General features: G+C 45.7%; 22 protein-coding genes, 2 non-coding genes and 2 pseudogenes across 64 annotated transcripts in view; 7 read left to right on the forward strand and 19 right to left on the reverse strand.

Moving 5' to 3' along the window:
* Positions 1–4320: 4320 nt before the first annotated feature.
* Positions 4321–16357, reverse strand: NCKIPSD (NCK interacting protein with SH3 domain). The gene is made up of 13 exons (XM_004419663.3): positions 16121–16357; positions 13203–13312; positions 12788–12992; positions 12504–12594; positions 11762–12252; positions 10310–10480; positions 10062–10148; positions 9836–9974; positions 9670–9750; positions 9341–9469; positions 9154–9246; positions 8863–9035; positions 4321–7524 (listed from the first exon to the last, which is right to left on the reverse strand). Exons 1-13 carry the CDS (start codon positions 16289–16291, stop codon positions 7321–7323), a joined length of 2145 nt encoding a protein of 714 aa, XP_004419720.1. The 5' UTR covers positions 16292–16357; the 3' UTR covers positions 4321–7320.
* Positions 16358–17990: 1633 nt separating this feature from the next.
* IP6K2 (inositol hexakisphosphate kinase 2) lies at positions 17991–41923 on the reverse strand. 6 transcript variants are annotated; one of them, XM_087430946.1, is made up of 7 exons: positions 41842–41902; positions 39984–40194; positions 24432–24763; positions 22264–22486; positions 21253–21428; positions 19217–19392; positions 17991–18762 (listed from the first exon to the last, which is right to left on the reverse strand). In XM_087430946.1, exons 2-7 carry the CDS (start codon positions 40016–40018, stop codon positions 18262–18264), a joined length of 1443 nt encoding a protein of 480 aa, XP_087287072.1. In that variant the 5' UTR covers positions 40019–40194; positions 41842–41902; the 3' UTR covers positions 17991–18261. The 6 variants fall into 6 exon arrangements, with proteins under 6 accessions (XP_087287072.1, XP_087287074.1, XP_087287073.1 ...); XM_087430948.1 differs by lacking the exon at positions 39984–40194 and adding an exon at positions 26459–26603 and having other exon boundaries at positions 41842–41895; XM_087430947.1 differs by lacking the exon at positions 41842–41902 and adding an exon at positions 26459–26603 and having other exon boundaries at positions 39984–41824.
* A 12915-nt stretch (positions 41924–54838) lies between these two features.
* On the reverse strand, positions 54839–165086 carry PRKAR2A (protein kinase cAMP-dependent type II regulatory subunit alpha). Of its 2 annotated transcripts, XM_004419665.3 has the most exons (11): positions 164594–165086; positions 113905–113940; positions 103156–103208; positions 99335–99418; positions 93678–93784; positions 81833–81986; positions 74646–74747; positions 74396–74470; positions 62026–62091; positions 59558–59699; positions 54839–59072 (listed from the first exon to the last, which is right to left on the reverse strand). In XM_004419665.3, the coding sequence occupies exons 1-11, from the start codon at positions 164844–164846 to the stop codon at positions 58939–58941; spliced, it is 1206 nt and encodes a 401-aa protein (XP_004419722.1). In that variant the 5' UTR covers positions 164847–165086; the 3' UTR covers positions 54839–58938. The 2 variants fall into 2 exon arrangements, with proteins under 2 accessions (XP_004419722.1, XP_087287084.1); XM_087430958.1 differs by lacking the exon at positions 62026–62091.
* Positions 165087–165158: 72 nt separating this feature from the next.
* Positions 165159–202213, reverse strand: SLC25A20 (solute carrier family 25 member 20). 3 transcript variants are annotated; one of them, XM_087430959.1, is made up of 9 exons: positions 202020–202210; positions 194757–194849; positions 190990–191117; positions 187954–188044; positions 174914–175031; positions 174128–174200; positions 173646–173755; positions 172763–172887; positions 165159–165242 (listed from the first exon to the last, which is right to left on the reverse strand). In XM_087430959.1, exons 1-9 carry the CDS (start codon positions 202122–202124, stop codon positions 165174–165176), a joined length of 912 nt encoding a protein of 303 aa, XP_087287085.1. In that variant the 5' UTR covers positions 202125–202210; the 3' UTR covers positions 165159–165173. The 3 variants fall into 3 exon arrangements, with proteins under 3 accessions (XP_087287085.1, XP_087287086.1, XP_004419725.2); XM_004419668.2 differs by lacking the exon at positions 165159–165242 and adding an exon at positions 171494–172350 and having other exon boundaries at positions 202020–202207; XM_087430960.1 differs by lacking the exons at positions 165159–165242; positions 172763–172887 and adding an exon at positions 166814–167528 and having other exon boundaries at positions 202020–202213.
* Positions 202214–202823: 610 nt separating this feature from the next.
* On the forward strand, positions 202824–259220 carry ARIH2 (ariadne RBR E3 ubiquitin protein ligase 2). Of its 7 annotated transcripts, none has more exons than XM_087430952.1 (16): positions 202824–202936; positions 213450–213511; positions 214731–215078; positions 242574–242641; positions 244991–245054; positions 246573–246723; positions 247467–247606; positions 248556–248665; positions 250337–250454; positions 251436–251486; positions 251577–251598; positions 253817–253968; positions 254613–254756; positions 255376–255444; positions 256566–256649; positions 256876–259220. In XM_087430952.1, the coding sequence occupies exons 3-16, from the start codon at positions 214830–214832 to the stop codon at positions 256945–256947; spliced, it is 1494 nt and encodes a 497-aa protein (XP_087287078.1). In that variant the 5' UTR covers positions 202824–202936; positions 213450–213511; positions 214731–214829; the 3' UTR covers positions 256948–259220. The 7 variants fall into 7 exon arrangements, with proteins under 7 accessions (XP_087287078.1, XP_087287080.1, XP_087287077.1 ...); XM_087430954.1 differs by lacking the exon at positions 202824–202936 and adding an exon at positions 210764–210928 and having other exon boundaries at positions 256510–256649; XM_087430951.1 differs by lacking the exon at positions 202824–202936 and adding an exon at positions 210766–210928.
* Positions 259221–263727: 4507 nt separating this feature from the next.
* Positions 263728–279348, forward strand: P4HTM (prolyl 4-hydroxylase, transmembrane). 2 transcript variants are annotated; one of them, XM_004419669.3, is made up of 9 exons: positions 263728–264072; positions 264291–264372; positions 273868–274058; positions 274817–274913; positions 276363–276525; positions 277105–277290; positions 278012–278102; positions 278310–278433; positions 278933–279348. In XM_004419669.3, exons 1-9 carry the CDS (start codon positions 263743–263745, stop codon positions 279151–279153), a joined length of 1485 nt encoding a protein of 494 aa, XP_004419726.1. In that variant the 5' UTR covers positions 263728–263742; the 3' UTR covers positions 279154–279348. The 2 variants fall into 2 exon arrangements, with proteins under 2 accessions (XP_004419726.1, XP_087287106.1); XM_087430980.1 differs by lacking the exon at positions 277105–277290.
* Positions 279349–279567: 219 nt separating this feature from the next.
* Positions 279568–287104, forward strand: WDR6 (WD repeat domain 6). 2 transcript variants are annotated; one of them, XM_014791835.2, is made up of 7 exons: positions 279568–279747; positions 282780–285261; positions 285365–285448; positions 285539–285655; positions 285754–285872; positions 285973–286579; positions 286711–287104. In XM_014791835.2, exons 1-6 carry the CDS (start codon positions 279642–279644, stop codon positions 286431–286433), a joined length of 3369 nt encoding a protein of 1122 aa, XP_014647321.1. In that variant the 5' UTR covers positions 279568–279641; the 3' UTR covers positions 286434–286579; positions 286711–287104. The 2 variants fall into 2 exon arrangements, with proteins under 2 accessions (XP_014647321.1, XP_087287101.1); XM_087430975.1 differs by having other exon boundaries at positions 279572–279721.
* Positions 286639–291733, reverse strand: DALRD3 (DALR anticodon binding domain containing 3). Of its 5 annotated transcripts, XM_004419674.3 has the most exons (12): positions 289530–291729; positions 289153–289448; positions 288749–289005; positions 288589–288668; positions 288376–288504; positions 287939–288009; positions 287778–287839; positions 287590–287672; positions 287317–287499; positions 287128–287241; positions 286957–287025; positions 286639–286875 (listed from the first exon to the last, which is right to left on the reverse strand). In XM_004419674.3, the coding sequence occupies exons 1-12, from the start codon at positions 289692–289694 to the stop codon at positions 286756–286758; spliced, it is 1629 nt and encodes a 542-aa protein (XP_004419731.1). In that variant the 5' UTR covers positions 289695–291729; the 3' UTR covers positions 286639–286755. The 5 variants fall into 5 exon arrangements, with proteins under 5 accessions (XP_004419731.1, XP_087287103.1, XP_014647332.1 ...); XM_087430977.1 differs by having other exon boundaries at positions 287317–287672; positions 288589–288638; positions 289530–291733; XM_014791846.2 differs by having other exon boundaries at positions 287317–287672; positions 289530–291730.
* A 462-nt stretch (positions 291734–292195) lies between these two features.
* NDUFAF3 (NADH:ubiquinone oxidoreductase complex assembly factor 3) lies at positions 292196–293787 on the forward strand. 3 transcript variants are annotated; one of them, XM_087430984.1, is made up of 6 exons: positions 292196–292314; positions 292542–292734; positions 292827–293019; positions 293184–293250; positions 293356–293456; positions 293536–293787. In XM_087430984.1, the coding sequence occupies exons 2-6, from the start codon at positions 292658–292660 to the stop codon at positions 293644–293646; spliced, it is 549 nt and encodes a 182-aa protein (XP_087287110.1). In that variant the 5' UTR covers positions 292196–292314; positions 292542–292657; the 3' UTR covers positions 293647–293787. The 3 variants fall into 3 exon arrangements, with proteins under 3 accessions (XP_087287110.1, XP_087287109.1, XP_087287108.1); XM_087430983.1 differs by having other exon boundaries at positions 292203–292409; XM_087430982.1 differs by having other exon boundaries at positions 292203–292333.
* A 535-nt stretch (positions 293788–294322) lies between these two features.
* Positions 294323–299224, reverse strand: IMPDH2 (inosine monophosphate dehydrogenase 2). The gene is made up of 14 exons (XM_004419680.3): positions 299070–299224; positions 298581–298629; positions 298259–298360; positions 298078–298152; positions 297507–297713; positions 296900–296987; positions 296627–296826; positions 296458–296548; positions 296262–296357; positions 295145–295288; positions 294915–295059; positions 294677–294820; positions 294513–294596; positions 294323–294413 (listed from the first exon to the last, which is right to left on the reverse strand). The coding sequence occupies exons 1-14, from the start codon at positions 299165–299167 to the stop codon at positions 294392–294394; spliced, it is 1545 nt and encodes a 514-aa protein (XP_004419737.1). The 5' UTR covers positions 299168–299224; the 3' UTR covers positions 294323–294391.
* A 283-nt stretch (positions 299225–299507) lies between these two features.
* Positions 299508–345922, reverse strand: QRICH1 (glutamine rich 1). 4 transcript variants are annotated; one of them, XM_004419682.3, is made up of 11 exons: positions 345715–345922; positions 344192–344251; positions 334122–334451; positions 317517–318566; positions 310900–311077; positions 310119–310273; positions 308792–308906; positions 302849–302957; positions 302340–302491; positions 301910–302000; positions 299508–300441 (listed from the first exon to the last, which is right to left on the reverse strand). In XM_004419682.3, the coding sequence occupies exons 3-11, from the start codon at positions 334428–334430 to the stop codon at positions 300249–300251; spliced, it is 2352 nt and encodes a 783-aa protein (XP_004419739.2). In that variant the 5' UTR covers positions 334431–334451; positions 344192–344251; positions 345715–345922; the 3' UTR covers positions 299508–300248. The 4 variants fall into 4 exon arrangements, with proteins under 4 accessions (XP_004419739.2, XP_014647379.2, XP_004419738.2 ...); XM_014791893.2 differs by lacking the exon at positions 345715–345922 and adding an exon at positions 345055–345250; XM_004419681.3 differs by lacking the exon at positions 344192–344251.
* On the reverse strand, positions 312693–312799 carry LOC147917039 (U6 spliceosomal RNA). The gene has a single exon (XR_015552415.1). It is a non-coding gene; the product is annotated as a U6 spliceosomal RNA (small nuclear RNA).
* A 1149-nt stretch (positions 345923–347071) lies between the features above and the next one.
* QARS1 (glutaminyl-tRNA synthetase 1) lies at positions 347072–354188 on the reverse strand. Its single transcript, XM_004419684.3, has 24 exons — positions 354042–354188; positions 353748–353895; positions 353266–353375; positions 352771–352846; positions 352482–352546; positions 351858–351911; positions 351655–351715; positions 351238–351309; positions 351029–351114; positions 350765–350851; positions 350200–350299; positions 350005–350083; positions 349815–349923; positions 349586–349716; positions 349387–349479; positions 349137–349274; positions 348969–349056; positions 348736–348879; positions 348531–348635; positions 348241–348333; positions 347993–348120; positions 347833–347899; positions 347633–347758; positions 347072–347211 (listed from the first exon to the last, which is right to left on the reverse strand). The coding sequence occupies exons 1-24, from the start codon at positions 354156–354158 to the stop codon at positions 347161–347163; spliced, it is 2328 nt and encodes a 775-aa protein (XP_004419741.2). The 5' UTR covers positions 354159–354188; the 3' UTR covers positions 347072–347160.
* Positions 354189–357493: 3305 nt separating this feature from the next.
* On the reverse strand, positions 357494–369023 carry USP19 (ubiquitin specific peptidase 19). 10 transcript variants are annotated; one of them, XM_087430966.1, is made up of 28 exons: positions 368858–369023; positions 367052–367314; positions 366753–366791; positions 366453–366581; positions 366233–366366; positions 365857–366156; positions 365581–365740; positions 365237–365393; positions 365066–365137; positions 364843–364958; positions 364521–364741; positions 364241–364436; positions 364023–364156; positions 363755–363913; positions 363560–363670; positions 362949–363059; positions 362766–362867; positions 361887–362027; positions 361677–361795; positions 361309–361446; positions 360896–361209; positions 360680–360790; positions 360375–360591; positions 360139–360291; positions 359878–360038; positions 359621–359799; positions 359178–359231; positions 357984–358627 (listed from the first exon to the last, which is right to left on the reverse strand). In XM_087430966.1, exons 2-28 carry the CDS (start codon positions 367176–367178, stop codon positions 358400–358402), a joined length of 4083 nt encoding a protein of 1360 aa, XP_087287092.1. In that variant the 5' UTR covers positions 367179–367314; positions 368858–369023; the 3' UTR covers positions 357984–358399. The 10 variants fall into 10 exon arrangements, with proteins under 10 accessions (XP_087287097.1, XP_087287096.1, XP_087287092.1 ...); XM_087430967.1 differs by having other exon boundaries at positions 357985–358627; positions 364521–364735; positions 365857–366159; XM_014791962.2 differs by having other exon boundaries at positions 357985–358627; positions 365857–366159.
* A 190-nt stretch (positions 369024–369213) lies between these two features.
* On the reverse strand, positions 369214–381029 carry LAMB2 (laminin subunit beta 2). Of its 3 annotated transcripts, none has more exons than XM_087430961.1 (33): positions 380888–381029; positions 380715–380800; positions 380425–380597; positions 380199–380334; positions 380044–380117; positions 379451–379639; positions 379296–379359; positions 378859–379061; positions 378649–378769; positions 378130–378318; positions 377756–377935; positions 377457–377569; positions 377103–377182; positions 376882–377014; positions 376522–376680; positions 376317–376444; positions 374420–374552; positions 374041–374233; positions 373817–373960; positions 373352–373583; positions 373105–373268; positions 372799–373023; positions 372493–372710; positions 372299–372395; positions 371837–372209; positions 371555–371739; positions 371241–371482; positions 370814–371162; positions 370274–370373; positions 370055–370196; positions 369795–369971; positions 369539–369698; positions 369214–369459 (listed from the first exon to the last, which is right to left on the reverse strand). In XM_087430961.1, the coding sequence occupies exons 1-33, from the start codon at positions 380992–380994 to the stop codon at positions 369323–369325; spliced, it is 5406 nt and encodes a 1801-aa protein (XP_087287087.1). In that variant the 5' UTR covers positions 380995–381029; the 3' UTR covers positions 369214–369322. The 3 variants fall into 3 exon arrangements, with proteins under 3 accessions (XP_087287087.1, XP_014647405.2, XP_087287088.1); XM_014791919.2 differs by having other exon boundaries at positions 370274–370481; XM_087430962.1 differs by lacking the exon at positions 380888–381029 and having other exon boundaries at positions 370274–370481; positions 373352–373601.
* Positions 381030–396131: 15102 nt separating this feature from the next.
* On the reverse strand, positions 396132–401127 carry CCDC71 (coiled-coil domain containing 71). The gene is given in 3 exon segments (XM_004419688.3): positions 396132–397631; positions 397634–399089; positions 401064–401127. Coding segments are annotated over 2 exon segments (1437 nt in total). The 5' UTR covers positions 399038–399089; positions 401064–401127; the 3' UTR covers positions 396132–397598.
* A 3782-nt stretch (positions 401128–404909) lies between these two features.
* KLHDC8B (kelch domain containing 8B) lies at positions 404910–412303 on the forward strand. 2 transcript variants are annotated; one of them, XM_004419689.3, is made up of 6 exons: positions 404910–404987; positions 405940–406450; positions 407531–407695; positions 408035–408259; positions 408357–408458; positions 408885–412303. In XM_004419689.3, the coding sequence occupies exons 2-6, from the start codon at positions 406075–406077 to the stop codon at positions 409079–409081; spliced, it is 1065 nt and encodes a 354-aa protein (XP_004419746.1). In that variant the 5' UTR covers positions 404910–404987; positions 405940–406074; the 3' UTR covers positions 409082–412303. The 2 variants fall into 2 exon arrangements, with proteins under 2 accessions (XP_004419746.1, XP_087287111.1); XM_087430985.1 differs by lacking the exon at positions 407531–407695.
* CIMIP7 (ciliary microtubule inner protein 7) lies at positions 410592–417228 on the reverse strand. Its single transcript, XM_004419690.2, has 3 exons — positions 417076–417228; positions 411427–411483; positions 410592–411008 (listed from the first exon to the last, which is right to left on the reverse strand). Exons 1-3 carry the CDS (start codon positions 417205–417207, stop codon positions 410592–410594), a joined length of 606 nt encoding a protein of 201 aa, XP_004419747.2. The 5' UTR covers positions 417208–417228.
* An 8126-nt stretch (positions 417229–425354) lies between these two features.
* On the reverse strand, positions 425355–425461 carry LOC147917040 (U6 spliceosomal RNA). The gene has a single exon (XR_015552400.1). It is a non-coding gene; the product is annotated as a U6 spliceosomal RNA (small nuclear RNA).
* Positions 425462–430187: 4726 nt separating this feature from the next.
* Positions 430188–430595, reverse strand: LOC101400124 (large ribosomal subunit protein eL31 pseudogene; annotated as a pseudogene).
* Positions 430596–441676: 11081 nt separating this feature from the next.
* On the forward strand, positions 441677–475852 carry IHO1 (interactor of HORMAD1 1). The gene is made up of 7 exons (XM_004419980.3): positions 441677–441732; positions 444288–444462; positions 445929–446092; positions 459537–459585; positions 459778–459865; positions 474267–474370; positions 474704–475852. Exons 1-7 carry the CDS (start codon positions 441677–441679, stop codon positions 475850–475852), a joined length of 1785 nt encoding a protein of 594 aa, XP_004420037.1.
* Positions 475853–480292: 4440 nt separating this feature from the next.
* C5H3orf62 (chromosome 5 C3orf62 homolog) lies at positions 480293–487980 on the reverse strand. The gene is made up of 4 exons (XM_014792107.2): positions 486784–487980; positions 485868–485959; positions 484529–484790; positions 480293–480488 (listed from the first exon to the last, which is right to left on the reverse strand). The coding sequence occupies exons 1-4, from the start codon at positions 487230–487232 to the stop codon at positions 480407–480409; spliced, it is 885 nt and encodes a 294-aa protein (XP_014647593.1). The 5' UTR covers positions 487233–487980; the 3' UTR covers positions 480293–480406.
* On the forward strand, positions 481435–481816 carry LOC106802830 (thioredoxin pseudogene; annotated as a pseudogene).
* Positions 487981–488124: 144 nt separating the features above from the next.
* USP4 (ubiquitin specific peptidase 4) lies at positions 488125–531793 on the reverse strand. Of its 3 annotated transcripts, XM_004419693.3 has the most exons (22): positions 531540–531793; positions 529243–529370; positions 525048–525178; positions 523219–523345; positions 522448–522593; positions 522257–522318; positions 513494–513634; positions 512553–512670; positions 509174–509347; positions 507360–507518; positions 505892–506116; positions 504830–504913; positions 503597–503691; positions 500584–500775; positions 499869–499957; positions 495974–496198; positions 494382–494452; positions 494002–494120; positions 493501–493650; positions 492336–492439; positions 489268–489356; positions 488125–488863 (listed from the first exon to the last, which is right to left on the reverse strand). In XM_004419693.3, exons 1-22 carry the CDS (start codon positions 531638–531640, stop codon positions 488702–488704), a joined length of 2892 nt encoding a protein of 963 aa, XP_004419750.1. In that variant the 5' UTR covers positions 531641–531793; the 3' UTR covers positions 488125–488701. The 3 variants fall into 3 exon arrangements, with proteins under 3 accessions (XP_004419750.1, XP_087287113.1, XP_004419751.1); XM_087430987.1 differs by lacking the exon at positions 500584–500775; XM_004419694.3 differs by lacking the exon at positions 513494–513634 and having other exon boundaries at positions 531540–531791.
* Positions 531794–539952: 8159 nt separating this feature from the next.
* Positions 539953–541092, reverse strand: GPX1 (glutathione peroxidase 1). The gene is made up of 2 exons (XM_004443966.3): positions 540792–541092; positions 539953–540518 (listed from the first exon to the last, which is right to left on the reverse strand). Exons 1-2 carry the CDS (start codon positions 541035–541037, stop codon positions 540159–540161), a joined length of 606 nt encoding a protein of 201 aa, XP_004444023.2. The 5' UTR covers positions 541038–541092; the 3' UTR covers positions 539953–540158.
* A 1455-nt stretch (positions 541093–542547) lies between these two features.
* RHOA (ras homolog family member A) overlaps positions 542548–569538 on the reverse strand; it is a 57906-nt gene continuing 30915 nt past the window's right edge. For both annotated transcript variants that reach the window (XM_004419697.3, XM_004419696.3), the window contains 4 exons: positions 552648–552805; positions 549259–549379; positions 544751–544881; positions 542548–543813 (listed from right to left, as the gene is read on the reverse strand). In XM_004419697.3, the coding sequence (XP_004419754.1) occupies positions 543640–543813; positions 544751–544881; positions 549259–549379; positions 552648–552803 (582 nt within the window). In that variant the 5' untranslated portion in view covers positions 552804–552805 and the 3' untranslated portion in view covers positions 542548–543639. The remainder of the gene's footprint in view (positions 543814–544750; positions 544882–549258; positions 549380–552647; positions 552806–569538) is intronic.

The following is a 569538-nucleotide window of genomic DNA, read 5'->3' on the forward strand; positions in this document are numbered from 1 at the left end:
CCAGCAGCCCGAACAGTAGCTTTAACTGTTCCATCAGTGAGTTTTAACTCATGAAACATGTCGCGACCATCTGCTTGTTTGGAGCGCTCTGACAGAGCAGGGACGGGAGGTGACCCGCCCGAGGCGGGAGCATAGGCCAAAATCTTCCCTGCCTTGCCGGCCCCCAGCAAGTCTCCCAGGCTGAGGTCTCCTCCACTGGAGGCTACACCCCCATCTCCAGGCCGCTGGTCTGGAGGGCTCTGGGATGCCACGGAGACCCCGGAGTTGCCGCACGACTGCAGGTCCGGCTTCTCGGATCCCCGCCCCTCGTCCGTCACGACCGCGTCCTTTAACCCCTTGAAGGGACTAACGGAAGCTCAATCCTCCTTTCGCAATTCAACCCAGTTCTCCCCGCTCTGTGCAACTCCTGGCACAAGTCGGTGCCAGCTGGCCAATGGGCACATGCGGCGGAATAGACGTCGCAGAAGAGGAGCGGGGGAGGAGTGCATAGCGTTCCAATCAAAAAGTCACCGTTTCTATTGGCACAATGGGAGGCCCCGCCCCCCACGGCGGACTCATTGTCTGCGGGGGAGGGGACTCCGCGGGTTCCAGGATAGCCAGAGAGATAACCCAGGAGGTTCTCCACGGACCGGCCTGCAAAGGCAGCAGCAACAACACCCTGCAGCACCACCTGCAAAGGGCGCGGGCGTCCTAGGACCGAAGAGGGAGTCAGGGCCGGGGTCCAGAACGCTCTTACGGGCGCGGCTCCTGCTTCGAACCAGCGGAGAACTCCCGGCTAAGCCCTTTGGCCCGCCCCACACGGTACCTATGACATCACCATCGACCAACCAGACAGTGCATTCTCCCCCCCGCCCCACTTGCCTTCTTCGCTTGCGGGAGACGGGGTTCCCGCGGGTGCCACCTCCAGATCGCCCCACGTGGCTACAGAGAGCCGGCCAGTGGGCTCCGATGGTGCCTTCCCGCATCTCTGAATCTGTGGACCCCCTAAGGTCGGAGCTTAGCGCCCGGTATACGGTCTGGGTTCCTATGGGCATGAGGGTGGAGCATCTGCAGAGGCGCTGAAGGCGGAACTCCGTTGGATGGGGGCCTAGGCAGTGCAGAGGATGGCGTAAGGCCGGGGACGTGGTTCTGACAGCATACCCGCCCTCCGGGTCCACAGTCTATCGAGTGGAGGGCACAAAATTTTACACCAACGAAGGAGAGAGACAGAGGGGGCGCTAGAGGAGGGATGCTTGGGTCCCAGGGGAGGCGCCTGAGCCAACTTAGTGATCCGGGAAGGCTTCCGGCAGAAGAGATGCCTGAGCAGAGCCTTGAATAACCAAGAGGAGGTCGGCAGCTGCAAGAGAAGGAGGAGCCATCCTAGGTCTTGGAGGCTGTGTGGGCAAATGTGCAGAGGCATAAAAGCACCGTAGCCGAGGGAAATCAAGCTCTGCGCTCTATACTAGGGCTAGCACTGGTCTCAGCCGATGCGCCTTGTGGACGGCAAATCCTGTACCTCTCCTTGACACCCCTGACTCGCGGTATTGCTCCCTGCTGTTCCCGCCTCCGCTTTATCCTCCTTTTGAGGCAGCTGTTCCATGGAGGCCGCCCCCTCCCCATCTGCACTCACCTCTATGCCTCACCCCTAGTGGCAGTTTCTAATGCCCCTAGTAAAGACAAAAACCAAGTATTGGTGATAATTCCTCCCTCCAAGTCCAGCCTTGCCCCTACCTCCTAGGAACATAGCAAGACCCCAACATGATTCATCCTCCATCTCTCTTCATCAGCTCCAAGCTAGAGGGTCCACCCAGGGCCCAGAGACCTGGATTTGAGGCTGCTGTGGGGCAGATGGAGAGCAGTCCAGGAGACCAGAGGGCCAAATCTTGGCAGAAACTGCCCTCTAAGACATCTCAGCCTCTCTTTTCCTGCGTTTTCCTCTCTATCCTGTGTTTGCCCCCTCCTTCTTCCCAGTCAGGAGTACCTTGCTGGGGGAGCAGGCCAGAAGAACTGGCCAACCCAACCAGCTCAATTATCCAACAGTTCTTTGATCTCACTGAGATCTCCAAGCCATCATTTGTCACCTCCTCAGTTCCTTACCTTTACTATGAGTCCTATAGATTTGGTGCTACAACTTTCCTACCCGCTCTTCTTAGACTAACTGGCTGGGGTAAAATCTAACCTCACTTAAAATAGACTATTTGTGTATTCCCTGCTTCTGGAGCAGCAGAGCATTGTTAGAGAAAAACATTTTACATTCATGACCACAATCCTAATATATTGGAGGGCCTAGCCAGTGCAGTATGGCAAGAAAAATAATAAAAAGGTATGAGAATTGGAAAGGAAAAAATAAAATTCATTCACAGACAAAAGGTGATGTAAAAAATCCAAAATAATCTATAGATAAGTTGTTAGAGTGAGTTTAGCAAATCATTGGACACAAGGTCAATATATAAAAATCAGTTGTAATTTCTATATATCAGCAACAGCTAGAAAATAAAAAATTTAAAAATGATGCCATTTACAATAGCATCAGCTAACATCAAATGCCAGAAATAAATCTAATGAAAGATGTACAACGACTTTTCACACACACACACACAATAAAATATTATTGAAAAAAATAAAGACATAAATGGAATGAAAAACTGTTCAAAGATTGGAAGATTCAATATTGTAAAGATGCCAATTCTTCCCAAATTGATATATGGATTCAATGCAACTCCAATCAGAATTCCAGTGGATATTGTGTATGTGTAGGTAAACTGACAAACTATATTCTAAAATGTGTGAGGGCCAGGAATACCCAAGACAGTCTTAAAGAAAACCAAAGTATGAGGACAACTTCATCTACTGGATGTCAAGAAAGTGACAGAAAGCAAGACTGCATGGTGCTGGTGCAGGAATAGGCAGACCAATGGAAGAAAATCCAGAGACAGGCCTAAACATGGGTGGAGACTTGAATTTTAAGAAGGGTAGCTCTTAAAAGCCAACATGAGGGAAGGATGGGCTTTGCAATAAATGGTGCTTGGTCAGTTGGATATCCATGTAGAAAAAGTTAAATGAGACCCCTACTTCATACTACCCACGTAATCAATTCCAGATAGATTTTTTTGTTTGTTTGTTTTTGTTTTTTTGTTTTGTTTTTTTGTGAGGAAGATCAGCCCTGAGCTAACATCCATGCTAATCCTCCTCTTTTTGCTGAGGAAGACCGGCTCTGAGCTAACATCTATTGCCAATCCTCCTCCTTTTTTTGTTTTTTCCCCCCAAAGCCCCAGTAGGTAGTTGTATGTCATAGTTGCACATCCTTCTAGTTGCTGTATGTGGGACATGGCCTCAGCATGGCCAGAGAAGCAGTGCGTCGGTGCGCGCCCCGGGTGCAAACCCGGGCCGCCAGTAGCGGAGCGCACGCACTTAACCGCTAAGCCACGGGGCCGGCCCAATTCCAGATAGATTTGACACCTGATTATGAAAGCAAAGACAATATAGCTTTTAGGAGAAGACACAGAAAGTCTTCATGACTTTAAGAAAAGATTTTTTTAACAGGATACAAAATGCACTAACCATAAATGAAAATCCTGAAAAACTGGATTACATTACAATTAAGAACTTCCTTTCATCAAAAGACAACATTAAGAGTGGGAGAAGATATATAAGATATACAACCCAAAGACTTATATCCCAAATACATACTACAAATCAGTAAAAGATAGACAACCCAGCAGATGAATAGGCAAGAGATTTGAACAGGTGCTTCACAAAACAGAAGATCTAAATAGCCAGTAAACTAATGAAAAGGTGCTCAACCTCTTTAGTCATCAGGGAAACGCAAAGTTAAAAATAAATACTACTATACTCTACCAGAATGCCTAAATTAAAAATAACTGACGGCCGGCCCCGTGGCTTGGTGGTTAAGTGCGTGCGCTCCGCTGCTGGCGGCCCGGGTTCGGATCCCGGGATCGCACCGACGCACCGCTTCTCCGGCCATGCTGAGGCCGCGTCCCACGTACAGCAACTGGAAGGATGTGCAGCTATGCCATACAACTATCTACTGGGGCGTTGGGGGAAAAATAAATAAATAAAATCTTTAAAAAAAAAAAAATAACTGACAATACCAAGTTTGGGGAAAGATATGGAAGAGATGGAACTCTCAGCACTACTGGAGGAATGTTCATTGGTACAACTACTTTGGAAAACTATCTGGCAGTAGCTGCCTGTGACCCTGCAATTCCACTCTTGAGAACATACCCCCCAGTACAATGCATATGTGCAAGAAGACATGTACAATGCTCCTGAGAGCACTATTCGTAATGGACATAAATTGGAAACAACCAAAAGGTCATCAACAGTGGATAAATGAGGGTATATCCCACAACATCGGGAACGAACAAATTGCAACCACATAGTATGACATGGACAAATCTCAAAAACTTAATGGTGAGTGAAGCAGCCAGAAACAAGAGTTTATACTGTTATGATTCCATTTACATTAACAAGGCAAAACTTATCTGCAATTACCTCTAGGGAGGAGGTCTGGGGAGGAAGAGGGAGTCAGTGATTAAGACAGGGTGCACAAGTGGGCTTTGGAGACTGGTGATACTCTATTTCTTGACCAGGGTAGTGGTCATCTTAGCATTCTCTGTTGGAATTCATTCAGCTGTACTCTTTGCATACTGTACTTTTCATAGTATGTTATTCTTCCATAAAAACAAGAGAAAAAGAAAAGGTTGTCCTCACCTCCTTGGAGCCTCAGTCTGTATCTTTTGGGGACTGAGCAGGCAGGTGATCTTCACTTAACTCCTTACCCTGGAGTTGCCCTGTGCAACCTAGAGTTGCAACCTGTGGTCCATAGCGCATCTTCCACAGTCATGGCGCCAGCACCTAAAGGCACCATTTCTAGTCCAGAGGTCAGCCCAAACTCCTATCCCTCATTGCCCCTCAAAATTTCTTGAGTTTTTTCTTTTCAACCCCACCCACACTCCTTTCTTTGAGCAGCTTAGTTTTCTCTCTTTGCCCTCTCCCTGCCTAGCTACATCCCATCCTTCCAAGCAGCCAAAACGTTCTCTCACAGACAGTCCCCTCCCTGAGGAATTCTCTGGCTAATCATCATTTTCCCTTGTGGTTGTAATTCTGTGTTGTGAGACCATCATCAAAGTGTTTGCTGAGGGGGTGCTGGAGTCTTGGACCCTCGCAGAGCGTCTGTTTGTTGCCAGGGGCCAGCATTTAACTTTGTCAGGTGGGCCTCCTGCATCCCTTACAAACAAGTGCAAGGGCCCCTTGCACAATTGTGCAGAAGCAGCAGGGGCTCCTGATCCTCTTGCCGTCGGGCCACACTTTGTCACAGGTGCCAGCACTGGGACAGATCGCGCAGCACAGCCCCGCTCTTCCCACAAGATCAGTATGTGCATCATAGCAGGGGACAGAGCAAGGCACAGAGGCTGTCAAATGTTCTGCCTCAGCTTCCTGAGGACTTGTGCTTTTCACTGAATTACACTATCTCAGGAGGAGACTCATGGTTCTCTGCCTTCAGCACTACAATGAGAAAACAGTCGTGACTGGAAGTCAATGTCATTGATCCTGGATGAGAAAGGGGAGGCAGAATGCCTCCAGGATGAAGAGGAGTGACCAGGTTGTGCCACACAGAGCTTTACTGGGGGCCATTTTGTTATCCCCTCCTCAGATCCAGTTGAGCCTGTGTGCTTAACCTTCTGAAAGAGTCAACAGTTAAGGAAGGATGTCTCCCTATCGGCCTCCTGTGCTTCGCTTCCACAGGTTCTGTCAAGTGTTCCTGCCTCAGCTTCCTGAGGACCTGTTTCCTGGGGACTCCGCCACTAGCCCTGGCCTCTCTGTGCTTCTTGCTGCCTTATAGTCTTGCTGGGAGAATAAGAGCCCTCTGCCTTCAGCACCCCAATGAAAAAGGAAAAGTCGTGACCGGAAGTCACAGTATCAATGATTCTGGATGTGTGGAATCATGTGATGAAATCATCTTAGGTAAAAAATGAAGGGAACTGATGAAAAGTACTTCTGACTTGTGTCTGCCTGTAGGTTCCTGACTCTCCTCTCCCACTTATGACAAGAGTCTTTGTTAGCTTGGGAGCCCACAAGGAAAACGAAGTTTTGGCCTAACGTTGGCCCCTAATTCCCCTCAAACAGTAGTGCAAATCTAACCCCACACTTGTTGAAATACTCTCTTTGCTCTACTGTAATTACCACATCTCTGCTGAGGCCGCAAAATGAGGGGATCTTGTTGGGCCCAATGACAAATGAGGAAGGGAAACAGAGCTGAGCAGGGCCTAGGCGATTGGGGAGGCCAGGGCTGGGGCAGCACCTGCTTCGTTTGAGAACAGTAATGAAGGTTAGGGTTTCAACAGGGGAGAGAGAGACGGCATTCAAGGCAAAGAAAGATGTAAGTGAAGCCTGGATGTAAGTCACCTGCAAATGGACCATGGGGCACTCGGCTGTGGCCCAAGAGAAGTGGGAACTCAGAGAAGAGAGGCTGAAATAGGGCTCAACGGACCTTGATGGACAGGCCTGTCAGGGACTATCACCTCCTCACGCAGGAGAGGTTAGGGCAAGCTAGTGATGAGGTCTTGAGGCCTCAGCGCCCCTGCCCATCCTCTCCCACCACCACCCAGGACCATATAGGGAAGCCTGTTTCCAGATGCCTGTGATTTATTTCCAAAGGTGAGCTGCAGCACGTAGAACAATATACATGGCTTTTTAGTCTACATTTTTACAGAGAAAATAGATTCTGTCACTTTTCAGCACCATCATCCCATTCTGAGGCTCCGGGATGGATGGTCTATCTCCAAGATTCTGCTTTCACAGCAGCAGCCTGGCCAAGACTCCTGGGGGTGGGAGTGAGGGGCAGTGGCCCCCATGGGGAGTGGGGCTGGGGGAGCACATGAGCAGCACTCACTGCAAAGCTAAGGCAAAGAACAGAGCTGGCGGAAGGTGCCCCCCCTCACCCCAAGGACATGGCTTGCTGAGGCCCAGGACACAGACCAGGCAGGGTGGGGATGGGGGTTCTGGCCCAGCCTGGAGCAGCAGCAGGACTCTGAGTATGCATGTGTATGTTGGGAGGCAGGCATGCTGAAGAGGCAGCCCACTGGGAGATGGAGGGGCTTCAGCTGACACATTCCCCCTACCCCAGCATAGCTCCCAGAGCGTGGTCCCCAAACCTGCACTTGGCCCCTCACATTATCTCTACTTCAGGTGCGGGCCCTGCTCAGGTCCTTTCCACCACCACTTCCCCTCACACTGTCAGTGCAAAACATTCTTAGGGCCAAGCCTCCAAGTTCCCTGCACCCTGCCCAGGACTGCAGGGAAGAGGAGAGGAAGGTGCTAGCTGGGGGCCTTGCCGAGCACTGGGAATTCCTTGCACATCTCTCGGACAATCATGCGGTCCATCTGGCATTGGGGCGAGGCTTCCTCCTCGGTCAGGATGCGTCGTAGTGTGGCCTGCAGGTCGGGTAGCCGGTGGCAGTGCTGCAGGTAGGGTGTGGAGCGGATCACAGCATGCATCAGGGAGAGGTACTCCATGCGCAGCTGTGGGAAGAGCAGGCAAGCTCAGGGACTCCAGGGAGGCACTGTGACTGCTACCAGACAGGGACAGGCCACTATTCCCTCACGGCAGCTACACTGACCCCAGGGCTGCGGACCACCTCACACCACTGAAGGTCAGGGTTGCACCCCCAGCACCCAGAATGTACCTCGCACAGGACTGGCCTTCGATAGTTGTTGAATAAGTAAGTGAATGAATGAATCATCCCAGACACAAACAGTCCCAGAATGTGGTTGGCCCAGGGAAGTCCTGGCTCAGAGAGGTGGCAAGGCCCTCTCTGCCCATCCTTTAATGCTGGTGCCACTGTCTGCAGTCAGAGGCCCTCTGCTTCTCACTTTATCCTCTCACCTTGGAAGATCTCATTCATACTCACAGCTTCAAGTGGTGACCCATACTCATACCTTTCACCTGGACCTCGCCGGTGAGTTCCAGATGAGAATATCCAACTGCCCACTTGTCATCTCCTGCATATCTCAAAGAGCCCTCAAACCTATATATCCACCATCAAACTCATGATATTCCCCATCTTCCCAAAGCTGAAGCCTTTCTCATGTTCTTAATAAAAAGCACAGGCCAGAAACAGAAGTGTCATCTTTGATCCCTCTCTCTCCACACACCCCATTTCCAATCCATCCCTAAGACCTGGCCATCTTACCTTCCACAGATGCCCTGAATCCATCTCCAACACCCGCTCCCTCAGCCCTCCCCCAAGCCCCTCTGGCTTGGACAGCTCCAATAGCCCCTCCAATCTGACACCCAAGCTGCTGCTCCTCCTCACTGAGACGCCCAATCCACTGACCAGACCCCAGCACTTCCAGCCACAAGCCCTGCCAGACCCACTTCCAACACACGCAAAGCTGACCTCTTCTCCCACCGCCACAGCCTCTCCCCCGGCCATCTGGACCCCCTGGACAGCTGCGGCTGCTTCCTCACCAGCATCCCTCTAGCCTCTACCTAATGTAGACTGTATGAGAAACTGTGCTCTCATACAGCCTATATTACGTTCAGGATGTTAATCAGATCACCTCCCCTTCCTCTGAGAAGAGATCACAACCTCCAAGGCTTTGTGTAAACTCTACCTCCTCTTTCCTCACCTCCCACTATTCCCCCCACTCCAGCTTTCTCCAGATAGCCCACCCCCAGATCACCTCATGCCTGGCTCCTTTACGTCTTGGCACACCTGTCATGGTTTCTGAGTGGCCTCCCACACTTACCTGGCTCCAGCAATGCCCTTGTCCCTCGTCTCCATTCAGTGTCATGTCCCCCCATTTTGTTTCAGTTTCTACACAGCTACCATCCCCGCTGCAGCCACCTCCAGGCACCTTGTCTCCAGGTGACAGGTCCGCGATGTGCCGCACAGTGATGTCGATGAGCGCCATCATGTCCGTGTGGTAGAAGATGGCAGCCGTGGCAGGGCTGGCAAACACGTCCTGCAGGAACTTGAGGATGGAGTGTGGCGGCTGAGGCTCATGTTTGAAGATGCGCACAGGGTCGTCTAGGAGGCAGGGGGAAGAGGGGTCTCACAGGGAGCCCAGAGTCACCCCTGGGGAGTTATGGGGGTCATGGAGTCACAGGACATCAAAGTGGCACCGGACAGATTCCTGGACCCTCACCTCCTCTGTTCAGGAGTAACAGCAGCTTCTCGGAGAAGATCTTGACATTGGCATGTTTGCTCAGGGCAGCCATGATGACGTTCTGGTCAGGGGCTGAGGAAGGACACGAGTGTAGACAAGAGCACAGGTGCCAAGCCTGGAGAACCCCCTAGCTGGTCAGCCACCTCCCGCTGGGCCCCAACCCCACCTGGCAGGTGTAAGTTGAGAGCCAGAAGCAGGTTCATGCAGAGATCCGGCAGCTGTTCTGTGGTATCCGAGGGCAGCCCGTCCTCGACAATGCTCAGCAGGAACTGGGCAAAGGGCGTGCCCAGGTGCTCTGGGAGAAGGGCACAGGGAAGTCTGCAGCCCTGCCCCTGCCCACACCACCCAGCCTCCCTGGGTTTCTGTGAGCCTTGTGGACACCCTATCCCTGTCAGGCTATGGTCAGTGGGTCCCCAGCCCCTTAGGCCATGGGCGCCATCTTCAACTGGCTGTGGGCTCTCTGCAGTCAGCAGGTAAAGCAACCTGCCTTCTTACCATAGTGTGCGTAGGGCACTGCCTCCCCCATGGAGAAGACCATGGCCAGGATGAGGGCGGAGTAACAGAGTTTCTGGTGATCTGGAGGGGCAGGGCAGGCAGTCAGAGCCCCTACAGATGGTGGGAAACCCCCCCACAGATGGCAGGAAGCTCCCCCTCGCCTCACCCTGCGTGTCTGTCTGCATGTCCCGCGCCAGCTCCACAGGCAGCACTGATGACACAAGTGTGGAGATGATGGCTGCATCCAGGCTGCACATGGCGCCAAAGCACTTGAGCAGCAGTAGCCGGAGTGACACCCGGTGCTCCTGGCAGGGAAGCCTGTGTGCTCAGTGCACTGAACCTCGACCTCTACCCAGGACCCTCCATGCCCCGCCCCTCTGTCTCGCACACACCATTTGGTAGTAGGCCACCAAGGCCAGGACAGATTCGAATTCGTTTCTCTTGCACATTTTCTTGCAAACTTCAGGGTCTGCGTCAGTCTGTGAAAAGGAGGAAATGGGATAGTTACTGAGCCGTGCAGCCACATGTGAGCAAGCTGAGTACACGTAGGGGAGACTCCTGAGCATTGAAGAGAGATGGGGCAAGGTAGGGGCTGCTGCTCCGCATACTGGGGGATACCTGTGGGGCCCCTACCCCATACCAGAATGTGCAGCAGCTCCTCCAGGTAGCAGCGGATGACACCCTCATCCTCATACAGTGCCCAGCTGCGCTGCTGGGCATCGTCCTTCCGCCGAGCCAGGTCTGCAAAGATCACTTCCAACCGCTGCTGGTCATGACAGACCTGCCCTGAGGGCAAGGCAGTGCTCAGGTCCTAGGGGGAGAGGGCAAGGCAAGGCTCAGCATACTCCTTGCCCATCACCATCTCCATGAAGTCCCCAAGGCCTGGAGCTCAACCCAGACCCTGAGGTCACGGGCATGAGCTCTAGGCCAGCGTCAGGCAAGGACCCCCAGACTTACCTACCAGAACTGCCCCTAGTCAGTATCCTTCCCAGGAGCTGCGAGAGAATCAGCTCCTGGTTCTTTTCCCTCCTCCCCACTGCTCCCCCTCAAGCTCCTAGAAAAGACCTGCTCCCATGGCTCATCCCTCAACATCAAGGCTCCCAAGGGCACTGGTCCAGTTCTACACCCCTCTCCAAATAACTCCACTGCCCCCTAGTCTTGACAACCTCCTGGGACAGGATTCTGTGTGAGACACATCTGTGCGCTGTTTTCCAACTTGCCTGTCAACCCAGAACTGGATAAACATTCTCCAAGAAGGCCATGGACTCTGTCACTGACTGAACAACTCTGAGATTCTACCCTCCGATTCTACACAAAGTGGCACCAGGCCTGTCATCTATCCACCTCCCATGTTCCCCTTGAACCCTGCTGGCCGGGCAGTGCCTGCTGTACCCAGCACAGGCAAGTCCATTGACCCACTGCTCCCTCGACCCCAAACCAGAGCTGCAGGAGCCATGGAGCCCTAAGGAGGGACTTCTGGCCCATCTGGACCCCATTGTGTAGACTGGGCTCACTGCCCTCCAATCCTGCTCCCTGACCAGTAGCCCAACCTTGGCCAAGGATCCCACCCACCCATGATGCCCACACAATTCATGCACACCTGAGTCAGCACTTAGGCCTTCGTCACAGCTTTCGAAGCACCTATTTCTCTCCACTGCCATGGCCAACAAGGCACTGCCCTGTCTCATGCCCTATGTCCATTCCTTCCTTGCAGCCAGAGAGAATTCTTGGCTACCCATATCTGGTCTCAACTGTCATCCGCCCCAGGTCTCACCTCCTCCCACACCACCTGCTCCCTCATTCCCTGTATTCCAGCCATGCCGGCCTGCTTCCACTTCCTCCTGTAAGCCAAGCTCAGTCCTGCCTCATGGCCCTGGTCTAGGCTGAGCCTCTGCCTGGAATGCTCTTCCTCCCTCTCTCCTTCAGGGATAGGTTCAAATGTCTGCAGGACCCAGCACAATGAAGGCCCAGAGCTAGAGCTCAACAGATACCTGTCAAGTGAAGGCTGGATGCAGTGTGAGGGTGGGAAAGGGGTGGGGGCAGCAGGGCAGCCAAGGATGGGGAGGCCCCCAGCCCTGCTGCCCACCCTCACCTTGCCCTCTACCAGCGAGAGGAGGACCTGCTCCATGACAGGTGAGATGGCTGGCACGGAGGCCTGGATGTGACCCACCACAATGCCAATGGCCACGCGGCATAGCTCATGGCTCAGGCCGGTGTTTCTCCGCACAAGCTCCATCAGCTCTGCCCCGATGGTCCTGGGTACGGCAGTCTCAGCCACTGCCTTCTCCTCTGTGGTCCCCAGACTCAGCGCACCCAGGGCCTCCAGCTCATCAGGGGCTGAGGTTGTGTCAACTGCTACCTCCTCTGTAGGAGGCTCGGGGGCTGGCAACTTGGAGGGAGGGAGCTGAGCTTGGGACATGGTGGTATGGGTGCTTCGGCGGGGCACAGGTGGGGGCGTGGCTGAACAACTGGGGCCCAGCTCAGATGAGCTGGAGCCGGTATAGAGTGTGTCAAGGGAGGTGCTGCTGACTGAGGAGCCGCTGGACACAGAATTGTCCCCAGAGGGCGCGGTGTTGCGGCCACCTGTGGGCAGAGAGTGGATGCTGTGCTGGGGCAGCCCCCTGGGGGCCCCTACCCCTCCAAGCCCAGGGCCCCTGTTTCCCAGTACAGGGCCTACTTCTTCTGCTAGACCTTCACCACCAAGCCCAGAGCCCCAAGTTGCCCCAACATATGCCCTGTCTACCCCCAAGCCTAGGGTACCCAACTCCCTGACACAGGCAGAGCAACCACTCCAAGCACAGGGTGCCCAATTCCCCCAAACCCTGCCTTCTCACCACTCCCTGAGACCACCAGGGCCTCACAGTCTCGGCGCTTCACGGGTGGGGGTGGCGTGGCAGGTGCTGCTCGGCGAGGCTGTGATGGGATCTAAGAAGACAGAAGTGGGATCTGGGAGGACAGGCTGCCATCTGGGGTACCAGCCTGGCTAGGGCCCTGAGCTCTTGGCATGGGCAGGCTATGGCTCTGGGCTGCCTCATTGACCCGAGTGGACCCTTTGAGCCTCTGGACAAAGTCTTAAGTCTCACCCACCTCCCTTCTCCAGGATGTTCTCACCATGTACCTGGTAGAGGCCTCCATCTGCCCCAAGATACTCAGAACTGGGCAGGCTGTGCTGCCGCTCAAACCCTGCTTGACACACGCCATTGGGCTGCCTGGCAGCAGCAGCATCCAGATAGTGGTCACTGGTGGATGGGGTCATAGATGCAGGGCTGGAGGCTGAGGGGCCTCTGCGGGACAAGATCTCTTTCCGGTGGTGGATCAGCTTCCTGATGGAAGAATAGCGAGATTAACAGAGGAATTACCTTACAACTCCCAAAGTCCTCACACGCTCCCAGTGGGATGTGGGGGTCCCCACAGCCCAGGCCCCTTCCACTTCCCACCTCCCTCATGTTCCACCCCACTCTGCACGACCCTCAACCCTGCCCTCAGCACATCCCCAGTACTCACTGAAAGACCACCCCCTCCCCCACACTCACTGGAGGACTCCACGCTGCTCCAGGCTGTACTTGCCACCATTCCGCATGGCTGCATTGTGCACAGCCTCAATGGCCCGGTCGATAGCCTGGAGGACATCCTGCTCCAGGCCCTGGGGGCGGGGGGGCAGGGGTACAGTTAGACCTGGGTACCAAGTGAGGGTACTGAGCCCAGACCTAGCTCAGGATAGAGCCTGAGGCAGATGGAGGACCATTACAGCTAAAGCCTGGAATGCTAGATGTAAACAGGGAATGTTGAGCTAGAATATGAAATGGGGTTCTCAAACGGCACCACTCAGGGAGCTGAGGCACGGGGTGGCTCCCATGTGGCCACTTTACATATTGGGGCCTTGCTCAGGATTTTACCCCACAGTGAGGTTCTCAGCTACGATGTCTCAGAAAACCAGAGGTCTAGGGCAGGCCCCGTGGCTTAGCGGTTAAGTGCGTGCACTCCGCTGCTGGCGGCCCGGGTTCGGATCCCGGGCGCGCACCAACGCACTGCTTCTCCGGCCATGCTGAGGCTGCGTCCCACATACAGCAACTAGAAGGATGTGCAACTGTGACATACAACTATCTACTGGGGCTTTGGGGGGAAAATAAATAAATAAATAAAATTATAAAAAAAAAAAAAGAAAACCAGAGGTCTAGAGCAAAAACACAGCCCAGGGACCCTCAACTTGAGGCCAACAGTACACACCTAGTCTATCCCCAGGCTTGGCTTAGAGCCTATGCTGAGATGCCAAGCAGGGAGCCCATAGTCTCTGCAACCCTTAATAAATCACTCTGGATCTTGCTGAGCCTTCACAAAACCAAGGTCACACTCCAGAGCAGCCCTGTCCTCATAGAGCTTTCTGCAGGCCTTGGTAGCTGCGGATGGGCCCGAAGGATCTCCTCTCCCTGCCCCTGCTGCCAGCTCTCATCCCCTCAAACTGTTCTAGGAATCTTCCAGACCTGCCCTAGAAAGCAGCAGTTCTGTGTTTGTAGCAAAGGACAGATATGAAAGAAGGGCCTGGTCCCTGTCCCAGATTCTGTGTTGTCATCCCTAGCAACTCAAGGGTCCAATCTACCCAGCCTGCCTGGCATGGGGTAGGGAGTAGGCAGTAGCAGCTGTGGGACCAGCCACCTCCACCCCTCCCCTGTCCTTGGCACACATGGTTCATTAGGCTACATAGGAGCCTCAGAACTGAGGTGATGTCACTCCAGAGTGGGTTGGAGAAGCTTCCCTGATGGGGACAGACAGACAGACACAGAAGTCAGCAAAACCCCCGAGGCAGCATGGGTATGCCAGAGTGCAGGGAGACAGCAGACAGAAAGGGGGGAGAAAGAGAAAGACACACATACACATAGAAAGTAAGAAGGGTGGGGAGGGACAAGGCAGAGAGAGATAGCGCAGAAAGAAATTGAGAGCCGGAGACAGAAGGGGAGAGAGTCGGAGGAAGGAAGAGACACACACAGGCGGAGAGTCAGAATGACACAGAGACGCAGAGTTAGGGAGACTGAGATAGAGAGAGATATACAGAAAGAAACCAAGAGATAGAGAAGATCCTAGCCTCTCTGCACTCCCCCAACACCCAGCCACACTGGCCCTGGCTGGGGGAGGGGCCTCACAGGACTTTGGGGAAGAGGCAGGACTTTCCTCAGAGGCCCCCAGCCCCAGAGAGGCTGGGTCTGACACCCTCACTCCAGAACCAGCAGCCCTGGTGTCTAGGGCTCCCCACTCTCGCCCCAGGCACTCCTAGATGGGATCAGGCCGAGGGTCCAGGGCCCAGGGCCCATCCCCTCTGGTAAGACCAGATGACATCTCCAAATTTATCCTGTTATTTTTGTCCTGAACTGGGCTAGGACAAGATGTTTCCTAAAGGCTAGGGACTAGCATGGGGCCGGGGTGTCTGGCACAGGCCAGGCCTGGAGGCTCCAGGCCCTCCATCCCTGTGTGATCAGAATAGACCAGCTGGAGACACTGCACCCCAGTCCCCATAGCAGGACTATTCTTGGGGAACAGAAAATGGGGCTGCAGCCTCCACTGGAAGGAAATAGGGCCATAGTCAGACCAGGGGAAGCCACCGGGAGGTCTCACTTCCTCATAATGGGAGCAGCCCCCACTCCAGGCTGGGCACAAGGAGGAAGAGCTCCCTCACTTTCAGAGAAAGAAAGTCTGGCAAGTCAGGGCCTGAGGCTTGTGAGGGAGGGTGGGGAGAGTAGTGCCAGGGAGTGTCAGCAGGGGCTGGGATCCTCCGCTCAAAGAGGGTTGGGGGTGGGGGAGTGTCTTAGGAAGAGCTTAGGGGGTGGCTGAGTACAGGGCAGTGAAAGACACTGAGGCCTCAGGGCTTCCGGGATCATCTAGGGGATGGGGGTGTCTATGGCTCCAGGGTCCAAGGTGGGAGGGGGCGGTGAGGACATCGAGAATGGTTGGGGAACAGGTGGTGTCCAGGGTGGCCTGGGTCTCAGTGATGGAAGGAGTGGCTCCAATTGGGGATGGGTGGGATAGGGTGGGAGGCAAGAGTGCGGGATCCTGGGGATCCAGGGAAGGGGCGGATTAAGGATCTGGGGTCTCAGGGATCTGGGGAACTGGTCAGTATTCGGTGGTGCTGGAATCTCAGGGCTGACTCTTGAATTCTATGGAGATGGGGGGTTCAGACATGAGGTCCAGACGGGTCTGGGATCCCAAGGAGTCTCAGTCCCAGAGTCAGGCTTCTGGTAGGTCTGGAGTCCTCAGAGGTGGCTGTCAATGACCTGGTCTTTTGCAGCGGTGCGGGCTCTTGCGGTCCCAGTCCTCGTGGGTCTGGGGTCTCAGGGTCAGTTCTCAAACTCCCTATCTGTTGGAGGTCCCGGTGGATCCGGGGTTCCGGGTTCGGTCCTGTGAGCCTGTGATGGCCCAGTCTAGGGGCAGTGGAGGCCGGGCTGGAGAGGGGCACACTCACCTGCAGGCGGCGCAGGTAGGCGGGCGGCACGTAGCCCGTCTCGCCACTGCGCGCCCGCGCCGCCAGCCACCAGTGCGCGCTGCTGCGCTCCAGCACCAGGAAGGTCTCGCCCGCGGCGAACGCCAGAGCGTTGGGCTCCGCCGAGCGGAACGCATACAGCGCGCGGTACATGGGGCCGCACCCGGCCCGCCGGAGCAAGGTAGGCGGCGGGGGCTGCGGAAACAGGACACCAGGCCGGGAACGTCGCGCCGCCCTCGCCCCGCCCCGTGACACACGACGCGTGCGCGCGCGTGCCTGCCCGCCGCAGCCCCGCTCCAGCCCTGCCCTGGGAGTGTGTCGGCCCCTGCACGGAAGCGCGGCGCCCCCTGGCGGACCCAAGAGGTGTGGCCCGGCGCGGCTCAAGAGTCTGCGGCCCCTTCTGCACTGGACCTCTACGACTCCAAGCGCAATGCGGAGCAAGAGCGGGAGGTCGCAAAAACCAGGTCGTGCCATACCCCTGTCCAAAATCCTCCCATCCTCGCTCCCCACCCATCTCCTCTCCTCAGCCACCAGCTTCTTTTTTCCTAACGTGGGTCTTTGCATTTGTTTCCTCTGCCTGGGACACATTTCCCTCCCTCACAGCATAAAGTCCCCGCTCCCACTCCTATCAATCGCTATCACATTGTTCTATTGTCTTTATAGGATTTACAACTCCACGTTATTTGTGATGCTCCCCTCTGTGAGCAGACAGGAGGACTGGTGGAGGGTGGGAAGTGGGGTGCTGTGTAGCCTTAAGAGCTTGTTTGACCTGCCCACCTTTCCAGTCAGCCCTCACCTGTCTTTGAAGTCCTACAAGGGGTAGGGGGAACCCAGGGGAGAGGCCCCAAGGGTCCTAGGGAGAGGGCTCCTGGGGGCCTCCCATTCCTGTCCACAAGGGCCGGTCCAGCCAATTCCCCAGTGGAAGCCTGGCCCCAGGGAGCAGGGAATGTGGGCACAACAAGGCCAGTGTATGCAGTTGGCCTGTTTTGGGACATAGTGTACACTGGCATAATGGACCTTGGAGAGATGCTGGGAGGTTCAGGAAAGGGGTGGGGCTGCTGGAACTGTACATCCAGACCCTGCCTTCTTGCCACCGGGTCTGTGCCCTTCTCTGGTGTGTTTCTGCAGTTCATGACTCCTGCCATACCTCCTCCTCCCAGAAACCCTCCTAGCACAAACGTTGCTCTTAGGGGCTGCCATGGCTGGAGCCGCATGAAAGATGAGACTGACATAGTTGTGGTGGGGCCCAGGGCTGGGTAGGAGTGGTGACAGGTGGTATGGCTAAGAGGACCACCCTGCCTAGAAGATTCTCTCATTGAGACTCCCCCTCCTGGACTCTACCACAGAGCCCACGGCTGCCAACAGATCAGAGCCTGGTGGCTACTTGAGGCCCCAGTATTGGCTTCAGGACACCTGACATCACAATGTCCAGCCAGTTAGCTGGTGCTGGTGGCACAGGAGCTGGACTCAAGGTTTGGATCACCTGTTGCCCAACTTTGGCTTAACCTGTGTGAGGGCAGGGAAAGACCTGTGTCAAGAGTCAAGTGCAGTTCTTTGCATAGGGGGTGCTGGGCATAGGGGGTGCTGGGACACTAGGCCAGCAAAGACCCCAGAGGGACCTAAGGTTATGTGTGTAGGAGTCCTTCTGGCTTTCTGGGTGACCTCAGGGTGCTAGCTTAGGGGACTGAGGATGAAGCCAAGAGACTGTGGTGACTTCATGGTCCATAGGGTACGGGCAGCAGCAAGAAGAATATTGCTGGGCCAGGGTGGAAGTCACGGCATGTGTGAGGCTTCTGAAGGTTGGGAGTGGGGCTGGCTGCCTGCCCCTGGCAAGAACGACAGCAGCACTGTGTACAATTAACAAAAAGATCTGTATTAGAACATTTACACTCAGGGAAGAAAGAGGTATCTGCATCATCAAATATGGAATGTTGAAGAAATAGTTAAAATAAATAGACTCCGAGCGCGGTTGGGGCTGGCTCAGGCTGGGACTCACAGAGGCCTCTGCACATCAGCTCCAGGCTGCAGGGGCTACCGCCTGGCCATACTGGCCTCCTCCCTGACGCAGCACAGCTGTGCCTGGGATACAGAGAGTCTCTCAGGTGCTGGTACAGCCCGCAAGCTCACTCCCCACCTTCCTCACTTATCTCTGTAACAATGTCTATCAGGCTCTGGAGCCCGAAGATATAGCCAGCATCCTGGCCCTCATGTACCACGCTGTCCTCGCCATACAGCCTGCAGGTGGTATGTGCAAAGTCAATCATGCGCACATCCACTGAGCTGGCACCAATGGGCTTGTAGGCATAGGCACCAGCAGACTCATCAGCTGACTCTTCTGACAGGTCCTCCAAGTCCTCAGCATCTGAGTCCAGGGCGACCTCAGGCCGTTCCTTGCCATCGTAGATGATCAGCAGGGAGCTTGAATAGAAGCGGTAGGACTCCTGTCGCTCCAAAATAGCCTTGAGCTCAGCCAGCTTCTTAAGCACAGGGCCCAGGAGCTCACGGCGCAGGTACCGCCCGTTGTGGAAGAACTGGAAAAGGGCCTCCTTGAAGCCCTGCACTGATAGGTTCCGTCCATGGTACTTGTTCATGAACATGAGCTGCCCACTGCCTGCCTGGTACACCTGTGGAAGGGAGACCAGAAGGTCAGGTGCTCACAGCCACCTCAGAGCTTGGACCCTGGGGAGTGGCAGAAATATGACAGCCTGGATCAAATCCTTTAACTTAAGTACACCAGTCACACGAGACACTGTCCTCTCTGATCAACACTCACTTGGGATGCAGCCCTCTGACTTGGGTTCTGTCCCCAGCCCTCTGCTCAATGTATGGGCTAATGGAGACGGCCTAACCATCTTGCCTTCCCTTCCCTCTCCTGTCCACAGACTCTGGACTCAGCCAGCCTGGCCAGTCCCACAGGGGATCACCTAGGCACGCATGCTTTCTTTTCTAACCAGAAAGTGACAGACTCACTCAGTCAAATATGGAATCTTTTGAGAAAACAGGACTATGCTAGGGTGGGGGGGCAGCAGCTACTAGATGCCCTAGCCAGCCCCTGCCACGCACCAGCACTTCCCTCACCTGCATGCCACACACACGGACACCGATAACCGCAGATGTGCTCTGCTGGCATTTGCGGATCTGGTTGGCTGCCTTCTCCTCTGAAGCATCGTCACCATGCTGGCGTGTACCCATCTTGAGGTCCAGGACACAAGGCACCTCATAGTGGGAAGTCAGGTTCTCCAGTAAGATAAATTCTGAGTAGTTAAGGACAATCCCCCCTCTAAAGAGAAGGTGCTGCTGCATGGGGCCTTGGCACTCCCAGGGCACAATTCCTGCACACAGTGCCTCAGAAAAGCCTAGGTCCACACAGGGCCCCATCAGTCCTGCTATGTCTCATGCAGGGAGCCCAAGGCTGACTAGGGGGCTAAAAGGCACCTTCAATTCTTGTCAGGGAACTGGCCTGAGAACAGCCTGGGTCTCCCCAGACTGGGAGACACACACATCATTTCCTGAACTCAGCAAGGTGTGGGACCAGGTCCAACAGCATACAGTCCTAAATTATAAACAGAACATCAAATAAGTTCAGTAAATCCTGTAGCCTTAAATATGAATTGAAAATATAAGTATGAACTCATGAAAAGTTTTCTCTTTAAAATGTGTATTTCCTAGCTGTGTATACTGAAAATGTCTAGAAACAATGACCAGATGTATGAGCACCCCTAGTGCCCAGACCAGTGCTCCTAGAGCAGGGATTGGTGAACTATGGCTCCCTGCTCATTGCTGTACAGGCTGTAAGCTAGAAATGGTTCTTATATTTTTAAGATGTCAAAAAATGTATATATAATACTTCATGACACAGGAAAATTAAATGAAATTCAAATCTCAGTGACCATAAATAGAGTTTTATTGGAATAGAGCCATGCTCACTCATTTACATTATTGTCCATGGCTACTTTCATGCTACAATGACAGAGTTGTGACAGAGTATATGACCTGCAAAACCTAAAAAGATTTACTATTTGGCCCTTTACTGGAAATGTTTGCGACCCCTGCCTTAGAGGAATGATTGAATTCACATCTGGAGTATGAAACATACATGACCCCGGACCATCTTTTCATACCAGCAAGTCAGATAGCCATCACAGACTACTGTGATTGTGTCAAAATGATTCAGAGACCTATTTTGAAAAGCTCCTACAGGCCAAACATGGGATAATTTGAACATCAGTAAAGATAACAACTTCAGGGGCCGGCCCTGTGGCATAGCTGTTAAGTGTGCGCGCTCCACTGCTGGCGGCCCGGGTTCGGATCCCGGGCACGCACCAACGCACTGCTTGTCAGGCCGTGCTGTGGCGGCGTCCCGCATAAAGTGGAGGAAGGTGGGCATGGATGTTAGCCCAGGGCCAGTCTTCCTCAGCAAAAAAAGTGGAGGATTGGCATGGATGTTAGGTCAGGGCTGATCTTCCTCACAAAGAAAAAAAAAAGATAACTTCAATGGACTAAAACACGTCAAAATGTTTAAATTCATGGATTCATAATGATACTGAAAAACTCACTTGTTGCCTTTGGAGGATGTTAAAAAACTCACCCATCATTCCAAACATCTAGTAAATAAAGGAAAATAGACATTTAACCTGCCTTTCCTATACAAACTATACCTCAGGATAAGCACATAATTGATGAGGAAAAGTTTCTCTTCACAGAAGGATGCCAGCTAACGAATGAAGAAGGACAAAATTAGAAAATCACCTAATAAAAAAATGGATCTAAGGCAATGGCATACAAAAGACAAAGAAAACTAAACACTGTGCTTCCTAATGGACAAATACAATACCATCTCTGAGGGATTCCTGCCACCACCCCCACCAAAACTGAAGCTGAATCTGATCAAGCCTATAAATCAAATTATATGAAATTATATAATCCTAAGAGAAACAAACACATTTGCTCCCACCTGCAATCCCAGACCAGCCCTCGGCCCGGAGGGAAGTGATATTTTCCCATGGTTATCACATAGGGTGTCCTGGCACAACCATGAATAAAAAAATTCAAATTCTCTCTCCTCACTTACTCTCCCCTCTCCCCAACAGAGATGCCCTATGAACAAAGGATACTGTACTGGTTCCGATGTTTTGCATTCTCCTTCATTCTCTGTAACTGCTGCTGGTGACATTTCATGCTCCAAGGGTTATAGTGTTTAAGCTGGGAACTTACATTCCCCTTTTTCTCTACACTGTAGTACAAGACTTCAGATTTCTTTAGCCATTCAAATTCTTCTTCTAACTTATGGCTATTAAAGAGAAAGGAGCCAATAAATCACAAAGTCTTATCAAAATTCAGGGCATGAAGGAACTTTCTGGAGTGATGGGAAGTTTGATATCTTGATGCAGTGGTGGTTTCAGTATATAGATTAAACACCAAATAGGTACAATTTATTGTATGTATATTATACCTCAAGAAAGTTGATTTACAAAAAAAATTAAGGGGCCAGCTCACTGTTTTTCTACAGTAAGGAGAATCTAAGATGCAAGAATAGCCTCTGACTCCACCCCCTGCCCTGCAAGGCAGCGTTCACTGCCCTCTTCTTCTAGGCAGTACCACCCCCTGGCTTCTGGTACTTCCATGTTCCCTGACTCCGAATGCTGGAGAATGGAAAAATCTGAATTGAAATTCCATGGAAATAAGTCAACCTACTTAGCTATATTACACATACTTGAATTCATATATATTATTTATATTTTTACAAGCTCTGCCCAGGTGCAGCACTTGGAAGGCTCTGCCCAGGTGGATCCCCAAGATTCGGGGATGCCCAACTGACCATTTTGTCTCCCACTATCAGTGAGCAACCTGAGGTGACAGGATGACTCCTGTCTTGCATCCACAGGATGCAGCATAGGGCCTGGCACAGTGCCATTGCAGAAGGAATGAGCGACAAACTCTTTTACAGCTGCCACTGCAGAGTCAATTAAAGAGAAGCTGGGCATGCCATGCAGGAACCAACCACTGAGTGACAAGGCACCTACTAAGTCCATCGTGTGAGTCCTTAGCTCCAGGAGATTGGGTTGTAACTAAGATCCCTCCCCCCCCACAGAATCCAGGGTTCCCCTCTCAGTCTAAACACCAACCTCTTCATCTTCTCCTCTTTCCGGTGCTGCCGCACCCAGTCCTTGGGGGTCTTTTCCATTTCTAGGCCATGAAGTTTTTTGTTTGTCCACCTTAGGAGCTTACTTTTTGGTTCACAGTCTGAATTGTCTACATTGTCCGCAGTTCCATGGTCCCCTTTTAATGGATATGCTATTAAACACAAGTTCCTGTCTTCATCTTCTTCAAAACGCACAGATACCACACCTGGAAGGGGGGTGAGGAGCAGAGAGGACTTTTAATTCCACAGGAAGATGCTTTATAAATAACATGATTGTAACATTTGTTTTTTTCTTACCCTGTTCCTTAGTCTCTATGTTGCCAGAGGCCCCAAACTCATCTGCCATCCTAACAAATATCAAAACAGCTAGAAAAAATGACACCATACAAGACAAGCAATTAGGGAGCAAACATGGCCGAGAGTCTTCCTCTTTGATGCACTCAACAAGGCAAGAGCCAAAGAACTACAAGACACATTTTTCTGTCGTTGAAAATGTTTATTAATTTTTATGTAAGTCTTCTAATCCTAAGAGAGACGTAAACACATTTGCTCTTTATATCTCGTGGGAGTTTTTAATGCCCTGAACAGAAATTCCGATGGCCTCGAGGCTTGCTTTAAAGCAGAGCCCAAACACAGGGGGAACAGGTTTGCCTGGGGGGTAAGAAGCATCCAAGGGTAAGGGAGGACTGCGCAAGCGAAACAAAATAAAGGAGCAAACAAAACAAACCACACAGCACAACAGACACTCTAGCAAAGGCTTCGCCGCGCCCCCACACGGGTGGGTGCCCCAAGCCTTTTGTCCTTCTCAAACATGTTACTTTATTGGTCTTTGCAATCTCATGTCACAAAAGAACAAAATGAACACAAGGCAAATAGGGCTGGGCTGGGAACATAGACGCATGGTGGCCTTGAAAGCAGCTCTCCCCTTCGAGTCTCTAGAACCTGCCATGTGTAATTACAGTCTTTGAGGAGGGGGCTGTCAGGTGGGAGCATTTCAGCAGGTGCCGACGAGCGCCTTACAACCGATTGGCTGGACACCTTTCCTCCCAGGCCTCTCTGGCCCAGGAACACTCAATTTGCTCAGTCCTTGCCGCCCGCCCGCTCGCTTGCTGCAGGGGAATGCGTGCTCAGAGAGAGACGACACTTCTGAGGTGGTCCCCGACTCTGGGCGCAGAGGAGCCAGGATGGGAAATTCAAGGGATCACACTTCCCTGTGGCCACGGAGCGTGGGGGGGGGCAGGGAGGAACCAGGGGAAAAAAGGGGGCAGGGGCGGCCAGCTAACAAGGGGCCTTTGGCTTTGTCCTGGAAAAAACAACAGAGAAGGACCAAGTGAGGGCCCCCAACTCCTCCACCCCCACAGCAACATACATGCATATTCAGAGTACAGAGAGAGGAGCCCCACACATTCTGTCTTCAAAGAGCATGTTTCAACAGTCCCAGAAGAACCTAAATTGTTCAAGAGTCTTTTGTATAACCAGGCAATGCAAATTTAAAATTAACTTCCTTAATGGGTTTGTCTTTAATTTACAAAGGACTCCCCCCACCCCACGAAAGACCACACCATGCTGGTGGCTGCTATGTCCCCCAAAAAATGCACTATAAAAAGGAAGAAAAAGTCACCATATGTGAATCAAAGAGTTGCCTTAACATAGCAATTTCAGGGACATTCTGTCATAGCAAAGGGCTTCAGCTAATCAGTACAGGCCTCCCACTCCTGCATTCCATCTGACTCAACCCTGCTCCCAGCCTACCTAATCACCCGGGCTTCTGGTTTCCTGGAGGACAAAAAGCAGGCGGCAAATATTCTGGGTAAAATCCTCCCAAAGTCTTCCCCCGCTGTCCCCCATAGGGGACTTAGGGTTACTGTGATCGAGAGACACCTGAACATAAAACACAACTACACTTCCACCAAAAATAAACTCAAAACAAATCCACAAAACAAAACAGAATTGAGCAATCTTACCAGGGCTTGAAAACGGGAGGGTGTGAGGTGCTGGGTTGAGGGCAAAGAGGAAGAGGAGGAGGGAAAACACAGAGTGAGTGGGAAAGGGTGGGGGCTCCCCGAGATAGCTACCCAGGCCTTCCATGGCCGCGAGGCCTCGCATCTCCTTCCCAGGCGCTGGCGACCTCTACAGCAGCTAGGGGCTCACCTTTGTACTGGGGAGTGAATTTGCGCATCTCGGCTGGGAGGGTCTCGTAGAACTGGTGCTCCCTCGGGACCAGAGGCTTGCACAGGGTCGTCTCGTTGAAGCGGAGCACGCACGAGTGCCCCCCGACCTGGTGGACAAAGGGCTCCAGCAGGACGCCCTTGGCGCGGGGCTCCACGTCCATGGCTCTGAACGCTGGGCTCATCCTCCAGGCGCAGGCGGCAAGGAGAAAGGGGAGGCGGCAGGGTCTAGCGGCCAGTGCGCCCTTCGTCCGTCGTCTATCTGTGCGTCCGTCTGTCCGGCCTTGGCTCCTCGGTTGCGCGTGCCAGGACTCCCTGCCAGAGCAAAGAGTGACAAGGGAGTTGGAAGTGGCCTGGGAACCGCCTAAAGCTGCTAGCCCTCCTCCTCCAGCAGAAAGACAGCCAGCCTGGGCTCACACGTGGCCCCGCCCACTCCGCCCACTCCGGCCCCGCCTCCTCCCCCAGAAACAAACAGGCTGAGCTCTCGCCGGGCGGGGCCGGATGACGACAGGCAAAGACTGGCTGCAGGGCCCCTAAACAGCCCGTGTCCCCCCGTCCCCACGGCGTTAGAAAGTTACTACCGTGAGCAAAACGCGAAGCCACGACGAGGTAAAAATCACAACTTCAAACCTATTATTCGGATTAAATTTTACCATTTTGTAATAAAACTGTTCAACTTAAGGTGGTTGAGATCCAAGTCTGTTAACTATACATGTATTTTAACAGACTTTATATTTTAGAGCAGTTTTAGGTTCACAGCAAAACTGAGAGGAAGATACACAGAATTCCCATATAGCACCCCCTGCCCCCACACATGCACAGTCTCCCTGCTTTATCAATATCTCCCACCAGAATGGTACATTTGTTACAATTGATGACAATCTATATTGACACATTATCACAGTTTATATTAGGGTTCACTCTTGGTCGTTATGTTTTTATAAAATGCATTTAAAGGGAAAACCTGCTTACACATCTAGTTAAGATTTACTCCCCAGTCCACACACACCTCCCTGCCCTACGCCAAAGACAAGCCCCCGTTAACCTTATTAGCAGTGAAGCTTGGGTCTAGCTTTAATGATTAAGGTCTCTATCTAAAAACAACTGATCAAGGGTGGCTAACTCCTTAAAAAGATACACAGTGTCCTAGGTCACTGACTATTTTTATCGGTTCTATCCTGATCTCCCAAAGCTGGGGCACACCTTTAAACCAAAGCTGCGCTCCTGGAGCAATCAGGGCTCTCATCCACTCTTGAGGTCCAGGGCTTTAGCCCTGACTTCCTATCCCCAAACACTGGATCTCAGCAAAGCACACCTCTATGTGCCTGTTAACCGTTTCACAGGGCACGTCAAGCTAGTTCTCTGTTTTCTGTCTATAGTTTACAGACTACACTGTATCTAACAGCACTAGTTACAGAGCTTGGGGTACATTTCAGCATCCGGACAGGATTCTTACTCTGGTTCCCATGACTCCAACTGAGATAGTGGTGGTGAGAATGGGTCTGCTGGAGATGTGCCCACTGTCCTCTAATGTGGGTAAAGCACCTACTATGTGCTAGATTCATTATAGGAACTTATCTCATTTGGTCCTCATGATACTTTCTCTACATAATACCACATGTAGACACTACTCTCCCTGTTGCAAACAATGACGCTGATTCAGGGGGTGAGGAAACTCATCCAGGGCCAGGAACAATAAGCCACAGCTCCCAAGTGAACCTCAGTCTGTTGGATGCCCCTACGTGGCTGTCTCTAGGACCCAGGGTCTCCAGCAATTCTGCCTTGGACAGCACTCCTATGTACATGGGCCATTTAGTTTGTACCATGAGTGCTTTCACCATGGATTTATATTTTCTATTTATAAAGTAGCCTCTTTTAAAGAATTTAAGCTGGTGTTAATCTTTCCTTCAGAGAGAACCGACTGTGGGCCCAAACTGGACTTAAGGATTAGGAATCAGTAAGCTTTCCTATATGCAAAGAGGAGCAAAATCAAAGGTCTCGATTTCTCACCTGGTACTACCTTCTCATCATCACAGAAGTCTTCAGGAGGGAATGTGCTGAGAAGAGTCCCAAGACACAATACAGGCAACCAGCTCTAAGATGAGTACATTCCAGTCATTCCAGACTCTCTCCAGAAGGTGGGGCTCTGAGATGCCTGGTGGCACACAAGCTCTTTTTCAAGGTCTATATGTATACGTTTTTTTTCTTCTGAAGAAGATCAGCCCCGACCTAACATCCAATGCCAATGCTCTTTTTTGCCGAGGAAGATTGGCCCTGGGCTAATATCCATGCCGATCTTCCTCTACTTTATATGGGACGCCGCCAGAGCATGGCTTGACAAGCGGTGCGTCAGTGCGCGCCTAGGATCCGAACCTGCAAAACGCGGGCCACCGCAGCGGAGTGCGCGCACTTAACTACTGTGCCACCAGGCCAGCCCCTCTCAAGGTCTATATTGACCAGTTTAATACCAGTCTACTGAAAAGACCTCTTGAGTAAGAGCAATACCAAAGGAAAGCTATGGCCGGCCCGCCAGCACCCAAGCATGAACCAAGTACCATAATTACTAAATTGTGAAAACACAAGACATTCCTCATGAACCTGGCTTTAGGAACACAATCCAAACTTTTCATAAGAATGTAAAACTTCTTTTGTTATCAGAGCAACGCTAACAACGATACAAATCCGTTTCCAACTCGATTCAAGATTCCTTAAATGTATTCAATTAAGTAGAAAAATATCTTTCTTCAGGCATCTCTCTTACCCATCCCCACCTCCAATGAAAAATCTAAAACCAACAAAAACTGGTCCATCATGGCAGCTCTCTAGAGTATGGTTCAGAGGTGTGGCAGGAGGCCAAAAGGCCCAGTGAAGGTCTCCACCTCCTCCTCCTCGCAGGTCCCCAGTGTGTTCCTTAGCTGCTGGGTATGATGTAGCACCTTGCCACCCTCTCCCAGCACCCAACTCTGGCAGGCCACAGGACATTGCTTCCTAGAGAAGAATCATTATCTTGGGTAGAAAGGCAAGAACAATAAGGCTCATTCTCATCTGAGCCAAGTCTGATGACAGAGGAAACTCCCAGTGAGAGGTGGAATTAGGGAGACAATTTATTATCCTGTAGTGAGGTGGAGCCAGATTCTAGTCCCAGTTCCGCCACTCAATTGCTTGGAGAAAGACCCCAAATCCCTGACTCCCTTTGGGTACCAGTTTCTGGCCTGTAAAATGGAGAAGATAGGCCTGGAGTAGATCTCTACTCTGTGGGCTGTGTAATCAAATTAGTGAGTGGTAACCAGTAGTTTCTTTCTTTGTTTTAATCAAATAGGAAAAAACAGGCCGGCCCTGTGGCTTGGTGGTTAAGTGCGCGCGCTGCGATGCTGGCAGCCCGGGTTCGGATCCCGGGTGCGCATCGAGGCACCACTTCTCTGTCCATCCTGAGGCCGAGTCCCACATACAGCAACTAGAAGGGTGTGCAGCTGTGACATACAACTATCTACTGGGGCTTTGGGGGCAAAAATAAATAAATAAATAAAATCTTCAAATAGGAAAAAACAGTAAATACTATTGCACTGCACTTAATAAGGTAAGCCCGTTTTGTGATTCTTTTATTTTAATTATGTTCAATCTCTCAATATGAACATAAGTATGGCTTCACTGTACAACACATTTCTCACATTTGGGGTTGCAGACAAAGAAGTGGAACTTCTGTTCTAGGGTCGCTTACAGGCTATATCCCTGTAGGAAAATGAAGGATCAACTTCCCAAGGATTACACAGCAGATCAGCTTCCCCTGTAGTGGTCTCAACCTGGCCAGAACAAAGGAAAGCGCCCAAAACACCTACTCTGTTGCACCTGCTACGCTCTCTCTCCTCCACACACAGTTTGAGCAGTGGGATCTCTTAAGGTTTTTAAATATCCGAAGTCTAAGGCCCAGTTTCCCAAGACTCCTGGAGTATTAATGGCTACTGTGAAGTCCAAGCGAAGTGTGGACCCTGTACCTAGGAAGATATGGAATAACCGTAAAATACCGGCTTCCAATTGAGTATCTATTTTGGCTTTTTTTTTTTTTTTTTGCTGAGGAAGATTAGCCCTGAGCTAACATCTGTTGCCAATCTTCCTCTCTCTTTTTTGTTTTTGTGAGGAAGATTGGCCCTGAGCTAACATCTGTGCCAATCCTCCCCCATTCTGTATGTGGGATGCCACCACAGCATGGCTTGATGAGTGGTGCATAAGCCTGCATCCAGGATCCGAACCCTCGAACCCTGGGCCACCTAAGTGGAGCGTGCGAACTTAACCACTACACCATCGGGCCGGCCCCTTCCTCTAATTTTTGCTTGAGGAAAATTAGCCCTGAGCTAACATCTGTGCCAATCTTCCTCTACTTTGTATGTAGGTCGCCACCACAGCATGGGTGACGAGTGGTGTAGGTCCACAGCCGGGATCCGAACCCACGAACCTGGGCTGCTGAAGCAGAGCGCACCGAACTTAACACTAGGCCACAGAGCTGGCCCCTATTTTGGCCTTCTGCATTGCCTTACATTTGTCCTCAAAACTATGAACAGGTAAGGAACACAAAACATGATTCATCCTAGGCTAGGACATAGCCCACCCCCCTAAATCTATCAAATTGGTTTAAGGATCTGGTGGAAACAATGCCTTAATATTCTTAATTATTGAAATATTGCAAATAAAACAGCTATGACTCATGAAAGCCCCTGGGCCCTTAGCTCATACATCTAGAATTTCAGTAATGAGGCTACAAAAAGGATCTACCGGGGCCAGTTACTTTGCCTCAAAAAAAGCACTAGGGTTGGGTAGTCACAGGGGATGGTGTGAGGCACACTAGCCTGATGGAAAAACAACCTTTACTACCCACACCTCCTCTTTGTGAGCCCCAGAACCATTGCCCAGCATCTACACACATCCATACACGACTACACCACCAGGGTCAGTCACTGGAACTCACAAACATTGCCGGTAAGAATCCAAAAAGGTACAGCCACCTTGGAAAACAGTTTGGCAGTTTCTTTCTTTTTTTTTTTTGTGAGGCAGATCGGCCCTGAGCTAACATCTGCCAATCCACCTCTTTTTTTGCTGAGGAAGACTGGCCCTGGGCTAACATCCATGCCCATCTTCCTCTACTTTATATGGGACGCCGCCACAGCATGGCTTGACAAGCGGTACGTGGGTGCGTACCTGGGATCCGAACCGACAAACCCCGGGCCGCCGCAGCAGAGCGCCCGCACTTAACCGCTTGCGCCACCCGGCTGGCCCCTGGCAGTTTCTTATAAAGTTAATAAACATATACTTATTATACGACCCAGCAATCCCACTCATTGGTATTTACATAAGAGAAATGAAAATAAATGTTCACACAAAGACTTGTACACAAATGTTCATAGTGCTATTCACAATAGCCAAAAGGTGGAAACAACCCAAATGTCCATCAAATGGGTGAATGAATAAACAAATTGTGGTATATCCATATAATGGAATATTATTCAGCAATAAAAAGGAATGTACTGATACATGCAACAACAAAGATTAATCACAAAAGCATATTAAGTGAAAAAAGCCAATCACAAAAGACCATATATTGTATGAGTCCATTTATATGAAATTCTAGAAAAAAGCAAAACTATAACAGCAGAAAGCAGATAAGCAGTTGCCAGGGGGCAGAGGTAGGGGACTAGGACTGACTGCAAAGGGGCAAGAGAACTTTTAGGGGTAATGAAAATGTTCCATGCTGTAACTAGGACAGTGATTATATGACTACATACATTTGTTAAAACTCATCAAATTATAGACTTAAAATTGATGAATCTTGTACATAATTTATACTTCAATAAAGGAATTAAATTTTTCTTGTACATTTTTGAATTTACAAAATTTTCATAAGTACTTATTATTTTAATAATCAGAAAAGCTTATACTGGGCCGGCCCCGTGGCTTAGTGGTTAAGTGAGCGCACTCCACTGCGGGCGACCGGGGTTCGGATCCCGGGCTCTCACCGACGCGCTGCTTCTCCGGCCATGCTGAGGCCGCGTCCCACATACAGCAACTAGAAGGATGTGCAGCTATGACACACAACTATCTACTGGGGCTTTGGGGGGAAAAAATAAATAAAAATAAAATCTTTAAAAAAAAAAAAAAAGAAAAGCTTATACTTAAAACGATCATATTAGCTGTTAAATAGTTGGGCTGAAATTTCCTTTTCCATCCATTCTAACTGGGATCATTTGCCTCACACATTGAGCATCTTGAGTCATTCACACCAAGGTCAGCTTGGGTCGCCATCTCTATCAAAGTAAGGGCTTTTTCCCTTCAAGGAAGGCACCTCCTCATGGTAGAGACTTGCAGGGACAGCCATGTTTTCTTTCATAAACCCATGACACCCACTGCTTATCCTAAAGCCATCTGCTCACTTTGAAAGCCTAATTTTTATCAGAGTCTTAATACTAGCAGACTTCTACCAGTTGCACGATTATCTTTTTCAATTCTCATAAAGCCAAAGCAAAAGCATCCTTTTTTTTTTGAGGAAGATCAGCCCTGAGCTACCATCCATGCCAAGCTTCCTTTTTTTTTTGTTTTGCTGAGGAACACTGGCCCTGGGCTAACATCCGTGCCCATCTTCCTCCACTTTATATGGGACGCCGCCACAGTGTGGCCTGACTAGCGGGGCATCGGTGCGCATCCGGGATCCGAACCCGGGCCACCAGCAGCGGAGCGTGCGCACTTAACCGCTACGCCACAGGGCCGGCCCCACAAAAGCATGCTTTACACAAAAATGAGCAGAACAGAAACATAAAGGTCCAATAAGCCTTTCTGTAAAACACCCATAAGGAAAGAAAAATCAACATCAAATCTGCTCCAATTATACTGGCCTCCTAGTTGTTTCTCAAACATGCCTTTGCATTTGCCATTCCCTCTGCTTGGTACACTCTTCCCCAGATATCCCCCTGGCTCGCTCTCTTACCTCCTTCAGCTCTTTCTGTAAACATCACCTCTTCAATGAGGTCTTCCTTAGCCACCCCATCTAAAAGTGCCACACACCCCCATCCACACTCCCTTACACAACCTTGCTTTATTTTCTCTTTAGCACTTATTGCCATCTAACATACCTTATGTTTTCTTATTCGTCTTGTTTATTTTCTGTCTCTCCCACACTGCCCCCACCAGAAAACACAGTCCATTAAGTCAGAGATTTCTGACCGCTCTGTTCACTGCTGAATCTCCAGAGTCCAGAAGAGGACCAACACAGAGTAGGTGCTCCACAGGATGTGCCCAAATCACTACTGCATCATGAACACCTGCTGCACACAAATCAACAGAGAACTCAAAAGGCACCCACTGCAATGATCCAAACCCACATTAATCATACAGTGAGTACAATTATGAAAACGAGGCATGCCACACACTTTACAAAATACATTCTGAGCACCGACTAGTGTTTATTTTGCATTTATAAACTCCCATCTTATCAAGTCTGCATTAAACTGGGGAGTATAAATGAAGGACCCTGCACCTGAACACACATCTGGGACCTCCTGGTGTGCACTTCATGTAAACAAAGCCTAAGCTCTTACTGTAATGACAACCAATCTCTTGGAAAATTCTCTCTTGTAGAAAATCAGGCAAGAAAAGAATGTTCACTGAAGAATAAACTTTGAAAATGTAGCTACAACAAGATTAAAACCCCATTATTGTTTAAAACAAATATACTAACTAGCATTCAGAAATTCTGGTTTGATATTGAGTCACCTCCCAAAGACCCAAGGTTTTCAGGTTGCTAAATTATCACTGAAAGATAATTATCCCCATCTTTTGCAGGCAAAGCAAAGAAAGGCCACAGGTTGGTAATGATTATGCTGAAGGCCTCTTCAGCAACGCTGGTGGGTCTGCCATCCAGTTTTAAATAAGGTGTCTCAGTAAGATGATGCAGAAGGAAAATCATTCCCTCCACAACCTGGACTTCCAGGGATGCTGGATAACAAATGAGGCGCAAGCACTGGCAACAAAATGAATATACAAAAAGGAGTTCTAGCAAAATATAGCCAGGAAGGAAGAGGAAAGCTGTCAATGTTTGCCTTGTGGGAAGCATCAAGGAAAGCGGCTGACCAGACTGACCTGACTACATGGCGCCAAACTACCATCAACCTCAGGAAAACTCCCACCACTGCTCCATAGAAAACAAGTACCTCCACTCTTACAACAGCCCTTTGGAGTGGATACTATGATCATCTCCCTTACAGATGGGTACACTGAGGCACCATGAGGTCACCATATCACCCAGGCCTCATCACAGAAAACAACAGGTACCTGAGATGAAGCAGTTGCTGCTAAGAATGCTGGAATCATTGTGTTACCCTCAAAGGAGCTGCAGCCTGGCTGGCAGGGAGGGTGTCACCTCTACGCCACAGCAGGCGCTGGCTCCACCAAAGAAACAGGGCCAGAGAGATAAGATACAAAAGCCCCGCACTGACTTGACACAGATGCCTGCAGTCTAACACTACATGCTCATTGTCTCCCTCATTTGCATTTTCAGTTTTAATAAAGAGAAAAATACAAGTTGTGAGTGGAACTATTTTATGAAAGTCACAATAATGCAGATCCTTCTCCCCATGCTGAGGGATAAATTAACAGCAGATTCTGTTCCAAAAATCTGGACAAGCTTTTCCATAAGGGAAATAGCAGCCTCTCAGATGCTTCTGCTCTCTAGAACCACCAGCAAGACCACACTGCCCCATCTCTTTGCCTTGTCAGACCAGATTTCTGGAACGACAGACTAGAGACTCAAGATGGAGGGGGAGGGGGAGAAGGAGCTTTTAGCCTACCCAGAAATATGTTCATCAGAGTTACGCTGCTAGAATTAGAGTTTCAGCAATTTAAAAAGCTTTTTCTAGCTAAAACTGTAGCACCACCAATCTAAATTATTAATTCTAAGGTGTCATATATCCTCTTTATCATAATATCACATTTTCTTATAAATAGCTAAATGTATTCCATACACACACCAAGAATTTTTAGTCCTTAAAAAGCCCATTACCTCTCTTTCAAGGGCAATTCTCCATCTCCAGTCTCCTCCTCCTTGGTGCAGTCTACGACTCTAACCACCACAAACGAGTTAAGGTAAACCGATACGGCTCAGGGGACTTGGGGCAAGGCAGCAACTGCCTACAAACCCAGCTTTGTGGGATCCAGCCCAGGTACCCAGTGTGCACATTCTCGCAAACTAAGTGCAGAAATAGCAACACTAGAGCCAAGTGTTCTGCTTCCTGGTCTGTAACACATCTTTTTTACTCTTCCTTAGGCTTACGACTGGACGTCCAATTTCTAAAACATGTATGAGTGTCTCAAGTAAGATAAATGGATGGATACATAGAGAAAACAGTAACATTAAATGATCTCCAGTCTTGAGCAACTATGAGTTTCAGTTAAATACATTCAAAAGAATTAAACAAAATAAAACCCAGCAGTGCAAAGAAAGCTTTGTGAATTCTCCATGACAGAAAGCAAGCAGAAAAGGCCCAGGCTGACTCCAGCTGCCCAGAGGGGCTTATGATAGCACATACTAGAGCTTCATCTCCAAGTCACAAGGCTTTCAAGAAAACCCAAAGCCTGAAATCCTTCAGTCCAGAGTGGAATGTGACTTATCACCTCAAAGTGGCCAGGAACAGGGGCCGGCCCCATGGCTTAGCGGTCATGTGCACGCGCTCCGCTGCTGGCGGCCCGGGTTCGGATCCCCGGCGCGCACCGACGCACCACTTGTCCGGCCATGCTGAGGCCGCGTCCCACATACAGCAACTAGAAGGATGTGCAACTATGGCACAAAACTATCTACTGGGGCTTTGGAGAAAAAAAAAGGAGGAGGATTGGCAATAGATGTTAGCTCAGAGCTGGTCTTCCTCAGCAAAGAGAGGACGATTGGCATGGATGTTAGCTCAAGGCTGATCTTCCTCACAAAAACAAACAAAAAACAAAGTGGCCAGGAACAAAAAGAACACAGTTTTCACCTGTGACCTAGCACAGTGAGGGTCCCATGAACAGCAGCTGAAGCTGTTATTTTTATTTTTTGTGGATGGGGTTCTACAGGTATTGACCATATCACTTCAACAACACCTACATTTCACGAACATTTAAAATCAAATCAAAGCACGACTTTTCTGTTGTCATCATATGCTTGTTTTGCTACCTGTTCTAACCTGGATACCACATTTAGGAGCTACCATCTTCCCAATCATTTCAGTCTTAACTAAGTGGCATCTTGGAGGCATAAAGAACAAAAACTCTGTCTCGTTACTAGAACATTAACTTTTGGCCACCATATACTGATAATGCTGGTGCATCAACGGAAGAGATGTTACCTACTTGTATTCCATAGCTTAATCCTTACTTGTAAGACTGAATTAGCATTGGGCCGGCCCCATGGCTTAGCGGTTAAGTGCATGCGCTCCACTGCTGGCAGCCCGGGTTCGGATCCTGGGCATGCACCCACACACTGCTTCTCCGGCCATGCTGAGGCCGCGTCCCATGTACAGCAACTAGAAGGATGTGCAACTATGACATACAACTATCTACTGGGGCTTTGGGGGAAAAAAATAAATAAATAAAATTTAAAAAAAAAAGACTGAATTAGCATAACTTCAACTAGAAGAGAACCCTATTAACGAAAATTTACATTAAAAGCAAACATAAAACCTTGAAAAAGACTGGAGAAAATAACTGTAAACAGAAAAATGAATCCAGGGTATACCTGAGCAGCATGGTAAGGGCCAACAAACTCTTGCTGAGTAAGTCCTCATCTCCCCTCTGCCCATGTGGAAAATGGCAAAATGGTAACGTGCTATAGCCTCCCTGGTCACCAGGCAACCACTTCTAGTTCACAAAGCATACCACCACAACTGACAGCAGGGCAAGCTGGGCAGCACTGACTCGCTTCCTCCCTCCATCCCCGGGGCTTAACACAGCACATTGTCCTTTAAACATGCAGGGTGAGAAGACTTTCGGGAAGACTGATGGGCCAGTGGACAGGGGGGTTATCCTAGGGATGAAGGATACAGGATTTCTTTGGAGGTGCATTATATGGTACGTGAACTGTATCTCAATAAAGCTGTTATTAAAAAAAAAATCAACACAGTAAAAGGGTCCACACCACAGATCACAACCAGCTAGGGGTAAAGGTTCCAGTGTGAAATCTCCATCACCGAGATGAGGATGCAGAGTTCAGGAGGAGAACACCTCCAAATGTGGCTATGGGAATGTCAAAGACACACCCAGGCAAACTGGAACAGAACTAATTCATGAAATATGTGGGTAAAAGCTTAACTTTTAAAGGAATACATTATTTTAGATAACTAAATATGTATGTGCAATTAAAGATAATAAATATTACAAGAAATCCAACTTTCAGGTACATCTCTGTAAGTTTATACACTTGAGTTCTACCAAAAAATCCTTTTTAAATCTTCTCCCTGGGAAATTGGGGCCTGCCTTATGTTTGGATATAAACAATGCTTTACTTATCCTCGGTGCCTGTCTTCATGTGTAAACCAGGCATGGTACAGTTTTATAGAGGTGGCGTGAGGTGGGAACAAGATTAAACACCTAGCCTACTGCCTGGCTTGCATGCAATGCACTCCTCAAACGTGAGCTGTCCTCTGTCCACTGTCACTGTCCACAGTTCCTCCAAAGAGTCCAATGGGAGATGAAGGTCAGAGGGTGGACTTGACAGTACAAGAGGATAAGAGCACATTAAGCTTGCACTTGTGGATGGAGGATGAAGGGGTCTTCAACACCAGGCAGAGAAATGGAGAGTGCCACGGGACATCCTGTTTAGCCCTTAAACAGATTTTTTAACTGGTTACAAATGTGATAAAATGGCCACCATTAATAGTTTGGCGTCTCTTCATCCTGTAATTTTCTTCTATGCATTTTCCTATTCTTTACATAAATAGGGTAAGGCTAGGGCCGGCCCCATGGCTTAGCGGTTAAGTGCGTGCGCTCTGCTACTGGCGGCCTGGGTTCGGATCGCGGGCGCACACCAACGCACTGCTTCTCCAGCCATGCTGAGGCCGCGTCTCACATACAGCAACTAGAAGGATGTGCAACTATGACATACAACTATCTACTGGGGCATTGGGGGAAAAAAAAAAAAAGGGAGGATTGGCAATAGATGTTAGCTCAGAGCCGGTCTTCTTCAGCAAAAAGAGGAGGATTAGCATGGATGCATGGATGTTAGCGCAGGGCTGATCTTCCTCACAAAAAAAAAAAAAATAGGGTAAGGCTAAATGTGTTGTTTTGGCTTTTTTACCCAGTAAAATCAGCTTTATTTTTCCCCCCTTTTTTTTAAATTGTGATAAAATATATACAATATGAAATTTACCATTTTAACTACTTTGGGGTGTACAGTCCAGTGGCATTAAGTACATTTACAATGCTGTACAACCATCACCACTATCCATCTCCAGAACTTTTCATCTTCTGAAATTGAAACTCTGTACCTATTTTTTTTTTTTTTTTAAGATTTTATTTATTTTATTTTTTACCCCCAAAGCCCCAGTAGATAGTTGTATGTCATAGCTGCACATCCTTCTAGTTGCTGTATGTGGGACTCGGCCTCAGGATGGACGGAGAAGTGGTGCCTCGATGCGCACCCGGGATCCGAACCCGGGCCACCAGCATTGCAGCGCACGCACTTAACCACCAAGCCACAGGGCCGGCCCTAAACTCCGTACCTATTAAATAGTAACTCCCTACTCTCTCAATCCCCCAGCCCCAGGCAACGACCATTCAACCTTCTCTCTATGCATCTGACTACTCTAGTTTCTCATATAAGTAGAATCATTCAGTATTTGTCTTTTGTTTTGCCATTTTCCCCCTCTAAACTATATGCCTTAGACATCTTTCCACATCTCTGTCTATATGATTCCTTTTAAAGGCTGCATAATATTCACACATAGTCATAATGTATTTATCAACTGCCCTGACAGTATTTCTTATTTTTTATTAGACTAATAATGCAATGAGCATCCCTGTATGTCTTCGCACACTGGTGGAAGTATTTCTGTAAGAAAAATTCCTAGAAGTAGAACTGCTGGGATAGAGCATAGATTAAAAAGGTTCCATCTGCTGTTTCACTCTGACATATAATGTATGTGAGCCACTGCGGATTTTGGAGCAGGGTGGTGACATTTTATGTTAGGAAAATTAACCAGGCAGAGAGACAAGGGAAAACCCAGCTTCAAAGAGGCCCTCCAGGTCACTACTGCAGTAACATCGGTGGAGGGACACTGGCAGCAGGAATCAGCATTTATTGGCAGCCTTCTCTGTCTGCATTCTTAAAGAGCAAAGAGATACAATTCCTATACATATTAGAAGCACACATGAAAAAGGGGGTTTGAGAGAAGAAAAATTTTAAAACTTTATAAGGTAACTTTGTAGGCTCATGAATTTAATATCTGGTTATATGAAGATGTCAAAACCAAAGGTGAAAGAAGAGGCAACACTGCCTTCACAGTCCTGAGCCTGGGAGTTTTCTGAAGGAGAAGATAGCAGGAACACCCCTAACAGAGCTGCAACCCCTAGGAGGCATCAGGACCAAGACAAGCTAACCTCTCCATCACTTCCCAGCCTGGGCTTCCTTCTCTCATGGGTCTCTCCTCCTTCATCCGCGGGGTGGGGGTGGGGAAGAGTCCCTGACAGCCCTCAGGTTCTGGGGCCTCCAAGGCACCTGGGCTGTTCTCTCCAGATACCTGTCCCACCTGGAATGACTTCTTTAATGTCACCTCCCCCCACTCAGTGGCACTCGGCAGGGCACAGGGTCTCTTGCCTTCTCCACTACACCCACAGAGCCTAGTGCCCTGCCCAGCTCACACAGGGGAATTAAGGAAGGAAAGGAAAAAAGAGTAGAGAAACAGGACTTGGTAGGTAGATGGCTAGGTACAGCACACTGTTCTTAACCTTTGAGGGAGGGTGACCAACCCCCTAGAGAATCCAAGACATCTGTGGGCCTCTCTCCTGAAAAATGCACACCCTCACTGAACTATGCATACCATCTGGAGAGTGGGCAACCATAAACCCTATCTTCAGAACCCCTGATACAGGGAATCAAATTAGAGGGATGAGTCAGATATTGAGCCTTCACAAGTCAGAACAAGGATGTTTTGTTCATAAAGTCAGGAATAGCTGAGAAGGTACTGAGTTGAGCTGCAGACATTTAAATATAAGGGAATGGTCAAGCACTCAAGAAATGTTCAGCAGATAGTAAGGAGCAGTGGACTGAAGCTTGAGTGAATCTAACTTGAAAGATTTGGGAATTACCTACAAAGGGAAGACAGAAGGTCCCCCAAGAGTAATATGCAGAGAAAGAAGAGCACCAGGGCAAGGTCTCAAGAACTGTGAACTGCCTGCGAGCAGAAGGTACAATGTCAGTGCGAGAGGAGGAGGTCTGTAAAGAGATAAGGAGGCAGAACATCTACACCTTCCTTGGAGGCCAAAGGTAAGAATCTCCTCCCAGTTCCACGTGGAAAATCTAGGGCTCAGACCCTTTGGACCACATGATAAAGAGGAAGGGGGAGGGTCTTGCTCTGCATGGCCCTTTAGGTCCCTGACAACCTTCACAGTTGAATGAATTGAATGAGCCCTGGAAGTTCCTTCTCAACTTCTTCATCGAAAAAATATACAGAAGTGACCACTTCAAACCCAGCCACCAGAGCCAAAAGGTTTCAAGCACAGGAAGTGATTAGCAAAAGCCAGCTCACAGGAAACCCTGCAGGACAAATGACAGTTGCTTCAAAAGATAAATTATAAGAAAAACAGAATGAGCATGTACAAATTTAAGAGACACTTCAATCAAATCCAACGTGCAGAGCTTCTCTGGATCCCAATTTGAGCAAACTGTAAAAAAAATAATGAGACAATCAGGAACATCTGAATATGACTGGACACCTGAAAAAAATTAAGGAATTTTCACTGTTTTTTAGGCAGAATAACAGTATTGTAGATACCATGGGTACTTCCTTGTCTCTTAGAGATACACAATGAAATACGGATAAAATACATTTTGGGGATATGGTTCCTAAGACAATCTGTTGTTGTTTTTTTTAAGGTCGGGGGAGGAAGGCAGAGTGCAGATGAAACAAGACTGGCTAGGAGTTGGTAACTGTGGAAGCTGGTGATGGGTGACAGATCCAAACCAACTGCATATCACCTTAGGAGACTCTTCCTTCAAACTCTGAGGTGGACTCCAAATTCAGTTTTTGGGGTAAAGGACCCTTCCTTGCAGAATATATTGCAAAACACTAGTACTATTTGTTACTTGTATTACTCAGTATGCAAATAGGCAAAAATACAATGTACTTAAAAACAAAAACATGCTTTAAAATGTAATCACAGAAGAGTAATCAACTGCTTACTCTCTACTATACAAAAACGTGTTCAATTTGTTTAAAGTGATTATCCTACAGGTAAAATAACTTCACTTAAAGGGAAAATTTTTCCCCAGTGCATCCACTTTATGAGCCAAACAATGGAAAATTTTCACCTCAGCAAGCTGGCCTCCGGAAGGCTCATGCTCATCCCTGTTGCCTAGATACCAGTGACATCTCTGGTGCTTACAGAAGGCTCTGGCACCTCCCCCTGCAAGGGAGACTGGCTAAGGTTCATCAGTCTGTGGTTGCTCCTTCCTCGCATATTCCACTGCTCAGACAGATACAGGACTGGTATACAGTGTACTTGTCTGTCACCTGCGAAGCCTCGAAGCACAAAAGAAATCTATTACCAGCTAAACTGGTTCTTACAATTATATCAACTCTAGTCCTAGTTCTCATCCACTTGATTTCTAACAATTCCTGTGAGTTCTACTCTAAAGTCACAAAGCAGGTAAACCAATTGGAATAACAGTTAAATTGACTTTTTCTCCAATTAAAAAGTTACTAGATGATCAACTGACCTATTATGACAAATACGATAAAGTATTCGTTTTGCCCAGTTTCTAATTCTGATACTGGCTAAAGTTAAAAAAATAACAACAGGGGCCAGCCCCATGGCGTAGCAGTTAAGTGTGCACACTCCGCTGCTGGCAGCTCCGTTCGGATCCCATACCAACGCACCACTTGTCAGACCATGCTGTGGCGGCGGACCATATAAAAAAGTAGAGGAAGATGGGCACAGATATTAGCCCAGGGCCAGTCTTTCTCAGCAAAAAAAGGATTGGCATGGATATTAGTTCTGAGCTGACTTTCCTCACAAAAAAATAAAATAACACCACCACTCTGAAACGTCCCTTTAAATACTTAACACCAGGTTACAGGATGCAATTATATAAACACCACAGCACCCAATCTCACCACAGCAGCAATCTACGTAAATAAGTATTTTTGTTCACTCAAAATGTTACCCTGCTAACAGCAAATATTTTAAATACTAGAATTTATCAGAATTACTGTAATCATGGTGCTTTATAAAAAATATCATAAAACTGGTGATCTGCAATATTTTTGTTACTTTTCAAAAGTTTCAGCACTTTTTCTTCCAGATGACTTTATTTTATTCTTGCTCTACGCACATTTTGCTACCAAAATGTTTCATTCTAAGCAGTGGTTAGTTCTATTCCCCCTGGCATTTAAAAGCAGTAGGTTCTACCGGTTTCTACATTTTATTTTCACAACATTTGGACTCAATTTTCTGCTAGTGCAACTTTCTTAATATATGAAACCGAATAAAATTCTAAAATGAAACAAATCATTAGGATGCAAAAGACAAAAGCATTCTGTAATCAAATGTGAAAGAAATGAAAGCTGCACTCATGATGAAGCTTATCATTATAAAGAAAGCGTTTTCTGACCCATTTTAGGACTTTTTGGGATAAGACTGTGTGCAGATTTCCCCACGAGACACCAGGTGACAGGCCCAACTGGCACTCAACATTCAAAATGGCTGCACATCTGCCGGCCCCAGGTAACAGTACCTGAGGCGCTGGCCTGACTCCTCCAACCAAAGACTCAAGGAGAACCCCCTCAAAAACCCGGGAGAGCGTGGACGCCAATGTCCTGGGGACACCCCTCAATGACTCGGGAGATCTTGCCCCACCAAAGACCCGAGAAGACTTCCTCACTGACCAAGGGTGAACCCCCCCCAATGACCAGAGAACATTTTGCCCCTCAAAACCAGAGGAGACCTTCTGGTCTCTAATAACGCCTCTCTCAAAAGACCCAGAGAAACCCGGCCCCACAAAGATCCTGGGAGATCTCCCTTCCCCCATGTTCGCGGGAAAGCCCCTCCCCAAATAACCTGGGAACACCTCTAATGACTAGAGACCTCGCCCCCCCAACAGCCCGGGGAAACCCTGCTCTAAAGCTCCCGGGATGGCAGAGCCGTAAGCGGAGCGAACCGGTCGTTACCTGTAGCCTCAGCTCAATGCCGCGCCGCTTCCGACCTATTGTTTCTCTCCCACCAAGATGGCGGCGGTCGCGCCGAGCCCCGCCCCCCGCACCTCGCTCCCGGCGCCTCTCGCTATTGGCTCGCACCGCGAGCCCGTTCGCGGACTGGGCGGCCCGAAAAGCGCTGTTGCTAGGGCACCCGGATTCGCTGCGGCAGCTTCCGGAAGGGGCGGGGCACGGGGCGGGGCCAAAGAGGGGAGGGTCTTGTCTGCCTCCACAGGGAAGGGTGGCCAAGGGGGTCAGATGGGCTGGTTGGATGGACAGATGGGTTTTGGGCCGATGGGTGCAATGCCGGATGCCTGGGGGAAGGATGGATCAACAAACTGTCCCATTTTTCCCGAGTCTGGGGGGTTTCCCGGGATGCAGGACTTGCAATGCTGACTTGGTGACAGTCTGAAGCAAACTGGGAAGCTGGTCACCCTAGCAGATGGATGGGCAGATGACTCGATGTGGATGAACGAAAAGACAGACAAAAGAGTGGCTGTAGATGGTGGATAAGGGAGTGGTTATATGCACAGGTGGACAGATGACTGGATGTAAATAGGTGGATAAATGACTAGATGTAGAGAGGTGGACACAAGAATGGCTGTAGAGTCCTCTGTGGACTGGTGGATGACCCAGTGCCTACCCTAGGTCTTACCAAGCTCCACACTGCAGGCCTTGTCTGAGGCTCATTTGTCCTGGGCCTGTGCCTGCCAGAAAGGCTCCCATCTGAGTGAATGTCAGTGTAGCTAGGAAAGGCAAGGGAGGAGGGGGTGCTACTGAGAGTGGGCAGAGCCTCCTGCTTGATCTCTACTTTTTCTGTAAAGGAGGCCAGTGTTGCAGCCCTGTGTGCTGGGAGTTTGCAGAGGTGTGGATTCACGCATATACTCATTCATTCAACAAGTATTTATTGAGCACTTACGCTCTGTGCTGGAAATACAACAGTGAACAAAAACAGTAAAAAAAACCACAAACTGTCTTTATGGGAGTGGACAGGAAATATTTCTGACCACCGATCAGATTGTGACCAGCTGATCTCTCTCTCCTCTCTTGGAAGCACCTTCCTTGTGCAGCTTCCAGGGCTCCATGCACTCCTGGTTTCCTCTGACTTCACTGGTTCCTCCTCTTCACTTCTTCTCTCTCTGTCTATACTATCTCCCTCATAATCTTATCCAGGTTCATGGCTTCAAATTCCACCTGCATGGACCACATGTCAATCACTCTCAAAGGTATATGTCCAGAATAGACCCTTCCTGAGTGCCAGACATGATGTCCAGCTGTCGACTAAGCATCTGCACTCTGACTTCCACTTGGTATCTCAAACTCAACTTGTGCCACCCTGGCTCTGGCTCATCCCCTAAACCCACTCCACCCCACCTCCACCAGCTCAAGTGATGGCAGCTCAGTTCTTCCTATTGCTCTGGACAGACACCTCAGTGCCTCATGATTACTTTCTTTCCCATTTACATCAATGCACCAGGAAGTCCTGTTGCTTCCATCACATCATCTACCCAGAATGAAATCACTTCTTACCAGGTCCATGGCTTCCACCCAGTCCAAGTCACCACCATCTCTCCCCAGGGCAATGTCACAGCCACCTCCCAGTCTCCTGCTGCTGCCCTTGCCACCTTCAGTCTGTTCTCCACACATCAGCCTGTGAATACATAAGTCAGAACCCCTCATGCCCTGTTCAGAATCCTGCAGTAGCACCTCCCCAAAGAAAAGCCACAGCTGACAGGGGCCCCATGATTCCCCATTACCTTTCTGACTGCATCTTCTCTGTTTGCCTTCAGGCCCACGGCTCAGCCTCCCAAAGTTTCTCACATATCACACCCCATGCACTCTCCTGTTCAGGGACTGGGCTCCAGTTATTCCTCATACCTGGACTGCAGTTTCCACAGATTTTCACAGGACTGTACCCCAACACCTTTAGAGCCCCTTATTTCAGACTGCAACCTGCACCTTTCTGCCCACAGCACTTGGGATCACCTTTATCCCCTTACCCTGCTCTACTTTTTTTCATAGCAGTTACCACCTTCTCACACACTTTTTTATGTAGGTTTTTTTTTTTTTTTAAAGATTTTATTTATTTTTTGCCCCCAAAGCCCCAGTAGATATGTATGTCACAGCTGCACACCCTTCTAGTTGCTGTATGTGGGACTCGGCCTCAGGATGGACAGAGAAGTGGTGCCTCGATGCGCACCTGGGATCCGAACCCGGGCCGCCAGCATCGCAGCGCACGCACTTAACCACCAAGCCACAGGGCCGGCCCAATGTAGGTCTTTATTATCCTTATATGGCACACCTGGCTTCCTCCACTAGAACAAGAGCTCTGTGAGGTGGGAATCCATCTCTCTGTTTTGTTCATGGATGTATCCTGAGCACCTCAAATACCAAGTAAGCTCCAGAAATACCTGTTGACTGACTAAATAAAAAGAATGCCATGTTGTGTTAAGTGATAAGTGCTACGGAAAAAAATAAAGTGGAACAGTGAGAGGTCGGGGCAGGGTGAGAGGGCCCCAGATCAAGGCTAGCCCTGAGTCAGGCCTGGAAGGCCCCCCACACCCAGTGGGATTGCACCTGGCCCAGCTCCTGCTCCTATTCCCTGCTTGTGGCTTCAGGATCTGCAGTGGCATCAGTCATTCAGACCCTCGCAGACAGGCACTGCCTCATCTTCTTCTGACTACCCAATCTACAAATCCAGTGCTCCTATGTATGGGGTGGAGGCTGAACAGAGCAGGGTCTCTCTGGGGAAGCCCCAGCATTAATTCACTGTTCCGTTCCTTCCATAAGTGCTTACCAAGGGCTGACCTGGGCTGGACATGGGGTACACAGCAAGAGTGGACACAGTAAGAATTCAAATGATTTACAGAGTCTCTGCCCTCCAGTGGGGAGTTGGTGGTGGTGGTGAAGCATGGATACAACAGACAGTAAAAGAACAAATAACTTAATTATGGGCAGTGTGAATACAATGGAGAAAAAGAACCAAGCTCATGTGCAGAGTATGGTGTTTATGTCCAAGGTAGCAGGAAAGGTGAATCTGAGAAGGGGACATCTGAGCTAAGATCAACCCAAAGGCATTAGCTGAGCAGGGAAAGATCTAAGAGAAGCCATTCTCGGCAGAAAGCCTAGCAAGTGCAAACACCCCGAGAAAAGAACAAGTTTGGCATGTTGGAGGAATATGAAAAAGGTGCTTGGGTCTAAGGGAAGAAATAGCTCAGAGCTCAATGGAAAGATGCACAGAGCTCAAAGGCATGAGAGGACAGACGAGAGATCTGGAGGTTAAATCCAGGAAACCTGATGGGCAAACAATGTGAGTTCCAGAAGGAGAAAAAAGGATGGATGAAATAGAGGCATCAACAAAACAAGTTACAGAATAAAACTTTCCTGACATGAAGAAAAAGCTGTGTCTGCATATGGGAGGCTCTGACCACATTCCCAACAGTATGGAAGGGAAAGACTACAGTAAAATTCTTAAACTCCAAGGAGAAAGAGAACATTGTATAAGCTCCCAGATAGATAGAACACATGACCTACCAAGGAAGAAGGGCCAGCTGGCTTTAAACTCTCCCCCATAACACAGGCACATTATCTACGACCCGTGCCTAGCCAAGGGACAGTCTTTATGCCTGGAGAGGAAAGGTTGTCACTAGTGAAATGGAAAAAAGTAGTAGAATTCCAAAATTACCAAAGGGAAAAATTAAATGAATGACATCTTAAAAGAGAGAGAAAAAAAGAAAGCAGTAGTTTGGCTGTATAAAATGTATTGCTGGGCCGGCCCTGTGGCTTGGTGGTTAAGTGCGCGCGCTGCGATGCTGGTGGCCTGGGTTCGGATCCCGGGTGCGCATCGAGGCACCACTTCTCCGTCCATCCTGAGGCCGAGTCCCACATGCAGCAACTGGAAGGATGTGCAGCTATGACATACAACTATCTACTGGGGCTTTGGGGGGAAAAAATAAAATAAATAAAATCTTTAAAATGTATTGCTAACATTCAACTGTTTTGACCTACAAAAATGGTAGTTTCATACAGTTCAACTGAATAAAAAGATAAAACCACAAAGTAAAAAATAATAGACATCAAGTAATTATGGAATGAGCAAAGTCAAACATCTTTATCATACTAAGTAAGGACAACTTAAACCCCCATTAAAGACCAAGAGACTGGATTAGAAAGACAAAACCCAGACACATACTATTTTTAAGAACAACACTTGAAACCACAAGGGGAAAAAAGGCTGAAAATAAAGGAGTTGACAGAGAGAGAGATCAGGCCAGCACAAACTAGAAAACAGCAGGAGTATCCAAGTGACATCAGAGAAGGTAGGATTTAAGGTGATAGGCATTGAGCAAAATAAAGAGGGCCATTATCTAACAAAGGCACAATTTATGAAAAAGATATAAAATATAAAATAATCATAAGTCAACATATGCCAGATACTAAAGCTAGTTTTTTTTAAAAATCAAGAACTAGACAGGATTGGCATCAACACTATTATCATTACACATTGCCTTAGAGTTCTAGCAAATGCAATAAGACAAGAAAATTAAATGTTATAAATATTGGAAAGAAAGAAATTATACTATGTCTTTAGTTAATGCCATGATTGTAAATCTAGAAAATCCAGAGGACTTTCTTGAAAACTACTACAATTAATAAGAGAAAATGTTAAGGTGATAAATACAAGAAAAATATATTAAAAATAATAGCATTTACTATAAATAAGCCCCTAGAAATAAATAAAAATGAGAAAAACATTCAATTAACAATAAAAAAGCTATAAAATATTTAGGAGTAAATTCATTAAGAAAATATAGGAATTGTACTAGGTGGGGAACCTACAAAATCTTATTAAAGGACATGAAACCTATAGACTATTATTAAAGAATAAGATATGAACAAATGGAGAGACATAGTAAATTCATGGTGTGGTGTGTGGTCCAGATCTCAACCCTCAGCTGAGTCTCTCTCAGGAATGGTCCTCAGCAGAAGACAACCACCTCATCCAAGGTTAATCACCCCACCCTGAAGGTAACCTCGTGCCCTCCCAGTTACTACCTCTCCTGCAGAATTAACCACTATTCTGACTTGTTACCATAGATAAATTTCACCCATTTTTAATTTCATATGAATTAAATGATACAATATGTACTTTTCTGTGTCTGGCTTTTTTATTCAATATTATGTCTGTGAGATTCATCCATGTTATTGTGTATCATGATAGTTTTCTCTTTTTCCTTTCTGTATAGTATTCCATTCTATGGGACTGTACCACAAATTATAGATCCATTCTGTTGATAGGCATCTAGATTGAGTCCAGATTTTGGCTACCATAAATATAGTTTCCATGGATGTTTCTTTATATGTCTTTTGGTGGACACAACCACTCATCTATGTTGCATATCACCCAGGCTTTTTGGACCCTTCCACCACCATCCTTAGCATGTCAGCTTCTGTCTTCATGTGTTGCCCCAGCTTTGCAAGGTAGCTGCAGTCTCTCCAGACATCACATTAGTATTCAAAGAAAGAAGGTTGGCACCAACCACATCTATTTCCTTTATTGGGTAAGCAAACACCTTTCCCAAATTCCCAGCAGACTTCCATTTATTTCTTTGACTAAAACTGGGTCATCTGTGGCCACCCCTAGGTGAAAGGTGGCTGAGGGGTCAGGGAATGGGGTCAGGATTTGTCCATCACTTGAGACTTGACACTTGCCACTGGACAAAATCTGGATTTGTTAGCAAAGACAAAGGAGAAAAAGGTATTGGGGGGTAACTAGCAGAACCTCACAACATGAAAAGATGTTAAAATTCATCAGAAGGCAAGGAATGCAAATAAAAGTAAAAAATGTAACAATGGCAAAACTATGGAGAGAAAAAGATCAGTGGTTGCCAAGCACTTGAAGGGGAGGGAAGGATGAATAGGTGGAGCACAGGGGATTTTTTAGGGCAATGAAACTATTATTTATGATACTATAAGGTAGATACATGCCATTAAACATTTGTCAAAACCCATAGAATGTACAACACTTCAGAATGAACTTTATGTCAGCTATAGACTTTGGTTGATGATGTATCAGCTTTGGTTCATCGATTGTAACAAACGTACCACACTGATGGGGATGTTGATAGAGAGGGAGGCTGTGTGTTGGAGGGGAGGGGGTTTATGGGACCTCTGTACTTTCCACTCAGTTTGACTGTGAGCATTGTTCTAAAACATTGCTCTAAACATTGCTCTAAAAAAGAAAGTTTATTAATTTTTTTTTAAAAGAGTAACAATGAGATAAGTCGCTTTATACTTAGTAGACTATCAAAAGTTAGGGCGCCGGCCTGGTGGCGCAAGCGGTTAAGTGTGTGTGCTCCACTGCAGCGGCCCAGGGTTCTCCGGTTCGGATCCTGGGTGTGCACCGATGCACTACTTGGCAAGCCAGGCTGTGGCAGCATCCCATACAAAGCGGAGGAAGATGGGCACGGATGTTAGCCCAGGGCCACTCTTCCTCAGCAAAAAAAAAAAAAAAAAAAAGAGGAGGATTGACAGATGTTAGCACAGGACTGATCTCCTCACCAAAAAAAAAAAAAAAAAAGTTAAAGAGGGCTTCACCAATGCTTGCTTTCAGGGATGCTGACAAAGCTAAGATCGGTTACAGCCTTTTTGGAAAACAATTTGGCAAACTAGTAAAATAAAAATGCATATAATTTTGGACCCTATAATCCCAATGTTGGGATTTTCACTTATAAAAAGAAAAGCACTGAGATATGAGCTATGTGGCCAGTGATATTTATTGCTACATCGTGTGTAGCGGAAAAAAAAATTGCAAAGCAACGGCCCATCCATAATGGCATGGTTGGAGACATTTTAGTACCTACATACTGTTCTGGTTACTATGCTGTGTAACAAATTACCTAAATTTAGTAGTTTAAAATAGTAGCATTTATTTTGCTCACAAATCTGCCATTTGGGCAGAATTCAGTGGAGATTGCTCTTTTTTGCTGCATCAGTCTGGGCAGCTTGAAAGCTGGGGCTGAAACCGTCTGAAGGCACCTCAGTTGAAGTCTGGCTTTTGATACTGGCTGTCAGTTGAGACTTTAGTTGGGGCTAGAACACCCACATGTACCTCCTCCATGTGCCCTAGCCTTCCTCACAATATGGTGGCTAGGTCCCAAGATGATTGTCCCGAGGGAGAGAGGAAGCTAGGTAAACTTGTATCGCCTTTCTTTTTCTTTTTTTTTTTTTTGAGGATTGGTCCTGCACTAACATCTTGTTGCCAATCTTCCTCTTTTTTTTTTTTTCTCCTCAAAGAAATATATAGTTGTGTATCATAGCTGTAGAGTTGTAGTTCTTCTATAAGGGAGGCCGCCTCAGCATGGCTCGATGAGTGGTGAGTAGGTCTGCGCCCAGGATCCGAACCGGTGAACACTGGGCTGCCCAAGCAGAACACACGAACTTAACCACTACGCCACTGGGCCAGCCCTTATATCACCTTTCTAACCTAGACTCAAACGTCACAGTGTCATTTCTGCCTCAGTCTATTCATTAGAAGCAAAGTGACTAACGTTGGGACATATCCAAGGAGAAGGAAATCAGCTCTACCTTTTGTGGGAGGAATATCAAAAAGTGTGTGGACAGGTTTTGCCACCATCAAAAAGAAGGAATTGGAATAATACCACTTGATTTGAAAGGCCTGCCATAAAGTTGGGATGAGTGAGAAAAGTAAGATGCAGAAAAGTATGTACAAAATGTTCTAAATGTTGGGGCTGGCTTGGTGGTGTAGTGGTTAAGTTCTCATGCTCCGCTTCAATGGCCTGGGGTTCGCAGGTTCGGATCCCGGGAGTGGACCTACACACTGCTCATCAAGTCAAGCTGTGGCAGTGTCCCATATACAAAAATGGAGGAAGATGGGCACAGATCTTAGCTCAGGGCCAATCTTCTTCACCAAAAAAGAAAACACAAAAAACAAAAACAAAATCTGGCAACAGAAATCAGAAGAAAACCAGAATTGGGTGTTCCTGAGAAAGTGGTCTTTGAAGCAGGAGGGAGGAGTCCATCATGGTGAATTCATCTCTGCTCTGCAGGTGGAAATCACTGGGGACTGCAGGGGTGAGCTGTGGTGAGAATGGGAGGTAAAAGGCAACTGCAGGCAAGTCTCAAGGCTTTTGCCAAGAAGCTAGAACATTGGGACAGGAGCTAGGGGAGCAGAGAAGGAGCCCTGAGCTTTTGACCCATCGCTTCTGTTTTCTCCCTAAAAACAATGCAAGGCCATTGCTGAGGGGGGCAGGGGCGCAAGAGGTTAGAGGACAGGGTGGAAGGAAGGGCCTTGGAGATGAAGGATGGCAGGGAGGTGCTGAGCAGAGACTTGCCTCAGGGGTGTAAGTAACCAGACCCCAGGCAGGGCGAAAGAGGTTGTCCAAAGGTGGAAGGGGCAAGAGTGGACAAGGAGATTGCAGTTGGGGAGGAGCGCCATCCCCCCAACCCCCTGCAGGTGTGTGTGTGTGCGCGCGCAGCTGTTGCTCCTCTGCCACACTTTGTCCCTCCCACACAGCCCCGGCCTGGGATTGAGGGAGCCCTCCTCTTTGCTAGGGCCCAGGCCAGGGGAGGGGTGGGGATGGAGTGCATGGGTAGAGCTGTCCTGGGATTGGACATCTATCCGAATCCCCTTCCCTGCCTGTTCCTTAAACTGAGCTGGCCATCCTTGCTCAACCCCACCCCGTCCGGCCTGGTGTCCTCCCAGGGCCGCCAGCACCCGAGGGTTGGACGTGCAGCAGGGTGGGACGTGCAATCCAAGCCAGAACATGATGTTCCCAACCGGAGAAGGGGTAGGACTCAGGCCCCAACGACCCTCCCTCCTCCCCTGCACCAACAGCCCTGGGACTTGGGCCACGTCGGGAGCCGCTGGCTGCAAATCATTGCTAAGATTTTTTTTCCCCCAGACAAAAGGCAGGAAAATTACCAAGAAAAGGATCCCGCAGGGCCAGGGTGGAGGCAGCTCCCAGCATGTCCTGGACATGCACACCCTGTCCTCTGCACATCCAGGCAGCGAAGAGCCCAGAGGGCACTCCGAGAAATTCCCATTGTCCTGGAAGTCCACCCAGTCTCAGCGAGCCCCACTCCAGCACTTGTAATGTACCTTTGTATGCACGTTTTGTAAACCTGGCCCTCAAACCAGTTCTGAGGTATAAGGCTAGCCCTTCTGGGATATAAAACTAGCTTTACCCATTTATCAGGTATGATAACCCACCCTGGTTTCCAGTTGTGAGGCCAGCTCTCTGTCAGAGAGTGGGGGTTGCTTTTGCTGTGAGCTGAAGATGTCCAGCTTAAAGTGAGAACAAGGGGAGAGACCACACCAGCCACTGAACTTACTGTAGTTGGGCCTCAGCCCAGCCAGGCATGTGAGTGGCCAATCAATGCCTGTGGGAAAAGCCAAGGGCATCAGGGGTGGATGCCCTCCCATAAGCCTGCCTCCATCTTTACAGAGGAGCAAGCCGAGACCCTGGACAAGTTCTCCAATTCATCCTCGTCTGGCCAACCTCAGCCCGAAGCTGCCATCCCAGTGGAACCATCTTGAGTTACTGAGGTAGGGGCAGTGCCCCAAGTCGGGAGCCTGGGGGTCATGTGCTCTCTGTCCACCAGCTCTGTCCAGGTGAGAAAGTGCTCTGGGACCAGCCCCTCGTCTGGGGTCCAGGCTGATTCTCCAGGCCTTTTGAGACTTTTGATTTTCCAGGCTCTTTTGAGCCTGTGCATGACCTCATTTCTCACCCTGGGCATGGGGCCAGAAGCACAGCTCTGGAACAGGATGCCAGGGGTCCAAGGTGGCTTGTGTGCTGTTCTGACTTGCCTGGGCCTGATGCACATCTGCCACAAAGGCCTCTTCCCTGCCCGCCCTGCAGGCCCCAGACTTAGCTTCAGGTCCCCTGCTCAACCAGCTGCTGAGGCTGGGCTCATGGCAGGCATGGGAGTGTATACTGCAGGTGTCCCTTCATGCCCAGGTCTTTCATTTTCAGAATGAAAATGTCCAGTTTAACTATGCTTGGATGTTATGCTGGAAAATGCTGGTTTGCTTATCTGGTGGGTCTGGACTGGACTTGAGCTCTTCCTTTTTACCTGTTTTCTAGGGAAAAAAAAAACAACTGTACGCCCCTGCCTCCTCATCTGGGGGTTGGAGGACCAGGCCAGAAAAAGAGATTGCTGGGTCCTGGCTTCCTGCGCAGAGTATACAGTGACTTTTCTTTTTTTGGTGAGGAAGCTTGGCCCTGAGCTAACATCTGCCAATCCTCCTCTTTTTGCTGAGGAAGACTAGCCCTGGGCTAACACCCATGCTCACCTTCCTCCACTTTATAAGGGACGCCACCTCAGCATGGCTTACCAAGCAGTGCATCGGTGCGCGCCTGGGATACGAACCGGCGAACCCCGGGCCACCGCAGCGGAGCACGCACACTTAACCGCTTGCACCACCGGGCCGGCCCCTATAGTGACTTTTGACTGTGGCTCAGTGCAATTCTGCAGAGGAAGGAAAGGGTGGGGCCCATGGCCAAGAAGGCCATAGAGATTTGGCTGGTACTCTCTGTTTCAACTGCCTTCCCCAAGAGCTGACCAGCAAATGCCCATTCTTCTGTCTGTCAGGATGGACTGACTGGTGAAGAGTCAGATCCTGCTGGCTTTCCTAGTGTCTGGGGTAGCTCCTAGTCTCCCTTTGGTTTCACACTGCAGCCCGGCCAGCCTCTTGCCCTCCAGTCTACAAATGGGCTGGGCACTGCTTGACTTTGTGTACTTAAAAACAAGCCAGATAACTGGTTTTGTAGAATAGAAAGAAGTGCCCACAGGATCAAGCATTCTGGTTGGGAAGAAGTTAAAGAGGAAGGGGTAGAAATGTCACAAAAAAGAGACACTTTTAGAAAAATTTGATTCTCAGCACATGTCATTACAGAAGGCAACCCAGGCCAGAAAGCCATCTCTGGCCAAACTTCATCATGATGTTTAGGATGACCAGCATGAAAATGACAATTTCTGAGAAGTCCCTACCTGGAGGGAGTCTTCCTTTAAATCTTAAATCTAGTCTTTCTCCTTTCACAGCTCCCTCGATGCTTCTGTAACCAGAATTGTGATGTGAGCTAGAGCAGTAAGGGACACTGCATGCTTGTGTGTCCAAACTATTTACTTTACAAAGAGGCAACAGTAGCCCAGACAGAGAGGAGCAGCATGACCAAGGGGAACAGGCATTGGGAACATGATAGTTCTTGAAATAGGAGACCAGGGCTGCTGTCTGTGTGAGTCCAGAAACATGGGAGGATAAGCTCCATCAGCACTGGAGGAAAGGTCCACGAATGCCCTGGTGGACCCCAGTATTGTTACTCTTGCTAATTCCTGGGGTTTAAACACAGTATTAGGAAAATCTACAGCAGGTCATTAAGATTTGTTCAATGAACAAATGAGCTGAGTCAGACCTACTTTCTGACATTCGGATTCAGAACTTGGATAATACCCATCTGAATTCAGAACTGATTATTCAGTATGTTCCTGGTTGACACTCTGCATTTTATCTGCATGACCTAAAACAATCAGGTAACAGTATGTATCACTGGCCATCTTCTGTGAGGGGACATTTGTCTGTAGAGAGGATGAGTAAAGGGAGCAAAATTTATACTTAACATGATGTTTTGTGAAACTCCCCCAATTTCCTGAACCACATTATAAGTAATACTGTTTTAATTCTGTTGTTATAAAATTGATGCACTAAGATTGCTGAGGATATATTCAGCTAACTTTGATGGGACAAATTTCTAGCTTCCTGTTAGAACATACACAGAAAGCAAAGTCCTCATGTGATGTTCACTCTTCAAGGCTGAGGCTGTGGACAATATGATCTTGATGTTGTACTGGCACTTCTTAACTGTTCATAACAATACCATCACCAAAACCACAAAGGCCAAATCATATTTAATTTTTAAAGCCTTGAAACAAGGCCAATTTGGTTTTGAGAGGGTTCAACTACCAGTTTCTTGGGCCCCACCTGGGTATTTTGTATGTTCACCTAGTACTTGGCCCTTTTGTACCGCCAGGTGAAGGCAAGATCAAACTGGAACATGATTTTATTGTAGAATAAGCTTCCTTTGGTCACCTGGAAAAGAAAGAAACTGTAGGCACAGTGGGTTATCACAGAGTCGTTGTTAGTTCTGGTTATAGCCATGTTACAGAGAAGGAAGTGATATAAGTAATACTGTCAGACAGGAGATGTTTTCTGCTGGACTTCATTGGTGAGCATATCTTCCCTGGCAAGGGATATATTGGATGCCCTTGCACACCATCCCCAACAATTCAAATACCATGCTGTGATGGTTAATTTCATGTATCACCTTGACTGGGCCATGGAGTGCCCAGATATTTGGTCAAACATTGTTCTGGGAGTATCTGTAAAGGTGTTTTTGGATGAAATTAACATTTAAATCAGTAGACTGAGTAAAGCAGATTGCCCTCCCTAAAGTGGGTGGGCCTCATCCAATTGGCTGAAGGCCCAAATAGAACAATAAGGCTGACTTTTCCCCAAGTAAGAGAGAATTTTCCCACCTGATTGCCTTAGAACTGGGACATCAGTTTCCCGGGTCTCGAGCCTGCCAGCCTTTGGATGGGAACTACACTATCACCTCTCCTGGTTCTCAGGCCTTCAGACTTGGACTGGAATGACACGTCAGCTATCCCAGGTGTACAGCTTGCCAGCTCATCCTGCAGATCTTGGGACTTGCCTACCTCCATAATCGTGTGAGCCAATTCTTTATAATAAATCTCTTTATAAACAAACACACACCCATACACACACACACTCTCTATTGGTTCTGTTTCTATGGAGAACCCTGACTAACACATATGCCCAGGCCTCCTCTCTAATTTTCAAGAGCTCACACCCCAATCCCAACAATGTATCAGCCAGATGAGTGCTATACTGGCCTGGAGCCCTGAAATGAGAGACAAACACACAACACAAGGCTGCACTGGAAAGTCAGACATGATTTGTCAGCCTTTATTAACCAAGAGCAAAGCCAAGCCCTAGAGTTTCCTTTTAAAAAAACTCAACCTTGTTTATGGCAAACAATGATTTAGTTATGTATTCAACACTACAGAGCAAGAATTGATCCCTTTCCAATCACTTATTCTGAGATTAAAATACAAGTGTAAAATGGGTTAAAATAAGATTCTCCCCAATGATTTAAAAATAATTTCAATTGAAAGACATTTCAAACACTACATGTAGAATTCAGGACCAAAAAAAGACCTTAAAACATTTTACCTTTGAGGTAGCACAATAATGCTGAACTAGATTTCTTTTATTACAATGAGCTTAAGAAAACAATGAGGAATCTACTTTTTGTTGAAGATGGGCTAAATGGTTTTCTGCAAATCACCCATGAGGCTAGTGACAATTTTCTTTTTTTTCTTTTTTCTTTTTTTTTTTAGGATACAGATAGCCCTGCAGTGTGTAAAAGGAAACCACGGGAAGGCTGCTTCCCATAAAATAGACATTAGAATCATCGAGGAACATCAGCAGTCAAGACAGGATGAACAAGAGGTAACTGGAGTGAAAAACCAAAACAACTCGTCTCTTGGCAAGATTGGTTTACAAGGGCATGTTGAGAAAAAAAATTCCAACATCAGCCAACTGAAGACAAAAGAAAAAAGATGACACTCATGGGTCTTTTTCCTTTTTCTCTGTGCAAAAATGCTCTTTCAATTTTTCTAAATGAGAGAGGATTGTTTGTACACTGTGACACGAGACATGGAAATGCTGCGTGCCCAGGGTGCTGCTGGGTGCCAGTGGCACTTCTCACTGACTTCTCTACCATTGTGAGCAGAGAATCTGGGCAAGAGGATGCACATGAGCTCCCCTGGCTCGAGAACCATTTCTTGCCACTTTGCTGCTGAATTCGCTCACTAAACTGCTCAAAGAAAAGCTCCACCCTGATTTCTGAGAATCTATAGCAATTATATATAAGAAGTGTCAACTAAGAGGACAAAGCAGAACCCTTCCTTCAGAGAATATAATCAAAAGAAGAGAGTGGGTGTGATAAACTGGGGGCAGAAGGAAGGATAATACTGCAGGTTGGACCTCAAGGCTCTCAGGAACATTCTCTGCCATGCAAAATCAATAGCAAAGCCAGAAAAGAGCATGTGAAGCTCTGATAGAAGAGAACAATATAAACAATTAACAAAGGGATCTCTTCCCAACACATACTCCTTCTCATGAGGCTCAACCATCAGTGCAGGGCTTGCCCAGCACAATGTAGAGACCACAGCCCTGAGTCAGACTTGGTCTGCCACCTTTGATTCCCTATGCTATAAAGAGAATTGAAACATTGTCAGACTCCTGGCACCTTGGTAATGGCTGTGTCCTATTTCCCTCACGCTCGTCCTTTTAAAGTCTCCCTTCCTCAAGCCAGACCCCCAAGGAACCCTGTATGTAGTGAGGGTCTGAAATGATGATAATCTGTAGTTAGAGTAGGAGGGCTTAAACCCGATGAATTCTAGTCTGTAAAACAGCAACCATCAGTGAGTCAGGGTGTCAGACAGGCCTCTGTGAAGGGGAAGACTGAACTGGGATATGCCACAGGGCAGGAGAAGAAGGCCCATCCCTAGTAGCCTGCAGGAGTGATTCTGGCATGGAGTTTACAGCCAGCCCTAACTAATGCTGGCTCGGGAGGTGTAAGGGGGGCATCCTTTCAGTGTTTAAACAGAGCCCTCACATAGTCTGGGGCTAGATCTCTGTGTCACTCCTGAAGCCCAATGTACCTCTTACCTCTGCAAGAAAAAGGTGTGGTTTTTGTCTGTTAAAGTGCTAGATCTGCTTTCTTAATTTATTTGATGATAAAGCAACACCATAAAAAGAACCTTGGAAAATCGTGGGAAAAACCACATGGGCTTTCCCAGTGCTAGCTGCCTGTTTTGGAGTATTAGTTACAACCTTTCACAATTCTGAGAGCTGCAAAGCAGACTACTTAGGGTAGTCTGAAAAGAATCCTTCTGCTTTCACTTCACAAAGCACAAGGAAAAGGGAGCACTGACCAAGGTTGTGGTGGGTCAACGCTCTGGAAATCTGTCGACCACACTACACATGGTAAAAGCACAGAGCCTGGCTTATGTGGACAATGCAAGGTGACCAGGTGGGCTCCATCATTATCCACAACAGGAATGACTTAAGCCCCAGCATATAATCTCTTAGGGATTTATTGAGTTATACAAATTAAAAAAAAAAATCATATTAGAAAGGGGCTCTTGACCTAATATAAACTTGGCTACGACATTCAAATTTATCTTTATGCAAATTTCACACTAACAGCGTGAAAATGTGAAAAAACAGTGTGAAAAAAAAGAATCTCTTGTAGCATCTGATTCTGTCATTCTGAAGAAAAAAAATTTCATTCTGAAATATATCTAGTTAATTAGGATAATTCATCAGAATTCTACCTGATATAATTAAAAGCTTAAAAAAGTTTTAAAATATAAGCTAAATTATTTTTCTCTGGGATTAACAACTGGAACCCCAAATATCCCAACATCTTAATTAGAAAGATCTTCACAGTAACTCTATGAAACTGCAAATTATGCCAATTTTTGAAAACTAACAAAAAGAGTTGATCTTTAGAATGAACGCCTGAGTCTGCTGACAAACTGACATATATGAATATGTCCAAAGGGAATTTCCTAAATAGAGAAATAATTTTAGGGCTGGCCCCGTGGCTTAGCGGTTAAGCATGCGTGCTCTGCTACTGGCGGCCCGGGGTTCGGATCCCAGGCGCGCACCAACGCACCGCTTCTCCGGCCATGCTGAGGCCACGTCCCACATACAGCAACTAGAAGGATGTGCAACTATGACATACAACTACCTACTGGGGCTTTGGGGAAAATAAAAGGAGGAGGATTGGCAATAGAGGTTAGCTCAGAGCCGGTCTTCCTCAGCAAAAAAAGAGGAGGATTAGCATGGATGTTAGCTCAGGGCTGACCTTCCTTACAAAAAAAAAAAAAAGAAATAATTTTTTTTTAATTTCAAAAAAATAGCTTCTTCTTCTTTAAAGAGTTTAAAAATTGATGGTTAAACAGCAAAGCTATGCAACAACTCTGGAGTAGAAGAAAAGGGCTCTCTTTGTAGTACAACCTCTTGCTCACACACTGCCATTAGCCAGTAGGGGCAACTGGAAACAAGAGATGGCAGGAGTTGCCTAGGAAAGTATTGGGTCAGATAAAGCAATGGCACCTCCAGACCCTGGCTCCTTATAATTGGACAGCAATTCATTCATACAAACTGTACAGAGATTAAACAAAACAAAACAGAATCTACTAAAACAAAACAAAACCCCCCCTACGCAGAAAACCTTGCCTGGTTCTCTGCTACCCGAAGAATGTGCCAAACCCAAATTTTCTGCTCTAACCAATGACCAATCAGTGTGCTTTGGGGTGCTGACCTGCTGAGCCCTGGGCAGGGCCTCTCCCTAAGCATCACTGTGAGTTTGAAGACAGCTGTAACGTGTGCAGCTGTCAGCAGACAGTACAACGCCACAAGACCACAGACCTTCATCACATCTGCCACTATTTTCCACTGTAAAACCAAAGTCTACAATTGTGAACAAATGTGGACTTTCTCAAAGGACAAATGAGGAGATCAAAGGCTACAACATTTCCTTTCTTGAGAAAGGTTGCGGGAGGGTGTCTACAGTTATACAACAGGTTTGTGCAGACCTGTAGTAACTTCCAAAAGCAAAGTAGCAGCAAGAGAGGGAAGGAAGATGTTTACACTTTGGACTTTGTATCAGGCACTTAAATTGTTGGAGAGACATGCCATTTTGAACCAAAGATGTGAAAATTGGGCTGGAGTAATCATTACAAGTGGTCTAATAATGGGCCTTCAGAAGCAAAGTGGAGGTGTAGGTTGAACCTCTACCCATCCTTTAGTGTTGACTTTCAAGTTTTCGAAATGCCCACGGCAGCAGTGGTGGCAACAGCAGGAACAGTTCTCTCGTGTCTGTTTTACTGTATGTGTTCTGTGGCTGACCGGATAGTTTTGGTGTCACACTGAGAAGGCTCTGGGGTGTGGCACACCTACTGCCCAGGATCGATCAGATCCATACTGGAGCCAAACATCTTCACCAGCTGTTCCTCATAGTGTGAGATGTTTCTCTTCATGATGTCCATGCAGGGTCCCAGAAGCCTCTCAAATGCTTGTACGTCCATAACTGCATTGTTAAAAAGAGGTGAGGGAGAGAATGAATTTTCTACATCAACAATTCAAAGTCATTTCCCTTGTGCAAACCTTGTCTTAAATATACCCATTCACATTATAGGAGATTGGATACTGGGTACTTGGAAAAAGGAGGGATGTTTCTACGTGAACACAGCAGGACTGTGTCCTCTAAGTTTTGAGACTTTGCAGAGTCCAGCAGCACCTGTACTCTCTGTCCCTACTCAGCCCTGGACACCTGCCTCCATTACTGCTCTTTTCACACAGCCAGGGGATCCAGATACTTGTCTTGCTCACAGTCTACTGTCTGTGCTCAGAAAGCTTTGCTAAGAGAATACATTAACCCATTTCTGGTTGATCACACAAACTGTCCAAGCCTAGATGTGAGTGAGAGCTGGTGGAATAAGTTAAGGCTTGCTGATGGGAACAACATACTGCACCTCAGAAAGCAAGTATCAATGCACAAAGAATTTTTCTTACCTAAGCATTTGACATCTCCCACTGCATAAGCTGAAGCAGCTCTGGGTTTGTTGGTGACCAGTGCAAGCTCTCCAAAGTACTGACCCTTATGGCAGCGGGCAATCTCGACCTCCTGGTTCCCACCATCCTTGTTTGCTTTAGTCTAGAGCAGGTAGAGAAGATGACCCAGGCTGATTCCAGAATCACAGCTTGGCATGTCCAGTCGCACACACTTGCATTCCCTTCTCAGTACTCTTAACACAATTAGTGAGAAATTAACTTTGCAGAGACTCTAAATGTACTACGTAAACTGTATGGGTTAATCTCAGTGGTCTGGTTTAATCAGAGGAGTTGGTTTTTACTTGGGGCTTCATCTGAGCCCTAACACCTTTCGGCTAATGGCTAAATATCAAGAGGTAAAGGTGCAGACCATTTTCTTTGGGAGATTTACATACATACATACATACATATATATATACAGTATAATATATGTTAATATGTGATATTAATATATAATATATTCTATATGGTAATACTTATTATATCACATATTAACCTATAATACATATATTATATATACTATGTGTTTGTATATTACAAATATATAGATGAACACTCTCCTTTTGGTAGACACTGACTTCTGAGGCACAGGGGGAAAAGACAAGGTCTTTTGCTAATTCTTTCTAAATAATGTCAACTCTTCTCTAAGGTAATGAGTCACAATCCTGGGCTACTTCTTTTTGATTTGAGACCATACCTTTCTCAGATAATACTGTACAGTGACAAATTTTCCTTTTAGGTACTGTCTGCATCTTAAGTTAGTAGTCCCCCCACACGCACATCTTTTTTTAGAAGAGTTAAGTAACTAAATATTCTTAAAATAATATCCAACCTTGAAATTTGGGAATATTAAGAAATCAAGCAGGTTGTAATTTGTGCTTATCAAATTACTGAAAATAATGTACTATATTGTATTTACTACCTAGAGTTTCCTATTTTTTTAAATGAATCCATCTGCTAAGCTAAGCAATAATTTAAGTAAAAAATTACTTAGAATTTATTAGTAAGAATTAATCTCTAAGCACCACTTTATGTTATGGGTAGATAGACAATTTTTTGAAGGTTAATTCAGAAAAATAAACAAAAGTGCCAGACTAGCTTACATGGTTTGACCTCTCCTCCTTCCACACTTCTGCCTTGACCTGTTTGCTGTGAAGTCTGTCAATTTGTCCACTCCAACTAATGCTCTCTTTCCAATTTCTGTAGCATTCTCTGGGACTGCAGACACGTTCATGCCCACCTAATCCCTTCTCTAGAGTAGCACTTACCATACTGCTCACAAGAACACCAGCCCCCTGGGGGTCTTGTTATAACCCAGATTCTGATTCAGTAGGTCTGGGGCAGAGCCCAAGACTCTGCATTTCTGACAAGCTCCCCCAAACCCCTGAGCCACAACGCTGCTGGTCCTACACACCCAACACTATGCTGTGATCAGTAGGTGTCAATGAATATTTGAGAACTGTACAAACATACATCAGTAGACCAAACACTATAAGTAAAAGAACATGGAAGTTTCAAATTATCATTTCATGTGAAAAAAAGATCTGTTTTTAATTAGGAATCAAGCCATCTTATAGGCAGTAATCATCATATTTTTCTTTCTTTCGCCATACCTTTACTAAAGATACTCCGTAAACGGTTTCATACTAGGTTGATTTAGCATTACATATAACTCGCTGTTTTATCACATTCTATATTCTTTTTTTTTTTTTATTTTTTTTATTTTATTTTTTCCCTCCAAAGCCCCAGTAGATAGTTGTATGTCATAGCTGCACATCCTTCTAGTTGCTGTATGTGGGACTCGGCCTCAGGATGGACGGAGAAGTGGTGCCTCGATGCGCACCCGGGATCCGAACCCGGGCCACCAGCATTGCAGCGTGCGCACTTAACCACCAAGCCACAGGGCCAGCCCACATTCTATATTCTTAAAAAAACTGCAACAGGGACATCTGGTGATGATGGATTTATGGTAAGAATCACTCCTCCCACTTATAGGTCATCAGTTTTCTAGGTGTCCCTATCCATCAAATGGCCATAATAATAATTGGCCTAGAGACCTCCCCTCCTAGTGCTCTAAAAAGGAAGCTATTTTTATATTCAACATCCACATGTATTTGTTTATTACATAATTCCTCCATTTTCTATTAGGCTATTTATCTTTTTCTTATTGATTTGTAGGCCAATATTTCTCATATCATTAATTACATGACAGAGGCAAAGGCAATAGGAACAAGAAGAAACATACTAAATTCTTATCAATGGATGGGCTTAAACATGGATCTTTGCCAGTCACATACCTAACATAACAATGATGATTTTGGTACACTAAACACACTTCACATTATTTAAAGCAAACAGTTACTTTCTGTGCATACACCTGGCATCTGGATCTTCCCTAGCATAACTTGCACCATCACACATAAACTCACCTTGCTTCTAATCAAGATGCTCACTTCGCCGGACTCTATAATGTAAAAGCTATCAGCCTTTTCACCCTGAAAAGGGAGACGAGGTCAGGTCAGAGCCATGCATATATATTGATAGAGGGACACAGATACAGGTCATTTTCTCATTGCCTGAACTCCGATTTTATATTTATTTTCCAACTCTACAAATCAATCAACAGCTAACAAATTCGGAACAAAACAAGAGGATCCTGATCACCAGCGATGTCGGTCCAACTATGACTGACACACATCTCTCACTTCCTAATGTGGAATACTCAGATTTCTCTCCATGAATGCCCAGGCTGCCAACTGAATAGAGCACTGCTATTCTTCCTGTTCATGTTGGTCTGCTATTGAAACCCATAGCAGGGGACCAGTAGCCAAGACTACTACAGACAGTTATCAAGGTGACTCCTGACTACCCTTGGGTCATGGGGCTCAGGGATAATCTTGACCCATAAAATGCAGCCCATCAGAGGAGAGCATAGATCTGGAGAAAGCCCTGCCTTGGAGAGGGAGGTGTTTTGATGTGGACTGATGTCATCCTTAGGAGCCTCAGGCTTTTCTTTTGTTTGTTTTGATTTTAAACCACCTGGCTGAACCAGTCATTCAAGTAATTCAACAAATAATTATTTACTACACGCCAGGCACTGTTCTAGGCATATAAGATATATCAGTGGACAAAACAAACACATTTTGGGGTGGCAAATGTTGTTCCCCTTCAGTACTCTCTATGATGTTTGCACAATGACGAAATTGCCTACCAACGCATTTCTCAGAACATATCCCCATTGCTAAGCAACACATACTGTAATTTATTTTTGCTGGAGAAATAACTGGTCAACAGTGAGATCTGGAGTGCTAGAGGAGGAGATGGCTACAGCATACAATGGACCTTCATTGAGAAGGTGAGATTTGAGCAAAGGCTGAAAAGAGCGCGAGTCAGGCAAGCAGAAATGGGAGAAGAAGCTTTCAGGCACACTTCAGCCTCTGACTTCTCACTCTTGACTTCTGGAGCAACGACCATCTACACTGAATAATTCAGTGCTAATCATGTGCTCTAATTCCATGTGGGTCTTATGTTTTCAGTGAGATCTATACTTCTTCTGAGTATTCCTAAGACTTCATGTCCTTTCACCACCCCAAAGAGCTATAAGTGGGCACCATACACAGCTGAGACTGATGTTCCTGAGTTAATCCAGTGCCAGGTCACCATATAATAATCACTTGCTCCATGTGAGTGAAAACCACAGCTTTATTAAAGGGATGTCTGTGGGTTTCTGTGCTGCCATGTTGGGTAGGTACCCTACATCCAGCAGAACCAAATCACCATGAAGTTTTAGCGTTACACAAACAGCTGCATGATAGGAATTGATGAAGGATGGGGAGCCATGAAGGAAACTAAGGTGGAGCCAGAAGCAAGGTCACGAAGAGGGAGAGTTGTTTTTAGGTCCAAGAAGGAAGTTTCATAAAGGAAGATGTGATCACCAGTGTTCAGTGTTGCTGGGAGGTCAAGAGTAATAAAAATTCAAATGTGTGGAAACATCCTGGTGACCAAGAAGAGGGTGGTGAGTCGTAAGGAAGAGCACAAAAGTGACAGGTGGTGAAGGATGGTGCCTCAGTCCTTTTTGTTTAGATAGGTGTAACAACCATAATTTAAAGTGCTCATATTTCAAGGCTACAGCTTGATGAATTGTTACATATGTATACATGTGTGTAACCACCTCCTAGATCAAAACAGAAAATACTTCCAGCTTTCAAAAGGGTCCCTCTTGGGCCGGCCCGGTGGCTTAGTGGTTGGGTGCGCGCGCTCCGCTACAGGCGGCCTCGGTTCAGATCCCGGGCGCACACTGACGCACCGCTTCTCCGGCCATGCTGAGGCTGCGTCCCACATAGAGCAAGTAGAAGGATGTGCAACTATGACATACAACTACCTACTGGGGCTTTGGGGGAAAAAAAAAAAACGAGGAGGATTGGCAATAGATGTTAGCTTAGAGCTGGTCTTCCTCAGCAAAAAGAGGAGGATTAGCACAGATGTTAGCTCAGGGCTGATCTCCCTCACAAAAAAAAAAAAAAAAAAAGGGGGGTCCCTCTGGAGTCTTTCTCAGTCAAAACCACCACTACCCCACCCATTTGGTAACTATATCTGACTTCTATAATAGTTTTCCTTAAGTTCTGTTAAGAAAAGTTAAGGCTATTCCTTAACTTCATATAAATGGAATCATATATTCTCTTTTGTGTCTGGCTTCCTCTAGTCCACATTGTTAGACCACACTTTGAAAATGCCTGGCTGTGAAAGGAATTAGAGAGGCTAGTAACTGGAGTAGAAACAAAGTCAAGGGAGGAATATGAGCATGTTGTGAGGACAAGAGAGACTCAAGCATGTCTACAGGATGAGAAGAATGAGTCTGATGAACAGGGAAGCTCAAATAGAATAGAATCTGCTAATATTGCTGTGTGCTCACTCCCAGTAGGCACTCTGGTGAGTACTGTATGTGCATCACTTCATTCAATTGCCAAAGAAGTCTAATGAAGTAGGTACTACTACTACCCCATTTTACAGATAAGTTTCCTCAGAAGCTCAGAAGATAAACAACTTTCCCTTAGGAGGTGGGGGGAATAGCTGGTGCATTCAAGGTTGAGAAGAGATGGGAAGTAACGTTATCTAGACCACATGGAACAATAAGGCTTGCCTGGTAAAAGTTCTTCTCTTCCTCTGGATCAGAGGGAGGACTGTCTTTAATCCTTTTAATTTTAATGATTTGCTAATACCTCACCAGAAAGGATTAGGATAGTCCACAAATAATGCAAGAAGATAAAATTTAATATAAAACCATGAATGACGATACCATCCGTTGAAAACAGTCTATTTTTGTGGCATCTGAGGGGATGCATTCTGTTGCATTTCCAGCCTCATGAAACAGCTGGTTAGGCTGGGACAGAGATGGGACAGGAAACATTTCCTGTTTCCCTCGGGGTCCAGTGATGGATATTGCACGTAAGCTGGCTGTTTAGGCTTTGTAGGATGCCTGTCAGTTTGCAGGGTAGATAGAGCAGAATGAGATGATTACTTAGTAGGAAAAAACAGGAGCTTACTAGAAGAGTGTCCTGCTTTCCAAGTTTTTAAGTCCACTCATAGGGTCTAAGCACACATCTCACAGAAAGAACATTCCATTCTACAATGAGAAGTAAAGAAATCAGACTATACTGCATTTTACATTTTTGTGAAGCTACTGCCAAGTGTTTCAATAAATAGTTTCTGAATGTCTACTATGTGGCAGGCAATGACTAGGTTATCATCCATATGCTGACATTTACTGGGCTTTATTAAATAAATGTCCCTTTTTCACAAATGATGATATAAGACCCACATTCCACTATAAGAATGACTGAAACCCTAATTCAGAACATGGTACCTTTTTGATTTAATGAAATGGTACTTGAATACTACATCCAGGAAAACATACTTTTTATAAAGTAGAAACCAACTTCTGTCCACATCATTCCAAGAATAAGCGAAATATTCTATCAATAAGGATAATTGTGCAAAGTACACAAATAAAACCATTACAAAGTACACAAATAAAAACAGAAAAAAATCAACACAAACATAAAAATTTGTGTTGATAAACTTGAAAGGATGTAATAAAAGAAACTGTGAAGGGACAGCTGGCCAGAGGCTCCCCTGACAGTGTAAGTGTGGTCTGGAGAACATTCAGAGACTGGTTGAGATGCACTCTAGGATCCCACCATTCCCTGCAATAGGCAGTGTCTTCTGTTCTTTCTGCTGTATCCGGGCCCCAGGTGGACATCTGTGTTAAGCAAGGCATCCACCCTTGGGCACAACCCACATGTAAAGAGCAGCCAGGCTGCAGGAAGAAGCTAGTGGCATGTTGGTGCTAAAGAGTCACAGCAGCCAGAGCACAAATGTTCAAGGGGACTTAAGGTAGAAATCTCTAAATGCTGAAGATCATCACTGATCTTCAAGAACGTAGAAAATTTTCTAGTTTTAAAATGTCCATATTAGAAAAGAAGAAAGGCTAAAAAGTGAAGAGCTAAGCATTCAACTCAAAAGAATAGGAAAAAAAATAATAAAAAGAAAGTAGAAGGAAGGAAATAAGATAAAGATAGAAAGTAATGAAAAAGAAAAACATTCAACAGGATTAATAAAAGGCAAAAGTTGGTTATTCAAAAAGACTGAAAGAATTGACAAGCCCCTGGCAAGATTGAGCAAGAAAAAAAAGAGAAGGCACAAAACAACAACATCAGGAATGAAAAAGGGAACATCATTCTAGATGCTGTAGATATTTAAAAGATATTAATAGGAACATTATGACCAACTTTATGCCAATAACACTGAATTTTAGATGAAATGAATAAGTCTCTAGAAAAATTGATCTTACCAAAACACACCAAAGATGAAACAGAAAATCTAAATAGCTTAACAATTAAAAAAAATTTAATCTGTAGTCAAAAATCTTCCCACAAAGAAAACACTGGTAAGTTTCATAAAGTATCCAAGGAATTTTAGTCTTACACAAACTCTTCAGATAATAGAAAGAGAACAGAATACCAACTGACATTATGAGTCTAACATTATCTTGATATCAAAATCTGTAGAAACTACTATAAGATTTAAGTCATCTGTAAAAAATCTGTACAAAGCTACTATAAGAAAGGAAAATTTGAGACCAGCCTCACTTGGGAACACAGCCATAAAATCTTAAACAAAATATTCGCAAATTGAGTTTATCAATACATAAAAAGCATACTACACAATGGCCAGGTTGGTTTATCTTATCTCAGCAACACAAGGTTGCTTTAACATTTGAAAATCAAATCAATGTAATCACTGAAGTCTTGTTTGTAATAGCTAAAAACCAGATAAACACCCCAACTGTCCATGAGCAGTGGAAAGGTAAATCATTTATATTTATATATACTGGAATACTACATCACAATGAAAACCAACAAACTACACAACAATGTGGTTGAATGTTAAGCAAAAGAAACAAGATGCAGGGGCCAGCCCGATGGTGTAGCGGTTAACTTCACATGGTCCGCTTCGGCGGCCTGGGGTTTGCAGGTTCGGATCACAGGCGCAGACTGATGCACTGCTTATCAAGCCATGCTGTGGTAGTGTCCCATACAAAGTAGAGGAAGATGAGCACGGATGTTAGCCCAGGGCCAATCTTCCTCAGCAAAAAGAAGAGGACTGGCAAGAGATATTAGCTCATGGCTAATCTTTCTCACCAGAAAAAAAAAAAAAAAGCAGCAGCAGCAGCAGCAAGATGCAAATAAAAGAATATATACTTTCTAATTCCAATTATAGAAATTAAAAAAAAAACAAAACAGCAAGACTTGGCCGTATTGTTTAGGATGTATACGTAAGTGGTAAAAACTATAAAGAAAAGCAAATACATGACTACCATAAAAGTCAGGATAGGGAGGTAGCAGGGGCTGTGACTGGGAAGGAAATCATGATGGTGGGGTAGCTTTTGAGGTGTGATATTTTCTCTGAAAATATCATGGAAAGAAACTTCTGGATTATAGAATGAATTCAACTTTACAGGATACAGTTAAATTTCTCTCCAAAGGGGTTCAGCTAAGTTATTCTCCTACTAACAGTGAATAAAAGTTCGTGCTATATCACTTGGAATTGTCCGACTCTTATTTTTTGCCAAGCTAATAGGTATGAAAATGGTTCCTCATTGTGGTTTTTTAATTTGCATTTCCTTGATTACTTAATGAAGCTGAAGCCAATTCATTTTACAACGATGCCAGAATTATGCTTTGAAAATACAATTCTCATTGTGTCATTCTTCCTCTCAAAAACCTTTGAAAGTGCTTCTCAAACTTTTCCACTAAGTATTCTTTTTTTTTTTTTTTTTTAAAGATTTATTTATTTATTTTCCCCCCAAAGCCCCAGTAGATAGTTGTATGTCATAGTTGCACAGCCTTCCAGTTGCCGTATGTGGGACGCGACCTCAGCATGGCCGGAGAAGCGGTGCATCGGTGCGCGCCCGGGATCCGAACCCGGGCCGCCAGCATCAGCGAGCACGCACTTAACCACTAAGCCACGGGGCCGGCCCCTCCACTAAGTATTCTTAATGCAAGGGCATTATCAAGCCTTGGAATAGTCTAGAGCTGTTCGCAAACTTCAGCAAACATCAAAATCACCTGGAGGTCTTGCTGATACCAAAACCAGACAAAGACATCACAAGGAGAGAAAACTACAGACCAATATCCCGCATGAACAGACACAAAATCCTTAACAAAATTTTAGCAAATTAAATCCAGTAATAAATAAAAAGGATAATGTATCATGACCAAGTGGGGTTCATCCCAGGATTGCAGGCTTGGTTTAATATTAAAAATTCAACCAATGTAACTCATTATACTTGTTAACTGAAAAAGAAAACTCATATGAACACCTCAAAACACAGCAAAAACATTTGACAAAATTCAACACCTTTTCATGATTAAAAACTCAGATAACTAGGAACAAAAGGGACCTTCCTCAACCTGACTGAGGACATTTATAAAAAACCTATAGCAAATATTATACTTAACGGTGAACAACTGAATGCTTTCCACCTAAGATCGTGAATAAGACAAAGATGTCTGCTCTCACCACTTCTACTCAATATTGTACTGGAGGTCTTAGCCAATGCAATAAGGCAAAGAAAATAAAATTAAAAAATAAAAGGGATACAAATTAGAAAAGTAGTAAAATTATCCTTGTTCATAGACAAAATAATCACCTATGTAGAAAATCCCAACAAAGCTACAAAAAAGCTACTAGAACTAGTGAGTTTAGCAAGGTTGTAGAATACCACAGGATCAATATACAAAATTCAACTCTATTTCTATACACTAGCAATAAATCATTGGAAATTGAAAAAAAAAAAAACCACTTACAATAGTTTCAAAAATATGAACTATCCAGGGATAAATTTAACAAAGATGTGCAAGACCTGAACACTACATTTGAAAACTACAAAATACTACAGAGGAAAATTAAAGATGACTTAAATAAATGGAGATACACCATGCTCATGAACCAACTCTCTGTAGTCTAAGTGCCTGACAATAAGCTTTTGATCGCTCTGGCATCCATTTTAAAGACTCTTGGGGGCCAGCCCCGTGGCCTAGTGGTTAAGTTTGGTGCGCTCTGCTTCAGCAGCCCGGGTTTGGTTCCCAGGCGCAGACCCATACCACTTATCGGCGGCCATGCTGTGGCAGCAATCCACATACAAAATAGAGGAAGATGGGCATGGATGTTAGCTCAGCGTGAATCTTCCTCAGCAAAAAAACAAAAAACAAAAAAACAAAACTTGAATGAACATATTGCCAGCTACATAATTAGATAAAGAGCCAGGCCACTCCCACCCATGAAGCTCCTCTATTTTATTTATTTATTTTTTTGTGAGGAAGATTAGCCCTGAGCTAACATCTGCTGCCAATCCTCCTCTTTTTGCTGAGGAAGATTGGCCCTGGGCTAACATCCGTGCTCACCCTCCTCTACTTTATATGTGGGAAGCCTGCCACAGCATGGCTTGATAAGTGGTACGTAGGTCTGTGCCTGGGATCCGAACCTGCAAACTTGAGGCTGCTGAAGCAGAGCGTGAACTTAACCATTACGCCACCAGGCCGACCCCTCAAGTTCCCCTTTTAAAAAGCCTTGGGTACCCTAAAAAACCGACCACTTCAGTGACCCCGCTTTTTCCCTCTTGTGCCCTAACTCCTGCTCTTATGTTTTAAATTCGCCAATAAAGAGTGAACCCACAAAACCCTAGGCACCTCACCCTTGACCTCAATAAAGGCAGAACCCCAGATCTGCACTCTCTCTCTATCTGCAACCTTGCTGCGTGGCCCTGGGTGTGCTGTGTACCCTCCAGGACCTGTGAGTAATAAACCTTGTTTTTTCAAAGTTCCCTCATGGTTGTTGCTGAGGTGTGTCTTGCAATCATAATAAGAACCACAAGGGCTAGTCCAGCCACAATACTGGCTCCGACTAGGGAAACGTCTACAGGAGCTTGCCACAAGTACTCCGGGCCCAGGGGAGTGCCCCAGGCACTCCCAGCTGATAGCATGATTATCGATAGGCTGAGACCAATGCAAAACACTCACTATTATTAAGATGTCTATTTCTCCCCAAATTGATCTATAGATTTAGCATAATCCCGATAAAAAATCTCAGCAGGCTTTTTTGGTAGAAATTGATAAATTGGGTCTAAAATTTATACAGAAATGCAAAGAGCATAGAATAGCCAAAATAATTATGAAAAAGAACCAAAAATTTGGAGTGCTTAAACTATCTGATTTTAAGACTTACTACATAAAGCTATTATAATCAAGACAGTGCAATATTGGCAGAGAGACAGGCAGAGAGACAGACATATAGATCAATGGAACAAAAAAGAGACCAGAAACAGATCCAAACATACATGGCCAATTGATTTTCAATAAAAGTGTCGAAGCAATGGGAGAGGATAATCTCTTAAACAAATTGTGCTGGGGCCGGCCCAGTGGCGCAGTGGTTAAGTGCACACGCTCCGCTTCGGTGGCCCGGGGTTTGCAGGTTCGGATCCCGGGCGCACACCAACGCACCGCTTGTCAAGCCATGCTGTGGCAGCGTCCCATATAAAGTGGAGGAAGATGGGCATGGATGTTAGCCCAGAGCCAATCTTCCTCAGCAAAAAAGAGGAGGATTGGCGACAGATGTTAACACCCTAACCTTATACCATATACAAAAATTAACTTAAAACGGATCATAAATCTAAATGTAAGAGCTAAAATTATGAAATATCTAGAACTATACTGCTCGGTACAGTAGCGACTAGTCACATGTGGTTATTGGGCACTTGAAATGTGGCTTGTCTAGATTTAGATGTGCTGTAAGTATAACACACATATTGGATTTTGAAGACTGAGTATCAAAAAAAAAGTAAAATATCTCATTATTAAACTTTTATATCACTTAGATGTTGATATGATAATATTTTAGATATATTAGGTTAAATAAATTTATTATTAAAATTAAGTTCACCTGTTTTATTATTATTTTTTAATTCAGCTACTAAAAATTTTTAAACTACATATGTGGCCTAAAATATGTGGCCTAACATATGTTTAATAAAAACATATGTTTTTATTAAACAGTGCTGGCCTAGAAGTAAACGTAAGAGAACATCTTACTGACTTTGCAAAGATTTTTTAAATAGGGCACAAAAAGAATGAATTGCAAGAGAAAAAAATGACAAACTGGACTTGTCAAAATTAAAACCTTTTGTCTTTTATTTTTTATTTTTTTTATAATTTTTATTTATTTATTTATTTTCCCCCAAAGCCCCAGTAGATAATTGTACATCATAGTTTCACATCCATCTAGTTGCTGTATGTGGGATGCGGCATCAGCATGGCCGGAGGAGCGGTGCGTCGGTGAGCGCCCGGGATCCGAACCCGGGCCGCCAGCAGCAGAGCGCGCGCACCCAACCGCTAAGCCACAGGGCCGGCCCAAAACCTTTTGTCTTTTAAAAGCTACCATTAAGAAAATGAAGATGGAGCCGGCCCTGTGGCTTAGCGGTTAAGTGCGTGTGCTCCGCTACTGGCGGCCCGGGTTCGGATCCCGGGCGCGCACCGACACACCGCTTCTCCGGCCATGCTGAGGCCGCGTCCCACATACAGCAACTAGAAGGATGTGCACTATGACATACAACTATCTACTGGGGCTTTGGGGTGGCGGGGAACGAGGAGGATTGGCAATAGATGTTAGCTCAGAGCCGGTCTTCCTCAACAAAAAGGAGGAGGATTAGCACGGATGTTAGCTCAGGGCTGATCTTCCTCACAAAAAAAAAAAAAAAAAAAGAAAGAAAGAAAATGAAGAGACAAGCCACAGCCACAGATTGGGAGAAATATTTGCAAATCATTTTTCTGATAAAGGATTTGTACTCAGAATACATAAAGAACTCGAACAATTTAATAATAAGAAGCCAAATGACCTAATTTTAAATAGGGCAAAAGATCTGCACAGATACTTCACCAAAGAAAACATATGGATGGCAAGCAATCATAGGAAAAGATGTTTAACATCATTAGACATCAGGTAAATGCAAATTAAAATCAAAACGAGATACCACTTCATACCCACTAGAATGGCTAAAATTAAAGACTGAATATTAAGTGTTGACAAGGAAGCAGAGTAACTAGAACTCTCATACACTGCTGGGGGGAATGCAAAATGGTACAGCCATTTTTAAAAACAGTTTGGCAGTGTGTTAAACATACATTTACTATATGGCTCAGCCATTCCATAAAAACATACATTCACACAAAGACTTCTATGTGAATGTTCATTGCAGCTTTATTCCTAATTGCTCAAAACTAGAAAGATCCCAAATGTCCCCCAACTAGTGAATGGAAAGACAAATTATTGTACATCCGTACAATGAAATACTACTCAGCAATAAAAAGGAATGATCTGCTGACACATACAACAACATGGATAAATCTCAAAAACATGATGCTAAGAGAAAGAAGCCAGATACAAAAGACTACACATTATACGATTTCATTTATACGAAATTCTAGAAAAGGAATTTCTATAGTGATAGAAAGCACATCAGTGGTTTCCAGGAGTAAGGGGATGGGGGAGGGTATTGACTGAAAATACAAACAAAGAAACTTCTTGGGGCGATGGAAATGCCATATACCATGATTGAAGGGGTGGTTATAAAACTCTTGAAGTATAAACTTAAACTTAGTAACTTTATTGTATGTAAAATATACCATAACAAAGCTGACCAAAACAAACAAACAAAACAACATAAAGCACAGTTTCTGATTCAGCAGGTCTGGGGTAGGGCCCAAGAACTTGCATTTCTAACAATTCCTAACAATCCCAGATGATATTGATACTGCTGGTCCTGAGACGCTGGCTTAGAGAACCCTTGGTCTAGAGACACTGCTGGGAATCATCTTAATTCGTGTCCATTCTGTACCACCACCTAGCACTCCTATCTTCAAGAGTATAGACATTCCAGAAAACATTGTGGCTTCTCATACCTCTTGACATACCTCCTGAAAAACTCTTGACATACCTCCTGAAGGCCTGAGGCTGTCAGAATGAAGTGGAGGTCCGTTGGGGATAAATTAAAGCACCTCAGGTTTAGAAGCAAATGTGGCCAGTAAACATGTCCCATTCCTGCACCTCAGCCCCACATTCTTACCATACCAGGATACCTGCTGTGGAACACAGCTCACACCCACAGGCCCTTGCTCATCTTGTTCTTTTGCCCTGAAAGACCTTTCCCTGACCTCAACTGCTGAAAATGCACTTGTTCTTTAAGCCCAGCTCAAATGGCATTTCCTCCATGAAACCATATGGAATACTTCCTTTTCTGTATTTTCACTGGCATTCATATGCTCCTTCATTATAGCATTTATATCTGGTCCTATATGCCTATCTTAACAAATGTTTATAGAAGCAAATTGATTTCTAATTAAAAGAATTATTAACAGTAGGGGTACCTAGAAAACAAAGGCATTTAGCGATGCTACTTAGAGTAGACATAGTTTTTTTGTTAGTCCTTTTTCTCTGGGAGCTTCTCTCTCTCATTCCATGACAAGCCTGATTAGTCCTAGTCCCTGTGGCGGTGGTTGGGCCAACTCCACCCACAGGCCCCAGGGGTGGGCTTGGAACTCATGCTTGGCTTATCTGAGTCTTTCCTCCTCCCAGTCCCAGCTCTGGGTTCAAGGATGGGCACATCACCCAACCCAGACCAACCAGATATCTTCCCAGTGCTCTTGCCAGAATCACAGGCAGAGAAGTTTAAAAATGCAAACATAGTAGACAAGGAAAATTATTACAAAGTATGCATCACAATGATCCAGTCCACTGTGTGGTGATACAATACCCAAAAATAACATGAGAAAAAGGCACAAAGGAAACACTAAAGACATCTTACAAATCTGGTCAATCACTGAAGACTGAAGACTCTGGTTTGTGTTGGATTAGCTAAGAGGCCACCTTTGTGTCAAACATAGAGACAAGGTAAAGGGCACAATCCTTTGACCTTCTCCAGGTTTTAACGGCAATGGATGAAGCTTACTCAGGGTCAAAAGAAGATGACATCCAAAAGAACAAACACCAGTAGCAAAAAGGAGAGGTGAATGGAGGCAAGAGATCTGCACATGTCTGTGAGCTAAACATCAATGGGCTTCAGAGGACTCTGCAGGAATTGTGCCCTAGTACCTTGCAACATGAGCTCCCAAAAGTGAGAGACAAATGATGCACTAGTCCTTCAGGAGGTGACTTCTAGGAACAGAGCTGCACAAGGCCCCGACTCACCTGAGTGATTATGCGCTCTCCATCCTTATAGATCTTTTCTCCTATTACATCCACAATCTTCATTCGTTCTGACACCTGAAACAACGGACATACAAATTATAAGGAAAAGACCTCAATTGAAAGTCACAAATAATATCGATACAACATAGAAATGAGTTAAAATAGTATAACTCGAAAACCTAACAACAGAAGAGTTTTAACAGCTTTTCCTAAATCCCCATAAATAGACTCTTATTCAAATAGACTTTACCTCTAGTGATTTAAGAAGCGGCACAGATTCAATAAATGATTCAAACATCTTCCTCTTTTTTGCATTGTTTTTCACGATGATTCTTCTAAAAGTCACACGGTCCTACAAGAAAGAATATGAAAATTTTGGTAAATGTCTGTGTAAGAGAATATCTATGGTTTAATTAACTAGGCCACAGCAAATACTGGAGGACTGTAGAAGTTACTGGGTCAACTGAGTGTCTAATGATATTTCAATCTGAGTCATTACTAGAAGAAAAAGACCTCTAGCCTGAGCCAGACAGATGTACCACATGTTGCCGCTTGCTATCTAGAACTCAGTGGGTGCCACCTGTGGGTCATAAATAGAATACTAAATTTAAAAACTCCCAATTAAATATATATGAGCTCACAGTCATTGTTCAATGTGAAAGATGCAACAGTCAGCCTTGGTGATCTAGTGGTTAAGATTCGGTGCTCTCATCGCCTTGGCCCAGGTTCATTTCCTGGTCAGGGAACCACAACATCCATCTGTCAGTTGTCATACTGTGGTGGCTGCAAGTTGCTGTGATACTGAAAGCTATGCCATCAGTATTTCAAATACCAGCAGGGCCACCCATAGTGGAGAGGTTTCAGCGGAGCTTCCAGACTAAGACAGACTAGGAAGAAGGACCTGGCCACCCACTTTCAAAAAAACTGGCCATGAAAATCTGATGAATAGCAGCAGAGCATTGTCTGATACAGTGCCAGAAGACGAGAGGACGGCGCAGGGTTCTGCTCTGCTATAACAGGATCATTAGGAGTCAGAATCAACCCGACAGCACTAACAAACAAACACAATGGGTAAACAGTTATTTGTACCTAAGTAAACTGTACCTTTCTTCCACCTCAGGCTGTTAGGAACGGAAAGATTTTTTTTTTTTTTTGGAAAGTAGGGTAATAAGATCCTAAAGGCTGGCAGAATGAAAAATAGCAGGGGGGTACTGGTATGTTTAGCTGTAAGTTTGCTATTTTAGTATTTTTGATGATGGAGTGGGAGTGAGGTAGAGAAAACACATAGAGGACAATTGAGTTGAGATGTCTAAATGGGTTTCACTGGCTCATATTCCACTAGGTACAGAATTCCCAGGCCCTATCCCATGCCATGTTTCATGTGCCTTACAAAAGAAGTCACCTACTGCACCCTACACTCCTGTTGTGAGCAATGGCAGACTCCCACTCTCCCTCCCTAAACTGCTGTACAAAAGATGTCTGTTCTCCGGCATTTAGCCAGATTCTGCCCCATTTTCTTCTCCATCTGTTTGCTTGAAAAGACCCATTCAATCTATGATTGCTCTAATGGGCGGCATCACTTGCCACTACTTTTTTTCAAGTCCAAGGTGAAGGATGTATCATTTAAAATGTTACTGTTATACTTTGGAATATTACTCCATTATCTTTATTCTTTTTTTATTTATTTATTTTTTTGTGAGGAAGATCAGCCCTGAGCTAACATCCATGCTAATCCTCCTCTTTTTGCTGAGGAAGACCAGCTCTGAGCTAACATCTACTGCCATTCCTCCTCCTCCCCCCCCCGCCCCCAAAGCCCCACTAGATAGTTGTATGTCATAGTTGCACATCCTTCTAGTTGCTGTATGTGGGACGCGGCCTCAGTATGGCCAGAGAAGCGGTGCGTCGGTGTGTGCCCAGGATCCGAACCCGGGCCGCCAGTAGCGGAGCACATGCACTTAACCACTAAGCCAAGGGGCTGGCCCTCCATTATCTTTAAAATTCAGTTTCTACATGTTTTCTGGGCCAATTTGGGCCAAGAGTGTTGTGCTGTGGGAAGAGGACAATCAAGAATGAGAAAATGGGAATTATAAAGTTTCCTTCCTTACATTTGAGGAGACACTGTTGAAAAAACCAACATATACATATATATATTTTTTTTGTGAGGAAGATCAGCCCTGAGCTAACATCCATGCCAATCCTCCTCTTTTTGCTGAGGAAGACTGGCCCTGAGCTAACATCCACGCCGATCTTCCTCCACTTTATGTGGGACATCGCCACAGCATGACCCGACAAGCGGTGCGTCGGTATGTGTCCGGGATCCGAACCCGGATCACCAGCAGTGGAGCACGCGCACTTAACCGCTATGCCATGGGGCCGGCCCCCAAAAACCAATACTTTTAAAATCCATCTGTAATGTTATAAAGATTAATACAATTTCAATAGGAAACTGTATTTCTAGCTGAAGAGAAAACAACTGCTATCTCTTAAAGTGACTTATCTATTTGTGTTCCAACCCTTTCTATGCATGCTTTCACACTTCCCAGAACTCTCATGTTGTACAAGACCAGTTCCTGTGACTGTGGAGGGTATAAACAAGAACCAAACACCAATCCAGCTTTCAGGGAGCTTCCAAGGGAGCAGTGAAGAGGAAACTCCCATGGTGAAATAGTAGCTCCCTCAGGCAGCAAGTGTTCAGAGTCAAGCAAACAGCCCTAAAGTCCAAAACAGAAAAGGAATGCTACCTTTTCCTGTGACTGCAAGAGTTCCTTAAGAAAGTTTCTATTGACTTTTGCTCAGGGAAGAGAGAGCAGGAGCAGAAACTAAGTGTAGTGGTCATGGTGGTAGCTGCCCCAATAAGAGAAGGAATACAGAATCAATTTGAAATCCTGGTTGAAAAACACCAGGTCCTCCCCGCTTCAGCCTCAGAAGGCATTTCCAAGGCCTTGGAAGGCATAAGAAGTCAGGCTAGAGGACCCTCTGGGAGTCACTTTTATGGAGGTGTTACTGAAGATTTGGGAGATTTGGGGCTGTAAAGAAAGTGAACAAAGCAGAAGAAAGGCAGAGGCCAAAAGGGCATCTTGAGAGGTCGCTTAAGACAGCAAGGAGATGGATCTCACTTAAGACAGCATGGAGAGGAAGAAAAGACTGCAAAAGATAAGGCTAGGAAGAAGAAAGGCAGGGCAAGGATCTCAAGAGAGGGAGCCTTAGGAAGAGAAGGGTGGTGAGCAGCACCACGAAAATGGGGAGCAGGTGCCACCACTCTGTAGCACCAGCCTTGTGTCAGGCACAAAGGAAGCTGCTTCTCTTATGCCCATCTATTTAATTCTCAAATCTCAACCACAAGGCAGGTGGTTTTACAATTCAATGTTTCTTTGTGTGTTTTTTGCTTTTTAATTTCTATTGAGACTTTCTCTTTGACTTGGATATTATTTAGGAATGTGTTATTTAATTTCCAAGTGTTTGAAGATTTCCCTGTTATCGCTGTTATTGATTTCTAGTTTCATTCCATTGTGGTTCGAGAACACACTGTCTGATTTCAATCCTTTTACATTTGTTAAGTTTTATTTTATATCCCAGGAGATGGTCTACCTTGGTGAATGTTCTGTGGCCTTGAAAAGAATGTGTATTCTACTGTTGCTGTGTGGAGTGTTCTATAAATTTCCATTAGATCCTTTTGGTTGATGGTGTTGTTAAGTTCTTCTATATCCTTCCTGACTGTTTACTTGTTCTGTCAATAGCTGAGAGAGGGGCGTTGAAGTCAGCAACCATAATTGTGGATTCATCTATTTCTCCGTTCAGTTCTAACAGTTTTTGCTTTACCTATTTTGAAGCTCTACTGTTTGGTGTATACGTATTTAGAGTTGCTATGCCTTCTTGGTAGATTAACCCTTTCATTATTATGTAATGTTCCTCTTTGCCCCTGGTAATTTTCTTTGAAGTCTATTTTATCTGGTATTAATATACTCCTGCTTTCTTCTGGTTAATGTTTGCATGGGATATCTATTTCTATCCTTTTACTTTCAACCTACCTATACCGTTATATTTCAGTGAGTTTCTTATAGATAGCATATAGTTGGGTCCTTTAAAAAAATCTATTCTACTAGTCTCTGTCATTTAATTGGTATATTAGATCATCTATATTTATAGTAATTATTCATTTATTAGGGCTTAAGTCTACTATTTTATTGTATGTTTTTCTGTTGTTTCCTCTGTTTTTTTGTTCCTCTATTTCCTTCCTATGGGTTACCGGAACACTTTTTAGAATTCCATTTTGATTTACAGAGTTTTTGAGTACATCCCTTTGTACAGATTATTTTAGTAGTTGCTCGAGGTATTATATTATACATACGTAACTTAGCACAGTCTACTGGTTTCAACATTTTAGTAGTTTGAGTAAAGTATAGAGCTTTAGTTCCATTTAGACCCTGTTACCCCCCTCCAGCTTAGAGTATGATTGTCTTAAATATTTCCTCTACATACATTGAGAACTACATCAGACAATGTCATAATTTTGCTTCAACCACCTAACATAGTTTAGAAAACTCAAGAGGAGGATAGTCTTTTATATCTACCCATATGTTTACTCTTTCTGTTGTTCCTTCTTCGTTTTTTTTTTTTTTTTTAGTTATATGTGTGTATTGGGTCATGTTGGAAAATCCATTTCTTTTTTTTTTGTGAGGAAGAGCAGCCCTGAGCTAACATCTGCTGCCAATCCTCCTCTTTTTGCTGAGGAAGACTGGCCCTGGGATAACATCTGTGCCCATCTTCCTCTACTGTATATGGGATGCTGCCACAGCATGGCTTGACAGGCAGCGCATCGGTGCACACCTGGGATCCGAACCAGTGAACCCCAGGCCACTGCAGCAGAGTGCGTGCACTTAACTGCTGCACCACCGGGCTGGCCCCCCTTCTTCATTCTTGATGTTCCAAATTCCCTTCTTTTATCACTTCCTTTCTGTTTGAAGAACTTCCTTTAACCATTCTTTTAAGGTAGGCCTGCTGGTGACAAAGTCTCTTAGTTTTCTTTTGTCTGAGAACATCTTCACTTCTGAGGGATATTCTCACCAGGTATAGAATTCCGAGTTGATGGTTCTTTTCTTTCACACTTGAAAAATGCTGTGCTGCTTCCTTCTGACCTCCACGGGATGGAGGGAAAGCTGGCATCATTCAAATTGTTGTTCCCCTATGGGTAATGCATTGTTGCTCTCTAGCTGTTTTCAAAATTTTTTCTCTCTTTAGTTTTCTTAAGTTTGATTATGATGTGTCTTAGCATAGATTTCTTTGGGTTTATTCAATATGGAGTTCACTCAGCTTCTTGAATCTGTAGGTTTATTATGTTTCACCATATTTGGGAAGTTTTCAACTATTATTTCTTTGAATAATTTTTTAGGTCTAAACTCTCCTCTCCTTCTGGGACTCTGACGATACAAATACCAGGTCTTTTGTTATTATGCTACAGGCTTTGTTCACTTCAGTCTATTTTCTTTCTGTGGTTCAGATTGAGTTGTTTCTATTGTTCTATCTTAAAGTTCACTGATTCGTTCCTCTCTCATATTCATTCTGCTATTGAGCCCATATAGTGAGTTTTTATTTTGGATATTGTATTTTCCAGTTCTAAAATTTCCATTTAGATCTTCTTTCTGTCTTGTATTTCTGCACTGAGACCTTGTATTTTTTCCCATGTGTTTCGAGTGTGTGTATAATTGCTTGTTGAAGTATTTTTATGATGGTTACTTTAAAATTCTTGTCGGCTAATTCCAATATCTGTCTTCTTGGTGTTGGCATCTATTGATTGTCTTTTCTCATTCAGGTTGAGAATTTCCTTGTTGTTGGTATAACAAGTGATTTTCTACTGTATCCAGGACATTTGGTGTATTATGTTGTGAAACTCTGCATCTGATTTAATTTTCTTTTTGTGCAGGCAGTCACCCTGTTTAGGTATAGTGTGCATGGACATGTGGGAATGCATGTTCAGCTCCGCTCTGGACCCCACTGACACCACCCTGATTGAAAAAGTAGAGTGCCAACTAGTAATACCATACATCACCTAATTTTGCCTTTGCTGCCAGCAGAGACTGGAAGACCAGCTTCCTGCTAGCCCCAGTGACACTGTGGGGAGGCAGAAGTAGTTTTTTCTTTGGTATTTGGCTGCAGTAGAGTAGTATTATCGAAAAAGGTTTTCTGTTCTGCTAGGCTGTCCTTCTCCTATTCCTTTGGCTAAAGGGAGCAGGCTTTCCTTGGGGTTGATTTTTGTATGTACCTGTTGGTGAATCTGGGTTGTAGGCATTTCCAGCAATCCATCTGGGACACATGGGAAGCAATAAGGAAACCTAGGGAACTCACTGTCATGTCCTTCCTAAGTCCCAAGATCCCTAGCCAGCCAGCCTTCTCCTTTCCATCTTTCAAGGTCTTCGTATATTTGTTTGTTGTAATATATCCAGAGATTTTAGGTTTTAAGAGGGAAGACTAGTAAGGAGTGGGGCTATTCCATCTTGGGCTGGACCAGTAGTTGGCATCAATGCATTTTAAAACTGAGTTTATTTTCCTCCATTATTTATTGATCTATTCCCGAGTTTTCCAATCACTGGACCCACGGGTGTGTGATCTACTCTTAAGCCATTGTCTCTCTCATCTCTCAGAAGCATTCTTAATTCTACATCAGTATGTCATAGTAAAGTGCTCTATTATGTCTTTAAAATGTGATTTCATTTGAAGAAATATGTTGATAATTCTCTGGTATACATTTAATTCTGCTTGTAAGGTAAATGGAAACAAATTACTATAGATGTCAACATTTTAAAAGTGAAACTTTGAATCTGTACAAGAGTGTGATTATTTTGTTTAAGAAGGAAGAGACTTATACATTTTGAAGGCTTGATGCTGAAGGAAGCATGGTGGGTCATGTATAATAGAGGATAGCGATCACAGTAGTGGTATGCCTAAGACATTCTAGGAAAGTTATCTTTCTCAGAATATGGTCATCAACTTTTCTAGTCATCTAAATCTATTGGATATTGGCATAGATCAATGAACAAGTGGATGGCTGAACAGAGAGAAAAGTTAGTCCTGGGACAGCTAGAGATGAAAAACATTGTTGGCAGAGCTTTCAGTGACACTTATCTTTCTAGGCTATCTCTTGCATTGAGAGTTATCCCCTCTCTCTCCACTTGTCTGTTAAAAATATGAACAAAAAATGTAATAAGAGCTGACATGACTGCAAAGTCATAAGGCCCAGTCTTTTCCCTGTAATTTGAAGTAAATGGTTTGTTGACAAATCATTTTAAAGAAATAGAAAAATACATTTCTACGAGACTTTTCACAATGTCTTTTAGATAACTGGCTATAAAATATAGTGTGAATCAACAACCCAAGGACAGAGACCCAGAAGTAAGGGAATTAATACCATGCCACGCAAGGGGAATCATTTCTCTAACTCACCAGTCCCCAAAGGGAGCCTTCTGAAGTGGCGACAATGGTAGCAGCTCTCGGGGTGTTGTACATCAGAGCTAGTTCTCCAAAACTGCCATGGTTGTCATACTGACCAACAGAACGGGTTTGATTATCTTTTGTTACTAAAATATCATAGGTTCCCCTGGAAGTATAACAAGAAACAATTTCATTTATTACTTCAAATAATAAATTTAAGAACTAGCAGGTGGTACATAAATAGAAGATACATGTGATATAAAACGTTGTTATATGGGATTTCTAACAGACTTTTGCTAGTGTATAGAAATACAATAGATTTTTGCATTTTGACTTTGTATTCTGTGACCTTGCTAAACTCACTTACTAGTTCTAGTAGCTTTTTTGTAGCGCTCCTGGGATTTTCTAGAGGAACATGGGATCTGCAAACAGAGACCGTTTTACTTCTTCCTTTCCAATCTATATATCCACTTTCCCTCCCTCCCTCTTTTTCTTTGTGTTATTGCATTGGCTAAAACCTACAGTACAATATTGAACAAAAGTGGGGAGGGCAAGACATCCTTGCCTTGTTCTTGATCTTAAGGGGAAACCATCCAATCTTTCACCACTAAGTATGATCTTAGCTGTAGATTTTTTATAGATGCCTTTAAACATGTTGGAGAAAGGTCCCTTCTATTCCGAGAAAGGTCCCTTCTATTCCTAGTTTCCTGAGCATTTTTAATCACAAAAAGGTGTTGAATTTTCTCAAATGGCTTTTCCTGCAGATATTGAAATGACTGTCTGGGTTTTCTTTTGGAATCTGTTGAAAATTAGGATGTAGAACCAATTAAAACAAAGAAATCAAAAGACAGGGCCGGCCCCGTGGCTTAGCAGTTAAGTGCGCGCGCTCCGCCGCTGGCGGCCCGGGTTCGGATCCCACGCGCGCACCGACGCACCGCTTCTCCAGCCATGCTGAGGCCGCGTCCCACATACAGCAACTAGAAGGATGTGCAGCTATGACATACAACTATCTACTGAGGCTTTGGGGGGAAAAAAAATCAAAAGATAACGATTTTCTTTTTTTTTTTTAAATAATTTTATTTACTTTTTTTACCCCCATAGCCCCAGTAGATAGTTGTATGTCATAGCTGCACATCCTTCTAGTTGCTGTATGTGGGACGCGGCCTCAGCATGGCTGGAGAAGCGGTGCGTCGGTGCGCGCGTGGGATCCGAACCCGGGCCGCCAGCGGCGGAGCGCGCGCACTTAACTGCTAAGCCACGGGGCCGGCCCAGATAACGATTTTCTATCTGTTGATTGGTAATGATTGCTAAAGAATAATATTCAGAACTGACAAGCATTTGGAGAAATAGGCACTCTCACTACATCACTGAGGCAAACAAAAATGTTTCAAAGTTTCTGCAAGATAATTAACAACACATAGTAAATTACTTAAACAGAGCCCTTTGACACAGTAATTCCATTTCTAGGCATTCTAAAGAAGACAATCAAAAATATTAAAAAAGATTTAACTGCAGGGATGCTCACCAAGTAATATTTATAGCAGCAAAAATTACAATTTAATCTGCTAACAATAAGGGATAGGTCAAATATATATATCTATATTCATATTATGCAGTCAGTATAAATGATGACATAGAATAATATTGTATCCCATGGCAAACTACTAAAACAGATTTAAAAATCAGGTCACACAACAACGTATGACCCACCATAAAAAGTATACATATGTAAGTGTAATAAAGAGCCAACTCCATTTTTTTTTCTTACTTAAAAAGACAAGTTTAGGGGGCCGGCACCTTGGCTTAGCGGTTAAGTGCACGCGCTCCGCTAATGGCGGCCAGGGTTCGGATCCCGGGCGCACACCGACGCACTGCTTGTCCGGCCACGCTGAGGCAGCGTCCCACATACAGCAACTAGAAGGATGTACAACTATAACATACAACTATCTACTGGGGCTTTGGGGAGAAAAAGGGGAACAAAAAAAAAAGGAGGAGGATTGGCAATAGATGTTAGCTCAGGGCCGGTCTTCCTCAGCAAAAAGAGGAGGATTGGCACGGATGTTAGCTCAAGGCTGATCTTCCTCACAAAAAAAAAAAAAAAAAAGAAATAAAAAGACAAGTTAAATATATGCAAACATTCCTTGGTCTAGGTCTTACCGACCTGCACAAAGTTAACTTTGACAAACAGTACCTTTTTTTTCACCACCAATAATCTAGTTTTAGTCCATCACCATATGTATGTGGCCCCCTTACCCCTTTTGCCCACCCTCCCTTCTCCTCTGGTAACCACTAATCTGTTCTCTTTATCCATGTGTTTATCTTCCACATATGAGTGAACCCATACGCTGTTTGTCTTTCTCTGTTTGGCTTATTTCACTTAACGTAACACCCTCAAGGTCCATCCATGTTGTTGCAAATGGGACAATTTTGTCTTTTTTAATGGCTGAGTAGTATTCCATTGTGTGTGTGTGTGTGTACACACACACACACACCACATCTTCTTTATCGATTCTTTATTGATTCATCAGTTGATGGTCACTTGGCTTGCTTCCACATCTTGGATATTGTGAATAACGCTGTGAATAACGCTGCAATGAACATAGGGTTGCATAGATCTCTTTGTATTGTTGATTTCATGTTCTTTGGATAAATACCAAAGCTGGATCATCTGGTTTTTCTATTTTTAATTTTTTGAGAAATCTCCATACTGTTTTCCATAGTGGCTGCACCAGTTTGCATTCCCACCAGCAGTGTACAAGGGTTCCCTTTCCTCCACATGCTCTCCAACACTTATTATTTCTCATCTTGTTAATTATAGCCATTCTGACGGGTGTGAGGTGATATCTCATTATAGTTTTGATTTGCATTTCTCTAACAATCAGTGACATTGAACATCTTTTCATGCACCTGTTCGCCATCTGTATATCTTCTTTGGAAAAAATGTCTGTTCATATCCTCTGCCCATTTTTTCATTGGGTTGTTTGTCTTTTTGCTGTTGAGTTGCATGAGTTCTTTACTTACATAATTTGGAAATTAACCCCTTGTCAGATACATGATTTGTAAATATTTTCTCCCAGCTGGTAGATTGTCCTTTTGTTTTATTCATGATCTCCTTTGCCTTGTAGAAGCTTTTTAGCCTGATGCACTCCCTCTCATTTATTTTTTCTTTTGTTTCCTTTGTCTGCGTAGACATGGTATTCAAAAAGATGCTGCTAAGACTGATGTCAAAGAGTGTACTGCCTATGCTTTCTTCTAGGAGTTTTACAATTTCAGGTCTTACATTCAAGTCTTTAATCCATTTTGAGTTAATTTTTGTGTATGGTGTAAGATAATGGTCTACTTTCATTCTTTCGCATGTGGCTGTCCAGTTTTCCCAACACCATTTATTGAAGAGACCCTCCTTTCTCCATTGTATGCTCTTGGTTCCTTTGTCAAAGATCAGCTGTCCACAGATGTCTGGTTTAGTTCTGGGCTTTCAATTCTGTTCCATTGACCTGTGTGTCTATTTTTGTGCTGGTACCACACTGTTTTGATTATTATAGCTTTGTAGTATATTTTGAAGTCAGGGATTGTGATACCTCCAACTTTGTCCTTTTTTCTCAGGATTTCTTTGGGTATTCGGGGTCTTTTGTTGTTCCATATAAACTTTAGGATTCTTTGTTCTATTTCCATGAAGAATGTCATTGGGACTCTGATTGGAATTGCACTGAATCTGTAGATTGCTTTAGGTAATATGGACATTTTAACTATGTTTATTCTTCCAATCCATGAGCATGGACCGTCTTTCCATTTCTTTATGTCTTCTTCAATTTCTTTCAATAATGTCTTATAGTTTTCAGTGTATAGGTCTTTCACCTCCTTGGTTAAATTTATTCCTAGATATTTTATTCTTTTTGTTGCAATTGTAAATGGGATTGTATTCTTGACTTCTCTTTCTGCTAGTTCATTATTAGTGTATAGAAATGCAACTGATTTTTGTAAGTTGATTTTGTACCCTGCAACTTTGCTGTAGTTGATTATTTCTAATAGCTTTCTGGTGGGTTCTTTAGGGTTTTCTATATCTAGAACCATGTCATCCAAAAACAGTGAGAGTTTTACTTCTTCCTTTCCAATTCGGATACCTTTTATTTCTTTTTCTTGCCCAATTACTCTGGTCAAAACCTCCAGTACTAGGTTGAATAGGAGTGGTGAGAGTGGGCACCCTTGTCTTGTTCCTGTTCTCAGAGGGATGGCCTTCAGTTTTTCATTGTTAAGAATGAGGTTGGCTGTGGGTGTGTCATATATGGCCTTTATTATGTTGAGGTACTTTCCTTCTACAGCCATTTTATTGAGGGTTTTTATCATAAATGGATGTTGGATCTTGTCACGTGCTTTCTCTGAAACTATTGAGATGATCATGTGATTTTTATTTCTCATTTTGTTAATGTGGTGTATCATATTGATTATTTTGTGTATGTTGAACCATCCCTGCATCCCTGGTACAAATCCCACTTCATGGTGTATGATCCTTTTAATGTATTGCTGTATTTGATTTGCCAATATTTTATTGAGAATTTTTACATCTATGTTCATCAGTGATATTAGCCTGTAATTTTCCTTCTCTGTGCTGTCCTTGTCTGGTTTTGGTATCAGGGTAATGCTGGCCTCATAGAACGAGTTAGGAAGTGTTCTGTCTTCTTCAGTTTTCTGAAATAGTTTGAGAAGGATAGGTATTAAGTCTTCTTTGAATGTTTGGTAGAATTCTCCAGAGAAGCCATCTGATTCTGGATTTTTGTTTGTTGGGAGGTTTCTGATTACTGTTTTGATCCCTTTACTTGTGATTGGTCTATTCAGATTCTCTATTTTTTCTTGATTCAGTTTTGGGAGGTTGTATGAGTCTAAGAAATTATCCATTTCTTATAAGTTGTCCAATTTGTTGGCATATAGTTTTTCATAGTATTCTCTTATAATCCTTTGTATTTCTGTGGTATCTATTGTAATTTCTCCTCTTTCATTTTTAATTTTATTTATTTGAGCCTTCTTTTTTTCTTAGCGAATCTGGCTAAGGATTTGTCAATTTTGTTTATCTTCTCAAAGAACTAGCTTTTAGTTTCAATGATCATTTCTACTGTTTTTTTTAGCCTCTATTTCATTTTTTTTTTTTTTTATTTTTTGTGTGAGGATGATCAGCCCTGAGCTAACATCCGATGCCAATCCTCCCCTTTTTTGCTGAGGAAGACTGGCCCTGGGCTAACATCCGTGCCCATCCTCCTCTACTTTATATGGGACACTGCCACAGCATGGCTTAACAAGCAGTGCATCAGTGTGTGCCTGGGATCCGAACCGGCGAACCCTGGGCCGCCACAGCGGAGCGCGCGCACTTAACCGCTTGCGCCACAAGGCAGGCCCTCTATTTCATTTATTTTTGCTCTAATGTTTATTATTTCCCTCCTTCTGCTGACTTTGGGCTTTGTTCTTCTTTTTTTAGTTCTGTTAGGTACAGTTTAAGATTACTTATTTGAGATTTTTCTTCTTTGTTGAGGTGGGCCTGTATTGCTATAAACTTCCCTCTTAGTACTGCATCCCACAAAAGTTGGTATGTTGTTTTTCATTTTCATCTGTCTCCAGGTATTTTTTTGATTTCTCCTTTGATATCTTCATTGATCCAACAGTTGTTCAGTAGCACGTTTTTCAGTCTTCACATATCTGTGACTTTCCTAGCCTTTTTCTTGTAGTTGATTTCTAGTTTCATAGCATTGTGGTCGGAAAAGATGCTGGATATGATTTCAATCTTCTTAAATTTATTGAGGCTTGCCTTGTTTCCCAACATATGGTCTATCTTTGAGAATGTTCCCTGTGCGCTTGAGAAAAATGTGTATTCTGTTGTTTTTGGATGGAATGTTCTACATATATCTATTAAGTCCATCTGGTTTAATGTTTCATTTAAGACCACTGTTTCCTTGCTGACTTTCTGTCTGGATGATCTATCCATTGATGTAAGTGGGGTGTTGAGGTCCCCTACTATTATTGTGTTGCTGTCAATTTCTCCCTTTAGGTCTGTTAATAGTTGCTTTATATACTTTAGTGCTCCTGTGTTAGGTGCATATATATTCATAAGTGTTATGTCCTCTTGGTGGAATGTCTCTTTTATCATTATATACTGCCCCTCTTTGTCTCTCACTGTCTTTTTTATCTTGAAGTTTGCTTTGTCTGATCTAAGTATGGCAACACTTGCTTTCTTTTGCTTTCCATCTGCTTGGAGTATGGTCTTCCATCCCTTCACTCCGAGCCCATGTTTGTCTTTAGAGCTGAGATGTGTTTCCTGGAGGCAGCATATTGTTGGCTCTTGCTTTTTAATCCATCCAGCCACTCTGTGCCTTTTGATTGAAGAATTCAATCCATTTACATTTAGAGTGATTATTGATATATGAGGGCTCGATACTGCCATTTTATCTCTTGTTTTCTGGTTGTTCTATATTTCCATTGTTTCTTTTCCCTTGTATTTCTGACTGCCATTTCAGTTTGATGGTTTTCTCAGTTTTCTCTCTATGATTTGTGGCTCTGCTGTTTTTGTTTAGTGGTTACCATGAAGTTTGTATAAAAGACGTCATAGATGAGATAGTCCATTTTCTGATAGCCTCTTATCTCCATTAGCCTAAGAAGGTTCCATCCTTCTCCTGTTCCTCTTCTGAGTTATTGTTGTCACAAGTTGTTCTTTTCTGTGTTGTGAGTTTGTGACTAAATTGAAGTGTATAGTTATTTTTGACATTTCCCTTCCCTTTGTCTTTTATGTTATAATTACGTGTTTACTGACCTATTCTGATACAGAGCTGTAATTTTCTGATTCTACCTGTCTATTTATCTCCTTGCTCAAGGTTTTGTAAATCTTTGCTTTTTTCTTACAGGTAGGAGGGGTTCCTTCACCATTTCTTGTAAGGGAGGTCTGGTGGCGATGAATTCCCTCAGGTTTTGTTTATCTGGGAAACCTTTTATTTCCTCATTGTATCTGAAGGATGGTTTAGCTGGATAGAGTATTCTTGGCTGAAAGTTTTTGTTTTCAGTATTTGAATATATCATTCCATTCTCTCCTAGCCTGTAAAGGCTTCTGCTGAGAAATCTGCTGAAAGCCTGATAGGGGTTCCCTTGTAAGTTATTTTCTTCTGCCTTGCTGCCCTTAATATTTTACCTTTATCATTGACTTTTGCCAGTTTTAATAGTATATGCCTTGCAGAAGGTCTTTCTGCATTGATATAATTAGGAGTTCTATTGACTTCATGTATTGTAAGTCCAGTTCCTTCCCCAGGTTTGAGAAGTTCTCAGCTATTATTTCTGTGAACTATTATTTCTATGATAGTTCTATTCTAATAGAACTAGTTCTATTCTAGAACTATTATTTCTGTGAAAGGAGCTCTCTGCTCCTTTCTCCCTCTCTTCTCCCTCTGGAATACCTATAATACTTATGCTGTTTTTCCTAACTGAGCTGGTTAGTTCTTGAAGAATTTCTTCATTTTTAAAAAATCTTAGTTCTCTCTTCTTCTCCACCTGAAGCATCTCTAAATTTCTATCCTCTAAATCACTTCTTCTGTCCTCCATAACATCAGCTTTATTTTTTATGGATTCTAGATTCTTTTTAATCTCATTAATTGTATTCTTCATATCCAGAATTTCTGTTCAGTTTTTTTTGGTTTCAATCTCTTTGGTGAAGTATTCCTTCTGCTCGTTAATTTTATTCCTGAGCTCATGCAACAGTCTTTCTGAGTTTTCTTGTAACTCACTGAGTTTCTTTATGATAACTATTTTGAATTCTCTGTCATTTAGATTGTAAATTTCTGTGAGTTCAGGATTGGTTTCTGGAGACGTGTCATTTTCCTTCTGCTCTGAAGTGTTAATGTAGTTCTTCATGGTGTTTGATAAAATGATCCTTTGCTGGCACATTTGTGGTATAATCAGGTCACAGATTCCACCTGCCACCGCAGGTGACCAGGCAGGAGCTGTGTTTTCTGATCCCGCGCCATCTGCTGGAAGTTGTGTGGGTAGGGCTACTCTGCGTTCTCCCAGGCTGGCCACAGCCATTCTGCAGGTTGTGCTCACGTGGGCAGTGCCTCTGCCCTGGGCAGATGGGTTGAGCTCTGTAGGCAGGGCCTCTATGCTTGGCAGGGGACCAGCTGAACTGCTGCATGCTAGGCAGGAGGGGCACCTGTGCAGGGGCTGAGCTGCACTCGGTGGGTACCATGGGCTGCTGTGCTCTGCAGGGAGGGTGCCTTCTGAGCAGGCGGGGTGTCTTCACGCCTGCACTGCTCTAAGGGCGAGGGGCAGCCACACGGGGGCTGAGCTGTCACTTGGTGGACCTTCCAGGCTGCTGTGCTCCCCACACGGGGGCGCATTCTAAGTGGGCGGGTGCCTCCTCGTCTGCACTGCACTGGGGGGAGGGGCACCCACGTGGTGGTTGAGCCGCCACCACTCAGTGTAGAGCACTCCCATGGTGGGGGGCCGCTCCAGCAAGCTGGGCACTCCCATGGGCTGGGCTGCAACTCTGAAAGCGTTCCTGGAGGCCAGGCTGTCCCCACCTCCACCTCCTCTTACAGTTGCGTGTGGCTGCTGCATGAGGATCTGCGAACTGGCTCTCTGCTGCCGTGGAGTGGGAGAGGGATGGATGCACTTACTTAGTTCCACTGCCTCCCAAGGATCCAGTCCACCCACCTTCAGATAGATGTACAGCTGTGTGGATCTCTCAGAAGCTCTGTTGTGCTGTGCAGAGAGTCCTCTGCTGGTTAATGAATGTCCATTTAGTTGTAACTTAAAGGGGAGAGACTAAGGGAACAACTCACTCTGCCATGATGCTGACGTCAGTCTCTTCAAATCCATTTTTGATGTTTGATTGTTAATAACTTTCAAGCCCTACCACTCCAATCCTCCTTTCTCTTCTGTCTCACTTCTGGAAAAGCTGATATGAAAGTGTGGGTGCTCTTTCCTGTACTGCTGATGGAAAATTCAAACAACACAAGTGCCAGCCCATGCACAAGAATACCCCAGCCCCACCCTCTAACCACCATGAAATTCTAAGTCAGTCACTCCTCCCTGCTGTCTCAAGTCATTTTTGAAGATTTATTTATTTATTTTCGCCCCAAAGCCCCAGTAGATAGTTGTATGTCATAGTTGCACAGCTTTCTAGTTGCCGTATGTGGGACGCGACCTCAGCGTGGCCGGAGAAGCGGTGCGCCGGTGTGCGCCCGGGATCCGAAACCGGGCCGCCAGCATCAGAGAGCACGCACTTAACCGCTAAGCCACAGGGCTGGCCCTCAAGTCATTTTTGGACCTCCTTGGGACCCTGCCCTGCTCTCCCTAAAAAGCCTCATTATGTGAGTAATAAACCTTTTCATACCCTCTTAGTGTGTGTGTGGTATCATCAGTCTTGATATCTGAACCAAATCTGGGGTAATGGATCTGACCTCAATGGTAAAGCATAGAAAAAAAATGAAAGGATACACTCTGGTAATGAAATTATGGCTAAATTACTTTCTTTCCTGTTTTTATTTTCTACATTTTATACAAAGAGCCTCCACTTGTCTGATAAAATCACTAAGTATCATAGGTTACACAAGAAGCACAGAATAAAACCAATCACTCAAGTATCAGTTACTTGGCACCAACCCTGCTGGGGAGGGAGCTCACCACTCAATGAAGAAGCTGTCCTGTACTAGGCCTGGTGGAGAAAGCAAAATTAATGACGCCATAAATGGGAAACACGGAATTAAGAGTAAATTCACTGGGCCGGCCCTGTGGCTTGGTGGTTAAGTGCGCGCGCTGCGATGCTGGAGGCCCGGGTTCTGATCCCGGGCGTGCATCGAGGCACCACTTCTCCGTCCATCCTGAGGCCGAGTCCCACATACAGCAACTAGAAGGATGTGCAGCTATGACATACAACTATCTACTGGGGCTTTGGGGGGAAAAAAATAAAAAAAAATAAAAAATAAAAAATCTTTAAAAAAAAAAAAAGAGTAAATTCACTTATGTGTTTTTAGTCTCTCCTCCAGGAGACAGTAGCTACTTAATTTTGGGAACTACACAAACCATTTCAGGCAGCTGCAAAGAGGTTTCCTAACCTCTCCCACTCAGGTCCTCTTCCAAATAATGGGACATATTTTTATCATTGTTGTTACCACCATACTATGTAATAATTATCTATTTAAGGGTCTGTCTCTCCAACTAGATAACGAGTTTTTTAAAGTCAGGAACCATATCTTTTTACTTGAATGATAGTCTTTCTAATTTGTTAATAATCACTTTCCCTGCATACAAAAGATAATGCCTCTCATTTACATGTGTAACAAATCATTCCCTTTGTAGACAGGCATTTCAACCTTTAAGCTATGGGTATGTGCAGGTAGATGCTTATTTCTCAGACTGTAGAAGCCTATTAGGATTCTTGTCTTGGTGGAGGGGCACATAGCAAAGCAAGGGGAAAAGGTGGCTGCTGGAGGTGGTGATACAACTTAAAAAATTATTCTGTCACTACTTATAGAATTCTATATAGGAAGCATAAGCATAACAGATAAAAGTAAAAAAATCTTTAAGAAGATATTATTTGTATCATCATTCTCTAAATAAAATGTTTCTTCTAATTATAATAATGTGTCACAGTTAATCAAGGGTCCAAAGGTTATCCAAGGAGTGAAAATGTTTTCTGTTCAAGAACCTGGAAGAGCCAACGCTCGACAAGAAAGGGGACCAACTGAATCTAGTACAGCTACTTGACAGAGATTAAAACAACCTCAACAGGGGCTGGCCTGGTGGCATAGTGGTTAGGTGCACGTGCTCCACTGTGGTGGCCTGGGGTTTGCCGGTTCGGATAGTGGGTGCAGACCTATACACCACTCATCAAGCCATGCTGTGGTGGGATCCCACATACAAAAAATAGAGGAGGACTGGCACAGACGGTAGCTCAGGGCCAATCTTCCTCACAAAAAAAAAAAAAAAGAACCTCAACAATCAGGGAAACAATTGGAAAACTTTGAATAAGGTCTGTACAGTAAATGATAGAAGCGTATAAATGCTAATTTCTCATTTTTACAATTATTATGTGCGTATGTAACAGAATGTCCTATTTTTAGGAAATATGCACTGAAGTATTCAGAGATAAAAGGGCATTATACCTGCCACTTACTCTCAAACAATTAATAAAGTAAATGTGTAAAACATTAACCTGGGGAACATAGGTTTATGAGAATTTTTTGTACTATTTGTCTAACATTTCTGTAACTCTGAAACGATTTCAAAAGAAAGTATTTAAAAACAACTAATGGAAGACATTGGATGAAGCAACATCTTATTGATCTTAAACTCTGGTGAGGAAGTTCCTTTCAGGACTGAGAGGGGGTCAGAAGGAGCCCCCAGAGGATACTAACAGCTCTAGAGGTTGGGCCACACTAAGGCGAGCAGGTCAAATTCACTATTTCATGTCTCCCAAAATGGCTTACACCTGGAACAGAGCCAGAAGGGGCCAGGGGCATGGAGGTTGAGGCAGTGTATTCATATATAAAATTAGGCTGGAGTTGAAAGCTCCAGATGACAATATAGCATCATAGTTATTCTTCAGGGAATCAATTCACTTGAACACTGGCAAATAACATGTTTATAAAGCACACCTTGCACATCTTGCCTAATTGTAAAGGAGACTTTCTATTGTGGATAGTGGCAACACAAGTATGGGTTGTACTGAGGACTCAGACAGCAGTAGACAGAGAGGGGCAAGCTTTGGGAAGCTTGTTCACCTGCCCTAAGTCCTCTTTGGGCTGAACAAAGCATAGGGCAAAGCACTTGCCCTGCAACATGAATCTTACTAAGTGTAGCCAGACAATTGCAAAGCTCCATCTCCTACCGTTCTATGACATAAAAGTTGTCTCCGTCATCTCCTTGGTCAATAACATGCTCGTTGACTTTGACTGTCCTTTCAAACATGGCATCAAGGACTTGAGAAAGCTGTTCCTGCAGGATACACAAAGGAGAAAAGATGGCTGTTATATTTGCTGCAAAAAACTTATCTCAGTTTGTGACTACATAGTGGAAGTCCCCACATCAGACTGTTCCCCATATTTAAGCAGAAACCTAAAGGCTGTTTGAAACAAATGCTTTCCTGTGACCATTCAGCTTTGTACCTTCATGTACACAGCACAGTTTCCAAGTTTTTTGAGGCAGTATTGTTTGGGAAAAACACTCCATAATTTACACAAAATTAGGTTATCTAAATCATGGTGTCCATTCTCCCAGCCATGCCCACATGACTGTCACCTGCCTTGATGGCTCCACTATGTCACGTGTAAAGCCATGTGACGCCACCTTCCTACAGGTGTTGACTTTAACAACATCAACAAATCTAAAAGGGTTGGGGGCCAGGCCCGTGGCCTAGTGGTTAAGTTTGGTGTGCTCCGCTTCAGCAGCCTGGATTTGGTTCCCAGGCATGGATCTACACCACTCATAAGCGGACAAAAGAGAGGAAGACAGGCACAGATGTTAGCTCAGGGCGAATAATTCCTCAAGCGAAAAAAAAAAAAAACAGGAAGATTGGCAATGGATGTTAGGTCAGGGTGAAGCTTCCTCAGCAGGAAAAAAAAAAAAAAAAATCTAAAGGGTTAGAGTGGCCTCTGAGGTTATCTCATGGAACAGCACAACAACTGCTTCTGACTAGCCAAGCATTATCACTTAACCTCTCTGAGCCTCAGTTTCCTCATATGTAGAAAAGGGTTTAATAAATAGTTTCTTTTTTTTTTTTTGTGAGGAAGATCAGCCCTGAGCTAACATCCATGCTAATCCTCCTCTTTTTGCTGAGGAAGACCGGCCCTGAGCTAACATCTATTGCCAATCCTCCTCCTTTTTTTCCCCCAAAGCCCCAGTAGATAGTTGTATGTCATAGTTGCACATCCTTCTAGTTGCTGTATGTGGGACGCGGCCTCAGCATGGCCGGAGAAGCGGTACGTCGGTGCGCACCCGGGATCCAAACCCGGGCCGCCAGTTGTGGAGCACGTGCACTTAACCGCTAAGGCACGGGGCCGGCCCAATAAATAGTTTCTTTTTTTTTTTTTTTTTTAAAGATTTTTTATTTATTTATTTATTTTTCCCCCAAAGCCCCAGTAGATAGTTGTCTGTCATAGCTGCATATCCTTCTAGTTGCTGTATGTGGGACGCGGCCTCAGCATGGCCAGAGAAGCGGTGCGTCGGTGCGCGCCCGGGATCTGAACCCGGGCCGCCAGCAGCGGAGTGCACGCACTTAACTGCTAAGCCACGGGGCCGGCCCCAATAAATAGTTTCTAACTCATGGATTTTTATGACTAAAGGAGAAAAATCTAAGGAAAGTATCACACAACAGGTACTCAATAAATGAGATCTATTATCAGACAGCTAATATCGTTTCAATCATTTATATATACAACGTACAATTACTTACTTATCAATATTACCTGCCATAACCAGAAGGTAACTGTACTGAGAAGTATAACGAAAACAAAACAATGTTATTAAATTAAAACAGTGGACTCAAGTCTAGGGCCAGCATCCCTCCGTCAGGGAGGCATGACCGTTAGGCGGCACTAAAGAATACCAGCTTCCACTCAAAGAAAGACTATCTCTTTGGAGGAATGAGGATTGAAGATCTAGCAAAGAAATAATTTTAATTCCTGAATAATGTGGTTTAGTGTTCTGTCGGTGACTATGCTACCTAAAATAATTGAGAATCACCAAAAGCATCTCTTTAGTTCCATAGTTCCATGTGTGTTGAATACTGTACATGCTGACAAATACTAAAAAGGAAGGCTTGCTACTCATGTGCCATCCACATTCATATGGAATGTGAGCCCAGTGTTGCCAGAATCTGTTTAAATATAGCTAACAAATGGAAATTTCACGTACAATACAGACCAAACACATATATTTCTACCTGGCCTGTGGGCTGTCCATTGGCAGCCTCTTGTTCTGAGTAACTCTTCTTGTGGCCTAGACTCTTCAAAAACATCAATGTTATGAAATACAGAATAAGGTGCCAGGGGGAACATTCTAGGCTAGAGGGTACTAAAATGACACCATGACAACCAAAAGCAACATTGGTTCAGGATTAAAAAACAAAATAAAAAAGCTATAGAGAATTTTACTGGGAAAATCTGAATATGGACTGTATGTTAGGTAATATTACACCAATGTTAAATTTCTTGGGTTTAATAATGGTATTATGTTAATGTAAGAGAATATCCTTGTTCTTGGACAACACATCATAAGATATTTAGTGGCTAAGAGTCATGATGTCTTAAACATATTCATAAATGGCTCAGAACAAAAGAAAAAAGCAGTTTGCATGTACTTATATGTGTGTGTACATACACGTGAGGGAAAAAGTAAATGTAGCAAAACGTTAACAACTGGTCAGTGTAGGTAAAGGGTATATGAGTATTCATGGTACTATTCTTTTGATGTTTCTGTAAATTTGAAAATTTAAAAACAGAAATTTGGAAATAAAATTTTAAAAAGTGAAACAAATACACTCACCAGAATGGCTAAAATTTGAAAAGATAGGCAATATCAAATGTTGGTAAGGCTATGGAGCAACTGGGAATCTCTTATATTGTTGGAAGGAATACAGAATGGTATAACTACTTTTGAAAAAATCTGGCAGATTTTTATGAAATCAAACATATACCTACCCTATGACTCAGCAATTTTGCCCTCAGGTATTTTACTGAAGAGAAATGGAAAAAAAAAAGTTCACAAAAAGACTTGTACAAAATGTCCATAGCATTATTCATAAGAGCTAAAAACAAGAAACAGACCAAGTATCCATCAACAGAAAAATGGATAAGGAAACTGCTATGTTCATATAAAGGAATACTATTCAACAATAAAAAGGTATAAACTAACATCACCAGCAATAAAACACACTGACATCATGGACCCCTTGATATGATGCTCTAAGAAGGACACAATATAATTTCTGTGGTAGTTTGGCCAAAAATGTATAACCATATTCCAATCATGAGGAAACATCAGACAAATTCAGACTGAGGTACATTCTATAAAATAACCCAGTACTTCTCAAAGTGTCAGATCATGAAAGACTAGGAAGGACTGAAAACTGTCACAGACTGAAGGAGACTAAGGAGAAATACCAACTAAATGTAATGTCAGATTCTGGATTGGATCCTTAACCAGGAAAAAAATATTAGTGAGAAAACTGGTGAAATCTGAATAAGGTTTGTAGTTGAATGGTATTATAAAAACATTAATTTCCTAGTTTTAATAACTGTATTATGGTTATGTAAGATGTTAATAGTGGTGGAAGCTGGATGAGGGATATATGGGAACTCTGTACTATTTTTGCAACTTTCTTGTGAGGCTAAAATTAGTTCAAAATAAAAAATGAAAAAGAAAAAAGAATGAACTACTGATATATGCAACAACATGGATGAACCTCAGAAACATTGTGTTGAATGAAAGGAGTCTTGCACAAAAGAGACTCCTACTGTATGATTCCATTTATATGAAATCCAAGACCAGGCAAAGTTAATTTATTGTAGAATAAATATAAATAGTAGTTGCCTCTGGGAGGGCAAGAACTGATCATGAAGGGGTATGAGAGAACTTTTTGGGGTGGGGGCAACGTTCTATACCTTGATAGAGGTTTGGATTACCTAAGTGTATGCATGTGTCAAACTTCAATGAATGCAAATTTAAAAGTTGTGCATTTAATTGTATGAAAATTTTGTGTTAAAAAACTATAAACAGGGCCGGCCCTGTGGCTTAGTGGTTAAGTGCGCGCGCTCCGCTACTGGCGGCCCGGGTTTGGATCCCGGGCGCGCACCGAGGCACTGCTGCTCTGGCCATGCTGAGGCCGCGTCCCACATACAGCAAGTAGAAGGATGTGCAACTATGACGTACAACTATCTACTGGGGCTTTGGGGGGAAAAAAAAAACTATAAACAAATATTGAACTCTAGTTCATGATATACATGCCAAAGTATTTAAGGGAAAGTATACTGATATCTGCAATTTACCATGAAATGCACCCAAAAAAATAAGATGGGTTAATGCAGGGGCCAGCAAAAGCTGCCTGTTTTTATAAATAACGTTTTATCGAAACACAGCTACACCCTTTCATTTATGTATTGTCTATGGCTGCTTTCCTGCTACAACAACAGAGTTGAGTAGTTGTGATAGCAGTATTTACTATCTGGTTCTTTACAAAAAAGTTTCCAACCCCTTTGCTGAGGGATGGGTAGCTGGCACATAATGCAGCAAGCATACTAAAATGTTAATGTTAGAATCAAAGCACTGGATAAATGCATATTCTGTATAATTCTTTCAACTTTTTTGTATGTTTGAATATTTTCATGGTAAACTGTTAAAAAATATAATTAAATCCGAAAATTCAGTTATCATTTTTCAACACTCAAATGGTATTCGCCAACACTAAGAAAACTCTGAATATTAGATTGACATAGCAACTTCCCTTAGAACATCTAATGGTATAAAATTTACAAGGGGTTTCATTCACAGCAGATAAAGAAACAAATCCCCTTTCCATTGATACAGACGGGTCTTCCAGGTAAAACAGCTGACACAGACCATTATTTCTCACAACCAGCCTTTCCTTGAGATCATAGTCCTTATTTTATTCAGCCTCAGACTAATAAAATTCTAATTAAAGTTCTGGCTATTGCTATAACCACAGAGCTTGCAAACAGACTGGTTTACAGACACCAGGGATGGTTAATTCCCTTGACCTATATACCACGAACTCATGTTTGATCAACCAGATTCTCAGGGAGGGCTGTGGGGATGTCTTCGGAAGACTTATTTGCAGGAGCTGGGTAGCAGGGGAATTCTAATCTCATCCTTCCTGTGTCTGCACATTCTGGGATTCCCCAGTAGGCCCAGTACCTCAGCCATTCATGGGGCTTCAGTGTATGGCCCTCAAAGTAGAGAAGAAAGAGGAAATCTAAAGATTTTCTGTCCTCAGGAGGTAGCCCCTACGCTCTATCCCCACTGAGGGAGGGAAAACAGGCCCAGGCATAGATCCTTGCTGGGGCCCTGCAGACACACAACACTCTGTGTGTACCCCATGCCTGAGGTCTTTGCTGAGAAGTAATCACAAGAGGTGCCCCATACCTAAGGTCTAAGAAGCAGTCACACACTTCCAATGCATTAACTGCTACCGGTAAAGAGAACTCCACACTGGCATCTTTGGAGAAATCACCCTGCAGCATAAATTCAGAGGCTCCAAACTAAGCCAGGGTCATGTAAACCCAAGCATTTCCTTTCAACGTGACCAAATCACATGGTCCTCAAATGGTACTATCTTGGAGGAATTACCAAAGCAGTTCAGAGAAATAATAAAAGTCATTATAGGTTACACTGGTCAACACAATGCAAATATTTGTAAGATGAATCTAAAGTTTTATGCCTCACATGAATGTGGCTAAGATGCTAAAAACTATTTAAATGACAAATAGGGAAAAAGCTAAAAGACAAAAATATTTTAAAAATCAATGTTACCTGATCAAGATTTTTGAAAAGGAGAATATCTTTGCAAGCTTCCTGAAGTCTGCATCTCTGTTGATCAGTTTTAGGATGAATCACCTGCCAAGCCAAACAAAACCAGATATTTTTATTCCATTTTAAAATCTTACTTTACTTACAAATTGGTGTATTTCTTTCTCCTAAAAAGTGGGAAAAATTAAAAGCATGTTCACTGTAATTTTAATTCTATACAAACACCAAGCAGTGCCCTGATTGTGGAAGGGCAATGTGATAGGGGGTGAGGAGCACCTACCCTGGAGCCACCTTACTGGCAGCAAGTCAGATACCCCTGGGAGCCTCAGAGTCCTCATCCATAAAGCAGAGGGTTATAGATTTGTTCATTCCACAAATATTAAGTATCTACTAGGTACTATGCACTGTCCTACCTCAGGGAATACAGCAGTGAACTCACAGACATAACACCTGCTCTAACATTCAATAAATACATAAAATATGTTAGAGAGTGACAACACTAAGGAAAAAAATAAGGTAGAGAAGGGTAATAAAAAGAGAGTGTGAGAGTGTGTGTGTGTATATGTGGCCAGATAAAGCCTCACTGAGAAGGTGACATTTGTGTAGAAATCTCAAGTAAGTGAGGACAACCTGAGGGAATGAGTCATATGGACATCTCCGTGGGAAGAGCATCTCAAGCAGAAGGAATAACAAGCTAAAACAAGCCTTATTGTAGGTGAATAGCATGTCTGAGAAATAACCATGAGACGGGTGTGACTGATGCAGAGCTAGGGGGAAAGATCAGAAGGAGACGAGGTTGGGGGGCTGGGTGGAGGTGATGCCCAAATCACAGAGGGCACTGTAGGTCACAGAACTAGAACTTTTCTCTAGTGACATGGGGGCAATTTGAGGGTTCTGACCGAGGAAGGAAAGAGATCTGTCTAATGTGTTTTTTCCTGTTTTTTTTTTTTTTTTTTTAATGTGAGGAAGATCAGCCCTGAGGTAACAGCCATGCCAATCCTCCTCTTTTTGCTGAGGAAGACCGGCCCTGAGCTAACATCTATTGCCAATCTTCCTCCTTTTTGTCCCTTTTTCTCCCCAAAGCCCCAGCAGATAGTTGTATGTCACAGTTGCACATCCTTCTAGTTGCTGTATGTGGGATGCCACCTCAGCATGGCTGGACAAGCGGTGCGCTGGTGCGCGCCTGGGATCCGAACCCAGGCCGCCAGCAGCGGAGCGCATGCACTTAACCGCTAAACCAGGGGGCCGGCCCCTGACTAATGTTTTTAAAGGCTCACACTGGCTGCTGAGTGCAGAATATCCTTGAGGGAAGCAAGAGTGGAAGCCAGGAAGCCATTGCAATTATCCCAGAGCCAGATGGTGGTGGTTAGGACCAGGATGGTAGCCATGGAGGTGCTGAGAGGTGGAATTTTGGACATGTTTTGAAGACCGACTCCATCGAATTTGCTGAAAAGTTGAATGTGGGTATGAAAAAACGAGAGGAGCTGAGGGTCACCCTAAAGTTTTGGACTTGAGCAACTAGAACGGTGAAGCTGCCATGAATTGAGCTTGGGAAGACTGGGGTGGAGAAGAATGTTCAAAGAGAAATAATCAGGAGCTCATGTTAAGTTTAAGTTGTCTATTGAAATCTAAGTGGAGATGGCAAGTAAACAATGGATATACAAGCTAAAGCTCAAACATCAACAACTTAGTAGCAATAGTAGTAGTGGTATCTACAAAATTAGAGTTGTTATAAGCATAATCATGAGTTAATACGTGCAGTGTTTAAAACAGTACCTGGCATTTAACAGCTGCTCAAAAACTATTAGGATTATTATAGATATTCAATAAATGTTTACTGAACTAAAAAGAAATAATTATTGCTTAGTATTGCTATTATAATTGAGAGACCTATCAAGCTCCTTCCTAAGTATTGTCTTCACCCTAAAAAAAGGGCACATCACTTAATCTGATCAGAACTAACAGGGCCGGCCCTGTGGCTTGGTGGTTAAGTGCGCGCGCTGCGATGCTGGTGGCCCGGGTTCGGATCCCGGGTGCGCATCGAGGCACCACTTCTCCGTTCATCCTGAGGCCGAGTCCCACATACAGCAACTAGAAGGATGTGCAGCTACGACATACAACTATCCACTGGGGCTTTGGGGGGAAAAATAAAATAAATAAAATCTTTAAAAAAAAAAAAAAAAAAAGAAATAACAGATGTCAAAAGTGTTAAGTATTTTAAATTTGTGATGTTAAAAAGTTAGTAAGGGGCTGGCCCGGTGGCGCAAGCAGTTAAGTGTGCGCACTCCGCTGCCGTGGCCGGGGGTTCACCGGTTCGGATCCCGGGCACGCACCGACGCACCGCTTGGCAAGCCACGCTGTGGAGGCATCTCATATAAAGTAAAGGAAGATGGGCACAGATGTTAGCCCAGGGCCAGTCTTCCTCAGCAAAAAAAGAGGAGGATTGGCAGATGTTAGTACAGGGCTGATTTTCCTCACCAAAAAAAAAAAAAAAAGTTAGTAAAAAAGTGTTTTAACTTTTAAAAGTCATCGAGAATTTTATAACATCCAGAAAAAATTTTTTTTAAATCTACATGTCTATTATATTCATACAATGGTAGCATTTTATTATTAGAATATTTCAGAAACCTTTCATAGGCTACTCATTTTAAGGCATATTGAAAGATCATTCAGATTTCTTTTATAACATCAATCTTTTAAAAATAATGGTTCATACTTGCTTTTATAAAAGTAATTTGTTAATTGTACAGAGTTTAAAAACCGGAATTTTTAAAATAGCACCCAAGGGCTGGCCCCGTGGCTGAGCGGTTAAGTGCGCGCGCTCCACTGCTGGCGGCCCGGGTTTGGATCCCGGGCGCGCACCGACGCACCGTTTCTCTGGCCATGCTGAGGCCATGTCCCACATCCAGCAACTAGAAGGATGTGCAGCTGTGACATACAACTATCTACTGGGGCTTTGGGGGAAAAAAATAAAAAATAAAAATAAAATAGCACCCAAAAATCAACCATAGTCCTGCCAAAACCACTGTTAACATCTGGGCTATATCCTTCCAGATATAATTCTTTGTACAGACAGATAGACAGATTTTTAAAATTATGTTTTATTTTATAAAATGCACTATAAAATGTACCTCATAGAAACATCATTCCATGTCATTAAACCTGGTCCTGTACTATGATTTCCAATGGCTGCAGATTCTCTTCATTCAAATGTACCATAATTTAGCCCCAGTAATCACCAATTTGGGGTCATTTAGGTTGTTTCCATTTTTGCTATTACAACACTGCAATGATCTCCATTTGCACATTTTGTTAGAGATGAATTCTCCTTTAAGCAACTGCTGAGTCAGTTGGTTTGACTATGTTTAAGGCTCTGACAGCTACAACCAGGCACTCCTTCTTACCATAACCTCAACCAATGCTGCTTTCATTCTTCTTTTTTTTTTTTTTTAAGATTTTATTTATTTTATTTTTTCCCCCCAAAGCCCCAGTGGATAGTTGTATGTCGTAGCTGCACATCCTTCTAGTTGCTGTATGCGGGACTCGGCCTCAGGATGAACGGAGAAGTGGTGCCTCGATGCGCACCCGGGATCCGAACCCGGGCCACCAGCATCGCAGCGCGCGCACTTAACCACCAAGCCACAGGGCCGGCCCATCATTCTTCTTAATATTTGTCAATCTGTTAGATAAAAAATGGCATCTTGTTGAGATTTTAATTTGTATTTATTTTAATTATCAGCATGATTAGATTTGGTGTGTAGAGGAGGAAGGGAGTGAGTGGGGAATAAAACAATTCTACCTAACACCTCTGCTGCAGTTCTTACCCTTGGATCAGTATCTTCCTCTTCCTCATCAGGATTATAGGTCTCAGCACAGACTAAATTTGGAGAGAAAAAATAAAGAGAAAAATGAATAAAACAGATGTGTGCTTTTACTAGAAAAATAGGAAGTGAATACAATTTCCTTTTATTCCCTGTTTTCTAAAGTTGTGATGATTTTTTTTATCCCTTCTTTCAATTAACAAATATATTAAGTACTTACTAATGCCAGGCTTTCTGTTAGGTGCTGAAAAGCTAGCTCTCTAGGGATTCATGGTCCCAGATAGGAGAAAGATGATAAAACATATCATCTACTAAATCCTTTTGTAGTGGCGAGGACAAGCAAGGAGGTGCTGTCTCTGCTGAGTTATAAAGCAGGGGCGGAAAACCACAAAGCACAATGTATGCAATATAAACATATGGATACGCAGTAATTACGAAAAGAATCAATTAAAATAGCTCAACATCTTTATGTACATGAATGACTTAAAAATAAGACTGAATTTTAAACAAAACAAACACTTATGTTTCAGGCTCTGTTCTCCATATAATATTATATAAATCTAAAACCAACTTGATTTTCTTTGTAGGTAACCTGTGTTTGTGCCAGCTGCCTGAAGGACTTGTCTTTGTCGTAATTCAAAGATTTAAAAAATATTCACTGAACGATTGTTTATAACAGCAAAATATCAGAAATGACATAAGTATCCATTTGAATAACAGCTGTAACAAAGAATGAGGAAAGTCTCCAATCGAGAGTGAGTTCTGGGGGAAAAAAGCAAGGTGAAGAAGAGTATACACAGTATGCCACTCCTTCCATAAGAAAGGACTTCCATGAGAAAGAAGGAGAGCTAAGAATGGAGGGGAAAATAAATATATAAATATGAATATATATTAAAAATTTTTTTTACCTCTTTATTTTTCCAAAAGAAAACATGAGAAGGATAAATAAAAAAGTAATAAAATTGTTTCCTAGAAGGTAGGCAGAAACAAAAAAGAAAGGACCGGGAAGGGAATGAAACTTCTCTGAGGAAATTCTTTCATATAGTTTTGACATTTAAACCATGTTAATTTTTTATATATTTAAAAAAATAAATTGATAGGGATGGAGGGACCCTAAAACCGAATACAAAGAGAAAGAAATGAACCTAATCACATATCAGGCTGATAACATAACCACAGAGAAGGAAACAAGAGTTATTTTAAGTAGTTTCTGAACATAGTACTCTGACCATCTATCCTTAGTGGGATATATTCCAACAACAAAAAAAGAACTGCTGTTGGTAGTGGTAGAACAATTCCAAAACTCTTCTGTGTGTATTACAGTAGTAAGTAAATAAGTAAACACATAGGTCTTTTTTTACTGGAGAGAGGGGAGATACAAATATGAAATAAAAAGGTTAGAATTGGAGGGCCGGCTCCGTGGCTTAGCGGTTAAGTGCGCGCACTCTGATGCTGGCGGCCCGGGTTCGGATCCCGGGAGCGCCCCGAGGCACCACTTCTCCGTCCAACGCGAGGCCGAGTCCCACATACAGCAACTGGAAGGATGTGAACCTATGACATACAACTATCTACTGGGGTTTTGGGGGGAAAAAACTGAATAAATAAAATCTTTAAAAAAAAAAGGTTAGAATTGGAGATGTCAATACAAGTCATGATTTAAAAATCTTATCCTTAGGTGTTAGTGGCAAAGAGACAATGAATTATCCAGTGAATAAAAAAGTTAGTGTACTCACTAACAAAGCTGTTTTGCCAAGAATGATCTAGATGTGATCACTGGTGTTGCCCAGAATGCAGCAAACCTGTTTGTTCTTCACAATACAGGCCATTATAGCTGGGGAAATTTTTATTCTAATAAATCCTTAATTATCTGCAATAGCCGTATGACCTAGGGTGATTTACTGCAAATCGCCACCTTCTCTTCTGCATAACGGAGCAAAGAGTAGTGATCCCCCTCGGAGGACTGTCATAGGATTCAAAAAGACAAGTGCCTGGCATGCAGTAAGTATGCAGTAAATGCCAACTCTTGAACCATTACTATTATCACTTCTGTTCCATTTGTTCTGGTTTTCAGGAATATTAACTATTATTAACTTGGTTCTGTTCTCCATCTCAGCTCTTTCAACAACTGTCCTCTCTTAAAGGCTGCCCTCCATCACAGATTTTGCCCTTAACAATTTTGCTTTTTTTGCCTTCTCTATGTATTTAATTCCTGCTTATTGTGTTTAGTTTCCTTATAGTCTTTCCTTGTCGTCAGCATTAACGCTGGGAAAAGTAGAAGGCAGCAGGAAAAGGGGAAGACCAAATATGAGATGGAATGATTACATAAAGCAAGCCACAGGCATGAGTCTACAGAAGCTGAGTAGGGCTGTTGAGGACAGGACATTGTGGGCATCACTCATGTGTAAGGTCACCAGGAGTCAGAGCCAACTTGACTGCATATAACAACAAATAGTCTTTCTTCACCATACCCATTTCCCTTTTCATGTCAGCCTATTCTTTCCTTGGCTTTTTACTCAGAACTCATAAAGGCAATGATTTTCTGCACTTGATGAGCATTTTGTAGTGGATCTTTCTAATCTTCATTCCTCTTTTATCCTTAATCTGCCAAGTTCACTCATAGGCCCTGTATTGTCTGTTAGGGTTTGTTTCTTGTTTGTCAGCAGGCAAGAAATATAAATGGTTCTTGACCCTACACTCAATTCATTTGTGTGATGGCTAAAAAACCCTATATATCTACAACTAGGGGATAAGCTGATACACATCGCTTTCAATTTAATTCCTGGTTTCTTGCAGACATTTACCCACTACAGTCCCGGTCTAGCTGCATCCAAGTTTCCCCTTCCTCATTGATTCTCTGAACTAATGGAATACCTGAGAAATGGTGACTGCCAGCATGTCCTGTAGATAGGCCTCCCTTCCCTGCCCAGCCTATAGTACTCTACTTGTGTGGACCACATCTCCTGTGCTGTAATGCCATCAATACTCTGCCTGTCCAATAGGACCCACTATCCTTAAATAGACAGAAAAATTATGGAGAAGGGAATAAGATGACAGACACCATTCTAGTCCATAAAACAGCATCAGGTAATATTCTGCAGAGAGGGCTGCCCAGCCCCTGGCTGGTGAAGTCTTTGGGTAGCTAAACCAGGGAAGTGACAATGGGATGTAGATAACGACTATCTTTCTCCAAGCCATTCCTGTCTCCATAAGATGAAGTCAGGGTGCGTTTATCTCAGGTCCGTCCTAAGGATTAAGGTAGACTCCCTCCTGACTTCCTAGACATTATTGCTGCCACTTTTTGAATCTTCGTAGGTATTTTGGTAGCAGACTGAGGAAGCTCAAGCATTGAGGGAAGCTAACCAGATGTTTAAATTGCAACTCTGTGCTTGCTTGTTTCCTGCTTCTCTGTGCTCTTGATTCATGTTGTCATTATCAGCCCAGTTTTCTAAACTAGAAAATTCGGAATTCACCATGACTTTCCTTTCACCTCTTATCCAATGAATACATCAAGTCCTACTTCAGAAATATTCTCACATTTGACCTTCATTCAGTCTATTCCCAGGTCCAGGATTTCAAAATGGCTTCTTAGAAAAATGCATTTAAAAAGCCCTCACTTTGGAGGTAGATGGGTACATGGGTATTATTATACTAACTTTCTATATTTTTGCATATGCATGAAAATTTTCATTTAAAAAGTTTAAAATAATAAGCCTTCAGTGATGAGACTGACAAGATTTTACTGATAATGATACTTAGTCTTGGGCTAACCTATTTCCATGCTTGCTTTTCCTCTGATTTTGGAGGAAAGTACTTTAGCAATTTAGCTCATTTATATATTTTTAGACATTAATGTAACTGAGGCAGCAAATGTCATAGTCTTCAAGTCTTAAAGCACAGCACTATGATTTAAACAAAAGTAGTTATTTTCATTAAAATTATTTATTTATTTATTTATTTAATTTTGGTGAGGAAGATCAGCCCTGAGCTAACATCTGATGCAATCCTCCTCTTTTTTGCTGACGAAGACTGGTCCTGGGCTAACATTCGTGCCCATCTTTCTTTACTTTATATGGGACGCTACCACAGTATGGCTTGACAAGTGGTGCATCGGTGCGAGCCCAGGATCTGAACCTGCGAACCCCAGGCAGCCTAAGTGGAGCCCACGCACTTAACTGCTGTGCCACCGGACTGGCCCCTCATTAAAATTATTATATTTCTATTTGTAGAAAAAGATTATGTCTTTATTTTTCAAAACTGGTTTTGATTTTTTTCCTTTTTCTTTTGAACTCCAGACTCATGTCTCTTTGCCCTCTTCCTCTGTTTACACCCAACCTCTCTACTTCTTCCTGGTCCTGATCCCAAATTACTTGTTCTCATTTTCCATATAAAAATCCATTTTTGAGTGCTATGTGATTGTTGCCCCTTATAGCTCTAAACATTGGGGAGCTTATCTCAGTGCACAAGTTACCTGGGGGAGGCCCAGACTCTGTGTGATTCCCTACGTAGCCTCAAGAATTACATTGAGTGTCATGAGATGCTCAAGACCTATTGAAAATGAAGACCTAAAAGAACAGCACAGCCCCTTGTTTGAGGGAAGTGATTTTGCTGCAGTTCTCCAGCAGATGTCACTAGTCAGTAAAATGAAACTGTACAAAGTGACAACAGATTATCCAGCACAATTTCTTTTTCCAAACTTTAACTGGTGCTTCCTTCATCCAGAAATGTGAATCATTAAAATGTGCTTGTGAGAGGAAAGCCTTTTATTTCTACAAAGAAATGAGCACAGATTCTGGTCACGGGTCTGAGGTCCTGTGGCTATCCTGCAAGCCCCCATGAAGAATTGATACAGACTGGGTATATTTGTCAGCTTGGACTGCCATAACAAAATACCACAGACTGGGTGGCTTAAACAACAGAAATTTATTTCCTCACAGTTCTGGAGGCTAGAAGACCAAGATCAAGGTATTGGCAGGTTTTGCTTCTCCTGAGGCCTCTTTCCTTGGCTTGCAGACAGCTGCCTTCTCACTGTGTCCTCACATGGCCTTTTCTCTGTGTGTGCACTCCTGGTGTCTCTTATCCTTCTTATAAGGACACCAGTCCTATTGGATTAGGGCCCCACCCTTATGACCTCATCTAATCTTAATTACCTCTTTAAAGGCCCTATCTCTAAATATAATGACATTGGGGTTAGGTCTCAACATATGAATTTGAGGTGGACACAATTTATAACACTGGGTTTCTAAGTTATTTTAAGCAATGCTTAATAATATTTCAGCTGAAGATAGCTATAGATGGAAAAAATACTGAATACTGTGAAAGGATATAAACATGAAAATAAGTATTTAAGTACATTGCAAGCATGTAAGCCCTAAGAGGCATGGATGTCTGGTACTAGAGAACCTATCATGCAGAAATGAGTGACTGACATGGCATCAGATTCTCAGTAGACTGTTCTGTTGACTGTGTCATAGTCATCACTAGCGTCAGATACTCCCTGCCTAAATGTGGCATGATACTAACACACAAATTTCTGATTAACATGCTTTGAAGCTTTGACACATATTTAATAAATGAAAGGCTTTTTTTTTTTTGGATGAAGTTTTTTAATTAATAGAATCAGACTAACATTTTTTTTTTTTAATTTATTTTTTCCCCCCAAAGCCCCAGTAGATAGTTGTGTGTCATAGCTGCACAGCCTTCTAGTTGCTGTATGTGGGACGCGGCCTCAGCATGGCCGGAGAAGCGGTGCGTCGGTGCGCGCCCGGGATCCGAACCCGGGCCGCCAGCAGCGGAGCGCGCGCACCCAACCGCTAAGCCACGGGGCCGGCCCCAGACTAACATTTCTAACTCAAAGACAGTTAACACTAATTTAGGACTATTGCAAGGACTATTTAAAACACAGGGCCGGGCTCACAGGAGACACTCAACAACTGCTAGCTCTTCTATGCTGCTTTATATTCTAGATTATTATTCAGACAACCTGAGTTGTTGGAGAAGTCTTTTCTGCAGTCTTTGACACATGTCCTCCTACAACTAGTTTTTGCTGAAGTCTTTGGATCATATCAGGAGCCCCATTCCTCACCTCTCTTTCCAACATTATCTTATGTCCTCCCCTACAGCCTGAGCAGCCAGGTCCAGTTCATTCTCCTTCGAGTCTTAAGACATTCTACCACCTAGAATGCATCCTTCTTGGTACTAGCCAAATAGTAACCACGTTTTTCAACTTTCAGTGCAATTTCTGCCTTCCTCCAAGAAGTGTTTCTTGATTTTTTTTCTGCCTAGAGTAATTTCTCCTCCTGATTCCTGATCCCTTCCGTTGTTCCTTTCTTCCACTCATTCATCCATATTTTCTGACATTGTTCTAAGTGTTAACTATACATCAATAAACAAAACAGACAAAATTCCCTGCCCAATTGGAGCTTACATTCTAATGTGGGAACTAGATAATAAATAGGATAAAAAGCTAAAAGAGATAAGATAGATGAAAGACACAGCAGGCACTAAGGAGAAAATAAAGTAAGAGAGATAGGTAGTGTGTATGTGTGTAGTAGGGGGGTGTGTGTGTGTGTGTTGGGCAAGGGGGAGGCCCTTGTGTTAGGTAGGCCTTATTGAAGGCCTAACTGAGAAGGTGTCTTTCAAAAGGTTTGAAGAATGTGAGTAAGCAATCCACAAAGATAATTTTGGTGAGATATGGAAGCAAAAGTCTGATTAGAATGGGCTCAAGAAAGAGTAGAAGAGAAACTAGAAACAACAATTATGGACTACTCTTTCAAGGGGTTTTGCTGTAAAGATATGGAAAGAAAAAGGGTGGTGGCTGGAAAGGTAAGAGTGGTTGTAAAAAGTTTTATTTTTTGGGGGCCGGCCCGGTGGCGCAAACGGTTAAGTGCACGCGCTCTGCTGCGGCGGCCCAGGGTTCGCCGGTTCGGATCCCAGGCGCACACCAACGCACCGCTTGTTAAGCCATGCTGTGGCAGCGTCCCATATAAAGTAGAGGAAGACGGGCACGGATGTTAGCCCAGGGCCAGTCTTCCTCAGCGAAAAAGAGGAGGATTGGCATGGGATGTTAGTTCAGGGCTGGTCCTCCTCACACACACAAAAAAAGTTTTATTTTTTAAGAAGGGACAGCCAACAACTTTTCTTTGCTCAGAAGAATAATTCAATTGAAGGATAAAGATTATGCAAGACAAAGCAGAGGTAACTGTTGGAAGGATGAAGGGATGAGATCTAGTGTACAGGTGGACACTGGACTCATAGGCAGGTGAGAAAGGATAGATGTGGTTGTGGAAGTCTACGGAAATTCTCCTCTGTTGCTTCTATTTCCTTAGAACATCCGCTAGGAATGAGGACAGGGAGGAGGTGTTGTAAGTTTTGGGAGAGAGAAGGTATGAAAGACATATCCAGGAGAGCAGGAGAGTGAAAGAAGTATGGAAACACAGTATGATTGCCGGCATCAGAAGCCTACTAGAAGTTAATGATTATAAACTGAAAGTAAGATCAGTCAACAGGGCTGTGTATTTTCCTTCTATCAAGTACCGCTGTGATACAGACACACAGTAAGTGGAGAGGTGGGCTTAACCAGAGTGTGGTTTAGCCAAGCAAGTAAAAAGGGAAAAGTAAATTGAGGGTATGTGCCAAGATGTGATTAGAATCACTGATCAAAGAATTCAAGGTGAGTAAAGAGGAAGTGAGGAATAGTGAAAAGGAGGCAGGACCAATGAGTTGTCAGGGTTGAAGTAGGACAGCAAAGGAGCTGGGAATACAGCAGGTAGTGTGGGAGACTGGGATCAATGATTGAGAGTATGAAGAGTTGTTATGCTTGTCATATCAGAGTACAACCCTGGGAGTGAGTGGCTGAAGTGGGGTGGAAGACAAGATCCTTGGAGGAGAGGAGGTCAAGGAATGGATGGGCCAGACATTGGAAGGACTATCTATGTGGACATATGGAGGAACAATCCAGGGATTATTACATGACTAAAACAAGGTTGGGCAGTGGCTGGTAGAATATAATAACGTGAGGTTTGAAGCTGAGGGTTTTAGGGAGGAAGGAGAGAGAATGATCTGGAATCAGCAATGAGGAACAATGAAGACATTCACTCATCTCCTATCAGTGTTATAAAGAAGATGGAAGAGAAAAGAGCTACCATTCGAGAAGCCCGCAGGCAAGCCAAGCTTCAGCTAGAGCAGAAAGATGAAGGCTGCACTCAGAAAAGAGGCTGAGAATTTAGGGGATTTAGCTGAAGACTGAACAAGAGTTCCAGAGGGTACAAAAAAGGGTCCTTAGAGATGGGAAGGGTAGTACTTAGGACCCATACTACCTTTGGGCACATTATCACCTCGACTGTTGCAAGTTACTTAACCTCTCCTTTGCTTCCAGTTTCCTCATCTGTACAATGGGGATAATCATGACATGTACCTCACAGTTTTAATGTGAGGATTACATTCAACAATACAAGGCAGGAATTTAGACAGACCTTAAAACTATGCACCTAGCACATAGTCTGCACTCAAAAACTGTTGGCTATTGCTACAGGCTATTTTCTCTCCTGCATAATCACTTTGGATTCTTTTAAAAATGTTTTATTTTCACTTACCATTGAATGATATTAAAAAGTCTTAAGTCTTCAATAAGATTGCAAAATCTAAGTGAGAGGGATGATACCATGTACTTGTCTGAGTCTTCCAAAGAGTTCAAGGACTGAACTACACTGACAGAAAGCTCAAGCAGCAATTTTTGAACTGTTAACACCATCTGTGACCTCTGGAGGAGATGTCACTGTACTCTCCATCTCCCAGATCTGTCCTATAGATGTCAAGGGATATTACTAATCTTTTGGGAAAAAAGGGGTGCAGGGCAGGGATGAACAGAAATGGGAGATAATACCTTTTGGGTTTTGCACAACCTTAATCTCTACTCTATTTCCTCTCTGTAAATGACTCTCTATACATAAAGACACATTCTTCAGTCTCCTTTTAACAGACTTTGGTTCTGAAAACATAAATGAACAGATTTTCTCAAAGAAAAGGACTGAGGGATAGAAAAGGAATTCCGAGCCTTATCAACTAGCTATTAGGTCATATGATAATTTAAAATCAAGAAACCTTCCTAAAACAAGGGGACATGAAAGAAGATGTGACACATACAGCTCGCATAGCAATTCTGAAATACATTAACATCCCAACCTTACAACCAAATAAACTCTAGATGTATCAAAAGTCAAACATTTTAATTATAAGAAAAATTTTCAGAGAACATATTTATCAGCTCTATGAAAAAAGGGGACCTTCTCAGCCTAGGAGCAATCATGAAAAAAAAAAGAAGATGATGTATATAATCAATAAGTATTTACTGAGTGCCTGCTATGTGCCAGGCAGTGTTTGAGGTACCGGTCACATATTAATATTTTTGAGTCAACAAAAAATAGGAAAACTAAAATAAGTAGCACAATCAACTTGGAAAATTTTGCATTAAAATTTTCAAAAGGTGGGGGCCGGCCCTGTGGCTTAGCGGTTAAGTGCGTGCGCTCCGCTACTGGCGGCCCGGGGTTCGGATCCCGGGTGCGCACCGACGCACTGCTTGTCCAGCCATGCTGAGACAGCGTCCCACATACAGCAAACTAGAAGGACGTGCAACTATGACATACAACTATCTACTGGGGCTTTAGGGAGAAAAAGGGAAAAAAAAAAGGAAGAGGATTGGCAATAGATGTTAGCTCAGGGCTGGTCTTCCTCAGCAAAAAAAAAAAGAGGAGGATTGGCATGGATGTTAGCTCAGGGCTGATCTTTCTCACACACACACAAAAAAATTTCAAAAGGTTAAAAATCACGACAGAAATTTACTCAAACTTATTTAAAAAATCTAGACCATAACAGATAAAAGGGAAAAATATTACCAAAGTAGTCTCATATACGAAAATAAAAACAGATTTCCCATATTTGAAAAACGCTCATTTTTGTTAATAATCAAAGGAATGCCAAATAAAACAGTCCAAGGTACTATTTTACATCTAAATTAAAGAAGAAGGCACTGTCCATGTTAGTGAGATGGTGGTGGAAAAGAGGCCTTTGCAAGGTGTCCTTCTCCCTGCAATCTCTTTTGTAGACTGTCTCTAGAAAGTAACACACAGAAAAAGCTATGGCAATGTTCAGTTTCTGACCAGAGAATGCCACTCCCAGCACTATAACTGAGGAAATAATTTAAGTGGCTCAAAATGTATGCAAGAAGTTAATCGCAACATAATCTAGAATACAAGAAATGGTAATATGAAAAGTAGTTTTTAGGGCCGGCCCCGTGGCTTAGTGGTTAAGTGCACACGCTCCACTACTGGCAGCCCGGGTTCGGATCCCGGGCGCGCACCGACGCACCGCTTCACCGCTTCTCCAGCCATGCTGAGGCCGCGTCCCACATACAGCAACTAGAAGGATGTGCAGCTATGACATACAACTATCTATTGTGGCACTGGGGGGAAAAATAAATAAATAAAATCTTTAAAAAAAAAAAAAAAAGAAAAGTAGTTTTTAGAAGCCATAATTATGAACATGGAAAAATATTAATGACAAACGAGACAAGCTATAGCAATACAAAAATACTCAGAACCTGAAATGAAACAGAATGAAGGAATCACGGGTAATTTTTATAATGTTCTGTAGTGCTGTTAACTTATCTCTTTATTAAAAAGATAAGTTTATTTTTATTTAAGATAATCCTATCTTAAAACAACATTTTACCAGTATGTTATGAAAGAGAACACATACCTGATACTCGCCGATCAAATCTGTTAGGAATTGGAACTGCAATACAAAAAAGAAGCAATATTTAGTCATGTCACATGACCCCATTTTTATTCTCCCTTTTTGCAAAGATGTTTGACAAAGCACTTCAATATCAACTGGTGGGTCAATCCATACTCTTCTATAATAAACCACAGATAGTAGTTCAACATGATCATATAAAGACAATACAGAGAATACTATACCTCTTTGAAAACAAGCTCTTTATAACTTCAGTGTAACTCAAGGTAGCAATTTTATTTCTGCTTACATCCATGATCCATCTAATTTGTATCATACCAAATGAAGAAGTCTACCGAATTTATTGCTAATGTTATGATATAAAATAGTTAAATTTTCTTCTTTAATAGTCTTTAAGGATAATCTCAAGATGTGCTAGATAACAGCATTTAAATTTTATTTTAAAATAATTTAATGAGCATTGCACTAAAATGAAAAATAAATTAACCATTCAGTTATACTCTCCCTCAATATGGGTGGGTTTTCTCCTGCCCTTGGTCAGTGTATTAATCAGAAAAATGTACCACAGGTCTTTAAGTTGGAAAAAAAAAAAAAACCACAAAATTTTTCTCTTTGCTAATTTTTTCTACTTTTCATTTATTATTCCTTATGTTTGATGGTTATCTAAATTCTCACTAATAAACCATATCATTTGAAGAAGGATTTTTTTTAGCTTCAAAGCTTAATCTGATTATTTTTATTAAAAAATAAAATATGCCTTCTCATCCTCCACAAAAACAGAAATTTGAGGATTAATGAAAAATAAATTGAAGATGGCTGATAGAGCCAAATTCAACTAATGTGAGGCCTCTGAAACAAAAACAGACTCAGGATGGAGGCAAATGCCCATTCATCATGATAAGACTAGAATTATCTTTTTGCATAGCATGGGGTCAAGGTCATGTTACTGGAACAAATAGGCAAAAATTCAAATGAAAACCCTAGCCATTACTGATATAAAGTACTTACAATAGTACATCACTACTTCCTCAACTAAAGAGTGCATTAGTCAAAATTAACCCTCCCATCAGTAAAGAAAGATGATAGATTCAGTTCAACAAATACAGGTAGGGTACCTAGTATGTGCCGTGCACTGTAGTAGACAATTTGGGAGATATCAGTGAACAAAACAAAGATTCCTGATTTCATGGAGCTTGCATTCTAGCTTGAGGGGTGTGACAGACTTTGCTTTGATCATTTGAAACACATGCTTGTCACTCAGGTTGACAGATGAAATGTACACCAAACCCTCAACTCAGGCCCCATGGGATTTCCATAAAGCTCCACTAAACATTACCATATAACCTAAAATCATAAAACACACAATAAAACAATTTAGCATGGTGCCATCAGGGGAAACCTCAAACAAAGGGTGAGATATCAAGAATACAGAACCAGGGGCCGGCCCCATGGCGTAGTGGTTAAGTGCGCGCGCTCTGCTGCTAGTGGCCCAGGTTTGGATCCTGGGCGCGCACCAACGCACCGCTTGTCAGGCCATGCTGTGGCGGCGTCCCGTATAAAGTGGAGGAAGGTAGGCACAGACGTTAGCCCAGGGCCAGTCTTCCTCACCAAGAAGTGGAGGATTGGCATGGATGTTAGCTCAGGGCTGATCTTCCTCACACACACAAAAAAAAGAATACAGAACTACTATAAAATAAGAACAGTACGTTTAAAACAATTAAAGACATAAAAGAAGGAATTAAAAGAATAAAGAAAAGAATAAGATACAACCAAAAACAAGAAGACTTGAAAAAAAATTGGAACTTCTATGAAAAAAAAAAAAACCCAGTCATTGAAATTAAAAACTATAATGCAAGGCACACTCTCTAAACATCTAAAACATCTAAAAATCTGGAAAATCTAAAAATGCTGGAAAAATCATTTTAAAATGTCACTACCAACAACCTACCACAACCATATTGATTTAAGTGTATAGATGTAGGGCCAGCCCTGGTGGTCTAGTGGCTAAGTTCGGCATGCTCCGCTTTGGCAGCCCAGGTTTGATTCCTGGGTGCGGACCTACACCACTCGTCTGTCAGTGGCCATGCTGTGACAGCAACCCACATACAAAAAGAGGAAGATTGGCAACAGATGTTAGCTCAGGGTGAATCTTCCTCAGCAAAAAGAGGAAAATTGGCAAGAGATGTTAGCTCATGGCGAATCTTCCTCAGCAAAAAATAAAAATAAAAAAACCCAAATGTATAGATGTAAATCACAAGGGAAAGTAGAAAATACCTTGAGGGCCAGCCCTGTGGCATCGCGGTTAAGTGCGCATGCTCTGCTGCTGGCGGCCCGGGTTCAGATCCTGGGCGCGCATCGATACACCTCTTGTCCGGCCATGCTGTGGCAGCATCCCATATAAAGCGGAGGAAGATGGGCACAGATGTTAGCCCAGGGCCAGCCTTCCTCAGCAAAAAGAGGAGGATTGGCATAGATGTTAGCTCAGGGCTGATCTTCCTCACCAAAAAAACAAAGAAGAAAAGAAAATACCTTGAGACAAGTGAAAACAAAACCACAATATACCAAAACTTATGGGATGCACTGAAAGCAGTGCTAAGAGGGAAATTTATAGTTGTAAATGCCTACATTTAAAAAGAAGAAAGATCTCAAATTAATAACCTAATTGTATATCTTAAGGAAGTAGGAGAAAAAGGAGCAAACTAGATTCAAAGCTAGCAGAAAGAGGAAAATTCAGAGTGGCGATAAACTATAAAATAGAGCATAGACAAATAATACAAAAATCAGTGAAACTAAAATTTGCTTCTTTGACTGACTAAGAAAAAAGAGAAGATTCAGGGCCAGCCCCACGGCTTAGCAGTTAAGTGCGCGCGCTCCACTACTGGCGGCCCCGGTTCGGATCCCAGGCACACACCGACGCAGCGCTTCTCCGGCCATGCTGAGGCCGCGTCCTACATACAGCAACTAGAAGGGTGTGCAACTATGACATACAACTATCTACTGGGGCTTTGGGGGAAAAGAGGAGGATTAGTATGGATGTTAGCTCAGGGCTGATCTTCCTCACAAAAAAAAAAAAAGAGAAGATTCACATTACTAAAATCAGAAATAAAAGTGGGAACATTACTACTGAATATACAGTAATAAAAAGGATTATAAGAGAACACTATAAAAAATAGTAATCCAACAAATTGGATAACCTAGAGGAAACAAATTCCTAGAAACACATAAACTTCCAAAGTGACTCAAGAAGAAATAGAAAAATCTCAACAGACCTATAACAAGTAAGGAGATGGAATTGGTAATAAAAACCTAACAAAGAAAAGCCCAGGACCAGATGTCTTCACTGGTAAATTCTACTAAATATTTAAAGAAATAACACCAACCCTTCTTAAACTCTTCCAAAAAATTGAAGAGGAGAGAAAACTTCCTAACTCATATGTTATAAGGCCAGCATTACCCTGATACGAAAGCCAATCAAAGACAGTAGGGGCTGGCCCGGTGGCACAAGCGGTTAAGTGCGCGCGCTCTGCTGCGGCGGCCCAGGGTTCGCCGGTTCAGATCCCGGGCGTGCACCTATGCACTGCTTGGCAAGCCATGCTGTGGCAGCGTCCCATATAAAGTGGAGGAAGATGGGCACGGATGTTAGCCCAGGGCCAGTCTTCCTCAGGAAAAAAAAAAAAAAAAAGGAGGAGTATTGGCAGACATTAGCACAGGGTTGATCTCCTCACACACACACAAAAAGACACTACAAGTAAAGAAAATATCCATTATGAATATAAACATAAAAATCCTCAAAAAAATACTAGCACACCAAATCCTGCAAGATGTTAAAGGGATTACACACCATGACCAGTGGTATTTATCCCAGGAATGTAATGGTGGTTCAACATAAGAATATCAAGCAATATACACCACATTAATAAAATGAAGGGAAAAAAACTATATGATCATCTCAATGATGCAGAAAAAGCATTTAACAAAACTCAATGCTCTTTCACGATTAAAAGAAAAAAATGAATAAACTGGGAATACAAGGAAACTTCCTCAACATGATAAAGGCATACATGAAAAACCCACAGCTAACACCATACTCAATGGTAAAAGACAAAGCTTTTTCCCTAAGATCAGGAGTGAGACAAGATGCCTGCTTTTCCACTTCTATGTAAATATATTACTGGAAGTTCTCGCCAAAACAATTAGGAAAGAAAAAGAAATAAAAGGCATCCAAATTGGAAAGGAAAAATTCAAATTATCTCTGTTTGCAGAATGACATGATCTTATATACAGAAAACCCTGAAGAATCCACAAAAAAAATTGTTAGACCTAATAAATGAATACAGCAAAGTTGCAGGATATAAAATTAACACCCCAAATTGTATTTCTATACAATTGCAATGAACCATCCAAAAAGGAAATTAAAAAAAAAAAACATCCATTCACAACAGCATCAAAAAGAATAAAATATTTAGGAATAAAGTTAACCAAGAACGTGAAAGATCTGTACACTAAAAACTACAAAACATTGTGGAGAGAATTAGATTAAAGAAGACCTAAATAGGGCCTGCCCCATGGCTTAGCAGTTAAGTGTGCGCGCTCCGCTGCTGGCGGCCCGGGTTCGGATCCCAGGCGCGCACCGACGCACCGCTTCTCCGGCCATGCTGAGGCCGTGTCCCACATACAGCAACTAGAAGGATGTGCAGCTATGACATACAACTATTTACTGGGGCTTTGGGGGGAAAAAAATAAACAAATAAAACCTTTAAAAAAAAAAAGAAGACCTAAATAATCTTCTCACCATGTACATGTATATCAAATCATCATGTTGTGCACTTTAAATATCTTACAATCTTATTTGTCAATTATACCTAAATAAAGCTGGAAAAAAAAAGACATAATAAATGGAAAGATATCCTATGCTGATGGACTGGAAGACTTAATATTGTTAAGATGACAACACTACCCAAAGCAATCTACAGATTCAATGCAATCCCTATCAAAATTCCAATAGTGTTTTTTACAGAATTAGAAAAACCCACCCTAAAATTCATACAGAATCTCAAGGGATCTCAAGCAGCCAAAATCATCTTGGAAAAAAAAGAACAAAGTTGGAGACTCATACTTCCTGATTTCAAAACTTACCACAAGCCACACTATAATCAAAACCGTGTGGTATTGGCATAGGGATAGACATACAGACCCATGGAATAGAGAACTCAGAAATAAACTCTCACATATATGGTGAATTGATTTTCAATAAAAGTGACAAGACCATTCAAGGGGGAAAGGACAATCTTTCAACAAATGGTGCTGGGAAAACTAGATCTCCACATGCAAAAAATAAAGTTGGACCTTTACCTTTCAACATACATAAAAATTAACTCATGAGCCAGCCTTGATAGCCTAGTGGTTAAAATTTGGCACTCTCTGCTTTGGCAGCCTGGGTTTGGTTCCCCGGGCACGGCACACCACCATTCGTCTGTCAGTAGCCATGTTGTGGCAGCGGCTCACACAGAGAACTAGAAGGACTTACAACTAGAATATATAACTATGTACTGGGGCTTTAGGGAGGGAAAAAAAAGAGAAAGAGGAAGACTAGCAACAGATGTTAGCTCAGGGCAAATCTTTCCCAGCAAAAAAAATTAACTCAAAATGGACTAAAGATGTAAAATTAAGAGCTAAAACTATAAAACTCTTAAAAGAAAACATAGGGGAAAATCTTTACAACACTGGATTTAGTAATGATTTCTCGGATATGATACCAAAAGCATATGCAAAAAAACCAAACAGTAGATAAATCGGACTACATCAAAATTTAAAACTTCTGTGTATCAAAAGAAAATCAACAGAGTGAAAAGGCAACCCATAGAATGGCAGAAAATATTTGTAAATAACATATCTATTACACCAATAAAGAAGTCCTACAACTCAACAACAAAAAAACAAACTGATTTTAAAATGGGCAAAGGACTTGAACAGACTTTTCCTCAAAGAAAATACACAAATGGCCAATAAGCACATGACAAGATTCTCAATATTACTAATCATTAGGGAAATGCAAATCAAAAACACAATAAGATACCACTTCAAACCCATTAGCATGGTTATTATTTAAAAAAAAAAAAAGAAAAGAAGTGTTGGCAAAGATGTGGAGAAACTGGAACCCTTGTGCACTGTCTGGGGGAATATAAAATGCTGCAGCTGCTGTGGAAAACAGTATGGTGGTTCCTCAAAAAATTAAAAATAGAATTACCATATGGTCCAACAATTCCACTTATGGGTATATATCCAAAAGAATTGAAAGCAGGGTCTGAAAGGGATAGCAGCATTATTCAGGATAGCCAAAAAGCGGAAGTAACTCAAGCGTCCATCAATGGATGAACAGATAAACAAAATGTGGTATACATATACAATGGGATATTTATTATTCAGCCTTTAAAAGGAAGGAAATTCTGACACTTGCTACAACATGGATGAATCTTGAAAATCTTATGCCAAGTTAAGTGAGTCAGTCACAAAAATACAAATACTGTATGATTCCACTTATATGAGGTACCTAGAGTAGTCAAATTCATAGAGAGAGAAAGTAGAATAATGGTCACCAGGGGTTAGGGGGAGGGAGGAGTTATTTAAATGGTACAGAGTTTCAATTATAAATAACTGGTACAGTTACTTAAATGGGTACAGAGTTTCAGTTTTGCAATATGTAAAGAGTTCTAGAGATAGAGAGTGATGATGCTTGCACAACACTGTGAATGTACTTAATGCCAATGAATTGTAACTTAAAAATGGTAAATTTTGTGTTCTATGTATTTGACCACAATTTAAAAATTTTAAAAATATATGTAAAGCAAAGATTGACATTACAATGTGTGTGTGTGTGTACACATGCGCATGTGCATATAAAGAGGAAGTGAGAGATAAAGGAAGCGTGGTGAAATGTTACCAAGTGGTCATTCTAGGACTCCACTGTTCTTACAACTTTTCAGTAGGGTTGAATTTTTTCTAACAAATATTTAAAAAATCAATCTAAATGTAGGTCATCAAATCAAATATGATAAAGTTTCATTTTTATTCTGTTGTCAAATCATGTTTTTATATAACTAATTCAAAGTAAATTAAATGCATGCATAGTTTTTTAAAAGTAAATTTAAACAATTTGTTGAAATTCACTAAATTTATTTTATAATATACTGATGTAAAATTTTAAAGTGCAAACTTAAAATTACTATTTTCATATACCATACAAAAAAGACAAAATTATTTTTTAAATTCCTAAACCATTCCCTGTTATTGTGAAAGAGTTCAAAAGTGTAAAAAAAAAAAAGTTGATTTGCAGTGGAAAATGCAATTAAAAACAAAAGAGACTTAAGGCATTTAGCTTGAATGAATGACTGAGTGGATGAAAAGGTAAACAAAATGGGTAATAACATGCTGCCTGATAAACCTATGTGTTGTTTAAGTTTTAAGTAGTACACGTCTTATAAGCTTTTATAGGGTCAGAAGAAACAGCTACAGTTGGAGTAAGACATAAGCCAAAGGCACACAGAGAATGCAATCAATGACTACAGCAGTCAAACAGATCATCTTTTTCTTTTTTTTATTTTTTTTTTGTGAGGAAGATCAACCCTGAGCTAACATCCATGTTAATCCTCCTCTTTTTTTGCTGAGGAAGACCGGCACTGAGCTAACATCTGTTGCCAATCGTCCTCCTTTTTTTTTTCTCCCCAAAGCCCCAGTAGATAGTTGTATGTCATAGTTGCACATCCTTCTAGTTGCCGTATGTGGGACACGGCCTCAGCGTGGCTGGAGAAGTGGTGCGTCGGTGCGCGCCCGGGATCCGAACCCACGTGGCCAGTAGCGGAGCGCGTGCACTCAACTGCTAAGCCACGGGGCCAGCTCCGAGGCCACCTTTTTCTAATTTCACCACTGCTTAGAGAGCTCAAAACAGAGCACATCAGACTTTATGTAGATAAGACAAAACATTCAACCAGCATATAACAAGTATGAGAAAATCTTCCAGCAGAAAACAATGCCTAAAATGTTCTTTTTCTACTATAAACAAATACTGATAAGGAATAGAAAGACTTGAAATTTAGGTTACCTCATCTGAAAATATATACCTCAAAAACATTAACAAGAGCAATATCAGTAGAAACTAAAATTCATCATTCCTGATGAAATGAACTCCTAACTGCTGACATGCCCCGAAAATTAAAACATGGTTCTTTGAGTAGGTAGAATATTAGATGCGAACATTAAGAACATGCTGGAGAATTCGAAAACATTTCCAAAAGTCTCTCCTATTTTAAATTCAAACGTGATATACAAGATAAAAAAAATCTTCACTATGAATGTAGCAGGAAATGGCATAAAAACATAGAGAACATAATCCAAGCACAACTAGGGGAGGGCAAGCTCAGAAGGACACAAGATTCCACAGCAGGTGAAAAGGCAAAGAGCAGGAACATTCAACTTAGAGTTGGGTTGGTAGGATGTTAGCAGCACCGACTGTGTACAGAGGCAGATGATGGGAACAGGGCATTGTTGAGGGCCTTGTGTTTGGGGGACTAGTATAACAAAGCCCAGCACAGTAAATCTCAACAGTGGAATACAAAGCAGCTGTTAGGGCAGGCCCATAAGAGTGGTTAATCACAAAGACGGGATTGCCAGGAAGGGCTGCCACCAGTGGGTGGCAGGTGTGCTAGGCCCCCATAGGCCAGGTGTACCTTGGGCAGATGAAATAGCCTGAGGAAAGCCCCAAAGGCAAGAAAGTTTTTAGGGGATTGTAAACATTCCAGAGTGCCTGGAAACACAGATGAGGGAGAAGCAGAGTGTCAGGGGAAGACCACTCAATGAGGCAAGAAAAACCCAAGAAAAGTGCTGGGCAACCCATTTAGGGTCCTGAGACCCAATCAGTAAACTAGAGGGCTCACTGTTGGCTCACAACTAAAAAAAAGAAAAGAAAAGAAAAGAAATCCACCATGATTTCATACATATAAATTCATTCTGCTTTCTCTGTGGGTCAAAAGAGGGAAAGAACGCTGCTATTCTTTCTTTACTTTTTCTCTCTTTCTGTCGAACCTTGTGTTGCTTAAACTAGGTACATGGTCATCCAAGTTTAAACAAAAGCTCCAATGGTGCGTCTGCTTTGGTATGGTAGTTTCTGCTAGTATATGTGAACCTGTGCTAATAATGAAGCCCACTTCATTGAGCCTTGTCTCTTGTCTGTCCAACATCTGATATTCATCTTCCCACTACCTACCTATGGAAAGACTCTTATCTGATCCTGCTAGGGCCACTAATTATATAATTCACATAGCTACTTCCCTCAAACACCAAGCTTCTCAAATGAGCTGTTCTGTGGGCTAATAATTCTTTTTTTTTCCTTTTTTATTGAAGTGTAATTGACATATAATATTATATTAGTTCCAAGTGTACAACATGGTGATTCAATATTTATATACATTACGAAATGCTCACCATGATAAGTCTAGTTAACTTGTCACCATACAAAGTTATTACAATATTATTGAATATATTCCCTATGCTGTACCATGACCACTCTTTTTTTGAGGCCTTTGCAACCTGCCTTCCAACTATTATTAAAATAGCTTTCTCTAAAATCACAATTTCCCTCTATATTGTTCTTCCATATTGACTAATTCCTCTATCCTTGACCTAAATAAAAATCACTCAATATTGGTTGGTGGCAAATACATATTCATTCATTGAACAAATTATTACTGAGCCCTTCAATGACAGGCACTGTGCTATCCAGCGGGGAAATAAAAGTGATTGAGATACGGCCCCACCCACAAAGATCTTAGAAGCTAGCTGAAGAGTGACCATAAATAATCATGTCATAGGGCCGGCCCTGTGGCTTGGCGGTTAAGTGCGTGCTCTCTGATGCTGGCGGCCCGGGTTCGGATCCCGGGCGCGCACCGACGCACCGCTTCTCCGGCCACGCTGAGGCCGTGTCCCACATACGGCAACTAGAAGGCTGTGCAACTATGACATACAACTATCTACTGGGGCTTTGGGGCGAAAATAAATAAATAAATCTTTAAAAAAAAAAAAAAAAAAAATCATGTCATAATCATAACAGTATGATATATACAACACAGGCGAGTACAGAGTGCTCTGTGAGCACATAGGAAGAGTGTCTAGAGAGAGCGAAGGAAGGTCCCAGGTCTACAGACAGGTCTAAGGTCTAAGCACGGTTGGGTTGGAAAGTGAGCAACCTTGTGATTTCAGGAAATGAAAGGAGTATGCTATGGCATGAACATGAGCAATGTGGGAAAAGAGCACAGAGATGAGGGTCAAGAGGTGAGCAAGAGCCACTTTGGAAGCCATCCTGGTAGAGCAATATTTAGAAGTAATAAACCAGTTATATCTATGTATTTTCTTTCTCCTCCAGCTGGGGGAGGAGAGCAGGAACAAAGATTAAAACACCTGATAAAGATTCCCTTGGAGATGACTGCAAAACCAGAACAGGAAGTCTGAAGAACAGCAACCAAAGCTTAAGGGGAGAGGAAGCATAAATTGGGAGAAAAGGAAGGAAAGAACTCTCCAACCAAGAGTGACAAGAAAGTCCTCCAGTATAGAATACCTGTCTCTCTTGTTCCACTGATTCTCCAATTGCAGGCTCTCTGCTTCCCGAACATCCTGGATAAATGGATAAGACCAGTGGAAAGAGGATGGGGGACTTGGACACCCCACACAAGGTAGAACCGAACAGAAACACTTGGAAATGTTCCCTGTAAGTGGACCAGCTGTGGACACAGCACTTCTGTTAAAATATGAAGGAACTAGAGCAAGGGGAGTCATCACAGTTTGGACAAAGATGACTTCAACTCTAACTGGTGGAGGAAAGTAGTGGCTTAGGTCAGGTGTGAGGAAAACAAACAGATTCCAGAGATGTACGGAAAATAAACTCTATACAGCTTAGTGACAGACTCAATGTTTACTCCACAAACATCAATCAAATAAAATTTTATCCCCACAATTATAAAAGGCAAAGTATTCAATACGGATATCATTCAATCTATAAATAAGGGTGCTGTCATAGATTGCAAAAATCACAAAATGTCAGAGTTGCAAAGTATCTATGAAGTCATCTGATCTGGCCATGGCAAGTAAGTTGCATCTCACATGGCAACTTGAACTGACGTCACTGGTCCACCTGAATCATCCTTGACTCCTTCCTTTCTTTCATTATTCACATCTACTTCATTAACAACTCCATCTGTTCTCCCTCCCACTTTATTTCTTGAATCAGTCTACCTTTCTCCATCTCCACTGTTATCCTAATCTGAAGTGCATCATTTCTTGCCTGGATGACTGCAACAGCCTCCAAACTTGTCTTCCCACTGCCAAACTTGCTCCATGTCAATCTATTCTCCACACAGTCACCACAGTGATCTTAAAATTTTGGAAGACAATTTGGCAGTTTCTGTCAAAATTTTAAATGTGAACTGCCTTTTACCTAGCAACAATTCCACTTCTAGGAATATATTCTAAACAAAATTCATATATATACACTCGTACACAAACACATTACATACACACTAGTATATATGTGTGTGTATATATACACACATATAATTACTATAGTATTGTAAGTAATAGCAAAAAAAAAGGAAATAAAAATTTTCTAGAAAAAGAAATTAAGGAAATATTGGTATAGCTAGAGTATAAACCTCTATGCAGCCATTAAAATGAATGCAATAGATCTATATGAACTGATAGGGAGACCTTCGAGATACATTATGTGAAAAAAGCATGAGCACAGTATGATATAATCCTAGTTTTCTAAAAATTTTGTCTTTAATCAAACTACTACATGTCACAAATTTAAAAGCCAAATAGTACTTAAGGCTATAACTGAGAAAACATCATCATCAACACATACAGCAGTCCTCTAATTCATCTCTCCTTACTCTCAATTCCTGTTCCCTGGAGATAACAACATCAACTCTTTTGGTTATTTCTCCTAAGATTTACTTTATATTTCCAAATATTCCAAAAATAACATAGTTACACTGCTATTTCTATTTTAATTTTAATTATCTTTTGACTTTCAACTCTAGAAAAGAGCAGAAATAGGCTTGCAGAGTAGCAAGATAGGATGACTTGGATCTCTGGGAACTTCATGAAGCTCCCTGTCCTACTGGCTCTGGACTACTGTACTTCAGGCCTCCTTTAAGTGCTGTTATTTTAGATTTTCTGCCACTCACAGACATACCTAATCCTAATCAATATAGAAGCAAAAGCAAATTTTATCAAGATGAAATAGAATGCTGGAAATTGTGGAGACAGAATAACAACATCTAACATTTATGTGCCAGGATCTGGCCTAGACATTTTATAGGTATTAAGTCTCTTAATTCTCACAAAAACCTTATGAGGTACTACTTAACAGATAAAGAATCTAAGGCAAGAAAGGTTAAATAACTCACTCTACTAACAAAGGTGGAATCAGACTGGGTGGCAGGCAGTCTTAGCTTCATAGCCCATGCTCTCAGCCACACAGGTAGTTGTGGAAAGATAACATCCAGAATCACCCCAGGGATTCTAGCACGGTAACCGGGTAACACTCACATCCATGCAACTTTGTGAAAGCACCTTCTTTCTTGAAATGCCTAAAATGTCTTTTAAAATGAAGTTAAAAGCCACCATCAAAAATTTGTATCTAGAATCCTGATTGAATAAATCTGAGACTAGCTCAGTTTATCAAATATTAGTACTTTCAAACTAATCAAAATTTATTGATGAACCAAGTCTAAAACTGTGTACTTTTCTAAGATCTGCATTAACAATTTTTAAAAATTGGGGTTTTTTTGTCATTTAAAATAAATTTAAGTACAAAGAGTGAGTAAATATAAAGAAAAATAAAAGTAAGTGTACTTGGCCATAGCTAAACCTCTCAGGGGGGCCTGGGGCTGCAATAGCTGGAGAGAGGAGGGCAAAAAATCCAGTTTTATTAAAATAGCTTTATTTTTCTTAAAGTAGTAGCTTTACTGAGATATAATTCACATACCATACAGTCTACCATTTTACGTATACAATTCTGGGTTTTTAGTATTTTCACAGAAATGTGCCTCCATCACTACAATCAATTTTATAACATTTTCGTCACCCCAAAAGAAACCCCATACCCATCAGCACTCACTCTCCATTTCCCCCAATCCCCTTAGCCTTAGGCAACCACAAATTTACTTTCTGTCTCTTTAGATTCGCCTGTTCTGGACATTTCATAAAAACAGAATAAAATATGTGGCCTTTTGTACCATCTATCTGTACTTCATTTCTTTTTGCTGCCAAATAATATTCCATTGTATGGATATACCACATTTTGTTTATTCATTCATCAGTTGGTGTATATTTGGGTTGTTTCCACTTTTTTGGCTAGCAAGAATAATGCTACTGTGGGGCTGGCCCCGTGGCCTAGTGGTTAAGTTCAGCGCGTTCTGCTTTGGCAGCCCCAGTTCGGTTCCCAGGCGCGGACCTACACCACTCTTGAGCAGCCATGCTGTAGCAGCAACCCACGCACAAAATAGAGGAAGACTGGCACAGATGTTAGCTCAGGCGACTCTTCCTCAGCAAAAAAAAAAAAAAAAGAAAGAAAGAAAAGAATAATGCTACCGTAAACATTCGTGGGTACACATTTTATGTGGATATGTTTTCATTTCTCTTAGGTATATATCTAGGAGTAGAATTGCTGGGTCCTACGGTAACTCTATGTTTAACCTATTGGGGAACTGCCAGACTGTTTTCCAAAGTTGCTGTACATTTTACATTCCCAACAGCAGTGTATAAGGGTTTCAATTTTTGAACATCCTGGACAACACTTGTTATTATCTGTTTTTTTAATTACAATAACAAGTGGGTGTTGTAGTATCTCATCATGGCTTTGATTTGCATTCCTAATGGCTGATATAAACTGTTTTATTTATTACTGCTAAAAATCCTTATTTTTGAAGAGCTAACAGGATTTTATTCACTATTATCTTAAAAAAATCATCTCTGCCTCTCTGTGACCTGACGTTGGAAAACAATTCTCAAGTCCGTGATCAGTAAGCCAGTCTGGATTTCACAATCATTGTTCTCTTGCTGGCCTTGGATCTTTGTTCTTCAAAGGATTATCTGTTATAATAACTGATAACAAGCAAGAAGTTGCTTTAACCATAAAGAATAACTAAAGTTAAAATTTTTTTTAATCTATTAGTGAAGACATCTGCATAGGTATATGTTAAATAAAGGCTTATTGTAGGCATATTCACTTGTCTTGAAAAATGTATTACATATCCAGTAGGATGAGATGTGACAAAAACCACCACCTAACAAGTAAACATAACTCACAATAATAAAAACCAGTAGTTTTTCAATTGATTCACAGCTTATGTCCTGCTACCATTTCTTTCCATTCCTTGATGGCTAGGGTTAATGTGCTAATGCCATTTATAACTCCAGAGCAAAATCTCAGATACAGGCAATTTTTAAGACCCACCTTATAAACCTGAAGCTCAACAGAGTCAGATTTGGTTCTACATGCCATTCTTAGTATAATGGTGATCTACCTCTGCGTCTATCTCCCTCTGTCCCACCATTCCAAAATACCTTTTTTTGTGTGTGTGAGGAAGATCAGCCCTCAGCTAACATCCGTGCTAATCCTCCTCTTTTTGCTGAGGAAGACCAGCTCTGAGCAAACATCTATTGCCAATCCTCCTCCTTTTTTTTTCCCTAAAGCCCCAGTAGATAGTTGTATGTCATAGTTGCACATCCTTCTAGTTGCTGTATGTGGGACGTGGCCTCAGCATGGCCGGAGAAGCGGTACATGCCCGGGGTCCGAACCCGGGCTGCCAGTAATGGAGCGCACGCTCTTAACCGCTAAGCCACAGGGCTGGCCCCCAAAATACTTTTAATGAAGATCAATGCTTAAGGAAACAGCTTTTGAAGTTTAAAAAAAAAAATCTAATAAAGGTTTAATCAGATAAAAGGTTCTTTAACTTATAACATTGGGCAGTTAAAGATTATGTGAAAGCAGAAAAGCACCTTATAGTACTTTTTATCTATCTTCTTTAATTTGTTCTGGCTAATCAAATACTCTATTAAGTGGAGTTTCTATATAATATCAACAAACATCATCCCTTAACACTAAAATCTCACTGGGTTGATACCAAACCTAATTGGTGACTAAGTGAAAAACTAAAATGAGGGGAAAGGACATCCAAGTTTTGGCCTGGATACCACCAAGATGGAGAATAAAGCAAGTTCTGAGGCTAGTGACACTGATCAAAAATGGAGTCAGACTACAGCAGATGTGCTCTTTTCACAGACATGCTCTACTTAACCTTTCTTCTTGAAAAATCTCATCCCCAATGACAAGCTTCATTTCTTTTTCATTTAATAGAAAATATTTACACAGAATCAGCTTTTTAAAAAATATTAACTATTTTATAACTGTTTCTACCACTTTTGTGGTTGATTTCATCTTACTTCTGTGGGGTGAAACTACAACACATTTAATGATCTAAGGAAGCCAACTCCAAAGGAAGCAGAACCCAAAGCAGGAAAAGTTGGGACATCTTTATTTTCTTCACTGTGTGGTTTATGAAACTGTATATTTTCCAGGAATTTCTACATCAAAACAACACATTGAATTCAGATAACTTCTTTAATCTGAAATAGACTTGCCTTTCCCATCCTGTGGGGCAAGGAGAGAGGTCTAAAAAGTAACAATGCAGACCACCTACAAAAACTAAGTAACATGAAAAAGATGGTAACTGTTTTCACAGTGAGACTGACTTTTTAAAAGATAAGAAATAAGCAGATGTTTCTTTTCTTTTTTTTTTTATTTTGAGGAAGATCAGCCCTGAGCTAACATCCATGCCAATCCTCTTTTTGCTGAGGAAGACCGGCCCTGAGCTAACATAAGCAGATGTTTCTAAGCTTCAGAGGTTAGCAAATCCAGAAACAAATTTTCTCAATGGCCCAGGCAGTTCGTTTGGTAAGGCATATGGAGCCATATGCTGGGTAATAAAGTTTTCTCCTGAGCAGAACTAGACACTGGATGTGGCTGGGCCTTGCTCCTCACTCCCTGGGAGGCTGGCTCACCATGTCTTGACATGAGTACAACCATGTTTGGCCGCTCCATTGACCTACAGCCACCAGCACAAAAAAGAAATACAGGGCTGCTTTCTGTGTGGTGGGAACTGGCCTTTTCCCGGGAACTGGCCTTTCTCCCACGGAGAGAGTTGCAAGTTGTAACATTTCAAGGCTCTTGGAGCGTCATGGCCCGGAATGGACTGGCCATCTGTGCCGGGCTAGGACGATAACCAAAGAGAACAATGCACGTACGCAACTACTGGGCTGGGCCATTAGCCAGGGGGCTCAGTGCACGTACGCCACTGATAACCATTTGTGCATGGGAACACTAAATGCTTGCTCTGCAAACTCTGTAATTGCTTACTCTGAAAATTACTGATGGTATAAAAACTGCTGGAAACTGAGCCTCAGAGAGAGTTCCACCTAGAGAGAGTTCCACCTAGAGAGAGTTCCACCTGTGGAAGAGACACCTTGCCCAGGACGTGTGATCCTTGCCCAGCCGCGTCGATTGACAGAGCTCTCCCGGCAGTGGGGCGTGGATGTTATGAGTAACTGATTTGATGTGAAGTAATTGATTTGATATGAAGTAATTGATTTGATGTGTTCTCTTTTCGGTTAACCTGGTGTTTCTCTTTCTGGTTGATTTGTGTCATTTCTCTTCAGCCGATGTGGGTATTTTCCCTTTCCAGTCGGGCTGATGTTTTTTCCCTCTTAATATTTGACCTATTTGGATCTGTTTGCAGACTGTCACCTTTACTATCCTCTATATAATAAAATATACCTTCAGTCCATTTGTTTGGAGTGGAAAGTGTCTTTTACGTCTCCGATCGAATCCCCGAACCTCTCATAACATAATTGGCGCTGTGAGCAGGATTCGATTAAGGAGATGCCTTTCCTATTCAAACGAAAGGTAACTGAAGCCAAGGTGGAAGGGATTCCAGGATGGGAGGACCCTCCCTTTTGCACTCTGGCTGGGGAGTGGGCTCATAGGTCAGGGTTATGTGAAGCTTGGGATGCTCGTCTGCGACAATTTGAACCGTTGGATGTGACCAAAGCTTTGCAGACGGTGGAAAGGAAAGAGAAAGATGATGTTTCTTTTTTGGCACGGCGAGGTTGGTGTTTGTTGACTGCTTATCGCCGGGCTATAGAAGATAAAAATAAGATACAGACAGAGAAGGCACTCTTGGAAACGGAATGTCGCCCGGCTGTAGAAGATAGGGATAAGATACAGACAGAGAAGGCACTCTTGGAAACGGAATGTCGCCGGGCTGTAGAAGATAGGGATAAGATACAGACAGAGAAGGCACTCTTGGAAACGGAATGTCGCCGGGCTGTAGAAGATAGGGATAAGATACAGACAGAGAAGGCACTCTTGGAAACGGAATGTCGCCGGGCTGTAGAAGATAGGGATAAGATACAGACAGAGAAGGCACTCTTGGAAACGGAATGTCGCCTGGCTGTAGAAGATAGGGATAAGATACAGACAGAGAAGGCACTCTTGGAAACGGAATATCGCCGGGCTATAGAAGATAGGAATAAGATACAGATAGAGAAGGCACTCTTGGAAAAAGAATATTCAGATTTACAGTTGCCTGAAGTCAAGGTGGAAGAAATTCCAGGATGGGAGGACCCTCCCTTTTGCACTCTGGCTGGGGAGTGGGCTCGTAGGTCAGGGCTATATGAAGCTTGGGATGCTCGTCTGCGACGATTTGAACCTTTGGATGTGACCAAAGCTTTGCAGACGGTGGAAAGGAAAACGAAAGATGATGTTTCCTTTTTGGCACGGCGGGGTTGGTGTTTGTTGACAGCTTATCGCCGGGCTATAGAAGATAGGGATAAGATACAGAAAGAGAAGGCACTCTCAGAAAAAGAAAATTTAGATTTGCAGTCTCGTTTGGCTATGATTCAATGTCAATATCTTGCACTGGGAGATCAGGCTCGTAACTACCAAGCTATAGCAGAAAAGGCTGCTGTAAGAGTTGCCAAATATAAATATAGAAAGAGGAGAGGAAAGGTAAATGAACGAAAAGTTCATATGGCCATAGCATCGGCCGGTCCTAAGTGGGACCCGGACACATGGGATGGTGATATCTGCGATGATGATTCTGAAACTGATTATGAGGAAGAGGAAAAACCGCCCAAACGCACAGAGGCACGTCCTCTTCGCCGGCGGCGGATGGAAATGGATGGTAATCATCCTGTAAGGAAAGATGTGATTGAGGATTTTAACCAGCAAGAAATTTCTGATATTTTAGCCCGGGCTACACAAAAGCCTGGAGAAGCCATCATAACCTGGCTTGTTCGCCTATATGAAATGGGCGCTACAGGAATTAATCTGGATGCAGGAGATGCTTTTAAATTTGTAATTTTGTCCAATGATCCAGTAATACGGGGAGCTTTCAGAGACTGGAGCATGAATGCTCACCCCCCAAATGATCGTGGACAAGACACTGATGGTATAAAAACTGCTGGAAACTGAGCCTCAGAGAGAGTTCCACCTAGAGAGAGTTCCACCTAGAGAGAGTTCCACCTATGGAAGGGACACCTTGCCCAGGACGTGTGATCCTTGCCCAGCCGCGTCGATTGACAGAGCTCTCCCGGCAGTGGGGCGTGAATATTATGAGTAACTGATTTGATGTGAAGTAATTGATTTGATATGAAGTAATTGATTTGATGTGTTCTCTTTTCGGTTAACCTGGTGTTTCTCTTTCTGGTTGATTTGTGTCATTTCTCTTCAGCCGATGTGGGTATTTTCCCTTTCCAGTCGGGCTGATGTTTTTTCCCTCTTAATATTTGACCTATTTGGATCTGTTTGCAGACTGTCACCTTTACTATCCTCTATATAATAAAATATACCTTCAGTCCATTTGTTTGGAGTGGAAAGTGTCTTTTACGTCTCCGATCGAATCCCCGAACCTCTCATAACACACCATCACCCTCTGTCCCTTCCTCAGACCTCCCTCACACCTGGCACTGCTGAATAGCCCTACGTTCTTGAAATTCTCCTTTCCACTGGCTTGGCCAAAACTTTGTCCATTTCTTCTCCTACCTTTCTAGTTTTTTCTTATTTTCTTTCACTGGTACTCTCTCTCACTGCTGCCCTCCATGTTGAAAAGACCCAGGCTTCCTTCTTGAGCCATCTTCTCTGTACAACCTTTGTTAGCAATCTCATGCTGCTACTACACACACACACGCACACACACACCTCAAATCTGTTTCTATATTCCTACCTTGTTCTTGAGCTCCAGACTTCTATTTCTTGTTGCCTCTGGAGGTATGCACGTGAATGGCCGAGACCAAATCTGTGCTAGGTCTCGCTGTCACCATCACCATCAAAGTCTGTTTGTACCTCCTCCCTCTGCCTCACCACTCACCACATCGCCCTTCACACACATACACACACACACACACACACACACACACACACTCAACTGGGTATCAAGACTTGTTAAGTCTACTCCTGAAATCTGTGTCCACTCTCTATGCCTCCTCTAGCTGCCACTTTAAAAGAACACCCCCAGCAAGCACCCCAGGTCCCTTCCATGCAGCTCCAGACAATCTTCCAAATACAAACCACCAACCACATCATTCCCCCAATGAATAAAATTTATCTCTGATAGCTTGCCATTGCCTCTGGATAAGGTCCAAAGTATTTCTTTCAAGGACTTTTCACAATCTGACTTTCATTTCACTTTCCTAATCTTAATGCCTGCCACTTCCTTCCTCACCAAGCTACAGCTCTTGTATTCTGAGATTTCTCTGCCTCTGCTGCTCCTTTAACCTGGTCTACAAAATATTCCTGTCTTTTTTTGCCTGGCAAACAGCACTTGCTTTGTTGGTCTTTGTCTCCAGGCAGAACGGGAGCTTCTCAAAAGCAGGGGACATGTTCGCATCATGTTGGAATCTCTAACAACTAGTACAGTGGCCTGACACACAGTAGGCACACAGATGTTTGAGCTGGCGTGGGCAGTGTGTTGCTGATGTCCTAGACCAATATTTCTCAAACTTTTCTGGACAGTAAAAAACACATTTAATGTATAGAAATAGAAAGTAGAATGGTGGTTATCAGAAGCTGGGAGGAGAGCCAGCCCCGGTGGCCTAGTGGTTAAGTTCAGCGTGCTCCATTTCAGCAGCCTGGGTTTGGTTCTCTGGCATGGACCTACACCACTCATCTGTCAGCGGCCATGCTATGGCAGGGGCTCACATATAAAAAGAGGAAGATTCGGCCGGCCCCATGGCTTAGTGGTTAAGTGCGCGCGCTCTGCTACTGGTGGCCTGGGTTCAGATCCCGAGTGCGCACCGACGCACGGCTCCTCTAGCCATGCTGAGGCCACATCCCACATACAGCAACTAGAAGGGTGTGCAACTATGACATACAACTATCTACTGGGGCCCTGGGGAAAAAAAAGGAGGAGTATTGGCAATGGATGTTAGTTCAGAGCCGGTCTTCCTCAGCAAAAAAAAGAGGAGAATTAGCACGGATGTTAGCTCAGGACTGATCTTCCTCACAAAAAAAATAAATAAATAAAATAAAAAAATAAAAAGAGGAAGATTGGCAGTGGATTTTAGTTCAGCTGACGCAAATCTTCCTCAGCAAAAAAATAAAAGGATGGGCCAGTCCGTTGGCATAGCGGTTAAGTTCACGCGCTCCGCTTTGGCCGCCCGGGTTTCACAGGTTCAGATCCTGGGCACGGACCAACACACCGCTTGTCAAGCCATGCTATGGTGGCACCCATATAAAGTAGAGGAAGATGAGCATGGATGTTAGGCCAGGGCCAATCTTCCTCAGCAGAAAGAGGAGGATTGGCAATGGATGCTAGCTCAGGGCTAATCTTATTCACACACAAAAAAAGGAAGCTGGGAGAAGGCGGAAAAGGGAAGTTGTTTAATGGGTATAGAGTTTCAGATTTGCAAGACAAAAAAGTTTTGGAGATCTGTTTCACAACAATGTGAATATACTTAACACTACTGAAATGTATACTTAAAAATGGTTAAGATGACAAATTATGTTATGTATTTTTTACCACAATTAAAAAAACATATTTTCTACTGCAACCCAGTATACATATATACATATAATTATAACTGAAAATGTGTATCCTTATTACATGCAATGAATTCTGATATTTTCTATTCTATTTTATTTTTTAAAAACAATGCTGGTCATTGATTTCTAAATGGATTTCAAAACTCAGTAATGAATCACAACCTGCAGGCTGAATATCGCTGTTATGGAATGCACCACAACCTTTCTCACACTGACAAAGAAGGGTACATAACTCACTGCCTCTGCTATTTTATAAGCCTTCTCAAGATGTCCTTTCCTTCTGTCTTACTGGACTGAAGATGGCAAGAACCCTCGAATGCTGCAACATTATACAGTGGTATCTGAACAAATTAATTCAAGATTTTGCCTATTATGTGCCAGACACTGTATTAGGAGGTGGATAAATAAAACAAGTTCCCTAATGGATGGAATTTACATTCTAGTGGGAAAACAAACAAAAAATAGACATGAGGTATCAGGTTACCATAAGTGATAGAAAAGCAAAGCAGAGTAAGGGAGTTGAGTGAAGGAGGCATATCAGAGATTGCTCTGAGTTCAACAAATCCTGTTTTCTTTTCCTCCTGGATACATAGCAAGACTACATTTCGTGACCTCTCTTGCAGTTAGGGACAATATAACAGTTCTGGCCAATGGAACATAGGAGGAAGTGATGTTGCCAATTCCAGCCTTACCCCTAAAAACCTTCCCACGGAATCCTCTACATTCTCTTCCGTCCTCTTCAACCAGTTGCAGAGGATTCAGCAGAAGACTGATGCTCCAGAGCAGCCTTTGCTAACGAGGGTTTCCTGAGAGAATTAAGCCCTTGAAAAAATTATCTGAGTTGTTAACTCCTTAGTTCTCCCAAGGATGGGATATAGTCAGTACCATTCCAGAATCATAGATAAATTAACTCATTACATACAATAGATGTCTTAGAGCATAAGAGCTTAATTACTTCCCCAGACTTCCAGTTGAAAGGGACTATTCTAAGGGATTAAGGAACCTGGGTCCCTGACTGTGTGTGGAGCAGAGACCTGGCCTGGCTTGATGCACATGAGACTGTGACCTGAGCAAGAAAAAAACAAACAAAATTGAACAAGATAAGTAATGATAGTAATGGATTATAACTCATAAAGTAAGAATCCATGAGTCCATACTGATGTAATACAGTAAATAAATACGTAAGAAGGGAAAATTCTTTCTTATAGTAAACTTCTAACCAAAAAATGAGAAAAGAGTGATGGAAAATTTTTAAATTAACATTCAGTAAACATCATAGTAAATAACAGTTTGAGGCAAGAATCATCAACGGTACTAAAACTAGTGGGTAAAAATATGAGAAGCAGCAGGATCTTTACAGTCTCAAAGTATCTCCTCACAAGATATCTACTAATTACAAATTAATAGTAACTCTACAGTGGAGAAACCTGACAGATACATCCTTAACCAAGTGATTAAAGCTGATATCACCAGTAATGGGACAAATAAGACATCTTGTAATGTCTCCTGATGTAATGCACAGAGGACATAGCACCACTTCTGTGGTACCTTACCAAAAATGCATAATGTGAATTTAATCATGAAGAAATAGCAGACAAACCCAAACTGAAGGACATCCTATAAAATAACTGGCCAGAACTCTTCAGAAGCATCAAAGTCATGAAAGATAAAGACTGTTTAGTTTAAAGGAGACTAAGAAGACATGACAACTAATGCAACATGTGATCCTGGATTGGATCCTGAGTGAGGAAAAAAAAAGTTTTTCTTCTGCTATAAAGAACACTATCGAGACAGCTAATAAAATTTGAATGTTGTAGATTAGATATTTTCTAGATTTTGATCACTGTATTGTGGTTATACAAGAGAATACATCCCTCCTTTTTTTTTTGGTGAGGAAGATTGGTCCTGAGCTAGCATACGTCGCCAATCTTCCTCTTTTTGCTTGAGGAAGATTGTCCCTGAGCTAACATCTGTGCCAATCTTCCTCCATTTTGCATGTAGGATGCCGCCACAGCATGGCTTGATGAGCAGTCTGTATGTCTGAGCCCGGCATCTGAACTCACCGCCAAAGCGGAGCACGCGAACTTAACCACTACACCACCAGGCTGGCCCCACACATCCCTCCTTTTTTAAAGCAAATACACACTGAAATATTTAGAAACAAAGGGGCATCATGTCTGCAACTACTGACACTGTCTTTATTTAAAATGTTTATATTTTGTTAAACATAAATTATTTTACATTAATTTTTATTTAAATGTTGCATTAAAATATCTATCTTGACTACTGAGTTTTTTTGGCACCAACTTATACTTTGTGCCCAAGGCAAATGCCTCATTCTCCTCACACTAGTCCCAGCCCTGCTATTACAGATCAGAAAAAAAAATAATATGTGTGTGTATAATACAGAGAAAAAATATGACAAAACAAATGTGGTAAAATGTTAACATTTCAGGAATCTGGATACGGGAATTCTCTGTTCTATTTGCAATTTTTCTATAAGTTTGAAATTATTTCAAAATAAGAAGTTAAAAAAATGAGTTCCAAATGAAGACATGGGTGTCTAAAAAAAATAGAAAATATGTTTATTGACAAGAGAATGGTTTAGATCCATGACTGATTACATAGCCTTCAAAAATCATGGGTTTGGAGGGGGTCAGCCCTGTGGCGTAATGGTTAAGTTTGGCACACTCTGCTTCAGGGGCCTGGGTTCATGGACCTACACCACTTGTCAGCCATGCTATGGCGGCAACCCACACATAGAGTGGAGGAAGACTGGCACAGAGGTTAGCTCAGAGCTAATCTTCCTTAAGCAAAAAAAAGAGGAGGACTGGCAACAGATGTTAGCTCAGGGTTAATCTTCCTCAGCAAAAATAGATAAATAAAAATCATGGTTTTGGAGACCATTTAATGATAAGGGAAAATGTTCATTATAGGTTAAACAGAAAGAGCAAAAACCACCTGAATATGTTATACGATGCCAGTTTTTACATACACATTTTTTTTGTGTGTGAGTAAGATCAGCCCTGAGCTAACATCCATGCCAATCCTCCTCATTTTGCTAAGGAAGACTGGCCCTGGGCTAACATCTGTGCCTATCTTCCTCCACTTTCTATGGGACGCTGCCACAGCATGGCCTGACAAGTGGTATGTCGGTGCACGCCTGGGATCCGAACCCGGGCCGGCAGCAGCGCAACGCGTGCACTTAACCACTAGGCCACCGTGCCGGCCCCCCACTACATACACATTTTTAATCTGTGCATAAATAAAAAGAAAACCACCAAAATGTTAATAATCGTTTTTCTTTGGAAGGTAGAATCAGACATAATTTACATTTCCTTTGTGCTTTTGTATATTTTCTAAGTTTACTAAAATAAATCGTATTACTGTTAGAAGAATACATTCTTTTAAATTTAACGTAAAGTATAAAACAAAAACAGAACTATGGACTATCAGCTCTTTGTTAGTGAATATTTAAAACGGCACTGGGAATGAGAATTTACTGTTGCATTTATTAAAAAAAAAAACTTCAGACATTTTCTTAGCTGAGATATGTGACCCTCTCAAAAGAATAAAAATTAGCTCATTTCATGCTAACTTTATATTTGTGCCCCTTTGTTAAGATATTGAAAGATGTCCTAAACACTTAGTTATTAATTAGTATTAAAAATGTAATTGATTAAGCAGTAATCAAAAGTCTATCATATAAAATAATTGATAAAATTGAAGTTTTTAGAAATGCAAACCACAGAAGTTAGGGGCAGTGATTTAAACAGGTAAGGAATGGGCCGGCCCCGTGGCTCAGCGGTTAAGTGCGCGCACTCCGCTGCTGGCAGCCCAGGTTCGGATCCCGGGTGCACACAGACGCACCGCTTCTCCAGCCATGCTGAGGCCGCGTCCCACATACAGCAACTAGAGGGATGTGAAGCTATGACATACAACTATCTACTGGGGCTTTGGGGGGAAAAAATAAATAAATAAAATCTTTAAACAGGTAAGGAATATGAAGCAAATGTCTGCACAAAGGAGAGACTTCAAAAGATCACAAAATTCAGAGGGACGAGTTAGCGATAAGTGCAAGAAAAATTAAAAACTCAAACAAGCTCATTAATGATATGACAGTGAAAACAAAATTCTAAATGTTGTTTATTTTTCATGCTTTCATTCATTTACAACACGCTCCTGATTTCCCCCTACCTTTGCAGGTTCACTCTCCTATGCTTGTCCTTTGAAACTAGGGTCTTCAAGGTGCCACTGCTATCAGTCGGAGACTCTCTGCTTCTCACTTTATCCTCTCACCCCAGAAAGTCTCATTCACACCCACAGCTTCAAACGGTGACCTACACTCATACCTCTTGCCTGGATTTCTCCGGTGAGCTCCAGATAAGAATATCCAACTGCCCACTTGTCAAAGAGCCCTCAAATCCATGTATCTACCATCAAACTCATGATCTTCCCCATCTTCCCAAAGCTGAAGGCTTTCTCATGTTCTTTATCTTAATAAAAAGCACTGCTGTCCATACAAATGCACAGGCCAGAAACAGAGGTGTCCTCTTTGATACCTCTCTCTCTGCACACCCAATATCAAATCCATCCCTAAGACCTGGCCACCTTACCTTCTACTTATGCCCTAAATCCATCTCCAACACCCCCTCCTCCCCCAATCTATGCAAACATCACCCCTGCCTAGATTACAACAATAGCCTCCTAACTGATAAATTACATTATCAGCTCTGGCCCTCTCCAAATCCTTTTTCTACCTAGCTGCTAGAATGATCTTTTCTAACCATAATCCTCATCACTTCACATCACATGACATAAAATTCTTCAGTGGCCTTCCCACTGGTCTCAAGATAAGGACAAAACTCCTATCATGCTCTCCCTTCCTCTCTGCATTCTGGCTGCCACACTGGCCTTCTCACCAAGTTCCCTCTCACTTCAAGATCTTCTCTTAGTATGCTTTTCCCACTACTTTGCTTAGTTAACTCCTATTTCAAACTTTGGAATTGAGATAGTGGTCACCTCTCTCAGGGTCATCTCTTCAGGGAAGCTTTACTTGACCCGCCTAATGAGGTCAAATTTCTATTACAAGCTCTGAGGAAACCAAGCACCTTTCCTTCAAAGCAGTGATGGTATGGGTGCAATGCTAGAATGATCTAAGTGGTTATTTAGTTGATGCTGGTCTCCCCTCCAGGACTGTGAGCTCTTCCCAAGGAAAGGAGTTTGGTCTGTTTTTGCTTACCAATGTATTATTCCCAATGCTCGGCACATGACAGATCTTCAGTATATATTTGCTGAATGTGTTTATTAAATGCCTATTATGTGTCAGAAGTACATAAAAACATTTACCCTCCAGAAAACCTGGAGAATTGATCCAGGCCTAAAGATTTCAGTGGATGGACAACCAGGAATCCAAAGACACTATGAAATGCCCATAGCAGCTGTATTCATTGTCACCAAACAGTGGAAACAGATGAATGGATAAAATGTGATACACCCATGCAATGAAATACTACTCAGCAATCAAAAAAAAAAAAAAGAACTATTGAAAACATATAGTAACTTGAATAAATCTCAAAGACATTATGCTGAGTGAAAAAAGCCAGTCTCAAAAGATACATATTGTATGACTCCATTTACATAACATTCTCAAAAAGACAAAACTATAGTGACAGAGAATAGATCAGTGGTTGCCAGGAGTAGGGGCAGGGGTAGGAAGAGAATGTGACAATAAAGCAATACCACAAAGTAGGTTTTTGGGGTGATGGAACTGTTCTACATCCTGACCATGGTGGTCATTACACAAATCTATACATGTGTTAAAATTCATAGAACTGTAGACCAAAAAGTCAATTTTATTGTATGATAATATTTAAAAACAAAAATAAATTTAAAAAGAAAAGGAGGAAAAAGGTAGTTGAGATATGGATAACAAATCAGATAATCTAGATGAAATGAACAAATTCCTAGAAACGCACAAATTACCAGAACCAACTCAAGAAGAAACAGAAAATCTCAACAGACCCATAACAAGTAAAGCGACTGAATTAGTTATGAAAAACCTCCCAACAAAGAAAAGTCCAGGATCTGATGGCTTCACTGGTAAATTCTACCAAACACTTAAAGAAAAATTAACACCAATTCTCCTGAAACTCTTCAAAAAATTGAAGAGGAGGAAACATGTTCTACCACACTTTATGAGGCCAGCATTATGCTGACACCAAAGCCAGATACCCCAAGAAAAGAAAGCTACATATCAATATCCCTTATGAATACAGATGAAAAATCCTCAAAAAAACCCCACAACGACAACAAAAAGCTAGCAAATCCAACCGAATCCAACAGCACATTAAAAAGGTTATACACCATGATGAGGTAGGATTTATCCCAGGAGTACAAGGGTGGTTCATCATAAGAATATCAATGTTATGTACCACATTAATAGAAGGAAGGACAAAAACACATGATCATCTTAATAGATGCAGAAAAAGCACTTAATAAAATTCAACAACCTTTCATGATTAAAAAAGAGAGTTAGTAAAATAGAAATAAGGGGAATTTCATTCACACGAAAAAGGGTATTTATGAAAAACCCACAGCTAACATCATACTCAATGGGTGAAAGACTGAAAACTTTTCTTCTAAGATCCAGAACAAGACAAAGATGCCTGCTTTCACCAACAATGTCTCTATTGCAGATGATGTGATTATATATATATATTATATAAAATTCCAAAGAATCTATTAAAAAACTATTACTAATAAACGAATTCAGCAAGGTTGCAGGGTATAAGGTCAACACACAAATATCAGTTGTGTTTCTATATACCAGCAACAAACAATCCAAAAAGGATTAAGAAAACAATTAAGATATAATTAAGAAAACAATTCCATTTAAATAGTATCAAAAAGAATAAAATATCTAGGAATAAATTTAACCAAGGAGGTGAAAGATTTGTACACTGAAAACTACAAAACAGCGCTGAAAGACCTAAATAAATGGAAAGACATTCCAAGTTCATAGATTGGAAGATTTAACATTGTTAAGATGGCAATATTCCCTAAAGCAATCTACAGATTCAGTGCAATCTCTATCAAAATTCTGATGGCCTCTTTTGTAGAAATGGAAAAGCTGATCCTCAAATTCATATGGAATTGCAAAGGCCCCAAAAAGCCAAAACAATATTGAAAAAGAAAAACAAAATAGGACTCAACACTTACCAGTTTCAAATCTTTTTTTTTTTTTTTTTTTTTTAAAGATTTTATTTATTTATTTTTCCCCCAAAGCCCCAGTACATAGTTGTCTGTCATAGCTGCACATCCTTCTAGTTGCTGTATGTGGGACGCGGCCTCAGCATGGCTGGAGGAGCGGTGCCTCAGCGCGCACCCGGGATCCGAACCCAGGCCGCCGGCAGCGAAGCGCACGCACTTAACCGCTAAGCCACGGGGCCGGCCCACCAGTTTCAAATCTTACTACAAAGTCACAGTAATCAAAACAGTGTGGTACAGGGGCCAGTCCGGTAGCATAGTGGTTAAGTTCACGCACTCTGCTTTGGAAGCCTGGGCTTTGCAGGTTCGGATCCCAGGCACGGACAGACGCACCGCTTATCAAGCTGTGCGTCTATCAAGCCATACTGTGGTGGCATCCCATATAAAGTAGAGGAAGATGGGCACGGATGTTAGCCCAGGGCCAATATTCCTCAACAAAAAGAGGAGGATTGGCAACAGATGTTAGCTCAGGGCTAGTCTTCCTCACACACAAAAAAGACAAAAAACATGGGGCCAGCCCGGTGGTGCAAGCAGTTAAGTGTGCGCGTTCCCTGCGGCGGCCCGGGGTTCACCGGTTCGGATCCTGGGAGCTCATGGACACACTGCTTGGCAAGCCATGCTGTGGAGGCGTCCCATATAAAGTGGAGGAAGATGGGCATGGACGTTAGCCCAGGGCCAGTCTTCCTCAGCTAAAAGAGGAGGATTGGCAGATGTTAGCTCAGGGCCGATCTTCCTCACAAGAAAAAAACAAAAAACAAAAGAACAAAAAACAGTGTGGTACAGACATGAGGACAGACATATACAACAGTGATATAAAATTGAGAGTACAGAAATAAACTCAAACATCTATGGCCAACTGATTTTCAACAACAGTGCCAACACCATTCAATGGGAAGAATACTCTCTTCAACAAATAGTGCTGGGACAACAGAATATCCACATGCAAAAGAATGAAGTTGGAACCCTACCTGACTCCATATACAAAAATTAACTCAAAATGGATCAATGACCTAAATATAAGAGCTAAAACTATTAGAAAAACATAGGATTAAATATTCATGAACTTGGATTTGCCAATAGATTCTTATACTTGACACCAAAATCACAAGCAAAAAAGTAAAAATAGATAAATTGGATTTTATCAAAATAAAAAACCTTTGTGCATCAAAAGACACTATCAAGAGAGTGAAAAGACAAGCTGCAGAATGGAAGAAAATATTTGCTAATCATATATCTAATAAAATTTTAATACCCAGAATATATATAGAACTTTTATAACTCAACAAAAAGACAAACAACTCAATTTAAAAATGGGCAAAGGGGGGCTGGCCTCGTGGCGCAAGCAGTTAAGTGCCTGCGCTCCACTGCGGGGGCCCGGGGTTCGCCGGTTCGGATCCTGAGCACGCACTGATGCACTGCTTATTGAGCCATGCCACGGCGGCGTCCCATATAAAGTAGAGGAAGATGGGTACAGATGTTAGCTCAGGGCCAGTCTTCCTCAGGAAAAAAAAAAAAGAGAGAGGAGGATTGGCATCAGATGTTAGCTCAGGGCTGATCTTCCTCACAAAAATAAATAAATAAAATAAAATAAAATAAAATAAAAATGGGCAAAGGACTTGAATAGACATTTCTTCAAAGAAGATATACAAACAGGCAACAAGCATATGAAAAGACGTTCAACAACATCATTAGTTATTAAGGAAATGCAAATCAAATCACAATGAGATACCACTTCACATCCACCAAGATAGTTTTAATCCAAAAAATGGAAAACGAATGTTGGCAAGGATGTAGAGAAATAGGAACCCTTGGACACTGTGGGTGGGAATGTAAAATGGTGTGGTCACTGTGGCAAACCATTTGGTGGTTCCTCAAAAAGGTATATATAGAATTACCAAATGACCCAGCAATTCTGCTCCTAGTCATATACTCAAAAGAATTGAAAACAGGTACTCAAACAGATACTTGTTCATAAATGTTCATAGTGGGCCGGCCCCATGGCTTAGCGGTTAAGTGCGCACGCTCTGCTGCTGGCAGCCCAGGTTCGCATCCCGGGCGCGCACCGACGCACCACTTCTCCGGCCATGCTGAGGCCGCGTCCCACATACAGCAACTAGAAGGATGTGCAGCTATGACATACAACTATCTACTGGGGCTTTGGGGGAAAAATAAATAAATAAATTAAATTAAAAAAAATAATAATAAATGTTCACAGCAGTACTATTCACAATAGGCAAAAGATGGAAACAACCCAAATGTTCATCAATGGACAGATAAACAGATTACAGTATATCCATGCAGTGAAATATTATTCAGCCTAAAAAGGAATGAAGTACGGACACACGGTACAACTTAAATGAACCTCAAAAACATGTTAGGGCCGACCCCGTGGCTTGGTGGTTAAGTGAGCGCGCTCCACTGCTGGCGACCCGGGTTCGGATCCCGGGCTCGCACCGACGCGCTGCTTCTCCGGCCATGCTGAGGCCGCGTCCCACATACAGCAACTAGAAGGATGTGCAGCTATGACACACAACTATCTACTGGGGCTTTGGGGGGAAAAAATAAATAAATAAAATCTTTAAAAAAAAAAAAAAAAAAAACATGTTAAATGAAAGAAGCCAGACACAAAAGCTCGAATATTTTATGATTCATATTCTGGATATGAATTATGCAGAATAGGTAAATCCATAGAGACAGAAAGCATGTTGATGCCTGCCAGGCAAGGGGAGGAGGGGAGAATGAGGAGTGATATTTATGGGGTACAGAGTGTTCTGGGCTGATGAAAAACTTTGAAACCAGAGGTGTGGTGGTTGCACAACCTTGTGAATGCACTAAATGCTAAATGCCACTGAACTGTACACTTTAAAATGGTTAATTTTATGTTATGTGACTTTCATCTCAATTTTAAAAAACTATGCTAAGTGAAAGAAGCCAGGCTCAAAAAACCACATATTGTATCATTCTATTTATATGAAATAACCCAAAAAGGCAAAACTAGAGAGACAGGAAGTAGATTAGTGATTGCTTGGAACTGAGCTGTGCATGAAAAGTGATTGCAAATAGGTAGAACGGACCTTTCTGGAGTGATAAAATGTTCTAAAATCATAGTGATAGCTGCACAATTCTGTAAATTTACTAAAAAAAACTGAATTGTAGTTTAAAATGGGTGAATTTTATGGCATATGAATTACGTTCAGTAAAGCTTTTTAAAAAACTATTGAAAGCGCTTAGCCATGATTCACATCAATATTGTGCATAAAGAAAATAGGGAGGGCCGGCCCCGTGGCTTAGTGGTTAAGTGCGTGCGCTCTGCTGCTGGCAGCCCGGGTTCGGATCCCGGGCGCGCACTGACACACCGCTTCTCCGGCCACGCTGAGGCCGCGTCCCACATACAGCAACTAGAAGAATGTGCAGCTATGACATACAACTATCTACTGGGGATTTGGGGGGAAAAAATAAATAAATAAAATCTTTAAAAAAAAAAAAAAAAGAAAATAGGGAGGAAATGAAACAGAGTAAAGAGAAGAGAAGGACAGAAAAAAATATAACTCTTTTTCATTCAATAATTACTTATTGAGCACCTACTATGTGCAAGGCACTCGGATTAGAGTGGAGAGCAAAACCAGCCATCTGTCCTCATGGAGTTTATAATCTAATTGTAGTAACAAACAATAAAAAAAGACACCTTATAACATAATAAGGCAAAGACTCAGCAGGTTCTGAGGTATATTAATAGAAAATAATTCACCATACTCTTTATTCATTCGGAGTTACAGGCAACTGTAAACAGAAAAAGCTTTTACTACTTTATTTGAAGCCTTATGTTCTATCTAAACTCTTAAAAATTTCGCTCTGAAATATGCTCAAATTTTTTATAATTTTATTTACTTATTTATTTTTCCCCCAAAGCCCCAGTAGACAGTTGTTATGTCATAGTTGCACATCCTTCTAGTTGCTGTATGTGGGACGTGGCCTCAGCATGGCCGGAGAAGCGGTGCGTGGGTGCACACCCGGGACCCGAACCGGGGCCGCCAGCAGCGGAGCGCGCACACTTAACCACTAAGCCATGGGGCCGGCCCGCTCAAATTTTTTAAACTCTGAGAACTTGTAAACACAACTGTCTTCTACAGACAGCAAAAACCTGTCTGATCTTTTGTTAGTCACAGTAATCAAATTAGACATAACACTCTATACATACTAAAGCACAAAGAACTAAAGGTAAGAGACAAGGACTGAGGTATAATTCTGATTAGAAAAGAACAGGAAGTACCTTTTCCAGCTTCTAGATAGAAGACAAAAATCCATTTGAGTAGAGATATGGGTGGGCAAGAGAGCCTCAATTCTTCCTTGGAATTGACAAAAGTGTCTGCAATCTCTAGAAAGTTTCATATGATTTACGTAGCTGCTATGAGTCACGTTAAAGGTTCTAAGTAAAGCCAGATAAGACAATGGAGGGAAGTTATCCAGAATGTTAACAGTGAAGGGTCACTAAGTGTGATATTCAACTGACTTAACAATCCTTTCCATCTACCCAAAAAGTGAACAGGTTTTTTGTTCCCAGTTTCTTTTAAGAAAGATACATTTTGAATCCTGAACTAGGTTTGGCCTTTTTGCTGATTTTAAACATTCTGCAACGCCATGTTCCACTTGTATTTCCACAAAGTTCCATTAAATAAGTCTGATGTGCACGAGAGTGGAGAATCATTGCTACAACTTGATAACATATCATAGAATCAGAGTACTTCAGAGCTTATTCAGCCTCGAAATCTGGGTAGCTCTCCAGCAATTTAGAGCACAGCTCTGTCCACAGTAGCAAACAGCTAGTCCATTTTTATTTTTTTATTTTTTAATTTCAAGCTTTGTGTTTTGTAAATATTTAATCATGAATTTCAGCAGATCTTTCAGGGAATGAAAAAAATGGCTCAAGTTTCAATTCTCCATACCTTTTGGTATTCAGAAGTGCTGGCATGTTTTTGTGAGAGACAGGTTAGCTTTAATACATATATATGTGTGGATATATACCATATATATATTCCATTTAAGATTTTTTGTTTCTTTTGAAAGCACTAGCATTTAGAGGTGCTATGCTACGCAGAAACTGGAAGATTCTTAATCTTCCAAGTACATAAATTTACAATTTAGAAGAGGGGGAAGTCATTTTCCATCCCCAAATGTGCTAATTATTCCATAAATATGAACACACAGCAGCCAAGAGGTACCACCAAACACAGACTCTGATATCTCAGCTGCCCTCTGCCCTGATGCAAAGGTGTGAAGAGGCAGGTCAGGCTTCTTTATCTTTCTTCATATGCCCATCACACAAGTAGGCACTTCCACCTTTACCCATACCCAAAGCATCCTTTCCAACAGAAATCAACCTGTTAAGAAAACTGAAAGCCAAAGATCTAAGCCTATCAAATTCTAGCACAAGGAATATCTGCCATATTTTCAAATGACAAAAGCTATACCATCAACGTTTAGTCTCTCATTTTTACAATATGAGTCATTCATATTATTTGACAAGACTTTGGAGGACCAAGCAAGTGTAAGAGTCATAAGATTTGAAGTCAAAAGACAGGTTTGCATTCTAGCTTCAGAACTTAACCTCTCTGAGCCTCGGTATCCTCACAAATTCAAGGACGGTAGTACCATTCACCACAAATGACCTAAGGAAGGACTCTATGTATGAAGGTGCTGTGACTGTAAAATGCTAGGGATGTCATAGTTTGGGTTTGCATTTTTTCAAAATTATATATCTTTAAAAGATTGGAGCTCTGTTTCACATTTTTTCACAGCTGCTATTTCACCGTGTGCCTTGTTCAAACACTTTTTGTTACAATTTTCTGAGTCTCACTGTGTACAAGTTCAATGCTAAGCATTTTAAACATATCATCGAATGTAATAAGTCACAACAGCCCCATTATCATTCCATTTTGTAGCTGAGAAGATTAAGACTCAGAGAATTGCCCTTAAATAGAAGGTCACACAGCTAGGAAGTGGTCAAGCCAGGATTTGACTCATCTAAATTTCACAACTCAGGAAAACCAAAGCTGTGATTAAATATAACGTTTGTATTATATCTTTGGAAAAAAACTCCACCATTATCTAATTATGGAACTATGGCAATATACGTTTACGAGAATTCTCTTGCTTTCTCCAGTGGAGGGATCACCAAAGCATGATGCCTGTTTGCTTGTTGCTGCCCCCACGAGATGATAAGCTCCTATAGGCAGGAGCACTCATCCTCCTCTGTATCCCAGCGCCCAGAGGAGTTAATACCTGCCCAACTAAAGCAGGAATGCAGAGGGGAAGCTGAAGGCCTCAACAGTGTTTAGCTACAAGTAAGTCCACTTCCCCTCCCAAGGTACCACTCGGTACCCCTTCTTCCTTCTAGGTAGATAATCAGTTATGCTTTAGGAGTGGCCTCTGCGCAACCTGAAGTCCTTGTGGGGCTTTACTCCCAACCCTGACTCCCCACTTCCAACTTGGCCATTGGATAGGGCACATGATCCAAGCTGGGCAAATCACAGTGTTCCCACTGTCCCAGCAAATTAACTTGTTCCAGAATGGGAACCTGACCCAAGCTAAGCCAGGCAAGGTCTTTCCCTGGAATATTCCAAACTGAAAAATAGCTTGTTCTTTCAACTGGATTAGGAACTATTATTGGCACTGGAGAGTCAATGGAGGATCTTCTGCAGGGAAGTAACAGGGTCATATATATATGTTAGAAAGATGATTCCAGTAATAGCATCACCAAGGGAATAAGACATACAGTGGGAAGACCAGTAATGGGCTATTATAATAGTCCTGACAAGAGATGAGGAGGGCTTGAACCAAGATAATGGTAACAGGAACAAAGAAAAGAGAACATTTTGGGATTGCTTTTTGTCTCACTGGAAATACTGCCCTAAAAGGAAAAACCTGTCTCCTTGAACCCCTTGTACAGATATGACCACTGTGCACACTTTATTCATACAATAAGTACCTACTGAGTGCCTAGAAAGCAAGAGTGAAGTGGTTATGAACATGGAATCTGGGCCATGCTGCTTGGGTTCAACTCCCAGTGTTATCTCATTTACTAGTGGTGTGACCTTGAATAAGTTATTTAACCTCTGGCCTCAATTTCCTCATCTATAAAACCTGGATAATAGTAGTACCTACCTTATAGGGTTGCTGCTGTGCAGAAAAGGAAACCCTAGAACTGGTTGATAAAAGACAAGTAGTAGTTCAGCAGACAAACAAGAGGGAGAGGACAGCATTCCACACAGAAGGGAAGGCATATGCAAAGGAGAAGAAACATGAAAAATGAGGTTGACTCATGACCTTTGTCCTCTCTAGACCCATACTCCCACTGCTGGCTAAATGCCAGCTGGAATTTCAGCCCCATGGGCTGGACCTGAAATTCAACTGGTCCAGAATAGAACTAATCACCTTCTCCATAGCTCCTGCTCCTCCAGGCTCCCTATTTCAAGGGCAGTGCCACTATTCTCTCCCACCAGACAGTTTTAATTACTCCCCATGATCTCCTAAACACAGGGACTGTAACAGTGGGTCAAGGGTGGACTAGTTAGTCAGATGTAATCCATGCCTCACAGGAAGAGAAAGAACACCTCCCAGGGCCTCAAGTATAGGATCTGACTGTGGTAAGGTCAGAAGCAGGGGGCAGTGAGGATTGGGGGTCAAGTCAGAGGTGGCACAGAACACTGCCTATCCAGGGGCAGAAACTCCAACTCTGGGAACACAAGCCATCCAGACCATGAAGAATCATTCTCTGCTGCAGGGTAAAGACCAACTTTGCATCAGGCTTTCCCAGAGCTAGGGCAACAACTTCTCCCATTTACTCCAACCCCCTCCCACCACTGCTATTTTGCTGGTTCTAATTCTGTGCTTTCCAATCAAAGTTCTTATTGATAATCCAACTTCCTAAAGATTTTAATTATAGGCAGGTTTCCTGGTTTTGGCGGATATGAGTTATAGGATCAATAGAAAAGATTGTCCAACCAATTGTAGTTATCACACCAAACACTATGGTAGGTATACAGCATACATTATCTTTAATTTTTACCACCCTTGAAAATTAGTCAAGAAGTTCTCTTTAAACAATGAAAATACTGAAGGTCAGCGCTATGAAAGAGCAAGGATATAAACCTAGGTCTATCCGATTCCCGTATAAGTCAGTTTCCAGTGAATTTAATTAACATGAGTCAGTCATTAAGGGAGTGATTATACATGGGTGTCTTTAAAGCATCTACTATCTGGACCTGAAAAACAGAAAAACAAATCTTAGAAGTGGTGACTCAACTAAAGGAAAACGTTCCTTTTTTATAACATTCCTGCTAGCCCCTAACACTAATTCTTTCACTTGGCTCAATTCAGGCCTCAAGCACCATTCACTTGTATTGTTACAATGGATTACAAAGGGGTCTCCCAGCATCCACTATGGCCCTGCTTCAGACCAGTTCTCCACACTGCTTGCCTAGGGTGCAAATGATGTCCCTCCCCTTTATAAAGTTTTTTAATGGGTCCCCAACCCACAACAGCATTTCCAAAACTTGTGTGGCCACAGAATCGTTTTGAACTGATGGAATGCCAGTTGGCACTCACAATATCTATTGAATGCTTAGATTAGAGCAGAGAGAAAAAAATGGCCTCAATAATTGATGTCAAAAAAAATATTAGACTTTATAATCAAATAACAAAGATTAGAAAAATTAAGCCATTTTTATTTTCTTACAAACAAAATTTCACATTATAATTAGAACACAAGACACACGTCACAGACCAGTAATTAAACAGATGTCATACATCATGCTCGTTAGTAAATCTGAATCATGCAATAAGATGCAGATCCCAAGTCACATGTGTGTTCATGATGCCCCAGGATTCTTTTTTTTTTTTTATGTGAGGAAGATTAGCCCTGAGCTAACATCCGATGCCAATCCTCCTCTTTTTGCTGAGAAAGATTGGCCCTGGGCTAACATCCGTGCCCATCTTCCTCTACTTTATATGGGACGCCGCCACAGCATGGCTTGACAAGTGGTGCGTCAGTGCGTGCCCAGGATCCAAACCCGCAAAACCCGGGCCAGCGAAGTGGAGGGCGCGCATTTAACCACTATGCCACCAGGCCGGCCCCTGGGATTCTTAATTTTTAGAATTATATCAATGTGCTTAGAATTTCTTTTACACTTCTAAAATATATTTCAGAAGAAAAATTACTCAATTGCTACTTTTCTTTTTTTAAGTCCTACAACATTATCACACGGGCATTCTCCAGCTTCAGCAGATGGCAAGATAACCTGGGGAGCTTGTTAAATGCACAGTGTGTCACAGTTGCTCTCCAAGTGATGTTGTTCAATGAAGAGTGCAGTAACACACTTCCCTGTGTTTAAGAAGGAGAGGAAGGAATCAAAATAGATGTATTCCATTTGCGTGTGTGTGTGTGTCTGTGTGTGTGTGTATTCTAATGGAACTACGTATGATTAAAAAAAAAGTTAAATGTCAGTAGTTCTTAACTTTGGCTATCCATGAGAATCATCTGGAAATTGTAAAAAATCTGATGCTTGGGTCTCATTCTCCTCCAATTTCCCTCCCAAATTTTGAATTAATTGCTTGGATGTGGAGTCTGAGCATCTGTACTTTTTAAAAGCTCCCAAGGCTGAAAACCATTGCCACAAAGGAGGGAGGGAATCAAGTGGAAGCTACAAGAGTAGGAGCCAGACTTCTCGCAATATACGTTGTTTTGTAGATTTGACTTTGGAATCACGAAAGTACTTTACATAGTTATAAATTAAATTTGAGGGCCGGCCCCGTGGCTTAGTGGTTAAGTGCGTGCACTCCGCTTCGGTGGCCCAGGGTTCGCAGGTTTGGATCCTGGGCCCGCACTGATGCACCGCTTATCAAGCCATGCTGTGGTGGCGTCCCATATAAAGTAGAGGAAGATGGGCACGGATGTTAGCCCAGGGCCAATCTTTCTCAGCAAAAAAGAGGAGGACTGGCATCGGATGTTAGCTCAGAGCTGGTTTTCCTCACACACACACAAAAAAAGCCCTATGCACAAAAAAATTCATACTAGCAAATATTCGGAAGCAACCTAAATGGGGAATAATTAAGTAGAGTATAATATATTCACTTGATTTACAATATGCAGTTAAAAAAATCATTATAACAAGAAAATACTAGCAAACTAAATCCAGCAGTATATTAAAAGGATTATACTTTATACCACAATGAAGTGGAATTTATCCCAGGAACATAAGGGTGGTTTAACATATAAAAATCAACGAATGTGTCATATTAAAAGAATGAAGGGAAAAAAATCACATGATCATCTCGATGCAGAAAAAGCATTTGACAAAATCCGACACCCTTTCTTGATAAAAACACTCAACAAACTAGGAATTAAAGGGAATTTCCTCAACATGGTAAGAAGTATTTACAAAAAACCCACAACTAACATCATACTCAATGGTAAAAGACTGAAAACTGTCCCTCAAGATCAGGAACAAGAGAAGGATGCCCGCTTTAGTCACCTCTCTTCAGCATAATATGGGAAGTCCTACCTAGAGCAATTAGGCGAGAAAAATAAAGTCATTCAAATTGAAAGGAACAAATAAAACTATTCACAGATTACATGAGCTTCTATACAGAAAATCCTAAAGAATACACACAAAAAATTTAGAGCTAACAAACAAATTCAGCAAGGTTACAGGGTAAAAGATCAACACACAAAAATCAGTTAGAGTTGTAGATATTCACAATCAACAATCCAAAGATGAAATTTAAGAAAACAGGCTTTTTTGTAGAAATGGAAAAGCTGACCCTAAAATTCATACGGAATTGCAAGGAGTCCCAAAAACCCAAAACAATCTTGAAAAAGAAGAACAAAATAGTGGTGATGGTCGCACAAAATAATGAATGTACTTAATGCCCGTGAATTGTATACTTTAAAATGGTAAAATAGTACATTTTATGTAGATTATACCACAACAAAAAATTCATTATAACAACTATGTAGAGAATTTTTTTGTGTGTGTGTGAGGAAGATCAGCCCTGAGCATGCTAATCCTCCTCTTTTTGCTGAGGAATACCAGCTCTGAGCTAACATCTATTGCCAATCCTCCTTTTTTTTTTGGCCCCCAAAGCCCCAGAAGATAGTTGTATGTCATAGCTGTACATCCTTCTAGTTGCTGTATGTGGGATGTAGCCTCAGCATGGCCAGAGAAGCAGTGCATCGGTGCGCACCCGGGATCTGAACCCGGATGGCCAGTAGCGGAGCGTGCGCACTTAACCACTAAGCCACGGACCAGCCCTATGTAGAGAAATTTTTAAATGCTTACAGCTATTTTTGTGAAAAATAAAGAATAAGTCAAGAAAAAAACAAAAGGCAGTTCAGGCATGAAATAACACGAACAGTATGATGGCATTAACTCCAGCCTAGAGTTAAATCCTGCTGATTATATGATCCTGGATAATCTCTAGGCCTCAATTTCCTCATCTGTGAAATGGAGATAATTACAGTTCCTACCTTAAAGGACTGGGAGGATTCAATGAGATAATGCAAATAAACCGCTGAACACTGAGATCAGTACAGAATAAAGGCTTAATAAATGCTACCTGTCCTTATTGCAGAACTGTATTTATGATTACAATTATGTATAATGTATGCCCGTGATGTGAAGAAACTGGTCTCCTCCAGCTGAAATTTCCTGATCTAGTTGATGGGATACACAGGGTGTCCACTTGATAAACAATCAAGCTGCACATTTACAATTTGTGCGCCTTTTTGCATATACATTACTTCAAAAAAAGTTTACTTTGGGGGCCGGCCCAGTGGTGCAAGCGGTTAAGTGCGCGCATTCTGATGCGGCGGCCAGCGGCCCGGGGTTTGCCGGTTTGGATCTTGGGCACCACCGATGCACCACTTGGCAACCCATGCTGTGGCGGCATCCCACATAAAGTGGAGGAAGATGAGGCACGGATGTTAGCCCAGGGCCAGTCTTCCTCAGCAAAAAAAGAGGAGGATTGGCAGATGTTAGCACAGGGCTGATCTTCCTCAAAAAAAAAAAAAAGTTTACTTAACTGAAAAAGAAATGTGATTGCACAACACTGTGAATGTACTTAACACTACTCAGTTGTATACTTAAAAATGGTTAAAATGGCAAATTCTGTATTATGTTTATTTTACCACAATAAAAAGAAAGAAAGGGGGCCAGCCCGGCGGCGCAAGCGGTTAACTGCGTGCACTCTGCTTCCATGGCCCAGGGTTCGCAAGTTCAGATCCTGGGCGCGCACCAAGGCACTGCTTGTCAAGCCATGCTGTGGCGGCGTCCCATATAAAGTAGAGGAAGATGGGCACAGATGTTAGCTCAGGGCCAATCTTCCTCAGCAAAAAAGAGGAGGATTCGCATCAGATGTTAGCTCAGGGCTGATCTTCCTCACAAAAAAAAGAAAGAAAGAAAGGTGTAGAGAATGGATGAGGTGGAGGGGAGATGAGTGGGAGACCTACAGATGCTCATCTACATCTAGCTGAGAAGCAATAAAAGCCAAACCCAAGGCAGGGACAGTGAGGAAGTAAAAGATAGGAGAGGCCAGAGATTAAAATGAGAGAGAAAGAGAGAAAGAGACTGATTGACTCCTTGGCTTCTTGCTCAAAAATTAGAGGAAACAGAGCGATATGACAGGTAAGCTAAAGACATCAGTTTTAGGCATTATGAGTTTGAGAGATGAATGAGAGATGACCAGCTGGCAAGATTAGCATAAACAGGGTTGTCTCGGCAGAGAAAGTTCTGAGCTATAGTTTTGATTTTGAAGGTTCAGAGAAGTAAAAAATGCTCAGGAAGAGATGTGTTCACTGAGGGAGAAAAGGTAATAAACCAAATTCTGGGAATCATCAACCAGCATGTAAAGGGCAGAGAGGAGGCCAAGTGGTGGATGGAGAGCCAGAGGAATGAAGACACAGATGCCAAGGAGGGAGAGTTTCAAAAAGGAGTGTTCAACAGTGTCAAAATCCTGCTGAGAGATCCAGATACATGAACCACAGGAATATTATCATTAAGCAATTTCCAAAAAAGTTCTGCTAATGCAGTTTGGACCAACTTCTATGTTTTGTGGTATATGCTGTGCAGTAAAAAATGCTGGGGAAAAATTCTAAGGAATCCACTAAAAATCTATCAGAACTAATAAATAAATTCAGCAAGGTTGCAAAATACAAGAGCAATATAAAAAAATCAACTATATTTCTGTACACTTGCAATGAGCAATCTGAAAATGAAATCACGAAAACAATTCCATTTACAATAGCATCAAAAGGAATGAATCACTTAGAAAAAAATTCAGAGCCAGCCCTGACTATCTAGTGGTTAAAAGCTCAGCATGCTCCACTTCGGCAGCCCAGGTTCAGTCCCCGGGCGCAGAGCCACACCACTCATCTGTCAGTAGCCATGCGGTGGTGGTGGCTCACACAGAAGAACTAGAAGAACTTACAACTATCATATACAACCATGTACTGGGGCTTTAGGGAAAAAGGAGAAGAAAAAAGAGGAACATTGGCAACAGATGTTAGCTCAGTGCGAATATTCCAAAAAGAAAATTCATTTCCCCTAGCCAGAACCGTCAGGCAAGAAAAAGAAATAAAAGGGATCCAAACTGGAAAGGAAAAAGTGAAACTGTCACTATTTGCAGATGACATGATTTTATATAGAGAAAACCCTAAAGAATCCACAAAAAACTTTTAGAAGTAATAAATGAATACAGTAAAGTTGCAGGATACAAAATCAACATACAAAAATCAGTTGCATTTCTATACACTAACAACGAACTAGCAGAAAGAGAAATTAAGAATACAATCCCATTTACAATTGCAACAAAAAGAATAAAATATCTAGGAATAAACTTAACCAAAGAGGTGAAAGATCTGTACACCGAAAACTATAAAACATTGCTGAAAGAAATTGAAGACGACACAAAGAAATGGAAAGATATTCTGTGCTCTTGGATTGGAAGAATTAACAGTTAAGATGTTCATACTTCCTAAAGCAATCTATAGATTCGATGCAATCCCTATCAAAGTTCCAACAACATTTTTCATAGAAATAGAACAAAGAATCCTAAAATTTATATGGAACAACAAAAGACCCCAAATAGCTAAAGGAATCCTGAGAAAAAAGAATAAAGTTGGAGGTATCACACTCCCTGATTTCAAAATATACTACAAAGCTATAGTAACCAAAACAGCATGGTACTGGCACAAAAACAGACACACAGATCAATGGAATAGAATCGAAAGCCCAGAAATAAACCCACACATCTATAGATAGCTAATCTTCGACAAAGGAGCCAAGAACATACAATGGAGAAAGGAAAGTCTCTTCAACAAATGGTGTTGGGAAAACTGGACAGCCACATGCAAAAAATGAAAGTAGACCCTTATCTTACACTATACACAAAAATTAACTCAAAATGGATTAAAGACTTGAATGTAAGACCTGAAACTATGAAACTTCTAGAAGAAAACATAGGCAGTACGCTCTTTGACATCGGTCTTAGCAACATATTTTCAAGCACCATGTCTGACTGGGCAAGAGAAACAATAGAAAAAATAAACAAATGGGACTACATCAAACTAAAAAGCCTCTGCACAGCAAAGGAAACCATCAACAAAATGAAAAGACAACCTAATAATTGGGAGATGATATCTGCAAACCATACATCTGATAAGAGGTTAATCTCCAAAATATATAAAGAACTCATGAATCTCAACAACAAAAAAACTAACAACCCAATTAAAAGACGGGCAAAGACCTGAACAGACATTTCTCCAAAGAAGATATACAGATGGCCAACAGGCACATGAAAAGATGTTCAACATCATTAACTATCAGGGAAATGCAAATCAAAACTACAATAAGATATCCTCACGCCCCTCAGAATGGCTGTAGTTAACAAGACAGGAAACAACAAGTGTTGGAGAGGATGTGGAGAGAAGGGAACTCTCATACACTGTTGGTGGGAGTGCAAACTGGTGCAGCCACTATGGAAAACAGTATGGAGATTCCTCAAAAAATTAAAGATAGAACTACCATTACATCCAGCTATTCCACTGCTGGGTATTTATCCAAAGAACTTGAAAACACCAATGAGTAAAGATACATGCACCCCTGTGTTCATTGTAGCGTTATTCACAATAGCCAAGACTTGGAAGCAACCTAAGTGCCCATCAAGGGACGAATGGATCAAGAAGATGTGGTATGTATACACAATGGAATACTACTCAGCCATAAGAAACAATGAAATCCAGCCATTTGTGACAACATGGATGGACATTTAGGGTATTATGCAAAGTGAAATAAGTCAGAGGGAGAAGGTGAAATACTGTATGATCTCACTCATTAAGTAGTAGATAATAACAACAACACACACACACATAGAGACAGAGACTGGATTGGTGGTTACCAGAGAGGAAGGGGGGAGGGAGGAGGGCGAAAGGGATAATTACGCACATGTGTGTGGTGATGGATTGTAATTAGTATTTGGGTGGTGAACATGAGAACAGGATGTAATCCATGCAGAAATAGAAGTATAAGGATGTACACCTGAAATTTATACAATGTTATAAACCAATGTTACTGCAATAAAAAAAAAAGGAAAATTCATTTCCAACAAAATTATATTAAAAAAAAAAAGAAAGAAATTTAACAAAAGAAGTGCAAAACCTATACTCGGAAAACTACAAAACATTGTTGATCTTTACTTTTTTTTATTTTTATTTTTCATTTTTTTGTGAGCAGGACTAGCCCTGAGCTAACATCTGACGCCAATCCTCCCCTTTTTTCTTGAGGAAGATTGGCCCTGAGCTAACATCCGTGCCCATCTTCCTCCACTTTATATGGGACGCCACCACAGCATGACTTAACAAGCGGTGTGTCGGTGTGCGCCCGGGATCCGAACCTGCGAACCCCAGGCTACCGAAGCAGAACGCGAGCACTTAACTGCTTGCGCCACTGGGACGGCCCTTGACCTTTAATTTAGAAATTAATGAAGATCTAAATAAATGGAAAGACATCCAATATTCACAGATCAGAAGATCTAACATTGTTAAGATGGCAATACTCTTTAAATTAATCTACAAATTCAATGTAATCTCTATCAAAATCCCAGTTGGCTTCTTCGCAGAAATCGACAAGCTAATCCTAAAATTCATATAGAAATTCGAGGGACCCAAAATAGCCAAAACAATTTTGAAAAAGAACAAAGTTGGTGGGCCGGCCCCGTGGCTTAGCGGTTAAGTGCTCGCGCTGCGCTGCTGGCGGCCCGGGTTTGGATCCCAGGCGCGCACCGACGCACCGCTTCTCCGGCCATGCTGAGGCCGCGTCCCACATGCAGCAACTAGAAGGATGTGCAACTATGACATACAACTATCTGCTGGGGCTTTGGGGGGAAAAATAAATAAATAAATAAAATTAAAAAAAAAAAAAGACAGTATAGTAGTGGCATACAGACACATATATAGATCAATAGAATAGAACTGAGTTAGGAACAGACTCTCACATTTACAGTCAACTGATTTTCAACGAGAGTACCAAGACAATTAAATGGGAAAAGAATAGTCTTTTCAATAAGTGGTGCTATAACAACTGGATAGTCACATGCAAAAGATGAAGTACCTCACATCTTTTTTTCTTTTTTTTTTTTGTGGTGAAGACTGGCTCTGAGCTAACATCCATTGCCAACCTCCTCTTTTTGCTGAGGAAGATTACCCCTGAGCTAACATCTGTGCCCATCTTCCTCTATTTTGTATACAGGATGTGGCCACAGCACGGCCTGATGAGTTGTACGTCGGTCTGCGCCTGGAATCTGAACCTGCAAATCCGGGGCCGTCAAAGCAGAGTGCTTGAACTCAACCACTACGTCACTGAGCCGGCCCCAGTACCTCACATCTTACACAAAAAATAACTGAAAATGAACCAACGGCCTAAATGTAAGAGCTAAAACAATAAAACTCTTAGAAGAAAACACAGAAGTTAATCTTGAGGACTTTGGATTTGGCAACGGTTTCTTAAGTATGACACCTAAAGCACAAACAACAAAAGAAAAAGATACATTGGACTTCATCAAAATTAAAAATTTTTATGCTTCAAAAGACAATATCAAAAAAGTGAAAAGACAACCGACTGAATGAGAAAAATATTTGTAAATCATATATCTTGTTTAGAATATATAAAGAACTCTTACAGCTCAATAATAAAAAGACAATCCAATTAAAAAATGGACAAAGGACTTGAATAGACGTTTCTCCAAAGAAGATAAAAAAACCAACACAAACACATGAAAAGATGCCCAACATCATTAGAGAACTACAAAGCAAAACTACAATGAGGTAGTAATTCCCATCCACTGGTTTGGCCATAATAAAAAAGATAATAAATGTTGATGAGGATGTGGAGGAATTAGAACCCTCAATACACTGCTGGTTAGAGTGTAAAATGGTGCAGCCACTTTTGGAACACAGTCTGGCAGTTCCTCAAAAGGTTAAACATAGAGTTACTATATAGCCCAACTATTCTACTCCTAGGTATATACCAAAGAGAAATGAAAACATATATCCACATGAATGTTCATAGCAGCATTATTTATAATAAGTCAAAAAGTAGAGGGGCCGCGTTAGAATGGCTATAATCACCAAGACAAAAAACAACAACTGTTGGAGAGGATGTGGAGAAACAGGAACCCTCATACACAGCCGGTGGGAATGCAAACTGGTGCAGCCTCTATGGAAAATGGTATGGAGATTCCTCAAAGAATTAAAAATAGAAACACCTATGATCCAGCTATCCCACTACTGGAAATCTATCCAACGAACCTGAAATCAACAATCCAAAGAGGCTTATGCACCCCTATGTTCATTGCAGCATTATTCACTATAGCCAAGAAGTGGAAGCAACCTAAGTGCCCCTCAACTGACGACTGGATCAAGATGTGGTATATATATACAATGGAATGCTACTCAGCCATAAAAAAAGACAAAATCGTCCCATTTGCAACAACATGGATGGGCCTGGAGGGTATTATGGTAAGTGAAATAAACCAGAAAGAGAAAGACAAACACTGTATGATCTCACTCATATGTGGAATATAAAGCAACACATAGACAGAGAAAAATGTATTGTGGTTACCAGGGGCAACAGGGGTAGGGGGTGGGCACAAGAGGTGAAGGGAGACATATATATGGTGATGGACAAACAAAAATGTACAACCCCAAATTTCACAATGTTATAAACTATTAAAACATCAATTAAAAAAATCAAAAAAAAAAAAAAAAGTAAAGGGGCCAGCTCGGTGGCATAGCGGTTAAGTGCGCTGGCTCCACTTCAGCGGCCCGGGGTTCCGAGTTCGGATCCTGGGCACGCACCGATGCACTGCTTGTCAAGCCATGCTGTGGTGGCGTCCCACATAAAGTAGAGGAAAATGGGCACAGATATTAGCCCAGGGCCAATCTTCCTCAGCAAAAAGGGGAGGATTGGCATCGGATGTTAGCTCAGGGCTAGTCTTCCTCACCAAAAAAAAAAAAAAAAAAAGTAGAAACAACCTAAACATCGATCAACTGAAGGATGGATAAGCAAAATGTGGTATTATCCATACAACAGGATAGTATTCAGCAATAAAAAAGAATGAAGTACTAATATGTGCCACCACATTGATCAACTTTGAAAACATCACGCTAAGTGAGAAAAGCAGGAGCAAAAGACCATACACCTATTTATTTCTATTTATTCTATTATTTCTATTTATATGAAATGTCCAGGACAGGCAAATCCCCAGAGACAGAAATTAGATTAGTGGTTGCCTACGGCTGAAGGGAATGGAGGTATTGGCAGGTGATGGCTAAGTGTATGGGGTTTCTCTTTGGGGTGATAAAAATGTTCTAAAATGCACTGTGGTAATGGTTGCACATATCTGTGAATATACTAAAGCCACTGAATTATACACTTTAAATGGGTGAATTATATGGTATGTGAATTATATCTCCATAAAGCTGGGAGACCCACAAGTATAAATGTTTTATGGTAATTACAGAAGTGAATCAAGTCTGACTGCCAATTTATTGTTCTTACCAGGATGTGGTTAGAGTAACTTATTAATAAGTCTAAACTCTTCAGACTTTTCCAAGAGTTATTCATTATAGTACTGCATACTTGGTGTGCTGTTTGCTATCATAACTGTTATTAAAACAACGAATAACAGCTGGTAAGTTTTTTGAGTGTTTCCAATAACATATAATTTTATAAACTGAAGTGGTGGTTGGCCATACAGGACCTTACTAAGCAAAGTCTCCTTCCTACATACAATTCTAACACTACATATCCTATTTCTAATTTTAGGTACTGTGGGCTTATCTGAATGTTCCTACTCACTGGATAGGCAATGTATTTCTTTTCTTGTCTTTTTTTAAATTGTGGTAAAATATACATAAGTGTACAATTCACGGCATTAAGTACATTCATAGTGTTGTGCAACCATCACTCCTATCCAATTTCAGAACTTTTCAATAATCCCAAACAGAAACTCTGTACCCATTAAACTATAACTCCCCATTACCTGCTCAGCCCAGCTGCCGGTAACTTCTATTCTACTTTCTATCTCTATGAATTTGCCTATTCTAGGAACCTCATATAAGCAGAATCATACAGTATGTCTTTTTGTGTCTAGCGTATTGCACTAGCTTAATGTTTTCAACGTTCATCCATGCTGTAGCATGTATCAGAATTTTATTTCTTTTTAAGGATTAATAGTATTCCACTGTATGTATATAACACATTTTGTTTATCCATTCTTTTGTTGATGGAATATTTGGGTTGTTTCTACCTTTTGGCTATTGTGAATAATACTACAATGAACACTGGCACACAAGTGTCTGTTCAACTCCGTGCTTTCAATTCCTTTAGATATATACATAGCAGTGGAATTGCTCGATCATATGGTAATTCTATGTTTAACTTTTTTTTTTTTGCTGAGGAAGATCAGCCCTGTGCTAACATCTGCCAATCCTCCTCTTTTTTTTTTTTTGCTGAGGAAGACTGGCCGTGGGCTAACATCCATGCCCATCTTCCTCCACTTTATGTGGGATGCCACTACAGCATGGCTTGCCAAGCGGTGCGTCGATGCATGCCCGGGATCCGAACCGGTGAACCCTGGGTCGCCGCAGCGGAGCGCACGTGCTTAACTGCTTGCGCCACCAGGCCGGCCCCTATGTTTAACTTTTTGAGGAACTGCCAAACTGTTTTCCACAGCAGCCAGATCATTTTACATTCCCATCAGCAATAAGCAAGGATTCCAACTTCTCTACATCCTCACCGACACTTGTGATTTTGTTTTTTTCATAATAGCTATCCTCATGGGTAAGGCGGTATGTTATTGTGCACAATGTATTTTTAGTCCATTATCTGTAAATAGAAGTTCACCTTGTGTTGATTTCTATAATTATACGTAGCACTGCCACTTAAGAGAGATAAACAAAATATATTTAAATACCAATAAAATAAACCAGAGAGTTACAAAAATATAAGTCAACTCAATTTTGAAAGATGACAAAGAATGAAGACAACACAGACTTGTAAACTCCATTTAACTCATTTGGGACTAATTCCTAAGACTGTTTTGTGTAAACAAAAATTATTGCAAAGCAGGTTACTGCTTTGTGATTTACAGATATCAGAGTGAAACGGGCCGGCCCCGTGGCTTAGCGGTTAAGTGCGTGCGCTTCGCTGCCGGCGGCCCGGGTTCGGATCCCGGGTGCGCACTGAGGCACCACTCCTCCAGCCATGCTGAGGCCGCGTCCCACATACAGCAACTAGAAGGATATGCAGCTATGACAGACAACTATGTACTGGGGCTTTGGGGGAAAAATAAATAAATAAAATCTTTAAAAAAAAAAAAAAAGAGTGAAACAAATGTAGGAGTCATTCCTGAAATAAAGCTTTTAAAAACATATTTATCCTGGGAGATTGTTGTCACTGTCCCCTATTTTAAAAATAAGTAAATCTGAAATCAAATGGGTTTGACAACTTGTCTTAGACAACAAAGCAAATCTGTGGCAGAGATTTGGAAAATAACAATTTCTGATTTCCAGGTTTAAGATGAAAAACCCATAATTTAATTTGCAACATGTCAAGAGAAACACAAAATAGCAATTCCTACTCTTAGCATGAACAAATTTAGGGAAGTCATCCAGAACACTGAAGCTTACAACCTCCAACAGCAAAGAGCAACAATTAACTCCTTGCTAGCGTGACCTGAATGTGGATTCAACTCAGAACTAGGTTTTTTTTCCCAGTATGATCTAATAACACTATGTCTCTAACTTTGTCTCTGAAAAGTTTTCATTGTTTTGTTAAATTTTGGCTGTTCAAAAGTAGGATAATTCTGTTTTAAACTGACAAAGCCTATGAAGCAACCAAGGAAAATGGAACTGCTTTTTGACAACCTTGCTTAAATCAGATGTATAAAGTATTACTTGTCTTCTTTCCTGCACCCAATATGCTAAACAAGACAACTGTTTACTCTCACCAAATCTGATCCAATCGTTTTAGCCAAATTAAAATATATATTCCCAGGGTCCATATTTTTAGAAATGCATACTCAAGTATGCAGGGGTGAAATGACCTGACTAGGATTTGCTTTAAAATATTTCAACAAAAAAAAAAAGTATAGATGAAACATTTGTGACCGATGTTTAAACTGTTGAATGTGAGTGATGGCATAGAGGGATTCATTTCACCTTTTCTCTCTGTTCGCCTACACTTAAAGTTTTCCACAATAACTTTTCACAAATGGAATTATTTCCAAACAAAGTCACCGTCCTGGTTATTAAATACGAGTCAGGAGATGTGAACGTTCTTGTCTTCGGAACGAAACCGGGTGAAGGGTCTCAAGCAGAGGCGAGGGCTCCTCGGGCGAGGCCGACGCGGGCTGCGCGCCTCCAAGCGTGCCGAAACCGCGCACGCTTCCTTCCAGGCTGAACCTGACAACTCACTCCGTGCGCTCGAGGGCTCGCGGACCGCGGAGCTCAATTTTGGAGTACTGAGGGGCCGCTCACGCCGGCGGCTCGGGGAGCCCGGACCAACTCCGCTCGAGAGCTCCAAGGTCCCGGCTCAGGGTTGTCGGCTCCGCCGGCGGCGCGACGTTTGGCCCCCCAGGCCCCGCTCTAGACCTCCAGAGACCCTCTGCACCGCTCCTTCCGTCCCCCCACCGCGAATCTCGGCCCATCCCGCCACCTACCGTCAAAGTCCTCGTCGTCCTCCGACTCGCTGTCCCTGTTCGCGTCGGCTACAAGGCCAGGGCCGGGCTCTAGATCCTGGGAGCCGGAAGGAGGAGCGGCGGGAGGGACTGAGGCTTGGGAGCGCGCCTCGCGCAGGCGGGTGAAGTAGTCCACCGCGAAGTCGACGAGGTCGGGCGGCTGCTGCCGCAGCACCTCCACGGTGTAGCCCTGCAGCAGCTCCGTGAGCCCCGGCGGGATCTGGATGTGGCTCATGCTGGCGGCGGCCGCGAGGAGAGGCGGGGCCCGGCCGCCGGTGGCCACTGCCTCCGCGCTCCCTCACGCCGGCCTCTCTCCCAGCGCCCGCGAGGTCTCCTCACACGCGACACCGGTCGGGTCTTCTTCGCGCCGTCCTTTGGCGGGGTGTGCGTTTCCGGGCCGCACGACCCTATGCTACTACGGCCGGCCTGGTCTCGCAGCCACTGTCACTGGGCAGCCGCCGCCGCGAGGACCGACGAACAGGCAGGCGGGACGGGCGGGGCAGGAGGCCGGGTTGTGACGCACGCGGCCGCGAGCGTACGCGCCCCCGCCGAGCGCCGGCCCTCACTGCGCGTGCGCCGCTGGGCCGCCAGCCCGCCCTGGCAGTGCCGGGTCGTAGCGCCAAAGGGAGACCTGTGAATGAAGTAATGAGTGGTCTCCCTGCTAAGCGGAGTCGTTAGGGCCTCTCACCTAGTCATGGAGACTTTCATTTATTCTTTCAACACACGCTAAAAGCTTCCTGTTTGCCAGCACTTACTAGGCGCCAGGGACACAGCAGAGAGCCAGACGCCAGAACACACATTACCACCTCAGTGTGGTTCTGGTTGTGGTGGACAGCAAGAGGGCCCACTTTAGGGGGTGACATTCAAGCTGACTCTGAGGCCTGGGCAGGATCCGACCACAGGAAGATCGCCATCTGACCGTAGAGGACAGCAAGGGAGAAAGCCTGGTAGAGTCAGGAACACCCTGGCCGCTGGGTGGAATGACCATAAGATCCTCAGAAGTCTGGCAGGAGGTCTGTGAGACGTCAAACCGGGAAGGCCTTGTAGGTAGTAGGAGTTTCAATGATATAGTAATTTGGGAGCCACAGACAGAGAAATAAGCCTAGAAGAGCTTCCTAGGCCAAACATGTGCCTTGAGAAAAGGGAATAAGGCCCAGAACAGGAAGGACCTCTGTGCCTATTCTTCCTCTTGAGTATTCCCACTAGGATTCCCAGGACCAGGTCTGCATGCCTCTTTCCTCCCCACACTTCACCCTGGGCCCTCGGCCAGCACTGCTTGATGGTGTTGAGCAGACCACAAGGTACTATTCTTTTGCCCCTGGGAAAGGAGCACAGGTAAACTGGAGAGACCAAGCTCTTTCCCAGGTTGCACCCCCCCAACTGACACCAGATTGGAAGGGAATAGAAAAAGATAGAGAACTTCCTGGGATGTCCATGCCACAGCCTAGCTGCTGACCAAAGGCCCAGTGGGCATAGGCAGAGTCCTCCCTCGACTTGCCGGGCCCAGCCACAAAGTGACTAACTGTAGGCTTGGGAACCTGAAAGGCATCTGGGATGGTTAAGCTCCACCTGGTAATTACTCAGTATTAATTAAAATCCTCGCTAGGCCCTCTCACACTGGCTTGGCACACACCCAGAAGCTCAGTGCTGCTGGAACTCAGCTTACAGAAGCAGGAGCACCTGGATCCCCGCTGGTGCAGAAGCCACCTAGGCTCTAGGCCAGATAGGCCTGTGATTCCAAACGGCAATGTCTCCCTGGACAAGCTCCTTGACCCCTAGAAGGAGACTTGGACCATCAACTTTGTAAGGGGAGGAGTAGTGTCCAACTTGTTCCCTGATGGGTTCTTATCACACACTCTTAGAGAAGGTTTACTGAAGGAATGAATGATAAATTTCCACACAGCAAGCAGAACCAATGAAACTGCTCTCCTGACCTCACAGTTGCAGAACTAGGATTGGTTGCTTCAAAGCTGTGCTTCTGATCTCAGAATATGAAGACTTCACTAAAGACAGACAGTGACAGTCTGGAGGGGCAGGGTTCCTCAACACTTCTCTGCTTTTGAGTAGACCGACCCTCCCAAGTTTTCCAGGAGTCAGCACATACCCAGGAAACCTGGGTGTGACTCCCATTGCACCGCCACACCTGGGGATCTGCCCTGCTTCAAACAATCCAACAACCAACACTTTGGCAAGGCAAATTCACAACTCCACTCCCTAGTTTGCCCATCTGTCAGGTTTTATATGTTTTAAAGGGGGACAGGCACGTGTACAGTTAGGACTCCAACCTCAATTACAACATAAGGTAGAGGGAGGCTACTCCAGGGCTGACGACAGAGCTGGGTGTGGGCGAGTTCTTCCAGTTGCTCTCCCAGTTGCCCCCATCAGCCGTTGCCAGAAGCAGGCTGGTCTGCCTGGCTTGTTTTCAGATCCCCATAGCTTGGCCATCCACCCATCCAACAACCATGGCATTCAAAGGCATCTTTGGACCTGGAAGGAATGAGGGCCACAGAAAGCAGGAACCCCACAGCTGCTCCTCACCTATATCCACAGACCAGCCTTAGAGTAAGGATGGACAGCCAGCTCCAGGCCTATCTTGGCTCCCCTCCCTTAGCACCTAGTACCCAGAGCAGGGATCCATCTCTGCTCCTTCTGGGAAACCCTTCAGTAGCAAGTGGAGTCCCAAGGGCCTTCATGAATGCCAAGTTCAGCTGGCCAAAGAAGAGGGCCCTGGAGCAAGAGAGAATACAAGGGGTCTGAGTCCTGCAACTTCTACCCTTACCCTCCTAGGACTGACTTCACTCAAGCCTGTCCAGCTGCATGGCTGGGGATTCCCGTGGCAACCAAACCCACAGGCATAACTGGGAAACAGGTGCCAACAGCAAGTGACGGTGGATGGAAAAGGCCAAGAGCAGAGACCCTGAAAAGCAAGAGAAATATAGAGGTTGTGATAGAGAAGAGGAAGTCCCAGAGCCCTAACGGGTGTTCAACTCCAACCCAGTCCTACTGACTACCCAGCAGGCAGTCAACATCTTGCACAAACTGCCACACCACCAATCACAGGTAGACATGGACATAATGGGGCCAATTCTCAGAGATGTTTACAACTATGGATGCAGGGTAACACACATGGGGCACACGTTTAGCCCAACAGCAGTGTGTCTGGTGAAAATGAACATGGGTAGGATACCAATTACTGTTTCCAATGAAAACAGTGGATTTCATGTACTCTTTTTTTTGTGTGTGTGAGGAAGATCAGCCCTGAGCTAACATCCGATGCCAATCCTCCTCTTTTTTGCTGAGGAAGATTGGCCCCGGGCTAACATCTGTGCCCATCTTCCTCTACTTTATCTGGGACACTGCCACAGCATGGCTTGATAAGCGATGCATCAGTGCGCACCCGGGATCGGAACCCGCGAACCCTGGGCTGCCGCAGCGGAGCACATGCCCTTAACCACTGTGCCACTGGGCTGGCCCCAGATTTCATGTACTCTTAACAGGTTTATTATTTAAAAGGTATTTTTCCTGTCTTTCCAGGAAGAAGGGAGATGAACAACTGCCCCACACTCCTCTGGAGGCCTGCTCTTGGCCAAGACCCCCCAGTTTACACACCTTCTGATGCCCTCTGCCTACTGGGGGCACTCAGCCCCACCAGGAACACCTCCCTCTTCTCTGCCCAAAGGGGCTGCTTCTCTAAGCCACTCTAGTCCCCCACCTATCTCCAGGGACCTGTTGGTCCCCTGACCACCTGTGTATGCCAGCCCTCCTGGTCCAGTCCTCCCAGCTCATTTAGTATCTATCACCATCAGTTTCTATTTTGCCTTAGAAGTATTCATGAGCCTCTAGTGGGCAGGAGGGATTAGAGAAGTGGGCTATGTTTTCTCTGCCCTCACCCAAGCTGTTCTTCAGCTTCCATAATCCCTCTCCCATGAGGCTACTGCCTTTGGTCCAAGAGGTTTGGTCTATTTTAATAAGTATCCATACTCCAGGGAGCAGTTAATTCCCGGGCCACCTGTTTCTGCACCTGTGAGCCACCCCCCTCCCCAAGACATTGTGTCCTGAGAAAGTGTCAGTCTCTGCAGTGGACCCAGGGTCTACCTCTGAGACACCTTAGGGCAAGGACAGAACCTGGGAAGCAAGGGAGAGCCCGGCTGGAGAGCCACAGGCCTGCATGCTGAGGAGAGCAGAGCAAGCAGAAAAGGGAGCCCTCAGAGAGCACCTAGCCCTGGGGCCTTCCCAGTGCCTGTTGGGACTCTGTGTGCCACCCCTGGCCTAACTCACAGGCCAGTTGCCTGGGCTTTGACCCTGCAGTACAGACAGGCTTCTTGGAGCTTGGGTCAAGCAGCCCCGGGATAGCCTCTGACAGCATCACAAGCCTTTCCTTAGGCCTGTGGACACCCAGACACCACTCTATTACCAACTTGCCAATGATTTTGGCAGATCAGTTTACCCTGTCTGAGCCTTGGTTTCTACATCTGAAAGTGGGGGTAAAAATCCCTACCCATTAAACACTGAGTTACATGGGGATAAAGAAATGAGAATGAACCCATGAAAAGGTTAAAGGCATAGGGGGTTCCAGCCTCAAAAGAACTGTGAAGAAAGAACTGTGGGTAAAAATGGTATGACCTTACAGCAGAAATGGTGCTACTATTGCTTCTAATATGCTGCTGTTGCAACACCCTGCCTTCTGTCCCTCACCTTTGACCCAGTTATACTCTTCTTTGTGCCTGGGTGAGGCTGTTATCACCACTGGTTGCTTTAACAATCACTGTCTGGGGCCGGCCCCGTGGCTTAGCGGTTAAGTGCGCACGCTCCGCTGGTGGCCCGGGTTCGGATCCCGGGCGTGCACCGATGCACCACTTTTCCGGCCATGCTGAGGCCGGGTCCCACATACAGCAACTAGAAGAATGTGCAGCTATGACATACAACTATCTACTGGGGCTTTGGGGGGGGGAAATAAATAAATAAATAAAATTTTAAAAAAACAAAACAATCACTGTCTGGCTTCTACTTAAAGATGTCTGTGACAGAGAAATTGCTAGGGAGGACTCCAATCTCTCTCCCACCCTTACCCCATCAGGGAGAGAAGAGATATATCAGGAACAGGTGGCATTTCAAAGTGCATCATAAAAAGGAAGTGCCAGCCAGGAGGGAGTTACTCACCATCTGTTCTGCTCCCTTCACAAATATGCCTCCAGGGGCTTCCCTATTTGACTTAACATCCATTGAACACCCAAAGGAGTAAAAGAATCTGCATCACTAACATCAGGGAACCAAAACATTCCATTTTAAAATGGAAGCTGTTTCAAAGGGGAAATTATCCAGAAGCACAGACTGTAAAAGTGCTCCTGAGCCATGGGAATGGCTGGCATTTGGCTGGAATGCAAACGCACTCATGGGGCCTGCAGGCAAAGGCAAGGTTTTAGGACTATCTCAAGGACTGGGTATGCCAAGAACAGCTTCAAGAGACACGTATGTGGCCTTCTTCAAATCAGTGAGAGATTTAACAAAGACATCTTGTAGCATGAGAGGGGAGCAGGCGTAACACTGAATTAATCTTCCCAGGCAGAGAGCACACAATTTTCTTTTCTTTTTTTTTTTTTTATGTAACTTTTTATTTATTTATTTTTTTCCCCCCGAAGCCCCAGTAAATAGTTGTATGTCATAGTTGCACAGCCTTCTAGTTGCTGTATGTGGGACACGGGCTCAGCATGGCCGGAGAAGCAGTGCATCGGTGCACGCCCGGGATCCGAACCCGGGCCACCAGCAGCGGAGCGCGCGCACTTAACCGCTAAGCCACGGGGCCGGCCCCCACACAATTTTCATCTCTCAAAAAATATTATTTTGGGGGCCGAACCAGTGGCACAGTGGTTAAGTTCTCGCGTCGGGATTTGTGGTTAAGATTCTGGGCACGGATCTATACACAAGATTGTCAAGCCATGCTGTGGCAGTGTCCCACATACAAAATATATAGAGGAGGATTGGCACAGATGTTAGCCCAGGGACAAATCTTCCTCAAGCAAAAAGAGGAAAACTGGCAACACATGTTGGCTTTGGGCCAATCTTCCTCACCCCAAAAAAACAATGTTATTTTTTTACTTGGCCATAATTCCTATCTTTCCATGAATAAAGCCTCCTTCCTCAAACCCTGAAATCTTAAGCTTCCTGCCAGGTTGGCCACACTCAATCCCAGATGGGAGTGGGTCCCTCCCCCACTCACGCATTTACACAGAATGATGATTCTCAAGCCAAAGTCCAAGGGTCTCTGTGCAGCTACAGCAAGGTGGAAGTGCTAGCAGGGCTGTAACTGTGACTGCCAGATGAGACAATGCCAGAGAAGCCCAGTTCAGATAGACTCGCCCTCGACAGACTAGCCTGTGACTCTCCAACTCTCTCACTTCCTCTGGCTGCACCTGGGCACCATCAACAGCCTGATTAGTAAAGCTAGGCTGGTGACATCAGATCACACAGTGACCCCAAAGCCCATATGAAAACTCAGGATTGCTTTTGGCCTTTTAGAACAATTAACTCTCCCTCTGTTAGTTCAGACACCCACATGGCTGAGAGCAGAGAGGTGAAAGAATGAAGGGATAGCCTGCAGGCTGGGCCTTGGGGGAGCCTGCATGCCAGGATTGCACTGAGGGCTGTGGGAACAGTTACCAATCAAGTCACCCCGCCCCACCCCCCACTGCCTCAAGCAGCTAGGGCTAGGGCAGTCAGGGAAGGCTGCATTGGCCAAAACTTCCTCCTCTTTCTCCTGCTGGAGCCCTTGCCTGAAGCAACCAGGGAAGGATACTGGATGCCTCCACCAAGGCCACAGACTGCCTGCTGAAATGACCCAGAAAGAAAAAAATGACCCCAAAAGAAAAAAATTTCACACAATGCAAAAATTAGAAACAATATTTATTGTTTCCTACTAAAATAGGGTGCTCTCACGAGAATAAAGAGTATGCAAAAAGAGCCTTCCTACACCCCGTGCTTTCTCACTTATCCCCCAGCAGGCTGGGACTGTCAGTTGATATCAAAACTTTCCTCACTGTGAGGGGGGAAAGCTCTCCATCTACTCCTGGGAAATTAGGGTACTCTAGTTTTAATTTTGATTACTTGCATGCAGAAAGAAAAATCAACCCAATTGTTAACAGGCTATCTGCCCCTAGGCACATTTGCTCAGTCCACTTGGACAGACAGACATGGGCCTCAAGTCCACATCCCCATGTGCAGGCCTGGATTAGATAGTGCCCTGGAAATCTGGTGGGTATTCCTGGCTAGGGATCGAAGAAGACCCCAGCTCCTGGTAAGCTGGTTCAAAACATGCATAGCGCCTCCAGTGAGAGGCTGAGAGTCCCTCTCTCGTGAGTATTTTGGGTGTAGTAGGGCCAGTAGTCAAGCAGTAGACAGCACTCTGGCCACACGTTGTATCTGGTCTAGAAGCTACTTACTCCATCTCCAAATCCTCTTGACATCCCTTAAATTGACAAGAGTGAATTCAATTTTCAAAATGGCACACCAAGCTACACCAGGTAGAGGATGTGATTAAGGCAACGGTCTCAACAAGTCCACACACAGAGCTCTGATCCCACAATCCCCCTCCCCTCACCCTTCAGGACGGCCTAGTTCTGCCCACTGCTCCTCCTCGGTGACAGCTTCCAGTATCCAGAAACCTTGAGCAGCCTTCAGCCTCACAAGTTGGGGGTGGCCCAATTAAGAAACTTCATGGCAACTTCAAAGCCAAGGAAACAGGCCTGAGAAGGGGTTGGAAGAAAAAAGCCAGCAGGAGTTGTGACAATTCACAGAGACCCAGCACCATGCTTAGCTGGCCCTGTCAGGACCAGAATCCCTCCCTAACCTCACTCCCACCCCAGCTCAAGGAATCAAGCTGTGCTTTCTCATTCCCAAGAGGGGAAGAAAATGCATGTTCTGTAAGTGCCCGCTTCCGATAGCCAAGTCAGGAAATCAAAGCCCCTCACCTCAGAGAATCCCAAAGGAAATCTTCCTGACAGCTTCAGGAAAGGGAGCAAACAAGGAGGCTCTGACTGAGGGTGGAGTTTGGGGAAAACTGAATCCCCAATCCAATCCCAGGAGCAAGCAGAAGTCAACCCACCTGCACCCTATTCTGAGCCCAAAGGGAAAGCACAGCCCCTGCCAGCCACTCACCGCGTTGGCTGGGAAGGCTCGGATCATCACTGCATTGAACCCCTTGTACAAGGATGTGACTCCTTCATCCCGGATCAGCTCCCTCAGCACATCTCTGAAACCGTTAGGATATTTTCCAGGAGGTGCTGTGGGGAGAACTCAACTGTTAAAGCATCAGGAAGCTTCCTGCCTGAACATGGTGACCCACATGGGGACAATCTTGTAGTCAAGTCTTCCTACAGGGTCACAGTACCAGGGAGAGGACACCTTGCAGGTCATCTTGGACCAGTCCACAGACAACACAGTTCACCTTGGGACAAACAGACACAAATGCCTGGATTGCTGGTGCTGAGGGAGTGGAGAAGAGGAATGAAGAATGAAACAGTCCTTCTGCTCTTGTGGGGGAACAAGAACAGATTTGACTTCTTAGCTCACTTATTTTGTGTTCTGGCCAAGATAAAAATGAATCTAGGGTTCCGAGGGGGCCGGCCCGGTGGCGTAGCCGTTAAGTGCACGCACTCCACTGCGGTGGGCCAGGGTTCGCAGGTTCAGATCCTGGCGTGCACCAATGCACCACCTGTCAAGCCATGCTGTGGCAGCGTCCCATATAAAGTAGAGGAAGATGGGCACGGATGTTAGCCCAGGGCCAATCTTGCTCAGCAAAAAGAGGAGGATTGGTGACGGATGTTAGCTCTAGGCTAATCTTCCTTACAAAAAAAACAAAACAAAAAATGAATCTAGGGTTCCTAGAACACCAAGGACTGCAAGGGAGAATGTTGGTCAGACAGATGCGGGTGCTGTGGTGGAGGGTGAGTATCCCTAGGGCCTTAAGAGCTCTGCTCCCCAGGGGCAGCCAGTTCTGGGACCCACTCCACCTCCATCTACCCCACTATGCTCCACTCACCAGTCTGGAAGCGAGACTTGAGCACGTCTGGGGGGATTGCCACAGCCCAGTTGAAGATCCCTGCAATGCCTCCAGCCACTAGGATCCGAGGCACGCTGAGCTCATTGACACTGCAGAATACCAACCACAGCCCCAGTTAGACAAATGCTGTGAGAGTGGCACTCAGACCATCCCTCCTGTGGCAGACAGGGAAGTTACAGAGAGAAAGAAATTGGCTGGAGAGAGGAGGAGGTCCAAGGCCAGGCTCCTGAGACATGGCAGCTGCCACTCCTTGGAGGAGGTGTCATGCACTTGTTTCAGATACTTGCTCCATTGGGGGAGGCACAGAGTAAGAGGTATTAGCTGAGCCTCAGCAACAACAAGAGGAAAGTGGACATGGAGCCAGAAGCAAGTCCCACTTCTGCCTTCAGACTCACTCACAGGAAAGGACAACCTACCCATGACCGGGCAAAGTGGCTTCTAAGTTCTTCTATTCTCCTCACCTCTTTCCCTCCGCAGTAAAGATATTTTTCAGCCACTCATATGTCATGAAATACATTCCACTGGCTGGAACGTCTGTTAATGGCAAGAAAGAGGTGAATGAAATCATCTAAAATCCTCACAGATTTCTTCAACTTAGAAGAGCCAAGGTTGGCACTGCACCCTTCAAGGTTTCCTAAGAAGTTCCTCAGCAGCACTTCCTATTTGCAATGATCACTTTGCAGCAATCAGATGCTACTCTGAGTCAAGGACTGGTATGAGTGAGTACATGACATCACTCATCTTCAAAGTTCCCTCTGAGTGGTCCCTACTGATATGCCCACTCCAAACAGTTATAAACAAGCTAGCATCTGGCCTTCCTCCAAGCTGCCATTTCAGGACAAGAGTGGGGCTGTCTCTGCCTCTCCTACTGCCACCCCAGCAGGACATGCCTCTCAAAACCAGGGAGAACCCCACTGTTCCTAAGTCACTCTTTCTTCCCACTCATCCCTTCAGCCATGATTTCTATCTACTTGCCACTCTATTCCAAGTGCCACTGTCATGATTTCCACCCCTGAAGGCAAGCCTCCTAGAAGGATCGAAGTCCCCCATCCTCATTTGTGTCCACACTGGCTAGAAGTGAGACTGCCTGAAACCAGGACACACACTGCCAGCCTTGTCAGAGCTGTGCATGTATGATGCCAAGGCTAATCTGGCGATCCAGGCAAGACTCTCCATAGCAGATCCACCTCAGGAGAGCACCACCCCCAACCAAGGGGACCTCAGGTGGAGGTGATCTCAAAGGTTACCTCGCATGAGGGTGAGCACAGTCCCCTTATAGATGCCTCGAATCCCAGACTCCTGGTACACCTTCTTTGCACAGTCCAAGGCACCAGTGTACTTGGTTTCCCCTGAGGAAGCCTGAATCTGAGAGGGAGGGGAGAATCATCAAGTCAGCAATAGTAACATGAAAGTCAACAGCCTCAGTAGGTTACTGAAGATTACAAACGGAGTGTGGAAGTGGTCATTATGCATTAGACCAATGGAAGACTTCACCGTCAAATTGGTTAAGTATTTGGAACATGCAATATTAGTGGAAGTTGCTAGATGAATAATACACACACACTGACTAGAAAAAAAATCAACAGAAGAGCTGAAAAATAAGTTGAGTAAATCTCCCAAATACAAGAGCATTCCCAATAAAGCTAGTTGGAAGGTCTAGAAAGGAGAAGACAAATACTTCAGTCATTCACTTATTCTTTCAAAAAATATCCACTGAGCACCAACTCCATTCCAACCCCTAACTGATCAGAAGCTTGATTAAGAAAAGGCAAACAGGAAATTGCATTCAGAGCTCTAAGTGCCTTGATAGAGGTCCTGTGCAGAGCCAGGGAAGGGCCAAGGAGAGGCCCCCATCCCAGCCTCAGGGCTCTAGGGCCTAAGAGCCAAGAGCCTGAGGGCAGACAGGGGTAATCTCAGAAAAGATTTGAAAGAAAGATAGTCCCATGCAGAAGCTACAGCAAGTAGAGAGCCAAGAGGAATCAGAACACACAGGGGCATCAAGCAAAGAGTAATTAAAGCTGGAAAGAGAATTCAGCTTTAAGAGTTCCAAGGAGAAACATTTACAAAATATATAAGTCCAATAATTTTCTTATGTACCAGCAATAACCAGTTGAAAAATAATGTAAAAGAATCTCATTCAAAATAGCAATAAAAGGGGCCGCCCCGGTGAAGAGGTTGGATTCGTGCATTCTGCTTTGGCGGCCCAGGATTCACCAGTTCAGATCCTGGGCGGGGACCTAGTGACCGCTCCTCAAGCCACCCTGAGGCGGCGTCCCATATAGAAAAGCTACAACTCTACAACTATGATACACAACTATGTACTGGGGCTTTGGGGAGAAAAAAGAAAAAAGAGGAAGATTGGCAACAGATGTTAGCGCATGGCCAATCTTCCTCAAAAAAAAGAAAAAAGCAATAAAATATATGTGCATCAAGCAATAGGATATGCATAAATAAAACTCCAAAACATCTCCAAGGGACACAAAACAAGAGGTGAATAAAGAGAAAGTCATAATTCTGGTTGGGAAAAGTTCTCAATCGGAAAGACATAACTTTTCTAAAAATAATAAATTTAAGACAATGTCAATAGAGTATCAATGGGTTTTTTTTTATATAACTTCCCCCAATGATCCAGACACACGTGAACCTGGTGGGTCTGAGAAACAGCATGGAATCCCAGGAAACTAGAAGACGTTGGAGCTGACTCACAGTGATCTAGAGGGCCACTGAAGATTGACCATGGGATTGACATATTAACAGAATCCTCTCATTGTTATGTACAGTATAGACTGTCAGCAGGGAAACAAGTAAGGAGGCCCTCACAGTCATCCAGGCCAGTGATGAAGATGACTTGGAGCAATGTGGCTGTAATGGAGGTGACTGAGAAGGGATGAATTTGGGATACATTGAAAGCTAGCTTAACTGTTCAACAGATGGAACAGGTACAGTGAAAGAAAGAGAGAAATCTAAGAGGACTCCTGGGTTTAAGGGCTGAACAACTAGAAGGATGGTGCTGCCACCAACTGAGTTGCAGAAGGTTGTGGGTGGAGCAGGTATTGGGGAAGACCAGGAGTTCAATTTTGCACTCAGTGACTTTGAGGTGCCTATTAGCAGCCAAATGGAAATGCTGGATAAACTAGTCTGGCATTCAGGAAAAGTCTGAGTTGGAGACATAAATTGGAGAATCATCAGCATATAAATGGTGTCTAAAAGTGATGAGACAAGGAAATCATCAAGGAAATGAGTGTAATAGGACTGAGCCCTGTACACATGAATATTAAAAGATTGAGAAGATGATGATTAATCACTAAAGGAGACAGAGAATAAGCAGCCAAGTAGGTAGGAGGTAAATCAGGAGAGAAGCCAAGTGAAGAGAGTTCTTCAAGGAAGAGGAGAGGATCAGCTGAGTCAAATTCTATTGATGGATCAAGAAAGATGAGGACCAATAACTGAACACTGGACTTAGTGTAAAGGTCATCACTGGTAACCTTGACAAAAGTACTTATGTTGGAGTTGTGAGGCAAGAGCCAGACTGAAGTGGATTTAACAATTAGAGAAGATGAACTAGAAACAGTGAGTAGAAGACAAAAACAAAAAGAAAAACCTTTTTCAAAGAGATTTGATGTAAAGGGGAGCAAAGATATGAAGCATAGAAATTGATGTGGGAAGTAGAATAGAAAGAAGTGTTTTTTGTTTTTTGTTTTTGTGAGGAAGATTAGCCCTGAGCTAACATCTGTTGCCAATCCTCCTCTTTTTGCTGAGGAAGATTGGCCCTCGGCTAACATCTGTGCCCATCTTCCTCTACTTTATATGGGATGCCACCACAGCATGGCTTGATAAGCAGTGCGTAGGTCGACGCCCGGGATCAGAACCTGCAAACCCCAGGCCACCGAAGAAGCAGAAGGGGTGAACTTAACCACTACACCACCAGGCCAGCCCCAAGAGAAGTTTGTATTTTTAAGGTGAAAAATATAAGCATGTTTATGCTTTTATTGCTGATGAGAACAATCCAGTGAAGAGCAAAAACTGATGTTGAAGGAGAGAGAGAGAAGAACTGTTGAAGTGAGGTCTGTGGATGGGTACACAATTGGGGGGGGAGGTCAAGCAGAAGTATGGGCCATCCTTGGTGGAAATAAGCTGGGCAGCCATGGCTGTAGCAGCAGGTGCTGGTGGGTGGGTGGAGGCGGCAGAGGGCATCTAGTGAAGTCCTCTTCTGGTGGTTTTTCTCAATGAACTGGGAAGCCAGGTCATCTACTGAGACGGTGGGGATTTGAGAGGAGAGATACAAAGTAGTCACCCAGCAGAACGGAGGAGTCTGAGAGAAGAGTATGGCTAGAGAATGTCTCATCTAGGAGCAGAAAAGACCTTCAGTCATAAAAGAGAAGGAAGAAGCCATGAGCGAAAAGATTGATGGTCAAGGCTACTGAAAACGAACATCTCCTTAGTCAAAATCACTATACAGACTTCTGCTTCCAGAAGTACTTTTCCCTATTCCTCCTGCTAAGTACAACAAAAACCTTAGATGTTATTTTTAAAACAAACATAAGAAGACTCTGAAAGTTTGGAGAGAAGAAGACAGATTGGCTAGGGATCTTGGGTGTTGAAGAATGACATGTGGTGAGTTCCTTGGATTTTCTTTTTGATACATCTCAGACTTGGAGCTGAAGATGGTGGCAATCCAGGAATGACAACAGGCACAGACAAAAAGAAGCCCCAACAAAAGTCCACAATCTCTAAGCAAAGGACCAGGAAAGGGACAGCCTAGAAAGATAGAAAACTTTTAGACGATAAACACTCTACTCTAGCTAAACACCATAGAAAAAACTGTGGCCTCAGCCCCATCCATGCCAGTAAAGACCCAGTGGAGAGCCTAGACTCCTACCCTTGCAGGGCTGTAATGACACACCCAACATGCTGCCAGGGTAGAGTCAGAAAAGGCCAAGTAGGGGGGCCGGCCCGGTGGCGCAAGCGGTTAAGTGCACGCGCTCCGCTGCGGCGGCCCGGGGTTCGCTGGTTCAGATCCCGGGCGCGCACCGACGCACTGCTTGGCAGGCCATGCTGTGGCGGCGTCCCATATAAAGTGGAGGAAGATGGGCACAGATGTTAGCCCAGGGCCGTCTTTCTCAGCAAAAAAAGAGGAGGATTGGCGGATGTTAGCACAGGGCTGATCTCCTCACAAAAAAAAAAAAAAAAAAAAAGAAAAGGCCAAGTAGGGAAGTAGGACTTTCATCTCTGATAGCCAGTAACCAGTGCCCACCTATCCTGTGGTGTCACTGGAAACACTGGAACTCCCACACCCACCCAGCGGTAAAAAGAAGTGCCCCATCCTCAGGTGTCAACAGAGACTGAGTGAGGAACCTAGACTTCTACCTCCACCTGGCAGTAACAAGGGAGCCTCCCTCCCTTCCCTGCTGGAGTGGTGTCAGAGAAAGCCAGCTAAAACAGAAAGTTTAAATAAGATCCAGAGTCTCCACATAATACACAAATATCCAGGTTTCCATTGAAAATCACTCATCACACCCCAAACCAGGAAGATCTCAAACTGAAAGAAAAAAGACAAGCAAGAGATGCCAACACCAAGATGACAGAGATGTCAGAATCATCTGACAAAGATTTTTACAGAAGCCATGGTAAAAATCCTTTAATGAGCAATTATAAATATGCTTGAAACAGATGATAAAATAGAAAGCCACAGCAAAGAAAGTCTCAGCACAGAAATATAAAAAGTCTCTTCTATGTCTTAGAAGGTGTAAGAAAGAATCAAACGGAAATTTTAGAATTGAAAAATATAACTGAAATAAAAAGCCCAGTGGATGGCTTACTCAACAGAAGAATAGAGGGAATAGAGAAAAAAAATCAGTGAACTAGAATATAGAAAAATGGAAAATATCCAATCTGAACAACTGAAAGAAAACAGACTGAAATGAATTGAACAGAACCTCGAGGACCTGTTGGACTATAACAAAAAATCTAATATTTGTGTCCTAGGAGTCCCAGAAGGAGAGGAGAAAAGAGGGAGGGACTGAAAAGGTACTCAAAGAAAAAATTGCTGAAAACTTCCCATATTTGGCAAAACATAAACATATAGATTCAAGAAGCTGAATGAACATTAAACAGAATAAACCCAAATAAATCCATGCAAAGGCACATCACAAATGAACTTCTGAAAACTAAAGACAAAGAAAAAAACCTTAAGAGCAGCCAGAGAAAAATGCCATTTTACCTACAGGACAAAAACAATTAGAATGATAGCAGAAACCAGGGAGGGTAAAAGGAAGTAGCATAGGATCTTTCAGGTGCTGAAAGAAAAGAACTGTCCACCCAGAATCCTATGTCCAGAGAAAATATTCTTCAGGAATAAAGGGGAAATCAGGCATTCTTAGATGAAGGAAAACTAAGAGAATTTGTCACCAACTGATCTATCCCAAAAGAATGGCTAAAAGAAGTTCTCTAAACAGAAAGGAAACAATAAAAGAAGGAGCCCTGAAACATCAAGAAAGAAGAAAGAACACAGTAAGCAAAAATATGGTATATTATATAATGATAATATAAAAGACATTACATATAGTGATAAAAGGGCCAATCCACCAAGAAGATATAGCAATCCTAACGTGTATGCATGAAACAAAAAAGCTGCAAACTATGTGAAGCACAACTGATAGAACTGAAAGGAGAAACAGACAGACCCACAATTACAGTTGGAGATTTCAAATCCCTCTATCAACAATTGGTAGAACTAGACAGAAAATCAGCAAGGATAGAGAAGAACTCAACAATACCATCAACCAACAGGATCTAATCAACATTCATAGAACACTCTACCAAACAACAGAAGAATACACATTCTTTTCAAGTGCGCCTGGAAAACAGACCAAGACAGACCATATCCAGGGCCACAAAACAAACCTCAAGAAATTTAAAAGAATTTAAATCATGTTCTCATTTAAATCAGAGTTATGTTCTTTGATCACAATAAAATCAAACTAGAAATTAATAATCTCCAACACCTGGAAACTAAACAACATTCTTCTAAATAATTCATGGGTCAAAAAGGAAGTTGGAAAACACCCTGAACTGACTGAAAATGAAAATATAAAACGTTGAAGTTCATGGGGTACAGCTAAAGCAGTGCTGAGAGGAAGCTTTATAGCACTGACTGCATACATTAGAATAGGAAAAGCCTCAAATCAATAATCTAAGCTCTCACCTCAAAAGAAAAGAAAACTCGGGCCGGCCCTGTGGCTTAGCAGTTAGGTGTGCGCACTCTGTTGCTGGCAGACCGGGTTCGGATCCCGGGCGCGCACTGACGCACCACTTCTCCGGCCATGCTGAGGCCGAGTCCCACATACAGCAATTAGAAGGATGTGCAACTATGACATACAACTATCTACTGGGGCTTTGGGGGGAAAAATAAATAAATTAAAAAATAATAATAATAAAATAAAATAAAAAAAAAGAAAAGAAAACTAAACCCAAAGCACGCAAAAACGGAAGGAAATAGGGGCTGGCCCCATGGCTTAGTGGTTAAGTGCACGTGCTCCGCTACTGGCGGCTCGGGTTCGGATCCTGGGCATGCACTGACGCCACCGCTTCTCCAGCCATGCTGAGGCCGCGTCCCACATACAGCAACTAGAAGGATATGCAACTATGACATACAACTATCTACTGGGGCTTTGGGGAAAAAAAAGGAGGAGGATTGGCAATAGATGTTAGCTCAGAGCTGGTCTTCCTCAGCAAAAAAAAGAGGAGGATTAACACGGATGTTAGCTCAGGGCTGACCTTCCTCACCAAAAAAAAAAAAAAAAAGGAAGGAAATAATAAAAACACAAGCAAAAACCAATGAAATTGAAAACAGAAAAACAATAGAGAAAATCAATGAAACAAAGAGCTATTTTTTTGAAAAGATCAATAAAGTTGATAAACCTCTGGTGAGGCTGACAGAGAAAAAAAAAAGTTACAAATTACTAATACCAGGAACAAAACAGAAGATATTACCACAGACCCTGCAGACATCAAAAGGATAACAAGGAAATACTACAAACACTCTAGACACACAAATCAGACAACTTAGATCAAAAAACAAAAACACAAACTACCAGAATTTTCCCAATATGAAATAAGCAATTTGAATAGCCCTGTGACTATTAAGAAAATTGAATTCATAATTTTAAAACTCCTCCCAAAAAATCTCCAAGCCTAGATGGTTTCACCGTAAAATTCTACCAAACATTTAAAGAAGAATTAACACCAATTCTACACAATCTGTCTCTGAAAACAGGGAGGAGGGAACACTTGCCGATTCATTTTATGGAGCTAGTATTATCCTGATATCAAAATCAAAGACAGTACAGAAAAAAAAAAAAAGACAGACTAATATCTCTCATGACCATAGATGCAAAAATCCTTAACAAAATATAAGCAAATAGAATTCAGCAATATATAAAAAGTATTATACACCATGACCAAGTTGGGGGGTTTGTTGCAGCAATGCAAGCTTAGTTCAACGTTCAAAAATCAATCAATGTAATCCACCATATTAAAAAGTTAAATTCACATGATCATATATCAATCAATGCAGAAAAAGTATTTGACAAAAGTCAATACCCATTCACAATAAAACTTCCAGAAAAAGGGGGAACAGGGGCCGGCCTGGTGGTGTAGTGGTTAGGTTCGCACACTCTGCTTCAGCGGCCCAGGGTTTGCAGGTTCGGATCCTGGGTATGGACCTACACACTGCTCATCAAGCCATGCTGTGGCGGTGTCCCACATATAAAATAGAGGAGGACTGGCACAGATGTTAGCTCAGGGCCAATCTCCCTCACCAAAAAAAAAAGAGGAACAGAAGGTAACTTCCTTAACTTGATAAAGAGCATCTACATGGGCCGGCCCCGTGGCGTAGTGGTTAAGTGCATGCGCTCCACTGCTGGCGGCCCAGGGTTCGGATCCCAGGTGTGCACCAACGCACTGCTTGTCAGGCCACGCTGTGGCAGCGTCCCACATAAAGTGGAGGAAGATGGGCATGGACGTTAGCTCAGGGCCAGTCTTCCTCAGCAAAAAGAGGAGGATTGGGGGGCTGGCCTGGTGGCGCAAGTGGTTTAAGTGCGCGCCCTCAGCTGCGGCAGCCCAGGGTTCCCTGGTTCGGATCCCTGGCGTGCATCGATGCGCTGCTTGTCAGGCCATGCTGTGGCGGCGTCCCACATAAAGTGGAGGAAGATGGGCACGGATGTTAGCCCAGGGCCAGTCTTCCTCAGCAAAAAGAAGAGGATTGGCAGATGTTAGCTCAGGGCTGATCTTCCTCACAAAAAAAAAAGTTTAAAAAAAAAAAAAAAAAGAGGAGGATTGGCATGGATGTTAGCTCAGGGCTGATCTTCCTCACAAAAAAAAAAGTTTAAAAAAAAAAAAGAAGGATTGGCATGGATGTTAGCTCAGGGCTGATCTTCCTCACAAAAAAAAAAAAAAATCTACAAAAAACCCTACATTTAACATTATATTTAACAGTGAAATGGTGAATACTTTCGCATAAGATTGGGAACAAGGCAAAATGTCCACTCTCACTACTCTTATTCGACATAGTACTGGAAGTTCTAGCCAGTGAAATAAGGAAATAAAAGGCAAATAGAGGGGTTGGCCTCGTGGCCTAGCAGTTAAGTGCACGCGCTCCACTGCTGGCGGCCTGGGTTTGGATCCCGGGCGCACATTGAGGCACCGCTTGTCAAGCCATGCTGTGGTGGCGTCCCATATAAAGTGGAGAAAGATGGGCATGGATATTAGCCCAGGGCCAGTCTTCCCCAGCAAAAAGAGGAGGATTGGCATGGATGTTAGCTCAGGGCTGATCTTCCTCACCAAAAAAAAAAAAAAAAAAAAGGCAAACAGATCAGAAATGAAGAAATAAAACTGACCCTATTTGCAAATTACATGATTGTCTATGTAGGAAATCCCAAGGAATCTTAAAAAAAAAAAAAAAAAATCCTAGAATTAATAAGGAAGTCCAGGAAGGTGAGAGGATGCAAGTTTACCATACAAAAATCAACTGTATTTCTATAAACTATCAGTGAACATGTAGACAAAGTTAAAATTACAATATCATTCACAATGCCATTTTACAAGGTCAAAGAGAGAAGCACTTAAGTGTAAATAAAGAAAACATGGACAAGGCTTAATGCTGAAAACTATACAATGATGATGAAAGAAATTAAAGTTCTAAATAAATGGAGAAACATACTATATCCATGGATTGGAAGACTCAAAATAGTAAGTGTCAATTCTGCCCAAATTGACCTATAGGTTTAACATAATTCCTATCAATATCTCAGCAAGGGGAGGCTGGCCCTGTGGCATAGTGGTTAAGTTCGGCATGCTCTGCTTCAGGGCCTGGGGTTCACGGGTTCAGATCCCAGGCATGGACATACACCACTCGTTAGCCATGCTGTGGCGGTGACCCACATATCAAGTAGGGGAAATTGGCACAGATGTTAGCTCAGAGCTAATCTTCTGTAAGCAAAAAAAAAAAAAAAAAGAGGAAGATTGGCAACATATGTTAGCTCAGGGCAAATCTTCCTCAGCAAAAAAAGAAAAAAATCTTAGCAAGATTTATCTCATTTTCTAAATTATCCTAAAATTTACATGGAAATACAAAGGAATTAGAATAGCTAGAACATTTTTTTAAAAAGAATAAAGTGGGAGGGATCAGTCTACTCAATTTCAAGACTTAGTATATGGCTATACTAACCAAGATTGTGTAGCGTTAGTAGAGGGATAGACATATAGATAAATGGAAAAAAACAGAGAACCCAGAAATAGACCCACACAAATATGCCCAACTGATTTCTAACAAAAGTGCAAACACAATTCAGTGGAAGAAAGATAAGTCTTTTCAACAAATGGTACTGGTGCAATTAGACATCCATAGGCGAAAGAAAAAAAAAGAACTCTGACCTAATTCTCATACATTATACAAAAATTAACTCAAAATGGGGTCACATACTTAAATATAAAACATAAAACTATAAATACAGTAAAACTTTTAGAAAAAAATAGGAAAAAAATCTTCAGGATGTTGGGCTAGGTAAAGAGTTCTTAGACCCAACGCCCTAAACACTGAAGGCCCAATCCCTAAAAGAAAAATTAATAAACTGGACTTCATCAAAACTAACAGTGTTTGTGCAAAAGATTCTGTTAAGAGGATGAAAAAATAACTATAGACTGGTAGAAAATATTTTCAAACCACATATCTGACAAAGCACTAGTATCTAGAATAAAAAACTCTCAAAATTCAACAGTAAAAAAACAAATAATCCTATTAGAAAATAGGCAAAAGACATGAACAGACATTTCACCAGACAGGATATACAGATAGCAAATAAGCACATGAAAAAAAGTTCAACATCTTCAGCTATTAGGGAAATACAAGTTAAAACGAGATATCATTACATACCTATCAGAATGGCTAAAATTAAAAATAGTGACAACACCAAATGTTGATAAGGATACAGAGAAACTGAATCATTCATACATTGCTGGTGGGAATGTAAAATGGTATAGCTACTCTAAAAAACATTTTGGCAGTTTCTTTAAAAACTAAACAGGCAACTATCATATGACTCAGCAATTGTACTCCTGGGCATTTATCCCAGAGAAATGAAGACTTATTTTCTCAGAAAAATATCTGTGCATGAATGTTTATAGTATCTTTATTCATAACAGCCAAAAACTGGAAACAACCCCGATGTCTTTCAATGGATGAAAAGTTAAACATATTGTGGTACATCCACACTGCGGACTACTAAAAAGGAATGCACTATTCATACATGCAATAATCTAAATGAATCCCCAGAAAATTATGTTGAGTTTAAAAAGCCAATCTGAAAAGTTTACATACTGTAGGATTCCATTTATATAACATTCTTGAAGTTTCAAAATTATAGAAATGGAGTACAGATTAGTGTTTGCTTGGATAATTAATGACCCAGAGGGGAGAAAGGGAAGTGAATGTGGCTGTAAAAGGCTACAGGAGGAATCCTTGGCATGACCGAAATGTTCTGTATTTTGACTGTATCAATGTCAATATCCTGGTTGTGACATTGTACTATAGTTTTACAAGATGTTACCACTGTGAGAAAACTGGGTAAAGGGTACAAGGGATCTCTCTGTGTTATTTCTTTTTTTTTAATTTTAATTTAATTTTATTTTTTTTTGCCCCAAAGCCCCAGTAGATAGTTGTATGTCATAGTTGCACAGCATTCTAGTTGCTGTATGTGGGACGCGGCCTCATCGTGGCCGGAGAAGCGGTGCGTCGGCGTGCGCCTGGGATTGGGACCCGGGCCGCCAGCAGCGGAGCGCGCACACTTAACCGCCAAGCCACGGGCGGCCCATCTGTGTTCTTTCTTTATTTTTTTTCCTTTGTATTATTTCTCACAACCGCATGTGAACCCCTAATTATCTCAAAATTAAAAGTTTAATAAAAAAATACACAAAATTAAATGACAAATGCAAACCATGAGAAAGACTTGCCACATATGATAAGTAAGTAATAAGCTTAACATGTCCAAAGCTTTTATAAATCAATTAAAAAAAAAGCAAAGAACACAAACAGGCATTTCGCAAAGGAAAAATACAAGCAACTAATATTCATCAAAATAATTAACCTCACCAACAATTAAAAGCATGAATGGGCCGGCCCGGTGGCGCAAGAGGTTAAGTGCGCGTGCTCCGCTGCGGCGGCCCGGGATGGGTTCGCCGGTTCAGATCGCGGGCGCGCACCGTCGCACTGCTTGTCGAGCCATGCTGTGGCGGCATCCCACATAAAGTAGAGGAAGATGGGCACGGATGGTAGCTCAGGGCCAGTCTTCCTCGGAAAAAAAAAAAAAAGAGGAGGATTGGCATCAGATGTTACCTCAGGGCTGATCTTCCTCACAAAAAAAAATTTTTTTAAATAAATAAATAAAAAATAAAAGCATGAAAAATTAAAACAATGTAGTTTTTTTACCCATCAGACTGGCAGAGACTGTAAATTAGATGCTGCAGAGTCTGCTGGGAAGTGGGGCTCTTGTGTATTATTGAAAGGAATAGAAAGTGACAGGCCTTTATAGGAGGGCCATTTGGTAATATGTGTTAAAAACCTTAAAAAGTATATCCCTTTAAACATACTAATTCCAAGTCTAGACATTTATCCTAAGAAAATAATCAGGTACATATGCAAAAGCTTATTTACAAAGATCTTCCCTATGACGTATAATTTGCCATGCCCCCAGATAAGGGATTATTGGGTAAATGACAGCCATGTAATGAAATAAGATGCAGAAAATTATGTTTCAGAAAAATAATGACAGAGAAAAATATTATGATATATCAAGGGAAAAAAGTTGGTTATAAAAAACTATTATAATATGTGATCCCAATTTTATTTCAAAAGATAACATTTCTTAATATACACATTTACCAAAAAGACTAGAAGAATTCAGAAACAAAGCATAACATCAGTTACCTCACTGGGGTGGTATCATAAGTAATAAATATATTTTTTCTTTGTGCTTCTCTGTATTATCAAAATTTTCTAGCAAGAATTTGTAAGTTACTTCAGCAATTAGAAGAAAAAAGCAATAACGTTTCTTTTTTAAAAGGAGGCCTGGGGCCTGCCCGGTGGCCTAGCGGTTAAGTTTGGGGTGCTCCGCTTTGGCAGCACGGGTTCAGTTCCCAGGGGCAGACCTACACCGTTCTTCAGTGGCCACGCAGTGGCTGTGACCCACATACAAAATAGAGGAAGACTGGCCACAGATGTTAGCTCAGGACAAATATTCTTCAGCAAAAATTAAAAAAAAAAAAAAAATCAATCAATCAATCAATCAATCAACAAAGGAGGCCTGTGTGGTAAGGCGAGCAGCCAGTTCACATTCTCAGCCTGAAAACAAGCCAGGCACTCTAAGGGCACTGCACATTTGGGCAATTGGTAGAGACATAAGATGTTGGACAGGAGCAGTGTCCCTTCCATCTCTGATGAGACATGACTCACCTTTCGAAGTTCCTGAAGTAGCTACTAATAAGGGTGGATCAGTCTGGGCTGACACGTCACAGCTGTGACATTTTGGTTGGTTTGTTATACTGTCCTGGTTCTTGACTCTACTACGATTGCTTCCCTGTTCCTGAAAAACTTGAAAGTGTTTTGCACACCTGACCTGAAGCCTTTATGAAGGGTGAAAGGACATAAACATCCACACAAAATTGTATACTGAATGGAGAAAGCTGGCCACCTCCCCTCCAGATCACATCCCCCCATCCAAGATCACATCCTTACCTGTAACAAGCACTTGATCCGTTCTCCAGGGGTCATGATTCCCGTGGTGAATACACCAGATAACATCCCAGCTGCAAATATTTGGGGGTAGCTGTATTGAAAACAAAAACCAGACGCAAGAACCTGTGACTAACCACCCAGCACAGAGGTGATCCCAGCAAAGAGGATGACTTTGTAAGAAAAAATAATTACTTGAACTGGACAGGAGCCAAGCACAAATAAATCATTTTGCACAAAAGCCAAGTTCTAGGTGTATTCTGATGTCAAATTTCCTAGGGCAGGGGTCTCGGTGCCAAGAGAAATAGGAGCTTGGTCATGTGGCACACTTGCACACTCAGATGGCCTCACCCATGGGAGAAGCTTTATAGTAAGACACAGTTTCCTCCCCTGGGCCTGCCATTCACAGTGACTCTGGGCAAGTTTCCAGGCCTCTCTGAGTCTTGATTCCCCATCTATAAAATTCAGAGTTATTCTGGAAAAAGCCTCTCCCCTAGGATCTGGATCTCAGTCAACCCCAGTTCCCTTCCAATCTCACCTCTTCTGGATCACCAAGGGCCTGAGAACATTTTAAGCCAAGATTCAAGCAGGACAGCATCGAAGCCAGAGGGAATGGCTGTGGCTACCTCCACAAGCTGAGGGACAGCCAGGCCAGTTGCAAAGAATGTGCTGTAAAATGCTGAGAAAGACCCAGACAGGGATGGTGCTCAGATAGGCATGATGAGTCCATGGTCCCCCAGAGGCCAGAGATATGCATCCTCACCCTGGCCCCCACAGAATGAGCCACACCGAGTATTTGGAGGAGTCTGAGGCTCCTAGCATCTATAGTCCACAACTGTGCCACCTCTGGCTTCTCCTTTTCTTTCTGGGATTAGCAATACCAGGGTGGTCTGAAGGCAATGGAGCACAAAACTACAATTAGCATTTCAATCGAGTCCCCACAATTTAGGAAACGTTTCCAAAAAACTTCACTTACTTGCCTGAGTCTCAGGCTCCTCCAGAGCCCACAACTCTGACAGCTGAGCCTTCAGGCTGGTCCCACCCAACAAGGAGCCCAAGATGTGGAGAACAGATATCAAACGGGGATAGGGAGACATCCACTGCAGGTCTTTCCCTCTAGGCAGGGCACCAGTCTCAACAGCCCAGTTTTTGCCATGCACTTACTTCAGGCAGGGCTCACACATCTACCTCTGTCATGCAAGCCCAGCACACAGGCTGACTGTTGAACAGTCAAGAGACTTGCTTTCATGCATGGCCTCCTTCACTGTCTCAGTTCACACTGCTGTCCCCAAGAGGAAACCTCAGCAACTAAACTTCCCCTCATGAGACCAACATGCTCTGTTCTTCCCAAGATGCCCAGACCCTAGGCCACGCACACCTCCATTTCTTGAGACTGGGGACTTTCCTGTGAATGGGGTCTCTGTGTGTGCACAGGGTACCATGTAGACATCCTACGACTGCCTGGCCCATTCTGCCACCCTCCACCCCACCCCAGGGAGGTATCTGCTGGACCTTCCTGGGCTTCCACCCCAACGCTCTGGTAACGCTCCTTTCCATACTATCCCCAAATACCACTGCAGGGAGGGGAACATGGCAGGGCTGACATTCAGGATTTAGAACATGGCAGGATTATGGGGGTGGGGTCCTGAGTGTTTCAATCTTTGCTCAAGCAGGAAAGGTGTTTCTCTGAGTGTTGATGTGATCATACAGGGAACAAACCACAGGCCAAAGTACTAGCAGTGACCCCCACTGGGGATTCTCGTGCACGGCCCTGGTACAGCTGTGAGCTGGCACATGTGCTAAAAGACCAGGTGTTCAGGGCTGGCCCGGTGGCACAAGTGGTTAAGTGCATGCACTCCGCTGCGGCGGCCGGGGGTTCGCCAGTTTGGATCCCGGGCATGCACCAACGCACCGCTTGGCAAGCCATGCTGTGGCGGCGTCCCATATAAAGTGGAGGAAGATGGGCACGGATGTTAGCCCAGGGCCAGTCTTCCTCAGCAAAAGAAGAGGAGGATTGGCAGATGTTACCACAGGGCTGACCTCCTCAAAAAAAAAAAAAAAAAGACCAGGTGTTCAGAGAGGACATGTGTCCACGGGACATTCAGACTACCAACAGTCAAATGGGTTCAGAGGGACCCCCCACATACACCCACATTTGGGGCCACCTGTGATTGTATATAGAATCTGGGCACATTCAGAGGGTCACAAGGACTCTAGAAATAGAGTTTCACATTACAAGCATCTCTACTACACATAGACCACTACTCAGCCTGTTGTAGCCTAAAGTAGTGACAGAAAACAACTGCATGGCATCCTGGGCTTCCTCCCTTGAGCTCCTGGAGCCCAAGCCTGGCCAGCCTCTGTGCTGCCTGCAGCCCCTCCCAGGAGTTGTCACCTTGCACAGCTCAGACTGAGGGTACCTTGTCATTCCACTCCGAATTCCCTTGCATCCCAAGAAGCCTGTCTGTTTTCATTAACTACTTTGTAATTTCTGAGCTATAATTCTGACTCATCTGCCTCTTCATACCCAAATCCAACTTTTTAAAGTTTATTAAAAAGAAATACACTAATTTATTTCACTTTAATAGAGAAACCAATACGTGAAATAATTATAATCATGTTATAAAAATGAAGTAAAACAAAAGTTGGAACCTCCCTTTCCCAATCAGGTGATGGACAACAGGGTGCTGCTATCATTACTAAAGCACCAGGTACTGCTCACGCATTTTACACACATTTTAGCATTCAAACTTCCCAACAGCCCTGTGGGGTTGGTATTACTAATATCCCCAGTAAGTGATACTACCTCACAGAAGAAATTATGACAACCTGGTAAGGGGGTGGGGAGGGCTTTTCCGAAACCTTTTGGTTCACAGGGCAAAGGAAACTAAAGTACCTCCCTCATGCGGAGCTCCCAGAAGCCAGCCTCAGGAGACCCAGGAGGACAGCCATTGCCTGTCTGCCAAGGTTTTTTCCTTTAACTCATGTCACACCACCAGGCAGAACAGCATCAAGTGCTCCAGGCCTGTAAGTACTCACCTGAGCACATCCTCTGGGCATTTCTGTTGCAGTTTCTTCCCCAAGCCAAACCCAAAGAAGCACACAGCAAACATGGGGGTGACCCCAATGATGGGGGCAGCCATGCCCCGATATAGCCCTGTGATGCCCTGCAAGGAATCACATAAGCAGAAGCTGTTTACAGACACTACCACCCTTTTACACTGCTGAAACAGGGAAGCAGTGTATTCTCTAACCTGTGGCTTCCTTCCTTCACCTCTCCTCCAAGTGAGGAGAGCTTTTAAATAGAAGAAAACCCCCACATCTATCAGAAATAGTTGTCCTCTTATACACTGCTGAAAAAAATAGAAACAGCTTCCATTCTGGAAAGCAATCCAGCAATATGTAGCATACCCTTCCATCACAAAATTCTCTGACTAGAAATTTATTCTAAGGAAATACTCAGAGATGTAAAAAAAACAATGACATCAAGCATTTACAAGGTACCAAAATTTTTGAATGAACCTAAAGCTCCCAAATAGGATATTAATGAGACAGCTTATGGAAATTCCATAAATGGACTATCACACAGGCATAAAATCACATTGTAACATGAAAAGAGACTACTAAGTGAAAAAAAAGCAGACTACAAAACAGGATATACAATGTGATCTGACTTCCTTGGGGTGAGATTACAGGTAGTTAAAAAATTGTGTATTTTCCAAGTATTAAGACATGGAGTTTTTATTGTAAGAAATAATAGTAAGACTGCACATCAATTTTCACCAGTACAGTTTGATAACGAAAAAAACTACGTAGTAGCCAACAAATGGACAGTCAGATATCTCAACCAAACAAGGTTAGTAAACCAAGGAAGAGGAATATTCAGCCTAAAAGAGGTGAAGGGGATTTCCAGGGTGGTATTTGGTACAGCAGGCCTGGGAAGAAGCCAGTCCACATGGGACTACAAGGATGAAGGACTCCAGGAGGGATGTTTCCAAGAAAAACAAAGCAAAACAACACACATTGGAACAACAGATTATAACTATTTAGGCAGTGTGGAAAACCAAACAGAAAGGTATTCTACAGAGCATTTAGCGTACAGGATGACAGAGACAGAGATTCAAAGAAAAACAAGCAAAAGAAACTAATGCAATTATTAACCCAATCTCAAGAAAAACAAAAAGTTGCACAAGAAATGAAATGTAGTGCCAGCCTGGTGGCTTAGTGGTTAATTGCGCGTGCTCCGCTACTGGCCACCTGGGGTTCAGATCCCGGGCGCACACCGGTGCACTGCTTCTCCAGCCATGCTGTATGTCCCACATACAGCAACTAGCAGGATGTGCAACTATGACATACAACTATCTACTGGGGTTTTGGGGAAAAAAAGGAGGAAGATTGGCAATAGATGTTAGCTCAGAGCCGGTCTTCCTCAGCAAAAAGAAGAGGATTAGCACGGATGTTAGCTCAGGGCTGATCTTCCTCACAAAAAAAAAAAAAAGAAATGAAATGTACATCATAGTACATTGTTTGGTTAACAGAAAAAACACACATAAAGTTGTAACAATGAAAACAGTGAATTGGATTAAACCACAAAGTGTGATAAAATCATATGGGCAAGGCAGAAAGGGAATAGGGAACGTAAGAGTTAAAATCGTCTACCACAAATAGGTAGCTAAAACACATCAACAATGTATAAAATACAGTAGAATATGTGTATTATGTAGTTATAGAAACAGCATAAACAACTGAAAGAGCTGAAAGTAGTTGCCTCTGGAGAATGGGGTGGAGTGGGAGTGTGAAGATCACTTTGTTACTTTGTTACAAGCCTTTCAGCAACAAACTAAGTGCTTGTATCACTTGACTACAAAATGGAATAATTTAAATAACAAATACAAAAAATGTTAAAGTTGCTCCTTACAGAGAGTGGCAGGAGAAACAGGGTGGGGCTGCACACTGGGAGGGTCCACAGACCCAGGATGGAGAACCTGCCTCACTGCAGACCATGGGCATTCACAATCAATCTTCTTTCCAGAACCAAAGGGGCAAACTGTACTGGTCAGCACTCCTCCTGGATCCTGCAAAGGTCTAACACTGCTACAGGCTGCAAGCAGACTCACTGAGGACAAAGTGCAGAGGCAGTAAACAGGAAAGGGTGAATGGGACAGAGAAGTTTCTGAGGAGGATCTATGAAAGTGGCGTGTGATAAAGTCCTTCCAAAGCCCCTCCCACAGCTCCCCACCTGGGCTGAGAAGGATGCCCAGGTCCTGAGGGGCCAAGTTCAAGCTCTTGACAACTCCTCTAGCATTCCTCCCACCGTGCTGGCCTGCTTGCTTCCATGCAGCACAACTAAGATCTCCGCCTGGCAGCTCCAGAAAGCAGAGCACTCAGTCTGGCACAGCAAAAACCACTGAGAGGCACATATATGGACTAAGGAAGCCTATTCAACTCTGTAGAGAGTTGGGTTTATACAAGCTATTCACCCCAGGCCCCCAGCACCCAGCACACTGCCCAGCTGCTGAACAGGTGCTCAATAACGTTTGCTGGCCAAGAGGCATGTAAACCTGCCTCTCTGCCTCTGTAAGAGCAGAGGACTCTGAGCAGCTCTGAAACCTAAAGCTGTCATCAGACACTGATCAGACTCCTCCCTGGGCACCACAGACAAAAGAAGGAGCACCTTACAAAAGAAAAGCCACCATCTCACGCATGGGTAGTTGGGTAGGCTCCACCTCAAAATCTTCCTCCCACACCTGGGTCCTGCAGGAACCCTGGGAAAAACTTATTCCCCAAGGCTGAGTCCATCACTTACCAGCATCCCCTCTTTATCTGGGTGACACCTGCTTCTCAGTTTCTGTATATTTAATAAAGACTATATATTTAATAGAGTACTTATTCATATGAGAGTTATATTTTAGGAAGCAAAGGAAAAGTTCTCAACAAGGATTTTTACATATGTGCTAATGAACTAAGTAATAAATATCACTAGTAATTGAAAATTTTTAAAAATCCATGTTTTCACTCTAAGAAATATCTGAAAAATTATTACGTAATTCAATGATACCAAACCAATTTAGTGTCCTTGTTAGTGGTTTGAAGACTCCACTGTTCCTCAGACTGGCTGACTTTTCCTCCCGATTTTATGTGAATTTCTTTCTTTCTTTTTTTTTTTGTGAGGAAGATCAGCCCTAAGCTAACATCCATGCTAATCCTCCTCTTTTTGCTGAGGAAGATCAGCTCTGAGCTAACATCTATGGCCAACCCTCCTCCTTTTTTTTCCCCAAAGCCCCAGTAGATAGTTGTATATCGTAGTTGCGCATCCTTCTACTTGCTGTATGTGGGACGCGGCCGTGGCATGGCTGGAGAAGCGGTGCGTCGGTGTGCGCCCGGGATCCGAACCTGGGCCGCCAGTAGCGGAGCGCGTGCACTTAACCGCTAAGCCACGGGGCCGGCCCTATGTGAACTTCTGACACTGATCCCTGTGGAACTGACCGATCCAGATATGCATTTTCTTCCATTTCATGTCTCCAATTATTCCTTAAATAATTCCCTGTGGTCTAAATTCTGCCTTCCAAAACAGAACCATTTTATTCGCTTCAGTCACCTGTATAAAACAGTAGCTGGAACTATCAAAGACTCCAGAGTGATGACAACAGGAGGGCATAGGATGGCACAGTGAGAGAGCTGCAGCTGTGGGCTGGACCTCCAGCAGAACTACACAAAGTCACCCTATCCCCACGGAGGAGTAACAGCCCAACCTTATGAATGTGTTCCTCTGAGTAAGAGGAATGCCCAGCACCGAGATACCATACCTCTCTAATAAGAGTCTTCCGGAAACAGTCAAAGGTCCCAGAATACATGGGCGGCTGTCCAGGCAAACTCGGGGGCTGTGTCTGCAGTCGGACCTGAAACCAGAAGTTAAAATACAGTCATCTCCCAGAATCAGAACTACCTGTCAGTAGCAATGGCCCAACTGTCTGCCAAACTCTGAAGAGAGAAAGCTGCACCCGTGTACATGTCTTCAGCATTCACTTACCCTGCTGGATTCAGACTTCTCTTCCTCTAATTTACTCAAACCCTGCACTCACAAGTCATTAGTAGCATGCTTTCAGAGAGAGGGACAGTTCCTCTGATTTCCTCATCCACTTACTTTCATCATTTATTTCTTATCTAATGGATCCCAGAATGACCCAACAGGATAGGTATTCCTAGTTTACAGACGAGGAGACTGAGTTTAGTGAGTTCAAGTGACGTGCCAGTAACTAGACCTGGCTGATGCAAAGGTCCAGCTCTAGCCACCACCCCACTCTCATTTGTAGTGGCATGTTGATGGTTACATAAGGTGCTCAACAAAGGCATTTTGGACTGAGGTGGATTTAAACCTACTTTTCTTGGTCCTCATCCTTCTCAATCTTTTGGTGTATCCAATGCTTCAAACTCTCTCTCTCTCTTTTTTTTTTTTTGTGGAGGAAGATTCACCCTCAGCTAACATCCAATGCCAATGTTCCTCTTTTTGTATGTGGGCCACCACCACAGCACAGCCACTGACAGATGTGCAGTTTAGGTCTGCACCTGGGAATCAAACCCGGGCCACCGAAGCAGAGCGTGCCAAACTTAACCACTAGGCCACTGGGGCTGGCCCTGTCTCTCTCTCTAAACCTCCCTTCTCAGTACTTCCTCCTTTGTTTCCTTTTCTACTCCAGTCATTCTCCAAGGCTTAGCACCCTACTCATGTGGTCCACTATCCCTTTCAGAAAACTCAAATTCCAAGGCTTCAGTTTCTGCTCAGTGATGACTATCACTCCGTCATCTCCAGACGTCTCTCTCCACCTTTAAGGCTACATTCCCAACTGCCTGGAGAAGTTCTCCCTACTAAAATCATCTCTGGAATCTCACCCTCCTGATGAATGTCCCATTTGTACCAGAGCCACCTAGCTGCCATCTTTCTCAGAATTTGAAACTCTAGTATTACCTCTAACTACTTCCTGTTGCTGTTCCTGCTCTTATCACATGAGTGCCAAGTCTGTTGGAGCGGTCTTTGAAGATGCTACCGGAATCCTAACTACTTCCTCTCTAAGTCTCCTCCTAGGCCAAGTCCCCATCCATCCTTACCCAGTGTGGTGGTTTTCAATTATGTCCACTAATTCTTTGACACTTTTCCCCTTCAAAAGGTAAATCCTAATTCTACCCCCTTGAATGTGGGCCTGACTCAGTGATTCACTTCTATTGAATAGAATGCAGTGGTATTGATGCTATGTGAGTTCCAAGGCCAGGGGATAAAAAGGTTAGCTTCTGCCTGTCTCCATCTCAGGTTATTTGCTTTGGGAGAAGTCAGCTACCGTGTCATGAGGACACTCAAGCAGCTTAGAGAGGCCACATGTGGAGGAAAGAAAGCCTCTTGACAACAGCCAGCACCAACTTGCCAGCATGGAATAAACCACATGGAATTATTCCTTCAGACGAGTGCAGTCCCAGCCAAAATTTTGGGGGGGGGGGGGTGTCTTTGGTCCAGTATTTTTTTTAACAGCTTTGTTAAGGAATAATTCATGTACCATAAAATTCACCCACTTAAAGTATACAACTCAGGGGCCGGCCCAGTGGCGCAAGCAGTTAAGTGCGTGTGCTCCTCTGCGGTGGACCGGGGTTCACAGGTTCGTATCCCAGGTGCACACCGAAGCATCGCTTGGCAAGCCATGCTGTGGCGGCGTCCCATATAAAGTGGAGGAAGATGGGCATGGATGTTAGCCCAGGGCCAGTCTTCCTCAGCAAAAAAAAAAGAGGAGGATTGGCCGATGTTAGCTCAGGGCCAATCTTCCTCGTACAAAAAAATAATAATAAAGTATACAACTCAATGATTTTTAGCATATTCACAGAGTTGTGCAATCTTCATAACAATCAATTTTAGAACATTTTCGTCACCCCAAAAAGAAACATCACACCCATTACTCTAGTCACTCCCCATTCTCCTCTCCTCTCAGCCCCTGGCAATCATTAATCCATTTTCTGTCTCTATGGATTTGCCTATTCTGTATATTTCATATAAATGAAATCATACAATATGATAACACCCGGCTTCTTTTACTTAGCATAATGTCAAAGTCCATCTATGTTGTAGAATGTATCAGTCCTTCATTCCTCTTTATTGGTGAATAATATTCTATCATATAAATATATCGTTATGTTTATCTGTTCATCAGATAATGGATATTTGCATTTTTTCCACTTTTTGATTATGAATAATGGTGCTATAAACATTTGTATATAGGTTTCTATGTGGCTATATATTTTCTTTTTTAAAGATTTTATTTATTCATTTTTTTCCCCCCAAAGCCCCAGTAGATAGTTGTATGTCATAGGTTCACATCCTTCTAGTTGCTGTACGTGGGACTCGGCCTCGCGTTGGACGGAGAAGTGGTGCCTCGGGGCACGCCCGGGATCCGAACCCGGGCCGCCAGCATCAGAGCGCGCGCACTTAACCGCTAAGCCACGGAGCCGGCCCATATATATATTTTCAATTCTTTGGGATATTGCATTGGTCAGGATTCTCCAGGAGAACAGAAACAATAAGACATGGAATGAATATATATATATACGCCAGCCCTGGTGGTCTAGTGGTTAAGATTCGGTGCTCTCATCGCTGTGGCCAGGGTTCATTTCCCCATCAGGGAATCACATCACCTGTCTGTTGGTTGTCATACTGTGGCAGCTGTGTGTTGCTGTGATGCTGAAAGCTATGCCACCAGTATTTCAAATATCAGCAGGGTCACTCACAGTGGACAGGTTTCAACGGAACTTCCAGACTAAGATAGACTAGGAAGAATGACCTGGCCACCCACTTCCAAAAATACTGGCCATGAAAACTCTACGAATAGCAGTGGAGTATTGTCTGATATAGCTCCGGAAGATGAGGATGGTGCAAAAAGACTGGGCAGGGTTCTGCTCTGCAGTACACAAGGTCACTAGGAGTTGGAATCGACTCAATCCGCTAATGTTTACACATATATATGTATATAAATGTTTACATATATATAGTATATAAAATAAGGAATTGGCTCACACAATTATGGAGGCAAGCAAACCCCAAGATCTGCAGTCAGCAAGCTGGAGACTCAGGAGAACCAATGGTAGAGTTCCAGTTCAAGTCTGAAGATCTGAGAACCAGCAGAGCTGATGGCATAAGTTACAGTTCAAAAGTCGGCAGGCTAGAGACTCAACAAGAGCCAATGTTTCAGTTTGAGTCCAAAAGTCCCAGCTCAGTCAGTCAGACAAAAGGAGTTCTCCCTTACTCCCTTTTGTTCTATTCAGGCCTTCAACTGATTGGATGACGGCCACCCACATTAGAGAGGGCAATCTACTTTACTTAGTCTACCAATTCAAATGCTAATCTCATCCAAAAACACCCTCACAGATACATCCAGAATGTCTGATCAATATTTGGGCACCTCATGGCCAGGTCAAGTTGACACATAAAATTAACCAGCACAGGTATATACCTAGGAGAATTGCTGGGTCATGTGTTAAACTACGTTTAACCTTTTGAGGATCTGCCAGACTGTTTTCCAAAGAGGCTACACCATTTTACATTCCCACCAGCAGTGTATGAGGATTCTAATTTCTCCACATTCTTGCCAACATTTGTTATTATCTGTCTTTTTGATTGTAGCCATCATACTGGGTGTGAGGTGGTATCTCATTGTGATTTTGATTTGCATGTCCATGATGGATAATAATGTCAAACATTTTTCATGTGCTTATTGGCCATTTGCATATCATCTTTGGAGAAATGTCTATTCAGATCCTTTGCCTATTTTTTTCCTTCTCAATTTTTTTTATTGTGTTAAAATACACATAAAATTTACCATCTTAACCATTTTTAAGAGTACAGTGATATTAAATATATTCACATTGTTTTGCAACCATGACCATCAACCACCCTCATAATTCTTTTCATCTTGTAAATCTGAAACCGTATACCCATTAAACAATAACTCTCCATTCCCACCTACATCCAGCCTCTGGCAACCACCATTCTACTTGTCGTCTCTATGATTTTGACTATTCTAAGTATCTCATATAAGTGGGATCATACAGTATTTGTCTTTTTGTGACTTATTTCACTTAGCATAATGTTTTCAAGATCCATACATGTTGTAGCAAGTGTCAAAATTTCCTTCTTTTTAAGGCTGAATAATATTCCATTGTATGTATATACCACATTTTGCTTATCCATTCATCCACTGGTGGACACTTGGGTTGCTTCCATATTTTTAGCTACTGCGAATAATGCTGCTAAGAAGATGGGTGTATAAGCATCTCTTCGAGACCCTGCTTTCAATTCTTCTGGTCATTTACCCAGAAGTGGAACTGCTGGATCATATGGTGATTCTATTTTTAATTTTTTGAGAAACCACCATACTGTTTTCCACAGTGGCTGTACAATTTTACAGTCCCAATCACAGTGCACAAGGGTTCCAATGTCTCCACGTCCTTGAGAACACTAGTTATTTTCTGTTTTATTGATAATAGCTATCCTAATGGGTATGAGGTGGTATCTCATTGTAGTTTTTATTTCCATTTGCCTAATGATTAGTGATGTTGAACATTTTTTCATGTGTTTATTGGCCATTTGTATATCTTCTTTGCAGAAATGTCTATTTAAGTCCTTTGCTCATTTCTTAATTGGATTATTGTCTTTATTATTGAGTTGTAAGAGTTCTTTACATATTCTGGATCCCAGCCAACATCTGCAACCTCACAAGAAACCCTGAGCCAGACTACCCACCTAAGCTGCTCCCAAAATTCTGCCTCACAAAGACTGGGAGAGTTAATGAATGTTGTTGTTTTAAGAACTAAGTTTTGGAGTAAGTTGTTACACTGCAATAGATAACTGATACACTCAGTTACTTTTGCAGTCTTTTTCCTGGCTGCTTTTCCTGCTCAGAGTTCGGCTTCCAAATCTTTCTCAGGTTGCTATCATACTAAACTCTCTAAAACACCATTTTCACCCTGCTGTTCCTTTACTTCTTTAGAATCTCTCATTCTTGTATTTGTTAGGGCCTTACATGCCATGCTAAGGAAATGAATCACTCTCTAGGCAATGGAGGTAACGTGCAAGTCTGAGGAGTTTATAGGACACAACAGTAGAAATGTCCAGAGCCTCCCACCGCTTTACATCCAAAATCCCTTATACTGGCCTTCAGATCCTCAATGGTCAGGTACAACCTCCCTCAGTTAGTAGGGAGAGAGAAATGGAGCAAAACTTCTGACTGATATCTTTTTTGTGATTTTGTATAAATCTCAAACTTGTCTCATCATCACATCAGCCATCCAGGCCAGCAAGAACATTAAAGTCCTCCATGGCTGGTCTTATCTTGTGTGGTCTCCCACCGAGACTCCCACTACCAAGCCTATATCTTCCTTCACTCCTGCCCTCTCCACTCCTGGTCTCCCTACTTCTCCAGTCAGAACTCAGCCAGCCCTTCGCCACCTGCCATAGAGCCTTTCCAGGCTCCCACTCAGAAGTGCCACAGCTCTTGCTTTCTCAGACCACAGCTAGTCACCTTGGATCTCCGAAAGCACCTCTAGTCCAGGCTTTGATTGGAGTCCATCTGGCTCTCTGAGGTCAAAAGGACAGCAGTCAGCAATTCGTGGTTTTGGTTTAAGCTAAAAAGAGGCTTTCTGGCTGTTGAAAATGCCAGTGAGCATTTCCAGTCATTTACACTTCAGTACAGAGGCCATTGGGCCTCCCTAGGAGTGACATCTCATAGGGAGGAAGGGCAAGAGGATACAGAGTTAGAAGCAACATTTGTATAAGGCAGCAAATAAGGGTTTAAAAGTTTTTTCTTTAGAGAGGCCTCAGATGCTTGGAACTAACAAGCTCTCTGCCTACATGGATCAAGAGCAAGAAGAGAGACAAGACAATTCTTCTCCCTTACTAGACAGTGCTGCTTAGAATGACCACTGTCTGAGAAGCACTAACACACACATTTACCATCAGCTGAATAAACATCTGATTTGTTTCACAGTGCCCCAACCAGTCCGGTTGCTTTAATCCTGGTCTTGGCATAGAATGACCCTGGCTCTTCTCCTAGGTTAAAGGTAGCAAAGAGCTTGCTGCCCAAACCTGTCAAGAGTAAGTGTCCCTAAAGCTATTTCCCTGTGGAGGAAACCCCATCTGACATTCTAATAAGCACTCTACACAGGTTTCCCGCTCTATAAGACTCATGTCTACTCCCCACAGGCCCACCCTAGCCATGATCTGTCAATTTCCTCCAACTGTGTGTCCAGAAATAAGGTTAGAAAACTTGGATGAAGGTTTGAATGCTAAGTCACAGGGCATGGACTTTGGTCTCCAACAAGACAGTGCTGAAAGTGTTGCAGTGGAAAGAGTCGAGGCCTGATGTGAGGAAGACCAGGGAACAAGCCCTAATGAGTTTCCTCCTTTCTAGAGCCTCAGTGTGACCATGGCTTCCTCACCCGGGAGTTGTGAGGATCAGCCTGGCCCTGGGCAAAGTTGGTCACTTGCTCTCCTTGGAAGGGGCTCAGTCTCTGAGGACATCATTGCTTCCCACAGGAGGCCACTCAGGGTAATGTGGGGTGACAGGCTAAAGATGGCCAAGCTCCCCTCTGGGGCGGGAAAGGAGCGAAGAGATGGTGACAAGGCACTCTGGCACCAGAGGAATGTGTCAAAAGACATCTCTAGAATAATCCAGCCTCTGTCTTGAGCTTTCTTCCTGAGGCGGGCTTTACAGGTGACCTGTTTCAATCTTGCTGATACTGTTAAGGTTTGCTGAAATCAGAGCTTTGGGGAGGCACTTTTTCTTTCCCATCCCCAAAGAAGTGGTGCAAGGCCAGGAGAGGCTGCCGGACAGAGAACTTTTGCGCGGTCCGGCTCTTTGGGACGCGAGGAACAGCTTCCTCCGACCCCCGAAAGGGGCGAAAGGGCGATTCGCTCGATTTTTCTGGGAAGCTCCGACCCGCCCCCTTCTGTCCGAGCCCACGTCTCGACGCAGACCCTGCTTTCCGCGCCTCGCCCGGGCCTCCTCCCTCCAGCCCACGCCCCAGCCCCCTCGCACCTTGACTGTGTCCAGCGGGTGTCCTACGAACACCAGGCACATGCCGCCAAAGCCGCCGGCCAGTAGGTTCTTGAGCGGGCTGATGGGCTTCGCCCGGTCTACCATGGCTCGTCCGTCCGTCAACGTGCCTGTCGGTTCCCAGCCCGCCCCGCTCCACCGCCCCAGACGCAGCGCCGGCGCCGCCGACCTTTCACCCACTTTCATGTGGGCGGGGCATGAGCCCAGGGCAGGTCGGGAGGAGGGCCTAGACTGCCTGGCCCGGCTTCCGCCATGGGCAGCTGCTTCCGGCGGAGGACCCGCCCTCATGGGCGTGGCTTGAGGGAGAGGGGCTGGCCGTGACACTGTCTGGGAGTTGTTTGGAAGGGCTGGCAGGTGGGCTCGCTCTTCCAGGAAGTCGTCCTGGATTTGAGTGTTTCCTCCTCTGGGCTCCCATTGCTCCACTCACTCCGCAGAAGTCGATTGCGCTCTGCTGTGTGCCAGGCGCCCTTCTAGAGCTAGTAGCACAGCACACGGGGCCTTGTCCTTGTGGAGCTTAACAATGACAAAGACCATAACAAAGATAAGTGAAAAATGTGTAGTGTATCAAGTGGTGATAACTGCTATGGAGAAAAATAAACCCGGAAATAGGGTTAGAGAGTATGAGGGGGCGAGTAATTTGCAATTTTAATTAGGTGAGTAAGGGATTCAAGACCTGAGACAGTGAGAGAGTTCTGTCTATAGACTGCCATAGAAGGTCCCTCACCCTCCACCCCATATCCTGTCCATATGGGTTGGAGGGTGAGGGACCTTCCAGGCAGAGGAAAAGAAAACGCAAAAGCCCGGAGATGTGCTGTGCCTGGCCTGTTTGAGGAACCACAGGGAGGCCTTTGTGAACAGAGTGAAGGAGAGGAGAAGGAGTAGCTGCTGAAGACATGGAGGTAATGGTGGCATATCAAACTGGGTTTTGTGTGCCATTGTGGGGACATCAGCTTCTCCTCTGAAGGAGATAGGAGCCATTTTGGGATTTAGAGCAGGGGAGTGACATAGTCTGACTTATGAATTGCCAAGATCCCTCTGACTGCTGGGTAGGAATAGACTGTAGGGAGCAAGGAAGAAGCAGGGAGCCTTGACAAGGCTAAAGGTCATGGTCAGAGATGCTGGCAGGAATCAGGGCATAGCAAAGGAGGTGGTGAGAAGTGTTCAGATTCTAGATATATTCTGAAGAAAGAATCTAAAGGAATTGTTTTTTTTTAATTTTATTTATTTATTTTCCCCCCCAAAGCCCCAGTAGATAGTCGTTTGTCATAGCTGCACATCCTTCCAGTTGCTGTATGTGGGACGCAGCCTCAGCATGGCCGGAGAAGTGGTGCGTCGGCGCGTGCCCGGGATCCGAACCCGGGCCGCCAGCAGCGGAGCACGTGCACTTAACCGCTAAGCCACGGGGCCGGCCCTAAAGGAATTGTTAATGAATAGAATTTAAGGTATGTGAGAGAGGAGTTAAGGATGATGCTAATGTTTTTACCTTATTGACTCTAGGTGGACAGTATCCAAGTATTCACTATATTATTCTTTCATCATTTCTGTATGTTTGAAATTTTTCAGATTAAAAAGCTGTAGCAGGTACCTCACTGCCAAGCTGACCTGATAACAGTCTTTCTCTGTGGGCACTCCCAGGCTAGAGGGAAGCCAGGAAAGGGGAATATGGACCATGTGTGCTGGGGGTGGAAAGATGAGTAACAGGATCAGGACTGGGATCAGGAAGTGACTGGGTCTGGCTGGTCCAGAAAACCTGTAGGGGAGTGGAGGGCAAGGAGGCTGGGACAAGACCCAAAAGCCTATCTACTCTGTGCTATAGGCTTTTTTCTAGGAGGTGATGGGGAACCATGGAAGAATTTTAAGCACAGTGGTGACGTGATCAGATTTGTTTTAGGAAATCTATTTTGGAGGAATGATTTTGTGTCGAGATAGACTGGAAGCAGGGAGACCAGTTAAGAGAGAATTACAGTGGTCCAGGCAAGAGGCGGTGAAGGCATGAACTGAAGCAGGGATCATAGAAGGATGGAAAGGGGGATAGAACCCAGAGGCAATACCAGAAAACCTGCAGCAGCTCTGGGTTTCAGACACACTGCAATTGCAGTGCCCATGGCACATCGGGGGACATACCTGGTCAGTGTCGGGTATACAACTTGGGAACCTGGAGAGAGGTGAAAGCCAGGGACAGAAGCCAGAAAGTTTTCAGCATAAAGATGTATATATGACCCCTGGAAGACTGTACTATGGGAAGAGGGGCTGGCATGGAAGGAAGAGCTCCCAAAGCAGAAGTTGCTGTTAGAGTTTTAGAAGAAAACAAAGAATAGTGCCTTTGAGTCCAAGGGATGAAACAGTCAAATGCTGGGTAAGCTAAGGAATTTTAAATGCTCCTTAGGTTTTTTTTTGTTTGTTTTGTTTTGTTTTTGTACAAGGAAGATTCACCCTGAGCTAACATCTGTGCCAATCTTCCTCTATTTTTTGTATGTGGGATGCTGCCACAGCATGGCTTAATGAGTGGTGTGTAGGTTCACGTCCAGGATCTGAACCAGCGAACCCCAAGCCGCCGAAGTGGAGCACACAAGCTTAACTATATGCCACCAGGCTGGCCCCCTCATTAGGTTTAACTATTAGCCATTGGTGACATTTAGAAGAAGTTTTCCCATAGTGTTGACAGTGGTGGATTGAATACTGAACAGGCAGCAAGAAGGCAGAGGCACTGAGAGTCAATTACTGGTTCAAGGAGCTTGGCAGGGAAAAGAAAGGAGCAATGGGTTAAAGGGTTTAGATTTCAGTGTTTAAGATGAGACTGAGGCTGAAAGAAATATCTAGAAAGAAGAAAGTGCAGCTGATAAGACAAGGTCCTTGAGGTGCTGGAAGTGGTATCTGGTGTGTGTGTGGCATCATCTGACAAGCTTCTTCTAAATGCCCTGAAATTTCCAGGGCTCTGACTCTGAATCTCTGAAATTGAGTTCTGGCACAAGAGTGTTTAAAGCTCTGTGGCTGAGTTTGAGAAGCATCCATTGTTAAGAACCTCCAAGATAGGGCCGGCCCCGTGGCTTAGCGGTTAAGTGCGCGCGTTCCGCTGCTGGCAGCCCAGGTTCAGATCCCGGGCGTGCACCGACGCACCTCTCCAGCCATGCTGAGGCCGCGTCCCACATACAGCAACTAGAAGGATGTGCAGCTATGACATACAACTATCTACTGGGGCTTTGGGGGAGGAAATAAATAAATAAAATTATTAAAAAAAAACAAACCTCCAAGATAGAAGGAAGAGTGTTCAAGCTAGGTGAGGAGACAGCTCACAAAATGTAAAGTAAGGTTGCGTAATGCCTAACACACAGTAGGTGCTTAAAAAGATGATTGTTGATTGAGTTAGAAAGTGGGTTCAAAGGGCTTCAGTACAGCTGAGGAGAAGAATCTCAGACATTGGAACAAGAAAGGGCTGTTAGGAGAGAGCTCAGGTACAAAGTGGGTTGTCAGCTCTCAAGGAGGCCTGAGGTGTCCTCCTGACTTCCTACATTATCATCTTTGTTTCCCACAGATTATGGGGAATTTCCACCATGAGAGGGCAAGACTGTGTTAGTATCCAGGCCACATGTTTACTGAGTACCTCCAATTTGCAGAACTCTGTATTCATTGCTGGATTGACCTTAGCAGTTTTATTGGACAGAAGGTCCAAGTTTCAGGGTTTGGTAATGGGACCTTGTTTCTCTCATTTATGGCTTATAATGCTCTGGCTGCAGAAGAGGAGCTAATTTAGAGTCAATCTGCACTCAGAACAGCTTCAGGAAGAGATGGTGTTTCAGGAAGATCTGGGCACCTCCATGACAGATCTCAATGTGGACTCTACTCAAGCCCACTAGGTTCTATTAAATAACCTCATAGGGTAACCAATAATCCACTAAACAAATGGTCTTCCTGCCTCCTCATTTTATCAGCCTTACACATAGCAAGAAAATTTACCTAAATTTTATCTGACTATGTCATTGCCTGGCCAAAAATCCTCCTCAGCTCCTCATTGCATCAGAATAAAATACAAGTGGTTCAGGGACAGTCAAGGCTTTTCAAATCTTGTGCTAACTTACTTCTTCAACCTTGTTTTTCCCTAGACTGTTTCTTCATCTCTGAGCAAACTGAGCTTCTCCTGGTTTACCACACAGACCTTTTATTTAACTGCTCCCTTCCTCACCCCAGGCCTTTACACATGCTCTCCTCTTGAGCAGAGAGTGTCCTTCCTCTCCCCATTCCATAACATGTTGATGCAGGAGATGTATACTGAGTTAATTCCATATACTAGACATTGTCCAACCAGTGGTTCTTAGCCATTTTGGAGGTGGAGAATCCCTGGTCTCCTCTCCCCAGAAAAATGTACATAAGCATATGTACTTCCAGGTTTGCTTTCAATTTCATGAGAACTTGAAGCCATCCTGGGACCTCAGATGAGCAGCCTTATTCCTAGACCTTGGGAATCAAACATGAATGAGACGAACTAATCTTCCCAATGTCCCTTCTTTGGTCCTTTCTTCTTCTCTCTTTCTTCCTGGCCTCAAATTTCAAGTCTGCCCTGAAATTTCCCCAATTTCTGTACTTCTTATGGGCTCCAATCCTTCTTCTCTAACTGCCCACAGGAATCTTGAACTCAATACACCTGAAACTAAATGGCATCCAGGAAAAAGGAACCACAAGAAATCTTGAATTCTAAAAATACTCCACTGGTAAGCTGAATTAAAGCATGGACACTCCTGGAAAGCAAATTATAAAGCTGACTGATCAACCTGATAAATTCTCTTAAAAAGGTAGTATTAAAAAAAAAGAAAATTAAACGAGAAAAATTGTGGCACAGAAGGGAGATTCAGAAGTTCCAACCCTTCTCTAATAAGAGTTCTAGTAGGAAAGGAGAGTAAGGAGAGAAGGATATAATCAAAGAAATAAAGAAGAAAATATCTCAGATAGGAAACTCAAATCTTTCAACTGAAAGGGCCAGTGAGTACTGAGCAGGATGAATAAAAAAGACATCTATATGCACTGTGGCAAAACAGATAAGAAGAGAAACTTAAAAGCCTTCAGAGCAGAAAAAATAGGCTATCAAGCAAGGAATAAGAATCAAAACATAGCAGATTTCCCATTCATTATGCTGACTGCAAGACAACAGAAAATAACTTCCAGCTTCTGAGGTAAAATAATTTTGAACCTAGAATCTTATACCCAGTCAAACTAGCATTCACGTGGCAGCAACAAGCACACTTTCAAGCAAGAAAAGAAAAACTTGGAAAGTTTTCTACCCACAGGCCTTCGCTGAAAGAATTATTCAAGAATATATAAATCCAGGGAAGAAAACATGGGGCCAGCCCGGTGGCGTAGTGGTTAAATTCATGTACTCCCACTTCGGCAGCCTGGGGTTTGCAGGTTTGGACCCCGGATGCAGACTTACGCACCGCTTATCTATCCATGCTGTGGCAGGCATCCCACATATAAAGTAGAGGAAGATGGGCACAGATGTTAGCCCAAGGCTAATCTTCCTCAGCAAAAAAAAAAAAAAGAAAGAAAGAAAGAAAGAAAACATGGTAAGCAAAGAAACTTGTGAAACTTATAATTATCTTAATGATCACTGATGTTAAGGTAAAAATAAGAATCTGGTGCAAAAATTCCAGAAGATTTACATAAGAGGTACGTGGGCCATATCCAACAGGTTTCTGTATGTGGTTGCTCTCACTGTTACTCATTTCTACATTTTAAAGGTTAGCATAACTCGGATGCCAAAATCAGACAAGGATAGTGTCTTCATATACAAAAAGGAAACCAGAGGCTACTATCACTCCATGCATGAATACAAAAATATTAAAAGTAAAACATTAGCAAGTCAATTCCAGCAAGTTTTAAATGGATAAGGTGTCGTGACCAAGCATGGTTTAAAATCAGCGAATCCTGGGGGCCCATGGCGTAGCGGTTAAGTGCATGCGCTCCGCTGCTGGTGGCCCAGGTTCGGATCCTGGGTGCTCACCGAGGCACCGCTTGTTAGGCCATGCTGTGGCAGCGTCCCACATAAAGTGGAGGAAGATCGGCAGGGATGTTAGCCCAGGGGCCAGTCTTCCTCAGCAAAGAGAGGAGGATTGACATGAGTGTTAGCTCAGGGCTGATCTTCCTCACAAAGAAAAAAAAATAAATAAATAAATAAAATAAAATCAGTGAATCCCATAATGTGATCAGAACACTAACAAGGTAAAGGGTGAAAATCCTATGATCATCTCTATAAATGCTAAAAACCATGTGATATTTGTGGTAGACATGGAGTTGTGCCACTAGAACCTCCTTCAGGGAAGGCCTGGCTGCCTAGCTGTAGGGCATATGGTAGCAGACAGCCTCCAGCTGTAAGTCCTTCAGGATATGCCTCAGCCTCAGAGAGCTGCTTCCCCTCAGGTCACATCCTTCCCAAGATAGCCCATACCCAGTGACTGAGCAAGGTAGGGATAAAAGTGCTGGCATCACAGTTTAACTTCTGCCTCTGCCCAATTCTGCTTCATGTCCCTTTATGTATGTTGGTCCCTAATAAATATCTTGCTCTCCAAACTCCATTTCAACATTTTCTTCCAGAGATCCAACCTGTAATAGTAGTGTTCAGCATCATTCCTTATAAAAAACAAAACACAAAGGAAAAGAACATAAAATTGTCAATTTAAGATTTGAAGTAAACTCTCTTGTAATGGATAAAGAGTAATTACCTTTTTGTTGTTGTTAAGCAAACTAATAACTACCATATATATATATATATTTTTTTTTTGTGAAGAAGATCAGTCCTGAGCTAACATCTATGCCAATCCTCCTCTTTTTGCTGAGGAAGACAGGCCCTGAGCTAACATCTATTGCCAATCCTCCTCCTTTTTTTTCCCCTTTTTCTCCCCAAAGCCCCAGTAGATAGTTGTATGTCGTAGTTGCACATCCTTCTAGTTGCTGTATATGGGACGCCGCCTCAGCATGGCTGGAGAAGCGGTGTGTCGGTGCGCGCCCGGGATCCGAACCCTGGCCTCCAGTAGTGGAGCGCGCACACTTAACCGCTAAGCCACGGGGCCCTCCCCTACCATATTTTTCTTAGCAAAAATATTTAATGGTGAAATATTAGAAAATTTCTAATTTCTAAAATTTCTTTTTTTTTTTTTTAAAGATTTTATTTATTTTATTTTTCCCCCCAAAGCCCCAGTGGATAGTTGTGTGTCGTAGCTGCACATCCTTCTAGTTGCTGTATGTGGGACTCGGCCTCAGGATGAACGGAGAAGTGGTGCCTCGATGCGCACCCGGGATCCGAACCCGGGCCACCGGCATCGCAGCGCGCGCACTTAACCACCAAGCCACAGGGCCGGCCCTAAAATTTCTAATACAAAATAGAAAATTTCGTATTAATGACATGAACAAAGGTAAAGAGGCTTTTGATCATGATTACTGCTTAACATTTTCCTGGACATGGTAGCCAATGCGATAAGACCAATAGGAAGGGAGGGAGAGACAGAAGAAAGTAGGAAAGGAAGAAAGAAAGAAGAAAAGAGGGAGGGAAATCAGAAAAAGAAGAAAGAAGAAATGAAAAATTTAAATATTAAAAATTAAGAGTCCAGGGGCCGGCCGGTGGCTTGGTGGTTAAGTGGGCGCGCTCAGATACTGGTGGCCCGGGTTCGGATCCCAGGCATGCACTGACGCACCGCTTCTCCGGCCATGCTGAGGCCGCGTCCCACATACAGCAACTAGAAGGATGTGCTACTCTGAAGTACAACTATCTACTGGGGCTTTGGGAAAAAAAAAAAAAGGAGTAGGATTGGCAATAGATGTTAGCTCAGAGCTGGTCTTCCTCAGCAAAAAGAGGAGGATTAGCATGGATGTTAGCTCAAGGCTGATCTTCCTCACAAAAAAAAAAAAAAGAAAGAAATACACGAATACATGCAAGAAGCAAGAATTAAATAAGAAAGCCTGTTACACAGAGATAACTTGAATATCAGTACATACACAACTCGTGTATGTGTGGAAATAGTGTGGGTTTTGTACGGACTTGCACAGCCAGGAGGCTCCCTAACATGACGGGCTTCACACTGGCGTTTCCACTGTAGTGTAGAAGCAACTTGAGTGAGCGTGCTCTACCTATCCATATACTTGACAACAGGTCCTAGAAGGTACTGGAAGTCATAACGGCACTTGCTGTACTGTCGGAAGAAAGTGTGCAGCAAGGCAGTTAAGATTCAATCTTGCACGGTGAATGGGAAGAATGGGAAGCCGGAGAACTGGGCAGCGAACCAGGCAGCTGAGGGAAGCGAAAGCCCGGCGTGGCCCTGCGGCTGGAGGGCCTCAGAGAGTAGGCAGAAATTCTCGGCCCGACGCGCTGACCCCTAAGGCCCAACTCTCCTTCGACCAGGTAGCAACCACGAAACAGTCTTTCTTCCACTCCAAGGACGTCAGGATGTTTTCTCCGTGCCCGACACCCGAGTACAGTGAAGTGAGGAGTCCATTACAAAAACGCTGGTTAAAAATATTCCGGCGGGCGGCGCTGGTAGGCGACAGCCGGAAGAGATGCCTTGATCACCCTCCAATAAGCCGAACTCGCTCTTCTGCTGCCTCCCGCAGCAGTCGGCGCCGGTTGTGCCGGGGTAGGACTCTGGGCCGGAGCGCTGGCCCACGGGCGATTACCACCCAGCGCCTGTCGCGACCCGGGCGACCGCCGGTCAACCCGGGGCCGGAAGTGACGCAGCCGCGCCGAGCACTTCCGGAGCTGCGGAGACGGCTTCGCCGGAGGTAGCAGCGCGGGCCTTGACCGGCGTCGGCCAGCTGCTTCAGCCGCTGCCGCGCCTGGGTCCCGTCCGTCTGGGCCGGTCCGACCCGGTCTGGCCCGCCCGGGCTCAGCGGCCGCGGGGCCGCGGCTCCCAGTAAGTGCGCGGCGCGAGTCGCGGCCTTGTTTACTCTGGCCGGCCAGGGGAGGGGGTGGACTTTCTGCGCGCCTCCCTAGCCCAGCGGGGGCTCCGCCTTCGTTGCCGCCCGCGGGGCCCTGGCGCCCCCGGCTTTCTCTACACGGTTTCAGCGCCCTCCGCCGCCCGCTGAGGGGCGGCTGAAGGCTGCGGCCGGGCGGCCGGCGTCCTCCCGTTTTTCTTTCTCCCGCTGCCTTCTCAGCTCGCGGAGAGGTCGGAGGCCAGCGCCTCTGACCGAGTGGCGCCGGCGCATCTGGGCCCTCCCCGCCGGGCGCGCCGGGGAAACGCGCCGCCTCCGGGGCTCCCCACTCGAGTCTTCATTGGGAGCTCTCGCAGTGCCGCCCGCGCGGTTAGTTAACGCCCGCCTGTGAAGGGTCCCCCAGCGCGTGGACTCCGTGTCCTCGCGGCTATCCCGGCGCCTCACCGGACGCTGCTGTGCTAGCCGCGGGAGAGGCAGCCGTGTTCTCGGATGACTTCACCGCACTACTGATTGTTGCTCTGTCCCATAGAACTTTCTGCAACAATGGACATGTTCCATACCTTTGCTGTTAAGTAGGGTAGCCACTAGCCACACGTGGCCATTGAGCATTTGACTTAGGGCTAGTGCGACTGAAAAACCAGATTTTAAATTTAATTTTTAAGTTATGTTAAAAATAACCACATGTGGCTAATGGCTACCATATCAGGACAGATATAGTGTAGAGTTTTGAAACTAAGTTTCTGTTTCATATTTTTGTGCCAAGTAGTTTTCTTCAGAGATGTAGACTTAGTAAATGATCATTCAGTGCTAAATATTATATCTGGAGTAAACATTGTCAGACTCACCAAAAGGTCTGTGTTTTATTCTGTTAGTTGTAAGCTGAGAAGTCTTGTTGGGATCCGTTGGCGCAGGGTGGGTGTCAGGTCTTCTGAACACCTGACCTTGGCTCTGGGGAAAAGTAATTTCTATTGCTGCTTCTCTGTGTGGGATATAGGGATAATATTTAACATCTGAAGGAAATCAAAGCGTTGTTATCAGTTCTGTTAATAAGGCAATAATACTGGCCCCATTGAGCGGTGTCAGCGCTCTTTCAAGTAGAATAGGGATATTTAACTTTGAAAAGATTAAAAATTAAGTTTTTTTAAAAATTTGGAGCTAGAACACCCAGTAAGTACGAAATGGCATTCTCTTTTTTTGGAGGGGAACATGAAGTTTTCCCCTGCTTCCTGAATATTTAGTTGGTGAGAAGCCTTTGGGCAACCTCTAAGCCCAAATCTGGGGGAGAAATCCAGAGAAAGTGAAAAGCATGCTCTTTTGTTGTGATTCTGGAGGTAGCTTTGTGGATATTATTAGGCTCCCTGGGAGAGTGATGGGGAAGTTATGAATCCCCGTAGGCCTTGGATCTGGTGGAAGTGTGACGTTGGGCTCTGCTGGTTGCCAGCAGTGTCATCCTGGGCAAGTTGCTTAACCTTTTTGAACTCTAGCTTCCTCATTTGTAAGCAAGGGATGATAGCCACTTTGTAGGGTTGTGAAGATTTAATGAGAATGAGCCTGACCTGAAATTGGCTCTCATTAAATGAAAGCTATTATTGGTAGTGATATTTTTTAGATGGGAGCAAAATTCATAGATAGTATTTGCCAAATAAACAGTATCTTACACAAAAATACAGGTAAAAGAAATCAGTTGTTCCTCTACTATTTTGGAAATAACCTTCCACACTTATTGTTTGGACTTGGATTTTCATTTAGTTTATATTTGCTTGTTTATGTTTGAAGTATATTTTTGGAAATTATGAGCTCTGGTTTTCCAAGAAATTCTAAAGGATAAAGAAATAGACATAAGATTTCTAATTTAGTAAGCAAGTAGTAATTATTTACTTTTGGATAGTGGGATCTGTGTCTCTGAGAAAGTCAGATGGCCCTTGAGCAGTCAGAAGAGAGGTGGGAAATGGGTGTTAATATTGCCTAGTGGGCATCCTATTGGAGACATTTTTTATTTGAAAATAATTTTTTCATGAGTAAAGTGAGATCTATAATATTGGCAGTATTGTGTGTTAGATTACCACAGTGGAGGTGGCTTTATAGTGCAAGTCCAGTTTTAAGTCAGTTACAATTTACTTTGTTAACCTCTATATAACATTTAATATTGAAATTGTGGTAACTAACTTGGGGAATCCAAATGATAGGGGTAAGGTGGTGGGCTTTCAAACTGAGGGAGGGAATTGGGTATCTTTTTCCATCACCAGTACCCCAGGTTAAATTATTGTCAACTGTTTACTTTGAATGCTTTCTTTTTTTAGAAGGCCATGTAACTCTTGTCAGTATATTATGACATATGTATTTCTGTGGGATTATTATAAGAAAATAATTTCATAGTTACTCTGGTCCCTTGCTGCTTGTCCTTTTAAATGTCTTTGCTTTTTAAAAAATAAATTTGCAAAAGCAGGGTACCAATTTAAAAACATGTAAATAGAATTCGCTTTTTTTCATTTTTCATTTTAGGTGGAAATTATGTGACAGAATATTTGAGTGACATCTTCCTGAAAGATCTTCGAGAATTACAGGTATTTTTAAGATTAACTTTTTCTACTAAAGGAAAAATACTGTAGTTAAGTTCAGTTGTGATTAGGTGGTTCTGCCATACAGAACAATTGGTTAAAAGTCAAACTACGAGTATTATATTACTGCCTCTTGTTAATATGATTTTTCAAAAAAATTTGAACATTTAAATTTTGTATTTAATCCAGATTTGGTTATGTAAATGATTTACATACCATTCAATACAAATGCTCTTGCATTTTAAGGTCCTGTTGGTTTTTAGGTTTAAATCACTATTTGCTACTGTTCCTGGCAGATGATCGGTTGAAATAGTACTTCTGCAGAGAAGTTAATGGATGTTTTCCAAAATCATCTCTGAGATGAAGTTAGGACTTGTGACTGTTTTGCTTTCTCAACTAGTGTTCTCTTTTCATTTATATGTAATTGAATAACATTTTGTTCTCTAAGGATTTTTCAGTAGTTGGTTCCGTATGAACTCTTGTTTCTTCACCCTAAGTGGATTTCTGGTTTTCCCTATCCTTAATCCTGCTAAGGCAGAATATCTATAGTTTTCCTTCGCTATTGGGGCAGTTTCTTTGCCTCTAAGGTACCCCTTCTAAAGGATCAGTAGAACCCTTTAAAACTGAAAAATCAGTGAACTTTGCAGACAAGAGGAGGATGTTAAAGAGCTATGTGGCTTTTTTTTTTTCTTTATTAACTATGCACCTGTTTTCCAGGTATCTGAGAGCGATGTCTGTGAAACAGTGATATTCTTTTCCTAGATATTATGGTGGGAAAAACAGTGTCCCTATTTATGTACTGTCTGTGTCTCCCCTCAGTGGGGTATGATTAGCAAAGAGATTTTAAACTTTGGTAGTTCAACCTTTAAGTTGTTTCCCCTGTGGGCAGCCCACTGTGGGGATGTGCTGCTCTCTTAAGGACTGTGGCAGGAAGGACAAGTCCATGGGAATTTGACTCCTTGACATGGAACAGCCTTACTCTTTCATTCCAGGCCCTTCTTGTGAAGTTACCATTGTCAGCCACTTCTGCCCCTCCAGGAAAGGCTTTCCCTTTGATAAGCCTGGGCAGGGAGATGATGGTGAGGTTTCCTGTATGAGACCAGAGTTGGAATAGGCCATAGTTGGGTAGGGCCAAGGCTATGCCATCTTGATTCTTGAATGGTTTCTGTTACAGCTTCTCATAGTGAGAATGAGTAACACTTATTTTTTTCTTTTCCTCCTTTAGAAGACAAAAATACTAATGCATTTGAGAAAGTGAAGTTCGGGGGGAGGGGAAAAAAAACTGCTTTCCTGCTCTGCAACTTGGCTGGTTCTGGTTGCTAAGATGTCTGTGGACATGAATAGCCAGGGGTCTGACAGCAATGAAGAGGACTATGACCCAAATTGTGAGGAGGAGGAAGAGGACGAGGACCCAGGGGACATAGAGGACTATTATGTGGGAGTGGCTAGCGATGTGGAGCAGCAGGGAGCCGATGCCTTTGATCCCGAGGAGTACCAGTTCACCTGCTTGACCTACAAGGAGTCCGAGGGTGCCCTCAACGAGCACATGACCAACTTAGCCTCTGTCCTAAAGGTGAGCAGTGTTGTCAATTCCAAGTGTTATCCCCCCAATTAAATCTAAATATGAGCTGTTGCTAATTAATGTCTCCTCCAGACTGATTGACCCTGTAGCTTGAAACCAAATTTAAGTGTATGTTGCATCATTTAGATACATTCGATGCATTTACTTTGTTTTCTAATATGTGCATATCTAAGGCCCTCAGATTCCCAAACTACTAAGAATTAGAAAGGATTCGTGGTGGGTGAATGCAGGAAAGATAAACCAAAAGTACATAGAAGCAGAATTGCATAGATTACCACTTGTTTCAGAAAGTCAGTCTTGTGAAACTTTGTGAGGTAAGATATAAGCATCAGAATCACCATCTTCTACACAACCATGTATGAGTGACTGATAAATGTCTTGAGAAGTATCCAGATCCCCCGGTTTGCCCTGAATAATCAGTGCCTCTGGGCTAATGAGCTCATTTGTTTTATATACTGATGACTAATGTCTAATGTTGAAAGAGATTTTAGCAATAAATAGGAGAATAAAGTAAGTTCTCATAGCTTGTAATTCATTGATTTTGGGGGGTGTTAATGTGGAAATTTTAAAGAACTAACAAAGTTGGTTATTCCAGCAAGAATCTTACTTTTAACACTTAGACTAGCATACTTTTCAGTGTCTTGCACCTCGAGCCAGTTATTGTCCACGCACAGTTATTGCACATTTTGTACTATGTAATATTACACTAGTACATAGTATATCGCATAGAACACTATGTACTATGAATATTTTTATGGTCATTTAGGCAATTTCCCAGCATGTTTCTTTCTCCTCTGATGTTGGCCATTATGTGCAAGTGGGGACATTTCTTTTAACTTGACTGTTTTCACTGACTTTCCTTCAGGAACTGTTATTTGGATTTTGTTGTCTGATCAATTTGAAGTTGAAGGGCACATTGGCATTATTATTTCAAGCAAATAATTTTCTTGTTGGTATTTAAATGGAGGTAACTAAGGTGTGCCATGTATGATTTCTATAAAAGTAACTTTATGTATTAGTTTAAGGATTTTTTTTCCAGGTGGTCAACAAAAAACTAACTACTAATACTTTGAATTTATATATGAGGGCTTTATTAGCAACTAACTGGAAGCTGAAAGCTAAAGCTTTTTTTGTGGCTCACTCCTAGAAGTGATTGCAGACTTTCTCTCTTGCGCTCAGCAGAAAACTCTGAAGAACAGAGACCCATTGGAACCTCTGGGTTTGGGATTTCTGTACCATAGCTATAGCAAAGCTGCTGGGACCTCTGCTCCAGAGGGCATTTCCCTGGTAGAAAAGAGGCATCAGGTCTCTTCTTCCTCTCCATGCACACCTCTCCCTATCTGGTCAGCTAGTTTCTTTTGCTTTAACCATATTGTCAGGTTATACACAGTGTTGGTAATTAAGATTAGAAAAGGTATTGTCAGATGTGTGGCTATGCACTGGATAGTATCAGTTGACTCAGTTCGTCAAGATGTTCCTATCTATGCATAGAAATTCTTAGTTTGTCAGGCCCTCTGTGCTGACTTTCCTACCCTGCTAGAGACAGCTGAGGGGCCCAGGCATCTGTCCTTCTTCCTCTTTTTTTTTTAATTGTGGTAAAATATATATAACATAAAATTTGCCATTGTACATTCTTTCTTCTTCTTAGGTTGACATATGGTCAGCCCTCTGGAAAGCCTTTCCTTCACTTCAATTTTTAGTCCCCTAAGGTCTCCTTCAGAGTCTGTCTTGTACTTTCTCTGAGTGAGCCTCCTTGAGACGCCCTAGAACACAGTGGTTCAGTCCTCTTTTGGTCTCAGTGCCAAAAAAAAAAAAAAATGTTACAGCCCACGTGTCTTACATCATATACTGCAGTCTTCTGACTGCTTTATGTTGTTTTACCTTTTCACGTATTTTTGCATAATCTCTCAACTAGATTGTCACTTCTTTGAGGGCAAAAATTGCTTTAAAATTTCTCCCCCATCATTCCTCTCACAGTGATTCATCCATAGTAGGTATTGAATAATTTCTTGGATACTTGTGGATTTTGTCAACTATTGATGACAGTAGCTGATGCTAGATTCCTTAGTCCCTGGTGTACATCCTTCTTTACTATCACGAAAGGGCATTATTCTGGCCCTCAAGACCGTAAAGAGAAGGAGCAAAAAGAACTTGGAATAGAGATGAAAGAATAAAAAGAAATGGAAGAAAGTTGAAACACAAGGAAAGGGTTAAAGAGAACATGGGGCAAAGAGGAAAATAATCCACAAAAATTCAGATGATGGTAGAAGGTAGATTTTTTTTTTTCCCTTCCTAGACCTCACTGAGGAGCATGTTAACGCCAATTCCTTTCTGGGGCTGGGCAGTAAGGGTCTTGACTCTTTTGGTGGCTTGGCAGCACATGAAGGGGCTCAGTGGTGTTTTAAGTGGTTCAGGAATTTGACTAAAGAGGCTAGGCAGCAACAGCTTGGTTAAGAGTAGAGGAGAAGGAATCACACAAACCTTCCTCTTTCAGGCTGACTAAAAACTAGCGTTGTTTTTATTTTTGTAATTAACATTTTTTGAGATGGGAGGGAGCAATTTAAGTGGTGATTTACAGAATGGTCTTCACAGGTGCTTTCGTTACTCTAGCTCCTCTATTGCATGTGTCTCTGAGAGTGAAGATGAATAGTTGTCACCGAGATTGCTACTGATTTCCCCCGTTAGTCATGGTCCTGTTTACACAACTCTGACCTATTGAGATATTTAATTCTTTAATATGATTTAGATGCTATTTGGCTAGTAGGTGATATGACATGTATGTAGTTTAAAATTATAGCCTTATGAACAGCTGTCTATGAACAAAAGCTAAGTTTGAGGAGTGGCTTGAATTTTTCACTGATACTTATGTCTATGTTACTTGTTTTGTTGTGTTCTGGCAGTTGTCTATGGATGAGCCATTGTCTAGCATAAAGTTAAGCCTTGTGTTGCCTTTTGGAATTTGAAGTCTCTTAAGTAGAAAAATCCCAGTTGTCTGGGACACTGGACTTTTGGTTTATTGAGAGCCCCTGGTATCGGAGGGTAACTTCCTATATGAGTTCTGGGACCAGTCTGTGAGTAAGATCATTAATTGAGAAAGGAAAGTGCCCAGAAACTCAGATCAAGCGTTGAGAATAGACAACAGAAAAAATGCTTATCTGTTATTGGGGGGAAACTATTGGTGTTCAACTAATGGCAAAACAGAAGCATTGTTTTAAGAATGAGCTATCGTCCTACAAATGGAATAGTCATGAGAGATGAGATGATTGCCAAGTGAGGTTTTGTGTTGTAGGAGGGGAAAAATCTCTGATGAATGTTTTTAGTGATCATATGTGAGTCTTTAAAGAAAACAAAGTTACCTTTTCTACACACTATATTTTTATATGAAACTTATACAAAGATTATTTTATTGTTATTATAGATGAGAAAAGCCCTTTCTAGTAATAACAAGCATTTTTATTACAAAACGTGCAATAATTAGCCAAGAAGAATTTTGTCAGTCAGTGAATCCTATTAATACTGTTCCATGAAACTCATGAGGCATTTGCTATCAGGCTGCTCAGGAAAGGGCTCAGCCATGGTAGAGCCCCAGACAGAGCCCAGGCTGGCTTTCATTGGCGATGGGCCATAAGTATCTCCTGTATTGTGTGCTCCTTCTCTCAGCAGCGTGTTACGGGTGTGGGCGGGAGAGGTGGAATGTCACTCAGGGCCCTACCCAGTGCTTAAGAATGGAGAAGAAAAGGTCCACTTTGGGCTGGATCTAGTCCACAGAGTTACAGTGAGCTATCTGAGCTTTGTGCTGATGGGAGACTCTTGAAGTTGGGATAGAATGGCAGTGCAGATAACAGAAGTCCAGGCCACGGTTGATTAAGCATAGGGATAGGAAAGTTACCTTCTGGGCTGGAGTGGGAGACTAAGATGTACAGGTAAAACGGAGTACAAGGTGGAGGATCATGAATGCAGCCTGAAGTGTCTTTACTGTTAGGGAAAAGGAATAGATTTTTTGAATTTCTTCAATGCTAGACTGCTCTGCTCACTTCTCAAGCCTGGTGTTCCTCAGATAGAGTTGGAGAAATAAGCTGGTTTTTGAGGGTTTTTACTACAGTTCTTCTTGCTTTATGAATTGCTATATTAGCTGTAATAGAGCTGGGAAAATGTTCCCTAGAAGACTGTTCTGCTACCCTCTTGCTTGAATTTGTTGTAAAAGCTAGTGTTTGCTATGCAGCAAAATGTGGCTGGAAAATCTCATAAGATTCTTCTTCTGTGGATCATTTTTCCCCTTTGTGAATGAATCATAAGTTTTCAGGGCTTCTGACTTTAAGTGCAGAAGTCTTTATAGTCCCGTGTTCAAAATAACCTGGTTTCTATGCATTTGTCACTTGTAACATGAGCAGTTGATGTTCTTAACACAAAATACCTTATATTTAGCCTTTCTCTTAAGTGGCACTAGGTTTTTGTATAATATCTGGAAAAGACTACTTTTATTTATTAAATCAACTTTATTGTATTCTAGTGTAGCTGAATTTTAAGACCATTTTATTTTCATTTATATATTCATTAATTAACCAAGTAATGTTTGTTTTTTTGTTACTACTCGTGGGAAAGTATCTTCAAGTTGGGCCTAGTGGCACTGAGTGTTTGAGTGCTGAACAGCCATCAGATTTCTATTTTTATGCCCTGATGTCAGGTTTCTTTGCATGCCTGTATCTTAGTAGAATCTAGATTAAATTCCTATGTTTCAAATAGTTGATTGTTAGTAGGTGTGTTGACATACTTCATGATGCTTTAGTCTGAAAGTCTGATGTGTGTTTTACTGATGTATAAATTTATTTTTAAAAGGGAGATGAGAAATGTCCAGAGTGGCGGTGAGAATTGCCGAAGTACAACTAGTGCTAGAGTTGTCCATATCTTGCCAACTTAGAAAGGTTATTGTCATCGTTGACTTTGGGTGCTCACCGTGTACCTGGCACCCCACACAACATGCTCACTGCCTTCCAGAAAAGAAGCTCTTCATCAGATTCAGGGCCAGCTTTCCTTCTAGTTTTTTTGTTGTGCTTTCACACCACCTTAGGAACCATGTAAACTATGTGTGATCATGGAGTGGTTCTAATCCCACACTTGTGTCCTAATCCTGAATTTATTTATATTTAAATTTTTATTGTTTAGATGTTACTACAGTATTAAAAATATCATTCATAATTCCATTAACCTAAGATAAAAGTTTTCTTCCTCGCTTATTATCCTTCAGTGCTTGTCCATATTCCTACATAATATTGCTTTGCTGCAATTTATTCATCCATTCAACTAATATTTATCGAGCACTTACTATGTGCCAGGCACTGGAAGAATAGCTATGAACAAAATAGACAAACATTACATTCCAGTAATCATTATGTACTTATATATATATTTTCTGCTTTTTTCCTGTGTATTTCAAATATTTACTCCTGTTTTTACTTCATCTTCATAAATTACTTTATAATTTTATTTATTTATTTATTTATTTATTTTTCCCCCCAAAGCCCCAGTAGATAGTTGTATGTCATAGCTGCACATCCTTCTAGTTGCTGTATGTGGGATGCGGCCTCAGCATGGCCGGAGAAGCGGTGTGTCGGTGTGTGCCTGGGATCCGAACCTGGGCTGCCAGCAGCGGAGCGTGCGCACTTAACCGCTAAGCCATGGGGCCAGCCCCATAAATTACTTTAAAAGGCTGTATAGCATACTATCTTGTTCTCGAGCCATAATTTGCTCAAACTTTCGCCAGTGGGCATTTAGGTGAGTATTTATGTGTTACAGTTGTTGGGGACTGGTTATTATTGCTGTGAGCATTTTCATGGATGTGGCCTTTGTGTCTGTTGGGCCTTGCCCCCAAGCCTGGGCTAGTGATCAGATGATTGGGTTCCACTCCCTTTTCTGCCATTTAATATAATGTGACCTTGGGCAAGTTCCTTCACATCTCTAAGCTTCAGTTTCCTCATCTATAAAATAGTGGTTATAATACCTCCCTCATAGCATTAAATGAGATAATGCATGTAAAGTGCCTGGCACATGAGTGTTCAAACAAATGCTTGGTCATGGTGGAGGCAAGGCAAGAGTCAAACAATGGGAATGTTGCTTTCACGTGTTTGCTGTGGTTCCTTAAAACACATTCTCAGGATTGTGCTTTTTGAGTCGTAGCGGAGGAGCCACATCAAGGAAGGTCCTGGGTGATGTATTACTGACTGGTGCCTCTGAAGTGTGCATATGGTAATTGGGTCATGTACTTTGGATTCTTTTGCCTTCCTCCAGAGCCTCTGGTGCCCTTCTTCTGGGGCCTGTTGATAAGAAAAGTAAAAATAACACAAAATGAATTTTGAATTGGGACCAGGAAAAGGATACCGGGGAATATAGCCTGTCTGTTGTTCCTACATTTCTGGACTACTGCGGTGTTTGGTCTTGTGCCTACATTCACAGCACTACTTAATGAAGTGCTTAGTTGATTTTGGGGTTCTTGTTATTGAGGCACCCCTTACTTTTCTTTAACTTTTGCTCTGTCCCAATCTCTCTCTTTCTCTTTTTTGTCTTTGCCCCTACTACTCTAGGAAAAATTAAAAGGATTAGATTTCTCTGCCCAAAAGAGAGAAGAGTTGTATGAAAGATTTAAGAAAGGTACAGAGTGAGACATCAGGAAGCTTCTCATCTTGCTTCTCCTGAAATGTGTCTGCCCTGTGGCTTGATTACTTAAACTGACGTGAATTGTCAGAATTTGAAGCTTATGTTGTGTTTCCTTTTCTGTGAACTATCATGAACGTTTATAAACCTGAAATGGTTTTACTGTGATGACCACAAATTATCAACCATAAATAGAGAAAAGTACAGGCAGGATGAGTGAGAAGTTTGTTTGGAGATTTTATTTTTATTATTATTTTTTTTTGGTGAGGAAGGTCAGCGCTGAGCTAACATCCGTGCTAATCCTCCTCTTTTTGCTGAAGAAGACCGGCTCTGAGCTAACATCTATTGCCAATGCTCCTCCTTTTTTTTCCCCAAAGCCCCAGTAGATAGTTGTATGTCATGGTTTCACGTCCTTCTAGTTGCTGTATGTGGGACGCGGCCTCAGCATGGCCGGAGAAGCGGTGCATCAGTGCGCGCCTGGGATCCGAACCCGGGCCGCCAGTAGCGGAGCACGCACGCTTAACTGCTAAGCCACGGGGCCGGCCCTGTTTGGAGATTTTAAAAGGAGAACAGAGCTGTTCGTCTAATTGTGAACAAAGAGTAATCTCTTATCTGGGAAAGTTGCTCTCTTTGACTAGCAGTTTCTTTCCTGGCCAGTACACTCTCTATGCACTCTCATTCCTTTATCCCTTATTTTAGGCTTTTACTGGTCTCTTCAGTGCTCTCACCATCATTTTCCGGGGTCTCTAGATCACCTTGCCTCCTTTTACAAGAAATAACTCCAGTGCCATCCAACTTAGCTTCCTGGATTCTCTATCAATTGGTGATACCACCATCCACCAAGCTGAAAACTGAGGATTTACTCTTGAATCTCTTTTCCCATGAAGCCCTCCTTGATACCCATGCCAAGTTGGACACTCTTGTCTCTGTACCACTGTGTGCATGTTTCTTGGTATGTACTTAGGCTGACTGGAAATTAGTTGTTTGTAAGCCAGGGTTTGAACTCTTTGAGATAGAGGGCCACGTTTTTTCTTTGCACAACAGCACCCAGCAAAAATGCCTGGTTATGTTTGTTCTCAATCAGTGTTGCTTGTTATTGATCTGACTAAGCCTAGGTCAATAAATGCAAAAGTTGAGAATTTACCCTCAAAGCTCTACTTCTATATGCTCCCATTTGTAAAAGACATGCTTGTCAAAGGGCTTCCGTGAAGCCAGGTGACTCCTAAGTTGCGATAGTGTATACCTAATGGATGTGTGGTTCCCACCTTGGGGTGCATGTCAGAATCAGTTTTGGCAATTCTTATAGGAAGCCTGAACTTCATGCAGACATAACGAAACAGAATCTTGAGAGGTGAAGCAAAGTATTTTACGTTATATTCATGTGGAAGTACAAAAAGAAATGTGAAATGATTCAGGTTATCAAAGTGAGGAGAGAGGAGCGTGTCCTTTCTTTGGCTGCTGAAAGCCAAAGACCTTCACAGTGTACTGGTTTTGTAACCAGTGTGGGAGTAGGATATAAACTGCTGAACTATACTGGCAAGTTGGATAGGTTTCCTGTGATGTTTTTGATATCTTAAGGTAACTTCATATTTCATTGATTATCAAGATAAAGGTGGGTTTGTATGTACATATTAATAATGAGTAGCTGTAAAATGACTAATAGTATCTGCAATCGTAAATACAATGTGAATGTTTTAAAAGTTTTGAATTTTATGACGCTGTGGTAGAACACATAAAATCTTTTTTTGCTGGCTTGTTAATATTGGCTTCTGCTTCAAGATGATTGGCTGCCCTCACATGCCTTTGTTCCCCTTCCATTTTTTTTGTTTGTTTGGTATTCAGATATCTGTAGCAGTTTTATTTGCAGTAGCCAAAAACTGGAAACAACCCAAATATCCACAAACAGATGAGTGAAGAAATAGTGGCATGCCCATAGACGAGCATACTTCTCAGTAATATAAAAAGAGTGAACTTTGATGTAAGCGTCATCGATAAATTTCAAAATAAGTATGCTGCACGAGGGAGGCCAGGGGGAGAAAAGAGTAAACACTTTATGATTTCAATCATTTAAAATTCTAGAAAATGCAAACTAATCTGTTGTAAAGGAAAGTAAATCAGTGGTTGCCTGGAGAGTTGAGGAAGCTAGAGAGAGAGTATTCAAGAGCACAAGGTAAACATGGGGGTCTCCTGTGCCTTTTTTTTTTTTTGTGAGGAAGACCAGCCCTGAGCTAAAATCCATTCCAATCCTCCTCTTTTTGCTGAGGAAGACCGGCTCTGAGCTAACATCTATTGCCAGTCCTCTGCCTTTTTCTCCCCAAAGCCCCAGTAGATAGTTGTATGTCATAGTTGCACATCCTTCTAGTTGCTGTATGTGGGACGCGGCCTCAGCATGGCTGGAGAAGTGATGTGTCAGTGCGTGCCCGGGATCCGAACCCGGGCCACCAGTATCGGAGCGCGAACACTTAACCGCTAAGCCATGGGGCTGGCCCCTCCTGTGCTTTTAAATAAGAAAATGAAAGTAAAGGCGTATATACGTGTTATAAACTCATAATAACAAAGAGAATGGGGATGGGGGTGGCATGCGGGGACATCATTGCACATGGGAGCCAGTTTGTCCAGCAGATCTTTGAAGAGGCGGTGGGCTCTGATTTGACTCACAAAGGCTGGAAGAGATAAGTGCACTACATATGGGGGGATTAATTAAAAGTCTGTATGTAGAATAGTCACTTCTGTTCCCGCTTGGCCTCTAGGCAAAATAATCAGCTTATTTTTAAGAAATAGAATAACCTGGAGAGAAATGGGGCCCTTAGAGAGTGTGAGATTTGTCTGACCTCATTTGTCATTTTGGGGGCCCTTGAGTCTTTTTTTTTTTTTTTTTGTGAGGAAGATCAGCTCTGAGCTAACATCCATGCCAGTCCTCCTTTTTTTTTTTTTGCTGAAGAAGACTGGCCCTGGGCTAACATCTGTGCCTCTTCCTCCACTTTATATGGGACGCCGCCACAGCATGGCCTGAGAAGCAGTGCATCGGTGTGCGCCTGGGATCCAAACCCGGGCTGCCAGCAGCAGAGCACGCGCACTTAACCGCTATGCCACGGCCCCCCCCACCCCTTGAGTCTTTAGTAATAGCTTCCTCTCATTGATCACCCTAAAGAAAAGCCTGTCAATTGACAGGTTCTGTCCATGTACACAGAGTTAGGATTCGTTTTCTTGCTCCCTCTTTTAAAAATTGTAATATTCACATAAAATTAACCATTTTAAAGTCTACAGTTCAGTGGCATGTAGTATATTCACAGTGTTGTGCAACCATCATCTCCATCTAGTTCCGAAACATTTTCATTGTCCCAAAAAGGAAACCTGGTACCCATTAGGCAGTTACTCTCGCTCCCCCTAGCCCCTGGCAACCACTAATCTGCTTTCTGTCTCTATGGATTTACCTATTCTTTATATGTCATATAAATGGAATCATGCAATATATGATGTTTTGTATCTGATTGCTTTCACTTAGCGTAATGTTTTTGAGGTTCATCCAAGTTGTAGCATGTATCAGTACTTCATTCCTTTTTTTGGTGACCCTTCGTTTTTTAATGTGAATGGCTAACCAAGAATCAGCAGACGTTTGAGGACAACACGCAAAATGAAAGAGAAACAGAAAAATGGACCTTAGCTGAAACAGACCAGTAAATAATTTTGCTTGTTTTTAAAAGCACACTATTTAGTATTCTCTAAGATAATCAAGAAGATGTGGCATCCATAAAACAATCAGAGATGCCATCGGGAAGAAACAGTCAAAATAAAAAAGAGCTCATGGAGGTGAATTATGGGTTTGCAAGTTAAAAAATATTCTGTAGATAGATCAGAAGATAAAATTAAGAAGATCTCTCAATATAAAGCCAAAATACAGGCAAAAAATATATGCAATAAGTAAGAGACATTAGAGGATCAATCTAGAGATCCAGTATCTACTAGAATTTCTGGGAAGTGAGAATAAAAAATTGAAAGGAGGAAAATATTAAAAGTATAAGGAGAAGAAATTTTCCAGAAGCTAAAGAGAGGAGCAGTCTTCATATTGAAAGGGTCTACCCATTGCCCAGAAGAATAAAGACAGACCTACTGCTAGAATTGTCACTGTGAAATTTCAGAAAAATAAGGATAGGCAGAAAACCCTAAAAGTTTCCATGAAGATATATCAGGTCTTCTAAAAGAAATGGAAATCAGATTTCTCGTCAGCAACAGTGACAACCAGAAGACAATGGAGCAATGGTCTTCAAATTCCTGAAGGAAAATGGTTTTGAACCTAGAATTCTGTCATTGCAAAATAAACTTGTTTTCAAGATGTGAAGGACTCCCGAAAGTTACTTCCCTTTTACCTTTTCTGAAGTAGTTACTTGCAGATAAAAATCAAAAAAGAGGAAAATAAAGAATTCAAGAAATGGTTGAACTAATCTAGTAGTTCATTGAAAAGTCTCATGGTGTCCTCTGTACAACAGGCCTGGAAAGCAGTCAGCCCAAATTTGAACCGAATTTTGGTGGGATCCAAGAAAAATTTATTCAGGAATAGGAAGGGGGTAGATTCCAAGCAATAGATAGAATGAAGAAGCTGGAATTGGGATACAGTGAAGAAACCATACAACTCTTTACAAGGGGCAAGGGAATTAGAATTCCCATGCAAAGCAGAAAAACTACACACAAAAAATTATGAGCCAAATATAAAGCAAACACGTGTGGCACAACTATGAGTAATTGGTGGTGACTAAATAAAGGTGATGTATTTGTGCTTAATGTATGAACATTCTTGTTTGGCCCAAGGGAAGTGACATTGGAAGCACACGGAAGAAAATGTAATTCTGGTCCTGTATACAATATCTCGAAGTTACAAAGGTAACCAATAGAGGAACTGAAAATAGTGATTTAAATATAAAAAAGCTAGGATTTGGAAGGGGGAGGTAGGGAGTATTTTAAGTAAACTAAGTCTGATAGAAAATTAGGGTATATTCAGGGATGTTGGTAACAACCAGAAGAACCTAGACAAATGACTGGTGGAGATTTCTCCTGAATAGGAAGACTGGGAGGATGGAGGAGTGAGTGGAGAGAAATGGGATGGCAGGTGGTGTTCCTTTTCATCAGAGTGCTTTTTATGAACCATTTGATTTTCTTTGTTCATTGGTAATTGAGATAGGTTAAGAATTTGTTGATTCCCAATAAACAGGTGTTTTCTGTTGTTGTTTTTTTTGTGTGTGTGTGAGGAAGACCAGCCCTGAGCTAACATCCAATGCCAATCCTCCTCTTTTTTGCTGAGGAAGACTGGCCCTGGGCTAACATCCGTGCCCATCTTCCTCTACTTTATATGGGATGCCGCCACAGCATGGCTTGCCAAGCGGTGCGTTGGTGCGCACCCGGGATCCGAACTGGCTAACCCCGGGCTGCTGCAGCGGAGCGCGCGCACCTAACCGCTTGTGCCACTGGGCTGGCCCCTGTTGTTTTAACTTTAGATAGATGCTAAGAGAGGTGGGGAAAGAATAGTTTGACCTCTACCATAGAATAACTTAAAGATCTCTTTGCCTTTAGTTTCTGTCCCCTCCTTTTTCAGAATGGTGAGAGAGGAGGAAATAGAATTTTTTTTCCTACTTTTTCATATTTTTCTGATATATCCAGTAAAAGCACCACTTTGATTATCTTGCTCTGTTGAAAAACTTAGAGTGGCTTGTCCAGACTCCAGCCTGAATTCCTTCCTGCTTCTCTCCCTAACCCATATGTTTGATTTTTGCCTCCTCAAACCTCCTGTCAGCATCTCTGCTCTTCCTGCAACCCGCAGAAGACCTCTCGGTCCTCCATCCTTTTTAAAATTTTCCTCCCCAAAGCCCCAGTGCATAGCTGCATATCCTAGTTGTAAGTCATTCTAGTTCTTCTATGTGAGCTGCCGCCGCAGCATGGCAACTGACAGACGGGTCGTGTGGTTCCATGACCGGGAAGCAAACCTGGGCCACCAAAGCGGTGAGCACCAAACTTTAACCACTAGGCTATCAGGGCTGGCTCTCCAACTTTTTTCTTTTTTTTTTTTTTTTAACCTTCCTTAAAGGTGCTGTATCTGGCCTCTTCCTGCATTCCCTGAGAGCTTGGAAGACCTTGGTGCCTGCCTGGGCTCTGGAGGAGGATGTGGATGTGCAGTGACTTGAGACTACACCACAGGAGTCAGGCAGAGGGTAGTGTTAGTGTATAGGACCTAGTACTGGACAGGCATTGTTCTAGGTGCTTGGGTATGGCAGAGAAGGAAATTGTTTTAAAAAATCTCTGCCCTCAAGGAGCTTCCATTCTGATGGAGTTTTACATAAACAGAAAGGTTACAAAAAGTAGTGTTATATATGTTTTGAGTGTAGCTAGAGACAGCAATCAGTAGCTCTGTCTTTGAAACATGCTGTTGGAGTCTGTGGCTTTGTCAGTAAGATGTGCTAACCTCTGAGGTGTCCTCAGGAGAAGAGGGGGTACCAGAATGGTATTGCCTAGACAGTAGTTGGTATTCCCTCTCCTTTGCTTCCTCCCAGTAGCAGTAGCTGGAAGAGACAAAGCATTGTTTGAAATCATTTTTAGACAAGATGGGCTTGTGGCTGCAAAAACATGGTAGGAGACTTGGCTTTTAGTCCTACTATGTGCGGTTCATCAGATATCAGCTCCTACCTGCATTTTTTTTGTTGTAGTTACTGGACATGACCTTGATTCATGGACATGGTGGTCATCTTGCCTATATGGTGTCCACCTGGAAAACTGTTAGACTTCTAAAAGGGATTGTAACCAGTGTTTTGTACTAAGTACTTCCCAGAGGATTTTCATTGAAATGCACCCTAAAAGATATGCTGGCTGGGATTTATTTCAGAATAATCTAGAAGGTAGGGGATAGTTGAGGTACAGATACAGTGGGCTTGGCCATGAGTTGATGTTGAAGCTGGGTGACGGGTACATGGGTTTCTTTATACTCTTCACTTTTGTAGATGCTTGGAATTTTTCATAATAAAAAGAAGTACCCTTATGGTCAAGGAATGATCGCTTTCATATTTTTGCTTTATTGTATTTTGCGTAAATAACCTTTTATTTAGTGAGGTCTTTGGGTTTTTTTGGTATTTATTTATTTATTTATTTATTTAGTGAGGAAGATTAGCCCCGAGCCAACATCTGTTGCCAGTCCTCCTCTTTTTGCTGAGGAACATTGGTCCTGGGCTAACATCCGTACCCATCTTCCTCTACTTTGTATGGGACATCTGCCACAGCATGGCTTGATAAGTGGTGCATAGGTCTGTGCCTGGGATCCGAACCTGCGAACCCTGGGCTGCTGAAGCAGAGCCCACGAACTTAACTGCTACACCACCAGGCCAGCCCCTTCGTATTGATTTTAATGATCAGAGACCATAACAGGACTGAATTAAGTTTAGACAGGAGAGAAATCTTCAAATTTGTGTTTATTAATCAGATTTTTTAAAGCTTGTATAATGTATGGGGGCTTCGATTACAAGTCAGCCCTCCCTCCCTGGAGACCTGTAAAGAAAAAGTGAAAAGAAACAGTTATGATCAGGTGCCAGAGAGCTGATTTTTTAGAGGCTGAGAGTATGTAGGTGTGAAGTATGGGAGAAGTGAAGGCCCACCACTAAGATCAGTGGTCCTCTGGGACCCTGCTACCACCACCACTGCTGATGATTTTGCCCCATTCTAGGCTGGTGTTGACCTACTCTTTTGTCTCTGTGCTTTGACCTTGTTTTCTTCCTCTTATCCCTTCAGTAGCTTCTCGCCTTACCCCCTAACCCCCAAGACCTGAAATCCATCTATCTTGATCTCCTTAGGCTAGTTTTCCTATATCATGTCCCTTTGTACCTCAGGCCCAGAAGCTGGCCCACAGTTCACTTCTTTCCTTCATCTCTGCTTTTTAGTGAATTGGCCGCTAGTGTATGTTAACAAATGTGATTGGACCACGAAGTGGCTTAACACAGGCTGAGGCATGGACACCCATTCGTGTAGCCTTAAAAGAGTTCAGGCAGTTGGCAAGTAAGAATTCTAAATAAAAATTGAAACTACCACCTGTATTTTTTCAGGCCGTTGATGCTCACTGCCATCAGCTGCATCCTCCCTATGGCACTGGTAAGTGTGGGAAGGGCTGGTGACAGTTTTGGTGGGCTGCTGGATTTCTTTTTCCTGGGGGAAAAATCTATTTGCAAGCTGTGTTATTAAGTTGTCCCTGCGGGTTGGACAGCTTGAACCAGCAATAGGAGACTAAAAAGATGAAGAAGCAACTGAACATGCTCATGGGTTTCCTTGGAGAACTGTTATCAGTGCCTTGATTTTTACATAAAATTAGCATGTACCATGCATTGTTTTGAATAATAAACATATGCTATCCAAGTGCTCTAGGATGTCTAGTAATAACTGTTAAATTTCCTGAAACTCTTAAAATGTTTCTCCCAAAGATAGATGTTGGCTGTGTATTAGAAAGGGTCCAGAATGTCGTATGTGCTTATTGTTTCCTTCACCATCAGGATTTATCTCCCTCTGGTATTTCAAGTTCTTTGTGGTCAGGAGATCAAGAAATGTTTGTTCCAATTATTAATATAAAATTCTGATAGGGACTTGCTTGAATATTTTTAGGGGGGAAGGGTTTGGTGGAAACCAGAAAAGAAATTTGTGGCTCTCATTTACTAACAAACTTTAGGTGGACTTGCGGACCTGTGATTGGAAAAATTATTTTACCACAGTCTGCTTTCTGCTTCGGGACCTAATCGAGAAAATACAATAAATTAGAACATAGAGCTGGTCAGCAAGTCACAGAATTGCTAAAGTATAAACCAATACCCAAATTGCTGCTGGAGTTGCGTTAGATAAGCTCCTGAAAGTCCGCAGACTGTCTCCTTGTAATGAGTGGGGCAGAGGCCACACAGTGATTGGGAAGTTTTATCTTATCAAGGTGGTCTGCATTCCAAGCTGTGATGTTTACCCTCTTTCGTTTCTCTAGTCTCTGAAGCCCTTAGATCATGGAAGAAAGTGCTTCCAGAATATCGAATGAGATGCTGAGGTTGTAGACTTGTGGGCTGTTAACCGTGTCAGGAACTGCTTGCTGGTAACAGTGGCTAAAGCATTCATATACACTTCATTACATCTCTGTGAGAAAATCTTAACATCATTGGCCCATATCCTGGATTTTCCCCTGGTCCTCACCCCCCAACCCCCAAACCCTACTGGTGAAGCAGGGATAGAATTGTGTGGCACATTTACCACGTTCTCTATAAAAAAAAACAAAACAGAAAAGAGAGCTTGACTCTCCAGCAGCTGTCTACTTCTTTGGGTATCTGTGCACAAGTGGTAACTACTAAACATGTTTTGAAGGCCTGTATCAGGGAAATATCTTTTAAGTGTCTGTCCCAAACACAGACTATAGAGGATGATAGATGTTTGCCTGTGACCTTTGGGAAATACTGATGACCAGTAGCAAAGTCCTTTTTGACATGCATATACCTAAGTGCTTCCTGAAATAAAGATCTGGAAACCATCTGAGGGTTGAGATTGTAAATGCAATGGCAAAACAAAGCCAAATTGGATTGGTAATGCAGAGCAGTGGCCAGGATAAGTGACAACAGAAGTGACCCCACAATCCTTTCAAGCTGGAGGGAAAGCTCTCCAGAGGCTTCTGATCCATTGTGGGTCAGGTTTGAGGACACAGGGAAAGAGAGAAAAAAGGCAGGGAAGATGGGCTGTACTTGGCCTCTACTCTAACCCCATCTTTGACTCTGTGAAAGGCTTCTCTGGACCACCCAGAGACTTAAGGGCATCCTTTAGTCTTTGATGAACATTACACCACTACAGTCATGTGCTGCATAATGATGTTTCAGTCAACGACAGTGGTCCCATAAAATTAGTACCATATAGCCTAGGTTTGTAGTAGGCTACACCATCTAGGTTTGTTAAGCTACTTTATGATGTTCACACAATGACATCGCCTAACGACACATTTCTCAGAATGTATGCCTGTCGTTAATGGATGCATAGCTGTACTTGCCCTCCCTTCTCCACCTTGATCAGTCACACTCCCTTCCCCAGCCCCAGGAAAAATGAGAGGGAAGTTCTTATCTTTGGGGCTTATGTTCACACTGACCAAGGCTTAGGCAGGAGTGTGATTGCTCAAAGACAGGCCAGGGAGTGAGAAGAAGGCAGGCCTGAGAACTATGCCTTATGGAATAGCAAGATTTAAGGAGCTGACAGACTTGTAGCAAAGCATCCAGTGGAACACTAAGATTTGGTCTGGGAGGTTGAGAGACAGCCAGAGAGTATTGTGAAGTTATCAGCATTGCAGACCCGCGTGGAAGTTATATCTATTTATGCTAAAATTCACACGTATAATCAGTTAACCTTTGGTCAAAAGTATGTTAAAACTCTGAAGGGGGGGGCCGGCCCCGTGGCGTAGCGGTTAAGTGCACGTGCTCCACTTCTGGCGGCCCAGGTTCGGATACCAGGCGCCACTGATGCACCACTTGTCAGGCCATGCTGTGGCGGCGTCCCAAATAAAGTGGAGGAAGATGGGCACGGATGTTAGCTCAGGGCCAGTCTTCCTCAGCAAAAAGAGGAGGATTGGCATGGATGTTAGCTCAGGGCTGATCTTCCTCACACACACACAAACACGCTAAATAAATAAATAAATAAATAAATTTAAAACTCTGAAGGGGAATTTTTCATTTTGAGGCGTAAGTAAAAGGTCAAAGTAAACTATTTGATGTAGTAAATGCAAAGGTCAACCCTTTGTTTATTGTAACATTTGTTTATGCAAGTGATTACCATTGAATTAAATTTGGCAAACTTTCCCTCCTTGACTTCTATTATGAAAATTTTAAAACATGCAAAGAAGTTTGAAGAATTGTACAGTGGGCATCCGTATACCTACCATGTAAATTACGCAATTGCTAACCTTTTGCTACATTTGCTTTATCATATTTTTATCCATCAATCAATTTTATGTTTATACAGCTTTATTGAAATATTTACATTCCATTGAATTCACCCATTTTAAAGTGTATCATTAGATAAATTTTAGTAAATTTATACAGCTGTGCAACCATCACCATGATCCAAGTTATAGAACATTTTCATCATCCAAAAAATTCCCTTGTGGCCATTTGTTGTCAGTCCCCACTCCCATGCCCAGGCAACTACTGATCATCTTTCTGTCTCTATAGTTTTGCCTTTTCTAGAAATTTCATATAAATGGGATCGTTCAGTATGTAGTCCTTTGTGTCTGGCTTTTTTCACTTAGCATAATGTTTTTGAGGTTCATCCATGTTGTATCACATGTCAGTAGTGCTTTCTTTTTTATTGCTGAATAATGATTTTCCTTTGTATGGATATACCACATTTTGTTTACCCATTCATCAGTTGATGGACATTTGGGTTGTTTGTGGTTTTTGGCTATTATGAAATATGCTGCTATGAACATTTATGTCCAGGACTTTATATGGACATATGTTTTCATTTCTCTTGGATAGGTATCTAGGAGAAGTGGGAATGCTAGGTCATATGTAAGTGTATATTTAACATTTTAAGAAACTGCCAAACTGTTTTCTGAGGTGACTACTATTTTAACATTCCCACCAGCATTATAGAAGAGTTCCAGTTTCTCCACATCCTTGCTAGCACTTGATTGTCAGTCTTTTGGATTGTAATCATTCTAGTGGGTGTAAAGTGGTTTCTTGTGGTTTTAATTTGCACTTCCCTAATGACTAATGATGTTGAGAATATTTTCTTGTGCTTATTTGCTAGTCGTACTTTTTTTTGGTGAAGTGTCCAAATCTTTTGCCTATTTTTAAAAATTGGGTTGTTTTGTTTTATTATTGAGTTGCATGAGTTCTTTGTATATTCTGAGTTAACTCCCTTATCAGATATGTGATTTGCAATTGTTTTTTCCCAGTCTGTGGCTTGTCTCTTCTGTTTTCTTAATGTCTTTGAAGAGTAAAAGTTTAATTTTGATGAAGTCCAACTTATCAGTTTTTTTCTTTTAAGGGTTGTGCTTTCATTGTCATATCTAAGGAATCTTTGCCTAAATCAAGTTTGCAAAGATTTTCTTCTAGAAATTTTATAGTTTTCAGTTTTACATTTAAAGCTGTGAACAATTTTGAGTTAATTTTCATATGGCGTGAAGTAAGCATCTAAGTTCTGTATTTTGTGGTTTTTTTTGTATAATGACGTTAAGTTATTCCAGAACCATTTGTTGAAAAGACTGTCCTTTCCTCCATTGAATTACTTTGGCACCCTTGTTTAAAATGAACCATAGGGCCGGCCCAGTGGCTTAGCGGTTAAGTGCGTGTGCTCCGCTGCTGGCGGCCCGGGTTCGGATCCCAGGTGCGCGCCGACGCACCGCTTCTCTGGCCACGCTGGGGCCGAGTCCCACATACAGCAACTTAGAAGGATGTGCAGCTATGACATACAGCTATCTGCTGGGGCTTTGGGGGGAAAATAAATAAATAAAATCTTTAAAAAATAATAAAAATAAAAATAAAATGAACCATAAATGTATGAGTTTACTTCTGGACTCTGTTCTGTTTCATTGATCTATATGTCTGTCCTTAAGCCAGTACCTCACTGTCTTTTTTTTTTTTTTTTTTTTCCCCCAAAGCCCCAGTAGATAGTTGTATGTCATAGCTGCACATCCTTCTAGTTGCTGTATGTGGGACACGGCCTGAGCATGGCTGGAGAAGCGGTGTGTCAGTGCGCGCCTGGGATCCGAACCCGGGCCGCCAGCAGCGAAGCGCGCACACTGAACCGCTAAGCCACGGGGCCGGCCATATATTTTTTTTGTGTGTGTGAGGAAGATCAGCCCTGAGCTAACATCCATGCCAATCCTCCTCTTTTTTTGCTGAGGAGGACTGGCCCTGGACTAACAACCGTGCCTATCTTCCTTCACTTTATATGGGACGCTGCCACAGCATGGCCTGACAGGCGGTGCATCAGTGTGCGCCTGGGATCCGAACCCGGGCCGCCAACAGCAGAGCACACACACTTAACCGCTACACCATGGGGCAGGCCCCCTCACTGTCTTGATTACTGTAGCTTTATAGTAAGTCTTGAAGTCAGATGGTATCAAGTCCTCCAACTTTGCTCTTCTCTTTCAAGAGTACTTTGGCTGTTCTGGGTCCTTTACATTTCCACAGATTTTAGGATCAACTGTTAATTTGTACCAAAAAAAATGCACCCTGCTTTAATTTTGATTAGTTTTGATTGCTATGTTCAGTCTGTAGCTGTGTTGTCCAGTGTGGTAGCTATGATCACATGTAACTATTGGGCATTTGAAATGTGGCCAGTTTGAATTGGTGTGTGCTATAATTCTAAAATATACAATGGACTTTGAAGACTTAGGTGAAAAAAAGGATATAAGTTCATTAATAATTTTTTGTGGATTACATGTTTACATAATATTTTAGAAATATTAGGTTAAATAAAATATTACTAAAATACATTTCGCCTGTTTAAAATTTTAGTTTTCATTTGTTTGCTGCTATATAGAAATACATTTTATTTTTCTATGTTGACCTTGTATTTTGTTACCTAACTAAATTCATTTATTAGTTCTAGTAGTAGTTTTGTAGATTCTTTTAGGATTTTCTGCATAAACAGTCATTTTATTCAGGAATAGAGACAGATTTGCTTCTTCCTTTCCAAACTTTATTATGTCTTTTCTTTTCCCCCTTGCCTTATTTCCCTGGCTAGGGCCTACAATATAATGTTAAATGAAATGATGAGAGTGGTCATCCATGCCATTTTCCTAATCTTAGCATTCACTATTTCTTCATTGAGTATGTTTTTCATAGGTGCACTAAGATTCAGGCAGTTCACTTTTCTTTCTAATTTGCTGAGAATTTTTTATCTTGAATGAATATTAAATTCTGTCAAATGGGTTTTTTGCATCTACTGAAATGATCATTTGGTTTTTTTCCCCCCTTTATTTTGTTCCTTCAATGAATTACATTAGGAGTTTTCAAATGTTAAATCAGCCTTCCATTTCTGTGATAAACTTCATTTGATTATGATATATTGTCCTTCTGTATTGCTAAATTTAATTTGCTAAAATGTTTGGATTGATTTTTGTGTTTTTGTTCATAAGGGATATTGATCTGTAATTTTCTTTTATATTTTTGTCAGATTTTTGTATCAGGGTTATGTTAGCCTCTTAAAATGAGTTTAGAAGTTTTCCTTCCTCCTGTAGTTTCTGAAAGTGTTTGTGTAAGATTAGTGTTGCTAGAATTCACCAGTAAAAAACTTCTGGGCATAGAATTTTGTAAAAAAATGTTTGATAATGAATTCAGTGTCTTTAATAAATACAGAGCTATTCAATTTTTCTTTTTCATTTTGTGTCAGTTTTGGTAAGTGTTTTTCAAGGACCTTGTCAGTTTCATCTAAAATAACAAGTTTATTAGAATTAGATTATTCATAATATTCCCTTATTTTCCTTTCAATGTCTATAAAATTTGTAGGGATAGACCCTCTTTCACAGATGTTATTGGTAATTTTTATTCTCTTTTTTTCTTAATTGTTGTAGCTAAAGTTCTTATCAACTCTGTTGATCTTTTTTTTTTGGTGAGGAAGATCAGCCCTGAGCTAACATCCATGCCAATACTCCTCTTTTTGCTGAGGAATACTGGCCCTGGGCTAACATCTGTGCCCATTTTCCTCCACTTTATATGGGACACCACCACAGCATGGCCTGACAAGTGGTGTGTCGGTGCGCACCCAGGATCCGAACCCAGGCCGCCAGCAGTGGAGCGTGCACACTTAACCGCTACACCACAGGGCGGCCTTGTTGATCTTTTTAAAGAATCAACTTTTGGACTTTGTTAATTTTCAGCATTATTTGGTTTAGATTTTATTTATTTCTGGTTTTATCTTTTTTTTTTTTTTTTTTTTTTGCTGAGGAAGATTCGCCCTGAGCTAACATCTGTGCCAATCTTCCTCCACTTTGCATGTGGGTCACCACCCTAGCATGACTGACGAGTGGTGTAGGTCCACACCTGGGATGTGAACCCGGGCCACTGAAGTGGAGCGCGCCGAACTTAACCAGTACACCTCAGGGCCAGCCCCATTTTTATCTTTATTATTTTCTTCTTTTCACTTACTTTGAGTTTAGTCATCTTTTTCTAGCTTCTTAAGGTAGACTCTTATGTCATTTATTTTTGGACCTTTCTTTTCTAGTATAAACATTTACAGTTGTAAATTTCCCTCTAGGCATTGCGTTAGCTGCATCTCACAAATTTTATTATGTGGTATTATCATTCAGTTCAAAACATTTTCTAATTTCTCTTGTGATTTCTTTTTTGACACATAGGTTCTAGAGAAAGTTAATTTCCAAATATTTGCTACAAAGAAGGGCATTCTTGTCAGAGAATAGTTAGAGAAACGCGTGCAGTCGGTCTATTGCTGGACTCCAGGGGACCGTGGTTCAGCAGTGGGTCCTGATGACTCTTCCAGTAAGGGCTCAAGGTTTGTCTTGTCAGTATTAGAGAGCAGTGATAAATTTTAAACAGGGTGGGAACTGATCCTGGCAAGATGTAAAAGCTCTGTAAGAATTGTCTGTTATTGTTACTGTTATACTGGGACTTCCGGAAGCTCACCCTGAGGATTATGGCATGGAGAGGTATAGACACTAGGCAGGCACATCAGTATAAGATGCCTTTCTATCATCTAGGTGATAGTGAGGCTCTTCTGATGGGAGTGCTTAGGAGAGGCAGGACTAGAGATTGGGCAGTGGAGTGGTGATGATGGGAGAGGGTGAATTGGTAAGGAACAGTGAGACATAGAGGAAAAGGCCAAGGATCCTAGCTTGGGAGGTATGGGAGTGTGGTTCCTCCAGTGCCAAGATGGGCATACAGGAGGAAGAGCACAGTTAGAGTACCTGAACAGGAGCTACAAGAGATTCATCACAGAGACCAAGAGGGGTGTTAAGGCAGAGAGAATTTAAGTGTCAGAGTCTACCAACAAGATAAAGCATGAGAAATGTTTGTTGAATTTGGCAACAAGGGAGTTTATATTGCCTGGTGTATGTGTATAAAGAATACCTTAGTATATCCACTGTCAGCAATTCCGAAGATTGACATTCAGCAGTTGAAATCAACATCTTGTCAAATTATGAACCAAATTGAATTGGTAAAATCAGAAATAATCCACAGATTTTTGATTTCTGCTTTTGACAGACCCACTCGTTTTTAAAGTATTATATATAAATTATCAAACATGATTTTTGAGAATAGTTGAGATGTGGTTTAACATGCATTGGAGGGGAGGGGGAATAGGAAAACAGCTTATCTCTGCTGTTGAGAGTCTTTGTTTAAATTCATTGTAACTATTCTTTTTTTTTTTTTTGTGAGGAAGATGGGCCCTGAGCTAACATTTGCCAGTCCTCCTTTTTTTTGCTGAGGAAGACTGGCCCTGGGCCAACATGCATGCCCATCTTCATCTACTTTATATGGGACGCTGCCACAGCATGGTTTGCCAGGTGGTGCGTCGGTGCATGCCCGGGATCCGAACCGGCGAACCCTGGGCTGCTGCAGCGGGGGGCGCGCACTTAACCGCTTGCACCACTGGGCCGGCCCCCTCATTGTAACTATTCTTGACTCATGGTCTTGTGAAAGTCCAAAACTGCTGTCAAAGACAGATTCCACCAGTTTAGGATTTGCAGTTTGGACAGGGGTGAGATTCCCAGGCGTGCTAGAAATAGTGACCCATTCCCATTGAGAGGAACCCTTTTTGGCCCCTGAGATGGAGAGTATGGTGGATTCTGATTCTGTCTCTGGGAGTAGAGGCTCAGATTAATCTATGAGTAATTACGTGGGACTTCAAATTTTTGGATAAGAAACTTCCTTAGTTTCTTGTTTTCTAGTCTTTTCCTCAATTAGTGTTTCCAGAAGTAGAAAGAGGACTCATAAATAAATGAGACTTTTAATCTTATTACATATTGATCTAATAGAACTGCAAATTTATCTTGAACATGATGTGGTTGTATGTGTTCCTTCCTAAGTCATTAGTCTCTTTTGGCTTTCAGTGGTTGATTACCACTCTGGACCCATTTTCCTTTTGGAAAAGGTTTGGTTTGGCCTTTTCATTATAAGTCCTTGATAATACATAATCCTAACTATCAACAGGTCCTTAGTTTCTTTTTCTTTTTCTTTTGCTGAGGAAGATTTGCTCTGAGCTAACGTCTGTTGCTGATCTTCCTCTACTCTGTATGTGGGTCCCCTGCCACAGCATGGCTGACGAGCAGTGTGTAGGTCCACACCCGGGATCCAAACCTGCAAACCCCGAGCTGCCGAAGTGGAGCACGCGAACTTAACCACTATGCCACCTTGCCAGCCCCATATTTTTCACTCTTGTAAAACACTGCAGTGCATATATCCTCTATCATTTTTTCAGAAAAATTTAAAGAAGTAGAATCAATAGCTCAAAGCACCTTCTGAGGCTCTTTGATAGCCGTAACCGATGTGCTTTATTTTATTTTTTTTTTTTTGAGATTTTATTTATTTATTTATTTTCCCCCCAAAGCCCCAGTAGATAGTTGCATGTCATAGCTGTACATCCCTCCAGTTGCCGTGTGTGGGACGCGGCCTCAGCATGGCCGGAGAAGCGGTGCGTCGGTGCGCGCCCGGGATCCGAACCCGGGCCGCCAGCAGCGGAGCGCGCGCACCCAACCGCTAAGCCACGGGGCCGGCCCTCGACATGCTTTAAAGGAGAATGTAGGGGCCAGAAAGGCTGCCCACAGACTTTTAAATTGTCCTTGCTATTAGGGCTCATTGGTTGCCAGGAATTGAGAGATGTTAAATGGGGATTTTTTTTTTTATTGATGTTCTAATAGTTTTCAACAGTGTGAAATTTTGGGTTGTACATTTTTGTTTGTTCATCACCATATATATGTCTCCCTTCACCCCTTGTGCCCACCCCCCGCCCCCATTGCCCCTGGTAACCACAATACAGTTTTCTCTGTCCGTGTGTTGGTTTATAGTCCACATATGAGTGAGATCATACAGTGTTTGTCTGTCTCTTTCTGGCTTACTTCACTTAACATAATACCCTCCAGGCCCATCCATGTTGTTGCAAATGGGACGATTTTGTCTTTTTTTATGGCTGAGTAGTATTCCATTATATATATATCCCACATTTTCTTGATCCAGTTGCTAGTCGAGGGACACTTAGGTTGCTTCCACTTCTTGGCTATAGTGAGTAATGCTACAGTGAACATAGGGGTGCATAAGCCTCTTTGGACTGTTGATTTCATGTTCATTGGATAGACTCCTAGTAGTGGGATAGCTGGATCATAGGGCATCTCTATTTTTAATTCTTTGAGGAATCTCCATACTGTTTTCCATAGAGGCTGCACCAGTTTGCATTTCCACCGGCCGTGTATGAGGGTTCCTGTTTCTCCACATCCTCTCCAACATTTGTTGTTTTTTGTCTTGGTGATTATAGCCATTCTAACGGGAGTGAGGTGATATCTTAGTGTTGTTTTAATTTGCATTTCCCTGATGATTAGTGATTTGAACATCTTTTCATGTGCCTATTGGCCATCTGTATATCTTCTTTGGAGAAGTGTCTGTTCATTTCCTCTGCCCATTTTTTGATTGGGTTGTTTGTTTTTTTGTTGTTCAGTTGTGTGAGTTCTTTATATATTACGGAGATCAACCCCTTGTCAGATGTATGTTTTGCAAATATTCTCTCCCAGCTGGTGGGTTGTCTGTTCATCTTGATTCTGGTTTTGTTTGTCTTGTAGAAGCTCTTTAGTCCCACTTGCTTATTTTTTCTTTAGTTTCCCTAGTCTGGGTAGGCATGTCATCCGAAAAGATTCCTTTATGACGAATGTCAAATAGTGTGTTGCCTATATTTTCTTCTGTGAGTTTTATAGTTTCAGGTCCCACCTTCAGGTCTTTGATCCATTTTGAGTTAATTTTTGTGAATGGCGATAGCAGATGGTCCACTTTGGTTCTTTTGCATGTGGCTGTCCAGTTTTCCCATCACCATTTATTGAAGAGACTTTCCTTTCTCCATTGTATTTTCTTAGCTCCTTTGTTGAAAATTAGCTGTCTGTGTATGTGTGGTTTTATTTCTGGGCTTTCCATTCTGTTCCATTGATTTGTGTGTCTCTTTTTGTACCAGTACCATGCTGTTTTGATTACTATTGCTTTGTAGTATGTTTTGAAGTCAGGGATTGTGATGCCTCCTGCTTTGTTCTTTTTTCTTAGGCTTGCTTTAGCTGTTTGGGGTCTTTTATTGCCCCTTATGAATTTTTTTTTTTTTTCCTTTCCCCAAAGCGCCACTAGATAGTTGTATGTCGTAGTTGCACATCCTTCTAGTTGCTGTATGTGGGACGCGGCCTCAGCATGGCCAGAGAAGCCGTGCGTGGGTGCGCGCCTGGGATCCGAGCCTGGGCCGCCAGTAACGGAGCGCGCGCGCTTAACCACTAAGCCACAGGGCCGGTCCAACCCCCCATATGAATTTTAGTATTCTTTTTTCTATTTCCGTGAAGAATGTCATTGGGATTCTGATTGGGATTGCATAGAATCTGTAGATTGCTTTAGGTAATATAGACATTTTAACTATGTTTATTCTTCCAATCCATGTGCATGGGATGTCTTTCCATTTCTTTATGTCATCATCGATTTCTTTCAATAATGTCTTGTAGGGCTGGCCCCGTGGCTTAGCGGTTAAGTGCTCGTGCTCCGCTGCTGGCGGCCCGGGCTCGGACCCCGGGCGCGCACCGACACACCGCTTCTCCGGCCATGCTGAGGCCGCGTCCCACGTACAGCAACTAGAAGGATGTGCAGCTATGACATACAACTATCTACTGGGGCTTTGGGGGAAAAAAATAAATAAATAAAATCTTTAAAAAAAAATAATAATGTCTTGTAGTTTTCATCATATAGGTCTTTCACTTCCTTGGTAAGATTTATTCCTAGGTATTTTATTCTTTTTGATGCAATTGTAAATGGTATTATCTTTTTGAACTCTCTTTCTGTTAGTTCGTTATTAGCATACAGAAATGCAACTGATTTTTGTAGATTGATTTTGTACCCTGCGACTTTGGTGTAGTTGTTGATTATTTCTAATAGTTTTCCAACGGATTCTTTAGGGTTTCCTATATATAAAATCATGTCATCTGCAAATAGTGACAGTTTCACTTCTTCGTTACCTATTTGGATTCCTTTTATTCCTTTTTCTTGCCTAATTGCTCTGGCCAAAACCTCCAGTACTATGTTGAATAGGAGTGGTGAGAGTGAGCAGCCCTGCCTTGTTCCTGTTCTCAGAGGAATGGCTTTCAGTCTTTCCCCGTTGAGTATGATGTTGGCTGTGGGTTCGTCATAAATAGCCTTTATGGTGTTGAGGTACTTTCCTTCTATTCTAAATGGGGATATTTTTTGTTTGTTTTGTTTTGCTGGGTTTATACCAGTCCAAGCCTGGAGATTTTCTGCAACTAATAGGTCTAACTAGAGGTGCACTTCCCATGTGTGGCCTCCTCCAGCAGCTTAAGGGAACATATATCGAATTAGGGAGCCCAGAGCTCTTTTGTTTAAATTGGATGCTGGGCTGTTATTTATTGTAGACAGGGTGATTTTGCTTAAGTTTCAAATCAGACTGATTTCCTAGAAGGGTCATTAATGAAAACAAAGAAAAATCGAAGAGATCTACGAAATCCAAGATTATAAGAAGCAGAGGACCAAGAGGAGAACTTGGAAATCAATCCTGGGCCTGCTATAGACATGAATGTATGCATTTCTCAAAATGTGGAGCGCTCTGAAAGAAACTAGAGTTATAATTTGATTTTTTTTTCTTTCTTCTTTCTAGGTATCTCATTCAGTTGCTAAACTTATATTAGTTAATTTCCACTGGCAAGTTGCAGAGATATTGGACAGGTAAGGGGTTTGGGGGAGGAGAGATGGCATCACCCATAGCTCCTCTCTCTGCCCACCTACCCAGTGGTGATTATTGTTTACATTTTAGAGTATATCCTAACAATGTGCGTATTATATTTTTAAAACATTGGATCATATTGTATATCCTTTTTTCTCTCAATATATGGTGAACATTTCCCCATGTTTTCAGCATTTTTTTTTTTTTTGTGAGGAAGACTAGCCTTGAGCTAACATCCGATGCCAATCCTCCTCTTTTTTTGCTGAGGAAGATTGGCTCTGGGCTAGCATCCGTGCCTATCTTCCTCTACTTTATATGGGCCACCGCCGCAGCATGGCTTGACAAGTGGTGCATTGGTGCGTGCCTGGGATCTGAACGCACAAACCTCGGCCCGCCGCAGTGGACCGTGCGCACTTAACTTCTGCGCCACCGGGCCGGCCCCCAGCATATTCTTTCTACCCCAGTTTTATTGCTGGCTCAATATTTCGTCATATAGATGTTCCATACTTTTTCCAAACCCCTGTTGTTAGAAACTGTAAAGTTAGTTCACATTTGTTATGCCATCGTTGATTTGTAATCAGTGCCCTTCTAGATAACACTTGCCAATATCTACAGTTACTTCTTTTGGATACATCAAGTGAGGAATGCATCATAACATATCACATGCTACCTTTGGAAAGGGTCGGCCAGTTTACCTCCCACCCCAGAACCAGAGCTCTTGGGACACAGACCTTGGAGTCTTAAGTGGAAGTTATCAGGAGTTGTTTCTCCTCTTCCTGAATCCTCTGGGGAGTTTTTAGAACTTTATATTTTTAGAACTTTACAGACATGGAATTATGTTGTCTGTGTTTTTCAACTTTTTAAATTAACAAAGTTGCATTTTATGATATCCTATCTATCCTCCTGTCAAAAACCATTTGGGAGTTTTTAGTTTTTTGCTGTTAAAGATAATGCAGCTCTGGGCCGGCCCCGTGGCTTAGCGGTTAAGTGCACGTGCTCCGCTGCTGGCGGCCCTGGTTCAGATCCCGGGCGCGCACCGACGCACCACTTCTCTGGCCATGCTGAGGCTGCGTCCCACATACAGCAACTGGAAGGATGTGCAACTATGACATACAACTATCTACTGGGGCTTTGGGGGAAAAAAATAAATAAATTATAAAAAAAAAAAAAAGATAATGCAGCTCTGAAAACTCTTGTACGTGACTCCTAGAGTCACATAATTTTTCTAGGGTTAAGTATAGAGAATGAATTTCTGGGCTGTAGAGTATATGTTTCTTCAGCTTTACTAGTAATGCCAAAATGTCACTCACCAGTGGTGCGTGTGCGCCCGGGATCCAAACCCGGGCTGCCAGCAGCGGAGTGCGTGCACTTAACCGCTGTGCCACGGGGCTGGCCCCATGAGTGTTCTTGATGTTGTCACGCTTAAAGTTTTACAATCCAGTGGGTATAAATGGCATCTAATTGTTTTTAATTTCAATGTACCAGATTATTAAGGAAGCTGAGCATTTTTTCATATGTTTAGTGGCCATCTGTGCTTCCTCTTCTGTGAAATGCCTGTTCTGTCTTTTGCCCATTTTTGTATTGTTATTTTTTTCTTTTCAAATGGACTTTTAGGAGTTTTTGTTTTGTTTATTCTGAATATCAATCCTTTGCTAGTTATATATGTATTGAATTATCTTCCAGTTTATAGCTTGGCTTTTCACTTTATGATGTCTTCTAATGAACTAAAATTCTTTTTTTTTTTTTTTTTAAAGATTTTATTTATTTATTTTTCCCCCAAAACCCCAGTAGATAGTTGCCTGTCAAAGCTGCACATCCTTCCAGTTGCTGCACGTGGGACGCGGCCCCAGTATGGCCAGAGAAGCGGTGCGTCGGTGCGCACTCGGGATCCGAACCCGGGCCGCCAGCAGCGGAGCGCGTGCACCTAACCACTGAGCCACGGGGCCGGCCCCTAAAATTCTTAAATGTAACGTAATTGGTCAGTTTTCGTCTATGCTTTGTATTTTCTGTGTCTTAAGATACCCTTCTGTATTCTGAAGACATAGAGATATTTGCCTATATTTCCAGAAAGGGATTTGAAGCAGATATGCTCCTTCATAATTATTTTTATTACAGTTCAATGCTTTTGAGGCAGGGTTATTATTGTCATACCAATTGAGAGCTAAAAAATTGCAAGAGAAAAAGTATTTGTACTAAGGTAAAAAGAAACTTGGTTCTGTGAGAAGGTAATTTAGAGACAAAGACACTTGAGTGCAACCACAACACATGATGGTTTCTTCTGTTTTTGTTCAGAGGTAAAAATGTTTGTCTTCTCTTTCTGATTCCCTTTATTTCTGCTTTTTGCTTTGTAGGTACAAGTCTAATTCTGCTCAGTTGCTCGTTGAGGCTCGAGTTCAGCCCAATCCATCGAAACATGTGAGTGTTTCCTACTGGAGTAAGGGTTCCGTGATGCATGTGGCTCTTGCATGGCTTACAGTGTTACTGAGAACCATCTTTTGTTTATAGTGCAATGTGCCTAAAATATTTGTTCCAATATAGGCCTAAATCTTCCATTTCCATTATAGTTTGAAAAGTTTCCTCATAGATGAACAGTAAATCCTTGCCAGTCCTGGGGCCCTCTTCAGCCTCACCTTCCTCTTTACGCTTACACACAGCCTGCACTCCATTCCTGCTAGGTTCCTTGGTTCTCAAGCTCACTGTGTGCCTCTTTGACTTTGCTTGTGCCTTCCCTGGCCTGGAACGTCCAGACCCAGTCCTCATCTTTGCTTGTGGGAATGGAACGCATCTTTAAAGACCCAAATCCAAGCCATTTCTCACAAAGCCTGTCTCCTGTGATCACTCTCTTCTTTAAACCTATACATGTATATTGTAGTGATTCATTCATCTTTTCAGCTCCCCTACCAGATTGTAAGTGCTTTAAGGATAGGAACCATATGTTACAATGCATAAGAATTTTCTCTGTATCTAGGAGTTCAACAAACATTTGACAGATGAATGAGGGCAGTGTTGAAAGAGCTCTCAGAAGGGGCTCAGATCACCACATAACTTTTGTAGCCTCTTAGGAGAAAATTTGCAGGAGGATACTGGATAAACATGAGAATTATTTATGGTCTTTTTCCTCAAATTGTTTTTTGTATCCCAAGTAAACTAACAAGCACCTATTGTAAACTTATAGTGGACTTTTCCATTGGTTTGTGTTTTGGCCAGGGTCCCCATATCGTCTTGTGTCTACTAGTTTGTGTAGCACAGCATGGATTCTGAAGTTCAGGCTTTACAGTTATTTGCCCACATCCTAGAAGTTTCTTCCCTAGTAGGAGCCTTCCTCATCCCTCTAAATTAATTGTACATGACATCTCTTCGGTGTACTAATGCTGAGTTATAACTTGCTAAAAGCTGTGATATTTTGTGACTTGGCCGTGTTGATGTCGGAAAACCACTGTCTTTGACAAGTAAAACTGCATGTGGGCTGTTAGAAGCTTTACACACTCAGCCTCTAAGAACTTTATGACTGGATTTGTAGTACTTGTTGAGGGGCAGCTCTGTGCTGTGCTGGACGGGGTTTACAAAAGAAACTCAAAAGCCTCTAAAAGAAGAAGGTGGATTGTATGACTGCTAAGGACCTTGGCAATTCTGAAATCCTGCGCTTTTCAGTCTAAAACTACTGTAAGTTCTCATTTCAGCCTTCTCTTTCTGCCTCTCTTAATCCTAGTGATTCTGCAAGCCCAGCTCAGGTGCCACCTCCTTCAGGAAGCCTTCCTGATAAATACTTTCTGCTCAGAACTCTTGGGACTCACAGAGTTCACACATTGCAGTTGAGTTCTGACACTTGTAGGATCAGGATCGCCTCCCAGCACCTAGCTGCTTGAGGCGCCCCTATGGCCTCCCAGGGCCTGAAGGCTCTTCTTTGACTCATATGGCTCTGCGTCTCCCCAGGTCCCCACGGCCCATCCCCCTCATCACTGCGCAGTGTGTATGCAGTTTGTGCGGAAGGAAAACCTACTCTCTCTGGCCTGTCAGCACCAGTTTTGCCGCAGCTGCTGGGAGCAGCATTGCTCAGTACTTGTCAAGGACGGCGTGGGTGTGGGTGAGTCGGCCATAGAATTTGTAAAAGACTGGCATGAAGTATTTATCTTTGACTCTGCTCTTTCAGGTACTCAAGTCAGCTGAGTGTTTTCTTCTGAGCCTGATTGAAGTTTTTATTGTCAGAGCCATTGGTTTCCAAATAGATCAGTCTGAACAGTGGCAAAGTTTTTCCTAGTCCTAAAATGAGAAAATTTAGGCTGTTGTCTGGACATATATGTATATGTTGGTATGCGTGCAGGCTACCTTTTGGGAGAACTGTCCTTTAAGCTGCCTACCCTATCTTAATTACCCAAGGAGCAACCATCACTTAAACACCCAGAGAATCTGCTTCTATTTAGGTAACATAGCACAAATCATATTTGATGATCAATTATAGGAGTATTTGTTATACTGTGACTTGATGATATTGAAACTAAATTAGCATCACATTAATTGTTTCTGCAAAATCTCATTGTGTTAGTGGTGATCACTTGCACATAATATTAAACATCACAAAACTAAATTGTTAGCCAAGAACCCTATAGGATTTTTCAAATGATACTGTTTTTCAGTTGTGCTATTTGTGATATATATGTAATTTGGGATAATATTTTAGTTGCATCACTGTGCAAATATATTAATTTTTCTCTTCTTTGAATAAATTCTGTTGCTTCAGGGGTTTCCTATGTAGAATCTGATTTGTTGGTTGAACTCAGTGGCCAGATATATTACTGTTGTGTCTTCTGCAATATAATTGTCCATCAGGTTGTCTTTGTTCAACAGGAGTCTCTTGCATGGCTCAGGACTGCCCACTCCGAACACCAGAGGATTTCGTGTTTCCATTGCTGCCCAACGAAGAATTGAGAGATAAATACAGGCGCTACCTCTTCAGGGACTATGTGGAAGTATGACCAGCCCCTGTTGTGGTGCCTTCTGTCTTCCTGGGTCTACTTTCCATCCGATGCTCACCACAGTTAGTTTTTATAGACTAGGTTGCCATTAGATGCTGTCATTTGAAGAAAGAACTCCATGGCTTTAAAAAAGTTTGAAAACCACTAGAGTGGTAGTGAAGAACACAGGCCCTGGAGTCAGGCAGATAATTTTGTGAATCCCAAGGCTGTTACTTCCTTGCTGTGTAACCTTCAACCTATTATTTTACCTCTCTGAGCCTTGGTTTTCTCTTGTAGAATGGTCTGGCATCCCCACCTTATACACAGTTGCTTAAACAACCTGTTGTATGTCAGGGGATGAATGTAAGTCGGGTATATCTCAAGAGTTGCTGTTTCATTTGGTTCACCATGTGATTCAGCACAGAGAAGGGGTATTGCTTCTTGTGCAGTTTGAAGACTTGTCCAGGATTCCAGCATGGTCAGTTTTGCAGTCCTTGCCCTCTATTGGGCTACCTCTTCAACGGCTTGCTGGTTCCATGCAGCATAGTTTTTATCTTTGTCTTTCATGCCTAAGCTTATTGGATTGATTGAGGGTCTGGGTCTTCTCATGCACATGCTACAGGATAAACAGAATGCCTTGTTTCTTGTGCTGTTTGCTGCCTTTGGTAGATGCCTGAGGGTTGCTGAGCCCCTCAGGGTTTTATGCACAGCTGATTGGGCTGTGTTCCTTTACAGCCCGGGTCCCTATGCATTTTTATTTCACAAATACAATTCTGTGTTCCATTTTGTAATCTAACCTTAGATCATTCTGGTGGGTTGCTACCTAGTTTAAGCTAAACCTTCAAAGAGCCGCTTGATATGTCATCAACTGGAAGAACAGAAGGCTTTTGAGCACTCAAAGAGGTCTGATTTGGAGGCAGCACCTAGTGGATGTCCTCACTGTTTCCCCTTGGTGTGTTCACAGAGTCATTACCAGCTCCAGCTCTGCCCTGGTGCAGACTGCCCCATGGTTATCCGGGTACAGGAGCCCAGAGCTCGCAGAGTACAGTGCAATCGGTGCAACGAGGTCTTCTGGTAAGAGTGAGTGTGGGTGCTGAGCAGCCCTGGGCTGGTGCCTTCTCCTCCAAAGCACCACTGCTATTGCTTTGTGTGAGGGCGGAGTTGGGAGAGACAGGGTCTTTGAGCCAGAAGAGCAGCTCTGCTTCAGATGGGCAGGGTTTGTAGCTAGCATCTCATGTTCCATGAGATGTTTGATAATGCTTGGTCTGGAGACAAGAAAGTGGCAAAGAATCTTAGAGAATGTGCTATGGTTTATGCTACTAAGACTCATGGCCCAGAGATTGTGTGTGTCTCTGTGGGTGTGTATCTACCTGCACAGATGATTCACATATTACTGTTTGAAAGCTACAACCTTCAGCATTTTAATCTTTCTCTATCTTGGCCTTTCTTGGCTAATTTTGTAACATTGTAATTCATAAATGTAGTTTACATCTACGTGGAGTTTACTCCATTCAGTAAATATGATGAGAATAGCTGAAGTGTACTGAAGGCTTACTAGGGGAAAGGCACTATTTTGATCACTTTACCTTCATTATCACAACTGCGGTGTATGATTGGTACTGTTATTACGCTTATGTTATAGGTGAGGATCTAGGTGCAAGATGATGGCTGAGCCATAATTTAGGTCCAGATCTGTCCCCCTAATTACACCTCCCTGAAAGGTTCATGGTGGGGCTTCAGAGAAACTACATGGAAAATGTGGTGTATATACATACATACCTGCCTTTCAAGACGTTGTTGAGGGAGTTTGTAGCTCACCAAAGGTTAAGAACCACTAATATAGTTGCTCTCCATCCTTTGTGTCCCACATTATGAACTTCTTTGCATGGGGCATGTGTTAGGCTATCTGCCTGAGAGCCTTTATCATCCACAAAGTTGTGTTGGCTTAGACAAAAGAGAAATTAAAAACATGAGAGCCTAGCCTGATGAGTGTTGGAGTTTTTCTTTTCTGATTTTAAGTTTCAAGCATTGTCAGGTGTATCATGCCCCTATAGCCTGCATAAGTTCTGGCCTTTGTGCGTCCTGTGTGCACATCTGGCTAGGAGATAAATCAAGGCTCCCAGAAGTGGATCTTGGTCCTGCCTTGGGTCTGAGTTGAGGTATCCTTCTCAGAGCATCTTACCATGCCCTTTGAGAGGCTGAGCTCTGAATTGGACATCCTTTCAGGAAGAGTTGACACTGCACAAGGTATTTAAAACAGAAACATCTCGGGGCTGGACCTGTGGCGTAGCGGTTAAGTGTGCACGCTCCGCTGCTGGCAGCCTGGGTTCGGATCCTGGGCGCACACCGACACACCGCTTGTCAGGCCATGCTGTGGCGGCGTTCCACGTCAAGTGGAGGAAGATGGGCACGGATGTTAGCTCAGGGCCAGCCTTCCTCAGCAAAAAAAGAGGAGGATTGGCATGGATGTTAGCTCAGGGCTGATCTTCCTCACACACACACAAAAAAGCAAACATTTCATTGGCTTTATTGAGAGTATGTCTTAGAAGGGCTTAGATTGATGAAAAGTTCACGCAGTATTTCAGTATAATCTTGGGTAAGTAAAAGTCCAAGAGGCCTTGAGAGGTGACTTTACCTCTTTGAAAAGCTCTAATTCAGGATCTATTGGCTTGGACAGAAGGAAAATTAAAAACATGGGACCCTTACCTAACGATTATTTGAATGTTTTTCTTTTCTGTTTTTAAGTTTCAAGTGTCGTCAGATGTATCACGCCCCCACAGACTGCGCCACAATCCGGAAATGGCTCACGAAATGTGCGGATGACTCTGAAACAGCCAACTACATTAGTGCTCACACTAAAGACGTAAGGACTGTATCTTACCTGTCATGGATCTGCCCTCTTGAGTGCTGCCCAGGGCCTTGCCTGGGAGATTTGCCATCTGAAATCAGAACACCCTTGCTGGAGGCTGCAGACCCTTGCCCAGACTTGGCAGAGTTTGCAGCAGTTTATCATAGTATGCATTGGGTGCATTTATTTTAATAAAATGCTGAAATGCCTGGAAAAGTTTGAGCCAAAGGGGAACTAAATAGAAGAAAACTAGGTTTTATTGAACGCCCCCCAGGCTTTAACAGCCCTGGAGGGAAGTGGTTGATAGCCACACCTAATAAATAGCAAGGCTCTTAATGTAAGCCCAGGCCTGCCCAATTCTCATTCTGAGTTTTCCCATGGGACAGCATGGCCTGCAGCCCCTTGAGCCCTGGATGACTCGGCACCCAAGGCTGAACCCTATGCTAGTCATGCGCTAAGTTTATGTACTCACAAGCACAGCTGTGACCATGACATCATCAAACATCGTCTGTTTCATGGCAGTGGGAGAGCATAGCATCAGACTTATCTTTGCGTTGCTGGTATCTCTCAAATAAGAGTGAGCAAGCCTCAGAGGTTGTTTCCATGCCCTCTTCTGGAAGCAGAAGTCCAGGCAAACTGACCAGGACTTAGTCCATTGTGGCAGCTCCTGTGCTGCCTTGGCATTCTTCCCAAGCAGGCAGGCTTTCTGCTGACTCAGCTTGTGCTTAATCTGAGCAGAATCGTGGCAGAGACAGATGGTGGAAGACTTAGTGGGGCTCAGCTGGTGCTTGGAGTGTTTCAGAGCCAGACATGCTGACCTCATTTCCTTGAATTGCTGTTCCAGCCTCAGCGACCCGCCATATTTAAGTGAGATGCTCCTCCCCAGAAGTGCTCGCACGATGAGCTACTGGGCACGGGTGCCAGGAGCTTTGTGTAATTTGTCTTAGAACCAGCCTGATGGTGTGTGAGCCTAATGGCGCCCTTCTGTCTCCTCAGTGTCCCAAGTGCAACATCTGCATTGAGAAGAACGGAGGCTGCAATCACATGGTGAGCAGAAGCCTGTACCTTTTGCATATGTGACATGGAGCCTTTGGTCAGCGTGCCCTTAACATATTCTCTTCTGTTTCCCTCTGACAGCAATGCTCCAAGTGTAAACACGGTGAGTCCTAGGCTTGGTGCACAAGGCCCAGTGGCACATTCTGTGTTTCTTGTGCATGGGTCTCCATTACTTGTTTAGTGAGTACTTTTGTAGTAAAGTGACAAAACAAAGTGCCCCCTCAGTCACTTTTAGTCATAATAACCAGCATAAAGCAGCTCTTGATTATTTATTTATCTATTATTTTTGGTCCCTCTTATAATACCACTGCCATCTTGCTCACACATGTAGTCAGAAGTCAAGGTTGGGATGACTCTTAGACCTCATGATCCTCAGTCATACAAGGAGAAGGTTTTAGCGTGTTCTTTTTATTTTTGCCAAGGCAGGTAAGTAGCATAGAGCTTATCTGTGCTACCTTAAAGGTACCTTTTAGAGCAGGCTATACACAGTTTTACCAGAGATAGTAAAATAGTTTTCCTTTGAGGTTTTATAAAGTTCCCAGAGGGGGTTTTGATTTGGCCTTTCAGGTCTCCTTCATCTTTCAGCAGTAGGTTACATAGAACCTCTTGGTTTTCCCTTCCTTCCTGCCAGATCAGGTAAAGAAATAAAGTTCCTTCAAGTAGAAAATAAGTCCAAATAGGTAGGTTTCCTACACAGCTGCTTAGATGCTGACCAGGAGGCCCTGAGAGTTTCTTTTTCTAAGGGCTCATCTAATGCTATTCCTGTGTTTTCCCAGGAACCCACTATAATCAGAGTGGACATGGCAAGGTCTTGGAAGGGAACAGTGACTCTGAAGGGTAGAATGAAGAGATAGGCCAAGGGTAGTGGCATTTTTACTCATTGGTATCCCATTTTATCTTTCTGTATGTGTTTGAGTGAAAGGGATGTGTATTAGCCACTTAGAATCGTGCATAAGACACACATACAGTTTAAAGAGAAATGACAAAATGAACACCCCAGTACTGACCACATTCCTAGTACCTAGGAAGTCCCTTGTATGTCCCTTCCCGGTCGTAGTCTCCCCATCCCTCACCACCCAGAGTTAACTATCATCCCTTGCATTGCTGTATAGTTTTACCACCTCTATGGGCAACCCTAAGCAGTGTAGTGGTATTTAAAACAGTAGCAAGCACAACCTAGCTGATTAAAGAAAGAACAATATTGCCAGTGTTCAATGAAAGCTCCCAGAAGAAGAGAAATGAATGACCTCAGGGTCTCTGGGTTTGGCTTTAGCTTTCCAAAATTTTACAAGAACCCCTTTTGGGAAGTCAGTGAGCCAACTTATGGGAGTGAATCCTGGGAAGCAGGTGTACCATTGTCAAAAGTCTTTGGCAGAGACGGAATATAGATCAGGGAGGCCGGCCGAGTGGCATAGTGGGTAAGTTCACTTGCTCCACTTCGGCGGCCCGGGCTTCGCAGGTTCAGATCCCAGGTGCAGAACTACACCACTCATCAAGCCATGCTGTGGTGGCGACCCACATACCAAATAGGGGAAGATTGTCACAGATGTTAGCTCAGGGCCAGTCTTCCTCAAGCAAAAAGAGGAGGATTGGCAACAGATGTTAGCTCAGGGCCAATCTTCCTCACCAAAAAAAAAAAAAAAATATATAGATCAGGTACTAGACATCTAACCAGACTATGGTTCAGACTATGGTTGGCTCCCTTCCACTAGACTACAATAATTGTTTGGCTATATAGCATCCATAGGGAATCTTTTTTTCCCTTCTTTGTTTCCTCATTGTGGAAGCAGAGTCATAATTCTGAGTATGCACTATTGGGTAGCTTTATGTTTTATAGAAATATGCTTTTTTTTGAAAAGGGAAAAAGCTTTTATTCCCAGTTTCACATAACAAAATCTTCCTAGGACAGGTGTTGTGAGGCTGGGAGATAGTTAAGAGGGCAAATGTGTGTTCTAAATGACCTGGTGGGCCTCAGCTGGACAAATTTCTGCTTTTCACGGTGGCATTGACACATCAGACCAGTGGTCTTATACAGTCAGCATCTGCCTGTGTTGGATTAAAAAGGCACAAAGCGTATGTGCTCATGGAACTGAGAATATCCGTAGACAGTTGCTCAGATTGACGAGGCCAGGCTACAGGGACAGTGGGATTTGACAGGGATGAGAGGTGCACATTCCTCCTGGATAGAGGCACCCTTGAGAAGTTCTGGTCAGGTGACGCCCCCCTGGAGCAGAGTTTGTCTGTCCCACTGCTTTGCCTATGCCTTTGGAGGAATATGGGCTTGTCTCATGGGTGTAAATGCTTCTTTCTCTTTTCTGCAGACTTCTGCTGGATGTGTCTAGGAGATTGGAAGACCCATGGCAGCGAGTACTATGAGTGCAGTCGGTACAAGGAGAACCCCGACATTGTCAACCAGAGCCAGCAAGCCCAGGCCAGAGAGGCCCTCAAGAAGTACTTGTTCTACTTTGAGAGGGTAGGTGTTCTCTCATGCACCTGCTCCTTGAGGGTGGGCTTCTTGCAGTTGGCCTGCTGGGGTGAAATTCCCAGTGACTGGTAGCCAGAGCCAGCATGTGCACACAGAAATTAGGGAATGGAGCTCCTGCAGCAGCCCTGGGTGATCCCTCCATAGCTCTGGCGTTCAGGCTCCATAGGGCAGCCATGGCCGACAAGGAAGGACGTGGTGCCGACCTTGTTTGAATGATGGATTGAAGGACAATGAAGGACCATTAGACAGTCTTTTCCATCCAGTGTCATCTTAATAGTCAGATTTAGAGGGCAGTTCCTCCCAGGGAGACCCTTCAGAAGCCCACAGAGCATGGCACATTTGGTTTCTAAGCACAGTAGACCAGTGGGTACCTAGCTTTGCTTAGTCCTCAGGGCTGGAGCCCTGTTGCCCCAGAGGGGTAGAGTGATGTGGCAGTCTTAACAGCTGCTCTGGACAGGGTTAGTAGCGTGGACTGAAGAAGTCCCCCTCCTGTACTCTCAAGGAGTCACAGTCCCTGTAAGTTATATGAGGCTGTGGCCATGCCCTGCCAGCCGAGTTGTCTATTCTGAACTCCTTTGTGGACCTCTGCACCTTCCTGGGACTCCTGCAGCTTTCTCCTTCCTCACCTGTAGTGGGAAAACCACAATAAGAGCTTACAGCTGGAGGCACAGACATACCAGCGGATTCATGAAAAGATTCAGGAGAGGGTCATGAATAATCTGGGGACGTGGATCGACTGGCAGTACCTACAGAATGCTGCCAAGCTCTTGGCCAAGGTCTGTACCACCTCACTCTTCCGATCCCTGGTTTGATGCCTGGCCTTGTCAGGTTCAGACCTCTGAGGATGGGAGGCACCTTAGGGGGCAGGGGGATTCAGCACCTGTGCAGCCCTGCATGCTTCTGCTTATGGGTCCACATTACCTTGGGCTGCGCCCACTGAGGACCCAGCCCTCTGCTGAATGTACGGGGGATTTCCAAGAAGAGTACTCCACTGCCTCTGCCTGCAGGGAAAGAACTGTGGGGAAAACGAGAGCCCTTTTCTCTTTTGTCCCATCCATGCATCATTCAAAGGAAAATAAGAGATTGTCTATGGATAAGTATTGAGATAGATGTGTGGACTCTGATGTCCGACTTGAGGGAAGAGCCAGTGAGGCAGCTACTGGTAATAAATCACAGTTTGAAAGGGAACTTTGGGTGTTCTGTGACCATTTTTATTTCAGTTTTTCCCACGTTGTCCCCCAATTCATCCTTTATTTGGCTTGGCTCATTTCCTTCAGGCCCATATCTGTAGAGCCAGGCTAATTTGCATGGTGGGATAAGAATTGTAAAAGCCACCTGAGGTGCATGTAGGTTAGAATCATAGACAAAGGTACCTTCTCTTCTCTCCTATTGCAGTGTCGATACACCCTGCAATACACATACCCGTATGCATACTACATGGAATCTGGACCCAGGAAGAAGCTGGTAAGGCAAAGCAGTCCCTCTACCCTGCCCTCTTAGCTTCAGAGGTAGCCTTGTCTACCAGCACTTTGCAGGAGAACAGGGACCAGACCTTGGTTATTGGGAGGGCAAAATCAAAACAAAACTGTCAATTTTAAAATTTCATTTTTCCTCTAGACATGTCCAAAATAGATTTCAGGTGCTGGCATTTTGTGTAATAGTAAGGCAGATATACTGGAGCCCCTGAACCACTGACCATATTTAGAAGGCGACTGGCTGAAAAGGTCTTTGGCCATTTGGGAGGCCAGTGCCCATGTTTTGGGAGGATATCCAGCATGCATGTCCCTAAATTACAGTGGACTTTTTTACATCTTTGTATAATTCTTCATCTAAGATATGGCTTGTTTCCTCCTATTATAAAGTAATTCACATATATTGTTTAAATGTTGGAAAACGTTTTCATCATCCATAATCCCACCAGGAAGAAATGACCACTGTTAGCCTTTTCCAGCTTTGTAATATTATTATTTCTATAATCAAGGTTATATAACATTTTATTGTTACAACAGTTTATTGTTGCAGCTATCCTTATTTATCAAACTGGTACATACCATTTTTTAATAGTTGCATAAATGTTCCATTATATGGTCGTACCATCATTTGGGGCATTTATTGTTTCTATTTTTCACTATTATGAATAAGACATTGAGGAGCATCTTTGTGCATAAAACTTGGATGTACGATTACTAAGTCAGATGGTTTGAATATTTTTAAGACTCTTGATTTGCAGAAGGGCTGAAAAAAATGAAGTATTCAGTGACTGCAGTGTCTGTGAATTTCCATTTTGACTTGTTTTTGCAGCATTTGTTTCCTTATATGTTGGGAGCAATCTTTTCAGTAGCTTACATTCTCCTTTCTTTGATGGGGGAGGGTGAGTGTGGCCTTGCAATTTGGCTGTACTTTTCAGATAGTCTTTTGATTGGATTCTGGCTCTGGGTACAGGAACTAGCACTGCTCTTGGAGGACAGTATCAAGGTTTTCTGTAGCTCATGCGAGCCTGAGGTGCTGCGTCTGCCCCTCCATCTGCAGGCCCTGCCCCGGCTACAGCCCCCTCTCCTTTTGACCCTCCTGCTCTACCCATACAGTTTGAATACCAGCAGGCTCAGCTGGAGGCTGAGATCGAAAACCTGTCATGGAAAGTGGAGCGTGCAGACAGCTATGACAGAGGGGTAAGTGCCTGCTGTGCTCTTGGACCCACTATTGCAGGCGAGGGAGGACTGGCATGTTAACAGGTGATGGGGTTATTGGCATGCGGACTGGAAGCTGCTGCTGAGAAGGGTGGGAAGGGCAGTGCTTTTGACTCTTCGGAGCCCCTTACCTGGTGGGTGTGGCTTTGGCTGCTTCCTGCTCATGGGACTTTTCCGTGCCAGCATCTATCTTGCTTCCCTGGTGCAGGATTTAGAGAACCAGATGCACATAGCAGAGCAGCGGAGGAGAACCCTGCTGAAGGATTTCCATGACACGTAGGTTGGGACACGGATGTGCCGGAGTGAGGAAGATGTGGCTGCGAGGTCTCCTGGCTGCCATAACTGCATGCTGCAGGCTCTTCCTTTCACGACCCCAGGCAACAGCCAGGGCACCACTCCTGAGAGACACTGGCCACACACTTCTTAGTCGATTTCTGTTTTCTTCTCATCTTTTTGCTTTTTATTTCTATCAGGGTAGAGGCCATGTTGAATTGGCCACTTTTCAGGACTTTTAATTCCCCCGGATGGTTGTTGGGAGGGAGGGAAAGTTTTTTCTGAATGACTATTAATAGTATTAGAGCATTACAACTTACGTAATTTTCAAAAGTTGTACAATTATACAAAAAAGGGCAAACCATAGAATTACACAGAACCCTTTTTAAAAATAAATTGGCATTGGAGTGTTTTACCTTCTAGCTATTTTACTTAGAATGTAATATATACTGCCTGCCCATCCTGGCTCAGAATTGTCTACTGCAGGAGGGCCCCACAGTGGTCTCTGCTTTCCAGATTCATATGTGTTTGGTCACAGCTAGAAGTCCCAGTGGAAGAGCATGGTTGGCAGGTGGGGAATTGAGTTGGCCTGTGTAACAGGCATGGAGCACAGGGAATCACATCATGCCTTCTGACTGGTCCTTGTAGACCCTTTTGTGGTCAGGTGTACCTGCCTTACCTTGGTAGTGAGGAGACAATACAGAATAGGGTCTTGCTATAGGGTGTTCTCATCTCTGACAGTGCTGCATATCTGTGGGCTCATCTTTATTCTTGAAAATGAGGTCTACCTGAGTCTGGCTACTGAGGCCACAGCCCACAGCCAAGCATAGATGGCCTTGTGGCCCTCTAGACCAGGGGACACGAGTTCAGCACGGTGTTTCCTTTTGTCTCCTAAAGATAGAAATGCACTTTTAAAGGGAATCATTCCCCAAAATAAATTTGTTTCACCTTGGTCCCTTCTTTTGTGCCAGTGTTCTAGTGGTGTACCTCTGACCAGGTTCACATGTGGCCATACCTGGCACTGTCCTGCTACACTCTCTTCTGGTAAACTTCAGGGTGAGAGTTCAGCATGGCCCTCCCAAGGGCACTGGTCTCCCTGGCTCAGGGGCCTTGTTTGCACAAGTTATTTTCCTGTATTCCTGTGTTACCTGGAGTGTGTCCGGCAGCTGCTCTAGAGGTTGGGTGCTCTCCCCCTTGCCTGGTTCCAGCTGTTGAAGGACACCATCTTTAGGGTCTGGGAGTCTGAGGCCAGGAGGGTCCAGGGAAGAGGGCCAGCTTTTGCATAGTTGAGTGCAAAGGAGCAAGTGGTTTGCATGATATCCTACTTGACCTGAACCTGGTCCAGTGGTCCTCTGAAAAGTTACATCTGTGATTCTTGGAGTTTCTTTGGCTTTGTTCAGTGCCTCTACTCTGAGGCTAGCAGAGCCTGTCTATACTTGACAGGGCCTCCTTGACCTCCTGGAAGAGTTGCTTGGGAGATCTGTGAATGTTGTGTTGGAAATTCTTTGATATCCAAACATTTTCACCTCAGCCATTTCCCAGGTGCCATGTAAACTGTAAACTGAATCACTCTTGAAGACAGAGAACAGCTGTGAATCTGGGGTCATGGGTATATGGTTGGCTACAGGCTCCCTTTCTACCCCCCTCAGGTTTTGTCTCTTCCTGTCATCTCCTGTAAGGGAGGAACTGTGGGGTGAGGTGAGAGAATAAGTTAGGAATGTAGCAAATGAACCCAGAATTGGACAGTGGGGAGCTAACTGAACGAGGAGAGTACCTGCTGCAGGACCTAGGGGTGGGATGTGAATGCTGTGCTGGCACATGGAAGATCCTGGTGTCTGGATCCTTTATCTCTCCACTGAATCTTTTCTGTGTCACCGCCATGGCGCGGACCCGAGTTGCAGCTGTGTACCGTAAGTCACACCCTGAGTATCCCTGGGCATTTTTTGGACTGCACAGCCACCATGTAGTGCACTTGAATCCAGCTGTGGCTCCAGCCACTGAAGCTGTGGGAAGTTCTGTGCCTAGACTACAGCATGCAGCCCTTGACCTGTGGAGAGCTTCCTTTTGTGCCCCCAGTGGCTGTCTTTCATTAACATCATCAGGAAGATGGGAAAGGTCAGGCAGAATTTTTCTGCCCTACAAATAGAAGATAAAGGAAGGCACAGTGTTTTCATGAATTTGCCATATCTTTGTTTTCTTTGAGAAAAAGTTGAGGCAATGTCATCTGCTCAAAGTTGAGTTGGTTTATTCAAAATAAACTGAAATTTTCTGATTATAAAAGTGTGTGTAGTCATTCTTCACAGGATCCAAGTAGCCTCCTGAGCCAACACCCCAGGGAGTTCTGGCCATTGAGCACCAAATGAGGGCCTTCCTGTTGGGCAGCCCCCTCCAGATGGCTGTTAAGGCCCCACTGCTCTGACTCTGCTCTGCCTTTCTTCCCTTTCTGGGGATGGGGCACCTGTGGAGAAAAGTGGAATATCCTGGCAGTTTTGGCTCTCCTCCTTCCCTGGCTGCAGACTGAATCATTCCCCACCACAAATAGATCCCAGGATTATGGTAGGGTCCTGATTTGAATGCCCTACAGCCCCTGAGCCCCTCATTCAGAAGACCCCTGGGTCCTTCCAAAGCAGATGTGGGAGCCTAGGGCCATGGAGTATGGCAGGGGGAGTTGTGGGTTCACAAGGACCCTGGGGTTACGAAGAGAGGACCAGACAGAAACGGAAGTGTTTGGAGTTTAATCCTAACGGTTGAGGACAGGAAATGGGAGTTTGAGTTTTGATTAAAGGGGTCCACATTTGTAGTGTCAGGAGTGGTAGCAACTTCAGTGATAGCTCAGAGGTTAAGGCTCCAGAGCTGTGGGCAGCATGCAGAGGGCAGTCAAGGCCAGAGAGGCCCCAGACACTCCCAGTCTGAACTCCACAGCTGCTCTGCTTGGCACCTGGCATACAATGGTGTGCAAAAGACACATGGGCTTTTATCCTCTAAGAGCCTGTAGAGCCTGTAGAACATGGGAGGTACAGATGGAATTGGTCACTAGTGAATGTTTTCACTGAGGCAGCAAGGCCAAGGGGTGAAGGGCCACTCTTGCAGATCAGTAGGCAGGGTACCATGGCCTTGGCACCATACCCTTGGTGATCTTTAAAAAGAGCAAGAGAAGGGGCTGGCCTGGTGGTATAGCGGTTAAGTGCGTGTGCTCCACTTTGGCGGACCGGGGTTCGCAGGTTCCGATCCCGGGCACGCACCGATGCACCACTTATCAAGCCGTGCTCTGGCGGTGTCCCATATAAAGTAGAGGAAGATGGGCACAGATGTTAGCCCAGGGCCGGTCTTCCTCGGCAAAAAGAGGAGGATTGGCATTGGAAGTTAGCTCAGGCTGATCTTCCTCACACACACACAAAAAAGAGCAAGAGAAGATAGCACATTCTAGCAAGGTCTAGAGGAGAGATTTTCCACGTAGTCCCCAGGGTTCATGCAACAATCTGAGCATTGCCTATGTACTGGGCTCTATTTTGGGCACTGAGGACACAGCCATTGATCTTGGCTTGTTAGACCAGTCCTTATCCCCACAAGACAGTCACACTAACGGTCACTGACTACATACCCACTTACTCCTTACAGCAGCCTTGTGATGTAGGTACTCTCACAGTCCACATTACATAGCTGTTCATAATAAGTAATTTGCCCGAGGTCATTTGTAGTAAATGGCAAAACAAAAAAACGTTCACTGTTAGAAGCTGGAAAGTAAGTCTAATTTTTGTAATACAGATTAGAACACAGCTCAGCACAAGGCTCAGATTTGACTGTATCAGCAATTGAGTATGAGACTGCCACCCCCATGAAGTGAGCCAGCCTGAGTGGTGAGAGGTTTAGGTATCAAAAGGGCCATAGGTTTAAAAGGCCAAGAAATTAGTTTATGATGTTGTGAAATTCCCACAACCAACAGCAGGTGGAGCAGAAATAGAGGGTGAGGCAGTCACCCCACACACACCTGCTTGCCTTGGGTTATCTGGTAGTGTTAGCAAAGATGGAGCTGTGCGTGTTAGTAGGCAAAGCTCAATTGGATACAGGTAATAGAATGTAGGAGAATGGCGTTCAGACAAATAGCTTAAGGAATATGGGGATTTTGTGGTGATCTAATTATAGGTTTTATTTTTTTGAGGAAGATTGGCCCTGTGCTAACATCTGTTACCAATCTTTCTCTTTTTCCTTTTTCACCCCAAAGTCCCAGTACATAGTTGTAGAGTTGTAGCTTTTTTTTTTTTTTTTTTTTGGTGAGGAAGATCAGCCCTGAGCTAACATCCGTGCCAATCCTCCTCTTTTTGCTGAGGAAGACTGGCCCTGGGCCTAACACCTGTACCCATCTTCCTCCACTTTATATGGGACGCCGCCACAGCACGGCCTGACAAGCAGTGCATCGGTGCCTGCCCGGGATCCAAACCCGGGCCACCAGCAGTGGAGTGCGCGCACTTAACCCCTGTGCCACGGGGCCGGCTCCTAGTTGTAGCTCTTCTATGTGAGACACTGCCTCAGCATGGCTTGATGAGTGGTAAGTAGGTCCACGCCCAGGATCTGAACCGGCAAACCCGGGCCGCCAAAGTGAAGCACAGGAACCTAACCACTACGCCACTGGGCCGGCCCCTAATTATAGGTTTTAAAAGGCTAAAGAGGAAATGGTCTTAACATTCATTTATGTGTACCAGAAAATCACAACATCTTGGTAAAATTGTGACTCGGTTGGTATTTATCATATTTAAGAACTTAGGAGATTCATATGATTTTGGAAAAATTTACTTGTTTCTATTGTACTGTTGTACTCAGAAATTGAGAGACTTCTGACCTAACTAGAGTGGATTAAAGACAAACTGCAGGATGGGCTGGCCACGTGGCTTAGCGGTTAAGTGCGCGTGCTCTGCTACTGGCGGCCCGGGTTCAGATCCCGGGCGCGCACCGATACACCGCTTCTCTGGCCATGCTGAGGCCGCGTCCCACATACAGCAACTAGAAGGATGTACAACTATCTACTGGGGCCTTTGGGGGGAAAAAAAAAAGGAGGAGGATTGGCAATAGATGTTAGCTCAGAGCTGGTCTTCCTCAGCAAAAAAGAGGAGGGTTAGCATAGATGTTAGCTCAGGGCTGATCTTCCTCACACACACACAAAAAAAGACAAACTGCAGGAAATTGGAACACTTCTAAATTTGTAGTAGAAGCTTCATCTATCTGAATCAGAAACATTTCTTCTGCAACCATTCCATTTCTTTTAGGAATTCATTTCATGGAGAAGGGGCTGGGTCCTCGCTGCCTCTGTCTTTGCCTCTGTGCAGGGGGAGTCCAGGCTTGCCTGGTTGCCTGCAGAGCTGTCAGTTCCCACTCCATATGAAGTGGGATGCTGCACCACTGGTCTTTGGTCAGCATCCCAGCTGTGGCTGAGACACAACAGCTCCCATTGCCACCTGCTCCCCCCTTGGAAACATCCAGAACCTGTCCTTTTGTTGGGCAGTGTTTCTCTGTAGTACCCTAAGGAGATTGACAAGATGGTCCCTGAGGGTGGCTGGATGAGTGGATGCACCCATGTGCTTGGACACTGGTGAAACCTGCCTTTGTGTGTAGAAGCTTGGAGAGAAGGAGGTGGGTCTGCCCTTGGAGCCCCTGGCCTGCTCTACTGAAGAGACCAGAAAATGCAGACTCCACTTTTCTGGGAGGAAGGGAAGCCAGGTGGGGGGGGTGGGGGGGTGGGATCTTAACAGGGTAAGGAGGAACCCCCAGTGGGACCTGTCTCAATGGTGTTGCTCGTCTGCATGTCCACCTCGTGGGGTGGGGGTGGGGGGGGTCAGCTTGTGCCCTGGGGCATGTTCATCTCTGCTTAAGGATAACCCAGCCCTAGAAGAGCAGGGAGCACAAAAATGCCCAGACTTTGGCACTTGGCCACTGATATGTCCTACCACCTCCATATTTGGCCATAATCTGAGTTTAATTTTTCTCTGAGGCGATGGTGTCTGAATTATAGAAAAGTCCCTTTCTCCCCCTTCACATGTGCCAGCTTTGAGACAAGGAATGCTCCTGTGCATCGGAGCACCTGCTGCATTCCTGTGGGTTACTTGTAAGGATCTGATCTTCCCGGTGCCAGGGCTCCTCCAGGAAGCCCTCTCTGATGGCCCCAGACTGGGTCCCACTGTCTATGCGACCTTGCAACATCAGGCAGCTTCCTCCTAATGCCTGACTCCTGCAGGCCTCCCCAGGAGGTCCAGACTGACCGCAGAGCAGACTTGCAAGGCGTTCTTCGCCTCCTACACTGGCGAGTGTCAGTGCTGAAAGCCATGGGTCCTACACCATCACCTGCACAGTCATCGGCCTCCGCGGCGCCCCAAAACTGCCGCAGTATTGAGTCATCTTTTGGCACTGCCTCGTCCTTGCTGCCATCCCACTCTCGGAAGCGAGAAAATGCAGACCATACTTTTCTGGGAGGAGGGAAGTACGTCTTAACCAGGGAACGGAGAAACTACTAGTGGGGTTTCCTTTAACGGTGCTGCTCTTGTCTGCATCTACATTTGAGGGGTCAGCTTCTGTCTCGGGCATATCGACGGACGATAACCGACCTCTGCAAGAGAAACTCCAGTGTGGGCCGGGGTCCAAGGCGCAGAGACCGAGCGCGGGCGCGGGCGGCTCCCGGCGGGCGCAGCATCTCCCGGCACCGTCTCGTAGTGACCGCGGCGCGCGCGGGCTCCGCGGCGGTTGTCCAGGCGACCGCGCGGCGCGCGGGCATCCCCGCGGCCCCTCCCCTGGGCGCGCGCGCGACCTGGGCGCCATGGCGGCGGCGGCAGGCCCGAGACCTGAGGTCCAGAATCTGCAGTGGGCGCCTCCTGAGCACGACGAGGCCCAGGCAGCGGCCGGGCTGGGCGACTGCGAGGACGCACCTGTCCGGCCGCTGTGCAAGCCCCGTGGCATCTGCTCGCGCGCCTACTTCTTGGTGCTGATGGTATTCGTGCACCTGTACCTGGGCAACGTGCTGGCGCTGCTGCTCTTCGTACACTACAGCAACGGCGACGAGAGCACCGACTCCAGACTCCAGCGCCGCGCCCAGGGCCCCACGCCCGCGCCAACCTTGGGTCCCCTCACCAGGCTCGAGGGCATCAAGGTGAGGACCCCCTGCCTCACCGCGCTCCAGGCCCTGCACGACCGAGCCCGTGACGGCGGCGCTCAGACCAGGGCCTCCGCGCTGCTCCCTGTGCCGCTTGGTGCCTGTCCCTGGCGCAGCCCCTCACTAGCCCGCCGCCGCGCTCTGGACCCGGGCGCCTTTTCTCTCTGGCGGCGCGGCCTGGCTCCTGAGCCGCCCGTTGTGCTCCTTTCCCTTAGGTGGGGCACGAGCGTAAGGTCCAGCTGGTCGCCGACAGGGATCACTTCATCCGAACCCTCAGCCTCAAGCCGCTGCTCTTTGGTAAGTCCGCTGGGCGCTCCTGGGAAGGGCCAGGGGCTGCGGTTGGGTTGGCCTCCTTAGGGCTCATTTTGACCACGTGACTTCTGTTTTGAAAATGGCTGCTTCAAAGTAGCCCTTTCTTTTTTCCACCCAGAGGTTTCCCAAGGTGAAGTATCTGTGCCCACCTCCATAATAGGGTTACAGGGTGACCTTTCTACACTCCCCTCTCTGACCTCTACCCTCTGCAGCTGATCCTTCCATCATAAGGCTGGGCAATATAACCCTGAGACTAGTGTCTAAATATTTCACCGAAACTGTCTTTCGACATTCCCTGCCATCGTTAAGTCTGTCACATTCTAGAATGAGAGGAGGAGAGACTATAACCAGGTTCTAGGTGATCTCAGGACCTCTGAGGAGGAATCTCATTCCCCAAGTGGGCCCTGCGGTCTGATGAGAAGCAGGCTGTCCAAATGTGGATAAACTGGTGCCCCTAAACCTGCCCCACTGGGGCACCAGCCTTTGCTACCAGCACTCTGGGATTCTAGTAAGGATGGAGTCTTACGTTCAGCCATAGTAGACAAAGCTTTCCAGGGTGACCTCAATTGGAACCAGCATCACAGCTCACATTTTCTGAGTTCTTGTTACGTCCTAGGGTTCACGTGATCATTTCATTTAATTCTTACAACCCCTCTGTGAGGTGGGCGTAGATCCCACCCTCAGGCTAGTGGATGAGAAAGTGAGCCACAGAGAGTTGCAGTTGCTTGGCCAGGCTCATACAGCTGGTTCAGTGGTGAAGCTAGGATTAGAACCAAGGCAGTCTGCTTCTAGAGCCTGCACGCCAAAGCCAACATGAGCTGTGAGGACTCTACAATCCTTCAAAGACCACCAGTGTTAACAAGGTGGGAGTCTTCACACCCATGACTTTGCCCAGGATAGGTTTGCCCAGCCCAGCACTGGGTACCCAGCTCGGTAATGCACTTATCTGCAGACCCGAGGCCGTTCCTGGCTGCTGGGGGATGGAGTGGGTAAGGGGCTTTAAGGAGGGGGCTGGGGGGGCCGGCCCGGTGGCGCAGGGGGTTAAGTGCGGGCGCTCTGCTATGGTGGCCCGGAGTCCCCCGGTTCGGATCCCGGGCGCACACCGACGCACCTCTTGTCAAGCCATGCTGTAGCGGCATCCCATATAAAGTGGAGGAAGATGTGCACGGATGTTAGCCCAGGGCCAGTCTTCCTCAGCAAAAAAAGAGGAGGATTGGCAGATGTTAGCACAGGGCTAATCTCCTCACAAAAAAAAAAAAAAAAGGAGGGGGCTGGGGACCAAAGCAGAGTATCTGAGCACATGCCATTTCCGCTGGAGCAGAGGGCCCTGGTCGGGATTATGCCTAGACCTATGAGAATGATTTCACTTGCAAGCTGTTTGAAGGGAAATAGGTTATGATGTCAGTCCTGTTGTGAGAGGGGCCCTACAAGACTATTACTATTATTATGATCACTATTGCATAATGTCAAAGTCTGTGCCAAGCACTGTTTTAGGTACTGGGAACACAGCAGTGAACAAAATAGAGAACAAAAAAACCACCTGAAGCTGACATTTCGAATGAGGAGACAGACGATAAATAAACAAATAAACATACATGGTGTGTCAGATGGTAATAAGTGAATGCAGACAAGTAAGGCAGAATTTCAACTGGGATTGAAACTCTTAATAAGGTGGCAGGGTGGGCTTCCCTGAGAAAGATATTTGAATGAAGACCTGTAGGAGCTGTGGAATCAAGCCAGGTGGCTGTCAGGAAAGGGGGATCCAGGCAAACGGAACCACGCTCACCCCATCACTACTACACTGCTGTGAACAGACACATCTGAGGGGGGCGTCCTTTCTTGCATCAGTCTTCTTGGGACCTGTATATACTGAATTCAAACATATGTTAGGTTAAGAGCCATGAGGCCATAAGCCCTAACCCTTACCCCCTAACATGCAAATTGTTGCATCAAAGTCCTACAAAGCAGAGAATGAGATACCCAGACCCGAAGTCACCAAGAGTGAGACTTGAGGAGAGATTTGACAAAATGTAAACTGGTTCTGGTTAAGCCATCAACTGGGTCTCTCTTTCTGCAGACAAATTACAAAGGGCACGATTAGGAGAACTGGGCAGCTACAGCAAGAACTTCCTGCTTGTGGTCCTCATTTCCTCCAAAACTCTTTTTTTTTTTTTGTGAGGAAGATCAGCCCTGAGCTAACATCCATGTAATCCTCCTCTTTTTGCTGAGGGAGACTGGCCCTGAGCTAACATCCGTGCCCATCTTCCTCGACTTTATGTGGGATGCCGCCACAGCATGGCCTGAGAGGTGGTGCGTTAGTGCGTGCCCGGGATCTGAACCCGGGCCGCCAGCAGCGGAGCGTGCGCACTTAACTGCCATGCCACGAGGCCGGCCCTCCTCCAAAACTCTTACATTACCTTTGAGTCTGTTGGTGGAAGATGTCCCAGGGTTTTCCCAGTTCCTGGGGCTTGCTACTTGGTGAAATGAGGTGAGACAAATGCAGAAGAGATCAGTGATTATAAGAAGTTCACTTGTGAGACAGGGAAACCGCAGGGGAGAGGGGGTCCAAGGAGGGTCAGTTCCTGAATGCTGTGGTGTTGGATGAATCCAAAGAAGGAAGCCTCATCCCAAGAAGGAGCGGTATCTGTCTGTCTTCTGTGCCTGCCTGTCCATCTGTCTACTGTTGCCCTAAAAAGACAGGCAGGGCCCAAGGAGAATGGGCCTACTGTGGGCTCTGTCACTTCTGTCCTGCTGCTCTTGGCTGTGAACCTGTGACCCGCCAGCCTCAGGGATCCAAGATGCCAGGGCTCTAGGGGTGGGTGTTTAGGATGTAAGCTGGGACAAGGAGACTGGGTTCTACCCCAGGATGCCTCCATCTCTGTGGAAGGGAATCCCACCACTTCACAGGGAAGACTCGATGCAATCTCCAGTCTTTCTCTTTGGGGAACATTTCCTGTTTCCCACCTGTGTTTGAGAGATATTTGGCAAGTGGGACTTGGGCCACAAAAGGCCCCACCATGAGTTCCTGGCAAATACCTGCTTGACTATGGTAGGCATTTCCCTAGGATTTGGACCATCAGAAGTCAGCTGAGGACTTTGTACTGTTCTGTTCAGAAGGGAGGTGCTCCAGTTCTGAGTCACTGTCATCTCACTGGGGACATTGCTTGCTTTCATGTGGCTCACTTCTCCCTCCACCTCACCCCAACCCACACTCATTCTGTTTTTAAACAGCAGATCAGATCTCATCACTCCCTTCCTTAAAAGTCCCCAAGATTTCCCATTTGACTTCTAAGTCTCATTTGGTGCCCCAAGGCCGTCTCACCTCTCAGACCTCATCTCCTGCCACCTCCTCACTCACTCTCTGCTGATTCTTGGACACCAAGCTCATTGCTGCCTTGGGGTCTTTGTATGTGCTATTCCCTCCACCAGAAGGCTCAGACCTGGCTCTTCCCAGAGAGGGTACCTTCAGCTCCATCAGGCCTCTGCTCAGATATCCCCTCCTCAGAGACCTCTCTTGACCTCAAACTGGTCTTAGGAGGTTCCCAGGCACTCTGTTATATCAGCGTGCTTGGTTTTCTTCTCAGCACTTAGCATCGTTGGAAACTATCTTCTGTATTTATTTGTCACTTTTGCCTCTGCTCCTTAAAGGTGAGCTACATGTGTGGGAGGCCTGATTTGTTCTGCTGTGTGTTCAGTGGCCAGAGTCATGTCTACTGCTGATAATAATTGGCCAGCTGGAGTGGTTTACTGGGCACTCGCAGCCAGTCCAGCACCTGTCTGCTTGCTCAGAGTGGCCTCCACCACCACTCTGGGCAGGTGCCTCCTGATTAGGCACCTTCTTCAAGAGCAGCAGCGGGGGCCGGCCCCATGGCTTAGTGGTTAAGTGCACGCGCTCCTCTGCTGGCGGCCCGGGTTCGGATCCCGGGCAGGCACCAACACGCCGCCTCTCCGGCCATGCTGGGGTGCGTCCCACATGCAGCAACTAGAGGGATGTGCAACTATGACATGCAACTATCTGCTGGGGTTTTGGGGGAAAAAAAAAAAAAGGAGGAGGATTGGCAATAGATGTTAGCTCAGAGCTGGTCTTCCTCAGCAACAAGAGGAGGATTAGCATGAATGTTAGCTCAGGGCTGTTGTGCCTCAAAAAAAAAAAAAAAAGAGCAGCAGGGGGCACTTCCAGTGGGCCAGCAAGAGTTTTAGTCCATTTTCTTAACTATTTAAGGTAAATGAGTAATTGACACCAGTACACAAAACAATTTATTTTAAAACCATGATGGGGCCGGCTTGGTGGCTTAGCGGTTAAGTGCACGCGCTCCGCTACTGGCGGCCCGGGTTTGGATCCTGGGCGCGCACCGACGCACCGCTTCTCCGGCCATGCTGAGGCTGCGTCCCACATACAGCAACTAGAAGGATGTGCAGCTATGACAGACAACTATCTACTGGGGCTTTGGGGAAGAAAAAAAGGAGGAAGATTGGCAATAGATGTTAGCTCAGAATTGGTCTTCCTCAGCAAAAAGAGGAGGATTAGCATGGATGTTAGCTCAGGGCCAATCTCCCTCACAAAAAAACAAACAAACAAACAAAGAAAAAACCATGATGGCTTTATCATAGGATTTCCAAATGTATTATTTTTCAGCTTAAGAAAACAGTTAGGCAGCTACTTAAGACCACTGTGTTCTTGACAAATACTGGAAGCCCATAAGTAGGGAAACAATTTTAGTCTGCAAATTAGTTGGGGTTTGTAAGCAGCTTAATGTAGTTTTCTGCATGGACCCCTCCACATACCCCTGCTGTTGCACAGACCTGCTGCTTGGCCTGTGGAACTCAGTAAAGGTCAGGCAGATATAACTGAGTCTGTCTGGGGCTTGACAAGCAGCATGCTCCCCAGCGTGAGCATAGCCCAAGGCTTTGTGCCTGCCCTGAGACTCAGCTTGGGGTGCTGAGGCTTGTGAGCAGTAGCAGGGCATTAGCCAGGCTGTCATCCTAGGCCTGAGAAAGACAGAAAGGTGGTCTTGCCTACCCAGCACAGACAGCTGCCAGGGAGCCAGCCTGCCTTGTGTCGGGGCAGAGCACTACCAGCTCAGGAAGGGACCCCTACCTGTGACCATTGCAGTGGGCTTCTGCTTGAGCCATTTCTGGGTGAGCCTAGGGGATTCTCTGAACTATGGTCTGCAAATATCTGTGTAGGGCAGCAGAAAGAGGGTTTTATATGTGTCCAGGGGAGCATATGGTTTGCATGGCCACTGCAGAGGCTATGGCTACAAAGTCCCAGGCTCTCCCTGCCTGTGTTAGCCCCTATTCTGCGCACTGGTGATGGTGCCATCTGCACACGGCCAGCTGCAGATTTCAGTGGCCCTGGCTCCAAGCATAGGCCATGATTACCAGCAGCTGGTGGCCCTGCACCTCCCCGCTCAGCACGTAGGTCCTAGCATGCCTTCCACGCAGGAGATTGTGCACACACGTGGCATCCAGCTGCAGCCAGCGTCGAAGAGTGGGCGGCAGCTCCATGGGGGGCAGTGGGCCCGCCTTCAACACCTCTAGCCATGAGTCCAGGTCACAGTCTGAGGGGCTGGGGGATGATCCATTGAGCCAGGAGAGCCTGAACCTTCACTGCTGAATGGGATCAGAGGGGCAGAGTGATGAGCCGGCCCCTAGAAGTATCCCCTCCATCCCCTCTACCTGGTGAATCAAACCCCCTTGTCAGATGCGCTTAGAATCGGGGTCCTTGAGAAGGGCTGTCCTTTTGGGTGCCACCCTCCTTAGCAGATCTTTGTTGTTGTTTAGCAATGTCCCACGCTTATTAAAGGAATTTATTTTTTAGCTTTAACCAGGCATAGCATTTGAGTATCCCCTCTTTCTTAGGGGGGATCCCCTAAGCATTTCTGTATCCCTTTCTTCTTTGTCTTAGCACCAAACCAGGAGCTGGAATGAAGGCACTCCTAAGGTGTGTGTAAGAGGTGCTGGGCACTAGGGACTCACCAAAGTCATTGGCACAGAGTGTGTCCAGGACCTCCTTGGACGAGCGGGCATCCTGCAACTCGCAGTCCCTGCAGCTGGCTCGCGACACTGGGGGGAGAGGCCGAGTGAGGTTCCCACAGTTCCGCGGGTGAAGGAGTGGGGCCACCAGCATGGGTCCCTCCTGCTTTCCCGTTGTTCTTTACCCCCTTTTTGAGATAGATGGCTGCTGTGGGTGGTCCGTTTTCTTTCCCACCTGAGAGACCTGATCCCCGCAGGGAGTGATTTGAAAGGGTGGGGTGTTGCCCACGGGGCTGAGGGAGGGCAAGGCCAGCCTAGAAGCCATGCAGAGACTCATGCTGGCGGCCCAGGTGGGAGCCGTTGGAGATGGCCGCAACACAGAGGCTGTGGCCCGCGGGGAAGCGTACGCAGTACAGGATGGCTGGCCAGGGGTAGCCTTAGCAGGCCATGATGGGCGCACAGCTGGCCTGCACGGCCTCGCACAGGCTGCGGCATGGGTAGATGACCCTGCTGGGGACAGGGTCGGGGGTGGCGGGGAGCTCAGGACCAGGGTTCCTGGATGCCAGGCTGGGGCCTCTGAGTGCTCCCAGCCCTAAGGCAAGGCCAGTAACTCCACGATTGCTGGGCAAGGACACCCTAGCAACAGCCCTGCAGCCTGGCTTTCTGCTTACCGGAATCTCAGCCTTCAGCCCTGCATCTTGCCTCCCAGCGCTTCTGTCTTATATTCCACCCTTCCTACCGTGGCCCAGGCTTTTGCTTTTCAGCTTTCCAGTGCACCTCCCCCTCCAGCTCTGGTGGGCCTCTAGTGCCTGGGAGAAGGGTGTGGGAGGGGCCCTGAACTCTGGGCCTTCACTCCTCATCTTGGAGAGAGAAAGTAGGGCCCGCCCTCTTGTCCTGAAAGGCCTGCAGGACACCACAGTTTCTGGCCAGGGCTGACGTTGGCATAGAGTGCAAGGGCCTGATCCTCGAGTTCTGAAAGAGCCCATTTTTGCTGCTATTGGCATGGTCACCCTGAGGCTCTGGGAAGGGCCTCCGCTCTGCAAAAAAGGAACTGAGGGAATTGTTGTTCGCGGGATAAGTTAGGCTGAGGAAGACGAATCAGCCTTGAGATCTCTAGACTCTCTGGGAGAAAAGGCCACCAGATAAGCCTTAGCTCCATCTCTGTCCAGGATCTCTCGGGCAGACAGAGTTTCCACATTGCACTGGAGAGAGGCTCCTGGCCCCCCAGCCTAAAGGAGCCTGCCCACTAGCCCTATCTTGACATGCAAGAGCCCTTGTTGATTTGTGGGTCCAGATGAAGGGTATGTCTCCTCTGTCCCAGGAACACCTGACAAAACAATCCTTCCTCTTCCTCCCCAACCCTGTCAGCACCCAGCACTGATAGGTACACAGCAATGGTTAGTGAAGAGCTGCCAAAACTGGCCCTGGCTGAGGAGAGGCCCCCCACCCTCACCTGGGAGCCCCTCCCCTACCTGTTGAGGCACACAGGGGCAAAGAGGGAGCAGAGGAAGAGGCGGGCATCAGGGTGGCACTCCCTGGCCAGCACGGGCAACCAGCTGACTGACTGCTGGATGGCTTCGTCCGCTGTGTCATAGTCCAGCAAGTTGGGCAGCCCATCTCTGTGTAGCCAATGTCGTGGCACAGTGCCATGGCTTGGGGAATGGGCACGCACTGGTTGGGGCCCCAGGGAGCCCCTGCTCCACCGTCACCACACAGCACCACCAGTGCTACTAGCAGCCAGAGCCCTCAATCCATCACCTATTTTCTCTGCCTTGGTCTTAATGGGCTAAAGTTGAGGGCTTTATAGAGCTGTACCCACACCCCAGGAGCCAATGTGTGTCCAGCTCCCTGGTGTTTGGACGCACCTGGGTAGGCCCCAACATGCTTGCCTGGGCTGTTTGTATTTGATTAGCACACAGAGGGGGACTGTAGAGGTTGGTGGCATCTCCTTTGGGCCTGTGGATTACCGGCACCTAATAAACTGAAGAAACCTGGGTCTGTGTTTTCTCTTCTTTTTCTGGTTTACTTCTCTTGTTTGTTTATTTGTTTTTTAAGCTAGCAGGAGGTGAGTCTGCTGATTAGCAGTTTGGTCTAACCCATTGTCCAGCAGCGCTGACTCCCAGTGGATGGCTCACCCCCTTTCTGGGTTTGCCAGGTTGGAGGGTCAAGCAGGCCAGAGGTGGAGGCCCGTGTCCTGTCCTCAGTGTCATCATATCTGGGTCACCTACCGATGAAAGCTGAATCCAGTCGTGAGCATGGATTCTGGAGTACAACAGCCTGGGTGGCCCTGGGCAAGTCGCTAATGTCTTCGTGCTTGGGGTTCTTCAGGGATAAGAAGGGAGAATTAATGGGCGTGGCTTTCTAAGATGAGTATATGAATTAAGCAGTTGATGACATGCTTAGGGCAGGACACAGAGTCTGTTACCTAAGTGTGATCTGCTGTGATTACTGTTAAAAACAGCTCCAATCCTGGCTCTGAATGGCCATTTTCCTTCCTCTTGGCAATGACTGGAACTTCGTGCTGGGAGTATAACCCAGAGAAGTGGCAGATCATGGTGGCGGCATGGCCCTTCCTCCAATCAGTTCCTTTGTGGGCCTCATGTCCCCTGTCTAAGGAAGTCCTCTCTCCCAGGAACAAGGGAATGAAGCAGGGCTCAGGGTCCTGCCCTGGAAGTGCCTGGGGCCACTGGGATTTGGGCTCCCCAGGTGTGAGGCTCACATTCCAGCTCCACCAAGCTGCTTGTAGAGGGGGGGTGGGAGGGGTGGGGGTAGTGGGCGGGGGGGGGGGGGGGGTTGGGCCTCCAGCCACTGGAGCCAAGCCCCAGGCCTGACTGGCCTTTACTTGGGCTTAGAGGCCTGGAGTAGGCATTCAGTGTACATTTGTTCCCAAAGGAAAGGACACCTGGGGCATCTTCTCAGAGCATCTGCCAAAAACCTGAGTGACCGCCACTGACCTCCCAGCACTGGGCAACTCAGCTTTGGGCAGATGACCAGTGCCCACTTGTGCAGGAGAGTGGAGGGCAAGGACTGGCCTGGAGCACTGAATGTCTTGCACTTTGGTCATTTTTATTTGAACAATGCTGAAGAGCAAAAATGAAAGCAAAAAGCAGCCATCATCCCCCCACTTTTTAAATATATACCCAGTAAGAGGTGGAGGTCAACCCTCTGCCTTTCAGATCCACCCTCTGGCCTTCAGTCCCACCCCAAGGTGGATTAGCCTATACTCAGCTTAGCTCTGACTCACCTCCCAGGAGTCCCTTGGAAAATACATGCTCTCAGCATCAGAGAGAGAGGCCCCACATTCCAAACACTGGCCAATCTTTGCAGGACAACTCAACCTTGGAGTCAAAGTCCAGAGCAGATGTAAAGGGGTAGGTGAAGTCCTCCTGACCTGGTGACCACCAGGGGACAGGGAGTACCCCAGGAACTCTGCAGAGAGGAAGGTACAGGGTGCATCAGTGCCTAGGCTCAGTCCTTGGCCTCACCCACCTACTCTTCTGGCAGAAATCCCTGGCTTCCTGAGTGATGAGGAGTGTCGGTTCATCATCCACCTGGCACAGATGAAGGGGTTACAGCGCAGCCAGATCCTGCCCACTGAAGAGTATGAGGAGGCAATGGGCACAATGCGGGTCAGCCAGCTGGACCTCTTCCGGCTGCTGGACCAGAACCGCGATGGTCGCCTGCAGCTCCGTGAGGTTGGGATCCTAGGGTCTGGGGGTGCCCAGCATTGTCTTTCTGATGGCCAGGTCACTTGTCCTGCTCAGCACTGGCCCCAAGAGTCAGATGTTACCTCAGGTCACCTTGGGCATGCCCAGGCCCAGGGTCCCCCTTTCTTCCCTGGAGAGCCTCTTGCTGCCCTAGGAAACCCAGAGAGAATCCACCTGGGGGTGATGGCATTTATTGCCACAGTCCCCAGGTGGTGTGCCATCTGGGGTCTGGATTCCTTGATGCCATGGCTGGAAGCCCCAAAACTCATGGTGGATGGGATGGAAGCTCTGAGGTGGCCAGAAGTCTGCATCTCTCTCTGCATGCCCCTTACACCCAGGCTTCTGAGAGAGGTCTTGGCGGGATGTGGAGTCCCTTATGTATACAGAATGCCCCACTGAGCCTGGTCTTCCTGAGGGGCCCAGTGGTCATGCCCTGGCAGGCCTCCCCTGGTACCTGTTCCCTCTTCGAACCCAGGCCTTGGCCTCCCCCACCTCACCTGGGGTATCTGAGTGGGACACAGGCCTGTCCTTCACTCTGCCTCCTACCAACCCCACACTGCTCCCCATGGAGGCCACAGTCCCAGCAGGGCTGGGAATTCCCATGGCCCTCAGGTCTCTTGACTATCTTCCTGGCCTCTTCCCCAGAGCCTCTGGACCACTCTGCCTACCCTACTGGGCAGCTGTCTGCACTTTGGTGGCTCTCTATCATTGGGGCCACCCCACTGAGGGACCATCTTGTGCTTTAGGTCTTGGCCCAGACTCGCCTGGGAAATGGACGGTGGATGACTCCAGAGAATATTCAGGAGATGTACTCTGCAATCAAGGCTGACCCTGATGGTGATGGTGAGCTCATACCTCGCCACAGTTCTGTCCCTGTGAGCCTCCTGCCCCCACAGCCAGCTAGCCTCTATGCCCAGCTTCTAGAGTAGCCAGAGATGAGGAGGCAAGGATCCAGCTTTGCCCTCACCCCTGGGAAGTAGGCAACAGCCAGACCCTCCCATTCCCCTTGGTGACAGTCTAGAGGACAGTTCTTGGAGATCATTTTGACCTCATCAGGCAGAGTCTGGGGTAAGGTAGGGTTGCTGGCTGGCAGAGGGCAGAGTGGGTAGAGAAGGAGCAAAGGGACAGTGAGGCCAGCTTGAGCTTGGCTGTTCCCCCTGCTCCATCCACCTCTCCAGCCAGGCATGGGGTCCACCCCAGCAGACAGCCTCACTGGTCTAACCAGTGTCTCCTTTGCCTTCCTCTTGTCCACCTGGAGTCATGCTAACTGCTGGGGGCAGATGTGGGCAGCTGTCATGCAAGTGGCCTTCCCTTTGGTAGAAATCCCCAGGAGGTTTCTGAGGTGTAATCATCACCCTTAGGCCCAAGTTCTGGACCAAGTGAGGAAGATATAACAGTCAAATAGGGCTTGGAAGAATGGCCTTGTGGCTGGTGAACCCAGAGTGAAGAATCTGGTTGGGATGTGTGGCTGGAAGGACATCATGTTGCTACTGTTCCATACAGAGCTGGTGACAGGCTCACAGCCTTTGAGTGTCCCCCTCAGGGAAATCTGGGCCAAAGGGTGGAAGGTGTCTCCCTTGGGTCAGCCAGGATAACATGGAGCAAAGACAACAGCTACTTCTCCAGAACCCCAAGAGAGTAGAGCCCCCGCTTTGTGGGTTGGGCAGGAACAGGGGGAGAGTGTTCTCGTTTGGGAGAGTGACCTGGCTTTCTTTGCTGAGGTAGACTGATAACCCAGCAGGCAGGACTGGCCAGGTGTATTCCACTCAGGATGGAGTGGAATATCACCACCAATATTCACTCATGCCCTGAGGTCATGAGGGAACTGCCAGGGACCAGCCCTAGCTTACACCCTACAGTGTGGAAGGCCCTGGACACAAAACCCAGCATTGACTGCTCTCTTTCTTCACCCTCTACAGGGCTGGAGGGTGGCCACCACACTCTATAGGGCCAGGCTGGAGGGCCAGGACCAGTCCTTGGCCTAGGGTCCTGGCCATATGGCTCAAGCTTCCTTTGGAGATCCTGCTCTGGCCAGTCTAACAGGGGTTGGACTTCTTCCTTTTGGGGGCCAAATCAGGGCTCAAACTGAGGAAATGAACTTCTCTGGGTCTTCCTGTAAGGGCTTGATGTGACAGAAGCCAGGTTCATCTGACCCAAGAGTCAAGGTTGGGGGACAGGTGCACATGGCACCTCAGTGTCTGAGGCCAGGGGTAGGTAGGAATGTGCAGGTAGGTAGGTAGGCGGCCTCCCCACAGACGCTTAGTGGGCATTGATGATGGGTGCCCTGTGCAGGAGTGCTGAGCCTGCAGGAGTTCTCCGACATGGACCTTCGGGACTTCCACAAGTACATGAGGAGCCACAAGGTGGAGTCCAGCGAGCTAGTGCGGAACAGCCACCACACGTGGCTCTACCAGGGTGAAGGTGCCCACCACGTCATGCGTGCCATCCGCCAGAGGTGAGCACCTGAGGCTGTCCTTCCTGGTGCAGGGGGAGAAGACTGTGCAGAGCTCCCACAGAAGTTCTTGGCTGGGGCCAAGAGGACAGAACTGATTAGCCAACTCAGGATTAAGTTCCACTTGTTAGACCAGGATTGGGACCCATTGAAAGACAGCCAATTAACAAAGGCAAATTAGCCCTAATTGTGGGCAAACAGAATACATTTGGGATTAGAAATAGATTGAATGTTTGTTTTCTGCTAATTAGAGATAGGAGCTCTTATATGTCCACAGGATCCCCTGCCCCTGAGCAGCCAGGGGTTTGAGATAAACAGCCTCCTTTCTGGGGGAAGTGCCTCCCCTAGCTTAGTGGAAATCTCATCTTTCCCACCCAGTGGGCATCTCTGGCATCCAGGAAGAAGGCTCATCATGAGCAACCCCTTCCTGCTTCTACAGGGCTAGGCTGGCGAGACTTAAGGGGCTTCCAAGGGAGGTAGGCAAGGGCAGAGCTTGTGGCAAGCCCAGGGCCCACCTTGGCCAGCTCCTTCAGGGTGCCACCTTGCATGGGGCTGCCCAGCCGAATGCCCACTGCTCACCAGGGTGCTGCGCCTCACTCGCCTGTCACCTGAGATCGTGGAGCTCAGCGAGCCACTGCAGGTTGTACGGTATGGCGAGGGAGGCCACTACCATGCCCATGTGGACAGCGGACCTGTGTACCCAGAGACCATCTGCTCCCATACCAAGCTGGTAGCCAACGAGTCTGTACCCTTCGAGACCTCCTGCCGGCAAGTACCTCCCACCTGGGGGCTGCCTTCAACTCCCAGACCAGGCACCGCCATGACACAAGCACAGTCCTGCCCTGTGGGCATGCCCTTGGCATGGGGCCAGGAGAGCACCAGGTCATCCTGGTGAAGGATACCCCTACCACTCCCTCCAAGGTTGTTTACCAAGTGGCAGGAAAGGAATGGCCATCTTGTCTCAGTGGCCAGACTGAGGTACCCACAGACACTGAAACAAGGGGCAAGGCTGGACCCACAGCTCTTTATGCCCCCTCCCCTGGGTGTTGATCCTGCCTCCACTGCTGGAGGCCTCAGCTTCTGCCTTTGAAGCTGTGCCCCACTCCCTTGCCAAGGCACGGGGGCAGGTCTCTCTTCTTCATGTGGCTGCTCTGGCTTAGCCCCTTCTATACCCAACCAGCCCTTCTGCATCATCTTGCTGCTTCTGTTAGTCTACCTTTCCCAGCTGGCCCTTGGTCAAGGCCATATAATTTAAGTGAGTGCACTTGTGATCTTGGCCACAAAATACATTGTGACACACAAAAAGAGACTAGGTCTGTGCGAAAAAGAATGCAATAGGGACACCTTGGCACTGACCTGCCCCCTGTAGTCACCGGTCCTAGCCTGACCCTCTGGCCCTTGGAAACCTGGGCAGCTTATCCTGCCCACTGATAAGCCCCCGGAAACATCCACAGCTGGGGACCTACTCAACCACCCCCCTGCCTTACAGCTATATGACAGTGCTGTTTTATTTGAACAACGTCACTGGTGGGGGCGAGACTGTCTTCCCTGTAGCAGACAACAGAACGTATGATGAAATGGTAAGGGCCAATCGGGCTATTACTCTGGTGGGATGGCAGGACCTTGGGCAAATGTAGTACATACCCCTCCAGACGTGGGATCAGGGCCCAAGTGGTTCCCTGGGTAAATTTGACTGGTTTCCCTCTGGATACCTTTGTCTGCCTGGCCTTGACTCCTGGCCATACAGTGGGGACAGCTTGAAAACCCCACCACTCTGCTGCCCACAGAGTCTGATTCAGGATGACGTTGACCTCCGTGACACTCGGAGGCACTGTGACAAGGGAAACCTGCGTGTCAAGCCTCGGCAGGGCACAGCAGTCTTCTGGTACAACTACCTGCCTGATGGGCAAGGTGAGTGCCTGTGGCCAGACCAGGGGTGCCTTGAGGGAAACTTCCCTTTATCTAGTGCCAACTGCCACCCTGGCGGGCTACTTCTGGCCGCCCTACAAATGGTTTTCTGCCCCTAGTGCCTTCTAAAAATCATCCTCGGTGGCTTCCACGGCCTGTACCTGTGCAGCCTCCTGCATTATCTGGACCCCTGTGATTCCCTGATGCCCCAGCCTTCCAGTTCACTGGGGCTGGGGACACATGTCCCTCACCACTCCAGGCTGGTAAGGGCTATGAACAGGCCTGGCAGCAAGAAAGCTGGTTTCAGAGGGCCAGTGGTGTTGACAAAGCATTAGGTGGGGAGAGATGCTGAGCTCCGGAGGAGGCCTTGGGACCAGATATTTGCCTCTGAAGGAGTGCACAGCTGGGGCCCCCCTTGCCATGCCCTTGGGCTGTATAAGGCCAAGCCCAGTCTAGAGTCCCTCCAGTCCCATCTCTTGTTCACACCATCCTCCTCTCCTAGGTTGGGTGGGTGATGTGGACGACTACTCGCTGCACGGGGGCTGCCTGGTCACGCGCGGCACTAAGTGGATCGCCAATAACTGGATCAATGTGGACCCCAGCAGGGCGCGGCAGGCGCTGTTCCAGCAGGAGATGGCGCGCCTGGCCCGCGAAGGTGGCGCCGACTCGCAGCCGGAGTGGGCCCTGGACCGGGCCTACCGCGACGCGCGCGTGGAGCTCTGAGGGGAGTGTCGCCCACCGCCCGAGGTGGGGGGCCCTGCCGTCCCCCTTTCCAGCTGCAGGCCAAAGGCCTGGCTAATGTCTTGCCCCATCCCCGCCTCCAGCCGCGATTAGGGCACAGTTCCTATATTCATGTTATTTATTGTGTACAGATACCCATGCTGCCCCGTCAAATAAAACTACACAGCTTTGAGCCGCTGGGCCGGGAAGCTCTGGATTGGCGGGAGGTAAGCCCGGCAAGGCTCAGCAGACCCATCCCCCTAGGAGCTTTCTGCGAGACTCACGTGAGGGGGAGGGGCGAGGGCGGCCCCGCCAATCACGAGCTGGATTGCGTGGGGCGAAGGGTCGTCATTGGACATCGGCAGTGGGCGACCTGGGCTCTGCTACCTGTTGCTAAGGTCGCTGTAGTTCGGCAGCGCGGCGCGCGGGGAAGGCTCGTCTCGCGAGAGCTCTGCTCGCTTCTTGGCCGTCGCAGCCGCAGCGACTAGAGGATGGACATGGACGCTCACGAGGACTGTGTTTGGCCGCGGGCAACCTCGGAGCTCATACTTCTCCCGGTCACGGGACTGGAGTGCGTGGGGGACCGGCTGTTGGCGGGTGAGGTTTGGGTTGAGGCGCGCGCTAGCAGAGAAGAAACTGAGCGCTCGCCTGGGTCGGGGCCGTAAGAACAAAGGGATGCCCCGAGGAGAAGGACGGGCGGCCAGGCTGAGGCCCGGCCGGAGGTGGGCGGGAGCCCAGGAGGTGGCGAGAATGAGGCCGGGCCCGAGGAGCTCAGGAGACAAAAAACTGATGCGGCTACCGAGGCCCTTCATAAACTGCCGCTGATGTGGGAAGGGCGGGTGGGGCCGCGGAAAGGCGCGGGGGAAATGCGGTGGTTTCGGAGGGGAAGGGGGAAGGAGGGAGGTGTGTGGCTGCTTCGATGAGTTGGGTTGGGCTTTGGCCTCGCAGGAGGAGATGGGGCGAGGTGGTCGAGGATGAACCCCCGCCAAAGTGGGCGGGTCCAGGGTGTGGCTTCTCTGGGGAGGGCGGGGCCCGGAGGGGCGAGAGTGAGGCTTCTCTCTGGAAGGTGGGGATGAAGATCCACAGACGAGGATGGGATCGCGGTAAGCCGGGGATGAGACCTTTCTGAGTGGGCCAGTGCTCGCGGAGGCGGAGGCCCCTCCTGAGGTGGTTGGGGTCCAGGAAATCCTATGGCCTCTCCGAGGCCTCTCCGAGGAGGGCCTGGTCGGGAAGCACAGGCCTGGGACCTGGGGAGCAGTGAGGCCTGACTGGAAGCCACTAGGGACTGGTGATGGTGCTGCTGAGTTTTATAAGGGTCCCGAGGCAGGCCAAATTGGCTGTCAAGCCTTGAGCCGGCTGCTACCAATCCTAAGAGGGGCGGATGTGTGTGTAGTGGGGGTAGGGAGGAATGGCCCAGTTTTAATCTGGTGTAGGGACTCTGGGAGCCCAGGGTTCCTACTATGAGCTAAACTCCTAAGGCTCCTGGAGGAGGGGATAGCTAGGCAGAAACCTCAAGGACCACAAGAATGAGCTAGGAGAAGAAAAAGTGTGAGTTCCTGGCAGAGGGTAAGCATGTCAAAGGCCTTGAGGCTGAGAGAATTTGTCAGTTTGGGGGAAAGAGGGAATTCCTATGAGGCTGGAGCAGAGGTGGGGTCTGGGAGGAGAAGAGGCCGGAGAAATGAGCAGAGGCCAGACGGTTTTAAGTCTAGATCTGACTTTATCCTTAAGGGTGGTGAGGAGGCCCCATTGAAGGGTTTTAAGCAGGAGAATGACTTGGGAAATGCAGGTTAGAAAGCTCTTCAAGTGAATTCACCTACTCCTGTGACTTCCAAAATGACTTTTATATTGCTACAATTTTCAAATTCCACCCATGTGCACCTATAATCTGAATTCCCAGCTCTGTTCTCTTGTGAGTTCCAGGCCCAAGCAAACAGGTGCCTACAAATTGAAATACTCTTGCTAGGTGCTCCAGCTCAGCAGGGGGAACACCAGCCACTCAGGTGCCCACACCCAAGAATCTGCCTAACTCCCCAAGTCAGTCTGGTTGATTTTGACTTCATATATGTGGCATCTGTCTATTTCTCTACCTTTATTGCCATTACTCAAGGCCATGCAACTACGTCTCCCTGACCTCCTCAGGAGCATTCTCTCTAGCCCATCCTTGAGCCCTTCATCTCCTGTTCCAGCCACACTACCCAAAGCTCTTGCTCACCTCAGGGCCATCAGACTTGCTGTTTCCTCTGCCAAGAAAGGTTCATCCCCTCTCTCCCCTACCTGCTCTTCCTCTGGCTAGCCGCTGCTCTCATCCTTAATTCCTCAGCCTAAATGTTATGTCCTCAATGTAGCCTCCCCTGACACTCATCCAATCTGGTTAGATTAGACCAGGGTTTCTCAGTCTTGGCACTATTGATGTTTCAGATCAGATCATTCCTTCTGTGAGGGGCTGTTCGTGCATTGTAGAGTGTTTAGCAGCATCCCTGGCCTCCACTCTTAGATGCCAGTAGCAAAACCCCCAGATGTGACAACAAAAAATGTCTCAAGACATTGCCAAATATCTTTTGGGGGGAAATTGCCGTATTGAGAACCATTGGAGTAGACTTTCCTATTTTATATTCTTAAAGCAACCTATATAGTTCTTTCCTGGAACTTACCAAAATTATAATGATATAATTTACTTGTGTAATATTGTTTAGTGTCTGCCTAATCCATAGGAGCTTGTCTTACTATTCCAGCATATAGTTCATTTTCTAGTTTATAATTGATATTCAATCAATGTTTACTGAATGTTGAAAGATTGGGATTGCAGGCTAGGAATGGCATGAGGGACAGTTATCGTCATCTCAGGTTAAGAAATGGTGTCCTGAATCAAAGTCACTGTGGTGGGGAGGATTTACAAACTCTTTAGAAAATGAAATCTACAGAACTTGGAGCCAGAGGAAATGTGGGAAGTTAAAAGGAGTAAGCTGTGAACTTCCAGTTTTGGGCTGGGGGGTGGGCAGAGGGTGGTAAAGATCATTGTATGAGGAGAATTGAGAGAACTTGAGGATGAGCTAGTGGAGTGGGAGTTGCCTGCAGGGCATCCAGGAGGCAGCTGAGGGTCACAGGAACCTCTGCTGCCAAAGTGTGGGCTGCCTCTCCTAGTTGTCCCCATTGATGTTGAATGTGCTCACATCTTCTGAGATAACAGGGAAGAAGCTCCTGGAAATCAGGAGGGTTTCTGCCATGGCCCCAAGGTGGAATGATTGCTTTAGCAGGACAGCCTCTCCCCTGGGGGAGGGAGGAGTGGGAAGATGCATGTAGAGATAGATGAGGCTAAGGATCTGGGGACTACAGCTGAGATGGTTGCTGTCTGAAGCATGAGAAGTTAGGTTGGGTGAGGAGGAGACTGAGTTTGAGGAATTTGTGGTTGAACTGAATGTCAGGAGTGACTGATGAGGGGATCAGAAAGTCAGCTCTGAAAGTCCAGCTGAAGCTGAGACCAAGGACTTTCTAAGGTTCAAGCCTGCAGGATTGTGTATCCTAATATATTCATGGGCTACATGCTGAGTGTTTTCCCTGCTCCCCTGTCTCTTCTTGGCTCCATCAGAGTTGAGAGAGGGGTCCTGATGTGGCTCTTTGCCTCTGTCTAGGTGAGGGGCCTGATGTCCTGGTGTACAGCTTGGATTTTGGCGGACATCTGCGGATGATGAAGCGAGTGCAGAACCTGCTTGGCCACTATCTTATCCATGGGTTCCGAGTACGACCAGAATCCATTGGAGACCTTGACTCGGAGGCCATGGTGGCCGTGTTTGGGAGCAAGGGACTCCGAGTTGTGAAAGTTAGCTGGGGACAGGGCTGCTTCCAGGAGCTCTGGCGCTCTGGCCTGTGGAACATGTCTGATTGGATCTGGGATGCACGTTGGCTTGAAGGGAACATGGCCTTGGCCCTGGGCCACAACTCAGTAGTGCTATACGACCCTGTGGTGGGGTGCATCCTGCAGGAGGTGCCCTGTACAGACAGGTGCACCCTCTCTTCAGCCTGTCTAATTGGAGACACCTGGAAGGAGCTGACCATAGTGGCAGGTGCCATTTCCAATCAGCTGCTAGTCTGGTACCCAGCAGCTGCTTTAATAGACAATAAGCCTGTGGCCCCTGACCGACGGGTCAGTGGGCATGTGGGTGTCATCTTCAGCATGTCATACCTGGAAAGCAAGGGCTTATTGGCTACGGCCTCAGAAGACCGAAGTGTTCGCATCTGGAAGGTGGGTGACCTGCGGGTGCCTGGGGGTCGGGTGCAGAATATTGGGCACTGCTTTGGGCACAGTGCCCGTGTATGGCAAGTCAAGCTCCTAGAGAATTACCTTATCAGTGCAGGAGAGGACTGTGTCTGCTTGGTATGGAGCCACGAAGGTGAGATCCTCCAGGCCTTTCGGGGCCACCAGGGCCGTGGGATCCGGGCCATAGCTGCTCATGAGAGGCAGGCCTGGGTGATCACTGGGGGCGATGACTCAGGCATCCGGCTATGGCACCTGGTAGGGCGTGGGTACCCAGGTTCAGGGGTCTCAGCTCTCTGCTTCAAGTCCTGTAGCAGGCCCGGTGCCCTCAAGGCTGTGACGCTGGCTGGCTCGTGGAGACTACTGGCAGTGACTGATGCAGGGGCCCTGTACCTCTATGACCTTGAGGTTAAGTGCTGGGAGCAGCTGCTGGAGGACAAGCGTTTCCAGTCTTACTGCCTCCTGGAGGCAGCCCCTGGTCCTGAGGGCTTCGGACTGTGTGCCATGGCCAGTGGGGAGGGTCATGTCAAGGTTGTCCCTATCAACACTCCAACTGCAGCTGTGGACCTGAACCTGTTCCATGGGAAGGTGCACAGCCTGAGCTGGGCCCTGCGTGGCTACGAGGAGCTCCTGTTGCTGGCATCAGGCCCTGGCGGTGTGGTGGCTTGCCTAGAGATCTCAGCTGCACCCTCTGGCAAGGCCATCTTTGTCAAGGAACGTTGCCGGTACCTGCTGCCTCCGAGCAAGCAGAGATGGCACACATGCAGTGCCTTCCTACCCCCGGGGGACTTCCTGGTGTGTGGGGACCGCCGGGGCTCTGTGTTGCTGTTCCCCTCCAGACCAGGTCTGCTCAAGGATCTTGGGGTTGGAGGCAAGGCTGGGGCTGGTACTGGAGCACTTGGAGCAGGTAGTGGCAGTGGTGGAGGTGAGAACACCTTGGCCGAATGGGGCCCTCTGTCCACCCTCCCTTCTCTGCATGGGAAGCAGGGTGTGACCTCAGTCACCTGTCATGGTGGCTACGTGTACACCACAGGGCGTGATGGCGCCTACTACCAGCTCCTTGTGCGAGGCAGCCAACTCCAACCAGTCCTAAGGCAGAAGTCCTGTCGAGGCATGAACTGGGTGGCTGGGCTCCGTATGGTGGCTGATGGGAGTATGGTCATCCTGGGTTTTCACGCCAATGAGTTTGTGGTGTGGAGCCCCCGGTCACATGAGAAGCTGCATATCATCAACTGTGGTGGAGGGCATCGCTCCTGGGCCTTCTCTGATACTGAGGCGGCTATGGCCTTCGCCTACCTCAAGGATGGGGATGTCATGCTGTACCAGGCTCTGGGTGGCTGCACCCGGCCACACGTGATTCTTCGGGAGAGCCTGCATGGCCGTGAGATCACTTGTGTAAAGCGTGTGGGCACCATCACCCTGGGGCCTGAATTTGGGGTGCCTAGCTTTGTGCATCCTGACCACCTGGAGCCTGGCAGCAAGGGGCCTGGCCTGATCGACATCGTGATCACATGCAGCGAGGACACTACTGTCTGTGTCCTGGCACTCCCCACAGCCACGGGCTCAGCCCATGCGCTTACAGCTGTTTGTAACCACATCTCCTCGGTGCGTGCAGTGGCTGTGTGGGGCACTGGCACCCCAGGCAACCCTGAGGATCCTCGGCCAGGCCTGACTGCCCACGTGGTATCGGCGGGGGGCCGGGCTGAGATGCACTGCTTCAACATCATGGTTACCCTGGACCCTAGCACCCCAAGCCGCCTCGCCTGCCATGTCATGCACCTTTCATCCCACCGGCTAGATGAGTACTGGGACCGGCAGCGCAATCGGCACCGGATGGTCAAGGTGGACCCAGAGACCAGGTGATGTGCACTGCCAGGCAGGAGCATGGGGTGGGATCACGTAGGGCAAGCCCTGTGTAGCTGCTCTCAGGCTCTGCCTGATGACCGTGTGTTGTCTCTGCAGGTACATGTCTCTAGCTGTGTGTGAGCTCGACAGGCCTGGCCTTGGACCCCTTGTGGCTTCAGCCTGTAGTGATGGGGCAGTGAGGTGAGAGCCTAAGGGTCTAGGGGGCCAGGAGACAAAGGATGTAAGGTTGTCCAGAATGGGTTCTGAGCTGGGCCACCCTCCGCCCCCCAGGCTCTTTCTTTTGCAGGACTCTGGGCGGCGGCTGCAGCTCCTGGCTGAAACCTTCCACCACAAGCGGTGTGTCCTGAAGGTCCACTCCTTTATGCATGAGGCACGCAATCAGCGGCGGTGAGAGGGGCTGCATGATAGTTCTTCATGGGTCGAGTGGGGACTTCTATTGCTTTCTATCTCCCTCACTGACCCAGCTGCCCTCTCCTGGCTCCCAGGAGACTGTTCCTCTGCAGTGCAGCCACCGATGGCAGCTTGGCCTTCTGGGATCTCACCACTGTGCTGGACCATGGCTCCACTGCCCTGGAGCCTCCAGTGGACCCTGGGCTTCCCCACCGTGAGTAGCTAGTGTGCAACCATGGCTGTCCCTCCCTGCCTCCCACTTTGCATTCACCCATGTGGCAGGCTGGGCCCTGACGACCATCTTCTTTCTCCAGGGCTGGGAACCCCCTGCCTGACCCTCCAGGCTCACAGCTGTGGTGTCAACAGCCTGCATACCTTGCCCACACATGAGGGCCATCTTGTGGCCAGTGGCAGTGAGGATGGCTCCCTCCATGTCTTTGTGCTTGCTGTGGAGGTGTCAGAGCTGGAAGAGGCTGTGGGGGGTGCTGAGCTGGTACCTCAGCTGCATGTGCTAGAGGAATACTCTGTCCCCTGTGCACATGCTGCCCATGTGACAGGCCTCAAGATCCTAAGCCCAAGCCTCATGGTCTCAGCCTCCATTGACCAACGGCTGACCTTCTGGCGTCTGGGGCACGGTGAGCCCACCTTCATGAACAGTACAGTGTACCACGTACCAGATGTGGCCGACATGGACTGCTGGCCCGTGAGCCCTGAGTTTGGCCACCGCTGTGCTCTTGGGGGCCAGGGGCTTGAGGTTTACAACTGGTATGACTGAGGTGTCCCGCGGTGGCCGGTGTGCTAGGCATGGGGCCTGCTCACAGACAGAGTGGAGCAGGAGTGAGTGTCTGTGCCCATGCCTAGTGTGCCTCGAGGGGAGGAGGAGGCAGCCGCGGGTTCCTGACTTCAGAGCAGGAGCTAGAGGTGAGTAGAGTGCTGCCTGGGCAGAGTAAAAACCTGTCCCAACCCCTACAAGACAAAGCTTTGTAATAAGCAATTTATTTTGGCTCCAGGTCTCTAACAAAATCTGTAAGTTTTTTGCTTTTTTTCCCCAGTTGATGACTTTGTGAACATTCCCAGATACTGGGGCCTCTGTGCCCTTAGATGTGGCTTAGTGGAGGGATACCCAGCATGGCCAGGCCAGTGTGGAGCACTTGACGTACGGCTCGCAGAAGCTGCAGACGGGCAAACATTTGACCAAACAGGTGTGGCCGAGGCTCCTGCAGGAGAGAACGGGCCTGCTGGTCTCATCCTTTGCTTCCCCTACATCCCCCTCACACCCCGTTTTGCTGTGCACTTACCCCTAGGATGTGTACACGGTTATAGTATGAGCTGAAATCCATGCTGAGCTGCACCAGGAATTTGCAGACCTAGAGAAAGACTGAGTCACTGGCTTATCTTTTTGCCCTTGTGCCCCAGACCAGAATAAAGAACAGAGTGTGCAGTGTCTGTCCTAGTCTTCTCTGCCTCACCATCTCCGTGCGTGCAGTGATGTGGAGCCCCGGGGCTGTGCGGGCCAGTGCTGCTGTCTGGCTCAGCAGGTCTGGGAAGGGGAGGACACTGTTGAAGAGCAGCAACCACTCACCCTGCGGGGGAGAAGGGTGCTGGGAGGGAAAGTCCAAGCTGCCTGTGTGTACCAGCTACCCAGGAGGGACACTCACCTCATCATGTAGCAGTGAGAAATCCAGACTGCTCACAGGTGGAAAAGCAGGGTACAGACCTTGTTCCATGCTGCGCCTGTAACCCTCAAAGAGTGTGGCGAGACGGGCACAATTGTACATAACAAAGGTGCCACTCTTGGTGCCCTTTGTGGAAATGCCACTGTCGGCCAGAGCCAGGAAGAGCTGAGGAATAGAGCAGAGCTGCAGAGAGGGAGGGCAGCCACCACACAGCCTGTCTCCCCAGCCCTGGTCCTGTGGGACGCCCAGGCTCACCTGACTCTGTGGGGCTGTGCTGAGCATCTCAAACTTAATGGTTGCCACCGAGAGAACCCCAAAGATTTCTGTCCAGGCTGGGTCTGAGGGAGTATAGGTCAGTCAGTGTCTGCAGACAGGGAACAAGGGGCAGGGATGCAAATAACCTGCCCCTACCCTGAAGCACAGCCAGGGCCTCCCATGTGCACCTTGTGCCAGGTCCCTGCAGTGCTTCAGTGCTGAGGCCTTGCATACTTGGGCATGCCGGAGCCTGCATTTTGAAAAGAGTGAGAAGAGGGCCAGTGGGCAGAGTCCCCCCCCCCCCCCACAACTACCCTGGTTCAGTGGCTTTCCTTCCAGCCTCACTCACTCGTAGTACTCGGGGGCAGTCAGGGTGCCGGGTGCACCAGCTACTTTCACTGGGCCACAGACCAGGTGCTTCTGTCAGAAAGATAGCAGGGCCTCAACCAGTTGGCGATACCCTCCAGCAATAAATCCCTCAAGAAACCTAAATCTGGTGCCTGGACTCCCCCAGCTTTTAGCCACCAGGCTTAGTGCCTCTCTCAAGCCCAGCCTCTCAGAATGCAGTCCGGCCTCCTCAACCTATTCTTCAGTGGTCTCTGAGATGTGCCTCCAGACCCCACCTTCTCCCAGGCCTCTGCACCTGCTGCATGTGCCCAGTCACCAAACCTAACATCTTCCCCAAGATCAAGTGTCACCTCTGGACCCGTCAGCTAACAGGCCCCTTGTTGGGTTTTCAAGGGCCTCTGAGGTTGGTGAGGGGGCGCTCCATCATCACTAACCTACCTGTCTGAGAGGAGCCCGGCTGTCCAACTTCCACCAAAGCAGGTCCAATTTTTGTTGCTGGAACTCCTCCTCACAGCTCACCACGTGTACAACCATGCAGCTGTCTGCACCAGCATCTGGAGCCGCAGCCTATGGGGTAGGAGGACAGTCACTGGGGGAACACAGGACAACCGGTTTGCCAGAGGCCTACAGTATGAGGAGTGGATCACTAACCAGGCCTAGGGAGCTGTCCTCAGGCCAACGCTGCACAGCCTCCTGTAGCTCTGCCAGCACGGAGAGCAGATCCTCAGTCACTGCAAGGAGAACACACAGGCGCTGACGCTAACCAGGAGTGCGGGGGTCCCCGCATTCTTTCTGGCCCTCCAGGTCTTACCCAGACAGTTGTCCAGATTGGGGTCATAGCCAGCTGTGCGTCCCCGTTCTTCCACCAGCTCCTTCAAGCACACTCTGCCCAGGACGCCAGGGGGCAGGACTTCCCTGTCATGGGCAAGGGTAAGCTCAGCAAGTGCGCTGCTTCTCAGGGCTTCGGTCGCGGATCTCTCCGAGGCAGTGGGCCAGTCCACCCGCAGTTGCTGCAGGAAGGTCGGCATGTGCGGGTCCCGCACAGCGGGCACTAGACGCACACTCACCCTGTGAAAAGAAGGCGGCCGCCTCAGCCTGAGCGCCTGGCCCAGCTCACCCCTACTTCCCACCCGTAACGGCCAGTCCCCAGGGGCTGCGCAGCTGTACACCCAGGACGGTCCGCCTTCTCTTTTCTGGCCGAGTGTCCCCGCTCACCCGTGAGCTTGCAGAACTCGCGCCAGGTGATCGGCCACAAGCACGGCGCGCAGCTGGCTCAGGCGGAGTGCGCAGGGCGCGCCGCGCAGCGCCGGGCAGTGCAGGATGACGCGCAAGCCCGGTGAGGCGGGCGCGGCGGGCGCGGCATAGGCGGCCACGGCCCCGAGGACGCGCTCGAAGACGGCGGACCGCTGCAGCTGGAGGGTCAGACCTGCGGGGGTCGGCGCGCAGCGCAGCACTGGGGCCACACCGGGGCCCTGCAGGTCGGCGACCGCATGAACCACACGCTCGGGCACCTGCGAGAGGACAGACGGGTGAGCGGGACGCGGCGCTCCCAGCTACCCCTAGCCGCACGTCCCTGCCCGGCTCGGGCCCACCTGTCCGTCCCCGAAGCGCGCCTGTAGCGCGCGCCGCGGCGCCAGGAAGTCTCGGGCACGCAGGTGGCGGGCGCGCGTCTCTTTGAACCACACAGGACCGCCTGGCCCCAGGGCCGCGTTGAGGGCCCCCAGTGTCTCCACAACCCCAAGGCGCCCCGTCGCCATGGCGACCGGAAGGAGCGAGCGGAACCGGAAGCAAAATGTCGGGAGGTCGAACTTCCGGCAGGACCGGTTAGCCGGGGCGGGGATCTGGCTGTGGTTCCTTAGTGGACAGGTGCGCCAAAAAGAACCACGGCGGCCCCAGCGCTTCCTTCGCGTGGCCCATCTGCCCTGCCCGGCCCCGGGTCCGAAATCTCGGAGTCCGCTCTGGGTTCTTTCGCCATCACCCGCATTAGCAACCAGGGAAAGGATCCTCGGGATCCGGTGGAGGCTCAGACAGGCCTCTTTTCTCTCATTGAAATCTTACATCTCCGTGTATCTGATAACGTTTCGTTTCCCCCGTTTTATACGTGATCAAAACGTCAAAAGTTCCCAATGAATTGTCACTGGACTAGGGCAGCTAACATTAAAGCCACTTTTACGACCTATTAAAAAATATCTCATTTTTAAAAGAATTTGTGGTCTGCGGTTTCAGGTTATTTGCAAGCATTTTTCCTTTGAGATATGTCATCTTTATTCCCCGTAAATGTTCACTCTGATAGAATTGTCGGTTTTCTCCTCTTGATTCTTGAGGAATTAGAAGCATCATGACGGTTTCCAGAAATGCCAGCTTTTCAATGTTTCTCCTTTAGCCTGGTGTACTTTAACAAGGATCCTCCCGCTTCCTGATTTAGGCAATAATGAGCCATTGTGTGCCAACTAAACAATGTGACCATGAGAAGACCCAGCTAAAAGATAGCTTTCAGTTGGAACATCCCACTCTACCAGAGAGAAAGCTCTTTCCTCTGTCCCATGAGGGCTCCCGAATGTTTTCACTTCAATGTAACTTAAATCCCCTTTTCCTCTCTTTTTTTAAATGGAAATCGAACCTGATGCAGCACAGAGTGCTGGGAAACCTGTGATCTCTGCCCTGGAGCAGTGTGAGTGCCCAGAGCTCAGAAAGTAGGGGATCCTAGGGGCAGGAATAGTTTGGCAAGGCCCCTTTCTTGGCCAGGGCTTCAAGGCCCTGCTGGGAGGCAACGAAAGAGCCCTGGGCGGACACGACATTCCCGATGGCTTCTTGTGTGCCCACTCAACGGGAGTGATCGTGTCATTCCAAAGCGCTTTCCATGCCGCAGGCGCACGACCCGGGGACAGCTGTTAACAGAGTTGGGGACCAGAGGCTGAGGCTGGGGACTTCAGCTACTCTCTGTACACGAAGGCGGTTGGGGTGGTTTTTCCCCAGGAAGTGGAGGGCTATCTTTAGCGAGCTGCGGGCTGGGGCGGCCCTGTGGGACTCATCGCCATTGCAGCCCTATCTGGAGGCCCCAGGTCCTCCCTCCTTCACCAATGTTACCCTGGGTTCGAGAGATGGCCACTGCCCCGGCTCTCCGACGTCTACGACCGTCACTTCCAGTCTGAGGGCGCACCTGAGATGGACTGAGCCCAGAGCAACCCAATAGCATGTCTGGGGGTCAGGGGCTAGCCCACCCCATCTGGGCCAGGACGTTGCTCAGGCAGGAGAGCAGGGGACGAAATCCAAGCGCAGCTGGAATGCTCTGGAGACAACAGCTGCTTTTGGGATTCCGTTGCCCGCTGTCCAGCCGTTGGGGGGGGGAGGGTGTCGAGGAGGGGGTCGGTCCCTCGGCCAGGGACCAGATCAGAACCCCCACCCCTCCATTCCCAGTCCCAGGAGGCAGACCCAGGAGTAGGCGGTGAAACCTAGTCTAGTGGGAACGAGCCCCTCACCTGGGCACCAAAACAATAGGAGGGGTGGGGGGGGCCTCCCCTGGGACGGGGTCCCGAGCCGGATTAGATCCGCGGGGTAGGATTAGTCCTGTTGGTCCCATGCAGCCAGAGCCACTGGTGCGGTGATGGTGGCGGGGCAGGCTTCGGGATCAGCCAAAGAGGGAAGCACGCCCATGGGGACCGGAGAGGAAGTAAAGCCGCGCGCCCGCGTCGGGACACCCCCTACCCGGGGCCCTTTGTCCGGTGACGCTGCCAGCGCCAGGAGCGCTAGGAGTCCAATGGGCCCACACGGCGGCGACGGGACCCCGGAGAATCCATTGCGACCGTCCTCGGTCGTGCTGAGCCTCCCGCCCTCCCGCCCCGCGGATAGCAGACGCTGCAACATTCCCCTGAGGCCACAACACGGTGGGCGCTCCGAGATGCCGGAACCCCGTGCGGACGCCAGCGACTCTCGCGTCAGTAGGCCCCTGTGATTCGGCTCAAGACGGAGGGCGGGGGAATTCTCGGGACGCTAGCAGAGTGAGCGAGGACAGGGCGATGCTCCAGCCGTTGTCTAACTCAATGCCTGGTCCGCTTCGGCCCAGTCGGTAACACCCGAACAGCTCAAACTGTCCCAGCACAGCATCCTCTTCCGCTTGTTGTGGCCGCAGACTCGGTGCCATTTTTAAGGTGAAACCACCCGGCCACGCCCCCTCGCGCTCCCGAGAAGCCAATCCACGCGTGGCCACGCCCCGCTCGACGCGCGGCGGCTACGCCAACGGTCGCGCGAGTGACGGTTGGGGAGGGGCGTGATTCGGAGGCCAGCGAGGGGAATTCGAGCTGCGCGCCTCGCCTTCGGAACCTGACGCCCGAAAGCCTGGGATTAGGGTCTTGGAGGCTGGCACCACGCCCTAGCCAGGTGTGCGGGACTCGACCAGGTGCGCGGCCGGCCCGCCCCAGGCCCCAGGAGCCCTGCGTAATGGCTGAGAGCCGGACGCCAGGCCACGCCACCTGGTATCCGGCTCCCCCGGGACGGTCTGCGGGGGCCCAGGGCAGAGCGGGTAGCAGGTGCAGACACCGGAGCTGCGCTGGGGGACGCGCCCTCCTGGGACAGATGGCACTGGCCGGCTCCCTCTTCCCGCGCAGTGCCGACCGAGCTGTGCGGTGCCCTCCGTGACGCAGGGGGCGCTGCATCCAGGCTGAGCTGGGCTCTGCTACGACCCCGCTGACTCTGCGCCCGCTTTCCCGCGCCCTGGTCTGCCATGGCTGCCGCGTTCGTGCTTCGCGGCGTGTACCGAGCGCAACCCGCACTGCGCTCTTCGTCCGCGGAGCTGCTGTGGTGAGCTCAGACCCAGCGTCCCTAAACATCTCGCCCCCCACGGCCGGCGATCCCCGGTCCGGCACCTAGACCCTGACCATACGCCTCCGCAGGGCCCCACGGCGTGGGCATCGGCTCACACCGGCGGATGACGAGCTGTATCAGCGGACGCGCATCTCTCTGCTGCAGCGCGAGTCTCCGCACGCCATGTACATCGACAGCTACAGCAGCCGCGGCTTCACGGTCAACGGAAATCGCGTGCTCGGGCCCTGCGCGCTGCTCCCGCACTCGGTGGTGCAGTGGAACGTGAGCCCTTCCCTGCAATGAGGAAACTGAGGGCCAGTCACAGACCTGCCCTTTTATTCTATCCCTGGCAAACTTGGCTTTTCCATTGCCCCGTTGTGGAGCAGGTAAGGGGCCGTGGGGAGAGCTGCGTCGATCTGTATGTAACCTGTCTCCTTCCCACACAGGTAGGATCCCACCAGGACATCACTGAAGAAAGCTTCTCTCTCTTCTGGATGCTGGTGCCCCGAATAGGTATTGGAGGAGGGGAGGGCTGAGGTGTTGAGCCCCAGAAAGCCACTCCCATTTCAGCCTGTCAACAGACCTGGCTGTACACTAGCCATACCTATCCTTTCCTAGAGATTGTCGTGGTGGGCACTGGAGACCGGACTGAGCGGCTACAGGCTCAAGTGCTGCGAGCCATGAGGCAGCGGGGCATCGCTGTGGAAGTGCAGGACACGGTAAGCCCTGGGACTTGGGAATGGTGAGGGGAGCCCAGGCCTAGCCCTAGCCAAACTGATGCTGGCTTTCTCTTTACAGCCCAATGCCTGTGCCACTTTCAACTTCCTGTGTCATGAAGGCCGAGTCACAGGAGCTGCTCTCATCCCCCCACCTGGAGGGACAGCACTCACTGTCCAAGCTGCAGAATGAACCAGCAGGAACTAACCTGTCCAGGGGGATTTTGACTCCTTTTGCAGAGTGCAGGGGTTCCCCACACACTTTCACCAGCCCCTCCCCTTTGGCACTGTAACACTTGACTTGCTTGCTAGCATATTAATAATTTAATCTGTCTCTCCCGTTTCGTACTAGATGTGTTGCTGGCCAGGGGCTGCTGGCTCAGTGGGCTCTTGGTGGGGGATGTGAAAAAACCAAGAGGTCACCTTTTCATCTGGACTGCCTGGCCCCACAGAGGCCAGGAGGCAGTAATGCATCTGTTCCAAACTGCAGATCTATCTACTTGCTCACATATAGATTTGAGGAGATCTCAGTGCTTTCTCCACAAAGTCCTTTAGAGATTCAAGTTAGAGAACATGTATGTGGGTCTCAACTTGGTCCCATGTGGCCAAGATTTGGACTAGCAGGAGGCCCTGTAGATGCCAGTCCAAAGCCCCATGGACTGTTCCATGACCCTTCCTAAGCAGCCAGTCAGATTCTCAATGTGAGACCAAACCCTTGGGAGTCAAGAGCTGGCTTGCCAGCTGCCTCAGGAGGGACTTTTTGAATTTAGAACTACTATCCCCTTCCAGGTCCATGGAGCACCCATACCTTAGGGTCTGAGGCTTCCCCTGGAAATGAGGGTGTTGCAGAGCCCCACCTGCCTGTTGACCTCAAAGATCAGGCATCACTTTTTTTCAAACTTTTATTGAAAAATTGAGGAGGTGTGCTGTATCCCTTTTCAGAAAAGCCGCTTCTCATACCTGTAGGCAGAAGGACCAGCTGTGAGGTGAGGGCAGGAGGGAGGCATGGCAGAGACATCTACCCCAAGGACAGAGGGTAGAAAAGGGTTGGTCACTTACGAATGGAGGCTGTGGACGCCACCTTCCACCTGAGCTGAGGATGTTCTCTTCTCAAACTTGAGCTCCCCAGAATACATCATGGCTCTAAAGAGGAGCAGGTGTCAGATGTGAGAAGCTGGCCCTGGACCAGCCCCTCTACCCATGTCCCAGCTCCCCAGGCTTACCGGACTTGGGTCAAACTCTTGGCACCGATGTCCTGGCAGGAGTGCTGGATGCCAGCGATCAGGTAGGGGACAAATTTGTGGATGGACCCTTTGTCTTGCACAGCCCCAGACACCCCTTGGGCCACCTTGATTTTGTCAGCTTCACTGCAAGAAGAGACAAGAAACATGGGCAAAGTCATAGTACGGATGAGGCTGTTAGTGCACGGTTAGCGTAAGGTAACTGACCTTGCTGTCTCACCTGAAATATCGGTTCTGGCTGCTGAGATGCTTGTCCATGGCATCAAGAGAACCCATACCACGATATTTCTTGAGTCGGATCCCATCGGAGAAGAAGTACTCGCCAGGGGCCTCAGTGGTAGCAGCCAGGAGGGAGCCCATCATGACTATAGACAGATGGAGTGCTGGGGACAGACCCTGAGCAGCACTGGGGAAGGAGTCCCACCAAGCTCCCTGGGTGCTGGTCCTCACCTGTGGAGGCTCCAAGTGCCAAGGCTTTGGCAATATGGCCCACATTTTGGATTCCTCCATCAGCGATGACAGGAACGCCAAAGCGCCGCGCGTATTCTGACACCTTGTACACTGCTGTTGCTTGGGGCCGCCCACAGGCCAGCACTGTTGAGAGATGGAGGAACAGATGGGTGGGTGGAGTTGGGACAAGCAAGGGGCCCTGTGGCCACGACTCAGCACCCAGGAGCTCTCAGCTACACCTGCACCAGGACTGCAGCCTAGTTTAGGAAGAGGCATGTCTGGGATGGCTGCTGCCCATTCTGCCTTGAACAGTACAAAGAACTGTGATGACCTCCACTCACCCCTGCATGTGCACATGCATGTGTGCATGGCCCAGGGAAGCCTCAGGCACATGCAGTCAGCAGCCGGGAAAGCCCCGCCCAGCTGGTATCAGCTGGGGTAGGGGTCACCGTGCAGTTAGTACCCAGAGGCCCATCCCTTCCTCACTGCATGGTGGACAGCTCAGGCAAGATCAGGGCAGTGGTCGAGTGGAAGAGTGGGCTCCAGAGTTGATCCTGGAGCTGTGCCTACTGCAGGAGATGTGGGCAGAGCAGGGCCTACCTGGGGAAGGAGGTCCTGCCCTATAGGCACCCCAGGAAGAAGAGGAAGCTGTGTTCTTGAGCAGCCCCAAAACCATGGTCTGTCATTCAGCTTGCCCTACCCACCCGTCAGCACCACAAACCCCAGGAGCTACAGCTACAGTCAACCAAGCAGCCGGGCAGTGGGCAGCTGGGCCGGGCCAGTGGGCCGGGCTGGACTTACTATAGCAGCCCGTGACAGTAGAAGGGCATTTGGGGCTGTGGGACTTTATGGCTGGAGGGATCTTGGGAGCCGCTAAATAAAACAAACAGACCAGAGTTTAGAGAGGGCGCAGAGCAGGAGCGAGGAGGCCAGGCTAGGCAAGGAGAGTGGCAGGTGAGGAATGACGAGAGCTCATCTTGCTTCCAGCATGTCACCCATCCAAGGGGCCTGTTTGGCCCTGGGGCTGCCCCTATCGGAGGACTCATTGTAGTTCCCATGAAAGCTCTCAACTCCAGGGCATCGGGGTACTAAGGGCCCTGTGAAAGCATCTTCTCACCTTCCTGGGTAATGCAGATAGAGCCACTGCCCATGCCCACCCGCAGAGCATCTACACCAGCATCAATGAGGTTCTTGGCCTGTGCAGCTGTGACCACTGCAGTGAAGAAAAGGGAAAGGCTCACGTGAAGGTCTAGGTGAGAACCTAGCTCCCTCACTTCTCACCCCACATCCTTCAATGCCCAGTCTTGCCTTACCATTGCCTCCAATGACTTGGAGACTGGAGTATTTCTCTTTGATGTACTTGATCATGTTGATCTGGAAGATGGAGTTTCCCTGGGAAGAGTCCTGGGACAGGGATGAAGTCCCAGTGAGAATGCTATGTCAGCTGCCCCTACTGCCCGCCCTGCCTGTGCAGCAGCTCACCAAAACCACTACATCCACACCGGCCTGAGCTAGCAAGTCCAGCCGATATTTGTCATCCTCATGAGTGCCAATGGCTGCGCCACACAGCAGCTGCTTCTTGGCGTCTTTGGAGGCCAATGGGTAATCTCGGTTTTTCTTCAGGTCTGTCCGGGCAATGATGGCCACCAACTCATCGTCTTCATTTACAATGGGCAACTTCCCTGGGGGCAGGGCAGGACATGAATCAGGACCCTGGTCTTTGGTTCCAGAACCCTTCCTACCTATAGGACTCACCCTTCTTGCTGCGCTGCAGAATTTCATTTGCTTCCTTCAATGTGATGCCTGCAGGGGCTACCACCAAGTCTTCCCTCTTCGTCATGATCTAGGAGGGCGGGAAGCTATGAGGAAGGGCCAGAGACTAGATCTCCCAACAGACCCTGCCCTAACTCAGGGGTGAGATTCCAAAGACCACTATGTTCACACCTGCAACCAAACCACCCTTCTCAAGTGAACCCAACAGTCTCTTAAGCAAACTAGTGGCAAGAGTGAGAATGGAGTGGAAAGGACAACATGGTACATGGAACTACCTGTTACATTGTAGAGAAGAGTCACACAGCAATGACAAGAGAATTAGAAGAGGAGGCTGAAGTTGGTCCTTGAGCACTGCCCCCACCCTGGGGGTGGCAAAGAATACAGCATATATGCTGGCAAACATTTGGGCAGATTGAGAACCTCTGGTGGGAAAGGGATGCAGGAACCCGATGCAGGGGTCAGAAAGTTGGCTGGGCATTCACCTTTCCTGGACAGCAGAGGCCCTCAAAGATGCCATTCAGGCAAGAAAGCCTCCTTGTCTTTAGCCTGGGCTGCCAGAGCTTGGCTTTGCTCTGCCAGTGGCACCCACCTCTTCTAAAAACCGGTCGTGCTCCTCCTCCTTGAGAAAATCAATGTCCCTCGAGGAGATGATACCCACCAGGCGGCTCCCCATCCGGCCTGTGTCGGTGATGGGGATACCACAGAAGCCATGCCGGGCCTTTGCTTCAAACACATCTCTCACACGATCCTTGGGGCTAAGGACCACAGGGTCCGTGATGAATCCCTGCTCATATTTCTGGAAGGGATGGTGAGAAAGGGCATTTCTGAACTGCTTTCATCAGGCTCCTCGTGTGAAGCCTAGGGTCTGTGCCAACTCCCCCTTTGGCAGTGCCACAGGACCAAATCACACCAACAGCTCAAACCCAGGGATGGGAGACATGGGTGGCCTGTAGGCACTGTCCACTTGGTCCTCTTCTATTGCCTAAGACTTGGTCCTCTTCTATTGCCTTAAGACACAGGGTCTCAATCTCTTCTAAGAAACTGAACGCCCAAATGGGAAAAAACGATCCTAAATTAGGAAAATAAATCCCCCACTCCCACCCCACTCCACCTCAGTGCAATTCCCAGGAGCTCTTGACCACGATCCTTGCCCTTCTGACCTTCACTTTCCGAACTTCGTTGGCCTGGAATTCAGGTGTACAGTTGTGGTGGATGAAGCCAATACCACCTGTAAGCTGCAGGATAAACAGAAGACAGAAAAAGTGACAGAGGCATAATTGCATGTTTTTGGGTAAGAGAGATGGCGCTACTGCTTCTGCCCTCATACCCCACGGTGCTCACCGCCATTGCTATGGCCATCCCAGCCTCGGTGACTGTGTCCATGGGTGAGGAAACCAGTGGGGTCTTCAGAGTGATCTTTTTGGTTAGAGCAGAGGTCAGGTCCTGAGGAAATAAGGCCAGCTAATGTGGGAACGCACCTCATATACCTCAGGGTGACGCCAGGTCCCCCACAAAACAGGTGCCTTGTATGACCTGCATGCCGGTAGGATCCTTCCATAGAATCCACCCCCAAGCCCAATCTGGTGAGGTAGCCGAGAGACCAGGGGACATTAGCATCTTACCAAACCTTGATGCTCGGGACCCAATTGCTGGCCATACTCACCACCTGGTCTGCAGTGAAGTCGATGTACCCAGGGAGGATGAGAAAGTCACTACGGAGGAGGGGAGTGAATTGGGAGTAAGGCTCAGGCTTAGGACAGCCTGAGACACCATCCCCATACATGGTGTCATAAGGCATTTGGACAGAAAAGGCACTGACCCTAACCTATGTGTCACAAGCAAGGCAGAACACACGGTGGAGATTGAGAAGGGAGACTTTTTCTGCCACCTGTCATCAGCACCCCTGGCAACCTGACAACTCCATGTGCCCAGAGAATGGAGTTTCTAGCCTGAAATCCCAAGCGCTGCCAAGATACCTCCTCCATCCCGCCCCGCTTCAGATCTGTCACATTGAGCCCCAGAGATGAGTGGGTAATTTCCGGAACCTGTCCCCCATGCCCGAGCCCAAGCGGGCTCAATGGAAGCCCCACCCGGCCTGCCAGCCCAGCGCGCCGCCCCTCTCCTCGCCCAGGTGTGCCCGCTAGGCCCGCACTTGTAGGTGAGGCCATCCCCGCAGTTAAACAGCTGCTGTGCCGTGAGCCCGTCGTCTGGCACGTAGGACGTGCCCCCGCTAATCAGGTAGTCCGCCATGGACACGGGTCAAGTCCGCGTGTCTCCGAGGACCGCGCCGCAGAGGCCTACGCCTTCTGGACCGCGCCAATATAAACCCGCCGATAGCGTCACTGCGCCCAGTGCGTCGCTGACGTCAGGACGCAGTGCGGGCAGGCGGAGCCGGTGCGTCTCCGGGGCGGGGCTGGAGGGAGAAAACGCATGCGCACAGCAAGCCCTAGCCTCGGCGCCCTGGAATTGGTCTGTTTCCCGTCGCTGCCCCCTCCCTCAGGACCTTGGCCCTTTCAATTAACAGGCATGGCTTTGCTTCCACTGTCCCGCCAGGCTCCTCCCAAATAAAGAGGCGTTGTTCACTAGCATATTGAAAAGACGTGCTTGTCATTCTTAATAAACAACTAGATTAAGAATACATAAGAGAAACAGAGTGGTATCTTTATATGATACACAAGTGTATGTTACAAGAATTCCATCAGGCACAGGAGCCTCAGGTTTAAGGCCTCAATGTTAGGCCAAAAAAAAAAAAGCCATGGTAAAGTTTTTACTTTAACATCTAAAATGTCACTTGTCATAAAGGAGGGTGTAATAGAAATTGTCTTTAATAAATCATAATTGAAGTTCCCCTCATTTTCCTTCCATTAAGATGCTAAGTTTATATCTGAGCATGAAGAAAGAACAGACCGTGGCTCCCCTGTGGTCAGCAAAGTCTGCCAGTCAGAGTGGAAGCCAGCTGGGGAGATTCTCTGGAGGGTCCATCCATCATTAATTCCATCTTTCTGGAGGAAGGGAAGGGGCCACATCTCTCCTAACAGTCCAAGCCCTTTCCCCAGGCCCCAGACAAAAAAGAAAAAGTCAGCCAGCAACTTTCTAGGATGTCTGGCTCTCAGGAAACCCAAAACCCCCACAGGCTGAGGAGTCTGCTGCTGCAGGTTTATGAAGATGCACAGGGGGCAAAGTTTCCTTTTACATTTTAAACAGAAGCAGTCTGAAAGGCTTCATAACTACACCAATAAAAAAAGAAAAAAGAAATGGAGGCCTCTTCTTTAGTGTGAAATTCTGTCCGTTTTTTCCTGGATGGTCTCCCTTGCACCATGGCTAAGGGATCTCAGTGCATGGTGCTTGCGTTGGCCACTGCAATGGCCTCCTGAATTTCTCGTATCACCAGGATCCGAGTCAGCATCTGTCCCATCTGCTCTCTGCTGATAGGCTGGACTGAGTACCAGATTGGACTGTTGGGGGCGACCACCGGCTCGGGCGTCAGGTAAAAGGTGTCATTCCGGCCTTTCACACTCTGGGGGCTGAAGAACATGTCGATAAAAGCTGGGTAAAACTACCACAATCTCAACCCTCCCACCTTGAACCTCCCAGAAAGATGCTGTCTGCAAAAGTTGGGAAGGCAGCAGCTCTGGAAGGTATGGTGGCACAGCTACTGAATTCCATGCAGCCAACACACAATACCTCTAGGACCTCCTTTGCGGCTACTGCAAATGCCAGTGATAGGCTGCTTCCTTTCTGCTCCTCCCTCACATACTGCCAGCTGCGATTTCTCTGACTAAGCACCTGCCTAGGACTCCTGGGGCTCATCTACTTGAGTCCAACCATATCCCACTTGGAACCAACTTCACTGCCCTCTATCTCCAAGTCTTTGCTCACATTGTTCCCTCTACCAAATTCACTCATAATTCCTCAATTCCACCCGAGAGGCTCTTTTTGCCTTCCCAGCTTCACTATGATGCTGGGGCCCTTACCTGAGCTCACCCTCCCACTCCCTCAATGTTGTGCTGCACCTCTCAACTTAGCACATGCTACCCTCTCACGGTTATTCATCCATCCATTCAAGATTTATCAAAAGGCTACTGTGTGCCAGCCCTGCACTAGGTGCTGATGTTAAAGAAATGAGCTAGACCCAAGAGTCCCTACCTTATGAAGCTTACAGATAAGAGGGGAGACATACAGCAATTAAACAGTTACACAAATACAAAATGACAAACAATGGTAAGTGCTACAGAGGAAACAGCCTGAGAGAACAGGTAGGGAATCTGGAAATGCTTCCCTGATAAAGCTGTGTTTGAGAAGAAGGATAGATAGGAGCTAACCAGCCAAATGCGCAGTGTGTGTGTGGGGTTGCCCAAAAGGGAAAAATTATGTGCTGAGGCCTTGAGGGAGGGAGAGCATGATGCCTTGAACGGAGAGGAGACACTGTGGCTAGAGAGCCAAGAGCTACATGGACATGAGGTTAGCAAGGGGGAGTGCACGAAAGGCCTTATTGGCCACAGTAGGATTACTGTCTTTCTCTGTAGAGTAAAAGGAAACCACTGAAGGTTTTAATCGATATTACATGGTAAGATCTACAACGTATAACGATCATTCTGGCATTGCTGTAAAGATGACATACCAAACTGCAGGGGCAGGAGAGAGCAAAAGCCAAGGAAACGAGTCTGCCACTGATTGATAGTGGTAGTGACAAAAGGTCAAGGCCAGAAAGATGCAGGGCTATGCTCCATATGAGATGGAGGCAGCCTCTCTGCACCTTCCTCCCTCTACATTCATCCCCTCTCCATGAAAGGACACCATCAGGGAGCAGGGACCCCTTTTATATCACAATGCTAGGCACATCACATGCTTTGGGAAAACCAGTAAGGTTGCTTCTACATTTAGCTTTTTGGAAGCTAATGTATTTACTCTCAGTTTGGGACTAGAGAATGTGTCTGCACAAAGGTACACAAGCACACACACAGTCACCCAGTCACAATAAAGCCTCCTCACCATTTAAAGAGGTAGAAATCGTAGAGCTTGATGGGACATCTCAACGGATTCTCTGGATTTTCCGTCTGTTCTGCATACATATCATCTGTAACTATAAAACACACCCCCACCACCACAGACATGGCATCAGACTCCCTTAGCTCAGGCCCAGATTTGGAACCTTAGGCTTCCAGCCACCCCAACTAGGAAATATTGGAAGGGGAAAGGGTACGAGGCGTGGGCGGTGACTATGAAGGGAAAAGGCAGCTATTTTTCTGGGGCATCTGTGCTTCTAGAAGAGCTTGAAGTTTCTGGCTGGGGAGAAGGGAATGGAGAACTCCTACCCAGCAAATCCCAACCTTCGCACTCATCACTAGCCCCCCAGGCACAAGGGAAGGGCGGGGCAGGACAATTAGCACCTGTTTCTGCAGCCCCTGACTCCTTCCCCTACCTTTCTGGCCAGTCTGGTGTATCCCAAGTGCCTTCAGGTACCGAATACTCGTGCTTTTATCCTTAGGATTAGAGGGGTTCTTCTTAGTCTGTCTTAAGACCTTGGAGAAGGCCAGCTTCATGTGCTGGTCCACTGTCTTCAATAGGAAGTACCTGCACCACAAGTGAAAGCAAGGCAAAGGCAGGGGTGCCAGGAGGAGACCATAACTTACCCTCCACCACTGGTGCTTTGGAGGAACCACTGCCCACTCCCAGGATCTGGGCAGGCCCACACCCAAACACACTATCTAGTGGAGGAGCCACATCAAGACTGATGGTAGGGGTCTGGCAAGGCTGTCTGCCTCATTGGTAACCACACAAAATACAGCCAAGTGGGGCTGAAGGTTTTCAGTATCCCAAAGGCTCTCAAATATGTGTAAAAGGAATTCAGAAGTCCAGTTGAATAGTTTCCACCCTCTTGACTGGGAAGATGCCAGCAGTGGCTAAGCATGGAGCCTCTAGAACACTTACTTGGTGTTAAAGAACATGAGGGTAGTCAGCAGGGTGGAAGGGGAGTGAGCCCCGAGCTGCTTGCACTCCCACAGCATCTCCTCAGTCACGTGGCTGGGCAGGACATAGCCTAGGAGGAATAGAGTACTGCTACAACAAGAGGATGGCAGGTGGTCCCTCAAAGGTACAGGATACAAGGTGTGAGGCACAAGGACCACACAGGAGTACAAGTGTAACCAGAAAAGTCTCCCTAGGGTATGGCAGAATCACCTGGGAAGCTTGTTAAGACATCAATGGCTGGCTCCCAACCCAAGTTTCCGGGGTGAGACCCTATAACGTGCATTTCTAACAAGTTCCTAAGACCACACTTTGAGAACCACTGCCCTAAATGACTGCTCTTACTTGATGTTAATTCTTCCTCTAATCCAAGGTTAACAAGGGGCAAAAGTATAGCCCTCAGAGAGAGTGAAACACCCAAAACTATAAACCAAACTCTGCATATATGCATACTTCTCGGAAAGAGGTTACAGAGCTTTCATCATATTTTCAAAGGTGTCTAGGGCCCTAAGAACAGGTATACATGCCCGTTTGCTGTTGCTAAACTTTCTCTCATGTCTTCCATCTCTACAAAGCAAGCCAATTCTCATCTCCTCTCTGGATAAAGTGGAGACTGATATTCAGAACTATTACAGGTTTCCCCAACAGGGCAGGTTTTACTCTAAGACCCTGGTTCATAAGTGAACAGAGAATTGGGCAGGGGCAAGGGCGAATGGTTTGATCAAGAGGCCTGGGTAGACAGGTCTACACCAAAGGAAGATGACACTTGGGCTGATCACCAAGCCCCGCCCCCCCATGTGTTCATTCAAGAGTCAATGTGCAAGTGTTTGTGTGTCAGGCACTGAGGGCCTGGTGAAACAGCAGCTGACACCAGCATTTTCCTGCAGGAGTTTCAGGATTCTGCAGACAGGCAGTGAGGGTGCCACTTCCTAGAAGCAGGGAAGGAAATATTCTAACTAACACATTCCTCTTCTCTGTTCTTGCCAAAGCCAGCTCTCTGACTCCATTAGTACACTTCTATCTCTTCAGGGCAGTACTCTTGTATTTTGTGGCCCAGTGACAATGAGATAAGCTTCCTTCTTCTCAGACATTTCTAAAGAAGGATGAGTAGCAGAAGACAGCCTCCTCAGGGAAGGCCCAGCCCTAGGAGTGAGCGGTCCCAGGCATACCATGGCACAGCCTATTTTCTCTGGGTTCACTCTGCCACCTAGTGTCACTTTCCCAGCTTTAATCACTTCTTGACAATTTAACTTACAGTGAACTTTATTGCCTGAAAACCAGGACTCCTGGTATGGAAGAAGGGAGATGCAGATAAGAGACATCATATAAAAGCTTTGTAGTTCTGAATCTTAACTGTAAGCATCAAAATGATCTATTTTATTTTTTACTTTTTTAGTTCTGCCCACTGAAAGGCCTAAAAACAACGACCAACCCAGGAGCAATGAGCACCCCTAGCATCGAGACTGTGGTACTGAAATACCACTTACCACTGAAAGAAACCAGGCTCCATGGAGAACTGACCGATTCCACATTGGGATAGGAAATACCCAAGATGAGCCTGGAATATTGTGACAAACTAGAAATCAAGGGAGTAGAGTTGTGTCAAAAGAACTTAAGGCCAATTTAAAGAGGCTCCAAATGGCAAAAGATGGGACAATTTGCGCATCAGTAAAGATAACAAATGCAATGGACTGGATCATATTAAATATGTTCAAATCCATTAGTTCACAATGATTCTTTAAAAAAACAAAACAGCTAATTGGTTATCACTGGGGTACGCTTGTGAACCAACTCGTTACCGTGAAAAGTGCGAAACAAAGGAGAAGAAACAAGCCCTTATCCTGCCTATTCAATACAATCTATACTGTATATATACTGTTAAGAATTCAAAGAGTTGACATGGGAAAGTTTCTTCGTATTTCAGCTAATAATGAAGAAGTAATAACATCAGAATAACACCGTTTGCAACTCCTAATGAATTAATGGATTCACACATTATGGGCATCTGATGGAAGTAAATAACCCATCTATGATGTAACCTTGCCAAAAAAAACCACAAAAAAGCAAAACCTGATCAAGTCTTTATATGCAACTACCAATTAACTATGGATACAGGGGACATGCTACAAACACAGAAGAATATGTTAAACCACACCATGGAGACGTAATCAGTAAAAAGTAGACTGTCAGACAATTTTAGGCTAGTTTCTGGGCCGGCCCAGTGGCTTAGCAGTTAAGCGCATGCGCTCCGCTAAGTGGCGGCCCGGGTTCCGATCCCGGACGCGTACCAACGCACCGCTTCTCCCGCTATGCTGAAGCTGCGTCCCACATACAGCAACTAGAAGGATGTGCAACTATGACATACAACTATCTACTGGGGCTTTGGGGAAAAAAAGGAGGAGGACTGGAAATAGATGTTAGCTCAGAGCTGGTCTTCCTCAGCAAAAAAAGAGGAGGATTAGCATGGATGTTAGCTCAGGGCTGATCTTCCTCACACACACAAAAAAGGCTAGTTTCTTCCATAAATAAGTTGCAAGAAAAAAAATCGAGGGAAATTAAAGCTTAACATTAAAAGGTATACCAGCAATTTCAATGTGCGGATCTTATTTACATCCTGATTTAGATAAAATTATGACATTTATGAGACAATTCGAAATTTGAACAAAGGACTTTGATAACATTATGGAACTATCTTTTTTTAAAAAAAGTATGATAATGGCACTATAATATGTCAAGAATAGATATTAAAACATTTATGGAGAAAGTGTCTGAGATTTACTTCAAAATAAAGGAATAGGGAAACAGATGGTGTATACATGAAACAAGATTTGCCATGGACTATTCTGTGTACTTCTATATGTGCTTGAAATTTCCATAGTAAGTTTTATTTTTTTTTTATAATTTTATTTATTTATTTATTTTCCCCCCAAAGCCCCAGCAGATAGTTGTATGTCATAGTTGCACATCCTTCTAGTTGCTGTATGTGGGATGCGGCCTCAGCATGGCCAGAGAAGCGGTGCGTCGGTGCGCGCCCGGGATCCGAACTCGGGCCACCAGCAGTGGAGCGCGCGCACTTAACCACTAAGCCATGGGGCCGGCCCCCATAGTAAGTTTTAAAAAGCAAACTTTGCATAGCCACACTTGGCTTGAAAATTTGCAAATCATGTAGAATGATTCACTTATTCAAGTCTCTTTTCTAACGACAGCCCCTCAGAGAGGCTTCCCTCCTTAAAATTTTCCATTCCCTTGTGTTTTGTTCTTCAAAGCACTTAATTAATCATAAGTTATTTATATATTGTTTCCCCCTATTAGACATATAGTAAGGTCTATTTTGTTCACTACTATATTATATTATATACACCTGGAATACTGCCTGGCACATAGCAGGCACTCAAAAAATATTTGTTTAGGGGCTGGTCTGGTGGCGTAAGCAGTTAAGTGCACAAACTCTACTTCAGCGGCACGGGGTTCGCAGGTTCGGAACCCGGGTGCACACCGACGCACCACTTGTCAAGCCATGCTGTGGCAGCGTCCCATATAAAGTAGAGGAAGATGGGCACAGATGTTAGCCCAGGGCCAATCTTCCTCAGCAAAAAAGAGGAGGATTGGCATCAAATGTTAGCTCAGGGCTGAACTTCCTAACAACAACAACAAAAAAAATAGATATTTGTTTAACCAATAATTTTTTTAAAGGTTAAGCATGTACTATGTATAGTGATGGATATTAACTAGAATACATCATTTCACAATATATACATATATTGAATCATTATGTTGTACACCTGAAACTAATATGTTATATATCAATTAAAAAAAAAAGCTTAAGCAGCATACATTTTAATAAATGGCAGAGGCAGGATTAAAACTCAGATATTAAAACTCAGAGATTCATGTGAACGTTAAGTTTTCAACTCAACTGAGTAAATACCAAGGAGTGCAATTGCTGGATTATAAGGTAAGAAAATGTTTACTTGTGTAAGAAAATGTCAAACTGTCTAGTTAAGTGGCTATACCATTTTGCATTCCCAACAGCAACGAAGGAGAGTTCTTGTTGCTCCCTATCCAGCAACTGGTACTGCCAGTGTTTGGGATTTAAGCCATTCTAATAGGTGTATACTGGTGTCTCACTGTTGTCTTAATTTGCAATTTCCTGATGATATACAATGAGAAGCATCTTTTCATATACTTAGCTGCCACCTATATATCTTCTCTGGTGAGGCATCTGTTCAGATCTTCTGCCCATTTTTTAATCAGGTTGTTTGTTTTCTTATTGTTGAGCGTTAAGGGTTCTTTGTGTAATTTTGGATATCAGTCCTTTAATCAGATATGTGTTTTGCAAAGATTTTCTCCCAGTTTGTGGCATGTCTTTTCATTCTCTTAACAGTGTCTTTCAAAGAGCAGAAGTTTTTAATTTTAATAAAGTCCAATGTATCAATTTTTTTCTTTCATATATTGTGCTTTTGTATCTAAAGTCACCACCAAACCCAAGGTCATCTAGATTTTTTTCCTATGTTATCTTCTAGGAATTTTAGTTTTCTGTTTTACATTTAGGTCTATGATCCATTTTGAGTTAATTTTGTGAAGGGTGTAAAGCCTGTGTCTAGATTCATTTTTTTGTACATAGATGTCCAGTTGTTCCGCACCATTTGTTGAAAAAACTATCCATTCTCTATTGAACTGCCTTTGCTCCTTTGTCAAAAATAAGCTGGTTATATTTGTTTGCCTCTATTTCTGGGCTCTCTATTCTATTCCATTGATCTGTCTGTTTATTCTTCCACCAAAAACCTGCACACAATGTTCAGAGCAGCTTTATTCATAATTGCCAAAACTTGGAAGCAACCAAGATGTCCGTCAATAGGCGAATGGATAAACAAACTGGTATATCTATACAATGGAATATTATTCAGCAATAAATAGAAATGAGCTATCAAGCTATGAAAAGACATGCAGGAACGGTAAATGCATATTGCTAAGTGAAAGAAATCAATCTGAAAAGGCTACACACTGAATTATTTCGACTATAAAACATTCTGGAAAAGGAAAGACTATGAAGACAGTAAAAAGATCAGTAGTTGCCAGGGATTCAGGGAGAGGGAGGGAGGGATGAATAAGTGGAGCACAGGGGATTTTAGGGCAGTGAAACTTCTGTATGATACTGTAATTGTAGATACATGTCATTATACATTTGTTGAAAGCCAGTGAATGTACAACACAAGGAGTGAACCCTAATGTAAACTACAGACTTTAGTTAATAGTAATGTATCAATACTGGCTCATCAACTCTAACAAATACACCATACTAATACACGATATTAACAAGGGAAACACTGTATGAGTGAATATATGGAAACTGTCTATACCTCCTGCTCAATTTTTCTGTAAACCTAAAATTGCTCTAAAATATAAAGTTTATTAAAAAATATACTAAAGTAAAATAAACACTTCAGACATTCTTACTGCAAAAATGTTTTTTCCAACACAACATGCTGCCCAGGAGGTTACCTATGGGTAAAGCAAAAATTATGTTCCATATATGTAGAACATATGTTCAAACACGGGGAAAAAAAACCACTATATGTAACATGAGTAACCTACAGACAAAACAGTTCATAATTCTTAATTTTTGCAATGATTCTAATTTTAATCAATAAATTTTAATAGAAAAAAGAAGTGGAACTACGCCACACTCTGCATGCCCCTGTGTACTTGCCACACAGGGACCAGTCAGGTTCTCTGTCTGGTAAGCAACAGCCCTTCCATATCAGGCCAAGGAGCACAGAAGTCAATGCTGGTGCTTGACATTTACAGCCTTCTCACCTGCATGCTATATCACAGCTAGCCACACAAGCAGCCCATCTTTTCTAAACCCAGGTGGGAAAGATATCCAAGGACTAGGAAGACTCTTACCAAGTGGAGTGACTCGGGGCTGAACATCCTTCAGAACTTCATGTAGCCACTCCGTGAATCGAACATAATAAAGATCGGAGAAAATGTCATCAACCCGTCCATTTTCAAAAAGATACTAAAAGAAAAATAATCAATAAAAGTTGTCGGTAGTCTCCTGAGTAAGACTTTCAGGGGAAATAAACATTTTTCTACTAGTACCATCATTCTCCCTACTCATATCCCCCTTAACAAACAACACATCAGGTCAAAATGTGACACTTCTACAGTACACTTCAGATCACATGACCCAACTCTCATAACACTCGAGTTGCGTCAATGGAACAAATTTTATGAATGCTATTTCACCAACGCAAAGCATTTTCTTGTGGTAGTAAAAAACATGATGCAGGCTCTCATGCAAGCCTCTTATTACCTATAGTGTATAAGTTAAATAACTCATGTGAGTCTTCTGTTGGGGCTCAGTTCCCTTGTCTGTAAATGGAGATGACTGTGCCTGCCTTTCAGGAGTGGGGAGAGCATGGAATGAGACAGAGCATGTATAACAATTCACTTGGTGCCTGGAAATAAAGAGGAACAAACTGGGAGGCAGACTTTCCTCATGCCCAGGCAACAGGGTGAGTCCCAACCAGCAAGTTCTCTTCCATCATATTCTGGGCTTCTCCACAAGAGCATTCAAACACTAAGAAATCCACTTCTGCTTTCTTAAACTGCCAGTCTAAAACCAGTTTCTCTTAGATGTCCTGAAAATCTAACTACAATTGTATATTTTAGCTAGACTCCTTCAAATAATTGTGTTAATGCAGGGAACAATGAGAAGACAAGCTGCCTGTTAGCACTAGACTTTGCTTTGGGTAAATTACTTTTATGCAAACCATATGTTTACTTCAATGAAAAGAAAAGTGTTATATAAATGCTTTGTGATTTTAAAAAAAAAGCTCTAAGGTAATATACCAAATATTTCAACAGAAGTTTCTCTAGATGGTGGGATATAAATGAGGTTTATTTTCTTATTTTCTAAAGTGAACATGTAGATCTTCTGCAATAAAAACTCATTACATAGTTGAAGGAGAACAGCTCAAACATGTTCTGTTTCCTACCTTTTTTTTTTTTTAAAGATTTTATTTATTTATTTTTTTTCCCTCCAAAGCCCCAGTAGATAGTTGTATGTCATAGTTGCACATCCTTCTAGTTGCTGTATGTGGGACGCGGCCTCAGCATGGCCGGAGAAGCAGTGCGTCGGTGTGCGCCCGGGATCCGAACCCAGGCCGCCAGCAGCGGAGCGCGTGCACTTAACCGCTAAGCCACGGGGCCGGCCCCTGTTTCCTACCTTTTGAATACACAGGAAAATATAGTAGAGCACATCTGGGTCATAGGGTTCACCATCTCCATTTCGAGCTTCCCGTGTCATTAGACAAAGCCCATAATTCAACTCGGCCACAGCAGACGAGATGAGATCTTCCTGGAACCGTAGCAATTGGCGTCCTACAACACAAACTCCAAAGGTGAAAAGGGTTCCTGGCAACAGTCATCCCTTTACTAGTCACTCATATCCCTGGAAGGAGGGCTCAGAGCAGATACTGCCCATCAGGGTGCTGGGATAGAACTGGTCACTTGTATCTAAATCAAAACTGGCCTACTAAGGCAATAATCCTGTATGCCTTATTAAACCAAGGGTTTCCTTCCCACAATCTTCTCCACCTCACATATCCCCAAAATTATTATTAGAGCAAAGACATGAAAGCAAAAAAACCCAAAATCCACCCTCTGTAATGTGAGGAAGTATATGAGCATAAATGCTAAAGACGAGCCTGAGCACACTCACTGATTCCTCTCTTCTCCCAGAAGTAGCTCTGCCTAGATCTGCCAGGTCCACTCAAGAAATCCATGTGTACAAAAGTGCCTGGTTTTAGGCAAATCCCACAAACCCTGCTCATTTGCAGTGGATCAGGCCTGCTTGTTGCTTGTCTTGAATTTAGCATACTATTTCAGATGGTGCTCTCTAGTCCCCAGAGCCAAGCAATACCACTTTCCTGCCACTCTGTCCTCCTGTTGCTTCAGTACCACTGAATTTTAGACAGTCCACCCCCATCTCCCTCCCAAACACTTACTCCCAATGGGTGCCAGTCTGTTCTGAGCATCTTTCTCTAGCTCAGCATTCTTGGTCTGGGCCCAGTTTTTCCATACTTCAAGCCCTTCTTCTGGCTTCAGAGAATTTGGAAGCAGAAGTTCTGGGGAAGGCTGTGGCTGTGACTGTGGTTCAACTTCAGCAACCTGGACAGTTTGAGCCTATGAGACAGAAACCATCAAAATGTATCAATACTGTTTTGCACCAGGCCCTTCGGCAAAATTGCCAGAAAAATGTTACTTGTAGTTCTTTTAATAAAAAAAAAAAATCTCTTCTCCTTGGTATCCTACTTTCAAGAACCTTTGGAATTCTACTTCTTATCCCAGGGATAGCAAAGGCTAGTGCAGTGCTGCTCAGCCCTGGCTATACTTCTGAATCTCTGATTTAAAAACACCAATACCTGGGGTCCACTCCAGAATCTCTTTTTAAAGAGGTATCAGTCTTTTTAAAACATTCCCACGTAAAAAGGCAATTCCTTTTTTTTGTGTGTGAGGAAGATGGGCCCTGAGCTAACATCTGCCAATCCTCCTCCTTTTTTTTGCTGAGAAGACTGGCCCTGGGCTAACATCTATGCCCATCTTCCTCCACTTTATATGGGATGCCGCCACAGCATGGCTTGCCAAGCGGTGCGTTGGTGCGCGCCCGGGATCCGAACAGCGAACCCCGGGCTGCCGCGGCGGAACGCGTGCACTTAACCGCTTGCGCCACCGGGCCGGCCCCTAAAAAGGCAATTCTAATGTTTAGTCACTGCTCAGAACTACTGGCTCAAAGCACTGCTCGTCAAACTATAATGTGCAAACAAATCACTTGGAGACTTTTAAAGTGAAGATTCTGATTCAAAACATTTCAGGTGGGACCTGAGACTGCATTTCTAACACGTTCTCAAGTGAGGGGCTGGTCTGCAGACTATACTTTGAGTACCAAGTGTCCAGAGCAGTGACTGTTAAACTTGGTTGCACCTTAAAATCATCTGGGCTGATGTTTTTCTTTGCTGAGGAAGATTAGCCCTGAGCTAACCTCTGTGCCCATCTTCCTCCACTTTTTTATATATGCCACAGCATAGCTGTCAAGTGGTGTAGGTCTGCACCTGGAATCTGAACTCGTGAACCTGGGCCGACGAAGTAGAGCAGGCCAAACTTAACCACTACGCCATGGGGCCGGTCCCCTGGGCTGACTTTTTAAAATACTCATGCCTGGGCCTTATCCCCAGAGATTCTGATTTAACTGGTCTAAGGTGGGAGCCTGTCATCAATATTTTTAAAAACTCCCCAGGTGATTCTAATGTCCAGCCAAGGTTGATAACCATCATTTAGACAAAGAAAAGTACAATAAGTCGTGTCCTCTCCCCAGCCATTGTAAGATGAAAGGATAAAACTTGAGGATCCGTATGGCTTCTCTAGCTACATATACAGTTCTATTTTTTTCATGTTCTTTCTCAATAATACTGCTCTGGCTCATAAGGACATTTTCTATTTTGTTATTTTTTTTTATATTGATTACATATCTATTTATTGCAGTAACATTGGTTTACAACATTGCAAAAATTTCAGGTGTACATCATTGTACTTCTATTTCTGCATGGACTACATCATGTTCACCACCAAAATACTAATTACAACCCATCACCACACACATGTACCCAATTATCCCTTTCACCCTCCACCCTCCCCCCTTCCCCTCTGGTAACCACCAATCCAATCTCTGTCCCTATGTGTTTGTTTATTGTTGTTATTATCTACTACTTAATGAAGGGAATCATACGGTATTTGGCCTTCTAAAAATATGGAACGCTTCACGAATTTGCGTGTCATCCTTGCGCAGGGGCCATGCTAATCTTCTCTGTATCGTTCCAATTTTAGTATATGTGCTGCCGAAGCGAGCACATAAGGACATTTTCTGTAGACAGGAGGCCCTGCTCTAGCTTCCTGCCTCCAAAAGAAGAGTGGTCCTCAAGGGTCTGACAGCCAAGCCATGCTGACAAAGGAGCAGAGAATGCCTGTGAGCCTCAATAACAACCCCCATTGGGCGGGATAGACACCAATACACATACCAAGCACAGGTTATTGGGTCTCACACACTTGTCTACATTCTGAACAAATTCACTTGAACAATTCTCCACGCCAGGGCCTACACAGAGGGCTGAGTAATGTCAGATCATCCAAACTGAAGGCTAAATAATTTATACAACACACAAATTTTCTTATCAATAAATAAATAAAAATAAAAACCACCCTACTAGCTTTGATAAGATACATTATTAAACAGAGATAAAGCAATACCAGTGCCCGGCCCTTAAATGTTTGTCAATCCCAGAGCTCCACTCTAGACACACTTCTCAGTTCAACTACCATTCTCCTTGGTAAGTCTCACCTACTTTCCCAGTTTGGATTTCCATGTTTGTGAAAATGATTGCTAATTATGCATCTCCAAGCTAGACCTCCCGTTAATATACCCAGAGGGTACTGTATATCTTCAACTGAACATCTCACAGCCACCTCAAACTAATGTTTATGGAGAGAACTCATCATCTTCCTCATCCAGAACTATTTTCCTCCAAGTTCCCTCCCTACCTTGTTCAATAGCAATACCATTTACCCAAGCTGGAAACTAGGATTCTGACTAGATAAGTAAGTGGGGGCCACAGCACATGTGCCAGTGCTTCTCTACTGGCTTTTTAGCCAGGTCTCCTTCACTGCGTGCCTCCACCTACTAAATGTAACCTTCCCAAGCATCTTGATAACCAAAATTCTTCAACATATGTCCAAACGTTTATCAGCGGAAAACTACTGATGTAAGTAGAGCCTTGTACACTGTGGTGTGGTGTAGTTTTTTTCTTATTTATAATGGAGCCCTTGGAGAGTTGTAAGCTGGGAAGTGACATAATCTTATATTCTAAGAAAATTATTCTTGCTGATCTATGGAGAACTGATTGGAGAACAAAAGTGGAAGCAGGTGCTGGTGGCCTAGACTAGGACGGTGGCAGTGGAGATAAATTTAAGAGATTCTGAGAAGTTTGGTGGTAGAACCAATGTGGCTTGTTGATGAACTGACTTTGAGGAGTAAGGGAAAGCAGACTCAAGGATGGCTCCTGGAGTTCTGGCTTAAACAAATGCGTGGCTGATGGTACCACTTTCTGATGGGCAAGTTTTTGATGGCGGTAGAGGTGATGCTAATGAAGAGCTGAGATATCGACAATAAATCCAAGTAAATGAGAAGTAGGCTGCTGAATGTGTGGGAAGGGTTCCAAAGGGGAAATGCATGGTCTAGAGGTAAAGATCTGTGTGTCAGTGCAGCACAGAGATTAAGACACAGGCTCCATGGGCCGGCCCCGTGGCTTAGCGGTTAAGTGCGCACGCTCCACTGCTGGTGGCCTGGGTTCGGATCCCGGGTGTGCACCGAGGCACCGCTTCTCCGGCCATGCTGAGGCCGAGTCCCACATACAACAACTAGAAGGATGTGCACCTATGATGTACAACTATCTACTGGGGCTTTGGGGGGAAAAAATAAATAAATAAAATCTTTAAAAAAAAAAGACACAGGCTCCACAGCCAGCCTGTCCTGGGTTGAAGCCCAACTCTGCTACTTAGTAATGGTAGCTTTGGCCTTGTCGTTTAGTGTCTTTGTGCCTCAGTTTCTTCATTTGTAAAATGGAGATAGTAGCACATACCTCACAAAGTTGGTATGAGTTAATATATATAACAGTGAGAACAGTGCCTGGCAGACAGTGTCAGTGATTATCCTCTTCACCAGCAGCCGTCATCTAGAGGATGTGGAAAACCATGGCAACAGATATCCCTTAGAGAGAAAAGAGGGCTAGTACTGAGGAAGATCAACATCTATGGTTCAGACAGAAGAGAAGGAGGCACCAGCAAAGTCTCCTGAGAAGGAAAAAGAATCAGTGGGGCAGGAGGAAAACCAGGAGTGTATAACACGGAAGCCAGAGGAGTTTCAAGAAGGCAGGTATGGTCTACTGTGTCATGTGTTGCTATAAGTCAGATAAGAACAGACGAGCCAGTTGGATCTGGCCACAGGGAGGTCACTGCCGACCTTGACAAGAGCAGACTCAGTCATGAGTTGAAGAGAAAACGGGTTCGCAAATGGAGTCAGCTTGTGCAGATAATGCTTTCGAGAACTCTGGGAATAAAGTAGAGTGGAGAAATGGGGCAACAGATGGAGGTGGATGTGAGGTTAAGGGAGGGAGTTTTCACCCTGAGTCTGATTTTAAAGACAGGTTTCACAAGGAGTATGCCAGATGAAGGAGCACAACACTTTCTCATCAGCTCTCCTTAGGGTTCAACTCACACCACAGCACAATTATCTTCCCCATGGGCTGTGAGTGCTCCAAGGGCACAGACTGCCTTATTCATCTGTTCCCTGGCACCTAGCACAGAGCCTGATGAGGGCAGAGGAATGTTTGTGGTGTAAATGGACAAACTCATCTTTCCCATATGATGGGTATTCTTCCTGATTTTTCTTTTTCTGGTAATAATACTTGACATAAGTCCCTTGAAGACTTTCCCAAAGGAGATACAGCCTCTGAAGAACATGGGCATACTAAAATGAACTCCAGAAAATATCTTCTCCTACTGAAGAGCCCAGATGTGCAAATTATAAACAGAGACCTAAGAGCACCAAAAGAGGCTCAACCTGCAAATTGGACCACCAGGCCCAGGAGAGCTGAGGGAAGGCCTGATGAGCTCCATCCCTCTGAGCAAAGGCTGAGCACAGAGCCCCATTACAAGTCTCCTGGCTGGTCTCTCCCATATGCAATGAATTCTACACACCTGTACATGATACTTCTTGTTACCACGACTCTTAGGATTCTGAAAAAATCTCCTACCACATATCAGATCAAGTTCAACTCTTCTCTTTGGGAAGATAACCTCTTTGCCCCCTGTACTAACGCCTCCCCCACAATCCCTCTCTCATGTTGCCCGAGGCCATGTGTCCCTTCCTTCTGTCCTCCATCCCTGGCTCTGTATTCATGCCACTCCATTCTTCTATCAATCTAAGCTATAAACTAGAGATCAAATGCCACTTTTTCCACAAAGATGCCTCTCCTGACTTTTTAACCTAGCATAATTTCTAAATTCCCAGTTTGTCTTTGTGTGTGTAGCACACGTTACACTCGATTATGCTGTCTTATAAATAATTCAAAAAAATAGAAATCATATGTTCTTACTCCCACAACTAGACTATAAGTTAACTGAGGCTACGACTCTGTCGTGTTCTACTTCTAGGACTGACAACCAGATATTTAAAAGGTCCTTAACAAAGCCACCTAATATACTGTTGCCTCTATGAAACCACTTGGTCAGCCTTTGCTTAATCAATCACTGATGGCCTGATTTTCTGAGTGTGGTCTCTGGTCTAACAGTGCCTCGTTTGTGCGAGCTCCCTCATATACATTCCCAGGAGGTCCTGTGCTTGGAGGCACGCTGCCTTCAGCAGTCCCATGAGACCAGAGGCCCTATATCCCCTCTAAAGGTCTGCTAGACAAGGGACCGGAAAGTTTACAAAGAGTCTTAAAAGGTGAATCTATCCACAACTCTATAATAGCCGTAAGAAGATTAACAATTAGAAAAGGTAAAAGAGCTAAGCAATTTTAAAGTTAAAATTTCAAGAGTTCTATTTTTGCAACTTTTCTGTAAATCTAAAATTATTTCAAAATAAAAAATTTAAAAAAAAATTTCAACATAGCTGCCATGACAGAAAACTCCATTAACCAAGGCTTATTCTGACTATTTTCTTTTGCAGAAGATTCACCCTAAGCTAATATCTGTTGTCAATCTTCCTCCTTTTGTTCTTCCTTTTTCCCCTACAAAGCCCCAGTACATAGCTGTGTATAGTCATAAGTTCTTCTGTTCTTCTATGTGAGCCACCACCACAGCATGGCTACTGACAGACAAGTGGTGTGGTTCCACACTCGGGAACTGAACCTGGGCCGCTGAAGCAGAGTGCCCCAAATTTTAACCACTAGGCCATCAGGGCTGGCTCTTCACTATTTTTACGGAACATAAAAAGACCTTCGGGAAGCCCCACTGCATAGATGGCTTATTTGAGATTCACAAAGGTGGTCACTTTTAACAGGCCACCAGGAGTTATTTTAGATCTTCTAATTCACCTACACTGTCCACAGATGACAATTAAGAAAGAACAATTTCACAGCCTTCCCACTGTGATGAGTTTACAGCCTGTGTGCTAAACTACAGGGGTTCTACTATATCCTTTCATTTATGATGCAGAAAGTAGCTCCTGCAACACAGATAACATTTGGGGTGTCCCATTAGTTTCTACCTAGAACTTTACTCTTCCTAAAAACAGATTTCAAAGAAGTACTCTAGGCATCTACCCTCAAAGCAGTTATTAGTTATTTCATTTACTTCCAGGTACCAGGATAGAACTCCTGCCTGTTGCATTGCTTCACCTGGTGTTTCTGTCTCCTCCACTGCTACCCCACCCAAAATACTAAATACTATACTACTGCAAGACCAACATCACTGCAGTAAACAAGCCAGAGGTGCCAGAGGTTGCCAGGCAAGTTCTGTGTTGCACTGGGCCCTAAGGGAGCAAGCTGCCCTGTAGGTAAGTCTGACTTACTGAACAAGTAACCTGGAGCTGCTGCTGCTGCTGCTGCTGCTGCTGCTGCTGCTGCGGTGGCGGCGTCTGTTCCTGGGGAGTTTGTTGTTGCGGCTGCTGCTGGGGGTCCCATATATGGACAGTCTGAGCTGTATTCTGGTATGTGCCTGCTACAGCCTGCACAGCCACTGGAATGTGGATGTTGCCATTCATGAACTGTGCTGGAAAGAGAGAGTTTGCAAGGGTCTGCACTACCTCTTCATGGGAGTTTTTCACTACAGACGTGGTGCCCACCATCTTCTCCTTGTCATCCTCCAGCTTTACAGCTGCCAGGGCTGTGGGTGAGCCACTGACGTGAACTGCGTTGTAGGCTTCCTGGGGAATGGCAATGTGAGTAATGCTCTGCTGTTGAGGGTCCCCCCGGGGCTGGGCGGAGTAAACAGGGATGGTCCAGGTTTCTCCTGTAGGGCTAGTAATGGTCCCAGTGGCGCTGTACAGGTGGGCACTGTCTACTGTCAGTAAGTCTGGCCTCAAGGACACGTAACTCTGCTGCTGGCCCTGTGGAATGGCCAGCACGGTGGCCACCGGCTGCCCTGAGATAGCGTAGGACACAGTGATGGGCATGTCCACTTTGCGTTTCTTCACTGGCTGGAGGACACTGGCTGTGCCAACCCGCCGCTCCCCTTCCCGGGGTGAGCCCTGCTGGGACGGTGGTGGGGAAAGGGCACCCACAGTCTGGATTTGGATCTGCTGACCCCCAGCAAGAGACTGGCCAGCTACCAGCTGAGCCTGGATCTGCTGATGTGGGATGTGCTCCTCTGGGATCTCTGCAGCCTGGATCTGCTGGGCCGCCTGCACGTGCTGCACCTGGATCTGGGCCGCCTGCAGCTGCGAGGGGCTAGGGCTCTGCAGAGATGGAGTCTGGATGGAGGGGGCTGCCGACTGTGGTGCTTGGCCTTGGATCTGCACCTGGACCTGGATGGGCTGCTCAGCAGGCTGGTGAACGGTGAGCTGCGGGGAGAGCTGCTGAGCCGAGACCTGCTGCGGAGACTGTTGCACCTGCACCTGCACCTGCAGCAACAAGATTCACCAGTGAGTGAGCTAGGCAACATTGAGAATCCAGCCCCAAAGGGAAGAAGAGATCTCAGGCAGAGGCCCTGAGTAATATGAGGAGGAGGGCTGCTATACCCCAGGCTTCTGAGGCGGCCACAATCACCAAAGGCATATGGAAAATTCTCGAGCATTACACTGCATTAAGAGCAACACATACCAACCTGAGAGCAAGCAAGACTACCAACTGGGGTATATGAAGGAAATATCAGAACTTTTGCTCATTTTTTAACTCTTCTTTTAAAATGTGACCCCTTTTGTTTTTGCATATTGGTATAGTAGTACAAGTATGTAATTTCTAAATATATATTTTAGGTGTATGTCCAAAAAATAGTTTATCCATGGATAAGAGATGAAAAGTGTAGGGACCACTGTTTTAAAATGTCAGAAAGATAAGTACATTCAATAGGCATTCAACTCCCAACCCAAGATCAAAACTACTCCCACCACAGACAACTAGTGAAAAACACAGTAGAGACAAAACTCTTGAAATGTCTTTTGGAGATATCTCTAACTTTGCTGCTAAAATGTAGGCACTGTTGAATGATTCTTTAGAGTGCATATTTAAGATACCTTTGTTTTAATAGAAAAGTCATTAAAAAAAAACAAACAAAAGATTCCTGATAATTTAATCTAAGGAAGGTTATTATATCCTGGACCACACATTTCTGAGAGTAATGCAGCTCATGTCTTATTGCTGTTACTTCAGCACACAAAGCAGCATGAAAGATGCTATGCATAATATGTAATTAAGAACAAGACTTTTCCATCACACTCGCATATCTAAATTACTCTGAACACAAGCAGGCATTAGGAAGATGAAAAACAAGAAGGCAGATGAGAGATTATATCTATCTGATAACAGGAGACATGTAACAAAAGATAATCAATGATGGTGCTGGGACAACTCGCGATCCATATAAAAAGAATGAAGTTGGACCTCTTCCTCATATCATACACAAAAACTGGGATAGGATCTGAGTAGACATTTCTCCAAAGAAGATAGGCAAATGGCCAATAAGCCCATGAAAAGTTGCTCAACATCATTAGCTATCAGGGAAATGCAAATCAAAATGACAATGAGATACCACTTCAAACCCACTAGGATGGCTATAATAAAAAAAAAGATAAGTGTTGGCAAGGATGTGAAGAAATCAGAATCCTCATACACTGCTGGTGGGAATGTAAAAGAGGTATAGCCGCTTTGGAAAATAGTCTGGCAATTCATCAAAAGGTTATACATACCATATAACAAAGATATGAAAAACAAACCAAATGACCTAGCAAATCCACTCCTAAGTATATACCCAAGAGAAATGAAAACTATGTCCACACAAAAACCTGGACACTCCACAGAGTGAATGGCTTAATGGCTTTCTAGACATAGATGATGGGTGAGGAGTCAAGGCAATTTGGAGAACTTGGGGAAAATATCAGTGAGAGAATGATGGTGTAATTATAATTGAACATTAACATCTTGTAACTATATGAACATGTTTCTGTTACTAATTTTAGTGGTTTCTTTATCTGGTGGTCTTGTTCTTCATTTAGCATCCAATTAATAAAGCTGCTATTGACAGGCAAACAAAAAAACAAAAAAAAAACCAAAAACCTGGACACAAATGTTTATAGCAGCATTATTCATAACAGTCAAAAAGTGGAAACCACCCAAATGTCCGCCAACTGATGAATGGATAAATAAAATGTGGTATTTCCATAAAAAGATTATTTAGCAATAAAAAGAAATGAAATTTTGATACGTGCTACAACATAGATGAACCTTGAAAACATTATGCTAAGTGAAGTCAGTCACAGAAGACTACATTTGTATGATTCCATGTATATAAATGTCTAACATAAGCAAATCTATAGAAATAGAAAGTAGATTAGTGGTTGTCTAGGAGCAAGGAATTGGGGAAAATATGAAGTACCTGCTAATGGGTACAGGGTTTCTTTTTTGCAGTGATGAAAATGTTCTAAAATTGATGCAGTAATGGTTGCACAACTCTGTGAATACACTAAAAACCACTGAATTGTACACTTTAAACAGGTGAATTATACGATATAAGAATTATATCTCAATAAGGCCATTAATAATTAAAAAAAAGATAAGCAAAGAGATTGTGTAAAGAGCATAGGCCTTGAGATCACAGAATTAAACCTGAATTGGTGCTATACTTTCCTGGTTGTGAGTCCTCCAAGTTTCAGTTTCCTCTGGTATAATAAAAAGGAGGAGAATGCCTACCTCCCTACAGGGTTGTCATGAGCATAAAATAATATTTGTCACAGCAGATGCTCAAAAATCAGCTTTTTTTCCTTATAAGCAATATTTCTTTAAACCAGTGAGTCTCAAAATGTAGGTCCCAGGCGAACAGCATCATCATCCAGGCACTTGTTAGAAATACAAATTCTCAGGTCTCACCTCAGAACTACTGAATCAAAAACTCTGGGAGGTGGGGGCGGTGGCCTGGGGGCATAGCAGTTAAGTTTGCGTGCTCTGCTTCGGAGGCCTGGGGTTCGCCGGTTCAGATTCTGGGCGCGGACCTACTCACACCACTCATTAAGCCACGCTGAGGCAGCGTCCCACATAGAAGAACTACAAGGACCTACAACGAGGATCTACAACTATGTACTGAGGCTTTGGAGAGGAAAAAAAAAAGAGGAAGATTGGCAACAGATGTTAGCTCAGGGCCAATCTTGCTCAAAAAACCCCACAAAAAAAACAAAAAACTCTGGGGAATGGGCCCAACAATCAGCATCCTAACAAGTCTTCCAGGTGACTGATGCACGCTCACATTTGAGAACCAGTGTTTTACACGCAGAATGTAAAGGAAACTATGAAGCCAATTACTATAGAACAGTAGTTTTCAAGCGTTCTGGACTTAGGACCCTCTCCAAAAATTGTCGAGGACCCCAAAAAGCTTTTGTTTACGTGGGTATAGATATCAATATTTACTGTATTAGAAATTAAAACTAGGAAACAAATATTAATTCATTTAAAAATACCACATAAACCCATCACATGTTAACATAAGATATTCTTATGAAAAATAACTTTATTTGCCAAAAGAAAAATTTATAATAAAGGTTGCATTGTTTTACATTTTTGCAAATCTCTTTAATGGCTGACTTAATTGTAGATAGCTGGAATCTCATATCTGCTCCTGCATTCAATCTGCTGCGCACACATCACACATGGCCTCTGCAAAACTCCACTGTATACTCATGAGAGAATGAGAGTGAAAAAGGCAAATAACATCTTAGTATTATAATAAAAACAGCTTTAACCTTGAGTAACCCTGAAAGGGTATTGGGGACTACCAGTCCTTGAACTACCCTTTAACTACCACTCCTGTAGAGTTAAATACATAGTACATTTTATGACTATATTATTACTTGCTTAAAAACAAAATTTCAAAAGTCTGGTTATTATCATTGAATCGTAGCTCATATGCTTCATGCTTTTACTGTCTCTTTTAGTTGATTTTTCCCAGAAACTATTTATCAACATTCAAGTTTCCAACAGGAACAACAGAAACAAGTTAGAAGAAATACTAAGGGATCAGAACTGGGGGCATCTACCTCTCCAGAATAAACAAGTACAAATAATCTGATACCATTTTATATCCAAATTAGTGAGAATTTATAATTAGGGAAGTAATAATTAAGAGTTAAAGCACTTTCTGACATTTCCTTACCAATGTCAACATATTTTTTGTGTGTGTGTGTGAGGAAGATCAGCCCTGAGCTAACATCCATGCCAATCCTCCTCTTTTTGCTGAGGAAGACAGGCCCTGAGCTAACATCTGTTGCCAATCCTCCTCCTTTTTATTATCACTTTTTCTCCCCAAAGCCCCAATAGATAGCTGTATGTCATAGTTGCACATCCTTCTAGTTGCTGTATGTGGGACGCTGCCTCAGCATGGCCAGAGAAGCGGTGCACTGGTGCACGCCCGGGATCCGAACCCGGGCTGCCAGCAGCAGAGTGTGCGCACTTAACCACTAAGCCACAGGGCCAGCTCCCCAATGTCAACATATTAAATAAGAAATCAAGTATCATATGTTCATAACCTTTATTCATAAGTATCATAAGTCAATAAGAAATTAAATGTTATTTGTATTACTTCCCTTCAAATTTTTTACTTATATAAAAACATAACTTTTTATCTGGTTAGACAACTAATACATGGTCAAAGTAAGAATCTGAAAACTCAGTAAAGTAAAAAAAAAAAAATTTTTTTTAAATTTTACTTGAACTTAAGAGGAAGCAAAATTGAAGTGAATTGAAGGAACTGCTAAACTTCTGCTAAGTATTTCTTCACAATAAGATAGCTCCTAAAAGATTCTTCTTAAAAAAAACGGGAGGAGGGCCCGCCCCGTGGCTTAGTAGTTAAGTGCGCGTGCTCCACTGCTGGCGGCCCGGGTTCGGATCCCGGGTGCGCACTGACGCACCGCTTCTCCAGCCATGCTGGGGCCGCGTCCCACATACAGCAACTAGAAGGATGTGCAGCTATGACATACAACTATCTATTGGGGCTTTGGGGGAAAAAATAAATAAATAAATAAAATTTTAAAAAAGGGAGGAAAAGACAAAAATCTAAGAAAGGCATTCAAAGGTTGATATTGTGCCTTATTAACTCCATGCTTCTTAATGGGTTTAGCTGTAATTTTCAAGTTTATAATAGTTAGGTCAACTGTCTCACAAAACCAACTGACAGACTGATATCTAAACAAAAATATATTTTTTAAAAAAAAGCAGTTTGAAACTTAAGCCTAGATTTAAGATGATTCTCAAGAGAGACAAAAAAGAAAAAGATCATCTCTAAGCCTAGTATATCAAGGGAGGAAAGGGACATTCTGGGGGAATGAATTCGGTTTATTGCTTCAAAAAGCACCGTTTCTTACCTTCCATCAACCCCTCAGGAGTCACACTGTATTTTAGTTCCCTTCACATTTGAGTCATACCCTCTCATTCAGCTCCTCCTATCTTTTATAGAGTTTTTATTTGCCTTTCTTCTTTTCTGTTGATCAGAAGAGACACACTTAAAATACCTGTACTTCTGGGCTCTTGATCATATAATATGTACAATGCTAATTACTTTCTTCTTGAGCATTCTGACTTTCTATTTCAACCTGGACAGACTGCTTTCTGGGTCTTCTGTAGAGTTGGCAAACTGGGATTAAATCTCAATTCTGAGGGCCGGCCCTGTGGCTTGGTGGTTAAGTGCGCGCGCTGCAATGCTGGCGGCCCGGGTTCGGATCCCGGGTGCGCATCGAAGCACCACTTCTCCGTCCATCCTGGGGCCGAGTCCCACGTGCCGCAACTAGAAGGATGTGCAGCTATGACATACAACTATCTGCTGGGGCTTTGGGGGGAAAAAATAAAATAAATAAAATCTTAAAAAAAAAAAAAAAAAAAAAAACTCAATTCTGAGCTGATTCTACTGTTTCTTTTATTCTCATGACTTCTTTCCCAGATTCTTGAGTATATTATCAATTAAGTTTTTCAGAAAGCATGTCCGAATGTGGTCCACAGATCACCAGCATCAGCATCGACCTGGGAATTTGTTAGAAATGCAAATTCTCTAGAAACAAAAACACTATATTGAAGAGATATCTGCACCCCCATGTTCACAACAGCATTATTTGCAATAACCAAGACAAAGAATCAATCTAAGTGTCCATCAATGGATGAATAAAGAAGTTGTGGAATATATGTACAATGGAATATTATTCAGCCATAACAAAGGAGGAAATCTTGCCATTTGTGACAGCATGGATGGACCTTGAGGGCATTATGCTAAGTGAAATAAGTCAGACAGAGAAAGACAAATGCTATATGATCTCACTCATATGTGGAATCTAAAAACAAAATAAACAAAACAAAACCAACCAAACTCATAGAAAAAGAGATTAGATTTGTAGTTACCAGAGGTGGGGGGTAGGAGGAGGAGGAATTGGATGAGTATAAGTATTAGAGATGTAATATACAACATGATGACTATAGTGAACACTGCTGTATGTTATATATGAAAGTTGTTAAGAGAGTAAATTCTAAGAGTTCTTATCACAAGGAAACAAGTTTTTTTTGTTTTTCTTTTTATCTATGAGATGATGGACGTTAAACTTATTGCAGCAATCATTTCACAACGTATCTAAGTCAAATCATTAAGATGAAAACCTTAAACTCATAAAGTACTGTATGTCAATTATATCTCAATAAAACTGGGGAGAAAAAAAAAAAAAAGAAATACAAATTCTCAGAACCAACCCCAGACCACTAAATCAGAATCCAGGGAGGGAGGGTAGGGACGGGGAGCCATTTCTGTTTTAAGAAACCCTCCAGGTGATTCTAATACACACTAAAATTTGATAAACACTAGTCTAGAAGTTTTATTGGACCTTCACTTGTCTAAGTTCTTAACTAGTTTGCAGATGAATAATCTATTGCTTTTTCCTCAGTGTCATTCAGAGCCTAAGTACTCCAGAGCTCAATACAACATAAGGACTAAGTGCTCCAACTAAGGAACAAGAAACCATGAAGTAACACATCTTCCAAACAATCACTGAAGCTAAAAAAAATATCTATCTAATAACTATTTCTTGATTTTGTTTTGTTTTTGGCTACTTAAAGTGTAAAAACAGTATTTTATCTAAAGGAGAATAAACTGAGTGAGTGTGTTGGGTCAACTTCCCAATTCTACCTCATAAACAATTTCTAAAATTACCTTCTTATTTCCATGAGAAAGAAGAAACAATTCTTCTCTCCCATTTCTCTAAAGCTGCAGTAGTACAGTACCCATTAGTTACATGTAGTTAGCAATCACTTGAAATGTGGCTAGTACAAACTACAATGTGCTACAAGTGCAAAACACAACCAGATTTCAAAGATTTGTACCAAAAAAAGGATTAAATGGTTCATTAATAATATTATACTGATTGTATGTTGAAATAATATACTGAGTTAAATAAGATGTGATTTAAAAAAATCAATTTCACCTTTTTCTTTTCCCTCCTTTAAAAAAGTGGCTACTAGAAAATTAAGAACAACATATGTAGCTCACATTCTATTTGATGTTCTGAGTCTCATTCAGGAGGGACTGCTGAGGATAGTGCTCAGTGTACCAGAAGAAGATCCCACTAGGTGAGGAATCAGCACCTAGGACCCAAACTCACCTGGGCCTTTTAACAAAATAGTCAGCAAAACTTTCAGGGATCTTGGTAGAATATCACTGTTCAAATAACGCTCTTCTGAAAGTGGTCAAGTCTTTACGTAAGTTTTAAACATTTATTACCAAATTCTTATTATACAAATGAACTTAGAAAGGTGGTCAGGTAAGAGATTTAAATGTGGGTAAGACTGGACATGAAGCACCAGAAAAGGCAGCTATAAATTGTCTACCAATCCGAAGTGATGATCAGGATCCCAATCAGTCCACAAAGTGCCAGTGAGAGAGCAGCTGCTTTTAGTCCTGTTTTGGGCTGCAAACTCATGTTTGTAGAACACCATATTATGAGCGCTGTCTCCCCAAAGGAGAAGCCAGAATCATTCTCCCAAACTCTCCTGCAGCTAGAGTGCAGGCATGTAACCAAGGTTTCCCAAATTAGACACACTGCATGAAATTTGGACTCTGAAAGGAGCAACATGAGGCAGCAGGAACCACAACCTCCATTTTCTGGTACGAGTGGAAGAATGAGGCAGAAATGGAGCAGGATGGCATAAACCTCAATGACAGACTGTGTAGGGCGAGTATGTGTGCCCAAGGGTGTGGCTGAAGGTCTCTGCCAGAGCAGGCTAGCAATGTGACCTGAGTCCTGTTCCTGGCTGAGCAGCCTCCAAGACCCATTCTCTGGCCCTCCCATAAATTCCCTGAGCTAACTACTATCTTTTAGTCAATTCTTTTTCTGAGTAAACTAGGGTGAGGAGGGGGAATGTTGCCTGATATTTGTAACTAAAAACCAAAACCCAGACGGATATAGAAAATATCACACCAAGTTGAAAACATTAGAATAGTATTTACCCTGGAGAGGGTGGGTGTTCAGAGGGGTAGTAGAGATATGAACTGCATCTGTAACATTATATGTCTTAAAAAAAAAAGGGGGCGGGGGTGCAGCCCAGTGGTGCAGCAGTTAACTGTGCACACTTCGCTGCAGCGGCCCGTGGTTAGCAGGTTCGGATCCCAGGGGCGCACCACCGCACCGCTTGCCAAGCCATGCTGTGGCGGCGTCCCATATAAAGTAGAGGAAGATAGGCAAGGACGTTAACCCAGGACCAATCTTTCTCAGCAAAAAATAAATAAATAAAATAAAAGAGGAGGATTGGCAACAGATGTTAGCTAAGGGCTAATCTTCCTCACACACACACACACACAAAAAAGGCAAAAATGGCAAACTGCCAAATTGTGGGAATACCTGTTTATAAATGTTTGTCTGGATACTTAAATGTTTGAAAAGCAACTGGCGGGCCGGCCCCGTGGCTTAGCGGTTAAGTGCGCACGCTCCGCTGCTGGCGGCCCAGGGTTCGGATCCCGGGTGCGCACCAACGCACCGCTTCTCCGGCCGTGCTGAGGCCGCGTCCCACATACAGCAACTAGAAGGATGTGCAGCTATGACACACAACTATCTACTGGGGCTTTGGGGGGTGGGGAATAAATAAATAAATAAAATCTTTAAAAATTAAAAAAAAAAAAAAAAAGAAAAAAAGAAAAGCAACTGGGGCCCTAGGTAGGAATGGCACTAATGAGAAGAGGAAGAAGAAAGCAGCAGCAGCTATTATTTATTTGAAGGCTTACTACGTGCAGGCAGTGTGCTTAGGACTTAGTATTTTATGTAATCTTCAAAGACTCTACAACATAAATTCTTTTATTTCCATGACATAGATAAGAAAATCGAGTCAAAACGGTTAAGCCACTTGCCTAAAATGACATATCTAAAGTAGCAGAGGCAGACTGAACTCATGTTTGTCTAACGGCCAAGTCTGGCTCTTGATTACCTCCTTACTCTCAGCAATTCCAACTGTGATGAGGAATTAGGGACCATCTCAGCATGAAGGGAATGTGCAACAACAAGAAGAAAATGAGGAAGAGAGACAGAAGTTGGGATGACAAATAAGGAAGTTGCACTTTGAGCCACTGAAGCCTTGAGATCTTTACTTCTAGCAATAAAGTGCTGAGAAGTCCCCTTCATCAAAGCATCCTTCATTTAGCGGGGCCAGACTGACCAAATAGCCTTGTGTGAAGCCTCAGTTCCTGCCCTGAGGCAGGGCAGAAAAGAAACAAGTAATTATATGGGTTCTAAGGGAAATATGACCCCTGAGATTCACCATCAATGGGCCTTCTCTCTGACACACACATTTAACTCCATGTGGATGCTTTAGGAAGTACCCAACTCAAGAGGGCTCTTGAAAGGGAGTTCCAAATGAACCCACTTCACCTAGCTAAGGAAGACCTGTCAGCAACAGGAAACTTGGGCCTTTCCTAGTATTGTACACACTGTCAAGGCATTTACATGAGAGATCTTCCTTTTGTCTTCAGAAGGTGCCTCCCTATAGATGTATGCTACTGTGATACTGTGATACAATAACAAATATATATTTTAGTCTTTGTCTCTTGTTTCTGGCCAGAGTCCTAAAACCTTCGTAATTTCCTAAGTGATAATAAAGGTGCTAGGAGCATCTTGTGTTCTAATGAGGTGACTCTTGGTAGACTCCTGGATGGGGGCTGGTCACTAGAAAGACCAAGCCATGACCAGAAGCTTAGTACTTTCAGCCCCACTTCCTATTATCTGGAGAGGGATGAGGGGCTAGAAATTGAGTTATTAATCCATCATACCTACGTGATGTAGCTTCCACAAAATCCAAAAAGTATGGGGTTCAGGGAGCTTCTGGGTTGGTGAACATATCCATGTGCATGGATATATCCCAACTCTATGGGGACAGAAGCTCCTGCAATCAGGACCCTTCAGAACCTCGCCCTATATATCTGGCTGTTCATCTGTATCCTTTATCATACGCTTTACTATATAATAAACCAGTAAATATAAGTGTTACCCTGAGTTCTGTGAGCTGTTTTAGCAAGTTATTGAACCCGAGGAGGGGTAGTGACAACTCCAATTTATACCCACTCAGTCAGAAGTACAGGTGACAATCTGGGACTTGCGACTGGTGTCGGGGTGGAGGGGGGCAGTCTTGTGGGATGGATCCCTTAACTTGTGGGATCTGATGCTAACTCCAAGCAGATAGCGTCAGAACTGAACTGAAGGACAGCCAGCCAGTGATGGAGAATTGGTCAGTGTGTGAAAAAACCCACACATTTACTGACCAGAAATGTGAGTGTGGTAGTAGTAGAGAGTAAAGGAATACAGTGAGTTTTATTCAGACAGCTACTCTTCTAATTAACCTTTGACAAATACCTTTGTCTCCCACCAATCCACTAAAATGACTCTAAGGATGTAATTACTTTGTCAAATCCAACAATCTACATGGTGCTTCTAGGCTGGACAGATGAGGAAGTCATGGGGCCAGAGCAAACACTCTGGGTAATTTTAAAAAAGCAATCTGACCACAATTAAAAAAAAAAAGCAATCTAGCAAACAGCCTCAGTCCTCAAGGTAGTATATTGTTCTGAAATTTCAAATAATATTAATACACGCATTATTTTTTATTCTTATCCAAAGGGTTAGGCTGAGACACAATACTATGGGGCAAAAAGCCTTTTAACATTTGAGTTGAAAAGGCAGGTCCATTCAGCCCTATATTTCAGTGCACATATATGTCATACACACCTTTCTAGTCTCATCCATTCACTCAGTGCACCTTAGTTACACCAGCCTGTTTGCAGTTTTTCAAATAAACAGGCTACCAGCTAAGGGCTTTCTGATTTGAAATGCTCTTTCCTCAGATAACCACATGGCTCATTTACATGGCTCATTTACCAACTCTCTTTGGTCTTAAATGTCACCAGCACATTAAGACTTACCCTGGCCACCCCAACCTGCTTTGTTTTTCTCCTTTGCATTTATCACTATAGTATATCTAGATTTTCGTTATCTTATGTATCATCTATTTCCTCCCAGCTATGATGTATGCTCCCCAAGGTCAGGGAGCTTTCTCGCTTGTTCACTGCTGTACTCAAGCATCTAACAAGGGCTTTATACATAAATATAGACATGGAGACGTCTGGGATAGGGAAGAAAGGTTAAGAATCACTGCCCTATACCCGTAAGTTCAAAGCAAAATATTCCCAAGCAACATTTTTTTACATTACAAAAGTAGTTCACGTTTAATAAAAAAATTCAGGCTCTCCTCCTTAGCACCCCACTTGGGAGCCCAATTACTGTTGTGGGCTTTACCACTGCTGTTCAAGGACCACTACATTCTACATGTTAAAAATCAGTGATACTCAACCGGTTTTGACACTCAACAATCTGTTAAACATCCTACCCTGTCAATATGCATATACCTACCTCATTCTTCTGGCTCCAAAGGACAATACACTATAATTGCGCCATTATTTCCCATTTCCCTTACTGAAAGAGTGATTTGTTTCCAATGTTACTACTATAAGCAGTGCAGCAGTGAATATCCTTAAATACTACACGTATCTGTGAACACAAATGCAAGGCCAAAGGTATGCACACTTAACATTTGACAAGTACTGCCAAATTCACTTCCAAGAAAGTTACACTAATTTATCTTCTCATACCCTTGCTGCCCTGGGTGAAATCTTTATAAATGTTCTCCTATCTAATAAATGAAATCTGGTATTTCATTTAAAATTCCATAATCACTAATAGCATGAAGCATCTTTTGATACGCTTATTAGCACCCTTTGTATTTCTTCTTCCATGAACTGTCTACTTATATCCTTTGTTCATTTTTCTTTTTTTTTAAATTTTTATTTATTTATTTTTCCCCCTAAGCCCCAGCAGACAGCCGTATGTCATAGCTGCACATCCTTCCAGTTGCTGTATGTGGGACACGGCCTCAGCATGACTGGAGAAGCGGTGCGTCGGTGCGCACCCAGGATCCGAACCTGGGTGGCCAGTGGAGGAGCGTGCGCACTTAACCGCTAAGCCACGGGGCCGGCCCTCATTTTTCTACTAGATTATTTTTTCCTAGTTTGTAAGAGTTCTTTATGTATTAGAAACACTACTTAGGAGCACAGTCTCGAGTTAAAACAGCTTGGGTGCAAATGCTAGCTATCAGACTATGACTTAACCTCCTTATACCTCAAGTGCTATTTTTAGTTTCAAAAATTATACTTTTAAAGTAAGTATACATAGACCTATAACAGATCAAAAAAATCAACATTTGTGTACAATAATTTTGTAACTGCTAGGCCTATATTTGAGTCTGATGTCACTTACAAAGAAAATGTTTTTTCAGTCATATAAAGTTGTATCTTCAGCCATATTTTTGTTAATATTGTTGACTTATGATTTTGGTAGCTTCAGATTTATTAACATCGTCAATTTTCATGTAAGTAACAGTTAATATCAATTTACAACCTTTAATTAAATTAAATCTACAAAGCCAGCTTTTAGAAAAATTAAATCCCATTTGGCTTTAGCCAGTTATTAATGAAAATATATTTTCCTTAAGACTTTTTAAAATTTATGAAAAGGAAAGAAAGATTAGTCTCAAGAAAGATAAGCTAGGTTTAACTACCCTTTGGTCCAAGAAAGCTTGGTTAAAAGGTCATTTTTAATTTTAAAGAGAGGGGAAAAAAACTACTCGTGCACATATACCACAAACCACATCTCAGCAATTTATATGGTAGAAATTTGTAATTTTTAGGACTACTTGAATAAGGCAAAAAACAAGTAGGAAATTTTTCTTTTTTCTTTTTTTGTGAGGAAGATTAGCCCTGAGCTAACATCCACTGCCAATCCTCCGCTCTTTGCTGAGGAAGACTGGCCCTGGGCTAACATCCGTGCCCATCTTCCTCTACACTCTACGGGCCGCTCCCACAGCATGGCTTGACAAGCAGTGTGCCAGTCTGCGTCCAGGATCCCAACCTTTGAACCCCAGGCCACTGAAGTGGAGCACGTGTACGCCACCAGGCGGGCCCCAGGAAATTTTTTTTAAAAGGAAAAATTGAGGTTTCCTCTACCTACACTAATAATTTGAATTAAAATTGATAACCTCTGTGGGGAAGGGAACCACACAAAAGTAGCCTGACAAGTTGGCCAAAATATAGATCCATAGAAAAAAATATGACTCTTATCAAAAGAGCACTGACAATTATTATTGAATTATTATATCTCCAACTTGCTGATCAAGCTAACATTCGGTGAGCTATAAATATACAAATTTTTATGCAGGGGTTCCCTGAGACCTAAAAAATATTTCAAGGATTCCTTTAGGGTAAAAAAGATTGAGAAAAGCTGTCAGAATTTACGTTCTTCCTTAGGAAGGCTTTCCACAACCTAAAATTACAAAAATTTTTTACACTGTCTTTTAATAGTTTTATTGTTTTGTTTTTGTCTGACTCTTACCCAATCTGGACCTTATTTGTATTATGAGAGGTATCTGACTTTATTTCCAAAAAAGGAGCAGACTGCCTTACTCTACTAAAAGAATATACCCTTTCCCCACCAATCAGCAGCGTCGCCTTCATCCTGTACCTGGTATCTACTCACAATGTATGCAGACACGTGTGTGTGTGTTTTAAGATCCTTGGTCAACTTTCAAACCATGGGTCTGAGGCTGTCCCAGGAGACCCTTCTGCTCTTTGTATTCTTCACTTTTCAGCTTAGGGCATGCTGAGAACTGCACCACCTTCCCTAAAAGTTCTCTCCTACCTGAATTCCTCTGTCATCTGATTCTGTCTACTTCCTCTCTTTTAGCAATTTCTCATATTTAGTCATTTTTGATAGCACTTGTTTTTTCTAGCACTGCTAGAAATTCCTTTTTTTCTTTTTTTGGTGAGGAAGACTGACCCTGAGTTAACATCCGTTGCCAATCTTCCACCTTCTGCTGAGGAAGATTAGCTCTGAGCTAACATCAGCGCTCATCTTCCTCCACTTTGTATATGGGACGCCGCTACAGCATGGCTTGAGGAGCAGTGCATAGGTCCGCAACTGGGATCTGAACCAGTGAACCCCAGGCCACCAAAGCGAAGTGTGCAATCTTAACCATTACGCTACTGGGCTGGCCCTGAAATTAATTTTTTTTTAAGTATCTTTTCAGTCACTTAGAATGGGGAAAATATGCGTTTTATGAGTCTACCGTATTGAACCTATCTCATAGATTTATTATTATATTTACATTTCTTTCATTTACAAGGGATTTGAGGAAGAAGATGATGTTAACAGGTGATCTCAATCAGCCATCTTGAACACAGTCTCAAACAACACTTTAAACTCAAATCTCAAACCATTTTAATCTTATGAAAAAGGAGGTCCAAGCTATAAACGACAGCAGAATAATTTCTTGAACCAAAAAGTCAGCCTTCTCTTATGTACCTTTCCTGTACTCTTCCCTCCTTACAAAGACTGGAATAAACAATGACTGCATCCCTCCATGTGCCAGATGCTTTCTTGTCTATTCTCTAACTCAGTCTCACTAAATAGTATTATCCCTATTTGACAGATGAAAAAATTAGGGCTAAAAAGATTAAGATCATGTCAACAAATAAGAGGTCAATTCAAATTTAAACCCAGGAATGCAACTCCACAGCCCATGTTCTTCCAACATACCCACTTGCCTTCCTGAGGGGCAAAGGGGCCACAATCGAACCTTCTATCTTACCATACACCCTCTCCACACTCCTGCCTCTCCATAATGTTCCACTCCCTTTCCTATTCTCGGTGGAGGTGGAAAAAGCATTGAGGGCAAAATTAAATGTAACCACAATAGAAAATAGCAAGAAAGAAGCCTTGGTAACTGGAGGAGACTGTTAGTTTCACATAAGGACCTCCCTGAAGAGGAAAACTTTCACCTTCTCAGCAAATGTATTAGTTTCTCCTCTTTCAGTAAGCTTATTATCAACTAGCATTATTTCTTGAGGCTTATAAATAGCAAATGCAGACCTACAACTCTACAGGTGATTTGAGGCATAGAACCATACAACTAAATAAAGATCAATAAAATATATCTGCCCTTCCATTTTAAAACAAGTTCCAAATGTCATACTTTTAGTAATGAGCCAAGACTAGCTCCCTTCTGTTCTTGATCTGCTCAGGGTGACACAAACAGAAGGGAAGCTTCGGTCACATACAGCTGTGTCACATCCAATCCAGTCCCAGAAGACCTTTAATTTCTACACCGTTCAATTCTCCAAAGCAAACGGCAATTATCTGTGGTCTTCTCAGTTTACAGTAGATGCAAATATTTTTACTCTGTGTTAACTACAAAATCTTTGTATTAAATAAAATGTTTCAAAAAACCAGAATATTCCCCTTAAGGAAAATAACCTCTGACATCTGTATATAGATATGATGCTCCTACTAACCAAAATCCTGATGGCAAAAAAAATCTATTAAATAGGATGCACCTCAATATTTCCCTTTTACCTGAACCTGCTGTGGCTGTTGAACCTGGATCTGCTGTTCCTGCTGGGTTTGTGGCTGAACACTGGTGGTGACTGGACAGGCAAGTTCAAGCAAAGACCCGGCCACTTCGGTGCTGTCTGTGTAAATGCAGTTCCCACCCTGTTGGTACACCATGGTAGTGGTAGCCGTCTGCTGGAACTCCTGAAGGGCTTCTGGTCCCTTAGAGGCTAACGAGTCCAGAAATTCCTTCATCCTGTGTTGTGGGACAGACCGCGCCTTCACTCGGATGTACTCTTCAAAGGAGATGGTGTTCTCCAGAGAATTATTCATATTGCAGAGTCCTTAGGGTTCCTAGAAATAAAATAAATGAACAGAAGTAAAAATTATGCTACTGTTTTTGTATCTTGAAACGCACAGAGCAATCACTCTTGCAACGAGAGTAGAATATTCAGGGCAGTTGTATATATCTGGGAATCCAAAGTAAAGTTTTATTACACCACTTTATTTTTTCAGTTAACGGCATCTGAAAACTGTTTCCATAGACGTTTCTTTTTTTTTTTTTATAATTTTATTTATTTATTTTTCTCCCCCCAAAGCCCCAGTAGATAGTTCTATGTCATAGCTGCACGTCCTTCTAGTTGCTGTATGTGGGACGTGGCCTCAGCATGGCCGGAGAAGCGGTGCGTCGGTGCACGCCCGGGATCCGAACCCGGGCCGCCAGCAGCGGAGCGCGCGCACACTTAACCGCTAAGCCACAGGGCCAGCCCCTCCATAGACATTTCTTTTTTTTTTTTTTTTTTTTTAAAGATTTTATTTATTCATTTTTTCCCCCCAAAGCCCCAGTAGATAGTTGTACGTCATAGGTCCGCATCCTTCTAGTTGCTGTACGTGGGACTCGGCCCCGGGTTGGATGGAGAAGTGGTGCCTCGGGGCGCGCCCGGGATCCGAACCCGGGCCGCCAGCATCAGAGCGCGCGCACTTAACCGCTAAGCCACGGAGCCGGCCCTATAGACATTTCTTAAATCAAACTATCACACTGAAAACAAAAAGCAAAAGCACGCATTGGGGGGCCAGCCCCGTGGCTTAGCGGTTAAATGCGCGCACTCCGCTACTGGCGGCTGGGTTCGGATCCTGGGCGCTCACCGATACACCGCTTGTCCGGCCATGCTGAGGCGGCGTCCCACACACAGCAACTAGAAGGATGTGCAACTATGACATACAACTATCTAGTGGGGCTTTGGGGAGAAAAAGAGAAAAAAAAGAGGAGGATTGGCAATAGATGTTAGCTCAGGGCCGGTCCTTCCTCAGCAAAAAGAGGAGGATTGGCATGGATGTTAGCTCAGGGCTGATCTTCCTCACAAAAAAAAAGGCATGGGTCACAGTACTGGATGAAACAGGCTGAAAACACATTCTCCACCCAACACTAGGCCAATCCCATCTTCTCTGACTGGACGATAAAAGTCACATGCAAAACTGCTCTGTGACCATCACACAGAGGACTACCAAGGAAGCTAGGAGCAGGGATTCCTACTGACATGTTCTATTTCCACTGCCAACTATGTCCTACAGTGAAGGGACAGGTATGCCACCTAGCTGTGGCAAGACTCAAGAGAAAGGGGATGTGTTCCTCATCTCCCATCAGAAACACTAAAAAATCCCATTTTGCCATATACTGCTCATATTCTTTTGCAGCATAGCTTACTGGTTAAGAGCATGGATTTTGGAGTCAGACTGCCTGGGTTCAAATCCCAGCTCAATCTCTCCTTAACTATGTAACCTTGGACAAGTCAGTTAACCTTAGTTTTCTTGTCCATAAAATGGGGATAAAATAGTATTTACCTCACAGAGTTGACATGAGGATTAAATATATACAAAGCACTTAGAAAAGTACCTGACACATAGATAGTGTTACATAAATATTAACTGATACTATTTAAATAAGTAGGGGGAGGGAGTTGAATAGTGCCTTAAATAACTAGGTCACTACTAAAATTACTCAGAAATGAACTCTGCAAGTTTTTCATTGGGGTATTTACCTTAAGAATTAATCTGCAGGAGTGGTTAGTAACTCTCAATTACCTGGGGGACAACCACGCAATCTATCTATGGACTGTTGAGTGCCCTGCCACTGTTACTTTCGTATAATTCTCTTGATCCCTACCAACTCCAAAACAAAAGTAGTAGGAGGATATGAGAATAACATAAACCAAGTGAACCTTTTTGCCAGAAAGGACTCGCAGTCAATCTCAAATGTCTGGAAGAGTGATGTGTTTCCTTGAGCCATCAGGGTAGAAATATCAGCCTCTCTTTCACTGCCCAGGTGTTTTGCCTTATCTTATAGATATATGGTGTGTGGGTAATCATCTCATCTCTTCGACCTGACTCTAAACTTATGGCAGACAAGACTCTGTCCAGGTCCTCTCTGAATGGCTGACACATAGAAGGTGCTTCATATATATTTGTTGAATTTGGAATTCAGTGCGGAACAAGAAGGATTATGACTCTTTGTTCCTGTAACATCTATAACTTACAACCATAAATACTATATTTTTCCCTAGTAAATGGTTAGTACATAACTTGGGGGAAAAAACCTATACATCCAGAGCAAGTAAGAGACCAAAGAAAAAACATGATCATTACTGCTATTATTTTACTGTCACTGGCAATATTTCTGTGAGGCACTATGTAAATATAGTACACAAATTATATGCAGGTGCTTTCAAACAGAACAGACCTAGAAACAAGTCTTTTATGATGATGCATATATTATAAATATATTTCTCCATAAATAAAGAACAACACATACACCTTATCCTGTCTAAAATCAAAATTCCTAGGCTACTACTCAGGAGAGCCTCCACTTCTCAGGAAACCCCAAGCACAATAGTGTACAGAGAACAGCAAGCGCAGGTCAGGGGAGTAACAAGGTGAAGCCCTTGCTGATGGCCTCTTGTCTGCTGAAATTTAACTCGTTTGTCCCTTTATCACCTCTCTTCTGACCATCTCCCTTGCCCAGCTCTCTCTTCTCTCTACTGCAGGAGCTTTCAGTTATCTTCCCTCAGAGTAGAAAATCAGGAAGTCTGCTATGAGACTTCAAGATTAAGCTATCAACGATGTCCAAGGCACATATGAGTAAGAAGAGCATGAAGGCCAAGCACCCCATCCTTCTGTTACATATTCAGAGCAGGCCACTCCAGTGTAGGTGACCCACAATCAATCAATCACCACATTAGCACAGAATGTCTGTCAAAGCTTCCCTTTGTTAAGAGCATCACGTCTGGTATTTCTTTCTTTCTTTTTTGCTGAGGAAGATCAGCCCTGAGCTAACATCCATGCCAATCCTCCTCTTATTTTGCTGAGGAAGACTGGCCCTGGGCTAATATCCCTGTCCATCTTCCTCCACTTTATATGGGACGCCACCACAGCATGGCCTGACAAGCAGTGCGCCGGTGCATGCCCGGGATCCGAACCGGGGCCGCCAGCAGTGGAGCTCGAGTGCTTAACCGCTACGCCACAGGGCCAGCCCCCTGGTATTTCTTTCTTAAGAAAGTATTTCTTATAATACAGACCCAACAACATTACCCAGTTCATGTAATGAACATGAGTCATGTGATGACATGTGACTCTAATGCCTAATTACATATACCCTTCTGCTCAAAAAGGGACAAAGGAGAGATTATATGAACAGCCATCAACCAGTTCTCTACCATGCTGGTACATATTTCAGGTTTTCACCTCCATTATAAAAGGACAGCAGAGGTCGATTGAAATGTACATTTCTCAGAAGTTATTTTCTTCAACAATTAGTTGCATTCCCATAAAATACCGAGAAACTGCTTGAATTCTGAAGATTGCCTGTGCTGGAACCACGCTCAATGCAATGTTTTAAAAAGTATAGAGAGGAGCCAGCCTGGTGGCGTAGCAGTTAAGTTCGTGCACTCTGCCTTGGCGGCCCCAGGCTTGCAGGTTCAGATCCTGGGTGTGGACCAACGCACCGCTCGTCAAACCATGCACGGCTCATCATGCCACGCACCGCTCGTCATGCCATGCACCTCTCGTCAAGCCATGCCGTGGCAGCATCCCATATATAGAGCAAGATGGGCACAGATGTTAGCCCAAGGCCAATCTTCCTCAGCAAAAAAGAGGAGGATTGGCAATGGATGTTAGGTCAGGGCTAATCTTCCTCACAAAAAATAAAAAATAAATAAGTAAAAAAAACGTATAGAGAACGATGCAGCCAAAACTTTTTTGTCTCAAATCTGGGACAAGATAAATGTGAGCAAACAAATACAACAAAACATCGCAAATTAAGTTAATAGAAACAGAAAACCTTCATACAAATATTGCTTGGTAAAGGCAGTCCCTAGAATCTTCCCAGTGACTTTATTTACCTTCACGCTTTCAAGGTTCAGAAATTCAGGAGGCTTAAGCCTCACCTGCAGTCTGATATTAAGTATAAAGGAGAATTGCACCAACTTTTCTTTCTAGAAACAAGCTTTTTTCAGTTTTCAGTGTAGAATTCCACCTAGTTTTGGTTGTTTTCGTTTTTTGGGAGGGAGGGTAAAAGTAACACATCCATTTTCTAAGAAAAAATGTTCAAATGGTAGAGGAAGGTATAAAACGAAAAGTAAAAACAGCTAAGTATGCTTTGACCTCTGCTTCTGATCTACCCATTTTAAACATTGATCTGTCCCTTCGGAAAGGTGTGTTTCAGGCATTTAAATCACCCTTGTCTCACCAACCCCTGCCAATCACATTTTCCTTTTTGCCACTTTTGTAACCACGGGCCCTCTAAGACCAGTTCCACTGACACCATCGTATCAACAGAGTAATCAAGAGTTCCCCCTTGTCCAGTTCAGACTGGTTGAAATCACCAACCCATCAACTGGGCCTGCGCAAATGCTCAATAACTGACCTTTTTGACTCCAAGGAGCTAAAAACTCCACCCTCAGATCATGGTAATACCACCATTCTGTGAACATGTGTCCTATGAAGAGCCATGAAGCTTGACTACGCTTGTGCAGATCAACTACCTCACTTCTCCTTACTTCCAGTCATCTATCTCTGCATTTCAGACTGCCCTGCCCTTCATCTCATAAATTTTGCTGCAAGCCCTGGATAGGGGAGACAGATCTGAGGGTACATGCCCCCTGTCTCCCTGCAGATCAATTTAGTGATAAAGCTGTTTTCTTTTCCCAAAAGCTGATGTTGTAATAATTGGCTTTTTATGTGCATTGGGCAAGAGAACCCCAATTTTGTGTGGTAACAATACACAGGCATTCATTATATTCTTCTCTATTCTTGTGAAAATACTTGAAATATTCTATGATAAGAACACCTTTTGGTTAATAGCTAGTCATGTGTTTTAAGTAGTTTAGACTCCAAGGTATAAAACCCTCTGCAATGCTCCAAGCTTAGGGCCTACTGTCAGTGGGCCTTCACAAGCAGAAGCCATTGCTTCCCAACTCCCATTGCTTTTTTCTTTCACTAAGCCCCCAGCAAGTTCTTCACTGACACTGTACAAGTCCACAGAATCATTTGAGAACCAGTGAATCAGAGGAAGCTAAAAAATATCAACAACGGATTCAATGGAGAACTTAAAAACTTAATGGAAAAAGCCAATTTGAAAGAACATTCCAATCTGCCCATTTATACAGACTAAAACATACATGGCTTCATTTCTTGTCCTTTTAACCTGCTCAGTTGGCAGTATCCACCTAGACTGACACATTCAACAATGAAAGTACACTAAGTCAGCATTTGACCTGACACTGCTGATGTGCTGTTTAGAAGAAAAAAAAAAAGCTTCAGAAATATATTTCAATATTTAGACTAGTCACTGAGTACAAAGAAAAACAGAGACAAATTAAACAAATTCTCAATAATGATCGTTTCTTCCTTTGCGTTTATGCTTAGAAAAAGTCCTCCCTACCATAAGATCAGGTTATTATTCATCTACAATTTTTAAATTTACAGTAATTTTTTACACAGTGCTTTGATCCATTTAGAATTTATTTTGCATAATGTGAGGTAAAAGTCTATTTTTTTTTTTAATTTTATTTATTTATTTTTTCCCCCAAAGCCCCAGTAAATAGTTGTATGTCATAGCTGCACATCCCTCTAGTTGCTGTATGTGGGATGCGGCCTCAGCATGGCCAGAGAAGCGGTGCGTCGGTGCGCGCCCGGGATCCAAACCCGGGCCGCCAGCAGCGGAGTGCGCGCACACAACCGCTAAGCCACGGGGCCGGTCCAAAAGCCTAATTTTCTTTTTTCCAAAGACCAAACAACATGTCCTTGTATCATTTATTGAATTATTTAAATTCCTTTGTCCACTGACTTGAAATGCCAGTTGTTATATGCCAAATTCATAAAAAGATGGTCTGCTTCTAAGCTTTTAGTGTGATTCCGCAGATCTTTCTATAACATAGCTTTAAAAAGATTCTTTGCCTCCCCCAACACTGTTTGCTTTTTTAAAAAAAAAATACTTAATGACACAGAAACACATTGTATGTGAAAAGGGAGCCAATACACTTGTATTTATATATCCCAGCATTAGGGGCCGGCCCAGTGGCTCAGCGGTTAAGTGCGCGCGGTCCGCTGCTGGCGGCCCGGGTTCGGATCCCGGGCGCGCACCGGCATCCCACTTCTCCAGCCATGCTGGGGCCGCGTCCCACATGCAGCAACTAGGATGTGCAACTATGGCATACAGCTGTCTACTGGGGCTTTGGGGGAAATAAATAAATAAATAAATAAAATTATATATCCCAGCATTAATTATATACATAAAAAAAAAAACTTGGCAAAAAATGCATCTAAATACTAACAGTAGCTATGGCTGGGTGGTGGAATCAAGAGGACTTAAATTTCTTCTGTATTTTCCACAACTTGTATTAAACTACTGCTGCAATAACAGTTAACAGACACACAAACAATTCTGGTTGATCATAGTATGATTTTCCCTTCAAAATCTAAAACTCTTAAAGACAAACAAAACCGGCAAGCACCAGAAGTTTGCATAATAATGAAGATTAACTTCTTCAAGATGCTGCCCACAAGACACACAAGGCTGAGTCTTGGTAATAGAGAAAGAGAAATGGATCAACTTAATGAAACTACTCTAACTCCAAAAGAAACAAGACTCTTAATTAGCTCCAAGTCAAAGACTTGGCAAGGAGCAGTAAATAAATTAATTAAAATACTTCTGAAAAACATGAAGCTGGAGTAATAGTTGAATACTCTCAATTTCTGGGAGTCAGAAATGGAAAAAGAGGGGAAAACACTCTGGAGCTCATTGGGGTGGGGAAGTTCTACAAACAATCATTTGCTTCTGAATACTTTAAAGTATAGCTGCTTTGCAAAACAATATACACAAACCAGCCCCCCACCAACAGACCCAGGAAATTTTTGCTTGTAATCACACATGGATCACTGTTATTTCCCCTGTACTTCCTTCTACTGACACAGATCAGGCTCTAAATATATGAAAGTTATCATTATTTTTATTATTTTACCACTAGAACACAAGACAGTACCACGGACAAAGGTTACTCCAAAGCAACAAATCTATTACATTTCTATAGGTCTGTTTGCTAATTTCTTTCTTTTTTATTTAGGTACTAAGGGAAGACCTAAGCACTCACAGGAATCATCCTTTCTTGAGTTCCCTCAAATCTCTGATACGTATTCCCAGCTTCCCATGCAGCTCTGCAGAGTGGGTCATCGTGGACTAAGAGGTGATGGACTAAGAGAAGACATTTGAGCTGCCTGCCTCTTCCTTTTTACCCAACAATCATGCTCTTGGGCCCCTCTCAAGGTTCACATCTACTCTACCAATGGCTCCTCATAGCTTAGTAAGTCTGGTTTGTAGAACATATTCACATGAGAAAAAAATCAATTTCCATTTTAAAAAGTTGCAGTCACATTTGTCCTAATTAACATAAAGGAGTCATTTCAAAGAAGCAGACTGGGAAACATCTTTCTATTCCTTAAAAGATACTAACCCACTACAGGGTTTGTGATAGAAATTACCCCATTGGGCCATTGATCTGCCCCCTTCCTTTACCAAGGGAATCCCTGATTTAGGGGCATTTTCAACATCGTTCTATTTTTGGACACCACACTTGCAACCGGAACTTAAATTCACATTCTTACCAAAGATTGATGGGGGGCTACAAATCGGCACAACTATTTGCATTATCTAGTGAAGCTGAAAACACCCATTCCACCCGACCCAGCAATTCTAGCCCGAGGTGTTTCTGACACACATATACAGAGGTACTTACACAAGAATGTCCATAGTAGCACTGTTAATAATAGCCCCAAACTTGAAAGAATCTAGATGTCTATCAATAGTAGAATAAATTATGGTATATTCATACAGCAGAATATGATACAGAAATGGGAATGAACTACAGCTGCACACAACGTGGATGAGTTTCACAAACACAATGCTAAAAGAAGACACAAAATACAGCATGATTCCATTTATATAAAATTCAAAAGTAAAAAAACTATGTTGCTGAGAGATACAAAGGTGGTAAAAGTACAAAGAAACACAAAAACATGATTATCACAGAACACAGAACAGTAATAGTCTCCAGGGGTTGAGAAGCTGTGACCAGGAAAGGATCCATGAAGGGTTCAGAGGTGGTGGCATTGTTCTATTTCTTGAAGAGGTGGTAGTTACACAGTGGTTAACTTTATAATTTTTCACTAAATTGTATACAGATCATCTGAATTTAAAGATACAGATAGATATTTTACAATTTTTTTTAAAAAGGCACTTTCTGGGGCCGGCCTAATGGCGCAAGCGGTTAAGTGCACACGCTCCGCTGCGGCGGCCCGGGGTTCACCGGTTCGGATCCTGGGTGTGCACCAACCCACCACTTGTCAAGCCATGCTGTGGCGGCATCCCATATAAAGTGGATGAAGATGGGCACGGATGTTAGCCCAGGGCCAGTCTTCCTCAGCAAAAAGAGGAGGACTGGCATGGATGTTAGCTCAGGGCAGATCTTCCTCACAAAAAAAAAAAAAAAAAGGTACTTTCTGACACAGCCCACCAGCTCTACCTACAGTTTTGCCCAAGCCTGAAGTGTGAGACCAAAGGACCATTCTTTTCCTCTTTTCAGCAAAGCAAGAGGTTAATCTGTGATTTCTTCATGCAGCCACAATCAGAAATCACAATCCAATGTAACAATTAGGAAAAAAACAAATGAAGCATTTAAATGAAGCCTGGAGAGAACTTAAAACATCTGGAACAAAATGCAGGGCAACTAAACACAAAGTAACAGAAAAGAACAGGTGGTCAGTAACACCTCATTCTGAAGCTGATAAATAAAAGACCATTACAGATAAAGGGTGGCCATTTACAAAGCAGACAAGCAAGAAGTATGGCACATCAAGGACAAATCCTGAGTGATTACATTAAAGAAGGCATGCAAGCTTCAAGGAAGAAATCCCTGATTCTGTCATGATGGAGGACAGCCAACCCACAACCCTTGACTTTGGCTACCTTTTTGGAACAATTCAAATTCACAAGAAACTTCAACCACTGTTTGATCTTGTGTTTGAAATGGCAACATAAAGTGGAAAGGGAATTTGGAAAGGCACAGATTCATGGAGAGACACAAAAATTATTCATCACAGAGGACTGGAAGTAGGACATCTTCTAATAGGTAAATCTTAAGTTAATGAGCTTACAAAAAAATATCTACCGACATCAATTTAAAAGGCAGATCTCAAACTTAATACATAGTCAAAAACGAAGATATGCCAGAACAGGCCTGAAAGGTATATTAAAATTCTAAGTGTATCCTAGATAAACCTGACTGCTTTCATTTAGGTCCTTAGACAAGCTGATGCCTCCTCACACTAAAATCTGAAAGTTGCACTGATTTACATTTTAAGAGGAGAAAAGTGTTGAAGCAGCAAACTGCAGATGGATTCAAAGATGCAGTTCTCCCATATCTTCAATTTTCCAGCACCTAGTAGTTTCTGGCAGACAGCACTCAGAATGATTGGCAGAATTTGTAATGTTCAATATTACCAGGAAAAAACTGCACACATATTTCCAGCATATGATTTTAACTCACCAGTCACCATGTTGCATGTATTTCTGCTGCTTGTCCTGAGTTCTTAAGACTTGTAACATTCTGAAGAAGACAGAACAAAGAAGTTCCTTCTATCCTCAGCCTCTTTTTAAATTTTAACTTTGTTCTTAAAATAAAATACAGTATATTAGAAAGAACTACCCCCACCATTATCAAATTTGATTGCTAATTTTACTTCCTCTTAGCTTCTCTTTCCTTAAACTTAATGAAGCAAAACTGTAAAACATAAACTAGAAGATGTTTTGTCTTAGAAAAAAGAAGTGCATATTTCTCTAGGACAAAGCTAGAACTCCCCCAGCACCAGAACACGGAGCTGGGGCTAAAAAAAAAAAAGATGAAATGGATTGAAATCCTGTATCAAAAGTGACTTCTCCAGTGATACATGGACAAATTTTAGGAATTTCTGCTGGGGAATTTTGGAATTACAAAAGAAGGCAAAGCACTGATTCTCAGGTTGCTCTATTTTGTTCTGGGCAACTTTCTGGCTGAGGAACAGCGGGCCCTTAATCTAACAGAATACAAGTAAGCCCCTCCCACTCCCACAGAAGAAAAGGCTGCACTTAAGAATTTAAAGCAGCATTTAGGGCTTCAGTACTTTCCCATCACCCAAAGAAGAGGATCCCCTTCAGCAGCGCACAGAAGTGACGCGTAGGAATTGCGCTTATGGAAGAATTACTTTCTAATGACATGAGAGCAAGTACCGCTGAAGAGCCTTCTAGGATTAACCTACCCTCCCCAGCACAAAGCACCAAACCAAGGTGAGGAAACTCGAGGAGGCTCGCAGCCCTCACAGACCAACAGGGCTCGGATTCAGAAGCAAGGCAGCACCCTCCCCAAACACCCACCCTGCACATGGGCCTCAGGTCGCCGCATTCTTTGAGGAGAACGAGCAATCTCGCCTGCCTCGCAAAGGAGCGGGGCCGCAAGCCAGACCGCAAAGCCAGTTGGTTTCTCCCCAGGCCTAGGCCACGGCGGTCCGGGGACGTCACCAGAGCAGGAAGGGCCCAACCCGCAACCTTCCTCACACTGCCGCCCCTCCACGCAGCAGGGGTGTCCTGCGCGCCCTCGCGGCGGCAGCGGCGCCACCCAACAGCAAGGCGCGCGCCCCGAAGCGGGGGGGGGGGTGCGGACGGGGGCGCGCCCCAGAAAGCCACTCAGGCCCACACGCTGTAACTCCAAGAGCGGAGATATCCGGGCCGAGAACGCGCACGTCGCGGCCACACGCACCGGGAAGCCCACAAGCGCGCGCGCGCATACACAGGCCCGGCCGCGCGCTAACACAAAAGCGCGTTCGCGCGCCGCGCCCACCTAAATCCCCGACCCGCCCCCCCACACCCAAAGGGCGGGGGCGCGCGAGCCCAGGGACGTTCTCCGCTCCGGAGCAGCCCCGAGGTCTCCTGGGCCCAGCGGTATCGGCCCGCCCGCCCCCGCCCGCCGTTGTGTGGGGTGGGCCCGCTCTCAGGGCCGCAGCCTCGCCCCATCCCTGCCCTCACTGGAGCCCTTACCCGGCGACGTCGCCGCCGCCGCCGCCACCGCCGCTCAACCCGCCGGCCCCGCCGCACCGCTCGGGGCCCCGGTTCTGCCGTCGCCGCTCTAAGACCGACAGGATTTTCCCCTCACAGCTCCCTGAGCGCCATCTTACATTCAACCCTCACAGCCAATGGGTGCCGAATACCCCTCTCGCGATAATCGAAGCGTCGGATCCCGCGAGAGTTGAGACTACTGCCTGGCCAGACTTAAAGGGAACGCTTCTGCCGAGGAAAGAGGCCTGGCCTCAGGCGGCAGTGGCGGCAAGAAGAGCTCGAGATTTAGGGCGGGGCAGCCCGCCCTCGGACGCCCCTCCATGCGGGGCGGAGCCAGGGCCGTAGATCGGTCTAGCTGTGAAGCTTGGGCAGCCTGGGGCTCGAGGCTTGCTCTCTGGACCCACCTTCTGCTGCCTGCCCCGGCCTCCTTAGGTCACGCAGTCACACACGAGGCGCGGCCCAGCCTCTCGTTTAAGGTGGCCCCCACATCGCCTGACCTAGACTCGGCGCCCTCAGCTGCGCCCCATCTGGGAGGCCCCAGGTCACTCTCCTCCCGGAGTCTCTAGCGTCTGGGATCCCACCACCACCATCTGCTGTCGTCCTAATTCAGCCTTCAGCAGTCCAGTCCACCTTAAAGCGGGCCTCGGGTAGCCTAGTGTTTGTATACAGGGAAAATGTGGAGGGTTGTTAAAGCTGCAGGCACACGCAGGCCTCATCAGTAGCCCACACTACCCCAGAGGGCAACCAGCTTACCACAGACTTTTTCTTAAAAAAGCCTCTGGGCCTTTGCACTTGTTCCTCCTGCCCTGGCAAACTCCCCCTAGTCCTTTGAGGTTCCCCTCTGGAGTCACTTACTGAGAGTAGTCTTCTGAGGCCCAGGCTGGGACAGGAACCTCCTGCAGCCCTGCACAGGCCCTAGAGAGACCTCTCCTGCAGTGCCTTGTCACCCTGTCTCCCCAACTTAGAAGGCCACCGCACAAGTCTTCCTCATTTCACAGTGCCTGGCATGTAACAGGCACTCAACAATTATTTACTGAATGATTGGACTGGGAGCTAAACCTCTCTTCATCTGCCTAGGCACTCAGTCAGACACAAATCTTCCAGATTCCTCTGGCATAGGGCTTCTAACAGTGAAGCAGCACCCCAAGGCCTGCCATTCCCCCAGACCAGGTGCAGAGGATATTGAATCAGGCACAGGCCCCTTCCCTTTAGCACCAACAAGTGCACCAGTAGTTTCAAAGCTGTCAGTAATCCTCTGTGTGCAGTCTACCTCCCCACAACCCCTCGCACGTCTCTAAGGCCCTCAGGTGCTGGGAGGGCAGAGAGAGAACACACAGACTCCAGGGGGATCTAACTATTCTTTATTGACATGGAGTCTGGGTACTCCTAGCCTCCAGAAGGATGAGGTAGGTCCATGGGGCTTCCAGCTCACACCTTTCCAGGGTCCTCCTTCAGTGTGACCGTCCGGTTGAAGACAAGCTGGAGGGCAGAGGAGGAAGAATGACCACCAGCCAGAACTAGGCCAGGAGGCCCGGGTGAGTCTCATCACGGATACCCCACCCCTGCCCTCACCTCATCCCAGAGGAACTAAGGGTCAGGAGACTCAGGTTCTCAATAACTTTATGACTTTGGGTAAGGGACTAAATGACTCTGGGCCTCCATTTTATAAGGATTTTAACAATCCTTATGCCTGCCCCCTATCTTGAGAAGTAAGAAAGGCAAGGTCCATACAAAATTTTGTGCATGGACTTAACCTCTGAGCCTGTTTTCTCATAAGTTGAACATGAACCCCACCTCAGGTGGTGAGGATTAACTAAGGGAATGTAAGCAGACCGCTTGGCACAGTGAATGGCAGCCACCACTGTCACTGTAGAAAGGGCACGCAGGTAAATTCAAGCACCTGTCCCTGGCGGCTGTCTGGATCCACGGAGAAGTAGCCCAGTCGCTCAAACTGGAACTTGTCGAAGGGCTTTGCCAGGGCCACAGAGCAGTCCACTAATGCTGCCACCACCACTTGTAGCGATGCCTGCAAGCAGGGAACTCAGGTGGCCATCCAGCCAGGGAGATCCACCACCCTCACCCTACACCCCATGAGCCTACCGGATTCAGATCACTTAAGAATCCGCCAGGCACCTCAGCAGGATCCTCAGGGTTCTTGTGCTGAAATCTGTAGCCAGGGTGAAGGTCAGACTCCAGCTGTGCAGCCACAGCAGGCAATGCCCATCTTGTACCTGCCCCCACCCCAGCTGTGTTCACTCACAGTCGCTCATAGAGGCGAATCTCACACGTCACAGGCTGTGACACCCAGTGAATAAAGGCCTTGGGCTTTTCTCCAGCATCTGCCTGTCTGCAGGTTACCTCCAGGCTCTCCACAAAGCCACAGGGGTCCTGGAAGTCAAGGGTGAGAAGCCTACAATCAGACCTGGGGACCACTACCAGGACTGCAGGCTGCACCCAAATCCTCACCCCAGCACGCACTGCAGTAGGAAGGCTGCAGCTGTCCCTCACCTTGACAACATGCTGCAGCTGGATGACGTAGCCTGTATGCCTCAGGCCCACAGGCTGGCCCCATGCCAGGCGCTTATAGCCTGGCTCAGGCTCCTAGAGGTAGAAAGTGGGGTGGACACAAGAGGCTGCAAAGGTCAGACAGGTACAAGAGGCTTCTCCCCTACCCCTATGTCTGGCAGGGGTTGGTTCATCTGAAGCAGGAAGTAGGTGGACTGACAGACTGACAGAAGAGATGAAAGAACCTCAGGACTGGGCTCAGCAGCAAATAGGACCCTCCACCCCCTAATCACCTCCTTGAAGTCAGTCCTCTCGATGAATACAATGGGTCCAAAGGGAACCTGATGGAAGCCCTTGGTCTCATCAGCTGGGAAGTTAGGCACCTGGACATCGAAGGACTACAGCAGGAGATGGGTATCTGAGTCACACTAGGCACTGGGACCCTCATGCCCAGACCAGGTACACACACTCCCACACACACAATTGAGGCAGACCTACCTTGGCAGCAGGAAAGTTGGTGATGATGACCTGTAATGGCTCCAGCACAGCCATGGCCCGCGGGGCTGTGTCATTCAGCACATCACGCACGCAGGCTTCTAGCAGATGTGGCTCCATCGTGGTCTGTGCCACTGTCACCCCCACCTAGCAGGAAAGGTCAGCATCAGTCACAACCACAACCACAGATTGTCATGCTCAGCCCCTACCTGCCCACCCAGCCTACTAGGCTATACCCGAGCACAGAAGTTGTTGATGGCCTCAGGTGGGAAACCCCGCCGTCGTAGGGCTGTGAGTGTGAAGAGCCGTGGGTCGTCCCAGTCCCTGTGGGCAAGGAGGTGGTGAGAAGGCAGCACATGCCACTAGTACTACCAACCTTTGATGAGCCAAACAACCATACCTACCGCACAGCACCAGCTGCCACAAGCTGGAGGATCTTCCTCTTAGAGACAACTGCATAGTGCAAGTTGAGGCGGCCATACTCCCACTGCACCGGGCAGTAGACATCCAACGCATTGCATAGCCAGAAGTAGGAAGAGCGTCTGGGATGGGAGGGAAGAGTCAGGATTGGCCACCTCAGAGCAGGGAGAGACCACAGGAAGGGCTGCTGGAATCCCACTGGTCCTACCCACCCCATGGGGCCAGCTCCCTCACCGGGCCTGGAATTCCTTGGTGCAGAGTGAGTGGGTGATGTGCTCGATGGAGTCACAGAGGCAGTGCGTGTAGTCATAGGTAGGGTAGATGCACCTGCAGGGCATAGGTAGTGGGCCCACCATCCAGCCCCACTCTGCCTTACCCATGGCCCACCACCCCACTCTACAACTCCGCCACCCCACCCCATGCTCACACCCACCAGGTGTCCCCCGTGCGGTGGTGTGGTGTATACTTGACTCGATAGGCCACAGGGTCCATCTTGCCATCCTCCATCACCAGCTTCATCCTCAAAGTGGCCTCACCTTCCGCAAACTTGCCCTTGCGCATTGCCTGAGGAGAGCAAGGGCTCAGGCTGCCTCTCAGCACAGGGGCATTTCATCCTCAGCATCCTGGCCCACCCAGACCTAGTTGCTCCTCCAGAACCTCACCTCAAAGAGCAGCAATGATTCCTCTACAGGACGTTCTCTCCAGGGTGAGGGTGGTGGGTTGTGGCCTTTGAGCTCTTCTCCTCGCTGGTGGCACACATAGGCCTGGCCCCTATGAGGAAGGAGTATGAGCACCCGGCATGGCATGTCCTGGTCAGCCTGCCTGGCTCCACCATCATGGCACTGGCCTCACCTGTGGATGAGCTCTACGGCCCAGGCATACAGCTGGTCAAAATAGTCAGAGGCATACGTTACCTTATAAGGTGTGTAACCTGGGGCAGAATGAGACACGGTATGAGCAACCAGCCAGGGACACCCAGAGGCAGGCCATGGTCCAAGGAGAGGCCCACTGACCACCAGCTCTGCCCAGGCCTTGCCCAGCCCATACCCAGCCAGGCCACCATGTCGCAGATGGCAGTGAAGAACTTTGCTTCCTCCTTCTCAGGGTTGGTGTCATCAAAGCGCAGAAAACAGATCCCCTTGTTGGCCTAGGAGAGTCGCAGTATCTATGAGCTCCCACATCATTAGTTCCCATAGTCTAGCTCATCAAACTGGGACATTCTCAGAGGTCTTCCATGTCAGAATTAAAAGTGCCTTCAAGAGTTTAACTCATCTTCCTGTATCTAAATGCCCTAAACAAAGCATCTCTTATACCAACTTGGGACAGAGAGCACAGCCTCTTCCTAAGCCCAAGAGGTTACACAGGGAATTTCCCCAAATTTGAACTCACTGCCTCACCTCAGTTTTTTCCCAACGAGCCCAATGGATTCCTAAGTATCTGTCATTCCTAAGTATCAGCAGCGGAGTGCACGCAAACGTGGTTCCCCTCCATGGCCTCTGTCCATTCTGTGCACATTATAGGAGCAGCAGAGAAGGTGGGACGCCTCTCTGGTATCCAGTCATGGGAGCAGCAAGTGGTCACCCTGCTTGCCAGGTCCCCAACACATACTCACCTTGGCATAGCCAAAGTTGAAATTGATGGCTTTGGCATGTCCAATGTGCAGGATTCCATTGGGTTCTGGCGGGAACCGGGTACGTACCTGAAATAAGGGGAATGGGAGCAGAAGAATTAGGTCAGAGCTCAGACTACCCTAAAGGAACAGACACCCTTTCCCAGGGAGGCCATGGTGATAGGTAAGATGGAGCAGTACAGAGGCAGCCCAGGCCCCCAGGCAAGCGCTGATGGCACTAGCTTGCCTAGCCATACTCCTACACACCTGTCCCCCAGTGATCTCTAGGTGCTGCTTCAGTAGATCCATGGTATGTGGAGTGGTCACATAGCCTGGGGTTTTGTAGTTCTCACCTGCCAGAACCAAAACAAGCCTGAGAACTAGGCTGCAGCCCAAGACTCCCTACCCCAGTGGTCTGGCTGCAAGAGTTGCTGTCAAAATCCAGCCCTCTCCAGAGTTTCGATCTGCCTGCTCACCAGGCTTATGGAACTTAAGTGCCTCCCCTTGGAGCTGCTCCATCAGAGACAGGGTCTGGCCAGCAGGCTCACCTGCGGAGAAAAGACCAAGGAAAACTTATCTTCTGGATACAGCTACCACACCTAGCTCAGGGAAGTGCCTGTCAGTACTGCCCACATCCTGCAATCAGAACAGAACCAAGCAGGCCTCTCTTCCTCCAACCCCTGAGACAAAAGATACAGAGCTAGACTTCTCAGGCCTCCTCAGGCCAGTCTCTGGGTAAAGGGAACAAAGAAAACACCAGGAATTCCGTCTTGCAGCAGGAGGCAGGGTGGTGAGTAAGCCAATAGCCTGAGGGGACAGGGCTGTAAGGACCAATCACGCGGAAAGCCCAGAAGTCAGGGAGCTGAATGGGACAGAAGCCTCAAGCCTCTCACCATTCTCTACCACATCCCTTGCTGTCCTCTGGTCTGTTTCTTCAGGCCGAGGCTTTGCCACCTGAGAGAAACCCAGAAGTTGGGTCAGTGTCTCTCCTGGGCAGGGTCTTGGGATCAGTGGGGTGAGACAGTCCCTTCCCCAGCCTGAAGTCTCACCCAACCCGACCTCATCCCCAGGGACCCAGGACCACACTCAGCCCCACCTTGGGCTTCTTCTCCAGATCAGTCTCCGTTTTGGGACCCAGAACGTGGAGAACCTGAGCAGAGAACAGAGTCAGGCCCAGGACAGAAGTGTTCTCTTTCGAGGAGCCCCTGAAGGACCCCGTCCACCCACCTAAGGGCTTCCTGGCCTGTCTACCAGCACCACCTTGAAAAACCTACCTAGCCCATCCCACCTCTGTTCCTCACATGGTTCTGCTGGCCTCAAATGCTCTTTCCCTCCTGAGGGTCCACACTGGGTCAGGTAACAAAAACTACCATTTACAGAGAGGAACTATGGGCCTAGCATCAAGATAAGCAATCTACCTCGGCTATCACCCTCTTGTGATTCCATGCCAGCATCCTGAGATGAAAGCCACATCACCCCTATTTACAAGATGAGGAAACTGAGGTTCAGAGTAAAGTGACTCACCCCATATTAGACCCAATGCAGAGGCCCAAGTCTTTTACTGCCCACCCAGGTACTGCCCTCTCCACACCAGACTCTATTATCCACCATCAAAATAGAGACAGGGTCTGCTCCCCTTCACTCCTGGTTATCCCTCAGTGGCCTCTAGGCCCTGTCCATGGCGGGGCCTTTGCCTGCTTCAGCTCAAGGAGGTGCCCACCTGCATGTCCACTTCATGCTTGATCATTTTGCCATCTGCCCACTTGAGCATGGCCCGAGCCTCTCCTAGAAACATGGGCACAAGGAGCTGCAGAAAGGCAAGGGAGAGCACTTCCCACCCTCTTTCCCAAGAAAAGGTCCTAGTTGACCTCAGGAACCAGAGCCTGGGCCCAACCAGACCACTTTTTAAGGTGTTCCTCCTCCTCCCTCCACCTCCCTCTCACTCATGCCCAGAAGAGAAGGCATGACTAGAGAGAACAACACAGTCCCCTGCCCTAGGCCCTGCTCACCCATCAGCAGCCCCATGTTGAAATGATAACGCTCCACCAGGAGCTGGGGCCGGTGGCGATTTATGGTGGCCTCCACCTGCAAAAAGCCAAATCATGTGGTTTAGGAAAGTGTCTTTCAGAAACACTATATAAGGGGGCCGGCCCCGTAGCAGTTATGTGCACGCTCTCTGCTGCTGGTGGCCCAGGTTCGGATCCCAGGCGCGCACTGACGCTCCACTTGTCAGGCCATGCTGTGGCGGTGTCCCATATAAAGTGGAGGAAGATGGGCACAGATGTTAGCCTAGGGCCAGTCTTCCTCAGTGGGAAAAAAAAAAAAAAGAGGAGGATTGGCGTGGATGATAGCTCAGGGCCGATCCTCGCAAAAAAAAAAAAAAAACAAACAACGCTATATAGGGACCCACACCCTCACCCTGAGTATTCCTGGGTGGAGAAGCTGAGCCATTCCTTTCCAGGGTCATTACTAAGGAGGCAGCCAATGCCTAGGGAAAGACTCACAGCCTCCTCAATCTGCTCTGGGGTCACCACGACGCCCACACCACATTCCTGCTCAAAGTCCACGGTGTTGATGGGCTCCAAGGGATGACTTCGCACATATTCAAGGGCAGCTGAGAAAGGAGAGGCAATGAGTTTGTGGCATCTCAGTTCCAAGAAGTAGGTAGACAGGGCCCTAATCCCATGAAACCCCAATTACAGTTTGGTCTCCTAAGAGGTTAAGCCTTGCACCACCCTAGAGAAGCCCTGAGCCCACAAGAAAGAAGCATATGTTCTGAGAGAAGCTCTCTTCCTCAGACCTACCCATTTCCCCAGTCAGTCTCACCAGAGGCGGCCCTCTCCATCCTTAAGTGCCATAGTTTAGAGGGAAGGGCAGAAGTAGGCATCTAGAGAGATATCGGGGGACGTGGCAGAAAGGGCAGATGGGGGTCATGGCTGAGGTGGGAAGCTGGAGGTGGAAGTGGCAGGACAGGCAGGGCACTCACCGCTCAGCTGGGTCTCAGTGTGGATCTTCTTATTGGCTATGTAGCTCACGAGGAAAGAGAGACGCCGGGGATCCTTGAGTCGCGAGGCCAAGCCATATAGCAGGGTCCCGGTAGCCTTGTCGATGGTGGAGCCCAGAGTCTGCTGCGCCTGGGGTCAGAGGGGTCAGGAAAGAAGACCCACGCCCAGTAAGAAAGGCATGTGCGAGACAAGGTGGCTAGATGGGGATGGGACCTGGCCCGGGGCTGCGTTGGGGCACAATCGGCAGCCCAGGCTAGGGGCCGAGGGGCTCGCACCTGGGTCGCCGCCTCGCGCAGCTGCGCGCTCAGAGCCGTGTTTTTGAGCGTCTCCCGGGCCTTGTGCTCGCTCAGGCCGAGGCCAGTGAAGAGCGACAAGGAGTCCACAGTCGCCATCGCAGGGAACACCGGAAACCGGAAGAAATTTTGGGGCCAATCTGCACGTTGGCATTAGGCCACTGACCAATAGGAGAGCGAAGCCGCCAGAAAGACCCAATGGTGTCCTTTCTTGGCGGGAGGGGGCGGGGCTCCCCAGGGTAGTCGGCGCCGTTTAAGGAATAGAGGGGCTGCCAAACCAGCTTTTCCGGGCGTTTAACTTCCGTCTCCGTGCTCCGGGTCTCTTTTAGGAGCGATTTGCCGCGGACCTGGAGGGAAGGTGTTCAGCACCAAGGCAGGAGGCAGACGCAGGCATGGCCCTTGCTTTTCGACTTTTGTCCTTCAGCCCTGGAAACTTTGGGACCATCCCAATTCTGTTCTCGGGAGCAAATGTGAGTTCCTATCGCGTTTCTGACGTCACGGCTTTGGAGTTGTCATGGAAACAGTTGAGCAAACTAAAGCCCGGGAAATCCGGTCAAGACTCCAGCGCAGAGAATGTACGGAATGGCCCATCCACCCCTCGAGGGGCCTCATAAGTCTGACACCCGAAGGCGCATACCTGGCCGGGAGAGGAGGTTTGGGTCAGGAGGGACCTCGCAGAAGTTCTGTGATGATTTGGTTTAACATCTCCTGGCACATTTAACCTCCTTGCCAAAGCATACAAATATTACCACATGAAAACCACAAGCAAATTAGGCCTTGAAATCCATCTGTAGGCTTTTGACAGGATATTTTATTGAAGTTGGGACAGGGTGAGGCAGAGGAGATAGAATCCTCATGATGATGACTATTGTGCTTGGGAGTTTCCCCACAGTCTCTCACTGGACTTCCAGGACCTGCTGGGAATTATCAGGCTAAAACAGAAGGTACAGTCTGTTTTCTTTGTGGAATTGGAGCTGCTGGTGGTGGGATGGTGAGGAGATCCCCAAATTTGGGATTGGAACTCAGGCTCTTGGAGGCCTTGTGTTCCCAATACTCCTGGACCTTCAAGGACTGGGCAGGAACCTGACTGCAGTCTGTATCCATATTCTGTGTCCTGCTTTGTAGCCATATCCCACTAATGACCAAGTTCCATTTCTGGGCCTACAGCTGAGTCCCACATGATGACCACATGCCAGATTTCACCCAGGGATACACGCTGCATCAGTATTCAGGTCCAGTCCCGTTAATGACCAAGTTCCATTTCTGGGCCTACAGCTAGCTGAGTCCCACATGATGACCACATGCCAGATTTCACCCAGGGACACACACTGCATCAGTATTCAGGTCCAGTCCTGTGTCTTGGGGCTTCCCACCTCCCTATGGCCCCTTGGCCGCAGCCTGATGCCAATCCAGCCAAAGCCAGGTGCAAGCATTGAGCAGGGGATGCAGTGGAGTGGTGTCATAGACAGGCACCAAGAAGCAGAGCCACAGCCACACCAGGCCTGTGCTGAGTCCATAGCTACAGGTGCCTAGCCCACCACAAAGGTGCCTGTGATGAGCAGGGTGCCTGCCACTTTCCCTGTCTCCTCTGTACCTGATGCCACCGAAGGATTCATTACAGCACCATCACCACCATCACTGAGTCCTGCAGGTCTGGTGATGGCCCCCTCAATGAGATCAGGGCCTGCATCCCCTTCCCTGGTTCCCTCATGGTGCCTACTGCGTCGACCCTGTGGCTTCATGTCACAGGATGAGGCAGTAGCCCCACCAGTGCTACCAAGAATGCCACGAGTGGCAGTGGCAGCTCAGCCAGTACTGTGGAGCCCTACGACTTGCACAGAACAGAACCATTAAGTTGTATGGACTCAGCCCTCGGGGGGCTGGCTTGCTTGCATGATGCCTGGCACTACTTTCAGGAAAATCAAGAAAAAGATAACCACATAGAAAAGCCAGGCAACAGCCAGCAAGGCCCAGCTATGGCAAGGGAAGAGGCAGGGTCCAGCAGCCAGGCCTATGGACAGGTCCCTGTGTCACAGGCTGACAGTAAGCAAAGAGGCAGTAGAAGCCACAGCGCTGGTGGCCACAGGAGCCTTGTGCAGATGCCACAGAAGGGTAATGTGGCAGGCTCAGCAGCAGTAGGGCTGCAGTCGGCGCGGACGGAGCCCCTTGATCAGTGCATCCAGCACATGCAGACCACTGGTGGCCAGACACTTGGGGCTGCACACAGCGAAGGCCCAGCACAATCCCACTGCAGCCCATGCCTAGCAAGCCCTCCAGCAGTATGCCAGCACCAGCACCCAACTTGGCAATTAAATCAGCTCTTCAGGCCCCTCTCCACAGCCAGCAACCCTACATGGCCCTTGTGCTGTTGTCCCCATAGGAAAAAGCCAACATTGGTCACAGGGCTAGCTTTCTCCCGGAAAGCTCTGCTCACCACCACCCTTAACTCAAGCTGAGGGTGAGAGGTACTATCAGGGCCCGCATGCTGAGCTTCTTATAAGACTGGCCCCACAGGCTTGGGAGTAGGATGGACCTACAGGGCTGCAAGGACCCTGCCCCAACCTCTGCCTGCCCTTACAGTCTTTCTGGCTTATCTGAACACCTGCCTCTTGAGTACCTTTGCTCCTTGTCTGTCTCCCTCCAGCCGGAAACTCCCACTCCCATCCCCAAGCAATTGCAGACAAGAGGGAGCAGCATTATCCATGAAGAGAGGCAAGGAGGCTTCTCTCAAGATTTGCCCTTGCCATATGTGTGTACAAGGTCACAGAGGCTCTGAGGCTGGGACAAGCCTGCAAACCCACTGCAGGTGAACAGCCTGGGGCAATTGCCAAGAGCTCAGGTCTCAGGGACTCTTAAGAGAAGAAATAGCCTGGCAGAATCCCATACCCTCCTTCCCATAGGAAGTCAGCCAAGATTAACTCGGGTCCTCTCTGCCTGTCCTCCTTTTGGAGCAAGGTCTCCTTCCACACAGCAGTTTTTTTCCTGCTCTGTTCTCCCGAGGGATCCAGATGCTGCTCAAACTACAGCAAAGAGAGCCCTCAGAAGAGGAAAGGAGAAAGAGATTCCCCCAGTGCCTCCTGTTCCCCAAAAAGTATCTCCTGACCTGATGACAGACTGTCAGCTTCTGGAGCCTCATGGGGTACTCCTCCACTCCTTGGGTGTGAGGTATTGAGAGTGATGCCAACCACAGCTGCCTCCATGTGGGACCCAGAGCCAGTGGGATCAAAGGCCAGCAGGCAGGCCTCAGAGAGGCCTAAGGGCACTGGGGGCTTCATGACCTACAGGGCCTGACCTGGGACTCCACCATCTCTCCTCAGAACAGAGCCCTTTCAGGTTCTTTAACACACACACACACACACACACACACACACACACACCCCCAAATGATGGGGAAGGGAGGTGGTGGCAGCACCTGGTGCATCACAGTCACTAAGTCTGCTTATTTATCATTTATTTTTAAAATATATTTAAACAGCAGCAATCACTTCCCAAATGCAAAAAAAATTACAATTTTTAGAATAAAATTATAACGTTTATAATGCAAGTCAGAAAGAATTGAAGGTACAACTGAGAATCAAATCACGCAGCACTGGTGGTGGCTAGAGAAGCCAAGGCTCACTGGTTGCGAGGGTCAAGCTGACGAGAGGTCCCAACCTGTGAGGTTCCCACCCTCAAATCACACCCACAACTCCCCATTGATGAAGCCAGTGTCCTCTGGGTTAGAGAAAAGGAGAAGCGGCAAAGAGCTGAATCTCTGTGGGGGATCCCCCAAACCCAGTCCCCCCACCAGCCAGGGACCTGCTAATCGACCTCCTCCATGTTGCTGTACGTGGGGGCTGGGCGGTCCACAGGGGGGGCGAAGCGTTCAGGGGCTGTCCGCGTGGGGGCCACCTCGGGGGCCTGGCCAGGGCCTAGTCCCTGCAACAGAATATGAGGACAGGGGTTGGGGGCTGCCCAATATGCCGCCTGGCATCCCGGGGGTGCTGGCTTGGAGCCCCAGCACCCAAGGGAGGGCCCCAAGGCAGGTGCAGACAGCAGCGGCGTTGAGACAGAGAGACAAGATCGGGCCTGAACAGTCTCGCTTTATTAACACTTTAAATACAGGAAGCTGCTTGGGCAGGGCTAAGCCCCAGGTCAAGGGTCAGAGCAGCAGGACAAATGGACAGACAGCTGGATAGATACCCACCCTAGGATGCTCTGCCCCTGCAGGAGCCACAGTCCCCACCCTCTCCCCTCAGATGCACACACTGAGGCCCAAATCCAGAGTGGTCCCCACCACAGACGCAGGCATAGCCTGGCAGGCAGGCAGGTGGCCTCACAACAGCTGCCTGCAGGCGAGCTCATCTCCAGCGACTCTGGGATACCAGAGGATAGAACACGTTGAGCACGAGGGCCACCAAAGCTGCCACGGTGCCCAGAACAAAGTACCGGAGGCAGCCCTCATCTGGTGTGGTAGGGCCACATGGTGGGGGGCCCACCCAGTCTTGGGGCCCCCAGGGACCCAGGGGCGCAGGCCCCTCAGGTACTGGCTCCTCCTCGGCCTCCAGCTCCTGCCAAATCCGGGAAGCCTATGGTGTGCGGAAACGGCCATCAGCACCCAGTGTCCCTGAGACCCCTCGCCACGACAGTCCCACCCAAGGTGAATGGAGCTAATCCCCTACGTCCCAGCTCAAGCAGCAGGGAGGTGGAAAGGTGGGAGACAAGTGGGCGATTTGCAGGATTGTCTAGACTGAGAGTACCAGGGTGGTTAATCTTAACAACATTTTGGCCTCCTCAAGAAGCTTCCCAATCGACATGCAGCTTCCCGTGGAGGGCCAGGAGGTTAACTGGTCAGTTTTTTTACCCAGGCCTCCCACAGAGGAGACTGGCTCATGGAGGATAGAGCTGCCAACACCAGAGTAATCTTCTGGCTCCCTCCCACCCACATCCACATCCTGACCACTGCCTTCTGCAGGGATTTCTCTGAGTCTGAGTATAGAGGGCTCAGGGGAGGAGAGGACAGCAGGGAGGAGGCCAGTCCAGAAAAGAGATGCAGCTGTGCCCACCAACCAAGCCTATGGCAACCCCTGTCAGTAAGAGATAGAAGAACCCAAAGGCTTGGCAGGGACAAATGCTCACCTCAGAGAGGATGACAGCCACCCTAGGCCGTGGACAGCCAGAATAGGCCCTGTCCTGAATGCACATCAGAACACAGGGACGATCACAAGTGAGGGTCTGTGGGCTGGCATGGGGGGAGTGTGCAGAGGAAAGCTAGAGAGTGTTAGGTACAGTCTGTTCATGGCACCGTACCCAGTGAGGTTTGGAGTAGCTGCTTGGCCTGTGCCAAGTGGGTGCCTATAGCACGCCAATGGCAGCATGTTGGTGTACATGCACCTTTGCAAGTGTCCATACAGCACAGGGATATCTCTGGCTAAGCCTTTGACATAAGGGAACCCTGTATCCAACTCTCACAAATCCCAAGGCTCTGGGAGCCTATGGCTGGAGGAGAGGAAGCTGTGCCCCACCCCCTCCCATCTGTGAGTCAGGCCCCACTAGTCTGCGAAGCCTCCCCCATGCCTCACCTGGCTGGCAGCAGCCTCAGCTGCAGGGCCTATGTCTGGGTGGTGCTCAGAGTGACCTGCCCGGGGGGGCCTCTCCACAGGAGAGTTCCGCCGACGGTAGAAGAGGACATAGGCATAACGTGTCACGACCTGGCTCTCGTCTACTGTTGTCACCGTGCTGTCATCAAACAAGCGCCAGCCTATAGCGAGGTGGGAAGAATGTGAATATAACCTGTACCACCACCCCTACCTATCCTGCTGCCTGAGCGTGCCCTCACCCACGTCGCTGCGCTGGCTGCTGCGGTCATTGGGCAAGCGTGCACAGGCGGTGTAGTGGCCACCGATCATGCCTCCATAATGGTTGATGACAGCATACAGGTCATAGCTGGGCAGCTGCTCCTCTTTCTGACCAATGCAGAACTTGCTCAGATCCAGGTTCCTATGTTCCCAGCCAGAGAGAGGTAAGACAGTCAGTGGGTGCCCAGGATGTCTACCTTCGCCCCCAAGCCCTGCCTACAGTCACCAGGCCTATTGCTCACCGAACAGGGAACTCCACCAAGTCGTTGATCTTGTCACGCCATATGAAACTACGAAAGGAGAAGCGCTTGAGCTGCACAATGAGCACATTTGGCAGGCGCCACAGCAACAGCTGCTTGGAGGCCTCACGGTGTTGTTTGCACTGCGGGCAGTACCTGACACAGGACAGAAGTGGGGTCAAGACCAGCAGATCTCCACTCCACCCTGTCCCACTACCTGCCTGCTGCCCTGTCCTCACCAAGCCTCCTCAGGTGCCAGCACCTCAGGCCGCGTGAAGAGGTTCAGGCACTGGTCCAGAGTGAAGTGGCCAGCACGGGCAGCCTCCCCAGCAGAGCCTGGATCCTCAGCACATTCCAGCTCCTTGGAGGCTACCAATACGAACTCCTGCAGGCGTTCATTGTTCCGCCAGACTAGAGCCAGGCTGCAGTCATCACCCAGCTCTAGTGGAGTATCTCCTGGAGACGAGCAGGAAGAGAGGTCAGGCAGCTGTGGAGAGCAGCCAGCCCAACCTACTCCATGATTCCCACCCACAGCCTCAGGCACCTTTGTCCTCTAGCCGCTGCTCTCGGTTGGATGCATCAATTTTATAGATAAAGAACTGGGGCGTGTGGGCATTCATGGCTTCACTAGGGTGTTGGTACCCGGGCACAGCAGCTATGAGAGAACATGATAATCAGAGCTCCCCTGCCTATCAAGGCCTAAACAAGCTTCCTCTAACCTCCCCTACCCCAGCTCCAGAGCCTTTCACTGGACTCTCACCTTCAGGCCGGGATACCCTCTCGCCAGCAGGCAAGGTGCCAACTTCAGTGGGTCCACTGGCCAGCATCTCGGAAGAAACTCCACTGGAGCTGGGCACAGGGCCCCGGTCAGGGGCTGCCCAGGCCCGGGGGACTCCAGGGTGCCCCTCAGCCACAGGGGTCACCAACTGGAGCTCAGGCAGCTGAATGGGGTCCCTCTCACTGTCTCCAGCCTCCAGGGAGCTAGTGGAGAGCAGCGTGGTGCAGCCAGGGCCCTGGGACTCCAAGGCCATGCGGCCAGGCTGGAAGGGTGGTTGGAATACACTCACAGAGTACCTGGCAATAGGCAGCAAGTCAAGTAAGGATCCTGACAAGCCCATCAGGCACCTCTGCCCCTCACCTACCCCAACCCTAATCCGACCACTGGGCACTTACCGGGCATAGCCTTCTAGCAGCTGAGCAAGACGGGCATAAGTGAGGCGTGAGGCAGGTACACTGACGAGGAAGGGGTAGCCAATGTTCTCAGGGCGGCAGAGGCCCTTGTGGTCAGGCCAATGAGTTTTCTGGCAAAGCCTGGAGGGAAGGGAGAGGTAAGAACAGAGCCTTAGTCTCACCTCCTATGACTCTACATTGGGCGTTAGCCTCTGGCCCTGGAACTGGGTACGCCAGCCCTGCCTCCCCCATGGCCTGAGAGTGGGGCAGCAGGTAGATGTCTTAAAACATATGTGCCTTTACGTGGAAGGGAGGTAGGGTGGCAAGAGAAGGTGAAGAGGAGGGATGGGGGAGACCATGGGGTTCCTCACTGGTTGCAGTAGCCCACGCGGTAGCACCGGGTACAGCGCTTCAGCTTCTCATCCTCTGACTGCTGCTTCCGCTGGCAGGCTGCACACTTGGAGATGGGGACGCTGGGCACCTGGGGGCGCTAGGTGGGTCGTCTGGCTCAGCAAGGCCAGGCCAGGTGGGAATGCCATCCCCCACCAGGACCATGTGCCATCAGGTTGGCCCCCACTCACCTGTTGCACCTCTAGCACCACCACCTGCTCCTTAGCCAACTCTGGGGATAGCAGCTCAAAGCAGAGGAGCACGTCAGATGGGGACACAGTGTCCAGTGAGTGGGAGGGCAGGAACACACGGTGGAAGCGATTCTTAATCACCTGGGGACAGAGAACACATAAATCCTATGTGAGGACAAGCCCTTTCCCTAGCCCTGCCCCAGAGAAGAAAGAGAAGGCTTGGCCCTCATATTGGGTCTAAGCAGGTAGGGGTGAGGACTATGTCCCAAAAGAAGCATATGTCTCTGTTGGCACCAGCCTCAGTGCCCAATGGAATAAGGAGCTTAGTGCATCAGAGAGCCTAAAAGACCAGAACTGGGGCAGGTATCAACCACACCAGCTCTCCACACTGAGGGCCTCTATCCTGCTATCAATTAGTGCAGCCCTGCCGAGACTGCAACACAGTTTTCATGAAGGGGCCACATTCGAGGAGGCTACTCCCCACCTCTACCCTCCTGAGGAAAAGGCACTGCCAGGCTGGAAGCCAGGAACTTTCGGGGAAGACCAGCACACAGATCTGGGATAATATGAAGGAGCAGCAAGATGGAGAAAGAACCATAGCCAGAGGAAGGATAGTCCTGCAGCTCAATCTCCTTGTTTGAAAAGAGAAAAACAGTTGGGGGCCACCACCAAAGTGGGGAGTAAACTCTGACAATGGCTGGGAACTGAAGGCACCTCTGTTGCACAGCCCAAATGCCTGGTTTCAACCATGCCTCAACCAACAGCACATCACCTGTCTTTATGCAGATACATGCACATTCTTGTGTACGTGTATAGATGCCAATGACTGTCCACGTGTGTCTGCGTGCTGTATAAGAGTTTGGGGAAGGACGTACACACCTCAGTCAGACGCAGGTTCTCGGGCTTCACGTGGACACTCTGAGAGAGAGAGTCCAACACTTCACTTGCACTGGAGTTCTCCTTGCTGATGCTCACCAGGAACTGTGGTGACAAGAGTAGAGTCCATGGGGGAGGTGGGCCAGGGTCTCTGGGATAGCCCAGAAGTAGGGGCTTACTCCTCACCTTGATGGGCTTGCTGTGGGGCTCCCGGGCAAAATAGAAGATGGGGAGAACCTTTTGCTTCTGTGGCAAGGGCACCGGCAGGTACAGAAATGGGTCAAAAGTGATGGAGACCTGCGGATGCACAGGTGGCATTGGGTGGCTGCACAGGGAGCGGAGGGGTAGGGTGCTTGTGGCCAGAGAACCCAATCCAGGCCCTCAGATGGCTCTCAGGGCCTCACAGCCAACCAGCAAACCCTCAGGGTTGAGAACACTGGATAGACCAGAGGAGGACCACCAGGAGAGAACAATCCCTCTCTCTGGCACTGGAGGCCCTGCTCAGCCAACCACTTCATCAATTTGCCCTTCACTTGCACTCCATGTGTCTCTCCCATCTTACCCATACCCCTGCCCCACCTTACAGCTGTCTTTGAGCCCAAACATCACTTTAACTCAGCCAGGAAGCCTAGCCAGCCTGACCTCTGAAGCCCACACAGGAGCCTATGGCCTCCCTGTCAGCTTCCTTGCCCAAACCTTGCCCTGCAACACCTAAAGATGCATATGCCTCTGACCTCAATTTGACCAGGCTAGCTAGGCCAAGCTAGGGGTTCTGTTTCTAGGGGAGCCCATCACACCTTGGCACACACAGGGCACACCAGCTTCGACTTGTACTGGCCCTGAAATAGGTCCACGATGAAAGAGTCATTCCTCATCTTGTGCCGCTGCCATGCTTCCTCAGCCACCACCTGAGGGGCAGAATGGTGAGGACTGAAGAGACCTGGCAACTAGGATGTGCATGAGACATGCCAGCCTCCACCCCCAACCCTGACCTCATCAGGCCGCCCATCTGAGTCCACGGTCTCTGTGTAGGGCTTGTTCTGAATGCGGTTCAGGTCCTCGTGCAGCCCATCCAGCAGGAAAGCCATGAACTCCTGGGCATCATGCTGTGCATAGCCTGTGAACTGGCTGGCCTTGCTGGCCACAATGGCCTGGATGCAGGGGCAAGGTGTGAGCATGGAGCCCCAGCACCCACTGTGCACCCAGCTGGCTGGCCCTCCCCACCCTCTCCAGCCAAGGGTGGGAGTGGCCACAGATCACCTTCAACTTGGAAGGCTGGAAGGCATGGTGGGTGCCCTTCCACAGCGCCCGAAGCAACACGGCAAAGCCGATGGCCAGACGCCCACCAGTCCCAAGAGGGTTGTTGTAGTTGATCTCAGCCTCAAAGGAACGGTCTAGGGACAGCAGCCAAGTAGAGGTGTGAGCAGGGGAAGGCATCCCCTATGCCCATGGCCCTGGGCTCCAAACCCTGCTCTTACCATGGAAGAAGTCCCGGAGCTCCCGAGTATTGGACAGAGACTGAATGACGCTGTTCATGAAGCAAGTGTTGCCTAGATTGACAAGGCCAGTGAAGCCTGGCAAACACACCTTCTTCTCTTCCTCTTCCTCTTCCTCTACACTATCTCCACTCACAGGGCTGTGGGGCATTGGAGGCACCATACATGTGGGCTTGGGCTGTGGGAGCAAGGGGGGCATGAGAGAGCAGCCCTGAGGCTCTCCAGCCTCCATCCTTGTTCCTCTCCACCCCAGGACTCTCACCGAGGCCAGGTGTGGCTCTGGCTTTGGGGCTACATGCTCCATGGGGGTGCGGGCTGCCACACCATCCAGCTCTGTGTCCTCAGATCGAGCCTTGGGTTTCTCCTTCTCTACAGCCCGGGATTCCTCCTGGCCTGTCAGGGGGTGGGGGGCACCTCCTGGCGGGGCTGAATCCAGAGGGGTTGGACCTGTCGGCACGGCAACCTTTGCACCACCCACTGCACCTTAAAAAGGGGGAAAGAGGGGGCTGGTGGTTAGCAGCATGTGGCAGGGGTGGGGGTCCCAGTCATGTGGGCTGGGCAATGAAGGGAGCTCGTGTGCAGACCTCGTGCAGCTGGAGCCTCCAGGCCCCCCCAGCGCTGACTCTGCCGCTTACGGAGGCAGATGTCGATGCGAGAGGCTGTGAAGCAGAAGGTGCACTGCTCTGGCTCAATCAGGTTCCTGTGGGAAAAGGCTGAACTCAGGTGGAGTAGGCGTCAGACTAGACAGGCCAGGGAGATGGAGCCCAAGGTGGGACAGGCACAGTGGTGGGGCTGGGCACCACCCACCTGAGCTTCACCTGCCAATGGAAGATGGTGTGGGGCCCACAGCCTGGGTGCAGTCTCAGGAAGTTTCCGTCCCTGCAGAGGAAGAGCAAGGGTAGGGCAAGAGGAAGAGCATGAGACACAATGTCCTGCCTGAAGCATACTGTCTGCCCCATCTCCTGCGCACCCACCCACCTGGTCTGGAAGATAAGCGTGAAGTCCTGCTCGCGGAAAAGAACTCGAGAGGTGTCCCTTCGGATTTCCTTCACATACACGTGCACCACCACTGAGTCCGGGCCCTTCTCATACGAGTCATTCTTGACAAATGCCAGGTTCACCATGGACTCGGGCTCTACGTTGAGACTACAGCTCAGTGCCACCCAGAACAGGTTCCAGCCTGTTGCTGTTCTACTCCCTACCTGCCCACCAACCTTGCAACACAACCTATGGCTCTGCCTGCCCACCATCAGCCCTACGTTTACCATCCACCAAGGCTGCAGCATCTGCTGCTACTGCCATCTCCTCTTTGGAACGGTCACCTTTCTCAGGGTCTCTGCTCCGGGCCACGGCTGGGGAAACTGGGTCATTCCTGAGGGACACTGTCTTCTTTCCTGCCAAAAGTGCTAGATTCTCCTCTGAGCCCAGGAGGCAGGTCTGGGGGTTCAGCGGTGGTACCCGGAGTTGTTCCTCAGCTTCAGGCTATTCATGGCGAGACGGTGGGCAGGATCAGCCCAGCAACTGGCAGGTGGCCCCCCACTGCAGTTGACACCCTTCCCCCACATTTCCCAACTCCCACACAGACACCCCACTCTCACCTGGGGGGCTGGCTCAGCCAGGAAGGGGGGGGCATCGCCTCGTGGTCCAGGGCCATCTCTGGACCCCTCCCCCTCTGGTCCTCTGCGGAGATGCACAGCCCTCTTGGCACTGGGCCCTGCCTGGGCCCCGGGGCCAGCCCCTGCGCCTACCTCACCACGGCCCTGGGCCCGCTTCTGGTTCCGGGCCTCCTGCTTAGCCCGGCGGGGCTCAGGGCCTGGCTCCAGGGCAATGGGAGACGGCTCTTGCCCATTCTCCTGGCACTGCAGCCCTGACACCAACTCCTGGGTCCCTAGAGATTTCTTCTGCCAAAGATACAGCAGTCAAGCCCTGTTATCTGCACTGGGTATCCCTACCCCACCCTGCTCTGGAACTTACCAGGAGAGAGGGCCATGTGAGCAGAGGCACCTTCTTGGGCAGCACCAGCTGCAGGAGACCGCCTTTTCGGCCCTGCACTTTGGTGCAAGAACTTTCTATTTCAGCGTAGAAAACACCACCCCACTGCCGACCACCTGGAGACAGAGTAGGGGCAGTAAGCTGGGGTGCAGGATATCAGAGGATTCAAATATACTGCTGGGCTCAGGGTAGATGGACACACCTGGAAGCCGCACCACACAGTCTGTGTCTGTGAAAGCAGCATCCACCTCCTCCAGCCGCAGGGGACCGGCTCCCACACGCAGCTTGACAATCACCTCATCCGCACTCTGCCTCCAATCGAGCAACAGCTCTGTAGGGGGAGTGCCAAGGACATGGTGAGGGTCTCAATGAACTCCTGATGGGGATAAGCAAGTACCAAAAACCCAGACCTAACAGGACTGCTCCAGGTGAAGGCTATACCTCCGGTGCCCCCTCCTGTCCCCTAGCACTCTAGCACTCAAAAGGTCTATTCATTACTTACCCTCTTTGGTCTGCTCCTCCCGAGGAGCGGACACTGACCCTGACAACAAAAGAAAGAACAGGGAAACGATGATGGGGAGGCAGCCTCCAAGACCCCACCACCCCACCAAGCAACATCTTCAGGATCTCAGCCAAGTACCCAGACCTCAAAGCCGAGGCTCTACCCAGCCTGCTACGGATCCTTCTCTCAGCATCGGACCAGGACAGAAGGAACAGCAAAAAAGTCATCTCCCAACCCCCAATCTGCATGCACAACAGGAAGCTAGAGAAAGGCGACAAGCACTCTGGGAATGCCACTACCACCTCTCCTAGGATCTCCATCCTTGCTCTCCTGGTTTGCTCGATCCTTCTGCTTCTTCTTACTGGTGGCCTCCTCCAGTCCTGGGGGCCCTCTCCTTGGGCCTGTGGCACTGGCCCCGCCAGACATCTTGAGCCGCTTGGTTGACAGCCAGAGTGCCCCGGGGTTGGCAATGGCGTCTGGGTCAGGGCTACGGCGCTTTCTTCCTGGCCCAGCTATCTTGGCAACTCTCTGTGGTCAGATTCTCCAGAAAGGAACTGACAACCTAACGAGAAAGGACCTGTGATCACTACCAAGGCCCAACAATTTACTCCTTGGTTACAGCCAGGGCTTGGCAACCCAGGATGCTCCTAACCCCACAGAGAAGTATCTTTCCACCACCTGATATAGCCCTGGACACTCTCAGACTATTCTGAAGGGAGAATAAAGTGCAAGTAGCAGCACCCATTTCTGGCCAGGCCTCCTAGATGCCTGCCATACAGATTCACAAAGAGGGAAGCCTCACTGAGGAGGTGCCAGGTCAAGGCAGCCATGGCCTGGGCCCAGGCTCCTCCACCAATCTGGAGAGGAGCCATGGTTCCAGCCCACAGGGCTGGCGCTCTGCGCAGGGTGCTCACTTTTCCTTCACTCTCACTGGCTGCTTAGTCACCACCCAAGAAGTAGGAGGTGGAGGAGGAAGGCAGGAAAAGAGAAGACAATCAAGCAGCAGGAGGACCAGGCTCTGTGGCTGAAAACAGGCCCAGCCCAGGTGCTACCACTGCCCAGGCAAGGTCCTGGGGTCAAGGTGCCCCATCTGCCACTTATCAACTTCTACCCTCCTCTGAACCTGCTCCTGCGCACTGCTTGGTCTTATTTTCTACATCCCAAGAGAGATTCCTCTCTCCAGCTGCTGTCTCAAGCAGAGACGGGCCTCAAAAGCTGGGGTGAAAAGGGTGTCCAGATATCATATTATCCTTTCAGCAGCAACCCTGCCCCAGAGCAAAGGCAGGGCAGGCATCCAGTTTGAAACTGAAACACACATCATCCCCTTCCTTCCCAAGTCCATTGCTCATCAGCTCTGAGCCAGAGACCTACCCAGTTTCCCACAGATGCACCGGTGGATTCTGGGCTGTTTCTCCATCCAAAATAAAGTTCTCAAAAGTGAAATAAGGAAAAATAAAGTTCTCAAAAGTGAAATAAGGATAAATCCATGGATCCAGGACCCCTGGCAGCCTCAAACTCTGCCTGCGACAGTAGCAGGATAGTGACTAGTCTATGTTCCCCAGAGTGTGTGTGCGTGTGTGTGTAGCGGAGGCGGGGTGCAGATATCCTTCCACGGGTCAGATGTGGGACTGGTGGGCTGGATCTTTAATGACGACAGGTCCAGAGCTGAGGGGCAGACACTCTCCGCCTCTTTGCACCCAGGCCCCACCTAAGATCGCAGGTCGCGTCCCTCTCTCATCCTCCTGGGACATCTAGACGGGAAAGGGACTGCCTAGAGACCCAAGCCGGCCTAATACCGCCGCGCGGGGTTACTGACCACAGACCACCACCCCTGCCGGGTTGCGATCTAGCTCCAGCCACTGAACCCTGGGCCCACCACCACCTCCTCCAGGAAGCCGCCTTGACTCGCCGCCAGCCCTCTCTGAGGCGGAAGGCTGGCCACCAGCGTAGCGTAACGGCCCCGCCTGCATCGGTGGGCGCAACACGCCGCGGGACTCGAAGGGTCGAGGCTGGCACAGCCCGTGACCTTGAACAGGCCACCCTGGGCCCGCGTCGCGGCCTCCCTACTCCGGCCGGACAGGCAAATAGAAGCCGGTCCCACTCACCAAGCGAGGCCGCTGCCGCCAGCCCTCTTCGGGCCCTGGCAACCCACTCTCGGTTCCGGTTCCGGGCTCAGGTCGGTTCCGGTTCCGGCGCGCCCTTTCCCCGTCGCGGCGCCGCCGCCACCGCCTCAGCCGCTTGTTTTGTTTCGACTTCTAGTTACAGCCACGGGTGGCTGAGCGCCGAGCTGCTGACGCACTTCCGGCGGGAGCGGGCACGCGGCAACAGGCAGCTCCGGGGCGGGCCCCAACCGAGAGGGCGGGGCTCCGGTGCCTTGGCCTCGCCGGGGCTCTGCTGGTGGCCGCCTGGAGGTTCCTCCGGAGGCTCCGCTCCCCCAAATCAGAGTCAAGACAACAGAGTAGGGATTCACACCAGTTTATTGGGGGCTTTGCCAGGCTGGGAACTGTTCCATACATAGGCGGTAACGCGTGCGGGGCGGGGCTGGGGACTGGGTAGGCCCCGGGCAGGGGTCACTGGCAGGTGTTGTAGATCTGGACCTGCAAGTTGATGGCTTGAAGCACGCTGCGCATTCTGGCCTCCAGCCCATCCAGCTGGGCGGCTTTGCCCTCCAGCGCTCGCTCATTCTCCTCATAGGTGCCCTCCAGCTCTAAGAGGGGCAGATCTCAGCTGAAGGGTCCTACTCCCACAGTCCCACATCTCTGGTGCCCACCCACCCCGATCCTCACCTTGCAGCCGCTGCAGTTTGTCCTGAGCAGCCTGCAACAAGCCCCGAGCCTCATCCCGCAGTTGCTCTGCCCGCGCCTGTGCAGCCAGCACACCCTGGGCCTTGCGCTCAGCCAGGGCCCTCACTGTCTGATACTGGTCGCCTAGTGGACCCTGCAGCAGCTGTGGATGTAGAGGGCAGAATCAGGATGTAGACGTCACCCAGTGGAGGCCCAGCCTCTACCCTTAACCCCTCCAGCTGGCTCTGCCTCAACCCACCTGCTCAGCCTCTCTGGCACGACCCTGGGCACTGCCTGCTGTTTCTTCAGCGCTAGAGGCTGCCAGGCTATTCCCTGCTCGTTTCAATTTCAGAGCCTCCAGGAGACCATCCAAGTGCTGAGCCCGTTTGCCTGCAGAGCTCAGTGCCTGCTCTGCACCTGCCATCCTCTCCTGTACCTGCCATGGGTGGGCCCAAGGTTAAACAGGTCTATGGGGCATGCCCATAGCCTTGCCCCACTAATGTCCCAGAGAGACCACACCTGGTGCAGGGTCTGTTTTGTGTCCTGTGTGTCAACCACTGCTCCCTGGATGGCACCTTGAGCAGCACCCTGTGCCCGCTGGGCCTCCTCCAGTGCCGCCTGTACTGTCTCTGCCTTCTGTTTCTCACCCTCAGCCCGGCTCCTGGGGAAGAGAGGGAATCAGGACCTGCAAATATCAGGACCAGGTGTCAAGGATGGGGCCCAGGGTCAGGGTCAGACCTTGCCCGCCATGCATCCTGCAGTAGCTGCTCTGCCCGACGCACATCGCCCACAGTACGCGCCAGGATCGTGTCCACATCCGCCAGGCTCTGGACCCGCTCTGCAATTGCGCCCGCCAGGTGATGGATCTGCTCAGGTGATGCTGGGATAGAAAGCTCTAGCACCCGTGTGGCCACCATCTCAATGCTATCAGGATCAGCCCCCTCCTCTATGGGGACACAGACAAGGGCTTAGGGACACAGATTCTCCAGCATGGGCATGGGGACACAATCTTGGGGTATGGACTCAGGGACCGCACCTGGGATATGGGTTTGCTAATAGGCATAAGGATGTAACCACAAGGAAAGAGACTATACATGGGGCACAGACTCAGGGTCACGGACTTGGGGACCACATATGGGCAAGGGCTCAGGGACCAGAGATGGGGTCATAAACACAGGTCCAGTGCAGGCCGTGACCTAAGTAAGAACCAAGGGACACAAGTATGAACACAGACACAGGGGAAACAACCACATGGCCTGGGCCACGCGAGAGGCTCACGGCTGAGGAAGTCCTTCACACTCTGGATAAGTTCCCGCAATTCCTGGTTGGCCTGCTCCACCTGTCCCTTGGAAGCATTAGCCTTGTCCAGGGCTGCCTGGGCCCGCTGCTGTGCCTCGCCTGCCTGTCGACGGGTCTCAGCCACCTGGCTGAGGATGCCACCACCTTCTGCCAGTGCCCGCTGCAGCTCTGCCTGGGTGTGCCGAGCCCGACCGAGCGCCAGGTCTGCCATGGCAGCTGCCCCGTTGCAGCTAAGGCCCCCACAGCGGGGCTGCCCATCCTCGTCCCGGCAGCCGGCACCCCCACAAGGGCTCGTAGCACAGGGTGCATCCCCTGGGGGCCCACACACCTGCCACACACAGAATAAGTCAGGGCCCTGTGAGGGAACAGCCACACCCACATGTCCCACCCCATGCTTGTGCCTCACCAGTTCATTTATGCTTGTCAGGCTCAGGGTGTGGGTTTGGGCAGAGAGCTTGCCCAGTGCCCGCTGGTTGGCCATGTGTTTGCGGTTGAAGTCCTCCCTCTGGGCACCCATCAGCACCTCTGTCCGGTGCCGAGTGCCTGCTGAGTTGCTCACAGGGCTGGGCACTGTCAGGGCCGATGTGTTGGCATGACGTTCTGCCTCTGCAGACAGGCTGTGGGCATGGCGGATGCTGTCATAGGCACCTAAGTTGGGCAGAGGCAGGCAGTCAGCTGAAGATCAGCCTGGTCCAACTGCCTAGTTGGCCAACAACTCACCCAGGAAGTTTGAATGCTTGAGCAGGTCCAAATGCTGGTCGAGCTGCCGCAGTGTGAGATTAAGTGCAAGCCCATCTCGCTCCAGACTGCTTAGTGCATGGTTGGCATTGAAGTTCTCATCCTGAACATCTGTCAGCTCTGTCTCCAGCTGGGTCAGGTGCTCAGTGGCCTCCCCAATTTCATGCCTGCGCCAGTGAGGGAGTGAAGTGTTTATAGAGGTTTCAGCCCTGGTCCATTGGGCCCCTGCCCCATCCCACCATGTATCCTCATGCCCATCCTCACCGCAGCTCCTCTGTGGCCTCCAGGAGCTGTGCCGTGGAAGCAGCTGAGGTGTTGCGGGCACCCACAATCCTCTGCACAGTGCCCAGCTTCTCTTGCATGTGCTGGAAGCTGCTCTCAAAGGCACCCAGCACACCCGTCTGCTGCAGCTCCTGTGCTTGCTGCTCCAGGCGCCGTGTACGGGCAGCCAAGTCCTGCACCACACGGTCCCAGTCCCCAAAGCATGCGTGGCAGGGGTGGCAGGCAGGAAAGACACCCGAAAAGCCACGGGCACACTGGTCACAGCGCACTCCAGACACACCCAGGCGGCAGCTGCAGTGGCCTGTGGAGCGGTGACACTGAGGCGTGTCTATTCCACGAGGGTCACAATCACAGGCTGCAGGACAGGGCAGACAACAGAGTTAGGGTGCCAGTGGAGCATCCTGGGAAGTCCCCCATCCACCCTGGCCCTGCTGGCTCCCTCACCACGGCACTGCAACCCAGGGTCTCCCCAGTGGAGCTCCTGGCACTCAGAACAAGTTCGCCCACCGAAGCCAGCACGGCACTGGCACTGCCCTGTGAACTAGAGTGGGAACAGGACAGAGGTCAGAGCCTCAATCAGAGGCTTGAGGCAGACAGCTGGCCCCCTCCACCTGGGGATCCATAGGAGGGTCCCATACCTCATTGCAGGTGGGCCCTCTGGCTCGGCTTGGGTGGCAGGCACAGGGCTGGCAGCCATGGCCACTGGTAAGGTTCCAGAAGTTGGGGGCACAGCGGTCACAGCTAGGGCCCTGGACATTGGGGAGGCATGGGCACTGCCCACTGCTTGGGTCACAGTTGCATCGGTCAGTGGACGGGCACTGCTGGGGATCTGTGCCCAGCAGGTTGCAGGTGCAGCCTGTGCCACCCAAGATGGGCACACCGATCAAGGGGAGCCAGAGCAACGGAGCCCCACCCCAGCCATCCCCTCCCATACCCACACTCACGGCGACAGCTCTGCTGGGCAGCCTGCCCATGGAAGCCAGGCTTGCAGTGGGCACAGTGTGGCCCCTTGGTGTGGTGTAAGCAGTGCAGGCATTGCCCCGTGTGGGGGTCACAGGCATCAGGGTCCGTGGGGTCAATGTTCCCACTGCACTCACATGGTTGGCACCAGCCGCCTGGCCTTGATGGGTCCCCAAAGTGCCCAGGGGCACAAGCTTCACACCGTGGCCCTGCCCACAGTCAGGGGGAAGGTGTGAATGCTCAGCCCAGCTGTCCTACCCTGATCCCATGCCTGCACCTTACCCACTCACCTGTGTAGCCTGCCCTGCAGTGGCACACAATCTGCTGGGAGTACCCATCCCGATGGCAAGAAGTAGCAAAGTGCCGCCGGCTCCCAGGGCCTTCAGGGCAGGGACAAGGCCGGCACTGGTCCCCATATGGCAGCCGCGGGTCCCCATGGAAGCCAGCAATGCATCTGCGGGGAGGGGCAGGAAGAGATGTGTCATATCTGAGCAGGCTGCCCACCCACCAACCCACTCATAGCTGCTCCAGGCTCACCTTTCACAGTGCTCACCCACTGTGTGATCACGGCAGCCCAGGCAAGTGCCTGTGTGGGTGTCACATTCGTCTGCATGCCCATTGCAGACACATGGCCGGCAGCTAGGGAATCCCCACTGGCCACGCTGGCAGCGGTCGCAGTGAAGCCCAAAGGCACCAGTTCGGCAGGGGCATTGCCCACTGGTCCCTTCACAAAGGCTGCTGAGTGCCCCCTCAGGGCTGCACTGGCAGGCTGGGGGCAAAGCAGAGGCTGAGCCAGGGAGGGAGTTTGAGGGGAATCTGTGTGGGATCAGGGTGGGAAGGTCAGGGAATGGAAGAAAACTTCAAGTGACCCCGGGCTGAGAGAATAGGGTCCAATGCAGAGTTAGAGGAAAGAAAAAGCAGAGCCAAGGGTGGAGAGAGAACATTAGTGGGGAGGAGAGAGAAGAATCAGAGGGAGGGAGGGAAGAAGTGGCAGGCCAGTACCTTGACAGCCTGTAGGGCCAAAGCCATAGTAGCCAGGGGCACAGAGGTCACAGCAGCGCCCAACCACTGCAGGTTTGCACAGGCACTGACCGCCATGGGGGTTGCACTCAGAACTCAGTGAGCCCTGGGGGTCGCACTGACAGGCTGTGGAGAGGAGGGATATGGCCAAGTCAGGCTGGGACCCCACACCACTGGCTCTATCAACCCACATCACAGACACGCACGCAGGGCACCGTTGTAGAGCAGGGTGGACAGGCTGATGAGGAGTGGGGCACAAGCCTCAGAGGGAAGAGTCTTGCTGGGCACCAGACCCTCCTCATGGCAGCGGTAGCGTTCAAAGGTGGCACGACGCTCCAGGGAAGCAGCATCACCCCCACTAAACACCTCCAGCACCAGAACATGGGGCAGCAGCACCAGCTGAAGAGATGAGCAGGGAAGAGTGAGGTTCAGACTCAGGACCATATTGGCACTGCAGAGCACTTAGCTTAGCACCGTCATGGGCCCGCCCATTCTGTCACAGACCCCTCCTATCCAGCCACTATTACAAGTCCCATCCCACACGCCCTGCCATCTTGGTTGGTGTGGGGAAAGGGGACTGTTCACCGAGTCAATGAGCAGGCTGGGTCCAGAGTAGGGGGCATCAGGCTGGGCACTTCCCCCTGTTCGCACCAGCTTCAGATGCAGCTTGTAGGAGTTGCCAGGCTCAAGGCAGACAGGTCTGGGAAACACCATGTACCTGGGGGTGGTGAGGACAGGTATGGGGGACATCCAGGGTCCCCATACTCATCATGCTGGGCTTCCCTCCTTGCCCCCCTAGCAACCAAACCATTGGCCAAGAAAGAGATTAGGGCTAGGCCAGGCTGGGCCGGGCTGGGCCAGGCCAACAGACAACTGAACAATCTGACAGAGAATCTGTACAGAAGATTACCGTAAACCTGCCTCACCAAAAACACTCCATACAACCTTGCAACCCTGCAGCATTTCCCTGGCACAAATACTTGCCAATTATTCTTCAATGACTTCTTCATACTTCCTCCAACCTTGACCTCCAAGCTCCAATCTCTGCTCCTCTTCACCAAGACTGCATCACCTCCCTCATCTCTCCCTCTCTCCTAGGTCATTCCCATCAGCCTGTAAAACCATACTAGGGTTCTTTTATCCCCCCTGAAAAAAATCTTCCCTCAATCCTTTAAGTCTTCTCCTAGTTGCTGCCTTGTCTTTGCTGTACTGCCCAACAAATTCCTAAAATTCAACTGTAGTCACTGCCTCCACTCTCTAGCCTCCCATTCCAGTGGAACTTCTCCCCAGCATGCCCTGGAGACAACCTAGATGTAGCCAACCTAGATGTCACCAATGACCTAGATGTAGCCAAAGCCAGCGGACACTTCTCTATTCTTATCTGCTCCAGTGTTCAGCAGCATGCAATGAGATCAGTGCACCATCCTTCCTGAGACACTCTTCTCTTAGCCTCTGGGAACCTGTCCATACTCCTGATTTTCCCCCACCCCCCAGCTCCTCCTTCTCTACTGGCCTCTAACATTGGAATACCCCAAAGCTTGGTTTTAGTCCTCCTTCCTTTCTCTGGTCATTTCATCTAGAACCACCCCTTTAGTGACAAGTCCCAAATTTATATGTCCAACTTGAGCCCTCCCAGTAATTCTAGACACAGAAATCCAACCACTCACTGGCCTTCTCCCCAAACATCTCAGAACCTCTCCTCCCTATGTCTCCATCTCAGTAAAGAGCCCCACCCCCATCCAGATGCCCAAACCAAAAACCCTAGAGTCACCTTTCCACTTTCTCTCCCTTTCCTACATGTCTAAGCCATCAGCTCCGCTGCTAGAACCCTCTGGAACCTCCTTCTTCTCGCCACCTCTACTGCTAGATCTCAGTCTGATCCAGTGTCACTCAGCTAACTCAATAGCCTCCAGCAGATCTTCCAGCTTCTACCTTGGCCCCTTTAAGTCTATTCTCCACTCAGTAACTAGAGAGAGATTTGTTAAACACAAGTCACAGTTGGCAAAATGTCTATCATGGGTACAGCCAAGTTCATTATGCTATTCTCTCTGTTTCTGTGTATGTTTGAATATTTACATGATGAAAAGTTAAAAAAGAAGTAAAACAATAAAAAAGATACATAAAACAAATACTTACAAAATGTAATAAAACGTTAATCAGATCAGCCACGTCCCTGCTCAGAGTGCTCTGATGCCCTCACTTCCCTCCATGGGTACTCCCTGTAGTGACACTGGGTGGTTTCCTATTAATTCCTGTCTTGGCCTCTAGAACTTAGACCCCTAAGAGACCAGGCATTTTTCTGTATACTTCCTTCCTCTGACCAGTGCAATGCCCAACAGCACCTGGCAAACAGTACTCAGGAGAAAGCACTTGAAGGAAAGAACAAATGAATGAGCAGTGGGGTCTTCCAAGTGCCCTGCAGGGAGCTTAGGGCTCACCCACAATCCCCTACCATTGTGAGTGCTACAATTAGTGCCCTCACCTGGTGTCTGGTTGCAGGGTCCCTGGGATGTGGTCATCTTTGGGCAGCACATGCCCACACAGGCTACGGGCAGACACAGGCCCTGGGCGCTGCACAGTCAGTTCCATCTCTGCCCATTGCTCAGGGACCTGGGGGAATAGGATAATGGAGAAGATGCTCCCACACCCAGAGGTTCAGCTCTGGGTTAGGTATCACAGGGTCTGACCTGGGGCTCCAAGCGCAGCAGCAGATCATAGTCCATGGCCCTTGGCACAGAGGCCACCAGGAACTCCAGTGCCTGGCCTTGCCGCATCCTAACGAAGCCCGGGCCCGTCCAGGATGGAGTCCCCCCAGGAGTCACCAGGCGCTCCACCACATCAAGCACCTGGGAGGCGATGTGGCTGGGGGTGGGGGCTCAGGCGAGGCACTGCCTCTTCTGCCACAGCCTGTCCCCCAAACCCCAGCTCTCCAACTGAGGCCCTGCCCAAGGCCAGACACCCCCCCACCCACACAAGGCACCACCCATAACTCTACCTCTCTAGCCATAGTCCCACCCATGCCCTGCCCTCTAACACTGCCCCCCTACCTGCCCTTGGGCATCCTCAGCCTCCCAAGTTAAGTGGTCAAGGAAGGGCCGGAAGTAGCCAGGCTGCACCTGCTCACAGCGTCGCCCTACCATGTGCTGGCGGCAGTGGCACTGACCTGTGGCCTCATTGCACCTGGAGAGCACACAGTTACTCAAAAAGACCCCCTATCCTGCCCAAGATCTTTTCCCACCCCTTCTGGGGCCCCCTATATACCACTTACTGGGGATCCAAGGCACCACCCACGTCGCAGTCACATGGACGGCAGCCGAGTAGGTCATGGCTCAGGCCCCAGTGGCCAGGCTAGGGGAAAGGAGGTTGCTGGGGACCAGAAACAGACCTCCTTGCCACCCAGCAGGGAATCCAATGATGGCTCTCAGCCTCTACCACCCCTTCATGAAAACGTGGCCCCTAGACCACTGGTTCTCACCCTTGGCCTCCCAGACCTGAGGCCTCTCAGCCAGGACTGGACCCTAAGCTCTCAGCACCCACCCACTGGAGCATGGACAGCACCTCCTAGCCCTGCGCTCTGAGGATAAGTCCAGGATCCCAGAACCCCAGCCCCCTCCAATCATACCAGGCAGCGGTTGCAGCCACGTCCAGTCACTAGACGCTTGCAGAAACAGGTTCCACTGCTGGGGTCACAAGGGGTGCCCCCAGGCACTGTGCCCCGTGCATCACACTGACACCCTGCAGGGAAGGAAACCCATTAGCACTCTGGGGAGCTGTGGCAGTGCGAGTCTTCAGTTGGGTCAAGAGTAAGAGGTCAGGTTATAAGCCAGTATGACCTCAATAAAATAATTCAAAAAAAAAAAAAAAAAGAGTAAGAGGTCAAGGGTTAAGGCCAGCACAGGAGTTAGGGGGGGAAGCACATACGCCGGCAGCCTACAGGGTCACTGGCACTGAGCCCAAAGAAGCCATCACGGCATTGTTGGCAGCGAGAGCCCACCACATGTTCTTTGCAGCGACACTGGCCCGAGACGAGCCCCAGTGCAGGATCGTCATGGGGATCACAACGACCACCGTCTTGGGAACCCATGGGGTCACAATCACAGGCTGAGGGCAAAAAGAAGTACAGAGTCACCCTATCCCAACTAGCCCAGCACCAGTCATCTCCCAAGCCCCCACCCTGAATTCCCATTCTGGCTCTACCCTACACCTCCCACCCCTGCAACCTGGCCAACAGTCTGGCTCCCTAGCTCCTACCCCAGGCTCAGCCTTCCCTCTCCCATGCCGAATCCCAGCCTTACAGCGGCACACGGCTGGGTCCCGCAGGTCCCTGGTTGGGTCACGGTAGAAGAAGGGTCGACAGAGCTCACAGTGGTGCCCAGCTGTGTTGTGCTGACATCCATCACAGACACCTCCGCTCACATTGCCTGATGCCAGGTATATGGCCATGTCGAAGTGGCAGCTGTGGGTGTGCCCATGGCACTCGCACTCTTGGGGGAGAGAAGGGCAGGGCAAAGGCCACTTTAGGGACCATGTCTCGAGGGTAAGGGGTGTAGGGGACCCCAGTGCCACCTTAGGTCCCTGCCACAGGCCAGAATTTGTGGGCGGGGGCTCAGGGACTTTAAGGCTCCAGCATCATACTGGGCCCCTACCCAGAACAGAGTAGAGGAAGGTTGAAGGGGGTCCCCAGGGGCATCAAGTCCTGGATTCCCTTTGGACATAGCCTGGGTGTTAGGGGCTTGACCAAGCAGCTCTAGGTTCTAACAATGGCACAGCCAGGCTGCAGAGTTCTGGGGCTATGAGGCCAGGGTCTCACTCACTCCTGCAGGCATGACTGTGGCCATCCTCTGCCGGATGCCAGGGCAGATCATGATAGAAATCCTGACACTGTTCACAGTTGAGGCCACGAGTGTTGTGTTTGCAGATGCAGGCCCCATGAACCTAGGAGTGTGGGCAGGCAAGTGGTCAGCACTATCCAGCCATGCCTGCCTCTACCCCCAGCCCTACTCCTGCCAGGTGAAGCCCCTCACCATGCCCTCAGCATGGGCTGGTGCCCCTGGTGCGGGTGCACACTGTGAGGCATGTCCGTAGCAGAAGCAGTTGCCACGCACAACCAGCTCGTAGAGGGCATAATAGTACTTCTCACGGATCTCCCGCCGTGGGTCAAGCAGGTTGTCTCCCAGCGTGTGTAGCCGTGTCAGGTTCACACGTAGGTTGGTGATCTTCAGCAGGTCTAAGTTGGGGGAAAGGGTTGGGGGCCAGCTGGCCACGGAGGCTCTTGTTGCCCCATGCCCCGCCAGGGGCTGCAGCTGCCAAGGTCACCTTGGGAGACCTCCTGTCTACTGCAATATGAGCTAAATTGGACTTGGCACCTGCCCTAGGAAGCACCCAAAATAGCTACTGAGGCCGCAAATAGGCATCAGCTGGATGCTGGGACTGCGCCAGTCTCAAAGGGTGGAAAACTCACTCTGGATCCGTGAGCTGTAGGGGTCTGGGATAGGGATGGCAGGGTCCAGCACACGATAGATGACCTGGAGGTGCATGGAGTCATTAGAGACACTGGACCCTGCCTCAGTCCCATCATCCCCCCTTCCGGCCCCAAGCCCAGATCCCAGCCCTCACCTCGCCTTCAGTGGATGGTTCAATCTCTGAGTAGCGGGACTCACAAACTACATCATCCCAGTGCCGTGGGGGGGCCAGTGGAACTCCTGGGAAGTCAGTCCCACAGTCATAGGAGAAATATCGATACACATGCCAGGTGCGTCCAAAGTCTGCTGAGCGCTCCACCAGCATGGCAGCAGGGCGAAATGTCTGGATGGGGGGCATGACTAATCAGTGGCACCAGGACCCAAGTCCAGCCCAGGCTCATCAAGAGCCCTGCCCAGCAGGGGCCTGCCCTCAAGCAGCTCATGGACTGGTGGGGGTGACCAGTGGAAGCCAAGCAATGATCAGGGAGGGTAGCCACCTCTACTGGGGAGGCTCAGGGGTCATGAGGCCCAGGGAGGCAGCACCTGACCCAGCCTGGGATTGGGGCAGCATGTGCAAAGGCCTGGAGGTGGAAGGCAACGGAAGGTGTGGGAGATGAAGGAGCCTCTCATGCAACCAGAGCACAGCATATGAACTCAGGGAGGCCAGGCTGAGGAGCTGGGATTCTTTTCAGGAGCAATGGGAAGCCAAGCAGGGTGATTCAAGCAAGCTCCCAGACATGCGGGCACCTTGAAGGTCATAATGAGGTGCGTGAAATGGAACTCAGCCTCCAAGTCCAGCTGGATGGTGACCACGGGGACACCTGGGGCAGGAGTCAGAGGTCAGGGACTTGAGGCTACTAGGGGGCAGCCCTGATCACCCCATGCCCCACCCACGGCCTCACCATTCTCTGACTGCCACCAGGCTGCTCGGCGCTGTGGTGCGAAGCTGGTAACTACATTCTGGATGCGATGGCTATTTGGGTTGTCTTGAGCAGAGAAGGGGCGTCGGGAGTCACACAGAAAGCACTTCTTCTCATCCTAGGTTGAGTTAGGGTCAGGGTCAGGGTCAGAGCCTCAGCAGTGCCAGCCCCGCCATGACCCGGCCCCCCACCCCACCCCCAGCCGCACCTGCAGGTGACTGACGATGCAGTAGGGCTGGGGCCCGTGCAAACCACAGGTGGATGAGGCGGTCAGTCTGTCAGCTCGGCCCACCAGCAGGTCACCTGTGGCGGGGTAGCAGCTTCCCCGCGAACAGCCTGGCACGTCCAGGGCCAGGGCCTGGGCCAGGGTGGTGGCCAGCACTGGGAACAGTGGGTCAGCTGGTTCGGCTGCACTCCCACCCGGTAGACCCATGGGCAGCTACCCTAGGGCCCACCACCACATCCTCCAACCTCCAGGCCTTCACTAGGCCCACTCACCGCTCAGCAGCAGGCCCAGTCGTAGCTCCCAGGAAGCAGGCTGTCCCCGCCAGTCCCTCCCTCGTTCCCCTGAGGCTGGCTCCATCCTGAAGAGGAGGAGAATTAGGATAAGGGGGGATGAGAGGTCTGGGGCCCAGGCCCACCGGCCCGCTCCCATGGTGTCCCATGCTGACCCTGCCCGTGTGGGTCCTTGGCTGATTCCCCACTCAGCCCTCTGTCTGTCCGGCAGCGGTCCCTCCACTAGCAGACTCCAGCGACTTTGAGCAAAGTTGGGAAGCATGGCAGGAAGGAAAGCATGGAGTGGATCTCAGGCAGGAACACAACACCGTGCAGAGGTCCCCCCCACCCCCCACCCCGCACCTCTCCGGAAATGATCTTCACTCTAGAAACCAGACACAGGCTGGCTCAGCTGCAAATCTTTATTGTGCTCCCATGTCCAGACCTGTGCAGAGCCAGGGGAAGGTAGGGGGTTTGGGGCTTTAGGCCACCACAGTCAGAGGGAGCACCAAGTAGGGGGCATGGCATAAGCAAAGGAGAGGAGTCAGATCTTCAGGAACTCCAAAGACCCATGGAGCCTAGCCTTTGTCCCCAGCGTCATCGGTGCTATGGAAGTCACCATCAACTAGGCTGTTCAGTCCTAGGACTCCAGCATCAGCGTGTAGGCAGGAGGGCGCACACAGGAGCGTCAAGCTTCCCTATTCAGGGATGTGGGAAGCTTTAGGATGGCCTGGCCAGAGGAACAAGAGAAGATGGGGGTAGGGGAAGAGATGAGGAAAGGCCATCCCCCGCCCGAGGCACCACTCCAGCGGTGCTCTGCCTCCCCTAGTCACTACAGCAAGTAGGCATGAGAAGTGCTGTTTCCCTGGTATGAAAATGGGTGCTGGGCAGCCGACAAGGGACTGGAGAAACAGTGATCGAATCCAGATCTTATGGCTATTCATCCGCTCCGGACCTTCTGGCCGGCCGGGAGTGCCTGAGCCAGGGCCTGGAATGCACGACCTTCCAGCGCGTGCCCCACCCAGGCCCCTGGGACCTGGGCGGGGACTACAGACTCCATGGGTCTGTAGGGCCAGGCTGCCTCTGAGCTGCCACAGCTGCCACTCTGTCTGGGGCCGGGTGGAGAGTACCTGGAGCTGTGGGCCCAGAGGAAAAAGCTGGGGGCGTTCCTCAGGGGAATCACTGGGCTTCACAGGGAGAATCTCGGCAGGGGGCCAATCCGCTGGACTTGCCGGGTCACTGGGACTTACTCCAGTTATCTGGAGTAGGGGTCTCCAGTCACCCTGGGGGTCATGTAGTCAACCTGGGGGACTCAGGGATACTAGAGGTGACTCAGAATTTTAGATCACTCAGAGATAAAGATCTATCAGGGTCAAGGGCACTAGATGGCCTCAGGGAGTTTTACTTGATCTTTCTGGTTTTCCAAGGGCCACTGGAGGACATCATGGGGTTACGTGGGGGTTACTCAGGGTCAGCGGGCACTCAGTGGGGTCTCTGGTCTCTCAAGGTGAGGAGATTCCTGGGTCACTCTGGGGTCACTTTGAGTCACCGAGGTAGTCCCAGAGTCCCTCTTACTGGCCTCCATAGACAGGAGTCAGCAGGTGGCATACGCATTGGCCCACAGCTGCATGTGCTCAAGTAGCTCTGGTGCCTGATGCTCCAGGGCCCACAGGGTGGCCACCTTGTCCAGTGCCTGCTCATTCTGCACCAGGCGCTCCAGTCCTGGGGATTACGTCATCTGAGTCAGGCTCTGACCTCTGGCCCTGATCTCCATCATGACCCTGACTCTGACCCCAGCTGTAAATGAGCTCTAAGCCTAATCAACATTTGACCCCCTGTTCTGAACTTTGACCCAGCCCTACATGAGTCTGGACCTGACCCCAGACCCAGCCCTGACCCTCCCACACCATCCCTGTCTGACTCTGACCCTCCCATACAACTCTGATCTCACTTCGTACCCACCCCATTATGGCCCAGCCACGCACCCTCCAGGTGGCTCCAGTTGTTCTGTGCCCATTTCAGTAGCTCTTGGGCCTCAGCTCGTGCCCGCTGCACTCGCTCTCCTGCATCCTGCATCATAGCCACCAGGCTATATGTGCCCTCCTGCAACACTACCACACCTAACTGGGCCACCTGCAACTCCTAGAGCAAGACTGGACCTGAAAGCCCACCCCACCTAGACCCTACTATCCCAAACACATTGTTGCCCAAGGTTCCTGGGGGGCAGAGGGCTTTAGAACTGAGACCCTGCCTCAGCCCACTGTAGCCCAGTCCCAACCCAAACCCCACTTCACACTGTTCCAGAGGAGTCCCTGAGATCCCAGTGTCCACTGTTCCCATCTCACCTTACCCAGACCCCCAGCCAGGCCCATGGCATGTTCTGCTTGCTCTTCTACCTCCTGGGCCTGCTGCTGACTCAGAGCCAAATGGGTCCTGAGAGCCACAGCTGCACTGGACAGATGCCCCAAGACCAGGCCCCAGAGTGACCTAGGAATCTCCTCACCTTGAGAGACCAGAGAACCCACTGAGTGCCCGATGACCCTGAGTAACCCCCTTGTGATCCCATGATGTCACATCCAATGCCAGTGTCATCTGGGCCAGGCACCCTGCCACCTGGGGCAAAGGTCAGGGGATCACAGGGAGGTCACAGCAGGGTAGCAACTAAGTATTCACTTGGTCAGGGTATTTAGTAGCCCCATGGTATCACAGTGGGTCAAGGATCTCAAGAGGAGAATAGGAATTACAGCAGCCACTGAACAAGAGGTGTGAGGGAGATGAGGGTTATGGGTGGAGTATCACCTTCTGTACACTGGCCTCCAGGCCTCAAAGTGTCTGTTTCACTGCCTGCAGCCCTTGTTCTGCAGCCCTTGTGTGAATTTCTGCCTCAGTCAGTACCCCCTGAACATCCAGCACTTGGTCCTGGGCCCTGGCTGTACCCTCCCTGAAGGGTGCAAATGATCAGTCAGGCATCCATTTTCTCCCCACCCTCTGACCTCTACTTCCAGCCTCCTGGCCCTTCACCTGGTCTGCTGTGCCTAATGGAGGACACCTTCAGTTCTGGGCAGCTCCTGGTGGAGGGCACCCTGGATCTGATCCAGCAGGAGAACAATGGCCACTGCCCCACCTTAGGCGAAGGGCACTGCCAGCGCATGCCGTGCCATCAGCTCCACACTCACAGCATCCGCACCTTCATCTGTGGGGATGAGAGTAGGGATCTTGGACATGAACTCTGATCCCTGCCCAACGAACCCTGACCCTAACCTCTCACCCACCCTGCCCCTTATAAGACTACATGGTGTGCTGGAGGCTTATAAGAGCCAATCATTAAATTTTCAAGAATTTTGTGAATCAGTTGTTAAATTATAGGCAGAATGAAATCAGCCATGGTGGGATTATTTATACCACATAAGTTGACAAACACTACAAATCAGTTCCCTTTGACCCCCAGCCAGTTGTTAAACATTTACAAGAACACTAGTGCTCCCACCTGACCCCTGGTCAGCCCTTATGAGTATTCCTCATTCTAGAAGGCGTATCATAGCAGGGTCCTGCATGCCCATCTGCCCTGCCCTCAGCTGTGAACAGACACGCAACAAGCAGACATGAACCCAAGAGGAATTGCTGGATGATCTGCGTAGTTGCTTGCACCTGGGCCATGGTGGCCACACTCCAGGGCGTCCTTGCACAATGCCATGTCACCTGCGCCTGGATTCCCATGGATCTTGTTGTGGCCTGGATTTGCTGCAGCTGGTAGAGGTGGGTCAGATATGGAATGTGTCCCCTGCAAGCTTATGGCCAAGCCATGGTCCTTTATGACTCCCCCTATGGCTCCCATCCATGGGCCCCATGGCTCTGTACCAGTTGCTGATGCTGCTCCAAGGCTGTGACTGCTATATCCAGGCTATAGAAGGAGTTACAGAAGGTAACCAGAGCCCACTGGGCAGTGGGTAGGGTCAAGAGAGAACACTGCAAGGGACAGGAACACAGGCCAGCCCAGGTCCCTGACCCCTGCATTCCTGCACACAAGATAGGGGAATCCAGTGAGGAATGCGTGTCCCAGATCCCCGACTGCCCTACACCCAGGTTACCCCTAGGAGAGAGTCCTCGCCTTGGCAAAACCCCTCGCAGGGATCCGTATCTCCACCCACCACTCCGACTTTGACTAGGAGCCTCAGAAGCTGTGAGTGCAGCATCTAGACCCTGTCGACTAGTCCTTTCAGTTTCAGCTCCCACATAGCTGTTCCCGTGGGCTAGCCAGCCCCCCACAGCAGCTGCTCTGTCCACCACCGGACCTCTCAGGCCTGTCCCAGGATGCTGTCTGGTTCTCCAAGTGTGACCACAACCTGGGCTCTGAGCATGACCTCCTGGGAAAGCAGGACAGCTGAGGAGGCCTGGGCATCTGCAGGGTATAGGAGGGATGGATTGAGGGGTGGCTCAGGGCTCCACTGGCTGAGGCAGGGCCAATCAACCTCCTAGGTCCCCCAGATACGTAAGCAAGGGCACCTGGTCCCTTCCTCTTGTGCCAGCCTAGCCCCCATCCTCACGTCTGCCCACCCACCTGCCCATCTAGCCTCACCTTGGGCTCCTGTGGCCCTCTTGGGCCAGGCCAAGCCCTTGACACAGTCTAGCTCCCAGGATAATTCTTCCAGGCATTCACAGTGCCACCTAACCCACAGCTCTCTTTCTGCCACAACCTGTCCTGTGGCCCACAGTGTCAGGGCCAATGTAGTCATTTCCCTCCTACAGGAAGATGGAACATCAGCCTGGCCAGAGATGCCCTCTCCTCCATGATTCCTCACTCAAGAAAACCCACCAGACTCCCAGACCCAGGACTCAGACAGGCCAACCTGTGACCCTCTGAATCCCTGACCCTGGGAAGCTGACCCTCTGGGGTCAATAGGGACCTGCTCCCTATTGACCCCAGACCCCTTGCCTGAGTCCAGCTATCCACTGTGTAAGTTGCTGCAGGGTCCCCACAGTGGATGAAGGAGATTCCAGGAGTGTCTGTGCCTGCTGGAGTATCCTCTCCAGGGCCTGTAGGCATCAACCCAGCACCCCAGCCAGGCATCCCCAGCCGGCACCCCAGCCAGTATCCCCTGGCTCCAGCACCCCAGGCAGCTACAGCTGGAGCAGAGCCAGGCGTTGGTCCCAGGAGGTGAAACAGGTAGGGTAGGACATGCAGTGCGGGAAGCCACCTCTGGAGCCATGGGCACACACTTGGCACCTCAGCCCTGAGATGCCCCCTCTACAGAGGCAGGCACCTGTATGCGGGTCACAGCTGGGCAAGATGGAGCCCTGTGGGTCACAGGCATAGGCTGTGGGAGAGAGATAGGGTCAGGGAGCAGGTGGCACTCGCCCCAGCCTTGCCTCCAAGAAGCCTGAAGGAGGGGAATGGCCCTGTGTGTCTGTGAAGGAGTGTGAGGGTGCATACCAGCCCTTGCCTAAGCCACTGTTCAGAACTTCCACAGGCACTGGCATCTATCCTGGCTAGAGAGGCCATACTGCATGGCAGACTTTGGGCAGGAAAACAGCACAGGGCTCAGGGGTTCTACAGCACAGTCAGGGGTCAACTATGGTCAAGGACTGGCAAGCAGGGTCAGGGAAGAACCACTAGATGTGTCCTCCCAGTAGGCATAACCTACCTGGCCTCGCCAACAGTGTTTCCCTACAACTGTTCTCACCAGTATATCTTTAAGTTTTGGAAGAAACAACAATAAACATGCTGTGCTCTCCCTCAGGAAACCTACCCCCTGCTCTCCTGCTACTCTACATTGAGTGGTCCCTTCAGGCCAACCTCACCTGGTGGTGGACGGTGTGAGTGCCCCTCTCACCTCTGCACTCCATCTCCGGGTCACCCCAGTACCCATCCTGACACTGGGAGCACATGCAGCCCCCAAATCCTGCCCGGCAGGGGCATTGACCTGTGACCTGAGGGAAGAGAGCACAGGCAGGTCAGCAGGAACAAAGAGCTTCCTCTGGGAGAGGGAGAAGGACACAAGTGCTCAGAGGCAGCATACACACACCTGAGCACACTGCCTTTTCCTCTCAGCCCTGCTCCTGCCCCAGGCAGCACCCACACCTGTGCTTGGCTGAGGGCTTCTTCCCTCCTGCTTCCTCTGGCCTGACTCCCTTGGCCAGCCCCCACCCTCCCACATTGTCAGCCTCACCTCCCACAGACCCTCTGGGTTCTCAACTCCTGACCTGCTGCCCTTTGCTCCTCTGTGTCCTGAGTCGAGCACCCTGCTGTCTCCATACCCTCACCCCCATGCCTCCTTCACCTCCTGACTCCCACCCTCTCCTCACCAAGGATGGAAGAATATGCTTCAGGCTTCATCTCATTAAGTTGCTGACAACTCTCCTTCTGGAAACATTCACTTCCCATGGCCATCCCTTTCTGTCTGCACCAGCTCTTAATCCTAACCCTCTGCCTGTGTCTCCTCAGCCTCCTTCCAAGCTCCACCCCATCCTCATCCCTGCCATGCCCCTGCTTGCCATGACCCACTCACAGTGGTTCACCCACACACTAATGCATGGCTGCACATGGGGTCGGACATTCAGTCTCATGTCTGCTCTCCCTAGGCCCTGCCACTACCTCAGAGTTAATGTCACACAAGAGCATAGACTCACACTGTTTGCAGCCACACACACCAGTGCTGGTGATCACATGAACACTTACACCAGCGATAAGTTATACCCTGTCACAGTCACACACACATTCATTCACACGTGGCCACTGCCACACGCTGTGTGCAACATGGACTCACTCACTGGGTGACACACTGGCTGCAAAGTGTGTTGGGCATGGCAGCTGTGGGGCTCACAGCCCTGAGGGGGCCCCAGGTTCCAAGAGGGGGGCACAGCAGCTACAGTCCCATCTCAGTGTGTGGGGGTGGCAGGGGGACTGCCCGCTGACCTGGTTGCAGAAGCAGGCTTCAGCCCCATATGGGCACCATGCAGGGACAGTGTCCCGAGGGTCACAGCTGCAGCCTGGGGAGAGGAAGTGCTTGGCAGGGTCTGAGGAAGGAGAACCTACCCACCCACCTTAGGATGTCCCCCCACCCCACCCACACACTCATGCCAGCAGCCCCCTGGGCACAGGGCACTGCTGTGGAAGCCAGGCCTACAGAGGGCACAGCCAGGGCCATGGCTGTGGTGAAGACAGTGCTGGCAGTGCCCACTATGGGGGTCGCAGGCAGCTGGATCATGGGGATCAATATTATTGTTGCACTGGCAGGGCTGGCACAGACTCCTTCTGGGGTCTCCTCCTAGCCAAGCATGCTCAAAGTAGCCAGAGGAACAGCAGTCACAGCGGGGGCCTGGAGAGGATTGGGGTATGTGTGAGTTGTCTCAGGTGTCTTCCTGTCCCCTTGGGGCCTGTGGGTCCCACATACCCAGCCAGAGTGTTTGAGGTCAAGCCAGGAGGGCAGAGAACACAATAGCTACATTACGGCCCATCTTCCTGGCTTACAAGTTCCACGTCTGTAATTCCTACCCTCCCTCCCCTGAATGGGAACTCCTTGAGGAGAGATGCCCAGCCTGCAGCTCAACATACAGGTGGCTCTAGCAAAGATTCGCCTTGTGGACCTGATGGGATAATAAACAAGTGAGGAGGCCATGGGTTTGCCACTGCCAACCATTCCTCACCTGCATAGCCAGGTACACAGGGGCACAGGACACATCCACTCGCGCTGTCCACATGGCAGGAACTCCCATGATAGAGGCCAGATCCAGGGTGCCCAGGACAGAGGCAGGGCTGCACAGCTGGCCTGAGCCCAGGGTGGGGTCTCCATAGTAGCCTTGGAGCCACCCAAGCACCTGGGAGCAGTAGCACGTGGAATGGGGCCTGGCCCATTCATCATAATTCCTACCCAACTCTTCCAGTGGCAGTGCTCACATCTCACAGTACTGGGCTGTTGTGGCTCCACTGCAGGCCTAGCAGACACCTATAAGTGGGTGGCACAACTCAGCATGCCCATTGCAGGCACAGGGCTGGCAGTGTGGGAAGCCCTACCAGCCAGGGAGGCAGCAGTCACAGCGTCGACCAGCAAGCCCTGCCTGGCATGTGCACTGCCCAAGGATAGGGTTACAGATAGCACTCTCAGTGTAGCAGCGCCACTCTGGGGAATGACACGGCAATCAAGCCATGTAGAGAAAGGAAATAACTGGTCCCAGACTCCACACCCTCACCCACTGGCCCTGAAGGCTCACCACTGCAGCTGGTGGGTCCAAAGCCATATGTTCCAGACACACAGTGGTCACAGACATGACCAATGATATTAGGATGACAGGGGCACTGCCCACCCAGCAGGGCACACTCAGTGCTCAGTGAACCCTGGGGGTGGCACTCACATGCTGGCAGGAGAAAGGGTAAGATCAGATGAATCTCATGGTGCCTCCTGCAACTTCTATCCTGAAGCCCCCTCAAGCAAGGGGCACACACTCACCAAGGCCACCCCCCGAGGAGCAGGGCTGAGATGCTGCAGATGAGGCAGGCACAGGCCTCAAGCATGGTCCTAGAGATAGATGCCTGTCCTTGCTGCCTCTGGGCACCCTGCCTTGTGGAGCTCCTATAAGCACCCTGTGGCCCCAGGGTCCACCAGTCTCAACCCAGGCAACTCCTTCACCTGGGGCAAGAGCACAATCTAGTAGAAGGATGGAGGATGGCAGGCAGGGGCCAGTGAGCCCAGCCCCTCTTACTAACCTATTACCGATGTTCCTTGCATTAGCCCTCACAGCCCCTTCCCACCCGCTTCCTGTTTCTCTTTTGAGTCTGTTTCTTCTTCTTCTTCAATGGCCTCAATCTAATGCAAGCAATGATTCACTCAGAGTCATTGTTAGCCTCCCCTAACAATCCTTGTCTCTTCCCAGCTCAAATCCCTTCCATGGCTCCCCACTGCCCCAGGATAAAGGCTAAGCCCTTCTCCTGGCCCACAAGGTCCTGTGACTTCTGGCACCAGCCTACTCTCATCTTTTATCCTTGGCATGTGTTTTTCCCCTGCCTGGATCCCTGTCCCTACACTCTCAATCCTCTTGGTTCAACTCCAAGCCTTTGCGACCCCCCTCTGCCACCTGCTCCCTAGCCCCACTTACATCCATATTGTCCTGCTATAATTTGAGTCTCCCCCAATGTGGGATCTCACTCTCCCTAGGATCTCACCGAATCCAGAAGGATGGTACCCCCTGCAGGCCTCCACACCCTTTTGGTCTGCCATAGCCACAGGGTCACGGAGTAGCATGTGCCCGGTTCAAAGCAGAAAGGTCTGGATAGAACCACAGCTCTGCAGGGATGGGGCGAGGAGTAACAGTGGGGTAAGGAGGTCATGATTGTGTAGTCCAGGGGTGCTGCATTTCCATTATGCAGTTATTGGGTCCAACATTTCATCATACAACCAATGGAAAAAGACCAACTTCTTACATCCTGCTCTGTTTTAAATTAAGTCCCTGTTTTGATTGTTCTATGACGTGATGATATTCCATATTGGGAATCTTCCACATTGTCTGGGTGTTGTTTCAAATGTGTTGGCAGCATAATAGGGTCTTGGTATTGGGGGGGTCACAGAGTCCTGCCTACCTGTGTGCATGGGTCAAGGCCACCTTGACTCTGGCTCTGAGGGTGGCAGATAGGCACAGCAGGTGATGCTGGGCAGGGATTGGGCACAGACAATGACTAATGCCTGCCAGTCTTCAGGTGCCTAGGGTCAGGGGTCAGCAGTCATAGAGCTGCCCCTACCCACCACCCAGCACCATCTATCCATCTGCTTGTCACCCATGCCACTCACCTGGGTCTCATAGCACAGGACAATGTCATACTCCAGGGCATGAGGCACAGTGGGCGCCAGCAGAGAGAGGCCAGCCCCATCAACCACGAGTGCAAAGTCCAAGCCAGTCCACAGTGCAGAGCCGGCTCCCTGATGCAGGGGTAGGGACTCCTCTGAGGTCTGGCTGTAAGACACAGACTCCCAGGCCCAGACCACTGCAGGACCTAGGACTCTCAGGACTTACGTTCGCACTCCCCCAAGACTCCAGGGACTCATATCCCTAGGGCTTGGGCCCTGACCCTACTAAGATAGTAGTGACCTGTGACCCCACCCTATTCCTCAGACTCTTCACCTTGGGAAGCTGGTGGCTGTAATGGGCTCGCCTGGCAGCGTGGAGGGCACATCGAGGTCATGCTGTCTCAGAAGCCAGGGCCTGAGCCAACCAGGGGAGGTCCCTGAGGCTTGTGTACAATGGGAAGGAGCAGGCCAGGGGCTCCCTGGGGGCAAGTGGGGTGTCAGTGTCCTCCAACCTTCTGGCCCTGTCCTCTCCCACACTGTCCTGGGCTCTGTCCAAGACACCAAATATCTGACCATGCTGATGCCCCAACCTCGACTCCTCACCTTCCTAATCCTGCCCAGCCCCTTCTTCTAAGTAGCTCTCTGGGCACTCCCTCCCTCCCCTGAGCCCCAAGGTCTGAGCCTTGACTTGCCCCTGCCCCGCCCCTGCCCCACCCCTGCCCCTCCTGGACACTCACAGGCAGCAGGCAGTAGGCTGGCTGGAGGCTCTGGCCAAGCTCGGCTTCAGCAGCGGCCTGGTCAAAGGCAGCACAGAAGTGCCCAGATTGGAGTTCATGGCAGGGGCAGCCACAGAGGTGGGGGCAGCACAGGCAGAGGCCCTCCCCTGCAGAACACCTGAGCGATCGTGGAGGCAGGGAGGGGATGGAGTCAACTCCCAATTCCTGTCACTTGACCGTGACCCCCAGATCCTGCCTTGTACCTGTTGCTGTAAGCACCCCCAAAGTCACAGTCACAGGGCCGGCAGCCTAGAATCGCTGGTCAGACCCCAGAACTTGGGCTGTAAGAGAGAGCAGGTGGGTGGAGGGAGGACAGGAAGATCTGGATGGAGATGGAGGAGGGTCAGGGGCCTGGGAGGTCACATACTGGGACTGCCTGTTGCAGGAGGAAGGGGGGTGAGTGCAGGGCTTGAATGCTCCTCTGCCTGTGGCTGAGAGGAGGAGGGGAGACCCTGGTGTACTCCTGCACAGTTTCATAGAGGGGAGGTAAGAGGTAAGAAGATGAGGACACAGCCAGTGTTAAAATTAAAGTTAAACAAAGGATTTGTAATGTTCAAGGAGATGCAAAAAGAGGATGGAGTTGTTCCTTGGACTGGTCTTCCTTCAAACACTGTGCTGTGAAACACCTTTAAACCCAGTGCCTTTAAAGCCAGTGCATAACACTGTTGTAACTCGTTTAATCGCTTTTCTTTCTTTTGTTCCCAAAGCTCCCACCTGAGGGCACATGCTGCTTCAGCTAGCCAAGGTGGCACTGAACCTAGTGACCAGGTGAGGAAGTGCCACCAACCCATGCGCAAAGCTCAGTCTACAGTCACACTGATTATAGCCTTATACTTCTCAGCTTCTAGAAGCTAGGCACCCAAGATCAAGGTCAAATCAGAAGGTGGATCAAAGCTCACCAAACAATGGCTGCAGTCCCATCCAGAGACAAAGCCTTTGCAGTGACAGGCACCACTGGAGGGATCACAGGCATGAGTGCCAGGGACCCGACCCCAGGGGTCGCACCTGCAGGCTAAGGCACAGGGGTCTCAGGGTGCTAATGGCACTGCTGTGGGGGCAGGTGGGTGCATGTGTTATTAGGGCAGTGATTAAGGGCAGAGCAAGGAGGACATGGAGGTGGGGGACCACTCTTAGGATCACTCACGCTGGCAGCCCTCTGACTGAGTGGGGCTCAGGCCACAGTGACAGGCCGACAGGAGTCACAGTGCCGCCCCTAGACGTGAACTTTGCAGTGACACTGCCCAGAGAGGAGGCCACGGGTCTCATCTATGTGGGCATCACACAAACCCCGTTCCAGGGCACCCACAGGGTCACAGTCACAGGCTGGATCAGGGGTCAGAAGTGAGGACAGAGTTAGGTCAGAGGTCACCATGGAACTGAAGGATCTGGGTCAGAGTTGGGATTGGGGGTTGGAGGGCTCACATTTGCAGGAGTGAAGGGAATGGGGATCCTCTCGGGGATCTCAATGGGAGAAGAGCTGGTAGAGCTCATAGTGGTGCCCAGCTGTGTTGTGCTGACATGCGTCACACACGCCTCCACTTACATTGCTAGATGCCAGGTGCAGGACCATGTCAAAATGACAACTGCAGGCATGCCCATGGCACTTGCATTCTGAGGCAGAACAAGGAAGGTGGATATGGAGTGGGCTGACCCATGGCAAGTATGGCCAGGCAGAGTAGGGCACGGCACCTCCCACAGCAGGCATGGGGGTGCCCAGGCTCTGCAGCATGCCATGGGTGATCCTGGTGCAGGTTCTGGCAGTGCTTACAGTGGGTACCAGCTGTGTGGTGGTGGCAGATGCAATAGCCATGCACCTGGCAGAGAGGAGGGCAAGAAGAGTCTTCCCTAGTCCCTCAGCTTGTCCACGCCACCAGCAACAGGATGCCCCTCCCGTGGTGCTCACCATGCCTTCCACATTAGCTGGGGTCCTGGGTGCAGGCCTGCACTCAGAGGCATGGTCATGGCACAGGCAGCTGCCTTGGGCCACAATCTCACAGAGGGCATAGTAGCAGAAGGGGTATCCCTTGAGGCCCCGCAGGGGCCTGTCACCCAGTGTGTGCAGTTTGGAGTTCACATGGAGGTTAGTCACACAAAAGAGCTCCAGAGATTCAGATCGTGAGACCTCAGGTGCCTTGGTCATCATCCCTCTGTCTAGGATGGAGGGGAAAAGATGAGGGGGGGGGGTTCTCTTCCCTCTCTGCAGCATTGCAGCCACCTCCTCCAGCACCCATGCTGTGAGACTCCTCCATCTCTGCTCCTCTGGGCATACCATTTTAGGATGACCACAGCTCTTCCACCTCTGCACTGCTCCGACCCTGATATTGCTCCTGAGCTGAGACCTGCATATCCCACTGTCTCCTGTACACCCCATTCTAGCATCTCTAGATGTCTGAAACCTGCTTCCCCAACGCAGTAAAGGATTCCATTCCCCAATCCATCATCCAAACTAGAAATCAGCTTATCATCCAAACCACATAAGCTATTAGTTTGCTTATTTATCAACTGTCTTTCTTTCATGTCAGCTCCAAGACAGATACCTTGTCTACCTGCTCCCTCCTGAGCTCTGCTCAGAAGATGCCTGGCAGACAGTGGGGCTCAATGGGCACTGGTGAAATGTACACATGAAAGGAGAGATGGATCCCTGGCTCCTCGTTCTGCTCTACAGCTTAAGTCACTTACTAAACTAAGGCTACCTTCTGTATCTCTCCTTTGCCAGGTCTCCCCTTTCTCCTGATCAGAGGAACAAGCAACAGCTGCTCAGGGACCTAGCGTGAGGGCCCAGGGTGAGTAGTTGGTAATAACCGCAGTCCAGGTGGGTGGAGAGTGTAGAGACAAAGCTAGTTTGGGGTTTGTCCTGCTCTAATACTTGCCTGGCCTGGCTCTGGGCTGCCCTGCTGGGTTGTTTATGTGTCCCTCTTGTCCTTTAACAAGACTTCTGCTTTACAAGGAAGAGGTCACACCGAGACGCCCTGGCGCCACCTAGAGGCAGCTTCTGGGACGTAGGGCACCAACCAGGCCAGGATGATTAACGGTGAGGGCAATGACAGGCGGACCATGATGGGGCAGTGATGGGGAATGGTGATGGAGGCTTATAAAAAGGAGAGTTATGAGGTACAGTGATAGGAGCAGAGAGAGATGACAGTGATGGAGTCTGGCATGGATAGCTGTGATGGGGACCACAATGGTGCCCCACAAAGGAGTTTAGTGATGGGGCAGAGATGGAAACTGCTTACCTATGCCAGTCCCTATGCACTGGGCACAGGTATGGGAAACAGTGATGGGACACAAATGGGAGGCCTTAACAGAGACCACAATAGAGGACCACAATGGGGCAAGAGTTGGGGAACGATGCTGGGGGACTGAGCTGGTTCGCCTGCCACCCTGCTCCACCAGTGCACATGCTCAGGTAGGACCTCACCTCCCCAACACCCCCGCAGCCAGACAAGGAGTACAGGATTGGCTGTGGGGACAATTACCCTGAATCTTGGGGTTGTTCGGATCCTCCACCAGAATGGCTGGGTCCAGAACCTTGAAAATTACCTGAAAAGAAGCAAGCTTGAGCTTCTCACTTCACCCCAGGGCCTGACCCTCCTTCCTCTGGGCCTGACCTACCCCTCCGTGGAAGGCTCAATGTCCAAGTAACACTGGTCACAGACAAGGTCACTGACACTGTGGCCAGGGGCAGGAAGAATCCCAGGAAAGAGGCCTGAGCAGTTGTGGGCAAAGTATCGGTACATATGCCAGGAGTGGCCATGGTCCACTGAGCGCTTGAGGAGCAGAGCTTCTGGGTGGAATGTCTGGGGACAGACAGACCCTGGGGGTCCTTGGGTCACCACGGGCAAGCATCACTGGTAGTCATCAGGGTGGGAGGCACAGAGCAAGCCTTCAGGTTGGGGTAGTGGGTCACCTTGACAGTCATGATGAGGTGGGTAAAGTAGAAGGCACCTACTAGGTCCAGCTAGATGGTGACATTCTCAACACCTGTAACCACAAGGGCTGATCAAAGTGACCAGGCTCTGACCCCAGACCTGCATACATGGGCACAGCAGCCCCCTCACTACTCTGTGCCTGCCACCAGGTCTTATTGCTGCCATGACTGTGCTTGCTTTGGGAGATCACATTCTCAGGGCCACGGCCTCCCCAAACCTGAGAGTCACAGAAGCAGCAATTCTCAGAGTGCTGGGGGAGGGCCCAAGGAGACTGAGTAGGCAGTGGGTGCATGGTCAGCCCCCCATTCCAAAAATTCAGAGCACAGCCCTCTCTCCAGTCCCCAACAATGACCTGAACCCCCACAGGGCCGAATCTGCCCAGAAAAACCCTAATAACATCTCCAGAACCCTCACCCTCCTCACCACCTGTAGGTAACTGACAATGCAGTAGAGCTCAGGACCCTGGAGGCCACAGGTCCATCAGGTTCAAATGCTCTGGCCACAGCCAACAATCAGGTTCAGGTTTCTGGTGGGTGGGTAGCAGCTGCCACTTGAGCAGCCCAGTGGGGGAATTGTGTCTGGCACCTCCTGGGCAATTGCTCTGGGAGCCTGGGCTGGGAGGGGCAGGATCTGAGTAGAGATCCTAAGGGTACCCCCACCTCACCCCACCCCACAGGGAGACCTGGAGATTTCTTCTCCCCCTCTAGCTGGCGCTCAGGGAAAGAGCCAACCCTTCACCCATCAGTGGCAGCAGCAGCAGAATCGAGAGGGGGTCTAGCCTAGCTGGGGGTCCTGGGCAGTGGGAGATGGAATCAGGCCTGAGAGAATGTAGAGTAAGCCCCACGCTGGGCTGCCCTTGAGGAGTTGAGTGGGGCCCTCAGGTCATTCCCCATACTTACACGGTAGATGAAAGCACGGCTGCCAGAGGCAAGGAGCATACACGGTTATTAGGCTACATTGCAGTTGGGAGTGAGGGGGTCCCCAGAGCCTGGGGAACAAAAGGAGGCCGCGCCCAGGGGAAGGATATTAATAGATGCACAAGAAAAGTGGGGAGGGATGCACCAAGAAGCACACAGAGCTTCTCTACAGGTCCACCATCCAATACAGCCGCTGCTAGTGGGGCCAAGGTTCAGACTAACCCGCAGTGACAGAAAAGATCAGATTCTCATTCAAATGAGGCTCCTACCCCTAGCTCTGAAAGGCTGTTGTCTCCAGGAGCCTCTGGGGAATGTGTCCCCCTCCCCACCAGCCCCAGCCACTGCCATTCAGGCTGGGCAGCAGGCAAAGGACTGGCAGATGGACAGGGAACTACTTTTATTTAGGGTTCAGGGCCCAGCCCCCTCTCCAAAGCAGTAAGAGCTGATAACGTCTGAAACATACAGGCCCCTGTTGGGAGGCATGATGAGGTTGGACCTGGGAATAGACAGAGCACTTGGAACCCAGGTAGAAAGCACTGCTGATGGAGCAAGGATGTCATGGAAACTCTCCTGGCTCAGCTACAGAGCACCCCACCCATCCAATGAGAAAATTCCTTGGTCAGTGAGGGCAGATTCTGCGGCCCTACAACCCAGAGCCCTGGCCCCTGACTCAACTCCCAACCCCTTGCCACCAACTGGGGAAGTAGAGGCTAGTCACTCTTGAAAGGAGCAGAGGGGAGGAGAGGCAGAGGTACATCAGCCAGTTTAGGCCTGGCCCTGCTCCAGACAAGCCCAGACAAAACCCCAAGGTTTCAGCTACACGGGCTTTTAGGAGACACGGCCAGGCTGTCTGCTCTGCCCCCAGGGAGCAGTTGCACAAAACCCCCCTTCCCTGACCTAAAAACCTGCTGGCTGCAAGGTTCCCCATAGAGCTACCTACTGTCCTCCTGCATGGGGCCTATCTGGATAACAAACCAGGGCAGCTCCAAGGGGAGGTGTCCCACCTCAGAGTAGCTCTGCTCCTGCCCTCAGGGGCTGCCTCTCACACACCCAGAGGCCAGAATATCCAGAGGCCTGGGAGCTGCCCCTTCCCACACCATCCCATAACTCACATCAGCGACCTGCCCCAGGCTATCAGGACCCTCTCTGGCAGCCCTGTTCCTGAGGCCACTTTTCCTATATGCTCAAGCTGGCCTATCACAGTCACACACACAAAAAATACCATGGAGGGTGGGCAGGGAGACTGGAAGGTGGAAAGGTATAAAACGTGATAGATGGAATAGTGGACGTACAACTTGAAGAGTAACAAGTCACAGTGCATTGCGCCATGAGAACACCCTCTCCCGCCCACCCATCCCCACCCCACATCTTTCAATCTCTGAAAGGAGGCTGGTGGCTCTCGGGGCACTGGAGAGGCACCTGGAGTCCTTGGGGTTGTGGAGTCCATGGGCATTGCACACTGTGCCACTCGCTACACAGACAATTGGGCTCAATTTCCCCAAACACAGCTATGTGAAGGAATCAGGGTACCGAGTACGGCAGCAATGGCTGGAGCCGAATTACAGGGGATAGGTTCACACGGAGGATCCGCTGAGCCCGCTGCCGCACCTCATCGTCCGAGGACCGCCTGTCCACCTTGATGACCCGGAATTTCAGCAGCTTTGCTGTTCCAGGCCCTAACCATGCCTTAGGAGATCGGGGCCCAAGCCTTGTTCTCTTCCAGGGAGGAAGATCCTTTGCCTCCTCAGCCCTTTTCCTCTTCTGTCCCCCAGTCTCAGGGTGGCCTTTCTGGCCCCTCCTTGCAGTCCTGGCCTGGACAGACCCTTTTGGCCTGCCCCTGCCCCTGGGCTGGGTCCGAACCACCTTGGCCTTGGCCCGCACAGCCTTGGCCCTGGCCCGCACTGTCTTGGCTTTGGCCTTGATCCGTGACACCTTAGCCTTGGCCCTGATCTGTGCTGCCTTGGCTTTGGCCTTGATCTGTGCTGTCTTGGCTTTTGCTCTGGCCTTGGCAGTCTTGGCCTGTGTTCGAGCCACCTTGGCCTGGACACGAGCAGCTTTGGCTACTGTTCGAGCTGCCTTGGCCTGGGCTGTTTTGGTGCCCAGGGTAGAGCCACCTTTCATTCGCAGATTACCGAGGGACCCAGTGGCTTTGTAGGTCTTGTTCTGGGGCCCAGTGCCTTGCCGGGGTCCAGCCCTGGGGCCTTTGCGTGTCAGACACTTGGGGCCCTTGCTTGTGGCCTTTCTGGGAGCTTTGGGCCGGGAGTTCCCCGGCCCCTTCCCTGGACCTTTCCGCAGCTTCAGTGGAGAGTCTACAAGTGAGAGCTGCAGTGACTGTGCCTTGTGCTTGGCACCCAAGCAGGGCATGGGAGTTTTGAGTGGAACCAGGGCCTCAAGGACGACCGAGAGCCGCATGGCAGGGTAGACACCTGGATAGAGGTGGGCAGGGAAACCGACGGCTGCACCCTGGGCATGGCTGGCACTTGACTGCTTCAGGGAGCTCAGCAGCAGGTTGGTGGTAGCATGCTTGGCAAGGGCTGGCGTGGATGCTTTGGCCAGCCTGCCAGACAGTGGCATGGGGAGCAGCGTGGCCCGGCCCGCAGGCAGCCGCGTGGCAGTTCGGGGAGCACTGGTTGGGGGTGATGTGGCAGCTGGGGTGGGGGCACGAGCTTGTAGCTTTGTCTGGCTTGGGGGGTTGGCTGTACACGAACTATACCCATAGACATCACCACTGCGCAGGACGGTAGGTTGGAAGCCATCATCTCGCAGGCCCTGCAGGAAGGCCACAAGCTGGGCCTCTGTGGCACTGAGATCCTGGCTCATGGGGTTAAAGACAAGCAGCGCCTCCTCCAGGGCCTTTTTCCCTGCTGTGGAGATCCTCGACCAGGAGTGCACAGCTTTCTCCTCCACATGCTGCACTACCACGCTCATGGCATTAGGCACTGCAGATCTGCCTGGGTATCCGCAAACCAGCGCTTGGCACCTGCAAGGCAAGAGGAAAAAGAGTCAGTAAGAACAGCACCAAGACAGGAGGCCAGGGTAGGTAGATAGGTCATCAGGGCCTGCACTCTCCACAACATCCATTGACACACAGAGACCTGGCCAGAGTGAGCCACTCCTTGGGGCAAAACCCTGGGCTCGTGACCTACCATGGTGACAGGGCAGGGGTTGGGGAGGGTCCCACATGGGTCAGAGGCAGCTTCTTCAGGATACATGACAACAAGCTCACCTGAGACATCTAACCAGCTATTGGGTCTCTAGAAAGATTTGGGCTTGGCTGGCCTATTTTAATTCAATTCTGAATTCTAGGCCAGAAACCTAGTATTAGACTTAACCCTGAGAACACAAGCAAATATCTCTGTCCTCAAGGAGCCCTGTGCAGAAGGCAAGACAAAGACACCACCAAGGTTCTTAGGAGTGCATACTGGCACCCAGCTCAGCTCACCAATGGGTCAGGTAAGGATTCCTGGGGGCTGAAACACCTAGCTGAGACATGAGTGATCAACAGGAAAGGACTAGATGGAAATAGCTTACACAATGGCTCTGAAGTGAGAAACAGTAAGGCACACTTGGTGTGACTGGAGTCTGTGGTCAAGGCTGGGAGATCTAGTGGGAAAAACAGGTAAAAGCAGGGCAACACAAGCCTTGAATGCTGGCCAAAGGGCCCAATTACACCCAAAGTCCACGCCCATTTCGGTTCCTCCAGCTGCTGCTGTTCAGGTGTCCAAGGATGAACTTCCCTGCCCACCATAAGTTCTGCTTTCAGAGGCCCCAGACAGGCGACTCAGAGGTCCGATTCCTAGCAACAGAGTCATGGAGAACCCCAGGGAAAGAGCCAGACTCTCCAACAGAAACTAAAAAGATGATGAGTAGCAGGTACTAATGACACATCTCTAAGCAATCAGGCAGGCAGGGGGCCAGGCAGTCAGACCAAGAGGCCAGAGTCTGACAGTGGGAGCCAAAGGCTCCAAGCTGGGTGGTTAATAAGGTGGACACTAAAGGTTTGATCTGTCCCAATAAGAGTTTGGAGGGCCGCAGACCTTGGTACAGTCCAGATGGAGCTGTCTGGGAACACCCAAGGTATCCCAGGCTTCTCTGAAGAAGCTGTAGAAATTACCTTGACTAATATCTAATGCCCAACCCACCACTGAGGGCTCCCAGAGGCAGCTCCCCAGCTGCACTGGAGCATTAAAAGATCAGTTGGGATAAGGCAGATCCCTGGGGCCAGGAGGCGCATCTGTGCAGCTTCTTCCTACCGCCCTAATGGAGCAGAGGAAGTTTTCAGAATCCCCTGGAGGAAATGCCCTGGGGCTCTTTGTTTGGAAACATTCTTGGATCCTCAGGTGTCTCCAGCACTTCCTCTCTCCAGAGGCCATTCTCCAAGCACAATCCTTGCACATGACTTTAGTTCTTTTCTTTTTTTTTCCAGGGGGTGTAGTTCCCAGGATTGTGAACTGTAGAATAGGGAGGGGCCTGTTTCCCACCAGGCACAGATATTGGGGGTGAACTGGGGGCTCTTCCGCCCAGGTCGGTTTGGGCCCTTGGGAGGGGTTCTTCTGGGCTTTCCAAGACGCTCCGGAAACAGAGGCTGCAGCCCGGCCCCCGACTTCCCTTTACACGTGCCCCCGAGGGCGGCAGGGGAAGTTGATGAAAGAAGGGGGACGAGAGAAGCCCTATCCCAGCGGACCCGGTGTGGGGGCAGACCAGGGCCCTCGGGCTGGGAGTCTGCGTCCCTGGGGCCCGAGCCGCGGGTAGAAGCAGGGGTCTCAGAGGCAGCAAAATGCGCGGAGCGGGCAGGGCGAGACCGACTGGATCGCGCAGCCCCAGGGTGGGGTCGCTAGGCACGGGGTGGGAGTGGAGGGGGGGGTCTCAGCCAAGCCGGCGGACGGCGCGGGTCCCAGAAGAGCCAGCCGCCTTGCTCATCCGCCCGGCTGCCTCGCGGACGGCCCCAACCTACCGGCGCCGCCGCGGGGACCCAGGACGCGCCTCTGCGCCGCCTCCGCTGCTCCAACATGGCCGCCCGCTGCGCGCCGGAAGTGCGCTGCGCTTCCGCTTCCGGGATCTGGCCCGCCCTTGTGACCCTTGACCCCCCCGAGACCCCTTTCCCCCAAAGTCTGGGGGCGGGGCAGAAGGGGACCAGGGAAGGCTTCCTGGAGGAGGTGGCCGCAGGGACCGCTGTAAACCTATCTGGGCCTATGCAGGAGTGTGAGAAGCAGAGGCGCTCTCGGACGCGGCCCCAGGCACCAACTGCACTGGAGCCCGGCTAGGACTGGTTTAGGGACCCGACTGACACCCTCTCTGAGGGGCCTGGTGGTGCAGCGACATCTGGGAGGCACTCCTGACAAGGTCCAAGCTATCCTCCACTCTCTGGTCCTCCTACAGCCACTGACAAGGCCTGCTTCTGTCGGAGGTGCCTGACCAGTGGGCAAAGGAGGAGTGCCCTCTGCTTGGGAGTATGGCAGGGAAGCCCCTTTGTTTTGCAGCAGGAGTACCTTCTCTGAGGGCAGCAGGCCCTCTTCTCTTCCTGAGAAGGGGGCCCATGGCATGTGTCATGAAAGGCTGGTGTGAACACATGTGCTGCACACAAGCCCAAAGTTGGGCATGTCCAATCTGAGAATCCCAGCATACCAGTGTGGGCCTGAGTGTACTTGCCTAGGAACATGTGCATGGGTGTGGTGGGAGCCTGGCCCAGCCTCAGCCCCATCAATGGCGAGAAGTCCTTCCTCCAGTCTTAACTCTGCCCTGAATCCCTGTCCTTTTGCCTAGGAGACTGGGACCTCAGTCTTTCTACCTGTACCCTGGGGCCAGCAGAAGGGTGGTGTCACAGGACCTACTGATCAGGCAGCACCAGATGAAAGGAAACAGGTCAAAATTAACCCTAGGAGTCTGAGGGGTCAGAATGGTCTCTACTGCTCTAACCAAAGGCCCCTCTTGTCAGGTGCCCCCACATCCAAGGAGCCAGCATGGAAGCCCTGGTTTCATGGATGAGATGGTGGGGGCATTTGCACTTGGGTCAGAGCCTGAGCAGGAGACAGAAACACTGCTACGACTCTTGGACGCTGACATGTACAATGGTGCCAAATTTGGTAGCTGGGGGCAGGTGGAAGCCAATGGGCAATCACAAGAGTGTGGCTGGATGCTTCATTTGGGGACTGGTTCATAGCCCTCCTCCCTCCCCATATGACCCCAGGATTCTCTGGCTGCTCTACATCTCCCTGCCTATACAGAGGGGTCTAGGCACCCCTAAAGAGACACACCCACCCCACCCTAGGCCTCACCTGGGGCCCCTGAGCTTCCCAGGGCCTTAGCACTGATGGTGGTGTCCTCAGTGCCTTCAAGGGTAGCCAAGGTGTCTGGTAGGAAATGCAAACTTTCCTGCTCCTCTGGGGTCAGTGCTTCTAGCCCCTCATAGTGGTAGAGAGAAGGGAAGAGTGGGATCCCAAGGGCAAGGGCTCAAGAGATGCAATCAGGAAGTCCCACCTTAGTGCTCCCAGTCCTCAACTGTGTGTGAGCCCTGTCACTGCCCTATCCATGGTTGAGGATTAGCTGTTCACTCTCAGGACCAATCCAGCCTCACCTTCTGCCCCAGTTGTCCTTCACAGCTTCTCCAAAGCCAGCAGTATTGGCTCCCTGTGTGTAGGTGGGGCCAGGGCTGTATAAACAGAAGCCACTTCCGTGAAGAAACAGAGACCAGCCTCCAAGGATGGCATGGGCCTAGGTGTGTCCTAGAAAGGAGATCCCTCTCTGGTGATATCCAGCCCAGAGGTCAGAGGAAATGGAGGACTTAGAAGGGTAGGTCCATCTCTAATCTGTGTCCCTTCCAGCGATTAGAACTGGGAGAATGTAGGGGTTAGGGGTAAGGGTCATTGGGTACCTAGCTCCCTGAGTGGAGGCTGATCCTACTGCCTCTTGGTGCCCAGTATGTCCCAGATGGAACTCTCTGGGAGCATTAATCAGAGCAAAGTTTGACTTGACCTGGACTTTGCTGACTCTATAGGTGTAAGTGGGATCTGATGGGATGAGGTTGGGAGAGACTACTGGGTCATTCCAGGATCCAGCCCTTGCTCTCCATTTGGTATCTTTTATTGTCCCGAGTGATGGAACCTAGACCCATATTTACCTGAGCAGAGAGGTCTGGTGGAGATCTAGATGTGAGTGAGACCAGTGGCCTGGGAGGGATCACCCCAGGAGGGAGTCTGTATGCCATGGAGAAAAGCCAGGGCCAGATCTTGAGGAGCCACTTCCTGGGGAAGGAGAAGAAGCAGGGCATGTAAAAGATTCTGAGAGGCAGGATAAGCAGCAGCAGGAAGCCAAGGTCACAAGAGGTGAAGCTTTGAAGACACTAGCAAGGTTTCAGTCGAGCCAAGGACCATAGGGACCCCCTAGTTTTAGCAATATGGTGTTCCATGGTGACTTCCAACTCCCACTGCAGGCCCCTAAAAGGGGTTGAAGACTCTCTCTAGTCATGGAGAAGGCTCTGCCCGCACTCTGGGCAGGCTAGAAGTCAGGCAGCCCAGGGAATTAATGCCCCCAAGCAACTCCATGACGATGGAAATTTGAAAATGAGTACCTCAGCAACCCTTACTTAGGGGGGTGGGGGACACACACACACACAATAATGCGAGGCCCATGTTCTACACTGTCTCTCAGAGTCCTCAGCAGGATTTAGTCCCAGTTGCCCACAGTAGTAACTTCCTTGATGACACAACCTTTATTGGCTGCTTTCCTGTCTCTTTGCCACTACTCTGCTGGTGCTTCCTGGCCTCACTTCCCACATTAACTATATGCACTTGTATCTTTGTCTCCAGGTGCACTTCTGGGGAAAGTGAGACAGACACTGTCCATGAAAGAGGGACAAGATAGTAGCAAGCACAGACAACCACAGGGTCTCATAGGTGACCACTGACCTGTATGAACGGGCCCTCAGCTCACAGACTTAGCCAATACTCTGAATGCTCAGAAGATAGGCTGGGCCAGGGTCTGGGTCTGAGGTAGGAAGGCCTCTGTCACACCAACTTGCTCTTGCCTAATCCCAGAGTTGGCTAGAGGCAGGCCTGGGACCCTGAAGATGGACAGTCACAAAGTGCCTTGGGTCCCAGAGTAGCCCAGGCCTCAGGCCCTACAGAATGAGGCCAGAGTGACTTGCCTGGGAGGTTCCCTGACTTTTCAAGCTCATCCCATGCTCAGAGCTACTCTCCCCACCCAAGAACTCCTCCCACTCAGGCCTGTGGAAGGTCCTGTTAAGCACTGAGGCTGGCACTGTCTGTTCCTCCACCCCCTGCTAGCATCAATGTGCACCATAGGACCTATTCTGTGCCCTGCTCTGTGCCTGGGGAAGGGCCACCCAGCCGCCACCCCCACCAGAGGCCCAGGCCATGCCCCAAGAGGCCTCCAGGGGGCGCCGCCGCGAAGGCTGTTGTTGGGCTCCTTCGAGCTCAGTGGTGGAGGGCGCGTGCCTGCCGCTCAAGCCCCCAGGTTCTGCTGGCCCACCCCGCGCCGATACTCCCAGGCTGGGTCCCGCCTAGAACGGTCCCCACCATACATGTGTTGTCCTGCTCACCGCTGCCTCATTTCTCCCCCGGCCCGAGGTCGGACCCTAAGTCCTGGGCAGGCCCAGTGTCCACATGTCCGTCTCTGTTCACCCGTTTGCGTGTGACCACGGGTCTGCGCGCCCTGCTCCGGCCACGGCAGGTGCAGGGTTAAGGCGGGGGGAGGTTTTCCCGAGTCGGGAGGGGGATGAGGGGCGGACCCCGTCCAGCCCCGCCCCGCGCAGAAGCCGAGCCGGAGCCCCGCTGGAGCCTGGCCCCAGCCCCAGCCAGAGCCGGCACCAGCGGTGCCGGAACGGCTGACCCCCGCCGCGGAGGCGCCGGAGCCCAGGCCGGTGAGTCCCGAGGGAGCCGCGCTCAGGGGAAGTTTGGGGGTGCGGGGTGTAAAGCCCCAAGCGCGCTCGCCCGGACCCGCCCCCACACCCCCCAACCCTGCGAGGTGGAAGTTAGGGGCAAGGAGGCCCTCGCACCAGGGGTCCCAGGAGCGTGGCCCTTGCGGGAATGGGAGAGGCTGGGAAACTTGGGGATCTGCTGTGAGGGGACCCAGAAGTCCAGCTTGCCCATTGCTGCTGGAAACGCCCTGGACTCTGGGAGCCTAGAGTCCTGTGCTCATAGGATCCCAAAATCATCCTTCTTCTCCCTTCTGGACACCAAGGAGGCTGGCCTCTGGGAAGCTGGCATGGGCAAACCCCTGAGGGTGAACCTCAAGGGAGAATGTGGGACCCTGGCATCCAACCCCTCCCCTGATCTTGGCCTTTTGCTGGTGGGAATGGATGAACTCTATGGAATGGCCCCCAAAGGGTTTGTAAGGATTCCCTGGAGTCTGATCCCTGGCAGCTGGCGAGAGACCTTTATGGCTGCCCAAGGCACACTGGAAGCCAGTAAGGGGGGGAGGGTACAGTAGGACTCTGCTCATTTAGAGTACTAGGGTGAGGATTGTTGAGGGGAAGGGAATGGGGCCAGGAGAATCCTATCCTAGTCACCTTTCCTCCCACCTAGACCTAGATTTGACCAGGGAGCTCCTGGGTAAGAACAGGGTTAGGAGGAGAATCCCTCATGCCCCATAGGAATTCGGGAAGTTGCCTGGATATCTGGGAGTCTGCCCTCCTTCTCACTCCAGGAGGTGTGCCTCCACAGTGGTGTGCTAGCCAACAGGCATCTGTCCTCCCCCTGCCTTTCCCACCAGTGATTTTGGGCCAGCCATGCCCTCAGCTACAGGCTGCTCATCTGTACCCTGAGGGGCTGTACCCAGTGGCCCTGACCCTTTGTTTTCCCTCTCTCCTCCAGGTGAAGGCAAGGTCCCTGGACTGGTCAGACGCCCCCTTGTAGCCCTGGTAGAATCAAGATGAGGCCCCATCATGCCTCCTCACTGAGGCCTGTAGCCTGAGCAGACAGCATGGCCTGCCACTGGAGGTGAACACCATGGCTACAGGAGGTGGCCGGGCCTTTGCTTGGCAGGTGTTCCCACCAATGCCCACCTGCCGGGTGTATGGCACGGTGGCATACCAGGATGGGCACCTGTTCGTGTTAGGGGGCTGTGGCCGGGCTGGACTGCCCCTGGACACTGCTGAGACACTGGATATGGCCTCACATACATGGCTGGCACTGGCGCCCCTGCCCACTGCCCGGGCTGGCGCAGCTGCGGTGGTGCTGGGCAAGCAGGTACTAGTGATGGGCGGTGTGGATGAGGGCCAGAGCCCAGTAGCTGCTGTGGAGGCCTTCCTGGCTGATGAGGGCCGCTGGGAGCGTCGGGCCACCCTCCCTCAGGCAGCCATGGGGGTTGCGACTGTGGAGAGAGGTGAGTGGCTTCCCCAGGAAGGTCCCTCAGGTGCCCCAACACCTTCCATTCTTCCTGACTTGGTCCCTTACCCTTAGAGATTGGACAAGAGCTGTAAATTTTGTCTGGGTGCCCTGGACTTGGCTTTGCCTCCTATACCCTCCCCTACCTAGCTCTGAGCTGGGCTGGCAGCAGCCTTAACTGCCTTTTCCAGCTGTAAGGTGGGAGGCAGAGCCCAGGCTGGCCCCCAGCATGATGGAAAGCCCCAGTCACCTCCCTGCCCCATTCCTCCTCTCTAAGAGACAAGGAGGGATGGCCCAGTGACTCCTAGAGTTATAAATAGTCTGGGGAAGGGGAGGGGAAGCAGAGCAGGGCCTTGGCTCAGAGCCCAGCAAGTGCTTAGATTCCACCCCCCTCACCCCACACACGCACATTAGGGAGTCTGAGCTGGACAAAGGCTAAGCTGGCCTGGGGACAATTGCTTTGGAAGCCCCCAGCTGACTAACCCATCTTCCCAAGACCCCAACATGCCCCTAGCTGACCCTGAGGGCATAACAGGGCGGAACCAACCTGTGAAAGGGCAGGGTGCAGAGGTGCTGGCAAGGCTCCTGGGCAGAAGGCTTGTGGCCAGCACCCTCATCCTGCAGGCCCAAGCCCCTCTCCCAGCTGCCCAGCTGATCCCCAGAGCCCCCTCCCCAGTCTGAGCTCCATGCTGAGCAGATCCCCAAATGACCCCCACCCCTGGCTTAACCATCCTCCACCTTCCTTCCCCCATGGGAGCCCCCACCTGTGGCCTCCAGGTCTGACCACTAGTCCTGCTTGGATGCCAGACTTGGTTGCCATAGTGTCTCCAAGGAAACGGAGACATATTATAATTAGATCAGCTGCCTCCTGCACTTCACTTGGAGGGGCCCTGGCCAGAGGGAAATCCTAGATCTCCCAGCCCCCACTCCAGGCAGGCAGGCAGGAGGGTTTCTGCTGCTGGGGAGGGGAATCACAAATACATGGTCCCCAGCCACCCCCAGCCTGACCAGGGCAGCTGTTCGAGTGGGGTGCCCTGGCCAGACCAGGGTGCAGTCTGAATTACTCTTTTTTGTGCAGATGGTATGGTGTATGCCCTGGGGGGAATGGGCCCCGACACGGCCCCCCAGGCCCAGGTTCGGGTGTATGAGCCCCGCCGGGATTGCTGGCTTTCGCTACCCTCCATGCCCACACCCTGCTATGGGGCCTCCACCTTCCTGCACGGGAACAAGATCTATGTCCTGGGTAAGGGCCTGGGGGATGTGGGAAAGGGGCTCAAAGTTCAGAAGCATCTATCCCAGGTTAGCTGGGATCAGGCTTAGTTTGGGATGGCAGGACAAGAAAAGCTTTATTGGGGTGAGCCAGGTTTGCTCCGAGGCTCTGATCTCTGGTGGCCCTGCTGGGGCTAGAAAACTAAACCCTAGTGCCTGAGGATCTGCAGGGTGGGTGATCCATGTTCTGGTGTGCACATAGCTGGGTATGGGGGGGCTGGAGCGGGCAGTGGTGAAGGCTCAGCAACCGGATGAAGAAGGAGCCTGCCAGGCCTCCCGGGCTCCCTCCCAGGTGCCCCAATTCCATTGGCAGGGGGCCGCCAGGGCAAGCTCCCAGTGACTGCTTTTGAGGCCTTTGATCTGGAGGCCCGTACCTGGACCCGGCACCCAAGCCTGCCCAGCCGCCGGGCCTTTGCAGGCTGCGCCATGGCCGAAGGCAGCGTCTTTAGCCTGGGTGGCCTGCAGCAGCCCGGGCCCCACAATTTCTACTCCCGCCCACACTTTGTCAACACTGTGGAGATGTTCGACCTGGAGCATGGTGAGCAGTGGCTGGCATGGGCTGTCCTCCGGCTCTCCATGGGATGGAGGGGCACAGTGTGTGGGGAGGGCTAGATCTGAACTCCCCTCTCCTGCAGGGTCCTGGACCAAGATGCCCCGCAGCCTGCGCATGAGGGATAAGAGGGCCGACTTTGTGGTTGGCTCCCTTGGGGGCCACATCGTGGCCATTGGGGGCCTTGGTGAGTCTCTGTGGGGCTAGGGATAGGAGGGGAGCCCAAGACAGGAAGGAGTAGCCCTCAGCATGAGCACCACCTCCAGCCCTTCTCTAGGTATTCTGGGAGTCAGGGCTTTGTGAGCTTTCCTTTCCCAGTCTGTGAAGTGGGCAAGGTGTGATCTGTGTGGCCCAGCTCTTGGGGTGTCCCTCAGCACGTGACTGAGGGCTCTGTACCAGCAGGGACCTAGGGACAGAGATAGGACAAATGGCCACTAAATGAATGGACAAATAGAAATATGAATGAATAAAGGAATGAGTGATGAATGGGGGCAATGAATAGCACCCACCATCCTGGAGTGGTGCCTGCTGGGCCATACTCTGGGCTCAGGGAGCAAAAGAGCTGGAGCCCCTGCAGCCTGTGCCATTTACAACCTCTGTCTCCTTCCTGCAGGAAACCAGCCGTGCCCTCTGGGCTCTGTGGAGGGCTTCAGCCTTGCACGGCGGCGCTGGGAGGCACTGCCTGCCATACCTACGGCCCGCTGCTCCTGTTCTAGTCTGCAGGTTGGGCACCAGCTGTTTGTCATCGGGGGTGTGGCCCAGGGTCCCAGCCAAGCTGTGGAGGCACTGTGTCTGCGTGATGGGGTCTGAATGCTTCATGAGACTTGTCCACTGGAGCAGCTCAGTGCCAGAGGCAAATGTCTGTGGCTCCTTTTGCTGCTGAGGGAGCTCACTGTGGCTCTGTGGAATGGAGGAGGCACAGGGGTGGGCACTTGAGACACTGCCTCTGGGACTTGCGGGGGCCTCCGTCTTTAGCGCAGGATGCACATACGCTTACACCTAACTTTACCCTCATTCATTCATGGATCATTCCTAGCTCCACTCTTGCTCTGGAACCTTCTGGGCCCTCTGTCCAACTGGGAAGTAGGGGTAGGGGAGAGCTGGCCTCATGCCCCTCAGGGTCGGTGCCTACCTGGAGTTGACCAGGCCTACCCCAATGTCTGTTCCTGAAAAAGCGTAGCTGCTAGCCTGCCTTGAAGGTCCCTGTGGACCGAGGAGAGTTCAGAGAGGGTGGGGGACACAGAGGGAATGGAGGAGTGGATGCAGGAACCTCCAGAGGGCCAGAGGAATGTAGGCTTTGGGCCCTTTACACTGCTGGCTGTGTGACCTTGGGAAAGTCATTTCACCTCTCTGTGCCTCAGCATCCTCATCTGTAAATGGGGATCTCTGAAACCTTCCTGCCCTACCTACCTCACAAGGCTGTTGTGAGGACCCAGGGAGTTCAGATGTGGAAGTAAAAGTGCTGCTGAAATCTGGTGTATGGCCCCTGGTGTGGACTCTTGTGTTGCCCCTGAAGCCCCTGAACCTCCTTCGGAGGCCTCAACTGTCCCAAGGATGAGGGTCCAGAGGAGCCTTTTGGATCTGGCCTCTGCCTTCAAAGTGTTCTGAAGCCCCACCAAAGTGTCTCAGCCCCACCTAAGCCTCAGCTTCTCTTTTGTGACATAGGATGACCGCCGGCCCTCACTGTCTAACATCTAGGACAGATGTTAGAGGGCACTCACAGGATGACCAGAGAAGAGCTCAGAAAACTACAGAACACCACAGGGTCAGGATGACCTGCAGGTACATGTCACACAGCATCTCCTCAAAGCCTCTGCTCACCTCCATAGAGAGGGGTGGTCCAGTGGGGCTGTGGCCAGAGTAGTCTCCCTCTGTCCCAGCTGTGGGGAAGCTGTCTCTTAGGCAGCACTGTATGGCCACCCACCAGACCCCTAGAGGCAGTAGCCTCCCAGAGAAAACAAAGCTGCCAGCTCTTGCCTCTTCTTCCAGTCTTTGCTGCCCACTAGTAGGAGCCATTGACTCTGCTTTCCCTGCAGCCACACTGAGTGCAAGGGGCTCACAGCTGGGTTTGCTGTAAGAATGGATTTGGGGTCCTGGACCCACCTGCTGTGGCCATGCTAACCCTCCTGGATCCTTAGCCTCCTGCAGGCCTTCCCACTTCTCACTCAGTGGCAGGGTTCCCAGGGCAGCACCTCCCCTGCCCAGCACACAGGCACCATGAGCACAAGCACCATGGGAGCCAGGCACAGGGCTTAGCAGTGCCTTACTGCTCTCCAGCCTCTGAGACCTCTTGGGCTGCAAGCACGGAGAGGCTACTGGGTCAGCTGTCCTTGTTTAATGCTCTGGACCAGTTTAGACACTCAGAGACCCCAGCATGAAGGTAATGCTGCAGCACCTTGGGTCTTGGGATCCCCGGGAGTTCAGGCAGTGTGTCGGTGACCGGGGCCTGGGGCCCCACGTTGTCGCTGCCACAATGGCCACCCCGGGATGGCTGGCAGAAGTTCTGCTGATAGGTGGTGCTGGCACGGGGAGGCTGGACCTGCACAAAGTGGACAAGGCGCTGGGGGAGGTCACTGAATCCTGGGCCTGACCGGAAATCGGCCTGGTAGGATGATTTGAGGGGCCGCTGCTGGCACAACTCCAGCTCACAGGGTGCCCAGTGCAGGAAGGTGTGCCGCTGCCACAGACGCTCCATGTCTTTCCGTCTTCCGATTCCCTGTAGCAGGCAGTAGGGGCCCTCCTCAACGGTATGGGCCCTTAGCCCACAGTCCTGGCACCAGGCACTTCTTTGGGGCCCTCCTAAACCCAAGCCTGCTTGGTGATGCCTGGCTTGTGCCTGGCCTTCCTGGCCTGTACCCTGACCCCTTGGGCCTGCCTCCCCAGCCATGCCTTCCATTCCAAGGTGAAGACCCCACAAAGTGGCCCCTAAGATATTTGCACATTGTCAGGCAAGCTGGTGGAAGAAACCAAAGCAGAAGTACCTCCATTTGGGGAATGGGCTGTTTCCCAGAGGAGAGAGGTTGTCAGGAAGACAGACACTCCCCTATCTGTATAAGGAGCCCTCCCTCCCCGCAATGTCTTATCCCCTCCACCCTAGCTCAAGTTCAACCTAGGCTGGGGGCCTGCCCACCTTCCTTTCTCTCTCCAGCACTCACTTTGTCGAAGGAAGTGCGGTTGTCATGTTTGGAGAAGAAGTGTTGCTGTGCTGGCTCCTTGAAAGACAGTGAGAAAGAAGGTGAATGGGGAAAAATGATGCTTACCTGACCCCAAGATACTACATCAGGGCCCATAATGGAGGGAAACTGCCAGGAGCCACCACCCCTAAACTGCTAAACTGCCAACGCCCTGAAAGGGCAGATACAAATTAGAGTAACATCTCACTCCTGGGACATCTTATCTCAGCACTTGCCCCCAAAGCAGAGGCCTCTGGGGCTGCTGATTGAGAAAGGGACTGAGGCACCTTCCAGGATGTTCTTCCATCAGGGGGGGCAGTGGTTCAAGTTTCACATCAGGCCCTTTAACTTTAGATCACCCAGGACTAGGCTTCAATTCTCTCCTCCCCTCTGTCCGCACTTACTGCCTCATCAGTGACCCAGGCTCTTTGCCCTAAATGCCACCTAGAAACTGAAATTTCTCTCTCTAGCTTGAGCTGTCTCCTGAACTCCAGACTCAATAGCCAGCTGCCTACTCCATATCCCCATGTAAATGTCTAACAGGCATCTTCAAACTCATGACAGCTCTGGATCATTCCCCAAACTCATCCTACCTACCCCAGCTCAGGTCATGGCAGCTAGATCCTGCCAAACACCTCAGAGTCCCCTTAATTCTTTTCTTTCACACCCTACATCCAATGTGCCAGGAAATCCTGTTAATACATCTTTCAATACGTACCCAGGATCAGACCACTCCTCAGCATGGCCACTGCTTTCCTTGGTCCAAGCCACCTTCTTCTCTTGCCTGAATTATTGCAAGAGCTTCCCGCCTGGTGTCCCTGCTTCCAAGCTTGCCCCTCCAGTCTATTGTCCTCTTAGCAGGCAGAATAATTCTTTTAATACATAAATCAGATCACATCCCTGTTTGCCAAAAATCCACAACAGTTCCTCATGTTTGTAAAAGCCAAAGTCATCATAGTGGTCCATGAAACCCACACAATATTGATCTCTCCATTACCTCCAGCCACACTGGCATCCTCACTGCTCCTCAAACACACCAGCTACTCCCACCTCAGGCCTTTGCACCACCTGTTCCTTCTGCCTGGGACTCTTCCCACCTGGCCATATGACTCCCTTTCACCTACCTCTTGGGAGGCCTTCCTTGAGCCCTACACCAGCAGCCCCATCACCCCAACTCTGCATTTTTCCCCTTCTAACATACTATATGACTATATATTATGATGTTGCGTATTGTCTGATGTCCCTTACTAGAACATAAGCTCCTTGTGGGCAAAGGTTATTGTCTATCTTGCTCACATCTGTAACTCCAACACTGAGAATAGTACCTGGCATTGTACTCAATACATGTTTGCTGTGAAATCAATGAACAGAGACAGAAGGTCCCCAGGGCATTTGCTCTGGCCCAGTTGGGGCCAGAGAACCATGCCCCATCCCCAGGCAGAGAAAGACCACCTCTCAGGCCCTCAGACCTCAGCAGGAATCTCTCCCAAGACCATCTACCTTGCCTTTGTCTCTGGTCTCTGCCCCCAGAACCCCCCTCCCCAGCCACTCAGCTTCTCCTGCTGCAGACATGAATGAAGTCCAGTCTTGGCTGGGTTGGGGTATGAGCAATGGCTGACAGCAGGTTCCTAGATAAAAGGCAGAGGCTAGCTGCATCCCAGATTCCTGAACTAGAATCTTCAGGGTGGAGCCTGTGGTGTCTTTAACAAGCTCCCCTATTGGGACCTCCTGCCTTAGACAGCCAGTGGTGGTCTCCAAATAGAATGAAAGCTCCATGAAGGTGGGAATCCAGCTAGCCTTACTTTTCACTCCTCATAAAGCAAGCTGACATGACGAGGATTAAAAACCCAGGGCCCTTTTAGAAAAAAACATAGGATAAAATCTTCAGAATCTAGAGTTAGGCAGAGTTCTTAGACTTGACACCAAAAGCAAGAGCCATAAGAGAAAAAGTTGACAAATTGGACCTCATCAAGTTTTAAAAAAAGTTTGGCTCTGTGAAAGTCCATGTGAAGAGGCTGAAAAGACAAGATGCAGACTGGAAGAAAATATTTGCAAAACACATATCCAATAAAGGACTAGTATCCAGAATGTATAAAGAACTCTCACACCTCAACAGTAAAATAACAAACAATCCAATTAGAAAATGGGCAAATGACATGAAGACATTTCACAGAAGGTGATATACAGATGGCAAATAACACATGAAAAGGTGTCCACTGTCATTAGTTAGAGAAATGCAAATTAAAACCACAGTGAGATATCATGACACATCAATCAGAATGGCTAAAATAAAAAAATAGAGACAACACCAAATGTTGGTGAGAATGCAGAGAAACTGGATCATTCATACTGTGCTGGTGGGAATGTAAAAAGGTAGAGCCACTCTGGAAAACAGTTTGGCAGTTTCTTCTGAAAACTAAACGTGCTACTACCATACGACCTAGTAATTGCACTCCTGGGCATTTATCCCAAAGAATAAACGTATTTTCACCCAAAATCTGTACACAAATTTTCATAGCAGCTTTATTTGTGAGAGCCAAAAACTTAAATCAGCCCAGATATCTTTTAATAAGTGAGTGGTTAAACAAACGGATATATATATACCATAGAATATTACTCAGTAATGAAAAGGAATGAACCCTTGATACATACAACAACTTGGATGAATCTCTAGGAAATTATGCTGAGCAAGAAAAGCCAATCCCCAAAGGTTGCATGCTGTATTATTCCATTATACAACATCTTTGATGTGATAAAATTTTAGAAATAGAGGAGAGATTGGTGGTTGCCAGAGGTTAGGGACGGGGAAAGGGTAGAGGAGTGGGAGGCTGGGGGTGTGATCATAAAAGGGCAGCACCAGGGGTCCTTGTGATGTTGGTCAGTATCTTGACTGTGGTGGTGGATACACAAACCTACACAGGTGGTAAGATTTTATAGATCTTAATATACACATACAAATGAGTACAAGTAATACTGGGGAAATCTGAATGAGATAGGTGGATTGCATCAATGTCAATGTCCTGGTTGTAATATTATACTATAGCTCTGCAAAATGTTAGCATTAGGGCAAAGCAGGCAAAGTGTAGAAGGGATCTCTCTTTATTATTTTTTACAACTGCTCATAAATCTACAATCACCTCAATAAAAATTTCAATTAAAAAACCCTGGAAGTCTGGGGCAAGTTCCAGTTGACCCCCAAATTTCTCCCCCATCTCTATCCTCAGCTATAGAATTATACACAGCCCTAGAATGTGGATGCCTCTGTTGTTGGAGGCAGCTCTGACTCTAGAAACTCATTCTTCTTACAGTGGCAGAATAATCTATTTACTCTCACTGACTTGAGTTTTGTTCTCACAACTGTGGGAGCCTGGTGAGAAGTACAGTCATTTCCTTTCCACTCAGGCAGTTTTGAGTATTCTTGTCCCTGAGGAGAATTTCACCTGCATCTTTGCTTCTAAACCATCCAGGGCTCCTTTCCCACTGAGGTGGTAAAACCCATGGTCTCTGAGCAGGTGGGGCTCAGGCTGGGGTTCCAGCTGAAGAGGCCTTGGAGGAGAGGTAGGTTTCCTGGGAGGGGACAGTGTTTGTATGTGGGAGGTCTAAGGGACCCTGTGGAGGCTGGGCAGTCTGTAGTCAGCAGGATGCTGAGAGGAGCCTCTGTGGCAGACTGAGGCATGGCAGGAGTGGGAGGCAGGGACACAGCAATCATGGCACCACCAGTGAAGGACCTGCCGCTGACCATGAGCCTCTGGGACTCTTGTCTGATCTTAAGAACAAACAGGACCAGGATTACATTTACTAACAGTTAGGCAGGTGGAGGCTAGAAATAAATTAATTTGATTTAGAAGAAAAAAAGAAAAAGAAGAAAAAAGAATTTTCTTGCATCTGAATGACATAGACAAAATTTCTGCCTGCCCCAAACTAAAGGAAAGTGGGTGCCACAACTTGGTAAGGCTTTCCACAACAATAGCTGCAATCAGCCAGATGAAACCTGGTATCTCTCAGCTAATGAGAAAATAAAATGTGCACCTTACTTAAGCAGTCCCACTAATTAAAACAGCTTTAGACCTAGAAAGAGCCACGAGACTTAGCATTTATACATTCTGAGCCCAAGACACACAGATCATGCTGTTTGGGGCTGCTGATAGTGCTAGTAAATGCTTTATGTAGCAAATTTTCACTTCAATCAAAACTTCAAATGTCTCAAAATATGTCCCTCTGTTTCTGGGGGACAGATTGAGAGGATTTTCTGGTCTTTGGGATAATAGCTGCCACTGAGGGCTACTGCAAACACCTAGCAGGAAGTCCTCAAGTTGCCTCTGTCCCTGCACTACTCAGGCACCATCACTCTTGTAGGGGAGGTGGCCCCAGATGAACAATCTGGAGCTGCATTTGGGCCTGGCTCAGTAGGCAATGCCAGGCAGCCCTTCCAACTGGGAATGCTAAGGAAGTTCAGGTTCCACAGCATGGCAGCCTCCAGGACCCTGCTCTTGGTCTGGGAAAGCAATTCCTGGAGAATCCAGATGGCAGATCAAGCAGGACCTGGCTAGAGGCTGGGAAGCAAGAAACTTCAGTGCACAGAGCATGTTCCAGGCATCCCTCCAGGTCCCTCTCTGCCTCCTCCACCTTGCGCTTCCCCAGGAGGCTGATCTGAGTGCATTTCTCACCAGGCTGCCTTCCCTCTGGCCACTGGGAAATTTTGGGAGGAGATGGAGGGAAGACAGGAGGAGGTGTTTCTTCTCCTAGCTCCCTCCCAAGCCAGCCCACCTGGTTGTGTCTCTCCACCCCAGATCACCACTCCTTTCAGGGTGTCCCTCTCCACATCACTCTCTCCTTCTAGGTTCTAGGAGCCATGCCTTCCCCTTGAACCTTTGGGCCCAGCAGTACTGACCACTTGGTTGTTACCAACCTATGAGACTTGCCTTTCCCTGAGACCCCCACACCTACTGCTTTGTATATATACCCTTCTGAGTTCTCCCATTTTGAGTGGGCTTTTTACTGTGGGGACCTGACTGATGCTCAGTGCCCCTTCCTTGTCTCCACACATGGTGGGGATGGGGCACCCATGAGCTCTGCATTCCTCCTGTTCTCTGGAAGCCTTTTCAAGCCACCCGAGGCCATTTCTGCCATCTCCTTTCTGGTCCTCCTTGGCTAGGCAGGTGGGTGGGTACCCAGTCACTTTATATGCTGCTTCTCTGACCAGAGGAGGTTTCCTACTCACTCTTGAGCCCCTGGACTATGAGGCTGACTGGGGGCTAGACTACATGGGCTTTCATGGCATCAAGGGATCTGAGCTTGAGGGCAGTTGTCAGCAAAACTCAAGTCCTACTTCCTGGATTCAGGAGGTTCTCTCCCCATGGCTGTCCACCCTATCTGGGTCCTGACCCTTCCTCCACATAGAAGGAGCATTGAGCAAGACTTTCCAGCCTGGTACTGGCTCTTCTCTACCCCGTCTGTAGGAGGAAGACCTGACATTTCAGGGAAGAGGGTCCAGGCCTCATGCATGTCCTGGGGATAGGCTGGCCCCAGGTATCAGTCCAGCTGTGGTAGGGCTGGGGATGACGCTCTTGGGGCCTGAGAGAAGCAGAAACTGGCCTAGCCACCCCAGCTTCCCCCAGGGCTGCCTTGTACCTTGCATCGTTGCAGGAACACTGCTGGAGGCTGGGGCTTGGCTGCAAGGCGGTATTCTCGAGCACTTTCACTCTTGATTTGGCCTCTGTAGTGCCCATAGAAGCCATTGTTGTGCTGTAACAAGGCAGGCATGAGGGTAAATCCCACCTAAACCCCCACCCAGAGTCCCAGACCTCAGGGTTCCCAGGCCAGAAGCCTCTTCTGGGAGTTCCTGACAGAACAGAAAGAATCTGAGGAGAAAGGACACCCCTGGAGGGGGGCCAGCAGCGGAGAAGTGTCTCCCATCCATCATTAGAACAGTTGGCCTCAGCTGTGCTGGCTCACCTGGGAGGGCTATGCGTGTATAGGGAAGGGTTGCCTTCCTTCCTTCCTGCCTTCCTGCCTTCTTGCCTTCCTTCCTTCCTTCCTTCCTTTCTCTCTTTCTTTAATAAGGTCCTAATGTGGGCTGGGGAGACAGCAGTGAAAAGACAGAATGATCCTGGCCCCTGTGAACCTTCCTTCTTGTGGGGGAGTCAGACACAGCAAATGGCGTTAGGGAAGAAATAACCTGATGACTAGATCAAGAGTGACAGGGAACAGGGATACTCCTTCATGACAATGAGGTGGGACTTGAACATGAGAAGGAGTCAACCATGTGAGGAGCAAAGGAAGAGCATTCTATGTGGTGGGAACTGCAAGGGCAAGGGTTCAGAGGACAGAAAGAGAAAGATGTGTTGGAAGAACAAAAAGAGGCCTTATGACTAAAGGATTGTGAGCAAGCTAGAGAGAAGTGAGGTGAGGTCAGAGAGGGACAGGGCTTAGACAGGTTTAGGAATATAGATTCTCTTCTAAGAGCAAGGGAAGACTTTTCAGTAGGGGAGAGGACCAGACAGTTCTGAGTCAGGGAGATTCAGAGCATTAAGCAGAGTTTTGAGAACAGGGCCACTGTCTAGTGGTGTGGTCCTTCCCTGGGGAGTCTGAGAGGAAGTTTCCTTTGTTATCCTCCCCACAATGTTAATAGTATGTCAAAAGTCCCTGAAGAGCAAAGATTGAATGGATCCATCTTCTACATCCATTGACAAGGTTGTGAACACCTGTTTGCCACACTCTCTGCTATTCTGGGGCAAGAATGGCACCCTCTGAAACTGGAGCACCAAAGCAAGGGATGAACTTTCCAAAAGAATTACTTCACCAGCAGTGATACATTCTGGAGAGAATTTTGGAGACATGGACTGCCAAAAGACAGAAATGAGCACCTATCAGGGGTCTAAGAAGGAGCTGTACTGTGCTGATGTCATTAGGTAGACACCGTGTGGACAACCATGTCTAACTAGAGAGCTCCTATGGCCTAAAACCTCTTTGTCCTGAGTGCTCCCTAGAGAGGACGAGTGTGCCTGGTCCTCCATGATCATAGCCCTAAGCAGAAAGAACCTGTACCAAGATGGCCTCTGGCCATCACAGGGGGTTCCTAAACATGACTGGGAAACCCCTTATCTTTTCATCCCACTGAGGCCTTGAGTCACCCACCTTGTCTGTCCATCCTTCTACTATCTGTTGAACACCGCTTGCTCACTATTCGGTTTAGCTCAATAGTATTTACTTGGCCTTTACTATATTCCAGGCATGGAGCTGAGTTTGAGACATACAAATGGAAGAAAACAGGCTTCGCCCTCAAGATATTCCCAGTCTAGAGAGCAGTCAAACTCTAGAAGTTTGAGGGAGACCAAGCAAAGGACTGGGAATAAATAGGATGGCTAGAGGACTAGGAAGTTCAGCTGGCTAGCATGAGATCAGAACACATGGAAGGGGACATCGTGTCAGGAAGGCTAGATAGGTTCTAGGGGTGACCTCAGGATGGCAGAAGGGGAGTGGGCCGTTCGGGGTCTTCCACCAGGCTGGATGTTGGATGAAACCCTTCTTGCTTTACTCTCATGATTCATTCAAATTTCAGGCACTACCCCAGGGCCAGGAGCCAGAAAAAGTGCACTCTTACCCAGGAGCCTACTAAAGCACTTTGCATCTTTCCAGGAAGAGGGCAGAAAAGGCCAACTTTCCTCCTGTCTTTTTGAGGCTATGTTTGAGCAAAGAGAATCTCTGGAGGTCAACTTCTTGTTGCTTAGTGACAAAGGGATGTTGTGACTGCACAATGCTGCTGATTGTTGAGACAGTGCCCAGCCTGCTATACTTTTGTGCTTCCTGCTCTGTTTTTACTTCTTTATGAGAGAAATCTGCCCCTCAGCATTAACACCCTGGGAGAGTCCTTATATATAGAAACATATAAAGCTCCACAATGGAGTCTGATGAACTTACAGTCAATGAAATATTAAAGAACATTTTAGAGGCAAATCCCGCATTTTCAAAACTGTACAACCATACTCTCTGGGATATATATTTAGAAAGCATTCCATGGAGTCAGAAGAAATGTTAAAAGGGTTGGTGGCTCTTAGGATAAAATTGCTGCTTCAAAATAAAGCTCTCTCAACTTCTCTTAGAGTTTGTGGTGATTGGGAACACTAATTACAGCAGGTGAACGTTACAAAGGCATCAGTGAAGGAGGAGAGTGTAACAGAAGAATAAAAGAAGGAGCATGAAAATATTTGACATCATGGTTCCATTCCAAGCTACCCTTGGGCAGATTATTCTCTCTCTCTCTCTCATTTGTAGCACAGGGATGTGAAGAGTTTACCCCTTTTACTAACCAAAAGCTGGCAATCAGCCTCTAAAAATGTGCCAATAAAAAGTTCAACAACAGGAAACACTAAGACCCTGCTGGTGTCACTGGCACAAGCTCCGCTAGCCAGAAAGTCACCCTAGTATAGTTACTCTGAAGATCCCCTCTCACATGTGTTTAGAGGTACAAAAAAGTTCTTTGCAGCATCTGTATAGGGGAAAAACTGTAAGCAGCCTGAATGTTTACCAACAGGACAATGAGGAAATTGGCCTATAGTCACACAATGAAATACTGGAGTTGCTATAAATGGGCTACAGATACTTGAATCCACAGATATAAATCTTAAAAATGGTGAGTCAAAAAGTCAAGTTGTAGAAAGAAGCACAAAGAATACCATTTATAAAATAATACAAACATGCAAACAATGCTATATATTGTTTATGGATACAAACATTTGAACTAAAAATATAAAACATGCATAGAAGTGATAAGCATCAAATTCAGGATATAAGTCACCTGAGGAATGGTATCAGGGAGGGCAGAATGGAGCTTCAATTCTATCTGTAATGTTTTTATTTTTCAAAGCTTTATTTAGGTATAATTAACACAAACTTTACATATTTAGAGTGTACAATTTGACACATTTTGATCTATGTATACATCTGTGAAACATAACCACAATCAAGATAGTAAACATATCCATCACCCCCAATTTTCTTTTGCCCATTGGTAATCCTTCTCTATGGCACTCATTGGTCTCAGGCAATCACTGGTTGGCTTTCTGTCACTATAAATTAATTTCCATTTTCTAGAATTTTATATAAATGGAATCATTCAGAATGTATTCTTTTGTATCTGGCTTCTTTCACTCAACATAATTATTTTGAGAATTATCCATGTCATTGTGCCTATCAATCATTCATTCCTTCTTATTGCTTAATAGTTTTCCATTGTATGGATATGCCAATCTCCTCTTGGTCCTTTTTTAAAATTTATTTTTTAAATAGACTTTATATTTTAGAGCAGTTTTAGATTCACAGCAAAACTGAGTAGAAGGTACAGAGATTTCTCATATATCTCCTGCCCCCATGTATGCATAACCTCTCCTATTATCAACATCCCCCTCCAGAATAGTACATTTATTATAATTGCTGAACCTAAATTGACACATCCTTATCACCCAAAGTCCATAGTTTACCTTAGGGTTCACTCTTGGTGTTGTACATTCTGTGAGTTTGGACAAGTGTATAATGACATGTATGTACTATTATAATATCACACAGAATAGTTTCACTGCCCTAAAAATCCTCTATGCTTATTCATCCTCTGTCATGAATAGGTGTATTCATCCCTCCCTCCTCCCTAACCCCTGGCAACCACTGATCTTTTTACTATCTCCATAGTTTTGCCTTCTCCAGAATGTCATATGGTTGGAATCCTACAGTATGCAACCTTTTCAGAATGGCTTCTTTCGCTTAGTAAAATGCATTTAAGTTTCCTCCATGTCTTTTCATAGCTCAATAGCTCATTTATTCTTGTGTGTGTCACATGCTGTCAAGTTGGCTCCGACTCCTGGGGACCCTATGAATGAGTGATATCCTCAATGTCCTGTCCTCAACAGCCCTACTCACTTCCTGTAGACTCATGCCTATGGCTTCCTTAGTGGAGTCAATCCATCTCATTTTTAGTCTTCCTCTTTTCCTTCTATTTTTTCTGTCTTTTCCATAGAATGCTGCCTTCTCATGATGTTCCCAAACTAAGACAGTCTCAGTTTTACCATTTTTGCCTCCAGTGATAGTTCAGGCTTAATTTGCTCTAGAACCCACTCGTTCATCTTTCTGGCAGTCCAGGGTATCTGTAGAGCTCTCCTCCAACACCATATTTCAAATGAATCAATTTTTTTCCTGTCAGACTTTTTCACTGTCCAGCTTTTGCACCTTTACATAGTAATTGGGAAAATGATTTTCTTTTCAGTGCTGAATAATATTCCATTATCTGGATGAAACACAGTTTATTTAGCCATTCACCTACTGAATATGACATCTTGGTTGCTTCCAAGTTTTAGCAATTATGAACAAAGCTGCTGTAAATATCCATGTGCAGATTCTTGTGTGGACATAAGTTTTCAATTCCTTTGGGTGAATACCCAAGAGCATGATTGCTAGATCATATGGTAAGAGTATGTTTAGTCTTGTAAGAAATTGTCAAAGCATCTTCCAAAGTGGCTGTATCATTTAGCATTCCTCTCAGCAACGAGTGAGAGTTCCTGCTGCTCCACATCCTCACCAGCATTTTGTGTGTTAGTGTTATGGATTTCGGCCATTCTAATAGGTGTGCAGTGGTATCTCGTTGTTTTAATTTGCATTTCTCTAATGACATAAAATGTTGAGCATCTTTTCATATGCTTATTTGCCATATGTTTACAGTATCTTCTTTGGTGAGATGTCTGTTCAAATCTTTGGCCCATTTTTTAATCTGATTGTTTTCCTATTGTTGAGTTTTAAGAGTTCTTTATACATTTTGGACACCAGTCCTTTATCAGATGTGTCTTTTGAATCCACACACCAATTAGATTTTTTGTCCCCCACTAAAACTGCTCCTGTCAAGGTCACCAATAATTAATTCTCACTCCTCATTTTCCTTGAGCCATCAGCAGCATTTGACACAGCTGATCTTCTCCTCCTTGAAGGATGGTCCGAGTGGCTTCCACAGCACCTCACTCCTATGGTGTCCCTTCCCTGTCCCTGACCACACCGCTCTGGCTCCTTTGCTGCTTTTTCCTCACCTAGGCTTTTAAACTTGTGTGTCTTGGGCCTCAATACAATCTGTTTTCCATCCATACTCCTTCATTGGTGATCTTATCCTGTTCCATGGCTTTAAAAGCCATCTATAACCATCAGAGGCAGAGTTAAATGAACCTCTCCTGCCCTACACCCTCTGCCCCTGTCCCCCGTGCTCTCACACTGTCCCAGCATCTAGGAGGCCAGGAACCTTGGATGATTTTTTGCCTCCTTTCTCTCGCCCCCAGTTCTGTGTCCCCCTCTGACCACAGTGCCTCTGGCCCCAGCTGCTCCTCCTACCCAGTTCTCATTAAGACCCCCCAGGCCCCAGCCATGTTCTGGTCCCTGGCCCACAGGCCACCCCACATGCAGCTGGGTGTGCATTAGGTGACTCCTGAGGGGGTCTACATTGGCAAGGGGATGCCGGGCGGGGTGTGGGTAGGCAGCAGGGTGAGTATGGAAGTGTGAGGGTAAATTTCATGAAGTGCACGTGGGCTGGGTGTGGCGTGCAGTGGTCTGTGGCGCGAGGTACGCCGCCAGGCTGCTCCAAGATCCGACAGTTAAAACCGTTAGTCGCGAGCCGCATCGGGGGCGGGTCCAGGGGGCGGGGCGTAATCCCCATTGGTTAGAGCGGGTCCTGGGGGCGGGGCCGCACATGCTTAGGCAACCTCGGCGGGACCAAGCGGCCTCGAGGCCGGATCAGTGCTCCTCCAGGTTGGGCACGTGCTGCCCCTCAGAGGTGGAGGCGGGAGGAGTTTGGGCAGGGCGGGCTGGGAAGGGTGTGGAGTGAAGGGGAGGGGAGGGTTGGGAAGCTGTACGGGATCTTTCGGATAGGGTCAGTGTTCCCCGGGCCCTCGAGGAATTTCCCAGGTCGCTGGCTTCTCTGCTTGAGCCTCGCCTTGGCGTTCTTAGCCGCCCTTTCTTTCCCTGTGGTGGAAGACAACTCGGGCTCTTCAAGGAGACAACTTCTGTGCTCATCCTTGGAGAGCTGTTTTCGTCAGATTCTCAGGCGGCCACGGCCTCCCATCCCGAGCCTGGCCTGGGAAGTCGGGGTGAACAGGAACCCAGGGAAGCCCACTGGGATTTGTCTTTGATCATTATTATGGAAAATCCCTGGGAAGCCTCTGGAAAGGACATCAGGGTGACTTAGTCTAGGAGCCCAGAGCCTGTCTCCTGGCTGAAAAGAAGAGACTGAGGATGACATAGAACGGCTGTACGAGGTGGAGGCCTGCTTGCTCGAGGCCAGAGGGGCCGCAATGTCTGAGGGAGAGAACTGTTTTTTCTGCAACAGAGTGGAGGAGCCAGAGGGGCACTTGGAGGGCATCACATCGTGGACTCAAGATTCTCAGAGTTGAAGACGGGGTCAGATGGGGGAGCTCTCTGCCTCTTAGGGCACCCTCTTCAGCACACATGTTCCTCCCCTGTCTACTACCTTGCCCGGGCCCTTCCTGTGGAAACAGTCGGATTCCTTGCATGCACTCAAACCTTTCCTCTCCTTTTATGCTTCCTTCAGTAGGATTGGGGGGTAAGAGGGGGAGGGAAACCTGCCCGTGAAAGTTTTTAATGTGTGCATTTCAGTTTTTATTTGCCTTAGAGTGACTGGTGTCCTACCTAAGAAGACTAGTGTTGTACTAGTATCTGCAAAGGTTAGGCAGAGGAGATTTCTGCCCTCTGGGAATTTAAAAGCCTACACAGGTAGCATGGGGACAGGTAAATGCACAGAGATGAACCTGAGGTGGATCACATGGAGCCTCATGTGGTCCTTAGACGTAGTCAAGAGTGTAACCATGGAATTTCTTCAACCACATTTAACAAACCTCTTAAGAATAAGTTAGGTCTGGGGCTGGCCCTGTGGCATAGCAGTTAAGTACGTGCGTTCTAATTGGGCCCAGTGTTCACAGCTTCGGATGCCGGGGGTGGACCTACTCACCGTTCTTCTGAGCCATGCTGAGGCGGCATCCCACACAGAAGAGCTACAACTGTGCAACTATGATGTACAACTATGTACTGGGGCTTTGAGGAGAAAAAAGAGAAAGAGGAGGATTGGCAACAGATGTTAGCAAAGGGCCAGTCTTCCTCAAAAATAAATAAATAAATAAAATTTAAAAGGCATTAAAACAAAAGAATAAGTTAGGTCTGGAACCTGAGGATTAGCTATTCTAAACCCCAAGTCACATTATATAAATTATTCTTCTCCATCAGCATAAACAGAAATGAAAGGTGATAGAGGATTTATCATCTAGGTGTAGTAATAATGGCCTTAAATAATGGCCTTGTAGTGATGCATATAAAATAGTCTAGATTCTAAATCTAGATTCCAGAATGAGGAATTTCTGCTAGTGTGTATGGAAGAAAAAAACTCGGACTGTCAAAGAAATAAGTAAACATAAGAGTCAGGAATCCTATATTTACTTCAGTTCACCTCCTTTATTAAAATAGTAATAAGTCTGGTGCTGATCTAGGGACTTGAAATGTAATAATTGAAAACAAATCATATATATTTTTATTTTTTTATCTGTGTTTCTGTTTGTATATTTTTTATTCAGGTAACATTGGTTTATAACATTATATAAATTTCAGGTGTACATCATTATATTTTGATTTCTGTGTGGACTACATCATGTTCATCACCCAAAGACTAATTACCTACTGTCACCATATACATGTGCCCTTTTACTCCTTTTGCCCTTCCCCCTTACCCCCTTCCCCTCTGGTAACCACCAATCCAATCTCTATATCTATGTATTTGTTTGTTGTTATTGTTTTTATCTTCCACTTATGAGTGAAGTCGTACAGTATTTGACTTTCTCTGTCTTATTTCACTTAGCATAATACCCTCAAAGTCCATCAAAAATATGGAATGCTTCGCGAATTTGCATGTCATCCTTGCGCAGAAGCCGCGCTAATTCTCCCTGTATAATTCCAATCTCAGTATATGTGGTGCCAAAGAGAGCACCATATATATTTTTAAATTTGTGGCTCCTTGGAAAGTTTTGCTCCATTGTCCTAATATAGTTCCTAAGTTTTTTTACTCAGGTAACGGTAAATATTTTCTGAGCACTATTATGTGCCGGGCACAATTTCTAGATTCTGGAGATATAGCAGAAAAAAAAATAGACAAAAATTCTTATCCTTAAAGAGCTTAATATTACATTCTAGTAGGCGTGGGTGTACGTGCTGAGACAGACAAAACAAGATAAATTGATATATAGTGTATTAGAATGATGATGTGCTGTGGAGAAAAAGCAAGGTATAGACAGTGATTGTTGAGGTGTTATAATTTTACATAAATAGTCATTTGAGAGACTATGTGAAGGAGGTAGGTAGCCTGTTATGCTGATATCTGAGGGAGGAGTGAACCAAATGGAGAGAACAGTATGGGAAAGGGACCTGAAGCTGGTGTGTTCCCAGCAAGGGAGAGCAATAGCAAGGAGCCCCATAAGAGGAATGGAATGGAGTATAGATGGGAGAGAGGCAAGGCTAAGGGGAGATTGCAGAGAATGCTGAAGATAATCATGAGCACTCCGGCTTGTATTTTAAGTGGGGTAGGAGCAGAGGAGAGTTTGAGCAAAGGGGTAATATGATCTGACTTAGGGTTAGAGTAACTCTGACTGCTTTGTAGAGAAGGGACTATAGAGAGGAACAAGAGTGAAATCAGGGAGACCAGTTTGGAGATCATGGTAGTAATCCAAGCTGGTGGCAGTGGAGTAGGGTTGTCAAATTTAGCAAATAAAAATACAGGACACTCAGTTAAATTTTGAATTTCAGGTAAACATGTTTTTAGTACAAGTGTGTCCCATACAATATTTGGGAAATTCACATTTAACTGGGCGTCCTGTATTTTATCTGGCAACCCTACAGTGGAAGGAATGAGAGGTGGTCAGATTCTAGGTATGTTCTGAGGGTATTACCATAGTATTTGCTGACAGATTGAATGTAAGAAAAGGAAGTCAAGGAGGACTCTTAGGTTTTGGCCTGAGCAACTGGAAAGATGGAGTTGCCATTAACTGGAATTGGAAGACAGTAGGTGGAGAATGTTTGGGTGGAAAGGCAATGTTCTTGGTTTTGGACATGTTAAGTTTAAGATGCATATTAGCCATACCAGTAGAGATGTCAGGTCAGCAGTTGAATATAGGAGTCTGAAGTTTGGGAAAGGGGTCTGGGCTGGAGGTAACAACTTTGGCAGTTGTCAGCTAATACAAGGTATTTATCTATTCACTTACTAACTTTTTATTGTGGAAAATTTCAATCCTATAAAAAGAGAAATCATGGATGAATGAACTCCAATGTACTGGTCACCTGGCTTCAACAGTTATCAACCTAGGGCCAGTCTGTAACCCTCCCCAGCTCCCCCAGCCTATTTCCGTTGTTTTAAAGCAAAGCACAAACATTTTATCCATTTAAAACTTATGTATGTATAAAAGATAAGGACTCTATTTTTATCATAACTACAATATCATCACACTTAAAATAACAATTTCTTAATATTGTTAAGTAGCTAGTCAATGTTTACATTTCCTTGATTGTTTTCTTACAATTCAAGATCCAAACACGTTGTATTTGGTTGATGTGCCTCATAAATCTCTTTTTTTTTTATAATTTTATTTATTTATTTATTTTCCCCCCAAAGCCCCAGTAGATAGTTGTATGTCATAGCTGCACATCCTTCTAGTTGCTGTATGTGGGACCCGGCCTCAGCATGGCAGGGCAAGCGGTGCATCGGTGCGTGCCTGGGATCCGAACCCAGGCCGCCAGCAGCGGAGCGCGTGCGCTTAACCTCTAAGCCACGGGGCCAGCCCCCTCATAAATCTCTTAATCTATACTCTTCCACCCCTCTTTTTTTCTTCCCTTTTATGCTTTGAAAGAATAGGGTCATTTAAACTGTAGAATTTTCCATTCTCTGGATTTTGCTGATTGCCTTCCTCTGGTGCCATTTAACCCCTGTATTTTCCGTAAATTGGTCATTAGATCTAGAAGCTCAATCAGGTTAAGGCCGTATATTTTGGGCAAGTATGCTTCTTTGGTAATGCTTGACACTTCCTGTTGAAGCTCATCAAGAGGTACATACTACGTCTGGTGTCTCTTTTTGTGATGAAAAGATTAATCAAGAGGTTTAGGTGTTGTCAGCCTGATCTTACCATTAGCGTGAAGTTCCCTATCAGCCTTTCACCTCATGGTTTTAGCAGCCATTGATAATCATTGCTTAGATCTATTTTTTTCATTAGGGCTCCAAAATGGTAATAATCTAATTCTACCATTCGTTCTGTGTTTGTTAGCTGGAATACTTCTATAAAGAAGAACTTTCTCACATCTGTTATGTTGGTTACTCTGAAGTACTGTTTGTTCTAGAAAGGTAAGATAAATGATTGATTCTTTCCCTACCAGTTTTCAGAATAATGAGTTGGTTGCCTATCCTCCAAAGTGACTGGTGAGGGTTTTTTAAAATATAAATTTAACAGAGGGAACCCCTTTAAGTTAGCTCTCCAGTAGTCTTTAGCTGTAGTAGTCTTCGATAACTTCCTTGTTCTCTGGTACAACGGGGTGTCCCAGATTCATGTTGCATGTTTCCCGCCCTAGACCTGGTTCCTTTTAGTGGGGAATGGTATTTCAAGACTGAAAGCTGGGTACTGGGGTTGGTTGTTATTTCCTGGCATTTTTCAGTGGACAGAGCTATGAGACATTTTTAAAGGGAAAAATACATCAAGAGTTAATAATGGTTTTCAATTTATTTCAAGCTTAGCATTGTACGGTTTTTGCTTAACCTTGTTGATTTTATATTTGTATCTCTTTTCTCATACACTGAAAATTTTGATTCCCATTGACAATAATATAATTATTTATTATTTCTTGTATTTATTTATTGTGACATAATATAATACATGTATATATATTTATTTACTAACTATGTAAATAGTATTTACATATATATATTTACTATTTTTGTAAATATATATATATGTACATATATATAGTTACTAACTATATGTACATATAGTTAGTACATATAGTTAGTACATATAGTACATAACTATATGTACATATATATATATAGTTAGTAACTATATATATGTACTAACTATATATATATATTTACTAACTATGATTACTGAAAACACAGATACTCTGATTACTGATACACAGATTCCTTTGCTGCTCATTTTGTTCTTAGGATACACTCTACTAGGGATGTGGAGTCCAATCACCATATTTAGAGGCACAGGAAATAAACCCTCTCTGTGAGGCTCAATCACCAACTCGTTTGTTTGATTTTGCTTCTTTGTAGGGATTGCTTTGTTTTTTCCCATTTTGATTTAATTTTTTGTAATTATGTGATTATATGTAAACAATATTTACATAATTCTGAAGTTGAAACTGCAAAAACTGCTATGTTGGAGAAGTCTAGCTTCCATTCCTAGCCTCTCCACCCTATTCCCACTCTCCCCCTGGAGATAACCATTTTTATTGGTTTTCAGTTTATCTTTTGTGTGTGTGTGTGAGGAAGAGTGGCCCTGAGCTAACATCTGTTGCCAATCTTCCTCTTTTTTGCTGAGGAAGATTAGCCCTGAGTTAACATCTGTGCCCATCTTCCTCTATTTTTGTATATGGGTGCCGCCACGCCGTGGCCTGCGAATGCTGGGCCACCAAAGCGGAGTGTTTAACCACTACGCCACCAGGCCGTCCCTAGTTTTCAGTTTATCTTTCTTTCTCTCCCTTCCTTCTTTCCTTCTTTTTTAAAAAAAATATAAGCATATTTGTATGTGTGTGTATTTATTTATATTCATATTCCCCTGCCTTTTCTTGGAAGAAATATTGCATACCACACACACTGTTCTTCACCTTGTTTTTTTTTTTTTACTTAGTATTATATCCTGTAGGTCACTCCCAGAGTATATAGAGATCTTCCTCATTCCTTATAACAGCTCCATAGAACTCCATTGTGTGAATGTACCATGGTTTGTTCAACTATTCCCCAGCTGATGGACATTGGGTTGTTTCTGGTCTTGCTATTATAGATGCTGTTACATTGAAGAACCATGTGCATATATAATTTTGTATTTCTGCCAAAGTATTATTGGGATAGATCCCTAGAAGTAGGATTGCTGAATTAAACAGTAAATACATATGTAAATTTCATAGATAGTGCCAAATTCTCCTCCACTGAGGAGTACTTTTTGGCCTTCCCACAGGAAGTACATGAAAGTGCATCTTTCCTCACAGCCTCAGTAACAGAGTACATCATCATACTTGGATTTTTACCAATTTTATAAGAAAGAAAATAGTCTATGATTTTATTTTTATTTTTTTTGTGAGGAAGATCAGCCCTTAGCTAACATCCATGCCAATCCTCCTCTTTTTGCTGAGGAAGACTGGCCCTGGGCTAACATCTGTGCCCATCTTCCTCCAAGTTATATGGGACGCCACCACAGCATGGCCTGACAAGTGCAGCGTTGGTGTGTGCCCAGGATCCGAACCGGGCCTCCAGCAGCGGAGCGTGCGCACTTAACCGCCACGCCACAGGGCTGGCCCTATGATTTTTATTTGCATCTCTTTTAATGTGAGTGAGGTTGCCCATATTTTCATGTATATATAAGAGCCTTTGTGTTTCTTTTCCTGTGAACTGTTGGCTTATATGTCTTGACCATTTTCTATAAGCCTTTTTTTTTTTGACTTTATTAGACAATCAGCAGTTAGTTCTCATCCACATGGACTGTCTGTAGATTTTTGAAAGTGGTGACAGGTACATAAGTAACCAATGTATAGAGCTTGTTTGGTGAATCTTCATCCTCATTACGTTTTCTGGACAACCGCACGTGGATACGGTATGGGACATTCCTTATTCCTTTGGCCCAGACAGCTTTGTTGAGCCTGGTGTCAATTCGCACATCTGGAGTTCCCATCTCCTTCATGGCAAACTTCTGGATCTCTTTGAGTGCCCAAGGGGCACGCTTCTTGAAGCCCGCTCCATGGATGCGCTTGTGGATGTTGATGGTGTATTCTCTGGTCACCGCCTCATTGATGGCAGAACGGCCCTTCTTCTTCTCGCCACCTTTCTTTGCAGGAGCCATTCTGCTGGGTCCAGGTTGGAAAAGAAGAGCGCAGGGTATTGCGGGAGAGGGAAAACAGGGTCGCAAGTACAACTTCCGGGTCGCCTGTCTATAAGACTTTTATGTGACACAAAATTTTCTTTTTAAAAATTTTATATAGTCATATTTTTCAGTGTTTTCTCATAGTACTTCTGGATTTTGAATCAAAGTTTCCTAACTTCCGTGCTATAGAGGAATTTACCATTTTTCTCCCCACAGGGCTTTTCTTTTCTTCTTTTTTTTTTGGTGAGGAAGATTGGCCCTGAGCTAACACCTGTTGCCAATCCTCCTCTTTTTGCTTGAGGAGGAGTGGCCCTGAGCTAATATCTGTGCCCATCTTCCTCTATTTTGTGTGTGGGTCACCGCCACAGTATGGCTTGATGAGTGGTGTAGGTCTGCTCCTGGGATCTGAACCCACGGACCCCGGGCTGCTGAAGCAGAGCATGCCAAACTTAACTGCTATGCCACCAGGCCAGCCCCTCCCCCAGGGCTTTTATGGTTTCATTTGTATATTATCTCTGATCCATTTGGAATGTTTTGTAGTGTATGGTGAAAGGACTAAATCCAATGTTACTTTTTTTTGTATAGCTATTCCGTTATCCCAACTCTACTTTTTAAAATGTCTTATCTCTCCCCAATGTATTTGAGATGCTACCCTTATATTTATACACACTATATTTCCATTTTCAATTAGATCTATTGCTATATTCTATTCTACTGGTTTGACTATCTAACCATGTGCCAATATAAAGCAGTAAAGTTACAGAAGCTTTATGTTTTAATACCTGGTAGGGCTAGCCTCCCTTTTTATTTTCTCCTCCTATTTCCTCTTTTTCTGTTTCAGGATTTTCCTGGATGGTCTTGCGTTTTTGTTTTTCCAAATAAACTTTATAGTCAATTTTCTACCTGCAGAAGAAACCTGATGGCATTTTTATTGGAATCGTTTCAAACTTAGAAATTAACCTAGAGAGATTTAACATCTTTATGATGTTGAATCTTCCTATCAAAGAACATGACATATCTTTTTCATTGTTCAGGAAGGTTTATGGTTTTCCTTAAATAACTTTTGGACATTTCTTGTTAAGTTTTTGCCTAGGTTTTTTTTTTTTTTCCAGCTTTACTGAGGCATAATTGACAGATAAAATTGTAAGATATTTAAAGTGTACATCACAATGATTTGATATGCATATATGTTGTGAAAGAATGCCCCCATGTAGTTAATTATCACATCCATCACCTCACATATTATTTATTTATTTATTTTACTTATTTATTGGTTCTACTCTCTTAGCAAATTTCAATTATACAGTACAGTGTTATCAACTATACTCACCACATTATACTTTAGATCCTCAGACCTTATTCGTCTTATAGCTGAAAGTTTGTACTCTTTTACCAACCTCTCCCTATTTCCCCCACCCTCCAGCCCCTGGCAACTGTTTTTCTGCTCTCTGCTTCTATGAGTTTGACCTTTTTTTTTTTTTAGATTCCACACGTAAGTGATACTATGCAGTATATAGTATTTGTCTTTCTCTGTCTGCCTTATTTCACTTAGCGTAATGCCCTCAAGGTCCATTCATGCTGTCACAAATGGCAGGATTTCCTTCTTTCTTATGGCTGAATAATATATATATATGAATATTATTCATATATGAATATATGAATAATATTCATATATGAATATATGAATAATATAGGGATATATACGTGTGTGTGTGTGTGTGTATCACATCTTCTTTATCCATTCATCCATTGAGAGACACTTAGGTTGTTTCCATATCTTGGCTATTGTGAATAATGCTGCAATGAACATAGGAGTGCAGATATCTCTTCGATATCCTGCTTTCATTTCCTTTTGATATATACCCAGAAGTGGGATTGCTGAATCATATGGTAGTTCTATTTTTAGTTTTTTGAGGAACGTCTGTACTGTTTTCCATAGTGGCTGCACCAATTTGTATTACCACCAACAATGAACAAGGGTTCTCTTTTCTCTACGTCCTCACCAATATTTTTGTCATTTTGATGTTAGCCATCCTGACGAGGTGATATTTCATCCTGAGGTGAGATATATCATCCTGAGGTGATATTTCATTGTGGTTTTGATTTGCATTTCCCTGATGTTTAGTGATCTTGAACACCTTGAACACCTCTTGGCCATTTGTATGTCTTCTTTGGAAAAATGTCTATTCAGTTCCTCTGCCCATTTTTTAATCCAGTTGTTCATTTTTTTGCTATTGAGTTATATGAGTTCTTTTTTTTTTTAATTTTATTTATTTATTTCTTTTTCCCCAAAGCCCCAGTAGATATGTTGTAGTTGCACATCCTTCTAGTTGCTGTATGTGGAACGCGGCCTCAGCATGGCCAGAGAAGCGGTGCGTCGGTGCGCACCTGGGATCTGAACCCCAGGCTGCCAGCAGCGGAGTGTGCACACTTAACCACTAAGCCACGGGGCTGGCCCGTTATATGCGTTCTTTATATATTTTAGATATTAAGCCTTTACCAGATACATGATTTGCAAATATTTTCTCCCATTCCAAAGGCTGCTTTTCGTTTTCTTGATGGTTTCCTTTGCTGTGCAGAAGCTTTTTAGTTTGATGTAGTTTCACTTGTTTATTTTTGCTTTTGTTGCCTTTGCTTTTGGTGTCAAGTCTAAAAAATTATTGCCAAGACCGATGTCAAGGAGCTTACCCCCTATGTTCTCTTTTAGGAATTTAATCATTTCAAGTCTTAAATTTAAGTTTTATTCAATTTTGAGTTGATTTTTATATATGATGTAAGATAGGGGTCCAGTCTCAATCTTTGGTATGTGCCTGTCTAGTTTTCCCAACACCATTTATTGAAGAGACTATCTTTTATCCATTGTATATTCTTGGCTCTTTTGTCATAAATTAATTGATAATATATGCATGGGTTTATTTCTGGGCTCTCTTTTCTGTTCCATTGATCTATGTGTCTGTTTTTATGCCAAGACCATACTGTTTTTATTTCTATAGCTTTGTAATGTAGTTCAAAATTAGGAAGTATGCTGCCTCCAGCTTTGTTCTTAAGATTGCCTTGGCTATTTGGAGTCTTTTGTGGTTCCATACAAATTTTAGTATTGTTTTTTCTATTTCTGTGAAAAATGCCATTGGAATTTTGATAGAGATTGCATTGAATCTGTAGATTGCTTTGGGTAGTATAGACATTTTAACAATATTAATTCTTCCAATCCATTAGCATGGAATATCTTTCTATTTGTTTGTGTTTTCTTCAATTTCTTTCATCAATGTCTTATAGTTTTCAGTGTACAGGTCTTTTACCTCCTTGGTTAAGTTTATTCGTAGGTATTCTTTTTGATGCAATTGTAAATGAGATTGTTTTCTTTGTTTCTTTATTTCATTGTTAGCATATAGAAATGCAACTGATTTTTGTATATTGATTTTGTATCATGCACCATTACTGAATTTCCTCATTAGTTCTAACAGTGTTTTGGCAGAGTCTTTAGGGTTTTCTATATATATCATGTCATCTGCAAATAGAGACAGTTTTACTTCTTCCTTTCCAATTTGGCTGCCTTTTATTTCTTTTTTTTTTTTTTTTTTTTCTTGATGCAAACACACGAGGTTTTATTAAGCGGAGCTCCGGGTCGACACGTATCTCTCGCAGGAGACAGAGGGGTCGACCTGCCTTTTATTTCTTTTTCTTGCTCTGGCGAGGACTTCCAGGACTATGTTGAATAAAAGTGGTGAGAGTGGGTCTCCTTGTCTTATTCCTGATCTTAGAGAAAAAGCTTTCAGCTTTTCACCTTTGAGTATGACATTCGCTGTGGACTTGTCATATATGGTCTTTATTATGTTGAGGTACGTTCCCTCTGTACCTAGTTTGTTCAGAGTTTTTATCATGAATGGACTTTGAATTTTGTCAAATGCTTTTTCTGCATATATTGAGATGATTGTATGATTTTTATCCTTTATTTTGTTAATGCTGTGTATCACTTTTATCGATTTGCACATGTTGAACCATCCTTGCATCCCTGGAATAAATCCCACTTGATCATGGTGTATGATACTTTTAGTATACTGTTGAATTTGGTGTGCTAATATTTTGGTGAGGATTATTGCATCTATGTTCATCAGGGATATTGGCCTGATTATTTTGATATTGGCCTAATTTTCTTTTCTTATAGTGTTCTTGTCTGGTTTTGCTATCAGAGTAATGCTGGCATCATAAAATGAGTTTGGAACTATTCCTTCCTCTTCTATTTCTTGGAAGAGTTTGAGAAGGGTTGGTATTAATTGTTTTTTAAATGTTTGGTAGATTCACCAGTAAAGCCATCTGGTCCTAGGCTTTTATTTGTTTGGAGGTTTTTTATTGTTGATTCAATCTCCTAGCTAGTAATTGATCTGTTTAGATTTTTATTTCTTCATGATTCAGTCTTAATATGTTGCATGTTTCTAGGAATTTATCCATTTCTTCTAGGTTGTCCAATTTGTTGGCATATAATTGTTCATAGTAGTCTCTTATGATCCTTTGTATTTGTATGGTATCAGTTGTAATGTCTACTCTTTCATTATAATTTTGAGACCTCTCCCTTTTTTTCTTTGTAAGTCTAGTTAAAGCTTCGTCTATTTTGTTTACCTTTTCAAAACATCAGATCATAGTTTCATTGGTCTTTTCTATTGTCTTTTTAGTTTCTATTTCATTTATTTCCACTCAGATCTTTGTTATTTCCTTCCTTCCATTAACTTTGGGCTTAGTTTTTTCCTCTTTTAGTTACTTGAGGTATAAAGTTGGTTTGTTTATTTGAGATCTTTTTTTCTTAATGTAGGTCTTTCTTGCTATAAACTTCCCTCTTAGAACTGCTTTTGCTGCATCCCATAAATTTTGGTATATTGTATTTCCATTTTCATTTGTCTCAAGATATTTTTTGATTTCTCTTTTGATTTCCTTTTTGACCTATTGGTTGTTCAGTGGCTTGTTGTTTAATCTTCACATATTTGTGAATTTTCCGGTTTTCGTCTTGTACTTGATTCTAATTTTATACCATTCTGGTCAGAAAAGATACTTGATATGATTTCAATCTTCTTAAATTTATTAAGACTTGTTTTGTGGCCTAAGATATGATCTGTTCTGGAGAATGTTCCATGTGCGCTGAGAAGAATGTATATTCTGCTGCTGTTGGATGGAATGTTCTGTAAATGTCTATTAAGTTCATTTGGTCTAAAGTGTAGTTTAACTCCAATGTTTCCTTATTAATTTGGTGAACTTAGATGTGGTGCCTAAGTAAGGGTAAGACAACTGACCAAAAAGAATAAATGCCATTTCAATTTCCACCACACATATATTGACTCTCTCCTGTTTCATCCAGTTAACCGGGGTTGCTGCTTTCATTTTCAATATCCAAGGGGGAGTTCGGTCATCTAGTCTGAGAGAGGACACTACCCTTGCCACCTCTGGTCATCCAGGACCTCCTCAGCCCCGTCTCTTTGGTGCCAGCACGCTGTCACATACCTGGAACTGTAAGGGCCTTCTAAATGCTTGTATTACTAATTCCATGAGTATAAGGTATTTGGGTTTTACATGTATTTGCAAAAGCAAATTACACACTTGTTTTCAAAGGATGGGCTGAGATTGTGGGAGAAGTCTGAGCATCTCTAAGATTCAGATAATAATAACAAACAGCCAGATCTTTTGGAATCTCTTCATAGCATTTAGGTCTGCACTGTTCCCCTGACTTTAAAGAGTGTTTGAATGATGCCAGGTCTTTTTAAAAATTACACTTCATTTTTTAGAGCAGTTTTAGTTAAGTACATAGATTTCCCACATACTCCCTCCCCTGTCCTCAGTCTCCTCCGCTGTCAACATCCCTCACCAGAGTGATACATTTGTTACAATCGATGAAACTTCACTGCACATCGTTATCACCCAAAGTCCATAGTTTACATTAGGGTTCACTCTTGGTGTTGTACACTGTATAGATTTTGACAAATGTGTAATGACATGTATCCACCATTCCAGTATCGTATTACACTGCCCTAAAAATCCTCTGTGCTCCATCTATTCATCCCCCCGTCCCCACTAAACGCTGGCAACCACAGATCTTTTTACTATCTCTATAGTTTTGCCTTTTCCACAATGTCATGTAGTTGGAATTATACAATACGTAGCCTTTTAAGATTGGTTTCTTTCACTTAGTAAAATACATTTAAGTTTCCTCCATGTCTTGTCGTAACTTGATAGCTCATGTCTATCAGTGGAATTATTGATATTCTGTTGCCTGGATGTACCACAGTTTATTTAACCGTTCACCTACTGAAGATGACATCTTGGTTGCTTCCAAGTTTTGGCAATTATGAATAAAGCTGCTATAAATATCCATGTGCAGGTTTTTGTGTGGACATAAGTTTTCAACTCCTTTGGGTAAATATCAAAGACTGTGATTGCTAGAGCATATGGTAAAAATATGTTTAGTTTTATAAGAAACTGCCAAACCACCTTCCAAAGTGGCTGTACCATTTAGCATTCTCATCTGCAATGAATTAGAGTTCCTGTTTCTCCATCCCTGCAAGCAGTTTGTGTTATCAGTTTTCTGGATTTTGGCTATTCTAACAAGTGTATAGTGGTATCTCATTGTTGTTCTAATTTGCATTTCCCTAATGACCTATAATGTTGAGTATCTTTTCATATGTGTATTTGCCATCTGTATATTTTCTTTGGTGAGATATCTGTTCAGATCTTTGGTTTATTTTTTAATCAGGTTGTTTGTTTTCTTATTGTTGAGTTTTAAGTGTTCTTTATATATTTTGGATACCAGTCCTTTCTCAAATGTCTTTTGCAGATATTTTCTCCCAGTCTATGGCTTGTCTTCTCATTTTCTTGACAATGTTTTTCACAGAGCCGAAGTTGTTAATTTTAACGAAGTCCAGTTTATCAATTCTTTTGTTCATGGATCGTGTCTTTGGTGTTGTGTTTAAAAAGGCATTGCCTTGGAGCCGGCCCCATGGTGTAGCGGTTAAGTGCATGCGCTCCGTTGCTGGCGGCCCGGGTTCGGATCCTGGGCGCTCACTGAGGCACCACTTGTCAAGCCATGGTGTGGCATCATCCCATATAAAGTGGAGGAAGGGCCGGCTCCGTGGCTTGGCGGTTGGGTGCGCGCGCTCTGATGCTGGCGGCCCGGGTTCGGATCCCGGGAGCGCCCCGAGGCACCACTTCTCCGTCCAACGCGAGGCTGAGTCCCACGTACAGCAACTAGAAGGATGTGAACCTATGACATACAACTATCTACTGGGGCTTTGGGGGGAAAAAACTGAATAAATAAAATCTTTTAAAAAAAAAATAAAATAAAATAAAGTGGAGGAAGATGGGCACAGATGTTAGCCCAGGGCCAGTCTTCCTCAGCAAAAAGAGGAGGATTAGTGTGGATGTTAGCTCAGGGCTGATCTTCCTCACAAATAAATAAATAAATAAATAATAAAAAGTCGTTGCCAAACCCAGGGTCACTAGATTTTCTCCTATATTATTTTCTAAGAGTTTTTTTGGCTTTGCACTTTACATTTAGGTCTATGATCCATTTTGAGTTAATTTTTGTGAAAAGTGTAAGGTCTGTATCTAGATTCATTTTTTTGCATGTGGATGTCCAGTTGTTCCAGCACATTTGTTGAAAAGATTATCTTTTCTCCGTTATTGACTTTACTCCTTTGTTAAAGATCAGTTGACTATATTTGAGTGAGCCTATTTCTAGGCACTCTATTCTGTTCCACTGAGTCTATTCTTTTGCCAATACCACTCGGTTTTGATTTGTGTAGCTTTATAGTAAGTCTCAAAGTTGGGTAGTGTCAGTCCTCTGACTTTGTTGTTCTCCTTCAATATTGTGTTGGCTCTTCTGGATCTTTTGCCTCTCCATATAAACTTTAGAATCAGTTTGTCGATATCCACAAAATAACTTGCTGGAACTTTTATTGGGATTGAATTGAATCTATAGATCAAGTTGGAAAGAACTGACATTTTGACAATATTGAGTCTTCCTGTCCATGAACATGAATATCTCTCCATTAATTTAGTTCTTCTTTGATATTTTTTATCAAAATTTTGTAGTTTTCCTCATATAGATCTTATACATGTTTTGTTAGGTTTATGCTTAAGTATTTCTTTTTTGGGGGGGTGTTAATGGAAATGGTACTGTGTTTTTAATTTCAAATTCCACTTGTTTATTGCTGACATATAGGAGAGAGATTGACTTTTGTATATTAATCTTTATTCTGCAACGTTGTCATAATCACTTGTTAGTTCCAGTAGTTTGTCAATTCTGTCATATTTTATACATAGACAATCATGTCATCTGTGAACAAAGACAGTTTATTTCTTCTTTTCCAATCTGTATATCTTTATTTTCTTTTCTTGTTTTATTTCATTAGCTAGGATTTCCAGTATGATGTTGTGGTGAGAGGAGAGAGGACATTCTTGCTTTGTTCCTGACCTTAGTGGGAAGGCTTTTAGTTTCTCACCATTAAGTATAGTAGCTTTGGGGTTTTTTGTAGATGTTTTCTATCAAGTTGAGGAAGTTCCCCTCTATTTCCTACTTTGCTTAGAGTTTGTTTTGTGTGTGTGTGTGTGTGTGTGTGTGTGAGGAAGTTCAGCCCTGTGCTAACATCTGCCAATCCTCTTCTTTTTTTGCTGAGGAAGACTGGCCCTGGGCTAACATCCGTGCCTCATCTTCCTCCACTTTATATGGGATGCCGCCACAGCATAGCTTGCCAAGCAGTGCATGGGTGCGTGCCTGGGATCTGAACCGGCGAACCCCGGGCTGCCGCAGCGGAATGTGTGCACTTAACCACTTGCGCCACCGGCCCGGCCCCCTGCTTAGAGTTTTTGTTGTGAATGGATATTGGAGTTTGTCAAATGCTTTTTTTGTATCTAGTGATATGATCATATGATTTTTCTTCTTTAGCTTGTTGATGTAATGGATTACGTTAATTGATTTTCAAATGTTGAACTAGCGTTGCATGCTTAGAATAAATCCCACTTGATTGTTGTGTATAATTCTTTCTATACATTATTGGATTCAATTTTCTAATATTTTGTTTAGGACTTTGCATCTATGTTAGTGAGAGGTATTGGTCTGTGATTTTCCTTTTTTGTAATGTCTCTGTCTGCTTTTGGTATTAGGGTAATGCTGGCCTCGTAGAATGAGTTGGAAGTATTCCTTCTGCTTCATCTTTTGGAAGAGATTGTAGAGAACTGGTATAATTTCTTCCTTGTATGTTTGGTAGAATTCACATATGAACCCATCTGGACAATAATGCCAGTTTTTAAATACATTTTCTTCAGTTTTCATCTCAGTGTGGTATTTTATTAATTTATTTGCATAGTGTAAAATTGATATTACATTGAACTTCTTTAAAGGTAGTCTACAAAGAAGAAATTATCTAAACTGTGTTCAATAAAGTTGAGACAAAATAATTAACTGTGGTATTTAGTCCCAACCCTGCAGCAACTTTATTCTCAGCTAGAGTGAATGTAAGAGAGTTGATGTGTTACAAATGAGAGTCCTTTGAGCTAAGAGTAGGTGAATATGGAAAGCCCTAGGAGACCATGGATTTGTTTGAAAATGGTGAAGCCACAGTCTCTGAGAAAGTAATTAAGAAGCATCTAGTAAGTACCAATGTCCACATCCAGGCACTGGATATTCATGATCTTGAATCCCTAACCCCATCCTTAAAGGTAGGTGTTATCTTCATTTAACTAATGAGGAAACTGAAATTCAAAAAAGTTAACTAATTTACCCAAGTTCACACAATTTATAAATATGAGAGTCAGGATCTGAAACTTCATCTGTTTCTTCTAAAGCCGTACCCTTTCAAGTCATTACCGTGTTGCTAATAAAGGGAGAAATACAGAGGTTCTTGGTTCTAGAAAGTACCTAAAACAGAGCCAGTGTTGAGAAACAAGAGCATGATATGCTTGAAACAGTACAGACTTTGGTACTGGGCTGACCTGCTTACCTCTAATTATTGGAGAGAGCTCGAGCTAATTATTTAGCCCATATGAGTCTTCACAAACTTCTAAATAGAGATAACAACACCTACCTCACACACAAAATCACTAAGCTTGTATCCTGCAACGTATCTAGCACTGTGCCTGGCACATAGTAGGGGCTGTGTAAATGGCAGTGCCTTTAGGCCCTTGATCCTGTGGTCTGTACTTAACATTCTTGAAAAACAAGTGATTATAAACCCCCAAATGCATCTGTTTTTCTAGAAAATTAGAAAACTTCAATGTAACAGATTTCTCTAAAAAGGTTAAATTATATAAGAAGTATACAAAAATGTCTACATTTGTTCATAACTTCTGTTTCATTTTATCTAGATCTATGTTGGGGCAGTATTTGATATTTGATCAAATACGTCCACCATATGTGTGGGAATCATTTTCTGATACCCTCAACGGTAATATATAATCTGATAAATGTGAATGTTCTGTGAGATCAGGGAGACAAAATTTAGAAATTGGGCCTGTTTCATAAAATCCAGGCTATATGTGCCTCATAATGAACTGTAGTATGCATTGTGTTGGGTTTGCAGTGAGCAAAGTAGACAATTGCTTATAAGAAGTGTGGGAAGCGCTTTTGCCCAAAGCACTCACTCTTCATTTAGCTTCTTTACTGTCCAAATTCCACAGCTCTCTTAGGATTCCAATATCCTATGGTCTGGGAAGAACTAGTCTTCTTGGGAGAGGTTATAGATTAAGTCATTCATTATATCAGGCAATGAAAGATGGGGTTTACTGGTCTTTTCCTAGAAGCAGATTATTAGTAGGATGGCAAAGAAAAGGGCAAGAGAGCAGAGGATGGAAGGCAAATTTACTGTTTAAAGGTGACTGGGCTTTCCCTGGTATTGAGAAGGAGAGCAATTTAACAGCAGAAAATACCTGTTTTTGGCATATTAGGTAATGAGAATTTTCACCAATTGCATGGGAATATAACTGCTGAAATGTGCTCATCTACATACAATAGTCACCAGTAAAGTGAAATTTTTGGGAAAAAATAGTGTATTAACCTCTTGAATTAATGTTCCTCTCTTCTTTTTAATAAGAATAAAAAATAGGAAATGAATTTTAATGTCTGGAATATCAAAGAGATGCTCAGTATTCCCTCAGGCTCTGGGTAAGTTATCTGGTTATATACTTTGAAACTTAAGAGGATCTTGTAGTTGTATTGATTTCATAGAAAGAGGCTTCTATTCCTATTAGTTTATAGTAATGGGGTTACCCCATATACCTTCTTCCCCTCCTCTTCCCCTCACCTGTCACTGCTGCACCCTCCCATACTTGTCTTTTTCCTTTTGCCTATTTTCTGACTATAAAAGCAATGTCAGTTCAGCTTTGTGTGTTAATTGAGCAGTGACTCTGTGTCCAGCACTGGGCCTAGGAACTATGAGGGCTGTGAGAGTTAGACATGGTTTGACATCTAGAAACTCTCACCTCAGTTGGAACCATTGCTATTGAAACAGCAAAGAGAAAAATCAAGACAATGTTCAGATATGTGTTCAGTTGTGTAGTAGTTTGTAGGTAATGTGGAGTTAAGAGCCACTCCAACTGTTGACAAGGCTCATTGAGATATTGCCCCCTCTACTACTTCACCGAGGTACTTACATTGGTGTTCACCAGCCATGCAGTAGGCCTGCCATTGCTAACTTGATGGGTGTGTCCCAGAAGTAGTATATATTTAAGGGATTTCTAATTGCTTTTGGTATGCTTTTATCACTGAATAGTTTCTTTTCTTCCTAACACCTTCCTGAAGACAGTTATTAATTCAGCAGACCTAGAGCATTGTTTTTTTTATTTCTCAAAAAGAAAAAACATGCTTACAGTTGATACAGAGTCGGGAAAATTTATCTTTAATTCCAGATCATAGCTTTAAGATGTAAATCTTACATCATTTCTGTAGACTCACAGAGCTGTTATTTTTTTCCAGCTCAGCTAATTGTTCTCTTTGACCTAAGAGGGGAGTCACAGGGAGCTATTTAGTTATTTTGAGCAACGATTATGCAACCCATATTATAATATATGCGTGCAGCCCTTTGCCTTAGCTAATCTTAGAAAATGGTCATAATAATTGCTCTTCCCTGTGTTGAACTGTTAGAGTTTCTTTTTGTCTTATATTAATATATGATCATTCCTTTGGCTTAGAATATGTACTTATATGCTATCTAATTAAACCTAAATTTAACACTTGGAAAAGCATTTTTTTTTTGTGCGTGTTTTAATGAAAAGCATGTTTTCTCAGGTTACACAACAACATTAAGTAACACAAATTGTTACTGAGATGTCTTTCAAGTAAAAACTTGAAGACTACGTGTTTTACTTGTCTGCCCACTTATGTGCTGTCTCTGTAGTAGGCTCAGTACACTATGTTCAAGTGTGATTGTATCATTATCAATATCACTGTCCTCTTCATATGTGAGGCTTAAAGACTGGCGTAGATATCCATGGGAAGCAAGTTGAAGTCCACAGAGGGAATTTTTAAAAGCAAACAAGGATAAGATGCTAAAACTGTGAAAGGGAACAACACCTTGTTTCAAAAACAATTTTTAATGGATCCTTCTGTGCACAAATTTGAGTTGATCATATTCTTCAGTCTGCTTGAGCTGCCATAACAAAGTACCATAACCTGGATGGCTTAAATAACAGAAATTTATTTTCTTACAGTTCTGGAGATGGGAAGTCCTAGAACCATATGCCAGCATGTTCAGTTTCTGGTGAGGGCTCCCTTTCTGGCTTGCAGACAACTGCCTTCTCACTGTGTCCTCACATGTTGGAGAGAGGAAGAGAGAGGGCAAGCTCTCTGGTTTCTCTTCTTATAAGGACACTAATCCCATCAGGAGAGCCCCACCCTCATGACCTCATCTAAACGTAATTACCTCCCAAAGGCCTCATTTCCAAATACCATCACATTATGGATTAGGGCCTCAACATATGAATTTTGGGCGGACACAAACATTCAGTCCATAGCTAGGTCTATCTTGCGTTTGTTATATTATGGCTCCTTCTCTTCCTCCAATCCTGCTCCCTTCCTTCCCTGTAGGCACACACTCCAGGAGAGTTAATGTGTGTCCTTCCAATTCATCTTCTATACACTGTTACCTACCTGTTTGGTTTGTATGATGTAGGTTTAAAAGTTTACATAAATGATATGTGACAGAGCTCATTCAATTTTTACTTTTTTCCTGCACTCAAAATTATATTTTTTGAGACTTATTCATGTGGTTATATATAAATCTAGCTTATTGCTTCTGACTACCACATCAGTTATATGCATATACCATATTTTCACTTTTTATCCTATTCCTTGTCTTAGTGATGAACAGATTTAGCTTTTGAAAAGATGATGTTCTCTTAATCCCTAAAGATTTAATGAACTTTAATCTCCAAAATGATGGTATAGCCTACTGTGCTGTTGTATAAGGAATAATGGTGTTAGTCCTTAATGCTTGAATTTCCATCTGATTGTTTCCGGGTTGTTGTAATCAAAATGTCTGGCATTCAAAATTTTCTTGTGTTTCTTTGTAGGTAGTACTGGCAGTATGCAGGGGACTAGGAGGTCAGAACAAGCTAGCACTCTGCCCAGAATATTCTGAAATGAATAGTTGTAAATTATAATTTCATTTTTTCAGGATGTTTGTTCACTTGATATACTTTTCTTTTCTTGCTTAATTTCAGGAATGCTAAGTCATCTAACTGGAATAATAATCAGACTGATTACTCCAGTCCCAGTGATTCCCAGTTCCTCTTTGGGTCCCAGTTCTGTCCAGAAAGTTCAGACACTCTGTCAGCACCCTTGGACTTTGGTGTCCACTTGAGACATCCAAAACAATCACAACAGAATTCTCTGGATGTGAGTCTGATTTCCAGAATTTTTCTGCACACATTTCACAGTCATTCTGGAGATAAGCTTTAAAGAGGACTTATTCTATTGGATTGTGCTTTAGAATCGCACATCTCTAAGGATTAGTCTCCTAAATGGATTTGTATTCTCCTAAATTGATTGGTGACTCATTTGACTTGGTAGTCTGAAATGGAAAAAATATTTATATTTGCAGTTTCTTCTATTACTAAAGCTGTATAGAATAGTGCCAGTACCTTGACCACTCCTAGAGAGAGCCAAATATTGCATGACATTTTCTAAGACTAGTCATACTATTGTTTGTGAAAATTTCATAGGAAAAAAAGAACTTTAGAAAAATAGGAGTAAAGTAACATAAATTTTATTTTAGATAGACGTTTTTTCCTAAGAAACTTCAGGTGCTTTGTGGATTTTAGTTTACTATGCTACATTATCTCCTTGAAGAAGGAGATGAGGATTCTGAGGCCTAAGTTAATGAATAAGAGCCAGGATGAGGAGCACAGTCTCTTGAGTACTTGATTTTTTGAGACCAGCCTGTCTTCTTTTGTGAGTCAGAAATACTTTTATATATTTATTTATTTTGGTCTAGAACTAGATTTAACTTGTATATATACAGACACATCAAATAGGGACTTAAGGAGTAAGATTAGGTCAGTGTTTTAAGTTAGTAGACTATCCTGTAAGATAAGTATTTCTGTACAAAAATTGGTGCCCAGTGATATGAAGGATTAAAAGTACTCCCTGAATGTTTCAGAGTAAGTTTTGCCTCAGAATGCAGGAAATGGTTTACTATGTGCTGGTATGCCCAATGTCTAGTTCATGTCAAACTTATCAGCAATTCTAGTTTACCACCAGCTGAGCAACAGCAATTTAAGTTAAACTTATTAATATGAAAACTTTAATACATCATCTCAGAGAGAGCAAAAATAATTCTCTGTTTTGTTGCCTTTAAATTTATGCAATTGATTTTAAGCCATTTTAGCTGACATTTTATTTTTTTATTTTTTTAAAGATTTTATTTATTTATTATTTATTTTTCCCCCCAAAGCCCCAGTAGATGGTTGTATGTCATAGCTGCACATCCTTCTAGTTTCTGTACGTGGGACGCGGCCTCAGCATGGCCGGAGAAGCGGCGCGTCGATGCGCGCCTGGGATTCGAACCCGGGCCACCAGCAGTGGAGCGCGCGCACTTAACCGCTAAGCCACAGGGCCGGCCCTTAGCTGACATTTTAAATATCTCTGGGCTGGTAAGGCAGAAACTATATTAAAAAAAAAGAGTTGCTTTATTTTAATATAAGTTTCTGGTGTATATGAAATAAAAAGGAAATACTACATGCTATGTTGTTTTTTAGTATTATAGTTTGCACATAAATGTGACTCTGCATTGTATAGAAAATAGTGAATGCTATAAAAATTTTTATGTGTGAAATGCTATAATTTTTTTTTTCACTTAACAGAATGAACCTAGCATTTTCACAAAGTACCAGACAAAACCTCAACTGTTTGGAGGAGATAAAAAAGATGGAGGCTTCTTTCCTCTTCCTTTGTCAGCTGGAAAGTCAAAAAGTCTCTTGGAACAGTTTGAGGAGAAAAAGAAAAGGGCAAAAGACAAACGTGACAGGTATGCAAACCTTTCAAGTGGATGAGAGAGCTCCTATTTTCTGAGGAAAAGGGAAAATGGAACGTCAATAGTCAAATAATTCAATTTTAGCATTTGCCTTTACAGCTCATCTTGTAATTATTCTTTATTTGCTTTCTTGTCAATGTGACTTGTGGCATATTTGTTTTTTTTTTTTTTTAAAGATTTTATTTATTCATTTTTTTTCCCCCCAAAGCCCCAGTAGATAGTTGTATGCCATAGGTTCACATCCTTCTAGTTGCTGTACGTGGGACTCGGCCTCACGTTGGACGGAGAAGTGGTGCCTCAGGGCGCGCCCGGGATCCGAACCCGGGCCGCCAGCATCAGAGCGCGCGCACTTAACCGCTAAGCCACGGAGCCGGCCCCTTGTGGCATATTTGAATATGGCTGCCACAGTTTTGGCTTTTCTGAAAAGTAGGCCTTCTTAGAGAAATGCAATATTCAAGTAGTGTTTTGTTTATTCTGCCTAAAATTCTGCCCTTTAATTTAATTTGTTTTCTTTTCAAATCATCAGAATTAGGAAATTAGGTAACATTATTTGTTTTAGGGTCAAGAATATAGTACATGAATTCTTAAGTCGTAGTTCAGGCTGGTTTTCTCCCTTTGAAATGTTGATATTTTTTAAGATATATGCTAAATTTTATACATATTCTTATTAATTTTATATTTTTTAAGCAAATATGTGAGATAAATTAGAGCTGCTATATTATTTTGTAAATAAATAAATTGAAGTCACTGAGGAAATTAACTTGTTCATTTCTTGGTAGTAAGTTATTATCAGGGTAACTTCGTTGGGTATCACAGAAATCATAACACCCAAACAGAGATATACTTTATTATTTCTGTGACAGTGAAGATGTATTGTTTAGCATCACCACTAGTACTTTCATATTGAAAGAGCCAGAATTTCTTAAAGAATTCCTAGATTAGGTATCCTTTTTCTCTATACCTATTTCCCTTTAGTGTGAAAAGCAAAATGCTCTATTTGAAGTGTTTGATTCTGTTGATAAATAAACATTTCCCAGACTTTGACAGACCTCTTTCCCCTAGGAATCCAGACTCTAGGACCCTAGCGGTTTCTCAGAGCGCCCTAATGGCTGTGGTAGGGTACTACAGATGAGCAGACTGCCCTCACCCTCTTACTGTTTCAGATAATCAGTCTTAATTTTTTTGTTCTCTGGGCTTTTGGATTGTATTTTGTTTGATCAAGATTTTTGCAGCTAAAAAATTTTTTTTGAAACATTAAGTCCCTCTCAATATTTTCTTCCTTCCTTCCTTCCTATTTCATTTCCTTCTTTGTTTTTGTAGTGAAATGAGTTTCTCTTAACAATTATTTACAAGATGGAAAAAATATATAGTATTTATAGAGAGAGAAAAAATGATGGGGACTCTGAAGAATCTCTGTCCAGTAAAAAAAATTCAAGCTTAAGATATTGACTTGTATGATAGGTAGAAAATCATACTTTTAATAAATTCTGGCAAAAATGAAACACAAGAATTTAGATTCCTTGTTTTCTGTCAATAAGTGCTTGTCAGAAATGTGGCAAGAAGGAATGAGAAATTTTAAAATGAGAAAGAGAAAGCATACCACTGGAAATTTGCAAGCAGGAAAGTGATAAGGCATGGTACAGAGTTCAAACGTAAGAGACGTTCCGAACCCATAAAACATTGATTTACACAATAGAGACGTTCCGAACCCATAAAACATTGATTTACACAATAGTTTTGAAAGTGTATGTTTTCCCAAAGTTATAGAAACAAGATATGAGGTTAAGAAATCTCAAAAGAGGGCCGGCTCCGTGGCTTAGCGGTTGAGTGCGCGCGCTCTGATGCTGGCGGCCTGGGTTCGGATCCCGGGAGCGCCCCGAGGCACCACTTCTCCGTCCAACGTGAGGCCGAGTCCCACGTACAGCAACTAAAAGGATGTGAACCTATGACATACAACTGTCTGCTGGGGCTTTGGGGGGAAAAAAACTGAATAAATAAAATCTTTAAAAAAAAAAAAAAGAAATCTCAAAAGAATCCTTAATCATTCAGATTGCATTTGTTATGACTTTGATGAAAAGGAGAATATATTAACTCAACCAATCTGGGAAGAACAGAGAATGAAAAGAAATCAGAAATATCTCTTTTTTGTGCTTCTCTCTCCATCTATACCTCATTCTCTCCTACTAGAGAGCAGCTTCCTACTAACACAGAGGAAGAAACTCTCTTCCCTTAGTTCCAATTTGAAAATCCTAGTGAAGGCTTCTGATAGGCTTGCTTAAGTCATAGGGGTGAAGAGAGGGGAGTGTGACTGGAAGTCCTCACCAGAACCACTTTTTGGGTGCAGAAAGAAGCAGTTTCCCATTAGAGTAGGATGCTGGGCACACCAAACAATGGATGGCCATTACCCAGATTATGTTTTTTCCAGATTATTATTTTTTATCTGTAATATTTGAGAAAACAGATTACTCTCATAACTAATGAATAACCTAAGGACCACAAATAGATTATAAAAATAACTGTGTTCTTTTAACGATATTGATCATCATAGTGAAATTTGTTCATTCATTCACTCAATAGACACTGTGCTAGGCCAAGTACTACAAACTAGGGATCCCATGGGGAAATAATGGTACTTGTCTTTGAAGTTCTGTCTCGTTAGGGAAACAGACATGTGATGGATAAATTATACAACTGGGCCAGAGTTATTGGTTGTAAGCAACAGAAATAAGTTCATTTAAATGGAAAAGGAATTTATTAAAAGGATATTGGAACAGGTTCTGGTTTTAGGTAAGATGGACTAAGCGTACTCCATCCTATCTCTCCCACTGAATGCAACTAAAAGTCCTGGATAGAGTGCACGTAGCATCTGAGGACTCTGAAAAGTAAATGTAGCAGGTGGATTGAGGAAGGAAATCTGAACTCGAAGTATGAAAGTTCTGACTTTGAGCTTCCTGGGGTTTTCTTTGTTTGTTTTAATCAAAATTTAAGATATTTTCTCTGCAACAGACACTGAAAAGACAGGCTACAGACTGGGAAAAAATATTTGCAAACCACATTTCCAACAAAGGACTCACATCCAGAATATATAAAGAACATTTAAAACTCAACAACAAAAAACAAGCAACTCAATAAAAAATGGGAAAAGATTTCAACAGATACTTCATCAAAGAAAACATATGGATAGCAAATAAGTACATGAAAAGTTGCTCAACATCATTTTGGAAATACAAATTAAAATCACAATGAGATATTACTACACATCTATTAGCATGGCTAAAATTTAAACAAAACAAACAAAAACTGATAATACCAAGGGCTGGGCAAGAATATAGACCAACTAGAACTCTTGCTGGTGGAAATGCAAAATGATACAGCCACTGTGGGAAAATTTAACAGTTTCTGATAAAATTAAACATAATTTGGGACCGGCCCTGTGGCCTAGTGGTTAAGTTTGGCGCGCTCCGCTTTGGCGGTCCGAGTTCGGTTCTCGGGTGCAGACCTACACCACTCATCGGTGGCCATGCTGTGGCGGCAACCCACATACAAAATAGAGGAAGATTGGCACAGATGTTAGCTCAGGGTGAATCTTCCTCAGAAAAAAAAAAAATTAAACATAATTTTCTGTATGTCTTGCAATTCTACTCCTAGGCATTTACCCTAGATAAAGGAAAACTTATGTTTACACAAAAGCCTGTACAATAATGTTTATAGAAGCTTTGTTCATAATCACCAAAACCTGGACACAACCCAAATGTCCTTCAATATATGAGTGGATAAACAAACTATGGTATGTCCATACAATGGAATACTACTCAGAAATAAAAAGGAATGAACTAGTGATACACAACAACATGGATGAATCTCAAAAGCACTATGCTAAGTGAAAGAAATCAGTCCAAATATTACATATTATATGATTCCACTTATATGACATTCTGAGAAAGGCAAAACTATAAGGATGGGAAATAGATCAGTGATTACGAAGGGTTAGGGGTGTGGGCTGGGCTTCACCACAAAGGGACAGCCTGAAGGGTTTTTTTGGATACTGTCCTGTATCGTGATTGTGGTGATGGTTACATGAATATTAAATTTGTGTTAAAACTCATAGAACTGTGTACACACACAAGTTAATTTCACATGTTAATTTAAATTTTTTTAAATGTTAAAAAATGACTAAAGATATTGAGTGGCTCATTTTATTAGTTAGGATTATGTTCAACCACATATAACATATATATACTCATACTCATAATAACAGAATCTTTAAAAAAGGTAAATGTTTATTTTTCCTTAATGCAAAAATCATCCTGAAGTGTGTGGTCCAGGGCTGGAATGGTGGCTCCATGGTCCTCAAGGATCTGGCTCCTTCCATCGCTCTGGTCTGCCATCCCTAAGGTATGACCCCCACCCCACCCCGTCCTCACGGTGGTTGGTGGCTGCTGGAGTTCCAACTCTTACATCTGAATTCCAGACAGCTGATGGATGAATGAAGGAAGAACAGTATCTTCCTTTCCCTTTAGGACTCTTCTTGGAAGGTGCAAGCAACACTTCTGCTTACATTTCACACTAGCTAAAATTTACTCACGTGGCCACACCTAGCTGCAAGGTAATCTAGGAATGTCATCTATCTGGGTGGCAGTGCATCCAGGGGAAAAGAAAAATCAAGTTTCTGATTTCCAAGGAAGAAAAATGAAGCCACTTTAATTTTCTGCCACAATTTTGCCAATTGCCAAGGGCTACCCACCATGGACAAGTCCCCAAACCAAGTCTCAAAATTAGTCCAGTGTAGATTCTGCTGTCCACTACCCCCTACCCAGAGTACACTAGACCCTTCCCTGCACTGTAGCCAGTGTAGTCCTGAATACTTTTCCCAGTCCTCTGGAGCTCCATCTTCCTACTACTCTAGCCACAGCCACCAGAGAGAGAGCTCATGGTCTTTTTCTCTTGACTCCCAATCTGGCAAGGCATGTGTGAGAGGAAAGCCTAGGGTTCAGGAGAGGCTAAGAAAGCAAGCCCCTGGCACTCTTAGCCTCTAGAAGAGGAAAGAGGCTCTGCTTTCCCCCCAAATCCCTAACCTGAGGAACTCCTCAAACAGAAAAGAGGATCAGATGCAGAACAGCCTAAAATAAAGACTCTAGACTTCCCACTCTAAGTACAGAGTTGTAAATGCTGTAGTAGATGCTTTAGGAGCCTTGAGGACAGATTCCCAGCTCTGACTGGGGGTGTCAAGAAGGACTCCATCCAAGAGAACACATCTAAACTGAGTGGGAATTTTAGGCAGAGATCTTGGGTCTGTCAGATTCTCAAGTCTGCCTCTGAATCAGCTTACTCTGTGAACCACCACTAACACTGTTTTATATAACTCGGCTCTATTTTTGTGTATTTTTAAAAATAAAAATGAGATTGTTTCCTATGAACTATTTTGCAATCTGCTTTTTAAATTTAACAATATTTAATGATTATGTTTCTATTTCATCTACAAAATCATTTTTTAATATAATTTTATTTATTTATTTTCCCCCAAAGCCCCAGTAGATAGTTGTATGTCATAGCTGCACATCCTTCTAGTTGCTGTACCTGGTACGCGGCCTCAGCATGGCTGGAGAAGCGGTGCATCGGTGCGCGTCCGGGATTCGAACCCGGGCCGCCAGTAGCGGAGCGCGCACACTTAACCGCTAAGCCACGGGGCCGGCCCTACAAAATCATTTCTAATGGTTGCATTGTACTCTATTGTATGGATCTTTCAGGGGGTTATGTTTTAAATATTTAATACAGCTTGAGAGAGTGTCAAGAATACACAATGGGGAAAGGATAATCTTTTCAACAAATGGTGTTGGGAAAGCTGGATCCATACGCAAAAAAATGAAAAAGGGTCCTTATCTTATACCATACATAAAAATCAACTCAAAATGGATAAAGACTTAAACATAAGACTTGAAATCATAGAACTCCTAGAAGAAAACATGGGAGAAAGCTTCTTAAGGCCTTGGCAATGATTGCTTGGTTATGACACCAAAATGAAAGGTGTCCTATCTTTTGTTGCCTGTTGACACCAGGCAACAAAAGCAAAAATGGACAAGTGGGATTACATCAAACTAAAAAGTTTCTGCACAGCAAAGGAAACAATCAACAAAATGAAAAGCAACCTATGGAAAGAAAGAAAATACTTGCAAACCCTATATCTGATAAAGGGTTAATATCTAAAATATATAAGGAGGGCCGGCCCCGTGGCTTAGCGGTTAAGTGCGTGCCCTCCGCTGCTGGCAGCCCGGGTTCGGATCCCGGGCGCACACCGACGCACTGCTTCTCCGGCCATGCTGAGGCTGCGTCCCACATACAGCAACTAGGAGGATGTGCAGTTATGACATACAACTATCTACTGGGGCTTTGGGGGGAAAAATAAATAAATAAAATTAAAAAAGTAAAATAAAATATATAAGGAATTCCTACAACTCAATAGCAAAAAAACAAATAGACTGATTAAAAGATGGGCAAAGGAACTGAATGGACATTTCTCCGAAGAAGACATACAAATGGCCAACAGGTATATGAAAAGGTGCTCAACATTACTAATCATCAGGAAAGTGCAAATTAGGTCCACAATGAGATATCATTTCACACCTGTCAGGATGGCTATTATAAAAAAAAAGATAAGTGTTGGCAAGGATGTGGAGAAAAGGGAACTCCTGTATACTGTTTGGTGGGAATGTAAATTGGTGCAGCCACTATGGAAAACAATATGGAGGTTCCTCAAAAAATTAAAAATAGAACTACCATATGATCCAGCAATCCCACTTCTAAGTATATATCCAAAGGATTTGAAATCCGCATCTCGAAGTGATATCTGCACTCTGATGTTTATTGCAGCATTGTTTACAATAGCCAAGATATGGAAGTAGTCTAAATGTCCATCAGTGGATGAATGGATAAAGAAAATATGGTATATACGTACAGTGGAATAATCTTCAGCCTTAAAAAAGGAACTCTTGCCAATTGTGACAAGATAGATGAACCTGGAGAACATTATGCTAAATGAAATAAGCCAGACACAGAAGGATAAATACTACATGATACCACTTATATGAGGAATGTAAAATAGTCAAACTCGTAGAAGCAGAGAGGAGAATGGTGGTTGCTGGGGGTTTAGGGGTGGGGGAAATGGGGAGGTATTAGTCAAAGGGTACAAGGTTTCAGTTTATACAAGATGAATAAATCCTAGAGCTCTACTGTACAGCATAGTGCCTGTAGTTAATAGTACTGTATACTTTAAAATGTGCTAAGAGGGTAGATCTATGTTAAGTCTTCTTATTACACACACACAAAATAATGATAATAATAAAGAAGGTGGGAGGAAACTTTTGGAAGTGATGGATATGTTTATGGCATAGATTTCAGTGATGGTTTCATGGTTGTATACTTATCTCCAAACTTATATATATTAAATATGTGCAGCTTTTTGTGTGTCAATCATACTTTAATAAAGTGATTAAAAAATTAAACAGAGCTCGGGGCCAGCCCCATGGTGTAGTGGTTAAATTTGGCACACTCCACTTCGGCAGCCCAGGTTCGCGGGTTCGGATCCCGGGCACAGACCTACACCACTCGTCAACCATGCTGAGGCGGCAATCCACATACAAAATAGAGGAAGATTGGCATGGATGTTAGCTCAGGGTGAATCCTCCTCACCAAAAAAAAAAAAAAAAAGTACTGTTCTGAGTACTGACCACTCAGAACAGATGCTGACTACAAGCAATTGGCACAGCTATGTCCTCATGCAATGTTGCTGTCAGCTCTGCATGTACTATAATTTACATAAACACATTATTACTATTGGACATGTCAATAAACAGGAGATTGGATTCAATAAACTTTGATAAATTTTTTTAATAAAGAGGATCACTCCATTAATTTGAGTGGATTTTTAAACCACATTCAAAAACACCAACTAGAATGTTAATTCCCTACAAATAAGGACTTAAATTTTTTCACTCCATATCACCAAAGGTTATAACCAAGGACTTGTCACAAAAGTTGGGGTCAGTAAGTAGCTGTTGAGTAAATAAATGGATTTTCAAAGCAAAATAGTTCATCAACACAGGGCAGTACAGAACTTACTTCTTTTCTTAAAAATAGTTGTTGTTTTTTTTAATACAGATGAACAGAATTTCCTAATCGACTTTTTCTAGAGAAGAGATTAGGTCATAGTTGACTCTATGGACTTGTACATCATATCTGGGTGGCTGAGAAATCCCTGTTTTTAAGCATCTTATTTTATTTTGATAAAGAATATTAAAAATGGCATTCAAACGAATGGTAGATTTTTATGAAGGTCCAATTATCAAGCTTTTAATGTTTTTACTCTGTCTATTAAACATCTTTTGGGTAAATCAGAATTTGACGTTTCAATTCAGACAAGGTGTAATCAAGGATTAATAAATGGTTAACATAACAGGGGAGCTATCATTTATACATAAAAAATTTTAATAGAACTTTATATACAAAAGGCATTCAATTTGTGTGATATAATTTAATGTTGGGAATATTGGTACCCACATGTGCTAATAAGGGAGTGAGGTCATGAGAATAAAGAATCATTCCTAACTGGTAGTATAATATAGTAGAGGCTTTCATGGGCAGTACTTTGGTAGCATTGTTAGACTTTAGACATCTTTAAAATTGTCTTTTTGAATTTTATGTGTTTTTTTCAATCAAGTTGTTACATGTACATAGTGTTTTAAAAATACAATTAAGATTATAGTGAAAAACAGCGGGCCTATCTTGCGATTCCTTTTTCCTTTATGCAACTAACTTGCAACCCTTTTAGCTATGCCAATACTTACTTCCATATATCTTATGGCATATGTTAGATGGCTTATAGTCATTTCTTGATTTTTTCAGCTTCAGAGAATGACTTTCTACCCTAGAATAAGAATTTACTTCTCTACCTCCTCCCTACCCCAAACATCATAAACTTCTCATCTTCTATCATCCCAGTATAGCTTTGTGAATATTTTTAGTTGAATCAGTTTTCAATCTTTACATCCTTATCACTTTGTAACCATTATAAATAGCCTAGAAAAATTATATCTACTAACTATATTTTGCTAAGGTTAAAAATTGCCTTGTTTTCTCTTTTGTTTAGTTTTCTATGTAGGAATCACAGTCCATTCTCGAATTCTGCAGAAAACTGAAAAAGCTCCTTGTTATATATTCAAACACATCAGAAATTCTTTCAGGGTTGGCCTGTGGCATAGTGGTTGAGTCCGGCATGCTCCACTTCAGCAGCCTGGGTTTGCGGGTTCAGATCCTGGGCATGACCTACACCACTCATCAAGCCATGCTATGGCGGCAACCCACACACAAAATAGAAGAAGATTGGCACAGATTTTAGCTCAGGGCCAATCTTCCTTAAGCAAAAAAAAAGAGGAAGACTGGTAACAGTTGTTAGCTCAGAGCAAATCTTCCTCACCAAAAAAAAAGAAAAGAAATTCTTTTGGTGTCATTTTCTTCTCAGAGTCATCCTTCCTAATTCCAATCTGAACTTGGTACAGCTGTCAACCTAAATCCTCCCTTTGCCATTGTCCTGGGCATTCCTACCTCCTCTCTCCTGTGTTGGATTCTCTGTTACTCAGATCCTGTGTCTTCTTCTTTCTTGATTTACTCCTTGGATTTGGTGGAGCATATATTCCAGAAACTTCCAGACAGTAGGTGCGTCACACCTAAACAATTTTTTGAGACTTCGTGTATCTGAAATTCTCTATTTTCTTCTCACACTTGATTGCAAATTAAGCTGGACATAGAATTCTAGGTTGGAAATTATTTTTCCTCAAAATTTCTAAAGCATTGCACATTGCCTTATTGCTTTCTGTGTTGCTTTTTTTTTTTTTTTTTTTGCTGAGGAAGATTTTCCCTGAGCTAACATCTGTGCCAATCTCCCTCTACCTTATATGTGGGTCACTGCCACAGCATGGCTGACAAGTGGTGTAGGTCTGCACCCGGGATTTGAACCCGGGCCGCCAAAGTGGAGCGTGCCAAACTCAACCACTATGCCACAGGGCTGGCCCCTCTGTGTTGCTTTTAAGAGGTCTGATCCCATCCTGATTCCTGATCCTGTGTACGTCACTTGCTTTTTTCTTTCTGGAAGTTTTTAGGATCTTCACTTTATCCATAATGTTTTGAAATTTTACCATAATGTGCTTTGATGCACTGTGTCATTAATTCCTGGGCATTGGATATTTCCTTTTGACCATAAACTTGTGTCTTTCGGTTCTGGAAATTTTTCTTTTATTATATCTTTGAAAATCTTCTCTCTATTTTCACTCTTCCTCTTTTCTGGATCTCCAATTTGGGATATGTGTTGCATCTCCTGCATTGATCCTCTCTCTATATATATACTTTTTACTATTTATCTATTTTCTTTTTATCTTTAGCTTTTGATCTATTTTCTATGATATTTCCTTAACTATATCTACTTAATTGCTTCATCTTCTATTTTTAATTTCTGGGTACCCTTTCTTATTTTCTGCTTTTATAATTTAATAGCATTCTGTTCTTAACATCCTTAATTCATTAACTCTTTTTCATTTTTAATATTTTTATTGTTTTCAGGAAAGGTCCCAATCTCTTTCATAAAAAGCATATGGTTTGTAGATTCTCGAATGATTCTATTAAATTCTCCTTTTAGGAAGAACATAGTTAAAATGTCCATGATACCTAAAGCAATCTACAGATTCAATGCAATCCCAATCATAATCCCAAGGATATTCTTCATGGAAATAGAACAAAGAATACTAACATTCATATGGGGCAACAAAAGACCCCGAATAGCTAAAACAATCCTGAAAAAGAAGAACAAGGCTTGAGGCATCACAATCCCTGATTTCAAAACATACTACAAAGCAATAGTAGTTAAAATAGCAATGGTACTGGTCCAAAAACAGACACACAGATCCATGGAACAGAATTGAAAGTCCAGAAATAAAACCTCGTATCTACGGGCAGCTAATCTTTGACAAAGGAGCTAAGGACATACAGTGGAGAAAGGAAAGTCTCTTCAATAAATGGTGCTGGGAAAACTGGACAGCCACTTGCAAAAGAATGAAAGTAGAGCATCTTCTTTCACCATACACAAAAATTAGCTCAAAATGGATCAAAGACCTGAAGGTGAGTCCTGAAACTATACAACTCCTGGAGGAAAATATAGGTAGTACACTACTCGTCATCAGCCATAAGGGATCTTTTTGAATTCCTTGTCTACTCAGACAAGGGAAACAAAAGAAAAAATAAACAAGTGGGACTTCATCAGATTAAAGAGCTTCTACAAGGCAAATGAAACCAGGATCAAAATGAATAGGGAACCCACCAGCTGGGAAAAAGTATTTGCAAACCATGTATCTGACAAGGGATTAATCTCCATAATATATAAAGAACACACACAAGTGAACAACAAAAAAACAAACAACTCAATCAAAAAATGGGCAGAGGAAATGAACAGACACTTCTCCAAAGAAGATATACAGATGGCCAATAGGCACATGAAAAGATGCTCAACATCACTAATCATCAGGGAAATGCAAATCAAAACCCCACTAAGATATCATCTTATACCCATTAGAATGGCTATAATCACCAAGACAAAAAACAACAAATGCTGGAGAGACTGTGGAGAAATGGGAGCCCTAATCCACTGCTGGTGGGAATGCAAACTGGTGCAACCTCTATGGAAAACAGTATGGAGATTCGTCAAAAAATTAAAAATAGAAATACCTTATGATCCAGCTATCCCACTACTGGGTATCTACCCAACGAACCTGAAATCAACAATCCAAAGAGGCTTATGCACCCCTATGTTCATCGCAGCATTATTCACTATAGCCAAGACATGGAAGCAACCCAAGTGTCCCTCAACTGATGATTGGATAAAGAAGATGTGATATATATATACCATGGAATACTAGGCAGCCATAAAAAAAGACAAAATCGTCCCATTTGCAACAATATGGATGGACCTGGAGGGTATTATGTTAAGTGATATAAGCCAGAAAGAGAAAGACAAACAGTGCCTGATTTCACTCATATGTGGAAGATAAAGCAACACACGGACAGATAGAACTGTTTGGTGGTTACCAGGGGCTAGGGGGTAGGGGTGGGCACAAGGGGTAGAGAGATGCACTTATATGGTGACTGACAAACAATAATGTACAACAAAAATTTCACACACACACAAAAAATTCTCCTTTTAAAGACAGTCTGGGAAGCATCCAAAAGACTTGGTATGAAGAGTTGTCCTATTCAGGTTCAAAAACTGATATTTGCATTTGTATTGTATAGATTAGAGAAACCAAATCTGTAAAAATTTTTAATGACAATCTATGTCTGAATCCTTTCAAAAGCGAGATATTTATTTGAGGAATAATTGTGATAGTTTCTTTTTCATTAGAAATTAACATTGCTCCCCAAATTTTGTCTCTATACTACCTCATTCTTACAGTCAAAGTAATAGTCATTAGACTAAGAGGTGTCCAGGAATTTTGGACTACCAGAAAGAAGTCACTATCTTCTGAAGCTATTGTTGCCATAAAAACGAAAGCTTGTCTGTTGTAGTATAGTAACCACTTGAGTTGCTAAAATTTAACCTCATTTAAGATATATATGTTGGCCGGCCCTGTGGCTTAGCGGTTAAGTGCGTGCGCTCCGCTGCTGGCAGCCCGGGTTCGGATCCCGGGCGCGCACCGACGTACCGCTTCTCCGGCCATGTTGGGGCCGCGTCCCACATACAGCAACTGGAAGGATGTGCAACTATGACATACAACTATCTACTGGGGCTTTGGGGGGAAAATAAATAAATAAATAAAATTAAAAAAAAAAAGATATATGTAGAGTGAAGTTGAAAGAGAAGAAAGTAGTTTGCCTTGGAAACAGTCATGAAAAGTCTACATTCTCCTTTTTTCCAACCTTAGTGAAGGTTTCTCATGGTTGAGTCTCCAACTCTGATCAAGCACTGTTTTGATGCTACACTAGGTGGAGGCCTGCTGTGTTCATGGAATCAATTCTTTTCTTTTTTTTTTTTTTTGTGAGGAAGATCAGCCCTGAGCTAACATCCATGCTAATCCTCCTCTTTTTGCTGAGGAAGACCGGCCCTGAGCTAACATCTATTGCCAATCCTCCTCCTTTTTTTTTCCCTTTTTCTCCCCAAAGCCTCAGTAGATAGTTGTATGTCATAGTTGCACATCCTTCTAGTTGCTGTATGTGGGACGCTGCCTCAGCATGGCCAGACAAGTGATGCGTTGGTGCGCGCCCGGGATCTGGCCCTGGGCTGCCAGTAGCGGAGCGTGTGCACTTAACCGCTAAGCCACGGGGGAGCCCCTGGAATCAATTCTATTACATATTGGTTCAATATTTCACAAAGATTTATTCTCTTTTTTCTCTCCTATTCTAGTGAGACTCTATACAACTTCATTTCTCATACCAAAGAAAGCATTCACAGGGTAAGTATAGCTACATTTCAAGGAATTAAAACATTGTACATTTTAAGAAGTTTAACAATTATATTGTATTGACTTTAATTCATGTAGAATAGCAATATTTTAACTACCCTTTTTTATCATTAATGAAAATTCTCCAAGTTAGTAAAATAAGGCAACAGTCTGTGCATTCCTTCTTAATTTGGGGTTTCTTAGTTGCAGACATCTGTGGAAAAGTCTGAGGAACATCTCAGTTCAAGAAGCCAGTCTATTTTGGATTCTTTGGAGACTGTGGCCAAGACATGTGAGTGTCTTGTGTTTGCGATTATCAGCAGAGGGCACTGGCGAGCAGTGAATGTGAACTTTCTGACCCTAATCTGGTGTTAAGAGAGGTTCGGGGATTCGATCGGAGATGTAAAAGACACTTTCCACTCCAAACAAATGGACCGAAGGTATATTTTATTATATAGAGGATAGTAAAGGCGACAGTCTGCAAACAGATCCAAATAGGTCAAATATTAAGAGGGAAAAAAAACATCAGCCTGACTGGAAAGGGAAAACACCCACATCGGCTGAAGAGAAATGACACAAATCAACCGGAAAGAGAACACATCAAATCAATTACTTCATATCAAATCAATTACTTCACATCAAATCAGTTACTCACAACATCCACGCCCCACTGCCGGGAGAGCCCTGTCGATCGACGCGGCTGGGCAAGGATCACACGTCCTGGGCAAGGTGTCCCTTCCACAGGTGGAACTCTCACCGGGGCTCAGTTTCCAGCAGTTTTTATACCATACGTAATTTTCAGAGTAAGCAACTACAGAGTTTGCAGAGCAAGCATTTAGTGTTCCCATGCACAAAATGGTTATCAGTGGCGTACGTGCACTGAGCCCCATGGCTAACGTCCCAGCCCAGTAATTGTGTACGTGCATTGTTCTCTTTGGTTATCGTCTCAGCCCGGCACAGATGGCCAGTCCATTCCGGGCTATGACGCTCCAAGAGCCTTGAAATGTTACAACTTGCAACTCTCTCCGTGGGAGAAAGGCCAGTTCCCGGAAAAAGGCCAGTTCCCACCACACAGAAAGCAGCTTTGTATTTCTTTTTGTGCTGGTGGCTGTAGGTCAATGGAGCGGCCAAACATGGCTGTACTCATGTCAAGACATATTCGGCCGTGGCCGTCTCCATTAACCATAAGACACCATATGCACAGACAATGAACTTCGTACACAAGTACATAAGGCACATCCAAGAATCCAAAATCCAATGACTACAATAATTATAAAACTATCTCACAATAAAGGACCCAAACCCCAAGGCAACCAATCAAATAACCCCTTAGAATATGAAATGTTATTAACTTGATCTTGCAAATCATGTACAGCATCAAAGATAACATTAGATAAGATAACACTTAGGCCTAACAAATTAGCTTGCAGAAGTCCAGACCAGCCCCCATCACAGAGGGTAGCAGAAGGCAGGGTAATAGAGAAATTATAACTAGTTCTCCGTGACTGGTCAGATATAGGCTTATACTGAGAGATTGCTTGATGTTTCTGAGACCAAATTTCTCGGCCATTCATAGTCCAGGTTATAGGTCCCACTGGTGTAGAGCAGTTGGTCCAGCAGTGCAGGGTCAAAGGTCGTCCTACGGAGACATTAGTTGGTGTGTAGGTCTGCAGCAGACATGGAAGTGCAGCACAGCATAGTGAACACAGCAGGAGTATCTATTCACGCAAAGAAACAGAATTTTTAGGAACATGATATAACTGTTTATTTCCTGGATACATAACTATGAGTGTTGCAGTGGGCCCTTGGGCCACTACTTCTGCGGCACGGGGAGCCGCATTGGGTGGATGTGTCACCCACACTTTTGCTCCAGGTTTCCATCCATCTGTAGACCCAAATCCTTGCATTCCTCTTTTAGTTAATTCACTTGGAGGTTGTCCTTGTGACACATTTGGAGTCAAGAGGGGAAGCACCAATAATTGTCCCACTCGTTCCCCAGACTCTACAGTTAGTACTGTGTCACTACCATTATATAATATAAATTTTATTTCTCCTTGGTAATCTGGATCAATGACTCCTCCCAGTACATTAATACCTTTTGCTGCCAGTCCAGAGCGTCCTTTTAACAAACCAAAGGTATTTTTGGGAAACTGTACCCCTATCCCAGTAGGGACTATAGACTGCTTCTTAGGGGGCAATTGAATAGAATGAACAGTAGATAAATCTAATCCAGCCGCTTCGGCTGTGGCACGAAAAGGCGGTTTAGCAGACTGAGTCAGGAGCCAATAGGTTAAGGTCATAAACTCATGGGTGGCGGCTGCCACTTCTGTAATCTTTGCTGGTAACAACCTTGACAGAGGAGTCTCATTAGGGCCTAGTGGCCTGTTATTTAACATATTTAGAGCAGTACTTAGATGGTTGTGCCACCCCTTTAATGAGCCATGACCGAGTTTCCTCAATTGTTGTTTAAGCAATCCATTCATTCATTCTATGAGGCCTGCAGCTTGGGGGTAATAAGGTATATGATAAATCCATTCTATATAATTTTCCTTGGTATAGGTTTGAATCAACTTACCTGTAGAGTGGGAACCGTTGTCACTCTGAATTTGCCTTGGTGTTCCATAATATAACTTGATTATATCTAATAATTTTATGGCACTCTGTTGGGTGGCCACTTTAGCTGGCATAGCCAATAAATAACCAGAATATGTATCAACAGCAGTGCAGGCATAAGTATATCCACAAGAATTTGGCAATGGTCCAATAAAATCTATTTGCCAGGCATGGGCGGGAAATAATCCCTTTTGGATATGACCTTGGTAGGGGTGTGGAACTCCCCGTTTATTTAACTGTTGGCATAACTGACATTGTTGTACTGCAGTGGCAATATCATCATGGGTGACAAGGATTCCCCTTTGTTGTGCCCACCTGTATGAAGCTTGTTCTCCCAAGTGTCCACTCTTTTCGTGGACCCATTGTGCTAAGCCTGGGTTGTGCGTTGCACGAATCTGCACCAGCTGATTAGCATGAGAATTATGCTTTCGTTCTGCAGAAATTAAAGAACTGTGAGCATCAACATGAAATACAGTAACAATAGTGTTTTGACACCATAACCATATGTCTTCCCATAATTTCTTTCCCCATATTTCTTTATCATTAATTTTCCAATCATGTTTTTTCCATTGTGGCATCCACGTTGCCAAACCTTGTGCCACTGCCCACAAATCAGTATATATATGACATTGTTGCCTCTGTTCTTGTTGAAGTGCCTGATACACCGCATAGAGTTCAGCATATTGGCTACTCATATTATCTCCGGTGGTGACAATTGTTTGTTGGGTGGATGGGTTATAGGCAACTGCTTTCCATTTCTGTGAGCTCGATATCATTTTGGCAGAACCATCCGTAAACCAGGTATGTTTTTGTTGTTCTTCAGTCAATTGATCATATGAGACACCCCATTTAACAGGAGATTCTGTTATATCAGTCTTGGGTGACACAGTTGGCTCACTGCTATATTGAGACACTTGTTCATGCAATAGAGACAACCCCTTTGGGCCAGGTTTGGCCCGGTCTTGAATATACCATTTCCATTTGATGATATTAAATTCTTGTGCATGTCCAATTTTATGAGTAACAGGCGTGCTATGAATCCATTGCATGATGGGTATTTGGGGTCGCATAATTACCTCATGTCCCAGGGTAAGGCTTTCTGAGTCTATTAGAGCCCAATAGCAGGCTAACAACTGTTTTTCAAAAGGACTATATCTTTCACTGGAACAGGGAAGCTTGCGACTCCAAAATCCCAGAGGATAACGTCGGGCACCTTGTTTTTGCCATAAACTCCAGCTGGCATACTGATCAATGACATCTACCTGTAACTCAATGGGTCCCGGTTTAATTGGCCTTAGATCTAAAGCAGTCTGAATAGCATGCTTGGCTGCTTCAAAAGCTTCTTTTTGTTCCATTCCCCATTCAAATTCATATTTTTTCCTGGTAACTTTATATAAAGGTGCAAGGAGCCGACTTAAATGTGGAATATGTGCCCTCCAAAATCCAAATAATCCAATAAATTTTTGTGCTTCCTTTTTGTTGTGGGGTGCTGCAAAACCTAATATCTTTTGTCTAGCTTTAGGTAAAATTTCTTGTTTTCCATTATTCCAAAGTATTCCCAAAAATTTAACACTTGAAATCGGGCCCTGAATTTTAGCTGGATTAGTTTTCCATCCATCCTCCTCAAGTGTGTCCATTACTTTTTCTAACTGTTGTTGTACTCTTTCTTCTTCATTTCCTTGGATCATAATATCATGTATATAATGTACTATTTGGACATCATCAGAAGCAGGTACCTTTGCCAAGGTTTCAGCAACCTGTCGATGGCAGATAGTGGGACTATGCACATATCCCTGAGGAAGTCTTGTAAAGGTATATTGTTGTCCCAGCCATGTGAAAGCAAACTGTTCTTGGACACTTTTAGGTATAGGTATGGTGAAAAAGGCATTAGCCAAGTCTATGACTGCATACCAAGTGCCTGGATAACATTGCACTTTTTCTATAAGAGTAATCAAATCAGGGACGGCTGCTTGAATAGCCGGAGTCACTTTGTTTAGCTCTCTATAATCTACAGTCATTCTCCATGTCCCATCACCTTTTTTAACAGGCCAGATAGGATTATTCCAGGCTGTAGTTACTCTGCGAAGGACTTTGACAGCCAAATAATCTTCTATGGTCTCAGATATTTCTTGTTGTCCTCCAGGGATGCGATACTGTCTTTGATTGATCACTTGCGTGGCAGGTGGAATTTCTACTTCATGATGCAAACATCCCACAATTACAGCATTAATATGGAAAGACAAAGCTCTAATAGCAAACTAGTATTGTCCATCAGCCAAATTTAATGTCAATCCTTTTAGAATATCAATCCCAATTATATATTCTGGTATTGGCACAATCATAACTAGATATGTGCACTGGGGTAGTTGCCCAATTTGCATAGAAAAATTAGTGGTAACTGCCTGGATTTCTTTTCCTCCCAATCCAGTTATCAGAATTGATGTACCTTGAAACTTAGTTGGATTCCCATAGATAAGGGTGGCCTCTGCCCCTGTATCTACAAGTGCCTTCACACTAGTTGTAGATCCATTCTTCCAAAATATTTTAATTGGTACATGTGGTCTAATATCTTTTCTTATAGTGGCACTAATCGATACAGAGGTTTGGCCTTCCCCTCAATCACGTAAGTCAGCAAGAAGAGGATCCGAGGGAGGAGGCAGTGCACTAGGTGCAGTAGGCACTGGGTTGGAAGCATTCTCTATACTGTCCCTTCTATTCACTTGTTTTACATTCAGCCCTTTTTCTTTATATAGTTTCCATAATTCTTTAGTGTCAACTCCATCAATCTGGTCTTTGGGTACTCCTGCCCGGAGTAGGGCCAAAAACATACCACCTCGAGTCATTTTATCCTTTTTAAGGAATGTTTCTCTTTTTTCGCTTCCTGGAGAGTTTTCAGTTGTCTGCCAGTCTCCCAAGTCTGCTAGCTGCATAATCTTATCTGCAAGTGTTGATATAGGGTTTTCAGTTTCATTCATGAGAAGGGTTGTAATTATTTGTTTGTATGCCGGAGGTGCAGTTTTTATCAACTTGTTTCGCACCTGGACACTTAAAGTCATTTCATTTAAAGCTTCACCACACCCCAGAAACACAGCCCGTTTCATGGTTTCTTCTCTCATCTTTTGGACACAATCTTTTAAAGTATACCATGGTCTATTAGTGTCTGGCCACATATCATCCGTGGGGTATTTATCTTGAGCTCCTTTTACTGCAAGAGCCAATAAAGTTGTACCACCAGTGTCTTGTCCACGATCATTTGGGGGGTGAGCATTCATGCTCCAATCTCTGAAAGCTCCCCGTATTACTGGATCATTGGACAAAATTACAAATTTAAAAGCATCTCCTGCATCCAGATTAATTCCTGTAGCGCCCATATCATATAGGCGAACAAGCCAAGTTATAATGGCTTCTCCAGGCTTTTGTGTAGCCCGGGTTAAAATATCAGAAATTTCTTGTTGGTTAAAATCCTCAATCACATCTTTCCTTACAGAATGATTACCATCCATTTCCATCCGCCGACGGCGAAGAGGACGTGCCTCTGTGCGTTTGGGCGGTTTTTCCTCTTCCTCATAATCAGTTTCAGAATCATCATCCCAGATATCACCATCCCATGTGTCCGGGTCCCACTTAGGACCAGCCGATGCTATGGCCATATGAACTTTTCGTTCATTTACCTTTCCTCTCCTCTTTCTATATTTATATTTGGCAACTCTTACAGCAGCCTTTTCTGCTATAGCTTGGTAGTTACGAGCCTGATCTCCCAGTGCATGATATTGACATTGAATCATAGCCAAGCAAGACTGCAAATCTAAATTTTCTTTTTCCAAGAGTGCCTTCTCTTTCTGTATCTTATCCCTATCTTCTATAGCCCGGTGATAAGCAGTCAACAAACACCAACCTCGCCGTGCCAAAAAAGAAACATCATCTTTCGCTGTCCTTACCACTGTCTGCAAAGCTTTGGTCACATCCAACGGTTCAAATCGTCGCAGACGAGCATCCCAAGCTTCACATAACCCTGACCTACGAGCCCACTCCCCAGCCAGAGTGCAAAAGGGAGGGTCCTCCCATCCTGGAATTTCTTCCACCTTGGCTTCAGTTACCTTTCGTTTGAATAGGAAAGGCATCTCCTTAATCGAATCCTGCTCACAGCGCCAATTATGTTAAGAGAGGTTCGGGGATTCGATCGGAGATGTAAAAGACACTTTCCACTCCAAACAAATGGACCGAAGGTATATTTTATTATATAGAGGATAGTAAAGGCAACAGTCTGCAAACAGATCCAAATAGATCAAATATTAAGAGGGAAAAAAAACATCAGCCCGACTGGAAAGGGAAAACACCCACATCAGCTGAAGAGAAATGACACAAATCAACCGGAAAGAGAAACACCAGGTTGACCGAAAAGAGAACACATCAAATCAATTACTTCATATCAAATCAATTACTTCACATCAAATCAGTTACTCACAACATCCACGCCCCACTGCCGGGAGAGCCCTGTCAATCGACGCGGCTGGGCAAGGATCACACGTCCTGGGCAAGGTGTCCCTTCCACAGGTGGAACTCTCACCGGGGCTCAGTTTCCAGCAGTTTTTATACCATCAGTAATTTTCAGAGTAAGCAATTACAGAGTTTGCAGAGCAAGCATTTAGTGTTTCCATGCACAAATGGTTATCAGTGGCGTACGTGCACTGAGCCCCCTGGCTAACATCCCAGCCCAGTAGTTGTGTACGTGCATTGTTCTCTTTGGTTATCGTCTCAGCCCGGCACAGATGGCCAGTCCATTCCGAGCTACGATGCTCCAAGAGCCTTGAAATGTTACAACTTGCAACTCTCTCCGTGGGAGAAAGGCCAGTTCCCGGGAAAAGGCCAGTTCCCACCACACAGAAAGCAGCTTTGTATTTCTTTTTGTGCTGGTGGCTGTAGGTCAATGGAGCGGCCAAACATGGCTGTACTCATGTCAAGACATCTGGTTTCTGCCAGTGATGAGATTCCACACAGCATTTCAGATGAGAGGATGGGTACATAAGTTTAGCTCTGAAGAGATGTGGAGCATGCTAAACTGGGTAGTAGGATCCACCTCTGTGTAGGGATGCCCCTGGGCCATAGATGCCTTTTGTGAAGCACTAATCTTCCACCCAGTAACCCTGCTGCCTCTTTTCTCTTCTCACTGCCTGAAGTGAATCAGCAGCATCCTTGAGTCCCACATGAATTGCTGGCTGTGCTGTTTATAAAGACATTGCTCCCTTAGGACTTAGAAATAAAGACACTGCTCCCTTAGGAGTTAGAAATACTCCAGTCACCTATTGTTCTTCTTGCTGCCTTGGTTTCAATGAGAGCTGTTTTGTAGTGATTCACAGCATCTTCCTCAATTTCAGTTACAGTCTGTGGTTTGTAAAGTCCCCTCCTCTGCCAATTAGTGATTTACGTTTAGATGAAACCATGGTCCTGGCTCTTACTAAACATAAGAGAGCCATTACACAACTCTCCTCAGGTGGACACCTTTCTAGAACCAACAGCTTCTCAGCTAAACAGCAATATGATGACTGCATCTGTACTTGTTTGCATTTGTCTGTGTGTTTATTTTTTATTTTAAACAAATTGAAGTCAACTTATTCAAATGCCATGGGATGGATTGCTCATGATTTACAAAAATTAATGCCTTTGTGTAGCTTAGAAATTAATCCCCATCTGTCTGCAAAGAAGCACTATACTCTCTGCTGCTTCCAACCTGGATATCCCACACACAGGGCAACTGTGTATCTGTTTGGAAACCGGTTCTGGAAGACTAGGACTGTTACCCTCACAAGAAGTAGCAAGATAAAGAGCAGAAGCAAATCAGGGATGTTTCCTTTGTACAACATGATAGAATAACTCATTTTTAAGTGCCCAAGGAAAGTGCTCTTTTTGCTTTCTACATTTAAAACTGGGTGAAGTACAAAAAGTAAAGGTGTTTAAGGCCCAGAATAGGGAATGACAGTGCCCAATGCCCCAACGCAAGATCAAGGCAGAAACTAGAACTGAGTCTGTCTTATGGTAGGCATAGGGATCCTGATCCTTCACCCCGATGGTTCCTTAGTTTTCAGAGGGTAAGGCTCAGGAGAGGGAGCCACATTGACAGGGAAAACAGTAACAAACAATATGGCATCATATCAATTAGAAAACCAGGTCATTCTTGAAAATGGACACAAGTAGCCTGTCCAGAATCATTCATGGTAGGTAGTGATCAGGAGCAGGAAGTTAGTCATTGAAAGAGGAACTAGACAAATCCCCTATCATATAGCCGGGCCCAGTCCAGCTGTCCTAGAGCACTGAACTTGCTAGTCAGTGCATTCTGCAGGCTTTCAGTACGTACTCACTGTGCTCATAAGGGGAAAGGGAAAATATTGCGTGAAAGTGCTGTCTTGTGTTATGTAATTGGTGCCTTCAGAGAATGAGGTCATGAAATCTTTCCCCAGTCACAGTCTGCCTGTACAACCAGAAGGATCATGCAAAGCCATCTAATCTAACTCCTCTTGTTTTTCAGCTAAGGGCACCAAGGACCAGAATAATAGAATAAATTACCAAGGCCATCCACATCCTACTTTATCTTGGGTTTAGGTGGGCTAATTAGTAGAGGGCAGTACTTTCACCTAATAGGTATCAGTTCTATTGAAAAATATGATCATTAGGAAAATGAAAAGGAGGGGCTGCTATCAAAATCAGAAGATATCTCTTTTGGAAAATACATAACTCTATCCATCAAAATAAATTCCATATGAATCAATATATTGAGTATGGTGATTAAATCATAAAAAGAACTGTAAGAAAACATGCGCAACATTTTTATAATTTTAGAGTGAGAAATGACTTTCCAAGCAAAGCACAGAGAATTGTTAAGAAGAATGAGGTCCATCTTGTTGGAATGGAAATATCTATTCATTGTTAAATGAAAACAGCAAGGTGCTGCTCATGTGCACATAGTTTGCTCCAGGATACATCTTGCGGAGGAGTGTGACTCGTCACTGAAAATTGGGAAGGATAGCCCAAAGAAAAAGGAGGACTGAGGAATCTCCTCTTATAGGTGGAGGTTCCCAGATCTTTTCTCAGGCTCTCATCGGCACAAGAGAGAGAGCAAAACTACAGAGTAAAAGGAAAATCACTGTCCATCAGTAGAAAAGCATCAGAATTTGATCTCATCTCAATGGAGGTCTGTCAAATCGCTAAAATTGAAACGCATTTTTAAAAAATCATCTTCACAAGAAGACAGAGATATTGTCCAGAATATGGAAATGGATTTTAAGTGGCATTTTTACAAAAAAGCTAAAAATATCTGATGTTTATAGCCAAAGCATAAATGAAATGAGTCCCCCTTCCAGAGAACACACACATACACACACATACACAGAATCTATAATCTATATGTGGATATGCACATGTATTAATGCAAAATTCCAGAAACTGCTTGTAATATTAAATCCAGGAAGTGGAACCAAGGTCTGCACGGGAGAGATTCGATCATTTTTCATTGTTTGTCTGTTTATGCTGTTATGGTTTTGAGTTATTTTCATAAATAAAATTTTTAAAAGAAAAAAACAGGATAGACTTTGGAAGTAATGAGCTTGATACAAAAGCTCTTGTAAAGGAGAAGACCTCAAATATATGTTTCCCAGGGGATAAGAAAAGAATATGTAGGACCACAGATGCATGCTTTCTGAGCACTGAATCCAGAATTGAACACTTTGCTTGCCTTCCTCATTCTCTGCTTTTGGAGTTGGTAATGTTCACTGTTGCTAAGAAACATTGCTATTTAGGAACTCATTTAGGGTAGTATAATTACATTTGCGTTTTACTACAAATACCTACATGGATGTCTGGAAAAATATTTGACTGACTTTAGGAACAAGAATTCTGTACTTGAAACATAACTAAACAGCCTTTTTCTAATTGGTTGACACACGGAATTTAACTTATGTTGAGATGTAGGAGAAAATTTGCTTTCTAAAAAATTCTTTTTTTTATTGTGGTTAAATACACATAACATAAAATTTACCACTTCTTACTGTGGTTTTTTTTTTGCAAGACCACACTGGCTTGTCTATTCCTAGTCATAACAGGCTCTTTCTTGCCTCAGAATTTTTGCACTTGCTTTTCCTCTACCTTAATAATCTTCCCCTAATCTTTGCAGGGCCAGCTCCTTTTTTACCTTCTGGTTTCACCTTAAATGTCTCCATCTCTGATGACCTTAACTAAAGTAGAGCCCTCCCCACCCTCTTATTTTTATTGTAATCCCTATCACAGCATTTATCATAATTTTTATTTATTTACATGCACGTTTGTTTACTTGTTTATTTTTATTTTTTTCCTATTCAAGACTGCAAAATTCATGTAGGTAGACAGTTTTGTTCAAGATTGTTTCCATGCTGCTAAGAGTGTCTGGTAATAAACTTTCAGATAGAACTGTAACTCTCCCATTAATGTGTTCAAACACATCGGGAATTCTTTCTGTTTCATTTTCTTGTTAGAGACGTCCTGCCTGGAGCTCAGTCTTCCTTCCAGTTCCAGATTGGGCAGATTATTCTTTAGGTCTTAATCTTTAGGATTTCTCTTTACCACCATTCTGAGGATCCTTTTTTTTTTTTTTTTGTGAGGAAGATCAGCTCTGAGCTAACATCCATGCTAATCCTCCTCTTTTTGCTGAGGAAGACCGGCTCTGAGCTAACATCTATTGCCAATCCACCTCCTCTTTTTTTTTTCCCAAAGCCCCAGTAGATAGTTGTATGTCATAGTTGCACATCCTTCTAGTTGCTGTATGTGAGACACGGCCTCAGCGTGGCCGGAGAAGCGGTGCGTCGGTGCGCGCCCGGAATCCGAACCTGGGCCGCCAGTAGCGGATCGCGCACACTTAACCGCTAAGCCACGGGGCCGGCCCTTTTTTTTTTTTTTTATCACCATTCTTGGATCCCTTTGTTTTCTGGACCTTGGTTTACACTTGTGTTTGGTGGTGCACATCTTCCAGTAGCTTTTTAAGAAGGGGTATATTGGAGGTAACTTTTGTGATACATTGCATGCTTGAAAAATGTCTTCTATCTCCACGTGGGTATAGAATCCTAGGTGGAAAATGCTTTGCCCTCAGAATTTCTAAGGTTCCATTGTCTTCTAATTCTAATTTGGCTGTTGAGATGTTAGATGCCATTCTGCTTCTTGATTCTTTATATCTTATCTGGGTTCCTCTCCATTCTTGATGGACATTTTTCGAGTCTCATCTTTTTCCTTAATATTCTAATAATCAACCAGAAAAGTGCCACAAAACCATAAGATAATTTAGTAAGGTAATAGAAATTAATAAAATATGTAATGGGAAAAAAAGACGGCATTTATAAATTCAACATGGAAGACAAACTACCCAGGAATAAACTTAACAAGGACACACAACTCACCCCCCCCCCTTTTTTTTAGCGGCTTCTGGGTTTTATGTCTTGTTTAGAAAGATCTTCTTCACTATAAGTTTACAATTTCCCCCATGTTTCCTTCTTGTACTTTTATGATTTATTTAATTACACTAAAATTGTTAATCTATCTGGAATTTATGTTAATATAAGAAATCCGAAAGGTAAGCCTCCTTTTAGGAAGGGAATTATGTTTTATTTTAATGAGAAACGCTGAAGTAAATCACTTGAACTTAAAAGAACCTTTATTAGATACCATGTGGTAAATCCCTGCCCTCGGCTGATAAGAGGAGACAAAAGAGGCAGAATAGTTAGAGCACAGGGAACTAACAAAGCACCTACCAGGTTGAAACAAGTTTTCAAGTAAGATTAAATTTGAGTCTGTTATCCTCTCTTTCAAGTACCAGTTGTTACTCTGGTTTTCCTCCCATTTATTGTGAAGAGTTAAGCACTCTTGTTGCCAAATTGTCTTTTACTAATCTAAAATGAAAAACAAAATTGTCAAGAATCTTGAAACAAGCTTTGGGTAGTTATGAGAAGATAAAAAGAATATCTGGTGTTTTATTCCTGATGTATGTGAAGCTACAATAGTTTCTTTGTGCTTTCCCTCTTAGTGCTCAGGCTTTATTTTCCAAAGTAGAAAAAGCCAGAAGTTTTGAAATGGCCATTACAATTCTTTGTCCTCTTCTGCAGGCATTTGAAATAAGCCTGAATAAGAAGTAAAAGAACTTCTGATAGTTTCTAAACTAAAACATATTGTGGAGCTTTGATATTCTTAACAGGATAGTGGTAGAAATTCAGTTAATTATCTTGTAAGTAGCTGATCAGTTTGTCGCCATGCCATGATTGAAAAATCCTTTTTTTCCCATTGATTTCAAATCCCCGTTTTTATTTGGGTCATTTCTGATCTCTCTTCTGGTCTTGTGTCCAGTCTTTCCCCCTCCAGTTTATCATTTGCATTGCAGGAAGAGTGCTCCTTTTAAAGAGGAAATGTAATCGTGTCAACCCTCTGCTTAACTGTGTCAGTAAATCATATCTTGATATGGCCCAAATACTCCTCTGTCTGGCTGTGTCCTCCACTCAAACCACCCTACGCTCTCTCACCATGCTTCATCCATGCTAATCTCATGGTTCCTCTTTGGAGAACATGCTCTTTCTTCTGTTGGCAATATTCTTTCTGCCATGGGTTAATGATAATTCAGCTAAATATCACTTCCTTAGGGAAGTCTTAATTCACTCTTGAGATTGGACTAGATCTGCCTGTTACATGGTCTCAACCTCACTATACTTTTTCTTTAGAGCTTCTAGAAATTACATCTATAAATAGTTCTTTGTATAATTACTCATTAACTACCTGTTTTCCTTATTTAATTGTAATTTCAAGAGGGATTTATTCATCTTGATCACTGTCATATCCGGAGCACCTGGCCCATTACCTCACATATAGCAGATGTTCATTAAGTATTTGTTGAATAAATATAAGAGCATCTTCACATCACCTGTAGTTTAGCAAGAGGATGGCAATAACCACGCCACAATGTGTTATTAAATAAATGTGTGCGTGTGTGTGTAAAATCTCCCCATGCAAAAGAGAGGAATCAATATCAGTACTAAGTGGTTAGCCCTCAGGTCACCAAGCCCATTAGAGGCCAAGTGTAAAGAGGGGATAAATAAGTGGAGGGTGATAAGTGATGGTGGAGCACATACACGGTGCCACCAGCAGAGAGAAGGAGTGCCCAAGCCAGGCAGGAAATGATATTTTTCTTTCTTTCTTTTTTTTTTTTTTAATTTTTTTAAATTTATTTTATTTTTTTCCCCCCAAAGCCCCAGTAGATAGTTATATGTCATAGTTGCACAGCCTTCTAGTTGCTGTGTGTGGGACGCGGCTGGAGAAGTGGTGCGTCAGTGCCCGCCCAAGATCCAAACCCGGGCCGCCAGCAGCGGAGCGTGTGCACTTAACCGCTAAGCCACAGGGCCGGCCCAGGAAATGATATTTTTCCAGGAGGTGACTGCTGAGAGCAGAAGGAAGAATAGGAATTAGTTGGACTGAGGTGGGATGGGTAGAGTGACAGGGATAGAAGCAGGAGTACTCCAAGTCGAGGGATGCACAGCACGCACAAAGGCTGATAGTGAGAGAAAGATTACTTAGGAAACAGAGCTCAGAGATGCGGAGGAAGCTAGTGGGTAAGGGGAAGTGAGCCCGGGTCTTGTTAGCCAATTTAAAGATTTGGACTTCATGCAGTGGCCAGTGGGGTGCCATTGCAAGTTTCAGTGAAGGTTTCAGAGGTGGCATGATGATATCTACATTCTAGAAAGATCACTAATGACAGGGCCAAAAAGGTAGGCCAAGGAGGAGGTTGGTGCTGTCATTTGGGCAGCAGGTTTCAGGGTCTCTAGCAGGGGGTTGAGGTTGAGTCTGCCCTGGCTAGGATGTTCTCAGGGAGGGAAGGAAGAAGAGACAATGGAGGAACCACCCTGCTCTGGCTTCCTCTCTTCACCAAAGCTGATCTGGGCGGATAGAGTTCTGGGCACCAGCAGAGCAAGCTCAGGTGGCCAATGCAAGGTTCCAGCTCCTCCCTCTCCACCATTGTGGTCTGGGCAGGGTAGGGCATACCGTGGTCTCCATAGGGTGAATTTTCATTGTTTTGTATTTAGTGCAAGAGACTGCGCAGGCCCAGAGTGATCTGGTGTTGGAAACAGTGCAGGATAAAGGCAACATGGAGCAGGCCATCCTTGAGATGCAGAAGAGACTTGAAGCTGTAAGTGTAAACCCTGACCCCTTTCCTCGAGTGTCTTTTTGGCTTTGCCACTAAGACCCAGAAAGATACCTTTAAAGTTGCAAATTTTCAGCCAAGAACAGAGGCCAGCCCAGGCCCCTTGGTAACTGGCCAGGGTAGAGGCCAGCTTCCTTCCCCAAGGTTCTCCAGCATGATGTGGACCCTGGGGGCCCTGGTCCAGAGTGTAGCCATGCTTCTCCTATAGAGTGCCCAGCAAGGGACAAGCTTTGGTTCTGCTGGCACATCCTTTGGTTTGTTCACATGTTTTATTGTGCATACTGTCCATAACTCTTCTTTCTCCCTGCCTTTCCCTAGAGACAAGCAGAGTTTACAGAAATGAAGTCCAACCTAAAGCACCTTGAAGTTTTAGTTGCCCAGCAGAATAAGGACTTCCAGCAGCTGTGTGAGCAGCTAGGCCAGCTGAATGTGCCCAGTGTCCTAGCAGAGCTGAAGAGATTGATCTCTGTCCCTCAGGTACCCAGGCATGTGAAAGACAGCACTTCCCAGACCTCACCACCTCTGGCCCAGAGACTCAATTTCACCAGGCAGGACAAATATGCCTCTGAGGAACCAGTTATGTGGCAGGCCCAGGCCCTCCCTGCTACACGGAATCTCAATATGGGCTCCCTGCAGCCTGGGGAGTTTGGTGTCTGGGGTGACGGAGCAAAGAGTGATGCTCTCCAAGAAGAGGCTGCGCTGCTGGCAGTTGGAACAGGCAAAAGAAACAGGGCAGTAAAGGACAAGGCGGTACAGACTAACTGCAAGAATTGGGCTATTACAAAAACAGGCTCTGAGAACCACAGCTCTGGCATTCAGGGCCACAAGGTTCCTGGTGACAGGGATCTCGTTTCCCAAAGAACCTCACAGCTTATATCCCTGGATTTAAACAACTTTGCAACCAGCATTAAGAACACCTGCCAAGAATTGCAAGCCAATGGCGCGTTTTCGTGTGACCCTTGTGAACAAAGGTTGGTGACTGGACAGAAAGGCAGAACTGTACAAAGAGGGGGGAAAGGCAAGAAGCAGCGGCCCAGGAAAGTCCACAGAGGTAGGCTCCCAGCCAGGAAGCAAGAACAAACCCCAAGCAAAACCTGTGCTTTCAATTCTAAATATCCTCAGCCTCCAGTTTCTGGACCACAAAGGCTCGCCCTGGAGCAGCAGGAACCGCTTGCTCAGCCCCTGCACCTATGGGGCCTCAGGAGCCCCACAAAGCCAGTCTGCCCTGCTCTGGGAAGAACAGTCATGCCTAGTAAGACAGCGAGAGTAGCGCAAGGGAACCTCTTGCAGCTCAGCAGGCACTCTTCCCAAGACAACAGCCTGCTCTCTAACAGTTCCCAGGGGGACCACCAGATGAGCTGGTTCAGTGACCTCAACCTCGGAAGTTCAGAGCCCCCTTTGTGCAAGGAGCCAGGGAAGAATATGCTTTATGACTTGGGTTTTGATAGCAGCGATGATGACTTCTGACCAGCCCACAGTGACTTCACTTGATGGTTTATTGGTCTCAGCCAGAAAGACAAATTATAGAAAACTTGGGTTGGCCAATAGCAGAAAGTCCCTGAAGCCTGCTTGGGACCCTCAGGGTCAGACACCCTGCTGGGGGGTTAGTGCAGGTGGGTGGAGCAGATCCGGCATTCTGAGTACCAGATGCTGCCCATGACAAGGCATAAGGGATAAGTACACCTTTATTTATTGGCATGAAACGGATGAAGACGGTGGTGATGAGAGCTGAGGCAGCAGCCTGGGTGTGGAGCATCAGGAGGAGGGTGCTGTGTTTGGTTAAAGGAGAGCTGGCTTCCATATGCAATATTGAGTAGTAGAAGGGCTCTCATAAAACTGTTGCTATGGCAGCATGACTCCTAAACACAACATTTTTGGTATTCAAAATATTCCCTATACATGACCAATACCTTTCCAGGCCTCAGGCTTTTTTTCTTATTATTTTTATCCCGTTTTGCTGCCAGAGCGTTTGCATTTTTTGGTCAGTGGACATAATACAGGACACACTAAATCAGTCTTCTTGTGAACAGAAAAATAGTGTTAAAGCTGCCAATGCAAGAGAGGCGACATGCACCAAACAAATGCCCAGAGCACCACTGTTCACAAGCCACACAATTCTATTCTTCTTTCTAGCTGTTCTTCCCCCATCCTGTTTTTCTTTTTTTTTTTTTTTTAATTTTTATTTATTTATTTTTTCCCCCAAAGCCCCAGTAGATAGTTGTATGTCATAGCTGCACATCCTTCTAGTTGCTGTATGTGGGACGCGGCCTCAGCATGGCTGGAGAAGCGGTGCGTCGGTGCGCGCCCGGGATCCGAACCCAGGCCACCAGCAGCGGAGTGTGCACACTTAACCGCTAAGCCATGGGGCCGGCCCTCCCCATCCTGTTTTTCAACCAACCACTCTTTTAAATCTAATGAGAGCATCTGTGGGCCCTGTATTATTTCTGAAGAGAGCATGGGCTTATATGAGACTTTGGCTTTCCATTTATATCTTGCTGAAGTTTTTGAATTTTTGCAATACATATCTATTTCTATTGTAATACAAAATGATCAAAAAATAAAGATAAAACTTTTAAAAATATACAGGTTTTTTTCCATTAAGTTTATTGAACTGATCTGCCATCAGTTTACTTAAGGAAATCAAATAGATAAGATGCATACCATCTTTTTATTCCCAAGGCTTCTCACAAGACAATTTTAAACAACACCCTACTCAAACTGGTTTTTCTTTTTCTTTATTCTATGAAAGTAAAAATCCTCATGAGATGGACGGTTTCCAGAATTTGCCCATTTTCAAGCCAATACAGTAAATGACATTGGGGCCTCTGAGTGAAAGCTATGGTTCTTGATTTATTATTTTTATATTCTTTATTTTCAGGGGTGTATATCCCACAAAAGTCTGGGAGAGTTTAATCTGCCTGCGACACCTTTGGCAAGGGTACCAGGCACCAGCCTAAGCACTCTTGTTTCTGGACTAAGGGCCTCCTGTGACCTGTAGCTGGGAGCCACAGGGAATGGCAGCAGCCTTCTCCGAGGCCAAGGAAAAGTGCAGACTTGGGATCTGCCTGAGGCTGCCCTGGCCTCTTCTCTCCCTGTGGGCCTCACTGGATATCTGGTCACCCTGCCCTCTGCCAGCCTCCACTGCCTTCCCTGCTGGTTTTCTCTGCTTGTGCAAGGAAGGCATAGGAGAAAGGAGCCCAGCCATGCAAAAGGTTCCTTTCAGCCCTTCCCATACTGACTAAAAGTGGCTGTCGAGAGGTTAGCATAAAGCTTGCAGTCTAGAGGGGTCTGTATCTGGAAATCTTTTATTACCCTAAGTTGAAAAGTTTAATAATTTTTTTTTTAAAGATTTTATTTATCTATTTTTTCCCCCCAAAGCCCCAGTAGATAGTTGTATGTCATAGCTGCACATCATTCTAGTTGCTATATGTGGGACGCAGCCTCAGCGTGGCTGGAGAAGCGGTGCGCGCCCGGGATCTGAACCCGGACTGCCAGCAGCAGAGCGCACGCGCACTCAACCGCTAAGCCACGGGGCCGGCCCCAAAAGTTTAATAATTTTAATTCAAAGTTGAGACCCTGTTGAGAGAATTCCATCAGTATTTATGACTGTGGCCTTCTCATTGAAGGGTCTGTTCAACTTTGAAATGCCAAAGCAGGACCCTCTGTTCTTTGATTCTGCTGTGAGTTATGAAATCCTGTATTTCTTCAGAAGTATTTTATTTTGGGTAATGAAGTCAAAGGTCAGAGTGACTCAGTGTTCCATGAGCTGGGTTTTTTTGTAGAATGAGCAGTAAATTTATCTCCTAACAAGGCTGGGTTAATTAAAATTACACTGCCTGTCTCTGGCAATCATCAGGAAAGGATATTCTGTTTCTTATTTTATTCTTAAGGCTTTTTTTCTTTTTAACTACTGTGTTCCTGCCAGATTTGGTGAGCGTGACATAGCCCAGGCACATCCCTGGAGCACGCAACATTTTTGGCTCTTCAGATGCTGACAGAGATGTAAGTGGCTACACAGGGCGGATGTGGGAGGTTTATTGGCCTAGGGCCTGGAGAGCCACGTAGGGGTGCCTCCCTCTGATACAACTCCAGCTGTCTGAGGATGGAAATCAAGTCAGCTGCAGCACCTAATTGTCTTAACATTCGGGTATCAATTTAAATGTCACCTACAGAGGCTTTTTCCTAAACTCTCGTCTTCTGAAGGAGCTCTGCCTACTCACTGTCAATCCTGTTACCCTGTATTAATTTTCTCATACAGCTCCATCTGAAATATGTGCTAATGCGTATACTTATGTTTTACCCACCTTGCCCAGTGGAATATAAACTCCAGAAGTAAGAGCAGCATCTGCCTCGTCCCTGCTGTATCTTCAGCATCCAGGAGAGTGTCTGACACTAGTAGACACTTAATAAATATGTATTGAGGGCAGGGATTGCTTGCTCATCATTCTAACAGCTCCTTGCAGCTCTATCCTGAAAGTCTGGTCTCTCTAGTACTCCTTTGCAACTTCCCTTTTTTATGTTTTGCCTCAGAAGCTCCAAAGGGCTTCTGATGTGGGGTCTCCTGCAAGATGCCCACTTCTCTCTCCCAGGCCAGCTCCCAGTAACCCCTCTCCACCCAAAGTGCCCAGAAAACAACAATCTTTCTGCCCTCAAAAAGACAGTTGCTTTCTGTAAGGGCTGAGCAGCTTTGAAAATTTTTTCACGCCAGGCCTTAGGCCAAAACACTTCATTAAATCAGGCATTTTCCAGCTGGTCTAGCACAGAGTCCTTCCTCATTAGGGCTGGGATCCATTGTCAAGTCGATTTCCTGAGTAAAACTTCGTTCTTTCTATAAATATTTATTTAGCTGGAACATAAAATATTAATGTTCTCCCACATACTCCAGGGAAACAGTAAATTGCCAGAGCCTCAGATAGTCTCGGGATGACAGCCTTTTCAATAATTATCCATAATCAGTTACAGTGGCCTCCCTTGTTTGCATGCCTTGATCACTGGTCTTCACTGCCATATTAAATGTCTTGTGCCTCAGTTAGAGGAGGTACCACTCTGGTACCAGGTGAGCCCCTGGCCTGGCCATTAAGGAGGAGGGAGATTGGCCTGAATTAGACCTCTTTTGCAAATCCTTTTTATCAGTTTCTTTGATCATTAACCGTTCACAACTCCTCCAGTGGCAGGATGGTGTTGCTGCCCTATTGGCACATCTCTGGGTGCCAAGGTGAGGGGCACAGGCTCCCAGGTTGTCTGTCTCCTTCCTCCTGGTCTCCTGATCCCCTTGGAGTTTTCTCTGGGATTGCAAGTGGAGGATCTGGGAGAATGCCAAGGAGCCAGGGCCAGTGGGCCAGGAAGTGGCTTCCCTAATCCCCTGGTGAGGGGAGCAGGAGGCAGAGGGAGGGGAACCCTGAGACCCAGAGATAAGAAGCTGGGCCTCAGTGCCTGATAGTGCTGGCTGGAGCCATACAGAGGCAGAGGCATACTAACCAGAAGTGTCCCTAGAGCTCACCTGGCAAGAGTTCATACTCTAGTCTAGACCCATGTGGCTAGATAGCCATGTCCGGGAATGTGGGGAACATCGCAATCTGGATGGGGCTGAGGGCAGGATCAGCGTTTCCAGCCCACGGCCAACCTCGAATTGTCCTTTTGAAAGAATTGTTGCTCTACTCTCAGGCCTCGCTGCCGCCCTCTGCTCCTTGCTGGACCTTCACTCGGCCATTCACTCATCTCTCTGCTTTTTCCTGTCCCTTCTTCCTCAGTCTTCCCCTCCAACCCCCCACCCTCTCCTGGGACCTTCTACAGATGACCTCCTGCCTTAAGTATTGTTAAAAAGTCCACCAGTCTGCATACAGAGCTGGTTCCCAGTGGCTCTGGCATCGACACCAGTGGGATGCAGCCAGGGGACCTGGAAATCTCTCCTTATGGGGCTGGATGGCCCAACATCATACATGCCTTGTGCTGGGGCTTGAATTTGCAGTTTGCTACTAGCAGGTTCCAAAGCTCCTATTTATTCTTGAAGCTGTCTTGTTTCTATTTTGATTCTGCTAATCCAAATCGAAGTTTGGTGTTTCCACGGAAACAATTCAGTGATTGTTTGGCTTGCCAAGATGAACTGCAGGGGAGAGGACAGAATGACGTAAAACATTTTCAGTTTCTCAAATATGACTATCCGTGTCTCCCCAAGAAGTCTCTGGTCCCAGCTCCCTGCAAACCTGACGAAGTTTTATTAAAATAAATGTTCTAGGCTCCTGTTCCCCCTCCACCTAAATCCCTGGAGACCCACTCCCCAAAACCCCGCTCTGTGCAGACAAGCACACATTTGCCTGCTGTACTGAAGCAGAGGACAAAGGCAGGAAGGTCTCCTTGGGGCACCTCAGGGAGCCAGGGATGCAGAGACAGGAGTAGATGTCACCAGGAGTAGAAGGCCACCTCTGCTAATCTGGGACTGGCATGCCAGAGGCTCAGGGCTTACCTGCTTTACTGAACAGCTGTGTTTCTACAGTGAGGAAAACTCCTCATTCAAGGATTCCAGGATGAATTACCTCTTTGGTAAATCTGAATTTTCATGTAAAGGCTTTGCTAAAACAGAGGTATAACTGTCCTTCTGGCCAGGGAGAGCCTGAACGCTCCTTCCCACCCCACCCCTACCCCATGCTCTGCCTTCCTTCCCAAGGGCCACAGTCTCCACCCCAGGCAGACAAAAATCCTCTCCTTTCAGTCTTCTAGGATTAGGGCTAGAAGCCCAGCAGCTGCTCCCTCTACAAAGCCCCTCTTGGGAACACGAATTGAGTTCTAAGAAACAGCTCTGTGAGACCTAGAGCTTCCAGCCCCTGAGGATCCAGCACCCTCAGGGAAGGGTGACCCCCTTGTCAGGATCCTGCTGAGCCCTCCCATTGAGAGCCCTGAGCTCTGCCCTAGTTCCTGGAAAATGTGAAGTTCACCTCTGGGCAGGTGCCCGGTGAGGGATGCCCAAGGCTTGTTGGCGGAGATGTGAGCTTTTAAAAAAACAACTTTAAGCTCATCCGTCACTTTGGATCCACTACCATCACTTCTTATGGTTGCTCGTCAGACTCCAGTCTCCAAAATGGTGAAGCAGATGGAGAGCAAGTATGCTTTTCAGGAAGCCTTGAAAGCTGCAGGAGAAAAACTCATAGTAGTCGAATTCTCAGCCACCTGGTGTGGGCCTTGCAAAATGATCAAGCTTTTCTTTCATTCCCTTTCTGAAAAGTATTCCAATGTGGTGTTCCTTAAGTAGATGTGGATGACTATTAGGATGTTGCTTCAGAGTGTGAAGTCAAACGCATCCAACCTTCCAGTTTTTTAAAAAGGGACAAAAGGTGGGTGAATTTTCTGGAGCTAATAAGGAAAAACTTGAAGCCACCATTAATGAATTAATCTAATCATGTTTTCTGAAAACATGGCCAGCCATCAGCTATTTAAAACTTGGAATTTTTTTTATTTACAAAAAGGAAAGATCAAGTATGAAGACTATATACCCAACTACCATCTGAGTATAAGTGACAATAAAATATTAATTCTACCCTTTTAAAAAATATATAAATAAAAATAAAAAAAACAACTTTAATCTCATCTTTCTACAGAAGTGCTACATGTCCACTGCAGATAAATTAGAAAATACAGATAAGAAGAAAAAAAGACTAAAACACCCCCTTGTCCCCTCCATAACAATTTCTGCACATGTGTGTTCATACACACATTTGCACAAACTTGGGATCAACTGTATATCTTAAAAAATACATTTTAAATTTTGGAATAACTTTAGATTTACAGGGAAGTTGCAAAGATAGTGAGTTTGTATATACCTTTCACCCAGCTTCCCCAAATGTTAACATCTCTACATAACTGTGGCATATTTGTCAAAACTAAGAAACTAACATAAATACATTGACATTAATTGAACTCCAGCCTTTATTTAGATTTCATCAGTTTTTCCATTAATGTCCTCTTTCTGTTCCAGGATGCAATCCAGGATACCACACTGCGTTTAGTTATCGTGTCTCCTTAGTCTCCACGGGACTGTCACAATTTTTGAGTCCTTCCTTGTTTTTCACGACCTTGACGGTCTTGAGTACTGGCCAGGGATCCTGTAGAATGTCCCCTAATCTGAGTTTGTCTGACATCTGTCTCATAACTAGACTGGGGATGTGGGTTTTTGGTAAGAACACCACACAGGTGGAGCGCCCTTCTCATCGCCTCCTATCAGGGTGGATGACAACCACACACCATCATGGTGATGTTCACCTTCATCACTTGGTTAAGTGGGGTCTGCCAGCCTTCTCCATGTAAATATATTTTTCCTCTTCCCTACTCTATTCCTTGGAAGCAAGTCACTAAGTCTAGCTCACCCTCAAGGGGTGGTGATGGGATAGGGGTTGGGGGGATGGGGATTAAGCTCCACCTCCTCTTTGGGAGAGTACTCACATCAACACATATTTGGAACATACTGTTCTGAGATCTGTTTTTTTGGATATCAAGTAGCCTGACGTCTCTCCATCCAGACAGCCCATTCTCCAGCTGAACAGGGCAGCCGAGGATGCTGTGAGCATTTCTTTTCATTTGCTCCTGTCCTTCCTGCTCAGGCAGAACAAATTGGCCCCCAACTCCCCACGCTGTGAGTACTTATTGAGGGTGCAGCCACCTGCAGGGACTGAGTGTCAGGTGGCCTGGGAGGAGCCTCTGCTGAGTCTTGTCCTACCCTCTGCCCCAGGCAGGGCGGTGGAGGTGGCTGCACCTGCAGGGGAGGCCCATTCCAAAGTGGCCAGGGCTAATTCTCAGGGTGTGGGCAAGTGCCCAGCCTCGCTCCACTAAGGAGTGGGTATGTGGTGTCCACCTGTAAGCCCAGAGGAACCGCCAGGCCTGTGGTGAAGGGGTGTCACCAGCTCCGCAGCCTGCCCTAGGCTGAGGTCACTAGCCTAAAAGATGGTCTGGCAAGGGGGCCCCTCGGCCACTGGGCCTTCTTCCCTGGCTCTTTGGTGCATTTGGGCTTTGGGTCTTACAAGCAGCCCCCATGCCAGCCTCCCCACTCCTGTCCTCTCCTATGAGCCTAGGAGGCAGGCACTTCCCTGAGACTGTTTCTGGAAGGCACTGAACCTTGCCTAACAGCTTATTAGGTTTTCTAAAAGAACATCATGATTTTGAGAAATTTGTCCAAATATTTTCTGATGATGTCCTTTCTTTCCAGGGGTGGGACTGGAGCCAGCCCTGCCAAGCTTTTGCTGCCATGCTGACCTCAGGAGGGCAGTGGCCTGGCCCCTCCTTCACTCCCTGCCCATCTTGCTGCAGCAGGATTACTGCCCTGGGAACCACCTATGGCCTCCAGCATCTCCAGTCCTGGGGTGGGATGGGTAAAGCTCAGGCATGAAGGTGGATGGGCAGGACCTGTGCTTACCCTTCCCTCCCCATTCCCCCTCAGCTGAGACCCAGGTGTCTGATGCGGGGTGGGTGATGGGAGGCCTCATGGGAATGTCCTGTGAGGAGGGGACCAGGGATGCTGCCAGCCCCTCTGACACAACCAGGAGGCTTCTGCAGAGGCTTCTGAGTCGGGCAGGGGCAGGGATGGGGGAATTGAGGGAGGTTGGTTTGGACATGAGGAGGGCATGGGGCTCATGTAGGGAACAGGCAGCCCTGTGTGCTAAGTGTATAAGGAGAGCAAAGTATGCAAGGGTGGCAGAGGGCCTGGGGCCAAGGTCCATTTTGATCCTAGTTCCTCCGTGCGGGCTGAGCTGGCTTGGGATGGGCTGGTCCCAGAGGGTACACAAAGCCCACCTTGGTTGTGGCTCTGGTACTTCTTCAGGGGCCCACGGAAAAGAACACCAAGAGGCAGAGCAGAGACCCACAAACTGCACCTGTCTTGGGTACTGGGTATATTGAACATAAATCAAAGAAATGCATTCAAGATGTGAAGAAAAGTAAAAAAAAATCTACAGTAAGAAACATTTCAAAGCAACAGTATAAAAAAACTGGGCTCTCAGCTCAAAAAAGGACACAACTGTAAGTCAAAGGGGGGTGTAGTAATTCAGATTCTGCTAACTCTTTGAAAACTATGGCCCCTGATGACAACTGTGACTGCTTCTGCACAGACACCTTAACGTCAGCCTCCTGCTGCAAAGAATCAAAGTCTACTGTCCTTACTCAATTTGGTATTTAAAAGAGGTCATTAAATTGTAATCCTCTTCCATGTCCAGAACAGTCTCAACGATATTGTGATCATCAAAAGCCTGCTTGAGGCGGCCAGGGTCAGCATCTGAGGCCTTCTGAGGGCTCTCGTCCAAGAGTAGAGCCCAGGCTTCCTCCTTGAAGGGTGAATCTTCGCAGTGACCACACACGCGGTTGAACTCGTTTTCAAATTCTAATTTTCCAGCCAATTCTTCAATAGTTCGGATGCTTGTATGGTCTTAAAAATAAGAACATTCAGCATTACAATTCCAGTGAGAGGTTTCTGAAGACATTTCAGGCACAAGTTAAAACCCACAAATGGGTGACCACTCTTCTAGGATTGTGCAAGGCTGGGCATCCCTCCCCGGGGAAGGCAGTGAGTGCCAAATGTTAAGGTGGGCTTGCTGCCCTCCTTTCTAGCTCCGGCATTTATCGACCCCCAACTATCTGGCAGTTCCCAAGGAAGGCGTAAGTGAGAAGATAGAGATGCACATGCTTGTCCTGGAGCTCAGGGAATATCCTGACCTGCAGGCACGACATAGTGTGAAAAAAACTGAGTCTTTAGGGTAATCAAAATGCCGCCTGTCACTGGCAAGGGCTGTGGAAGATGGTGAGCAGAGGCAATAATGACTTTAGTTCACCTCCAGAGACTCCTGGAGGAGACTCAGTCCACTAAAATAGTGGGCTGGCAGAGGTCTTGCTTTGTGGCCTAAGGTGAGTACCTCCCCTCACCAGGCCTCCCCTTCATCCCCCATAGCCTGGAGGCCCTTCCAGAGCCAGGCAGTATCCCTTATCTAGGAACTTTATCCACCGTATAGTGTGAGTCACTTAAAAATAGGGCACACGTAGTTAACAGAGAATATACAGCTGTGTGTGCAGAAAAAAATGTCTAACAGGATGTACAGTACTATGTTCACAGCAGCTTTCTCTGGGTGGTAGAATAATAAGGGGGCTTTTGGTTTCTGACTTTTCTTCTAATCTTGTACTACCCACCTCAGTTGGACTACTTCCCATCCATCTTTGCTTATGTCCTGTTTCCTTCAGATCTAAGCTCAACCACCAAGTCCCAGGGGACGCTGTGCCATGCTTCCACTCTAACTAGACAACAATGAAATGATCTGATTGACGTGTGACTGCACCAGGCTATCAGCTCTACGAGGGCTCTATGCACAGAGTCTGCTGTGAGCAAAACAAATCTACCAAGGAAATGGATCAGAAATAAGAAAGAAATAAGAGAGTGTGTTTTTTTTTTTTTTATGAGAAATGTGTTGACTCAGGGGCATGCGTGAAGGACCCATCTGCTCTCTGTACTCACCGATCATATCAAGCAGATCCTTTGTGACCTCTTGGCTAGAACTGCTGAGTGGCATGTTTGAGTCAACCTTCAAATCTTTCTCCATATCTTTCCTGCAGCTCCCGGGTGAAAAAAAAAAAGGTGCAAAATTAGATCCTTTGTCAAGAAAATATTTGGAGGGGAACTCAGTGTTAGATAATCTTAAATACAAAAACTTACTGGTAACATTAAATTGTCATTTATGCTGTGATTAGAGGACAATTGGAAACTTCTAAATCAGTGAAATTGACTAATAGCCTCATCATAATGACTCATGAGCATCACAGATTGTGCATTAACGTCTATGAATACCAGAATAAATATTTGTAGAATTGAACCAATTAAACGGCTTCTTCATTCTCTGCCTACAGGACAGCCAAGATGGCACGACCTTGAAGTTTCATCACACATGGTCATCCTTGCTCCAAATCAAGGTGCCTAGGACCAGGCAGTTTGCAGCTACCCGGGAGAAGAAAAAGTCTGGGGGAGATCTTAATCCAGGGATAGTCTAGAAAGGTCTAGGGCAGAGGGGAGCAGATGCAAAGATGAAGCCAGGAAGTAGGGCCCAGTCATCCATTCAGCCTCTCCCCAGTATGGGCAAAGGACACCTGAATTAAGCTTTTTGTTTTTACAGCATAAAAAATAAGGTGACTTTAAAAATCGACCCCTTTGGTGGCTGGCCCAGGGGCTTAGCGGTTAAGTGCGCGTGCTCCACTACTGGCAGCCCCGGTTCAGATCCCGGGCGCACACCAACGCACCGCTTCTCCGGCCATGCTGAGGCTGCGTCCCACATACAGCAACTAGAAGGATGCGCAGCTATGACATACAACTACCTACTGGGGCTTTGGGGGAAAAATAAATAAATAAATAAAATTATAAACTATTAAATTGGAATCACCTTAGACCATCTTTTCTCCAGTTCTCCCCATCTCCTGGCGCTCTCCAAAACTCTCTCTCAGGTGTCAAAATGGAGGAATGCATCAATACGTTTTCCTTGCTGGTCAGAGGTTTTCTTTTGGGGCATAAAGCATGTGTCTTTGCATTCATTGGGGCATGGTTTGGTGCAAAGGCAGGGCTCTCATTCTCAGAGACACACGGGACAGGAGCAAAAGGAGCAGCAGGGGAGCAGGTTGCAAGCGCGTGCCTCCCGCAGAGAAGCCCGTGCACAGGGAGGTGGAAGGAAGATGGCGCTGCGTCCAGCTCCAGCCTCGGCCGGCCTGAGCACTCCTGGGAATGACTGACTCCTTCAAAGGCCCGGTCAATGGCTGCAGTCAGCTCCTTTCTGCATCTTCTCAATTTTTCAGACATTTCCCCTAAAAGCGACCATGTCTCTATTATGTAATACATTGGAAATGCACAAGAGAATGTTGTGGATGAGATTGTAAACCACTCCGAATAGGGTATTTGCCACGATTTCCTTGTGCTTGATCCAGGCTACGGGCCAGAGAGCAGGGAAACCCATACTCCAGGCGCTGCCCTCCCCGTATGGGCGGAGGTAGCCCGCACTTCTCCAAGGGGAACTGGCGACCGAGCAGGAGCCCCGGCCCCGCCTCCCCCAGCTCCCGACCCGCCCACGCCTGCCGCCCGGCCGCCGGCCAGTTCATCCCGCGGCTCCCTCTTGGCTCTCAGGACGCCTGAGCCGACCCCACCCCGCACCCCGCGGCCAGCCCTCGGGCAGAAGGTACGCAGCCGCGTCCTCACCAAGCAGCGCAGACACACCGCCAGCCCCGCCAACGGTCGCCACACGCGCCCCTAATGATCGATGGCGCGTGCCCGAGACCAGCTGCCCCGGCCTCCACGGCTCAGGTTAAAGGTCAGACAAAAAAAGCCCGGACGGCCATGTTCTTTAAATATACACGGACCGCAGCCCGCAGGGGAAGCAAGGGCCCCGGACGTGGAGGGAGGCGGCAGGGACCGCGGGCTCGCGCCTCACTGTGGAGAGGGGTGGGGAGGGGGTGACCCGCGCGGCCTTGGCAGGGTGAGGAGAGCAGAGTGGGGTGGTCTCTCCGGGTGAAGGGGCAGGAACCCTTTCCAGGCCTCACAAACTCCCAAGAAGGTTCCCATTCTCAAACCAACATGGAAATGACTGGATTGGACACGATACCCAGCAGTTTTGTGTACCGACTTCTTTTAAGTGATATCTAACTAAAGTTCCACACAGTATCCAACTGTCTCAATTCATCGAGGACAGTGCAGGACATAACAGAACTGCTAGGTTCCACAGGAGACAGAGACAGGAGACCCCAACACCAAATATCTTCATTTCATTAGGGAGAAGAAAAGCTGGAAACTCCAAGACAACACAAAAGGAAACAGAAATGGGCTTCAGTGGCTAATTTTTAGGGAATTATAAACCCATCCCAGTACACAGTAAGGGAGAAGGGGGCATCAAGTTTACTTGAGGCTTGGTTTACTGTAGGCAGACTACTGGGGTGACCAGTAATCGGCACCAGAATCAGAAATCCAGGAACTCAGGGCAGTCTGCAGCAGGTCTTCCTGGCTGCCCCATAATCAATTACAGTGTGTTCCTCTCTATGCTTTCATCAGACATACTCCATTGTGCACCCACCCTCCCGACCCCCACTTTGCAGCTCCACAGGTTTTAAAGAAATTTCTCACCACCTGTGTAAAAAGAAAAATAATTCAGCCTCTTGACATAACCCTTCTGAGCAAATAGGGTCTTTTTTTTCCTTCTCATAAATGAAGGGAATTTCATCATCTGGTTTTTAGGCCGAACACTAGTAGTCGTCAGAGTGTTAAAGATATTCTGGGGGATTACACTGGTGCTGTGGGGTGGCAGGGTCACTGAGGCAGCATCAGTTGGTGTCCATGCTGCAAGCCTCATCCTCCCCCATGCCCTGCTGTGAGCTGCTTGGTCTCGTCCCTCCATCAGAGGATCCAGGAAAACTGATGAGTGAAGGTGTCTTATAAAACTCATCATCTCGACGCTGGTAAAACAGCACATAAGCTGCTTTCGTCTAAAACACAAGAGGGGAAAAGTCTATTCACCGGTTGGAAAAATCACTTATCTCCCCCAGCTTTTCTCTCACTGTTCAAAAACATACCACTCTCAGGGATCTGCCATCTTGCCCTGTGCATCCACACACACAGGTGACCATGAAGGCCCTTCCACCTGAGGCTAGCTTCGGCTGACCCTGCCCAGGAAGTGGGGAAAGGCAGGTGCCCTGTGACAGAATCATGAGGAGAGTCGAGCTGCTTCTTTAGGAAGGATCCCGGAAGGAATGGCAGCCAACTCTTTCTCTACCACACCTAGCTCCCACTGTCACATAAAGATGACTAAATAACCAACTAGCCCAGGAGACTCTTCCCAGCTTTAATCCATAAAGGTAAGAGGAGGAACCAGATATCAGGGCCTACTCACCACTATCTGATCCTCAGAAGCCAGGGACACGTTGCTATCATCAAAGTAATACCATTTCCCGTTCAGTTTGTTCTTCGCATATGCAGTGTCTGCCAGGTCAACAAAAAAAAAATACTCTAGCAGTCACCAGAGAACTAATCTGGCTAGCTTATTAGGCTTGCACTAAACAACACAAAACTCAAAAAAAGTGAAACAAAACAAAGACCTTGAAATTAAATAAAGGTAGGGGCGGCCCCGTGGCTTAGTGGTTAAGTGCGCGCGCTCTGCTGTTGGCGGCCCGGGGTTCGGATCCCGGGCGTGCACCGACGCACCGCTTCTCCGGCCATGCTGAGGCTGCGTCCCACATACAGCAACTAGAAGGATGTGCAGCTATGACATACAACTATCTACTGGGGCTTTGGGAGAAAAAATAAATACATAAAAGAAATTAAATAAAGGTAATTTATAGCTTGTGTCCTAACAACCAAAAGATAACTCATCCTTTTAAAAAAATCTGTTTCTTCTCAAAAAGGCTCTAAAAGGTTAAAAATGGAGCTGTGAGCGACTAAGGCTTTAAACTGTAATTTTGGGAAACTATTCCAAAAAATAGAGAAATCCAATGTTAATCTTTAGGATGGCTATGAACAATAATCCAGAGCCGGGGGACCCATAAAAGGAGCTGATACTTTAAGAGTTAAGCAAAACAACAGCTCTCAAAACAACATGCCAAGTCAAACTCCCATACTTTGTCCAGGCAGATGGCTACTACTGCCTCCTACTGCCTCTGGAGCCCGTGGAGCAATCTCAGTGAGGGACACATTGACCATTTGGGTTTGCCAAGCTGGGATGTGGAGAAGACTTAAATTTATCTTGCTCTAAAACTGTGAGTCAAGAGTCTGTGGCTGAGTAACAATTTCTCACAATGGTCCAAGCATTTCCCACAGCCAACACTTCCTGTCTTGATTTTACACTATTTCCAAGCAGGATGTGTTTACAACAGCAATCCCAGCAGCAATGCCCAATTCCTGCTCCACCCAGACTCTAAGAAATGACAGAGGGGCCGGCCCAGTGGCGAAAGTGGTTAAGTGCGCATGCTCCACTGCGGCTGCCCAGGGTTCGCCGGTTCAGATCCCAGGTGCGCACCAACGCACCACTTGTTAAGGCATGCTGTGGCAGCGTCCCATATAAAGTAGAGGAAGATGGGCACAGATGTTAGCCCAGGGCCAGTCTTCCTCAGCAAAAAAAGAAGAGGATTGGCATCAGATGTTAGCTCAGGGCTGGTCTTCCTCACCAAAAAAAAAAAAGAAACGACAGAATCTAATGGAGATCTGGTTTCTAGTCTCAACCTGCTGTGTGACTTTGGGCAAGCTATCTAACCATTCCTCACTGTAGTGCTTACTGCACAAAGTGGTGGTTGAAGAACACAGGAAAAGGTGACAGAGAAGGTGCCAAGGGACTGTTTCCACTGTCTGTGCTTGGCATAACAGCAGCATTGGGGGCTCTCAATCTTGGAGTTCCAACTGTGGACCCAATGTGGAGCCTCACACAACCAGCTAATCTCATGGAAGAGAAAACTGAAGCATATGGAGGCTAAGAAACTGCCCAGGTGGTATGTTTATACGCTAAAATAGCAGTTTAAAAATGAATACATTTGGTGGCTAGCCCGGTGGCGTAGTGGTTATGTTCTCGTGCTCCGCTTCGGTGGCCTGGGGTTCACAGGTTTGGATCCCGCACGCAGACCGACGCACTGCTTGTCAAGCCATGCTGTGGTGATGTCCCATATAAAGTAGAGGAAGATGGGCACGGATGTTAGCTCACGGCCAATCTTCCTCAGCAAAAAGAGGAGGATTGGCAACAGATGTTAGCTCAGGGCTAATCTTCCTCACACAAAAAAAGAATACATTTGACCAGTATGCATGAACACAGATATCAAAATTTATTTTGGGAGAAAAAAGTTACAGAAAAGTAAGTGCTGCAGAATATGATGTGACCAGAGATTGCTAACAGCCACCCCAGTAGAGACACAATTTTTAAATAGGAAAAATTTTTATTTCCCACCCTCTCCTACAGCTAGGTTTAGCTATGTGACCAAGTTATAGCCAATGAGATGTATACAGAGGAGCTGAGGGAGACTTAGGAGGTCTGCTTAAAAGGGAAGGTAGTGAGTGCCCTTTTTTCCCCTTATTCTGATGGCCTGAAATGTAGACATGAGGACTGGAGACTGAGCAGCCATCAGGAGCCAGGAGGTAAGACTATTGGGCCAACAGAAGAAGCTTACCAGTATAGGGGAGAAGACTGGGGTTTAGGGCAATTCTGTGATCCACTAAACTGGAACTGACACCCACCATGGCATCATCTCTTGGGGTCCTAATACTGGGTGTAGTGGCAGTTGGCACAGTGTAAGGGCAGTAGAGAAAATATGAGGAGACCTAGCTCCTCACTTCAACATCGCTAACCCTTTCTGTAAACAAAGCAACACAATGTACCAGGTCTTTCCATTATAAAAGTAAACCCACACATTATAGAAATTTTGGAAAATAAAGTAGAACAAAGAAAAAAAAGTAAAATGAACATTTTGGCGTCTCCTCCTAGGCTTTCCACCTCTAATCAGTTCCTTTGCTTTTGTTTTAACGTAGTTGTGACACTACCTTCTGTGATGATGCAACTTTTTGTGTCGCTGTTTTCACTTAACCTATCATGGGCATTTCCCCGTGTTATTATTAATTTATTTTGCAATGGCTGTGTACTCTTCTATCAAGTAGACGGACAGTAGTGCCAACTGGTGATCACCAATGCTGTTACCAATTTTTCAGTTATAAATATGTGAATATCTTTGTACATAAAACTTTGTCCCAATGTCAAGTAATTTCCTTAGGATAGATTCCCAGAGGTGGGATTATTAAAGAACATGAAAACCAAAAAAAAAAAGAGTAGAGGAGCAGCTGCACAGAAAAAGCCTGAAACCTGAGGCCCAAGGAGCCGTTTAAGTAAAGTGCTTTGGGCAACGCCTGGCACACCAGGAGAGGCTCGTGAGATGACTGGCGGAGGGCATTTCAACATCTCAGAAGGAAGCAGCTGCCAGTACTTACAGTGGCCAACCCCCATGGCTCCATAATGATTGGACACGGCAATGAGGTCATACACGTAAGGCCTTGCTGACAGGTCACAGACAAACTCGGACATGTTCAGAGCTCTGAGCACAAAACACAAAAACAGCCCTTAAATACGTTAAACTCAGAGAAAGAAGTCAGAGTAACCCAGAAACTCCTTTTATGCAACAGGAGACAACAAGAGGCACTCAAAAGCCAATGACTGAAGGAATGAATGAACAGACCATGAGAGAAGGGGCCATGGGGTCTTGTTCTGACCACTACATGTTCAGACTAGAAAAGAGGAGAAGCCTCCTGGGTAACTCCAACCCCAGACCAAACTCCGAGGACGGGCTCTGGGCACAGACAAGAAGGCTGCAGCAACTTTGCAGAAATGGCTGCTATATTCAGAATTACAATTAGTACCATAAAAATTTAAGCTAAATATCAAAATAGGTTCAGAAAGCTTTTTTCCCCAATATTTTATTTTGAAAATTTCAAACATACTGAAAAGTTAAAAGAATTTTACAACAAATACCTATATACCCATCACCTAGATTCTCCCATTGACACATCTATACTTCATGTAAAATATCCACCCATATTTTAAAATCTGCATTTTGTGGAGGAACTCCTATCTTGTTGATTTACTTTCCTGTGTCAGTTACACTCTGTATCCTGGGACCTGAGAGGACATGAGTAGACAGCCAGCCCCAAGTCCCTACCCCAGGGACAGGATGGTGGTGAATCTGCACCCCTACGTGCAGCCCCCAGTAATCCAATTCTCCCCAGCAGATTACTCTCTGGTTGCCTTGTCCCTCTGTTAATAAGAAGCAGCACTGCTCTTGTGCTGTCCTGCTGAGCCCAGGCTCCCTGGGACCAATGACAGACAGTTAGGTGGCATGAGGGACTCGAGAGGGGAACCAGCAGTGGCAGAGATGATCAGCATCACCCTGAGCCTGGGGAAGGCTTCTACTGGAGAGTCTTTTCTCCAAAGGTGGGAGGATGAGGAAGTAAAGTGAACCAAAGTCTAACCTCCCAAAGCCCAACAACACACATCCTCATGTAGGAAAGTCTCTGGTGGCAAAACCCTTCAGCCAATCAGTGCCCAGATTTCCTGCCTATTTTTTAATTTTCCTAATAACACTGCAGCCTGGGAACCCACCTTACTGGGAATTCCACGACTGTGTCGAGCTTATCCCTCCAGTATCTATTGTAGGAGAAACGTTTGAGGTGGACCACCAAGATCTTCGGCAAAGACCATAAGTCAAACTTCTTTGTGGCCTGTTGATGCTTCTTACAGTTGGGACAGTACCTGAAGAGAAAAGAGAAACCACCACTTAGAGGGGAGGCAGCAGCCAGTGCCACCCGGGCACTCAAGCCAGGGAGGCACAGCCACAATCCCACAACATCCTTTCTTGCACTCAGCATGACTGCTTCAGGGCAGGGAGGTCTCTAAGCCACCTTCCAAAACAGGGTGATGGCTTTCTTAGTCTGGAAAACACAGTTCACACAGACCTGTGTTGCACACCTTTTACATGCGGCCATGTAAAAGAGTGACAAGTCCAAATACAAAAGGTTTTTGTGTACACAGATGACCCCTGCCCCTGCAGATCTCAGAGTCCCAGGGTACATGGTAGCTTGCCCAGAGTGGGGAGCTGCATACCAGGGGTCATGCTCGCCAAGGGTCTCCATAGTGGTGAAGAGCTCGATGCAGTCTCTTAGGGCCACTGCCATCTTTTTCTTCTTCTGAGGCTGCAACATGCTCACGTGCTTCTCATAGGCCTGTGAGGAACGAAGCACTAAGTTCTGTTGGGGAAATAAGATCTTACCATATTGAGCCATGACCTCATGAGCTCTCATGCCTGGAATATAATGTACTCTCTGGAGCCTCGGAACATACAACGACAAAATCCTTAACTGTTTTTCATTCTCAATCTGAAATATAACTTGTTAAATTGCTGTGGAACTGGTGAGAGGGACCCTAACACACATCCAGAGTAGAAACCAGCACACACCACTGACCAAGAATTTCAAGTGACCTACCTCAGATTCTTGCTCATCATAATAAAGGCTCCGGGTCTCATTGTCCCAATCGATGGCCAGTGTGGATCTAGCTGTGGAGGAGGAACAAAGTGTCATTCATTACTGAATGGCCAGCAACAGGAGAGGCTCTTCAGGTGACCGGAGTGAGAAAGACCATACTCAGGCTACACCATCAACACCTGCTCACCCATTACCAGCCACTGCCAAGAGCAGTGCTCTGGTTGAGCCAGCCAACTCTGAGACCCCTGAACCCCTAAATCCTTTGGCAAAGATTTCCTCAACGCTACAGATAAGCTCCAAAGGCGCTATTTAGAATTCTGAGGGGCCGGCCCCGTGGCTTAGCGGTTAAGTGCACGCACTCCACTATTGGCGGCCCATGTTCGGATCCTGGGCGCACACCGACGCACTGCTTCTCTGGCCGTGCTGAGGTGGCGTCCCACATACAGCAACTAGAAGGATGTGCAACTATGACATACAACTATCTACTGGGGCTTTGGGGAGAAAAAGGGGGAAAAAAAACCAAAAAGAATTATGAAAGGCCAAAGGTCAAGATGAAGTAAGAGCAACCAGATTTACCCTCCTGCCTTAAACCACAAGAAAACCTGACAAAATAGATGAAATAACTGTTTTCAGACATTGGATATTAGAGCAAGAGTGAGATCCCTGAGAGAAGGAAAAGAAACTAGGTGATGCCTACACTGCCCCGCTTACTACCTGGAGGCATCTTCCAGGCCACAGCATCAGAGAGAAGGGAAGGAGATGGAAAGACTGAGTTGAGCAGTCAAAGACTCCTAGAATCTTTGGCTAGAATTTTCAAGACATTAGACGAAAAGAAGGAAGCCTCATGGAGAGGAGGGAGCTACAGTGAGGCGGAGAGATAGATGGATGTAAAGCTCTAAGAATATCTCAATAAAGCTGTTATTAAAAAACAGTTTTTTAAAGAGGTATAACCAGAAGAAAAAGCTAGCTAGCTACCTAGCTAAAGGACACCTAGCTAATTTCTTTTCTGATGAAGGAAGGTAGAAGACCCAGGAGACACTTTTGCAGCTCCCCTCCTGACCCTGTGCAGGTGCTTTCACCGTCCACTTGTGCTTCTCACACACACTGCACACCCCACGTGGATGCCTCTTCCTGTCTGTACAGCAGTCCCATTATAGGCTCCAGGTAATGGTCTACAAAATCTACAAGCATCCTCTAGATGGGTCACATTTCATGAATATTCTTATGGAACAAAAGACATATGCGTTTATTCTCATAAGTGAAATGAGTTTGGGGAAATGCTGCCACCTAGGAGGGCCACAGGAAGTATTATCAACCTGGAGCAAAGGTCCTGAAGGGTGGGAGGAGTGGAGGGAGAGCTTGCTTCCTTCTGAAGTCATCAAGGACCAGAGAGAAAAGCCTGACAAGGAGGGTGAGGGTGGGGGGTGGGGTCAGGTCTCTAAAACAGTCTTTAGGGAGCTTCAAACCAAGGATCATACAAGTGTCTGATCCTGAGCTACACGGAGATTTGAAAGCCCAACACAGTGAGTACTGAGTGCAAATATCTTCAAATAGATCCCAAGTCTCCAAAAGCCCAGTTTGAAAGTGCTTACAGTTGAGTTTAAGTAGTTTTCCATCAGTTGCAAGGGAATTTATGTCGGCTGTTCCATAGGAGTTCACAAGGCTGAAGGTAAAAAGCCTTTTTGGGCAGGGCCGGCCTTTGATCTTTTGTGTGGTCTCACCGTGGTCACTTCCCAGCTCATCCTCCCCACTGCCTTCTGTTTCTGAAAGCTGCTCTTTGCCTTCTTCCTGATGCTCCATTTCCTCTTCATCTTCTCCTGGCACACAAATGAAAAATAACGTGTATATAGGGGCCGGCCAGTGGCGCAAGCGGTTAAGTGTGCGCCCTCCACTTTGGCAGCCCAGGGTTCGCAGGTTCGGATCCCAGGTGCACACCAACACACTGCTTGTCAAGCCATGCTGTGGCGGCGTCGCATATAAAGTGGAGGAAGACGGGCACGGATGTTAGCTCAGGGCCAACCTTCCTCAGCAAAAAAAAAGAGGAGGATTGGCATCAGATGTTAGCTCAGGGCTGATCTTCCTCACACACAAAAAAATATAAATAAATAACGTGTATATAATTTGCCACCATTTCAATGTTAAAAATTTTATTTCACACCTCACTGTGGTGTTTCCTGCCAGACTTTGCTCTGTGTATACGAAACTATATCCACTCCTTGGCATTTACAAGGCACCTGAATTCACATGTGATCCTCATCACAATGCAGTAAGACAAGCAGAGTGGGCATTGCTATTCCGTGATGAGGAAAAGGAAGCCCAGAGAGGTTCAACGAGTCACCTGAAGGTACTAAGTGAGTCACGCAGTCCTGCCAGTCCTAATTGGGCCCCTCACGACTTGGTACTTTACTGGGCTTCACCCCACAGTCCACTCTTTTGACTTCATCATTAGGCCCATAGAGAGTAAAGGACCAAAATTCAACACATACTCAACACTCAAGAAGACAGTCTGCTAAGAAATGCAATTTAAAAGTCAACTTTCAAATATTAAGTAAAAGTCTTCCTTTCCTCCACAAGAAATATCTGATGACTGTCCCTTCAACAGGTATTTACTGAATTGTCTCACGAGTGCAGGTGCCACGCTGGGTCCCAGAGAACACCGCACAAAGGTTCCTCCCCTCCTTTTCTTTTTTTTATCTTTATTCATTTCAGATTGCTGAGTTATAATAGGCATTCTAGAGACATATGCTGATGAGTAAATTTCCCAGGTTTTTCCAGAGAACTAGTATATGTGGCTGCAATAAAAAGATCCATGAACATATTCATCATACTTTTTGTTGTGGGCAGTTGAAAGGGAAAGTTAAGGTAACAGATAAGTAATTTCAACAAAGACGGGGACAACTCCAAAAGGTGATGCAAAATTAATAGAGGAAGAAAAGATTCAAAATATAAAGTTTAGGGGCCAGCCCGTGGTGTAGAGGTTAAGTTTGGCATGCTCCGCTTCAGCGGCCTGGGTTCACAGGTTCGGATCCTGGGCACAGACCTATACCACTCATCGGCCATGCTGTGGCGGCGACCCACATACAAAATAGAGAAAGACTGGCATGGATGTTAGCTCAGGGCTAATCTTCCTCAAGCAAAAAAAAGGAGGAGGATCCGGCAACAGATGTTAGCTCAGGGTGAATCTTCCTCAGCAAAAAATAAAAATAAAAAAAATAAATAATAAAATATAAAGTGTACATACTTGGGGAAATATCACTAGAAATGGAAACTCCAAGGAAAGGAGGATGTTCGACATAAGAATCCTCTTTCAAGGACAGTCTGCCTTAGGAGTGTTCATGACGAAGGACAAGTCAGGCCTGGGACCATGCAGCACAGTTTCCTCTCAGGCCACAGGAACAGCACAGCATGGATGAGGATGTTGACATGGATCCCCATCAGCACCGCTCTGAAACAGCCAGCTTGCATGAGACCGCAAGCCCCAGCTCTCACAGATGTTCCTTTCCCAACCAGCTCACTTGACTCCTGAGACAGTGGCACTGCCCCTTTTACACCCATGTAAGCCTGCCCCACTCCCAGCCTGGCAAGTGAAACCCTGCCCTGCCTGCTGCCTCTCCAAGAGGGTCACAACCAAAATCTGCCTCAACCCCACTCAGTGAACAGAGCCCCAACACTACAAGAACTCTGTCCCTGGCTGTGCCACTGGGCTGCCAGTTACCTGGACAATCTCAGGAACCTTCTGATAATGCAGTCAGAATTAAAATGCCATAAAGTGTATCTCACAGGATGAGAAAAGAAAGTAGGGTCCACTGAAAGCAGCTACCCAAGGTCACTCAGAATCAGCAGGAAACAGCCACCACAAACCTAACAAGGAGCCATGGCAGTAAAGAGGTTAAAAGTGTAGTCGTGCATCGCTTAACAACAGGGATACTTTCTGAGAAATGCACTGTTAAGCAATTTTGTCATTGTGTGAACATCATTGAGTGTACTCAAACAAACCTAGGTGGTATAGTATACTCTACATCTAAGCTATACAGTACTCTCTTATGGGACCACAGTCGTATATGCAGTCTGCCATTGACCAAAACGTTATGCGGCACATGACTGTATTTGAAGGTTAAACAGGGTTTGAAGTCTCTGCATCAAGACTCACTTACAGGATTCAAAAGAAGGCAGTAAGAGACTGACAGATGGAATGTCTAAGAGCTAGGCTAATTATAACAATAGCAAATACTCACATGGTGTTATTATTAATGGAGCATCTATTATGTGCCAGGTACTTTAACCATGTTATCTCATTAAATTATAACCTCAACTCTGTGAAGCAGATGTCATCATCCCATTTTGCAGATGGATAAACCAAGGTTCACAGGGATGAAGTGACTTGTTCAAGTCCACTGCACACCTCGAGCTGGGAATCACAATGCCCTAACTTCCAGAGTGCTGAGAACCCAGAGGTCACCCAGGGTGTGCTCAGAGACTACAATTACCACTCCGACATATCTGCTTGTAGGACCTGTGCACAAAATACACTCCTGGGCTTCTGTAGTGGGAGGAGAACAGGATATTCTGGGCAAGAATAAGAATATGACTATAATAAATACTCAACCTAAAATACCAACAATTTGGAATATCTGTTGAGGACAAAGCCTTGTGGTCATTATTTTTAACGTCAATTCTCACTTTCCAAGACTGTGCATGTCAGTGACACCTGGGCATTTGGATTTGCAATTGAAAATTTACAGCACTAACTTGGAGGACATTTACAGTTTTATAGGAATAAGGCTACCGAGTCACCTAAGCCCCAAAAAGAAGAGTGATAGCCATAATGCAGGTAAGACATGTCTCTTGGGTCAGGCATGAGCTTGTGAGCACTTGGCCACAGGAGGATGGCGAGGGCTCTGGGTTTCCTGCAACAAATCCATCTTTCAGTCTGTGGCTCTTCACTCCCACACCAGGAGCTGTCTAGAGTCAGCCACTACCAGTAGCTTCCTGGGTAGAAAGAGAGAAATGCCCAAGAGAACCTATCTCTGCCTTCTGACTGGCTGGCCAGAATGCCTGCCCTCCCAAGGGGTGGTGCCACACCCACAATGATGGGTAAGGGCCAAGATAACAGCTCTGCGGATAGAAGCCAGGTCATGGAGGCCATCAAGTGCTGGATAAGCACCCACGTTGCAATCCCAACAGATAAGAATCAAATCCTGACTCTGCCTCATGACCTTGGGCAAGTCACTCAGTTCTGCTAGGCTCAGTCTGCCTGAAGTGAAAACCAGTCTACATGTCTAAGAAGATTCCACGAGGTAACAAAGTTGGACAACAGGCACCAGCACAGTGGAGTGATGCAGACGGGGCTCCCAGGTCTGCTTTCTAGGCAGAGCCCCCAACCCAGCCTCAGAGCCTCCCTCTCCCATGTGTACAAAACCTTTGGAAGAAGAGGGAGGTCAGGAGGGATTTGATCAGTCACAGCCCCACAGTGTAGCAAGTGCTCACCTTCACAGCTGCCCCTGGAGCCGTTGCAGGCCCCCGGCTCCAAGGGCAAGCTGCCAGACTCATCAGGCAAAGGCTGTTTTATATAGCGGCTTGAAAAAAAGAAAGAAAAAATGGTTTGTTAGTTGTAACATTTATGTATTTTTCTCCACTACTTAGCTAGAAGTAGTTCATAATTTATATATTCAGCTATTTACAAATCAATTTATTTAAATAAAAGGGCTTTAAAATCATGTGGTGGTGCAATATTTCAAGAAATTGAGAGGAACCTAAGAGATGTCTAACTACCAAGTCACTGAAGACTCTGAGAAAGTCTGTTTCAAGTCTTCTATAAATATCAAGTGGCACCATCACTTTAAAAAATATTTCTCAGTAACATTAATTACCAGCTTCAGAACGATAGTGGCGTATTCAGAAACTGTATTCAAATACAAAATGCCATCAAAGCACTAGACTCCCTAAAGCAGTTGACTGACAGGAGTGACAGACATGATTCCAGAGATCACAGGAGGCTTAGGTGCCTAGTGTCATGGTGCTTAAGATGTACCAGAGGCCCTGTCCCAACAGCACCTGGCCTGGCCCAGGGGCTGACACAACTGCATTTCCAACAGAAGTGAGCACACAGTATCAACACAGGCACTCTGCAGGGGGTAGTAACTACTATTACTGGGCATGTATTGATTTTACATAACAAGCAAATCATATTCCTGCCACCAACCTGATACGCTCACAAACAGCCTGGTACAAAGACTCGAGGGTTAGCTTGTGCTTGGGAACAGAAACCAGCAGTGGCTGCCCGAACAGCACTGCCCCGGAGGAAGTGCTCAACGGCCTGGACTTCCTCTCTCTGAAGTAGACTGGAAGTGTGACACATTCTGAGCCATCCATGGAGGTGCTGCAGACCTCATACCTGTGTCAATCACAAAAGAGGGCACCTTCAGCAGCCGGTCCCTGTGAGCAACAGAGATCTGAGCTACAGCTACATGGTGGCCAGGACTATGGTTACTGGGATAGAACATACTTGAGCACAAAAGGCAGATAAACCATTTCCAAGATGATTCTAGAGGCTGGGTCAGGAATCCCAAGGAGGGTCACTGTCAACACAGTGTAAACCTACATAACCTGGGACTCGGCGCTAACGTGATACTCCTTCCCCCAACCATGGCCTCAAACTCTGTGGTCCTTCAACTGAGACTCCACACAGATGACAGCTATCATCCGGACCATCAGTCCAGACACAAAGGCACACAGGGGGGCCCAGCCACCAAGTTCATTTTTTGTCACCAAAGAGCTCAACTTTTAAAAAGGCATTCTCAGTGCCCTGCCCTATAATAAAACCAAACATTGTAAAGGTGTACACCTAGAATATTAGCCAAAGACTATTTCAAATGAGGAAGCAAATTTATAAAACTAATTGCCATTTTCGTTCAAAAACATTGAAGTAAAAGAATCACATTTAATTTTTAAAAAATCAGAGATAACCAAAGAAACTGCTAAATACAAATCAATGATTTTGAAAAATGTGTCTTACTTAGTGAATACATGGGATTGAGGAGATTTATAGATGTTTTATCCTGGAACAGATGTTACCAAAATTGCTGGCAACCGACTGTAGTCTTTCCCTCTTCCTATAGGGGGAGACACAAACTTACTGATTCAATTTTTGAAAACTATAAACACAAACACACACATACATCCCTCCCCAGATGCTTGGCAAACAGTCCTGACTGTAGTATATGCAGGAGGAGTTGTAACAAGAACTCAAAAAAAATGTCCCAGGTGTGCTCTAGGGTCAGGACCCTGTGGTCTAGCATAAAGGTCAAGAACCAGGCCTTGGAGTGAGGCTGGCCCAGCTTCTAGGTCCATCGTTGCCACTTTCTGGCTGCCGTGACCAGGCCAAGAGCCTAACCTGTGAGTCTGTTTACTCAATAGACAATGGGATTACCCACCCTACAGTGTAGTGGTGAGAATTAAATAACTTAGTAGCACAACGTATCACACGCTCAAAAAGTATTAGATTCTACTATTGTGTTTTCATAAGACAATTATCAATTCATTTTTTATTGAGGTATAATTGACATATAACATTATATTAGTTTCAGATGTACAACATACGATTTGATATTTGTATATATTGCAAAATGATCATCACAATAATTCTAGTGAACACCTGTCACCATAGTTACCAAAAAAAAATTTTTTTTTTTTTGTGATGAGGACTTTTAAGATTTACTCTCTCAGCAAATCAATTCATCTTTAAAAGAATTTGCTTTCCTGTTGGTTGGCTCTCTGAAAATTCCTTCATTGGTGGTGGTTTGCCAAGCTCCCCACAGGGCAATGCCCCAGCTCTTCTCAGCTCAGGTGTGTGCAAACATTAGTTTCCAGAATTGAGGGAGACATGTCCAGAAAAGGACATGAAAGCTGCCTTTCCCATGCCCTAGCTCTGCAGCCCAGTATGAGCCTTGGCACCCTCCATTTGTAAAGTGAGGGAAGATGGCTGTGAGTGGGGAAGCAGCTTATGCAAATATGAAAGGAACTATGACCTTGGGTGTGGTCAAGTACTATTCCTTTTAAAGTGACCTAGAAGTCATAAGCCCAAAATTGTAAAGGGAAGAAAATGCCTCCTAGGGCCGGTCCGGTGGTGTAGTCGTTAAGTTGGCACATTCCACTTCAGCGGCCTGTGGTTCACCAGTTCAGATCCTAGGCGCAGACCTAGTCACAGCTCATCAAGTCATGCTGAGGTGGCATCCCATATAGAAGAGCTGCAACTCTCTAACTATGATACACAACTATGTACTGGGGCTTTGGGGAGAAAAACAAGAAAAAGAGGAAAGATTGGCAACAGATGTTAGCGCAGGGTCAATCTTCCTCAAAAAAAAAAAAAAAAGAGAAAATGCCTCCTTTGTGCACTGCATTCCTCAGCCAAAAACAAAAACCAAAACAAAATCCTAAAAACCTCTCAGCAGAGGTAAGTTTCTGAGTGAGAAGGAATCAAGGGGAGAAAGCATGGATGTAGTCCACATTCAAGCTTCTCTGAGCAAGTGGCTGTCTGGAAGCGCAGGCAAGCTCACATTCCACTCTGCCCCACCTGGGAGACGGGGACACACACAATTACACAGAGCAGCCTTGAAGCAAGAGGAGTTGGGAGGGGCCAAGGAGACCAGATGGAGTTGGAGTGTACTGTTCCCACAGGGATGAGAAAACTGAGTCTCAGAGCTTGTAGAACGTTAAAGCTGAAACAGGTTGTTTAAATTAACCCTCCCTGTCATTCTGAGATGGCACCTGCTTGAGGAGCAACTGCCTGTGGCATGGAGAAAGGACAAGACCCTCCCTGTACCACGTCCCTTTTCCTATCTTCCTGCGGCCCCCCCACAAAGCTGTGCCTCTTCCTGAGAAAAGCATTTCTGACAGTATGACCACTTGTAGGACCACTGAACAGGCCTTCTTAACATGCAGCAACTGTTGACAAAAGGCTGTGTCCATGTTGAGCAGAGTCATCTAGAACATCTAGCTCTAAGGTGGCAGTAGGTGCTTCTGCCACATTAGAGGCAATAGGTGTCCGTTTACTAAGGACAGCCCACAATTCCCTGAACACTTATCTCTTGCACCCAGAGGTCAGGGCAGAGCCACATGAGCACCGACTACCAGAACTTCTGCTCTGGAGACACGAACAAGGCAAAGCCTCTAGAATGTTTCCTTTGACCCTGCAGCAAAAACCACTGAGTACTCACACGAAAATGTCATCCCGAGGCATGATGTGGTTTAAACCTTCATCCATTTGGAAAATTTTGTGGAACCGGTGATTATACACATCTGTGACCACCATCTAAGAATCAACAGTAACAGAAAGATTACAGGATGGATAAGAGCACCTCCGCTTAAAACCCGGGAACAAATGAAAAAAATGCGAAGCTAGAATGTTGCCTCCAGAGAGACCACCATATACCCAGCCCCAGAGCTCAGGGGCCAAGGCCCAAGGGGGAGCAGCATGGCTGCCACCAGCAGAAAACATGCTGGTAACATCTGTCCTGAGGTTTACAATGGGATCTGCGCTTGAATGGTGGGAAGTGAATGCTGACCAGAGACTGGCAGTCATCCAGAAGCCTCTGGGATGTTCCCTGGGGCCGGAAGTCTCTAAGCCACTCTCAGCACATCATGGAACAGACCAAACCTCAATCACTACAACCACGTGAAACCAGCAGGAGTGCAAGGGGAGTGGAGAGGAGCAAGGGCACTGACCAGGGCTGGGACAAAGGAGGGGCTGGGAGCATCCCGGAGGATGCGTCTTTGTCCAAGGGGCAGTCTTCGCTTCGCGTTCCCCACCTCCACACGGGGGGTGTGTGGTGTGTTGTGTGTAAGATCAGCCCTGAGCTAACATCGAATGCCAATCCCCCTCTTTTTGCTGAGGAAGATTGGCCCTGGGCTAACATCCGTGCCCACCTTCCGCTACCTTATATGGGACATTGCCACAGCATGGCTTGACAAGCACCGAACCTGAGAACACCCGGGCCGCCGAAGTGGAGTGCGCGCACTTAACCGCTGCGCCACCAGGCCGGCCCAGGCAGTTGTTTTTAAATAAAGATTTCTATCAAGAACATCACAGTGTCACTCCACAGACTTATGGAGTTCAGGGCAGGAAAGAATTTCTGGCTTCTCATATTATAGAAGAGGTCGTGTAGGAGGGGGCAGCAAAGCTGAGAGCAGAGCCCATATCCTGGCCCTCTGACCATGGCTAGTGTGACTTCAATGGAGGAAAGACAGTGTTCCCCAGGGCTGGAAGGGACAGTCTCAGCCACAGTGTGCACAGTGAGTGAGGGCCAGGAGGTCTGAGACATCCAGGTATAATCACATTTGTGCTGGCCAATAATAACTACCCCAAAAAAGTGGCTACAAGGTTGAAAATAAACTCCAAAGGCCTATGAAGTGCCCCCAGTAGACTGAGTGCCACTAACCACCCGTCTTACATTTTCCGCAGCAATGCCAGACAGCCCGGAGAGAGCCTCACACAGGTCAGACACAGCTCCCATCAGCGGCACAATCACGCGGTACTGTAAAAGAGAGATGGGAGGGATGACGAGGGTGTTCTGCAAAGGGTGGGAGATGAGCTGGGAGGAGCAGGCATCACGGAGGGCAGAGATGCCCTTTCAGAAACAGTGTATGGTGAAGCCAGGGCCAAGATGAGTGGCCAGCAGAGCAAACAGACAAGTCTTCTGTATCAGCACCTGCCTCTCTATTCAGGAGGCAGAACAGGAGTTGGGCCAACTCTTTCTCTCCTAAACACGGCTTTATTTTACTCTTAACTTTATGGAACCATTCACTACTTCCTTTAAAGAACTGTTTAAATTATACGAATTGTCAACTGGTCCTACATGTCATCTCTCTTTAGAGATGAAGAAACTAAAGCCAGGGGCCGGCCCCGTGGCTTAGCGGTTAAGTGCGCGCACTCTGCTGCTGGCGGCCCGGGTTCGGATCCCAGGCCTGCACTGATGCACCACTTCTCCGGCCATGCTGAGGCCGCATCCCATGTACAGCAACTAGAAGGATGTGCATCTGTGACATACGACTATCTACTGGGGCTTTGGGGGGAAAAAAAAAATTAAATTAAAAAAAAAAAAAAAGAAACTAAAGCCAGAAGACTATGCACTAAGACTGGGCACTAAGACTTGCTGGTCACACCTCTCATCTGGCCTTTTGTTCTGGCAGGCTCTCCTAGCTGATTTAGGGGTGAACCTGACCGAGGAAAGTACCCTGCTCCTGGTTCCCCAACGTTCAGATTCAAGGACCACTTAGCAGATCAGCTAGGTTACTTTACTTGCATGTAGAGCATGGGGAAAAAAGTGACAGAGAAGCCCAGAGGACCTTCATAATATGCCTTGAATGATACGGGATTACACAAAGGTTTGATGGAGGCCAAGGGGATTCAGAGGCAACTGATGGAGCTTCTGATGTAGCAGACGGAAGCAGCACCACTCCGGACTGGAAACCACTCACAACGAGGGGTACCATGAGAAGGCCAAGTCTCTTACCTGGGTAGGTCTACAGCAAGGGTCAGCAGGAACCAGGAAGACCTCCATAACTCGATCTTTCTTCAATGGCAGTGGGAGAGTTAGATAGCAAAATGGGTCAAAAGTCACAGAAATTTTAGCACATTCTGGGCAAACCAAAGTAGATTTGAAGAGGCCATGGAATGTGTCCACAATCACAGAGTCATTCCTTAATCTGTGATTCTCCCAGGCTTCCTTTGCCACCACCTGGACGAAAGGAGAAGGGATAAATAAGACATTCTTAACACTCCTCAGTCCTTTAATCCTGCATCCAGAGTGATTCATAACAAAATCTGAAATGGACTGTGAGGCAGTCTGTGCAGCCAAGAACTTGGCCCAGGCCAGCCAGGGCTAGGACTGTTCTTAGCAAACCATACTCACACCACACGCCACCTCTACACCTAATCCCACACTTAACAAAGTGTTGATGTAGAATCAAAGGGAAGCAAGGCGTCTGTGTCTCCTCTGCTGGGAGACAGATGCACTGAGAGCACCGTGGGCACCTGGACCTGACCAGGGCAAGGACTGCCTCCTACAGGGTTTCTGATGATCCAAAGTCCCTTCAGTGAGGTTGTAAATTTATATTATAGTTCAGCTAACTCATGGTTTTTCCTTTAAGATGTAAACGCTATTTAAAGTATCCATATTGGGGACGGCCCCGTGGCTTAGCAGTTAAGTGCTCACGCTCCGCTACTGGCGGCCCAGGTTCGGATCCTGGGCGCGCACCGACGCACCGCTTCTCCGGCCATGCTGAGGCAGCGTCCCACATACAGCAACTAGAAGGATGTACAACCATGACATACAACTATCTACTGGGGCTTTGGGGAGAAAAAGGGAAAAAAAAATTTTAAAAAGGAGAATGATTGGCAATAGATGTTAGCTCAGGGCCGGTCTTCCTCAGCAAAAAAAGAGGAGGATTGGCATGGAGGTTAGCTCAGGGCTGATCTTCCTCACCAAAAAAAAAAAAAAAAAAAAAAGTATGCATATTGATCATCCCAATGTGAAAGGGTAACTTAAATACTAAACTCCCTTTTCATAGATCAGAAAATCAAAGCAAAAAAGTGTAAGTGTCCTACTAATATTAATAACAAACTATTTTAATAATCATAGATGAATTTTAATAAGAGTATAATAATCCCAACGGTCCACAGTACAGCCACGTTACGATTTTCAGACTGCCCTAGTCTCTGGTTCACCAATGAAATTATACTAAACAAACTGACAATAACTTGAAGAAGCCCAAGAGGGAGCATCATGAGTAACTAGAGTTAGCCCCTTTCAGACCTGGAATGCATTTCCCTACCAAAGCACATGTTCACGTCACCAACAACAGGGAAAGGCAACCAGGGCCCTGGCACCAATACTCAAAGATCAGAAGGATGTCCCTGCAACTCTCAATTGGAGGCAACTTCTTTGAAATACTACTGTTCAAAATTCTTCAATATCATACCGCATCTGGCCGCCCATTGGCATCCTTCAACTCCAGGTAGGGCTTCTTCTTCACTCGGTTCAGATCTTCGTGCAATCCATCTAGAAGAAAGGCTAATAGCTCCTGAGAGTCTTGTTGCTGGTAGCCAGAAAATTGAGGAGCAAAACGTCCCACTTGGGTCTACAACAAAAGCAACCACAGCAGAAGGCATAAGATATAAAGAACCAGTGAAGTTAGACGGGAAATTGTCATCAAAAATAGCTTTACAGAGTCAGCTGGGACAGTGAGGGAGCACACCACCTGGTTGAGTAGCCCAACTAACTCCTCAAGGGCCTAAAGGAGGCCAGTAGTTCTCACCAGAGAGAGACCTGGAACCTGGGCCACTACCTTAAGAGAAGAGCGTAGGGTGGCTCCCTGAGTAGCCACATCTCAGTACTGACAAGAATCCCTCTCCAACTACCTTCCTTGGTTCGGTCTCCTCAAGAACTTTACAAATGGTACCCGCATCAGCCAGAGAAATCCTCCGCTACATAACAGCCCTCCTATCCTTAAATAAGTGTCTGCCTTGTATTGCGCTACACCAGTGATCCGCAGAGTGGGGTCCCCAACTAGTGCTATCAGCATCGCCTCTGAACTTGTTAGAAATGCACAATCTCAGGCCCCACCCCAGACTTCCAGAATCAGGAACTTGGTGATGGTCCAACAGTTTGTGTTTTCACAAGCCCTCCAAGAGATTCTGCTGCATCCTAAAGTTGGAAAACCACTGCTCTACACTTGTGTTATCCAATAATGTAGCTACTAACCACATGTGGCTATTTAGATTTAAATTAATTAAATACAATTAAAAATCCAGTTCCTTGTTCACACTAACCACATTTCAAGTGGCTAGTAGCTACCATACCAGACTGCAGAGAGAGAACACATCTATCGCTGAGGAAGCTCTACATTACCCCTAATATCCCTAGATACTGTCTGTCTGCCAGTTGTTTATTTACATTAGCTTGAGCCCAATGCGTTGTCACCCAGTTCTAGTCTCTTTATGACTTCATATGTGAACAGTAATTTACATATATTTCCCAGGGATTAGTGTGACCATGAGGATGAAAAGAATTAATTTTCAATTTCAATAAACCATCTAAGATTTTAATTTTCTCACTGAGCTACGGTGCTATTTTTTTTTTTCCTCTTTGGATCAAAAACATGCATATCTTTTCTGCCATGTGCTTCATGAAGGCTTCTTGAACCACAGTGGTGCAGGCTAAATAGGATTTCTAGATTTCAACATATGGAGGTAAGGCATGTCCCCCTCAGCAGGAAAAAACATTTAGGGCAATGGAAAGCCCGAGTTGCTCCAAGTGCCCCTTGCAGTTTGCCCATTTCCTTCCCAATCTTCCTAGCTGAGGGACCCAAGTGAGAACTGCCCCTCACACCATCTTCCGAGAATGTCAACCAATATCTGACTTAGGAGGCCCAACTCAAACCACAGGCTATTTAGGTTCTAGGCTCAGAGAACCTGGGAGTACCCTTTAGATGATACTGGAAATTAAACTGAATTTTTATGGTCTGGCTTAGGATGCTGACCATTTAAAGACTGCCACCACAGAATACAGCACTCTGAGCAACCAGCTTACAAATGACTTCTGAAGTATCCCCAGCTGGGTCACTTAAGATAAGTGTGCAATGAATAACTAAACAACAGAAAAGAAGGCTCTAATCGTGTAGTACTTTTAGTCTCAGATCCCACCTTAATGCCAAAATATAAGTAAAAGAATGCCTCATTACGACACTAAACCACTCTCCCCAAAATGGGAAAAAAAGTATATATATCAACCTACTTTGAACATGCGAGGTGCCACATGAGCATCCCTTCCAGACCACATCTGCTTAATGAGCTCTGCATAGGCCTCTGCAATTTCCCCTTTCATTCCCAGAGGGTTGTCTCTGTTGATTTCCGCCTCATACTCATCTTGGAGAAAGTAGTCGGTGAGTGGTGCAGTGTTACTCAAACACTGAAAGAGAACACCATCAGAGCTCACACCTCTTCTGGAGAGCACACAGAGATACCAGATAAACCAAGTTCTAAAGGGCCAATGACAGTCAACTCAACAAAATGAGGTACTCAGCAGATTCTCTGAAAGGCTCACAACAGTAAGGCACAGCCTCCCAGAAGCCCAAGTTGGTGGCCAATCTTGCGGCTAACTTCCCAGGGACATGGCTGTGGAGGAGCTCACATTCACTGCCTAAGAACGGTCTCTGAAACAAGCTGCCTGAGGGCAAAAGCTGTGTACCCCAAGTGCTTGACACACAATAATTTTCTATTCAATGGAAGATAATTTTAAGGTAATTTTCTAATGGACTTGATTGGGACATTCCACTGTTTCATGAGAAGACAAAATACAAATAAGCTGAAAGCAAAATGTTTTACTAGAGCCAAAACATTATGGGGGAAAAAAATCAGGATAATAAGGTGGTAGAAAAAACAACGAATGATATCATTGTACCTGTGTATACTAATTTTAACTCTTCAAATTCAAAAATGAAGGTGGGGGCCGGCCCCGTGGCTTAGTGGTTAAGTGTGCGCGCTCCGCTGCTGGTGGCCCGGGTTTGGATCCCGGGCGCGCACCGACACACTGCTTCTCCGGCCATGCTGAGGCCATGTCCCACATACAGCAACTAGAGGGATGTGCAGCTATGACATACAACTATCTACTGGGGCTTTTGGGGGAAAAAAATAAATAAATAAAAATTAAAAAAAAAAAAATGAAGGTGGGTATTGCACTTGATCAAATGCTTTTTCTATATCTACTAAGACGATCATATGGTCTTCTCCTTTATTCTGTTACTACGTTAAATGACATTGATTAATTTTTCAGGTCAAAACAATCTAGTTCTCTTGGCACAAACCCCATTTTGTGCTACCACTTTTATTTAGATATCCTTGAATTTGATTTGCTAAAATTTTATATACGTTATTTGTCTATAGTTATGAGATACAATAGTTTAAAATTTTCCTTTTTTAAAATTCCTTGTCAGATTTTGGTATCAGAGTATACTGCCTTGTAAAATGATTTGGAAAGTTCTCCCTTTTTCTACTTCCTGAAAGAGTTTATATGATTGGTATCATTTCTGCCTTAAATCTCTGAATACATTCACCAATAAAGCCATTCAGAACAGAATTTTCTTTGGTGTAAAGCTTCTAATTTTACCGAATCAATTTCTTTAACAAATACAAGACTATTCATATTTTCTACTTCTTCCTGTGTAAGTTTGATAAATTGCACTTTTCAAAGCATCTTGTCCAAAACTTGTTATCTAAATTGTCTAATTTAATGGCATAAAGATATTCTACTATCCTCAAATAATCTTTTTAATGCCTGTAGGATCTATAGCAATGTTCCTTTTTTCATTTCTGGCATTAGTCATCTATATCTTCTCTCTTTACTTCCTGATCAGTTTCCCTAGGAGTTTATTCACTTTTATTAGTTTTTTTCAAAGAATCAAATTTGGTTGTACTGTAAATCTGCTTTGTATTTCATTAATTTCTGTTCTTATCTCTATTATTTCCCTCCTTCTACTTCCTTTGGGTTTCATTTGTTCTTTACCTAGCATCATGAGATGGAAACTTAAATTATGGAATTTAACCTTTCTTTGTTTCCTAATACTTATATCTAGAGCTACAAACCTCCTCATTATTATTATCTTCATTCAACATTTGAGGAGAATTGAGGGTACAAAGAGTTGAGAACACTTCCCCATGAAAAGCCAAATCTCAAGGCTCTTTTCTTTATTTAGTACAAGGCTTACTCCCATCTCACCACAGTGGAGAAAAATAATTTCCAAACCCAAGAGTTACCAAATTTTTTAACAAATCTTTTTATCTTTTCTCTTATAGTCCAAGAAACTTCAAAGTTAGTTGTAAGTCTTGTAAGGACAAAAACCATGTCTGATTTGCTCACCACTGAATCCTCATGTATAGTAAAGAATTTGGCCTTGTCCAAAGACAAGGTCTGGCTTTTGTCCTTGGCTTCTGGAAAGTAGTCTGTTGACTCTTGGAATGTTATCCCTCACGGAAGTATCTCTGTTTGCCCAGGGGCCTTCAGTCGTACTGAAAAGTCTAACACTGTGATTTAGGGTGAGGGCTGGCCACAGTTATATAGTCTTAAGACGAGGGCTAGCCACTTCAAAAAGACCAACAATGTGACTTAGGGTAGGGGCATTGGGTCACATGGTATCAATCTACCTGGAGACTGAGTTTAACCATCTGGGCGATCAATCAATCATGCCATTTAATAAAGCCCCAATAAAAATTCTGGACAACAAAGCCTGGGTGAGCATGGTCATGCTCACTCCATGGTCAGCAACTTTCATGGTCAGCAACACTCCATGCCTATTGTTACATACACATCAATGCCAGAAGAGTAATGCATCCTGACTCCACAGGGAGAGGACAACAGAAGCTCTGCAATGAGGACCCTCCTGGACTTTGCCCTGTTTACTTCTTCCCTTGGCTAATTTTAATTTGCATCCTTTCCCTATAATAAATCATAACTGTGAGTATGATAGTTTTAAGTGAGTCTGTGAGTCCTTCTAGCAAATTATTGAAACTGAGGGTGGTCTTGGAGACCCCCAAACTTGCAGTTGGTGTCAGAAGTGAAGGCAGTCTCGGGGACTGCGCCCTCCTAATTCTGTAGCTGGACCCTAACTCTAGCCCATATCCATCACAGTACTGTAATACAGTATGTGCCCAATAAATATTTGGTGAATGAATAAATGAAGTTTCAAAGGGAGGATTTTAGGATTTTCTCCAGTCAGGGACATGAAGTGAAAGACAGCTATCATTGGTGAAAAGATGGTCAACCTTAACCTAGGCATAATTTAGCTTGGCACCAGCTGCTGTGAGTTCTCATCCCATCAGAGACTAACCAGGCAGCTACTCCGATACTTTCTGGGAATATCATTCCCTAATGGTCAACAAAAGTCAAAATATTTTTACTGTAAAACCAAACCTAGAACTGATTAAGAAGACATTTTGGGGCCAAAAACACTGATGAAGCCATTCTGTAGTGACCAGTAAGAGGTACCCTGAAGTATTGACAAGGGGTAGGTAGGGACCCCTGGGAGAGGATCCTCCCAACACCTTAGCAAGCCACTCTCACCCAAGCCTCAAGTACTGTGAAGACAGAGTGTTATTGAGATGGCAGCTCTCCCCTCTACCTGCAAAGCGGAGTTCATGAAGCAGGTGTTCCCCAGGTTTCCAAGTCCGCAGAGCCCAGGTTGTATGTGAGATGACAGGGACTCCTGACAATTATATGAAGCAGAGAAGCCAGATCCACTGGAAAACACAACCCACGTCAGCAATAAAAGCAAGATGCTGCATACATGTCCTCAGGGTGCCTTTTGGGGCTCCTCTGAGGCCTCTAGAATTCTTGTCTGGTAATAACCCCATGACACAAGTTCTCTCCCCTCTCCAGCCCTCTGGCCAACCCCTACCCCTGCCCTTGATTTGACATGATAGCAGGTGATAAGCACATCCTTAAGGGGAGAAATGCTATTTGAATTCTCCACTCTCAGGCTTTGGCAAATGCTAATTTTGTATCCCTCCAGAAGGGTAACTGCCAGGTGACCTCAGGGAAGAACACTGTGGTTACTAAGATCAAGAGCTTGCACTTGCCACCACCCACCTGACTACACTCAGTCTTGACTGTGCCTGAGTGTTCATGCACACTCTCTCACCTCACCCTCCTCTTCCACTCTGTGCTGTGTGGCAAGTAATCCTGAAATGTTTGGAGAAAGGATCACAGCCCTCCAGAGGGGCAACAGGCAGGGCTCTCCCTCAGCTGAGAATCATCCCCTTATAGCTATTCTGTCATACAGCCAGCCCATCCCTTCACAGACAAATGAAGTGACCCCCACGACCACCAATGACTTAGGCTGTAGGGAAAACACCAGCTAGTAGGAGGTCAAGCAACCTAAGGCAGAACTGGGAGGCACACTTTACTGTGGGTACGAAATGGAGTGAGAAACCACATGCAGCAAGTTCCCATGGGGAACGCTAATCCCACTAATGCTTAGTGTAGCAGCAGAGGAGCTCTCCAGGTACAGCCTGGGAAAGGACTAAGAGGGAAGGGAAGCAAAGTGAAAGAGCCTGCTCTTACCCCCTGCTGACACCGGAACTGTGCATCCCAGAGGTGTTAGTGCTATCACCATTTGCAATGGGAGAGGCAGACACTGAGGAATAGAGACTTGCTGATGATTTTGGAGAGGTAGTAAAATTTCTGCTAGGCGCAGTGCTTGATCTGGGAGAGAGAAGCAGAAACAACGCTACTGACTTTTTGCAGAAAGCAAGCCCTGGGGCTGGCCCAGTGATGTAGTGGTTAAGTCCGCTCGCTCTCCTTCGGCAGCCCGGGGTTCTTGGGTTCAGATCCCAGGCGCGGACCTACACACCACTCATCAAGCCATGCTGTGGTGGTGTCCCACATACAAAATAGAGGAAGAAGGGCACAGATGTTAGCTCTGGGACAATCTTCCTCAAGCAAAAAGAGGAGGATTGGCAATGGATGTTAGCTCAGGGCCAATTTTCCTCACCAGAAAAAAAAAAAGAAAAAAAAAAGCAGGCCCTATTTAATGCCTTAGGTCTCTTATCAATAAATAAAGGTTCTCCACATTCAGTTACTTAAAATAAATTGCAAAAAGCCTATTTTAATGCTACTTCAAGATAAATTTTATTTAAGTGAGAGTCAAGAAATTAATTGGTTTTCCTGCCTCGTTTGTCCACACGGACATATACTGAATATTTCAGTAGGATAAACCACAAGCTTGATCTTCAGGGCATCCTGGTTTGATTTACAAATCATAAGCTTCCCTGAATTTTAAGAGTTACCAGCGAAAGACACAGAAAAATGGCACTAAGAGATGAATTTCTCCAAAAATACTTGGCCTAAATTAAACAGCTGGCTGTTAAGTACACTAGAATAGGAAAATGGCAATTTGGTTTCAATATGCTATTCAAAGGGAATTACTTTTGTTTCCTCAAATTTACCAAATGTGAGTAATCCCTCTGTTTCAAACTCATGTTTCAACATCTTTCACAGCATCTTATTTTAGATTTATTCCTTTCAGATTGATTAATTCAAGGGCTAACTGCCCTAAATCTTAAATTCATATCAATGTTATATTAAATTCCGTACAAGAACAAGTAGAAGGAAGTGAATCATTCTGCATTGTTTCAAATACATACAACTGTGATATTCCTTGTAGACTGGGGTTATTTTTAGAATACAGCAAATAATTAAGATGGGCTCTTCTGGCACAGTGCCCAGCCTCATGGGATCTGATGTCAACCAGGGTTCCTTGTGAGAAGAAAGTGAAATGTGGCAGCAGAGATAAGGAGTGATCCTGTACCCATATCAGCAGTGGGCAGACGTCAGGAAACTATCCAGGGGTCTAAACGGACATTAGGAACCAAGTTCTGCTCCACATTCTGAGGTCACAGCAAGGGAGAGGGTAAGAAGGCTCCCTGGCCTCTCACCTCCCCATAAGGAAATATACCCTCTCTAATCCTGAAGAGGATTTGCTTCACAGAGCCTCATCCTCATGCTGCAAAGAGTCCAAGAACTCAGGCAACTCATTAAGTGAGACTCGTCAGAGCCAAGGGCACTCTCTTCCACCACACAGGTGACACAGCACACATCTGAGGCCTGTCCATTGTGATGCAGGTATTCCCAGTCTCCTAAGCAGGCAGGAAAGTCACTATCCAAGGCTAGTCTGATATGGCAAACTCAGTTATCTCAGGTCTGGAGACAGGTAGGTACTACAGGATAGTAAAATTCAAATTCTGACATACAGAACCTCAAGGCACTTTGGTCTAACACTCTGCTTTTCAGTAACAGTTCACTGGTAACTTATTCTATTCCCTTGAATTTAAAAGGGCAAAAATCAGGGCCGGCCCCGTGGCTTAGCGGTTAAGTGCGTGCGCTCCGCTGCTGGCGGCCCGGGTTCGGATCCCGGGCGTGCACTGACGCACCACTTCTCCGGCCATGCTGAGGCCGCGTCCCACATTCAGCAACTAGAAGGTTGTGCAGCTATGACATACAACTATCTGCTGGGGCTTTGGGGGGAAAAATAAATAAATAAAATCTTTAAAAAAAATAAAAAATAAAAAAATAAAAGGGCAAAAATCCATCCAAGACCTGTCAATTTCTTAGACAGACAACATTTCTGGTTGAAATAAAAGAAAACAAAGAAAAATTTTATTTGACATTTAAAATCTTCTGGAAAATACTGCCAGTAGTTTTCAGAGTAAATTCAGTCAAAAAGAAAACCAATGAAGAGTACATAAAGATATTTTTTATATGCCTGCAAATTTATACAATACTTTTTTTTTTTTTCTTGCTGAGGAAGATTTGCCCTGAGCTAACATCTGTTGCCAATCTTCCTCCTCCTGTACATGAGCTGCCGCCACAGCATGGCGACTGACAACTGGTGTAGGTCCAAGCCCAGGGAACTGAACCCAGGCTGTCGAAGCGGAGTGCACTGAACTTAACCACGGGGGCCACTGGGACTGGCCCACACAATATGGTTTTTTTAAAACTCCACTCGACCAACAAATCGAAAGCAAGAGCTCTGTGCAAAAAAGTGACTTCTGTCTGGGAAATGCTTGGGCGCTTGTCATTTGTCATCAGGCAGCTTCACAGTATATCCTGGGGCACTGCAGGCTGGGAAACAGGCATTGGTGGCAAACACCTGACTCTCAAGTGTACTTATTAGATGAGGCGAGACCTCACTCTCAACTGTGACTGGGTCTCATGCCACAAGCACTCTAAAAAACAAAGGCTACACCCCCAAATAAGGATCCCTCTGCTCATAAAAGACACTCTGGTCTCCCGGCACCTTTCTACTGAGATATTTCCTCCTCCTAGGCATGTCAGGTCGTTATCAATTACAAGTCAAACATGCCCTGAACCAATAACATTCCCATGCCTGCCCTCCTTGCTCCATTGTGCTCTGCTTGCTTCTCAGATGTTCTCTAGGCTAAATGCTGCTCTAAGGATGAGCCCACTCTTTAAGACTGTAAGACTGACTGCATGTATTCCAAGTCCAGCATCTGGCATTATCATTAAGATAACAACGAACTCTTAGCCAGAATCCTCATTGCCTTCAGAACATCCTAAACTGTGATCTCTCCACACCAACACTGTTAACCCTCATCTGCACTCACATCTCCATTTCAGGAATACTGGCCTCTTCCAGCTCTGGGCAGGCAGCCTTTAAAGGGGACAATAGTCAGAGCTAACTAGGCCTTACAGACCTTAGGCAAGTAAAGTCAGAAAGAGAGTAGAGAGAGAGAAATGAGGCCGAGTCTACGGAAAACCTTGGAAGCACTAACACAAAGGTTGTAGCAATCCACAAGGAAGAGAAAACTATCTGAAATTGCTCAGAATTTACAACGTGGCCCTCATCAGTGAATAAAAGAGTTGAATGGAAACAATTTCACTGTGCTGTTCTCCTGGCAAGGAGAAAAATATATGTAAAATTGGGTTTAAAAAAAAAAAGGGGGCCGGGCCCGTGGCTTAGTGGTTAAGTGCATGCGCTCCGCTGCTGGCGGCCCGGGTTCAGATCCCGGGCGTGCACCAACGCACGGCTTCTCCGGCCATGCTGAGGCCACGTCCCACATACAGCAACGAGAAGGATGTGCAACTATGACATACAACTATCTACTGGGGCTTTGGGGAGAAAAAGGGAAAAAAAGGAGGCGGATTGGCAATAGATGTTAGCTCAAGGCCGGTCTTCCTCAGCAAAAAGAGGAGGATTGGCATGGGAATGTTAGCTCAGGGCTAATCTTCCTCAAAAAAAATAAAAATAAAAAAATAAAAAACCAAAAAGACAGCTCATTGATCCTTCTTTCTGACAACTTCCACATTGGAGAACCAGAACATTTCCATGTGTCACTGTGCGGAGCTCCAAGCTCCACGAGGACAGAAGCTCCTTTGCTCGGGACCTCACCCTACCTATCTCTTCATCTGGCTGTTGATTCATATCTGTTAGCATCCTTTGTAATAAATGAGTAATCTAGTGAGTAAACGGGTTTTCTTGAGTTCTGTGAGCACTCTAGCAAATTAATCAAATTCGACGAGGGGGTCTTAGGAACCTCTAATTTATAGCCAGTTGGTCAGAAGTAGTAACAACCTGGACTTGTGACTGGCATCCTGAGTTGAAGGAGGTCATTGGAACCTGTTTGTTGGAACCTCCAGTTTGCAGCCGGTCGGTAAAGAGCAGAGGTACCAACCTGGGCTTTCGACTGGCATCTCAAGTGGAGGGCAGCCTTGTGGGACCAAGCCCTTTACCCATGGAATCTAATGCTATCTCCAGGTAGATAGTGTCAGAATTGAGTTAAATTCTCAGACACCTTGCTGGTGTCCAACAACTGCTTGTTGGCATGGGGAAGCCTCCACATACACAGATTGGAATTGGATCCAGGAACCCTTTGTAATTGTTATTGATCTAGGTTGCTTTTTTTCTTCTTCTTATTATTAAACTTTTTATTGAAGTATTACATAGAGAAATACATAAATCACGAGTACAAGAACCAAGAAATTTTTACCAAGCGAATACATCTATGTAACCAGTACCCAGACCAAGAAACAGGACAGCACCAGCCCCCTAGGTGTCCTCCTCATGACCCCTAAATCACAGTTCTTCCCAAAGCTAACCACTATCATAACCTTGAGTCCCAAAGACTTGTTTTGCCTGTTCTTAAGCTTTATATCAAGAGAATCACATAGTATGCCATGTACTGTGCCTGTTTCTCTCATTCAACATTGCTTATTGAGACTTGATGTTGTTGCGGCTGCTGTGACTTTGTATAGAATTCCATGATGTGCCTCCACCACAATTTATCTATCTACTCTATTGCTGGTGGACATTTGGGTTAGGTTCAGCTTCTGACTGTGACAGGCAGTACTGTCATGAACATCTTTGAATACATATTTAAGTGAACATGGGATGTATTTCTTTTGGTTGTATATCTAGGAGTGGATTGCTGAGTTGTAGAATATGCATATAATTCTTCACTTAGTACTTGTTGCCAAATCTTCTAAAATCACTGTACCCATTTATATGCCCCATCAGCAGAGTCCAACAATTCGGGCTATTCCACACCTCAACAACACTTAGTACTATCTTTTTCATTTAGCCATTCTGGTAGGTGTGTCAGAAGCAATGCACTGTGGTTTTAATTTGCCATTTCTGGATGACTACTGAGGTTGAGCACCTCTCGATATGTTCACTAACCATCTGGATATCCACTTTTGTAATGTGACTGTTAAAAGTTTTTTGGCCCCTTTTCCTAATAGGGTGGTCTGATTTTTTTCTTATTGACTTGTAGGGGTTTCTTTGAAATTCTGGATATAAGTAATTTGTCAGATATATGGATTGCAAATATCTTTTCTCACTCTGTGGCTTGCCTTTTTACTCTTCGATGAACAGAAGTTCTTAATTTAAAAGTCATCCACTCTATCCATTTCTTCCTCTATGGTGTGTTATGCTGTGTCTTGTGTAGCAAATCTTTGCTCACTCCAAAGTCACAAAGTCCTTGCTTTTCCAGTCAACAGAACAAACACTTCACTAGTTGTGTACTCTCCCTCACACCTTATGGATTTTACTGCTTGCCCCTGGACTCTAACAGTGCTTCTTCCAAGAGGTTTTCAGAGAGCAGCTGTGTGTGGAAAACCTCCTAAGGTCAATAGTTTAGCAGGATATAAAATTCTAGTTTTAAAGTCATTTAGACACTAAACAAGTATCTCTTAGATCCATTCTTGATGTTGAGAAGTTTGATATTAATCTACTTATTTCTTTTTGACTTTTTCTTTCAAAAAGTTTTGGAATTTTCTCTACATCTTTGTTGTCAAATTTCACTCTGGGCCGGCCCCGTGGCTTAGCGGTTAAGTGCGCGCGCTCCGCTGCTGGCGGCCGGGGTTCAATCCCGGGCGTGCACCAACGCACCGCTTCTCCGACCATGCTGAGGCTGCGTCCCACGTACAGCAACTAGAAAGATGTGCATCTGTGACATACAACTATCTACTGGGGCTTTGAGGGAAAATAAATAAATAAATAAAATTATTAAAAAAAAAAAAATTTCACTCTGATGTGTCCAGGTACAGGCTTTCTTTTATCTGTTGTGTTTAGCATTCTTTAGGATCATTCATAATTCTATGTTTACTGAGAAACCCCCAGTCAATATATCTTCTAACTTTTTCTTCCCCTTGCTCCCATCATTTCCTCTCTGCTTCTGAAACTGCTATTATATGGATATTGACATTTCTACTCCCATTCTCCATAGCACTTTTCTTCTATTATCTTTCACCTCTTTATCCCTTCATAACGCCTTCTAGAATTCTTCAACCTGACCTTCCAATATGTTAAATCTTCAGCTACATCCATTCTGCCACTCAATCCATCCCTTGAATTCTCTGTTCCCAAGAATGTCTCCTTGTTCCTGTTTCACGTACCCATTTCCTCCGTTTCTTGAGGATACTCAATATGCTTATTTCACCCTCTTATCAGGCTGGGAACATGAATACTGCTCCAATTAGCACAGGCTGTCAATTTGTCATCTTCCTTTTATCCCAACTATACTTGTCAGCTTCTTGCTATGGTTCCCTGTGAGCCATTCACCAGGTAAAGATCACACTACTGCTCCACTCACTGCATCCCTTCCAAAGAGCTCTCTATGTTACCAAGAGGCAAAGCCAGAATCCAGAGTCTCACAAGGACCACAGGGCCTACCACCTCGTCGTGTCGGGCCTTGTCCCCCCCAACCTTCTTGTCATCTTTCCTAGCTCCGGCCACAACAAACTCCTGCTGGTCTTCAAGCAGGCCTGCTTCTGCCTCAGGACTTCTGCAGCTGCTCTCACCTTGGCCTTACAATGTTATTCTCCTCATTAAGCACCATACTCAGTGCTGATTCCCTCACCTCCTTCATGACCATGTTCAAATGGCACCTCACAGGCCTCTCCATCATCCTGTTTAAATCTGCTCCTTCCCAAAGCCTAGCACTCGCTGATTCTCTTCCCTAATTTTTTCCTACAGTACTTAGAAACCATTGGACATATGTGTTTTTCTTATTTACTTTCTGCTCCTTGAGGATACTTTGTTTTGTTTATTGCTGTATCTTCAGCATCTAGAACAGTGTCCAGCACTACTGGTGGAGTGGGGAGGGGAATGCACCTCAGGAATTCCACTTTGGGCTCACTAGCTATTGGCCACACTTCACCAGGACACTCTAACCTTCAGAGAATCTCAGTGAGGCGCTGCTCTTTTCCAAAAGCTGTCTCCCTTTATTACAATCTCTTAGGCCTCAGTGTGTGGAAGGAATGGGGAGAAGCAATGCCAGGAAGAGAAAAAGGCCCTAAGACTAAAAACAGTTTCCTTTGGCGAGTGCACCCAGCCTCCTGTGCTCTGAGCTGCCAACCCTACCTCACAGACTGGAATCCAACTCCTTTTTGTCTCCCCAGGGGGTACTCACAGTTTCTATGTTATTTTCTCTCAGTTTTGTGGCATTTCCAGTTCCAAGAAGGTAGTTAGCAGCCTGGGCTAGTGTATTAGTTTCCTGTTGCTACTGTCACAAATTACCACAAACGTTGTGGCTTAAAACAACACAAATTTACTATCTTACAGTTTTGGAGATCAAGAGTCCAAAATGATTCTCACTGACCCAAAATCAAGATGTGGGCAAAGCTGTGTTCCTTTGTGTAGGCTCTAAGGACTTCTAGAAGCTGCCCACATTCCCTGGCTCGTGGATAGTCAAGTCTTTCCCACATTTCATCACCTTGACTCTGCTCCTGTCCGCACATCTCCTTCTCTGACTCTCCTGTCTCCCTCTTTCATTTATAAGGACTTTCGTGATTAAACTGGGCCCACCCAGATAAGCCAGGATAATCTCAGCATCTCAAGATCCTTAATCACATCTGCAAAGTCCCTTTTGCCATGCAACCTCACATACTCACAGGTTTTGGGGATTAGGAGGTAGACATCTTTAGGGGAGCATTATTCTGCCTACTACGGCTATTTTGTCATCTTGTCAGGAACTGGTGACCAGTTTCTCAAACTAGAGACCATGGCTAGGCTTCAAGGGTGTCTGTAAAACCCTTGCGATTGCTCGCAATATGTTGTGTCTTCTTGCACGTTTCTCAAGAGAGAGCTCATAGTTTTCAGGATTCTCAAAGGACTGCTACAAGCCCATCACTATGAACCGGTCACTGTCCAAGGCCTGACTAAGGAAAGAGAGCAAAACCCAACACTATCCCCATAACTATAAGAACACAGACACAATTTCCCCATCTTACACCATAAGAAAAATTCATCACTTCTCTCTGTCCCCTTCTCAGGACATGCACAATTCTATACCACACATGAACATCTCCTGAGACAGAGGTGCCTAGAGTCCCAGTTTACTAGCAGATTAATTTCCCCAGCAAGTGACAAGGGCAAGAATGAGTAACAGGCTACTGGATAAAGAGGGGGATGGGATCAAACTATTACCTTCAAGTCATACAAGACCCCAAGCCTGAGCCCTCTTCTTTTCCATCAAAGCCTCTAACCATATATCGAGAAAATAAAAGCCCTTGACAAAAACAAAGCCACCTCTTGGCAGAGCAGCATTCCCAGATCCCGGCCCCTGCTCTTCTCAAATTCTCAACAAGGAGACACTCACCGCCTTATTCACACCCCCTGACAACTTTCTCTGAGATGGCAGCCCAGCCTACTGCTTACAAAAGCCAGGATTACAGACTCTGCACATAAAATCAAATGTTTTTTCATCTGATTCAGAAAAATTTTTCTTAGCACAAATAATTGCTTTAGGAAATAGTATCTCTCTTAGACCTGTGTGCCCAGCTACAAGGGAGAAAAAGTCCACTTACTTTGACTGCAAGGTCTGCCTCGGCCATGTGCCATCTTCATTTTGGGGCTCAATTACTAGCACCTGAGTGGAAGGGAAACCATATGAGGAATATGGAAACCACCTCACTTCTGACACACTCAGAACCAGAAGATATCTGGCTACACACCCAGGGCAGAGCTGCCTGCTGGGGCATGGCCTGGGCCCTCCTACCTGACCCTGGTACAGCCCAGCATCCTGGACAGTGTTGTCTAGCTTGCTCAACTGCTCGTAGGTGTTGCTCATGTATTTGTTCCACAGCCGCGTTTCACGCTCCGCAGGGATGTTAAACAGCTTCCGCATCTCCTTCTCAATGGTTGCTGGAAATAGGCAGAAACATCACTCAGGGCTTTCTCCAGATGTAATGCTGAAGACAGCCATGGCAAGCTAACGCTCATCTTCCTTTTCAGACGGTCACAGGATGCTTTGCATCAAAAGTTCTGACCGACCTCAGCCCCTTCATGACCCTTAAGTCCAAACATCTTCCATGGGCATCCTCTTGCACTCATATGCCCGGAAACTTACCCTATGCTTCTCCTTCTTGACGATGTGGGTCCCATTTATAGCACAGAAGCAACATGGAAAAGTGAGAAAACTTATCTCTGGAGTTAAGACAGATCTGGTTTTAAATACTAGCTCTGCCACTTTTTCTCACTGAGACTTTTGAATAAGTTACTTTAATCTCTCTGAATCTGCATTTCTTCATTTTTACTACCATATGTCAAATGGGCAGGGACCATGCCCAGTGTTCTATAGAACATGATCCCCAGGCTTAGCTCTCCCTAAGAATGTCCTGGGGAGCAGGCTCCCAGGTCAAGACTGGTAACCACAACCTGAGATTATCTGGGTAACAACTCTGAAGAGGGCACCCCAGCTTCCCTCTCATCAGCCACAATGCTCTCCACTTTCTCACTGGATACCTGGAACCCCAGCCCAGCTACTCACCAATGGTGTCTGCCTTGCTGAAATGGCAACTCAGTACATTGGTGGGGTCACTATTCTCACAGAGCTTCAGTTCCAGCAAATACACCTCCACTTTGCAGTGCTTGACAAACAGGCCATGCTCCACAACCTGTGAACAAGAGGCATGGCTGAAGGAGCAGTGGTTCCACCCCAGGGCAGTCTTGGAAGCAACATGTCTCATCAGTGGCAAAAGGCAAATCCATATGATAATCAGTTTCCTTAAGTGATCAGGGGATCAGAAGTACAGATTTTTAAAGCTACTAGCATCTGTCTTAGGAGTTTAAAAATCTTTTATCCACTCATTAGGACTACCTAAGAGCACCTTGATGAAACCAGAGCTAGCAACAACACTAAACAACAGGGGAGGGGCCCGCCCAGTGGCGTAGTGGTTAAGTGCACACGCTCCGCTTCTGGCGGCCCAGGGTCTGCAGGTTCGGATCCCAGGCGTGCACCAACACACCGCTTGTCAAGCCATGCTGTGGCAGCATCCCATATAAAGTGGAGGAAGATGGGCACAGATGCTAGCCCAGGGCTAATCTTCCTCAGCAAAAAAGAGGAGGACTGGCATTGGATGTTGGCTCAGGGCTGATCTTCCTCACACACACACACACACAAAAAAACAACAGGGGAAATCATTGTTCATCTCTAAGTGGGGATCTTGATGCTTCCCTTGCAAGGTTTGTTGAATTAGAGGACTAGAGAATATAGTTAAAGCCCTCTGCAAAACACTCACCACATGCAGCACTATGGGCATTAGGGGACGTCTGCAGCAAACTGGCATCCCCCTAACCTTCTGATCCCTAACCCCTCTCAGGGTCCCAGGTTTCAAGCCGGAGAAAGAAGGTAATTCTCACCCTGAACAGTGACTCTTAGAAGCATGGCCTCAGGATTGCAGCTCTTTCCTACTCCGGCAAGGGGAACTACACAGCAGGCAGAGTGAAAAATTTACCCAATGCCTACATATTGGTAGGCACGCGGGCTCCTGTGATTTCCCCTCTGGTAGGACAAGCAAACACCTCTGGGAGTCAAGGTGGTGGTCTTCTCATTGAGTCCTGTCTACCAGAGGGGTTAACAATCTGGCTTTCTATCCCAGGGCCCACCTTTCCTCAAGAGGCTAGTCTTCTCTAGGCTATAAACACCTGCTTTTTGAGATACTCAACAGTATGGCCAGACTCTTAAGCACAGGGGAGAGCCAGCTCTGCTGGCCTAGTGGTTAAAGTTCGGCACACTCCACTTCCGTGGCCCAGGTTCGATTCCCGGTTGCAGAACCACACCCCTTATCTGTCAGCAGCCGTGCTATGGCAGCAGCTCACATAGAAGAAATAGAAGGACCTACAACTAAGTACTGGGGCTTTGGGGGGAGAAAAAAAAAAAAGAGGAAGATTGGCAACAGATGTTAGCTCAGGGCAAATCTTTCCCAGCCAAAAAAAATGCACAGGGGAAAAAGCAGTGTCAGAAAGGTTCCTAAGATAAACAAGAAGCAGTACATTACTGTATGTCCATATGACCCCAAGTGAACTTTCTCTCATAGAGCCTTCCAGAAAGTGCTCTCACAGCACCAGGGGACTCATCCCAAGCCACTGGGCAGCTCTGATGTTTGGAGGCCACTCACTGTAACATCCTGGGTGAGCAGCTTCAATCACCACCACTCACAACCACAATTCCCTAAAGAGAACCAGAAAAAACCCCTCAAAAATCTCCATTCAACCACTTAGGTACATCCGGTATCCCAGGAAGCCAACACCAGGCAGTGTCCCCCCAGGGAGCACTCGAAGACACTGACCAGCAAGTGTGACAATTCATATACTCACTTTTCTAGCGATGGGCTGCTGGCCTTCTACACAGCCATACCAATTTAGTAACTTATTCCACGCCTCAGTTGGGACCAATACATAGTCTAATTCATCAATTAAATGTTCTTTCAATGTCTGGCTCTCAGGATCTGAAAAAGGAAAACAGCACATAACTCATTGCTCTTCTCCCCAGACATGTTTGTTTTACATGGTTCTTATGCACTTATTTATAGGAATATTTACAGGAATTTAAGTATTTATAGAAACAGGTATAAAATTCCGAAATTCTGTCACTGGCCAAAACATGGCACAGACCTGACTACTCTTTGTCTTCAGACATGCTTTCTGAACATTTTATGAGGAGCTTGTATTTCTTCTACAATTGTAATGAGAAGGGAGGATAAAAGAGAAAAACTCCAATTTACATTTTCAAAGTGCTTCCAGATTCCGTAATTAAAATTGTTAATTATGAATATTTAACATAATATTCTGTTTAGTGAAACTGCATTAAGGTCAGATATCATCTTCCCCTGAAAGATTTACTAAAAGAGCAAAAAAACAAGTCACTGAAATTAAGTTTATTTTGCCAAGAGTCATTTAGCATTCTTAGTTTTCAACACTCCAAGTCAAAACCCAGCTAGACACCCCCATGTGGAGGGAGAACATCTTTAACATGCTAAACATCCATCTTACGCCCACCACCAAAAGGCAACAAGACTGGCAGTCAGAAGCGGACATCCACGGTCTGAAACACACTCCCTCAATGAAGGATCAAAGGACTGGATCAAGTGAAGACTGACACCTCCCACCAAGGGAGCCTCCCTGCTAGGCCTGTGCCCATCAATATCCATTCCTGCAGTAGTGGAAGCCACTGTCCTCCTCCAGATAAGTGAAGCCACAAACCTGGAAAAGCAAAAAGTATCCACAACGGTGCAACTCATCTGTAACTCAAGGCAAACAATGCTAAAAACAAAAACCATAAGCAGCATTCACAAGGTTACCAGGGCTTTTCCACACCCCTCTCACCAGTTTACACCCCATCCTAGTGGGTCTTCTGCTCTTCTTTAGGGCAAGTTTCAAATCTGATCCATCTCTGCCTTTTTCATTCCAAGGAAAAAGGAAAGGAATTAGCCTTGGAGAACAGGAATACCAAGATGGGACGAATGAATGGATAAACAAAATGTGGTATATACATACAATGGAATATTACGCAGCCTTTAAAAGGAAGGAAATTCTGACACGCCATAACATGGATGAAACCTGAGGACATTAGGCTAAAAGAAATAAGCCAGTCACAGAAAGACAAATACTGTATGATTCCACTTACACGAGGTATCTAGAGTAGTCAGATTCAGAGACAGAAAGAAGAATGGTGGTTGCCAGGGGCTGAGGGGAAAGGAGATTGGGAGTTATCTGTTTAATGGGTATGGAGTTTCAGTTTTGCAAGATGAAAAAGTTCTGGAGATTGGTTGCACAACAATGTGAACATACTTAATACTACTTAACCGTACACTTAAAAATGGTTAAGATGCTAAATTTTACGTTATGTGTATTTTACCATAATTAAAGAAAAAAGGTGGATCGTTCTCATTGATGAGCCAACCACTTTCCCTAGCAGCTCTGGAATGACTTTTAACACTGACAGACCACACCCTGTCTGTTCAGCAACAGAAGGATGGTGCAGGGGCAGTATTTATCAGTTTGCTTGAGACAAGAGCTTCCAAAAACAACTGACATCTAAACTCCAAACTTTTCTCTGATTTACAAATTAAAACTCATAAAAGTTATTCACTTATTGTCTTACTTGGGAAGAAACACCTTCTTCATTTCTAACACTAAGCACTATGCAGATCTAGCCACCTGTACTGTGCCAAACAGCAACCAGAAACCTTCAAATGTGGGAAAGAAACGAACAGCTTTCAGCATCCTCAACTCCAAGAACATCAGTTCTACAGGCGTCTTCCCCCTCCGAGGCTCAGTGACAATTTTCCTGAACATGTCATTCTTATGACACTATAGTGCAAATGCAGGAAACTTAACTAGAATTTTCAATGCAGTTCACTATTTTCACTTAAAACTGGACAGTCCAAGAGCATCATGCTAAACATCACACAAGGGTTTTGAAAATTTCTTCAACAGAGAGGCAAATAAAGGGAGAAAAGGAGTGCACAGCTTGGTCTAAGCGTAGGGATTCCATCTGATATAGAGTAGGGACAGAGGTGTAAATGAGAGAAGGGGTGCTCTACAGACAACATCAGCAAGGATACGCTCTAACTTCTCCTTCCCACACTTTTTTTTTCTCCCCCTCAAAGCCCCAGTAGATAGTTGTATGTCATAGCTGCACATCCTTCTAGTTGCTGTATGTGGGACACGGCCTCAGCATGGCCGGAGAAGCAGTGCGTCGGTGCGCGCCCGGGATCCGAACCCCGGCCGCCAGCAGCAGAGCGTGCACACTTAACCGCTAAGCCACAGGGCCGGCCCTTCTTCCCACACATTCAAGAGCCCCCTCCAGGCCACCCTCATGACCCTAGGTGGAAGGCAGCCAGACTGGGACTGGCAAGTGACTGAGAGCCTGGGAATTAAGGGAGTGACGCTCATTCGCCAGAGAGAGGTCATTCCTCTACTGTCAATGTTTCAGGGTCTGAACGGAATGTACTTCTCACTTCCCAAGCACACAGCATATGTTTCAAGACAAAGCCAGGTGACATCAAATTGGGGGACTAATGAAGGAATGCTTGCCCTTAGCTGAAGGTCATGCAAAATTACTGCAGAGGGCCCCTCCAGCTCTAGGATTCTCATCACTATTACTATTAAAAATCAAGAATTCTCCTTTGCAGCAAAAAAAAAAAGGGAAAAGGACAAAGCACAAACATAACGCAACGATCCCTTGGGGCAACTCCATGGTGTAATGCCACCATCTGACCTACATCAATAAACAAAGCATATGACATTGTTTATTGCATCATTTAAAAGATCTCCCCTAAAACAAGGTCTGAGCTGAAGTGTTGCTCATTTTCAAAAACACCCAGGTTCGGGTCGGCCCCGGGGCTTAGCAGTTAAGTGCGCACGCTCTGCTGCTGGAGGCCTGGGTTTGGATCCCGGGCACGCACCGACACACCGCTTCTGCAGCCATGCTGAGGCTGCATCCTACATACAGCAACTAGAAGGATGTGCAGCTATGACATACAACTATCTACTGGGGCTTTGGGGGAAAAAATAAATAAATAAAATTAAAAAAAAAACCCAAAAAACAAAAAAACACCCAGGTTAGTGTTAGGTACTTGGATCAAGTCTCACACATTGTCTGCCTTCCTGCTGCCCTGATTTTGGGCACAGGCAACAGATCACCTCTGTCCTGCTTACGAGGGAGTCTAAAGACAGGGAGAATAAAGCCTAGGAAAGGCTCATCATCATCTCTGCATTTACAGGGGCAAGTCAAACTCAGGTGCGTCATACGAGTTTTTCAATCACTTCCTCCATTGGGAGCTGACTATAATCATAGCTCTACTGACCTTCCACCTCTCCTCACACTACTTCTATAACAAACATAGCCATCACAGGAACGCTTGATGAATGTCGACAGGTCTACAATTTGTTACACTGCAAAGGTAACACAGAAAATTCTGGTTCCCAAATTTCAGATTCCAGATGCAATTTCAAAATGATATCCTATTTCTTTCCATTCCACAGACTAATCTAAAATCTGAAATCTCTAGCAGAATTAATTTGCAAAAAAAAGAGAGAGAGAGAGAGAGATTTAAAATGCTAGAAGTGGGCCGGCCCCGTGGCTTAGCGGTTAAGTGCGCGCGCTCTGCTGTTGGCGGCCCGGGTTCGGATCCCTGGCGAGCACCGACACACCGCTTCTCCGGCCATGCTGAGGCCGCGTCCCACATACAGCAACTAGAAGGATGTGCAACTACGACATACAACTATCTACTGGGGCTTTGGGGGAAAAATAAATAAATAAAATCTTTAAAAAAAAAAAAAAAAATGCTAGAAGCATGCTCTTGTTAGAAGCCTTTAATTTAGGAAAAAATTAACTTCTCCCTGAGAGTCTGCAAAGACTTCTGCTATAGACACAAATCGAGGACACTTGTTTCTATCCCCTCACAGTTGGAAAGTCAGGTTCACAATGTCCATGTTACAGATAAACACAACCACAGGTCATTGCCCAGGTGGACATTTCAGTTAGAAAAGCAATAGGATACTGCACCTGAAAAGAGTCCGGAGTTATCTATTGGGCCAGGAAACAAGTTGTGTTCACCCACATTGTACATATCCCAGCTGTCAAAGCCCACGTACTTCTTCCACTGCTTGAACCACCGGCTGTCAATAAGATACCTAGAGACAGACAAAAATTTACTATTCCAGAAAAGCTGAGGTTGTAAGTTTCTGCAGCTGCTCCCTTAATATTTTTATGGTCTTTTCACTTGGGGAACAAGCAATACCTACTGAAAGACACACTCGGCAAAGCAGGAGCAGGGCCAGGAACCACATGGCACAGAGAGCCATGATCCAGGGCAGGCATCCATTAAATGAAACGATTGTTGAAAGAATGAATAAATGAAAGGAAGGCAATGACTGGCTTCAAAATGCTTATTTAAAGGAAGTCTTTCTATAGGTAAAATCTTGTTTGCTAATGACCAAGTCATTAATTTCATTTTTTTTTATTTTGTTTTTTTTATTGCAGTAACATTGGTTTATAACATTGTCAAGTCGTTAATTTCATAATGATCTTTACAGAGGTCCTTGTCCAGGTAGACAGTTTGATTACACTGCTCTGCCTGATGTGAACAGCATTAAACTAATTTTATTTCTGAAAATGGGATAATAACATCCCACACTTCAGTTTTCCTTTGAGGACCAAACAAGATAAAAAATGTGTGTGAGTATATGTATGTAAATATATGTACATATATACATACACACACATATACGTGCATATACACACACACACACATATATATACACAATATTGTCTAGGTATGTCTATCTTGTCAAAAAGCATCAAGTTGATCTGGTTATATTTTAAAAGTATCACTGTGCTGTTTTACAATTAAGATAGAAGAAGGGAAACCTTGGCTGGCCCCGTGGTTTAGCGGTTAAGTGCACGCGCTCCGCTGCTCGCGGCCCGGGTTCAGATCCCGGGCGAGCACCGACACACCACTTCTCCGGCCATGCTGAGGCCTCGTCCCACATACAGCAACTAGAAGGATGTGCAGCTATGACATACAACTATCTACTGGGGCTTTGGGGGGAATAAATAAATAAATAAATCTTTAAAAGAAGGGAAACCTCTGTGGGGGAACAAAGGACAACAACTATATTGGTGAGTCTTTCAAATTTTATAACCAACAAACTTCAGAGGATATCAGGCAGCTTCCCAGAGGCCACAAGGATTCATAAACACATCCAAATCTTTAGAATGCTCTTTTCCCTCCAAACCCCTTGAACAATACACTCCAAACACTTTTGGTGTGTGATTTTAGTCTATTCCAATCTTCCTCTGCTTCTGCTGAGTATCCTTCATACATCACTCCTATGCAGGATAACTTCTAAAAGCACCTCTGATTGCCCTGCCTTTCATGGTTTGGCTAGCTCAAGAACACTGTAAAGCTCTATTCGAATTTCTCCTGATCTCAATGTTTCTCTTCCCTGCTCAATGTATCTGAACTCTTAACCCCAATGTCTCTCTTCACTGCTCAATTCCTCTGTCATTATAAGAGCCATGACCAACACCACCACAGTTTCTTAAAGAGGGATGCTCATCAATGCAAAGCCAACCCCCAGTTTTCTACTCCCATACAATAATACCAGGAATCTCTTCACTACTGGAAATACTGTCCTTTCTACTAAACAATTTATTAAGAAACCTGGTCTCCGACTTGCTCTTCTAAACCCTAAATTTTTAATCTTTTTTATCTAGGCTGTAGGCTACCTTACTTTCCCACTTCGAAATGCTGCTGCCACAATTATTTTTGACATTTGCTACCAAATAACCTGGGGCTCTCAGACATTTGTTCAGCTTCTGACCTTGACATCTATTCGGCAGTTTATAAGTTACAAAGTATGTACTTCTGATCTTCGCCTCCACCCACTGAGGGCGGAGGGCCAAATATTGCTACCCTGGTTTTAACAGTAAGGAACGGGGATCTATGAGGTGCTGATGCCTTTGCCCAAGGTCACACGGCAAGTCCTGGTAGGTAAAAGGCTCTTCCTATCCTGCAAGTCCCCGTGAGCACTCCCCTTCTGTTCAACCTGCAGCCCTTGCCCCCGCTGGGTCCGCGCCCTGGGGCTCGGTATGGGCCGGGACGACCCTCAGCTCCGCCCACGCTTTCCCAGAGGTGACCCCGGGGTCCTTCTCCTGAGAGATGGGGGTCAACTCACTCTCTCAGGGTCACTAACATCGCCTCCAGCCGGCCCCTACCCAAGCCGAGAAAGGGGCTTAGCCTGAGCGCCAGAGCCCCGGTCCCTGGCCCTGGCCGGGCGAAAGGAGGGCCTGGCACTCACCACTGCGCCCCTCGTTGAAGAGTGGTCCTCATCAAGGCCCCGAGCTCGGATTTCTGGGTCTCCGCATCCGGTCGCTCACCGCAGCCTCCGCTTTCCGCCATCTCGTCCACTGCCCCGGCCCAGCCGGCCCGGACATCCGCCTAGCGCACGGCGTGCTGTGGGCCGCTCCCACCTACGCACGCACGCAAGCGCGTGCGCGCGCCAAAGGGCACCCTGCTCCGCGGCCTTGAGCGCCTGCTTGGCTTTGCCTTTTCTTGCCGCCGTTTGCGCGCCGCGCCTATTCTGCCGGTACGTGGTGGAACAGGGAGGGAACCGGAAGAGGAGGCGGGCGCCGGAGAGGGAGCCGCCGCTTCCTTCCGTTCTGCAGGCCTCACCTTGGGGCGGGAGTGTGGTGCCCCTCGACCCTCGGGTATCCATTCTTGGCCTGCGGGGTTATTCTGTTCTTAAATAAGCGCAGCAACCGGTGTGAGAAGCCCTGGAACTATATTTTCTTGTAGTCATTCCTGCCATTCCGCTTTCAGCAGAGACCTTAGGCGAGTCCTTAACTGCACAAAAGTAGGATCGAGGTTCCTGTCCTGGAGGCCCTACAGGGATTTCGGGGAGTGCCTGGTGCACCAGCGCCTTGGGACCGGGACTCGACGGTGTGGTCTAGTCATTAACAATCGTTCCAAACACTCTGGACGCCAGAATCACCTTGCCCACGGCAGAATTCCACAAGCCGTCCACAGTGAGCTAGCTACTTGCCTTGTCAGGGAGACAGGCAGCCGCAGAGGGTCCATAGCAACGGGGGAAGGAGAGGTCCAGGTGTGTTCTCCACATTAGGTGCCCAGACTGCTTCTTAATTTGTTGCTGCAACAAGGTACAATGTCCTGAACACTGTATGTTTTCTACTTGACCCTGCATACAAAAAACACAGCCCTCCTCCTGGACGGGTAAGTAAGCCCAGAGCAAGGAGGATGCCAAGCAGCTGGTCTACGCCAGTCTCCGTTCACTTGCCTAGCAGTTCCTGCCCTCAGAGAAAAATAAGACCTAATACCTGCACTTATACAGTCTAATAGAGGAGAAGAAATCTTCCGCAAATAACCCCAGTGCCAAGCAGTGTGTGGTAAGTGCCGTTAAGGGATATGAACCCTTGAGGGGCCGGCCTCGTGGCGCAAGCGGTTAAGTGCCGGCTCTCTGCTGCGGTGGCCCGCGGTTTCCCGGTTCGGATCCCGGGCGCGCACCGACGCACCGCTTGGCAAGCCATGCTGTGGCGGTGGTGGCGTCCCCTATAAAGTGGAGGAAGATGAGCAGGGATGTTAGCCCAGGGCCAGTCTTCCTCAGCAAAAAAAGATGATTGGCAGATGTTAGCATAGGTCTGATCTTCCTCACACACACACAAAAAGGATATGAACCAAAGACTAGGTCACAGAGCTGTGAAAGGGAGCCTTTGACTTGAGTAGCATTTGAGTGTGGTCTTGAAGAAAGTGTAGAAATGATGGTGCATGTTACAGGAGGAGAGACTAGAGGGGTCGGAGACAATTTCTGAAACAGGCGGGGCAGAATCAAAGAGTGAGCATTAGGCCAGTTGAGCTGGGATCAGACTACTGAAAAAGCCTGAGATCTAAAGCTAGAAAGGAGGCTGGAGGGGCCACATGTCTTGCCTTAAATGGCCCACAGATATTGTAGGAAATTTTGGAGCAGAGACAAAATGGCTGAGGGTGCTTTACACCCACAGTGGTATAGCCCAGAGACCTATTAGTAGCATTTCACTGGAGAGGTAGCTATGAGGGAGGAGAGAAGAAACAGGAGACCGTGTTCAGTGTTAGGGATGGAGGACGGAGAGCTGGCCTGGTGAAGGTGTGGTAGGTCATTTGAATAGATTTACAATTTTTAGGTTGGGTTTTGGCTAATTTCGATTAATTTGCACACCCTGGGACATCCATCACACACCATCTGGTAACAGACACCTGTTGGCAGTTGGGTAGGTAGCAAGGGATAATGAGTTTGGAGTTGAAACTGCCTTGAATGACCATGTAGCAATTAATCCCCTGCAGATAAGTTATAACCATGTGATAATTCTACATCTGGGGAGCCAACCCTGACAAGTGCCTTTCTGTGAAAGCTCTTTGAAATTGTTAAAGATGTTGTCAAATGAGAAACACTACCGTTAGTCCTGTTATTTATGGAAAAAGAAAGGTGGGTTACCGACATTACTTCAGAACCTACATTAGAGGGTGTCTGCTTCCCTTTTCTTTTTTTTTTTTTTTTTAGCAGTTTCTCCCTACCATTTATGACATGGGTCAGAGTCTTAAGGAAGTAGAAGTACGACAAGTACTCAGCACCACTAGAAAGAGGGACAAAACCTAATTATAAAAATGAAAAAAAAAGAAAACTTTGGAAAATCTTTTTAAGCCTGGATCTCTTCAGTGCTGTTAAATAGCTATAAAAATAGTGCACCAATTATGAGTAGCTCCTAAAAATTTGTATTAAGATTACAAAGTGCCACTAGTTAAAACGCAAGGAATAAAGTGAAACTTTATAGTCGGAAGATCAGCATTATTTTCAGTTTTAAAACTTTTTTAGTGAGTTTCATTCATTTAGTGAGTTAAAAATTGAGAACTAGAAACAACGAACATCTTTCTGTGTTCCCACTATTATGGGAGTGACCTGCGGATTTGGCAGGAAATGAATTCAATGATTCAGCTCTGGAGACACCCTGGCCCCAGGGCTGTGATCTCTGGCCATTTACCCTAGGAAGAGGTGCAGGCCTAGTAGGGCACTCACTTTGCCCCATCACCAAACCCCAGAACTGAACAACCCACCCGTTGCCATGGGATTTTGGGCCACAAGAACAGGAAAGAACGCAGGAAGGGATATAGAGGGAACAGGCCTGGCTGATTGATCACATACTGCTTGATCTTGGACTGTGATGATCTAATTGAGGGTTTGTAATGTCTGGATCTGTGAACTTCAAGCTTTACTTTGTTCCAAGTTATAAAATTCTTGCCTTGACTGGTACTGTGGCTTGCTCTACACCTGACTGGAGTTGGCCCTCCCAAGTCACCCTTGGTCCACATTTGGCCAGCAGAAACAGAGCACATGTGACAGGAGTCACAAATATTGGGCACCTTTTGATTAAAGGTGGCATCAGGAGAGAAATATTTTTGTTTTCTTCTTGCCTGTGCTTCGTTAACCTGCCCAGGAGACTGAAAAAGTAAAAAGCTCTAGAAGTACATTTTGGAAGAATTAAACGTCTCATCCGTGACATTATAACCTCTGTTATATAAGGATTAGGTTACTGAGGAAGGTGACAAAGGCAAAAACCTGAACCAATCTCACAGAGTGGAAGTGGAATCAACTTTCCTATGTTGGAAATTCATACTGTTGGACAGATTCCATTCTGGTTATGCCACTGTTGGTGGCCAGCCCTGACTGGGCAGGGAGAGCATGGCACCCTGGGCCCAGGTGTGGCTAGTGTCTTCTCTTCCTCCTCTAATTCTGTTACCATCAATGTCTTAACCATAAACAAGTATTTAGATGTTAATTATGCATGTTCGCCCTTTGCACACAGCAGATTCTCAGTAAGCATTTCTTGGATGAAGGAATGAAAGAACTATCCAGATACTAGTCATTTTTTCATTTGACTAATAACCTGTTATATGCTCATAGTCCCTACCCTCCAGGGGTTCACAGCCAATGTGGTTGGGGAAGATGTTTTCACATGTAATTACAGTGTTGTATGTTGTGTGATAAAAGTGCTATAGGAACATGGAAGGTGATGCTGCAGACCTTTGCTGGGAAGGAAACTTAAGCAACTGGTGTAGGGAGCAAAGGCATGCTTTGCTTAACATTCCCTTTGGCTTGCCTCTGGGAATGCATGATGAGTCTGCAAAGGAATGCTCAGGGAACCAGGGCTTCTTTAGATTCACCTACACGTACACAGACATAGTCACATGCTAGAGACAGAGGAGGCTGGGTTAACAGGTGTTTCCTTTGCAGGGAGACTCCGATCCCCTCCACTTGCCTCCCTGTGGAGCCAGGTGGTCTGCAAGACTGTAGGACACCACCCACAGTGGTCTGCACATGCGCCTGGATACTGCTCAGACTAGGCATTTGGATAAATTGGGCCTGTTTTGTGGTCTCTTGCCCTGGCTTTGCTGGCCACAGCTTACACTAGACCTGGGTGGAGTTTCTGTCTGCAGGATGAATGATGGAAAGGCTGCTGGGCCCCTGCCCAGCACATCACCATCATGTCATGTCAATCTCAATGCTTCTGGATGCAAGTAACAGAATACCCACCAGCAAGTGGCCTACCTAGATGGTGATTTTTATTTTTGTTTTCTCACCTGACAAGTCTGGAATTGAGTTCTTGGGTAGGTCAAAGCTGAAGGATATCAGGGCTCAGAGTTTCCTTCTCTGTAACCCCCAGGGCCAGGGCCCGTGTGACTTCTCTCATTTGTGCTCTCAGCTCCTGATCCAGTAGTGCCTGATGCGAGGCATGTGTCCAGTAACTTGTTGACCAGCTCGAGCTGGGCTTTATTTTAATGCCAGCCACATTTATGTTAGTGTGTGAAAGCATGCTCTTCCAGCCTGCTTGGTGATTGTAATAACAAAAACCTGCCAAATTCAGAGTTCTCTGACAGGGATCCCTGCCCATTCTTTTTTTATTATTATTTTATTTTTTTCCCCCAAAGCCCCAGTAGATAGTTGTATGTCATAGCTGCACATCCTTCCAGCTGCTGTATGTGGGACGCGGCCTCAGCATAGCCAGACAAGCGGTGTGTCAGTGCTCGCCCGGGATCTGAACCTGGGTCGCCAGCAGCCTACCCATTCTTTATAAATCCATGCTGTGTTCTCTTGGGGAAATCTTTAGCCAGTATTTTTTATTCAGTATTATACAAAAGTTAAAACTTATAAGGTTTGGGCCGGCCCTGTGGCTTAGCGGTTAAGTGCGCGTGCTCCGCTGCTGGCGGCCCGGGTTCGGATCCTGGGCGCACACCAACACACCGCTTCTCCGGCCATGCTGAGGCCGCGTCCCACATACAGCAACTAGAAGGATGTGCAACTATGACATACAACTATCTACTGGGGCTTTGAGGGGAAAAATAAATAAAATCTTTAAAAAAAAAAACTTATAAGATTTATTAGGGTGATCAGGCCAGGAATGCTTCTCTGAAAATAAAGTTGCTTTAAATGTTGTTTGTGGAACTACATTGAGACAGAATAGGGAAGTCATCTGATAAAGGGCTAATTGCGCAAGATGTGCCTGACCAAATTTTATCAGATTTTTTTTTTCAGCTTTACTGAGGTATAATTGGCAAGTAAAATTATAAAATATTTAAAGTGTACATCGTGGTTATTTGATATAGGTATACATAGTTTTATCAGATTTAATGTTTGAAAAAGACAAAAGGAAAAAACCAGCATTTCTGGAAGAACTGCTAAAATGGAAGCATCTGGACCTAGCTGAGTAACAGTAGGGCCCATCCCTTTCTCAGAAGGCCTGTAGCTGAAATGCTGCTGCCTGCTCCCAGATCAAGCAGTGTCCTGCAGCCACTTCTTCCAAAGGCTAGGGCCTCAGGGAGGCTCACTAGGATTCTTTCACTTTTACTTGTTCATTTGAGCTGCTGATTCACTATGGGGTGGGGTGGGTGCAGGTCAGAGCCAGTAGCAGTTACATGGTTGAATGATAAAGAATGTGTATGTGTGGGAGTGTGTTTCTGTGTGTGTTTGTATGTGTTGGGGGAAGAAACCCAGTTTCTTGGGGAGGAAGATGAAGTGTTAACTGGCTTTATTCTGAGTCTTCCTGAAGAAGAGAGAGTTGGAAAGGACTTTCAGTTAAGGGAGGCAGGCAGCTTGAAGTCTGAGAAGGAGTATTCACCAGCCAGGGTCAGCCACATTGGGAGCTCAGAAGTTCCCTTCCCTGGCAGCCCAAGGCATAAACTAAGAGTGGGTGAGGAGGGCTGAGTCACTAGGCAGCCTGGGGGAAAGAGGTTGGAGTCAGTTTGGAAAGCCCTGGGTTCCTATGCTGGAGTCTAACCAGAGCATGGCCTGGGCCACACTGACCTTTTACAGGAAAGAGGAGAGTTGGAGCAGAAAGTCTCTCTTCATGGTTCAGCTGTAGGTCACTGAGTAGAACTCTAAGTCCCCAGACTTTCCAAATAAGCATCTCTGGAGGTGGGCCGTGGAACATAGGATTGAACAAGCACCCAGGTGATTCTTGGGCACTATATGTTTAGCTCCTAGAACGGGACCTGGTACATCTCTGGCACTTGGCTATCTGGCTTCAGCTCCAGCTGCCCCCCTGAAACTGCACTTGCTGGGGAACACTTAATCCACAAGCACTTGTCCCAGCTAACTATTCTTTATGAATGTCCCTTCCCTCAGCTCCTTGACGCCGTCCTTGTTCCTTCCAATTGTGCCTCTCTGCCACCTGACCCAGAATAATTATGAATCCATAGGCTTCAGGTCTAGGTCCCCTGATCTTTTTCTTGCCACTCTCCCCAGGTGACCTTATTCTCTCCAATGGTTACTTACTGCCCCTTTAGCTAGACCTTTGTCTCCAACCCATACTCTTTTTCTGAGCCTGTTGTAACCACCTGCTCTAGATATCTTCATCTGGATGTCTCATGCACCACATCTGAATCTGAACACATCCCCTTCTCCCAAAATCTGCTCCTGCTTGTGTTGTGCAACTGTCAATGATGCCACCTTCCCACTTCAGGCCCTCACACACTGTAACCTCTGCCTGTCCACCCTCCACCAGTTTGTTCTTGGGTAACTGCTTCTTGACCTCTCTTCAGCTTCACTGTCACTTCCTCCAGGAGGCAAGCATGATCCTCCCTACTGGGCCAGGCCCTCATATATTATCAAAGTACCCTGTACTACCTCATAGAACTAAACAAACATGCTTTTGGTAATTATATATTGTCTTTCTGCCTTCCTGAGGTCTGTATTCCTGGCACGCAGCAGAGCACATGGCACAGGACTGAATGATGAGTGTTCCAGTAAGGGAGCAAAGGGCTTTTAGGGAAGAAATGTAGGCTTTAAGGAGGTCACAGATGGCCTGGGTATACCCAGATATATCCAGATGTATAGGTTGCTATTATTCATTCCAGGAGTCAGATTTGGAGTCTACAAACGATCCTCAAAGAGCCCTGGCTCTGTTTGAGTGGAAAGTTTTTCACTTTATATTAATTGACAGACATTTGCTGATGCATGTCATATGCCAGGCCCTGTGGGCCCTGAGGAGATGGATAGCCCCAGTCCACCTCCTAGACTCTCCCTCTCTGGGGAAGCAGACCAGTCACTCATAGATGCAATCAAGACTCCTGAGTTCTGAGAGGAGCACAGGTAGGGTGGGTACACAGGGGTCCAAAGGGGAAAAAGACAGCTCTGCCTTGGTCACCTCAGAGGGGACTAAAAAGCTGAGGTGGAGAGGCATTGTAGCCAGAGGGAGGTGAGCCTGTACAGAACTTCTGATGATGGAGAGAGGGAGCCAGAACAGGTGCAGAGGGCCCATCATCCCTTAATGACCTAAAGGCAGACAGAAGGTGAGGGCGGAAGCAGCAAAGATTCCTGCTTAGAGCTAGAGGAAAAGTTCTTGCGAGCTGGTTAAGACACAGAAGGGACTTGAGCTACCAATTTGAGCATGAATGCTGAGACCCCAGAACCTTTGGCCCACATTCTGCACTGGGTGACAGTGCCAACATGTATCTGGGTTCTTATCTGCCTAAGCAGAAGCTGCATCCAAGCCCTGCAGAGTCCCTTGTACTGTGATAGGAAGGCTCCAGTTCTGTCTCGAAAGATTATTGACAGTAGGGCCAACAGATAGAGAGGTTGCACCTGAGCCACGCCTGAGACGCAGCAGCTGGCCTCCAAGATATGTTCCTACCTTGAACCTGATCACACAGTTCCCACTGTTAAGTATCGCTCAGGGCATGGTCAGAAGTGCCAGTTGTATACTCTTTGCAAAGTAATGGGAAAAGAATTTGTAACATTGCATGAGCTTCCAACTGTGTAAAATGGGCTTGTGTGGGCCTAACACTTGGAGAGGCCACAGACTGAGTGTGAGAGGGAGCTCATGGTGTTATTTTTCGTGAAGGTCATTTCATGCCCAGCAACTACTCAGAAAGGAGAGGCCTACTACTGGAGTTAGGCAGTCAGCCCCTGACTTTTCTTCTTTTTAGAATAAGGACTTTCTTTTGTAACAGGGCTTCGGAATGGCCCTACTGCATGTCCTGGCAGAGGGAGAAACACTGGGACAGGAGCCAGGCTTCCCACATGGGAGACTGGATTCCACACACTACAGACAAAAGGATAGGAAGTTCAGGCTTGGCTAGGGTTAGGGCCAAGGAATGGGGGCTTAAGCTCCCAGCCCTGACAATGAAGTTAGTAGAGAAGGTTCCCCAGCTGACACTGACACAGGACATACAGTTCTGTTGACACCTGGCACTTTATTAGTGAGAAGTTGTAGTCTGAGAGAGGAGGCTGGGATAGACAGGACAGTCGCCCATCTCAGAGGATTTTCCTGGACATCAGGCGTTCCTCATGCAGGTTTAAAGGAAACACCGTCATGGATGAAATCCCCAGAGGACAGCACTGTGACTGCCAAGCAGCAGGAGTAGAGGGGGCGCCCTAGGCACAGCTGGACCCCTGGGTCAGCAGGGCTTCAATGTCGGGCTCGATGTCAATTGTCGGAAAGCGGCGGCTGTACCTGCGCACAGGCACACCGTCCGGGCCCACCAGGAACTTCTCGAAGTTCCAGGCGACGTCGTTGCGGCACACTGGAGACCAGGTGATGAACTTGGGGTCGGTCATGAGCGCAGTCGTGTCGTCACTGGGCGCTGGCAGAGCCTCCCGCAGGAAGGCGAAGAGCGGGTGCGCTTGTGCCCCATTCACCTCGCACTTCTCGAAGAGCGTGAAGTTGGGCTCGAACCCGCCGCCGGGTCTGACGTACTTGAGCGAATTCAGGATCTCTTCGTTCTTGGCATTCTCCTGCGGGAGGGAAGAGCAGCTGGGACCCTGGGCCGCGAGGAGGGGAAAACTTCTGACCGCAAACAAGTTTTTCGATGAGTCTCCGGGCTGCTGCCCTTCCTGCACAACCCCAGGGCGGACCTGAATCCCAGCCGGGACGAGCGCCGGAGGGAAGCAGGCCGCTGGCCCACCTCTCCGCGCCCAGAACATGCAGTTGCCAGGCCGGGCGGACGCCCCGCAGAGGCTCCTAATCCCGGCTGCACGCCCACCCCCGCTCCGCCCCGCCTGGCGCACCTGATGCCCGAACTGGTTGCATGGGAAGCCGAGCACGACCAGGCCGCGGGGCCCAAGGCGCCCCTGCAGCTCGTTCATCTGGGTGTAGTCCCGGACCGTTGTGCCTCAGAGCGACGCCACATTCTCGATGAGCAACACCTTGCCCCGCAGGGAGCCCAGGCTCACGAGCTCCCCGCCGGCCAGCGGGCGAGCAGAGAAGGCATACACCGAGCGCGGGGCCACAGACGCGAGATGAGCGGCAAACATGGCGTAGACGTCAGAAAAAAAAAGGACGAACTGCCGCCTAAGAGCCGAGGACCTGGGGGGTGCCTCCTTTTAACAGGCAGGCGGTGGGGTCACGTGGTGCAGGCACTTTTCCGCCGGGTCCTCCCCCCTCGGTCCCGCCTCATCCGGCCTCCACCCACCCTCCGCGGGTGACCTGCGAGGCGAGGCGGGAGGGTGCGGCCTGGCCGGATGCGGGCACCGCCCAGACAGTGCGAAGCCGCCAGCACGTCTGATCCGGCCCAGGCAGAACAGCGCCGGCACTGGGGCAACCGCCCTAGTTACCCTGCCCAGGGCCCAGGCCCAATAGGGCTGTGGATTCTTTTTTGGTGAGGAAGATCAGCCCAGAGCTAGCATCCATACCAATCCTCTTTTTGCTGAAGATGACCCGCCCTGAGCTAACATCTATTGCCAATCCTCCTCTTTTTTTTCCCCTTTTTCTCACCGAAGCCCCAGTAGATAGTTGTGTTATAGTTGCACATCCTGCTAGTTGCTGTATGTGGGATGCCGCCTCAGCACCGCCAGACAAGCAGTGCATCTCTGCGCACTGGGGATCCGACCCGGCCGCCAGTAGCACCAGTAGCAGAGCGCGCGCACTTAATGGCTAAGCCACGGGGTGGCCCCGGCTCCAGATTCTTAAAGGTTTTTCAGTTAAAGGTTGGGGTCCGGCCCCAGGAGACTGGGCAGCAACAGCAGCAGGTGCTGCTCATAGCCACACACCCTCCTGGCCCATGCTGTGTTACTACTCTTGCAGTATGTATCCTATTGTGGCCAGGTGCACAGCGAGTTGTGACTTGCAGTGATGGTGCAGTTGGCAGCGGCTGCCAAGGCAAGTTCTCTGTGCCATGAGGCTCTGTGGTTCTAGGAAGGTTACGCTGGAGGAGGGTGGGCGATGCTGGTGCAGCAAACGGCTCAGGCTCCAAAAGCCAGCTCTTTCTGACTCATTTCCCTGCATTCTGGGGCTGCCTAGAGCGTGTTAAAGTCCAGGTTTTTGGTCTCCCTCTCCTTTGACACCCCCCTTGCAGCACTGCCCTTACACAGGTTTTCTCCAGGAGCCGCTCAGGCCCTGCCCCTGGAGTGGAGCCCAACAGCATACAGGGCTGAGTGGACTCAGCTGATTTCGGGCCATCCTCCATACCAGCCAACTTCATCTGGAACTCAGGCCTGGAAGTAAAAGACCCTGAGAATGGATAGGGAGTAAGAGGAAAACATCACACTCCTGAGATTCATCCAGAAGAATGCTTGGAGTGCCCCTCACGTCTCCTCAGTAGGCTGCATTCCCCGCCCCACCCCACTCTGAACTTGAATGTGACACAAGATAATCATTTTGCCCTTCTTGGGAGGGGACAGGTTACTCCCAGACCAGGGGAACGGGGGTGGGGAAGGGGGTACGGGGACAAGTTTACTTTGCACCCTGAAGGAACCTTCCAAGATGAGCTAGGCTGAGTCCATCCTCCCGCTCCCAGCCCTGGAGAGAGCAACACAAACACCAGCATACAGGAAGTTTAGAAAACTGCCTTTATTCTATTAGTAGTTGGAAAAATTAACTGGTACAGAAAAAAAGTTTTAGTCAGCTGGAGAGAAGTGAGACATCGAGTGCCAACCAAGAGAACTGGTGGCTCCTCTGGGAGGGAACCTGGATACAGTGAAGAGAAAGAGCACTGTGAACTAGAGCCAGACCCTGAAGTCCAGGTGAGGCAGGTTATGCCACTTTCTGAAGTGTCTAAGTGCCTCAAGCATGAAACCAAATTCCTATTTACTCAGCCCAGCTCTGGGAAGGGGGGAGTGGGATATGTGGGGCTGAAAATGGGTGATATGGCCATCTTTTATCAGAGAAACTACCAGAACGGGAATTTTAAAAATGAATTTTCCATCTGATTTTATTTTCAAATACACTTTCTTTTTTAAAAAACCAATACACTTTCTGCAGGGATGACAAATAGTATTAGGAAATCCAATTATACAAAAAATACTACATCTAGAGTCTGGGGTAGATATATTTATTTTTGGTAACATACATTAAGTGGCACTAATTACACAGTAACTATAAGGTAACTAACATGAAACCACAGAACTGTAACTTTGCCACAGCTGCTCATGGACTTCGGCCTTTCTGGCTGAGCACATTTTCAAAAAACTGGATGCCCACTCCAGAGCTATGCCAATGAAATCTGTTAAGGAGTAAAGCTCTGATGTGGTGACTCACCAGAGTACCTTGCAGCTGAGAGATGACAGGCAGGACATGTTAGTTATAAAGTAGTTACAGGCTAATTCACAAACGTTACCAACTGTTTCTCTTTCTAGAAAGAAGCAAAAAGTTAAGAAATTCCTTGAATTAGTGCCTGATGTGTCAGGTGGGAGTGCAGAGGAGGGCTGTTAGAGCGGTGTCAGAAGGACCCCAGAGGGTCAGGTGGGTTGGACATCATTAATAATCATGGTTGGCTTCTAAATACTGGTAGCAAGATGACTTCTGATTTGTAATCTTAGGTAAATTATAGATAAATGAAAAAGGCCAGTAATCATACACTAAGATTAATAAACAGCACTTCAAAATTAACCGCATGAGGGCTGTGCTTGCAGCGGGGTTTCACAAGACAAGGCACCCAGATTTTTTCTTTCCACGTCTGGCTTGCAGAGCAGCTCTCGTGGCCATTTCAAAAACCTCCCTCACTCCATCTTTGGTCTTTGCTGAACACTCCATGTACCCAAAAGCACCAATCCTGTTTGCCATATCTCTGCCCTCTTCCGGTTTTACCGGCTCCTAGCAAAGAGAAAAAGAGCGCTTTCAGTTAACAGTGTCACACACATATAGTAAACAGGTGCAGAGTTCACTCAAATTCAGCTAAACGACTTCTTTTCAAAGCTGCCAAACTCCCAGATTTGAGTTGTCTTATGAAACTCATATGCAGTGACTCCCCTCACCCCTAATATAAAATCCCTATCAAACAAGCTCTTCTCTGGGAAGTAAAGAGAAAGAAGGGAGAGGCCAGAACCTCTGGAAGGTTAAGACCCTGGAGAGTTAAGGAGGGAATCAAGGGCAAAATTACTCCAACTGTCGATTTAGCATAAGCCCTTGGGTCTTCCTATAGTTAGCTTCACAGAGGACTGAATGCTCAATGGAAGGAAATAGATCCTGACCTTGACATTCAGAAAGAGAAACTTCAGTGGGTGAACCTGGGCTGAAGACCTCAAGGCACTCCTCCTGCAGTGGGGAAGCCTTGCCATTGGGCCACCTGGCTTCTCAGAAGCCAAGATGCCACCTCTATCATCACTAATAAAGGCATCAGGGCTCTCTGTCTGGACTCCTTGACTTCAGGATTTCCCAATCCTTCAGTTGCCACCAATTTATCTTTGGCCTCAAATATACCAAGGTAATAACTAGAGAGGGAAATCAAAAGCCTGATAAAGTTCCTGCATCTGGAGCATTGACTATTGCTGTGATGGTCCCTTCTCAGGCAGGCAATCCTTGGGGATACAGCACTACCTCACAGGAGAGCTTCTGTCTCATACTAGGGAATCTTAGGGACCCTCTGTGCAGGCCCCAGTCAATGAGGGCTGGATGGACAGAGAGAGCCTTCTAGTACTCTCTCTGAAACAGCTTGGTGGGTGAGGATTTCTGCTGGGCTCCCTGAACCTCCAACCTTGGACCCCAGGTTCAAGAATGCTACAGGAAGACAGAGCCCCGCCCCAGACCATGCCTGCTTCATCTTGGCTAGCTCCCGCCTTGTGTGCTCATCATTCCGAAGATCCTTCTTGTTTCCAACCAGGATGATGGGCACATTGGGACAGAAATGCTTGACTTCTGGAGTCCATTTTTCTGGGATGTTTTCTGAAAGAAGCGAAATGCACATAATTTAGGGATATATACAAATCTAAGAAGATGTGAAGAATCTCCAAGGGCCCTAATTAAATTGTAAAGAAACTACTTCAGAAGTATGCTGGACATTTAATGGAATTTTACGAGTTTCAAAACTAAAGAAAAAGGCAAAATCTAACCCCCTTCCCTTGAGCGCAGAATCATCAGCTTTTCTCAGTCCCCCCAAGGAGCTCAGCTCCTCTGGAGGTGGGACCCAGGCAAAGGCTCTAGAAGAGCAAAGGATCCAGAACACAGGGTGGTTCCACAGTGGTGCCACTGGCCCTATGCAAGGAGGCACCCCATGGGCCATCCCTGTCGCTGCTGGCAGATGATTCTGACCACAGTTTACAGAAGGAGTCCCCATTCTGGGCTGGCCCAGGATCCATATGATGTCTCTACACCTTGCTCACAGACCCTCAGCATGACGCCCACCCTGTGGGTTACTGGTATTTCAAATGGCTCTAGTGACTTTTGAAAATGAGTGATAACCAGCTGTAGCTTCTTGCCAATACTATACTAATTTAGAAAGGCTGGATGTACATCGTGGTAGACAAGCGGCCCAGGTTCAATTTCCCACACCTATCACCTTGAGCATCTCATTGTCAGGGATGATTTTATAAAATGGAGATAACAGTAATACCTACCCTATGCAGGGTTATTTTGAGTTAATACATACAAAGTACTTAATATGACAATCATTTAAATGGTACTGACTGTAATTTGAGACTGTATTTTTTTTTTCTTTGTGAGGAAGATCAACCCTGAGCTAACATCCATGCCAATCCTCCTCTTTTTGCTGAGGAAGACCGGCTGTGAGCTAACATCTATTGCCAATCCTCCTTCTTTTTTTCCCCAAAGCCCCAGTAGATAGTTGTGTGTCATAGCTGCACATCCTTCTAGTTGCTGTATGTGGGATGCTGCCTCAGCATGGCCAGAGAAGCAGTGTGTCGGTGCACACCCAGGATCTGAACCCGGGCCGCCAGTAGCGGAGCGCGTGCACTTAACCACTAAGCCACGGGGCCAGCCCCCAAGACTGTATTCTAGAAGTAAACTGTTCACTCTGACGTCAAGACAAATTATCAAAAGGCAGGAGTTACTTAGAATATGGAAAGATGCTCTGTCTTCTGGCTGAAAGACCACATCAAGTGGAGAAGCTACATGAGTGAGGTCAGGAAACTCTTGTAATTCAATGCTGTACTCTTCAGCACACAAGATGGACAACTGACTGCTTCTTTCTTCCTTTGCTACAGCAGCTACAGAGTTGATTATATCACTAATGTGACAACTTGAAACTCAAAGCCTTATTCTGGAACAAGGAGGTTCCCAAGAAGTGCAGCATCCCAGTTTTCAGAGCAATAAAGAGAAAAGGGCCAGCATACCTAATGGTGAAGCCAAACACCTTCAGTGCTGAACCCTGCTCTCACCTCTGCATCGCGTGGTCAGTTTTCAGTTCAGCTGCAACAGTGATCACTTTTTTTTTTTTTTTTTGTGAGGAAGATCAGCCGTGAGCTAACATCCATGCTAATCCTCCTCTTTTTTTTTTGCTGAGGGAGACCAGCTCTGAGCTAACATTCATCGCCAATCCTCCTACTTTTTTTTTTTCCCAAAGCCCCAGTAGATAGTTGTGTCATAGTTGCACATCCTTCTAGTTGCTGTACGTGGGACGTGGCCTCAGCATGGCTGGAGAAGCGGTGCATTGGTGCGTGCCCGGGATCCGAACCCGGGCCGCCAGTAGCGGAGCGCGCGCACTTAACCGCTAAGCCACCAGGCCGGCCCAACAGTGATCACTTTAAAACTCTTTTGTTAGACATCTGTACTGGCCTCCCTCACCTCCTTCAGGTCTCTGCTCAGAAGTCACCTTTTTAGTGAGGTCCTTGACCATTTTCTAGTCAGGCTCTAAAACAGCATACTACCATGGCCCATTTCCATACTCACTTCAACAAATGTCATTTGTAACATTTGTTGCTATTGGATTTACTGTTTTGGTTTTTTTTTATTTACTGTTGTTTGTGCTCCTCTGTCTTCCTTCATCTAGAAGTTCCATAAGTAGGTGCTCAATAATTACCTGCTAAATACATGAAATTATTACTCCAATAGCCCCCCAACCCCCTGGAATTCAGGACATGTAAATTAATATGAATTTCCTCTGTCTTGTCTTCACTTTTCACGAATAATTTTAAAACTTAATTTTTTACTTTTTAATTTGGTGATGGTAATCACCTATAATCTCTCCCACCCCCAAAGTAATCTGCTCACACTGCGGCACATCACTTTACATGGATTTATAGTGGGGTTTCTGGGGGGCCTTTGGGAACTCCAGAAAGCTAGAGAAAAGGAATCCTTGTGATTTAGATCAGGGGTCAGCAAATACAATCTTGCCTGGAGTCTATTTTTGTAAGTAAAGTTTTACTGGAACATATCCAAGCTCATTCATTTATGTTTTCTATGGCTGCTTTGGTGCTACAACAGTAGAGTGAGTAGCTCTGGCAAAATTCAGTAGTTGCAACAGAGAACATACGGCCAACAAAGCCTAAAATATTTACTATTTGGCCTTTTACAGAAGTTTGTGGACCCCAGATCTCAACTAGAATCTAGACTCTAGACCAACTGCCAGTGAGACACCAGAGGCTCCAAAAAGTAAACTGTCTATCGTCACTGGGTTGGCTGACAGCAGGGCTGAAACCTGCACACCAAGTTTCTGATTCCTGATTAAACTTGTTATCCTACACCTAGACTCAGGGACATGGTCTAACATCCAACCAGGTAAAAACAAAGTCCACCATTAGGTTGACATTGGCTTTTCATTTTCTTGATAGACACTTCTGAGTTCCCATGACACATTTTACTAGGGCAAACTACTGGTGGGATTCTCCCCCACTCCCTAGCCAAGATAAGAGAAAAGGCCCTTAGCAAAACCAAGCTAGCTCAGTCAGCTCAGCAAAGGAGCCCCACCTACCTATCACACTCCTGCAGTGACCTTCAGTGAAGGCACAGCATCCTCCAACCTTAGACCCTATCCCTGGATGTGTTTCTACTTCAGGGAGGGAGATCAATCTCTCTTTGCCTCTTTACTTTCTACCTCTGCTCTCCTTCCCTAGGGCCTGCCCTCTGGGGGAGGGGCCAGCAAGAAATAAGTCATGGCTAGTAAACAGACAGAGGTCAAAAGCTAAAGACTTCCTTTAAGACCAGGAGACATGTTCTTAAAAGAAACAAGTGAGACTGAAGAATAACTTTTTGCTCTTAAGGTATTTCTGTCCCTATGGGATTTATAACTTGGATGATGAGGCAAAGGGCACACACACAGTCCTCCTCATTCCCACAGGATTTAGGCAAAGTCTGTGACGTGTGTCTGAGAGGAGGGTGTCACATGGCTCCATTTTCTCTGTGGCCTAAAGCTCTGCCCCAGCCTCCAGGGCCTTCCAACAGCCCCTCAAAGGACGCCAGATTAGTTTGAAAACCATAAATAAACACAACTGTTGAAAATGACCAAAGTGAACCAATGGCAGAGTGTACCTGCTCTCAGTCCTGGGACACACTGCACAGGGGGCTCAATCTTAGCTTGGTTCCTTGGGCAAGTGGTTCAAAATCTCAGAGCATCCACAGTATTGTCATTAAAGTGAGTACAACCATGACAAAAAAAAGTCACTCTAATCCCAACTCCCCAGTATAAGCCCAGGCCACCAGCAGGCCCTCAAAGGTCGTTTGTGTTAATGACAATATTCTTGGCCCATTTGCTCCACTGTAAAGACAGAGCACTACAGCATCAAGTGAGATCTTTTATCATCTTCAGCACAAATTGAAAGCAAGTTCTGTTTCAGGCCTTGGTGCTTTGTTTTGCAGAGTGTGAGGTCAGCATTATTCAGTCTTTTTCTGAAGGAATGTGGCTTCTGAAACATGTGACCAATTGAACTAGTGGAATGGTCAGGTTCAAGTCTCTCTTTATTAGCTAAGACACTTAGAACAGGGCTAAAATAGAGCTTTAAAAACACTACTGGGAAACACCAAATAACCAGTCTAGGTGCTGGGAGGCAACAGGCTCAATATGAAGTATTGAAAAAGGTGTGGGCACCCAAAAAAGCCTTGTCCAAATCTTAGTCCAAAAGATGGCTTTGTATTTGGATCCCACCTACTTTACAAGGTGGACACGGAAGCCATGGGAGACGTAGGCTGAAAAGGGACCCAGGGCCCAGGCTCTACAGTCCCAAGGCTCTAGGACCCTGGCCACTGATGATTCCTTCTCTGAAGTTCACGTCTGCTTTTTAGCCACTTGATGACCAGAAACGACCTGAGAAACCATAAGTCAGCCAGGCACACAAGCAGTAACAAATATCAGGCTGCAGAGCTACTCACCTAAACTATCAGGGCTGTCAATGGAGAAACACATCAATATAACATCGGTGTCCGGGTAGGAGAGGGGCCTCAAGCGATCGTAATCTTCCTGCCCAGCTGTATCCCACAAAGCTAACTCTACCTGCGATAGAAAAAATAAACACAAGAGTGCAAGGTTAATCCCGCTACTCACTTTGAGAAGAAGTGACGCTTACCACAGTACATTCAAATGGCAGCCTGTCCAAAATAGTAAAACACAGGAGTGTTGATGCTTATTAGAATCAAGCCTGAAGGTGGAGGGTGTATTTCAAGTGTTTTAGGCTGAAATTTCTCAAAAATGCAAATTTTATAAACAGATACTAGAACTGAATAAAGTGCATAATTCAAAATGTCAAGTCAAAAGTAACTTTATAGCTTATAAGAAGTATTTAATTATAAATAACATTCTACATAGGAAAGAAAGTGGATGAAAAAGAAGGGAAATCAAACTATAAAAACATTCCACCAGGTGTACAAGACAAGACAGGGAAAAACCAGACCAAATGACTTTTCCAAATACATTCTCTCTCAACCATTTCCTTATTTTGTTTCATCATTCTGCTCCAGTGTGGAAACATGGAAACAAGACCGTATTTAAGTTGGTGGGTAAGAAAAGATACCATGTTGGGTGTTAGACAAGGTCTGAGGTGATAGGCAAGGCTTCTGGCTCTGCCTCTACTGCTCAAAAAACTTGTGAATGGCTGAATGAAAGCATCACATAAGGTATTAGGGTACTCCTGTCACACCTGGGAACCTGCTGCTCACCTGCCTGTAGTAGGAAGGCAAACTGATGCCTGGGCTCTGGACACAGGTCCTTTTCCACGTTGTCCAGCACTGCAGCCAGCTCTGTCACTTCTTACAACCAGAGTGGATTTTTAACACCCTCTGCTCAGAGACCCTTTGGGGCCCAAGGAGCTCTCCCTCCAATACTTGGAATAGCCGCCTTCTCACAGTACCTTCACAGCCCATATTTCAGTTTCTAAATATCATTCTTTCTTAAAGGTGATGGCTAATTATCTCTTTCACCTGCAATCTCTCCCCCAGGATGCATCACTCACAACCTCCACAAGGCCCACTGCACTTCTGTCATGGACACATGCCATCAGCTTGGTATGTGTATCCAGTATCTATGACATATTGATGCCCAACCCTCACAACTGGTCTGACCTCAAAATGGTACAGCTCATTCACTCTCTGCCGAATCCCACTCCCCTGGCCCCTCCACACCTCATGAGTGTTCAGTCAGACACATCCAATCCTGATTGTCTCCTGATAAATGGTTCCAGGGTGTTGGGCCTGCCTCGTGTCAGAATGGGCCTTTCCATTTTGGGTAGGCCTATTCCTGGGACTATGATCACCTAGAATCTCGGATGGTTCCCTAGGCTCTGTTGGTGTATCTTTTACATGAACATTCCCAGGCAGCGCTCTCTCCCACCTTGGGGGCTACTGAGTTACTCTGAGATAGGCAGCTGGCTGTGATACCCTCTTCCAGATCAAGCACCTTTATTTCAGAGTTTTTCTCCCTGGGTGAGCGGGCTCCCCTATCTTGCCAAGGTCAGGCATGTTCAAAGCTGGCAGCACAAAAAAGATGTCCAGAGACCATTCCTCAAGGTTTTAAGACAAGATCCCTAAATTTCTTATGTGTAAGATCCTGGTTGTTCCAAGACCCCCAGGCACAGATGATGCTTTCAGAAGAGCCATTACTGCCCCTAAAACATACGTATTGCCACAGGTGGAAAAGACTTTCCCAACTGATGGTCACAGATACATAGCAACCGACAGCTGCTCTCTCTGGAGGGAATGACAGGATAAAACCAGCAATATACATTTACCAGGCTTTTGAGAAATGTGGTACAAAAACACCCTTACCTTGCTTCCCTTCACCCACTGAGTCTGTGTATGTGTAGCAATCTAAGTTAGACAAGAGGTCCATTATGTGACAGGAGGACCAAAGATCTCAGCACATTTTCACCCAGTTTGTCATAACTGCGCCCTGTCTCTACACAAAACCAGTCTTCTTATCAGGCCCACAGAAACACCTGTATCCAAGCATCCATGCAGAGGACTGACTGAGGTTGAACTGGCAACACTCTGCACAGATGGGCCACCTGCAAGGTAGGACCCAAAGTTCTGTTAGACTGGAATTTCCTTTTTTTATTTTTCATCCATTCTTGGCCAGAAAGGTGCCTTGGGATTCCTAATAGCATGAGAGAAATCATTGTCGCACACATTACAAGCAGATAAAATGGACTACAAATTGTAAAAGGGGGTTTTGAGTATGCTACTGTTTAGCTCAATTTGTAAAGTGCTTTGGTGCTTCCCAATGCTTTCAGTTACTTCAGAGAACCCTGATGTCACATGTAAAATGGTTTTAACCAGTTTACAAATGAAAGAAGCTCAGAGGTTAGCAAACTTACTCATGGTCACAGAACTATCAGGACACCATATAACGAGGGACCCTAGAATTCCAAGCAGCTGGCCTAATGTGCTTTCCATACACGGTGCCACAAGCTGAGGCTAGATGACACTGGGACAGAAAGGGATAGTAGGTAAAGCAAAAAAATGAGAAGGGAGAAAGAAGATGGAATTATGGAAGCCAATAAATTAGGTGCTAGCAGCATGAGACATGTGACTGAATGCCCAAGAGGAGTGTGTATGTTAGAGAAGAGCCCTTTTCAGCTGACCCATCTGCAATGGGAATCTCCTTCCTCTTCAAAAGATGTACAGGAAGCTGGGTAAGACATCATTTTGACAAGAAAAGGGAGCAGAAGATAAAAAAACATATACTCTAATTCTAGAAGAGCTTTGCCCCAGTCTTGCCAGCAGGCTTTAGGACAGATAAGGGAAAACACTGTCCTCACTGCCAATGACAGGTAATTGAAGCAACCACGGCAGCCTGTTTACATTAAAGTCAAAAAACATTTTAAAAATGCTGGTGGTGTAGATCAGCATAACCCTTTGAGAAACGTAATCAATAAGGACCTCTTGACCAAGTAATCTCATAGGTCAGCACTTACTGAATTACTAAGACAATAAAAAAAGTCTATCCATACAAAGAGGTTTATTTTAGCGTTATCCATTTGGCAACAAACTAAATTTCTAATATAAATAAAGCTGAAAAGAACATATATGCTAAGGCTTCCCCATGTGAAATACATACGAATATGGACAAAGTTTAGATGATAGCAGTTAAAAACGAACAAAGTTGGGCTAAGATGGCAGGAAGCAGGAAGAAAATGAATTTCTCATTCTAACATTTTTGTATTGTTATATTGTATACTGAAGAGACAAAAAGGCCCCTGATTCTCTACAGACTCTATGAGTAGCCTAACATGCAAAATAGTACCAGTTGCTATGGAAAGCGTACTTACCTGCTTCCCATCCACTTCAATATCTGCCACATAGTTCTCAAACACCGTGGGTACATACACCTCTGGGAACTGGTCCTTGCTAAAGACGATGAGCAAGCAAGTCTTGCCACAGGCTCCATCACCAACAATCACCAGTTTCTTCCTGATGGCAGCCATTGCTGAAACACAAGACAAAGGTGTTATCTAGAATGCATAAGAAGCCGTAATAGCTTCAGGCTATGACACACTTTTCTGACCATGGGGCATAAGCCTCTATTAGCAAACCCAAAACAAAATGCTAGTACACCTTTCCACCAAAAGGTCATCCCAGAAACCCATAACTAACATTATACTTAATAGTGAAAAGACTAGAAGCTTTCCTTCAAGGTCAGGAACAAGACAAGGATGTCTACTTGTGCCACTTCTATCCAACTTGATACCGCAAGTTTTTGCCAGGGCAATTAGGCAAGAAAATGAAATAAAAGACACCCACATTGGAAAGGAAGAATTAAAACTACCTTAATTTGCAGATGATGTGATCTTATATAAATGGAAAATCCTAAGGAATCCACTAAAAAACTATTAAAACTAATAAAAAAATTCAGCAAAGTTGCAGGATATAAGATGAACATATAAAAATCAAACTGTATTTCTATACCTTAGCAATGAACAAATTGAAAATAAAATTAAGAAAACGATTTCACTGACAACAGCATTAAAAAAATAAATTTAACAAAAGAAGTAAAAAACATTCTCTGAAAACTACAAAACACTGTTGAGAGAAATTAAAGAAGATTTAAATAAATGGAAAGACATTCATGTTTAATGATTGGAATACAATATTGTTAACCAGCAATCTCCTCTAAATTAATCTACAGATTCAACACAATCCCTATCAAAATCCTAGCTGGTTTCTTTGCAGAAATTGACAAGCTGATCAGAAAATTCACATGGAGATTCAATGGACCCCAAAAGGCCAAAACAATCTTGAGAAAGAAGAACAAAGGTACAGAACTCACTTCCTGATTTCAAAATTTACTGCAAAGCTATAGCAATCAAGACAGTGTTGCATTGTCATAAAGTTAGAACCCTACCTCACATCATATACAAAAATTAACTTAAGATGGATTATAGGCCCAAATGTAAGAGCTAACACCATAAAACATTTTTAATTTTAAAAAATGCAGTAAAAATATACATAAAACTTACCATTTTAACAATTTTTAAGTGTATAGTTTAATGGAATTACATACATTCACAACTGTTGTACAACCATCATCACCATCCATCTCCAGAACTTTTTTCACCTTCCAAAACTGAAACTCTATCTATACTCATTAAACAATAACTCCCTATCCCTCCGCACCCCTGGCAACCACCATTTTACTTTCTATGAATTTTACTACTCCAGCTACCTCGTGTAAGTGGAATCATACAGTATTTGTCCTTTTGTGACTGGCTTATTTCACTTAGCATAATGTCTTCAAGGTTCATCCATGTTGTAGCATGTGTCAGAAGTTCCTTTCTGGGCCGGCCCCGTGGCTTAGTGGTTGGGTGCACGCGCTCCGCTACTGGCAGCCCGGTTTCGGATCCCGGGCGCACACCGACGCACCGCCTCTCTGGCCATGCTGAGGCCGCGTCCTACATACAGCAAATAGAAGGATGTGCAACTATGACATACAACTATCTACTGGGGCTTTGGGGAAACAAAAAGGAGGAGGATTGGCAATAGATGTTAGTTCAGAGCCGGTCTTCCTCAGCAAAAAGAGGAGGATTAGCAAGAATGTTAGCTCAGGGTTGATCTTCCTTAAAAAAAAAAAAAAAAAAAAAAGTTCCTTTCTTTTTAAGGCCGAATAGCATTCCATTGTGTATATATATCCACCACATTTTGTTTATCCCTTCATCTGCTGATAGATATTTGGGTTCCTTCACCTTTTGGCTCTTCTGAATAATATATTTATCACAATATATTGTGAATAGTACATCATGAATATATCCATCACCGGGCCGGCCTCATGGCTTAGCAGTTAAGTGCGGGTGCTCCGCTGCTGGCGGCCTGGGTTCGGATCCCGGGCATGCACCAACGCACCACTTCTTCGGCCGTGCTGAGGCCGCGTCCCACATACAGCAACTAGAAGGATGTGCAGCTATGACATACAACTATCTACTGGGGCTTTGGGCGGGGGGGGGGGGAAAAAAAAGAAAATGTATGGCCACACAAAAATTTGTACATGCATGTTCATAGCAGCATTATTCATCACAGTCAAAAAGTGGAAACAAACCAAACATCCAACTGATGAATTGATAAAATGTGGTATATCCATACAATGGAATATTAATCAGCAATAAAGGGGGGGGGGAATACCCATACATGCTACAACATGGATTAACCTTGAAAACGTTACGTACGTGAAAGAAGCTAGTCACAATGAACCACCTAGTGTGTGATTCCATTTATATGAAATGTCCAGAATAGGCAAATATAGAGACAGAAAGTAGACTGGTGGTTGCCTATGGAAGGAAGCTGGGGGAGGGAGGAACAGGGCATGACGAAATTTTTCCAAAGTGATTGTGAGATGACTGCACAACTCTATGAATATACTATAAACCAAAGAAGTGTATACTTTAAATGGGTGAATTTTAAGGTATGTGGATTATATTTCTATAAAGCTGTTACAAAAAAAAAAAAAAAAAAAAGAAGAAAAGAAACAAGACATGTAGACCCCCTCCATTTGGCAGAGACTAATGGTCAACCACCCCAATTCCCACATTGCCTCTTAGAATAGCACTCCAATTTCTAGCTGTGCAGTCTGTTGCCCAGCTAAAAGGCTATATTTCTTAGCTTTCCTTACATTAGGTACACCCAGGTAAAAAGTTGTAGCCCATGAGATGTAATCAGCAGTATCTTGTGGGACGACTTCCAGAAAGTCTTCCTTAAAGTGAAGTCACATGCCCTTCTTCATCTCCTTCCTCCTTCCTGCTGCTTAAACCTGGAGTCAGGGCTACTTTCTAAACAACCATCCAGGGGCTGGACCGGTGGCGTAGCAGTTAAGTTTGTGCGTTCTGCTCTGGTGGCCTGGGCGCAGACCTACTCACTGCTCATCAGACAGGCACGCTGAAGCGGCATCCCACATAGAATAACTAGAAGGACCTACGACTAGGATATACCTACGACTAGGATATACAACTATGTACTGGGGCTTTGGGGAGAAAAAAGAAAAAAAAAAGAGGAGGATTGGCAACAGATGTTAGCTCAGGGCCAATCTTCCTAAAAAAATAAATAAATAAACAGCCATCCTGGAATGTGAGGATTAGTGCCACTCTCCATACTCTGGAGTTGGAGGAATAAAAGATAGCAGGATCCTGGATCCCAGATGATCTTCGGAGCCACCATCTCAGCCCCAGACTGCCTATTTCTGCACTTCTTGTATGTGAATGAAAAATAAATGTCTTGTTTAAGGTGGTATTTTTCAGGTCTCTGTTACCTATATTAAAACTAATCCTCAACAATATATACTCACTGACAAAACTGTATTATCTAAAAGGAATGTTTCCCAAACTGGAGTGAGTGAAACAATCCATTGGGGTACATGAAGGAAACATTTGAAACTCATTTTTTTATTCTAGAAGACATAAGAAATTTAGCTTTAAAATTTAATACACATAAACTCATAAGCAGAAGGTTCCACAATGCGAAAGGCTGACTGCTGCCATCACTCATTTGTGAGTTCTCATCATAGTGTGACATACTATACTGGTTATGTGCCTGGTTAGGTATATACAGAGATATTATGAAGTTAACCAAAGCCACAAAACAACCTAGTGATTTTTTAAAGATTTTTTATTTTTTCCAAAAAGCAGTGGATTGAGGGTAATACTAAAAATGAAAGCACAATAATAAGCACATATATAAAGGGGAAAGGTGCTCAACATAAATCTTTAAGCAATAGGAGCATGCAATCAAAATACTATTGTACTGAGACCAGTTGTTTAAACTATAGCCCAGCACTCTGGCCACCCATTAATAAGCTCCTATATCCATCCCTCCTCTCCATTTTTGATTTGGATTCCTAATGGATATGGGACCTGCCTCAAACTCATGTACTTGTTTCACTTGCGTTTTGTCTTCCAACCAGACTGCAAATCACCTCAGAGCAAAGAATATATCTTTCTCTGAAAGAATACACAAATATCTTTGCAGCCTTATGTGGTTCAGCATTTTACTGGGCATGTAGTAGGTATTAAGTAAATCCAAATATAAAACAACAACAACAAAAAAACTTTTTAATGAGAAAGGAGAGATGAGACTACCTCATTTTCAGCCTCCTATGAAATAATCCAGGGAGACACTAATGGATTTACCTCTTACACTTTTTTTTTTTCTGTGAGGAAGATCAGCCCTGAGCTAACATCCATGCCAATCTTCCTCTTTTTGCTGACGAAGACTGCCCCTGAGCTAACATCCATGCCCATCTTCCTCCACTTTATGTGGGATGCCGCCACAGCACGGCCTGACAACCGGTGCATCAGTGCGCGCCCGGGATCTGAACACGGGCTGCCAGCAGCAGAGCGCGAGCACTTAACCACTATGCCACAGGGCCGGCCCCTGGATTTACCTCTTAAAAAGTCCTTCCTCTATGTTCAGTCTGACTGCTAACACCTTGATAAAAAAGAAAATGGTTTATGAATCTTTTCTCATACTCTCAAATTCATGTCAAGATTTTAAATGCTTTATACACCTCCTCAGGCCTAACTTGTATCGGCTTGTGCTCAAAGTTAAACAACCAGGACCTTATGGGATGCAAACAAAATTCATCAGGAATTCCCTCTCAAGAAAAGGTTGCCATCTTTGAATAGCATCCTTTCTAAGAGACATTCAATTCTTAAGAAATAATCTCTTTCAATCTACTGTGGTTAAAGACATACAAAATGAAAATGCCAGGGAGCAACCACAAAGCCTCCATAAAATTTTCCTTGGGGAACATTTGGCCCAGGAAAGGTGTAAAACCATTTACCCTTTATTGGTGACAAAGACAGAAATTACATGTGATTATGGGACAAAATGAAAATGAAAGCATATAATTTACAAGGTGATTTCTGGGAGGCTGGGAGTCTAGCAATACAACCAGAGTTGCTGACAAGCGAAAAGTAGAAACATCAGAAAATGAAATTTGCTATTTTTTCCTGAAATGACCCAGGACAATTTTTCACTCTAGTATCTTTCCTTTCTACTTAGCTATAATCCAATATCTTTTCAAGTACATGGTTTGTCAGCTTGAGAAAGCAGATTACAGTGAGCTCTCTCTGCAGTTTCTCTGCCAGATGTGTCATTTTTTAGGCTCAGTTCAGTCTCAGAAATAATAATTCTTTTTTGTGTGTGTGTGAGGAAGATTAGCCCTGAGCTAACATCCATTCCCAATCCTTCTCTTTTTGCTGAGGAAGATTGCCCTAGGCTAACATCCATGCCCATCTTCCTCTACTTTATATGAGATGCCACCACAGCATGGCTTGATAAGCGGCGTGTGGGTCCGCACCTGGGATCCAAACCTGCAAACCCTGGGCCGCCAAAGAAGCGGAGTGTGAACTTAACCACTACACCACCGGGACAGCCCCTCAGAAATAATTCTTAAGAGCTTTAAGTAGAGGTTTATTTTTCCAGTAACAGTCAGTTATACCTATTTAAGTCACCTGTAACAGTATGCAAATGACTGTATATTTCTTTTAAAAATTCTTAATTATTTCTCTCAGTTCAAAACCTTTAGTGTAAGTTACTGTGCCACCCTCACTCAAGTCAAAAGTAGCTCCCTCATGGTGCTGAAAGGGCACAGAAAATACCTACTTCAAGTTATGTTCTCTGCCATCACAAGACCAGTCTTTCCCTAAATCTCAAAAAACAATGAGTTCTGGCTGTGGACCAAACTTCAGCAAATTACATTAACATTACTATTAACAAAGAAAACAAAGACAACAAATATTGCAATACATTTCCCACCCATGTGCAAATAGAAATGGGTGCCCAAGAAAAGCAACTGAGGGGCTATATGCAGTGTTCCATGGAATCAATCCCACACTTTGTACTCAGACAAAAGAGCAGACAAGCTTACTAACTCTCAGGAGCCCAGAGCATATAGCCCTTCAGTGCAGCAACCCTCTAGAGGGGCTGTGGGGATCTCAGCAAGCATTTTTTATGGGTTCTGGAATTACAGAAGGCACTCTGAACACCAGTTATTAATAGGGTCTCTCCCTCCAGCCCAGGCCTAATCTCAGGTCCTCTAGTACCTTTCAATTCATACAGTATTGCCACCTGTGATACCCCATACCCCCTTCCTCTCTCTCAGTCTACTGGCTTCCTTCTCTCAGTTTACAACAAAGTGCAGGGTGCCTCTATTTTAAAACAATAAATCTTCCCATACCCATGCTTTCCTCTAGTTACCTTCCTGTCTCTGGCCTGTTTCAAAGAAAAGGTATACATTTCTGCTGCTTCTTACCCACTCACTTTAAATTCTCCCAATCTGCCTTCTGCCCAAACTTCTACTGAAACTTTCTCAAAAGTCACCAGTGACCTACTTCACAAAATCCAGTCCTCATTCTCCTTGGTATTTTTTTTTTTTTAATTTTTATTTATTTATTTTTCCCCCAAAGCCCCAATAGATAGTTGTATGTCATAGTTGCACATCCTTCTAGTTGCTGTATGTGGGACGCAGCCTCAGCATGGCCGGAGAAGCGGTGCGTCGGTGCACGCCCGGGATCCAAACCCAGGCTGCCAGCATCGGAGCACACGCACTTAACCGCTAAGCCACGGGGCCGGCCCCTCCTTGGTATTTTTTGTTGCAACTTACCTCCCTATCCTTGGACCTCCCCAACAAAATACACTGACGTGCTAATCTCTAAGTCTTCTGTCTCCTTAGCTACAGCCTCCATACATAATCATTCCTCCCAACTTTTTTTCTTCACTCTCCTAATACTCTATCTCTGGGGATTTCAATTCTTCAAATACACTTCTACACATGGTACTACCTAATCCCTCTGACCCAGTCCCTGTCATCAAACTCCTGACACAGCTCAATTCTGTGCTCTACTTGCACCTCAAATTCAACATCTCCAAGACATCATCCCATCTTCTGTCAAATCTTCTTCTCTTCCCAGTTCCCCTAACCTTGGTGGTGAAAACAAAATTATACTACCAACATACTCAACTCACCGCAGAAACCCTGAGGTTAAAATGATTCTCTTGCTTCCTTTACTCTTCACAGCACAACTAGTCAAGTTCTGGGGAGTTCTACCCCTTCATGGATCTCACTTCCACCACTACCATTACTCCCTTTGCATTCTCATAGCCATCGTTTCAGTTCAAGTCCTCAGTACTACCTACCTTGAAAAAAGCAAAAATCCAACTAGTCTCTCCTCACTTCCCTTCCATCCTGCCTGCTGCAGCCACTCCTATGCCTGGGCTTCACAGCTCATCACATCTTTGCTCAAAGTCCTTCAAAAGGTCCTTAACGTGAAAATCAGGTCAAGACACCTCACTCAGCCTTATCTTTAGGGTCCTCTAAAATTCTAACAGCAACCTATTTTCTCTTCCCATCTTCTCTCCATTCCTTACCACACTTGATTCCATTAACTTGCTTTGTAGAACCCCTCGGTCCCAGCTCAAAGCAATAATTTCTTTGAAAAATTTTTCCCTTTCCCCAGAAAATAACACTTCACTTCACCTGTCCATCTCAAGTATTACCTTCTGCTCCAAAGCCTATTTCTGGTCCTACATCTTTCACCCTCAAAAATCAGATGTTGCTTCCAGGTGGGGCTTTGCACCTCTCTTGGTCCTTATTATACACCTCAATTCAACCACTTTTACCAGGCATCCTATTCTACATGAGAGAGGTAGCAGTTATATTTCTGTGTGCTTGACTCATACCCATTCCTGGAGTGTAAGTTCCCTCAGGACAGGGACCACTTCTGGCTTGTCCTATCCCACTTGGAGCTGTATTCCCAGCTGCATTAACGTGACAAGGACATGCTGAATACGATCCATGTGCAGAGGAACAAAAGCCCAAAGAAGGGGCATGTTTCCCAAAAATACTGATAAAAAACCTGACTCCTTGGCACTTTCTGATCAATCTTTTCTTGAAGCAATGACTGTTTTTTTTACAGGACTCAGCAGATGGGAAACTTGCAAAAAAAATTATGGAACAATAAAGAATCAGAAAACTGAAATTCCAATCAAACTACCACAGGCCAAGCACAAAACATACTGAAAAAAGACTTCAGAGTGGAATACTATTTGGACCTGGATATGTGCTATACTCAGTAGAGGATTTCAATGACATTCCTTTGAAAAACAGACTACCAAATATGTCAACCTGAAGCTACTTTTGCCTGACTTACTAGGGATGTTTTTGAAGTCTCAATAGTCTAGCCTCCCTCACTCTAGGTCTGATATACCATACGTAATATTTGCTATCTGCCTTTCAAAAGCCTCCAATTTTAAGTACATACTTCCTACCATCACTATATTGCAGTTGGATCCTTCACATCTGACTATATCTCTGTAAAATGTTGCTAGAGAGCCAGGTAGCACCACAGCAAAAATGCCTGCTCTTAGTGGTTACTGTTCATTAGGAGGACAGTGTACCAAGTATATATCAGGCCCAGCCCTGGCCTCTGATTTACAAGGCCAAGAGAAAATTCCCTGGAAGGGAACACAAGCAGTTATCAGTGGCTGCCACAACCTCTCAAAATCAGCCACAACAATGAGAAATGAAGAAGGTGACCGTGACTTGGATGTGGAGCCTGCCTTGCATCTGGTGCCTTGCTTTGATAACACACAGTTACTATTCTGTAGGCAACATGAAAGCCCCACAGTCCTCCTGGTATAGTCTCACAAAGTCATTGAGGATCACACCAAAAAAAAAGTCAGTAAGACCTTCTAATTCTGTATCCAGAATACTTGATGCTTTAACCTACAGCAATAGGATGAACTCAACACTACCACCCGGGTGGCTATCTGTCGCTGGCATTCAATGATCTGGTGGTTAAAGCACAAAATACAATGAAAAACCTGTTAACTGCTATTTAAGGGTTTCTATTAAAAAGCAGGAACCTGTGTTTTATTTCTCCAGAGACTCGAAACTTATTCAAGATTGGCTCTTAACTAGAACTCAAGAGGACAGGAATGGCCCTACTGCTGAGGAGCACAGTGCTGGGAACAAATGGCAAGAGATCACCCTTTTGGAAACCACCACCTTCCTTCCACAAGAGGAAATAAGGGCTGTCTGGACACAAACAGCCTCCCTTGAACAGCAGCAAGGACAGAGGGTAAGAACATCTTTTTTGTGATGTGCAAATCCTGACTGACATGGTCATAAGTACTCGGAGCAATGCTCCTTTTCAGGGTGACTCCTCCGCTGGTATTGATGATGAAGCACTTTCCAAGGCATATACCTCACTGGCCCCATCAGAGGCTTGGGATTTTGGAGGACAACCACAGCAACCACAAGATACACCTCACTGTCACATCTGATAGTGATGCCTACTGCTAATCAGGCTGGTTATGACTCCATTTCTGCCTCACCCTATTACCTGACACATAACTTCTTCAAAAAACACACTATGCTAATCATTCTTCTGGTCTTCTCTTTAATAATGATACAAATGGTGTTAGAAGTTTCAAAATTGGGGGTAGGATGAGAGCAAAACGGATAAAGGGAGTCATTTGTATGATGACAGACTGAAACTAGACTTTTGGTGACTAATATGATGTAATATACAGAAGTTGCATTATAATAATGTACATAACACCTGAGATCTATATAATGTTATAAACCAAAGTTACCACAAAAAAAAAAAAAGGTTGTTTCAAAATCTGCTTGACAACAACAAATCATAACAAACTGTGGAACTTCAGGAGCCACCGTTACACTGGTATATCACAATGCACTTGCTATACATTTGATAGGAAATGATTTGATCCTGAACTTCCAGAAGCAGATATAATTATCATTCATTCCATTTTTACCAATGGGGAAAGAAGCTTAGAGTTATTAGATTTTACTGAGTGAAAGGCCAGGATGTTATTAAAATAATTTTCAAACCGAAGAACCATTCTGGTATAAGGTATATAGTTACCATCTGTTTTTAGAGCAGTTGCTGAAATCTAATTTGTGCAATTGGAATATACAACAAAGGATTTACTCATTGCCAAAGAGGTCTACAAATCAATCACGCTCAAACTCCATTAGCCTAAATTTCTGCCAGTCAACAGATAAACTAGGCCAGATCTACTCAGTAAACATATCATACAACACAGGAAACCCTGTGCCCACTGATACTCAATGAAAGGTATATGGGACATCTAACTGGTCACATGGTGGGGGGAGGCCAACATTTGAAAAGTAAGAAGCTATTCTTTCATTTTATTTTATTTTATTTTTTTTGTGAGGAAGATCAGCCCTGAGCTAACATCCATGCCAATCCTCCTCTTTTTCCTGAGGAAGACCGGCCTTGAGCTAACATCTACTGCCAATCCTCCTCCTTTTTTTCCCTTTTTCTCCCCAAAGCCCCAGTAGATAGCTGTATGTTATACCTGCACATCCTTCTAGTTGCTGTACGTGGGACGCCGCCTCAGCGTGGCCAGACAAGCGGTGCGCTGGTGCGAGCCCGGGATCCGAACCCGGACCGCCAGTAGTGGAGCGCACACACTTAACCGCTAAGCCACGGGGCCAGCCCCGAAGCTATTCTTTTAAAGTACATGTATCTTGGGCCGGCCCTGTGGCTTGGTGGTTAAGTGCGCGCGCTGCGATGCTGGCGGCCCGGGTTCGGATCCCAGGTGCGCATCGAGGCACCACTTCTCCATCCATCCTGAGGCTGAGTCCCACATACAGCAACTAGAAGGGTGTGCAGCTATGACATGCAACTATCTACTGGGGCTTTGGGGAAAAAATAAAATAAATAAAATCTTTAAATAAAAAAAAAAAAATAAAGTACATGTATCTACACACACACAAAATCTTTCTCAAAAATAGCTTTATTGAAATATAATTCACATACTATACAATTTCTCCATTTAAAGTATACAATTCTGAGGATCTAATGTACAGATAGTGATTATAGTTAATAATACTGTATTATATACTTGAAAGTTGCTAAGGGAGTAAATCTTAAATGTTCTCACCACAAAAAGGAAATGGCAATTATGTGACGTGATACAGGTGTTAGCTAACACTACGGTGGTAATCATTTTGCAATATATAAGCGTATCAAATCAGCACTTTGTACACCTTTACACAATGTTATATATCAATTAATATCCTAATAAAGCTGGTGAAAAAGGTATACAATTCAATGGTTTTGGGTATATTACATTATTAATTTTTAGAAGTTGTGATAATATAAAACAAAATTTGCCATTCTAACAATTTTTAAGTGTACAATTGTGATACTGTGATTTACAATGAGAAATAAATATTTGGCCTTCATCCCAGTTCCTGGCACACACCCCCTAAAATCCTTGTAATTTCCTAAGCAATATGAGCAATGGGAGAGTTTTTTATTATAATATTTGGTCTTTTGTCCTCAAATAGCTCCAGAGTGATCAAGGTGAAAGGAGTGTCTTGTTATTCATAACAAGCTCTTTTTTTTTTTCTTCCCAAAGCCCCAGTACATAGTTATATATCATAGTTGTAGAGCTGTAGTTCTTCTATGTGGGACGCCACCTCAGCATGGCTTGATGAGAGGTGAGTAGGTCCGAATCCAGGATACAAACTGGCAAACCCCCAGGGCCGCCAAAGCAGAATGCAAGAACTTAACCGCTATGCCACCAGGCCAGCCCCATAACAAGCTCTTTTTAACCACACCTGAGTTTATGTTAATGAGGTGACTACTGGAAAATCCCCAAGGGTAGGGGCTGGCTGCCAGGGGAACCAACCATGTGATCAGAGGGTTGAAACTTTCAGCACCCCCTACCCACTTTGGGTAGAGAAGAGGGATAGAAGTTGAACCAATCACCAATGGCCAATGATTTAATCAATCATGCTTGCATGTCATCAAAGCTTACAAAAACCCCAAAGGATGGGGTTCAGAGAGCTTCCAGGTTGGTAGACATGTGGAGATGCTGCGAGAGTGACACATCTGGAGAGAGCATGGAAGCTCTGTGCCCCTTCCCAGATATCTTGCCCTATGCATCTGGCTGTTCCCGAGTTATAACCTTTTATAGCAAAACAGTAATCTAGTGAGTAAAATATTTTCCTGAGTTCTGTGAGCCATTCTAGCACATTATCAAACTCCAGGAAGGGGGTCATGGGAACCTGGGATTTATATCCAGTTGATCTGAAGCACAGGAAACAACCTGGATTTGCTATAGGCATCTGAAGTGGGAGGGTTGTGGGACAGTCTTGTGGAACTGAGTGCTTAACTTGTGGGATCTGATGCTAACTCCAGGTGGATAGTGTCAGAACTGAATTGAATTGTAAGACACCAGCTAGTGTTACAGAATCGCTTGGTGTGGGAGCTCCCTCCCCCCATATTTGGTGACCAGAAGTATCAGAAGTCAAATAGTGTTGTAGTAGAGTATTGAGAGTAAAGGAGAGAAATAAGAGGTGTTTTTTCCTTTACAATAATTTAGTGGCATTAATTACATTCACACTGTTGTGCAATCATCACCACTATCTATTTTCAAAGCTTTTTCATCACCCCAAAGAAAAATTGTAACCGTAAAGCAGTAACTCCCCATTCTCTTTTCCCCTTATCTTCAGATAAACTCTAATCTACTTGCTGTCTCTATGAATTTGCCTATTCTAGATATCTCATATAAATGGAATCATACATTTGTCATTTTGCGTTGGCTTATTTCACTCAGCATAATGTTTAAAGATCATCTATGTTGTAGCACGTATCAAACTTCATTCCTTTTTATGGTTGAATTATATTCCACTCTGTGGATATACCACATTTTGTTTCCATTCATCTGCTGACAGGTTGCTTCCACCTTTTGGCTATTATAATAATGCTGCAGTAAACACTGGTGTACAAGTATCTGTTCAAGTCTCTGCTTTCAACTGCTTTGAGTATATACCTAACAGTGGAACTGTTGGGCAAGTCTATGTTTTGCTTTTCGAAGAACTACCAGAACATTTCCCACAGTAGCTGCACCATTTTACATTCCCACCAGCAATGTACAAAGGTTCCAATTATTCCACATCCTTGCCAACACTTGTTATTTTCCATTTTTTTATTATAGCCATTTCAGTGGGTGTGAAGTAGTATCTCATACATTTTCCCAATGACTAATGATGTTGAGCATCTATTTTCATGTGTTTATTGGCCACTTGTATATCCTCTTTGGAGAAATGTCTATTCGAATCCATTGCCCATTTTTGAACTTTTCACTTTCTTGATGGTGTCCTTTGAAGCATAAAAGTTTTAAATTTTGATGAAGTCCAATTTAACCTATTTTTTTTCCTTGGTTGCTGATGATTTTGGTGTCACATACAGGAAACCACTGCTAAATCTAAGGCCATGAAAAACCTATGTTTTTTTCTAAGAGTTGTATAGTTTTAAGTCTTACATTGGGCCGGCCCCGTGGCTTAGCGGTTAAGTGCGTGCGCTCCGCTGCCGGCGGCCCGGGTTCGGATCCCGGGTGCGCACCGAGGCACCACTCCTCCAGCCATGCTGAGGCCGCGTCCCACATACAGCAACTAGAAGGATGTGCAGCTATGACAGACAACTATGTACTGGGGCTTTGGGGGAAAAATAAATAAATAAAATCTTTAAAAAAAAAAAAAAAAGTCTTACATTTAGGTTTTTGATCTGAGTTAATTTTTAAACATGGTATGAGATAGGGGTACAGCTTCATGATTTTCTCATGTGGAAATCTAGTCATGCTAGTATTATTTGTTGAAGACTATTCTTTCCCCACTGAAGGGACTTGGTAATCTTGTTGAAGATCAACTGACTCTAAATGTGAGGGATTATTTCTGGATTCTTAATTTTATTCCACTGATCTCTAACGTCTGTCTTTATGCCAGTACCACAGTGTCTTGATTACTACGGGTTTGCAGTTAAGTTCTGAAATCAGGTGTGAGTCCTCTAACTGTGTTCTGTTTCAGGATTGTTTTGGCTATTCAGGGTCCCTTGGATTTCCATTTGCATTTTAGGAGCAGCTTGTCAATTTCTGCAACGAAGCCAGTTGGGACTTTGACAAGGATTGCATTGCATCTATAGGAGTAATCTATAGGAGAATGTGTAATTTGAGGAGTATTGCCATCTTTATAATATCAAGTCTTCCGATCCATGAACACAGATGTCTTTCCACTTGTTTAGGTCATCGTTCATTTTTCACAACCCCTTCCCCCCAATTTCCTTTTTCTTCTTACTTATACCTAGAACCACAGGCATTTAGTTAAAAGTGCAGAAGCTTTGTCTCCCAGCACTTTGTAGAAAATAACAAAGAAAATGCCAGACAGTGACCAGCCCAGTGGCGCAAGCAGTTAGGTGCGCACGCTCCGCTTCGGCCACCCAGAGTTCACAGGTTTGGATCCTGGGCACGCACCGACTCATCGCTTGTCAAGCCATGCTGTGCCGGTGTCCCAAATAAAGTAGAGGAAGATGGGCACGGATGTTAGCCCAAGGCCAATCTTCCTCAGCAAAAAAAAAAAGAGGATTGGCATCGGATGTTAGCTCAGGGCTGATCTTCCTCACATACACACAAAAAAAGCAAAAAAATAATACCATCATCAACTTTTTACTTTATAGTAACACATTTAATCCTTATAACTGCCCTATGAGATAGAGCCTCGTATTATCATTTTGCAGATAAGGAAACTGAAGCACAGAAAGGCTAACTTGTCCAAGGTCACAAAGATAGCTAGCAAGCGGCAGAACTGGGCACTGAACTATTATAATAAGCAATCTGTTCCAGAGTCCATATTCCTAAACACGACAGTCTTGCCCTGCACCCTCTCCCCCGAATGTCAAGAAGCAATCCTGCAGCTTTTAGTGCCCTCTTCTCTGCCTACCCAGGCAAACCTTGGTGACACTGTGAAAGAGTCAATTAATTAATATGTAACTTAGGGTAAATGATTACTCTGAATTATTTTCCTTGACTGAGTTTTTGATGTATTTTATCACAAGTCTTGTGGTTTTAAAAACTGTTATATTTACTACACATTTTTCCCAGTTTGTTTTCTAGCTTTTTATGATTTTTTTGCACACATTCTTTTTAGAATGTCACTTACATACCAGAGGAAGAGAAAGGTGCCAAATGTCAAGTATGTTTGAAATTGCTATGAAGTCATCAACTCTTTGTTCTAGTGTGTCTTAAGTCTGTTTACTCTCACTGGGGGACAGATGATGTCAAGCAAGGGTTGTGGCTTTCTAAGCTTCAGGAAGCTCTGCTACAGTAAGACTGATAAGTGATGTGCAGCCCTTTTCACACTTCTTTTAACAAGTCTAATGATTCCCTGTGGTGGCTGCAGCCTATTTGCACTCCTGCTTGCTTTATCTAGTTGCACAGTGTGGGAATGGTCTGTCCATTAAGACATTTCTCAGCTGTTAGAGTGGCTGCTGCCTGCGCCTGGGGAGGTAAACCACAACCACACATTAACGTTCAGTTCTCTCCATTTCACACAGCAGTCTTTGGTGATTTCCTCATGTTTGTGTGACCATAATGTTGACTCACATTTGTCTGAATAGCTTCCTGAAGTCTTTTTGGAGCTGTTCACTGAAGCTGTTCATTTAGCCTAGAGTTTAGTATACAACATTCTAGAGTCTTCCTAGATTAAACTGGATTGGAAATTAAAAAGAACTGCTCACTGGACCAAAAGCAAATATTTTAAGGCCCTAACGACTGATTTAATGTCACATATTTTTAATCCTTTAATCATTAGTTTTCAATCAACAAAAAAATCTTATTAAGGCAAATATCTAAAATATCAAATATCCTTAAGAAGCTCTTTTCTAGTCAGTGGTTCTCAAAGTGATCCCAGACTAGTGGTATCAGCATCACCGGAGAACTTGATAGAAATGCAAATTCTCAGCCCCCACCACAGACTTACTGAATCAGAACTTCTGCGGCTGGGTCCATTAATGTGGGTTTCAACAAGCCCTCCAAGTGATTCCGATGCACGCTAAACTTTGAGAACCTCTGATTTAGTTAATGTGTAGCTTTACTATAGGGATAAAATGAAGCACCCACCCACCAGGTACCCAGGAATAATTTTTAGTGAGTCTTAGAATTTCTCTGAAATCTTTTTACCTGCTTTAGTGATAGTCTGACCTACTCTGCTACTCTTTTCGCTTCTATTATAACATCTCAATTTACATCTTAGTATGTTTCATAGGTATCTTATTGCCACAGTCGGATTGAATTTCTTAGTCCAAAGTAATCCTTTCTCACAAAAGCAGCTTTCTAAAATTGCCAATAAACAAAGGAAAACGCGTTCAACACCATTAGTGATCAGAGACATGCAAATTAAAGCCACAATGAGATATTGACACACACCCACCAGCCTGGCTAAAATTTAAAAAGTGTTGCTGGATGGGAAGCAAATGGAACTCGAATTTACTGCTGATGGAAGTGTACAACAACTTTGCAGAACTGTTTAGAAGTGTATACTAAAGCAGAACATTCTCTTAGGTATAAACCCACAGAAATGTTTAGTAAATAAGTATACCAATCACATGTGCAAGATTTGTCAGCAGTATTCCTAATAGGCAGAAATAATCATCAGTCAAGAGCTGAGTGGATACATACATTGTGTTGTACACAAAGAGCAGGTAGTACTACACAGCAATGAAAGTAAACCAACTGGTACCTGAAGGATCCCTGAAAGACTGTTAAACAAAATAAGCCAGGCTCAAACAAAGTTCAAAGTCCAGCAAAAAAATTTAAACCCAGGTAAAACCAATCCATAGTCAA

Source organism: Ceratotherium simum, chromosome 5, assembly GCF_057802395.1.
Source record: "Ceratotherium simum simum isolate JZ-2026a chromosome 5, ASM5780239v1, whole genome shotgun sequence".
Taxonomy (NCBI): Eukaryota; Metazoa; Chordata; class Mammalia; order Perissodactyla; family Rhinocerotidae; genus Ceratotherium; species Ceratotherium simum.

Bases quoted from the DNA above. Each gene is read 5' to 3' on its own strand.
- NCKIPSD (XM_004419663.3), bottom strand. From the start codon at position 16,291: ATGTACCGCGCGCTGTATGCGTTCCGCTCGGCGGAGCCCAACGCTCTG. The intron at 12,993-13,202 runs GTGAGTGTGGGG...TTCTTCCATCAG, and splicing joins GAGCAGCGTGGAGTCCTCCA to GAAGCTGATCCACCACCGGA. The intron at 7,525-8,862 runs GTGCCTGGAGGT...CTCTTCCCACAG, and splicing joins ACCTGTCACCTGGAGACAAG to CTGCGCATGGAGTACCTCTC.
- IP6K2 (XM_087430946.1), bottom strand. From the start codon at position 40,018: ATGAGCATGAGCCTTCCGGAGGCCAGCTTGCTGAG. The intron at 24,764-39,983 runs GTGAAAATTTTC...TTGCTCTGGCAG, and splicing joins CCGGAGGCCAGCTTGCTGAG to GGAGTCCTGGCACGCGCAAC. The intron at 22,487-24,431 runs GTGAGCCCCTAG...CCCCCCTTCCAG, and splicing joins ATTCACTCCCCAGTACAAAG to GTGTGGTATCTGTGCGTTTT.
- PRKAR2A (XM_004419665.3), bottom strand. From the start codon at position 164,846: ATGAGCCACATCCAGATCCCGCCGGGGCTCACGGAGCTGCTGCAGGGC. The intron at 99,419-103,155 runs GTAAGAACTGCA...TTGGCTTGGCAG, and splicing joins AGGAAGATACTGATCCAAGG to GTGATTCATCCTAAAACTGA. The intron at 59,073-59,557 runs GTAAGAAAAATT...TTAACAATGCAG, and splicing joins GGGAGATGTCAAATGCTTAG to TTATGGACGTACAAGCATTT.
- SLC25A20 (XM_087430959.1), bottom strand. From the start codon at position 202,124: ATGGTAGACCGGGCGAAGCCCATCAGCCCGCTCAAGAACCTACTGGCC. The intron at 194,850-202,019 runs GTGCGAGGGGGC...TTCTGGTTTCAG, and splicing joins ACCCGCTGGACACAGTCAAG to GTCCGACTGCAGACACAGCC. The intron at 188,045-190,989 runs GTGAGTACTTAC...TTTTCAATACAG, and splicing joins TGCCCAGAGGATGTGCTCAG to CTACCCCCAAATATTTGCAG.
- ARIH2 (XM_087430952.1), top strand. From the start codon at position 214,830: ATGTCTGTGGACATGAATAGCCAGGGGTCTGACAGCAATGAAGAGGAC. The intron at 251,487-251,576 runs GTGAGCAGAAGC...TCCCTCTGACAG, and splicing joins ACGGAGGCTGCAATCACATG to CAATGCTCCAAGTGTAAACA. The intron at 255,445-256,565 runs GTAAGGCAAAGC...CTACCCATACAG, and splicing joins CTGGACCCAGGAAGAAGCTG to TTTGAATACCAGCAGGCTCA.
- P4HTM (XM_004419669.3), top strand. From the start codon at position 263,743: ATGGCGGCGGCGGCAGGCCCGAGACCTGAGGTCCAGAATCTGCAGTGG. The intron at 264,073-264,290 runs GTGAGGACCCCC...CCTTTCCCTTAG, and splicing joins CCAGGCTCGAGGGCATCAAG to GTGGGGCACGAGCGTAAGGT. The intron at 264,373-273,867 runs GTAAGTCCGCTG...CTCTTCTGGCAG, and splicing joins CCTCAAGCCGCTGCTCTTTG to AAATCCCTGGCTTCCTGAGT.
- WDR6 (XM_014791835.2), top strand. From the start codon at position 279,642: ATGGACATGGACGCTCACGAGGACTGTGTTTGGCCGCGGGCAACCTCG. The intron at 279,748-282,779 runs GTGAGGTTTGGG...GCCTCTGTCTAG, and splicing joins GGGGGACCGGCTGTTGGCGG to GTGAGGGGCCTGATGTCCTG. The intron at 285,262-285,364 runs GTGATGTGCACT...TTGTCTCTGCAG, and splicing joins AAGGTGGACCCAGAGACCAG to GTACATGTCTCTAGCTGTGT.
- DALRD3 (XM_014791846.2), bottom strand. From the start codon at position 289,694: ATGGCGACGGGGCGCCTTGGGGTTGTGGAGACACTGGGGGCCCTCAAC. The intron at 287,840-287,938 runs GTGAGTGAGGCT...TTCAAAATGCAG, and splicing joins ACTGCCCCCGAGTACTACGA to GCTCCGGCATGCCCAAGTAT. The intron at 287,026-287,127 runs GTGAGGCAGAGA...GTCTTTCTCTAG, and splicing joins TCACTGCACGCACGGAGATG to GTCTGCAAATTCCTGGTGCA.
- NDUFAF3 (XM_087430984.1), top strand. From the start codon at position 292,658: ATGGCTGCCGCGTTCGTGCTTCGCGGCGTGTACCGAGCGCAACCCGCA. The intron at 292,735-292,826 runs GTGAGCTCAGAC...ACGCCTCCGCAG, and splicing joins TCGTCCGCGGAGCTGCTGTG to GGCCCCACGGCGTGGGCATC. The intron at 293,457-293,535 runs GTAAGCCCTGGG...TTCTCTTTACAG, and splicing joins CTGTGGAAGTGCAGGACACG to CCCAATGCCTGTGCCACTTT.
- IMPDH2 (XM_004419680.3), bottom strand. From the start codon at position 299,167: ATGGCGGACTACCTGATTAGCGGGGGCACGTCCTACGTGCCAGACGAC. The intron at 298,630-299,069 runs GTGCGGGCCTAG...CCTCCTCCGTAG, and splicing joins GGGGATGGCCTCACCTACAA to TGACTTTCTCATCCTCCCTG. The intron at 296,988-297,506 runs GTGGGTGCCACT...CCGCCCTCCTAG, and splicing joins ACGACCGGTTTTTAGAAGAG to ATCATGACGAAGAGGGAAGA.
- QRICH1 (XM_004419681.3), bottom strand. From the start codon at position 334,430: ATGAATAATTCTCTGGAGAACACCATCTCCTTTGAAGAGTACATCCGA. The intron at 310,274-310,899 runs GTAAGTGTTTGG...TTTGTGTTGTAG, and splicing joins CAGACTGGCACCCATTGGGA to GACGCCAATTGCTACGGTTC. The intron at 302,492-302,848 runs GTAAGTGTTCTA...CTTGTGGTGCAG, and splicing joins CTCATGTTCTTTAACACCAA to GTACTTCCTATTGAAGACAG.
- QARS1 (XM_004419684.3), bottom strand. From the start codon at position 354,158: ATGGCGACTGTGGACTCCTTGTCGCTCTTCACTGGCCTCGGCCTGAGC. The intron at 349,275-349,386 runs GTGAGGGAGCTG...CTCCCATCCCAG, and splicing joins ACCAAGGAATTCCAGGCCCG to ACGCTCTTCCTACTTCTGGC. The intron at 347,212-347,632 runs GTGCTTGAATTT...TCTGCCCTCCAG, and splicing joins CAGACAGCCGCCAGGGACAG to CTTGTCTTCAACCGGACGGT.
- USP19 (XM_014791962.2), bottom strand. From the start codon at position 367,178: ATGTCTGGCGGGGCCAGTGCCACAGGCCCAAGGAGAGGGCCCCCAGGA. The intron at 364,157-364,240 runs GTAAGAGCAGGG...TGCTGTCCCTAG, and splicing joins GCTCCGGGACTTCTTCCATG to ACCGTTCCTTTGAGGCTGAG. The intron at 361,796-361,886 runs GTGAGTGGGGGC...CGACCCACCTAG, and splicing joins TGGTGCTAGAGGTGCAACAG to CGCCCCCAGGTGCCCAGCGT.
- LAMB2 (XM_014791919.2), bottom strand. From the start codon at position 380,994: ATGCTTCCCAACTTTGCTCAAAGTCGCTGGAGTCTGCTAGTGGAGGGA. The intron at 377,183-377,456 runs GTATGATTGGAG...CCTTTCCCCTAG, and splicing joins GTGGCTGCAACCGCTGCCTG to CCTGGCCACTGGGGCCTGAG. The intron at 374,553-376,316 runs GTGAGGGCACTA...CACCACCCCCAG, and splicing joins ACCCTGCAACCAGACACCAG to GTACATGGTGTTTCCCAGAC.
- KLHDC8B (XM_004419689.3), top strand. From the start codon at position 406,075: ATGGCTACAGGAGGTGGCCGGGCCTTTGCTTGGCAGGTGTTCCCACCA. The intron at 406,451-407,530 runs GTGAGTGGCTTC...TTTTTTGTGCAG, and splicing joins GGTTGCGACTGTGGAGAGAG to ATGGTATGGTGTATGCCCTG. The intron at 408,459-408,884 runs GTGAGTCTCTGT...TCCTTCCTGCAG, and splicing joins CGTGGCCATTGGGGGCCTTG to GAAACCAGCCGTGCCCTCTG.
- CIMIP7 (XM_004419690.2), bottom strand. From the start codon at position 417,207: ATGCCTGCCTTGTTACAGCACAACAATGGCTTCTATGGGCACTACAGA. The intron at 411,484-417,075 runs GTACAAGGCAGC...CTGTCTTTCAAG, and splicing joins TGTTCCTGCAACGATGCAAG to GAGCCAGCACAGCAACACTT. The intron at 411,009-411,426 runs GTGAGTGCTGGA...ACCGTTGAGGAG, and splicing joins ACCGCACTTCCTTCGACAAA to GGCCCCTACTGCCTGCTACA.
- IHO1 (XM_004419980.3), top strand. From the start codon at position 441,677: ATGAATTTTAATGTCTGGAATATCAAAGAGATGCTCAGTATTCCCTCA. The intron at 446,093-459,536 runs GTATGCAAACCT...CTCCTATTCTAG, and splicing joins GCAAAAGACAAACGTGACAG to TGAGACTCTATACAACTTCA. The intron at 474,371-474,703 runs GTAAGTGTAAAC...GCCTTTCCCTAG, and splicing joins TGCAGAAGAGACTTGAAGCT to AGACAAGCAGAGTTTACAGA.
- C5H3orf62 (XM_014792107.2), bottom strand. From the start codon at position 487,232: ATGTATTACATAATAGAGACATGGTCGCTTTTAGGGGAAATGTCTGAA. The intron at 485,960-486,783 runs GTGATTCCAATT...CGGGAGCTGCAG, and splicing joins TGGAGAAAAGATGGTCTAAG to GAAAGATATGGAGAAAGATT. The intron at 480,489-484,528 runs GTAAGGACAGTA...TCTCCCCTGCAG, and splicing joins TCTTTTAAATACCAAATTGA to TTCATCTTGGCAAGCCAAAC.
- USP4 (XM_004419693.3), bottom strand. From the start codon at position 531,640: ATGGCGGAAAGCGGAGGCTGCGGTGAGCGACCGGATGCGGAGACCCAG. The intron at 523,346-525,047 runs GTGAGTATATGA...TCTTGTTCACAG, and splicing joins AGCAGCCCATCGCTAGAAAA to GTTGTGGAGCATGGCCTGTT. The intron at 493,651-494,001 runs GTATGCAGCTCC...TTTTCTCTTCAG, and splicing joins CTTGGCGAGCATGACCCCTG to GTACTGTCCCAACTGTAAGA.